This window comes from Mesoplodon mirus (genome assembly GCF_964341445.2).
Source record: "Mesoplodon mirus genome assembly, chromosome: 18".
NCBI classification, from domain to species: Eukaryota; Metazoa; Chordata; class Mammalia; order Artiodactyla; family Ziphiidae; genus Mesoplodon; species Mesoplodon mirus.
Window position 1 is genome coordinate 13713333 of NC_138994.1, and position 465259 is coordinate 14178591.

The 465259-nt window shown below is 49.1% G+C and overlaps 3 protein-coding genes across 10 annotated transcripts; all 3 read right to left on the reverse strand.

Moving 5' to 3' along the window:
- Positions 1-703: 703 nt before the first annotated feature.
- On the reverse strand, positions 704-71727 carry BAIAP2 (BAR/IMD domain containing adaptor protein 2; the record flags this gene model as incomplete). 7 transcript variants are annotated; one of them, XM_082605236.1, is made up of 15 exons in its annotated part: positions 71583-71727; positions 56045-56120; positions 54441-54527; positions 30102-30163; positions 29344-29415; positions 28607-28744; positions 17517-17669; positions 14640-14864; positions 14258-14459; positions 13413-13614; positions 12420-12488; positions 11826-11988; positions 9924-9958; positions 7178-7221; positions 704-1510 (listed from the first exon to the last, which is right to left on the reverse strand). In XM_082605236.1, the coding sequence occupies exons 1-14, from the start codon at positions 71634-71636 to the stop codon at positions 7194-7196; spliced, it is 1566 nt and encodes a 521-aa protein (XP_082461362.1). In that variant the 5' UTR covers positions 71637-71727. The 7 variants fall into 7 exon arrangements, with proteins under 7 accessions (XP_082461362.1, XP_082461361.1, XP_082461363.1 ...); XM_082605235.1 differs by having other exon boundaries at positions 7174-7221; XM_082605237.1 differs by lacking the exon at positions 7178-7221 and having other exon boundaries at positions 14258-14339.
- Positions 71728-99725: 27998 nt separating this feature from the next.
- On the reverse strand, positions 99726-105606 carry CHMP6 (charged multivesicular body protein 6). Its single transcript, XM_082603746.1, has 8 exons — positions 105476-105606; positions 103899-104008; positions 103660-103747; positions 102994-103080; positions 102100-102165; positions 101782-101862; positions 100689-100743; positions 99726-100002 (listed from the first exon to the last, which is right to left on the reverse strand). The coding sequence occupies exons 1-8, from the start codon at positions 105539-105541 to the stop codon at positions 99947-99949; spliced, it is 609 nt and encodes a 202-aa protein (XP_082459872.1). The 5' UTR covers positions 105542-105606; the 3' UTR covers positions 99726-99946.
- Positions 105607-117755: 12149 nt separating this feature from the next.
- RPTOR (regulatory associated protein of MTOR complex 1) lies at positions 117756-457541 on the reverse strand. Of its 2 annotated transcripts, XM_082603638.1 has the most exons (35): positions 456562-457541; positions 376121-376223; positions 358065-358147; positions 299652-299810; positions 283422-283568; positions 267965-268140; positions 238970-239029; positions 208805-208905; positions 208119-208263; positions 200212-200287; positions 194107-194208; positions 186829-186912; positions 185294-185404; positions 172304-172378; positions 169256-169321; positions 168556-168747; positions 168078-168218; positions 162788-162905; positions 161766-161906; positions 161325-161483; positions 154006-154124; positions 148507-148610; positions 147711-147894; positions 146054-146164; positions 140328-140433; positions 137012-137126; positions 135619-135743; positions 134446-134550; positions 130772-130819; positions 124523-124629; positions 123321-123448; positions 121524-121610; positions 120545-120661; positions 120146-120275; positions 117756-119466 (listed from the first exon to the last, which is right to left on the reverse strand). In XM_082603638.1, the coding sequence occupies exons 1-35, from the start codon at positions 456721-456723 to the stop codon at positions 119398-119400; spliced, it is 4056 nt and encodes a 1351-aa protein (XP_082459764.1). In that variant the 5' UTR covers positions 456724-457541; the 3' UTR covers positions 117756-119397. The 2 variants fall into 2 exon arrangements, with proteins under 2 accessions (XP_082459764.1, XP_082459765.1); XM_082603639.1 differs by lacking the exon at positions 130772-130819.
- Positions 457542-465259: the final 7718 nt, after the last annotated feature.

The window sequence follows — 465259 nt, forward strand, 5'->3', positions numbered from 1 at the left end:
TTGTCTGTTTTTTAAGAGAAATCAAAGCTAAGGAAAAAAGCCTTCATGCTAAGTGTGTTTTCTTTCTTTTGGAGTCTGCAGATAAAGCCTTGGGCAGGAGGGGGCATGGGCCGTGCTGGGGTGGGGTCCCTACAGTCCCTTCTGACCACTGGGGGATGCAGGAGGGAGACCACCCCTTCCTCTAGCTGTCCTTGGCACACCTTGGTGGAGGGAGACAGTGACCTTGGGCCCCTAGGGTGCCCAGGTTGGGGTGTCTTCCCAGAACAGGGCCAGCGGACTGATGCCTGCAGCCCTCATTTCCTGCCTGGAAGCTGGCCCTGCCTAGGTAAGGGTGAGCGGGGACCTCTCCGGGAAGCTCTTCCTCCTGCCTCTCCAGGGGTCGCCCCTGTCCCTCAGCACGGGGAGGCCGGGGGAGGGGGCGGTGAGCTGGGAGCAAGGTGGGCTTCTGCGCCTCCACCGCAAACATCTGCCCTGGGACCCTGCCTCGCCCCACCCGGCCTGCCTCCAGCTCCTGCCAGGTGAGAGCCTCTGGAGTCCCGCCCCCTGTGCTTCGTGTTCCGGGCTGTGTGCAGAGCCCCTCCCGGGAGGGTGTGGGAGGAGCAAGCGAACGCTGCCCAGAGCGTCTCCCGAGCTAAGGACCGCTGTCACCAACGGGGCTGCACGGCTGTATTTCAACCTCAAATGTCAGACAGCACGGATCCGATAAAGTGTCTACAATCTTGTATTTCAGCTGAAATATGCAAACAGCCAGAGCATTGAGGGGGCCCACCCAGGAATCCTGGGACAGGACCCCCTCAATGGCACACAGCTTGGGGAGCCAGGCCACAGCCCCGACCACCCTGGGGACAGGGAGGAGAGCCGGGGGCCCTGCAGCCAGTTCTGGATGGGAGTTAGGGTGTGGGCAGGGAGAAACTGGGACAGAGAGGCCCACAAAACTGCCAGTGGGAGGGGGGAGAATCAGCAAATTCCCAGTAAAGGGTCTGCCAGGAAGTTGTGCTCATAATAAATCCAAGGAAGGGGGGCAGGCCCTCGCCCTCCCCTTGCCCCTGCATCCTGCTGCAGGCACGTACAGGTGGGCAGCCTCGTTACTGACCAGACAGGGGCTCCCCTTTACAAGCTGATGCGATGGCCCTCCCTGCACCCTGGGGGCTCCCTGGCCCACACAACAGATGGGCCTGATCCAAAAGGTTGGCCGCACAGCCCAGGCAGCAGGTCCCCGCTCCAGGGGCCAGCCCCCCTCATTCTCCTTGGCCACGGCCACGCCACCTCCTGACCCTATAGGAACAGCCGGGGTCCAGCCCAGGCCAGACTGAGGTGGGGGCAGAAGGGCTTAGAAGGAGAGAATTCTCTAAATGGGGAGCAAGCAGATTGTAACAAAACAGGTTACAGGTCAGGGTGGGGGAGGAGGGGCCCCACGGGCAGTGGGTGCAGACGTGGCCGTCAGCTGAGGAGCGGGGCAGACCTGTCATTGGTCACCGTCGGCTTCAGCTGGACGCTGGCGAAGGGATTCCTGAGAAGAGGAGAGAAGAGTGGTTTTAGTGGTTTTCGGGAGGGGTGCTGAGTGCCGTCCTGCGGCCACAGACAGCACCCACCTGGACCCCGACGGCCCAGCCTCTGAGCTCAGGGCCCGGGGGTGGCAGAGGCCGCGGGGGAGAGCCAGAAACGGGTGCTGTCCGCAAGGCCAGCTGAGCCCCGGCACGCCATCCTCTGCTCACCGCCCCCAGGTGCCCCACCTCGAACCGTCAACCCTCCCAAAGGCAGGGTGGGTGGGCATGGGGGGGGGTGCCCTCCACATCAGCCGCGGTCCTTTCTCTGCAACCTGAGGCAGCCCCACATAAGCCGCACCCGAGCTCGGTGCGCCGCCCCCCAAGGCCAAGCACCTCCCCGCCACCTGCCCGAGAGTAGCGGCTGAGCCCGTCTGCAAGGACACAGCTGTTGACACATAGAGCCACAGCTCAGCAGAGCACACAAGCCCAGCCCATGCATCCTGGGGACCCAGAGAGTGGCCCGCCCCATGCCGACACGACAGACACGAGGCGCAGGCACCCCAGCGGCAAGGAGGCTGGCAGGAGTGGACGCCCGCAGCCCCTGCGGAGGGGCTGACCGCCTCCTCAGAGAGGAGCCCTGCCCGTCCCTGAGTGCCGAGGCCGCGGCTGACGGACACAGACGGATGCACCAGACAAGGGGCTGAGATGGAACGAGATGAGTGCAGGGTGGGGCCGGCACCTGGCCTCGTGCTCACGGAGGCCTCTCCTCCTTGGGTTCGGTGGGCTCCGAGGACCTGCCCAGGCGGGGACGGCACAGGAGAGCAGCCCAGGGGACGTCAGTCCCAAAGGTGACAGCACGATGGCACGTGGGACACAGAGGGCTCGGCCTGAACGGGAGCCGTTACCTGGGGCAGGAGTGGCCTCTGACGTGGCTGGGCGTCCACAGGAGCTGGGTGGGCGCTCTGTCCAGGTGCCCAGGAAGATAGAACGTGGGGTAGGCAACTCTGTGTTTGCCTGAGGACCTGGCATTTTCTAAGACACTGAGGCACTTTGGACTCAGTTGTTCAAAGGATGAACTAGTGAGAGGAGACTGATGGAGCACCGTGTGGCTTCTGTGTCTCCAAGGTGCTGCCTGACAGTTGGCAGCACCTGCAGCCGTTCCGCCCCTGCCTCGGAACATCTGCACCTGATGAAAGGCCCTTCCAGCTGGTGGGGCCTCAGTCTCCCTCATTCAGGTCCTCTCTGGCCTCCCAGGCTTGGGTCTGAGCAGATGTGCTTCGGCCCCACTGGCCCCAGGTAGAGGTGGCCTAGAGGTTCTGCTGTGACCAGCATCCCCTGCCCCGGGACGGAGGATGCAGGGCAGCCATGGTGGCGGCCACCTTGACTGGACTCTGGTCCTAGAGGAGGGCTCCATGCCCTTGGCGGTCTGCAGCCAGGGTCATGGTGGGGGGTCTTGTGGGGCTAGAAACGGGGCAGGTTTGTCCATCCAGAGTCAGGGACCCAGCAGGGGAAGGGACCCAGAGAAGGGAGGATGGCACCTGTGCTGACCAGAGCCAGGGGCTAAAGGGAGTTCCAGCCAGGTGTGTCCTGACGCACCTACATTCTCATCAGAAAGGGTCAGTGACCAGCCACGTGTAAATCAACGAAGTTACAACACACCCTCAAACCATATACAAAAATAAACTCAAAATGGCTTATAGACTTCAATGTAAGACATGACACCATAAAACTCCTAGAAGAAAACATAGGCAAAACATTCTCGGACATAAATCGTACCAATATTTTCTTAGGTCAGTCTCCTAAGGCAATAAAAACAGAAGCAAAAATAAACCAATGGGACCTAATCAAACTTACAAGCTTTTGCACAGCAAAGGAAACCGTAAACAAACAAAACGACGACCTACAGATTGGGAGAAGATATTTGCAAATGACGCGACTGACAAGGGCTTAATTTCCAAAATATACAAACAGCTCATACCTCTCAACAACAAAAAACCAAAGAAGCCAATCAAAAAATGGGCAGAAGAGCTATCTAGACATTTGTCCAAAGAAGACATACAGATGGCCAACAGGCACATGAAAAGATGTTCAACATTTCTAATTATTAGAGAAATGCAAATCAAAACTACAATGAGGTACCACCTCACGCTGGTCAGAATGGCCATCATTAAGAAGTCTACAAAAGGGAACTTCCCTACACTGTTGGTGGGAGATTGGTGCAGGCACTATGGAAAACAGTATGGAGGTTCCCCCCAAAACTAGAGTTGCCATGTGATCCAGATGAAACTATAATTCAAAAAGATACATGCACCCCTATGTTCACAGCAGCACTATTCACACTAGCCAAGACATGGAAACAACCTAAATGTCCACTGACAGATAAATGAATAAAGAAGACGTGGTATATACACAATGGAATATTACTAAGCCATAAAAAAGAATGAAATAATGCCATTTGCAGCAACATGAATAGACCTAGAGATTCTCATACGAAGTGAAGAACGACAAATAGCATATGATATCACTTATATGTAAAATCTAAAAAAAAATTATATAAATGAACTTAATCTACAAAACAGACTCACAGACATACAGAACAGACTTGCGGTTGCCAAGGAGGAAGAGGGGTGGGTTGGCAGTTTGGGATTAGCAAATGAAAACTATTATATATAGAATGGATAGACAACAAGGTCCTACCGTATATCACAGGGAATTCTATTCAGTGTATCCTGTGATAAACCGTAATGGAAAAGAATATAAAAAAGAATGTATATATGGGTATAACTGAATCACTTTGCTATATGACAGAAATTAACACAACACTGTAAATCAACTATACTTCAATTTAAAAAAAGGGGGTCAGGGCTTCCCCGGTTGCGCAGTGGTTGAGAGTCCGCCTGCCGATGCAGGGGACGCGGGTTCATGCCCCGGTCTGGGAAGATCCCACGTGCCGCAGAGCGGCTGGGCCCGTGAGCCATGGCCGCTGAGCCTGCGCGTCCGGAGCCTGTGCTCCGCAACGGGAGAGGCCACAACAGTGAGAGGCCTGCTTACCGCACAAAAAAAAAAAAAAAAAAGGGGGTCAGTGGCAAACCCACACTGCCACCTGAACCAGGAAGACCTCCCTGAAGAGGGTGTCTGGCCTCTGACCCACACCGTCCTCTTCTCCCCGCAAAACAGCGTGACCATGGAAGAAGCATGTGCTGTCCACACTGCAGGTTCTGAGGAAGCAGGTGGCAGCCGTAATCACTCCAGACCTCTGGAGCGACTCCCTCCTGCAGCCCCAACCAGAGACCCCTGGGTGGGACACTCCCACCCTTCAGCATCAGAGGAAGTGTGAGGCCCCCTTGGGTGCTCACCACCTTCTGGGATGTTCTGTGAAAGAACAGGCTTAAGAGCTACCCGCCGGGGAGGGCACCTGAGTCACCCCAGGTGAGGGACTTGGGTCAACACTGGGATGACAAAACATGACAAGATTTGGACCTGAGGCACTGCTGATCCTGCTGTCCTGCAGACGTCCGTCACTGCCCAGGGGTGGACGCCGGGGCCAATCAACAGCGGACCACGCAGACACAGAACAAGCTCTTCTTGACCCAAATGGGAGACGCTGGAGTATGCGAGGGTCAGTGCTGTCAGGATGCCAGGGCCCCTCCCCAGGCAGGGCCACCAGGCACTCAGGTGGAGGACTGGGGGCTGGGCGCTGTCCCCCTCCTGAGCAGGGACACAGGGACAACCGGTAGCTTTTATACAGCATGGATTTGCACCCTCCGGGGGGCAGGCCTGAAGTCCCGGGCATGGTGAAGACAGGCACGAGCCAGGCTCCCCGCCAGGAATGGCTGTCCCCACCACCCAGTCCTCTGCAGACCCTCACAGCCTGACGAGGTGGGACTCCTGCAGCCAAGCAGCATTCGGGTCCAGGCTCACGAAACATTCGTCACTGCGGATTTGGTGGAATCACCTTCAGTTATCTTCTGGATCCACTTCTTGAATAAGAAAGGGGGTGATTCTGAGAACAGCCCGGTCAGCACGAAGCGTGGCTTGTGTCCTGTGGTGACTCCGGAGCAGAGAAGGAGCGAAGAGCAGTCACAGCATAGATTTCAACTCTCTCCACCTTTTCCTCTTAAAACGTGGCACAACTTCAGAACATCGGCCCTTCTGGACTTGAGTCGTTCTCCTCCCCGGCCCTCCTCCCAGGGCTGTGAGCTCTGGCAAAGCTGAGCAACGTCCCTCAACCAACCAGAGGTGGCTTGTGACACCTCCGCCCCTGGTAGAATCATCAGGACGGGCAGACCCTGCGGCCACCGTGCTGCGTGCTCCCAGGGATGAGTGCACCCCCGCCCGCCGTGCCCCTGGGGTTCTGCCCTGGGGGTTCTAGGCAGAGGCCATATGAGCCTCCCTGAGCCTTCACCCCCTTCCAGCACCTCCAGTGGGTGAGATCAGCTGGGCTCCACCAGCTCAGACGGACCACGAGGGCAGCAGAGGTGGGGGTGGGAGATGCAGGTGTCTCAGAGCATCTCGGAAGAAGAGGGACAGATGCAGGGGAGGAGAGTGGCCCAGGGCACCCGCTGCTGAGCCAGGGTCAAAGTCATTTCTCCCATCCCCAATTTCAGGAGCACTTGTCTCTAGAGTTTTCCAGAACTCATACTGCAGCTCATCAAGAGAAAGGCAGGAAAAAAACCCCAAACTTATATATAGATAAAAAACCCTGGCAGTCCAGTGGTTAGGGCTCTTTGCTTCCACTGCTGGGGGCCCGGATTTGATCCCTGGTCAGGGAACTAAGATCCCACAAGTGGCGCAGTGCGGCCTAAACAAACAAACACACACACACACACACAAAAAAAACAAGAAAGGCAGCGAAGGAGGGAGAGGGAGAGTCCAGGACTTGCTGGAGTGGTCTGGCTGCCCACAGGGAGGATGGCATCGCTGTGACACCCACAGAGGTGAAGGGATGACCATCTATGTACAGGGTCCATGTGCCAGCTTCACGCAGCAGACTTCTCAGTGGCAGGGCTGGGGTGAGGCAGAGGGGCAGCAGTGCTGCCCAGACCCAGGCCCAGGAGCAGTGGGCTCCCCCTGCATCCCCCCCACCCCAGCCGTTGGCGCTTGCTTTCCAAGGGCACAGGGGAAGGGATCATCACCAGTTGGGAGTTGGAGGAGGCCACCAGGGCCTGCTCTGGAAAGCCTGGAGTAGCCCCTTGGAGCCATGTCAGGGCAGACAGCAGGTGAGCCTGGGCAGAACGGAGCCACTGCATCTGCTCATCCCCTGCGGGGCAGATGCATGCGGCCGCTCTCGTGTGCCTGTGACTCTCACCTGGGCACAGGCCATGGTGCTATCCCCAGACCCATCCTGGTCTCCCCAGCCCTCGAGGGACTGTGATACTCACCAACCCAGGAGCCAGCCAGGCCGGGCTCAGACCCACGCCCAGGGACCGGTCTGAGGGGCACTCAGGCAAAGAAGCCCAAAGCCAGCCTCGCAGCTGATCACCAGGCTTCACCCCGGTTATGGCCAAAGCACCCAGCAGAAGCAACAGGGAACCCAGACAGAGGGCCAGGCCAGACCCGCAAGCTTCCAGAGGGAGGAAATCCGAGAGCCCAAGGAGAGTCCAGGGAAGCAAAGACCCGGAGCCGAGAGCAGACGCAGGCTCAGCAGACCCTCGGACCCCAGCATAAGAAAACCAGGGCAACTTACTAACTCTAGTCAGGGGCCGCTCAAAATCTGGCCACTTCCACATCGGCACTGCAAAGAAACACAGGGCTCAGTTGGTGCATGTGGAGCGGGTGGGAGTGAGGTCTGAGGACTCCGAGGGGACATAAGCCAGATGGAGGATGGGGGGACGGACGCCTGGCAGCTAGCGTATGCTGCCAGGAGCATGTGCCACCAGCCACAGGGCAGAGCTGGCTCTCCAGCCCCCAGGGAGGGGTCTGCAGGGAGGAAGCTCCAAGGAGCACATCAGCTCAAGCAGGGCGCCCCTGGATCAGGCCCACATGGCTCTCACCCAGGGTGCGGGCCTCCCCAGGTGCCCCCAGGGAGAGCAGTGTGGCCTGGCACTCTCTGCACCTTGGTTATTCTGTCGGCGAGGAGGCCAGGCTTTGCACGTGGCCCGGACACACGCAGAGGGGCTGGAAGGAGGCGCCACACCCAACTCGATGCAATAAATAAAACTTTTATTCAAACAACTGCAGTACAGGGCACAATTCAGATTAAAAAAAAAAAAAGACGAAAGGAAACAGGAAAAATATTTTCAGCACTTTACATCTTCATACAAGTTTTGCGGATTTGTGTCTACATTCATCCATTGAGCATGGAATCCCCTGGATTTGAGATCTTTTAGCAAAATTAGAACACCAACATAGAAGGCTCTTTTTACAAAGGTCCATGTTCTGGCTTTGTTTTTTCCTTAATTATAAAACAGGGTCTGTCTGCGTCTTGAGCTGCTTCTCTCACAAATGCTACCAGCCATGTCCTAGTCCACGGGAGGGGGCGGGAGGGTTTTGCTAAATCACATCAGAAAAAGGAGCGTCCACAGCTTCACGGGGGCTCCCGTGGCGGGAAGGGCGGAGCGGCTGTGCCCTCGCTCACTTCCCAGATTCAAGGCGTGAAGAGGCAATACCAGTAGCCACTCAGTCCAGCATGTCTGTTTCTGAAGTCACCAAGACACACAGAGAGACGAGAGCATTTAGGACTGGGCAGGGACTGCCTGCTCCCCGACGGCAGGTGCGGGGGTGTAGCGCCCAGAGCCGCCCTCACTCCTTCACAGGCTGGTTAAAGAAATGATTTCCAGAACACGTGGGGTTGGGGGTGGTCTCTGGAGGTCTTTGGAATGTCCGAGTGCGGCCGGTCCCCCTCCCCGCCAGTGCACTGTGCAGTCACGGTCACGGCGCCCCGAGGCTGGCGCCGCGCTCTGGTCTGTACATCGTCCAACGGCGTCCGGGACAAGGAAGCGGTCAGGAGCCCGGCCTGGCGGGCAGGCAGGGCTGGGGGCTGCGGCCTCCCTCACAGGAGCGGCCAGCTTCCTCAGGAGGCCCCCCGGCTCGGCCCGAGCCCTTCTCTGGGTGCGGCCTGCAAGGATGCCCCAGGGGCCACAAGCCTCGTGGAGCCCCCAGCACCCTCCCTCTCCTGACACAGGTGCCAGCGTGTGCTGGGGGGTCAGATGCAGAGATAACAGTACGTACACCGGAGTCCATGCATATCTGTTTTTGTTTTTCAGGAAAAAAAAGTCCTTTTCCTGTTTTTCATCTTTTTGTTTTTTTGTTTTTTTTGTTTTTTTTAAGATTTTTCTTTTTCTTCAAACTTTTTAGACCTGGCTCACGGTGAGCCTTCAAAGAGGGACAGCGTGTCATGAATACGGCGAATGGGGAGCAGCGGCGAGGACACCCCGCCCGCACCGCCCGGCGGCAGGTCCCAACACACGGGTGGGGGCATGTAAACATAGGGAGCGGAGATGGGGCAGCACCATGGACCCTGGGGGATCACAGAGTCTGGGGTCACCAACCAAAAGGCGGGGGTGAAGGGGCAAGTGGCAAAGAGAAACAACCCAGGAAGAAACCAACGAGAGCCGAGGAGGAAACCGATGGCGACCAGACAGATGGGGCGGGGGGCAGGGGACGGCGGGAGCTCTTCTGAGCAGCAGCTGCCCGGGGGTCAGCGTCCTCACACTGTGGACACCAGCGTGCCACTGCCGCTGTGAAACAAAGCACAGGACAGCTGCCGGGCCGCACACCTCCCCCGCAGCTGCCCTCCCAGCCGTGTGGCTGGCCACCCGGCCCTGGGGGAGTGGTGACAGGAGACCCCCAGAGACTGGACAAGGGCTGAGCCCGGGTCAGGGGTTCAGGAGGCTGCAGCCCTGAGCCATCTGCACCAGCCTGGGCTGGTTCTGGGGAGACGAGCCCAGGGGCGGGCCCCGCTCCTGGCCGAGGTCTGGACAAGCAGGTCTGGACGCCAGGAAAGAGCAGGGCCACAAAACCACCAGGTGAGGAGGTCATGCTGCAGCTGTGGGCAGCCCGAGGGCCCCACCAGGAAAGAATGGGAGCCCCAGTAGTGGCTGCAGTGGGTCCCTGACTCCGGCCTGGGCACAGGGCCAGGCCCGACTTGCTCCCACCCACCCACCCGCCCGCAAGGGGAGCACGAAGGCAGCTCCAGGAGGGGCTGCTTCTCCCACTCGGCGTTATCTGGGGACCCTGGGCTGCTGCCGGGGGACAGGGCATCCTGCACTGAGGGCCCTGCCCTACAGAGCGCACTGGGGGAAGGCACAGCGTGGTGAAGAACAGAGAACAGGCACCCTGGGCCCTGCTCACTGACTCAGAGTTGAGACACCATGGTCTCCAGCCAGGCCCCAACAGAGCAGGCAGGCCTGGGAGGGAAGCCACCCAACTCCAGCCTCCGGTGGGACAGCTCCCCAAAACCCACAGCTCCCCAAGACGAGTCTCAAAATCCCTTACCTGCTCACAGCCCGCGCCCCGTAATCATCCAAACCCTGGGGAGGAAAGGAAGAAACAGGTCGGGCTGGGGTTCAGGGGGTGAGGCCAGATCTGCAGGGGAGGGTCCCCTCCTAACCCCAGAGTGTATGGTGCTGCCTGCAGCTGAGGACATGAAGGGCCCCTCCCCCCCTCAGCAGTGACCTCCCCAATTCACAGGGATACCGGATGCCTCCTTATCTGGCCAGCGGCCGACGGTGAGCTCACGCTCCCGGGCGCACACAAGACAGATCACCTGATGACGCCCTTCCACCCATGTTCCCTATGGCTCTTAGGCCCTGCAGGTCATATGGTAGGAACACCTGGCAGGTGAGGGCTTCCTGGGGAACCCAGAGGCTGAAACCACTGACGGTGGGGCGTTGGGGAGCCGGGTCGGGGAAGCCAGGCTGGCGGAGGCTGGCGTGGGGAGGGCGGCTGCACCAAAGGTCACCCGCACGCCTGCCTCATGCACGCCTGTGCCGGCCCCTGAGCGCCCCACACCCAGCTGCAGCTTCCTGGCCCTGAAGCAGCTGCCGCCCCAAAGCCATTGAGGGGTACTGGGGACACCCTCCTCAGCTCTCTAAGCATCAAAACCAAAACCAGGAACCAGGAACCAAGAGCAACAAGCAGTGGTCAGACCTCTCCAGGCCAGGCCAGCTGAGGCCTGGGTAAGGCTGCAGAGGGACTGAAGTGTCTCACTGATCAACAGCCTGGCCCTGTGACCCCCAGAGGTGCCACACCTCTCCCAAGGCGGGATCAGCCTCTCCCTCCCTGCTGCTTGCCCTGGCCATTGGTCCCAACCTCACCTTATCCGAAAGGTTCCATCCAAGGGTCCGGCCACACCACCTCGGCCTTGCCCCTCTCACCACTTAAACTGTCTCAAATCACGTGTTCACTCTGCCTAAACCGTCAATTCCCTGAAGACAGCTCCCTCCACCCTCGACACCTCATACAGTATGTGCCAGCTGAGTCCTCCTCACAGGAAGGAGAGGTGGGTGAGGACAGGACAGCTGCCGGACAGGGACAGCTGGACAGGGAGAGTCGGCCACCACGTACCCAGAGCCCTTCCCTGCCTCACCCACTTCTGACATCACACTGTCAACATGGGAGCCCCAGCTGTTGGGTCAACTCTCTGGCTGCTCAAACCCTAGAGAAACCTGAGTTCTCTTCTCTTCCTCTCTGCTCTGCCTGGGCTCCCCAACCCCCAAACCGAGGGAGGCCCTGCCCTAGAGAGCGGCACCGGAACAGAGCTGCTGGCCCCTGCCTACCACGCAGCCACAGCAGATGAATGTCCTGGAAGCCTGGGCCGCCTCCACCCCACGAGCTTCCCCAGCAGAGCTGTGCAGCACCGTCCACACTCACACCCCAGCCGCGCCTTGACCTCAAGACCACCAGGCACACTGGGGGATCCATCACGGGATCCACCGGGGACAGAAGCCTCAGTCTTCTCCCTCTGGTCGCCTGGTACCAGGTGGCCTGACCACGCGTGCCCGGCCCTGCCTCCTAAGGGCCCCAGAAACACACTAACTAGAAGGTTCCGGCCACGTCTCAGGCCCTAAGTGGCAGGCACTCGTCTGCACTCGGACCCATGACTGCAGGAGCCCCACGGCTCTCAGGGAAGGGGATCCTCCCGAGAGGCAGCGTCCAGAGCAGTCTCAAGGCCGGCAGCACCCCAGCCCGAGGGAAGGGCAGGCAGAGGGGCCGCCGTGCCTTCCCTAGAGCCCTGAGACGACAGAGGATGTCGGGCTGTGTCCCCTGAGGTGGCCACAGCAGGGGTGCAGATGCCAGGCCCAAACCCCCGAGCCCACGGCCTTCCGGTGGAGGTGCCAACACAGGGCTGCGGCCGAGCCCACCCATCAACGGCCCCTGCCAAGGCCCCCAACTCACCTGGGAGAAGGCAGGCACGGCCACGCTGTAGGGCCTCTGCTTGAAAGTGCCAGCCGTCTGGGTGGGGAAGGCCCGGGAGGATGTGCCATAGTCCGGGGGCGGGAGGGCCAGGTCTTCCTTGTCCAGGAGGTTGCCCGTGCTGCTGCTCTTGCCCTGCTGCAGGCTGTGGGGATGGGGCACAGGGCCGTCAGCTCGGGCCCAGCCTGGCCCCCACGGGCCCCCCACCTCACCGGGCCCCGCAAAGAAGGCGGAACGAGAGGCTGCTCTCCATGGCCTGGGGTGCAGCCACGCTGCCCCGGTGGGCCAGCCCCCTCCTAGGAGCAGGGTGTAAAGCGTGCAGGCGGGAGGGGAGCCGAGCCCTACGGCAGCTGCTCAGCCCCTTGCTGGCTCCGGCAGCGAGTCTCCTGCTCTCCCGAGGGCCAGAGGGACCTGGGGGGCTCACGGGGCCCCCACCCAGCCCCCCACAGCTGCCAGCGACCCCCGGGACTCTCAGACGCCGTCCTCAGAACACCTCCGCACCCCTGCACCCTAGGGCCTCAAACGCGCAGCCCCTCCCCAGAGCTACGGGCCACCTGCCCCCGTCGGCATGCTCACCTCATGTGCAATCTGTCACCGCCGTCGCCGTCCAGGACCCGGGTATAGGAGAAGGGAAACCAGCCCCGCCTGGAAGAGCAGACCCTGTCAGAGTGTGCCGGGGCCTCTGCGTTCCGGCGCCAAGTCCCACCCATTCCCCGGCCTGGCTGCACCTGTGTGCACGCTCCAGGGAGACCAGGAGACCCCAGTACCCATGCGGGGTGTGCATCCAGCTCGGAACTGCCCTGCTCCGGACAGGAGCAAGGCTGGGGGTGAGCGAAGGTGCCAGGACCCAGGCAGGGCTCTTACTTCTTCAACAAACAGGGCTGGTTTCCTGCCACGTGGCCCAGCTGGGCAGGGCCTCAGCCCCAAGTGGCCACACAGAACCACGGCACCAACATGAGAGGCTGCCTGGGGGAGGCAGGCGTGGTGCTGGGGATGCGGGTGCCCTGGAGGCGCCCCTGCTCCTCAGAGCTGCCTCTCAAGGGTGGCGGCTGCCAGTGGGCCAGAGCCAAGCTCAGCGCAGCCTCTCCCTCCCGGCTAAGGCAGGCTGCTTCTGCCCTGGGGCAGGGGTCTCTCACCCCGCGGACAGACGCATGCAGACAACGGTGGTGGCGGTGGCAGTGGGAGGGGACAGCCCCTGACCTGGGCGGCCCCTGGCTGAGCAAGAGCCAGGCGTTAGCACAGCCTCTTGGCAACAGGCGTGCAATTAAGCCGTGAAGGCGCGGTCCATCCGGCTCAAGGCCACTTCTAGAACCCCAGCACGAGGGCTGCTCACATGCACGGAAAGGCTCTGGGGTGGGAGGCTGGCCTCTGCTGACGGGGAGGGCACACGTGGGGTGATAGGCCAAGTCAGGGGATGTGGAAGTGAGGGACGGTGGGGGGCCCTCGGCTACATCTGTCCCTCCCAACAGAAGCGTGGGACCTGGATCGTCGGTTCAAAGGAGGACCCAGAGCCCAGAGTCAGGACGTCTGCGGACCAGGTCGTGAGGCCGCCGCCCCCGCCGGACTCACATCTTGGTCTTCTCGCTCTCGCCGTAGTGCCAGCCGTCACGGGCCTCGGGCACCAGCAGGGTGATGAAGTCGCCCTCCTTGAAGCTCAGTAGGGTGCTGTTGTCCCCAGCCGCGTGGGAGAAAATGGCCTTCACCCGCATGCGGCCATTGCGCTCCAGACCAGCTGCCATGGAGCTCGAGCGGGGCAGGGTCTTGTTCTCGGCTGCCGGGACGACAGGGCAGGTGTGAGGGGGATCTCTGCCCCGAGCGGGTAAGGGCACGGTCACCCCCCCGTCAGCTCAGCTGCCCGATGGTGAGATGCTAGGAGGCCCCAGGTGGGCCTGGAGGTGGACTGTCCATCCTGACGGACGACTACCAGGCCTCCAGGGCTGTTTGGCTCAGACTCTGGAAGGACCTGGGAGCTGGGGTGCGTGTGGATTCGGCCTCTGACCTGCCACTCATCAGCAGGGGCAATTCTCTGGGCCTGAGCCTCAGCTTTGCCATGTGCTAATCAGGAGACCCTCACGGGCCGAGGCCACCGGTGGGGCTGCAGGAGGGAGAGTGCCGACCACAGCAGACACGACAGGGCGGGAACCTGTGCCACGGCCAGCAAAGCCCTCCCCAGCGTCATCCACCCGCTCCTGTCACTAGCTGAGCTGCCGGCGTTCCCACACTGCCCCGCCCTATCATGTCCACTTAGTGGGGGAGCCTGGCCAAGACCAAGGGTGCAGGAAGGCAGTCTCGAAGGGGTCCCCGGGGCGCTGCACACAGGCGCGCGCTTGCGAGCCTCCGGACTCCGCAGCCTCCCCGCAGGTGCGGTGCTGCTACTGCTGGCGGGGCAGGGCCGGGCCCCGCGGAGCTCTTACTGGTGGCGTAGCTGTTCTTGGGGGCCACGCTCTTGCGCACAGGAAGCGTGTTGGAGTAGGAGTCGCTCAGCTTGCTCTGAGACTGCGGAGGAGACGTGGACTTGGGCTGGGCGGCCTTGCGGTCAGCCCAGGGGTTGTAGTCCTCGTTGTCTGGGCCCGAGACGCCATTCATGACAGGCGTGTTCTCCTGGGCAGACAGCCGCTGTCGGGAAGAGGCGGCATGGGGGCGGTGTGGCAGGAGGGCCCGGCCCGGGTAAGGCCAGCGTGGAGAACCCCTTGCTCCCAGCAGGGGTGCGCCCCAGCTGCCATGGGATGCCAACCGTTGGTGCCAAGGGGGCCATCCCCCCACGCCCCCATAAAGCTTTCCAGAGCAAGGACTTACCCCCACAAACGGGGCCAGCTCAGGGGGCACCGGCAGGGGCTTGGCCCCCGGAATGGGGTCTGAGATGACCAGGTTGGACTTGGAGGCCGACAGGCCGCTGGGGAGTATAGACCCGTTGCTGCTGGCCATCTGCTGCATCAGCTGCACGGCGCGGTCTGGGATCTTGTTGGGGTCGGCACAGGCCTGCTGCCATAGCGGCAGCTTCTGCGCCAGCAGCTCCTTGCCCTGAAGCGGAGAAAGCCAAACAGGGTGGCAATGAGGGCCGGCTGCAGGCTCCTGTAGCCTGCCCGCGGGGCTGGGGGAGGCCAGGGCCTGCTGCCGACCTCACTGATGCAGCCCCTGGCTCCCGCCTGGCACTGGGAGACTTCTAAAGAGACACACCCACCCCGGGAGGGGCACACCTGGCTAGGGCTGCTCTTCGCCAGGTGGGGTGCCTTACAGCCAGATGAGCCACCTGTAAGTCCCTGACCCCCGACCTGGGAAAGGGACTGATATGATGCACTGAGCTGTGCAGTCGAGGGACCCCCAGGAATGAGATCAAACCAAGACCTGATCAGGGCGGGGCCTCCCCAGGGGCCCGAGGGAGCTGAAATGGACAGGTGCTCAAGTGGTCAGCCACGGAACAGAAAGGCCCTTTGTGGGCAAACCATGAGATACTAGGAAGGGCGCCACTCGGGCAGACTTGAGGGCCAGGAGACCTCACAGGGACAGAGGGGACCGTGGGGAAGGGACAGAGCTGCCCAAAGCCCAGCTACGATCAGGGCGCCACCCAGGGGCCCGCAAGCCCAGCTGTCCCTCCAGCGTGCACCACGGCCTGCCCAGGACACAGCTAGCCAGAAGAGCACAGGGCCTGACAAAGGATGCGGAAGCCACAGGCCTGACCAGGGCCCCAGGATGGGGGTACAGCCAGAAGTGAGATCCAGCCTGAGGTTCCCTGCAGCCCGTTCAGGGGCCCTGTGTCCACGACGTGGACACACTCAGGGCCTGGGGTACAGCTGTGCCCTCCCCCTCTCCTGGCCCTCTGACCAAAGTGGGCTACCCTACCTGCAACAGGTGACATAACCCATGTTCCACTGCAGACCCCAGAACCCCCCTGGGTGGAGCTGCGCCCCAGCTTGGGGCAGCCATGGTCTCCAGGACCTTGGAAGGGTCTGTCCAGCCCTCACTGTCTCTCCTCACTTATCTTCCCACTTTTTTTTCCCCCCTATTTTTTGGCAGTGCTGTGCGGCATGCGGGATCTTAGTTCCCTGACTGGGGATCGAACCTGCGCCCCCTGCAATGGAAGCGCCGTGTCTTAACCACTGGACTGCCAGGGAAGTCTCTCTTCCCACTTCTCTTGAGCTGTGTCTGGGGCAGGGAGGTGGCGCCCACATGGGGAAACTGGAGGCTGCTGGACAAACAGCCCTTTGGAGCAGGCCGTGGCCCCCTCTACCACCTGCTGGTTTAAACCAGGGGCCAACAAACAACCGCCCGAGGGCTGGCTGCTCGTCTGTGAACAAGGTTTGACTGGAACACAGCCACGTCCGTTGGTTTACCCATCTGTGGCCACTTCTCTGTGCAACAGCCAAAACGAGATATTTACTAACTGGCTCCTGGTTGAGAGAAACAGTTGATGGGTCTGGGCTGGTGGTGAGAAAGCGGGTCAGCAGAGACCCTGTACTAACAGGGACAACCCAGGATCAGGGTGCCGCAGCCCAGGGCTCCCACCCTGATGACGGCCCTGTTGCTGTTGGGCACAGGGAAATGCCGGGCGCCTGCTGCTGGGAATAGGCTGGGGTGGTCCTGTCTTCGTGCCCCGGTGCCCCAGCCCGGGGGGCTTGTGCCTCTTTTAAACCTACCAGGGGGCTGGCGTCCAGCTCCCTGGCAAGTTAGCTGTCGTGTCTCGCATACACACGATCAGGCCCCCCAGGAGACGGAGATGGTGGCGCTTTCCTGCCCTTCCAGCACGGATGGGCCTGCGCTCTCCCTGACCAGTCACAGGGCCCAGCCGCCAGAGGGCGCATACGCCTGCCACAGTGCTGCCTGGGGCCGCGTGGGCGCTGCGGCGGCCCTGCTGGAGAACTGCGGCTGCAGCAAGCACCGCCCTGCTGCCAGTGAGCCCTCGGGGTACAGGACCTGACGGAAAAGCCCCATTCAGCGGGGTGGCCCGACCCCCGACCCTACAAAGGACAAAAGTCCTGTCACCGTCCTTGCTTTGCACCTGTGGTGGCAGCAGGCCCTTGGGCGGGCCCAGGCAAGCAGGAGCCTCTCCACAAAGGGAGGGCATCTGTCTCCTTGGCAGCTCCAGCCTGGGGACCAGAAGCTGAGTCAGAGCAAGCATGTGTATGAGGTGCTGACCCGCAGAAGCCTTTTATGGAAAAAGGACACAAACGAGGGCCTCCCTGGTTGGCTGAGCTGCCTAACCACACCTAACTCGCAGAACGTTCTGGATTGTTCCTGCAGACAGCTGGCCCCACCCCAGCTCCTACCTGTGGACTACAGGAACAGAAGCCCCGGTGAAGCCACCTGTCCCTGCAGGGGAGGTGTGCCCCCTGGGTCTCGCTGGCCCGGGGGCCTAAGCTGGCCTCTGTGGGGTTCCCTGGCATTGCAGCCCCTCCCAAGGAGCTTGATCCTGGAGGAGACCCTCTTAGTGGGCTGCTGGTGTGAGTGCTCTCAAAAACACAGGCGGCAACTTCTAACAGGAGCCTTAAAGCATCTGCAGTTTTAACCTGGCAACTCTCCTTCCAGAACTCTCACCCTCGGGAAATCCGAAACACACGGGACGTTCCGCACACTGTTGCTTCAGGACAACTCCGGGCTGGACGCGTCCCGGTGCTCCCGGGGGAAGCAGTCGTTTCTGCCAACAAGGGTTCGGCCCCACGCAGAGTGAGCACCCACCTTGGAGTGGTAGGCGGCAGAGTTCTTGGCCACGGCACACTGCTTCTCCACCAGGAAGCAGAACCTCCTCCTCTCCTCGGTGAGGGCAGTCTTGTAGCCATCGGACACGTAGCTCTCCAGCTCCCCCTGCTTGTTGCCGATGGCGTCGATGTACTGGGGGTGGGAGAGGGGGTAGAAGAGGCAGATGAGCCAGTGACGGGACAGCACGCGCTCACCTCCAGTTCTGGGCGGCCCCACGGAGGGGGAGCACACCTCCCGGCCGGAGCACTGGTGCGGGGCTTGGCCGTGTGACTCACTCTGGCCATGGGGCTGCCCTGCTGTGCCACTGCCCCCTGGTGCCCCGGCAGCCGGACATGTGGGGACCATGCTGGCAGGTTGCTTGGTGAGGCTGGTGGCAGTGGTCACCTCCCTCGGACCTGGACTCCAAACCTAATAAAAGCCACCCTAATGCTCGGTAGAACAGGAAAACTCAGCTGGCACTGTGTTGGAGAATGACTAACTCACACCCAGATCCCATGGGGGTGGGCAGAGAACGCAGACACAGGAGACCCCACTTGATACTGGGGCACACCAGAACGTTCTCTGCAGGTTGGAAAGTTTCAGTAACAAAGTACCAGCAAGACTGGGGGCAGCTGTCCCAGGGAGGCCTGCAGGCCCCCCACGTCTGGGTGTGGGTCTGCAGGGCCTGGCTTCCCGGGCGTGGGAGCCCTGCCAGCCCCCTTCCTGTCTCCCCTCTCTCCCCTCCACGCTCCACACGGGGCACAGACTCCCCGCCCCAAGCTGGTATCGTTCTCCTTTGGCCGGCCAGGGAGCAGCCTTTGCCGAATCAAGCCCCATCCTCCGGCGGCACGGGCAGGTCCAGGCCACAAGAGGGCGGCCTCCCCCGCCTGACTCGCCTGCCTCCTCCACCAGCTCTGACTCAGCGTGGGTGGGTGGTGCAGGCTGTTCCTGCCACCTCCCCTCCCCTCTCCTCCCCTCCAGCAGCACTCAGCTGGAGGGCGTGGGCCGTCCCCAGCGCTCTCACCAGCGCACAGCTCAGTCAGCGTGAGTGAGCACACTACCCCAGGCAGGGCCTGCCCAGCGCCCACCAGGACTGGGACCCTGCTCCCCCCTCTAACGCCTGCAGATGACCCCGCCTTCAACACTGAACCCCCTCTCCTCGCCCTGGGAGGGCAGCCAAAATGGGCCAGTCCACTACCCCACCCCTAAAGGAGCCGGCCCTGGTCCTCCTGAGCAGCCACAGGGCCGGCCACCCTTCGGGGTGGGTGTGCCTGAGAAAGTCTGTGCAGGAGGAGAGAGGCCTCCAGGGCAGCCCTGCCTCCGCTGCCGCGGGCCCCCGCCCAGCAGCCCAGCAGCTCCGAGCGCTCTTCTCCAGGTTCTGAGACACGTGCGCATCAGAGCCTGCAGCCCCTGCTCCTGCAGACCCCCCCTTGCACCATGGCTCCTCCAGGAAGTGGGGGAGCAAGTCTGCAGATCTGGGGTGCTACTGGGGGCCATGGTGGAGGCCACCATGGGCAAGGCTGTGCTCACACGTGAAGCCCCTATGCGGACAGGAAGCCTGGGGGCGGGAACACCCTCTGGACAGAAGGGCCTGGAAGGGGCAGGGCTCCCTCACAGACAGGGGGACCCTGATGCATACCCGTGCCGCCCCTGCCCCATCACCTAAACAACACCCAATGCTAGACTGAAATCCCCCGGAGGGTCCCATGCCCGCTCTGCTCCGTGGCTGTCCTACCCCGTCCAGGGGATAGTGGGACATCGGCGTGGCCTTGCAGGCTTCAACCAGCCCCGAACAAAGACGCCTCCCTCGGCCTGTCCTGCCCATCCCTGCACACAGGGGCACACACAGGGGCTCGGCTGGGGTCCTGGGAGCCCCTTAAGGGGCGGCCTCAGGAAAAGTCGCTGCGAGGCTCCGGAAGGAGTTTGGGTTTTAACCCCAGGGTAAGCCCCAGCCGGCCAGCCCTTCCCCGGGGTCACCACCTCCTACCCTCCCTGGGGGCTGCTGCAGTGCTGGCCAGGGGTGGGCGCAGGGTGAGGCAGGCATGTGGAGACCCCACGCCCAGGCAAGAGAGGCTGAGGCGCTGAGAGGTCAGCGTGGAGCCTCATGCAGTAAGGCCCAAGGGAGACCGTCCACTGTCCCCTAACTGGGGACTTTGGGGAGAGCAAGACACCTCTTCCAGCGGTTGCCCCAGGACAGCAGCGTAAACTGGGACATGGGCCCCCAGGGTCCGCCCGCCCTGAGCCCGCTGCTGAGAACGGCTCCCCCTCGTGCCGGCCCGGCGTCCCCGTCCATCCTGCCGACGGTTTCTGGGTTTTCAGGCTGCGGTAACATCTTTCACCTCAACGCTCCCACTCCCTGGAGGGGAGAGAAACCAGCTCTGGATGAGATGGCGCGGGGCACTGGCCTCATTAGCTGCCTGGCAGCCTCCCGTGCCTGGGGAGGGAGTGGTGGTTTATTTTTAAGATTTCCATTTATTCAAACGAGCCCCAAGTATGGCCAGGAGCAGCTCAGGTCTCAGGCAGGGAACCTGGGGCTACGAGAGCCACCCCGTGTCTTCCCAGGGACCACAGGTGCCTGGGATAGGGCAGGAGAGACGTCGAGCTACACCGGCCAGGATGGCCAGCCCAGACGGGGGCCACGAGGACCTGGAGAGCCGACCCTTCCTCCACGGTCCCCACACCAAGCATCTGGCTTGGGCAGAGCGCTAGCCGGCCAGGACACCGGCTGCCACTTCTGTCAAGGAACGGCGGCAGGCCTTCCTGACCTCCTTTCCCAGGACGCTGCCTCCTTGTGGAGAGAGGCCACCACTTCACGGGCAGATCCTAGAAATCCAGGCCAAGTGAGGAGCTTCACCCTCGATGGGGCGGAGGAGGAGGACACACACCCCCGCCCCGCCCCCCGCTGCAGCCTCCAGGCCACGCTGGCCGCTGGCCGCTGTTGGCAGGGACATCCCCCAAATGTGCAGGAGTGTCTGCGCTCTCTGGGACGTGCAGAGGACAGAACGTGCCTGACCCTCCTACAGCTCTGATGATTTAGCAACAGGCCCCAGAAAACGCCCCAAGCCGGTCCCTGCCACGGGCAGGCACCTTGGCCAGGCTCCTGACGTCCTGCATCCTCCCTGCCCCCACCTTCCCCTGCTCCTTGCTTAGCGGGTGCTATGGAGACCACACTATAGAAACACCCAGCTGAAAGCATTTAAGACCCACAGAACGCTCCCACTTAGTCACCCTGGGCTGAACAGCCCTGTAATCCGAGAAGACAAAAGTGATCAGAACACATGTCTCCTCTCCTCTGTGGAGCAAGCCGGTGACTCAGAGCGGGGGAGGGGCGTTCTAGAAAACACCCGAGGCTTTGGTTTCCCTCACTGGATAGGCCATCGTGGCTTTCCCACGTTTCTCAAAACATCAACGCTGCCCCTAACCACTGCAGCTGGTGAATGACAGTGGAATCCTTGGGCCTCAGCTGTCACCACTGGTAACCATTACTCCAAGGAGACAAGGAGGGAACCCGATTAGCTGTGATGTACAGGAAGGTACAGCCAGAATCTGACGCCCCCAAGCTGCATTCATTCAGTCACTGGGCACCTTCTGGGGGCAGCCAGTGGCTTCCCTGGAGCCTGCTGACTGGGCCTGTACACACTCCCTGGTCTGATGCACCCGGCACCCAGGCCAAGAATAGGGAGGCCAGCCTGGGTCAGTGGGTGAAGCTTGGTGAGGGCTGTGGCAGCGGTTCAGTGGATTGTTGGAGGACCCTTAAAAGTCTCATTTAAGCACAAGCTCAGAGCAAGGTTCGGGGCCGGGGCTGAGCAAGAGGGCAACTGTGCCCTCCTGCCCACGGTCCAGCAGACACAACAGCTAGCAAGCAGCTCTGCGGGGAATGTGCTGTGGGCACATCCTTAGGCAGAAAGTGCAGTGCCTCTTGCAGGCATCAGGGAGCCATGGGCCCCGGGCTTCCCAATTTCCTGAGAAAGGGCCCACAGCCATCACTAGATTGGCGGGGGGGGGGGTGGCGGGGGCGGGGTGGTGGTGGTCCGTGACCAAACAGATCCCACTGCCCACGCCCTGCCCGGTACACTCACACGCTGGCGTGTCCAGAAAGGATGTGCTGGGAGGGGTGCGCCCATGGGCATCCCCATGCCCAGACCCCAGGAGAGAACGTGGGGCCACTACTGTCCACACCAGTGGGCTGGACATGCTGACAAAGGCTGGAGGTCCAAGGGGACGGGTCTCAGCACTCCGTGAGCATGCTGAGCCGAGGCCTTGGGCGGCCACCAGGGAGTGCATCCAACTTCCAGGATCCGCACCATCCAGGTCTGGGGTTTGCTCTGCTGCCCTGGGACCTGCAGGAGGATGGAGCCCGGGCTCCTGTGCCCACCTTGCTGGGTGGTCCCTGCCAAGTCTCTGGACCCTTTGGGTCTCAGTTTCCTCAGGGGCTGAGCCAGATCGTCACCACCCGACATGGCAGCCCCTGCCTCACGTGATCTTGGAGGTTCTGCAAGTACAAAATTCACATCCAACTTCAAAGACTCAGCAGAAAAACAGGAACGCAAAACACCTCACTAGTATTTGTTATAATGATTGCGTGTCTAAATAACACTCTAGACATGTGCCGCTAAATAAAACACTTCACCTGTTTCTTCTTACTTTTTTACATGCCCACCTCTCAGTGCGAAAAGACAGGTACCGTGTGCCCGGTGCTGCCCCCCGAAAGCCCTCTCAGCTCTGACAGCATAAGATGCTCCAGATTTCCCACGGTGCTATCCAAGTAGGCAGCCCAGTCTGCAGGGGGATTTGTGTGGCTTGATCTGGGGAATTGGGGGTAGGTCTGTGGGGGAGCAGGGGAAGGGAAAGAGCCCCCCAGAGGACTGAGAATCCTGATACCATCTGTGGACGCAGACGCCTTAAGAGGGTGCAGTGGCTTCTGGCTTCTCAGTTGTTTTTTTCCAGGAGGACCCCTAAATGCTTATACTCCAAGGAAAGAAGATGTCCCGCTGCTGGGATGCGGTGCCTTGTCCACAGACCGCCTTTCACACTGAAGAGCTTTTTAAAATGAGAACAGCAGACGCATAAGGGGCTTAAACCACTGCCGTCAAACTCCACATGTTAACAGGAGCAGCCTCTGCCATTATCTTTTTTGAAGATCTAAATTATGGTTATTTTGTTTTTGCTTTGTTAATTACACATCCCTTGAAATAGAACAAATCTCTCCCCTTTCTCAGAGGGCAATCTGGAGGCGCCTCCCCGAACAAGGGGGCCCAGTGAGGGGGAGCAAACTGCAGGAACCGCCTGCTTCAGTCAGCACAGGCCCCGGCAACAGCCACACCCCACACCCAGAACACTTGAGGCCCCACTCTCTGCGCCTCAGAGAGGGAACGGGGAAGATGGATCAGGGCAGAGGAGGGGGCCCCTGGCAACCTAAACCCCAGCTGGATGGGTGGGCCCTCTGCCCTCCCAACGCCCCACACCCACGCCCATCCATCTGCCTCCAGCCTTCTCTTCCTGGGCTCTCCCCTCTGCTGCGGTCTTGGCGGCCCCTCCCTCAGAGCTCAGAGCCTACACAAGGGGTGGGAAGGGCACACTGCCTCCCTGTGGCCCCCACCGGCCGGCCACACACCAACGCGAATCCCAAAGGCACGGACGACTGCTGGGTTTTCTAACAGTCATGGTGTCCCTTGGAGGATGAGGACTCCTGCCTAACCAGAGCTGGGCTGGGGCCAAAGGAAACAGAAACGGGAGAAATCCTTGGCCAAGTCCCTCCGGATCTATAAGGGGATCGTGCACCCAGAGCCTGACCAACTCCACCCAGCACTGCTTCCCAAAGTGCTTCATCTGGGATGGCTCTCGGCACCAGTCCCACCCCAGCCCGGACCCTTCCGCCAGAAGCCCTGGAGACCGCCAACCAGCCAGGGGCCGGCTGTCCGTCAGAATCACCCCGAAGCTTTGAGAACCTGACATTCAGGCTAAAGTACAACCATGCACCCTCATGCCTGGGGAGGGGGACCCTGGCCCAGAGACAGGGCGCCAGACGAGGCCTGTGACCACGCTCTGTCAGACACACGGTACGTCCTCCACTGACTGTCCCCTGTAGCCGCCTCCACAGAGATGGGCGCTTCTGTCAGCTCCTGGTCCGGCGGGCATGGCAATGACCAGAGGTGCAGGGAGTGACCTCAGCCGTGTGGGCAGTACTTGGTGTGCTCCCTACTTCTAGAAAAAACCCTCTGTCCTAGTTTGTGCCCCAAATGCCTCTAAGTGCCTGTTCCCTGACCTATAATTAAAATCAATTCTCTCGCTGGAAATCCCAAAACACAGTCTCAATTAACAGCAGTTCACGAAACTGGCCCAGTCCCACTCACGGGGAGCCCATCACAGATGGACTGACAGAGAGACAGACACGCTCACAGCGGACAAGCCTCCGCCCCGCTCAGGAGCTGAGGTGCCTCGGGGGAGGTGTGTAGGTGCTCCAAGGGTCAACCCCTGCCTGGCCAGTGCTCGGGGGCCTCTCTACCCTCCCTGGCGAGCATCCTGCCCACACTGAGCTCCAGTCGGGGAGGGAAAATACATGGACCAGGGGCTCCAGAAGGCTCACAGATGACCCCAGGGATTGACCCAAGGAAGTCCACCCATCTCAGGACCACTGAGTCAGCCCCCACCTGCATCCACCCGTGCGAGCCCTGGGCAGCGTATCCATACCTAGAAAACAGAGGTGCATGGGCTCCATCGGTCTGGGGGTCCCACCTCCTCTGCCAAGAGGTGCTGCAGCTCACGTCAGCCCAGGGGCTTCTGTGGCTCAGGGACGCCCAGGTGTGGCCCCTGTGCCAGCTGTGGGGCCCAGGCCCACGCCCACCTACACATACTGCCCACTGGGCTAAATGTGACCCAGGCCCCAGTCAAGGTCCCTGGAGTGGAGACGCTGGGGATACAGAAGGGGGCTTCAAGAGAGCGGGGGGGGGGCACAGGTGCCTGGGGTCCTTCCCCACCTCCCCAGGGGCCCAAACAGTCTGGACTCCTGCCCTCACTTGGTTACAGTGTGCAAACACATCTGCTTGGAGTAAGCAGGTCTAGTGGCCAGGATGTCCTGCGGGTCCAGGCGAGGCCAAGCTCTCCAGGGCAGGGCCGTGAACTACAGTCTGGACCGACAGAGCTGCCCCCATGGCAGTGGACTGCATGAGAGCTGGGGTGTCGGCCGTTCTAAGAAATGGAGACAAGGAGAACAGAGTCCTGCTCTTCCTCAGGAAAAGAGTGCCTTGGGCTTCCCTGGTGGCGCAGTGGTTAAGAACCCGCCTGCCAAAGCAGGGAACTTGGGTTTGATCCCTGGCCCGGGAAGATCCCACATGCCGCGGAGCAACTAAGCCCGTGCGCCACAACTACTGAGCCTGAGCTCTAGAGCCTGCAAGCCACAACTACTGAGCCCACGTGCCACAACTACTGAAGCCCGCGCGCCTAGAGCCCATGCTCCGCAACAAGAGAAGCCACCGCAGTGAGAAGCCCACGCACCACGACAAAGAGTAGCCTCCGCTCGCCGCAACTAGAGAAAGCCTGGGCGCAGCAACGAAGACCCAACACAGCCAAAAAAAAAAAAAAAAAAAAGTGTGTCTTAAAAAGACCATTTCCTGTAACTAGCAGGACCTCAGCCAAGGCGAGGGGCAGGGCTGGCTCAGCACACCTGCCCTGCCCAGGCATTTCCTCCAAGGGAAACAGTGGGGAGGGGAGGGGCTGTCACACCAAAAGGTGCCTAAGGCCCTCCCAGCCCCCATCAGCCACACCTCAAAGCAGACATCAGGCCCTGGCTCCTGGCCAGGTCTGCAAAGGTTCCAAGAACCAGAAGGAACAGACCCAGGTGCCAAAGGACCCTCACATGCCCAGGTGGGCTGAGCACCTCCACAAGGCCACCAGGTAGGCCAGAACCATCCATGGGACAGGCGGCCAGCGTGCCTTCCACCGTCTCAGAGCACACTGAGCACCCACCCCCTCCAGCACAGACGCGGGACGAGGGACTCTGAGGGTGCCCCAGCCTGGCCTCTCAGGTTCAGCGCCACCAGGGGAAAAAAATACACTGGTTGGACTGTCGCTGTGCTTCCCACCCTTGGAAAGACAACCACAACCGGAATGACATCACATGCCACCTGTCACCGCATCAGCAGCCTGGGCTGGACGGCGAGAGGGTCAGCATGGAACACAGCCCCCAGCCCTCCCTGGGAGGAACTCAATTACTGGAGGAGAATCACTGCAATAACACCCTCAGGAGGCTAAGGGACAGGTAGAGAAGGGGGGTGGGGTGGGACAGAGGAGGGAAACCGAGGAAGTGCACAGAACGGGGAGGGGTGACCTCGCTTTGTTCAGGCCCCAGGGCCCTTCCTGCTCTGAGATGGAAGGCCGAGGTCCACCCCTCACAAGCGGGGAAACCGAGAGAGGACATGGAGCTCGCCGTGACCACACGGCCAGGCCAGTGCACACGGGGCACAGCTGGGATCCAAACCCAAACCCAACGGCCAGGGCCTCATGGCTGCGCCCAGGCGGGGACAGGCCACAGGGGTGTGAAGAGGAGGCCCCTGAGCGAGAGCCTCGGGGCAGATATCGGGAGGGGACTGGGCCTCACTGGGGGCAGCAGGGCTGTGCTGAGGAGACAGGGCAGAGGGGAGCCTCACTTGTGGGGTGACCCTAGGACACGGGAAGAAAGGTCAGCACTGGCTGTCTCCCAGGTCCCAGGAGGCCAGGGTGGACATGGCCGGCCTCATCAAGCTGGGGAACTGCTGGGAGGCCCCCCGCAAGGAGAGAACCACCACCCAACTGCCCGTACGGAAAGACTAAGGTTTGCAGAGCCCGTGCTGTGTCCCCCTGGCCCTGTGTGGCTGGGGGAGCAGATCCCACCCTCTCGGCCCTGCAGGCCCAGACTCCAGAGTGGAGCCGTCAGGGCTCTCCCGAAGAGAGAGGTCTTGCAGTGGGTGGCGGGGGCTCTGGGGCAAGGGGAGTGGGCCACTGGGAACCAGAGGCAGCAGAGTCACGATGACCCAGGCCCATGTGGCTCCGAGTCATGTAGGAGTGAACACCATGGATGACGCCAGCCCACACGCACTGACCTCGGCCCGGCCTGTCCTCTCCCAGCCACAGGATGCACCAGCCGGGACACAGTCCCTTCTGACGGCTCTCAAGAAGCTGGTCATAGCAGCACCAGCTCCTCCAGGGAGAGGGCCTCAGCACAGGACGGAGCCTCCGAGTCCATGGCCGTAAAGGGGAATGAAGCACGGGTACGTGATGATAAAAAGGAATGAAGCACCGACACACACGTGGACGAACCTCAAAAACATCACGCTGAGGGCAAGAAGCCAGACGCAAAAGGTCACATGTTGTATGATCCCGGTCATGCCGCTGGGGGGCGGAGAGGGACTAGTGAAGACGGGCTTTCTTTTTGGGGCCGTGAAAACATTCTAAAATGGACTGTGGTGACAGTTACACAATGCTATGAATGTACTCAAAATCAAACAGGTGAGTTATATGGTATGTGAATTACCTCTCAATAAAGCTGTCACCAAAAAAAAAAACACCTTAAGGAGCAGGGGGTGTACAGGTTGAACCCCTGGAAAGCCAGCCTCCTGTCCCTGTCACCAGGCCTCCAAGCCAGTCTCCAGGGTTCCCTCAGATAGGGTGCTGAGGAGGCCACTGCCCTCCCAGGCAGCGAGTCAAGGTTTTCAGGAAACAAAATGGCAAAACACGTCAAGGATGGGACAGAACAGAAAAACGGACGCACACCAGTGCAGGTGTCTTTGCAGCCCCGACCTCATGACCCGCTCCCAGGAGCACATCCCGGGCGGGGGTGACTCGGGAGGGTTCCCTGCAGCAGCGCTCTCGCGCGGGGAGGCCTCGAGGTGGTGACGGGTTACAGACGGTCTTTGAGACGATGGTCCCGAGACTGTAGACATGGGGAAACGCGTCTGACTTGGGGAAGGGATGCTACAGAGAGGCGGGAGTTGAGTTACTGCGACCACATGAGGAACACACCTGAGTAAGGAGCTGCAGGAGACTGGCGGCTGCTTCCCACACAGCGGGTTGCGGTTCTCAGCTGCCGCTGCGCCACCCAATCTCTCCACTGGGTGCCCCAGGCCCAGAGGGGCGCAGAGGCCGGGCCGCCCCGGGGGAGCAGGGGGCCTGCTCGTCTATGCCGCACTCAAGTGGGCAGGACCAGCCTCTGGGCCCTGGCGTGCTCCAGAGGTGCTTGCGGGCAGCGGTGTGGGCACCATGGGGCAAGCGCGTGCACCATGCACAGAGGGCCCCAGGCAGTGCCCCCAGGCTCACTGCCCTGATCGCTGGCAGGAAGGGTGGGGCTTCAGCAGGTGAGGGGTTCATCCCAGGGGTCACCCCCATGCCTGTGCCCAGGGGAAGCTTCCACTGCCGACCCCTGGGGGCTATCCTGTTCCTCCTCCTCATCTGAGACGTGAGCCCTTGGAGAGCAGCGTCTGGGCCTGATCTGTGTCCACTGGCTGCAGGGTTCTGGTGAAGCAGGTGTATCAGGGCCATGCCCGTCACAGGCCACGCTGTCCTAAATCCTTGCCCCTCACCCCAGCACGTAACGCCTACAACCAGGGCTGCCCCTCCCGTGCCCTGCAGTGCCACCTGCCTCACACTGCAGGGTCGCTGAGATGCTGGACCAGCCAGCTTCTGCCTGCCCCGGGGTCTCTGGGTCTGTGCTGGGAGCAGGCATTCACAAGTCAATCAGAGTAACAGTCTGGGATCTCTCACCAAGGTAGGAATCCAGAGCCACAGGCAGGAAGATTCCCTCTGGGTTCTGCTCCTTTGGTGGAGAGCCCTCCGGCACCCACCGAGGCTACAGGATGGGACTGCTGTCCTGCTGGCTCCGGGACGCCGGGCACCCACCACCCAAAACCCCCAGGAGAGCGGAGCCTGGCTCTGCCCCGTTTCTTCAGGAGGGATCAGCCTGCCCCCCGAGACCGAGAAGGGGGAGTGCTGGGGACAGACAAGAGCGTCTGCCCTTCACCGCTCACTAAAAGGCCCGAGAAGTCCCCAAACCATAACTGGGGCCCCAATGCTCCTGTGTCCCCAGGCAGAGCCCCCAGCACACGGCGGCCGAGTCCCACCTGCAGCTCCTTGTCCGAGTACTTCTGGGGGTTTTTGCTCCCTTGGCTCTTCTTGCGGAGCTTCTTCAGCTCGCCCTGGCACTTGTCCAGCGCATCACCTTTGCTCCTTTGTTCCGTCTGGTATTTCTTCAGCGCAGCCTGAGATTCAAACAACAAAACCACGGGCAATGAGCTGGTGCGCCCCTCCCGCTCTCAACTGGGCCACAGCGGCCCTGACCCCAGGACAGCAGGAATTGCGCAGCTGCAAACCTGAGGCCTCAGCTCTGCCCACCCTGGAGGCAAAGATCAGGGCTGGGAAAACCAGCCGAGCCTCCCTCTCTCCAACCCCAGGGCCGGAAGCGCCTCAGGTCAAATTATGTGACAGAGCTCAGCCCCTCGCCCTCTTGTCAACCTGGGAGAGGCGACAGGGCAGGGTCAGGCCATGAAGAACTCGAGGAAAAGACAGCGGGTCAGAGTTCACACAGGTTCCACGGGGCAGCTGACCCACATCGTTTTTACAAAAAGCGGCCGAGAGGCGGGGGTAGTGGAACCTGGCACGTGGGGCATCAGACGCGAGAGTCCACTCACGGGGTCACATTTAGTCTCAAATGGGCATGAATGTCAGAGAAGCTGCAGGAAACCCACAGGATGGAGAGCTCACAGGAAGATGAAACCGTTCAGACTGAGGGAACGATTCACACACAGCAGAGCCCAAGCAGCTCAGGGTGACCAGCAGGTACAGGGTGCGGGCTACTTACGCTCAGGTACCTGGAGTCCAGCTCCACCTTCTGCTCCAGCTGCGTTAGCAGCTCGTTGTGAAAAGACTTCAGCTGGACATGGAGAGAAAACAGCCGTCAGCTCCGACGTGTGGCCGCCCCGGGAGAGAGGGGGCGGTCACCATGACCATGGCACCTGGGACGCTGGGCACCCCAATGGGAGAGAGGAGCTTATCTGATCCATGAGCTGATGACCCCGCAGGGGCAGGTGGGCCCCGCGGAGCCAGGCGGCCCCGGGAGCGAGTGCTGAACTGAAGCCCGGCCTTCGACAGGCATGGAGGCTCTGCTTCCCTCGGGGAGACAGAGACCGCCTCCCCACTGCCCCTGCTCTCCCGCGCTGGCGGGTAATATAGGCATAAGCTGACACGAGCCGTGGACCTGCTGGGTCCTGGCAGGACCTATAGTCTCGGTGCACCTGTGCTTCCCCAGGCCACCACTTGATGTGTCGTGGCCCTGCGGCCAGCTGAGCATAACACCCCATCTTGCCCGTGTCCTTTTCTTCCAGGTCTGTCTGTATATCCTCAGCCCCCATGGTGGTCACATCCCTGGTGTGTGACTTCTCTCTCAGACCCTGGGGACGCCCCCACCTCTCTGGGTATGACCACAGGAAGGCACATACTTCCCTAGTGGATGCACAGCCAGAGCACATGCCCGGCTCTTCCCCTCGCCTGGGATAAGCACCTGCTCAACTGCATCTGACCCTCCCTCCCCGGGGGTCGCACTGGGAGGCTGGGACTCACCATTTCTTCCAATTGATTTTGAATCTGCCTGTGGACTTCAGCCATCTGGAAGAGAACGTCCCCTGGGAGGCAGATGGCAGGAGAGAAAAGCAGGAGGAAAGTGAGCTACTCAGAATCACTGTCTTGTCACTCCCTCCACGGCTGGGGAGCGGGAACCAGCGGGCCAGGCACTGGGGTTGCTGTTGTCTGGGGACCGGCGGGCAGGGGTGTGCTGGGGGCAGGAGGAGGGGTGCCTCTCCAGGTGATGCCACCAAGAGGAGAGGGGAAATTCTAGAATGACAAGGATACACAGTCGCTTGGTGTCTCTGGGGGTCTGGGGGCCTCAGGCATCTGCACTGGATCTGAGATTCATGGCAGAGGTAAGAAGACCGGAGACCCTACGTTTGCAGGTTTCAACCCTGCGTGCGACCCTGTGAGCACATGCATCTCCTCTCACAGGTGCCAACCACCAGCGGCCCACCTACCTCGGGCCCAGGCAGAGGTAGCTGCAGCATGCAGCCCCTGTGCGTCCCAGCACATGGTGTGGAAGGAGGGTGGCCGTGGAAGGAGGGACCCCATGGCCCAAGACACGTCATGGTCAGCAGAGTCCCGACACCCACCCCAAATCAACGTTGTGGAACAGAAGCTCCGAGCTGGGGCACGCATGGCACCTGCCTCCAAAGAGCCTCAGGGCCACTGCCCACAACCACAGGGTCAGCGTGAATGACCTCCTTGCACAAATGGCTCATTTCCTCCTCTGCAGAGGGTGGGTCTGGAATGGGCAGTGCGAGCTCCATTCATTTCACTGGCAAATATTTGCTAAGCAGCCATTTCTGGCGGCAGGCACTAACCATGCGCTGTGGGCACATGGAGGAGGGCCTGTCCCTGCCCTCGGGGGCAGTCACTTGCTGACTAACCCTGTCCCGAGGTGCTGCCTACACCAGGACGTCCCTCCCCTGCACATTCAGGCCACTCCGGGGTCACGTGACCCAGAGGATCCTTTTGGGGGCAGCCACAATGAGCACCTCTGGTCCCCATGAGGCCAGCCAGAAAGCAGAACAGTTCCTGTGGCCCCTGCCCTAATGGGATGACGCTGCCCACCCTCCAAGATCACAATGACAGCACGTAGATGATCCCCTGGGGTCGCTTTCCCTCCCAGAAGCACAGCTGGGTTCTGGAGACGGCCAGCTCCTCCTGGTCATCTGGCCGTTCGATCAGCTGCTGGTGCTCTTGTGGCCCCGATGACCACAGAGCACGGTGATCGCCACAGGCAGGACCCTTAGGGACAGATCTCCAGTCCTGGGGACAGGCTGCCGATGGTCAGTGGGCTGTTAAATGGCCATAGTGCTGGCCTCCACTGGCAGGCCCCGGGCCCTGCCTCCCAGGGTCACTCTCTGTTGTTGGAGCGCATGCGAGGGCGGCCTCTCCAGCCAGAGGGTGCCCCGCCCCCGTCTGAGTTCTGAGTTCTCACTCTCAGCGCGCTGCTGGGCTGAGTGCCCAAAGGCCTGGCTTTGCCTCAGATGCACAGCTTTCTGTCAAGGGAGGAGGAGGGGACAAGAGTGCTTCTGAAGGGCTGCCCCAAGGGTCACCTGGCAGCTGGGAGGAGCCACGGCGTGCCAGGGGGTAGGCCCTGCAAAGCCAACCGCATGTCCCTGTCTGGAGACAAGGTGGGGGGAGTTGCCTGGTGGCCCAATGGTTAGGACTCCGTGCTTTCACTGCTGAGGGTGCAGGTTCGATCCCTGATTGAAGAACTAAGATCCTGCAAGCTATGGGGTGTGGCCAAAAAAAAAAAAGAAAAAGAGACACAGGCACGCTGGCGGATCCCCTCAGGATGGGGTCAGACCACACCAAGCTGTGGTGCGCTGGGCCCTGGGCTGAGTGTCCAGCAGGCCGCCTGTGCCAACAGTGCGAAGACCCCTTCCCAGGCACCACATGAGGAAGCACAGACCCCTGGGGGGCCCAGGCTGGCACCTAAGGCACCAAGCTGCTTACAGCTACTGCAGAGAGAGGAAGACGTCCAGGCCCAGCCTGAGGCTTCGAAGGATGCTCGCGGTCAGGGCCAGTGCCACGCCGCGTGAGCGTGAGTGAGTGGGTGGTGTCTGTGTGGGTGTGAGTGGGGGAGGGCATGTGTGTGCCAGAGTGTACACGTGTGTGCATGTGGGTGCACAGGGTGTGCATGGGGGTGAGTGCGTGCATGGACGCAGGGGGTGTGGGTGTGAGTGTGTGTGGCTGTGTTGTGCGTGGGTGTTGAGTGGGTACACGTGTGGCTGGATGTGTGAGCCTCAGTCTCCATTCTCTCTCCCCACAGCCTTGGGGTGCTGCTATGGCCCCGTGGACACGCGGCTCCAGGAAGCTAAGTGACCGGGCTGTGACCGGGTGGGCCACAGGGATCAGGGCCTGTCCACACAGGTCTGCCCCCAGGACCATGCTTGTCCACGAGCCGGGAGGGAGAGGACGGAGCGGGGAGATGCACGAGCAGGGGCAGACACCAGAGCTCCTGACGCACAAATCCCCTAATCCAAAGCGATAAACATTTACTGAGCACCACGCATGCCGGCAGGGCCACGGACACCGGCACCTGGGCACAGGCGGAGGCCTGTCGGGGGCCCAGAGTCCTTGGAAGTTACTTTCCACTCAGGCTCCAAATGGCAGCCTGACCTCAGGCCTGACAGTGCTGTTGGGTATGGCGGGGCAGGGAGGGGCGGCACCTGGGGACAAGAAGGCCCCTCCCCCACCATGGCTGCCTGGGGGCAGCGTGGTCGATGGTCAACCAACCACAGCCGAGGGCTGAGCTAAGGCTAAGCAGCCCCAGCAGGACAGGATGTGAGTCTCACTCATCCTCTCCTGGCCCTGACCCCATTTCTACCCCATCCCGACCCCAGGGGGTGGTCTATGAGTCAGGGAACTGGCCGAGGACAACAGGGGACAGAAGGCGCCTGGTCCCTGTCCTTGGCTGAAAAGGAACCACCAGGACAAATACAAGCAGGCAGCCCAGGGGACAAGGCCAGGCTGCCACCACCCTGACCTGACCTGCTCAGACCTGCAGCTCCCGAGTGGGATGAGGCTCCCGGCACCGCCATGGCCTTTCAGCACCCCCAGATCTGATATGCATGGTGGGGATGCCGTCCTGTGTGTCAAGGGTGGCACGCACAGGAAATCCACACCCAGAGGTCACCCTCTGGCCCTATGCACTTTCTCAAGGGACATGAAGTCCATAAATAAGACACAGAGCAAGTGGCACTGTTGGCCATGCTTGAGGCCCCAGAATCATAAATTAGTGTCCAGATCAAACTGAAAACACGTATTTCCTTGAAAGGCCACACAAAACGAGTTCAAGGAAAACATTTGAAAAATAACAACAACAAACACCAAATCCTTTAGATAAGGAATTCCTGTTGCCAAGAAGAGTACTGTGAAGCTTCCTGAGGATTCTGGACACTGCAGCCCAGGCTCTGTCGATGCACTGGGACGCACCCCATCGCCTCCGCCCACTGGAGCCCCGCCTGTGTCCCTGGGCATGCATGCAGGCAGTGGGCACATGCTCTGAGCTGCAAGCCAGTGGCTGCCACAAGCCGGTCCACGCGGTGAATTTTTAAGGTGCATTGTACAAGCAGCTGCAGGAAGCCACGTGTACATGATGTCTGCAAGGTGGTGTGAGCATGTACCAGCCACCAGGCAGTGGACCCTGGAGCACTGTGGGGGCAGTGGGCCAGCTGCAGGGGGCGGTCACCCCTGCCCGGGGATGAGGCTGTGCCCGGAACTAGGCTTCCCAGGAATGCGGGGGGCCTCAGGCATTGGCACGGACACACTCTCTCGTCCTCTCACCCAGGTCCCTTCCGGGTCCTGGGAGGCGGGCGAGTGAAGGTCCTTGGAGCCACGGGGCCGGCCAGGGCCTCCCCCCTTCTCTGGGCTCAAAGGCCAGCACGAGGTGGGGACACCTTCCCAGGCCCACCCCATACGTGGAGGAGAAGGCCACCGGGCTTTCTACCAGTCCTCATCTGGGAACCCAGGTCTCGGTCCACAGCACAGGTGGGCCCTAAACTCGAAAAACCAGGTTTAAAATAGAGCCCAGACCCAGCCTTGCCAGAGCAAAGAGTGGGGGAGCAAGGTAATCAGTTGTCACCACCGATGGGACCGCCAGGGTCTCGAGGAGTGTGAACAGAGGGGGAGGCAGACAGGTGGCCAGGCCCCAGGGTGCCACAGGAGGGGAGCAGGCAGGCCACCCTGGCACTGAGGAGGGTTTGGGAGCGGGCCATCGGGAGCAGGGACAGGAGAGGGCACACCTGGGTGCCATGAGGCTTCATCCAGGACAAAACCACCGAAAGAAACACAGGCATCTGAGAACAAGGTGAGGCCCTCCCACCCAGTGTTTACCCTGTGAGGAGGCAGCCAGGTCAGCAGTGAGTCACCTCCGGCTGCACACCCTTCAGCTCTTAGAGTTTAAAAATTCCTGGTACTCTTAGTAACCTTAAACACCAGCCTTGTATCTTTGGGTTAAGAGTGGAACTCAGTACACATGGCAACTCCCCTCCCCCAGGGGAAGGCAGGGGCTGGGGCAGCACACGTACACGCGCACACACACATATGCACACGTCGGCACACGCTGCTGCTGCGCTTCCTCACCGACACAGGCGATGTGCTGTTCACCTCCCTCCCCTCCAGCACAGTCTGGCTGGACACAGACTGGTTCTGTCTGGTGTGGCTAAGACAGCACAATGTCGGGACAGTCGCCACCACCTTTGTTCTGCACGATTGCGGCCTGAGAATCCTGCAGACAGTGCGTGTGCCCCTGAAAAGAGGCTGTGCGGCCTCAGAAGCCAGGCTGTGCCCTTGTCCCGCAGGGTGGTGGCCTTGCCCTTGGTGACAGGGGCAGAAAGAACTGGTCCAGCCTTCCAGCAGGGACAGGGCCCCCAACAAGGACACAACACTTGAGCTGGGATGGCTGGACAGGGAGGGCTGAGGCCCAGGCCTGTGTAGCCCCTCACAGGTCACTCTGTCCTCAAGGAGCATCCGCCACTCCTAATTCCAGAACGTTATCGTGGCTCCAGAAACCTGTCCCCATCAGCAGTCACTCCCCTTTCCCTCCAGCCTTGGGCAACCACTAATCTACTGTCTGTACAGATCTCCCTGTTCTGAGCGTTTAGTATCAGTGGGACCCCGTGACACAGGCCCTCTGTGTCTGGCTTCCTCACCGAGCATGTTTTTGGGTTTTGAGGCTCACCACGTGGCAGTGTGGCAGTGCTTCATTCCTTTCCCGGCTGGATGACATTCCAGGGACTGAGCCGCATTTTGTTTATCCAGTCGCCCATGATGTCCATCGGTGGACATTTGGGCGTTTCCACTTTTCAGGCCGTTACAAACAGTGCTCGCTGTTGTGATAATCAGCTCTCCTTAGGAAGCAGTTTTATTTTATAATAACTCTGAATTCTTTTTGTACACAATCTTCGCAATATGATTTTTGAGGTTTTTTTCCCATCGGCTTAGAGCAAGAGTCCACTAGCCAGCAGACCCTGGGCGGAGGAGAGTAAAAGGGGAGCCTCCAGCCAGTACTGTGACCACGTGGGGGGCTGGAGCCTCAGAGCTGCCAAGCCCTCCCAGGTTCCTCCAGAGCCAGACCGAGCCCTCCACTGCCAGGAGGGAGCCAGGGTCAGCGCCCCTCCAGGCGCCCACTGCCATCTCTGAGGGGACCGCTCCCTGCTCCAGGCTAGTCCAAAGCCCCCTGGGAAGATGAGGCTGCAGATAGGAATAGGAATTGATTCCATGACGAGGAGCCCGCCTCTCTAGCAAGTCTGGGTGACTCAGCAACCCTCCCGCTTCCCAGCTGAGTGGGGAGGTTGGGGGCTGTCCGCAGGGGACCTGCTGCCCCCGCTGGCCACCCCCAGCAGGAGCTGGCTTCTGCCAAACCTTGGGATCGTGAGCCAGAGGGAGCACCACGGCTCAGTCGCTCTGCTTCTTTTCCTTAAGTGTTTTATTTCACCACCGACACGAAAAAATTCCCAACAGACTCTCAAAAACGTTCACAGCCCCTGGCAAGAACCTCAGTACAAGGACAAGGTGGAGGGGCCTGGCACTGGCCAGTGTGAGTGCTGGCCAGCACCTGGGGACTGAAGGCACCCACTGAGAGGAGAAAAAGGCAGAAACTAGAGACCCCGTCAGCACAGAGGGACCAGGGCGATAAGCTGGAAGGTGCAGGGCACAGCTGAGGGGGGGGCACAGCTGAGGAGGGGGAGGCCCAGGTGCAGGAAGGCCCCACACCCGGGAGGATGGCAGTGGGGCAGACTCTCAACAGAGCAGCGTCGGCAGGACCACAGCTCACAGGAGGGGAAGGGGCGGAGCTGCTCTCTCCTGGAGCTCCAGGCAAGGTCAGGACTCAAGCAGGGCAGCACCCTGCTGTGATACGGCCCCCGTCCTATTAGCAGACAACAGAGAAGGATCAGCCACCCACCCCGGGTGCTCTCAGAACTTGTAGACAGTTTGGAGGAGCAGTCGATTTACACGTGTTCGGGGACGTAGGACCCACCACTGACATCTCAGATCTCAGAAACATTCAAGTGTTTCCCCAAACTGGGCTCTTTGGAAAAAGATAAAAGATTCCAGAAGACTAGAGAAAATTACAGGTACCAGAATTTTTAAAAGGGACCGACTCTAGAAACTGCAGGTTGGTGTCTTCATGTGAGAGTTGTTACTAGATAAAGGTGACCCGCTCGCAGCCTGGGGCACTCGTTCACCTTCATCGTCACCGCACTGACGAGGGCCTCTGTGGTGCCTGCAGTCTTTCCTGGGAGAGGCAGACAGAACGTGGGCCAGTGAGGAACAAGGAAGAGTGAGCGGCAAGGGGGCCAGGCAGGTGGGGAAGGAGGGCCTCCTGAAGGCCGGGAGGACGAAGGATGCCTGTGGCTGCAGATGGCACAGAGACGGCGGGGGGGTCTGGCAGGGAGCCTCGTCTCACTGATTCTCGAGCCCCAGACCAGCACAGGTGTAGCCCCACCTCCTACCTGAGCTCCACAAGGCACCAGGCAGTCCCCCAGGGCACTGAATACTGACACAGGGGACCTGAGTGTGGCTGGAAGCCGGGTCTACAGCCACACCCAGAGGGTTCCATCCACAGCCCAGAGATCAAAGGGGCCGTGAATCTGTTCTTATCAGCCCGGAGATCAAAGGGGCCTGTGAATCTGTTCTTATCAGCGCTTAGAAGACAGACACTCTCCTCCCAGCCCAACCTCCAAACCTCCCGAAAGTGGCCAAAATAACAGAGCGGGTGCCCACTCACCCCTCACCGGGTTCCACGGCTCTCTTTCCCACACGTGCACCCAGGTCCCCGTGCCACACTTTTTGGCTGAACCACCTGAGACAGTAGTGGACATCACAGCGTGGCCAGCATGTCAGCTTCTGCACCTGGAGAGCACGGACTGAAGTGCACAGGCCCACGGCCATCCCGACCCAAGGACGGCGGCCACCGACACAGACCCTCTTCCTTCAGCACTCGCACCTCCGGGCCTGGGTGCCCCAACTCACCGCGGCCTGTGAGCTGCTCCCCAACCCTGGACCTCACGCGCGGCTCTTCAGGTCTGTCTGTCTGTCTGTCTGTCTGCCTCTCTCTCTCTCTCTCTCTCTCTCTCTCAATAAGTCAGCGTACTGTTTATCTAAATGCTGCTCTGTGAGCATCTGGAACAAGTAAGTCATAAACAGGCTTAGTCGTGGGTTATGAGGACTTAACCTTCAGCGGCACCAGAATTCTTATCTTTCCTCTGTGGAGTCGGGAGTCTTCAGCCTCTTTAATCCAGAAGAGTCCTCTCGAGTTGCATCTCTCACAATGCTGACATTTTTAAAGACTCAGGCTGCCTTTCTGGTTTTTTCTTTCTTTTTGCAGAAAAAAACACATGTTCTTATAATCTGCAAATGACAAGAAGCTGAGAGGGAGCGTGGATCTTGGAGACTGGGAACAAGCCGGGGTGGGAGGGGGGCTCAGGCCCCGGAGTCTGGCCGCTCACAGGCTGGCGCCCGGCAGATCTGTGCAGCTCCCCACTTTGTTCTATGAGCCGAGGGTGGACCAGACTCCACCTGAGGGCCCCTCCTGGGCCATATGCTAGACTCCTAATCCCAAAGGAGCGAGGACAGGATTTCAGGAGGAGATGAGTTATCACCCATTTAGGCTTAAAAAAGAACATATTTTTGCCAAAGCAACACAGACCCGAGAAAGCCTGCTTTGAAATGGTTCCCATGAAGACAGCCAGCGGCCTGAGCTGACCCCCAGCAAGAGTGAACAACAGCACGGGATGAAGAGGGTAAGGACCCGGCTGCCGGACCCCAGGGTTGGGCACAGCTGCCATGGAGGGCCAGGTCCCCCAGAACACTGTGACCCCCACAGCGAAGCATCACCCCCAAGATCAGTGTCCAGAGGGCAAACCAGTGAAACTTCTAACACCTGATTAACCCAAGAAGCGGGAGGAAGCTGGGGACCTGAGGTGGGGGAGGTCACAGAAGGCAGTTTCAATCTCTGGAAGGCACAGGCGGCTGAGCCCTGGCTGGGGGAGGGGTGGGAAGTGTGGAGGTGGGGAGGGGAGTCCAACAATACCTACAGAGGGGCCTCCTCCAAAACCCACTGCCACAAAGCAGGACCAACCCCCAGGGCAGAGACCAGCCTCCGTCCTGGTGCCTGTCCACCAGCCAGGGGATGTCCGTCAGGGGGACCACCTGGGGGTGACAAGTCCTGATAGTCCAGGCATCTGTGGGGAAAGGGCTCCAGGCCTGGGCTGACCTCACTGTCTCATGGGTTACACATACATGTTTGTACCTCATCCCAGGATTAAATCAGTAAGACCACGTGTCTCTTGATTAGGGGGTTGGGCTGACAAGGCACACGGCACAGCCCCTGCCCCAGAGAAAGAGCTGGGCAAGTGTTTGCCCCTGCCAGTAACAGTGACAATGACATCCAGGAACCTGGGTGCAGCTCCACCTTGACACCAGCGGTCCGGCCACACACACCCTCTTTCTTTAAGCAGGAGGATGGTGGGTGAAGAGGTTCAGGAACTGGGCAATAAGACAGGGAAAGCCCCCGGCCCACATGCATGTTCCGTCCTTCTGAGGAGCTGGGCCCCGGCCGGCAGGAGGGCACCACCCACGTGTGTTCAAGGGCACCACTGGTGCCCTTTCTGCCCCTGCCTATGCCTTTCGTCCCTGATGCCAAAGTCAGGCCTGGGCAGGGGTCCCGAGGGCTTGGTCTCTTGCTCACCACTCCCATCCTCACACCTGTGTCCTTCCCACTGTGAGAGGGCCGTGTCTGTCTCTGACCCTGGCCGTGAAGACGGGACGCTGCACAGGGCTCTGTGGACAAGAGCCCAGGGGGCTCCCATGAAGGCACAGTGTCAGGGTGCAGGGGGAGCTGATGCTACGAGAAAGTGGGTGTCTTCAGCAGCATTACAAATGCCTCTTCATCCCGTGCTGTTGTTCACTCTTGCTGGGGGTCAGCTCAGGTGGACACTGATGAGAGCCCGGCTCCCCAGCTGCCTGGACCTGGACCTCTCAGACCATGCTGGCCACTCCCAGAGCATAAGCCTTCCAGGACAGTATCTGAGAACATGTGGGAAGAATGGGAACATCCAGTGCTAAGTCCCTGCCCATGTGGCTCATCCTTAAGGGCTCCCTGGGCTGCCACAGCCCTGAAGGCCAGTCCTGTAACCTGCTGGCCCCCCGCCTAGTAGACGTCAAGCCAGATCACCCCAGGACATGAGCACCCCGGCCAGATTCCCAGCCAGATGGGTCCACAGGAGCAGCCTTATCGTGCGTTGGGGAGGGTCCTACCATCCCTCCACTGACAGGAGCCACCTCCCGAGGCCCCCGCCCCAACTCCAAAGTGGCTGATGTTGCTCCCTCCTGGGGATAAAATTGGGTGACCGGTCAGGGGGCAGCCAAGCCCTGATGCAGCTAGAAATGAAGCCGTCTGAAAAGGCAGGGTGGACCAGGGCTGTCAGCTGCACCACAAAGGTCAAAGTCCTCCCGGACCTGGGGTTACAGTGCCAGGTCTCTCCAAGGGAGACTGGCCCTTCTCTGCCGGCACCGCCACGTCAGGCAGGGGCTGGAGTTCACTGAAACACCAGGCTGGGGTGGCCGGGAGGCTGTGGAATTGAGAGCAGAACGTCCGCACGGTTACTGACCAGTAATGAGTGGACTGACCAGTGCAGGCGTCACATGAAGGATGATCTGGGGGGATCACGAGGCATGACTGCTGGGGTGCCAGGATGGCCCCTCTGCTCCCTGATCAAGTCCAGCCAGGGCCACCTTAGCAATCCTCCCCCCCACTAGAGGAGCCCAACAGAGTGTGAGGGGTGAAGCCTGGGGGACCATGGTGAGGACCATAGCAGCCACAGGCCTGCCGGGAGCCCTCACCCCACCTGGGCACTGACACCAGACCCCTGACTACCTCTCCAGGAGAAGCAGAGGTGAGACCAGCACAGCCGTGACTCTGCGACCACAAGACTGACGTGTGCGGGCGTGTGCTGCGGTGGGGTGGGCAGGAGTTCTCCGCCTCCTCCCAGGTAGAGCCACGTGCTGGAACAGTCCTCAGCAGTCCCAGATGGTGCTGGGGGCACAGAGAAGGTGTCTGACCTTCCTTTGGAGACTAAACCTCCAGCCCTGTCTTCGCAGAGCTGGACTTGGACCTGGCGAGCAGGAGGCACTATTACTGCCAAGTGGTCATGGCGTTCCTTTTGGTCACTGGCAGCCACCAAGGGCGCCAAAATACTCGTTTCTTGAGGATCTGTCATTTCAGGAGGAGCCAGAGCTCCCATTCCCTGCTGGTGGCCAAGGGGCTCTTGAGCCAAGGGGTCAGCTGCTCAAACTTGGCTGGGAGCGCCCGTTGCCTCCTGAAGCCTTCTGAAGCAAATATCCATAATGCTCAATTATTCTGGTGGCTTCCAGAGCGGAAAGGCGCCTCTGAGAGCTCATTAGCATACGCCTGAACAAGGCACGAATATAGAGCTCTTGTTCCGGGAAGACAGACAGCCGAGGGCTGCGGGGGTGTCGCGTCGGCCGTGAGAGCCACCGGTATGGGATGCGGAGCTCAGACAGCACTGAGGGACCCCTCTGGGATCAGCCACCAACACCCCCATCCTCCCTGCTGGCCTCAAAGTCACCAGTTCCTCCCTGGTAGAAGCAGGGTTCTTCTCCTGCCTACAAAATGGCAAAAAATGGCAGGTAGCCAAAAGGATAACCAGGACAAAAATCGATGGCTGTTGCCATGGTGATGATAGCAGACAGTGACCCTCCCTGACTGCTGCTCTGAAGCAGAGCAAGACCAAACGGCCCCTTGGTGTTGGTATCAGTGTTGTGTCCAAAGTGGACGCCCAGGCACCGGAGTGTCGTGGAACGAGGTGGAGGAGGCACCGACCACACGTGGCCCAACCGTCTGGGCTGGCCTCCTTCCTGTCCTGAGCCTCTGCCCTAACTGTTCTGGGTCAGGTCCTGGACCGGCATCGGCCACACCGGGAGTCCGATCAGATCTCAAAAGCTCAGGCCTGCCCCGGGCCTCCTGAAGCAAAATACGCATTTGGACGTGTCCTCGGCCAATCCACACGCTCTCAGGCATCCACAGTTACACTCGGGGCTTCGGGGTTCCCAGGCTGGCCGCCCAGGCCGACTGGAGGGCTGCTTCAAGGAACTGGCCGACAGGAGGCCGTGGAGCGTGTGGGCTGAGCCTGGGCGACAGGGAGGTGGGGACTCAGGGTCAACCTGGCGTCCTCTGCCCATGGGCCGGGCAGGCGCTGGCTGAGCCGGGTCCCCGCAGCAGCAGCAGGAAAGGGCACACTGCAAGACACTGGCTGTGCTGCCGGGAGACAGCGGGGCAGGAACTCACATCGACAGACCGTCCAACCCGCCAGCATCACCGTGCTTCAAAACGCCTTCTTTTTTTTTTTTTTTTTTTTTGCGGTATGCGGGCCTCTCACTGTTGTGGCCTCTCCCGTTGCGGAGCACAGGCTCCGGATGCGCAGGCCCAGCGGCCATGGCTCACGGGCCCAGCCGCTCCGCGGCATATGGGATCCTCCCAGACCGGGGCACGAACCCGTATCCCCTGCATCGGCAGGCGGACTCTCAACCACTGCGCCACCAGGGAGGCCCAAAACGCCTTCTTTTCTCCTGCCTGACGCGACTCACAAGGGGACAGGGAAACGTGGGTGTGGACAGAGGGCGGGGTTTTCCTCCCACATTTCCACCCAGAGCAGCGACATGAGTGGCCAAGGCCACAACCTCCGACCACAGGAGGTCACCTGGACCTCGGCAGGACGGGCAGGCCAGGCCCAGAGCTGGAAGGTGCATGGATGACCCTCCTCCAGGGCGGCCACCCTCCAGGGGTCACAGAGCCCCGTGAGGCTGTGCCCCAGGCCGGGCAGGCACCGCTGCTCCGATCCTCACCAAGTGCCATGAAGACCCCCCAGAAGTGGTGGTGGCTCCCCATCTACCTGCCCACTCATGCCCCCGATTAACTGTCCAAGTGTACATCAGCTCTCCTGGGGACGGTTTCTCAGGCATCAACTTGCTCTAAATCATGCGAGACACAAACGGGAACAGGCCCAGTTGAGGACTGCTCATCAGGTAACCAGGCCTCTGCGGTCAGAGCGTCCACAGTGCCTCTGACACACCTGCCCTCCTGCCAACGCCGGGGACCCAGGGGCCAGCCAGCAACCCTCGGAACAGGTGGAGACCTGCCACAGAGGCTCCCAGGCCAGGCCCCCCCGCCATGTGTGGGATGCTCCAGGGCCACTGGCCCTCTGCTTTGTGAGGATAAACAAAGGACCGCTTCCTCCTCCCTCTCACTTGGGGGCAGGGAGCTGCAGACACACTGAGAACAGAGCACACGCTGCCGGCGGGACCTCAATTCAGGGGGGACACGGTGGGGTCACAGGACTGGGGGCCCCCAGGGCCCTCCAGCCACCCAGGCACTCAAGTCAGACTGGCCGTGGTGGGAGAGCCCTCACAGGCGTGCTGCTGCAGGATGGGCTTTAAAAGACCTCGGCGAGCCTCCTGCTACGGACCCCGGTCAGGTCACATGCTCCCCGCTCCCCCTCAGTGGGAACAAGCCCCAGGCCTGATCCTCACAGACCCTGCCAGCCCCACCTCACCACCAGAACCAGGCTCAGAATGAACCACAGCTGGGGGCCCCCTTCCCCTCCTCCCAAGTAGGACCCCCAGGAACCAGGCCAGAGGGTGTGGGGTCACCACAGCCACACACCGCTGTTCCCTATGGATGTTCCCACCCTGGAGTGGGCCCTTGGACACCGAGGAAGCATGAAAACACCCTGAGCCGTCTCTCCTGCTATGGCCAAAGGCGTTGAGAACAGGCAGATCCAATTAAGACGTTTATTAATCCCTCCCGACAAAGGCTCGAGCCTGCCCCATAAAGCTCTCATCAGGGCAGGCGAAGTGGACACGCTGGAGCCCCTGGCCCTTCACACCAGTCATGTGAGTCCAGGGGGCCCTGAGAGGGGACCCTCAGATTGCCCTCTTACCCTGTGCTCAGCCCCAGGCTTTGACCTGTCTAGCATCCACACAAAGCCGGACACGAGGACAGAGACTCTGCAAAAAACCTGCCTGGTGTCAAGATCTGCTCGAGGCCTAAGGGAGGCCAGGAGAGCGTGGACCCTATTCCTGGGGTTCTGGTGACAGCCCGTGTGCCGGCCACTTCTCCCAGGGGCTAAGGGACACCCCCTCCATGTGCTATGGCGGGGGTTGCTGGCGTTATCGGGAAGAGGAGGTGAAGGCAGGATGCAGGCAAGGAGTCCACTCCAGGCCAGCCTGGGGACGCCAGGCCATCATGGGACCACAATGTAGGGTGATGTGGGTCCTCTGAGTCAGGACCCTCAGGGATGTGAAATCGCCCTGGCTCCCACTGTGCGGCTGTAATTAAGTCCTCCAAGTGGCGTCTGTCAGGTTTAGCAGTCAAAGGTGGGTCCTGCTGTTAGGGTCTGACAGCACGTGGACGTGAGACAGACTGTCACCCACCTGCAGGGAAGGCAGGGACACACTCGGGCTCCCCAGCCAGGTGTTGACAGCTCTGCATGACATGGAAGGGGCCGTGATGCAGCCCGACAACCTCCCGGCCTCACAGGGAGCACAGGAGCCAACCTGGTGGGCAGCCCCCCAACCTGGTGGATGGCCTGTGGCACCATCTCAGAACTACCTCTGCCAAGGAAACTATCCGGCAACAGTCTCAAAGTCCCCTGGGGTCACATGGCCCCTGCATTTCAGCGACCCACTCGCAGGAAAGGGCCACCCCGTGCCTCTAAGCATGAGGCAGTCGTGGGAAAGTCAGCCGGCACCTGCAGGAACCAGAAGAGGTAGCCAAGTCCCACGGAGCGAGTCTCCAAAGGTGGCATGGGACTGCCTGCCTCGGTTCTTCACTCGGGTAGCTGGGCGTGGACAGCAGCCAAATGCCAGGGGAGTGTTCAGGCCACACCTTAATCCAGTGACTCAGTGGCCAAACCTGGCCCAGTTTCAGGTGCAGGGAGCCGCCTCCTGCCCCAGGCCCCGCCCAGCACGGAGCTCCTGCTCTCTCATGGGTGCGGGTGCAGATACCAGTATGGGTGCAGGCAGGTGGCGGCCAAGCACAGGCCCAGGGCACCTGCAAGCACACACATGCCCGGGATCACAAACAAGCGGGCTCTTCAAAGGCAGAGAACACAACAGAGACCTCAGGAGATGGTGAGGGCCAAACAAAACAGCCGCTCAGCCGCTGGCCCTCGGCTGCACAGATGGACGAAATGTCCAGGTGAGGCTCTGGCAGAGGCCCTGGACACAGGCTCAGGAGGGACGGGCCCAGCGTGAAGGTCGGCCACACACGGAGGAAACAGAGGGCTCAGGGCAGGCTGGGGCCTTCGCTGCAGTGATGGCCTCATGTTAGTGCTGCTGGCCAGGAAAGCCTAGAATGCTCCACAGGATATGTCACCTTAACCTCCTGCACAGACACTGGGCAGCTGACTGACCCTCTTCTTGCATGAATGATTCTGGCACAGAGCCCTGAGTCACCTGCCCACCTGAGCACTGTGCCCAGAGCCCAGGTGCATTGGACTCTGGCCTCCACCTCCTACTCCTGCCTGTGCTGGGCTCAGCCCTGCTCTTTGCACAGTGGCTCTGGGGAGTAGAGCTGGGGGCCTGGCTGCAGGGGGCCACCCGGCGGGCAGGATGTGCTCAGGAGTGCCAGCTCCCTGGGGGCTCCTGCAGATGGTGGCACGGCTATCGGTGAGGGGGACAGGACAGTGGGCTCCCCTGCACAAAGGATGAGGTCAAGGTCCATGGTGGCGCCCCTAGGAGCAGGCTCCCCAGGAGCCAACACTGGGGAAGAAACCAGCAAGCAGGACAACACAGAGACTGATGCTGCACCAGGCCCATTCTGGAGTGGCTGTGACGGCGGAACAGAGGGCCCAGAAGCCATCCTGTCCACTGCCTGGACTGGGGGACATGTGTGCTTTCAGCCCCATGGCCAAGGCCGGGCTTGCCAACAGTGCACACGGAGGCTGGATGGAGAAGCAAGGAGGTGCCATTGGGATCACCCCAGGGGAACAGTGACAGGGTGCAGATGAGATGCTGCCGTACTTGGTCTGTGCCAGCAGGGGACAGGCACGGGGCGGGGGGGTCTCCACCTGCTCTCTCTGCTTTGATGTGACCTTAAGTGTCCTGTGACTTAAAGCTTAAGGCAATGGGAGAGCCCAGAGGAGACATGGCACCGCTGACAGTGCCCAGGACAAGAGGACAGCATCTGTACTGTTCCCTCCTTTGGGGCAAAAGGAGCCTGCCTGACGGGAGATCCGACCTCCTCCCCGACCAGCCCCAGAGCCCACGCCAGAGCAGTCTGGAAATACCCACTCTGCGCCATGCTCCCCACCATGTTGGCATCTCAGGCTGCCTGTGTCAGGGGGACGGGCAGAGGCTGGGTGCACCCTGCTGTGGCCAGCAGCAAAGGAGCCACCTGCCCCCTCTGCCCTGTGGCCTCCAGGCTCAAGGTAGAGAAAGAAGAAGGAGAAACAAACATGAAAACATGCTCACTCCCAGATCTTAGCAAACCCCCAAGTTTGTGGTCTATGAGCTTGGAGAGCGAGCCCCCTCAGGGTGCTGTGATCGGGGTCACCCCCTCTTGGGCCACCATCCTGGCTCCTTGGCCTGGGGAAGGCCTGGGTCTGCACACACCAGGGACTGGCCTGGAGCCTCGGACCCAGATGGGACACCCCCGCTGCACTGAGCTGCCGGTCAGCCCCATGAGCACAGAAATCCGTGAGGAAAGCAAGCAGACAGGGCCTCAGAAAAGCTACCCCAAGTACACAGATCAAAGAGATGGCGATGGCCTCTGTAATCACGTGCCTGGGGGCGGCACCAGGTGTGCCTCAACGGAGCTGTGGGGGGGTGGTCAGGGAAACAAGTCCACGGCAAGTGTGGGTGGCTGCTGGCGGGGGATGAGAGGGCGGCAAGGCGATGGGGAAGGCGGGCATCCCTGCACCCCGACTAAGCAGCCTGCCTATCAAAGCAAACCCAGAGCCGAGTGGAGTGAAGATGAGAGGCCGGCTCCTCTGTGAGGTCTGGAGCTGCAGCCCCAAGCCGACTCCTGGCCACGGGACCAAAGGCAGAGCGGCCACTCACTCTCCACAGGGACGGGGAACAAAGGGGCCGCAGCACAGCGACTGGGCTGTGACTTCTGACCTCCACGGGCCTCAGCCTCGCTCACGGCAGGAGACCTCACGTCAGAGGCCTCTGCTCTGGTGATAAGGGGTCCAGCTCTGGGCAGTACGTGGTTGGCTGGCGTGGCGGGGGGGTGATGTGCTGCTCAAGACCCTCACTCTATGCAGGAAGGACGCAGCGCAGGGCTCGTAGGGAGACGGGGAGGGACGCAGCGCAGGGCTCGTAGGGAGACGGGGAGGGGGTGCAGTACCCCCTGAAGCATTAGACGAGGGTCTGCATGGCTGAATCCCACACCTTCCTAGTGGTCTGTTGGCCCAGGGAGCAGAGCAGGAGCCATACAGCTCCTGCCCTTCGTGGGAAAGAAAAGGCAGGAACTGGAAGAACGGGGCAGGGATCAGCAGAGGAAGGAGGGTGAGCGGGGAGTGGCCAGGGTGCCTGCCACTGCTTGCCTGGCAATCCCTGACCCCAAAGCCACCAGGGGCCACACCCAGAGGGACCCCAGCAGGAAGTGGGCAGCAAGAGGGCCGATGAAGCCCCACTTTGCAGGGCCTCGAGATTAAGTCTCTGGTCAGAAGCCCGGCGCCTGGCTCAGGATGTCGTCAGTGTGAGCAGAGCTCCCTGCAGGCTGCTGCAACACCTCGGCTGGGGCACCACCTCCCCAGAGGCACTCACCCCTTGAGGGCTCTGGTTGATCCCCAGGACAGCAGAGACCTCGCATCTCTTGGTCAGAAACCAAGTGGTCAGAAACGAGTAATTCCCCAAGGCTGCTGCAGACAGGAAGGGTGGAGGAAAACAAATTCAGCATGAAACGAAACAGACTGAAAACAGGGTTACTGCGAACAGAGGAGTTCCCCTCATAAAGTTCAGCTTGTCAGGAAAACAGTACTGCACGAAACTTGTAGTTTACACACTCAATAACTCAGCTGGAAAACACATAAAGCAAAAGCCTCATGGAGAAACTGATGAGCCCACCTTCCTGGGGAGTAAGAAAAACGCCTCTTCCACTTACTAATAAGGAGGTGGAATTACTGAAGATTTGAACACAGTTGGGAACCCTGCACCCAGAATCGGAATAAACAGGGAACATATGTTCCCTTCAAACATAACAGACACCTATAAACATGGGCCACACGCCAGACCAAACAGCCTGTCAATGAATGTCCAAGATTCAGATAATTCGGGAATCAGCAGAGGCCCCCCTACCTGGGGTCCCAACCAGCTTTTGGGGAGGGGGAGCTCATACAGATGCCCAGGGCCACAGGCAGAGCTAATGAGACCGAGGAACTGAGAAGAAAACATTTCCTAGGCAAGTGACCCAGTGACATTGTTCCATGAGGACAGTGGCCAAAGTGCACCACCAAACCCCAATCCCCACCACACTCCAGCCAAGAGCAAAGGGTCCCAAATCTGAAATTTCTGCCACTTCTACCAGGGCCTCAAAGCTCAAAAGGACCTGGAAGCCCTCAGCTTTCTCAGCAGGTCACTGCAGGGCAGCCCCAGGACGGGCATCCCCCTTGGGCTGGGTCATCGGCCCCTGGTACACGGGCACCCAGCACGCCCCTAGTTACAACAAAGCAGAAGCAATTGTCCTGCTGGTATACGAGATGCTGGTCCTGGTTTGATTTTTCCCTCCCCTCCAGCACCAGGTGGACCAGAGCTGCTGCCTTGGCGCCTGGGGTTTGGGTGGCCTGCCGGGTGGGACTCGCCCACACAGAGGCGGGCATGAGGGCATGGGAGTAGAAGGCAGCGGTGCCCAGCCTCACTCAGACAGGAGCACTGCGAACCCTCACACGCAGGTCACGTGGGAGGACAGCAGGGCCTGAAGGGAGAGCCCCGTGGCGTCACACTGGTGAGCACCGGGGCAGCGGCTGCTGTGGAACCACGTGGAGATCACCCCACGGTGGGCTTGGCATCATGGTCCTGAGGACTAGCTCGTTCAGAGCAGCAAACCCACCCCCCCTGGGAGTAACCCAAGCGCTGATCGAGAAGACAGAGAAATACACTGTGTTCATCACGTGTTCACGGAATATTCTACAGCAGTGAAAACGCAGCACCCGCTACTGCAGGCAACAGGCGGATCGTAATGCGGGTACAACAAGCAGGCTGCACAAACCCGGCTTCCCACGGCCAGAAGCCCCAGCTCCTGCCAGGCCCTGCCCCCTTCCCCCAGCCTCGCCCCCCTCCTCCTCTCCAGACTTTCCCATTTCTGCCAGAGTGCCTCGTTTTTGTCCACCTTGCACTTGTGGACATACCCTTGCTCTTGTCCTCCGCCCCTCCTGGTGCCCTTGCTGTCCTCACCCAAGGTCGGAGTTGCAGCTTAACCCCTGCCCTGGGTTACTCCTCCCGTGGCCTGGGAGGCCACACACCACACCCACCCTTGGGATGCTTTGTTCTCCAGGCCCCCTTGGGCCCTCCCCCAACATACACACTGGAGCTACATCTGGAAATTTCACAACACCCAACCAAGGACAAAGATCTCAAAAGTTTCCAGGAGGGGAAAAAAAAAAAACACCTCACGTTATTAAAAAAAAAAAAAATCAGCCAAAACGACACCAGAAGTCAGAGGACAGGGGGGTGAGGACTCTGAGGGAAGGCGGTCTCCCACCTGGAATTCTAAGCCATCAGTGCGAGGTAGAGAAACATCTGCAGACAGACATGGGCTCAGAAACGTTATTTCCCTTTTTCCTGCTAAGGAACCATTAAAAGGAAGGATGATCTCCCTAATTGAGGGAGTAAAACAGGACCTACGACCCAGAAAACATGGCCCCAGAGTGGAGAAGGGGTGTCCCATGCATGGGTCAGCCACCGGCCCGGGGTATCAGAGCAGGTCGGGGCTCTGGGAGGCAAGTTCCAAGAGTGGGAGAAGCAGCCAGGTTAACGGGACTGCGGCCAGCAGGGAGGAGTCCCAGAGCGCGGTGTTGGGTTTGGGAGCGAGTTAATGACCACAAACTGATGACTATGCAAACGAAGGGAAGCAGTTATTAACTCCAGCAAAAACAAAGTTGTCAAAACAGTAACAAAAACCTATGGACCACAGTTCAAGAAAAAGTGTCACTCAACTGGACTTCATTAAAATTAAATACTTCTGTTCCAAAGCCACTGTGACAGGGGTTTCCCTGGCAGTCCAGTGCTTAAGACTCCACGCTTCCACTGCAGGGGGTACGATCCCTGGTTGGGGAACTAAGATCCCACATGGCATGTGGTATGGCCAAATAAATAAATAAAACTACTGTGACAAGAATGAAAGGCCAGTCTGGGAAAAAATATCTGCAAAGTATATATCTGAGAGAGCACTTCAACCTAGAATACACAGAGAACTTTTACAACTCAATTATAAGACAAAAACCCAACTGAAAAAAGGGGGACAAAGATCTGAAGAGACATTTCACCAAAGAAGATAAACAAACGGCAAACACTATGTGAAAAGATGCTCGACGTCGTTAGTTCGTTAGAGAAATGCAGACGTGGAAATGCCCCAAACTGGAAACAACCCAAATGTCCATCAACGGAAGAATGTATAAACAACGGGTCACTTCCACACAGCGGAAACTACTTGCCACGAAGGCAGGATGGTCTGGAGGTACGTGGAACATCGGGATGACTTTCAAAACAATCATGAGATAAAAGAGGCCAGACCAAGAGAGAGCACGGCACACACTACTCGAGTCCATTTACACAAAACTTGAGCAAATGCACATCGAGTCTCAGGGCAGAATACACAGCAGTGGCTGCCTGGCAAGGGGTGGGGGGCACGGAGGGAGAGAGGCAGGAGGTTTTCTGGGGGGCCCCAGGAAATGCTGGGGGTGACAGGGCCGTTTGCTACCTGGGCAGGTGTGTACTACCTAGGCAGGTGTGCACTCATGTCCATCTCATCATGCTTCCACTTCAGACGTGCAGTCCGCTGCACTGCAGTCAGACTGCTCTGTCTGAGCATTCCTGCCAGCACCGCACAAAGTCTATACTGGACACCGATTTAAGCAAAAGTTGTCATCGTTCTATTGGGGGGGGGCGAGAAGTGGTATAAAAATGCTAAATCCAAATCTCCTAGGAAAACATTAATTAAATAAGGTCCAAAATTAAAAAGAACAGCACAGGGACTTCCCTGGCGGTCCAGTGGTTAAGACTCCGTGCTTCCACCGCAGGGGGTGCGGGTTTGCTTCCTGGTCGGGGAACTAAGATCCCGCGTGCCGCACGGCATGGCCGAAAGATTAAAAAACAAAACAAAACATGAAAAACAGCAGCACAAACCTGCCTGTTTACATGTATGAAAGCAAATACAGGCAGACAACATGCAGGGTTGAGAAGTGGGCCTCGGGCACGTGGGGGGCAGGGAGACTTATTTTTAAACCAGGGTGTGTGCTGCTTTAATAAAAATTCAACTCCGACTGTGCGACTCAGTAGTTCCCCTCCCAGGCATACAGGAAGGGTCCACACAGACACTTGTGCCGCCTGCTGACACCAGTGCTATGGAAACTGGTCAAAACATGGAAACAGCCCAGATGTTCATCAACTGGGGAATGGAATCCACACAATGGAATATTATTCAGCTATAAAAAGAATGGAGCCGACATGCTACAACATGGATGCACCTCGAAGACACGATGTTAACTGAAAGAAGCTGGACACAAATGGTCACGATGGGTTAGTGCACGCTTCCATCCATATGAAACGTCCGGAGCAGGTAAAGCCACAGACACAGAGGCAGATCAGTGGCTTCCAGGGGCTGGGGGAGGGGGCGTGACTGCTAATGGGGACGGCTTACATTTTGGGGGTGAGGAAAAGTTTGGGAACTAGATATGGTGATGGTTGCACAACTCTGTGAATACATTAGAAACCAGTGAATTGTACACTTTCAGTGGTGAGTTGTATGCCATGTGAATTACATCTCAGTAAAGCTGTTGCCAAAAGAAAAAATTCAGTTCCCAGAGCAGGGCTGACAGTGACCTGAAAAGAAAGGCACACTGGTCTCTGCCCCCGTTCCTGGTACAGAGCTCCTAATCCCTTGTTATCTCCTGGTGATAGCAGCATCCTTTGTTCTAATGAGGCAACTCTGAGTGGGCTCCTGGATGGGGGCTGGTCACCAGAAAGACCGAGCCAGGGTTAGAAGTGGCACTTTGGGCCCCACCCCCATCCTCTGGGAGAGGGGCTGGAGACTGAGCCAACAACTGTTCATGCCTGGAAACCCTTAAACCATGGCGTTCAGAGAGCTTCCAGGGTGGTGGACACATCCATGTACTGGGAGGGTGGGGCACCCCGACTCCATGCGGACAGAAGCTCCTGCGCTCGGCACCCTCCCAGACCTTGCCCTGTGCATCCCTTCCTCTGGCCGTTCACCTGGGTCCTTCATTATACCCTTTACAACAAACTGGGACTCTGAAGTAAGCCTCCGCCTGAGTCCTGGGTCCTTCATTATACCCTTTACAACAAACTGGGACTCTGAAGTAAGCCTCTGCCTGAGTCCTGTGAGCCGTTCCAGCAAACTACCAGATCTGAGGAGGGAGTGGTGGGAATCTGATTTGTAGCCAAATTGGACAGAGTTGTGGTGAACTGGGGACCCATGACTTGTGCCAGCCTCTGGGGTGGGGGGCACTCTTTCGGGATGGGGCCCTCACCCTGTGGGTCTGCACTGACCCCGGGGAGATCGTGTCAGAAGTGAGCTGAACTATGGGATGCCCAGCTGGGGTCCTCAGAAACTGGAGGGCTGGCTGGTGCAAGAAAACCCACATCTGGTGTCAGAACCGCTGGGAGTAGAGGAAACAGAGTCCTCACCAGCCACCTCCGCAGACGCACAAAGCCCCAAAAGCCCCTGGAGAGATTTCAAAAACCCACAAGTAAACCAGAAGCTCCCTGATTCAGGTCAGAGCCCAGACAGCTCCTAGAGTGGTGGGTGGAGGGATGTTCCAGCCCCCCGCCCGCCCCTTCCATGTGCGGACTCCACAGCAGGAGGCTGCTGTCCTGCTCACGGGGCCTGCTGTAGCAACAACTCCCAAGGACTCTGCCCACGGGAAGTTCTGGAATCTCACTGCGGTTTCGCACACGCCCACCCTCACTATGGGGCCACGTGGGACCCGATCTCCCCGTGGACAGACCCTCCCCTTCCACACGTGTGTGTGACTGCGGGGAGAAGGCCACCATGATTAACCACGATAAGAAAGTGCCCCTTTCACAGACAGGAGCCGTGTATAAACACACAGGATCACACACAACACCCGACTTTCTTCCAAGGGGCCCAGACGGTGGCTGCAGGAGCCGCAGCCGGGATGCCCAAGAGCACTGGGCGGAGCCCACGTGTGGCCACTGAGCTCAGAGTCAGTTGGTTCACGGCCATCGCTGATCACAAAGGGGTCCAGGTCTCCATCCGCCCAAACATCCAACAAGTCACCAGCCAGGCCGAGCCTGCAGGCCTGACCACCACAGCACCCCGGCCTCCATGTCCTCACGGGGCTGCCCAGGGCAGGTCAGCTGAGCGTCCCCAAGAGGCCAGCAGGTTTCCCTCTAGAGCCACAGAGCCGGAGACCAGCCAGCTCTGTAGACACTGAAGGAAGGCCCACATCCAGGTGAGCAGAGCCCAGCCCACATGAGGAGTCCGGCCCTGGTCACTCATTCCGCCCAGCCTCGCCTGCACATGGTCGCCTGCCCCTGCTCCCAGCCCCAGCCCAGGAAGGTCCCATAGTTGTGTCTGGCTTTTACACTGTTCTCTGTTCTCAGGAAAACCCGGATGCCACTGTTGCTCTGCCAGGGTGGCAGTCATGACACACAGCGCACACACCTGGCAGGCCTGCTGGGGATGGTGTGGACCCAGGGCCAGCTGGGCCACCGTGTCCTCAAACAAGGGAGCAGCAGAAGGCACCACAAAGCCCGGCAGTGGGCAGGCCTGACTTCCGGGGCAGGATGGTGTGAAAAGTTTGAAGGGCGGTGCTGCGAGCGCGAGTGGGCAGCCTCTGCTAAAGGCCGCACCGTAGATAAGACAGAGGCACCTCTGGGAGCTGGAATTAATGGACACACAGAGAAAACAAACGCCCTCAAACCTGCCAACAACCGAGAGCCTCTCCGAGGGAGCCCACAGCTCTCCCCATTTCACACTGTGTGCCTCGACTATAAAAGTAACGTGAGCTCATGTCGGAAATGTGCAAAACACAGTAAAAGCATAGAGAAAATAATTCATCCCAGAAATTCTACCTGTTAAACTTCTGGGGTCTCTTCCTGTATTATGAGATAAACGTGCCCCCAATGTATTTTTACAAAATCTGGTCACACCATGCTATGGGTGTGCATGCTTTTTCGCTCATATTTTTTTTTTTCCTTTTTCCCTCATTTTTATACCAGGAACCTTTCCCCACACTATTAAAGACCATCATCTGAGTCCAACTTTTCACATGGCTCCCCTATGCCGGCCATTCAAGTTTTGCCACAAACACCTGTAAACGTGGATCTGCCTGTCTCCTCATCCCCACACCGTGCTTCTCAGGGGACCTGGAGCCACCCGGTGCACCCCATTCTCAGCAGGGTGTGTGCCCCACAGCCCTTGCCAGCTCCGAGGGCAACTGCCATTTTAGGAAGTCTTCCCTTGTTGGACAGGGAAAACTTGATCCCAAATCAAAGGACCAGACGCAAGACAGGGCGGGGTCCCAGATCGGCATGGGGACATCCAACGACTTCAGGGACTTCCGGGGTCTCTGCCACATTTAGGGGTCTTACCGAGTTCTTTGGAGCCCTGGCTCTCGCTAGCCAGCTCGCCCATCTTCACCAGGGCGTCGAAATAACCTTTGGCAGCATACGTCACGCCTGAGAGAAGAGGAAGGGGCAGTTACTTCCCTCGCTAGGAAGTAGCAACATCTGCAGCACCTACTCGGCCATCCTGCCTGCCTGCCAGTCAGCGGCCTCCCCTGTGCCCAGCAGGCTCCAGCCTGGGCAGGACCTAAGCCCGTTTCTTGCTGATGTTCTCTGTTCCAATCCTGAGAGCTCCTTCCCTGGGTAAGAGCACAGTGTACCGCTTGGGTCCAGAGCTATTCAAGTCAAATCGCAGGGTGCCACCCCGACCACGAGGCCTGGTGTCTTGACGAGAGAAACACCAACCCCAGGCAGGAGACTTGCAAAGTGGGTCGGCAGGAAGACACCCCCCCCCCGCAGCCAACCTGGGTTGAGGACTCTGTCCCTGTCTGCGGTCTCAGAGAGAGCCTTGTAAGTGGGAGTGAGTCACACGCTCAAAGTGGGCTAAAGGCAGCACCACGGGGACGGAGTGGAGGGACTCACACCACTTCCCAGGGCAACTTCTGCTCTAACCTGACTTCGCAAGGGACTGGCATGGAAAGCGCCGGGCCTGCTGACTTCCTGGGACCACACCTGGTGCCCGCTGCCTGGGATGGAGCTTCCTCCAGGAACTCGGAGACCCTTCAAGACCCCGGGTGTGCCCACAAACTCCTTCATCAGAAGAGCCCCCCCGCAGCTGCCCTTCACGCTGGAAGGAGGACGAGGGCGCCTCTGGAGCAGGGCCGTGGGGAGCACCCGCCAGCAGCACAATTACTATTTCTAGTCCATTTTCTCCAGAACCCAGTTAGGGACTTATTACTGGACACTTGATCACATTTTATTTAGGTAGTTTTCAATTAAGCGCACGCAATTTGCTCTGCAGTCTGGGAGTGTGTGCGGGCTCCGCACCCCAGCAGCTGGAGTGCATCCGCTGCCGGGCAGGGTGGGCTCCTTGAAAGAGATGAAAGGAAAGCCTAGCGGGCCCAGGCCTGGCCTTGGGGAGGCCGAGGGCAGCTGAGGGGCTCCGTCCTATGGGGCAGTCCAGGAAAATGGGGAAAGGGAGGACACCTCCAGGCTCCCCCACACACAGAACTTTGTTGGGGGCCCAGGTGGGGGTGGAGGAGCCTGGAAGAAGGCCTGTGCCTCGTGTCCAAGGGCTGGGGCATGCGAGCGGGAGACCCCAGGCTGGGCCTTGATGGATTCACCCTAGGCCATCGATGCTGTGCAACTGAGAATGAAGTTACGTCACTCTGAGAAAAAGCCCCCGGGGGTAAGATATCCTTGGATGATGCTTTCAGGAAAGGAACCACCATAGGCCTGAAATGTGCAGGCCGACCCCCCCAGCTCCAGGGTTGGAACCATCCTGCCACTTTTGGCCCCATGTCCACAGCGTGCGCTAAACATCATGGCCCTCCGTGGTGCAGCACTACACCTTCACTCTACCACGGTGTGCTTCTGGAAACACCACTGTCCCTCCCTAATCAGGCCCCAGGAGCTGTCCACCTGCTGAGATGTCCTCACTCGCACCCGCGGGCCAGGGACGTCAGTCTCACCTGCCAGCGCCTTCTCGTAGTTCTTGCCCATGGCGATGAAGTTCCGCAGGCTGGGGTTGAACTGCTCCATGATGGTCTGGAAGAGAGCAGGGAACAGCATCAGGGGCAAGGCACCCGGCGGCTTGGGGGCCTGAACGGCGAGGGCAAAGTCCCACAAGCATCACATGCGGGATCGAGACCACGAAGCCATGGCCGGACCCCGGGTCCAAATCCCAGCTCTGCCTCTGTTGAATGTCCTTGGGCAAATGCCCTTCCCAAGCCTCAGTCCTGACACCTGTACAATGGGGAAAAGAACAGAACCTGCTCCATAGGGGCCTTGCAGATTAAACAAGTGAGCACGCGTACGACACATGGGGCAGCACCCAACATACATCCGGCGCTCAGATATGCTGCGTTGAGGTGCCATTACCCCATCTGGCAGGGCTGTGTCAGCGAGGAAGGTCCCTCCGCAGGCCACACACAAAAGGTTCATCGCTGCCTGGAGCCCCCTCCCACCACGATCTTCACACAACACATCAATTACCAAACGTCAGCTCTGATTAGAGCAACACACAGCCTGACTGCAAACACCACACGATGAATAATCCAGCAGGCTCTGGATCCACTCGCCTGATGGACTCAAGTCTTGGTGCCAATACCACTAGTCCTTAGACTGAACAAATTAGATTTTCACTGCGAAGGCCAAATAAATGTTTTAATTACAAGGCATAAAAACAGGCACACACAAACAACAGCCAAATTTGAGCTCTACTGGGTAATGTACCCTGATGGTTGGGTGCCAACCCCAGCCAGCGAGAACACTGCAAGGAACTTCTAAGGAAAACCCCATCTCGGCCACATCCTACATCTTCAGGTCAATTATCGTGATACGTGTCTGATCTTTCCGCAGGGTAAGAGAGAAACGTCGCCAGGGAGGGGAAGTCGCCTGGCCCTGTGGGCAGACTGCAGAACCCCAGGTGCTTCTGCATGAACAGAGGCAGTGCCCGTCCCATCCCGGCCAACAGGCCAAAGGCAGCCCCGGCCCCACGTAACACCCTTCCATCCCTGCTCCCGGCCCTCAGCCAGCAGGACCGACATGGATTCCGAGAAGGGCTGTGGGATCTGGGCTCCAGAAAAACCCACTACTTCTGTCGCCCACCCTGAGGAGCGGCCTGCAGTGCCAGCACAAAGAGGAACAGAGACCCGCGCCCAAGGGCGATGAGACCCCGAGCCTGAGCCACCACCTCCTGCCATCCGGGGCTGGGCGCCCACCTGCTCTACGCCATGCAGGGCACCTGGGAAGGAGATACACCTGACACATGCCTGAGTCCAGAGGGCAGGTGCACCTTCTTTTCTAGACACAAAGTGGAGGGCACCTGCCAGGTGCTGCACCGGGGCTGAGGCACACGGGGGGATGCAGCAGTGACCCCATGGGACAAAGTCCCGAGAGGGAAGGCAGGCCCACGTCACACACCGGGCAGGACCCCGTACCTGGAGAACGAGACAGCAGGACACGGCTCAGGGGACAGCAGGGGAGAGAAGCATGTCGTAGAGAGAGGAGGGCTGCAGGCAGGAGCATGCAAAGGCCCCGAGGCCAGGGCCTGCTGGTGTCAGGCACAGGATGCCCAGAGCAGGGTAAAGGGTGGCGGGAGGTAAGAAGAGGCAGGAAGTGTGCAGTTAATGGCCCAAACCTACTGCCTCGCAGCCCGTGGCAGGGACACCTGCTTTCCCGGAGTAGGATGGGAAGCCGAGGGTTGATCCAACTACATTTCAAAAGGAAACGTACCCCTGACGGCTCCAGGGAGCCCAGGTTGTAGCTGAGACCGCACAGACGTGGGAGACCCCTCAGAGCTGCTCAGAAACCTAAGATGTGAAGGTGGATCAGAGGGCTGGCTCCACTGAAATGTGGGATGGGGTCAGGGGGCAGTACGAAGCTCAGTGGTCTGGGGACGACTCTGCAGTAGGGAAACCAAGTCTGGATGCATCCAGTCCGAGGAGTGCCCGGCAGTCAGGGCAGGGATGTCACTAACAGGCAGCAGACGAGGGACTGGCGTCCGGGCATGGCGCGGAGGGGAATTCAGTGCAGGGCTGTCTGCCAAGGGTGTATGCACAGGCTGGCTGAGCCCTCAGCCTCGCTGCTCAACGCCACCCAGACCTGCGTCAGGGCAGAAAAACACTGGAGGGCGCGTGTGTCTGCTCAAAGGAAACGGACCAAAAGCAGGGTAGAGACCCAGTAAGGGTGGCTTCTGTCCCCGATTCTGGTGTTCCAGACATGCACACGCACGTATGTGTGTGTGCTCGCGCGTGTGTACAGCGTTTCAGTGTAAGATGTATTTTTCGCTGCAGCGATGGGCACAGGGCTGAAAAGGGCCCTGTGGTGGGTGTATGTGAAGGCACACCTGGGCTGCAGAGCTCTAGGACTGCAGCCCCCGCCCACCCCGGGGGCAGGAGAGGAAGCTCCCCAGCTCCCTCCCTAGAGACCCAAACATCCTCAACGACAGCAGGAAATAAGGCAGCAGCCGCCCAGGACAACAAAGGGGGTCACCTCGGCAGCCCACCCACGCCCGCCCAGTGACACACGGGGACAGCCGCCAGGTTTCGCTTCCTTAGCACAGCTGCTGAGCTCATGCACGAGGAATGTGGGAGCGAGGGGCAGGGCAGGAGGGGTGCTGGGGTGTCGGCCAGGACACCTGGCCAGGGCACCGCCGAGTCACACAGGTGCCGCTGGCTCGCCTGCCTGGAGGCAGTGGCAGAGGCATAAATGCTGTGGGGCTGGTGTCCCAGGGAGGCCCTCCTTCCCTGGCCAAAAGCCATTCTTCCTCCCGGCCCCTCCCAGATGCTGACCTGGCCGGAGAGCGGGCTCCCACCCACCTCCAGGTCACTGAGCTCCTAGAACCGCGACCACCAGAGACCGGCCAGGTCCAAGACGACCTTGTCAGAGGGACCCTGGTGGCCCAAAAAGGGCCTAGCTCCTCTGGTGAGGGATCCTCTCTGTAGGGGACTTCTCTGTGGGAGGGGGCCCCCGACACCGGGGGCCTCTCAGAGCCTGAGTCCATCGCCATCCTAGGGCTCAGGCAGAGGCATTTGGACCCAGGGGGCTGTGCTAGGCCCATGATGGGCCCAAACCCACCATCAGAGGCCCGGAGTGGGGCCCTGCCACGCCCACTGCAAGTGAGTGTTCCCCTAACCAGGGGCCTGCGCAGCCCCTCCATGCACCGGGGGGCCCTGGGAGGGGAAGCCGGAAGCCAACAGAGGCACTGTTGCCATGGCGAGAAGGCCATGGGGCTCTGCTACACATTACCCGCCCCACGATACTTTTTCAGAAGTGATTGAACGACGGTGTCTTTCCATGGGACTTGTTACTGGAGGGATGGAGGGAGCGGAGATGCAAACCCCAAGACGTCCTCCCACGGCACGTGCCAGGGCGGGAAGGGGGAGACCTGCTTACTTCCCAAAGGGAAGGGAATGCGTTGCCTTATCGACGCCAATGGGGGCGTGTGCAAACGAAGGCCAGGCCAGGAGGGTGGCCTCCCTGCACACACCTCTCTGTGCCGCGAGGCCATCCTCACGCCTGTCGTGCAACTCAAGGGCCTGGGAGAGGCTCTGCATCCTGAGACCACTTTCCCGCAGCCGGGACAGAGATCCGACAACGTGGGCAGCAGCCAGTGCCTTCTCCAAGCTTGACACCTGTGCTACGCAGATGAAACCAAATCCCTTAAAACGCCATGCCGTGGCACGTGGCGACTGTGTGTGTGACCCCCTTGCAGGGGGCATGGGCCAAGCACTGCACTCAGCATCTTCTATCACTCCTTGGTTGGCTCAGTATCTACGAGGTTCCCTCAGTAAGCTGGGCTGCCGCAAGGGCTCCCTGCCACCCCACCACACAAGCGCCCCAGAAAGGTCAGGGAGAGGAGGGATCTCTGCCGGAGACCCTGGCAAGCTCAGGCACGGTTCATGGTGGCCCTCTTGCCGAGATGTCCCCAAACTGGATGTCCCTGCCACCTCTGCAGTCCCAGGAATCCGGGACTTAAACCAAATCTCCAAGGTAGGGCTGGCCTGCCCACCCCCACCCCGGGCCCCCAGTCCTGCATGTCCACAGGAGCCGATGGGAGGGGCCAGGCCTGGCTGCAGGGGCGGTGGCGTCAGCACCCCAGCAGCCGTGAGCCCAGAGGCCTTCCTGCCTGGCCGGCTCCTGGGCATCCCAGCGTCCGCACAGTGACGCCCATTTTGACTGACCTGGATCACGGGTCTGCCTGGCCCGTGAGGACAAGGGGCAGCGGGACGCCCCTAGCCCCAATTTGGGGTCACAAGGAGAGAGGGGCCTCCGTCCAGGGACTGTGCTCTAGCTGCTCCCACGCCCGAGCCAAGGGTCTGCCACTCGCCAGCACGGGAATTCTATTTATCCCTCACAGCTCTGGTTCCTGGCGACAGCTCCCCTCCAGCACTTTCCTGGCAGGGCTGCCACAAACAAAGGGCAAAGTTTCTCTGCTGACACAGGGAAGTGACGTGCCTCCTGCTTCCCCTCCTGCCCTCCTGCGGTCAAGGAAGGCAGGGTGGGGTATCTGCCTGCGTCCAGTGCACACGTGCGTGTGTGGGTGTGCACGCGTGTCGTGGTCAAGCCAGGCTGTATCCTCCCTACACAGTCGACGCCTGTTATAACAAACTCAGGGGATGAGACCTCGCTGGACTCCATCTGCCACCTGGGGAGGGGCGGCCTTACACCCCATCACCCTGAATCCTCACTGGACTGGTGGTGGGTGCCGCTGTCCATTTTACAGATGGATGGAGAGAGGCTCGGGGAGGCTAAGAGCCAGCCTTCTGGGTCCTGGTGGAGCCAGTCCCGGCTTCGACTGCAGGCTGGCCGCACCACCCAGCTTGTCCCTTTCTCCACACGGGCCTCAGTGCTCTCTGGACGGGTCGCCGAGGCAGGCAGGACAGGACCAGGTGCCACATAGCAACTCCGCCTGCCCTGAGCTCCCTCACGAGCCACGTTCCAGCAACGTCAGAACAAGGGCAAGGGCTGATGCCAGGATACCTGGTCATCTGAGGGGGGGGCCTGGTGCCTGCCTCATCCACTCTCCCTTGACACACGGCCTCCAGCCTCCCAGGGGCCTGGTGCCTGGCTACCCCTGACCACCTGTCCTCTCATCCCACCTCTGTGGCAGGAAGAGCAGGTGCCAGCTTTGCAGCCAATAACCCACATCCAACGCAGGGCCACTGTCCAGGCACTGCCAGGGGAAGGTGGCAGCCGGCCTCCAAGGGAGGCTGTCTTTGCCTGCTGTAACTGCCCTCCACAGGAGCACCAACTACCTGAGGCTCTGGACAGAGGGCCCAGCTCACACTGCAGCTCTGTATGACTCCCGCCTCTGCTCCCCTATAATAACTGGGACATCTGTCCTGGGGACCATTCTTAAGGGAAGAAAACCAACTGGAGCAGTTCAGTGAGTGCTGGGAGGGCTTCCTGGAGGAGACAGAACTTGCGCTGGATCTCTCTTGGTTACAGCCAGAGAGAAGATAACAATGGGTCTGCACTTGACAAAGTGAGTGGACACAGCAGCTTCCAGGATGAAATGGCCTGTGAGGTGAGGATAGGATGGTCAAAGCTGGTGGTGGCTGCAGAAAAGTCCCCCGAACGAACAAGAACAAACCAAGCAGGGATCAACTCCGGCTGATTTCACTTTAACAGCACTAGGCCCCCCTCCCCATGTCCTCCACGAGACGGCCCCCATGGGCCATAAGCCCCCCACAGACCACAAGAGCACCCCTCCCCCACCCCCAGGCATGTATGTTCTCAGCCCAACCACCTCCAGCGGGGACAAGGGCCAGGGCCCCACCAGCGCACAGAGAGACCAAGCTCACCACAGCCTCTCAAGAAGGGTGCACAAAAGAGCATTTGCAGCAGGACCCAGCATCAGGAACCAAGGCACCCATGCTGCCCAGGACAGTCCCCTGCCGCCGAGCGAGGGGTAGGCGGTGGGAGCACAGGGGGCACTCCAGCTGGCCTGGCAGCCCGGCCAAAGGGTCGCCCCGGGGCGTGAGAAGCTGACAAGCGGCCCTGCAGCGAAACGGCGGTTCTCAGCCTCCGCCAGCTTCTGGGGAAGCTGCCAACATTTGAATAAAGTGACAACTTATGTCTTTGGCACGGAGCCCAGAGTGACACCAGGGAGCATGGCGGCCTCCCATGAGGAGGGACCAAGGGGCGGGTGCCCCCTCCCGTCACCCCTACGGCAGGGGGCCCAGGAGGCCCTGAGCCATGGGCTGGGCGACACCAGGAAAAAAACAAAATTCTGGTCAACTCTCCCGGTCCTGATCTGAGGGCGGGACCTTTCTGGGCCCCTGCAGGGAACGGGCATAGGCCATGCAAGGTGAGGAAGGAGCAGCCAAGCTCCCACAGCCCCTGAGGCCCATCTTCAGGGACGGAGCACCACCACCGATTCCTGGGGCTGTGGACACCCGCCTCCCACCCCAGCTCTCCCTCAGGACCTGGATCCTCAGGTGCCCCCAACCCGACTGACCCCTCCTGGAATAGGTCTTGGGGGCAGGAAGCCACAAGTGGGTTCAGGTTGGGGAGGGGGGCCAGTGAGCGCCAGGTGGGGTCTGTCCCACTGGGAGAGCCTCCCCCTCAGACCAGGAGCCGCGCAGCAGGGTCCAAATGCGGGCCCCACCAGCCCAGCCACTTCCTTCCTATCCAGAGGCACATCCGGCCAGTCCTGACTTCAGAGGGGCAGGACGCTGCAAGGCCCCAGACGCCTTCCAGCATCCAGGCCCTGCCACACCTGCCTGACTTCTCAGCCCTGCCCCAGGGCATGTGGCTCCCCACTGCTTTCTGTCTGGGAGTCAGCGCTGAGCTGGAGCCCACGCTGCCCCAGTCGCTTTCACGGTGAAACCAGTGTGCTCCTGGGGAAGTCCTCACAGCATCATGAACTGAGGGCTGCCATCTGACTGAGGAACAGGGAAAACCTTCATGGGCCCGGAAACACACACGTCCCTGTGATTCACACAGCAGCACCCAGGACGACCCCCCACATACCAGCCCACTGCACCTTGAGGTGGGGGCCTCATGGCTGCTGGGTGTCAGGAACTGAATTCGTCCCCTAAGAATTCATGTGTTAGGCCTAACCCTAGCACGTCATTGGTGACTGTTTTTGCAGGGAGTCTTTACAGAGACAATCAAGGTAAAACGAGGTCATCTGGGTGGGCCCCACTCCCACAGGACTGGTGTCCTTCTAAGAAAAGATCAGGACACAACACTTAGAGGGAAGAGCATGTGAGGACACAGGCAGAAGGTGGCCTGCACACGCCCAGGAGAGAGACCGCAGGAGGAACCACCCTGCCCACACCTGGATCCTGGCCTCCAGGCCTCAGATGAGACACACCTCTCTGTTGTTCAAGCACCCGTGGCGCTTTGTTTGGCTGTCCGAGCAGACCCAGTCGCTGGGCCAATCCCCACTTGCCCTATGAAGGCCCAACCATCAGTTCTCTTATCATCTGGTTACGGCTCAACTGGTTAGAACATTCTAGGGCCACTGACCTGTCCTTGTCCCCGACAAGGCTCTGACCCAAGTTTCACAGGGCTGGGCTCCCCGCTGGATGAGGAACCTCGATGAGCAAGCAGGGACACAGCCCCGGAACACTCTGGAGCTGCTTATCCTCCTGCCACCCTCCACCGGGTGGGATGAGCCAGCTGGGGAGGCTGTCATGCCGGTGGGTACGCAGGCCACTCAGCACCCGGGAAATCAGACAGCAGCAACAGAGGCCTTGGCTGGGCCTCCCTGCCCTCTCCACGGACTTCCAGCTCCTCCAAGAACTTTCCATCCTGAAAGCTACAACCATAGCCAGCCACTTACCTGGCTCCCTGTGGCCAGGAAGGGTTCTCTGGTTCCAGCTAATCACAAATGAGAAAGCGGTGGCACAGAAAACCCTCGCCCGAAGCCCGCAGGGCTCCCAAATGTTAAAACAGAGAAGCAGGATTGAAGCCACAGGGCCCAGCTCAGGCAGGCCTGGCTCCAGGCCTGGCTCCAACCCCGGCTCAACCGGGCACCCGGGATGGGCTGCGATGTGCTGCTTCACGGCTCTGAGCCTCCCCCACCCGCTGGGACACCCAGGGCCCCTCGTGAAGCAGGTTTAGAGATAATGAGGTCATACACACCACTCCCAGCATGGTGCCCGGACCGAGCAACCCACTGAAGGTTCTTCACGATGATTCAGGATTACCAGCCAACTGCAAAGCCCAGGCGGCCACGGCACCTCCCACAGCGCAGAGCCAGAATGAGAGCGTGAGACGGTCCAGCCCCTTCACCCAACTTCATGGTCCCCTGCCCAGTGGTGCCTGTACAAGAAGCCTGAAATCAGGCCTCCTGCTGGGGCTTGACTGTAACCCCTGGTTGCCTCCCTGCCTGTGGCCAGCAAGGCCCTGGATCCCCAAGGGCAGGACTGGCCACAGCCTGAGAACCATCAGTCCCTGGACTGCAAAGGATGCGCCTTCTGTGGGAGGGGCAGGGGGGAATAAACAGAGGTGTGGACAACAACTACTTCTGCCAAGGTGTTGGCTAGGGCAGAGGGGCTTGACTTGCCCCACAGTGGGCTCAGAGGGGCAGTGGGTGTGGAGGGGCCCCCGGTCCCCTCCATCTGGGGCACATCAGCACCAATGCAGGCTCTACCACACCCCCTTCTTTTAATAGCCCCGCTGGAAGCAGCAAGGCCACTCTGGATCAGCAGGTCAGCTCTGCCCATGCTTAGCTCCCAGAGATGCAAATGCCCTGCTGGATGGAATTCTAGCTCCCAGAGGTGGGGGGCACAGCCTCTCTTCCACAAAGCTCCCACTCCCATTCCAATGTCTAGATGTCGATTTCTTTCACAGCACAGACACCTGTGAAATCCCAGCACGTTTCACAACCTGTTACATGTGTGTCGTCACCCGGCACAGGGCTGCTTGGTGACTGTTCCTGGCACCGCTGGGCAGGGGCAAGCAGGGACATTACATCTACAGACCACTTAGCGAGTAAGAAGGAACAGAGATCCTGGCTGTTGTGGGGAAACCTTCTTTGGTCAAGAAACAAAATGCCAGCAAACAAAAGTGGCAGAACAAGGGTTTGAGGGCTTGGAAGAAAATCCCACAGCCATGCTCAGGAAACCCATTTCACTAACATCTGGACAGCCAGAGGTGAGGCCCAGGTGACACCCTGACCCTGATGACTGTGAGCTGAAACAAAGCTCCAAAGAATCAGACTCTGAATCCAAAGAGGTTTTAGGAAAACCCTACCAAATTAATTTCATGTCTTTATTATTATTTATTAATTTATTTTATTTATTTTATTTTTGGCTGCATTGGGTCTTAGTTGCTGGGCGCAGGCTTTCTCTTTTTCTTTTTCTCTTCATTGCAGTGCCTTCTCTTGTGGAGCATGGGCTCTAGGTGTGCGGGCTTCAGCAGTTGTGGCTCACGGGCTCTAGAGTGCGGGCTCAGTAGTTGTGGCTCGTGGGCTCTAGAGCGCAGGCTCAGTAGTTGTGGCTCACGGGCTTAGTTGCTCCGCAGCATGTGGGATCTTCCCGGACCAGGGCTTGAACCCGTGTCCCCTGCATTGGCAGGCGGATTCTTAACCACTGCGCCACAAGGGAAGCCCTATGTCATGTGCCTTTGACATACGACTTTTAAAAAACCTGTCCAAGTAATCCTAAAAGAACTGTTTTCATAACTAGAAGATAAATATCCCAAGCAAGAAAAAAAGCACTCTGTTCCCATTGTCGGCCCCGATTCCTCCTTGTGGTTACAACCTTTCCCAGCCCCTTACGGCACAGGGTACTTGTGACCCAAGGGCGCAGGTCCCTCTCTCACACACATGCCCCGAGGGTCTGCAGGAGGCCCTCGGGATGCTCAACTCACAGCCCAGGGCGTCAGGACTGGCTCCACCAGGCCCCAGACAGGCACTGGAGCTGCAAGGGGAGCCTGCAGGGGCCTGGGACCATCCTGGTCATTGTGCTCGCTGCAGGAGCAGAGCCAGAGGGAGAAAAGGCAGAACGGCCCTGAACTTCCCACAGGAGTGGAGGACCAGACAAGACCTCCAAGGAAGAGGATGGCTTCTGCGGTGAGAGTTGGGAGGAGGGGCCAGAGGCAGCTGGAGGGGCCAACCTGCCACCCCACTGCCCCTTGACAGACAGAAAGGGGTCCTGCTGACACCCACTGGATGCTCACTCGCAGGTGCAGACCCCCTGCCTGCCCCTGAGGTTTCCAAGGTCACCTCTTAGAAACAGGACTCCCATCAGGCCCTGCCTTCACACCACCAACTGACCCCTTGGGCCCCCAGGACATGGCAGGACCAGATGCTTCTGGCTAACACCCTAGTCTGTCTTCAGGCCCTGAGAAAAAGGAACTCTGCATGGGGGACAGGAGCCTGCCACCGCCTTCAGAACTTGCGGGGGTCCTGGGCCACTGCTTGTGGAGCAAACAGCTAAGAGAGCAGACCCACGACAGAGACGGTCACAGCGAGCAAAGCGAGAGCCCCAGAACCAGAAACGAGGTCCATCCATTCCCAAGCATTAACACACATGTGCTGGCCACCCTTCCAGGCCGGGGTCCCCATAGTCAGGGGCCATGTGGGTCCTGAGTCACCACACCTTGCTGCTCGGGAGCACGTCAGGTAGGGACAAAAGGATCTTCTCCGATAAGAGAAGCCTGGGTGCCAACCTCCTCCCAGGCCCGCTGGCTGCAGCCCTTGGGAACCCACCTGGTGGGGGAAACAGGTGCACATCCTCGTGCGCCCCGCACCCTCGGGATGGGGCCCCTTGAGTCATGTCACAGCTGTGCAGCTCAATCAGGGCGCAAATGAATCAGAGCTGCGGGGTGGGGGAAGTACAGGGCAGGCACAGTCCACGGCCGCAGGCAGCAGACAGTAGCAGAGTGCTGACAGCCCCACCGGGCACGCCGGTGCAGTGTGCTCAGCGGGCACAGGCCTGCACCGTAATGAGGACAGCCTCCCCACTCTGAGGCCTCATGGGAAACTGCCCGAGCACAGTGGCCAGGAAGGCCACATGGGGTGGGCCCTGGCCCGGTGCACTTGGGGGCCGAGGAAAGAGGACGGGAGCCAGCCAGCGGCCCAGGGCGCCCCCCACCAGATCACTGCTCAGGTGTGCCTGCCCTTGGAGGGCAACCCAGGCAGCGCCCGTCCCGGGGGCCATGCAAGGCTGAGTGGGGACCGCCAAGTGACAAGGCCAGCCCTGCCCGCCCATTCAGTCCTGTGCGGGGCTCCCCTGAGCAGCACCCAGACCTGCAAACTGGGGGGAGTGCCAGGAGGGCCTCGGGCTCCCTGCCAGCCTGCCTTCCTGCCCGGAAGGGACGGGGCCCTCTGTTCAATGGCCTGTCCTCTCCTGAAAGGCCCCAAAGCCTGGGCGGCCCAGCCAGCACCACCTGTGCCAGAGAGGGAGGGAGAGAGGGAGGTGGACGGACCTGCTGGCTCTCAAGGAGCTCTGGCCTAAAACAAGGTGGCAACAAGCACGCAGCTTCCGCAGCGCCTCCCATGGCCCTCCCCACTGACGCCCCGAGAGCCCTGGACCAGTGCCCGGAGCCTCAAGTGCACATGGTCTGTCCCATGAACCGACCAGCCCCCCCAACAAAAGACACGTTCTCCAGGACAGACCAATAGGGATGGCAGCACAGGCAAAACACTCCTGGCCCAGTGAGGAACTCTGCAGAGCCACCACGCCCCAGGCACCAAGCCACCTTATGACCATCAGCAAACTTCGGCAAGGTCCAGCAGCAACCTCAAGGATGTGACCTGGGCACAAGCAGCTGCTGAAGCCAGTTGCCCAGAGATCAGTGCAACAAAGAAACTGCCCTGGCTACTCCAGAAGGGATGGAAGGCGCGGTACTGCTGCTGCGCTGGTGGTGGACAGAGTGGGTACCACACGGTGCGCTCCATGGAAGGGCAGCTCTGGGTCTGCGCAGGGACATCAGGCCCCTCTTTTTATGGGAAGCTTCTACCCCCATGCGGCACCCCTGAGGCACCTCTGAAGCAAAACAAAGCACCACATGCACGCACATGCGTGCACCCATGCACACATGTGCTCACTTGGACACAGACTTGTGAATATACCACCAGGCACTTGCATGCATGTGCTCGAGCTCACACACGTCTGCACACACACATGTGCACACACGTTCCTGGTCACACAAGCTCACACTCACATGCACACACACAGCCCTCAGGAAGCGCCTGTCAGAGCATCCACTTCACCATCCCCAACGGGGGGCCGGCGGAGCTCTGTCCACTCTGGGCGCCAGGCTTCTGATGGCGGCCAACAGTTTGGTGTGACTGCTGAGCAGTGGAAGGGGGTCTAGGGTCAGCGGTAGAGGACCTGGGCCCTCGTACTTCCCTCTGCTCCCACCTGGAGGAGGGTGGCGGGCAAGGCCTGGCCAGCAGTGGGCTCTCACCTACCAGGTGGGGTCCCTCCTGCCAGCGCTGACGCCCACCACCTTGCACCAGTGGTGGCAAACCTGACCGACTCCAGCTGCAGGAACCTGCTGGCCACAGCAGCCTTCGCAGGGTGGGTACGCAAGGCCAGGCCAGCTTCCCCACACAGCTGCAGAGTGAGGACCACTGGACGGCCTCTGGTGGCCAAGGCCCAAGGCCCACGACACCCTGAAGAGCCATGCCTGAAGCTTTCCCAGAGACTTCCTTCTCCTCAGGCTGTCCCCCACCATCCCACATCCTCAGGACAGGATGGAGACCCGTGGTGCTGTTCCTACAGAAGGTGCCAGAGCCACCCCCCTCCAAGGTCATCGGGGTGCCTGGAGCCAGGGCTTCTCTTGAGATACAGGACCGAGAGAAAAACACGAACCTGACAGTCACTCTCCTGAAGCCTGGGTCTAGGGTCAGCTGTTAAAGAAGGCCCTCTCTCTCCAGCATGAGGGGATGCTCGGCGGCCTCTCCCAAGAGAGCTGCAATTTGGGCTTAATCCTGAGCAGCAGACTCCCCACCCCCACCTGCAACTCTGTCCCTCACCCCAGGCAATTACCCAGGGCTGCCTAAGAGCCAAGTCCTGGGCTCCAGGCTCTGCTGCCTGCACCCCCATCCCCTGAGGGGCCCAGCCCAGGGCCTACCCCAGGAAGCCCCCAGAGGGCTTCAGTCCCTGTCCCTGCACCCTCGGTCTGAGCTCTCAGCAGATGTCTGGAAACCATTCCTTTTTTTGCCCCTTCATCTTCCATGAAATTCCCCGAGGACAAAGCTCCCACGGGAACCGGGCCACAGGGAGAGAGATTAAATCCGGCGCTAGGGCTTCTTCCAGGGAAGAGAATCAAAACTGTACATTTTAGTCTCGCATTTTTAATCAGCAAGGCCAAGGACAAGCGTCCCCATCGTTCCCTTCTCTGACAAGACAAACACCACTCCGAACTGCAGTTGATAAGACACAGAGGCCAAAACAAACAGCTGAGCTGCAGCTTGGGGTGACACCAAGCAGGGCCACATCTCAGCCACTCTCCCACAAGTTGCCAACCCAGGCACAAAGGCAGCAGCATCCCTGGACAGAGCAGAGGACCAGCCGGACCAGGCTGGGTGCACACACGCTGGCTTTGGCTGTATACTGACTGTGCCTCAGGTGGCCTGGTCTCTGCCCAGCCAGTGTGCTGAAGCTGCCCAACCTGTCCTGGCTCTGCTGCAGAACCAGAGCTCCCAGTGACAAACCACAAACAGTAAGAGCGCCGCACCAAAAACCCACCCGTCAGGTCGCAGAGTGGCAGGGGAGCACCACCCACAAACCTACCTGCCCACGGGCTCTGCAGCCGTCACCGGCCAGGAGTGTGTGAGGTGCCCAGCCCTGTGGACACCCACTTTCCGATGTGTCCAACGTGAAAGTCCTTGGTCTCAGCCACACCTTCCCATGGGAGTTCTGTCATCAGCTGACCCACCGAGCACAGACCGCAGACTAGCCTGTTGAACGTGTGCCCCAACCCCCAAAAGCTCGGATCCTAACCGTTTTCTGCCACCATCCTGACGACAGATTTCACTTCAGACCTACAGACAAATCACAGCTCCATCCTGAAGCTGCTCAGCTGGAACAACACGCCTGACTGCTCGGTTATAAGTGGTTTATTAAGGCTGATCATGGGATTCCCCAGAGCAAAGCCACGCCACACACTCCCTCCTAATTTTCGCAATTAAAGTTCCTGTTTAGTGGTTTCAGTGCAGAAGCAGGGAAAACAGAGAAAAAAACACCAAGCCAGGCATTTCTCTTCTACCCCCTGCAATAATGAGCAAGTCGAAATAGAACTAATGACTAATAATTTAATAAACCTCCCTCCCCTGAGAGCATTTACAGAGCAACACGACCAAAAACCTATACCACCGACTCTACGTGAGACAAATATAAAACCCCCAAGAGCTGTTCCTTTTACGTGCTGCTTCTTCGTCAGTCTCCTGTTTACCAGCACCTCTAACATGGCTTCAGAACTGACTTAGTCTACCCTGACCCAGCTTCAGGATTCTTCCAGATGACCTAGCTACAACTTTAAAAACCTTTATTAGCAGCCATGATTGACTCCAGCCGCGCCGGACTCCAGCTGAAAGCTAACGGCCCCCCAGAGGCCTCCCCCCGCCCTCCCCCGCCGCGCGCAAAGAGGGCTTGGCAGGCCGCTGGCTAAAGAGGCACAGCGTAGTTGTTTAACACAATTAGAAACTGTTGCTCTGCCAGCGCGCTGCAAACCCACTCCGCCGCCATGAACCAGCCGCCGCCGCGTAAATACCAACTCCGAACCCCCCACCCCGCCCCGCCCCGCCCCCGACCACCGCTTAACCCCGAGGCACAGTTTTGAAACAGAGCACGGTTTTGTAAGAGGACTCCGTGGACCGCCCAAGGAACGAATCTCCCGTGAGGAAATGCTGCCGGGAACAGCCCTGAGCCGCCGGAGCCTGGGTCTGTGCTGGTGGGGGCGGGGGTCCAAACCGAAAAAATGGATGCTAAGAAACTGAAACTCGGGTGTCTGCCCACGTGCACACAGGCGCAAAACCTGCCGGGGCGGGGGCGACGAGGGTCCGGCGGGCACACCCGCGTTCCGCACCGGGGGCTGCGAGCCGACTCCTCACACATCAGAAGCCAAGGCGGGCGCGCCAGCCTCCTACACAATTAGTCTTCTCCCTCCGCGGTTACATAAGATGACGGATTATCTGTCCACCCATCGAAGCTGCCCGCGCGCGACCTCCCAACCGGCCACGTCCACAGACGCCCGGGAAGGAGTTGTGGAAAGGAAAAGCCTGTTGAGAAAAAAGTGCCCGAGGCTTGCGTAACCGCGCCCGGCGCGACCACCACGAAGCGCAGAGCGACGAGCAGCCACGGCCCCGGACCCCGGCAGACCCCGGACACCGCAGCCCGCGCCCGTGCCCCCACCTCACTCGGGTCCGAGGGCTCCGGCCCCCGGGAGCGCGGGGGCAGCAGGGGGCTGTCTGGACGAGGGCGCTCGCGCCAACTTATGCCGGGCCGGTGCTGGGTCCCCGCGGCCGCGCCGGGAAGACCCCCGAGAGCCCAGGGACCTCCCGAGCGGGCGCGAGCGCGCGGGTGGCGCAGAACTCACCTTGTAGACATTTTCCGTGAGCCGATGCATCTCCTCCGACCGAGAGAGCGACATGGTGCTGGTCCGGCTGCACCACTGACCGGAGCGGGGGCGCAAGCAGCTGTGACTGCGGACGCGACGACGACCGCGAAGGCGAAACGCGCAGAGCCGAACCAAAAGCGCGGCGCCCAGCCGGCGTCCGCCTTTATAGCCGATCAGGCCCCGCCCCCTGAGGCCACGCCCACCGCGCGCCCGCCCCCGCCGCACCCGGATCTCCGCCCCCGGCCTGGCGCCCCCGCCCAGTCGCTGCTGCTAGGCAACCGACAGGCCCCGCCCCCGCGCCGCCTTTCCCATTGGCGGGGTCCGGAGCCCGGGGAAGGGGGCGGGGAACGGGCGTGGCTTGTGGACCGGCGTCTGGCAGCGATTGGCCCTTGGCGCCGTCCATCGCGGGGGAGGAGGCGGAGGCGCGGCGCAAGCTGGGGCCCTGGGAACAGCCTTGGGGGCCCGGGCGACAGCCGGGCTGGGGGCGGGGAGGCGGGGGCGGGGTGGAGCAGGAAGAAGGGAGCAGAAGGGGGGGCACGCCGGCCGCGAACGCGCGTGGGGGAGGCACTCAGCAAAGTGGCGAGTCGGGGTGGTCGGGTCCTGGGCGCCGCTCCCCCGAATGCGGTCGGGGTCGGGCGCCCTCGCTGGGTAGGGTAGGGTCCCTGGGCGCTCGGACGCCTGCCGCACGGGCTTGGTGAAGGATGGTGAGAGGCCGTCGCTGTGCCCCGGGGGTCCGGCCGCGACCCGGCATTTTAGGAGGTGAGTTCACTGGGTGGCTGCGATCCCCGGGCCAGCCCTTCTGGGGAGGGAGGACCCAGAGGGAAGTCTCGGAGGAGGGAGGACCCTGGGGAGAACGCTGGAGAAGGGTAGACCCTGTGAGGGGTGCATCTTGAGAGGGGCTTGAGGCTGGGATTCTGGAGAGGGGAGGGCCCTAGGTTGCAGAAGAGGACTCTGGGGAGGGGGGATTTGGGGGGCGGATTCTGGAGGGGGTGTGGGGAGAGGATCCCGTGGGAAGGATTGAGGGCGAACGCTTAGGGAAACAGAGGACCCTCGTAGTGGCAGAAGGTCCTCTTTGGGGGGGGTTTCCTTGGGGAGGGAGGACTCTGGGGGGTGGGAAAACCTGGGGGAGGGGGAACCTTCCTAGGTGGATCAAGGGGTCAGAGATGCCTGGTTTTTGAAGGCGATTCCTGGGAGGTTCTGCTGAAGAAGCTGACCAAGTTGGCACAGAGGGTCCCGTACAATTCCCTTGGAGAAATATTTACGTAAATTAGACTAATGTAGAGGAATTAATTGCTTTATATCGTAAAACACCAGATCTAAGTGTTTCCCTTTAATTAAACCTGACACTCTCTGCCAGCATCCCATCCCATCCCTGGACAGTCATCCCTTCAAGTGCAGGTGCCCCAGGAGACAGACTCCCCCCTCCCCGCACCCCACCCCAGACAGGTGGGGGAGTCCAGAAGACAGCAGGGACATAAGACAGGTTTCTTCCACAGGGTCATTGACTTGAATGGACTACACTCTACTTCACATGGATTCGAAGAAAATGGAAGGGATATTCAGGAAGCATTTGCCTTCTGTCCTAACCTCCAGCCTTCGTTCACAGAGATTCTTCTTGGTTTAATTTCCTTTCTGCTACCAGCCCCCGTTTCCTCCTTTTTATTGCTTGCAGTGTTTTAAGGTAGATTCCGGTGTAAGTAATTTCTGGGATTCTTTTGGTTGCAAGTAACAGAAACCCAGCTCAAACTGGCTCTAACAATGAGGGCGTTGTTGGCTCAGGTGACAGAAGTCAGGCCCGTCTTCCTCCCCCAGCTAGCTTTCCTCCAGGCCAGCGAGATGCAGCGCACGCTTACATCCTTCCAGCCCTAGGACTGACATCCATTGACCTGCATGGAGTCACGGGCCAACATGGAGCTGGGTGGGTGCAGGGCAAGAGCTGTTGCTCGTCGGAAGGGAGTGGAGTGACCAGGACCAGGGGAATGGTGGGTGGAGGCTGGCCGGAGAAAACAGGGTCTCATCACTCTGGGAGGGGAATTAGCCTGGGGAGAATTCTCCTGGGCTGTCTGCTCCCATCAGCCACAAGACAGTAGAGAAAGGAGAGGGGCCTCACCAGAAAATCTTCCATGGCCCTGAGCCCCGCCCCACCCTCTAGAAGGTCCTGCTCCTGACTGCCCTCCTCCTTCCCAACGGGACGCACACATTTGGTAGCAGCTGAGGCAGGAGACCCACTCAGAGCCTGGCCTGCCTGATTTGAGCTAATTGCTTTGCAGCCTCACCTCTGGCCTGCACCCTCCAGCTGACAGCTGGGCAGGAGGTGAACAGCCGGGAGGGAAGCCATCAGTCACAGAGCACCTGGGGCGAGTGAAGATAAGCGCATCGAGCCCAATAGCACGGGGCTGATGGCAAGTGCAGAGCAGGACTGGTGAGGGGGTCGCACCTGGGCCTGGAGAACCGCAGCGAGAAAGTCCGCCCCCTACCGGGCGGCTTCCCCCAGCCACCAGCCTGCCGAGGTGCCCAGCACTGGGTGCTCACCCCTTCAGCTGCAAGGAGGAGGTCAGAGCCTCGGGCCAGGAGTCCACCAGTGTCCTCTCAGGCCTTTCTTAGGTGGTAGGCCTTTCAGATGGCAGCAGTGTCTGGGCAGGGCTAAGTACCACAAGTGAGGACCTAGAGCCTGAGCAGTGCCCAGGGCCGGGGGGTGGGCTGGGTGCCAAGGCAGCCCCAGTGCCACTCCTGGGAGTCAGGAGGGCCTGCTTGTCTCGGTACCTTTACCAACCCCACCTCCTTTCCTTCCCCTGGACTCTGAGAGTTCGTCGGGGGGCTGTGGGATCTAGTGACTTGCCTGGAGGTTGGTGGTCAGTGCCGCGGGGGTTGCTTAGACTTGGGGTCAGGCCCATCCCTCTCCAAGACCAGTAAGAAGCCATTGTCATGATGGAGAGGCTTTGCTTTTCCCGCCTGCTCTGCAGGGACTAGCAAGAGGGCCAGGACCAGCCAGAACACTCAGCCCCCAGCCAGCACCCCAAGCCCACTGCCCTCACCCGGACCAGGGTGTTGTTCCTCCTGCACTACTTGGGGTCGGGGAGCGGCTTTCTATAAATGAGCAGCTCATCAGGAATCACTGAGAAAGCAGATGGGCTGGAATCTGCCCGCTGCCGGTTTCCCGTCACTTCTTACTGCCAGTCCTCACCTCCACGGGCCGCGCGACGAGGGAGGTGTGTAGCCATGGCGACCCACAGCACCCCACTTCTGAACCCGAGGTCCCCCTGCCCTGTGCACCGGTGATGGGGCCTCGCGCACACAGGGTGCCGAAGAGGGGTCGGAGGCAAGAATCTGACCACGTGGTGCTGCGGACACTGACCCCGGGTCAGCTGACCCCAGCATGGGTGGCCCCGGAGAAAAAGGCTGGAAGCAGGGAGAATCAAAGTGCATCTCTTCATCAACTTATTTTTAGTTGCGTTATGTAAGTGGTTTCATTTCAACGTCACGTAGGGAGGGGGGGTCTCAGATTTAATTACAGGATGACAGCCTCTGCTTTTCAAGCAAGCTGTTCTCCTGGCAAGGCAGGCACAAGGATTTGTGAATTTTTGCTAAACAGAAGGAGCCCTTTCTGAGGTGACCGCAAAACTTTGAAGGGTTTTCACCACCATCTCTCTCTCTGACCAGCCCAACCCGGTTTCTGCTGAGCTTGGCCTAAGGGGGTGGCGATGTGTCTCAGATCACAGGGAAATTTCGTGCTTGTCAAGGGAGCTGTTTCTCCACCGCCCCCCTCCTCCTGGCAGCCTCCCCGTCTCTCTAAGAGAAGAATCCACCCAATCAGAACTCCTCTTCCTTTTCTCCTTCCTGGATTAGAGAACTTGTAATCAGTAACCAGAAAGTTCCAGAGCAGGAGAAAGCGGAGGCATGGACACTGTCTCATCTTCCCCATCCTCTCTGGCCATCGCTGCCTCTTCCTTCCACGCCAGGTGCTCTGGGCGACCGGCCCGGGCAGGGTCACTGGGCAGAACTGTCCAACTTGTGTCCAGAGTACTGTCTTTTTGGCCCTCGGCCCACATTCTTCACACTGTCGGCGTTGTCAGCAAGAAGGCATGGGGGTGCCTGGAGCCAGAAGCTCCGGGGTAGGGGGAGGCCTGTGTCCTGCTGTCAGGAAGGTAACCTCAGCGGCTTCTAGCACACTGTGGCTTTGTCCAGCATGAGGCAGGGCCGTGTTGCCTGCCACAGGGCGAAGCCTGGCATCTACCCGGGGCTGCTGCTGATGGCATGACCACCGACTCGGGGAGCCAGTACCCGGGGCCAGTTGCTGGGACAGCAGCAGTGTGACGGCCATGGGGGCCTGGGTAGATTCCAGGCGGGCAAGTTACCTGAGCAGGTTGTTGGGAGAGCCGAGGTGTAGGTGGCAGAAAAAGCACCGAGAACTGTGCCCAGCACGTGGCGAGCCCTCGGTGTGTCTTAGAGATTGTCATCGTCAGTGGTTAGACAGGACCTTCCAGAGAGCACCCGAGTGCCCGTGAGAAAGCACGTGAGAAGCTGCCCTTTACAGTGGCTGCTCCAGGAGACCCCCAGCTTTGGTGTGGGATGCGCGGCGACTTTCAGAGAGCACAGGTGCCAGGAAGACGTTGACAAGCACACCTCAGCCAGGCCAGCCAGGCCACGTCTGCAGGGTGAGCCACGGGGACCGTACGTGGCCTTGGCGTGCTGAGAAAGGCACTTCGCCGTACTCTTCCTCCCAAAACCTATCACACCAGGCTTATCCTGAGAGGAACATCACCAATCCCAGCAGAGGGACAGTCTGCAGATCCCTGCCCAGCACGTCATCTGAACCAGGGAAGCCTGAGACCGTCCTGGCCAAGAGGAGCCCGAGAAGGCATGATGACTAAATGCCACCTGGGGTCCGGGACGGGTCCTGAAGCAGTAGAAAGACACGAGGTAAAAGCTAAGAAAACCTGAATAAAGTCCAGACTCTAGTTAAAAATGCTGATTCCATGTTGGTCCTTTAATTGTAGCAGACACATCACAGCGATGTGAGATGTTGACAACAGGGGAGACTGTTGGCTGTGGGCTATCTTTGCAGTAACTTTGTAAATGTAAACAGTCCTAAAGTGTAAAGTTTACTAAAGGGGGGGCACCCATGACCTTGGCACAAGCCTCTATTTGGCCTGGGGGTCTGAAGGAGGGCACCCGCACCTCACCCCAGAGTCTGGTGTCTGTAGGTTCAGTAGGCAGAGCAGTGGCCCTGTCCCCACAGGGTGCCCCGGGCCCGCTCTGCCACGTGGCTTGCGTGCAGGAGGCTGGCATGGGGGGCATGGGCCCAGCTGATGGCCGATCTCCTGCCACCCAGATGCGGCTCTTAGCTCCCTCCTCCCCAGACTTTTACTTAGATTTACTCTTCCCTCAAAACCTGCTCCCCCTTGAGCTGAACGTGGTTCAGAGGCTTTCATCTCTCTGACCAAAATATGGGCTGCAGACAGCACGGGCTTCACCCTGTGCCTCCAGGGATCAGTGACATTGCCCTCTTTGCCCTCGCAGGGACCTCTGAGCCGGGCCCCACCTGAGAGGAGGGGATGCCTATCTGCCCGGCCATGGGTGCCACCTGGACCAGCAGGGCCCTCTGCCCTCTCCGAGATGAAGGAGTGTGCCTCCCATGCCCATCCTGGTTTAGCTTCAACCCTCTTAGCAAGGCAGCTTAGAAAGTTCCCAGAGCTTCCCTACTGGCTAGGCCCAGGAGGGGCCAGCAGGGGCTTCCACTGAGGGTGGAGGGGCCAGAGGAGGTGCCACCCTGTCACCGGGCTGGGGGGGGAGAGGTTCGTTAGCAGCGGGCCCTCTTACATAATCCGGCGCATCGGCGTGACTCCAGGTGCCTGTGGGAGGCAGCGTGGGGGTGAGCGCAGGGGCGAGGACGAGTCTCAGCTTCACTTGGTGTTTCTCCCCCTCTTATTACATTTCAGCGTCATCCTGCGTCTGCCAGCTCGGTCACCCACTCGCTTGTTCGAATATATTAACTGACAATGCAGATTTAGATAACTTGGGCAGGTGATGAGGCCTTGGGCAGAGCCCCCTGTACCTGGGCCTCCTGTACTGGCCCAGGTGAGGCAGGAGGGCTGGGTCAGAGGAAGGACGCCAAGGCAAGCTGCCTGCTTGGGCCTCGTGTCCAGAGCTGGACGGGGTGGGCTGGGAAAGGCAGCCCAAGCTCAGGGGCCAGGTCTGGGTTGGGTTGGGTGGGGAGGGGGGAGCCGAAGGCAGGCAGCCTAGGAGCCCACCCAAACATCCCCCCACCCCCATCTCGGGCACACTCACCACCTTATGTGCAAACCCAGCTTGCGACAGGGTTCTGTGAGCGGGCAGACTGCAAGCGAAGGAAGCAAGCGTCGGCCCTCGTGCAAGCCCCTGGGTCAAAAGAACACGGCATTTTGGGTCAGGAAGCCAGAGGTGAGCGACTCGAAGGGCCCAGGGGCCGAGTGCTGTGTGCCCAGGCCGGCCACCGCAGGCACACCGGCTCAGTGGTCACTCGGCTTCAGGGGAAAGATGAGGAAAGACGCCGGCTTCACCCTCAATGTAATTACTTCCTTTACCCCTGAAATGCCATTTTTTCTTACCACTCTGCCTCTTAAATGACTTAAATTGCCTTGAAAGTGATCTCAAAGGTATGTTTGGAGTGGAGAGGAGGAAATCTGTTCTTTGGAACGTGAACTTAGAGGACACTCCAGGAAACAAGCCTGGATGTCCCGGCAGAGAGGGCAGACCTGTACCTGCAGCGCCGGCTCCTGGTGCTGCTAGCGAGGCCCAGGCTCTGCCTCGCGTGCGCAGATGGCTTCCCTGCCCAGGCTGCTGCTTCTAATTTCAGCTGCTGGGGGCTCCGCACTCTCTCTCTCTCTCTTTTTAAATTCCATGTTTATTTAAAGCCAGACTAGAAAATGTCTTCAGCCCTGAAATCTGACTTTCTCCTCTTGCTGCAGATCCTAAAACCCCAACTAGGGTCCCACAGCTCCCGAATGGGGAGCTTTGAGGCCGACTCGTGTGGGTCTGTGGGTCAACTTGACGGTGGGACAGACGCTCCCCACCCCCACCCCCGGTTGTCCAGCACTGTAGCATTTGGACAACTAGCGGATGTTTTCCTATCAGGGCAGTCTCGTGTGGTGTCGACACAGCCAGAACATGGAGAGCTCCGCCCCCGCCCCCCTGGCGTCCTCGGTTCCCAAATGCACGAGACGTGGTGTACGGGTCTCGGGAGAGGCGAGCACATCCGCCTTGGTGCCAGGTGTTCCCAGGAGATGGGGGTCTGGAGCCACCCGCCTGTCATCTCCCTGTCTAAGCCCTAAGGCAGCTGGGCCTGCCTGGTCTAGGTGTGTTCCCTGGAGGTGGGAAGGGACCAGATGGGCAGTTCCTGCGCACTGGGCGGCAGCTGCCGGCCTGCAGTGTGTGGCCTTCTCTCCCACCTCTGTTCTTTCTGGCACTCAGGTCCTTCCGTTTCTCTTGTATTTGGGAACCAAGGATATTGAGGGGGCTCTCCGTGTTCTGACTATGTGGACACCAAACGAGACTGCTCTCATAGGAAGACATCGGCCCACTGTCCACCTGTGGGTTTGCACAGTGTGGGACAGCCGATGTTGGATGGCCACTGTGGCCATCAGACGCCGATGCTGGACAGCCGGGGGCTCTGTCCCACAGGCGAGGTGACCCATGGACCCAGCCCAAGTGGTGGTGGGCACTCAGGAAACGTGAGGTCCCGTGCCTTTGAGTAGCACGTAACCACCCTCACCTGCTTCTGTGGCTCACCCCAGAACATGCTAGAAGGACTGTGATGAAACTGGACAGTGAGAAGGCAAAACTGGCTGAGGGGCCAGGCTGGGCTCCACGGGCCTGGGGGCTGCTGGCTGGACCCCTGTGCGGGACCGAGTTTATTTGTCTGACCACGAGCTCCTGCAGCAAGTGGCAGGAAGCCTGAGAGCAGAGGGGCTGGGGTCTTTGGAGAATCTGCGATGCCCCGAGTCCAGTCCGTAGTGAAAGCAAACCCCAAGCCCCAGAACCGCCCAGATACCTGGACAGGTCCCCCCAGGAGGCCCCACGGTGGTCCAGCGAAGACTGGGCTGAATTGATGCCGGCTGCAGGGACACGGTGGGGCACCCCTTTCTGTCCAGAACCAGGCAGCAGTCTGAACAGTACTCAAAACTGCTGCCCGAGCTGTCAAAGCCTCAGGAAGCATGGAGTGGTTTGGAATTTCTTCACTGACAGGTCCGGTCAGAAAGTAGTAGGATTTTGAGAAAAATTATTTTAGTGTCAAGCTTGAGAATATCATTTGCCCCGTTAGGCTCTTTTTTTTTTCCCTCAAAAATTGGAAGAGACAGACATCTTTGTAGAGGTTCATGGAAAACCTTAGCTGTTGACTAGCTGTCCGAACAAAAAGAAGATTCCATCCATGGGGGAAAAACAATTTAAACAGATCCAGGTGACCTTTAACCCCCAGTCCAACCAGACACCGGCTCCACGTGACCTTTGCAGTGTTGCTCTGTTGCTGGCAGAAACGAGGCCCCTGTGGAGATCTGGCAGCTCAGCCCCTGGAATCTGCTGTTAATTCTCACCCAGATTTTGAGATTTTCTCTGCGGCCGCAGGAGCCAATAGAGTCCTTTGTGCAGCCTCAGGTCTTGGTTTTCAGAACCCCTGGGGCTGGTGGTGTTGGATTCAGTTGTAATTTTCCTTCATTCCTTGGCTCATAGATTTCCCACCAGGAAAACCCCAGAGACCTTGATTCCACCTCAGGAAAAATCAAAGCCAAGGCTCCCCAGCAGGCACAGGCTCCCTGCTGGAAAGTGGTGGGCTTGCCGGCAGCCCTCCCGGAAAGCTGAGGTGGTGGCTTGCAAGTGGTTCCGGGCAGGTGGGGTCTCATGGGGTGTCAGCTGCAGGAGCACGGCCCTGTGGTGTTTTGCAGGACAGACTCCAGCCTTCAGGCTCCCAGTCCAGCGTCTGGAGCTCGGCCTCCCGAGTTGGGCAGAGAGGACTGAGGTTGCGGCCGTGCTCGTGCTGATGACGAGCTCTGCCCTGAGGGAGACGTGACCCCGGCATCTCAGCTCCTGGTCTTCAGAGGACGTGGGGCGCTGGTGCTGCTGGTGGGCAGGGACTCCACATGGGGAGCCTCCGCTGCCACCTGGTGGACAGCATGGAAAGGTGATGGGACACGTGGCAGGCGCAGAGTGGTGGCCCCAGGCCGGAGGAGGACACCCAGGTGGACGGTCTGCAGGGAGCGGAGCGGTGGTGACAGGGAAGGGGCCACCTGGCCTAGGGTGGCGGTGTCCATGCTTGCCCCTGAAACTGGGCAGTCAGCAGGTGGCTGTCAGGGCACTGGCTCTGTGGGACCAGAACTCTCCTAAGACGCATCTTCAGGAGGGGAGGAGTACCACCCCGCCAGGACCCAGCAGGGATGAAAAGATAGTGCGTGGGAGAGGCCGCCTGGGACCTCCAGAGGGAACGTGGGGATTGTGCGGACCCGCTGGCCACTTATGCTCTATGAGAAAATTGCTCCCTGTGATGTGTATTTTCAAAGGGTCCTATGACATCTTTTTTTTCAAAATTGAGATAAAATTTACATAAGAGAAAATTAACCATTTTAAAGTATACAATTCTGTCCACTTTAGTGGCATTTTGTGCATTCACAATGTTGTGCAACCACTAACTCTATTTAGTCCTGAAACACTTTCATCACCCGCAGGGAAACCCCGTGCCGTGCCCATTAACAGTCAGGTCTCGTTGCTCCCTCCCCCAGCCCCTGGCCTGTCTCTGTGGTCACTTCACATCAGTGGAATCATACGAGGTGTGATCTTTCGTGCCTGGCATTTTTCACTCAGCGTCTGAGGAGCATCCGTGCTGTCTCATGTGCCAATGCTTCATGCCTCCTCATGGCTGGGTAAACATTCCAGGGTGGGGAGGACCACATTTTGTTCATCCATTCATTGGTGGTGGATATTTGGTTGTTACCAACTCTAGGTGACTGTGAATAGTGCTGCTGTGAACAGTCAAGTACAGTTTTGGTTTGAACACCTGTTCTCAGTTTACTGTAGGAGTGAACTGCTGGGTCACATGGTAGTTTTATGTTTAGTTTTTGAGGAGCCACCAAGCTGTCTTCCTAGTGGCTGCACCCTCGTGCACTCCCATCAGCACAAGGGTTCCACTCCCCCCCTATCCTCACCAACACTTGTTATTTTCTGTCTTTTTGTTCTGTTTTAATTCTAGCCATCTTAGTTGGGTGCAATGTGGTATCTTATTGTGGTTTTGACTTCCCCAATGCCTAATTGAATGTCTTTTCATGTATACGGCATCCTTTTTATTTAATTTAATTAATTTATTTATTATTTATTTTTGGCTGCGTTGGGTCTTCGTTACCATGCTTGGGCTTTCTCTGGTTGTGGCGAGTGGGGGCTACTCTTCGCTGTGGTGTGCAGGCTTCTCATTGCGGTGGCTTCTCTTGTCGCGGAGCACGGGCTCTATGCACGCGGGCTTCAGTAGCTGTGGTTCGTGGGCTCTAGAGCGCAGGCTCAGTAGTTGTGGAGCACGGGCTTAGTTGCTCCGCAGCATGTGGGATCTTCCTGGACGAGGGATCAAACCCGTGTCTCCTGCATTGGCAGGCGGATTCCTAACCACCGCACCACCAGTGAAGTCCGGCACCCTTTTTAAAAGGAACCAGAATTCTGTAGAATTTCAGTACCTTTCCTTGAGAACTCCATCAGGGGAGTGAGCCTGGGATACTCCATGGAGGCCAACCAGCCTGCACCTGGGCCTCCTCTCACAGGCTGCTGACCAAAACTCGGCTTCCCCAGCTGAACGAGGGGCTCCCTGGACCCAGTTCAGCTGCATCTTCCAGCCTAGCAGAGTTCCAGAAGCAGCAAGGACCACCAAAACTACTTCTATGAGTTGAGCAATTCCTGTGTGCCTTTAAGTTGAAGCCCGTGGTCTGATGAGAGTGGCATGTGGACTGGGGGTTCCCGAGCAGACCGGGCATCTGAGATGTCTGTTAAGAAGGCCCTACGGCCCCCACCCTTGGCCATGTGGAGTGAGTGGAAGTCCTGACCTGCTGCCTTGGGTGGGAGCCCAGACTGTCTGAGATCCTGGCAGGATTGTGCTGCCAGGTGGTGGCCTGGAGCCAGGGAGCCGGGCTCAGCAACCCCCAAGGCCTCTGACCATCAGCCCACAGGACAGGCGGGGCGGGATGGGCATCCATTAGCCTCATCACGCTGAGGCACCGGCTGGGAGGGGCTTTCCCAAGGCCACGCGGCTGGCCACGGGGAGTCAGAGCCACCCCACCTAGGGCATGGGCAGCTGCATCTGCTGGCCCTGGTGGGCGAGAGCCTCAGAGACTTCAGCAGAAATGGGCTTTGTTGAAAGATCAGGTGGATTACTGGGTTTCCAGGAAATCTGGAGAGCCACCTGAGCCAGGTCCATCAAACAGGCCCAGCTGGCCCTGCGAACCTGACCCGGGGGCTGCTGCTGTCGCCACCACCTCTGCCCACTGCACTCCCACAGCTGGCACCATGGCTCCCCCTGCCTCCCAGCCCCCTCCCATCCTCTGGCAGCCGTCTCCCCAAACTCCCCACACTAAGGGGTCCCTGACCTGAGAGGGGGAATCTGACACCCGCTGTGCCAACTACTGAATCATGGCGCCCTCACTCAGCTGCCCTCTGACCCTGCACCATTCACAGCTCCCAAGATCACACCTGGGGACACACACATCGTATTCACGCAGATGGTTTTAACTCTGGAAACCCCCAGAGGCCCTGTCTTCCCTCAGTAAGCCCCAGTCTTCCTCAGGGTGCTAATCAAAGGGAGCCCGAGCCTGAAGGTTTCCTGTGAAGGGCTGCCAGTATCCACAGGCCTAAGAATCAAGTTAATTTCTCAAAACAAGCACAAGAAACAGTTGCAGACTGAGGCACCCGAGGGCCCCAGAGCAGCAGGAACTGACCGTGACTGCTTCCTCCACGGGCCGCACCAGGTGCCTCTCCACAGCTCACAATGTCGATTCGACTGAGGCCCTCATTTGCTGATGAGGAAACTGGCCCCAGGAAGGAATTGCCCTGGGGAGTGGGGCTGACCAAGACCCCAGGCAGGGAGTCAAGAGGCTGCCTCACCTGCTCCCCTGGGACCACAGAGCGAGTCTGGTGCAGGGCCCCTGCCTGCAGGCCCGCCCCTCGCTCACCCCGGCTCCCAGTGGAGCTCAGTTGCCCCCTTTAAACTCAGATGGCTCCACAGTATGTATTTCCTGCCCAGACCTCTTCCCTGGGCTCCAGCTCTGACCACCAACCCAGAATCCCCTCTGTCAGTCCCCCTTTGGGGACCAAGTCCAGGTCCCGTCCCACCACGGCTTCTCCACCTTGGGTGAGTTTCTCTTGTTTTACCTGCCCCCTGCCCCGCCCCCAAGCCCCTCAGCTTTGTGCTCCGAATTCTCCAATCCGCCCCTCCACCCTAGACCCAGGCACTGGTCCCTCCCCTGATCCCCGCATTCTTCTGCTCCTTACAAACCAGTCCCTACACTGCAGCCCCGCGAGGCTCTCAGATGTAGCCCTGACCCCGTCCCCTGTGGTGCTGCAGTGCCATCCCACAGCACCACAGGGATGAGGATGAGATCCTCGAGCAGCCCCTGCACTCCCACCTCACCGCCTCCTCCCCCCAGGGCCGTGAGAGTGACCTTGGACGCCTGTGTGGTCCTCTGTCCTTGGCCTCCTCACACCAGGCTGCTTCACAAGCTCCCCCAGAAAGCAGGCACACAGGAGAGGGGGCAGGGAAGGGGGCCTGTGACCTACGTAGGACAGGCTCAGCCCCAGTGGGGACCCTCACCCCCACCCCTGGCAGGCAGTTAATGTCCTCTGGTCACTTATGGTCATAAGAGCAGCTTCGTTTATTAGGTGAAATATCGAGACGCAGACTAACTTGCCCAGGATGAAGTGACTTGTGCTCAGACCTGCTTGGACAGGGAAGCTTGGGGTTTGCAGACTCTTAAACGTTTGTTTATATAGATTCCGATTCTCCATCTTTTAATCTACTTTCTCCACTGTTTCCTCTATTTAGAAAAACGTTCTGGTTCCAGATCTTTCAGAGTTCTCACCTGCTACACCACTGCCCAGAGAACCTGTGGACCTGCTGCCACTGACGGGTTTTTCCTCTTGGTTTTCAGTCATCTGGCCCTCTGAATGAATGCTGGTGTCAAGTATTAAAGATGGTGGAAGCAACAGATCAGGGGTCAGCTAACTACAGCCCAAGGGTCAGACACCTGTTTTTGTAAATAAAGTTTTACTGTAACACAGCCATGCCCATTTGTTTACACAGCATCTCCATGGAGACAGTAGAGTTCAGTAGTCAGAGACCATACCTCCTGAGACATTTACTATCTGGCTCTTTAAGGAAAAGTTTGGCAACTCCTCCTCTAGATGACGATGTGTTCCAGCAGGTAAGAACCAACCTTTTCCTCCATAAGAAGGCTGACCACCTTAATCCAACCAGGACGGAGCTGAACTTGGGGTGGTTTATGGTTTTGGTAAGTCCATCTGCTTCTGCTTCCAGGGATTGGTCCTCCGGGACATTAACCAGAAAGCCCGGGGTGAACACCAGCGCCTCCCTTGGTGGGTCTTTGTGTCCTCAGCACTGAAGGACGGTAGACAACTTTCCAGAGGTTCCCACATTAGCTCTTTAACTAGCATCCTCATATGTTCCTAAATTTGTCAAAGTTTTGAAGGAAAGATCAGCCCCCAAGTCTCCATTCTTCTCATGATTAGATGCCCCTCAAATCTCCAGTTCTGTCACTAAACCGAGCATAAACCAATGCTTGGCAAGCACTGCCTACAGATGGTCAGCTCATCTTTTCGTTGTTCTGCCCCCTGTTCATTTCCATTGCTTCTGCAGTTCTCTGATACATTTAAAGAGATGATTTATATATTTTGTCTAGCTTCTCTAGTTCTTAGTGGGAGCACTGATCTGTCACACACTGTCCCATCCTGCTTGGGAAGTCTGTTTCCTGTGTTTAAATTTTTAATTTCAGTTTCCAGTTGTTCACTGCTAGGAAACAGAAATACGTATTGAATTTTGCATATTTGCATTCTATCATCTTGCTAAATGTACTGATTAGTTCTAGTAGATTTCTTATAGATTCCTTTGGGATTTTGTACATATGTAGTCTTGTCATCCACAAATAGAAAGTTTTGTTTCTTCCTTCCCAACATGTGTGCGTTTTATTTCTTTTTCTTGCTTATTATGCTGACTAGGACTTCCAATGTGATGTTGAATGGAAGTGGTAAGAGTAGTCATCTTTGCCTTGTTCCCAATCTTATGGGGGAAGCATGCAGCCTTTCACCACGAAGTGTGGTGTTAGCTATAGGGTTTTCGTAAATGACTTTAAAAAAATATTTATTTTATTTATTTATTTGGCTGTGCCGGGTCTTAGTTGCGGCATGCGGGATCTTTAGCTGCAGCATGCGGGATCTTTAATTTGCAGCATGTGGGATCTAGTTCCCTGACCAGGGATTGAACCTGGGCCCCCTGCACTGGGAGCGTGGAGTCTTAGCCACTGGACCACCAGGGAAGTCCCTGTAAATGACTTTTATAAAGTTAAAGAAATTCTCTTTTATTCCTAGTTTGCTAAGAGTTTTTAAAATGCTTTTCTGGTATCTGTTGAGATATCATAAGGTTTTTCTTCTTTAGTCTGTTGATATGGTGAAATATATTCATATTTGAAGGTTGAGCCTACCTTGCATTTCCAGGATAAACCCCATGTGATTTATTCTGTAAAAAACAGGTTATTCCAGGACAAAGACCCCTGTTTATATATTGCTGGATTCAATCTGCTAATATTTTGTTGAGGATTTTGCATCTATGTTCATGAGGGATAGTAGTCTTCAGGTTCCTTGTGATGACCTCATGTGATTTTGGTATCAGGGTAATGCTCAGGTTGACCATATCCTTAATGACTTGCTGCTGTCTCTCACTTACTGAAGGAGGGGTGTCTAATTTCTAAGAGACTATTTGTCCTTTAGTTGTCAGTTTTTGCTTTCTGTATGTTGAAGTTCTACTGTTAGGCAAATACACATTTAGGATTATTATGCCTTCTTTTATTATTATGTAATTATCTCTGTATGATATTAATATACCACTCCAGATTTCCTTTGATTAGTGTTTCCATGGTATATTTTCCCCATTTCTCTACATTTAACCTATCTCTGTCTTCCTATTTAAAGTGGGTTTCTTGGGGCTTCCCCGGGGGCGCAGTGGTTAAGAATCCGCCTGCCACTGCAGGGGACACAGGTTCGAGCCCTGGTCTGGGAAGATGCCACATGCTGTGGAGCAACTAAGCCCGTGCACCACAGCTACTGAGCCTGTATGCCTAGAGCCTGTGCTCCACAACAAGACAAGCCACCAAAATGAGAAGCCCACGCACTGCAATGAGGAGTAGCCCTCACTCGCCACAACTAGAGAAAGCCCACACACAGCAACAAGGACCCAACGCAGCCAAATAAATAAATAAATAAATAAAATAAATAATTTAAAAAAATAAAGTGGGTTTCTTGTAGACAGCATATAGTGTTTTTTTTTTTAATTCCAATTTGACTGTCTCTGCCTTCAGTTGGTGTGTTTAGACCACTTACATTTAATGTAATTATTAAAGTAGTTGAATTTCGGTCTCCCATTTTATTGTTTTCTATTTGTCTCCTCTGGTCCCCTTTTCTGCCACCTTCTGGATTATTTGAGAATCTTTTGAGTATTCCACTTTAACTTACCTACTGACTTTAAGGCTGTATCTCTATTCTTTTAATGGTCACACTAGGGATTTTGATATATACATTCCTATCCTTTCACAGTTTATTTAGTTAGTGTTATACCATTTCAACTAAAATGAGGAGGCCTTACCCCCATGTAAGTTCCTCTACCTTCCCCATTTGTGTTATAGTTGCCACACCTATTACATTTACATATGTTGAAAATCCCACCAGGCAATATTATAATTTTTGCTTTCAACAGTCATACGTACTTTTTATCTTTTTTTTTTTTTTTTTTTTTTTTGCGGTATGCGGGCCTCTCACTGTTGTGGCCTCTCCCGTTGCGGAGCACAGGCTCCGGATGCGCAGGCCCAGCGGCCACGGCCCACGGGCCCAGCCGCTCCGCGGCATATGGGATCCCCCCAGACCGGGGCACGAACCCGTATCCCCTGCATCGGCAGGCGGACTCTCAACGACTGCGCCACCAGGGAGGCCCCATACGTACTTTTTAAACCTTAAAAGGAAAATTTATCTTTTTTATTTACCCATATATTTACCATTTCTGTTGTTCTTCCTTCATTTTCCATCTGGTGTCATTTCCCTGCAGCCTGAATAATTTCTTTCAGTAGTTCTTTTAGAGCAGGACTACACAGTGAATTCTCTTAGTTTTCCTTCATCTAAGAATGTCTTCAATTTCCCTTCATTCCTGAAGCATAGTTTTGCCAGATATTGACTCTGGGTTGACAGTTCTATTCTCTGGTACTTTAACTTTATTTATTTATTTTAGGCTGCATTGGGTCTTTGTTGCTGTGTGTGGGCTTTTCTCTAGTTGCGTCGAGTGGGGGCTACTCTTTGTTGTGGTGCGCGGGCTTCTCATTGCGGTGGCTTCTCTTGTTGCGGAGCACAGGCTCTAGGCATGTGGGCTTCAGTAGTTGTGGCTTGCAGGCTCTAGAGCACAGGCTCAGTAGTTGTGGCGCATGGGCTTAGTTGCTCTGCGGCATGTGGAATCTTCCCAGACCAGGGCCTGAGCCCATGTCCCCTGCATTGGTAGGCAGATTCTTAACCACTGCGCCACAGGGAAGTCCTTCAGTACTTTAAAGACACTGTTTCACTATCTTCTAGTCTCTGTGGTTTCTGATTAGAAATCTGTAGTCATTCACATTGTTGTTCCTCTGTATGTAATGCTTCATTTTTATCTATCAGCTTTCAAGATTTTTTCTTTGCCTTTGACTTGTAGCAGTTTAATTATGATATGTCTAGGCATGTTTTTCTTTGAATTTATCCTGTTTGGGGACCCAAGCTTTTTGAATCTCTAAATTGATATCCTTCACCAATGCGGGAAATTTTCATCCATTATTTCTTCAAATGTTTTTTTCTGCTGCAATCTCTTTCTCTTCTCCTGGGATTTTAAAAACACATGTTAGTCCTTTTGATATTGTCCCACAAGTTCCTGAGGCTCAGGCTCCCCCCACCCCAATCTTTTCTGTTTCTCGGTTCTCCAAACTGAGTAAGTTCTGTTGCTCTATCTTCAAGTTCACTGAGTCTTTCCTCGGTCATCTCCTTTCTGCTGTTGAGCATGTTCAGTACTTTTTAAGATTTCTGGCCCTTTATTTTTCAGTTCTAAAGTTTCCATTTTGTTCATTGACACAGTTTCTGCTTTTCAGCTGAGAACGTCTATCTTTGCATCAGTTACAGGTATGTTTGACCTTACCTTATATGATGCAGTCACAATAACCACTTCAAGGTTTCTGTCTGATGATTTTACCACCTGGATCATCTCAGAGCTGGCATCTGTCGATCGTCTCTCTCCTTGCATAATTTGGGGTTGTAAATTGGACATTTTGACTGTTGTGTAGACTCTGGGTCTGGAGAATGTTCTGTCTCAGCAGCCCATCAACCTGGTTAGCTCAGACCACAAGCCCCACTTGCCTTCAGTGGCCAGTGGTTCCAGTCTAAGTTCAGTTATCAAAAGCTTTTTGTGCTGCTTTGGGTCTGTCCTGCGCATGTGTAACTTGGAGGTGAGCCCAAGACTTCTGCCGGTTTATCTAGAGCACAGGTCCCTTTCTCCAACTCTCTCCTCTCCAGGACCCTTGCACTTTCCAGAACTCAGCTCCTCTGGTAGAGTTCCTCTTGCCAGAAAGACAGAGTTCTATCAGAATTTTTGTTTGGTGTTGCTGTGTGGTCCTGCAACTGAGGCCACCCAAGGCAAAAAGAAAAGAGAAAATAAAATGGGAACTCCTCCCCACACGGGTCACAGCAGCAAGTCTAAACTTGCCTCCACAATCCACCTGCTTTGGTTCACTTTGCAGAGTCCTTAGGGAGCTCCCTTTTTTTTTTTTTTTCTTTGAGTTTTCAGTTGTAACAGTGACAGCGATGGGCTGAAGTGGGCTTATGCTACCATAACAGAGCCAGACACTCCATATATTACTTTAAAATGGAAGAAAAATAATCTGGAGATGATGCAGTTAATCTAAAACAATTGATTTGTAGAATTTTTACTTTGTTTGAGGTTTCAGCTTTACCTATTATTCAGAACTTCACTACGTCCAAGTTCCCTTGCTGGCTGTGTGCCACATAAGTCAGAATTAAAGTGTGTTTTGGGGCATAGAGGGAACATACCTCAACATAATAAAGGCCATGTATAACAAACCCACAGCTAACATCACATCAGTAGTGAAAAGATGAAAGCATTTCCTCTAAGATCAGAAACAAGACAAAGACACCCACTCTTGCTACTTTTATTCAACATAGTATTGGAAGTCCTAGTCACAACAATCAGAGAAGAAAAAGAAATAAAAGGAATCCAAATTGGAAGGAAGAAGTAAAACTGTCACTGTTTACAGATGACATGATACTATACACAGAAAATTCTAAAGATGCCACCAGAAAACTACTAGAGCTCTTCAATGAATTTGGTAGTTGCAGGATACAAAATTAATATACAGCAATCTTTCGCATTTCTATACACTACCAACAAAATATCAGAAAGAGAAATTAAGGAAATAATCCCATTTACCATCACATCAAAAAGAATAAAATACCTAGGAATAAACCTACCTAAGGAGGAAAGAGACCTGTACTGTGAAAACTATAAGACACTGATGAAAGAAATTGAAGACAACACCAACAGATGGAAAGATATACCACGTTCTTGGATTGGAAGAATCAATATTGTTAAAATGACCATACTACCCAAGGCAAACTATAGATTCAATGCAAAACCTATCAAATTACCAATGGCATTTTTCACAGAACTAGAACAAATAATTTTAAAATTTGTATGGAAACACAAAAGACCCCAAATAGCCAAAACAATCTGGAGAAAGAAGAACAGAGCTGGAGGAATCACACTCCCTGACTTCAGACTATAAAAGCTACAGTAATCAAAACAGTGTGGTACTGGCACAAAAACAGACATATAGATCAATGGAACAGGATAGAAAGTCCAGGAATAAACCCACACACCTACGGTCAATTAATCTATGACAAAGGAGGCAAAAATATACAATGGAGAAAAAACAGTCTCTTCAATAAGTTGTGCTGGGAAAACTGGAAAGCTACTTATAAAATAATGAAATTAGGACATTCTCTAACACCATATACAAAAATAAACTCAAAATGGATTAAAGACCTAAATATAAGACTGAATACTATAAAACTAGAGGAAAACAAAGGCAGGACACTCTTTGACATAAATCAAAGCAATATTTTTTTGGAACCATCTCCTAGAGTAATGGAAATAAAAGCAAAAATAAACAAATGGGACCTAATTAAACTTAAAAGCTTTTGCACAGCAAAGGAAACCATAAGCAAAATGAAAAGACAACCTGTGGAATGGGAGAAAATATTTGCAAATGATGTGACTGATAAGGGATTAATTTCTAAAATAAACAAACAGCTCATACAGCTCAATATCAAGAAAACTAATACCCCAATCAAAAAATGGGCAGAAGACTTAAATAGACATTTCTCAAAAGAAGACATACAGATGGCCAACAGGCACATGAAAAGATGCTCAACATCGCTAATTATTAGAGAAATGCAAATCAAAACTACAATGAGGTTTCACCACACACCAGAATGGCCATCATCAAAAAGTCTACAAATAAATGCTGGAGAAGGGTGGAAAAAAGGAAACCCTCCTACACTGTTGGTGGGAATGTAACTTGGTGCAGCCACTATGAAGAACTTTATGGAGGTTCCTTAAGAAATTGAAAATAGAGTTACCATATGGTCCAGCAATCCCACTCCTGGGCATATATCCGGAAAAGACAAAAACTCTAATTCAAAAAGATACATGCACTTTAATGTACACAGCAGCACTATTTACAAAAGCCAAGATATGGAAGCAACCTAAGTGTCCATTGACAGATAAATGGATAAAGAAGATGTGGTGTCTATACATACACACACACACACACACACACACACACACACACACACAGAGGAATATTACTCAGCCATAAAAAAATAATGAAATACTGCCATTTGCAGCAACATGGATGGACCTAGGGATTATCATATTAAGTAAGTAAGTCAAAGACAAATATCATATGATATCACTTATATGTGGAATCTAAAAAATAATACAAATGAACTTATTTACCAAAGAGAAACAGATTCACAGACATAGAAAACAAACGTATGGTTACCAAAGAGGAAAGTGGTGGTCGTGGGGAAAAAATTAGGAGCTTGGGATTAACATATACACACTACTATATATAAAATAGATAAACACAAGGTCCTACTGTATAGCACGGGGAACTATACTCAATATTTTGTAATAACCTATAATGGAAAAGACTCTGAAAAAGAATATCTATATCTATCTATATTTCTATATATATCTATATCTCTATCTATATATATCTGAATCACTTTGCTGGACACCTGAAATGAACACAACATTATAAATCAACTATACATCAATTAAAAAAAAAGTGTGTTTGCTTCCCCTCACTTCCCTTCATGCCAGTACACTGAGGATAGGCAAAGCAACAGATGTACAGAATAAGCCACAGGTCACCTCCTCCACATGAGGCTGTTCAGTCGGTAGTACAGGCACGAGAGATGTGCCTCAGTGGGTCAGACGAACGGTCCATGGGAGAACAGGGGTTTCCTCTGGGATATCACCCTTGAAATAAGGAAGTGCCCACTTCCCCTTGTATAGACGAATGTGTTCTTATGGCTTCTTTAAATCTACAGCTAAACTTAGGTTAAATGCTACTGACTTGGAACTAATGTAGAGAAACTGACACGGGTATATTTTTATATTATTTATTAAAAAAATATTTCCTAAGAAATAAGTGGAGTAAGCAAGACTACAAGGGGGAAGCTACAGTACTAAGGCAATACTGTACTTAAGAACGTACTGTTTTTTAAACACATGAGGAGAACAATATATAAAGACACACAGAGACTCTCTCTCGCTCTGCAGACGTCACCGGGGAATGACACGTTCTGCCTGAGGAATCAGACGGCTGCAATCTGCCTGTTTAGCCAGTGAGCACTTTGGAAATGTCAAGCATCGTGACTCGAACACAGCTGTGGGGATACCTATTATATGAGCACACCAGCACTCAGGAGGCTGGGACAGCACAGCAAACACGTCAGACCCGTCTCTGCCCTTCTCCGTGGCACTTTCTGTTTGCTGAAGCAGAACATTCAGAACCTAGCCTTTTATTGCTGACGCAGGGGCAGCACTGTAAATGTAAGCTGGTGAGGGGACTGCAGCATCCCACTAAGAGGATATTCTATTGGTGAAGCCTAAGGTTCCATCGAGGATTTAGCAGCTGCACCCACAGTTCACCTGCAGAGTTTGCAGGCAAAATTCCTAGACCTTCTTCAAATACATCACTACCAAACAAGGCTTTAACCTATAAACCCATACCTGGCGGCCTTTATGGGACTTAACACGTCCTTTGTTAACACATTGTCTGGGGGCTTTGGTTACCACTGGGGCCGTCATCTTGAGTGTTACTCACTCTCTTGCTGCCCCTCTCAGCTTGGAATCACAGCATGGGAGAGCTTCTCCCTCTGCTGCTGCGGAGCCACTGGCCAGTTCCTGCCTGGCAGCAAACCCACCCACAATGATGCCATTATCAAGCTCACATTTCACGACGGAATCCACGGGAACATCTCGAAGACTGACAAGTGCAGCCTGAAGACCGGGTGAGCCAGGGGTGACCTGGCCTGTCAGCCCCACCGCCCCACCCCACCCTGCTCAAAAAGAAAAGTAGAAGAAAGGAGAAAGGTAGGAAGGGATGAATGGGAAAGGAAAAAGAAATGAGCTGGATTTTGTTCAAAAACTTGTAAGGACTTGTTCTTCCTGTTTTTAGTATTTTAGGGGTGGGAGTGGAATAGAAACATATAAAATGAAGATATCCATTTCTATTCAACCCTGCCCTGGAGGTCTCAGCCAGGGAAATTAGACAAGGAAATGAACTAAAAGACATCCAGTTTGGGAAGAAGTAAAACTATCTCTATTTGCACGTGATATGATCTTGCATATAGAAAATTCTAAGGGTTGCACTAAAAACCTACTAGAACTAATACACAAGTTCAGCATGGTTGCAGGATACAAGATCAACATACAAAAATCAATTTTATTTTTATACACTTGCAGTGAATAATCTGAAATTGAAATTAAGAAAAAAACCTCCATTTACAATAGCATCAAAAAGAAGAAAATACTTAACAATAAAGTTAACAAAAGAAGTATAAAACTTACATTCTGAAAACTATAAAACATTGCTGAAAGGAATTAATGAATAAATGAAAAGACACTTGTGTTCATGGATCATAAGACTTAATATTGCTATGATGGCAGCACTCCCCAAACTGATCTATGGATCCAACAAAATCCCCACCAAAATCTCACCTGGCTTCTTTCCAGAAATTAACAAGCTGATCCTAAAATTCATATGGAAATTCAAGGGACCCAGAATAGCAAACACAACCTTGAAAAAGAACCAAGTTAGAGGATTCACACTTCCTGATTTCAAAACTTACTACAAAGCTACAATAAGGATATAAGGATAGACATACAGATAAATGGGATAAGATTGAGAATCTGCAAATAAACTCTCACATTTGGTCAACTGATATTTGACAAAGGTGCCAAGGATTCAATGGGGGAAATACCCGTCTTTTCAAATGGTACTAGAATGGAAAAGAATTAATCAGTAAGCTTCCACATTAATGAAAGTTGACCACAGTTATTCCCAAATAAAAAGAAACCAACTCTAGCCGCGGAGCAACTAAGCCCATGTGCCACAACTACTGAGCCTGAGCTCTAGAGCCTGTGAGCCACCACTACCGAGCCTGCGTGCCACAACTACTGAAGCCTGTGCACCTAGAGCCCGTGCTCCGCAACGAGAGAAGCCACCATGATGAGAAGCACAGGTGCTGCAATGAAGACTAGCCCCCGCTCGCAGCAACTAGAGAAAGCCCGCATACAGCAAGGAAGGCTCAACGCAGCCAAAAATAAATAAATGCAATATAAATTTATTTAAAAAAAAAGAAACCAACTCTAAAAAAAAAAAAACCAACTCTTAAAAAAAAAATCCACGTGCAAAACAATGAAGTTGGAGCACCAACCTAACATCATATAGAAAAATTAACTCAAAATGCATGAAAGACCTAAATGTAAGCGCTAAACCATTAAACTCTTAAAAAAACCCCATAGAAATAAATCTTCATGACCTTGAATTAGGTAATGGTATCTTAGATATGATACCAAAAGCACAAGCAACAAAAGAAAAAATAAACTGGACTTCATCAAAATTAAAGAACACTTGTGTTTCACAGGAAACTATTAAAAATGTGAAAGGATCAACCCACAGAATGGGAGAAAATTTTTGCAAATCTTCTATCTGATCAGAGTCTAATATCAAGAATATATAAAGAAGTCTTGCAACTCAATAATAAAAAGACAACACGGGGCTTCCCTGGTGGCGCAGTGGTTGAGAGTCCACCTGCTGATGCAGGGGACATAGGTTCGTGCCCCGGTCTGGGAAGATCCCACGTGCCGCGGAGCGGTTGGGCCCGTGAGCCATGGCCACTGGGCCTGCGCATCCGGAGCCTGTGCTCCGCAGCGGGAGAGGCCACAACAGTGAGAGGCCCGCATAGAGCAAAAAAAAAAAAAAAAAAAAAAAAAAGACAACCCAATTAAAATATGAGTAAAAGATCTAAACAGACATTTCTCCCAAGAAGATGTACAAATGTCCACTAAGCATAAGAAAAGATGCTCAACATCATTAGTCATTAGGAAAATGCAAATCAAAACCACAATGAGATAACACTTAACTCCTACTAGGATGGCTATAATGAAAAAGATATGAATAGCTAGTGCTGGGTAGGCTGTGGACAAAGTGGAGCCCTCACACCTGCTTTTGGGGATGTAAGATGGTGCAGCCATTGAGGAAAACATGCAGCACTTCCTCCAATGGCCAAACGTAAGAGTCACTGCATGACCCAGAGTGGAATTCACTCTGGGTTTATACCCAAGAGAAATGAAAACTTGTCTACACAAAAACGTGTACAGAAAGGAGCATTATTCATAAAAGTGAATAAGTGGAAAAAACGCAAATGTCCATCAGGTGATGAACAGATAAAATGTTGTCCATCTATACAATGGAACATTATTCAACCATAAAAAGGAATGAAGTACTGATACACACTCCAACATGGGTAAACCTCAAAAACATCACACTAAGTAAAAGAGGCCAGACACTAAAGGTCATTCATTGTGTGACTCCATGTGTATGAATGTCCAGAATGGGCAAATCCATAGAGACAGAAAGCAGACTAGTGGCTGCCAGGGGCTCTGGGGAGGGGAGATGAGGGCACTAGTGAGAGGGTACAGGGTTTCCTTAGGGATGATGGGACCGTTCTAAAATTGATTGTGGTGATGGTTGCACAACTCTGAGAACATAATAAAAATGACTGAACTGCACAATCAATGAAGCTTTTACCCAAAAAACCACAAAAACGAAGTGAAGATCACTCTTCGGGTGTCACAGCGCCAAGCACCTTGCATCTGCAGTTCAGTTTCCACGGTCCTCATTCCCTGTGCTCTTACTCTTTTGAGTTTGTTTCAGAACTTCTGCTTCTTAAGGAAGGTTTACTTACTCCATAAGCCAGATGAAAGGACAGTGTCGCTCATGACCCTTAAATGCCTTCCCTACACTAGCCTGTGCCTGCCTCAGGAAAGAACACACCTTCCTTCCTTCCAAGACCAGTCCTCAGACTCCTCAGGAACAAGATCACAAGTAGTGAGAGCAGCCCTGGAGGACACCGCAGCCCCCAGCCTGGGACCTGGCCCTTGGTGAGGGCTGGGCACCAGGGACGAGATGGGGCTGTGTGCAGGGTCACTGAGGAAAGCTGGGCGGAGAGGGGGCAGATGACTAAGGAAGAAAGATCTGGAGTGTCCCCATTTTCTCAGAGATCCCCAGACACGGGGCCACAAGGAGGCTAGGGATTGTGGAAAGGGTGAAGCACATGCCAAGGTGGCAGCTGTCCGGGCCAAGGGGTGCAGGTGTCCACTGGGGAGGCCCCAGGCTGGGTGTCTTGGCTCATGCAGTCAAGGCTCTGCCTGGGGCCATGAGGCCAGCTCCCCCCGGGCCCAGCTCCACCTGCTGACCTGCTGCCCCCACCCCAGTGGCCGAGCACCAGCAGGGATGGAAGGGGTGGTGGGGTCTCCTGCTGAGTTTGGGGCTGTGGCCAGTGACCTGGCTCTGGGCCTCTCCTGGGAAGGCAAAGCTCCCGTGTTGTCATGACAACACCCCACCTGACATCACCAAGTTCTCCCCATGGGCAGGTGGGGGTCACCGGGAGACCCCATGGGGCAGCAGTGGGTAGGGGGGAGGGCAAACACCTCCCCAGGGCAGGGCACACAGTGCAACCAGGACACGGCCCCCACCCTGTCCGGGCACCTCCCATTCTGTCTCCCCTATCCTGTCCCGGGAGTACCCCCACCCAATCCTGGGTGCCCCCTTCCCCCAACTCCCCATCCCCTGCTTTTCTACTTTCCATGCTGCTTGTACCACAAATGTGCCTCCAGCCAAACGGTCCTGGTCCCTGGGTCCTTTTCTCTACTGCCCTGGTCTATCCCTTCTGGATGCCAGGCTTGCCAGCTTCCCAGAAAGTCCTCTCTGTGGTCAGATGGCCCCCATGGCTCCCCCTTATGCCCCTCCCACCCACCAGGCACGGCTGCTACCAGGCCCTCTGCAGGCGGCCCACTGCGGCCTCTCCTCTTCCTCCAAGCCCCCCACCAGGCCCCCACTGATCTTGGGCAGGATGCCAGCTCTGCTCCCAGATTTTGTACTTAACTGGTTTGTGATCGTCATGAGTTCTATGCCCCCCAGATTAGGAGGCCAGGTCAGGCTCACACAGCTGGTATTTTAAGACCGGGGCTCAGCGCTGGGCAGGAAGATGTGAGTCTCATCCTGGCTGGATGGGCTCCCTCTGCCCCAACACACACACACGGGGCCTATGAGCCAGGTGACCTCCAAGGCCGGAGCCCAGGAGTCAGCTCTAGGTCAGCTGGGTTTCAAAGCACGGCCTCCCTAGGTCCAGGGATGAACTTTTACAACGAAAAAGGCATGTTGGTTGGTACGTGAAATCTCACTCGTTGACAGCGAGAGGATGAGGCTCTCCTCCCCAACTCTTGGGTTGTTCCACACGAGGGTACCCCTTGCCCAGGGCAGGAGGAGGGTGGTCATGACCTTCCCATCCTGGGAACGGGTGTATCCCAGGAAGCTGGGCCGCACACACCCGTGGGCAGGTTCTCCAAGCGCTCACCAGGGGCGGTTGACGCCCCACGGCCCACCACACAGCGCCCAGTGGTGAAACCGTTAAAGAGACGAGGCAGGGCACTGCCATGGGCAGCTTCCCAGGCCGCCCCAAGCTCTGGGCCCTGGGAGGCAGAGGGAAAGGGGAGGTGTCCACCCTGCTGGTGGGGTCTGGAGAGGCTGCCCCTCCACACCCTCCCCCGGCCTGGGACCCACTGCTGCAGAGGGACGGGTCACTCACAGGCAGGAGAGGCCGGACCTCCTTCCCCTCCTCAATCAGAACTGCCCCTAGGACCGGGGTGGGGCCCAGCAGCCAGAGTGGCGCTGGAAAGGTCGGCTTCTGGCAAAATCCCCCAAATCAGCTGGCACAGAGCCCCCTCCTGGCTGAGGCGTGCATGCACCTGGCAAGCAAGACTGTCCACTGAAAGCCTGCGTTTCTAGCTCCTCTTGAAGAACTCCAGACCTGGCAACTTGGCCACATCCCACCATACCCTCTGGGTGGAGGGTGTGGAGGCCCCCCTTAGGTGGGACACCCACTTGTCTGTCCTTGCTGTTGCCTGCTCGCTCCCTGGGGCATCTGGCTTCCTACCTAGACATCAGGACTCCAAACCAGACCCCCACACCCCAGAGGCACCAAGCTGCACACCCTTCCAGCCACCAGCCGCGGGAGCCACACAAAACCCCTTGAAAAATGAGAAACCACCAGCACCCCTTCTAAGGGAGGTGGGGCCAGAGTACCGCCCTGCACCTTGCTGCGTGCAGTTGCCCACAGGTGACTGACTGCCTTCTACCCACAGCCGGGCAGGGCTAGAACCTCACTGGCTCCTGAGGCCCCAGCCCCTGTGTGGCACTGACCAGCCAGGTGCCAAGTGCCCCGGGAGAGTCAAGGTACTGTGTTCCAGGGACCTGAGGGAGAAGCCACACCAACCCGCCCTTCCACGGACCCCAGTCCACAAGGCAGCAGGCTGTGTGGGTGTCAACTTTAATATGGGGCTGGCCTGTCTGGGGGCTAAGAGGGTCCCCTTTGTCTTCTTGTTGGGAGTGAAATCTCAGGGAGATTGTCTAATTCCAAAACGAACCGTGAACTAGGGAAGTCACTTCCATCCTTCCCAGTCTCCAACTGGCTGCTAACAGCTCGAAGCTGGCAGCTCGGGGACCCGCAGCCACACCGGCCGGCTATCCTTGAATGTCTGTCAGCAGGACTGGGCCTCTGTACGGCCCCAGGAGTGATGGGGTGGGCAGACCTCCTAGAGTCATCAAAATCCAGCAGGGATGCACCCCTCCTGGTCCACCACCCACAAACGCCGACATGGAAGCAGAGAGGTTACCGCCCCCAAGTCTACATGGAAACTGGGCAGGTCGGGGAGCCAGGCCAAGGGAGGGCCCCCTTAGCCAAAGCCCTGCCAGCTAATGGGAGCAGCAGGAAGAAGGGAAAGGGAAGGGTGGGGAGGCCAGGTCTGAGGTGCCTTCCACAGAAGACAGGGTGGCGGAGACACTGGCCCATGGAGCCGCGCGACCCGGGATGGGAGGTGTGACCAGCACCAGGAGCGTTGGACCTGGCCGTGGCCCGTGGGAACCACAGCTGCAGAAGCTGCGTTTGGCTGGAGAGTTTGAATGTTGCCATTTAATCCAGAAACGAGAGCAAGACAGCAGCGCCAGGGAAACGCCCCGTAGTCATCCTGATCAGGAGCCCTGTGTGTGCTGTGCTGCTCCGTCAGCTCCCGGCCCACCTGGCCCGGCGCCAGCCTCCTGGGAGCCCGGCCAGGGCCGGACACGCACCCAAACTCTGTGGGCCCCAGTCCTCTGGAATCCCCGTGAGTCCCACACAAGTTACGAGGCTGCCACCACTTCCGCCTGTCGGGGCCTGGCCTTGACGGGGACTTTCTCTGTGGAGGAAACATAGAGATGTCTGTCGCGTACAGAAGACCCCAGAGGCGGGAACTTCCCGAAAAGGACAAGAGGCAGCAAGGAGCCAGGTCAGGGCTTCGCACTCTGGGAAGAAAGGGCACAGCTCTGAGAAAGGCGAGTTACACACAGAAGCCGGGAGGGATGACAAACAGCAGGCACTGGGCACAAGCACTCAGGACAGCACGGCAGGCGGGCGTGCACCCCTACCCACGGACCCTGGAAAGGAGGTCAAGAAGCAGCAAGGGAGCAGGAAGAACTGAGGAGGAATCACAAAAGACGAGTCCAGGCGGATAGAGAATTTCTGAAGGCGTGTTAAGCGATGCCGCGGGGAAGGTCGTCCCAGTGATGTTTAGAGGACGGCTGGTCCTGGGTTGGACCCAGAAGAGCCTGCACAGCTAAACTGGCCCTTTCCCAACTCTAACTTTGGGATTCGCCTCTCTGAACGGGGTTTGGCTCTTACAAGATTACCGAAACTGCTCAGAAGCCTGGGCTCAACCCCAGGGCGAGGCCCGCACTCTGCCTGAGCTGGTGCCAGCAAGCACGCCCACCAAGCAGGGGGTTGGGGCCCGACTCTCACCAAGCAGGAAGGGCAGGGCCCAGGGGCCAGGATATTTGCTTTGCTCTAGAACGCACGGTTCCCCAGAGGACATAACGAGGAGGGTACCTGGGATCTTTTCAGGAAGGGGCTCTGAAGGAACCTCTGGCAACTCTATCTGTTCCTGCAAGAAACAGAGGATAAAGGCTGTGAGATACAATCACCTTGTCCTTCTCTTGGAGAGAACAGCATCCCGTTCACTTAGCCGCTCTCAGCGGGATTTAAATAGGACACAAATCCTCCAGCACACAAGCCCAGGGTGCAACCTCCCTGGCTTCTGGCATCTCTGCAACTCATATCACCGGGGGAACAGTGACCACAAAAGGTGGCTGCTCTCAACGACCCAGAGCCTGATGGGCTCCCAACCCAAAGTACCATTCCGAGTCTGAGACAAGGGCTTTGAAACAGGCACCCATGCAGGTCAGGGGCCCCAGTGGCGCCTCTGCCTCAGGTGGTGGTACCGGGGGCCACCTGTTGTTCCAGCGACTGCTGGTCTACCTCTCAGGCCTTGGGAGGAAGTAAATCAGCAGGCAGGTGCACATAGGGCCCCCAGGCAGCGAGCAGCAGTGTTAAGGACCTGCTTGCCTGACCTGGCCTATGGCTGGGGGGTGGCAGGCTGGTGGGCACAGTGTGAATTCGGCTTGCTTAGGCAGGGGCCCACAGAGATGGAGACGCCCTCCATCAGGGAACAAACACAGACTCAGGGCCTGAAGTGATGGTTGGCTGGTTAGAGGCCTCTGGGCCAACACATGGAGGCCCCGTGTGTGACAGCGAGTGACCGGCCACAAGAGGGAAAAAGCCCCCATTTGATCTAAAACCCACACACTGCCCACTGGGGAGGAAAGGGCTGAGGGAGCTAGGAGGGTTGGCATTCCGCTCTGTCCTGGCACCTGGTTTGCTCTGAGGCCTGCAACACCTGGGTGGACAACCTGCAAAATGTTCTTTCCAGGCCAGTCCTGCCCTGCAGTCAGCCAGGTGGATGGGGAGAAGGGACCTCAGTTTAGCACAAATGCCAGTTGTTTTAGGGAAGAAAACCAGCTGCAGAACCAGGGCTGTGTACTCAAGTGAAACCTGACACAGCTGCTCACCGAGGCCAGTGAGCAGAGTGCCCCTGGGGGGGTCCCTACACCTGGGCCTGTGTCAGTGCCGGGGGTCCTGTTACCTGAGTTATTGCGTCCAGCTCCTCCAGGATGGCGTCTTCGTCCTCCTGAGTAAAGCTTCCTGCCAACAGCTCATCTATTTGCTGCAAAAGGAGGAGCAGAGGTGAGGAGCATGGCTGGGCTGGGCTGGGGGAAAGGTGGGCCCTTGTGGAGGAAGGAGACAGCCCCAGCTCAAGGCTCCTCTCACTCGAAAGAAGGAAGGCAGCCCCCACGTGGTGCAGGAAGGCCTGGCCCTTGAAGGCGGCGCAGGACGTTCAGCGAGTTGGCCACTGTCCTCGCTGGCTGCCAGATGGCGGGCCCCGTGGTGCGGCAACACCTACCCGCTGGTACTCCACAGCCTCCTGCGTCTCGTCCAGTATCCGCTCCACCTCTTCTATGGACATCACCTGATCGGTTACAAGTTTTTAAGTCTTGTCAGTGAAGCACGTAACAGAACCCCCTACACGAAGGCCACCTGCATTGGCAGGGCACACGGCCTAGCCCCACTGTTCCTGTTTAAATGAAGCCACGCCAAGCGGGATATAACACATCTTTGGTTATTTCTGTGCCAGGCAGGGCCCATCCACAGAGGCATGGAGCTGTCAGACAGTCTTTTCAGAAACCTCAACTGACCTCCTTGGACTCCTCCTGGCCCTTCTGGCACCCAAATCAACCCTAGTGGTAGTCAAAAGTATAAAAATTTTTCTCTGGCCAGGTGACTTGATTTCTTTGGGGTTCAAAGCAGCACCTTTGCTTGACTGGTCACCACCACACTGGACAGTCAGAAAGGCAGTGTAACCTCAGCTCTCTGCCCAGCCCCACTGCCATCCACTCATCAGGAATGAGACGGGGTGGGCACTGGGGCACACCATCTCTGCGCCTCACCTCGCCTTTCGCCATCCACCTCTGTGCTGTTTCTTGAAATGAAGCTGTGTTCACCTCCTCCGGGAAGTCCTCCAGATTAGTTCACCACACCCCTCCCCCACTAAAACCAGACTGTCCCTCTAGTCACTTTAGCATCTCTGGACACAACGTATAGTTTGGGTCCCTATTCTCAGGTCAATATCCCTGAGTTTGTACCACTAGACTGTCACCCTCTCCTGTCACCCTCTCCTGGTAGTGACTGGCTTTCCCTCATGCCCGAAGGCCTGCGTTCAGGTGTGGCCTCAGGGACTACCCCTCTCCTTGTTCCACTGGCTGCCCCTCCTCTCTGTCCCCAGTCCTGCAAGACTTACCTGGTGCATCTTATTCAGACATTCATTTCCAAACTGCAGCCCCTCGATCACCTTCATTTCAATCTGGGTGAACTCAATACTCTGGACCTGAGAAAGAAACCCGTGTGGTCAGGGGCCCACCTTCTCTGCCGCCTCATGCAGACCATGGAAGGGAGTTAGGATCACACTATCACTGACAAAGACTGCTGGGCCTCAGAGCAAACTGTCTCTGCCTTCCTCCTCCTTCTATCCTTTCCCGCTGCCCTGACCAATACTTGGGCGGGACTGAGAGGGCCTGGGAGGAATCGCAAAGTAGACTGCTTATAACCAGCAGCTCTGTTAGCAAAAGAGCAGAACTAGAGCTCTGGGTCCTGAAACTGGATCACTTCGGGAGCCTCCTGCAGATCCCAACACCTCTTCAGTCACTGGGGCAGACTCCCCGCCCACCCCACCACCCAGAAGTGGCCTAGCCCCCCAGCCACGATCCTGCAAGAGCCAACCTGCCCCAGCCGCTTAGGACCGTCAGGCTCCCATCAAAGATTCTCCTCCACCTCCAGGCCTGACCCATTCCATAGCCTCGGGCTGAGAGGTCCAGGAGAGGAAAATGATAGGTTTCAGTCATCTGAGGGGACTCTGGTGCCTACACGGTCCATGCCCACCCCCCCCCCCGACCCCTACTAGGCCTACCATGGTCTCCAGGCTGGTGATCTGGTTTTCTGTCTTGTCCAGGAGCTGCTCCCGGTATCGCTTCTTCTTGAGCAGCAGCTTGGCCCGTCTGCAGAGGGAACCCGAGCACTGACCCAGCAGCCATGGCCATCAGCTGCCCTGGCCTGGCACTGACCAGCCTCCTGGCCTAGCCCACCTCTGCTCCAGGCCGATGGGGGACAGAACCCCTCTCCCAAAGACTGGCCCCCAGCCCCACTCACTCCTTCCTGCCGTCACGCAGGAGCTGCCGGGCGATCTCCCGCTCCCGCTCCAGCTGCTGGGTGATCCTCTTCTGGTACTGCTTCAGCTTATCCCGCTGCTGCTTCAGTTGCTGCCGGGAAAGCAGGCCTTGTGTCAACACCAAGCCGCCGCAGGGGGCGCTGGACACTCACCGGGCTACCCAGTGTCCAGGAGAGCCAGCACAGAGGCTGCTGGGGTCACTGAAGGGCCCCCCACAGGCCAGGCTGCCCCAACTGCCACCAATGGAAGCACATCCTCTGAAACTGAGTTCTCCATGGGGACAAGTTTGCCCCCCAGGGCACGAGGGGCACTATCTGGAGACATCCCTGGCTGTCACACTGGGGATGCCACCGGCATCTAGGAGGTGGAGGCCAGGGATACAGCTCAATATCCTACAAAACCCCAAGATCTCCCCCACCCCAGACAGAGAGCCAGTCCTAATGTCCTCAGCACCGGTGTGGAGGGCATGCTCTCACCGCCGTCATGGCACGGCATCACCGTCATGGCAGGGCATCGCCATCAGTGAGGAGTGTGAGCGCTGGTCAGGGAGTGTGGCCAGCACCTCCAAGGTGAAGAGACGACACAGAAGTCGCTGGTGACAGTCACCCGAGTGCCACCATCCCAGCCCAGCCATGGCTGGAGACTGGGGCCTTCCCTCCCAGCTTCACTCCTCTGTGGACTTCAGCCATTTGCCATCAGCTCCCCTGCTCTTGTCACTTATCACCATATATGAGTGGACAACAGATGGTGCACTGAGGTGAGGTTCACGTGACCGTGCCAATCACCTAGGACCCCAGTGTCCCAAAAAGGATGCAAGCCCATTTACACGCCTTAGTCTCTCCTTCCCTATTTTAAGCCATTTACATTTCTTCCAAATTTCATCATTTCAGGTAACGCTATGGTGAGCATCTGCAAGCACAAGGCACTTCTCAGATAGAAGATTATGTCTTCAGGGTCGGTTATGGGTAGTGGGTTAACTGGGTCAAAGGTGTGCACATCTTTAAAACTCAACATGGTGAGAAATTAGCCCCCAGTGTAGACGTGGTCAGTCTGTCTCAAGTGGCCGCTCCCCAGTTCCCTCCACAACTCCATTCTCTTCAGAGGCCGTCTGCCCCAGCGCACCCCATGGCCGGTGGGCCAGGCTCGGCGACAGCCGCACGTCCTGTCCCTGCTGCCGTGAGAGGCGCCCGCCATCCCACCCCGTGGCCAGCCTACCCGCTGACAAGGTACGACCAGGAAACAGTGAGACGCGGGCACCGCCTCCCGGGACCCGAGGCACAGCTCAATTGCCGCACCGGGACCGCCTACACCCGCAGCGACCGGATTCTCTCAGACTCGCTGGGAACCGGACCTGGACACGCTCCCCACCGGGAGCCCACCACTCACCGCCCCAGACGGGCTCCGAGGCTGCGGCCCCGGCGTGGGGCTGGGCGGCCGGAGGGGCCGAAGCCCGGGGCGAGAGCGGAAACGGAGCCGGTAGCCGCCGTGCCTCGGTTTCCCCGCCCGGCCCAAGTGTCCCCGGCCCGCGTCCACCCGCCTGCGGGGCCCGGCGTCTAACCAGGATGGCCTTGTCCTGCTCCGTCACCCGGCTCTGCTGCTTCTTACGGCCGAACAGGTTGCCCATGGCGGCCGGCGCGGCCCGGCCCGCCGCCCAGCCCGGTCGGCTCCGCACGTCGCGGCCACCGTAGTTCGGACCCAACCCACCCCGCTACGGCGGCCGCGCGGGGCCAAGCGCCGCAGAACGCGGAACGCGGCTGTCCGCAGACGGAGGCCCCTCCCCGAGAAGCTGCCGGGGTTCTGGGGCCCTGGATCGCGTGGTTCACGTGCATTTCCAGAACTCCTCACCTGCGCGGACTTCAAGACTAAAAGTTCCATCTCCCACTGCGGTGGGACCCTCGCAGGGTGACAGCGTATACCGTTTCCCGGGCGGTCAGAAATCTTGTTCACAAGTCACTGCCCCGCCGGCTCGGACCACAAAATGCTGCGTTTAGTGATGTTACAACCCTGGGCGTCAGAGTGTCCGCTGAATCGCGCCTTGGGCAGCATGCTCCACACGCTCTGTCGTCCGGGCCAGTGACTAGTCCCCGGAGGAGCCCACCTCTGGTTCCGTGGGTCCGGGCAGAAGCCCCCACGGGGCATCGGGGATATAGGGCGGGGCGCCACGTACACCTGCAGCCTTGGCTCCCACCCGTGTGTCCTGGCTGGGGTGGGGGTCATAGGATGGCACCCAGCCTTGTTTGGTCTCCCCAACTGATCCCGCAGCCCAGTCTGCATGGGCCCCGCCACCTTTCTAGCAGCCCAGCAGCTCCTGGGCGGTGGGGTCATGATAAGATGGGGCGTCCCATGGCATGAGTCCAGCGCTCACCCCTTTCTGTGAAATGAACTCCTTGATCAGAAGCAGTGCTGCGAGGCCACCACGATGGGCCTCTCAGTCCACAACAGTGTCGCTGGCAGAAGCCCCCTGGGCGAGGGGGGAGGCAAATCTGTATCCAGAGTGTCTATTCCCGTGAGGACATGTCACTGCCCCCCGAGGGAAGAGTCCTGATTAGCTAATCTGCTGTTGGGCAGCTGGCTGGTCCCACAGGTAATAGTGCCATCTGGGGGGCTCAGTGCTCTTGACCCACTGGGCCCTCAGCAGCGGTGGCCAGGTGAGCCTCAGTGAGGGGAAGTCCATGTAACTGAGTCCCGTAGAGCCTCCATCCCTGCCCACATGGTCACTTTGTCCATAGGCCCACTGACCGAGCGCTGGGGGCCTGGGAAAAGCTGTTGGCTCATGTCCAGAGAGTGTGCACGGCATCCACCTGGCCATGGAGAGCCCCCTGGGCAGAGGGTGCTCTTTCGTGAGCCTTCCCTGGGACACAAATGTCTTGTGTCCACTCTGAGAAGTCCATCCACATCTCTCCCCCAGATTTCCTGTGACCAATCTTCCAATCCTGTTTCTTCCAAGTCCCTGCCCGTTCAGCCAAACCTTAGCAGCTGCCTGTGGTTCGATACAGACGTAACTTCTTGCCATCCCTCACTGCACACGTACAGGCACGACTCCGAGATACTGAGGGTTCTGATCCAGACCACTGCAATAAAGCAAATATTGCAATATTTCACAGGAATTTCTTGCTCTCCCAGTGTATACAAAAGTTATGTTTTCTGCTATACTGTAGTCTATTAAATGTGCAATAGCATTATGTCTGAAAAAAAGATGTACATACCTTAATGTACATGTTAATTTTTTTATACCTTAATTTAAAATGCTTTATTACCCTCAGTCCATCAAGAGAGACATTGGAAGAGAGAAATTGAGTTCTATGGCAGGATCTCAAGGGGCACCTGTCTTGAAATACTCAGAGGTCTTTTTGTATAACTGAATCGCTGAGTTGTCCACCTGAAACTAACACGATATTATAAATCAACTATACTCTTTATTCCATTTTTTAAATTACATTTGGACCTTTAAGAAACATATACCATCAGTCATACCACTATTCAGTAAAAATCTATTTTAGTTTTTAGAATTAGAAAATAAGACTCAAAAGTATGAAAACCACATGGGCATATATAGTAAGTGCTCAACAAATGTTGGCTTTTATTATTATTAGGTGATCATGGGATTGACTTTCACTAATTTGCTCTTGAGCTATAAGCTGCTGTTGACCCAGGGCTAGTTTCTAAGAAGACCAAGTTCCTGACACTCCAGGGAATATAAGGGAAATACAACTTCCCTTTAGTGCAGTCTACCCCAAAGATGGACTGGATAAAGCCCCAAAGAGCTTTATCCAGACTACCATGTGGGATACTTCAGGTGATTTTAGATGGTGTGCAGACCTTTTAAATAGTGTTCTTTAAAATACTATGTATTTAAGAATAAACATAACTGGTAAAATATCTATGTTTAAATATATTTTTATGACAAAAGACAACAATTTTGCATTTATGCTGATATCAAGTTTCCTTTTAAAATAAATTATTAAAGTGTAATAAGTAAGTTGATTCAAAGAAAGCTGTTAAGTAATCATAGTACAGGTGGTACCCAGAAATGGTAAAAATTGAGGAGGTGGTATGCAAATGATTGCACCTTGAGAAGTGCTGTGTGATGAACCGAATCTGCCTGCTCCCCATTTTGCTACATATGAAAATATTAACACTCATTTTATGGAGTTTACATATATCACACAGTTATAAAATTTTCATACTGGCAAGACCATGAGATCATCACAGAACAACCCTCCTTGTTTTAGTTAGATGGATTCTGAGGTCTAGAGATGCTGTGCCTTGATTAAGTGCAGTACGTTCTGGAGGAACTGGGATTTCACCCTGTTAGAGAAAACATTCATATTTTCTGGTGGTCTAGACCTTGAGTAGAAAAGGGATTTAAATTAAGGTATAAAAAATGCTTTATTGCTGGGACTTCCCTGGCAGTCCAGTGGGTAGGACTTTACCTTCCAATGCAGGGGGTGTAGGTTCGATTCCTGGTTGGGGAGCTGGGATCCCTCATGCCTTGTGGCCAAAAAACCAAAACATAAAACAGAAGCAATATTGTAACAAATTCAATAAAGACTTTAAAAATGGTTCACATCAAAAAAATCTTTAAAAAAATGCTTTCCTGCTTAAAAAAATGCCAAAACAGGGAATTCCCTGGTGGTTCAGTGGTTAGGACTCCATGCTTTCACTGCTGAGGACCCGGGTTCAATCCCTGGTTGGGGAACTAAGATCCCATAAGCTGCGCGGTGCAGCGAAAAAAAAAAAAAGGGCCCAAACAATTACAATACAGGTGTACCTCATTTTATTTCACTTCACAGATATTGCATTTTTTAACAATTGAAGGTTCATGACAACCTTCTATTGAGCAAGTCTATTGGCACCATTTTTCCAACAGCATCTGCTCATCTCCTGTCTGTGTCATGTTTTGCTAATTCTCACAATATTTCAAACTTCTTCATTATTAGATTTGTTATGGTGATCAGTGGTCTTTGATGTTACTACTATGACTCGCTGAAGGCTCAGACGATGGTTAACATTTTTCATTTTATTTTTTTTTGAAATTTTTTGCCAATTGGGTCTTTAAAAAATATTTATTTATTTATTTATTTAGGCTGCACCGGGTCTTAGTTGTGGCATGCAGGATCTATTTCCCCCTCCAGGGATCGAACTTGGGCCCCCTGCACTGGGAGCACGGAGTCCTAACCACTGGACCACCAGGGAAGTTCCTTGGGTTTGCTGCTTTTTCAGTGACCTGCCCACCTTAGCTCTGGGCCTTGCCCCACTGGGTTCACAGGAGAAATCAGGGACCCCGTTTTGATGGCAGCACCTCTAACGTCATTCCTGGCCTGCAGACTTTGGAGGGCTGCAGACTTTTCAAGAACCCGAGGTCCTCACCAAGGGCTTTCTTGGGGCCTCTGTCCAGTGTGTGTGCTTTGGGGCCACGAGGGGCTCAATGAGCGGGTTGCACCTGATAAATTCATGTCAAGTCCTTGTCTGCCCCAGCCCTTGTAGTCTTTCCTCTATATTATACCAAGAAATTCCTGGCACCTTAGCTGGGCCGTGTTAAGTCCAAGTTTCCAGCAACAAAGGAGCTTCTCACAGATGAAAGCAAACAGTGGGGCCCCAAGTCTCAGGTGCCCATACCCTGTCCAGCTCCCTGGGGGTCAGCTGCCACGGGCACCTGTGAGGGACGCCCCCGCAAGACTCTCCAGTATGAGTCAGCAATATCCTGGTATTCTTGGGGCGTGAAGCAGGTAGCTGCTTCGGTGGGGTCTTCACGAGTGGGGGCGGGAGGGCTGCCTCAGACAGGGAGCAGGGTTGCTTCTGCTGGGAGGCAAGGCTCAACGGGATTATGGGGGGTCAAGATCAGTCCACTCAGCTCTCTCCATCTGACTCTTTCACACTTACAGCTCTGACCTGGTGAGGCTGAGAATTCAATTTACATTGTAATCCTACAACCCACAGGATAAAACTTGGGGAATGATTTCCAGACACAATAGTCTTGTTACAAGAAACAAGATTTTCTTTTATAGTAGTCCTACACATTTTCTGCTTTTCTGACTCTACTTTGAACAGAGAATTTAAAGCCCCTTGCTTGTCATTTTAAAAAATGAAATCTTCCCAGTGTGGTCAGAAATCACCAGCCTACCCCACAGTCCTGATTTCCCCCAGGATGTTGCTTTGCAGCTGCTTGGGCTCCCAGAACCTGGCTTTCAGGAAACACTTCCTTCCAGGTCATCACAGAAAAGTGTGTGGCTGCAGCATGTCTCCACCACCTGTGTCCAATTTGCCACAGACTGTATTAGTCTCCCTGGCTGCCATGACAAATTACCACAGGCTGGGCCACTTAGACAACAGAAACTTATTGTCTCACAGTCTGCAGGTTGGAAGTCTGAGATCAAGGTGTCGGCAGGGCCGGCTCCCTCTGAGGCTGTGAGGGGGACTCTGTCCCAGCTTCCCTCCCAGCTTCTGGTGGTTTTCCAGGAAGGCCTGGCATGTGGAAGCATCACCTGGCCTCTGCCTCCATCTTCACGTAGCCTCCTATCTGTGTCCAGATTTCCCCTTTTCATAAGGACTCCAGTCATGTTGGATCAGGGCCGACCTGAATGACTTCATTTTAACTTGATCACCTCTGTAGAGACCGTCTCCCTAAATAAGGGCATATTCTGAGCTATTGAGAGTTAGGACTTCAACATCTGAATTTTGGGGGGACACAGTTCAGTCCATAACACAATAATGAGATCGCTGTGTACAACCAGTTCTGGGTTTCTGTCTTCGAAGGTCTCTCTCCTGGACTGACTTCTGGCACTAACTATGCATCATGGAATCCTCTGTAAACAGGCATCTCTCTGGGAATTTCAAGCAGGAAGATGTTTATTACAGAGATTCAGCCCTTCAAAACCAGGGTTTCAGGAATGAAGGTCAGGGGTCCCATCACTGGATCTTGGGGGCGTGGGAGCTTTCGTAGACTCGAAAGGAAAGGCTCAGCACAGTGACCCCCTGCCTCACAACCACACCTGCCAAGGCCCCAGTTGGCCTCCCCTACACCCCTTCCACCATCCACAGCTCGGTAATTTCCTTACTACCGGAGGAAATTAACCTGGAATCCTGACGGGAGGCCTTCCAGGGAAGGTACAACGGGGTGGCCCTTACCTGACTCGCAGACTGGGGCAAGCAGGCGGAGTGCAAGTGCGGCCGCGCGGGCCGGTTTGCGCACAGGTTAGCTGACAGGGCCTTGCGGGCCGGGGTGGCGGGCCAAGGAACACATGGCAGGACTTGAACCTCCACCAACTGAGGCCGCCTTGGATGACCAGCGGGGGAGGCCATCCGGGACCTCCTGCCCCTCATCGCTCCTCGGCCCTCATCCTCAGTCCACCTTCTCTGACCACCTCTCAGTCTCCGCTGGGTGCCCACCTTCCCAGGCCTCCAGGTTTCACTCCCAGACAAGGGCTCTGATTGGTTCTCTCCAGGCCAATCAGCTGTGGCCTTGTGGGCGTCATGCCCTCGCCTGAGCCAATCCGCAGAGGGGTGGGCGAGTGCTCGCGGGCAGAGAGGAGGGAATTTCCTCCAAAATAGGCGCTCTTCGAGGCCACGAAACACCAGCGATTCTGGGACAAGCCCATCATGAGAATGTGGGTCATGCCGATGCCTGGTCGGACCAGGACACCCCAGGGAGGACGAGCTGCGGGGCTGGCCGGGGGTGCACGTGCAGCATGTTAAAAACTGTCAGGGTCCTGGTCAGGGGTCCCCAGGGTCAGGGGTCCTGGGGGGGTCAGACTAAGGAGGCAGTGGGTGACAGCAGCAGAGAACGCGGGGTGAGCCAAGGAATCTTTTGGAAGAAGTCGGAAGAATCTAGGCCAAGTCCCAGACATTGGATATGAGCCCAGGAAATAGTGCTGAAGACACAGATGAGGTGTTGGCGGGACCAGCTGCATGGATGCTACGTGGGCACAGAGGATGGGGCAGCCCCGGGTGCGGGCCGGTGGGAGCTCCCAGGCGGGCGTCCTGGGAGGGGGGACGTCCTGGGGAAGGGCGGAGCTCAGAGAGGCCGCGGGGAGAGGGGCTGCAGAGGAAGGCCCTGCCTGCTGGTGACCCTCGAGGGACCCATGAGTGGGGACGCTGGGCCGCAGCGGGTCAAGGGTTGAGACACATCGTTTGGGGGCTTGAGAGCAGAAGAAACGCGGGGCCTCGGGGAGGGGTGCAGGGCCGCAGGGGCGTCCACCTTCCTGGAAGTGTAGCGCTGGACGCTCAGCCGGGCTGCGGGCGGGCAAAGGCTAGCCCCGCAGCGGCCACGCGGTGGCGCTGCAGGACAGCCGGGCGGCCGCGGGACAACACCAGGGCCTGGGATGTGGGCCGGCTCCCCGCAAGGCGGTACGGATACCCGTCCCCCAGCACTCCGCATCCCAGCACTGGGCACCTCAGCACTCCCACACCTAGAACCCCGCACCTCGCACCCCACACCGGGCACCCACCCCCGGACACAGGCCATCTGGCACCCCAGCACCTGGCACCCCTCACCTCAGCATCTCGGACACTGCACCCCGTGGGGGCAGCACCCCACATCCCAGCACCCTGCACCGGTCCCAACACACCAGCCACCTGGCACCCAGCATCTGGCATCCCACACCCAGCATCGTAGCGCCCTGGCATCCCTGCACTCCAGCAACCAGCACCAACAGGCAGCGACCCCTGCGGGGCTTTCAGGAAGGTGGGTCCAAGAAGAACGTATGGGGTGGGGGGAGGATCTGCCATGGGTTTGCCCTAGCTGGGAGAAGCTGGGAGAAGCCACGTCCTTTGAGCTGTTCTGCAGATACTGAAACCCCCACCAGGTGGAAGAAGTTAACTGTATGCTGCCCGTAAGCATGGAGACCCCAGAACGAACGATTAGAACCAGAAGGTTGATGATGTTTGCTCCCAATTACCTCACCTCCAACCAATCAGAAAGAAGAATGTTCACATGCTGATCACCCCACCCCTGCCCCCCGCCCCCACCCCGTCTTTAAAAACTTTTCCCTGAAAGCCTGCAGGGAGTTTGGGCCTTTTAAGCACTAGCTGCCTGGACTCTTTGCTTAGTGCCTACAATCTGTGCTGCACTTTCCTTCACCACAATCTGGTGTCAATAGATGGGCTTTACTGTGTGTGGGCAACAGAACCAAGTTTAGTTCCATAACACATCTTCTTTGGAGAAATGTCTGTTCAAGTCCTTTGCCCAGTTTTGAATTGAGTTGTTTTTCAGTTGGTGAGTTGTGAGAGCTCTTTATGCGTTCTGGATAATAAACCCTTATCAGATATATGATTTGCAAATATTTTATCTGTAGGTTATTTTTTTCACATTCTTGATGCATGAAATTGTTTCACTTATATGAAGTCCAGTTTATCTAGTTTTTGTGTTGTGCTTCTGGTGTCAAATCTAAGAATCCATTGCCAAACTCAAGGTCATGAAAATTTACCCCTATGTTTTTTTCTTAGGAGTTTTATAGTTTTAGCTACTATATTTACGTCATTGATCCATTATGAGTTAGTTTTCAAATATGGCGTGAGGTAAGGGCCCACCTTTTGTGTGTGAATATTCAGTTGTCCCAGCACCATTTGTTAAAAGACTATTCTTTCCCCAATGAATGGTTTTGTCACCCTTTTTGAGAATCAGTTGCCCACAGGGCTTGCATTGAATCTGTAGATTGCTTTGAGGAGTACTGCCACTTAACAATATTGTCTTTCAATCCATGAACACAGAATGTCTTTCTAGGTATTCAGGTCTTCTGTAATTACTTTCAGCAGTGTTTTGTTGTTTTTGGTGTGCAAATCTTTCATCTCCTTTTTTGCATTTCTGCCTAGGTATTTTATTCTTTTTGATGCTGTTGTAAATGGAATTGGCCTGTTCATTTGCCTTTTCTGATTGTTCATTGCTGGTGTGTCAGTTGTTTCTTTCCCTGGTCCAAAATGTTCTGGTAAATAGCAAAAAAGAAAGGAAACTCCATGTGGTTCTGCCTGGGCTTTGGTGGTGCTTGCTGCTGGCGGCTGCCACCTTCCCTGTGGAACTAGGGCTGGTGTCCAGCATGGCTGGGCTCTCTCACAGCACAGCCCCCAGGCCACTCCTCCTGCAGGGCAGGGCACAGTGGGTGCTGGTGACAAGCTCTGGACCAGGCCCCTCCCTCCTCACCCCAGTCCCTCCCCCGCAGTTGGGGGGCCTCTCTGGGAGCTCCCCTGTCTTGTCTCCTGCGTGGAGAGGCACCGGGCAGGCTCTGCTGGGCCAGAACCTGTGCCCCTCAGGTGTCTGCCCCACACTCAGGCAGTGGCTTGTCCCCTCAGCTCCTCTTTCACGGCCTCTCCTCCTTCACACAGCAGCAACGTCTGGGTCGGTGAATCGGAAGCCTCACCCAGATTTCTGATCCTCAGCCACTTGTCCCAGCTGCACACTTTCAGGCCGTGTGGACCTGGGGCTGCGGCTTCCTGTGCTGGCCTCTGGCTCCCTCCCTGCACATCAGCCCTGGGGACCTGGGGGGCTGGCAGGTGGATGGGTGTCTCAGGATGTGCCTGCTGGCCAGGGAGAGGGGTGGGGACATGAAGCCACCTCCCACCATCGGAAAAAGTCCCGGCCCCACCAGGTGGAGGCAAAGGAGACCTTTGCTCCAAGACGCAGATCCAGGGGCTGCCATCAACCTGCCAGGGTGACTCTTCCAGCTGCTGCTGCTGCTGAGGAGAAATTGGTGGAAACCAACTAGCTCAGGGGCTGACAACAGCCCAATTCGATCTCTCCCCGAAGCCCCATCCTGACCCTCGAGGCCGGGCCACCTGCCGGGACCACAGGGCTCAGGAGGGGCCTCTGCCCTTCCCACCCAGCCTGGGTCTCCCACATCCTCCCCCACTTGCTTCTGGTCCTATGAGACTCAGGGGCTCAGAGCCACCTTGTCCATGCCCGCACCCCATGCTTTCGCCAGAGTCCCTGTCCCCACCCACCAATCGCCACTGTCCCCCCTGTCCAGCACATGGCAGGGGCTGTGCCAAATTGGTCCCTCCAGACGGGGCGCTGGGGCAGGGCTGCAGGGAGTTAGGGGGGTTCAGACTTCAGCCTGAGTTTAGAGGACACAACTAGGCACATCCCAGCTGCCATCCTCCCTCTGGTCCCTCTCTTCCTTCACCTGTTCTGGTCGTACCCCATCTTCACCTGCCCCAGGCTGTGAGGCACCGGCCACTTTTTGGGGCACATGGGCCTCCAACGAGCTTGTGCAGCTGAACCTGAGAAACAGAACAAACTTGAGAGGTCAACCCCTCTGACCCCTTCCCAGAGGACCACCTGCAGAAATACCAGGAACGAGACAGTGGCCGGCCAGCCTCATGGCACCCCCAGCCCTTGTCTGTAATCACCTTCTCCCAAACTCCCTCTGCCGGCCCCACGTCCTGAGACTGGAATCACCACCGCCCGCCCGCCCGCCCGCGCACGTGTGTCTGCGTGTCAGCCGCGGGGAACACGTCTTTGCTGGGAATTCTTGGCCCCTCCTGTGTGTGGAAGCACAGCGTCAGCACTGGCAGGAGGACAAGCCTATGGCCGCGTCTCAGGTGGTCCTGTGCCGAAAGCTGCTGAGCCAGGAGGGACCTTCCTGGTTCCAAGTGACCCACAGAGCAGAGCCTGGCCGAGCTGGATGACATCATGAGACGCCACTTCCCTGCCCACTCTCTCCTCGGCTGGATGGCTGTCTCTGCATGGCTGCCCCGTACAGTCGTCCCTGGCACCTGGCCTGCAGGCCGACACTGGTTACTTGGTGCAGCTGGGCTCTCTTTTCCGGCCCCTTCACCGTGGCCGTGTGGGGCCAAGTGTAGGGTGTGGGCCGGGGCCTGGCCTGGCGCCCTCCTGTGGTAGCTCCTTCCACGTGCCCATCTTTCATTTTTATGAGCACTTGATTTGTACTCAAGTGCTGGTGACAGAATAACTGATGCTAATGGGAAAAATATTACTCTCTCCACTGAAGCGTGCCGGGTGCAGCTGAGTAAATGCTGGGTATCCTTCTTGTTTAAAACAAACCATAATTTAATTCAGGAGTTACAGCTGCTCAGACTCCGGGTTTCCATGGCAACAGCTCCCCTCTCCACCTTGGAGCAGGCGCTGTGCTGGGGAATCCACCCACTTCCTGGCAGCCTCCCTCATGCGCCAGGCCTGGGGGCCTCCCCAGGGACGTAGGGGCAGCTGGCCCTGCACGGATGGCTCTGGAGAGCAGGGGCCATGGCCTGATGCCCTTCCCCAGTCCTCTCCTGGCACTGAGGACAGGGATGGACGTCTTCCTTCCCATCTCAGCATCCACCCACCTCCTCTTGGCCAGCCCCCGCCCCTCGGCCTTTGGGGGCTCTGCTTGGTGGGGGAGTTGTAGACAGTGAGAGTGGTCAGCAGAATAAAATCTCCCAAAGGGGCCCACATCCTAATCCTGGGAGCTGGGACCTTGCTAGGTTACATGGCAAAGGGGATTAAGGTTGCCAATCGGTGACTCGTGTGGGGAGATTGTCCTGGATTATCCTGCGGGGTCATGTCATCACAGGGTCCTTGAAAGAGGGAGGGGGGCAGAGTCTGAGTCAGAGTGATGCCCTATGAGAAAGACTTCACCAGCACTGCCGGCTCTGAAGGAGGAGGAAGGGGCCACAAGCCAAGGGATGAGGGCGGATTCTAGAAGCTGGAAAAGGGGGATGAGGGATTCTCCCCTGGAAGCTCCGGGAGGAACCTTGCTGACTCCTGGTTTTAGGTCCGGCATGGGGCTCTCCAGGATCGGGAGGGTAAGTCTGTCCTGGCTAACATGTTTGGAGTGATTTGCTACAGCAGTCATGGGGGCTGACATGGGGCTTCATTGGTCTGGGACCAGGGGCCGGGTGGCCCGCCTCCTTCCCAAGTCCTGGCCCCTTTCTTCCCCCTGTGCCCCCGGCAACTGAGTCCCTTGTCACAGCCTGCCTGGTCTCCCCTGGGGCCCACCCCTTGTCCTTGGTCAGGTCGGCCCCGTCTAGCCCGGTGAACCCTGTTCACTTCGGTCGCCCCTTCAGCGCTACTGTACATGGCTGGTACCTGGTGCCACCTGCCTCCCCGCCCACCACAACCCCTCTGCGGAGCGAAGGTCTTTCTCCGGGCCTTGAGGTCAGGATGCCTGGCTGGGACGCCGGTTCCTGCCACCACCAAATGGGTGTGGCTTTGGGTGAGTTACTTAATGCCTGGGTCCCATTTCCTGTCACGGGGGCAGCAAGAGCCGGTGCCCAAGCCGCCTCCAGTGGGACCCACATCTCAGTGGGACCCCTGAGATGTGAGGTGAGCTTGAGGGGCCGGGACCACACGGGCCTGTTGACCGCATCTGTGGGAACATCCCCACCTAACCTCAGGAAGTGTCCAGGGATGGCAGGGCCCGCAGAGCCACAGGGTCCTATCTAGAATCAGGAGCCATTTGGAGCAGGGGGGCCCTGCAGGAGATGAGGTTCCAACCCCCAAAGGGGAGACGACCCTGGACCACCAGGTGGGCCTGAGGAGTCATGCGCTGACAGCGGAGGACCTTTTAGGCTGGGGTCAGAGGGGATGCTGGCTGAGGGTGGAGTTGCGGTCCCCGAGCCATGGGATGGGCGTGGGAAGGCAGATGCCCAGAATAGAGCGGACGCAGCCTCCTGGCCTCTAACTGCAGGTGGTAAATAAAAGAGACACAAAAGTGGCAGCAGGAATCCCTCTGGGAGCCTGGGCTTGCAGGTAGAGTGGGGTGACCCCACATTTAGTGCCTTTTCTTGGACCAACTGTCTAAGCCACAGGGCTGGGGCTGTGCCTAAGGGGAACGAGGGCCGAGAACCACCTGCTTGGTGCCTGGAGTCCCCGAGGGCACAGAGGACTTGCCTTAAAAGACAGAGCCTCCAGCCAACCCTCTGCGTATTTATCTTTTATTAACAGTTTATCGCTCTTACTCTTGTATTGCAATTCCATGTTTCATCAAAGTCTTTCAATTCTCATTTTGGTAAAATAAATAGAGATAAATGAACCCTTAGGTCACGCTCTCTTGAGACTCTGTAACTTCATGATTGAATTTTCGCATCAGACCTGTGAAGACAGCCCCTCTGCGGGGCCTCTGCGCTTGGCCAGGGGATGGTTTCGTCTCAAAACAAACAGAACCGCATATGAGCTCAAAATCTGGAGTGGAACCGCTCCGTGAATTGGCTGTGCGTAGTCAACTCTGCATCTGTGGGTGGAGCTCAGCTTCTGGAAGGTTCCCAAGTCGCCGTCTGGAGCGCTGGGTGGAGGTGACCGGCTGTGTGCGGGGGAGCTGAGCTTTCTGCGGTCTCCCCGACCCCACGTTGCTCGCTTGCCCAGAACATGGTGGACGCCGTTCTGGAACTTTCTCGGGGGAGCAGGCATGGCCTATGGGCCGCAGAAGGGCTGTTCCCCTTGCCCAGCCCTGCGCCCCGCCAAGCCTACCCACGTCCACAGCACGGCTCTTCCTCACATTCTCACTATTATTGGCCTCTTATTGGCAGAAGTAGCTAAGCCAGCTCATCCCTCTATTTCTGAATAATCCTGATTCCCAAGGAAAATGGAAAAAATGCTTTTCAAAATATCATTGTGGTTGTGTCTTGTGTTCCAGGTGTGGCTGCTCAGCGCCCCGTCACAGACGCGTGTGCATGGACACATGTGAAGCTGCTGCCCTCCTGAGAGCTCTCCCGTGTCCCTTGCAAGCGTGAGCTGCACCCCCTTGTGTGGGGACAGAGGGCTGGGGTGGCACCATTCACCCCGATACTCTTGGAGCTTGGTGGCCCCTCCATGTGTGCTCGTGTGATGCGTGTGGGGTGCAGGTGGGGAGGCCACGGTTCCCACACCTGCTGGGGAAGAGCAGCACTTGAGAGAAACAAGCTCTGTGGCCCAAGGGACCTGTCTCTCCTTCCAAACCAGGGCCCCTCCTGCTGACAGACCTGCAGCAAGAACGGCTGACACTCAGACGGAAGTCCTGCCTGAGGGGAGGGCGGCCGTGTGGGGAGGGCACGCTCGGCCTCCGCCGTTTGGCCGGACAGGCCCGGGGTGAGGACCCAGTGGGTGGCAGGCCGCCTCCATCTGTCCTTCACTCCATCTCAAGCCTGCGCCTCATCCAGTGCGCTCAGACCATCCCCAGGAGGACACCTGGGGCGGGGGTGGGGGGGGCGGCGCACAGTGCACAGCCCCGGGAGGCTGGCTTCCGTCTGGAGCCTTTGTGGACTAATGCTTGCATCACTTGGAAAACAAAACAAGTGTTTCCCCCTTAAAAACCTCAGAAGAAAACAGGACGGGAAGGGGACTGGGATGTACAGCTACTGTGTCCTCAGGCCAGGAGCTGTGTTTCATCAGAGCAGCAACCATCACACCGAGGACTCCAGCAGAGCCCCCTTCTCTGGGCTCCTGGGCGTGACAGCGAAGACAGACAGACAGACAGTGCGGGCCCTCTCGAGCCCTCAGCAGCCAGGTCAGGCAGGTGCTCAGGGCAGTGCGGTGGGTCCACTATGTACATGGCGGCCTGTGGGGAGGGGCCGCTATCTGACGCGCTTCTCCACCGAGTACACGGAGATGTAGTAGTCATTGCTGCCCACGGCCAGGTGAGGCTGCAGGGGGTAGCAGAGAGCAGGCAGTGAGTGTCCAGGGGGGTGCAGGCCGGTACTCCTCACCCCAACTCCGCCCACGAGGCAGGCGCGGGAACGAGGGCCCATCGGCTGCGGCTTCTGCAGAGATGCATCATCTCCTCCCTGTCACAGGAAATCCGCACACTCCCCATGCCTCCCACATTTTTTTCAGGATGGCCTCCCAGGGGCAGCTCTGGGAACCTGATGTCGTGCGTTTAGGCAGAGAGCCACACGCCAGGCTCCCGGGGAGCCTCACGCTGCACGAAGGCAGGCTGGCAGAATCCTGATTTAAAACACAGCAGCCCCCGACCACACGGCCGACTGTAACAAAGGACGGCGCTGCCAGCCAGGTCACAGGGGTCTGGGCTGCTCCTACCCCAGTGGGCTTTACACGGGGAGGTTTCTCAAGGACTGGGGTCTGTGTAGGGGCCGAAGGGATCGGAAAGGGCGGGGCTACTTCACATCTGCCTTGATTGACAGGGAATTTGGTGCTGCTTCTACAGTGAGTGCAGTCTGGGGGCTACGGCCCCTGGAGACCCGGGGCCACACTGTGGTGTGGGGACGGGCCTGGCTGCAGCACCCCTCCTGCTGCTGCTGCTAGCCTCCCGCCCGCCTCCCTCGCCTCCCGCCCGCCCCCCTCGCCTCCCGCAGGGACACAGACCCAGTGTGGGTGGAAAGCCAGGCAGCTGATGGCGCCGACCCGCTGGCCCATGAAGCCGTCGTAGTACTTGATGTGGTTGATCAGCTCTCCGCTGCCATTGTAGATGGCGGTGAACTGGTTCATGGAGCCACTGCACACGAGAAGGCCTGGCAGTCAGCGTGGGGAGGCAGGCGTGTCCACAAGGATATGGGGCTCCTCTCTGGTCACCCCCATGAGAGGACTTGGGCCGCAAGGGCCGGGAGGCCAGGCAGGTGAGGAGCAGCAAAGGGGCCGCACACTCAGTCCCTCCACCCAGCTCTCCTCCATAGGTGTGGGGGCGGGCAGTAGTGCCTGCTGTTTACACAGGGCCCTGGGAGTCGGTCAGGCAGGGTTGGGAGAGAGAAGAGGGCCGGCACCTACCACGCGATCAGGTTTGCCTGGGGGTGGATGTCAAGGGCCGTCAGCCCCTTAATGATCTGCAGGACGTTCACGGACTCCGGCATCCGAGGGTCGAAGAAGCGCACGTCCCCGTTGACGCTGCCGAGAGGGTGTTGTGGTGACGCTGGGCCCCAGGACGGGCCATGTGCAGTCAGGGGCCGTCCACACGTGCAGCTCAAGGCCATGGCCCCCTGGACCCTCAGAGTGTCCAGGGAGGCCCCTGGATGGCACATGGGCCCACCCCACCGACCCTGACAGCCAGGCCTGCCGCCGAGCCCCTTGGACCCCTCCCCAGAGCCAGAAAGGGCCCAGCCACCAAGGCACGAAGCAGCGGTGAGCAAAGACACGGGGGAGGCTGTGAGTTATTTGTTCATTTCCGGCCAGAGATTAGATTTTGTGCAGCTGGGGATGCGGCGACGGGCGGGAGGTGAGGACAGTAGGCCACATCTTCCCTGCCCTGGGCCTGGTGGACATCGTTTTGAGAGCTATGTTCTGTTTTCATGTTACAAACAAGGGAAGAGCATCTCTTTGAAGAAATGGTGGCTTTGTGACAGTAAATTACGTTTGCTCTCCCTTTAATGGGCAAATAAATATCCGCTGCTCTCAGCACAGGATTTACCGGGCAGCAGGAATGGATTTATGGGCAGACAACGGATCCGCACAGTGATACTGGCACACGCCAGGCAGATGCCGCTGTTGCGGGGAGGCTTTGCCCAGCCGCCTTGCCACCCCGTCCCCTGCCGCCGCAAGTCACCCACAGGCAAAGCTCTCCAGTGGGAGGACCTGCTGTCCCTGCCCTTGTGCCGTTTCTGACCTTTCTGGCCAGTCCCAGAGCAGAAGTTAATTACTACCCTGAAATGCCATCATTTCCCAGCTGTTTAAATACCAAGGACATATTTTAGATGGGGGGAAAATAATGTTTTTATAGCAAAATGTCTCATGAATATTCCATGCTCATTACCTTACGCTCATGATATGGCCCTCAGGGTGCTTCTGGAGGTAGGCCTTCACCACCCAGGCCGTGTGCTCCCGGTATGTCATGACGCGGCTGGAGGGGAGGAAGGTGGGGTCAGGGCCTGGTGACAACTGTGGGTGTCCCTGATGCTCCAAGGCATCAGGATGGGAGGCAGGGTGGACTTCGTTTTGAGCAGAGGGAACAGAGCATTTATTTAAAGCGTCCGGGGTCCGCCGGTGCTGTGAGGTCTGCCCTCACCCTCTTGTGTTCACTGTGAGTGACTGAACCCCCCAGGCACGCCCCTCCCTGGGGGCCTCCCAAACACCTTGGGCCACGCTGGGACCTCCGGAGGCAGGGCACCTCCTGGGCACCGCCAGCCCCCCTACCAGGACTTCACACTGGCATCTCCCTGTGGGGTTGAGGGTCAAGACCGAGAACCCCAGACTCTAAGGCTGTCGAAATGGAGGGACACAGGGGCTTTCCTGGAGGCCTGGTGAGGGTCCTTGACAGGGAGTATGGGACTGGGGATGCACATGCTGGGGAGGTGGGGGCAGAGTGTGACATCTGGGAAGGCATCCAGGACACAGGTCACACCCAGCACACATAAGTCTCGGTCCCTGGGGATGCACAGGAGACCCCACGTCTCTGTCCCCAGGCCTTGGGTCAAAGAGGGGGCTCTGGAGACCCCAGCCCCTCCCTCACGGCCGTTCTGTGACCCTCAGGTCTTCTTGGGTCGGTTTGCCAGTTAACTGCCTGCCTAGAGAGGCTTCTTGAAATAACAGTTTGACTGAGATTTGATTCACATACCGTAAGACTCTCCCTTTAAAAGCACATATTCAGTGACTTTCGCACATTCTTACAGCTATGCGACCATCACACATCTAATTTTAGAACATTTTCATCACCCCAAAAAGAAACCCTGCTCCCCCACCTCCACGATGGCTGCTTTTGGTGGGTAGTGTGGGTTTTCAGTGGGCACCCTCCCATAGAGACCCACAGGGAACATGCAAGCCAGGGGCTGCCTGGGCCCACTCGCCATCCAAGCCTCAGGCCCAAATTCCTGCCACAGTCTGGCTGACGCCTCTGCTGCCTGCCTGGTCCTGCACTGACTCCCCCGACTGCTCCCGGCCCTGCACCCTCACAGCTGCACTCTCTTCTGGCTGGTGTCACTGATGGTGCTCGCCTGCTCTCAGGCCCAGCTCAGTCCTGTCCCCTCATCCCCTCCCAAGAGGGCTCCTTTAGCTTCTGTGGCTGCACATGGGCCCACCTGCTGCTTCCCAAAGGCCAGGGCTGTTTTCAGGGACAAGGTGGGTGTTCAGTAAACATCACCCAGGAGCCCGCGACGGCTGGGCCTGGGTTCCAGCGTTGCTCTGCCATTTACCATCCGTGTGTGACTGGCATCTGGACCTCCATGCTCACCGGCCCACACAGGGCACGGTGCTGGGCCCCACCTGGGCCGCAGCCCAGGGCTGAGGGGCAGTGCCCAGAAAAGCCATGACAATGCATGTGGCCCAGCGCTGCACAGCACCCACGCGTGTCCCTGACGCCATCTTCTTGGCTATTCTTGAGTTCAACCCGGGAGGCGGTAGCCTTCTCTATGTTCAGGTGGGAATGGAGCCCAGGAGGGCAGCGCCTCGCTGGGACCCCCCGACCCCCAAACCTCCGTTCCAAACAGCCCATCCACGGCTGGTGGGAAGCCGTGCTCCTCCACACGCTGGGGGATGTGGCTCTGGGGGGAGTGCCCAGCTGGCTCTGGGGGCTGGCTCTGTCTGGCAGAGGGAGGGGAAGGCATGGCCCAATTACCATTCGCTGAGCGCCATCCTCCTGTCGTAGACGCGGATGGAGCCGTCGCCGAGCCCGGCCACGATGAGGGAGCGGTGAGAGTCGCAGGACAGGCTCGTCACGCAGCTGTCGGCACCTGTGGGGATGTCCTAGGGCCGACACAGACCCCGTGAGGCACCCTGGCATCAGGCCCCCCCCCGCCCCCACTAGCTGCTGGATTCCTTTTACAGACACCGTGGGTGCGTTCGTCACCCTGGAGTGGAGCTGCTGCCTTTCTCTCCACCGGGGAAGCTGTCAAGCCCTGAGGAGCTGGACCCCAGAGGGAGTCAGGCTCCATCTGCTTGAGTGACAGCCCGGGCACCCGAGGCCCGCAGCCAGGAGGGCAGGGCTGCAAACACCTCTGCGCCCATTAAACTTTCCAAAGTCTCCCTCTCTCCTAAGAAGGAAGACGAAGCATATATCGGCAGGAGGAATCCTCGTCGGCTCCCTCTTAAAACTCCTAATTAGTTCAGGGAAGGGTCTAGGAGGAGTCCTGCCACCCATAAACCATCTCCTCGCCTTTCCTCCTGGCAGCTGTAAACGCTGGAGAAGGGAAGGAGGCGTGAGGAATGCGCAGCAGGAAAGAGCAGGAGACAGGAAGTGGGCCCCCAGATGGGGAAAAGTGCTTTTCCAATCAGAAGAGGTTTTGCTGCTCTCAGGCACACACAAGGAAGAAATCCAACACGGATGGAAACCGAATCATCGTATCCCTTTAAAAGGTAGGAGGCACTAGGCTTCCCTGGTGGCGCAGTGGTTGAGAGTCCGCCTGTCGATGCAGGCGACACGGGTTCGTGTCCCGGTCCGGGAAGATCCCACATGCTGTGGAGCGGCTGGGCCTGTGAGCCATGACCGCTGACCCTGTGTGTCCGGAGCCTGTGCTCCGCAACGGGAGAGGCCACAACAGTGAGAGGCCTGCGTACCGCAAAAAAAACCCAAACAAACAAAAGGTGGGAGGTAGCCTGACTTGGCCCCGCTTCCCCTGCCCCCACCCCCCCACCCCCCGCAGACACCGCCTGCTCAGAGTACTTGCGGCGGCTGGGTGGGGGTGGGGGGCTCGAGGACCCTCATTCTCAGCCCTCGACCTTGAGGGCAATCGGAGTCGGGGAGGACGGCAGGACGGCAGGGTCTGCGCCCACTGGCCCGCCTCGCCCCCAGGGAGGCCCCATGAGGGACAGTGTACTTACCTGCACCTTCATCTCACGATCCGTGTCCCAGATCCGGACGATACGCACATCTCCCGAGCTCATGAGGAGGCCGGTCTCCTGTTCCCAGTCCACCACCATCCCAGCTCCTGGAGAGACATGGATGGGCACCGGTGTCACCAAGGGAGCCTGTTCTGGACAATAGCTCAAGCAGTCGGTGCCAACCCATAGGGTGGGTCCCCAACCCCACGCAAGCTTGAGGTCGGGGTGACAATTCAGAGCCTTCTCTGTATCTCTGCTGTACCCAGGCATCTGCCAGAGAGACAGCAGGATCTTAGGACCGTTTGTCCAAGATGCCCACCTTCCAGGACACCTGGGCATGATCGGCAGGTCTGGAGACTTTAGAATGGTTGTCAGAGGCACAGAGATGTGAGTCTCCTGGGTCCCACAGTCCCCTGGGGGTGAACAGCTTTGCAGCTGCCCCTCACGGAGGCAGGGGGCTGACCACAGACGGTCAGTGGTGAATGAATCAAGGACTGCCCTTCCCCACACTGGACTGGGCGGGGGGCGGATGCCTTCAGCATCCCTAAGGGCAGCACTGACCTCACAGGAGGGACTATAAAATAAGATTTAAGATGTTTAATTATAATATTTAAAACATACAGAAAAAACACAATAGAAACCCCTGTACCCACCACCCAGATCTAAGAGCTGCTAATATCTTATCACTTTTGCTCTTTTTTTGTTCTTGAAGTGAAATTTAAGACAGTGAAAGCCTCACTTGCCTGTCCTGTCCCCAGACAAATCACCCACAGGCCTTGGGCGCCCTCCCAGGCTGGCCTCCATGCACTCCCCTGCAGGGGCACGTGTCCAAAACCATGAACCACATCAACCACATTTCAAAAACATCGCCAATTTCAGACGGGAGTATATTTTCCAGCAATTTGCATCTTTCCAGTAACGTTACGTTTTGAGGGTTTATCCAACCCAACGGATGCAGATCTGGTTAATTCGTACTGAACTTCTGGGTAACACGCCTTTGGAGAACGAGCCCATCACTTCCACGATTCCCTGCCTGTAAACCACACCACACTGACGTTTCCACATGCCCTTGCACAAGGAAGTGGTAGCACCAGGAAGGGGACATATCCCTGTCCCACCTCCCCAGGCGAGGCCGTTTCACTCCCAGAGTGGATGCGGGTCTGCAGTCTCAGCAGAAATGGACACAAGGTGTGATTTCCCCAAATTCTGGTCGATGTTGGTGTGTGCAGCCTGTATGTTTTAATATACATTCTGACACTGATGGTTTAACTCATATATTGCAAATATCCTCTCCTATTCTGTCACTGACATTATAACTTTGTTTATGTCTTCTTTTGGTCATACTGAAATCTGAAGTGAAGTCACCATGCTTTTCTATACATCTGTCTCTGCTTTTTGCGGCAGCAGCTCCTGTGTTTACCTCTGTGGTTTCCTCTTCTCTCTGTGGGTGCCCACTTTTCTCCTGACTTCCTGAGTTGGACAATGTGACCTTCACTTGTTCTTTTCTGATATGCCCCTTTCAGGCTATGGAGTTCCCTCCAAGTGCCCGATCTCTCTCCCGAACTCCAGACTCTCATCTGTATGTGTCACTTCAGGTTCCTGCTTGTATCTGAGCCCCTCAACCCTCACTCCAGAGACCCCCAATGGCCTCCCATTCTGCCCTAGTCCCTGCAAGGTTCGAGCTCCAAAAGTGACCAGGCTGGTCCTCTTAACTGACAGTGGGCCCTGTGCCTGGAACGCCCCTTTCCTGACGTCCACGCAGCCCCTCCAAATCATGCTCAGTCACCTTCTCGACCATGTGAGGCTATGACTCACCCTGTTCCGTCTTCTACCTGTTCCAGATGTGTCACCTGGCACACCCCCTCCCATCCTCCCTGTTTTGCTGGCGGCTGCCGTGTTTACCCTGCAGAATGTCAGCTCCACACAACAAATGGACAAGCCTTTGTTTCACCTTTTAGAATGCAGTCTCCCCACTGCAACGCCCCTGACCCCAGGCAGGAGAAAACACCCTAATGTCTCAGAAAGGCATCTACTGGTGACAAGGCTGCAGGTGAGGCCCCTCACCCATCACCACAATCAGGACTGGCAGGGCATGTGGCCCCCACTTCTGTCCGGGACAGCCCTGTCACACTGTGACCAGTCAGCCCACAAGCAGAGCCTGCAACCACGCCACCTGCTTCCCCTCACCATGTGCCCGGTGTGCATGATGTGAACGAATCACAGAGGACGCGCCCACCCACGACCTGACTTGGGGCGCCAGGTCACTGCAGAGGCTCACAGACTCCTGTGTCCATGGACCACTGATGGGGTGGCCTGTGTTCTCAGGCGTCCTTCTTAACAGTGCACTTGGGGCTCTGTGTCAGCCCCGTAGGGCTTTCAGGAGCCGTGTAATTAAGGAGTGGTCCTCCGATGAGAGCATGTGGCCAGGTGACATCTGGGGTGCTCTGGGGTCACGGGAACAAGCTGGGGAGGGTCTGGGGGGACCACAGAAGGACTGGGGGGGTCTCAGCCCCACACCCATGCAGGAAGCAGAGAGGAGGCCACGGCCGCTCCCAATGGGGTAAGAAGCCTGACCTGGCCTCCAAATGAAGTGGTGGTGGCTTCCTTCTCACTGAGTCTCCTTCATGGTGGATTCAGAGCCAGTGGGGGCCCGCCCTGCATTAGTGCCCACCCCAGTGACCTCATTTCAACTGAATCCTTCTCTCAAATACAGTCGCCCTCTGAGTGCTGGGGCCGAGGACTCCACCACGTGAATTTGGGGAGACACAGCTCCCACACAGGGTCCCAGTGTCTCCATCTGCACTGGAGGCACTGGAAGGTGTGCCCATGTGGCCGTCAGAGGATCTGGGGACGTGGATCACGTGAGCTCTGAGTCCTGTTTTAAATCTAGATTCTCTGATGTGGACCAAATTCTGGTTTAAACCAGTTGTAAAGCATGGTGAAGCCAGCAGAGACAAGAAACGTGTTTCCTAAGGCCTTCCCAAGTCCTGTACACGTCGGGGAGGCAGGCGCCCTGTGTGTACAGACAAATCTGGGCGAGGCTGCTTCCTTAGCTCTACCAGACTGTTTGCGGAAGCTGTGTCACCTAAGACAGTGAGCTCCTATCCGTGGAAGAGTCTCAGATCAACGTGAAAACTGCTAGGATAAAAACAACAGTCTGCTTGCACCCTGACCCACCTCCTGCGCCTGCCGACCCCCACCTCATTCTCCTATAGATCTGGGGTCCTGGCCTGTCCTCATGCCCAGAACGGAAGGCAACCACTGGCCTTCTCCCTCGAGACCTTTCCCAACCAAGCCTGTGTCTCGACCTCCAGACACAGTGGAGGAGAGATGATCTGATTCATCACAAGTTGGTAAAAGATGATAAAAAGGGTGACACTCTTCCTTGACGTGTTGAGCACAAGGAACAAAATTGATGGCTATGATTTAAGTAAAACTCATAAGACAGGAACATTGTGACTTTGAACCAGAGTGAAGATTCCAATCACTTCGTTCCTGGGGTTCCTGGGGAGCACGGCCTCAGCAGTGTCTCCTCCTTCCCCATCCCCAGAAAAGTGACAGCTGTGGGCAGAGCCTGTGCCCCTCCTCCCTCCCCGGGGCCTCCTCCCTCCCCGGGGCCTCCTTGGCCTTTTTGTTCTTCGGGAGCAGGCAGGCTGCTCTGGGCTCCCCCCCAGGAGGGCCCCTCCTCCCTGTCGACGCTGCCGCCTCGACGCGGAGAGTGCTCGACCGATGGAGGCTCCGAGCGCGCTGCAGCCTCTCCCCCACTGGGCGAACTCCAGCACCCTGTGTGCCTGAGATCATGGTCCATCTAGTGTGACATCCATCTCACTGCCTGGGGCCAGGGGTGGTGGGCGGCCCCCACCAGGATGCAGAGATTCCTGTCTGACTTTATCCTGGATATGAGCCCTGCTCACATGTTCCCATCCAAAAGCTGGCCAAAGAGGGAATTTCTTCATTAAAATATAGACGTATGGCACAGGGATGGCTGTAGACTAGGAAGCTGGAACATGTAAGTCAGGGACCAGACAGAACCCTAGGCCCAGCAGACAGTGAAAAGAAGAAGCACGTTGTTTCAGAGGCTTAGAGGCTTGGGTCCCTGTGATGTCCATGATCAGCCCTCCAGGTTCAGAGGCCAGTCCAGACCGACCTCTAAGGACCCTGTCGTCTGGAACGGACTTCTGAGAACCCAACATGGGGATCTGACCTCTGAGGACATGTCATGAGGACCTGATCCCTAAGGACCCATCAGCCCCAACCTGAAACGCCCTTAGGAGCTATGGTTCTGGAACTCCGAGGAGGAGGGGCCAGCCCCTGCCCAACCAGGCACATGTGAGAACCTCAGACCTGTGGGATGGTGACCTCCATTCCCTCCCCAGGGATGCAGACGCAGTGACTCCCCATGGGATCAGGCCTCCCTCAGGGCCCATGAACACCTCCTGGACAGCCGGCAGGTTTAGAGACACAGGACAGGGCTGGCAACAGAAAACTGGGCTCCTCAGGAGCAAATGATTTCACCTAAACTTCCATTTCTCACCTGGGAGATGGACCAGAACATGTGGCAGCTGCTTAGGGTCAGAGGAGACAGGGTGGGGTACACGCCTCCTGGGAGAGGAGGGAGCCGTCGTTCCCTGCGGCCAGTGCCCCGTCCTGCGTGGGTCCACGGGCGCTGCGACCCGGCCCCACGTCCTGCCTCCTGCACTGAGAGGGCTTCCTGCTCACCAGGTCCTGCTAATTTTAGACTCTGGATGTGCCTGTGACCCCGGAGGAGGAGTGAGGCTGGAAGGGGAGGGCAGCCGTGACTCCCCACACCAGCCACCACTGTGCTCTGCGGTCGGCGCCCTGCTTGCTGCCCAGCTGCTAGGCAACGAATACTAACAGCTGACCCAAGGCCCAAGGTTTACATCCAGTTCACACACACACCGGTGCTGGACGATCTGTTCCCTGCCCTCCGGGGTGGCTGCTGCCCCCTGTGCAGCTGACAACCAGGGAACAGGGCTGCCCTCCTCCGGCCACCCCAGGTCCTGACCGTGAAAGGTGTCCCCTGGCTCCTCTTCAGGATTTCAGGGCAAGTGACCCTGTCATTCCTCTGAGAACCCAAGGAGGCTCTTTCTGAGAGAAATCCTTCCCTTTACAACCACCACCATCCCTGCTGGCGGGAAGCAAAGGAGTGAAGATTGAGTCAGTCTCGGGTTTTCTCTTTTCTCTTTTTCCTTCCTTTTAAACTTTTTACTAAAAGAGTCCTTTGTAAAATACGAAACTGTGAGTTTGTACATCTGTAAGAATATCTTGTTCTCAGCCTCCCGGGACCTGCTTCTCTACCCCCTCCAGTTCTGATGGCACGAGGGACCCCATCAGACCCATAGCCACATATGCCTTCCTGCAGGGAACCCTTGTTTAGGGAGTGACTAAAGACAGACCAGGACAGAAAGTTCACCAGAAGGCTGGTCATACTCTAAACTCAGATGCTGCAAATTAAAGGTCAAGAATTCTATCTGCTGCCTGGATTCATAAGGCTCCATCTCTTTACAATTTACCTGACTAGTGAGCTTAGGAGAGAAAAGGACTCGTTTTGAGCAGGCATATGGGTTTGCTAACCCAGTGTTACCATGTGTATCCACAGTCAGTTGCATATAGGTGTTTTAGTAACTATCAAACTTATATATGGATTTTCAGATGGAAACAGATGCTTTAAGAGACTCTGCATTAAATTCTGAAAAAGATTCTTTTTTGAAAAATTTGGTGGGAACACAAATCTCAATCTGGAACGACTTTTCTGTCCTAATGGAATCATGAGATATCCTTCCTCCCTGTGAGCCTGCAGAGCTGTGCCATCCTCACTCCAGCAGGCTTGGATCTGGATTGTTTTCCATTCCCAGGCTGTTGTGAAGGTGGCCTGGAGCAGAGAACTGAATTATCCTTGAGCCAGCCCAAGAGTGAGTGAGGCCACCAAGGAGGCCGGGAGGTGCGACTATGAGGCCTCAGCTCCCAGGGAGAGTCCTGTCTACGGCTTTCGTTAAGATTTCTTCCCAGAGCCTCACACAGCCAACCTCATTCATCCCATGAGATCTGAGTGCTCAGCTGGTGATGATTTTTTGTATTGGAGGAGACTGCGGATGGAACGAATAAGAAAAACCACAGCCCCGATCCTCTGCTGCCTGAAGAGCACAGCGGGCTAGCGAGCATCCTCAGGCAAAGCAGAGGAGCCGGCTCCCACCCCTGGCACTCACAGAGAAGGGAGAAGGCACTCACCTCCCTGCTTACTGCGGTCAAGAAAGATTGAGACCTTTCGGGCCAGACCTGCGAGGAAACAGGGATTATGGGCTTGATGCAAGGGAAAGCAGGCCAGCCAGAGCCAAGTCAGCCAAAATCAAACAAACCACAGACAGTCAGGGGAGCACCCAAGAGGGAAACAGGAGGGAGGGACAGACGGTGGCCTAGGCCACAGCTGCAGTGGAAAAAAAGGGCCAAACGTACCTATGAACGTGAAAACCCAATTATCAGGGTTTTTGGCTAAAAAGACTCTCTTTCTAGACAGGAAATTGGAAGCGCTATGACTTGGGGGAAACATGACCCGACATGGCGTGGGCACTTCCAGTGAGTGGAGGTTAGTGGCCAGACACGCACACAGTTAGTGCAGCCCAACCAGCAGGAGCTGACCCACTGGCCACACCCAGAGGAGGGCAGACACTTCCGTTTAGGTCCTTAGAGTGAGGACAGCTCTTCATTCATGGGGCCCAGCGGTCAGTGAGGAGGCCTCTAGGGGGTGGGAAGTGTGCTTCCATCCGGGTGTCTGTGGGCGCCGTGGCTCAAGGACGGGCGGTCCCACCACCGGTTCTATTTCAGAACACGGCTCGCTCAGTTCCGGGGGTGGCCGTGAACCCAGACTGACTTCAGTTCTCCTGACCGCGGGGTACCCCATGAGGGGAGTGTCCCCAGGCTAACTGCACATGCATGCACAGGAGCGTGTTCATGTGTGCACATGCATGCATGCATGCCCATGCCTGTGTGCACATGTACACACGGGAGCCAGGGGCATGCTAAGATGATGTGGAGACCCTGCACATTTCACATGACTTCCGAAAAGCATGGGTAGGGCTCCTGCAAGAAACAGTCTCTTTAGTCACAAACCACGGAATCAAATCTTTGCTAACAAGCTGCGCCGACAACGACTTGGCGAGCAGATTCTGAGCTGGAGAGCGCACAGGAGAACCTCACAGGCAGACTTTTCTAACTGTTCATGGAGGGCCAAGTCCTCCCTCCTACATGCCCTACACAGCAGCATTCACAAATGAGACCCCCTATGCCCTCTGTAGCTGAAGGACACGGTGGGCCAGGCCTCATGGGGTGCACAGCTGTGCAGGATCCCCCATCACAGGCGCATGGAGGAGCTGATGACCGCAGCCACCCCAAGGGTGCCTCTTCCCCCCACCACAGCTCGTGGCTGCCTGGGACCCGAGACCAGGCGGAGGACCTCACTGCGGAGCACAGGGAGCTTCACGTGCCTGGGGGGGCGGTATTCTGGAGCAGGGAGCGGGGGCTGCTGCTTCTGCCCGACAAGGTCCCGGGGGAACACAGCCAGAACTGTGAAGCTGTGGGGGTCCCCCCAGACGCTGACAAGCAACTGCTGTGGAAGCTGCTAGCTCTCCCCACAGGGTCCCAGCTCACAGCTCTGTAATTGTCAAGTCAGAGGCCAAGGCGGGTGAAGAAAAAGAAACAAGGTGCTGATGGACAGAAGGCAACGAGAAGTTGGCGCAGGGGCCAGAATTCCACCAGACCTGCCCCTCGGTTACTGAGCTTGAGCTCCTGAAACAGAAATTACAATCGGGGGTCTCTCCAGCCCTGTTGGGGCTGCGATCCCCGTGCTGCAGAGGGAAGCTGCGGAGACTGAAGGATGTGGGGCCCGGAGAGGCCCCCCCGGTTCTCAGTGTGCCCCTTCTGGGCCCTGCAGCGCACAAGCCCTTCCTGTCTTGATCCTTTAGAGCAGTCAGCCTCCCAGGCACATCACCCCTTCCACCTTCCATCCCCCTGAAAGAACAAGGAAATAATGTCTTCCTTTTTGCTAAGCCTACTGCTGCCTGGTCAAAAGGCAGGGGACAGACCAAACGAACTCTGGCTTAGCAGTCGAGGAGTGCTGCCTGCCTGCCCAAAGCCCCCCTCACCCCACCTGCTGATAAAGACCTGGAGGTAAGACCCCCACCAGCTTCCTGACCCCTCAGCAACAATGCCTCTCCTGGGGGGATTTCTGAAACCCAGGAAAGGGAGAGGGTCCAGCAGGAAGGAGTCTGTAGGAAACATGTCTACAGCAGTGGAACCACTCTCAAGTTAGGGCTGCAGTACACACCTGGGCCAGGAGCAGCTCTCCACACACAGGTGACGTCTGGGGGAGACAAGTGCAGGGGAGCCCTGAGACTGTACTACTTCACCTCAGCCTCCTTTCCTCCCAGCTAGACTCTCGCCCCGCCACAAACTGCATGCTGTCCACCCTTGCTCTGACCTTCACTAGAGCCAAGGCAAGTGGCATTGCGGGTAAAAAACCACAGACACATCATTTGGGGGTGGCAGGTGTTTGGGGGCGGCAGGTAGGTAGGCCACTGCAAGAGGAATAAACTAGACAACAGTGTATCCACTGGGCTGCCAGTGGGCTCCCCACTTTCCTATCCTCTGGCCCTGCCGGGAGGCTGACCCTGCTCTTGACCAGCCCCTGCCTTCCCTGCACAGGAGTCTGCGGAACGGCTGGAGCCTGGGGCGTGTCCCGTCCTGCTGGGACGGCAGCAGGAAGCTAAGGACTGAAAACCACGATTCAACTAGTCCAGCGTGTCCCGCAGCGAAACAAACCTGTGAGCATGAGCACCTAAGAGCCACGGGGAGGCCGTCAGCCACCTGCTCTGCCGCAGCCAGCAGCACTGAGGCGGGCCTGAGGCGGGGCTGGGGGCTGAGCGGGTGGGAGGTGGGGGCGCTGCAGGGCAGGGATCAGGCTTTTGCTCCGATGTTGGAAAAAGCAAGAGAGAGACAGAGGGACCTGTGACGGCAGCTGTCATCCATGTTAGCCCAGGACCGGGCCCAGAGGGGCCTGGGCAACAAGAAAACGGCTGTGTTGGGTCCTGTGGAGGTGGGTATGCATGACCATTTTGTTCCTGAAGAAAATGTAAAAACATGGCTATTTAAAAAATTAACACATAAGGAAGTGTCTGCCGTGGGGCCAGCTGTGCCCCCAAGGGTCGGCGTCTCCCTAGGACAAGTGCTCTGATGGAGGGGAGAGAAGCAGCCATGTAGGCACCTGATCAGCCACGCGAGGACACGCAGAGACCCCAGGCCAGCAGAGGGGCCGACAGCAAGCCGCTCTGGCCTCCATCTGGCAGCGGCTTTGCGACCACATTGGAGGGTGGCTACGGCTGAGGGTGTCTCTGGAAATCCGGACCCACGGCTGCATTAATGCTGTGTACACAGCGAGTGCGGGGTTGAGAGGTGCAGACCTCCCGACAATGGGCCTGGACCCAGAGGCCAGCAGGTGGCGCTGGTGTCTCTCACCCTGGGCGTGGGGCAGCCATGCACACCGACAGGCAGCACGCACAGCGGTGGCCGGTGCGTGCTGCAGCCGTGCCTCCGTCAGCCCAGGGCAGGCAGGCAGCGCACTGCCCCCCGCTCCCCGTAGGACCAGACACAACTGGGGCGCCTGCTGTGTGCTCATCACTGAGAGGGGATTAACTCGGGCACGAGGGGCACAGAATGCAGCCCCAGGCCCTGCCGCGGCCACGCTCTCACAAGCAACACGAGCTTCCAGCCAAGGACGGGGGCTGTGGGCTGGTCAGAGCTCGGCAGGACTTCCACCCGCGAGCAGAGTCTCCCAAGGAGGGGGCTGGCTGGGTCGTCACTTGGGGAGTCTGAGTGGACTGAGCGCCTGCAGGACCCCGGGGAGCACCCACCTCGGGTGGTGGGCAGCATGTCGGAGAGCCCCTGCCAGGCCGTCACCATTTCTGGATTCTTTTCCAAATCAGCAAAGTTCTTCCAGACTCTGATGGCACCGTCATCTTGGGGAGACAAGAGAGGATATTCAAGTGCAGGCCTGGCTGCTCTGGGAAGGGGAGGAGGGCCCTCCCCCAGAGGCACAGGAAGACAAAGGCTGCCCAGCCCGAGGGACAGATGGGTCTCTCGTCTGGTGAGGAGCCGATCAGAGGCAGAGTGAGGCCTGTTCTGGCCTGACCTTGGGCTTCAGGGCTGTGCCTCCGCCTCAGCATTCCCGATCCCCCCCGCAGGGGATCACCTGCCAAGAAGAGGCAGTCTCAAGGGGACGGTGCTCAGGGCCTCTCTCTCCCCACCTCCCCTCACATGACTCAGGAAATGGGCGGGTTGTTCCTCCTGCCTCTCCAGGCTCAGAACGGGGCAGGGGCCCCAGTGTTCTCCGGCAGATGGGCAGCCAGGTGGGCCTGAGTGTGTGGGTCCACCACCTGGCTGGCTGTCCGTCTGTCCTTCCTTCCTTCCTTCCTCCTGGTGTTGCTTGCCCCCAGGACCCAGCTCTCTGGCCTCACTAGCCCTTCACACGAGGCCCTCAAGGATAACCTTGCCTCAAGCTGCAGAGGGAGGATGAGGTCATCTGGGGACACACTGGGAAACACTTGCCTGATCTCTGCTGAGAAGTGAAGCCTCCCTACTGGAGAACTCAAGTCTCGTGCTGCATCTCCACTGGGACCCGACTCCTGAAGGGCCCTGGGTTCCTCTGCTGTGTCTCTGCGCCCGGGGAAATCACCCTCTCTGCCTCCTCTTTGGCGCTCAGAGAGGCTCAGTGTGATCTGCCCTCAAACCCCCAACTGACCCTACTGGCTGCCCGCACCACCCCCTCCCTGCCTGATGTCTGCCAGGGGGCTGGCTTTGGGCCGGGGCTGGACTTTATTTTCCTGGGGAGGGCTGCCAGCAGGACCTCTCCCCATGGGTGTGCCTTTAATGACGGAGGCCTCCACGTGGGAGCGGTTAGTCCCCTTTGCCAGAAGAAACAATTGAGGTCACAGGAAGCTTTGTGCCAATTTGTGCTGGGGTCTTGCATCTGTCCCCCACCACCTCTGCATTGGGGTTTAGGTCCCCACCATGCAAACCCCACTCACCTGTGGCTGTGAGCAGGAGTGAGCAGTCCTGGCCATTCAGATACTCCATGGCCGTGACCCTCGTGTACCGAGGGTTTCCGTTGTGGAAATAATCCAGCTTCTCCCCTTTCTCCCAGTCCCAAAAACTTCAGGGAATAAGAGAGGAATAAGGCTAGTGATCAGGGAAATACAAACAAAAGCCACAAGGAAATACCACCTTGCACCCACCAGGTCAGCCACCAGCAAAAACACAGAAAGGGACAAATGTTGTCAGGGGTGTGGAGAAATTGGAACCCTGTGCCCTGATGGTGGGAAAGTAAAATGGTGTAGCTGCCATGCGAAACAAGAGTGGTTCTTCAAGATAACTAAACACAGAACTACCGTTTGGCCAGGATTCCACCTCTGGGTATACACTATGCACCCAGGTTATATTAGTGTCACTCACAACAGCCAAAGGGTGAAAGCAATCCAAGTGCTCATCAATGGATGAAGGACGTAACAAAATGTGGTCCATACACATGGACTATTATTCTGTCTTCAAAGGGAAGTTCTGACACCTGCTTTGTTAAGTGAAATAATCCAGTCAAAAAAGGACAAATACTAGATGATTCCACTTATATGAGGTTCCTGGAATAGACAAATTCATAGAGACAGGAAGTAGAGTGTGGGGTGCTGGGCCTGGGAAGTGGGGAGGGGGAGTCAGTGTTTCATGGGGACAGAGTTTCAGTTTAGGGTGATGAAAAAGTCCTGGAGATGGACAGTGGTGATGGCTGCACAACAAGGTGAATGTGCTTAATGTCACTGGACTGCACACTTAAAAATGGAGAAGACAGTAAATTTTATGTTATGTATAAAAAGGAGAGGAATAAGAAACAGGTAAGAATTCTATCCATTTTATCAGCTATAAAAAGAATCGTGTCCATGGTTCTCTCCCATCAAGTGGGCACTTTCTCAGTGACATTAAGGGCAATGGTCACTATGAATTAACATGGTGTCTTGTTACTGACACTTTCCCTTCACACACTTGCTGCCCTTGCACACGAGCGGGTTCCTCACATGTCCTGTCACTGTGGGATCCTGATGAGCCCCTGTGCACTGGTCTCTGTTCACTGCACAGGAATGGCCCCATCTTCGTACCAGAATCTCCCGTCCCGGCCCACACATAACTGTGCTCAGGCCTCTGGAACACCCGTGGTAACGTGGCCAAGCGCAACCCTGGGAGGGCGCGGGCCAACACCAGGAGGAGGGACGTCTCTCGGCAAGTTTTCCAGCCCCCACCTCCACTCCCGAAACAGCCCAAAGGCCCGGGCTGAGGAGCTTCCACACCAGGAGGGTGCAGGGGCATCCTGCCCACACCCCCCAGGGGCTACCTGTTCTCCAGCTGAAAGGCCAGCCCTGCAAGTGCCCCACATACCAGATGCTGTCTTTGTCAGCAACAGCCACACATGGCGTAAAGGGGTGAAACTTGACCACGGAGGGGACACCAGGGTTCCTGTTCAGAAATATCTGGTCGTCTAGCCTTGTGATACCTGCCGAGGGAAACACACGACTATGGGTCTCAATTTGCAGCAAATGTCAATGATGTATTTTACCAAGGCCAACACCAGTCCCTAACGTTTGGGGACCTGGAGGGGCCCAGAGGAAAGCAGGGGTTACAGCGCAGGGGTGGGCTCCTGACAGCAGGGCCCTGCCTCTGCTTGGACATGGCTAGCATTCAATAGATAATTGCGACAACCGTCAGCAATAGTCAGATCGGTGCACACTGGTTAAGGTTTTAGGAAAAGAGCACCAAAGGTTTTGGAATAAAGCTTAGTAAGGCTGAGATTCGTAACTGAGACCCAAGGCTGAAGCCTCGGTGTGGCCATCGCTGTCTGCAATCCAGCCAAGGATGTGAACGGGGATTTGTTCACCAGGCTCCAATACAGCCACTCGGGAAAAAACCTTTGTGGCCCTGAGGGAGCTTTAGAAGAACAACGAAAAGAGGATAAAAATGCTAATAGCATCCGACAGGTTCACACATATTTCTGGAGAATGACACAGGCTCACGCAGAGGAGCCAGGCGTGGTGGCCCCTCTCCCCTGCACGTCGTAGAGGGTGAGCAGCCCTCATGACACTCAGGCCCTGGAGTCACCCCCTCCTCGGTGGCTGGATGCAAGACTTGGGTGACACAGAGGAGCTGCTCAGGCTCCGTGAACCTGGCGCCGGCCGGGCGAGCTGCTGTCACCCACGACTTCAGGCCTTTTCCGCCTCCCTTTGCGAAAACAACTAACACAGAAAACCACTCAACAATCAAGACGGAGTTAAACTAACAGGCAAACAGGTCCCGGAGGGTTTAACTGTTGCCCAGAGGTGCCTTCCCCCACGGCCATGGGTTCCCCAGGACAGGGGAGTGATTTTTTTTTTTTTTTTTTTTTTTTTTTTTTGTGGTACGCGGGCCTCTCACTGCTGTGGCCTCTCCCGTTGCGGAGCACAGGCTCCGGACGTGCAGGCCCAGCAGCCATGGCTCACAGGCCCAGCTGCTCCGCGGCATGTGGGATCCTCCCGGACCGGGGCATGAACCCTTGTCCCCTGCATCGGCAGGCGGACTCTCAACCACCAGGGAAGGCCCAGGGGTGTGATTTGACCCAGGAAAGATGAGGGGACACCCAGGTCCTGAGTCACTGCAGGTGTTCTGCAGACATGCAGAGATCCATGTATGATAGCAAAGTCATGGTGTCACGGGGGGTGGCCGGAGGGGTCATGGATAGAAAAGGCAGCATTAACTTTCCCAGCTCGTCTCCTGGGGCCTCGCTGACTTGTCCGGTGACTTTGCTCGGCCCGCAGGTGTGATTCCCATCCTTCTACCGTTCACAGCCTTCCCAGCAGACCACTGGCCTCAGATAAAACCACAACTTCATGAGGAGTTCCAGGCTCTGAGCGCTGCAGGTAGTGGAGGAGGTTGTGGCCTCACTAGCAGCCCTGTCCTCCCTGCCCACGTCCACCGGCAGTGATGCTCCCGTTGGCAAGCTCACTTGTTAATGTTTTCAGCGGCTCAGCAGTTCCTCTCGGTGTGTGCCTGACAAGCAGACCTCTTTTTTCCCACAAAGACTGGAAAAGAGAACCCCTGACCCTAATTTACAGAGATACTGTTTTTCTTTTTTGTCTGGAAAACCTGGTTGTTTCTCGAGTGGCTGGCTCTAATTTCACTCCCTGCTCAATGCTGACCAGCAATACCAGCCCAGAGTGTGGCCTTCACCACCTTCAGATGTCCGACTGCGCACAGCAGACTGGCTCCCAGTTTGTGCCCGTGGGTACAGGGAAACCAATTTGTTCTGCTGTCCCCGTCCATAGGCCTGGGGTTCTAAAGAACCACCAACTTCCAAGAAAATAGGCCCTTGACCCCATAATTCAAAGAGCTTCTATCAAGCTGGGCGGCTCGCTCTCTCCTGGAGAAAGCTGCAGACTCTGAATTCCACATCCCCAGAGGCTTTACATCCAGCTGCGACAGTGCTTTCATAGAGGCGAGTTACAAACAACCAAGATTGGTTTTAGCAGAAGTGACCGCACATTAATGAAACGTGACCCGAGCATCTCACAGAGAGCACTGTGAACACACGCAGAAGTGCTTCCGAAACAGCACTGCTTCTGGAAGTGCTCAATGGGCCAAGGAGTGCGCCAGGCCTGGGTAGGCGGGCCAGGGACGAGACCCCGACTCCAGGCTGCCTGCAGGCAGGGACGGTCTCATGGGTTCTCACCCTCAACTTTAAAAAGTAACCCGTAATAAATCAAGAGAATTTGACAGGACAGGGAGGCAAGTTCACAACAATAATTCAACAGAAGCGTTAAGAGCCTGCTTATCCACTCTGTGCGGTACCCGGGCAGCATCAGTCCACCGCCCAAAGCTGGCCCAGCAATGAGGGCTCAGGCAGAGCCAAAAGACCAGCCCACGCCCTGTGCACTCACAGCTGTGGGACTGGGTCGGTTCCCAGGCCAGCGGGGGCTGTACTGCTGGGAGAGGGAGAGGAGAGAGGCTCGTCCCTAGGCGGGGGTGAGGGACCCAGTACTCTGTCCCTGTCCTGATCACAGGGTGGAGGCCCTCAGCTGCCCCCTCCCACCCTGCTTCAGTGCCTGGGGGGCTGCTGCAGCCAGGATGAGGAGGACCCGCGGCCCAGCAGCCCTCCCTGTGGCAGCCCGTGTGTCCGTGCTGCTCACTGCCACTTCACCGGGGGTGGGGGTGGGGTGGGGCTGGGGGGCATGCAAAGTGGGCGGCTTGGGCATCTGTTGGCAAATTTAGTAAAAGGTTTGGTCGAAATGTGACTGATACACAGCTTTGGGTGATAGAGAGCAATTATTTGGGGGCCTGGTGGGGTCCAGGTAAACACAGCCAGGGCCTGGTGTTTGTCTTCTGTCCCCCCGGGGAGGACACAGGCCCACTCCGCCGTGGACCCCAGGGCCTGCGGAGGGCTTGCTCCTTCCTCTCTGGAAACGACAAAAGGCAGAAGACACAATTGTCCAGAAGCTGCCAGTCAAGACAGGAGCTTCCCTGGACGATGATCCCAGAGAGCTTCCAAGTCTCCCTGAGGGCAAAGGCACAGTCTCCCGGGACCAGGCCTTGTCAGGCAGGCGGGTGGTGCCCCCACCTTGGCACTCCTCCCTCCCTCAAGCATCTCCGCCAGCCTCACTCCTCCCCTGCACAAGGGCGGGTGGGCACCTGCTCAACGACTGCGGTGGCCCCTGGGGACACTGCTTACCCTTCTGGATGAGCTGCTGCGCCTGCTTCCTGACGCGGGTGTTTCGCAGAAACCGCCACTCTCGCTCCTTGCGGATCTGACTCTCCAGGTCATGCTCTTCCGGGATCTTCAACAATAAAAAAACAATTATTTCCAGATAAGAGCATTCCTCCTCCACAGGTGCTAAAGAATCTGGGTTCTCTGGTCAGCCCAGTGTCCAGTGCCCTACCGCAGTCCAGAGCAGAGCATTACAGTCAGAGGTTGGTCACTGAATCCCCGAAGCAGCTTCCCTCTCTATGCTGGGAGTGCCGCTCACTGCTGGCCACTGGGCTTAGAGGCTCTGAGACCTGGGACCGGGTCGGGGGAGGGCTGGCCGGCGCTGGGATGCGGAGTGGAGACTTAGGAAACCCCTGCCCCCACGACGGCCCAACTGTGGAAGCCAGAAGCCCTTGCACTCTGACAGGGCAGCAGGGGGGCTGCTTTCAAAGCAGACAGATTTTGAGGGGAGGTCCAGGGATAAGGGCTGGGTGTTTTCTGCAGGAGGGGACACAAAGGGCCCTGCTGTGCCAGACACTAAATTTGCACCTTCTTACCCTTAAATGCAAAATCAGAAAAAGATGGGCTGTGCTCAGAGACTTTTGCTTTTATTCTTTGATGCCAAAGGGAACTGAGGCATCTGGTTAGAAGATGAACGAGCTCATGAGAAGTGACAGAGGAGAGCAGCCAGGGCCTGGCTATCCCATGACAGCTGCGAGAGGCAGGCTGGGCCTGAGGGTGGGATCTTCTCTGGGAGTTGCTGCCCGCCCCACTCCACCTAATGCAGCAGAGGGTGAAGCTGGCATCGGATTCCGCATAGGTGGAGATTGAGGAAGGAGCTTCGACCCTATGCCAGAGAACTTCTGCCCTCCCTAATCAGCTTTCAAGAGACGGAGTTTATCTGCACGTGAAGTATATGGATGCTGGAACAGTCCCCTTTCCTGGATAAGGGCTCTTCTTGCTTCATGGCTGGCGTGTGTACATGGTGTGGGTGCATGTGGGCTACGGATGGGTGTGCCTAGGAGAGGGCCACACTTAGCAAATAATAAGTTAGGATTTAAGTCTACTTTATTCATAACAATCACTTGTCATGTAAAAAAGATGTATCTCCTAAATCACACAGTCAGTCTGGCTAACTCTGGTTCCCTGCTTGAAAACTCAGAGTTGTAAAATCCCAAAATACAAAAGGAATCAAATAAACTAGGAAAAACCCTACTTCCTCTTGGCTGAGTTAACCAGCCTTGTACTCAGCCAGGTAACACCACACAGGCAGAAGGAGCCCATATTCATCCTGGAGAAAGCATCAGGATGAAGGACGGTGAACGTGGTCACGTGCACGTGCCTGTGTGTAAGTGTGGCTGAGAAATGAGGTAACGTCTACACGGAGAGGAGTTCAGCTCACGTTTTAGGCAGTTATTACATGAAATGGTCATGGAGCACTTTCGTGTCTTCTCCTAGAATGCTCTGTGTTATCTCTGATCACAAATGAACAACCCCAAACCTCACCTCGTCCCTGTGCACAGGTGCCGAGGCCTCTGTGTTCCAGCATTTCACTGCTACACTCCTGTCTTTTTTTCTCTTAAAAATCACAAAACTACACCCAGCAAAACAGCAAAGATATCCTGACACAGAGACGACCGAAGGAAAGTCACCCAGAGCCTCCAGAGTACAGTTAGTGCTGTAGACATAACCCCACGAAGGTACTCGGGGTAGACGGTGGGTTTTTACCAGCTGGTTTTGTTTCATGACAATCCAGAGATTATTTGAAAACAAATAACAACTAACAACTAACCAATAACGTAGAACAATAATAAGAAAACCCCACATGAAAAGACTGAGACTGCACCTGAATGAATCTCTCGTTTCTGCAGGAATAAATCAGAGAAAGGGTCTAGACAAGCAGGAAGGGAGTGGGACAGGCAGGCATGAAGTTCTGGACTGCACTCCCCATGGCAGGGGCAGGCGGGAGGAAGGAAGGGAGATGGGAGGCAGCTGCACATGGGAGTGCGGCCACACGTGCCTTGGGGCCACAGACAGGCTGACCTCCACGGCACAGCCGGGCATCACTGCCCTGGGCTGAGTCCTAAGCAGCAGAGCGTGGCGCTCCCGGGAGCGGTCCCACGGGCATACAGGCTCTGCTGAGCTCAGAGAAGGACCTGCAGAACTGAACTGAACTAAACCGCAGCCCAGGAACCAGTGCATGCATCGTCTTGGGGATAATCGCCATGAAGCACTAGGACAAGCAGGGGCGGAGAGCAGTGGGACAGTGTGGAAGGCGAGGGTGGAGACGAGGAGAGGACAAGAGAGCAGAAGAGGCCATGAGAAGCAGCCGGCGTTGGCCGGCCGGGATGGACAAGGATGGACGGAGGGACCAGACAGACGATTTCCCACTCAGCCTTTCTTAATCATCCGCTCATGTGCTCCTCCCCTCCCCCCATGGCTCTGCAGGCTGAACAAAAGCTTCTGACTAAACAAAAGCCCAGACCCACACTGTGCTGCGCTTTCCCCTAAGCAGAGCTGGAGGGACGTGGGCGTGGGAAATAGTGTTACATGATTAGGATCACGACACTCCTCGGATTCCTAACACCTCCTGGCTTCTCCTCAAACAGAAACCAATTATGGTGCTGAAGCCTCCTGAAGCCTCCCGAGGAGCTGGCTGCTGACGGCTGGTGAGGGTGTCCTCCTCGCTCCTCGTCTGTCACTGGGGCAGGCTGGGCTTGGGAACAAAGGAAGACCAGAGGGTCTGCAGAAGCCTGAGGGCGGGCTTTTCCACGTGGAGCAGGTTCTCATATGATGAATTTGTGAATCACAGGGCTGGGTCTTACCCTTAATGCCTTTGAATTTAAAGAGGTTCAAGTGCACGGGATAAAATTCATGACAGGCACGTTGACTATCAGGATTGCAGCATGACCCCTGGGGAAGGCTCATGATGTCAACGCTAAATTCTCAGACACCGAGCTCCCTGGGTTCCCACCAGAAACAAAGCGAGTTCTGTGGCAGGACAGAGTACCTCTGCGCTTGCCTCTCACCTCGTTTAATAACAAACACCCTCCCCAAATAATGACAGGGGGTCAGCAGTGCCGGGAGGGTGTGCACTGGCTGCGGGCTGACCCGGTTCAACCCGCCACCTCTGGGCACGACATCTAAGGGGTGAAGACCACTGACTGCCAAGGAAAAAGCTCTGAAGTGCAGATCACAGTTCACTGCAGGTACTGATACCCAAATATGGGCGTTTTCATCATCAGGCCACACTTCTCGTAAAGCATCAGGGTGACCGAGATACAGTTCACATGCATTAAACTTCACCCTTTTGGGCACAGTATGTAACCACCACCACACTGAGCATGTTGAACAGTCCCCCACACCTCAAACTGTCACGTGCCCTCTGTAGTCAAGCCCTTCCCCCAGCCCCAGCCCAACACCCTGCCCTCTGTTCTCTGTCCCTGCAGCTTTGTTTCGCCTTTTCCAGTGGTGGCTGTGGGTCTGCATCTGAGTGAAACACGTAAACACGTAAGTAGAGGTTCCCACAAACCGCGGCCCTCGCCTGCAGAGCCTCCCCCCGCGGTCAGCTGACGTGCGCTCCTGGAGGGCACCTGCACTCTGAGTCTGAGTACTCGGTGCTGAGGAAAGGTAAGCAAATCCTTAGGGAAAAGTCAAGTTCATTTCTAAGTTTAAGAGAAACGTGTTTTGGATTACCTATGCCAATTCTCCCCACAGGTAGGTGACTGAGAACAGGCACCCCCGGAGACTTCAAGGACAGCCGCTCAGCACCCCACCAAGTAGCTTCCGAGACTTTACAGTTGCTGCCGTTTCAGTGAGACGGCAGACCAACCACCTAGAGTCCAAGTCACTTGACCGCACTTGCCTTAAGCAGGAGACTGTATCAACGAAACCGAACTTCCATTACTATTAGACTAAACCCCCTTAACTTTCAAGCAGATGGTATGTACCACAGATCTAAAGGACAACTCGCTACCTACAGCACCAGTGATGAACTGTCTCCTGGGACAAATTCCGGTGTTTGCCTACTCCCTCCTTCCTTAGCCAGAGGAGCCCGAGATGTCCTGTCTGCGGGCTGACAGGTCAGCAGGAGCAGGCCGACCCTGGCATGGACAACACACTTGGTTGACTGTAACAGGCCCCAGTGATCTCTTGGGGTCATTTCTTTATTATTTTAAAAATTTATTTATTTATTTTTGGCTGTGTTGGGTCTTCGTTTCTGCACGCGGGCTTTCTCTAGTTGAAGCAAGTGGGGGCTACTCTTTGTTGCGGTGCGTGGGCTTCTCATGGCGGTGGCTTCTCTTGTCGAGGAGCACGGACTCTAGGTGTGCGGGCTTCAGTAGTTGTGGCACGCAGGCTCAGCAGTTGTGGCGCACGGGCTTAGTTGCTCTGCGGCATGTGGGATCTTCCCGGACCAGGGCTCGAACCCTTGTCCTCTGCACTGGCAGGCAGATTCTTAACCACTGCACCACCAGGAAAGTCCCGGGGTCATTTTTTTAATATATTTTTTTCCTGATTATAAAGGTACTTCGTGCTAAGTGTGGCCATCCTGTGGCCAGTTTACGTCCTGTTTTTTTTCCCTTTTAAAGAAATTTCATCATGAGCATTTTCTTATGTTACTAATTTCAAAGCTTTATTTTTTAATAGTTCCAATAATATCGTATCAAATACTTCATCCTTTTTTAACCATTCTTCTCCTGTTGGACATTTACGTGGATCCTAGTTTTCGCTACTGAGAGAGTGCTTCTCCTTTTCAGCAACGGGGCTTGATAAATTAGAACTCTGTCACCTGCCTCAGGCACTGACAGCCGTTATTCTGTGTTGTAACTGACAAAAATCAGTATCACTACAGGGAAACAGGAAGGCCGGAGAAAAGTTGTAATAGAGTCCAAATACTCTTCCTGGAAATTACTTGGATATGTAGCTTGACATACAAGTAAAAATAGACTGCAGTTTTCGATTTTCCATTATCTATGAGGGAAGAGGAAGGTGGTTTTGTAAGAACGTGCTTTAGACCAGCAAAGTCTAAAATGAACCCCTGCAGAAAGATGGGCACGAAGATTCAGCTCTGACAGCACTGCCCTGTCTCACCCTGGCACCCTGAACGTGTGGCCTGAGTCTGTAGCAAGAGGACACACGTCACGTCATCAAACCTGGAAGGCAGTGTCCTGGAATAAGCCAGATTACCCCAGTCAGCTAGCTTAGTCCAACAGTCCCCAAAGCCAAAAGCGGCCCAAGTGAGGCCTGGGGACCACCTGGATGACCTTGCTAATCAAGACAAAATGGCACATTTTATACTGGCAAGCTCGGAAAAGGCAGGTAAGTGAGGTCTGTTTCTTGTACCCTTTTTTACCTGTTAATACGAGCTACCATGACAGCAATCTGGCGTCCCCTCAACAGCCACCCTCGGTGGGACAGGAGGCCAGTGGGCACAGCAGGGCCCTGTGCAGCCGGCACCTGCCCCGGGCCACGGCTCAGGGCAGGGCCTGTGCGACTGCACCTGGGCTGATAGGAGTCACAGCATGTGGCCCCCGAGGGTCACAGCGAGCAAACCAGTGGGGATCAGACCTTGAGCTCAGAGTAGAGGGGTTCAGACACCCAGGCCTGAGGCCGGGGCTCTGGAGTCCTGTGTGCGTTTGCTGAGGAGATGGGGGCAGTGCATGCCAGGGGATTCTGGCTTTAAACCCTGAGAGCTGCCGACACACTACTACCTTCATGACAGGCTGGGCGAAGTACCGCGCGCTCCAGTCGCAGAAGCCTGTCTGCATTGTGGCTGAGATGAAACTTTTGTGCCCGGCAGCATCATCCGGGTCGTCAGTGGTCTTCGGGGCATTTGGAAAGGAGGAGGGGAGGAGAAGACAGAAACAGAGTTAGTCACGTCATCCCCGAACTTCTCTGTGAGCTCGAGACACTCCATCCCCGGAGACCAAGGCACAGGGGTCAGGCTTCTGAGGGCAATATCTCCATGGTCCCCTCACTTCTGCGTCCTGGTGCCCAAGGAACCCCGACTGTCAGGACAGGGCTCCGAGTCTGCGCTCAGAGGCCGAGCATCCCCCAGGGCCGGCTGAGGTGGCCTGGGCTGCAAAGTCCCTGACACTTGTCATCTGAGTCAGCAGCCCCACAAGGTCTTTGCGGCCTGGTCCCAGGGCCGCCGCTCCCACCAGGCCAGTCATACACATAGGACCTTGGCCTACCCTCTGGCTCCTGGATAAGAGCACAGTAGAGCTTGGGCCAACTGGGACTTCTAAGCATTAAAACTTAAAACATGTGGCTCTGCTCACTGGGACACTGGTTCAGTTTGTTCCCTGCTGCAGAACCAATGGGGGCCAGGATGGCAGAGCAGGGGTTTGCCTCACTGCACGTGGCTGGGCATGAGAAGTGCCTCACAGAGGAGCCCCCGCTACCCAGGGAGATGCGCTGGGTGGAAAATCCCACAGATGGGGTCAGCGATAAGGTCTTACCTCCCGCCTGACAGGGGAACCGCAGACGCCTGCCGCCACCTCGCGGCTCTGCTGGGCCAGGACCCACGGATCATGGTCCAGCCGCTCCTGCCTGGCTGCCCCATGTAGGGTCCAGCCGGGAGGCTAAACCTGGCACCTGGCGTTGTGGCCGTTTTTGTTCCTCAGCCATCGAGGCAAGGGGAGCAGGCAGCTCCAAAGCCAGGTGGGTGGGGCCAGTGGCAGGTGTGGACACCTGCCCATCCCCAACACCCACATCTAGCTCCAAAGTCAGGGTGCAGGCTGCTGTGACTTTCCTGTTAAAATTGCCGGTCACTGGTGAGCTGAGACGTGTCCTTGGCACATCCAGAACACCCTCGCTATGCCGTTTGTGCTTGGCCAGGACAGCGGCAAGCAGTCTGGACAAGACACGAGGCCCCAGCTTTTGTGTCCACCCTGTTATGTGTTCTCACAACCCTGACAAACAAGGACGCCAATTCCTCCCTCTCCTGAACGGCCTCGTTTAACTTAGCGGCTGAGACCACACCCACCTACAGGGCATAATTGACTGTTGGTGGAAAAAGCAAACAACCTGTCAGAACAAGCGCTTCTGTGGAGCAGCTGCCACGTTTAGTGGAGACAAATGCTATTGATTGAGAAGGGAAAAAGCCAATCAGCCCATGTGCTGCTTGTTACATGGAAGCTGCCAAGAGTGAACCCAGAACAAGGGGCTGCAGGAGGAAGAGGGACACCCTGCGATGTCTGCCCAGACATGGGGGCGAGGAGCCCAGAGCCATTGGTGGTATCCTGCATTCTGCACCCGGGCCGAGGCCACGTGCACCCTGTCGCCCGAGGTGGTGCCTCTCCTCTCGGGAGCGAACGTCCCAGCACCCAAGCCCATTAGAGTTAGTGTTTAAAACCACATCTGTACCTGGTCTGGGCCCTTGTCGAACATCTTCCGTGTCCGGGGGAACTGGTGGGAGTGGGGTGTGTACTGCACTGCCACGGGGCCTGTGGTGCCCGGCCGGCCCGCAGGCAGGTCTCGGCTGACCGGCTGCTTGGCCACGTCATTGGTCAGGCTGGAGCTGCTTGCACTGGATGTTGGTGGGGAGCCTCTGCCGTCGGGAAAAAAGAAACACCGTGTTTTACCCGGAGCCCACTCCTTTGAAACCAAACCCTAAGCAACTTCCCCTGGTACTGCCCACTCCCAGATCCTGCGAATAGGCCCAGGGTCACCAGCTCGGACCATCCTCAATCGCATGGCTTGTCAACGTGACTTCCAAACCTGAGCTGCTGATGCTGAATTCATGACCCCTTCTAGCTTCTGCCTGCAGGTTCTAAGAACCATCTTCCCCTGAAAACCAATGCAGCCGGAGGCAAGCTCGGTCAGGACTTTGAGTAGGCTCCAGGAGGGTGCAGGGCACGTCTACTCCCCTGAGATCCAGTGCACAGCTCTGTGAACACTGATTAAGTGGAAGGTCCCACCCTGCTGGTCACTCATTGGAAGACACGGACCCTCTCTGATAAAATTCTGAATGGAGTCAGGTTCAGGTCAACTTTTGTTGTCACAGTTGTGCAGATAAAGGTAGGAAAGGATTCTAGGAGGGGCTCAGATGAGAAGATGTCGGGGTGAGAGAGAGCCTGCAGGCTGGAGAGGGAGGGGGAGGCGGGGGGAGGCCGTGCTGGGAACCTCCCCAGACCCCGGAGGGCAGCTGCCCACCACTCACCCCGCCTGGTGGATGTGGATGCCCTTGTTGGTGGGGCTGGCGGGTGCCGACTGAGTGAGGGAAGAGGTGGTGAGGATGCGCTGAGGCCGGGCGTTCACTGTGGCCTGAAGGAACAAAGGGACAAGTGAGGTGGGTGGTCACTGTGACAACCTGAGGCTACAAGACAAGCACAGGCTGGTGGCTGCTTTTGAGTGGATTCAAAATCACAGAAAAGGGCTTTTGGCTGAGGAAATCACATATGAATGGAAGGTCCCAGTTAAAATTTTCCCCGCAAATGTCACCCTCTAGATAAAATGATATTCTGTTGCTTTTCTGGAAGGTATTCACCTGGTCCCGTGAGGCTCCAAGGACGCCCCCCGCCCCAAAACACTGTCACAAAACTGCACCGGGACTAATGAGGAGTGGGGTGGTCTGGAAGTTGGGGAGAAGGCTCTCCAGGCTCCCTCTCATGGCAGGAACTCCACTGGAGGGAGCAGCTTCCTGGGTGGAGCTGGCACTTGGGAAGGAGCCTGCCTAGCCTCAGCCTCGGTTGTTCGTTGTCATATTTTGGCACAGGCTCAAAACAGCACCTTGGGTGCAGCATTTTGTGAATGGAGACAAGACCCAGGTCTGTGCACTTCTTCCCATGATTACGTGCAGGTTTGACATTTTACCCGGCAGAGGGTCTGTGCCAGCCTGGGCTGGCAGTCAGGAGGGAAGCAGCTTTGTTGTGATTTTTTAAAATGGTGGAGGAGACAATAAGCAAACAGGGGTGTCACTGCTTAGCTGCTGGTGGACCCACTGATGCCAAGTTCTTTCCTGGACTTCTGTTCTGAGTGCTGGACAGCTGGATGGGCCTGCTAGATCTGGACATCCAGGGTGAAAGGACCAGAAAGGGGCTGATGCTGTGGAGGGGGCACCACTCTGGCAGGAAGAGAACAGGAATGGCGGCTGTTGGCCACCCCTTGCCCCAGTGTGGCTGGTGCCAGGCTCAGTTCTCGAAGATTGGGTGTCACCCAGTGAGATGGGCGGAGCCTCGACCTTCATGGGGTGATGCTCCAGGGCAACCCTGGACTGGCTACTTACAGAAGACCCTCAAATTCTGGCTTATTCTCTCAGCAGTTAGGAAGGCCATACCTATATTCAGCTGACAGGTAGAAAATTACAGAATACAAAACCACCAACATAATACCAATGTTTCCCAGATAATCCTTCACTTTGAAATGCAAACAGCAAGAACTGAATCATAACCAGCCTATAAAAACTGTTTTTTATTTTTTGAATTATAAAAGTTGTATTGTTTGTGTTTGTTTTGCTTTGGTATTTAAATTATTTGGCCTCCACACACACACAACCTCAACAAAGCCTGAGAGCCAAATGATCCCTTCAGAGGTCTAAAAGGAGAAAAGAAATTTAAGTCAAGAAACTATAAACTGAGTATGTGTCTCCTCAAAATTTCTAGAAAATCAGTGGGAGGTGATGAGGAGAGACAGAAAACTTTGGGGTTGAAATGCAGACTTCGGCTGAATCCATGACCTTTCAAAGTTTCCCTGAGCACAGAGGCTCTGCCGCTGCCTGAGCTGGAGCCCACGGTGCTGATCTCCCCCGAGACCCCCACCCCGACTGCTCCCCTCCAAGGAGGCTCCAAAAGGGAAGAAGCGCGGGGGCCTGCGGTGACTAACTCTGCTTCCCTGCTCTTCCCGGGGGGTGGAGGTGGCACAGCCCTGGCTTGTTCTGTCTCAGCCTCGAGGGCAAAGAAGACAGCCATGATTTTTTAATGCAGTTCACACTGACGGCTGCTGCACACAGCTGTAGTTTTGCATCTGTTCTGGAAATCCTGAGGGGTGGGCATGTCACTGGTTGGGGAGGCCCCATGACTGGTGATCGATCCTAGGGTTTCAGGCTTAGATGAAGCTTCTTTGCTTGACGTTTCCTATTTGTGCAACAAACATTCACTGCAGCGGTGCTGCGGTGGTGAGCATGAGTCGGGGGTGGCCATGCAGACCCGCCTGTCCGTTGGATTGGTGTGGATGGAGGCTGCTCTGGGAGCAGGTGGCGAGCAGGTTGTGGGAGATGCCCTCCAGGAAGGCCCCTTTCTGTGCTGGTTCCAGTCGCCGTTTCACACAGAGAGCACACCGCCAGGAAAGGGTAACAGAGAAACACCAGTGTGCTTGCTGGCTGTCAGGTTTGGGCTGTATATGGAGGAGGATGGAGCGTGGGTCCGAGAGACCCCAGGACCCCACCGTGAGCCCCATCCACTGCGAGCACACTTGCCCATTGTTCTCACGGCGTCAACACCCTGTCATTCTTCCTCCATGATGCTGCACTGGAGTCACTGGACCAGCAGACGCGCTTTGATGAAGGCCCGAGGTAAGTTCCCTTCCCAACAAGTGTTGAGTCCAGAAGAGGAGGGGCAGCAGTGGGAGGTCATGATTAGGGCTACAAGCCAACTTTTTAGAGAGTGGCAAACACCTTGTTAGTCGGATTCTAGGTCAGATGTACCCTCTTAGCCCAGTGCAAACACAGAAACGATTTGCAGGGACACACACACAGCCCCACCTGTGCTCCCCGCCCCCGTGCAGTTAATGGGGGTGGTCGCTGTAACGGGAGCCTGGGGCCGCAATAAGACGCCCCCTCTGTCTCCCGCTCCCAGCGCTTTCTTACTCTGCAGATCTTCCACTAGAACACGTCGCCTCACAGGGATGCGGGAAAGTCTGATCCAGTGCAGAGAAAACACCCTACAGAGGTGATGAGGACAGCAAGTTTCCCAACTGGATCTCGACACAGTCAGGGTTTAGGACACCAACGGAGGCTTTTGGCTGCTCTCTCTTGGGGGATGGAGTATTTCAGAAAAGTCCCTGTTAACTGCATACCAAAGATCTGGATTCATGTGGGAGGAGGTGATTCCCCAAAGGATCGTCTACAGTTAATTCGGGGCTAAGCATGAGGCAGAGGCCCTGGTTGCTGGAGCACTGAGAATGGACACCTATGAAAGCACGTGACTCTATCTAAAAAGTGATTTTTCTGTAAACCACATTTCCTAGATAAATAATATAAACTTTCTTTTGGACTCTAAGTCCCAGGTAGAATTCACTTAAAGCAATGGTGGTGACTGTGATGAATTAGCTGGCACTTGGGAGAGCCGCACTCCTGGGGGCCTGGGGGCCCTCAATCCTCGGCCTCGCAGGAGGGGAACTCGCATCAGTGAGGCCAGGACCGGGCACAGCAGGGAGGCTCCATTTTCACAGACGAGGAGGATGACACTCACTCGAGTCCGCTGTGCCTTTCTCCAGGACCTCCTTCCTTTTCCTCTGTTTCTTTCCCCAAGACTGTACTTCCTCCCTCCCTTGGTCACAGGCCCTAATATGTTGTAACAAACATATATTTTAGAAAAGTTTAATTTTTGAATCAATCCTATTCTTAGTTGAAAAAGCAGATGATTAGACTATTTCTTAGTTTTGTATTACAGAATGAAAACATTAACTTAATTCACTGGCCTCTTTTCTATAGACACTGAGAAGACTCCACACTCCCTGAGGATGGAACAGCATTCAGGTGCCTTTGTGGCGAGTCACGCAGTAGGATGATGAAGAAAGTGGGCGAGGGGCTCACTGGGCGCAAGGGGAGGTCAGAGTGGAATAAACTACCTGATAGTCCCGAGTCGGCCAACAGTAATGCCCAACACTTTAGCCATGAGGCCGGCAGTGCTCACAGGCAGGAAGTGCAGCGAACACTGTGTACCTAGGAGTCTCTGCTTTCAGAGAGAGTCACATGTGTGACCACAGGCTGGGGTTAAACCCAGAGTGTGTTCCTGAATTATCCTCATTGCTTCTTTAAGGAGGAAGAGGAAGTTGACTGCTACAGCACTTTAAGACTGGGTACACGATGAGGCTGTGATGCTACCAGGAGCTGAAGTAGCAGCCACAGACAAGGAGATGATTCAATCAGCCAGGAGAAGACAGAACTTCACCAGTGAAGAATAATGTCGGTGAGGGAATCGAACACCACACACATATGGTGCCAACAGGAGGCCAGGTGCTGCAGGAGGTTGGGCTACGTGCGAGGCCAACCCCAGTGAGGCAGAAGCAAATAGGAGGGCTTGATAACCAGTTTGGAAAAAGTAACAGACCAGGAGTGAAGCTATGATTAGGCCACGTGCCTTCAGGCAAGTGGCAGCCTGAGGACGACCCCTTGTTAGTGATTAGGGTCAGATGAGCATAGAGACACGCCAGGTAAACTGTGACACGCGACAATATTTCCCTGTACTTTTCCTGTAACTTGTCTGCAAGCCTAAAATTTAATCAAAAAGTTACGAAAATCTTTAAAAATGCTATAACAAATGACTTCTTTGTGGCATTCATTATTGTTCCATTCATGAAAGATTAACTGCATGTAAACTGTCCAACTTCCATAAACAGCTGGAAAACAGAAAAAAAAAAAAAAAGAAACAGCTGTTTTCGGACACTGGGCACCGGATACTGTTGAGAGAAGGGAAATCATCGCGCAGCTCCTGGCCTGCAGTCGGTTTCCTGCAGACCCGGCTGTGGTGGGGGAAGGGTATCCAGACAGAGTGCAGCAGTGCAGCTAGCAGAGGAGACCAATCGGAGTGACATGGAAGCCTAGGTGGCTGGAATCTGCAGGGCAGAGAGGAGAGGGCTTCTAGGGTCTGTAGGGGGGGCCCCTCAAATCTGTGAGTACTTTCTGCTTGGGGGTGGCGTGAAAACCCATGAGGGAGGGGCAAGAACCACTGAAAGGCCAAATAATTCCCAGAGCTCACAAAAAGAACTGGGAGAGTTTATAGTCCCTAAAGAAAAAAGGACTAAAATCAATGACCTAAGCTTCCATCTTAAGAAACTAGAATCAGAAGAGCAAATTAAACTGAGAGTAAGCAGAAGAAATGAAGCAATACATATAAAAGCAGGTATCAATAAAACACAGAATGAAAAACAACAGAGAAACACAGCTGACTCTTAGACAACGTGGGTTTGAACCACACGGGTCCACTTATACACGTTTCTCAATAAACACACACTGAAGTACTACAGAATTCAGGGATGTGGAGACATGAATGGGAAAGGCTGATTTTTGACTGCGGGGGGTCAGGGTTGGTGTCCCTAACCCCTGTGTCGTTCAGAAGTCAGTTGTACTAATGAAACCAAAAGCTGGTTCTTTGAAGAGGTACCTTTAGCCAGAAATAGTCATGAATAAGAGAAGTTGTACATTACTGGTGCCAGGAATGAAAAAGAGGACATCACTACACTACAGGTCACACAGATGTCCTCACCTAATTTCCTGCTGCCCTGATGTGGGTGTACAGAAGCAGTGACACATGCCCCCACTGAAGCTACATGCGCATGGAATTTAGCCTATATTGTGAATCTCTGGATTCAAAACGCTCGTTCAAAGTTTCTAAACCTAAACCATGCGTAGACCTGAACATGCCTGGAGTTCTCTGCTTCAATATTCGTAACTGAAAACCAGGGTCCTGAGAGCTTCACAGAGAACGCCCTTCGCACGTACCTTGTAGGCGATGCTGTTGAGCACTTTCATAGCCAAATCGGAAACATCTGGATAGGGATCCGCAGCCAGATGTAGCAAGACTCTCCAAATTTGAGTGTAAACACTATTGAATGAAACTCCTAGGAAAGAGAAATGGGAGCTGTTTTAGCAACAAGGAGCTGCCACTGCACACTGGGGCAGCTTCTGGGGTAGCTCCCTCTTCTGAAGACCTAACCATGCATCAGGGGTGGACACTTAGAAGAGCTGGGGTTACAGGAAGTTCTGGTTTTGTTATCTGATAAGGGGCCCAGAGATTCAGAAATCCCAGGTGGTGAACAGGCTTGATCACACAATTTCACCTCCTGCGGCTGGATCTTTCTAGAAGGAAAAGTTAGAAAAGGGCAGGACTTCCTTTCAGGCCTTGGCTGACTGGAGAGTACTATCCAGCACTGGATTTAACGCCTAGATTTATAGGAGCTGTCATGGCCCACGCGAGTGGAGAATGTTGGCTGAGTCCCCGTCCACACCTCCCTCTGCATTCATGGGCTGCTCTGGTCTCGGTGACTCACTGAGTCTTCTGCCCACACTCCCCGGGACCTCCCCAGGCATCCAGCACCTCCCGAGTGTGCTCTCCACACTAGGGCGTGCCGAGTGCCTGGGTGCCAAGGCAGATGAGATGGGACATAAACACAGATGGGGTAAATCGTGCATCCGAAGGGAAGGAACATTTATGAGGGATGGGAGGCCACCCCCAGGGAAGGCGGCTCAGTCCTATTTAACCTCACTGTCCTGGTTGCAGGCATCACCCCAGGCTTTACAGAGGACAGCAAGGCCCAGCAACCAAAGGATGAAGAGTTTGAATGCACGTGGCCGAATGAGGAGGCCGCCGTATACCACTGCATCCTTTTTATTTGGGGGAAGCTGGACGATTGGTTTGTTGAAAAGCAAGTGCTTGTTCAACGACAGACAGGGAGTAAAAGAGGATTTCAAACAAGCTGTGATCGCATGCCATCTGACCAGCCAGCCCCTAGTTAACGAAGTCCCTCTAGTTACGAAGAATTTAAACACAAAAAGGGCCACTGGAGGACAGTGTTTCCTGATGGACACCATTGTTCAAAGGGTTTTATACAACATTCAAATCACAGAAGAGGGACTGGATGAAGGTTTAGAGTAAAGGTCAGCTTCTCGGGTGTGTCCTACATCGATGCTTACGGACAAGTCCTAGCTCACCGCACCCGACACCCTCTCATTCGTAACGGGAGGCGACAGGGTCCCAGTCCCCTTTCCACAGGGACTGTGGTGTCTACGTTTGCAGGGCCTGCCCGCCGCACACCCACCTGTTCACAGGGTGATGGAGCTGGAGGAGGCCAACCCCTCACTCGCATGTGGCGTGGCTGCACTCCCCAGGGGACCACCACACACAAAATACCTCCCAGTGAGAGTTCACAAAACTCCCGTCGCCTTATCCTTCCACCCTGGTTCTGGGAAGAGGTGCTGACAGCTGCCGCAGCCTCTAAATAATTCTGCAGGAGCACAGCTGCCTGCGCAGGCCAACCTCCAAGAGGCGGGGCCTGGAAAGCATCTCCCGCCACCAAGGGCGAAGAGTGTTCTATGGTCAGAGCAACGCCCCATCGGGTACTCACTTGGCATGCGTGCATCAGCACGTTTGAGCACCTACTGTGTGTGAGGAAAGTCACTCTCGAAAGCTCGTGGCCCACAGGAATCAGGAGGGCACATCCAGGGACTTGGGTTTAGTATAAATTTGGACCTTCGTTTGGTGAATAACGTCAGGCAGACGCACTCTCGCTCAGAGGGGACCATGAGCTGGGGAACAGTCCACATGGAAACACACACCTGTCCTCCTTGCTGTCCTCTGCCCTACTTAGTGTCGAAATACAACAAAAACCTCTTGACTCTCAAATGCCACGGCTCATGACAGCTGCCCAGATTTACAAATTCTCAGGGCTGTTCGTCAAGGTAGTCGGAATCTCTTTGGGGAAATTTCCTAGAAGCTGCTTTCCTGCCCTAGCAGATCGGCTGCCATAGGAACCTGCTTCGGTGAAGGGCCACCAGGCCACTGCTATTTCTTGTCTCCCTAGAGGAGGAGGTGGGAGAAGCCGCTCCACACTCACTCTGCAGACGGTCCCGATTCACGACGCACGGGGGAACGAGGCGAAGCACGTTCATGGACGTGGCTCACTCAGACAGGAGAACTGGCCCCACGGATGGGACGTTCCTACAAAGACCCCACACACTCACCACAGCCACTGGGCAAAATTCTCTCCCCTCCGTTGTTTCTGAGCTCAGAGTGATCAGGGCAGCAGTCGACCCGTGACAGAGGGCTGTGAAGGGCACAGTAAATCTGCTTGACTACAGATGACGGACCCGTGGTAAGACGGGGAGTGGGGAAGTGGGGGGGAACAGTGGGGGCCAAGGGGCCTCCTTACTAGGGTGATGGTCCAGAGCAGACACTTGAGCCCATAAGAGCCTTAATCAAGGCGCCTTTGGTATAAACGTGAGGAAGGGGTGCAGCGTGGCACTGTGCAATGAGGAAGGGGTACTGTCCGCTTTACAAAATCTCAGTTTTTATTACTATTGTTGACTCTCTTGCAGAAGATTTCGACTTTGATATCACTCTGCTTGTGATTCAATAGGGAATTTTAAAAAATCTAATTTTTGTAGTGTCCTTGACCACAGTGAATGGTATACGATTTACTTGTGAAAACACAGAACAGGGACCTGGAATTGCTGTCTCCACGTCACTGCTCTCCTGGGGCTGGCCACCCCCCCCCCCCAGCCTCTCTGTTCTGTGAACTGTCCTGGTTTTACATCTGCCGTCTCCAAATTGGAACGTTCTGAATCTGTGCAGCACAGAGCTCAGGCCTCTGGAACGACGAGAACGCGGGTGTAGCTCCTGTGGGGATGCGGGTTACCACTGGGTTGAGCCAGCTCAGACAGGGCGCTGTGTCTGGCACTTGCCAAACTCCCCATAAGCGCTGAGAGCATATTTTCATGTCTAGGCTAAATGTAATAAAAGATCATAACTAATGGTTTTAGGATTTATTTTTCAGAACAACAGCCACAACTTTCTAAATAGCATTGGACTCAGGAAAATTTGCTCAGAGCTTTGTGGCCAACTCTGGGCCCCTGAGTCCCTGGGGGCTGCCAAGGCAGCTTGGAGAAGGAAGGTGGAGCCCTCTGGAGGCAGGAGCTGTCACTTGTGACCTGTTGCCTGGGTCTCAGGGGTCACCAAACCTGATGCTCTATCGCATGATGCGGGCCCGGGTGCCTCCCTGGGAATCAGCTCCCAGGGCCTGGGGCTTCTGCATTTCCCCTCTTGGTGACCCTGACTCTGAGCCCCTCTGGGAGGGTCCTGCTCACCTCCTCCCTCGCCTACTGGACAGAGCCCTGGCTGGACTGGGCGGTGTGTCGGCACAACCCTTTCAAGGGGCTCCCATGTGTCTCACCTGGGGGACAAGGTAAGACAAAAGCACCAGGGCCCCCCCTTCCCCACTCTTTGCACTCCCACTTCTGGACACCAGGAATGGGGTGAGTCTCAGAGAGGGAGGGAGGGAGGGAGGGAGGGAATGAGGGGCAGGATGGTGACGGGTGGACAGGTGAGGGACAGAAGGGCAGGTGATGGAGGGAGGAGAGGCTGCCTGCCACACACAAGAGCAAGAAATAGCAGCTTTACCAAACCTGTCGATCAAGATGGCAACTTCACGGCCCGATGTGATGCCGCAGGTTTAGTGTGCAACACGAAGGCGTCTGATGGGTCAGGGAGGGCCTCCTGAGACGCCGCAGAATGCCAGCGTGGAGAGGGATGAGCGAGCACTGCTGTGTGGAGAGGCGGGTGCGGGAATGTGGGATAAGGGCAGAGGTGTCCAGGCCTCATTCGGGGGCCAGTGGCCAGCCTGGGGTGGTGGGCACAGTGGGCGGAGCTATGGTGAAGGCCAGGCTGCTCTCAGAAGGAAGGTCTTGAGTGTCGGCCACAGCTTGGACTTTAAAGGAAACGAGTTTCTGCGAAGGCGTCAGCCAGACAGTGGTCCATGCAGAGCTGATGTTGGGGGGATCTGCTCTGGACGGGTGGTGGAGTGTGAGAGCCGAGGCTGAGTCCTGGGGTGGGGGGCCCGGAAATGGAAAGGACTGACTGGGGACACACATGGAGGTCAGGCCAAATGGCTGAGTGGGTGAGAAACATGCGGAAGGAGATATCAAAGAAGATTCCAGAAGGTGGTGACAGAGCTGGGTACCAGTGCAGATTCACAGACATTGGGCAGATATGCTTAGGCACGTGGAGAAACGCGTGATCAGGCTTTGCTCCCGTGGGGGGACATCACCTCGCTCAGTAGGTGAGACCTCGAGTGCTTTGGAGACAGTGGGGACGGAGGGGGAGCCTGGGAGGGGCTAGTTTTCTGGGAGAAGATGGGAATGAATGGATGTCCTAGGTTGCCATGGTTTTGAAAACCTCTTTTGCAATATTCAGTCAAAGAGGCTAGAGATTGCTGTTCTTTCGTTGAAGTGAAAGAAAAAATTGACTTTAAACAGGCGAATGCTACAAGTAATGGGATTCGGTGTAGGTTATGAATTTTAAACACTTATGTAAGCACCGCGGTTTCCAGGTGGATGCACAGCTACTTTGTCTCCTTAACGCTCCTTCCAGCTCCGGCTCATTGTGAAACTTTCCCACTGAAGTTTTCAAAGATATGAACCATATACAGATAAAATTCAGTTTTCTCCAGTAAAAAAATGTTCAGGAGTCAGGTTTTGTGTGAAGGAAGGAATCAGTGACGTGGCTCTCAAGTCCCTGGAGGACATGGAAGGCGGCAGGGGTGGTAGGCGCGGGCTGCACCCTCCAATCTCATGTGGCGTCAAAAAAAACCCCACCGATTCTTCACCCCTTACATCCTCAACCCAGGGCCAAGGACAAAAAGATCCCCCTTTCTGGGTCGTACTGCTGGGGGTGGGGCATGGCGACCAGCTCTGGACCCTACAGTCCATTCAGACCTTTATGGGCCCCAGACAGACTCGTCTTGTGGAATGAGAGTCCTGAGTCCTTTCTAGGGCCAGCAGAGGACCAGTCTTGAGGCTCATGGGTACCGCTGGCAAGAACGTTTGGACTGCCCTCCCCCTTCAGATCACAACAACGGCAAGTCAGAAATATCTAACACTGTCACGTGATGCCAAGAGAGTGTGAGCTCTAAGGTAGAGGGATTATCATGGAAACAAGCAAACAACCAAGAACTGAATGTTAATGAAAAATAGTACCAACGAAATAGGAGGGTAACTAATACTGCAAGTGATTGCAGAAGTGGGAACACAGGAGTCCAATGAACACGTGAGCTCAACCTCATCATAATCAAGGGACATACAAATTAAGACCACGAGGAGTCAGTTCGCTCACATCAGACGGGGTAGCCTGACCAGAATAGGAGTGAGCAGGGCCACGGGAGCTTGTCTCCTCAGAACAGAGCCCTTTGTGGTCAATCTCCCTCCATGTGGAGCTGTCAGACCCCACGTGTGTCAGGCTGCAGGGTGTCTGCTGCGGCCCACGCCGGTGCACATTATGGGGGTGCCTGCTGTGTACCAGGCATGGGGTGTGGGGGTCTGTGGCAGGAGATAGGAGAAAGTTCCTGCACTCGTGGCTCTAACCCCCTGAGCAGAGATAGAACCGAGCTGAATAACTGAGATCCTACATCATAAGTCTGCTGGGGAAAAGTTCTCAGAACGAAAGCAAACAGAGAGGGAGAGACTCAGAGTGACTGCAGAAGGCTATTCTGGATTGGAGTGGGAGGAGCCTGGAAGACTTCCTTTAAGGTGACTCTGGAGCAGGACTGTGATTGGACTGAGAAGCAGCCTGTGAGGTGTCTGGAGGCGGAGCCCTGAAGCCAAGGGGAGGAGCCAAGGAACCCAGGAGCCCAGCACCGCCAGGTACAAAGCAGAGGGCAGGAGGTGGAGCTGGGGCCAAATCCTGAATTTGCTTTTTAAAAAATGAGAAAAGGGCTTCCCTGGTGGCGCAGTGGTTGAGAGTCCACCTGCCAATGCAGGGGATGCGGGTTTGTGCCCCGGTTCAAGAAGATCCCACATGCCGCGGACCGGCTGGGCCCGTGAGCCATGGCCGCTGAGCCTGCGTGTCCGGAGCCTGTGCTCCACAACGGGAGAGGCCACAACAGTGAGAGGCCCACGTACCGCAAAAAAAAAAAAAAAAAGAAAAAAAGAAAATGAGAAAAGAAGGAAAAATCAGAGCAAGGCTACTGTCCATTAACAGGAGAATGGACAAGTGAATTGCAGCAGGTCATGAAAGGGTGTGAACAAGACTCAGGTGACCAGTGTGGACACACAGCCCTCAGGGCAGAGTGAGGACACAGGATGTGTGACGCCATTTACATGACATTTAAACCCTGGGAAAGGGTGCAAGTCCATGGGGATCCATAGCCAGAGAGTAAGTGTGCGGGGATCCTGAGCAGGGAACCAGGAGGGGCTCTGGGCGCTTTAACTCTATCTGTAATTCCTTAAGTTGGGAACAAAACACACAAGTGGAGGTGTGTCACATTAGTCTAAGTTTTTATGTGTCTACAGCGTTTCCTAGTATTAAGTAAAGCTTCAGATGAGGCCTGGTAAAGCACCGGGGTGCCGAGAACAAGCACAGAGGGGCTGTCTGGTTGAGTCCTATGTGTGTTACCGGTGACACAAGGGTAGATATGGTTGGTCATGCAGCGAGGACATGCGATGAAGTCCCACCGCTCAGCGAGCCCAGCAGCAGAACCAGGGGCTCACCACTCAAGGCAGAACACGAGATGACGCTGACCCTTCACTCAAATTTCAATTTCCAGGCAGCCAAGTGTGAAACTGCTGGACTGGATGAAGGTGAAAGCACAGAGGGGGCCCTGGATGGGGGTGAGGGGGGCTTCCGGCCAGGGAACTTGAGAAGGGAAGGGCCGTCTGCACCCCTGGAGCAGGGCTCTGACCTTGGACCTCGCACACGCATTCTCTGGGGGACCCTGGGCACCACTGGAGGCCACTCTGCCTACTGGATGCTGGGAGCCCCCCTGTGCCCTGGCCGTGACACCCCAAATGTCTCATGGGGGCAGAAACGCCCCTGCTCTGCAGCACTGGGAGTTCTGCCGCCTTTCCAAGTGACAAGGCCGGCTCGCCCAGATGGCCTGGATCAGCCCAGCAACCAAGGGTGGGGGGTTCCTGCTGCCACAGCAAGACGCTCCTCACCTCCTCCTACCCCGTTCACTTTACTCTCCCACTGAGCGTGTCCCAGCACCGTCCACTTGGGTGGGAACCCATGGGTGCCGAGGGGACAGGTGGAGAAGTGGAGGGGTGGGACTCACCGATGAGGGAGTTGAGGGAGGAGTAGGAGCTGACTCGGCGCATCTTGTCGATGGTCTCGAAGGACAGGATGTACTCCTCGTTCTCGGGGCTGCCCAGGGTGCTGCTGGCGCTGCTGCTGGTGCTCAGGTTCCCAGGGGAGAAGGCCACCGAGCCGCCGGCTGGTGGGGCACCGCCACGGGCAGAGCGTCAGTTAGCACACCCACCCCCGTCTCCCCTGGGGCTGGGCTGCTGGGCACGGGGCGGGGGGGGCTGCGGGGCTCAGGAGCGGCTGTGCCCAGCGGTGCTGCAGGATCATCACTGGCCACCCCAGGGGTTGACCCATGACTTCTGCTCACGCCCAGGTTAGCAGATGGCAGGAGGGGGCAGGGGCGTGTCTAATAAAAGGTCCCAGAAGATGACCCCAAACCACCCACTTGAGCACCCAGCCTCTAGGGTCTTACATTCTTCTGTCAGACTCAGGTTTTGCAAAGATTTGTTCAAGCTTCTAGCCGTGGTGACGGCGCGGATGTTTCCGTAGGAGCTCACGGAGCGCAGTCTGGGGGTGCAGGGGCTGTCCCGCACGGGGGTCAGACTCCCACCCTCTGGTAGGAGAGAAGGAGAGAGAAGAGTTAATGGTGGGCTCAGGTGGGAGGCGGCCAGATAGCAGGTGACAGTGGCTTTTACCTGGATGATGTGATGCTACAACAGGGCCCTTCTGCTCAGCAGGGTCTCTGACACATGTATGTTGGGGTACAAAGCTGGACAAGGTCCTGACTGGGGTGAGGGGAGCATGGGAGCAGATGACCAAGACCCACGCTTGGCGTTTTGTGAGAGTTCAACTACAGAGGCCCACGTGGTTCTCCAAGAACCATACCAGGTGCTCTGGGACCTGCCTGCGGCCGCTGCCCAGGGTAGCACCAGGATGTCCACCTGCTGGCTCAGCCCCCCGCCTTCCCACTCCCCACTCCCACCCTGCCCAAGCCCGCCAGCCGTTTCCCTTCCCCGATGTACTAAACGCAGCAATGGTCTCATGGCTGATCACAAGCCCTCTTTCCTGAAGACACAGCTGTCTGGGGGAGGGGGCAGCTCAAGATGATGAAATATAAATTCGGTAAAAAGGACAAATGTGAGACGAGCAGCTGCCTGACATGACACCGATGTGAGGACTCATCAGGGGAAGAGAGAGAATGTGCCTTCCTGTAGCCTCTATGGCAGCACTTTCTACCCTCCAAGATTTCCATGACTTTGATTTCCAAAAAGGGTAAAAAGGAAAGAAAACAGTCAGAGGGTCAGTGTGGCCCCCTTTCCTGCCCTTTCTATTCTTCTGGGAAGATGGGAATTGCAGATATCTGAGTGGCCCCGACTTGACACATGGGCTCAGGACCTAGCAGAATGAGGGGCCTGCTGACAGTCCTGACCAGGGTCCCCTGGGCCAGCGAGCCGCATGGGCTCCACCTCAGTGCCGTACCCCTGGTGGCTGTACCTGTGGTGGCTGGAGAGGGCAGTGGGTAGTTCTTCTCCTCTTCCATGAATTGCAGGGCCACAGTGCAGAAATTGCTTTCGTACTGAACGACAAGGTGACTCAGAGCCACCACCAGTTCCTGCCGGGAGGAGAAAGGACAGCGACACTGACTTGGGGCTGGGAGATAACTCAGAGTAGCAGTGAGATGCACATGCTGGCGCTGAGTGCTTGAGCCACTATGGGGGGTGGTGGGACAGACAGCACTCGGCGCCAAGACAGGGGCTGCCCCCTCAACGCAGCACTCTTGAGCCCCCGGTGTGAGCAGAAACCTCTGAACAAGCCATGTGGTCAAGATCAGGGCCTCCGAGGGATGCCCCGGACACCCGGCAGAGAGACTGCTGACCACTAGGTGTGAGAGGCAGGGCTTGGGGCCTTGTAGGGATGCAGGCTGAGGACACCCCAGAGCGGGATGGGGAAGAGCCCTCACGGCTTCCCACGGTCAACACCGTGGAGAGCTACCTGAACCCTGGGCATTAAGGCAGGATACCCCGGACAGTGTAGCACGCTCTTCTACTAAATGTGAAATTTTCAAAGATAAATTACTTTCCAGCTCCCAAAAGGGTAACGGGAAAGTTCTACATGACTTCAGGCCAGTTGCCTCAGTCCAAGGAGAAGAATACAATTTACCTCTCCTGGGGCAGTTGGTGCTATGACCTGAGTACCTGGAGATCCTAAAAGTCACGGGAAATAAAACTGGCTGTGGGTTTGCACTACTTTTCCCATCACTATTCAAGTGGTTTCCACAACTTTATTTTACTTTTTAGAAAATTACTTAGCAGAAGACCAAGGTCTGAGAGCCCCTTCTCGTTCTGTGAATCCCCCAGACCCCCAGGGCCAGGAGAGCTGTGCTGAGGTGCTGATAAGCTGGGCTCGGATGGGGCCCCCGGGTCCTCTCTTCGGTGGCCCCTTCTCTCCTGAGAGGGTCTCTCCCACCTCAGCCTTACGCACTCCTTGGCCTCCCCGGCACATGTGTGGGTTTTACTCCCAAACCTACCTTTTCAGGTCCCATCTCTGAGTTCCAGGCTGGCCCTTCCAACCACTGACCATGTGTGTCCACCAAGTGCTCTCCAAAGCCCAACTCGACCTGCCCAGGACCTGCTGCCCACCCCTTTCTGTTCAGCCCTTGCTGGGGACCCTCGGCTTGTGCCAGGAGCAGAAATCTCTGGTGGCTTCAGTTAGACCCTTGAATCATCCTGACCCATCTCTCTCTCTGGCGATCTGGATGCCCACCCAGCGGGTCCCCTAGTCTAACAGGCGCTGAGTAACAGGCTGTTGAGGGACTGCCTGCCGGCTCCTCCCAGCGAAGATGAAGCCTGAGCCGTCTTCAAAAAGCACAGGTTTTCCCTTCACTCTGAACCGGTGAAAGGGCTCAGCTGGACCTGAAGCAGATTCCCAGGTCTCAGACCGTTTGATCCAGGCAAAGCTGCGAGGACAGGAGGCTGAGTGCAAGGCCCATGTCAAGCAGCCGTGGGTCAAGCCCCTCCTGCTGGGTGGCAGCCGTGGGCTCCAGCCCTCGGAGGTCCGCAGGCATGTCTGGCTGGGGCGCAGGCCGGGCGCAAGGCTCGAGTTATTCTCAGACCTTGGAAGCAGACCAGTACGGCGACTCGAGCCCCTCCAGCCAGCAGCCTCACTCCCTTTCCCAGCAGAGTGGTCCCGCCACCTCCACACTCCAGCCGCCTGCTCACACTCGGACCAAGCAGGCCTCCCGCTCCGGGCTTTGGCACGTGCTGCCCGCCTCGGTCTGGAAAGGCCGATGCCTCGCCCAGGGCTTCCGACTCTCTACCTTCACTCCCGACCTTCCTTCGGAGCAGGTCACCACCTGCCACATCACCCCCTGGTCTGTCCCATCTCCAGCCCGCCCCATCTCCAAGTACAAGTTCTGGAGGCCTGGTGACCTAGGGCCTGGCACACTGGCAGCGCTTAATAAGTATCTGCTGAATGAATGAAGCCTCTTCCCTTCAGATACACTATAATCTTTAACAAACGGTTTGATTTTTTTAGGTGAGTTGCCGTCAGGATTCAGGGACATCACGCCTGGGCACACACATGGCCTGAGGCGAGTCGGCTAATGCTCCTCTGTGGTCGCCTGGAAGGCTGGACCACACGCATTCCCAGGTCTTTCCCCAAGGCCATCCCCACTCCACGTTTCCAATGATGAATTACTGGCTAACATTTGTTTTTGGCCCATGGCCATGGAGCATCAAACTCAGCTCCCAGGATGACAGAGCAGCGTTCCGGGGAAGGGAGCACATCTGCTCCGCCTGGACGCCCTCTGGGCTCGCCTGCGGGAGAAGGCGCTCCAGACCTGGCGGCTCATCCTGCCCCGTTGTCTCCACCTGAGACGTCCTGGGCATCAATGGGGAAACAGCCTCTGACACCGCTCATCAGTTTTGGCTGGAGTCAGATGTGTGTTAAGGGAGGAGGGTGCGGGTACTGCTCCTCTGTGTCTGTGGTTACTAAATAAATAAATGTAAGCTAGAGATAAAGGATTCAAATGTGTCCCGCTTTCCTTGCTAAGGTGGACGGTACCAAGTAAGCTGCAGACAAGGGTCGCGGGGCTGAACTGGTCAGCCCTTGCGAACGGTGGGGTGACAACAGGGCGGGGGGGGGTCACAAACCTGCTCCCCTGGCCTGGCCCTTCTTGATGAGGTGAGGGCAGCTTGCTGACTGGATGGACAGTCTGGATCGTGTACTTCCTGGACAAGCTCAAGTTCAAAATAATTTGGGAGGTTGACATGAATTTACTGACTCTCAAGTAAACTCATTAAACAGGTCAGCAAGCAAAAACCTTCCGTCTCTGTCATTATCGCCTCCCCCAGGAAAGGATGCTTTCATCGCTCAGGAGTCAACAGAGGCAATCTTTTTTATATTGAAGACACGTGACTTTACGAAACCACACCACAATACCCTGACTCTTCTCGTTCTGCCATGAGCTGGAGACACCAGCAGTTGGTTACAGCTGGGACTTCTCAAGCCTTAGCTAAGGTCAGCTCGTGGAGTGCAGTGCCCAGGGCCGAGTCCTGTTTCATACCCTCAGGTGCCCTAACGCTGGGTCTCCTGGGCCAGCAGGCTGGGCCTGTGTTCCTCAGAGCACCAGGTGCCACAACTGTCACCACGTGCTCTGGACAAAGACAGGAAAAGCAAGCTGCCAACAGCATTAGGGTTCCGTGAAGAGAAGGAAGGCTCAGCCTCTGAGCTGGTGTCACTCACCCTATTAAAGCCTGGATCCTCTCTCCAACCCAGGGGCCCCAGTCTCCTTGAACCTCCGTGTTGCCCATGTTTCCATGGCAAACATAGCCCCCTTGACTTATTTAATAGACCTGCATTGCTGTCCGTCTCCCCATTAGAGAGTAAAAGCCCTGGAGGCAGTGATGGTCCCAAGGCCTGACACAGGACCTGGGACGTGGCAGACGCTCAGATGTGTTGAGAGAAGAACACGGTTACAGACGGTGCACTCCTGCGCGCTCCCAGCCTCTCCCCCACTGCCCTCCTGCCAGCTCCACGCTCCAGCGCACACAGGATGGGCAGCCCCGGGCGCACCACGGTCTTTCGTGCTCCTGGACCTTTGCACATGCTCCTGCCTCACTTGCTCTCCCCGTCCCTTACGTATCCCTCACAACCCAGGCACGAGCTCCCCTCCTCCCCCTATGGGGCCAGAGCCCCTGACCTGGGCTGGCCTTTGGGGTGCTGCTCATTTACAAGGGCTTCAGCACAATTCCTGGTTCTGTGCCTGCCTCTCCACCTGGACCCTGTACCCCTCAAAGGCAGAATGCCTGCTGCTCCAGGGGCCGTGCCTGGTGTGCAGAGGCAGCTGTGAGCTGAGCCCGAGTGCTGGGCGAGCGAAGGCAGGCCCCCTCTCAGCACCCCGTCTGTGGACGTGCTGACCCCAGGCAAGGGCAACATCAAGTGCCCACAGGAATGACGTGGCTACACCCGAGCATCCCAGTGTCTGGGGAAGGGACAGCCAGTGGACTGGGGCTGGGAACGTCAGGGCACCTGGGACATGCTCGAGAGGGCGGTGGTCCCTGTGTTCCTGATGACCTAGCGACCATTCTCCTGATACTGGAGATTCAGATGGACATTCTTTCTATTTTTATTAACATTCGTTTTAAGTTTTTTGGGGAAAGAATTGAAAAACAGCTTTCCTTTCTTTAAAAGGAATCTTAACAGACAATTAAGGATACTGCTGATGTGCTGCTTTGATCACTGACGTCCACATACAGGCAATTTGACTCGGGAAAAAGAAAACTGACTCAAGGAAGCCAGATTCAGACAGATGCTAATGATGAGAACCCAAAATAAAAAAGTAAGGGCTGTGAAAAGGCACCTCCAGGATCATTCCACATGGTTAACGTTTCTCTAGATAACCTGGAATGTTAGCAACTGGGTTCACGGCTCTCTGAGGGAACTCAAGATGGAATGAGTCCTTCCTGGCTGATGTGAACTTGCTCTGACAACGTCCCTGCCACCAAGTCAGTGGGGTCTGCTCTCCAAACAAATACCCTTCGCAACCACACCCACCTCTGACAAACCCAACCTCCCTTCCCTGGCACAGGGATGTCAGACATGCCGAAAAGCAGCCCGGAACCTCTAGGTGATGAGAGGTGACTCAAGGTCACACACAGAATGACTCTGCCTTCCTGGTCCTAGAACAGTCTCTGCTCCCAGGGCAGGGCTCCAAGGCCACCCCAAAATGCGGCCAGCAGACATTGGGGTTCCCCCCCACAGCCCTTTTTGGCTGGGTGAGGGGGAAGGTTGACCGTTCTGGGCCAACTTTTGACAGGGGTGTGAGATCTTGGACGGAAATTGTGGTACTTCTACATCCAAACAGACAAGTAAAAGTTTCAACTGCAAAGAACTGCTCCGTTCATTCGCTGACAAACATGGGGGCAGGGAGGGGAATACACTACACAAACCTTTCCGTCTGTCTGTGGGTGGCTACTGCTCTTTTGAATCTCCTGATGTGTGTATGTGTTGCTCCCAGGCAGGAAGGAGCCTATTATACAAGCTGCCAGGAGACGCAGCCTGTTAAATGCCTTTAAATGAAGCAAACACACAAGTATCTGGTGAAGAAACGTATTTTGGAGAGAATTAAACAAACATTTAAAGCCTGCTCTCAGCAGGATGCACACTGTGTGGGGGGGACTGAGTGCTTGCTGCTGTGGTCGGGTCAGGGTCATGGCTCAACCTGGGCGCCGGGGGAGCCTGGCCTGGAGGCACTTGGCGCTGCCTGGGGGTGGGGGTCACGCACCTTCCGGACCACGGGGCTGCCGTCGTTGATGAGCTGGGCCAGCATCATGGCCACATTGTGGTCGATGGTGGTGGAGTGGTCCGTCCTCTCTGCAGAGTTGCCCACAAATGTGCCGAGGGCAAAGACTGCTGCGCAGCGCACCTGCAGGTGGGACAGGGGGCAGTCACCCCACGGCCAGCTGTTTGGCTCTAGCCGGGGCCCCTGGAGTCGACCTGACGCAGCCCGGTCTCGTCCACGGTCCTCTCGGCCCAGCTCCACTCGTGTAGATGAGCAGGAGCAGGGAAATAAGAGGTAAGTGGTGGCCCCGCCTGGGGGCCAGGTGACAGGCTGTGCAGGCATCAGAGACCAAACCAGGCACCGAGGAACCCACAGAAGGGGACGCAGGGGTCTGGGGCCGGGGCTGGACCTCTCTGGCTGTGCGGTCTCCAGGCATACCTTGACCTCAGTTAGCCTGAAGTGGCTGTGGGTGTGGACTAACCTCAGGGATGGGGTCGGAGAGAAGGCTGCAGAGCTTCTCGTGAGCGCTGTCCCTCACCCCGCACCACCGGGCCGAGTCAAAGTTCTGCCAGATCCGGCCCAGGCAGATGGCCACCCACTGGCGCAGCAGGGGGTGGGGATCGTTGAGCTGCTCCAGGCAGATGGCGATCAGGTTTCCCTGGAGGCAGGCTTCCTGCGAGAGGGCAGGCAACACATGGCATCACCCTGACCACTGAGGGGGAGGGGTGCCGGGCTGGACCCCAGCTCCCAGCGTTTCTCAGGGAAACGTTGCTTAATCACATTACAAGATGTCCTCAATTTTCCTCATTTTTTTTTTTTTTTTTTCTGGCTGTGCTGCACGGCATGTGGGATCTTAGTTCCCGGACCAGGGATCGAACCCGTGCTCCCTGCAGTGGAAGCACAGATTTTTAACCACTGGACCGCTGGGGAAGTCCCTCAATTTTCCTCATTTTAAATCCCACCAATATCAATTCACCCTGGCTAAACAAAGGGTCCGGACCCCACTCCTCCCATGGAGCCCCTTGGGTTGGTGTGATCCTGCAACGCCCCCTCTTCTGAGGTCACTGTTTCATCAGACATTCAGAACAGTTCCGCTGGCCCCCAAATACTGGAGCTTGGGGCTGCGCCTCTGCAACCCACAGGGAGGCCCTGCAGGGGTGGGGACGCGACGTGACACTCACCTGCCCTGTGTTATAGCTGTTAACGATCACAGCCAGAATGAAGGCTGTCATGGTCCTGTGCTCAGCCTGGAAAACAGAAGTCACCTGCTAGTTTGCACTTTTTTCATGGTGGAAACTCATCACTCCCAAGCACTAGAGTTATCCTTCCAGAATCTTTATGATTATGCTTGGTGTGTAATTAATGAGAGCCAGCTTTATTGTCTTTTGAGTCCACAAAAAGGAAGAGCACTTTTAAGAGGGTCTGACAGTTTTGGGTTGGCCTCTCAGAGGACAGATGGGTCCCTGACGTCTGATGCTGCAGGAGGGGCATGGGCCTCTCTGATTCTGCTCCATCAGAGGCCACCCTGTCCCGCCCAAGCCTATGGAAGCAAATAACCCTGTTCGTAAAACGACCGACCACAGTCCCTAACTTGGCTTCATTATCCCTTCCTCGTGGTCTTCTAGTGGATGGATCGATTCTCATTTTCTCCTCTCCTCTGTGCCTCTACTGACTCAGAGATCAGTGTTATGTTAACTATTAGTGGTACCTAGTCATTCTTTAGAGAATGAATAAAGTTAGTCATTTCCTGTGTCTCCCTTGGATTCCCGATACTCCTCCTCACGTGTCAGCCGCTCATGTGAGTGACTGGTTTTACTTATTCTTACAACCGATGCTGATTTAGATACGTGACAAGTTTGCAGATGTCTGCTTTCCGATGCTTCCTGCATCCTACTGTCCCCTGGGCTCCATCTCCTCCTGAAGTGCAGTCCTCCTGGCTGCCTGGGTGGGGTCAGCGCATGGGAAGCCGTCGGTCCTGAGATGTGCTGGCTTCGCCCTCTCCCTGACTTACACCGGGGCAGGCACAGGGTCCCGGGGTGACGGTTCCCCCTGTGCTGTGAGGGCCTCTCCTCAGTCTTCCACCCGTTACTCTGGTGACTGCTGTCCACATCTTTGCAACAATCTTCCTTTTTGTCCTGGTTACTTTCAAGATTTTTCCTCTTGCCTTTGACATTCTCTACTTTCATTATGATAAGTCTTTGTGTGGATTTGTTTTTATTTAACCTTCTCAAGACTAATTGTGCTTTATAAACCTGAAAACTCATTTCTTCTTCAAATCTGGAAAATTCTCCGCTAGACCAGTTGGATTGTGCGTCCCCCCCGCCCCCTCACCTGCCCCCACCATCTCCCTCTGGCCTGTGTTGGATGCAGCGAGCCCTCTCAGCCCCTCCGTCACATCTCCACTTTGCTTCATCTCACGTGATTTCTCCACGGATTCCTTTACCCGTTGTGTCGATTCTGCTGTTTAATTAGTCTACGGAGCTTTTAATGACAGTGACTATCTTTCATTACAGGTTCTTTTTTCCCCCCCAAATCTGCCTATTTATTAAAAGACTCTAGTTGGTCATTTTTTGAGGAGCAGTAAAAAGGACAGAATACATTGTTCTTTTATAATAGTCACAAAAGTACTTATGAGGAAACAACATAAGAGTTTATTTTTGGATATAATTAAAACAAATTGTTTATTCAGTAATTTTAAACATACTTATTTGTATTGATTGTCAGTCTTTTTCAGAGAATCCTATTAGTTTCAATTCTTGGGGAGTCAACCCTCTTACGTGCCAGCTCTGCTTATGTCCCTTGAACGTGGGTTAGGAGCAGGCCAGCGCTCCTGGCACGAGTCTCAGTACCCTGGCTTCGCAGATGTCCCTGCAGAAAGGTTCAGCCTTTGCCGCTTCCAGGCAGGCCCTGGAGATTTCATGTTCCTCTCTTAGCTGGCGGCTGCCCCCGCAACGGGGGGTTTCTGTTTCTCACGGAGGTCTTTCCTGACTTTCCACCCAGACGTGGACAGACAGGACCAGCTCTTCTCATCCTTGTCTGGTGAGTGGGCGGCTCGCCCCACAGGCCTGTGTCCTCCATGCAGACTTGGGGCTGCACGTGCGTGGAGCGCCAGGGTCACTGTGAGGTCTGCCGGTGAGTCCCACCGTGCCCCTCCTCTGACATCAGTTTTTGGCATTTGGGGATTTCCTTTCCTTTCTTTCACATCTATGTCCTCAAATCTTCAATGTGTTTGTAGTTGAAGTGGGGCCCACTTGTGCTGGCTTGGCTCACCATTTTACTGCATTTTATCAGCTTAGATGTCTTATTTGTTTGATTTGTATCTTACCCCGAAGAACAGGGAAGTGATTATTTCCAACATTTGTATAAAGTCTAAACTTTAACTGCCTATGATAATGTTTAAAAACCACACTTCAGTTAAAACACACAAGTTCCACTTACCTTTCATAACAATCCTGTTTTTGACGTTTTCTGTATTTTGAAAAATGTGTTTTTATTATTGTCATTTAGTTCAGAAAACCAACTAGAGGGTGAATTTACACACAAAAGTTCCTTTACACAACCAAAGCCACCTAAGACTGTGTGAACAAGCTGTTAGACTTAATTAAACATTCTGATAAAAATAAGTTATATTAAGTAATTATTTACGGTGTCTATTTTGTTCTTTTTACTATGCTAGGAGCTAGAGGTAGGGAACATAGAAATTAATTTAAAAAACACTTATAGGAAGTTATTCTATATGCTATTTATGGATTACTAATTTTTAAACAACTTAATACAATAAAATATATTTAAAATTTAAACTTTCAATCTCTTCTTTCCACCCTCCCGCTCCCCTCCCCGGCTTTCCTTCCTGATTGAAGGTGCAACAGCCTCCTGTCATGTCCAGGACCTGCACTGGGCAAAGGAACTGCCATATTATGGATGTACAAATACTCATAGATCTAACTTGGCTGACAGGGTGTGAGGCAGAGTGGATTCTACTTCACTGCAAAGACGTGCTCGGAAAATGGACTCACAAAAACAAAAAAACAGCCTGTGTGTCAAGTTTCACTGTAACTCTTTACTCAGGGAAGCAGCTACTGAAATAACGACGGGAAGCAAAGGGTACCGTCTGAGTGAGGCAGAGCCGGGGTGAAAGCGGACCCCCTCCCGCCACCCTGCGGGCCCCTCTGCATGGAGCAACCTTCCCCAGAGTCCCCGGGAGACATGTCACCAGAGCTGGTCCTTACTGGCATGTACGGATCTGCCAAGACCGAGAGGAAGTACTTGTGGCCGTTGTCCTTCACCAGGTCAGCTTGGCACGACTGGGGAGACAGACACAGGAGAAACAGTGAGTGCAATTCCGGGAAGGGGCTTCTTTTTCTTCTTGGGATGTGTGAACAAACGAATGTGCAATGAATATTTTATGCCTTAATCATTTTCTCAAGTCCAATTTTCATCTGAAAAAATAATTCCAACGGCTGTGTGGAGACACATTTTTCCTTGGCTGTGGGAAAAGGGCTGGCTGGCATCTCACACACTCTCAGAAGTGCAGCAGCTCCAAGGCGTTCTCGAAAGCACCTTCTGGGTACCTGCCGAATGGGGGCGCCCTGGCTGCTGGATGGCTCCTTTGGAGACCGTCTGCGTCCTGCAGCCTCCGCACACGTCCTCCCTCCCGCGTCAGCCCGGGGCCCACGCGCCTCTCCTTGTGCCTTTCAAGCTGGGACGTGCCCTGGATCAACACCCAGAAAAACTGCTTTGTGATTTAGGGTAACGTGTCCACAGGGAGACACTGAATTCCATCAACTCCCAGCATGCTCCACTCTAGGGGAAAAAGGCCATTCAAGAAGAGAGAACCGGAATTTTAAGATCTGAGTTTCTGAGAATAAAAGGAGAAAGATATGCACTGCAATACATCTCTACCTCTGCAGGGCACCACTGGCTCAGGGGCACGCCCTGTGTGAAGCCCTCTCAGGGGCAGGGCGGTTTTGCAGACAGAACCTGCTGTTTACTGCAGCCCGGAGCCCTGACCCCCTCTCTCCCACGCTGGCCCACTTCTCAGGGTGCTCTGATAATGAGGTGTTTCTTCCTCACATCAATAAACTAATAAGGTGGCGACTGGACTCAGCTGTTTAAGTGGTAATTGAGCGAGATGGAGCGGGTGGTCAGGAAGCAGGGGCACCAGGGGCTCAGGTTAGCAGGATAATAATCCCCAAGAGCCCGGGAAGCCGATAAAGCATGTGGCTTTCAAGTCGCTCCCAGAAGGGATGCCTCACTTTGAATGAAGGTTTTGACAAATGGACTAAAAGGCATCAGCCTGATGCCCTCTGCAGAGACTCGTCCAGAAGGGGCTGGGAGGGGGCACTCAGCTGGTGCCTGTAGTGCAGTGCCCGCGTCCAGGGACAAGGCTTAGGCGCCTGCATCTGAGAATGAAGCCAATGTCCTTTGATTTGAAACCAGAGATTCCACAAGTCAAACCCAGGCCCACACATTTACAGCTAAGCTCATAGCACATGTCTCATCATAGAGTAATGAAGTGTCACTAAGTCATATCCTGCTAATTCGGAAGCTGAAGCACCTGTGGGAGTATGTGAAGCTATAACTTTAATACGTCTTCAGTATCGGAAACAGCAATTATCTTGTCCATGTTGAAAGACCTCTGTCTGGACGAGGCTGCCATGCAGGTGGGAACCACAGTAATGCTTTCTGGTCCTGTCCATCCTCACTCTCAGGTCTCAGCAGATGTCCTTTATGAACTGGTGTAGAAGAATCACCCCATCAGCCATCCCAGCCCTGTCTGAGGCCGGGGAGTCAGGGATCTGCAGGGCTCTGACTTCTGAGGATGCTGGGACACAGGCCACCAGCCACCTGCTTGCCCTCTTGACTTGGCCAAGTGCCTCCTTATAAGGAAGAGAAAACAGTCCTTGAAACTACAAAGGCCCAGAAATGCAGGCCACAGATGCGGTGCACGCACAGGCCAGTGGAAAGCTCCCAGAGAGATGCAGGGCTCTGGCAGCCTAGACTCCTCCACTCAGCCGCTTTCCAAGGGTCCCCTCTTGTGTCTGCTTTCCCCCAGATCAAGCTACAGATATGACATATTAAGGCCAGGGTAGAAAGAGGGTGGAGGCGAGGAAGAGCACGACTATGAAATGGTTTTTCCTAAGCAAGCCCCTCCCCCACTGCACACCCAACTGCTCTGATGCTTCTGTCTCAGGGATTTCATGGAATTATATTTTTAACATGGGGAAAAGGGAGGGAGGCAAGGAAGAGAAGAAAAGCAGAAGGGGAAGCAAGCACATAGTTCCTTGTGGCAGCAGCCGAAGATGCAGTTTGCAAGCAGATCCCTCTCAGGAGGGAGCAGAGACCAGGACAAGCCCGACCAGAGACCCTGGCTTCTGCAAGGGTAAGTTCACCGGGGGAGGGCAGGTGCTCCCCCTCGGAATATTCTGGCAAAGGATGCTGTGGGGGAGATCCCACCTTCATTCTCCTTAATGCAGACTATAAAGTCTGTTTGCTGGGGAGCAGGAAGACACAAACTGAGCACAGACCAACAGACCACCAGGCATGACGCATCAAATGAGGCGCAATCAGCAGGACAGTCCTGAGCAGCGTCACCAGTGGACGCAGCCACTCATGTTCTGATGTGAATATGGAGAAAAATCACACAGAGGGAGGGTCCTGTTTCCTGTCCTCGGGTCGCAGAGTTCACTCCTCGGGATGAGGAAAGGATGCCGGAGAGGTAAGCCGGGTTCACACAAGAGACAGCGACATCGGAGTGCACCTTGACCCACTGCTACCAGAACATTAGAATCGTCTGGAGACAGATATAGGACTACGTTGGACTGTTTATACATCCAGAGTTTTAACAACGGCACGTGGCCATAAAACTAGTAGTGCCTGAGAAAATAATCCCAGAGCAGGGATTCTGCTCACTGCTCACAAGAGCTCACTGTCCTTCACAAACCCAAAAGCACAGTTAAAGGCAGTTAAAGACGCACGTCCCTCTGCACGCTTCAAAGCCTCGGCACAACGGCCTTCCCACTTGCCAAGTGTAGCAAGATAGTTAAATACATAAAGGTTTTCATTTTCCAACAACTGGTTTACTACTTTAAATATTCTCGTCAGATGCTCTTGTGTTGAAGGTAAACTTCAGAATGAAGAGACACCGTGAATGCTGAAATAACTGATACCAGTGGGAAAATCACTGGTATACATGAATGCTTTTATGCCTTCCGTCTACTTTTCTGTATGGGTTCTAAAGTTTGTAAATGCAGGGACTTACTTCCCTGGTGACCCAGAGATTAGGACTTGGCGCTTTCACTGCCGTGGGCCCGGGTTCAATCTCTGGTTGGGGAACTAAGATACCACAAGCTGCTCGGTGCAGCCAAAACAGAACAAAATTTGTAAATGTATTTAAAGGCTCAAAAATCAAAATGCTACAGAAACGTATAGATTGAGAAGCTTTTGTCCATCTCCTGCCCCTGTAAGGGGTGGTAGAGTCAGTATGATCATATCTGAATGTAGAAAATGTGACATCTGGGTACAAAATGAAAATAAATATTAAATTAGATGGAGGTTTAAAAAAAAATCTCCTCCACCGCTATATGTAATCTCTTTACTAGTTTCTTATTTATTCTCCACACATCCAAACTGTGGTTGCCCTTCTATGAAACTTCCGAGACCTGGTCGTGTGGGCTATGGTCTCTGGCTGAGTAGCCCCTGCCCACCTCTCCCAACCCCAACTGGAATCAGCACTGCAGAGCTAGTGAGTCAGCACAGCCTGACAATTAATCACGCGGCCCTTCAGCCTCTGGATTGCCCTCGGTGACGGACTGATGCACCGGGAAGTCCCCTGCAGCCTGAGTCACTGCACCCATTCATCCTGCGAAAGGGTGATCTGTCACCTCCCTGGCAGCACCCAGTCCAATCTGCCTGTGTGGGGCCGAGTGGCCTGCGTGGGGAGGGCAGGTGAAAGCCTCCTGCATCCTCCTTCAGCTTTTCACTTAACTCTTGGCAACTACAGGCATTTGAACAACTGCCTCCCTCCCTCCCGCCTGCCTGCCAGACAGACAGACACATATATACCCAGCCTCAACCTGGCCTGTCATCATCATCAATGTGCACGTCTAGCAGGGCCTGGCCTCCTCCCAGGTGGGTGGTCCTGGAGGTTAAACCAGTGTTGGGACAGGCAGACCTGTCTGGACATGGCAGGGGTGGGGTCTCTGCTTTGCTGGCCCACAGTTCTCCAGGGACCCCAGGAGGGTGGATCTGAACCTCTCCCCAGAGTAAAACCCACTCCCAGCGCTTCTGAAAAGCAGCCACCTCATTTAACCAGAATGACGGCTAAGAAGAGGCCATTCTGCACAACAGTTCTATTTTACCAAAAAATAAAAACAACACCCGGAATCACTCACACAGCACAGCCTTGCTGACTACAGCTTCTGGGTAAACATGGGTCTTTGCAAACTGTGTTCTCCAACGCTGTGATTTTGTTTTGTGTTCTATAACCTATAGTTTAGAAATTAAATGGACCATCAATGCAATTAAATTATTTACATTAAAATGAGGAGGTGGGAAGTGCCCACAGCAAGCCAGACTTTGGCTGGGAGTTTCACAGGAAGCCAGGCCTGGCTGCCACTCAACACCATGTGACTGACAAGACAGTTCATGGTGACAGCGAATCAGTCCCTTTGTCCATTTGTAGGTAGTTGCAAGATGGGACAGCAGGACAGTTCACTCAATAGGGGGCAAACTGAAAGAAGGAATGTTAGAAAGTCCCAGAAATGCAAAACAAAACAATTCCAATACTAAGCCTTATAAAATCAGACTCAATCAATAATAAAAAAAAAGAAATTAAAAGAATGAGCTTCACGGGACTTCTCTGGTGGTGCAGTGGTTAAGAATCTGCCTGCCAATGCTGGGGATGTGGGTTCCAGCCCTGGTCCGGGAAGATCCCACATGCCGTGGAGCAGCTAAACCCGTGCACCACAACTATTGAGCCTGCGCCCTAAAGCCCGCGAGCCACACTACTGAGCCCACGTGCCACAACTACTGAAGCCCGCGCGCCTAGAGCCCGTGCTCCACAACGAGAGAAGTCACCGCGCCTGCGCACCACAACGAAGAGTAGCCCCCGCTCGCCGCAACTAGAGAAAGCCAGCGTGCAGCAACAAAGACCCAACACAGCCCAAAATAAATAAATAAACCAATTAATAAAAAAAAAAAAAGAAAGCAGGTTCTGGATGGCAGATCCTGTGGCCCACCTGATCACACTCCAATGTGGGTGATGTGAATCATATTTGGATGGGAGAGGAAGTTAACCCTGCTCACTTTTTCAACTGTGAGCTGGGAGCGGGGGGTGGGGTGGGAAAAAGGGGGGATACAGGTGCAGGAAGAGAGGCTGTGAACGTCAGAGTCAGTGAGCTGGGATAAAATCACTATGCAGAGAAAACAGCAGAAGTTTTGAGACTGAGAAGGAGAACTAGCACAGATGTGGGGAGGAGCGGGGGAGCTACAGAAATAAAACTCCACTAATCTCTGATCTGCTTTTCACTCACACAACGTGTTCCTTCTTGGGACTGGGATAGCTGGCACACACAGTGAAGCTCTTTGTGTCCCCAAATCTGGATGTACTTCCTCTATACCGACACACAATGTTTTTCCAAATTCAGTGACACTGTGCCCTTGGAATCCCCTGGTGGCACTATAAATAAAACTTTATTAGCTGTAACTAGGGAAGGTCTGCCTGAATTACATATTAGCTGTGTCTATGAAAAAACCTCTATTAACTGGAACCTAGCTTATAGAAATCTTTAACTGTCTCCCCTCTCTTTTTTTTATAAATGTATTTATTTATTTTATTTTTGTCTGCGTTGGGTCTTCGTTGCTGCTCGCGGGCTTTCTCTGGTTGCGGTGAGTGGGGGCTACTCTTCATTGCGGTGCGTGGTCTTCTCACTGTGGTGGCTTCTCTCGTTGTGGAGCACGGGCTCTAGGGCGTAGGCTTCAGCAGTTGCGGCACGCAGGCTCAGTAGTGGCTCGTGGGCTCTAGAGCGCAGGCTCAGTAGTTGTGGCGCAAGGGCTTAGTTGCTCCGCGGCACGTGGGATCTTCCTGGACCAGGGCTCGAACCCGTGTCCCCTGCATTGGCAGGCGGATTCTTAACGACTGAGCCACCAGGGAAGTCCCTCCGCTCTCTTAATCTTGTTAATTAGCAGAGAAACAAATGATAACAAACAACTTAAGGAATTTATTAAAAGACAACCACCGCCATCCTCCCACAGTAGGGTAGATTTTGCCACATTCTCTGGACTCTCTCATCTACGTGTAATGTTGCTTTTGATAGCTGATTCCATCACACGACCTGAATGACAGTTAATAAACAATATTCTGCTACATTGCTTCTACCTTTCCTTTCCCCTGTATTTTTCTGCACTTTTTGAAAGTTGCAGATAGCATGACATTTTGCCTGGAAATTTTCTTAAGAAAAAGGACATTATCTTACATAACCGCAAAACCATGATCACACTGAAGAAATTTAACATTGATACAATATTATTATCTGATATTCAGTCCTTATTCAAATTTCTCCCAATTGTTCAAATAATGTCCTTTATAGCCTTTGGTTTTTGATCCAGGATCCAGTCAGAACCTGCCCTTAGTTGTCATGCAACATTAGTCTTAATCTGGAACAATTTCCCCCACATTTTTGGTCTTTCTTGAATTGAAAATCTAGATAGGACAATTACAGTTTTTTTGTGGACTATTCTACAATTTGAATTTTTTAACAGCTCTATTCAGGTATAAGTGATATACAAAAACATGCACATATTTAAACTATATAATTTGACAATATTGGATGTATGTTTACACCTGTGAAGCCATGCCCACAATCAAGGTAATTAAGCTATCTCCTGAAAAGTTTCCTTATGCCCTTTGGAATCCTTCCTCCCTTTCCACTAATCTGCTTTCTGTGGCTATAGTTTGCATTTCCTAGAATTTTGTTTAAATGGAATAATACAACATGTATCCTTTTTTTACACAGCATAATTATTTGGGGATTAGTTTACCCTTTTTTATTGCTGAGTAGTATTCCATTGGTGATGGTAAATCACCATTTGCTTATTCATCCACCTGTTGATGGACATTCAGGCTATGTCCAGTTTTTGGCTGTTACAGATAAAGCTGCTATAAACATTCATGTAGAAGTTTCTGGCTGTTCATATGCTTTCATTTCTCTTGGGTGACTATCTATGAGTAAGATGACTGGATTCGATGGTTGAGTATGTATGTTAATCTTTATAAAAAACTGTGAAGAAACCTCCCAGGGTGGTTGTGCCATTTGCATTCCGAACACAATTTATGAGAGTTTCAGTTCCTCCAAATCCCAGCCCACACTTGATACTATCAGTCTTTTTCATTTCAGACATTCTGATAGGTATATGGTGTTATCTGACTGCTGTTTTAACTTTGCATTTCTCTGGTGATGAATGATGTTCAGCACCTTTTCATGTGTTTATCTGCCATCATACTTCTTTAATGAAGTGTATGTTCAAAGCTTTTGCCCATTTTTTTGGTTTGTGTGTTTCTTTTCATATAGAATTTTGAGAGTGCTTTACATATTCTCACTTCAAGTTTTTAATCAAATTAATGATTCACAAATACTTTCCCATTTTGAGTTAATTTTTGTCATGGTACGTGGTGTAGATTACAGTTCACTTTTTGCAGATGGATGTCCAATGGCCCCAGCACCACATGTTGAAAAGATTATCTCTACCTCCACTGAGTTGAACTGTCTTTGTAACTTCAAAAATTAGTCATCTGTATACGTGTGAGTCTATTTCTTGACTTTCTATTCTGTTCCATTGATATTTTGCCCATTTTGATGCCACTTCTACAGTCTTAATTGCTGTAGATTTATGATAAGTCTTGAAATCAGGTAGTAGTTGTCCTTTAAAATATTTTTTTAAGTTGTTTTGGCTATTCTAGGTCCTTTGCTTTTCCATATGGATTTTAAGATCAGGACCCATGATAATGGAATATCTCTCCATTTATTAGATTTTCTCTAATTTCTCTTACCAATAGTTTGTAGTTTTCAGCATATGTCCTGCATATCTTTGCCAGAATTTATCCCTAAGTATTTCATATTTTTGATACCATTGTAAATATTCTTAACAGTTTGTATAAATTGGTTAATAGTGTATATAAATAAGACTCATTTTTGGGTACTGATCTTATAATTTGCAATGTTACTAAGGTCACCTATTAGTTCTAGTATTTGTTTGTTTGTAGATTCAGTCAGATTTTCTACACAGAGAATTGTGCTGTTTGAAAATAAAGACAGTTATACATCTTTCTATCCAAACTGGATGTTTTTTTTCTTGCCTCACTGAACTACCTAGGACTTCCAGCAAAACTCTGAAGAGAAGTGATGAGGGCAGATGCCTTGGTTTTGTTCCTGATCTTAGTGTTCCGACTTTCACCACTAAGTGTGATGTTGGCTGTAGCATTTTTTGTAGATGCTATTCTTCATGCTGATGAAGTTCCCTTATTGGTTTTCTGAGAAGTGTTTTTTTAAAATCAGGAATAGATTTTAGTTTTTGTCAAATGCTTCCTTTCTGTCTACTGAGATAATAATATGGGTTTTCTTCTGCTAATATGATAAATTAGATTGGTTTTTCAATCTTTGAAAACTTTACATTCCTGAAATAAGCCCTTCAAGGTCATGATGTACTATCCTTTTTACATATTGTTTAATTTGATTTGCTAAATTTTGGTTTACAAATTTTGTATCTATCTTCACCAAGGACACTGGTCTGTAGTTTTCTTGTCTGGTTTTTGGTATCAGGGCAAAGCAAGTATCATAGGATGATATGGGAAGATGCTTGTTTGCCATCCGTATATTTCTTCATTAACATTTGGGCAGAATTCACCAAGTGAAGCCATCTGGACCTGGAGCTTTCTTTGCAGGAAAGTTTTTAACCACAAATACAATTTTTAAAATAGATACGGTGCTATTCAGATTATCTATCTTCTTAAGTGAGCAGCTTGTGTCATTCAAAGAATTAATTTCATCAAAGTTATCAAAAGCTTGGGCATCAAGTTGTCTATAAATTCCCTCACTATCCCTTCAGTGTCTCCAGAACCTTCAGTGATGCCACTTCTCTCATTCCTGATTTGGGGTTTGTGTCTTCTGTTTCCTTATCAGTCTGAGCAGTTATTGATCTGCTCAAAGAACCAGCCTTCGGTTGAGTGGATTTTCTCTACTGCTTTTCTGTTCTCTTTTGCATTGATCTCCACTGTGATCTTTATTATTTCCTTTCTCCTACCTACTTTGGGTTTAATCTGCTTTTCTTTTACTAACATCTTCAGGTTGAAGCTGAGGTCAGTGATTTGAAACATTTCTTCTTCTTCTTCTTCTTTTTTAATAAGGGGAATTAACATTTATTTATTTGGTTGCACCGGGTCTTAGTTGTGGCAGGCAGGCTCCTTAGTTGTGGCACATGGGCTCCTTAGTTGCAGCATGCTTGTGGGAACTAGTTCCCTGAGCAGGGATCGAACCCAGGCCCCCTGCATTGGGAGTGTGGAGTCTTAACCACTATGCCACCAGGGAAGTCCCTGAAACCTTTCTTTATTACCTTTATAGGACTATAAATAATTATAATCTTCCATATTTATCATTTTAAAAAATTAAGCTCACGAGAAGTTTTTCCCTTGAAAGATTCTGGAATAATTTTTATGACACAGAATTGTGTATTATTCCCTGTGTCTGCCTAAAAGAGTATGTGAAAAATATCAGAAGAAAGATTAGATCTGTCTAAAATCATATCTGCACAGGACCAAGAAAGGTAGATATTTGATCTTTATGTAATTAATATGATTACTGAAGATAACCCATATTTTTCCTGGCTATGTATCACTTTGTTCCTTGTGTTTTTGCCTAAATGTTGTCTTTCTTCTTTTCTATTGTATGCATTTAGTTCTAGAAGTTTCCCTCTCAGCACTGCTCAGCTGTGTCCCACAGGTTTTGATACATTGTATATTCATTTTTATTCAGTCTAAGGTACTTTTTACTTCCCTTGAGACCTCCTTTCTGAAGAAAATTATTTTAAAAAGTTTTATTTCATTATTTTACATATTAATATAAATGTTTATATGATTATAAATATTTATAATTATATACAAATTATACTAAAGTATATAAATATCAACTACATTATAAAATATACATAAATATTCTCCCAGATTTACTGAGGTATACTTAACAAAAATGTATATATTTGAGGTGTAAAATGTCATGGTTAAAGTATGTATTGTGAAATGATTATCCCAATCAAGTTAATACATCCATCACCTCACACAGTTACCTTTTTTTTTCTTGGAGTGAGAAGAGCACTTAAAATCTACTCTCTTATCAACTTTCAAGTATACAATACAGTACTGTTAACTAGTCACCATGCTGTACATTAGATCCCCAGAACTTATTTATCTTATAGCTGGAAGTCTGTCCTCTTTGACCAATATCTTCTCATTTCTCCAACTCCCCAGCCCCTGACAAACACCATTCTACTCTCTGTTTCTACGAGATGACTTTTTTTTTTTTTTTTTCTGTATGCGGGCCTCTCACTGTTGTGGCCTCTCCCATTGTGGAGCACAGGCTCCGGACGCGCAGGCTCAGCGGCCATGGTTCACGGGCCCAGCCGCTCCGCAGCATGTGGGATCCTCCCGGACCGGGGCATGAATCCGTGTCCCCTGCATCGGCAGGTGGACTATGAGATGACTTTTTAAAGATTCCACAAATGAATGAGATCATACAACATTTGTCTTTCTCTTGTCTGGCTTATTTCACTTAGCACAATGTCCCCACCTCTCAGAACCAGGAGACCAACAAGGCTGCTCCACAAGATGACTCCAGACACCAACCCCAACCCAACCCAACATAATGAAAGACAGCCTTCTCCCTAGAGGCACACAGGCTATGACACCTTCTTTGGGGATGCCCCCGTTTTTAGCCCCCTCACAGCAAAGCTCCAGCCACCATGGCGTGGGGAAGTGGTCTCAGCAGCTGCGCAGAGCCCAGATAAGAGAGGAGGACCCGGATCCGTGGGGAGCCAGGTCAGAGACTCACTGAGTGGGTGGGCATGGCTCTTAGGGGCCTGGAGCAAAGAGGGTCACGTGAGTGGTTTTGGGCAGCAGCGTGCAGGACTGATGCACGAAGGCGGTAGGGACAGGACCAGGTGGCCGGATCTGCCTGACGCATTTGTCACCTCCAGGCCCACCGGTGCTAGGGAGTGGAAGCCCTGTGGGTGTGTGAGCTGAAAAGAGCCCCAGGTAGCGGGCGGCCTGCAGGGCTATCTCAATGGCGCAGGGGTCCTGGACAGGAAGGAGGGGCTGACACTCTGAGCTGAGGTCCCCCACTCTCTCCTTTTACCCCTTGCAGAGCAGAGAATGGTCTTCCCCTTTGCATGGTGATGCCCTTGCTTCCTGCCCTCCTTCTCTGTGGCTCTGCTGATCCCCCTTTCCTGTGGGTGGAAAGGGCTCCACTCAGCTCACAGCAAATTGTTACAGGTTTGCTATGGGCTCCTGGGCAGCTCCTTAAATGAGCATTTTCTTATCTGCAAATAATCTACAAAACCACACTTATAGCATGGAGTTATGCAAGAACTAAGAGAATCTTCACACGAGAGCCCCTGCCACGGGGCATCACCCCGATACACACACGTGTGCACACGCACATGTACACAGCGAGCGGGTCAAAGTCCAATTAGATGTATGGTTGTTTCTCTGCTGATTCTTTTCTCCCAACTAGAGATCATTTAAGTCACCATTCCTTCAAAACAAGCAAGCAAACCCAACCACTGATGCCAGCTCGTCTCCCCACTTACAAACCCCTCAAGCAAGCTGAGGGACGCACCCCGTCCTTCCTCCCCAGAGCCCCCATTTCTGCCTCCCTCCCCACGCACTTCTGAAGCCTGACTGCCAAGTGCGGCAGCCTCTTTGAGGTTTTCTGTCCCACTCCCAGCGCTCTCCCTTGTTCCGGAGCCTCCTTCTTCATGTTCTGTTATCAGATTCCCAGCCCTCCCCTCTCTGACAACCTCCTTCCACCCTCCCTTCTCTGTCCCCCGAAGAGCAGACCCCGAAGCTCAGCCCTCAGCCCGCTGGGCCTTCATGTCACATTTCCCCTCGAGGACTTGCCTGCCATCGTCATCGGGTAGACGAGGGCCCTAGTCTCCATCTCCCAGGCCATGAGGCCCCATCACCAGTGGTCCCCTGAGCGCTCCCCTCACCACGCCTCCCCGCTCAGCGCCCTTCTGTCACTGACACAGCCGGCCCACGCCCCACACAGGTTCAAACTCGAGAACCATTTGTTCTCCACACCTGCCTGGCCCTCCTGTTACCTGTGCGCCCCCTCCCCTGGCCCTTCCTGTCCAGCAGCCCCCACCTTCCGGCCACCCTCACCCCTCCCTCTGGGTGTAAATTCCTGCAGCAGTGGCCTCAGTGGCCCCCTGCCACCTGGGTTAACATTATAATCTCCTTTACACTGAGGCACACAAATGCAGCCCCGCCCACAAGATTTCTCCACTTTTTGAAGAGTCACCCTCGTGCCAGGCACGTGTGAGGATTTGGCCTCATAGCAGAGGGTTTTGTCCCCAATGGACAGTGTCGAGGGCAGGGACGGGTGAGCTCTGCGACACCTATGGCCTTCAGCACAGTTCTGAGTACAGGGCCTTGCCTAGGACTTCGAGCAGTGGCCATGTGACTGCAGACCCACAGGCACGAGGACAGGGGTGGGGAGGTGCCTACTGGGAGCACAGCTGGAGATGTGGGCTGGGCCGTCATGGCTGAGAAGTGACCACTAGTGCCGTGGCCTGAGCCTTACAGGTGACAGCCTGGGCCTCCACGGGACTGTTCCCAGGGTCAGGGTTGGGGAGGGAAAGCACTGGTTGGAGACAGGAGACTGATGGGGCAAGGCAGGGCCCGAGCGTCAAGAAGGAAGCGGGCAGGGTCATTCGTTGGCTGGAGGGGTGGTTGTGGGTGAGGAGGGGGCAGCGCACAAGAGACAACAGGTGAGCCGAGGGCCAGCGTGACAGACCAGGACTGGGCCCAGGGGAAGCACAGCCTTTCCTGGGAGGGAGGGAGGCCATGGAAGGCGTGAGGCCAGGAGGAGGGAGAATGGACAGTGGGGCCGGGCCCTCCGCCCTACTCTCAGCAGCTCTCCTGTGGGGGGGGGGGGACAGACATTACTCACACTGTCCACGGCGAGGATCTTGGCCCAGATGAAGACAAGGAGAGGCCGCAGCTCCCTGGCTGAGCTCTGGAGCAGCTTCAGCACGTAGGGGAAAATACCCACAGACAAGGCCTGCGAGAGAGAGCATGTCAGCCCCGCGCTGGAGGGAGCAGGGCGCATGGTGTCCTCAGCACTAACAGAGCTGCATGGGGAAGGGTCATGCCTCCCTCACCTCCACTCCTTCTCCTGGAAGCGACCCAGGCCAGCCTGCTTGGGCTGCACGAGCTCACGCAGCTCACAAGGTAAGAGACACGCCAGGCCTCCACCTGAGTCTACCTGTGGTGAGCTACATATGGCCTCCCTGCTGGCACCTGGGAGTGTAAGAGGGCTAGCAAGGACTGCTCGTGCATTCTTCCTAATTTTTAGGTTTTCCGTCTTCTCCTTCATGTTGAACTATCAACTATGACTCTTGGTTGACAATATACAATGAAAAAACTTAAATATACATCAATGGAGATAAAATAATATGCTGAACTCCCATGTGCCCATCACTTGGCTTCAACGCCATCAACCGAAAGGGCGTGGCGTCCTGGCTGGCCCTACCCACCGTCCTTTCCTGAATGTTCTGAAGCACGTCTTAGGTATCACATTGTGTCATTTGTAAACACTTAAGTGTTTATCTCTAAAAAATAAGGTCTCTTTTATGAAAACATGACCACATACCACTACCACACCTAAAAAAATGAACAATTACAATTATTGTTCTTTTTTTTGGCTGTGTTGCACTGCATGTGGGATCTCAGTCCCCTAACCAGGGATCGAACCTGCACCCCCTGCATCGGAAGCAAGGAGTCTTAACCACTGGACTGCCAGGGAAGTCTCAACAATTATTCTTTAATAATATAAAATATTCAGTTCATGTAAAATTTCTAATTGTTTCATGAATATTAATTTTTCAAATTTTAACTTTCAAACTTTCATTTGCCAATAGAGCCCTATGAGGTCCAGACCCTGCACCTGGTGGTGGGTCTCCTGAATCCCCTTTTATCTCTAGGTCCCTCGTGATCTCTTTCCCTGGTGATTTATGTGTTGGAAAAATGGATCACTTTTGACTGTATTTTTGTCAGTGTTTTGCACGGCCATTTCTACTCTCCTGTGAATAGAATGATAGAAAAGTGTTTCAGAGTTGTGCCTAAAACCACAGTGAAAGGACGGCGAGTGAGGCTTCACAGGCTTCTCCCAGGAGAACACATGCCGCGTGTGGCTGGGGACTCAGCCCAGAGGCTGCCAGCTTCCTGGCCTGGCAGGGGTGAGCGCCTCCCTAGAGTGTCCCTAAAGGACACTTTCTGTCCTGCAAAGGTGAAGCCTAACAGCGGATGGGAAAGGGCCCCCCAACAATGTGACAATGAAGGTGCAAAGAGTGAGGTCCACAGGGGCCTTGCGGGCTTAACGGCCACCCCCATAGTCATCCTCGGCCGCATGGCCAAGGTCCCTTGATTCATCAGACGGTGACGTGGAGTCTCGTGCCCCCAACTGTGGACACAGGAAGCACGCACCAGGCTCACCGCCCAGGGACCCAGGTCCAGAAATCTTCCCAGCAGGTCCAGGGCTCTCAGCCGGTGTACTTGGCTCAGCAGCACCTGGAAGGGAGAAGAGGCGGTGTCACCGCAACACCCCTTGCCCCGCAACACGGAGCCAGGATGAGCATCCCCGGGGGCTGTTCTCCCAGGTCAGCAGGTGCCCCTTTCTCTACGGCTCATGCTTTACACAGGCTGGGAATGCTCCATTTCTTCATGAACAGGTAAACCATGTGCACGCTGTAGGAGCTACTAGAACAGATACTTTATAACCTCATTTAAGAAAATATCCACTGATGACACTGGTCTATCCACTTCCAGACACTGTTCTCTATGTACAACGTCCCCTGTTTGTTCTAAATTCGATAAGATACTATTGTGTTTCTCATCTCCTTTCTGACTAAATGATACACCCTCACTCACTCCACATAGCTAGATATGTCTGATCATTATGGCTGCCAAGGGCAGCGCTGAACTTCTTTTCTGTAAATTGTGCATAATTCATTTAAACAATCTCCCCATTGCTAGATACTTAAATTATTATCAAATTTTTGCTATTGTAAACAATGCTGTGATAAAAATCCTACCAGGTAGATCTCTGCACATTTACGTTTTTTTCCCCTTCCCCTAGGATAAACTTGAGAAGTAAAATTACAGGGTCAGAGCATACACACTTATATCACCAGATTGCCCTCCAGCTGAACCAACTTGCCTACCAAGCCTTGGCTGAATACTGGGCACCAGGACACGTTTGCTCCGGTGCTCACGGGCTACTTGGCCTTGGGAAAATAACTTCTTTGAACCTTAATTTCCTAATTCATAACACAAGACCCACCCACAAGAGTTCTATTAAATATCAAATTAAAAGCTACCAGCAAAATATTAGCCCACGTTACACTATTATTTGCCAACATGATAGGTAATAATAAAATGCTCTTTTAATCTGAATTTCTTTGATTACAAGTGAGGTTGAATATTTTTTCATAGGTTAATAGGCTATTTCTCTAGTAAACTGGCCATGCATGTCCTTATTTTCCTACTTAAATGTTTGGCTTTTTCTTTTTGATAGGAAAGGATTCTTTGTAAATTAAAAACAGCGACCTCTGCCATGTATTTTTCTCTTTTTTCCTGTGTTATGTCAAAGCTTTAAACTTTAATGGAGTCATTTATATTGAGTTTTCCCTCATGATGTTTACCCAGAGGTCACATGAACAGAGGACTTACTGTGTGCGGGCGCGGTGCTGGGCGCAACTGGGAACAGCAGGGCCCCTCCCATCACCACCTGGCTTAGACACAGACATTCCGCAGCCACACTGCAATAACCATCGAACAGACAACTGGGGGCCACTCCCTACTCTGGGGGTCTGAAAGCTCTCCCTCCCACTGGGTGACGTGTGGGGTTCCTAGGTTCCAGACAAAGGGGCTGGGAAAGTGTGGGCCTTCCCCAAGGAAGGGCAGGTGGCCAGTCTGACGGGGGAGGCTCCAGAACCAGCCGGACCTGCAGACCAAGCTAAGGGCTTCAGCTTTTCCTAAGAAGAGCAGCAGAGGGACCCGTCCAATGTGCTTGCTGTGGGCAATAGGCTGGCAGGAAGATGGATGGAGGGGTGGGATGGCTGGACTTGACCGTGGCCATGACCGATGGGGAGAAACAGACTCCAAGACAGCTGGCGGGCGTGACCGACAAAGCCTGCTGGAGGAGGGGGAATAGGGGTCAGGGAAAGGAGCCGCTGGAAGAGAAGATTTGGAATGAGGCAAGAGGAAAGAACAGACGGACAGGCCAGCCAGCCCGGGGTGGTCTGCAAGGGGGAAGCTGGGTAGAGAGACCGGCGAGGGAGGTGGGAGAGAAGGCGGGGGGTTTTTAACTATGTACCTGCTCCTGGGAGGTGAGGATCAGTAGTGGGACTCGTGAAGAGGACCCTCTGGCTGCAGGGATGTGGACCGTGGTGTAGGGACTGAACGGGGGTGAGGAAATGGTGCAGCCAGAGCAGCCAGAGCACTCAAGGGGCTACCCTCTGAGGGGTGAATACGGGTTGGCAGGAGGAGGGTGGGGAGCAGGGAGGGTCACCAGGTGGGGGACAGAGGAGGTGGCAGGAGATGCTGGAGGGAGTGGAAAGAGGGGAGGGGGTCCTGGCAGCATGAGCCTCCTGAGGAGGGGCTCCCGGGTGGAGGGGGGAGGCTGGGGAGCTTCCCCAGGTGGACGCGCGGCCCGTGGCTGTAGAGGAGGCGAGAGTGGGTGCTCCCAGCCCGCAGGTAGCCCAGGGGTCAGGGAAGCGGAGGTGGCTGGGTTCGGCTGTTGGAATGTCATTTCCCACTGGTTCGGAGCCTGTTTCCACATCGCTATTTCGAGACGGATGATCGAGTGGTTCATTTTATGTTTGGAGAAGTTGAGGTTCTCTAATCAAGAAGCTAGGAGAGGTTATGTGGGGCTGCTCACAGGGGCCTATCTGAACGGGGCCTGATCCCTTTCCCATGTTTAACTCATGGGTTATCTTGTGCCACTGCAGCGGAAAGACAGATCTGGAGGGCAAGGTTAGACGGCTGAAAGGCATGGGCTTTGGAGTCAAGCTGACCTGACTATCTCACTTCCTCACAGTGTGGCTTAAATCACAACCTCTGGACACTTCAGTTTCCTCATCAAGAAGAGTAGAGATAACATGTGACTTGGGCTTATTTTCAGAATCAAATGAGACGCAGCCTGTCTGGTACAACGCGGTCTGCTATGAGGGGTGTGATGAATGTTAGTCTCGGTGTCAGCATCCAGCTACAGGATGTCTCCATCTCTCAGAAGCGATTTGATTGACTATTTATTTATTTATTGCCGTGCTGTGCGGCTTGTGAGATCTTAGTTCTACCACCAGGGATTGAACCTGGGCCCTGGCAGTGAAAGCGCCAAGTCCTAACCACTGGACCACCAAGGAATTCCTTATTTGTTTTTTTTAACTTTTTATTTAACATCTTTATTGGAGTATAATAAATACTCCAATGTACAATCGTGTGTTAGTTTCTGCTTTATAACAAAGTGAATCAGTTATACATATACATATGTCCCCCTATCTCTTCCCTCTTGCGTCTCCCTCCCTCCTACCCTCCCTATCCCACCCCTCTAGGTGGTCACAAGCCACCGAGCTGATCTCCCTGTGCTATGCGGCTGCTTCCCACTAACTACCTATTTTACGTTTGGTAGTGTATATAATATGTCCATGCCACTCTCTCACTTTGTCACAGCTTCCCCTTCCCCATATCCTCAAGTCCATTCTCTAGTAGGTCTGTGTCTTTATTCCCGTCTTACCCCTAGGTTCTTCATGACCTTTTTTTTTTTTCTCTTAGATTCCATATATACGTGTTAGCATACGGTATTTGTTTTTCCCTATTTGTTTTTAAAGAAAACGGAACTGCCGGAGGTTCAAGTCTCTAGAGATCCAGGGCGGGCAGAACCTTCCATTTACTAGGTTTGTGAAAGCAGGTGTAATTCCTCAAAAATCAAAGACATCAAACACATTTAACACTTGTAAAGATTCTATTTACTGATTCCCTTTGTTATTTAAAAGACTGTCAACGTGAATAAATTTCTGTGTTTTCAAGTAAATAGCAGAGCACTTTGCAGTGGAAGAAATGGCAACTTGGGCCAAGAAACCTAACCACGCGAAGTTCGCATTGTTTGTATCTCATGTGCACTGACCAGCAGTAAGAGGTCTCCATTACAAGGTCTTATTTACAGATGGCAAAAGTAAAAGGGAAACCATCACCATCACTACTGCAATGCGATCTTTCCTGACTCTTGTTGTCTGTGTTGACGAAACACCCATTAAAGCATCAAGAGACAGCCCACTTGTCTCAGAGACTCAAGACCCTCAGCAGTGCTGTGGGTATTGATGTTTCATTGGAAAATAAACAGCATCAATATCAAGTCCTAGGGAAAATGTCAAGTATTGGTTTTTCTAAACGTTGCTGCTTCCTGCGATTCCTTCTGTTGATTTACATTTAAAAAAAATTGAGGCCCAACATAAATTAAAATTACTTTTTAAAAAAAGGACTGGCTTTTGTTTGTACTTAAAAAAAAAAAAAAATTCCTGTTTCAGTGTGCCTCAGGCCCCGGGGAAATTACAGAGATAAATGTTGGTGAACTAAATGAGTTACTGGGATTTCTTTCTGTCTGTGGTAACCCAAATTGAAGATTAATCATGGAGATACGAATACCCAAACTAAAACAGAGCTGCTAGGGCAACAACCTTTCATTTGCCTTGTGCACAAAAAACTCACTCAGGCTTCTGCGCTGAGACTGCTGGACAGAGCTGCTTCTTAAAAACCAGATTCACAAGCTCCAGTCCTGGCCTGGTGGACCCAGGAATCTGATGATCAGAGATTCTGGAGCCACCGATGAATATAATATGTGTAATAATAACATCCCAGTTATTATCCTGACGCCACCTAATAATAATCCTGTACTTTCAGACCAAAAATTCTATTTGTAAATAAAATGATGCCATGAAAGCAAACAGGGTTTCCTAATGAAATGCCCACACTGACTTGTAGTATCTGTATAAAGGTACTAACACGGAATCCTGTAAAATTTCTCTCTTCCCTCTCTTTTCCACAACATTGATTCCTCCTTCTCTGTCTGGGGCTTCTTTGCACATGGGCCACTGAGGGAGTGCAGACAGTAATGCTGAGTCCAGGCAGGGCCACCAGACCAGGAGACCATAGGGCCAGGGCTTGCAGTGTGGCAGGGCTCAAGAATCTTCCTTCCCATCCTTTCTGTTGATTTGTATTTTTAAAAGGTGAAAAAGGACATCAGGACTGGTCAGGAAAAGCGTACGTTCATGCTTACATCTACACGAGAGGCTGCAAATCAGCCCGAGGAGACAGTTCATTTTACCCCGATGGTCCTCAGTTAATGCCTCTGAGTTTTTGGAGGGAGAAAACGGTCTCTGGCAGTGGAAAAAGTAGCAGGCAGTGGAAAAACTAGCAGGCAGTGGAAAAACTAGCAGGGATTGGAAAAGCTGTGACGTCTCTGTATTAAAATTCTCTTTCCCTTCAGCAACACTTCCTGACTCGACAAGGCACTGGGGATAATTTATGGATAATGGGGCCCAGGTTCTGGCAAAATAACTGAATTAATGAGAAAGAAGCCAACACTGCGGGCTACCCCAAATGAAGCAAGCTCTCCTTTGCATTGTGTTGCGTTTTCTTGTTAAGTACAGGTTCCTGCACTGATCCAGGTGGGACACAGCCCAGACAGACCCCCCCATCAGAAGGATGAGGAACCTATGGTTTATATTCGTCTGAAAGATCGCACAGAAGATGCCCCTTTCTTTTCTTTCAGAGTCATTCCCTCATTTTGGCATCAGGAAGTTGGGTCTTCTCTTTCCCTGAGGGCGTGTGGGTTGTAAATGGGACATTAAAGAAAAAGTCAATAGGAGGCCATTTACAACAGGATTGTTTGCCAGGCAGGATTCAGTGCTGGGCATTGTGCCCCTACTTGGGAAGGACCGATTTTATCTATCACATTATTGAAATAATAGGAAGGTCAGTGGAGGCTGGCCACAGTCTCCTCTCATGAAAATTCGGATGACCCTAGGGGCTGGGGAGCACAGCAACCAACCGGCCACTGCTGTCCCATAGCCCTGCCTGTCAGCCTTCCACTCGCTGCATGAGAACTCGTGGGCTTCTGCCAAATGGCGGGTTTTCTTTGTTGTGTTGTTATCGTTGCTTTTCGTTTTGTTTTGAAAATTTGTTTATTGCTCACCTTGCAAACTCAAGATAGTCAAACTAATCTAGAAACACACACGAGGAATACTAATAATTTCTGCATTCTTTTCACAATGTCAGAAAGTAAGCAGTCATAAGACAGAAAAAGCACCAAAATATCTCCAGGGAAGGATCCTGGCCAACACCCTGTGCCCACGTAATTATCAAGCCACGAGGACAAGGCTGTGTGGTGGCATTTCCACAACTGCATAAACTGCTCTCACTGCTCTGCTGCCTGGGTCCCGGCACAGTCCTGAGCCAGATGAGACCTCAGTTCTGTCGTAGGCACCTTCCCAGCCCACCATGCGGTCAGCACAGAGCGGGAGAGCAGACCATGCAGGGAGGGGGCCCACCACGCTCCAGGTGGGACAGGGATCAGCCGTTCACCTATTTTTCAAACTGTCCTCAGCGGCGAGAGCCGCTCAGAGAGCGCATCTGGCCCAGTGAAGATGAATGGTACTTCTGCGAGACGTGGTCAGCAGCCTGGTGAGAAAGTGGGGCCCTCCTGGGGGGAGGCAAGGCCTCGTCCTTGGGCAGGTGAGGCAAAGCAACCTAATCAGCTTTCTGGGGGGAAGGTGATGGTCTTCCCAGCCAGCTCTCAGAATTTAAGACCCCACTTCCTAACTGGACACGGATGTAAATGCCCACCCCCTCCTGCTGTGGGCACGGCCCCTCCCACAACCGTCCACAGTTCTCACCCAAGTTCAACCGCCTCATCCCCACTGCACACAATCTCTTCCAGGGCCTAAAGTGAATTATTAGGCCTTGGTGTCTACACTGACACCAGTGGTTTTAAATCTCATTTGACACTGTCTCAGAGCAAAACAGCTTTGCTTATGTCATGACCTGGTCCCTGCACCTGTCCCATAAATATACATTAACTGAAACAAAAGTTCTGTGAAAACTTCCTAAACTTCCTGCCTGTGACTTATTTTGGTATTTTGCCATCTCATTACCCAAAACTTAGCTGGGTGAGACCCACAGAATTGATCTCCCAAACCACTCGTGGGGCACCAGGTGCCGCGTGAACACTGACACAGGCCATACGGGTGACTGCGCTTGACGGCACAGCCAGAGTGCAACAGCCCACAGCTACTGCTGGGCACAGCCCCCTGGAAGTGAGCAACCCACAGGTGCCGGGAGCGGTGCCCACGACCTGCGTGTGTAATTTGCTCAGGCTCTCCCATTTTCTCCGCAGTTGATTTGCATCTCATATCCTTCCAAAGAGAAGGGGCACTGACGCCAGAGCCGTGCTGGAACGGAGCTCGCTGGCAGCAGCACTGGGGGGAGAGGGGAGGGCAGCTGACGACAGCCCAGATCAGTGTTTAATTGGCGGGGAGAGGCTTCAGTGACTTCGCCAGGCGAGCCCGGGAGACAAGGAGGTATTAGCTCCAAAGCAGGAGGGCTGTCACACACCAGCACACTCGGTCCCAATAAACTAGTCCCCTCCCGGGCGGCTGCGGGGTTTTCTAGCTCCCTCACCAATCTGGCTCACCTGGAGACACTCACCTGTAAGACAATGGGAAGCTGCTCAGGTGGGTTCCTGTTCTCCACGCCCATCGTGAGCCACACCTGGAAGGCGGTCAGCTGCTCAGCAAAGAAGGGGCTGTGCTGTGGGACAAGCAGAGGGTTAGTCAGGGGCTCTCCTTCTTCACCTGGCTCTGCCTTTACACACCGCCCCCACCATCGATTCAGCCGTGTGTCTTTGTGAGGCCCCGACTACACTCGGCCTCTACCATCCAGGCGAGGGGACACAGGGCCGGGCCATAGCAGAGGAGGTGGTGAGACATGGTCAGACCAGGATGTTTCATATGGCAGAGCCAGAGGCTGCATGGACAGACTGGGTGTGGGTAAGAGAGGGTTGCAGTAAGGTTAATGCCGGGGCTTGGGCCTAAACACCCGGAAGCGGGGTCCCAAGACCTGAGGCAGGAAGACTGAAAGAGGAGCACGTTTGGGAGGAGCACGTGGGGAACTCAGCTTGGACACTCTGAGCTTGAGGTGCCTACTGGACACCCGACAGAGACATCAGGGGGACGATGGCCTACATGAGCCCGCAGTCCAGGAGACGGGTCTGGGCTGGAGAGACAGATCTAGTTTAAAGTTAAGTGAGAAACAGAGGGGACCCCGAGCTGAGCCCTGGAGCCCCCCAAGAGTGAGAGGCCAAGGAGATGGAGACACAAGGGCAAGGCCAGCAGAGGGGGATCAGGAGTGGGTGGTGGCCAGGATGCCAGGGAGGAGTGTTTTAGGGGGAGGACATGGTCGGCACCTTCCATGACTGTAGAAGGTCAGGCAGGACCAGGGTCCAGAGCTGATGGCGACAAGGAGGGCCCTGGAGACCATTAAGGATGTAATAGGAGAGCCCTGGTAGTGGGCAGAAGCACAACCGGACTGGGTTCAAACAGAAGAAAAGATGATTCAGAGACTCAAGAATAGACAGTTCTTTGCAGGAATCTCGCTGCAAAGGGGAAGGAGAGACATGGTGGGGCGGGGGGTGGGAAAAATCGGATGGGATCATGTGACTAGGAATTTCTTTTTAAAGGTGGGAGAGTAAGGGCATATTTGTAAGAGGGGGAAACTGCTGATGAAGGAGGGAGGTGCTGGGCGAGGGCCTTGGCGAGTGGACGTCTGGCGCACAGGTTGGGGGCAGCACTGCTGGGAGCGGGAGATGCAACACAGACGGGCCGGGATGCAGGACAAGGGCCAACGTGGCAGGACTTACAGAGGATCCCTCTATTGCTCCTGTCTCTCAGCGAGGTGGGAAAAGGAGGTGCTGTGGATGGAAGGCAGAGCGAGCGGAGAGGGGACGGGAAGGAAGGAGATGTGTCCGGGTAGCCCGCCGGGCGGCGTTTAAGGCCCCTGGAGGGTAGTGACCGCAGCAGGTCACAGTGGGCTTCCCCAGCCTGGCAGTGGGGGTGCGGAGGCTGGCTTGTCCTCGCGCAGGCACTGCGGAGGGGATGCCTTTAGTGGAGATGACGAGGACGAGGGAAACTGAAGAAGTAGCGGCGCAGGTAGGAGGGGGCCCAGGCTGTCAGAAGGAGGTCTGGGAACTGAGAGACCGAGCAGTAGGACTGCTGGGTTTTCTGTCTTACATAGGCATTTCCACTTAATACGCAGCTCTGCTGTCCCTGAGCTCCAGAAAGAAAGAATTCCAAATCTCTGCCTCCGGCCCACTCCTCTCTGTCCCACCCACTCTGTCTCCCCACGGGGAAAACGGGTATCTGTGTAAGGAAGGGTGGGTGGGAAGGCAGGGATGCGGGCTGTGACCCCAGGTTCCTGCACGTGTGGAAGTGTGCACATAGAGGACTCCAAGCCGTGGGCAGGGCTCCAGCAGAGCTGCAAGCCAGACCAGGCGTGTTCCCACGGCACCCTCCACAGAGGGGCCTGGTGGTCAGAGCCATGGTGCCCCTTGTAAAGAAGTCAGTGTTGTGTGAGAATTTGGCAGAGGACTTTCACACTTAGGAATGCGTGTTCTTGCAAAGTCAGTGTACGTGAAGTTAATCAAATTTGGAGGGCAACTTGGGGATTGGGATGGAGCCCCCAAAGCGATTTTCCTGTTTTTAAGTGTGAGTTATTCACAAATTGGTTTAAAAACAATAATCTTGTTAAATGCTCCCTCCCCAGCTGTACTGAGTGAGGGGGACCTTCAGTCTGGGAGGGGAAGTCGGGAAACTCAGATAATTCCACCTCCCCCCATTTCCTTCACTTCGTTTTGCCTTATGGATGCAAACACGCTGCTCATTGCTGAAGAAGCCACTCCGTCCTGAATGACAAACATTCCTGATCTTTGCACCTAAAGCTGACAAAGAGGGAAAAGCCTTTGCCATTGAAGTATGCTATGAGGTTTGTCATGCTTCTTAAAGCCACGGGGAAGATGACAGATCAGATCAACCCCCCACCATAAGTGTGGTTCAGCATTTTAAGTAACACTTCACAGAACAGCTCAAGAGTTGCCCCGTGAGTGCCTGAGATTATTCACAGAGTTGATGTTTTGGGCCAAATCTTCATGATTACCTCCCGGAAATACTGTGTAGATTCTTGGGGGGAAGAAGCAGAACCCAGGATGAGTGTTCTGGAGGAGAGCTCACAGGTTGTGGGCAGAGGCTCTGAGTCATGTGGCCATGTGGCCTGGGCCTCCTGGGACGATTCTGATGCCAGGTGGTCGACCCTGTGGTTAGCCCACGTGTCAGACGGGCTGGGGGGTCTGAAAACAGGCGCCAAGAGTGAAGGACTAAGAGCAGAAAGGCCAGCTCTGGGCACAAAGAGCCAGGCCTGACCCTGGGGGCCAATCCACCTCGACTTGTGAGGTCACCGTGGGGAGGGAGGAGAGCTAGTTCACCTCAACACACTCCTGCTCTTCTCACCTGCCATCCCCAGTCCAAACACACTTATGTCGGCTGTTTCACAGTAAGTGAAGATCTCTTAAACAGATACCAAAAGCCCTAACCATAAAAGAAAAAACATTGGTAAACTGGATATGGTAAAACAAGAAACTTTTGTTCATCAAGTAAAAACATTAAAAAAGTAAAAATGAAGTCTGCAGGATGAAGAAAGATATTCACAATGTGTGACAAAGGACTTGTATTCAGAATATAAATAGAACCACTACAAATTGATAAGAAACAGATAACGCAAAAGAAAAATGATCACATGACTTGAGCAGGCAATTTATAAAAGAGGATATTCAAAAAGCCAATAAAAACATGAAACAGGGCTCCACTCTATTAACCATCAGGGAAATACAAGATAAAATCTCAATGAAATACCCTTACATAATGAACCAGAAGAGCCAAAAGGAAAAAAAAAAGGTGGAAAACATCAAGTATTGATGAGGACATGGGACAACTAAAACTCTCATACATCGTGGGAAGGACTGAAAATTGACTCACAGACACTTTGGAAAACTGTCCGGCAGTTTGTACTGAAACTGAAAATATGCACACCTGGCGACCAGAAATCCCACTCCTCATGTGCACACCTGACACTAACGCACCAAAGCATGAGGAATTAGCACTACCTGGCCACACCCACCCACTCGCCTCAAGCACAAAATTTAAGGGGGCACCAAAAACCACAGTAATTGAGATAAAAAAAATACCTTAATGCAATATTTAAGAAAATAAAAACTAATGTAAAAATCTATAATGAACAAAATATCAAAATTTCATAGAAAGACAGGCCCAGCATGACTGATTTCTCCTTCTGTCTCAGGCTCCAGCGTCTCGGCTGGGCAGTGGCCAGCACAGTTCGTGAGGTCCATGGGATGGAACCTTTGGGGTTTCCGCACTGTGATAGGAGTGAGCTGCAAGTGAATGGAGCAAACTTGGCATTGAGTGGAGGCAGCCAGACATAAGGATTCTATTTACCCAAGTACCAACCCCTCAGGGCAGCACACACCCTGGTGGAGGTGGGGGCCAGAGCGGGAGGGGCCTCGGGGGACCGCTGATGTTCTGAGTGGGTGCTGGTTACGCAAGCGCGCTCAACTTGTAAATTCACCAAGCTGCACGTTACGATGCCTGCAGTCTTCTATGTGTATGTTATGCTTCCAAAAGAATGAAAACTAAATAAAACAGCTAGCGTGAGGCCTCCACCAGGTACCCCTCCCAGTGACAATTTGGTGAGATTATTTCCAGAGGCAGAATCCTGAATCTAGTAGATGAGAAATGAAGCTGAAGACGCTTGAAAGGAGGCCTGGCACTGGAGGGAGGGGTGAGGACACAGAACCGTGGGGCTTTATCTGAGAGGTATGCAGCTCCGACCCCTTGACGGTACAGAGGAAAACCAGGCACAGAGCACAAAATAGCATGAGTTGAGCGAGGTTCCCGAACACATGTTTGTGGCAACAGGCCCTGTCCCTGTGGAGGCGGGGCGTGTGAGGAGCTGGAGGCCAGGACTGTTCCCCACGGAGACTTGTCCCTGCCTCAGGGTTTAGGGTCTCCCAGGCAATGCCAAACACATAGGCGAGAGCCAAGTGAATGCCCTGCCGGCGCCCACTTCAGGGTTCAAGATGCAAGGCCGGCTTCGACTCCCTTGTAAGTGCGTTAAAGGGAGGGCGGTGGAGAGCGGCGGGCTGCTGGAGCAGGCACCGCAAGTGCTGGTGGAGAACCCGGCAGCGGGCACGTGCGGGCTTGATGCAGAGTTCTTCCAACTTTGCTGTAGGTTTGAAAATGTTCATAATAAAATGGGAAGAAAATTCAAGCAATGAAGTTGGAAAGATAAGATAAAATAGGGAGGGAGGGCCTCATAGCCCAGTTACCCCAGTCTCGGGGTAGGGGGAATCGAAATCACCTGAGTTAACACACATGCATACAACCCTCCCCCCCACACAGACATGCATGCACGTACACACATGTACACGGACACCCCCCCCACAGAGAACACACACACTCATACCCCATAGATATACGCAGGCACACAAATATACATGCACGTACACCCCCCACAGAAATACATATGTACACACACACACACACACACACACACGCACCCAGGCCCCTGACTCAGTAAGGTTGAAAGCTTCCCTGATGGTCGTGATGTGCACTGAAAGTTAAAAACCTCTGCAGTAAGACGTGGGTGCCTCTGGCCGCAGTCAGGGCTTTGTGAATACACCAAGGGCCAGGAACCCTTGCGTCCAGCATGTACCACGTGCCAGGCTCTGTCCTCTAGTCCTCACGTGCTCCTTGAATTGGATACAACTATAGTTCCCGTTTTAAAACAAGGAAACTGGGGCACCGGGGGGCTAAGCTGCCCACTGTGGTCTCTCCAATGGGGCCCGGAGCCGATGGTGTGGGGAAAAGAGGCCAGTGACTCCCATCTCCAAGCCCCACCCTCCAACCCGTCCCCTCAGTGGACAGCTTGGAGCCACCTGCTTCCTCCCGGCTCCCCCCACCACTCCCCCAGTCCCGAACACCTGCCCGGTCCCTTGGAGGGTCAGATGGGGGATCTAATTGTGCTCTAACTTGACGGGTGGCTTTTCTCTTTTCTCAATGGTTACTTGAGGGAAGGGACCGGGTCTCACCCACGTGCACCCAGACGTGGTGTCTGACGCACAGCAAACGCTCATCAAATGAACACATCTTGAATGAAAACAGGAGGGGCTGTATGTGCGGGGGACGCAACAGGGGGTTCTTGGTGAGCTGCTGTAACGACCCCTGGGGGGGTGGGGGGACAGTCGATTTGCCTGCCTCAGGAGCCACAAGTGAAACAACATTAACTCGAGGATGACCAGACCACCACCTAGCAAAGTACATGGGGACCAGACATCCCCTTGGGGCCAAGCCTCAGCCTTAGAGGCTTCACCTGGCCACTGGGCAGCAGGGCCGCAAGTTGAGAGCGTCTGTTCATGGTAAAAAGGCTGAGAACCTGGGATCAGGGAGTGCGCATCAAGAAAAGCAGACCTATGACAGCAACACTGTAGAGAAGATGTTTTTAAGAGCTGACCATTTCATAATCTAACTTTAACCCCTGGTTGGTGCAATCTTTTAAGCTTCTAGATAATGCATCTTCTCCCAGGTGGGTGAGGGCTGTCTCTGACACCCAACCAGGGGCTCTGCAGACCAGGTGGTCAGAGAAGCAGCTGCTGCAGTGGACCACGTAGGATGCCCTGGGAGGACTCACCCGAAATGCCGTGCCTTCTTCGATGATGGTCGGCAGCTGGGAGAGACAAATGTCGACAGCCAGGTCCCAGGCCTGCCTGGGGAGAGAGCAGAGAGGAACCCACAAAGCATTACTGACGGGCTCACCCAGGGGACCCGACAGCAGAGCAGCCCGTGGGTGGCTGAGTCGGGGCAGAGCCGCTGGTGAAGGGCACAGGAGGTGAGGAACTCTCAGCTAGCTAAAGCCATTTTGTTTATGACAGCTTTTCTCTTCAAATTGAAAGGAGAAAAAGCTCAGGAAAAATAAAGAGACTTGTCCACTTCCTAATGCAGTTTCTTCCCCCAACTTGAGCCCACCTAGCGCGGCAGCCTGCCCACGCTGATGGCAGCTGGGGCACTGGGTGCCCGGACCATGGCAGCATCACACACAAACCTGCCATGAAAGGCCGTGGTCAGGCCAAGACACTTCACCATAGACGGGCCAGGTGGGGCTGGGAGAAAGGGTCCGCCTCGGCCCACCCACTGCCAGGCCCCTGCACCCCTCTGTGGGTGGTCGGCACCTGTGCCCAACACAAACCACTTGGGACAAGACAGGTGGTGCTCTGTATGCTGGGGATGCAGCAGCCTCTTTGATGAGTAGTCCCGGCTACCTTCTCCAACTTCTTGTGGCGCCGGACCCAGCTCCACACGCTTACAAGATGTGCAAGACAAGGTGGTACCGACTGGGTCATGGTGTCACCTCCCCAGGGTCAGTTTCACCACGTGTGAGGCAGGCTAAAGATCATGTCTTCCACACAGGGTCCCGTGAAGGCCTCGGAGGGTGGCTGACACGGAGGGACACACACAGAGGCCTGTTATTTCCTGGCAACGTTTAACACCGATTCTAAACTGGACACAAACGATCCTCTTACTTTCTCTGTGGTCCCAGATCCAAGTGCGGCTTCCCAAGGATATAACCATTTTCTCACTCTGACCCCCCCTTTCTTTTAGAAACGTGCTCCTCGTGGAAAGAAAGTGATGGTCAGAACAAGAGGTTTAGTTTCCGGTATTGCAATCTCTTCCCAGCACAATTTCCTGACACACTCAAGGATTCCATGTTAGGTTTATTTAGACTAATAACTGCCTGTTTGTGTGCAAGAGGCACCTATTCATGGGTCTTCATAAAGGATCAAAACAAGAATGAAAAATGAAAACATGCAGAAAAACAGTAAAAATGTAAGATGAACAAAAGACTAGAGAACTCTTTTTCATTTTTCAAATATGTGGAATATATTTCTTTTTTCCCAGACTGGCCCCTTCTGCACAAGCACGCCCTTCCCCCACCAATCTAATTAAGAGGCAATCAGGAGATAATCAAAAGTTCCTCAAGGTGAGGGCAATAAGTAGCTCCCATATGCTCAGTAAGTGCCCAGACTGCAGGCGAAATGGTTATTCTGCAGCATTGAGGGAGACACTTACTCTCTGTTAAGACAGAAGTCAAGTCAGTTATTGCAATTAAGCTCTATAAAGATTCCTTGAATGTAATCAAATAAAAAGTTTTAACTTCAAGAGTTAGAAGAAAGTGTGCACCAGTTGGGGGGAGGTGACATGGGCAGAGGGGGTCCAGGGCAGCTGGTGGTCTTGCTACAGCTGCCACACAGTGGGCACCCCAAAACTGCACCTTCTGTAAAGCTAGCTTCTGTGCCCTCTTTCAGAACCATCTCCTCAAAGTCACGAGGCAGGAAGAATTATAACCCATTAAAGACGTCCCTGCTGGGCGTCCTAGACAGAGTATCAGAGGGACTAGGCCGCCCTAGCTAGACCTACTACTGCCGCCTCAGTCCTTCCCAAGGAGCGAAACAAAACCCGACGCAGCTGCAGTGGGGCCTGGGCGCAAATCTTCTGAGGAGTGTGGCCCGTTGGGCCTGCCGGCTCCCCGGGGCTGGCCCCCACCTGGGTCCAATCACTCAGTGGGGTTGAGTCCCCACCAGCCGCACTCTTCTGTGCCAGAAAAGCAGCTCAGAGGAGACTGCTGGCTTGAAAGGAAGCCCCGGAGGAGGGATTCGCCTGTTGTCACTGGGAGCAAGGCAGGGCCATGACTGGAGGGGCAAAGCTGTCTAAGTGAGAGGGGACAAGGGACTCCGTTCAAGGCACCGAGGAGGACAGGAGGAAAGGAGAGGACGTGGGAGAACACCTAAGATCTACTGGACACCGAGTGGCCCAACAGACTGCCAGCCAGCAGTGCGGCTGCAGCAAGCCCCAGGCCGAGGCCGGGAGAGAGCAGCGGGCTGGCGCTGGGCTAGCCGGCCTCCCTCTGGGCCTGCGGTCGTTGATTCTCTACAAAAGGAAAGGGTCAGGTTGGGGACCTCAGAGCTCCCATCAAGCCCTAGATCACATGGCAGCCTTTTCAGCAGCACGACGGTACCCTCTGCTGAGCATTTACTTAAGTTGGTTAAAAGTGGCTACATTTTCTAGGGTAAAATCAAAACGAACTTGGAGTCTTAATTTGGGATTCTCACTAAGGGAAAGTGGGAAAGCAAGTCCTGTAAAACCTTGAGCCATGGCACCCAGGCGAGCATGGAACTTGGGAGGTGTCCGCGTTCGCACTTCCCACAGCCCCTGTGACCAGCCGCACAGGCTGCACCCCCAGGGAGGGAGGATCCCGGGCCTCCCCACCCCGAGGCGCAGACCAGCCGGGCTCTGAGCCGTGGGCTGCCGATGAATCACGGCCTGGAGAACGTGCCATCCAGGCAAGAGCTCGAGTTTTCAGGAAACGGGCCTAAGATGGCAGGCACCCAAGGAGTGGGCTGGGAGGACAGCCTTCCAAGAGCGCCCGGCTCCATCTGCACCGATCAGTCAGCCAGCCAGGCTCGCTTGATGGGAAGGAACGCACAGGTTATTACCACGGAGAAATGCAAGGTTTCAGGACCTGCTGAAATTGAAAGTGAAGGCAAACGGCTCCCTGATGACTTTGCATCAAAAATTAAACAGAAGCCGGGTGCTGAGCATTTCATCATTGGCACCCCTGCCTGAAGCAAAGTGTGAATGTGTATGACTTTGTGTTTTAACCTCAATTTTTGTTAGGCTTTGTTCCCTTCCTCCCCCTGCTGAAAGTTCAACCTCTCCATCACCACCCAAGGAATATAGTAACTAGATGGTAAATTATTTATTCCAAATGCTCTTTCCGACTACCTTGGCTGTGCACTCCCTGGGGACGTACAAACTTTCGTCTATTTACGAGGCGGGAGAAAGAGCTATGGGCATTGTTGTTGAGTGTTTCATCACCCGAATGAGCTCTGCTGAAAGCCCACGGCAACGCTTCACTGGCAAGGAGCCCATGCGGCGCCTCGGACCTCAGGGGCAGCTGGCAAACCTCAGTGCAGGCGAGCATGACCTTCCAGGTTTCTGGGCCTCACATTCTCCTGCCTTTGCATCTGAGCCCACTGCCTGTTCCCTCTGCTCTCCCACCTCCCCTAAGGCCAGGACCTTGAGCTGGACACCTGCCACCCAGGACAGAGACCACATCCCCAGCCTCCCTAGACCAGGCACCACACATGGCCGCGGGGAAGAGCAGAGATCCGTGTCCCTCCTGTGAGCCACTCAGCTACACAGGAAAGAGGAACAAATCCCCATTTGTAAAGCCGCTGGATCTGGTGTTACCAACCGATATTCCAACCACTACCTCTAACTACCCCCAGGGGAGGAGGGAAAACATGTGGCAGTCTTCCCGTCTTAACCAAGTCAGTGGCCCTCAACGTGGCTGCATGCCCTATACAGCTGCCTGACCCAGTGTTTATACCAAGTATTTCTGGTCTCTGACTTGGCATGAGACAATTCTGCATGATGTCATAAAGAAATAAAGGTTATCACTCACCCTGAGTGGTTTTCTCCTCCCTAGATCTACAACACGGTAGCACGGTCCAATCAGAGGGCCGTGTTAAATGTGGCAGCTGGACACAATACCAGGACCCCACATAGTCCGACCCGAGTCTGTGTCCGCAGTGACACGAGGGCCACGTGCAAGGGCGTGACGCCCACCTGGAAACGCACAATGTGTCCAGGCTGGGTCGCCAGTGCTTGATACTCAATAAATATGCAGGCATGATTTCATACCTTTTTAGAATGGCTTTTTATGTTCTTTACAAGGCCTCCCAGTGTCCTGTGCATAGTGAGTATGAAACTACTTGTTAAATTAAATTATCCCTGCAACTGTTGTTTCAGTAACAATCCCGTTTGGTTTGCTGTACGTTTGCTGTACAGTAACAAATATGGGATGAGCCTAATGCATGTGAATGATTTCCAACTCAGGATTTTAATGAGCTCTTTCTACAACATTTAAAAAATACCAAATGAGATCAAGTGCAGGTACTAAACCTCAGGGAATTCTACTAGTTACATTTTTTTTCATGCAAAGCACACAATGATTCTTCTGTGTCCAGTTTTGCATTTTTGACAAGGGAGACTTCAACCTTAATAACTTAATTAAAAAAAATAGCTTTTAGCGTTTCAAAGGCTTAAAACATCTACATGTAGATTTTTAATTACAAAAGTAATATCTACCAACTTTTAAAAGGGAGCATTCTCATTCCAATCCTCCTGTCCTGGTATTAGCACCAGTGGCATCTTGCTATAATTCTATCCAGCCCTTTTCCCATGCATAACATAGAGGTAATTATACTGCTGATACAGTCTGGTGTTCTGTTTCTGTCATTTAACATATATTTTGTATAATAATAAATAATCTTCACAAACAAAGTTTTAAGATGGCTTACATTTTTTCAAATATATGTATCTCAATTACATCCCCATTCTGTTAGGTACTGGGATTCTCCCTGGTTTCCCACTTTATAGCTAATATTCTGACAAAGGGCATTCTTTTTCAAAGCCTCTCTGTCTCACCAGTCCCGTTCCTTGGTTCTTCCTCAGCAACCTGCTTAGTCCCTCTCCTGAGCTGGAATGGGTGGATGCAAAGTGGACAGGGCAGCAGGGGCTGGAGTGAAGCGGGAGATGTCAGGGTCCAACGATGCCGGCTGGGAATGTGCTGGTCCAGGCTGGGTCAGGGGTCAGGCCGCCTCCCTGTCCAGGGCTGTGATCCCCAGAGCCCTCCCTCACAGCATCCTAATGCTGACCCCCACCTCTGAGTCCGCTTCCCACAGAACCCAACGTGCAACGACCAGGATTCGCCTAAAAGGGAGTGGGGAGGGTATCAGGCCACAGACAGTGCGCTTTGCAGGATGGAGGACCATGCAGGCTGAGGGACTACATTGTACTCAAGTCTTCAGGGTGCATATCAGCTGCAGAGGGGCCCTGGAATGCGCAGGGAGGTTGGAACCAGGGAAGTAGAAAGACCCCAAGGGTGCATGTATGACTGCTAGCAATTCCATGTGCCCCGGGATACCTGGGAGGCTTTCCACATTTTTTATCTGGGCCTCTGTGGGTTGCTGTGTTAGCTCACGTGTCTCTGTACCACAAATGAGGATTTGTTTTATGAGATTCACGGAGAGCTAAACTCGCAGGCAAGAGGGCCATATTCCTAGTTTTAGAGGAGGGCATGGAAAGGTATCAGTAACAGAGATGGGAGGGATTCTGAGATGCTGCTGTTAGACTTTGGACCTTATATTAAACAGCACTTATACAAATCCCAGAATTCAGAAATGTTCTAACAGGCCAATACTAGAGAAAGATCTGTGGGATGATGAAGAGAGACAGGTGTGACTGTTCCGCACCGGCCATCTCTGTGTGCTTCCTCCCTGGGTCCCCTTCTCCTGCTGTCATCTTCCCTGTCTGTTCTGTCTGCTCTCTGCTCAGGCTGTGCTCCTTACTCTCTTCTCCGGGACAACACGTTGTTTTTTACTCTTTGCAGCTGAGCACATCTTAGAGGAGGCAGTTTTATATCCAGAGAAATATGTACAAGAAGGAAGACTGTCCCATGGACTTGTTGGTGGGGTTGGCAGATGGAGGGAAGGACATAGGCCGCTTCTCGCTAAAAGCTGGCGCCTCGCGTCCACCCTGTATTTCTTCCTCCTGGGGGGACCTGCTTGGCCAGTGGTCCCAGTCATCCAAGAGGTCATTCACACTGGGCAGCTGGTGTGATGCCCATTTCCTGTGGCTTAACTAGTTTTCCATCCATGACTAGTCGCAGCACTGACCCTGTTCAGCTCTTTTTTCTTTTTCTTTCCTTTTTTATAATAAATGTTTTATAAAAACCTGGTTCAGAAAAAAATAGAATTTAAGGCATCACTTTACTTAAAGGATAAGGCTGTTTTGAGGATCTCCTTCTTCAGAAATGTGGGTTTTCTTTCTATTTATCCTAAGCATTAGAGAGGCTTTTCAACCCCACCTCCCCAGTTCTAATCTTCATGGAGTGAAGGAAACTGCGTCTGCTGTCCTGCCAGTCTGTTCACACAGGATCTAAACTGCTGCACAGAGACTCTTCGTGCGGTCTACTCCTATTTCTCTGTTTCTCCAGTTTATTCTATAAGCTATTCCAAAGGATATGGATGAGGCATGTTTTAACTTGATTTCTGTTTATAGTCTGGTGCTTGGCCAGCATAGTGCATCTTGATTCATTTCACAGATAAGAATGTTAATTCCCGATTTCCCTTGAGTGGATAAGAGGAGGTGAGTCTACCACCTCCTTCTTAGTTCTCTGGGTTTACAGAGTCGGGGGAAAGTGGTCATGCACATATTAAAAAAAAAAAATCACTACCCAAAATAAACCTGACCATTGAAATACACCATAGAGTGGTTTTCAGGGCTAAACCTAAGTGAATTACTCTTTTTAAATGTTTTGTATTAGGATTTCTCTCTGGATATAACTAAGACACATTTTCCTTTGTTACTGCCCCATTTTAGTGCTTCCTCAAATTCTGCTTGTGTCACAAAAGCAAGGAAGCAGGCAGAAACCAAACGCCTTCAGATATAATGTCTAGATTCCAAACAATTTCCACTATTACTGTTGTTATTTACTAGTAGCAGTAGTGTAAGGAGCAGTAATCCAGTTTTTTTTTTTTTTTTAAATATTTAGTTATCTATTTGGCTGTGCCGGGTCTTAGTTTGGTACGCGGGATCTTCGTTGCAGCACGTAGGACCTTTAGTTACGGCATGTGGGCCCTTAGTTGCAGCATGTGGGCTCTTAGTTGCAGCATGCGGGATCTAGTTCCCTGACCAGGGATTGAACCCAGGCCCTCTGCATTGGAAGCACAGAGTCTTAACCACTGGAAGTCCCAGTAATCCAGTTTTTTTTTTTTTGCTGTACGCGGGCCTCTCACTGCCGTGGCCTCTCCCGTTGCGGAGCACAGGCTCCGGACGCACAGGCTCAGCGGCCATGGCTCACGGGCCCAGCCGCTCCGCGGCATATGGGATCCTCCCAGACCGGGGCACGAACCCGTATCCCCTGCATCGGCAGGCGGACTCCCAACCACTGCGCCACCAGGGAGGCCCAGTAATCCAGTTTTGAAGGAAATTTATAATCAACATACAAGTGTCATAAAGATCACACTTGTGCATGTGTGTGTGTGACAGCATGTGTATATGTGTGAAATAAGCATGCAAATTAACTGGTCATGAACCCAACAGTTTTAATTCTCTGGAGCAATCTTGGATACACTTCATGAATTCAGCTGGCAGTTTCTTTCCTCAGTACAAATCCCTACAGAGTCAGGAACTCACCTGCAGGCCCTCTCCGCCCGAGCTATGAACTGCAGGGCCTCTGTAGGCACTGGTCCCGCTCAGCCCTGGATGACCCTTAGAGGCACCTGCACTTCTGCAGGGGACTTAGGCAGAGCTGAGGGTCGACCTTATTAACTTGTGTACACCACTCAGGCCTCCACGTTTGGAGCCACATCTTCCTATTTTGTTCAAATAATTCCCTTATACTTGGATTATCGCAGAAACGGGAAAACCATACTCCTTAGAGGACCTGATGCTGGTCTGGGGAGAGACACTTACCACATGGCGTGCATGTATGTGGGGGGCAGGCGTGGGCTGCTGACGGGGGTGCAGTTATACGACCTCATGATCCTTTCCGCCAATAAAAAATTTCGAAACAGACTAGCCACCAACAGGTCCTGTCTGAAGAGCTTTTGGAAGAGATCTGAGGGCAGAGAAAAGAGAAAAAGGTGACTTCAGTGACTCATGTCCAGCATTTAAAGCCAAATATACAAATTTACTGTCCTTCTACCAGAAGTTGCAACAAGCAGGTTGGAACTGACACGCACATTCTGCACTGGCAGCACCGACATGACACACGTAATGTGAACCAACATCAGAACCCAACCGACCGGTCACAGAAAAACATAAACGTGTCTTATACTATAGCAGTAATTTGGGTTTTAAGAAATGTGGATGGTGTGTGACTATGAAGGCAGATGAGCCCTGAGTCTGCCCCGAAAACACTAAGGACCTGAGCAGACACCTCTCTGAACTCGCCCTGCATCACTGCTCTCGACCCGATGCGCGATTCACTTCATCCTCTCAGAACCTTCGGGGTCCCTGCCTTCTCCCGCCCACATCCTCAGGTTTCTTCACTGAGGGGAACTCAGTCCTCCCATTTGACTTCTCTCACACCCCGGCGCCAGAGTCTCCTGACTCTGGGGCAGCAGCCTTCCCGCCAGTCCACGGCTGGGCAGCCTCACCCCGAGGAAGCACGTTCCACGCAATGGTGTCCGTGATGGCCGTGAAGATCCAGTTCAGCTCGCCCAGGGGGGTCCTCCTGTCGTTCAGCCGCCCGGGAATCCTAGGAAACACGAAACAGTCACAGAGATGGAAACAGGCGACAGAGGCAGGAGGAGGTGGGAAGAGAAGGGGTGAGGGGACGACGACGTGTCAGACGGGGGTTGGGGGGAGACTCGGCCATGCCAGGAGGACCTCCTTGCCTCACCGTGATCTTTGAGACTCCTGTACGTCTAACCTCACATCTTAAAACTCAGCCTCCACTTCACTTTCTTCCCTTCCCCACCTGCAGAGGAGCAGCGGGTGGGCCCCTCCGGCACCCCCGTGTGACAGCAGGCACAGAGCTCTGCCGATCAGGCAGGTCCCCGGGGCCCTAGAGCCCCCCACAGCCTTGCTCTCAGCCTCCAAGTGGACGGCCCCCACACCCTAATCAAGACACTCCTGTCGGACAGGACACCGGTCACCTCCCAGAAGCTGAGGGCAATGGGAAGACCTCTGTGGGCCCAGCTCTTCACCACACAATCATTCACCTGTTCAACATCAAAACAGACCTAGTCAGGCCTAGATTCCACCTCTTAAATTCACACGTAGTCCTGGCGCAGCATCGCTGGACTGAAAATGCCAGCAGTGAGGATGTGAGAGGTGGGCCAGCAGCATCACAGGCCTCCCAGCGGGGCGTGTGAGGGGAGCTGGGCTTGCTTCCCCACCCGCTGTGGGGAAATTCGAGCACAGGAAGAAAAAACACAACACACAACTGGGTGACACTCTTTTGGGTGGTGCTCCATTTGCGGCCACTCACATACGACACCTTTGGGTGTATGAGCTGGCACAATCCTTCTGGAAAGGACAGACACATGAAGGACAGAAAACATCTGTATCCTTTCCTCAGTTAAGTCTGCTCCCAAGAATCAATCTTGAACCAGAAACGAAGAATGTGGAAACAAGGTATGTTTTTCAGTGTTTTATTTATAACAGTGAAAAGTCAGAAACTACCTATGTGACCAATAATAGAGAAATGATTAATTATGGAACAACCACAATGAAATAACTACAAGCTATTAAACTGTTGTTTATGAATATTTTAATGATATGGGGAAAAGACTGCTTTGTAACATTAAGTAAAGAAGTGGGGCAAATATCGTGCTGTCATAATTACACAGAACACGTACAAGGAGAGCCGATCAGGAGGAAAGCCCTGCAGTGAGGCAGTGGCGACACTCTCCTTGTCTTCACATCTGCACGCAGTCAGCATTGGCTGCCACTCCTCTGCCCACTCACCTGCCTCTCGCCCTGGCAACTGGTGGTGACAGGATGGCGTTCTTGGAAGAAGGAGGGTCTGCTGAGGTCTATTTCCAAACCTGGACCAAGCGCATCATGGGTGTGTGCAGTGCCCCTTGAGTCAGGTGAAGCAACACAGCCCCAGCTAGCTCCTTGGGGTTTGACCCTTGGGAAAGGCCGCTGCGTCCCCAGCAGTGAGGAGTTGCCCTGCTGCCGGCACTGTGGCCAAGCCATCAGAGGGAACAGAGGTCACTCCTTGTCAGGTGGAGGTCAGTGTGCATTTAGGTGTGTTTTAAAAATCCTCATCTTGTGACAATCGCTGGCAGATAAATGCAAAACTAAGACTCCCACTATGATCTCCTGAAAATTCTATTGACGTCTTTCACTAAAGCTCATCATGAAACCACAGACCAAGCCATCTGCCCGACTGATTTCAGACAGACCTGGGAACCATTCAAAGCGATCAAATCAACCAATCATTGCAAGACCCATCTGCATTCGGCAGCCTGGGATGACAAAGGTGGAAGTGAGTCCCACTTCCCTCCCTTTTCACGTCATTTAGAATTAAGTCACTTCAAAAAAAAAAAAAAAAAAAAGAATTAAGTCACTTCAGAAACTTCTTGTTTCCGTTTTCCTTTCTGTAGTTGATCTTAAGGCCGTCAAAACCCAACCCGCTCTGGAAGCTGTCTGGGCCAGTGATGCAGGGCCACAAAGAAAGGCACAGCACAGAGTGTCAAGCCCAGGACACATTTCATTACACAAGTTTCTTTCACCTACCCCCCCCCATTTCATTAATAATCAAGGTGGTTCTTTTAAAATTTAAACCCACAGTGTTAATCAAGGACTAACTTTTATGTGAAAAGCACAAAAAGCTATAGTTTAGGAACAGATCATGGAACTGGGAGATGAGAAAAACGAACTCTAGTCCCAGCTGTGCATGTCTGGGTAGCTTCTGGCGTCTTGTTTCTCTGCTCTGAGTCACCCAGGTTAACCTCATATGCAAAATGGGGACCAAAATAAAGTGGATAGCACTTCCAAAGGAGATGCAGCAGAGAGCCAGCAGACACTTCCTTGGAAAATGCATGCCACCTCCTCAAACTCCTCATCACCGCTGTCTGCAGTTGGATTTATTCTCACCTCCCCCGACATCTGGGTTCACCTACAGCTTCCAGCACTGCCCACTGTGTGGAGCCTGACTCCAGCAATGGCGACTCTGCTTCTGGATCTTACAAGATGACCCAACCTGAGGTGTCTGCCTTCACCCCTTGCTTGGTGTCCTCACAGCTCAAGTTTAACATGTCTAAAATCAAGTTCATCCTCATTACTGCCATCTTCTTCTCCCCTGTAGCATGTGTCCTCGCTCCAAGAGTCCCCGTGGATTCTCTTCCATCAGAGCTCGAACCCTCAGAGACAAGGCCCACTCATCTCTTCCCCAAGTGTAGCTCGTGTTTCCTGCTTCTTGCAAGGCACCTCTTCCACTGCCTTTTGGTAACCACTCCCACTGCAAAGGTATCCTCAATGGCCTTCTTGATCCAATTCATACTAGGCAGGGTGACGGCCCCCGGTATACCTTTGTTCAAAAATCTACAGGGTTCTCTGCTTACTGCTGCAGTGGTTTCAAATAGTTCCCTCTATTTCAACAAAATCTCACTTGGAATAAAGGAAAGCAGAGTTCCTATGGCTGGAGGGGTGAGGGCTGGGAGCCACCAGCTTCCCAGTGGCCCACACCTCCCCAGATGGGCCACTGCGAGGCCTCCAAGGAGCAAGGGTGAAAACTCTGCCAATGGAGTTAGGTAGAAAGTTTCCACTTGGCTTCAAAGCCATCACCTTGACACAATAAACTTTGAAACTAGCTCCCTCTGGTTGGGTCCATTACCTCGCAGTTGGACAAAAATATCAAACTCAGTCTCCTCTCATTTGCCCACTTGGAACAGCCTCCCACGTGCCTTGGGCTGGTTCTGGCTCAGTCTTCACAAGCGAAGCCCAACTTTCCTGTCCATGAAGATGTCTTGACCACAACAGCCTTTGCTCAGGTCCTTTTCAACTGCATCTCACTCGGGATTTCTTTGGCAGCCCACCAATTGCTTACTTTTCTTCTTACTTATTCAGTGTTGCTCCATGCATGTTAGTTATCTGTGTAACTAGGTAATAAATTCCTTGTAGGCAATGACTTACTTTCCTCGATGTAAATCAGTCTCTTCACAGATTCTGGTGGAGTGCTGAGCACACGCACGAGCTCACAGCCCACACATCTGACTCACGTTACTTCCCTACTTAAGAACATTTGCTCCCACTTGGCCGGCAGCTCCCTGAACCCCGTGTGGTGGAGCGACTGACATGGAGGGGCACCGCCCAGACCCCCCAAGAGGGGCTGGCTGCTTAGCGGGAGGATTATGTTCGGGTACACCATCCAGCCGGGAGACGAGCCCGTCTCAGCTGTCAGGTTGGCCCCAGCTAATGATGCCCAGGGCAGAGGTGTGGGGCCTCCACAGGCGGCCTGTGCTCTGCAGCTCAGCATCATGGCCGCTGCTTCTTCGCCTCCCTCCCGTGCTTCTCCCCAATAAGCTTGTGTCCCTTGTCTCTGTGTCTGCCCTCATCAACCAGCCAGCACCATGGTCTGGGGTAGGTGTCTCACCCTGCCTGTCCTCACCTCCATTCGTTACTTTCTGTGTCTCCCCAGCTTCCTCTCTCGCCAACACGCCGATGTCTAGCTACACGGAACTTGTCCTCCTCATACAGCTCACGTGTCTCCAGACCTGCGCAGATGCCCTCCTGCCTCCCTGGCCCAGGGGTCCCCCCAGGCTTTAAGGTTCTACTCTGAGGCCCCCACAGAATTCCGTAGATGACAGCTGGTGCCCAGGCTACGTCTCCCACTAGGCTTGGGGCTCTTGGATGGCAGGCCCACGTGCTTCCTCATGCTAACCCAGTGTTCACACATAGCATCTAATGCATAACAGATACATATTTGATGAGTGAGTGGATGGATTCTTGCTGCATGATCACAGCTCTGTGTAAATAAAATGCTAAATGAAAAACTATGGTTTCCAAGAAAATGACACAAACTCACTAAAAATACTCAAGTGATAAGAAGATAACACAAATCATCCCAAATTTCACCATCTAAGAACCAGCAGAAACATTTTGGTGACCATTCCTCCAGATATCTCTTTATGCACAAAATCAAATAATTTTAAATGCACTGAAATAACAATATGAAAAGACATGCTACATTTTTGTTAAAAACATCCACCAATAATACACTTAGGAAAAAAGTCTGGGAGGGTCTGCACCAAAGTAGTAACAACGATTATATTGGCATAGTGGAGATTATGGATGATTTTAATTCTTTTTGCTTATCTGTATTTAATAATATATATGCTGAAAACACACCACTTGCATAATAAAGAAAAATGAAACTTTTTTTTAAATAAGAGGGAAGCCAAGCAAGTTTACCCGAAAAGGGAAAACATTTGAAAACTTCATGTTTTATGAATTTACATCATCTCATATTCAGTTCAAATAAAGGAGGATGCACTTTTACTTTGTCTGCTCTAAATGGCTTTATGAAAATGATGGTGCAGAGAACTTTGGGCTAATTCATTTACTTAATGCAAATAATTCATTACTTAGAAATGCTCTGTGACTAAGAAAATGGGGAGGTGAACCCAGCAATTAAAAACAAATTCATTCATTCATTCATTCATTTATATTTTAGCTGTGCCAGGTCTTAGTTGTAGCACGCGGGATCTTTGTTGTGGCATGTGGGATCTTTTTTTTAGTTGCTGCATGCGGACTCTTAGTTGCGGCATGCAAACTCTTAGTTGCGGCATGCCATGTGGGATCTAGTTCCCCAAACAGGGATCGAACCCCAGGCCCCCTGCATTCTTACCCACTGGACCACCAGGGAAATCCCCAGCAATTTAAAAAAAAATAATTCTTTTGAATATCCAGGTCCGTATATACTGGTTAGATATTTGGTTAGACAAAGACAGATAAACGAGACCAGGGTTCTCAACCTGTGGGGTAAGGGACAGTGCTCATGATGTCACCAAAAGGAGTCCCTGAATATGTGTGCAGGTACATTTTCTCAATCAGTTAATGCTATACTGAAATCAGATGTGTGTGCACGCAGACACACACAATCTTAATCATTCTAAAAATTCAGCTGAGTGGGAAAAGAAAACTACTTGACATAAATGAAGGTTGGGAACTTCTGCCCTAGATAGTACATTTTGGGACATATTTCTTCATATGCTGACATTCTGCTGAACCAGACCAAGCCACATCTCTATAAGACTTCTTTCTAATGTCTCTTTATTTAAAATTGTGTACAATTCAACATTAATATTATCTGTATTTCCTATTACACAATGGCTTTTTTCTAGCCAGTCACAGATTTCAAGTGATGATCATCCAAGTCCGTTTCAGTGTGTATGGAACCTGCAGTTTATAAAGTGTGATATGGTTTGTTTGTAGCCTGAATGGTTTGCAATTTTACAGAGAAGTCCCCCTTTAACTGGACTGCAGGACCAAGTCTGAGTAGTCAGGAGGAAGGAAATGAGAAACACGCAGTAAGAAAGCCTGGTTTGAAATGTAGCCACACTTGTTTAAATGCAGAAAGCCTGTGGACGATGCACTCAGCTCTCAACACTCACCCAGAGACATTCAACTGTGCAGCCACTGGGACGCTATTTTAGTGCTGAGTCAGCCGGGCCCTAAATTACATCTGCAAAGCCTGGGGCGCACGGTTCAATTACTCTCAGGGTTTAGAAGACCTCCTGGCAATGGCAGGTGAGGTGACTCAGACCATTCTCCCACTGCGAACAACCAGAAAGGCTGTGTGTGTGTGTGTGTGTGTGTGTGTGTGTGTGTGTGTGTGTGTGTGTGTGTGTGTGTGTGTGTGTGTGTGTGTGTGTGTGTGTGTGTGTGTGTGTGTGTGTGTGTGTGTGTGTGTGTGTGTGTGAATCTTTTTGAAGGCATTGGAAGGCTGGCAAGGATGTGGGGAATCGTGGGGCCAAAACCTGAGAGAGAAAAGCCCCAGGCTTGAGCCGGCACCTGGGGCTCCATTTGTCCCAGAGGTACCTGGCAACTCTGAGAAGCAGAGAGCCTAAGCTGAGCTTGGCGGACTCACAGGCTGGAGAACAAAAACTGAGGGCCCACCAAGGAGATGGAGCTCAGGTAAAACCCCCAGTCTTGGAGCTGGGTGCAAAGGATGAACTAGAAATAACACAAACCACACAGCCTCAAATCATCCCAGATTTCTGTACAATTTCCATTTTCAATTTGCAACATTCAGTAAAAAATAACCAAGCATTTATAATAAATATAAATGGAATATAATAATTTTGAATCACTACATTGTACACCTGAAAATAATATAATATTGTAAATCAACTATACCTCAAAAAAACTCCAAACAAAAAAACAAACAAAACACCCCCAGGCATTTCTAGGTTTAAAACCAAGAAAAACAACTGACAAGAGAAAGAGATGGACAGAGGATTCAGATAATGGCAATATCAGACACCAACTTCAAAATAATTTTACTTAATATGTTCATGGAATTAATGCACAGGATGGAAAACTCTGGCAGAGAACTGGAAACTATAAAATAAACTCTGGAAATCTGGGAACCTCAAGAACTTAACAATACAGTATATTAAATTTAAAAACTCAACAGATGGGCTGAACAGCAGATCAGACAACACTGAAGAGAGAAATGGAAGACAGGTCAGAAAAAAAATACTCAAAATTAAGCAAAAGAGACAAGAGATTGGGACATAAGAAAAAAATACATAAGAAACAGTGGATATTGTGAAAAGACCTAAGATGTACATACTGGCGTCCCCAAAAGAGAAAATGGAATAGAAGCAATATTCAAAAACAGAATGGCTCAGGGACTTCCCTGGTGGTCCAGTGGGTGGGCTCCACACTCCCAACGCAGGGGGCCCGGGTTCGATCCCTGGTTGGGGAACAAGATCCTGCATGCATGCCGCAACTAAGAGTCCCCATGCCGCAACTAGGAGTCCACATGCCGCAACTAAAGATCCTGCATGCCGCAACGAAGATCCTGCATGCCTCAACTAAGCCCTGGCACAGCCTAAGTAAATAAATAAATAAAAATTTAAATAAATTTAAAAAGCATTTAAATAATGCAAAAAAAGAGCCACTCTTTAAAAAAAAATACGATGGCTCAGAATTTCCTACAACTGATGAAAGACATCAAGGCACAGTGTCTTAGTGAGCTCAGGCTGTCATAACAAAATACCATAGACTGAGTGGCTTAACCAACTGAAATTTATTTCCTCACAGTTCTGGAGACTACAAGTCCAAGATCAGGGTGCCAGCATGGTCAGGTTCTGGTGAGGATGCTCTTCCTGGGGGCCATAATTCAGTCGATAGCATTCAGGTTGAAGAAATGCTATAGTCACAAAGCAGGACAAATACAAATAATGCCCACATAGGCACATCAAAATAAAACCACCAAAATCCAAGACAAAGAGAACTTCCTAAAAATAGTCAGAGGAAAAAATGCATATAACTTTCAAGGGAACATGTATTAGTAAGGGTTTCATCAGGAGACAAAAACCATGCCAGTAAATTAAGCAGAGATATTAAGCAGTATATTAAGCATTTAATATTAACTGCTTTAGCTAAAATATGGAGATTAACTAACTACTAAGAAGGATAAAAAGAACTCTAAAAAAGACAGGATTGGTATCTGTAGGGAGCAGCTACTACCTCTTCAGCTCAGGGAGTACACCCAAAGAAGGAGCAAATTTGGAAGAGGCCCCACCCAAGGCTAAGACTTAGATCTTGCTGGAGAGGGTGTGGCTGCACCCCACTGGATTATAGAGAAAATCATTACCCCTCAGAATACAGGTGCATAAATCTTTAATAAAACATTAGTAAGTCAAATCCAGCAGTATATCAAAGGGCAATACACCATGATCAAATGGGGTTTATTACAGGAATGCAAGGTTTGTTTAAATTAACATTTGAACATCAATAACGTAATGAAACTATTAACAGAACAAAGGAGAATAAATTATTATCTTAATAGATATAGAAAAAGCATTTGATAAATTTCAACACCTGTTCATGATAAAAACTCTCAGGAAACTACTATATACAAAAGACAACTTCCTCAACCTGATAAAGGGTATCTATGAAAAATTCACAGCTCACATTACCCTTAGTGATATAAGATAAAATGTTTTCCCCTAACTGATCCTTAATTAGGATCACAGCTTGGAGGCTCAGTTTCATCACTTCTATTTAACTTTGTAGTGGAGGCATTAGCCAGTGCAACAAAGTAAGAAAAAGGAATTAAAGACATAAAGATATGAAAGGAAGAAGTAAAATTGTATTTATTTGCAGATGACACAATTATATACATAGAAGATCTTAAGGAATCTATAAAACAGGTATCAGAACTAATTAGTGAGTTTAGCATAGTTAGAAAAATGAGGCTATTATACAAAAATCAAATGCATTTCTACATGCTATCATTGAACAATTTAAAAACTGAAATTAATTTAACAAACTATTTGCAAAATATATACAGTTCAAACTACAAAGCATCAAGACAACTAAGTCAGTATGTGATAATGATCATGGTAGATGAACCCACTTAGTGCTACAGAAACACCATGAATAAATATCTAAATTAGACTGAGGACTCCAAGAACTAGAAAAGGGTAGAAGGGAATATACCACAGTTAAAAACACAAGTTCGGAGCTATAAAGTTTGGGTTTGGTTCTTGAACTTTTACTTACTGTTGTATGACTCTACTTCTTTTATGCTCCATCCCTTGAAAATGCCAATAAGGACCCACTTCTTTGGATTAAGTTAAATGAGATGATGTATGTGAAGCACAATGGCTGATATATAGTAGGTACTCAGGTAGATGCACATACAGCTCTAATAATAAACTGACTCTCAAGGAAGGTCCCTTGTCAGGGAACTAAGATCCCACAAGCTGTGCAGTGAGGCCAAAGAAAAAAGAAAAGAAAGAACTATTGGGAGGATACCCAGTGAACTACAATATGAGTGTTCAGTAATGATGGTGATACAGGTGAAATGCCTCAATGTCCAGCAGATGCCTGCAGCCTCCATCACTTCTCTGCAGTACTTAAAATTCCAGAAACTAAATACAACAGTCAGCAACAAAAGAGGAAGATCTAGTCCAGCATCACTACATGATGGGGGTTAATGTCCTCCTGGGCATGTGACATGCACTGTTGACTGAAAGCTTCTCTCTGGACACCCAATCCTGATCTCACTGACCAGACCTCTGACCAGAACTAGGCAGAGTCCTGAGGATCTCCCCTGCTCTCACACAGTGACCTCGAAGCATCTGTCTCTGACTTCCTTGTTGTAAGATGTATCCCCTCAGAATCCCGTTGGACAGCTCTGACCACTCCCCTCAACAGAGAACTTCACTTTATACTGCATTTGTCACAGTCAGAGATGTTTGATGCCATTTGCTGAATTCATGGGATTAAAATTAAAAGTAAACAATAACAACAAACTACAAAGTATTGCTGTGGTAAGTTTTTAAAAGACTTAACTGGGGAGACACACCACGCTAATGGATCAGAAGACTCAGTATTGTTAAGACGAGAATTCTCCTCAAATTGGTCTACACATGCAACGCAATCACAGTACAAATCCCAGCAGGCTTGTTAGAAACTGATGAGCTGAGTCTAAAATTGACATGGAAATGCAAGGAGCTAGAATAGCCAAAACCATTTTGAAAGGGAACAGATTTCCAGTAAAGCTACAATGATCAAGATAGTGTGGTTCTGGCATAAGGACAGACATAGAGATCTATGTCATAGGACAAAGCAAAAGGACTACACAATTATATTCAAATGATTTTTGTCAAAGGTACCAAAGTAATTTAATGGGAAAAAGACTTTATTTCCATGATGGTGTGGGAACAAATGTACATCCATACAGAAAAAACTGACCCTTGACTCACTGCACATCATGTATAAAAGTTAACTTGAAGTGGATCATAAACTTAAACATAAAAGTTAAAACCATAACAGTTTTAGGAGAAAATCTTCACTACCCTGGGGTACACAAAGATTTCTTAGGTGGGACACAAAAGTATAAATCATAAAAGAAAAACCTATGAGGTCAGATTTTATCCAAATGAAAAACTCCTGGTCTTTAGGAGATTGTTGTGAAAATGAAAACAAAAGTCAGACTGACCAAAAATATTCACAAGATGTAGATCTGACAATGACTTATATCCAAAATATGTAAAGGACTCTTGAAGGCAAACAACACAATTAAAAAGTTGGCAAGAGACATGAATATACATTTTATTAAAGAATGTAAATTAACGGCCAATAGCACACAAAGAGCCACTTAGCACCATTAGTCACTAGGCAAATGCAAGTTAAAGCCACAGGACACAGCATCACACACCCATTAGACAGCTAAGATTAAAGAGACTAAGAATACCAAGTATCAACGTGGATGCAGAACCTCTGGCCACTCACACATGACTGGGGCGAATGCTGAGCTGGGAAGTTTCTGATAAAGTTAAACACACACCTGCCACACCGCCCAGCCATTCCATTCTTCAGACACAAAAAAATACAGTATCATCTTCTATTTATCTGAAGCTCTAGAAAAGATAAATCTAATGTATGAGAAAAAGCAGATCAATGGTTGTTTGGGCCTGGGGGCTAGGGCGGGGGATTAACTGGGATGAGGTACAAGGGAATTTTTAGGACATATTTTGAGTGTGATGGTGGTCCCATGTGTGTATAAAGCTGCCAAGACTCATCAAACTATATACTTAAAGTGCGGTCATTTTATTGAATGTAAGCTATATTTCAACAATGTCAATTTAAAAATGTAAAAACAGGGGCTTCCCTGGTGGCGCAGTGTTAAGAATCTGCCTGCCAATGCTGGGGACATGGGTTTGAGCCCTGGTCTGGGAAGATCCCACATGCCGTGGAGCAACTAAGCCCGTGAGCCACAACTACTGAGCCTGTGCTCTAGAGCCCGTGTGGCACAACTACTGAGCCCAAATGCCACAACTACTGAAGCCTGCGCGCATAGAGCCCATGCTCTGCAACAAGAGAAGCCACCGCAATGAGAAGCCTGCGCACCACAACGAAGAGTAGCCCCCACTAGCTGCAACTAGAGGAAGCCTGCATGCATCAACAAAGACCCAACACAGCCAAAAATAAGTAAATAAATAAATACATTTATTAAAAATAAAATCAAAAAATTTTAGTCTGGATTTAAAAACAGAACAAAAGTCAACTATATCCTGCTAAAAACAGATACACCTTAAATATATAAAGCTATAGAAATATATATATAAAGATACCTGCTTAAATATATATAAAATTATTTATATATCATACATAAAATTATGTACACACACATTATGTATACACATATGAAAAGACACACTCTACAAACACTAACCAAATGATAGCTGTATGGGTACGCTACTATCCTACAAAGTGGACTCTATGGCAAAGGCATTACCAGAGATGAAGAGTGACATTTCTTGGTGACAAAAGGTTCAATTCATTCTACCAGGAAGGGGAAATCAGTCAGGGCTAATGTGTCCTTTTGCAGTTCTGAAGGACAAAGCATGTGGTCAAAATGGGAATGGGCTTTTAATTTAAAGTAAAATGACAAATTGTCAAAATTACTTCTTGAACAAGAAGAGAAGAGGAAGTTGAGGTATATGTATCAGCAATCATTTAATTTAAAATGTGGCAGGTTATAGGAAACCATAACATGGCATTAGGCTGAGGGCACAACAAGCATTCAGGATGATGGAAGAAATTTTCACATACTGAGGTATGGGTAAGTCATTCTGGCTTATACATGATTTGGCCTGAAGTTTATGTTAACTAGAACAGCCTGTCTTATGGCCTGTTTCTCATACATTGTACAACTGCTTTAACCACTAAAGAAAAGAATGCAATATCCAGGGAATTCCCTAGGGGTCCAGTGGTTAGGACTCAGCACTTTCATTGCTGGGGCCCCGGGTTCAAGCCCTGCTCGGGGAACTAAGATTCTGTAAGCTATGTGGCACAACCAAAAAAAAAAAAAATGCAGAGTATCCAGAAGAATGTCCACTTGAAAACAGGGATAAATGCCTCCCTTCCTATGACACCCATGCTAGTTCTCCTTCAAAGGTAAGTTCCCTTCTCAGATGCCAAGGTCATGCTAACTTGCAGTGTAGCTGCTAATCTGTCTCTTTTGAAACCTTGAAGGGATGTACCTCTGTCATGTTTGGTGTATATTCTTTGTTCTGACAGGATATAAAACTGAGCTGAAAACCATGCTTCTCCAGAGCAGCTCCTCAGAGCTACTGAGAGGCTGTCCTGGACTACAGCCCTCAGTTTGGCTCAAATAAAACTCTCTTCTATCCCTTATTATAGATTGTTTATTGATTATTTGCGTCAACAGGGACTACCAATAGGAAACGACGAGCTACATATTAAGAGCACTGACAACTCGAGGTTGGACCATTAGGGAGCCAGTATGTCCAGGTCCTCAGGGAACATAAGAGGCTTTCAGACTTTTTTGATCACAACTCCTAGTAAGAGATGCATTTTGCATGGTGACCTGATATACACATATACACAATCATACGTAAATATACACATTCAAACAATAGGGCCAGAGAGCATTCATGTTGCTAGAAAAACCAGGATATTTTCTAACCTTTTCTCTTTTTTTTTAATGCAAGGCTGTGACCCACCAAACTGATTTTACAGTTACTAATAAACTATGACCTGCAGTTTAAAAAAATGTTGACTTAAATGAAGCTCTTGTTAATTTCTCCTGGAAGATATAGGCTATCAAAATGGTTTGATGGTGAACAAAGCACCTGAGAGATGTGAGAGATTAAAACATTACATAATTCTACCTCTGAATAAGCTGACTGATATTTTTCAAAAGCCACACAGGCAGCTTGTTTCCTAATGATTTTTTTTTTTTTTTTTTTTTTTGCTGTACGCGGGCCTCTCACTGTTGTGGCCTCTCCCGTTGCGGAGCCTCACGGGCCCAGCCGCTCCGCGGCATATGGGATCCTCCCAGACCGGGGCACGAACCCGTATCCCCTGCATCGGCAGGCGGACTCTCAACCACTGCGCCACCAGGGAGGCCCCCTAATGATTTTTTAAAAGTCTGTACTGAGCCTTTAAATCGAATAGTTTATGTGTGCAGCACTGCTGTTCTTCACATCCCTTTCCTTCTGCCTTTAACAGCTCCCACAGAACAGAAGCCTGCCAATCTTTACTTGTGAAGCAAATGTAAAAAAATGTATCTTAAAATCCTGGGGGAAAGGAATGATGATTTCCGAGGCTCAGTAGTGAGCAGGAGTTCAGACAACACTGGAGATAATCTCCCTTTCACCGAGTTTATCACAGAATGGTTAACTACTGCCCATTCCCGGAGCCAGCCAACAACAGCACCGGCACTGGCACGAGCCCCTCTGGAGACTGAGAGCAAAAACCAGAGAGACACAGGGTCAGGAGAGGGAAGGAGCAGTTTCCCATGTGCTTATTCAACATGTTTACGACACAGCGAAAACAGGGTCTTTTCTATTAAATAGTACAGAAATAAATCTGAACCTAAGATTAGTTTTTAAGCATTCCCTGAAAAAACCTGATTTTCTTTGGCCTTCTTGGTGTCAAGGCTGATCTTCAGACAGACCCTTTACTGAGAGCTACAGGCCCAGGAGCCAAGCAGAAGTCTCCTCCAAGCAGAGTTCTCTGAAAAGCTGCTAAAAAGCCTGTAACATTCGGAAAAGGCAGTTTCTAAAATGAGGGGAAGAGGTGAAATCCAGACAAGCTCCAGGGAGCACCTGTCTTGGTCCAGACGGGCAAGGAGCACTTCCCTCCTGAGATGCTCCCCTACCTTCAGGCTGTGCTCTCCAGGCATCCCCCCTTGAATGTACCCTCACAGGGAGCTTCTCTGTAAAGAAGGTGGGAGGAGGGGAGGGTGAGGGTGGGGCTGGTGGAGGGTGGAGCTCGCCTGCTCAGCAGCAGACTTGGATGTAATGCCTCCAAGTGTTTCATAGAGATTGATCCTAACCTTTCTAGTCCATGGAATGCCAGGGTTACTCCACACCTCGTGCTGAGTAGGACTGCCGGCAGCCTTGCTGGAAATTCTGTCTCTTCCTGTCAATTTGTTAAAACACCACAGAAACAACAGTTTCCAAATACAATCAGGTTGTGTTTGCTGTTCTTGATCTTCCAGGATAATTTTCCTCTGAGGTTTTCCTGGCAGGGCTGCACTAAACAGACATGAGCGCTCCTCTTCCTCCCAGGTACCTGGTGCCCCGGAGATCAGACACCTAGACTCATGAAACTCATGCCACCTCCCTTGTAAGACCTTTCCTGATATGTCCCCAACCAAAATGAACCCTTCCTCCCTCTCAACATCCACACACGAACTTGCAGGATGTTAAGGGATCCTTCAGTTTACACGCAGCACGGAGATAAGGGGGTGGAATCAGAGAGGCCTGCGTGTGAACCCTCCAGGCTCTGCCACTTCTCACTGTGTGACTCTGGGCACGTTACCTAACCTCTCTGTGACTCAGTCACATCATCTGTACCACCCAGCCCTACAGGAACTAGAAAAGTGGAATAAGTTAACAGCTAACAAGTTCGCACAAAACATGGTACATCGTAAGGGCTCAGGAGTTATAGCTGCTTCTATTTATTTGCTACAAACCCCCCACAAGTTCTAAAACAAATTAAATCAGAAATTTTGGAAGTGCCCAAATAAACTCAACCCCTAAGTTTAATATAACAAACATGATAATTTTATGAGCAACCTAAGTTACATGTAGCACATTTTCACTTTTGTAAAGTAGCCTTTGGGAAAATAATCCCAAATTATATATCTGAGAAGAACTCATATCCAAAATATATAAAGACCTCTTACAATTCAATAATCAGAAGACAACCCAGAGAAAGTGTGGGTAAAGATGTTAACGGGCACTTTGCCATAGAAGATAGATAGACGGCAAATGAGCACAGGAAAGGTGCTCCACATGGCGCGCCTTAGTGCGTTCAAATTAAAACCCCACACTCACAAGAATGGCTATAAGCAAAGGAGCAGGCGATGACAAACGTGGAGAGGATGTGGAAAAACCCACCTCTCAGGCACTGCTGATGGGAATGTGAAATGCTACAGCCACTTCGGAAAATAATTTGGCAATTTCTTAGAAGTTAAACATAAATTTGACCATATGACCCAGCAATTCCACTCCTAGGAATCCACCCAGGAGAAATGAAAATAAATGTCCACCTAAAGGCTTGTACATGAGTATTCATAGCAACATTCCTCCTAAGACTGATGATCAATGATATGGATAAAGAAATGGAATACCATTCAACAATAAAAAGGAATAAAATACTGGTACATGCTATAATATCAATAAACCCTGAAAACATTATGCTAAGTAAAAAAAAAAAAAAAAAGCCAGACAAAAAAGACCCCATTGTTTGATTCCACTTATATGAAATGTCCAGAAAAGACAAATATTCAGAAAAGAAAGTAGATTAGTGGTTGTCTGGAGCTGGGGTAGCAATGGGATTAACTATAAATGGGCAAAAGGGATCTTATTAGAGTGATGGGAATGTATTAAAACTGGATTATGGTGATAGTTGCATAAATCGGGATTTACTAAAAACCATTGAGTTGTACACTTAAAGTGGTGTGTAAATTACACCCCAATAAAGCTGTTGGATAAAATATAACAGGGCTTCCCTGGTGGCACAGTGGTTGAGAGTCCGCCTGCCGATGCAGGGGACACAGGTTCGTGCCCCGGTCCGGGAGGATCCCACATGCCGTGGAGCGGCTGGGCCTGTGAGCCATGGCCGCTGAGCCTGCGTGTCCGGAGCCTGTGCTCCGCAACGGGAGAGGCCACAACAGTGAGAGGCCTGCGTACCGCAAAAAAAAAAAAAAAAAAAAGACAACCCCCTCAAATGTCCTAATTGGATATATAAGTGATACTACAAAACCCACTTTATTTTCAAAATGTCATGTTTTCTGCATTGACCCAACAATGAGCCAGGCGGGAGAGAATCGTATGTTGTTGAGCTACTTAATTTTGCCACACTAAAATTCTACTTTTTTTTTTTTCTTTTTTCTGGCTGTGCCGTACAGCTTGCGGGATATTAGTTCCTGGACCAGGGATTGAACCTGGGCCCTCAGCAGTAAAAGCACAGAGTCCTAACCACTGGACCGCCAGGGAATTCCCCAAATTCTACTTTTTAGTAGATGTAAAATTTTCTCTCTTCCCATTTTTCCTTTCTTTCCCTTAATAAACCAGTAGTTTTTTTCCACTTGGAAGTCATCTGTTTCTTGCTTTTCCTGGCATCCCCAAAACTCATGCTGCCTGGGTCGGAAGGGCCTTACACATCATCTCCAGTGCAACCACCCTCCTGGTTCACCTCGCCCCTCACAGCCCTCACTCTGCCTGGTGTGCGCTCCCTGCTACCCAGCTCGTCTCGGGGGTTCTGACCACCGGGCGGTTCTTCGGGATACCAAGCCCGCTTTCGCTGAAGCTCCCGCCCAGCAGCTCTGACGCTAGCACTTCTTGGTACCAGACAGATACATGTAATTCACCTGAATCTCATGAGTTTTCCATTATCTAAAACAGTTACCTGTCATTCCAGAGTCTTCTCTGCTCCAGGCTAAACATCCCAGTTCCTTAAAGTGCTTCTCACATGTCCACCCACTCCATGTCCCACCCCATCCCCTCAGGGTCTATCACCTCCCTTCTCTAGATTTTTCTATTTTTGGAGCAGTCATTTCGAAGAGTTGACCTAAATTAAGTTCAGTTTACTAAAATACTGACTTTTTCCACAGGGGCTAGTGTTCCATCAAATTTTCCAAATCCCATACTTATACATGTGATTTCTGGGGACCACTGTGAGATCTATATACATAATTCTGATCATCTGCATTTAGCTGCTCAGCCTGTCAAGACCTTTTTATATTCTATTATTGGGTTCACCTCAAAGTTTTCTTAATATGAGCAAATTCTTAGTTTAGCCCTCATTACTTCTGATAACAGCATCGTTACTGTTGATCTGAATTTCTGAAAACTTTTGCACCGTTTTGCTCTACTTTCTGTGGTTAATTATTAAACGCATCCTTGTTGTGGCAGAAGAATGGTGCCATCGTGAAGATCGTGCGATGGTGAGGCGAGCTGTTGGTGCTGTCACATCTAAACTGACTCCTGCTATACCTGGAATACAAGGGGGAGCGTTCTGGCTGCGATCCCAGTGGTAAAAAGCAAAGCTTCACGGCTCTAAGACATGATACATGGCACATCAAATTGACCTGGGCCATCATTCATGGAAGTAATCTTACAGATCTCGCAAAAGGACCAGCTGACCCCCTTCTTCAGGCAAGATGAGGGACAACCCTTCCTGTAGCTTTCCAGTTGTACCCATTCTCTATCTTGCAAACAGAGCGCATCAGTAGGCTTTGTACTACCACTCCCTTTGGTGGAAAGCTGCAGCTAACAGACTTACAGAGCAAAGCATGGCCGGTGTTCCTTGCCACTGATCCAAATACTGCCTCCTCTGTGAAGCCCAGCCCGTGGGTCCTCCTCCATGGAGTTGGCCCCAGAATCTCCAGCTTGCCGAGGGCTCTCTCCTCTCTGGACCACTATCTACTCACAGGCATTCATTGACTGCCCACTACACGCTGTCCACACAGGAGAGGAGGCCAACCTCTTACTGAGCGTCCAGTCCAATCTCAGCTCCAAGAGGCTTGCAGCCTAGTGAGCTCAGGCCTTCCTTGTTAATGGTTCTACAGATATGAACCTGAGCCCCCTGATCAGTTTTTAAGCTCTTGAGGACACACCATCTCGTACACTGTTAGTCTTCTCCCATCATCACCCCCTAGCAACTGGTGTGGTACACACCACCAGTACTCCAACACTTGCCGGTGGCTGGCATGGAAGCGTAAACGTCACTGCATACCCATACAGCAACCCAGAAACTATAGTTGGAAACAATTTGGCTCCATCCCCTATTTAGGTGTTAACCAAGCTACTAAGTGCTCAGCTTCCCTGTGTGATGTAGTGATTTGAGTCAGACTTGAGGCCACTGTGAACCCTCTAAGTGCATTAATTCTAAATACCGGACCTCGAATGCCCTTCCGGGGTAGCACTTGGAGCACACCAAACTTGTGCCCAACTCAGACTGCGAGGCTCCCGGTTGGGATGCTGTCCCCCACCTCGCGTGGCTGGCTCCTTCTGGCCAGGTGGATCGCCCTCCAGGAGACAGGCCTTCCTGGCTGCTCAATCAGAGAAGCACCAGTAACTATGTTATGGCTCCATCTAGCACACTTTGTAATTTCATATTTTTTAATTTATGTTTTCATGTTTCCTTCTCCTGATAAGAATCCAAGGGCACACACCAACTCTTTGCTGAATGAATGATGAACAGTCCAAGAAAGAGATGCCTGGTTCCTAGGCGCATCTAAGCTTAGAATCTCAGATGCCCCTCTCAAAAGTAGGCAACTCACGTGTGGCTCATTGGCTTCTAGTTCAGAAGACGTGCTCAGATCAGCGTGGGCGAGTGTTCTCTGGAAAGAAAACCCGGCACAATGACCAGGTGGTTTGGCGGATGGAGCAGGCAGGAGCTGGCTTTGCCACTTACAAGTGACTGAGCAAGACACTCAACCTCTTCTCATCTTGGTTTCCAGGGTCTGAGATGGAGATGGTACCAATAGTCACTCCCTGGACTGGTGTGTGGACCAAGAAGCCAATGCACCTCCGACAGCTCGAGCGCACCAAGGCCTGTGCCAACACGGGTGACAGTGGGGCTCTGAGTCCTGTACTGAAGGACAGGTCTAGGGACCACAGCTTAGTGTAACTGCCCCCAACCCCAACCTAATGAAGCAGCGCCCACTGCTGGGCTGTAAGGGAGAGGATCGTGTTGCAGAGCTGGACTTGAACAAGCTCTCAGAGACAGGTTAACAAGTAGACTAAGAAAGGAGAGAAGCAGTGCCAGCTTCAATAGGGACAGAAATGGGATGAGGCACTGACTCAGCCTTATCTTCTCCGTCACGGGCCTGCTGCAATAAGCGTCCCCGGAGGCACCAGCAAGACTCAGGAGATAATGTCACCACAAGGAAGGCCAATCTGAGAGTGACTGTTAGGCACGCACTGAGCCCCCAGTGGTCTTCCGCTCTCACCACCTGACGCCTGCCTTCGATTAAGAAAAGCCGCCTAGGGCTTCCCTGGTGGCGCAGTGGCTGAGAATCCACCTGCCAATGCAGGGGACACGGGTTCGAGCCCTGGTCTGGGAAGATCCCACATGCCGCGGAGCAACTAGGCCTGTGAGCCACAACTACTGAGCCTGCACATCTGGAGCTTGTGCTCCACAACAAGAGAGGCCGCAACAGTGAGAGGACAGTGAGAGGCCCGCGCACCGCGATGAAGAGTGGCCCCCGCTCGCCACAACTAGAGAAAGCCCACGCACAGAAATGAAGACCTAACACAGCCAAAAATAAATAAATAAATAAAATTAAAAAAAGAAAAAGAAAAAAAGAAAAGCCGCCTGCACTGCCATCTGCAGCCCCAGATCTCACGGATTCAGCATCCATTAGAGACCCACAGACACATTTTCTTCAGGACACCAGGAGGGCGCCAAGGGCACCAGGCGCCAGGAGATGAAATGAGTGCCGTAGATGTTTAAACGCCCTGAGTGGCCCTGTGCAGCCTTTGCTTGGATGACAAAAGGCCAGGATCTGGTCCCACTGAGAAGAAAATGGGACTCTCTCTGCACTGTGAGCAGGTGCCCCACGGAGGCCTCGGGAACCTCTCATGCTCCCCGGGCAGCTCATCCATGGCTTCCTCCCAGACAAGCCTCCTTCACGCTGGCTGATCAGCACAGGCCAGAGACCGTAAGGGGTGTGGGGACCCGCCTTCCTTCCCCTTCCAATCAGAGCACAGAAAAGCCCGGTCCCGCCCAGCCACTCTCCCTGGTGGTGGCGCTCCAAGACCAGGCTGATTGATGCCTGCTTGTGGGGCTGGGGAGGATCTGTGACTCTGTTCCACCTGTGTTCCCACATTTCCGCCAATTACTCACATTCTCTCCACTGCACCATCTCTTGGGGTTTTGTTTTCCCCACTTCATTTCCAAATTAGCTTCCAGTGAATCATTACTCATCTTCTCAGCGACTGGCAGGCGTTAATGAATTACTGATTTTCACCTTCAACCAGCCAATACAATATATTTATGTTGGAAAGAAAGGTACTTTTTGAATCAAGACTGGTATCTTTTGACAGTTTTCTTTTGAAACATAATACATGTGTACAATTACAGCTTGACAGCAGAGTAAGTTCTAATCACAGCTACTGAGCAGCAGGCACGGGCTGCCACCAGCCCTGGACCTCTCTGCCCACACCGGCCCCATGGGATGCCGTTTCCCTTCCTGCCAAGATGCTGGGACAGGCCACTAGGTAAGGCCTGGGCAGTCAGACACTGGGCTGGCTACTTGCCTGCCGGTGCCTCGGTTTCCCCATCTTTGGAATGTGGACAATAATAGCACCTCCCTTCGAAAGGCTCTAGAGAGGACTAGAGAGTTAATATATGTAATGCACTTAACACAGTACCTGGCACATAGCAGGTGCCCAATAAACGTCACCTATTATTCTTCCTAATTCTCAACTAAAGAATCATGGGTTACCCTGTATTCTCAAGCCACAATTCATGTATGTTTTTACCTTTTCCTCACTGTATCCACAGGACTCAGATGAGACCAGGATTCTTTTTTTTAAAATTAATTTACTTTATTTATTTTTATTTTTGGCTGTGTTGGGTCTTTGTTGCTGCACATAGGCTTTCTCTAGTTGCGGCGAGTGGGGGCTACTCTTCGTTGTGGTGTGCGGGCTTCTCATTGCGGTGGCTTCTCTTGTTGTGGAGCATGGGCTCTAGGCGCACAGGCTTCAGTAGTTATGGCACGTGGGCTCAGTAGTTGTGGCTCGCGGGCCCTAGAGTGCAGGCTCAGTAGCTGTGGCGCACGGGCTTAGTTGCTCCATGGCACGTGGGATCTTCCCGGACCAGGGCTTGAACCTGTGTCCCCTGCATTGGCAGGCGGATTCTTTTTTTTTTTTTGTGGTACGAGGGCCTCTCACTGTTGTGGCCTCTCCTGTTGTGGAGCACAGGCTCCAGACGCGCAGGCTTAGCGGCCATAGCTCACGGGCCCAGCTGCTCCGCAGCATGTGTGATCTTCCCGGACCGGGGCACGAACCTGTGTCCCCTGCATTGGCAGGCGGACTCTCAACCACTGCGCCACCAGGGAAGCCCGGCAGGTGGATTCTTAACCACTGTGCCACCAGGGAAGCCTGAGACCAGGATTCTTAAGATGGAGACTGCAGCTAAGTTAAAACGTTCAAGGTTTCAACCGAAAATCAAGCTCCAAATCCAGGCTCAGCTTTAGCCACTGCTCCTGGACTAAACAGGGGCTAAACTGCTATTCAAGGTTCTGAGGAAGCAGGACACAGCAACTCATTTTATTCAAGACAGTGGATTGTTAGCTATTTAAAATATGCTGTTTACACAATAGATGTTAATTATGAATAATTTTTTGGTGCGCTCTGCCCCTCCAGTGATCAGAATACTAACTAACAGCCTCATGGAATAGCTTCCACGTCTTTCTGATTCCCGGGAGCTTTCTGAGTACCCTAATATTTCTAGCACGGTTTAAGTGTTTCATTACTTTGTTTCAGGGCTGAAAAATGTCCCTTAATTTCCAAGCATGGATCTTATTGCCAGTCTCTCAAAGGATTCTGAATATTGTCAGAATATAAATATGTACTGCAGTGGCAACATGCCTATTTATCAGGCTGCTGGGTTCGCTTAGATAATTAGAAATCGGGAGATTTCTCAGAGAAGGTTCACTATAATTTACTTCTAGACACAGCAGCTTAATTAGAAAACAAATTCCTTGCCTAGCTTTAAAGATTGCTAAATAATTACAACACACACACTGCCCATGTATTCTCTTTGGTCTTGTGCTGAGACTCTAAACAACACATCTTGCACATCTGACAAGGTGGCCGAGACTGGGAAGGGGTTAATCCTTGATATCCTGGGGAACCTTATGCTGAGCTGCTGCACAGAGGCAGCTGTTTGAAACAAACCACATTTATCAAAGAATTACCATGCAGGATTCTGAAGTGTGAAACTTTTCAACCAATTTCTCCAGTGATGGCAAAGAGGAGGGCGACAACAGGATCGGGCTGCATTTCTGACTGTCTACTGGCAGTAAGGGAAGGTGCTAGAAGATGGCTGGAAATGCAGGTCACGCAGGTGAAGCCTGGCGCCACCCTCAAGTCCCCATTCCTGACGCTCCCGACCCCGAGGCTCTCGGGGGCTCCTTGGATGGGGTCGTCTGCCATGCAGCGTGCAGGGCAGGATTCCCTCACCAGCTCACGCTGACATTAAGAGCCGGCGCCGGTCCTAACAAACTGTGGCCCTGGAAACCTGGGCACACACAGAGCCATACGCAGGGGAAGGAGTGGCAGCTCGGGCCATGTGCCTGCCATCCCGGTCCACACACGCCAGGCCTTGGCATGGCCACTAGCCAGGCTGTGCCAGGACCATCCTTCACACACGCAGAGCAGGCGCCCGGGAAGGGAAGGGGTGGGCAGAGGACTGGATGGACATTATTCTTATTTTCTGCAGGTCATTAAACTTGAAGGAAACAAAACCCAACACAGGCCAGTGCCCTTCCTGTTTTGTTTCATATCTGTATTGTGACTTGTCACTCCAGTCAGGTGGTATGGTGACCAGGGACACCTTCACACTTAGGGGTGATGGAGAGGTTCTCAAGTTTAAGATTTTCCGTGTGGTGAGCTGAAACCAGAGTCATACTGGATGCAAAATGCCTTAAAACGCTCGTGAAACCAGCAACATGTCAGTGGAAGCCCTATCATCGCTCTGTTGATATGTCTCCAGGAGCTCCCTGACATGGGTTTATCCACACCATTCACACAGCCCACGCCATCCACACACGGATACTTTCCATGCAGGAATACTTTCTTAGGTGCTTCCTTGCTGATAGGATTTCTTCCTCTCCCCCATCAATCGACAGTACTTAGGATTTTGTTAGGAATAAAGAACTGCTAAAGAATAAACGAAACGGGACCAAGGGATTGAGCAAAAAACCCAATTTCTGTTTGGTCCTATAATTGTAACTAAGCACAAGTTATCCTGCCAATTAACCTGGACCCACAAACGAGCTGCACTGGAAGCCCACGTGAGGTTCTCACTTTGCCCCCTAAAGGCTCAGCTTGCTCAGTCATGCCGCCAAGAGGGTGGGGTGAACCTCCCTGGGAGAAGCATCCACGACACTCCGCTAGACACTCCCTGCACCTCTTCTGGTGAGTCACAGCCACGTCCCAAAGGCGGGCGGGCTTGTGCAGAGGAGGGGCATCCAGTGGACAAAGAGCACTTGATATGGTGAGAATGGCCATCCAAGGAGAGCACTGCCGACAAGACGGAGGAAAAGGGTAAATCAGCCTGGACAGCCTGGCCCAGAGCAACAGTTCAGGCACTCAGCATGGCAAGGATTCACAAGTAAGGAATCACCTCACACAACAGCTCCCAAGTGGACCTGCTTCATCAAGGTGCAGGTAAACATCACGATGAGTTATGACCCTGACGGAACCCCAAGCAGCCCCAGCGCAGCGAGTGGAGACCAAACACAGCCCCAGAGAGGCGGATGCCAAGAGCTTGCTGCATCCAAGAGCTGCATAGGTTGACCAGAAATCTCCAGAAAATGATGATAAAATAGGTGAAAAATAATGAGACATTGTCCTCAGGAATGTTCTCTGAATACAGAAACCTCAGCAGCCTGGAAGACTCTACTGAACACAGATGTGCTACATTTCTCTCTAGCCTTGTAACTGCAAAATCACATCTGCTTCTTGAATTTTTTTCTTCTTACAGACTGTAAGCACAGTTGGGGAAAAAAATCTAAAAATTAAAAGAACAGAATAGCATTTTAAATGGAAAAATCTCTCAAGTAAGCTACAGAAATTAAGAACTTGTATCTACTCAGAAATAGATCTCACGGTTCTAGTGGCTGGGTATCTTAAGGAGCTGCACATCTGGACTTCTACTAGCGCCATATAACTAAAGCTTGGAGTTGGTTCTGGCATAAAAAATAAACATAATTCAACCCCACACATTCACTCTAACCTTGGCCAGGCTACGAGGGGAGCAAGCCACGTGGCACCTCCAACTGAAAACGATGATGTGTGTGCATCTCAACTGAACTATACTTTTGCTAAGTTGTATTCAGAGAACGATGACTCAGACCCAAATCAATGTACCTTGAAAAGTTATTACAATAAAAACTCGAGGTTTCTAAAATGTCTTCTTCTTACTCTCTTTTTGTCACCACTATCACAAACCCACCCAAATGAAGCTCCATCTGGGGGGAAAAGTGTGGTTCATTCTGGATACTTGTAGCTTGTCCCAATTAATCTGGACAACACGCTTTTCTAAAATGCAAACCCCTCTGGAATGGGAATGATCTCTTTTTAAATTGCACAGCTAGGTGGACTTTGGGTACACAATTTTCCAAAAGTTGTGTGGCAGCATTCACCCGATGGTGGACAGGGCCGGTGTATGAAAGACACTTTCCCCCTTCAGTCTTTATCAGAAATCCAAATGGCTTCAGAAATGCAAAGTAGTATTAACCATTATCCCCACTGCAGCTCGGCGGAAAGTGGTAAAAGAACAGAAGTATTTGTGGGTTGACACCCACAGAGCCGACAGTATGACAGGGACAGATGTGGGGGTGACAGGGGTGTGCCCAGCGAGTGTGACTCCTGAGGGTGAGGCCAGGACTCCAGCCACATCTGTCCATCTGCAGTCTTTCCACCACATCCCCTTCCTTGCCTCCATCCCCATTCAGGATGCTATTAACGATGTTTTTCCTTTTAAGTTAAAACACACAGACTCCCAGTCTTTTAGCATTTCACCAACGGTGTAGTATCACCTGGCACAGGAGATGGGGAGACGGAGAAAAGAGGACCCTGTGAACCAATCTTCACAGGCCAAAGTGTAGACTCACCAGCTGAGAAAGCCACTTAGCCCTGGGGAAGGGGAGGGGTCAACACTGGGTGTTTCCAGGAACACTGGTGGCTGCAAACTCTGAAGTCCTGATTTAGGAAAATTGTGCTTGATGAAAAATACTAAAATCTTATTATATAAGGGTGTTTGCTTCTATATTTCAATCCTCATTAGCCAGTTTAAGTAGTAAGAGTAAAGGTTTCTCCCCAAGAAACAATGGAGCACATTTCATGGTAGAAAGACCACGCCCCTCTCAAATTCTGTTCTCCATTTCCTCTGGACCCTGCTTCCCTGGTTCAGGTGTTTCTGCTATGACTTCCTTTAGTCATTCTGACCTGTATCTCTTACAGGGTGTCTTATTTCCCCCACATTCTATATTAATCCTATTTTTGAAGTTGTCGTATAGTACATTGGTTTGGGGTATGCGGCGCTATGATTTTAGCATGTGTAGGTTTGTGGAACCAGCACCACACTCAGGATAGTGAACATTCCATCACCTTCACAGCCTCTCTCTATAGTCCTGTTCTCTGACCCTGCAGTTCTGTCTCTTCCCGAATGCCACATGAGTAGAACCAGATCTGTGTCACCTTTCACTCCATGAAGGACCTCTGGGACCCCTCGTGGCTGTGGACCCAAGGGCCTCCCTTCCTCCTGGAGGTGGTGCTCCTCTGTACGGACACACCACAGTCTGTTTATCCATTCACCCCCAGGACATTCTGGTTGTTTCTAGGTTTGGATGGTGATGAACAAAGCTACTATAAACATGCTTGTACAGGACTTTGTATGAACCTAAGTCTTCATTCCTCTAGGGTAAACCCCCGGGACTGGGACTGCGGGGACATATGGTAAGGTATGTTTGTTTTTTGTTTTTTTTTTGCGGTACGCGGGCCTCTCACTGTTGTGGCCTCTCCCGTTGCGGAGCACAGGCTCCGGACGCGCAGGCTCAGTGGCCATGGCTCACGGGCCCAGCCGCTCCGCGGCACGTGGGATCTTACAGGACCGGGGCACAAACCCGTGTCCCCTGGATCGGCAGGCGGACTCTCAACCACTGCGCCACCAGGGAAGCCCAGTAAGGTATGTTTCAAGTGACAAGAAGCTACGCACTTCTCCAGAGTGGCTGCACCGCTCTGTCTTTGCACAGCAACGTGTGGGAGTCCTGTCATCCCAGTTCTCACCGCACTCGGTACCGCCAGCCTTTTTTTGTTTCAGTCATTCTAATAGGTGTGCAGTGGTGTCTTGCTGTGGTTTTAATTTACATTTCCCTAACAGTTAATGATTTTGAACATCTTCTCATGTGCTTATTGGCCAACCTTAAATCCTCTTTGGTAAAGTGTCTCTTGTCCATTTTAAAATTTTGTTTTTTTTTGTTTTTTCCTTATTTTTGAGTTTTGAGATATCTTCATATATTCTGGATACAAGTCCTTTGTCAGCTATGTGATTTGCAAATATTTTCCCCAAGTGTGTAGCTTATCTTTTCTCTCTCTTAGCAGTGTCTTACAGAGTAAACAGTTTAAATTTTGATGAAGTCCAATTTGCCAATTATTTTCTTTTGTGGATCAGCTTAGGGTGTCAAGTCGCTGTGCACACTGTAAGTCTGAGAAAGTGACAGGACAGGAGCTGGCTGTCTAGACACCAAAGTCTGGAAAAGGGAGGGTCTGTGTATGGGAAAGACCACAGAGAGATGTCCAGAGACGTGGCCGCCAGGCGGGCCTAACACCGCCAGGTGGGAAATGTCACTGAGGAAGCTGAACCAAACCAAAGCCAGGTTCCTCTTCAGTAATATCAGGGGGTTTAACTAAATAACCTAAAAAAATATATCTTTAAGTTATGTGATTTTTAATAGCTCTTTTTAGTCTGGAGAACTCGGAACATGTGACACTGTTTGTCTGGGCCCACCTGCACCATACGAGCACAGCACAGTCAGGGACGGTCACAACCATGCTGAGTGACCAGGAGGGGACACCACCCAGTATGTGAGACAGGGTCTGGGTTGGGTTCATGCTTCAAGCTGCCCCACCCAGTGGGAGAAGGAGACAACCCAGCCCTGCTCACAAAATATTTACACAGAGCAAGAACCGTCTGAACTGGTCACCAGAAGTCACCTCGCTAGGAAAGAATGTAACTTTATCGAAGTTTTAATGGATATGGTTTATCTGAGAATTACATGTCTACGGAGATCTGTGGTACAGGTAACAGAGGCTCTGTCACTCAGAAATGGAGGGAAGTAAAGACCCACAGACACAGCACCGCAGTGCTGGTGAACGAACTCTGACGGGATGGCTTCCAAACTATGAAATCTCATCAGGGAATCGAACCAAACAGGCCGGATAACCAGGCAGATCTAGCATTTTCTTATTTTCTAACTTCTCTCCGTGTGATGTCTCTCGATGGTTGCCTTGTTTGTCCAGCACTTGTAAATGGTTTTCTTGGTTTCAGCCCATCTTGGAGATGAAGCTGGCCTAGAACAGGGAGGAGCAGCTCCCCTGAGTGGCAGGGCGCTGAGCCTTCTGTCTCTAGAAGAGAGCTGTGCGAGCGTGACCAGGACAAGGCAATCGTGGAGCCCAGTTAAAAAAGCACTCATCGCCTGGTCACCTGGCCCTCTGCTTCCCGACTGCAGTGACCCCTGGTGCACCGGGCTGCCCAGCACAGACAGGATTGGGGACACGAGGCCAGCAACACGTTCTCCCCACCACCTGACACCAGATTGCACCAGCACTCCGATTTGGAGAAAATCAGCAGCTGCACATGCCCAGAGCAGCACAGTTTCGAAAAGGAGCAAGTGTCACCGGTGTGCCTTACACTACATACAGGGGTTGGGTTGGGGCACACGGAGAGCCAGACCTGCGCCCTCCCTGACCCTTGCGAATGTGACACACTGAAGTCTACGGTCCCTGCTCTGACCGAGCTAGCACAGCCAGCTCCCCGAACACAGCTCCGCTGCTGGTTCCAATCCCGACCTCAAGTTCCTGCTGCTTCCCACCCAGCCTGCAGTGCCAATCTATCAGCGCATCCTCCGGCCCTGCCTCAGCCAGCACTGCCTTTCCAGCAATGGCTTCGAAGTCTCCTCAACTGTGGGTCAGTGGTAACCAAGACCCAGATGTGGGCTGGTCAATGGTAACCAAGAATCAGCTGTGGGCCAGGCAGTGGTTTAAATCAAGAATCAGCTGTGGGCCAGGCAGTGGTTTAAACCAAGAATCAGCTGTGGGCTGGGTAGTAGAAACCAAGACCCACTCTGAGCAGAGGGGACCACCAGGTCTTCCCATTTGTCCTGCTGGCACTGATCAATGTTACACTAATTCTTTCTTGTCACAATATCCCATTTTGCTTGTGGACAAAAGCATTTTGAAGCAAACAGATGCAGTGACCAGTCACATGATTTCCTTAAACATTTATCCAAAATTTAATGGAAGAAATTATACTCGACGAACCGTTTGCAGGTATCCTAATTATATTTCGTTGATTCTTTCTTTTAAATTTATTTGTACCTATGTTTTACATGTCTATATTCTTATAAAAAAAATTAAACAAGATGGAAAAAAATCAGTCCCTAACACTGCTCCTCCCTGCTTCTTGCTCCAAATTCCACTTTCCTACCCAGAGTGAAGTGTAACTATTTCATTTCATGCCTTGTTGATATGTACACACACACACACACACACACACAGTTATGCACGGTTTCAAACATGTGCTCAGCAGCCCACCATGGGTGTCGGTCTTTAACAACATGTCCGACAGGCCACTCCCCGGTGGTGCACAGGCCATTCCCTATCAGTTCAAGGGTAGCCACCACATTTTCTGTATTTGCCTGTGAGAATGCACATGATTGAGTCCACTGTGCCCTTACAGTGGGTGTTCAGGCATAATATTTTTGTGTATTTCCCCTGACACACAGGCAAGTTGTTTTCCAGGAGAGAAAGCTAGAAGATTTGCTTTTCCTACCTAATGTAATTAAAATCAGGCTTTAACTGTTTTAGCACAAGATTTTGTATATCAAGACTTTGGAAACAATTTGCATGTTAATTCTAGAAGAAATGGGGTTCGGAGCAGAAGCGTTAGGAACTACCTAGGTGAATCAGGATGAATGAAATGAACACGCAAACAAATAAACAAAAAATGCAGGTCAAGTTTAGAGCTGTGAAATGGTGTACTGACCCGAAGAGGCTCACGACAAGAGCAGACAAGCCAGCCCTGTGACCTGGGAGGACAAGGAGAGGCCGAGCAACCGCAGCACATCCTGAAGGACCCCTCCTGCAGGGACCACTGCATCTGCCCTGAGATCGAATGTAAAATTGGGGGTGGGGGGATGGAAGGTTGCAGAACGTGAAAGGGAACATTGAAGAACATCGGGAAGATGCTAAGCTGTGATCTGACGTTTGCAGCTGGGGAGCAGAGTGATGATCTCTATGTGCAGAGTGATGGATCTGTATGGCAGTGACCTGTATGTGAAGTGATTGGTCTGCATGTGTAACGATATGTTTTTACTTTGGCTCAGTGTTGGAAGTATTTTTAAATGTTCAAAAGGATTCAGCTTTTATTCTTTTCATTTTAATATGGCCCCAAATTTAGCTGTGTTCTATGTGACAATCACAAACATGGCCTTAATCAGAGAACAAAAGAACACACCCACATGAAAGGGAAACAACCTGTGCCGACAGGAAGTACTTCTGAGAACCAAGAGTGAAAAAAGGAGACTCCCCTCACACCAGAAGCCACAATAGTTTAAAAATCTGACTTACTTTTCTATCAAATCCAGTGTGACTCCAGGCACCAGACTAACGCATTTCTGCATGCAAAACCTGCAGAGAAAGAAAAGAAAGTGAATCACAGCAAAGGGATATTTAACAAGAGAGTGCAACAGTCCCACAGAAAAAGCAAAGAGAGGAAGGTGAGGGTGGGGATTGCCATGGTGAAAAAGTAAACCCTGTTTTTCTTAATTCTGTCAGCTTTTAGGTTTATGAAGAAAATCTCCCTGCAGCCTCTCAAAGGGGCAGGAACACTGAGCTGCAACCGTAGGTCTTCAGTGGAAGAAGAGAAACAAGTCTGTGGGATGGCAGGGCAGAGCCCCCACTGTGGCAGGGGCTGGGGGCACGTGTGCACAAGATTCCACAGGACAGGAAGGTTCCACCCAGATGATGAACAGGCTCCACTTTTCTATTTTTCCTTCTTAAGCAAGTAAGCTGGGGAGAGTGATGAAAGAATCAGCGAACCACCCCCAGGCTCACAAAAGAAATTCGTGAGAAAAGACAAAGAAAAGTGAATTCAATTATATCATTTTAATTATCATAAAATCATAGGAGTCAGAGCTGCGAGACTTAACCTTCACTGCAGAGCCATCCTGGAGGGCTAGGGTGGGACTGTCCAGGCTTCACCTAATTTGTGTGCACCAACAGGAGGTCTCAGACCATCTCTTTCTTGCTGTCAGGGCTATCGCCATGCAGCAGGACAGAATCAATGGTCGCATGGAGTGAAGAGGCAACTTAGTATCAGTCGCAGGAGAAATGTAAAACATTTAATTCATCGGCTTTAAAAATTAAGAACAAATAATGCCCTCCATAAAAACAGCATCAGGCACACAGCAAATACACCCACAAAATGTATTTTAGTATCAATAGTGGATGTGAGAAGTGGAGGAAGGTCGGAGAAGACCAGTAGGCTCAAAGGAGGGGATGAGTACAAGGAATAGGCCACATTCAGGACACGTGGAGTGAGACGTGTACGGTGGGTGGGTGGAGGTGGGGGAGAAGGACAAGGAGACAGACAGAGACCCAGAGGCTGGAAGATGACAGACAAGGCCGTGAAGACGGCGTCTGGTGGGCCACTGGCTCCCAACACGCAGCCCTCCAGCGGGGGGGAGGGTGGGGGGAGGGGAAGAGGGGACTCTGTGCACCCAGCCCCGCCAGGCTCAAGGCCTCGGGGAGCAACGCCTCGCTCAGCCAGCAGAGGAAGTTATCTTCCTGGCTGTGGCTGCGCCGGCTGGTGCTCTCTATTCACGGAGCAGAAGAAACATAAATGAGGGCTGTGTTTGCCCAACACAGACAGAGCCCCTCTCCCACCAGCACAAACGGCTGGGCTGACCAGCTGCTCCGCCGGGCCAATCAGTCCCTCCAGACAAATCCTCTGTTTACTCCGCTGGCGGAGAACTCAGCCCGTCCGCTCCCGCGCATCACCGCAACCGCCGAACCAGCCCACATGCAGCTCTGACAGCGGCTCCATGTGAATCAGGATCTCTCCGGGGATAGAAATGGTCTACAGGAAACGCATTTTCCAGTCCAATTCTGAGGCCTATGTAAACAGGGCTGCTCTGTCATCTTTCTCTCTGTAAGGCACTTACTGATTGGACCTCTGCCTTCCCATAATGACAGTCTGTGCCAGACTAATCCTTTTGTCAATAACAACAATAAGCTCTGGACAAAATATAAACAACCACCACTTGAAAGCACCAAAGAGCAAACAAATACAGGCAGAAAGGGAAGCCATGACCCTTAAAAGAAGAATAACAAGGTCTGCCTTAACCAGCTTTTCCCAGGCGTGCTCCCCAATTCACACAGAGCCGGGGACACTGCTCAACGGAAAGGAGATCAGAACCCCAGGCTGCCAGGAGCTTCAGGGGAAGTCGTAGGAAGGAGGAGTCAAACTCTGCGAGCAAGCTCTCCTAGGATCCTGGGCTGAGCCCGGCACTACACAGGCGTGGGCCCAGACCCCGAGGAGCCCCGGGGACACCAGAGCTGAAGTGCTGAACACACTGGGCAGAGGTTTCCACACTTGCTCACTAGCAGATATGCATGCAGATGGGGACAGCCAGTGCCACGTTAGGGGGCTATCAACACCTGGGGCTTTCCACTGACACCCTATGGGGTGGTGCCTCAGTTACAACCACGGTCCAGGATTCAGAGCCTCACCCCAGAACTATGAGCAAAATCAAAGGAGACCAGTCCTACAGCTAAGAGACCTCAATCAATTAAACCATCTACAAGAACAGAGCTAAAAACTCCTCAGAGGAAGACAACAGAATCAGTGTCTCATCCACAATGGAGAGTATTCTACCTAAAATCAAGAGAAAAATTGTTAATAAAACCAGATTCATTGCTGACCACATTCTGGAATCAGACTTTAAAATTATAAAAATAATTATTAACTGGGAAATAAGTATTATGATAAATCTGCTGAAAATATAAAGTTCCATTAAGTAGGAAATTAAAGATAGGGCCACGATGCAACTTTAAAATATTTATGATATGGTTATATGCATTAAGAGCATCATGGATAAACCAGTGACTGACAATCCACAAATTGTACATCAGCCAATATTTATTCTTTCTCACCAGGCAAAATCAGAGGCAATAAAAATGGCTTGACAATTCCACAAAATTGGATATTAGTAATTATGACAATAAACACAAGAGCTGGCAGTCGGTTAGTGCTTACTCTTGGCGCTAAAGCGCTCATCAACAGGCTCTGGCCACTTCTGAATCCTCTTTGTCTGACTTGCCCTTTCCGAACTTCGAGTGAACAGTTACACAGCACCTGACCACTGCTTACTGCCTGCCTGCTGACCCTCCAGGCCAGGGTTTCTCAGCTGTGCACTAAGGACTCTTAGGGCCAGATCATTCTTTGCTGTAAGGGCAGCATCCTAGCCTCGACCCACAGGATGCCAGCAGCACTACATCCCAGTTGTGACAACCAAACATGTCTCCTGACACTGCCTAATGTCCCTGGGGGGCAGAGTCACCCCCTTGAGGCCACAGCCCCAGGCCAGGCCCCAGTCTCTCTCACATTTTCCAGAACAGTCTCTGCTTCCACTCTTGCCTGTGCTCCTTATTCCTCTCCCAGGAATTCTCTACCCAGCAGGCAAAGCAAGCCTTTTAAGAGGAAATGCTGTGATAAGTCATTTCATCTTGATCCTCCAGAGGCTTCCTGCCATGAAGGATAAAAGGCAGGGTGCTTGCCTAGCCTCCCAAGGCTCTGCCCTGGGCTTCCAGTCACTGCTCTGACTTCACTTCCTCACTCTCACTCTGCTTACCCAGCTCCATTCACCCTGACACACTTCCTGCTCCTTCAACATGCCAGGTACAGCCCCACCGCAGGGCCTTTGCACTTGCTGTGCCCTCAGCCTGCAACACTCTTGCCCCAGATAACTGGAAGGTTTACTCCTTTGGTTTATTTGGGCTTCTTCTACCTTCCCTGACCAGCCTAAGGAAAATAGCACCTTCATTCTCTACCTGCATACCTGCTTTTTAAAAATAGCATTTCTTGCTACCTTATTATATATTTGTTATTGCTTGTCTTTATCATAGAAGATAAGCTCAATGAGTACAAGGACTTCTCTTATTTTCTTCATCAGTGTGCCCCCAGTACTTAGAAGGGTGCCTTAATATATAGTTTTGATAATCCATAAATGTGTCAACAAGTGAATATGGTATAAGATTAATTTCTAATATTTCACATATATCTTTTTTTCCTGTTGCTCTTGAAAGTGAGTGGCTTCAAGATTTTTATGCAGAAAAAATTAATTAATGTAAAAAAACCTCAATTGTGTAACCTTGTACACTATCATATAACTGTTGGATGCTATTGCTTCTGAGAATTCTAAAAAATATTAATTTTTTTCTAATTGAAAACCCCCCACATATTTACCATAAAAAATTAAAAGTACAGAAAATTACAAGTAAAAATTACCCCCAAACCTAAGATAACCATTAACATTTTCACATTTACCTCTTAGAGAAAATTGAATCATGCTGATTTATTTTGTTCTAGGAGAAAAGGAAATCACAGTCACTGGAACATCCCAAACGATACAGATGTGTGTAATGGAAAAGTAGAGTCTGTCCTGCCGCCCCATTCCACTGCTGACTGCTCCTCTGCATCCAGACTGTGCCCAGCACACGTGCACAACCAATATCTACCCTTGGGTTTTGTTCATTTTTTTTCTTACCATAAGAGAATTTGCCATACACACCACATCTGTGTTGTTGTTTTTTTTTAAACATTTGTTTTCCAGCATTTTCCAACATTCAACAAAGTTGAAAGAATTTTAGAGTACGTTCCTGCATCCCATCACCTAGGTTCCACCATCAGCATTTGATTGCATTTGCTTTATCACATCTCTGCCTCTCCATTAATCCATCTCATTTTTGGTGTGACAGAGGATATGGTACACTTGCCTGTAAATTCTTCAGCACACATACTGAGATCTCAGTATCTGTTTACTGTTTTTGTCTTTTGATGTAAGATTACATACAATGAAGTACACACATCTTAATTGTTCGTTCACCAGGTTCTGACAAATGCACATGCCCGTGTACCCAAGCTCCTACAGGGACCACTACCAACATCCCAGGGAGTTTTCTCTCGCCCTTTCTCAGCCAATTCCTACTTCCTCCCATTGCCCGCAGAGGCAAACACTGCTCTGATTTTTCTACTGATTTTTATTCCTCTGTTCTAGAGTTTCACATACATGGACTCATCAAGTATGTACTTTTGTATAAGGCCTCTTCCAGTCAGCATAATGTTTTGGATGTTTATCCATGTTTTTGTTTGTATCATGAATTTATTGTTTTGTTGCTGACTGGTATTCCATTATATGAAAAGACTGTAGTTTATACATGCTGTTCTGTAACTTGCCCTTGTGTATCATGGACAATATAAACGCTGATGCATAGAACATTACCTTTCTCATGAACATAAGTGCTGTCCTCGGGATGCATTCGTAGCAATGGAACTGCCTGACAAATGGGTACACATATTGAATGACCAGTCATCTGATGGCTCTCCAGAGGGAAGTGCCATTTACTGTCTCATCAAGGCTGAATATACCCACTTTTTAACTTCTGGAAAATACTGGGTTTATCAACATAAAAGAAAAACAAACCCTCTGTTCTACTGATAGGTGAGAAATGACACATCATTGGAATTTCTTTGATTATTATTGAGGTTAAATGTCAGCTAATAATTTTTCCAGTTCTTTATATTTTTCTTTTGCTTGTTTCCTGTTTATGCCCTTCTTGTCTTATTGAGTTTAAAAGTGCTTTATACATTAATGGAACCAACGGTGGCTTTGTTATATATTACACAATTTTTCTCAATTTACAATTTTAAGTTTTGTTTTCTTTGCCATATAAAACTTAAAATTGGTGTTTAATAAAATCTATCACTTCCTTTATAGCTCTTTAATTCTCCTGACAATTTTTCCAGTACTTTTGTGAGTTTTCTTTTTTACATTTAAATCCTCGGTATATTTGGAGTTTATTTTTTCAGGTAAGAGGTAAGGATTAAAAAAAATTCAAATGGTTAGCCATGTGCCTCATATAGTATTGATTAATTCATTCTTTTTCCAAATGATAAATTCTTATACAGTAGATTCTGTTTCTGGAACGCTCTACTCTGTTCCATGGCCTCAAATGTCTGCTCTTACTCCACCTGAACCTTCAAAATGCATTTTAATAACAAGTAGGACAAATTTCCTTTCACACATTTTTTCAAAAAATTCTCATGGGTCTTCTCAAACATTTATCCTTCTACTTGACCTTTAAAATTACTTTATCAGGGCTTCCCTGGTGGTGCAGTGGTTCAGAGTCCGCCTGCCGATGCAGGGGACGCGGGTTCATGCCCCGGTCCGGGAGGATCCCATGTGCTGCGGAGTGGCTGGGCCCGTGAGCTGTGGCCGCTGAGCCTGCGTGTCCGGAGCCTGTGCTCCACAGCGGGAGAGGCCACAACAGTGAGAGGCCCGCATACCGCAAGGAAAAAGGAAAAAAAAAATTACTTTATCAATATGTGTCAAATTTATGGTTTAAGGAGAATTTATATCCTTAATCTTCTGGCTCTCACCATGTAATAATAATGTGGTCAATCCCTCCATTTATTCAAATATCCTTTCGTATCAATCAGTAAAGTTTTATGGAATTTTCTATACATACGTCCAATACACTCTTAGCTTGTTTATGTTTGTTTGTTTTTTTTTTTGGCTGTGTTGGGTCTTTGTTGCTGCACGCGGGCTTTTTTCTGGTTGCGGCGAATGGGGGCTACTCTTCGTTGTGGTGCTTGGGCTTCTCATTGTGGTGGCTTTTCTCGTTGTGGAGCACGGGCTCTAGGTGCGCGGGCTTCCACAGTTGTGGCACACGGGCTCAGCAGTTGTGGCTCGCGGGCTCTAGAGCGCAGGCTCAGTAGTTGTGGCGCATGGGCTTCGTTGCTCTGCGGCATGTGGGATCTTCCCAGATTAGGGCTCGAACCCATGTCTCCTACATTGGCAGGCAGATTCTTAACCACTGTGCCACCAGGGAAGCCCCTTGTTTGTGTTTTGTCATTGTTACTGCTGCTACTGTGAATCAGATTTACTCTCCTTCCCAACATTTCCTTACTGGCTATTTTTAATATATAAAAAGGGTAACAATTTAAAGGAAATTATTGTGAAGTATACCATATATGAAGAGTATATAAGATACAGATGTGAGTTTAAGGAACAATAAAGTAAATATAAGCACCACACAGATTAAGAAATAGCACATCACAAAATCTAAAAGGCCCCATGTGTCCCCGCCATGGTGTCTGCTCCCGCCCCCTCCCCAGAGGTAGCCTGTACTTTTATGGTATTGATTTGTAGTCACTTAGCATTAGTGCATGACGATAGCTGCTAGTTTAGGTTTCTCTTATGTAAAGGAAGTATTCTTCTATTTTTATTATAAGTTTTTATTAAAATTCATTTAAAATTTTATCAAATAACTATTCTTCTCTCACTTATTAAGATGATGCCTTATATTGATAGGCAGCCTAACAGAAAGTCATCAAAACAGTCCTGGAATGAATCTCACTTGGCCAAAGTTTATTCTTCTCTTACTATATGGCAGGATTCTAAGTGCTAATATTTCATTTTGAACTCATCTGCAGTGTGTGTCTGTGTATGCATGTGTGTGCCTCTGTGTGTTTGTGTGTGTCTGTGTGTATACACACTGCATTTGTCAGACTTGGTACCTCAATCATGGTAACTTTATGAAGAGAATGAGAAAGCTTATATCAATACTTGTTGAAATATGGCCTATGCTTACATACTATTTTATTACCATTTGTTTTATTCCATATTTCAAGGATAATAATCTATATGTTGAATCTTCATTGTTTTATTTTTCTTGTTTCTCATTAGTTTTTACTGCTGTTTCCTGTACTCCTGACCAATTTTAAGGTCACAAACTTCAGAATTAAATTTGATTTCTTAAACTTTCTCTTTGCTAGTTCTCTTTTCATCTTGATATACTGTTTTGTCAATCTCAGTATTTATTCATTTTTTTTCAGAGACCATTTTTCTGTAATTTCATTGAGGATACAAAGCATATGCTGCCTCCTTTCTGGAGCCCCTTGTAACCACACCTGAGTTTATGCTGATGAGGTGACTCAGGGTGGGGGCTGGTCACCAGAAAGACCGACACTGGCTAACAGCAGGGAACTTTCAGCCCCATGCTGACCTCCAGCCTCTGACCTCAGGAGGGAAGGAGGCTGGAGACTGAGCTCTAAAAAGAATCTTGAACAAAGAGATTCGGAGAGTTCCCGAATTGAGCTCCAGGTTGGTACTTTGTGGAGGGGTTGTGCCCTCCACTCTCTCCCACATGCAGGTGACCCTCCCCTCCAGTGAGAAAGAGGGGCTTCCCCAGCAGTCTTGCTCTCAGCACTCCCTGTGCAGGTCTAGCCTGCACCTGGGTCAGAGCTGAGAGACACAGGGCAGGAAAAGACACGCAGAACTGATCCCCATTATGAGTGTTATTCACGGTCTGATTTCAGTCCCCAAGGTGCCGCTCACTTTCTGGAGTCCTCGGGTAGCTGCGTTCTGAGCAGAGGCTGTACTGAGTGTGGCCAAGTCCTTCTTATGGGCCGACACTGAGGTCTCCATGGATGGAGATGCCGCGGAAGCTTCACAGATCAGACTATTTTAACCAAGTCCTTCTGAACATGAAGCACATTGCCAGAGATGTCAGGCTTTTAAAGGAATTTTGGGAAACAGCTCAAAGTGGCAATACACTATTAAAATAAGACAAGCAAATTCCGTGACATTTCATTTAATGTAGCAGGTTAAAAACAAACAAAAGAGGGGTTTCCCTGGTGGCGCAGTGGTTGAGAGTCCGCCTGCCGATGCGGGGGACACGGGTTCGTGCCCCGGTCCGGGAAGATCCCACATGCTGCTGAGCGGCTAGGCCCGTGAGCCATGGCCGCTGAGCCTGCGTGTCTGGAGCCTGTGCTCCGCAACGGGAGAGGCCACAGCAGGGAGAGGCCCGCGTACCTCAAAAAACAAAAAAAAAACCAAAGAAACAAACAAAAAACCCCACATGAAACAGTGTGCCAATCATCTGGTATTTGTAACTAAATTAAGAAGTATGCCATGTATATTATTAGGGGAAAAAAAAGTAGAAAAAGAGACTTTTGTAATTTACAATCTTTAAATAGCTACCACTTTCAAACGTACAGAATGGCTCACTCTCCTCAGGAGCTTCTAGACCAGTAACCAGGACAAGACACAAATGAGGTTCAGGGGCCAGCTGTCTCAGCTGACCTCGTTCCTTCAGAGGCAAGCAGCTGAATGATGGTCGGAATGAGTCTGTCTTGTTCCCAGGGCCAGAGCCTGGAAGACATCCCAGGGGTCCCTTAAGTACCTGCCCAGTGAAAGCAGAAAGAACTTTCAAGGGAACCGTGCTAACTCTGCAAGGGTGCTGTCATTTTGGTTCAGAAGAGGTTAAAAGGTCAAAACAATTGTCATAAGGAAAATGTCTTTTAGAAAATGCATATTTAAGTATTGGAGGGTAAATATCATAATTTCTGTAATTTACTAAAAATAGCCATAAGAAGAAAATGATAGAGCAAGTAACAAATGTAAGATTTGGGTTATGAGTACAAGGGGGTTTGTTTTATTATTCTCTTGACTGTTTTGTTAGAATGGCTGAAAACTGTCCTGCAATGAAAAGTAAACAGAGAGAAAGAGAAAGAGAGGTCAAAGCAGATGTTCCTACGTTGATGAGTCAACGTCAGGAAAACACTCCAGGAAAAGATCTAATTTCTCAAAACTTGAGCAGTTTGTTTCTGTTTTTGAAGAATGTCAAGATGTAAAGAGGGGCTTCCCAGCCCCTCCCAGCCCAGCTCATCTCCGTGGTCATTAAGAGTCGGTCCTGACAGCAAAGCCCCTGCACTTATCTGCAAAAGCAGAAAACCAACACTCTCTCCTAAAAGTGCAGCTCTCTTCCACAGAAGTGACACTCACGACCCCCAACCACAGGAGAGACGCAGAACACACAACAAGCTTCCATGGAGTTCTTCCAAACTTTCTGGACCCTGTTTCCATGGAATTCACCTGATAAAGAAGTTAGAATCCAGCTTGTCCAGGACAGCCTCACATGCTCCAGCCTCCTCAGTCTGATTCAAATCTTAAGGTGTAATTTTACCTGATAAACTGAAAACAAGGACTGTGTTTACGCTGCCTACTGACAAAGCTGAGGAGTGAACACATACAAACCGCCTGGAGAGAGCCGGCAGTCAGGAAGGGGCGGCCACAGAAAACAAGAATTTCACACGGGACACACAGAACCCCAATCCTCTCACCCAAGGAACCCCCCTGTGAGCCCTGCTGCACAGTTCTGATTCAGTAGGCGTCTTCATGTGCTGGCAGTGCTGAGGAATGGTTGAGAGGTGGTGGCGGAGGCTGCTGTCCCCTGGGAACCGAGGTTTTCTAGTATAACGGGAAAACAGGGCCAAATGGCTGAAGGGAGTGTTTCCCAGTAAACACACCTGTTTACTCTCACACACAGCAGCTGGGCCCTCATCTGTCCTTGTCTAGGATATAGGATGGCCTCGTGGCAGACCCAGAAAGTTAAATTTATGTAAAAATTAAGTGATTCTGGGCTTCCCTGGTGGCGCAGTGGTTGAGAGTCTGCCTGCCGATGCAGGGGACATGGGTTCGTGCCCCGGTCCAGGAAGATCCCACATGCCGCAGAGTGGCTGGGCCCGTGAGCCATGGCCGCTGAGCCTGTGCGTCCGGAGCCTGTGCTCCGCAATGGGAGAGGCCACAACAGTGAGAGGCCCGCGTACCACAAAAAAAAAAAAAAAAAAAAAAAAAATTAAGTGATTCTTTTAAACTAAAGAGCCAAACACCACTTAAATTACAATCTTCCACCGTATTTATTCTTATTATATTTTTCTTGCTGCCTGATGTGCCCTTTCTGTATTAAGAAGCTATGTCCTTGACCCCCAATCTTTCCTCTACATCCAAAAGTTCGCTCTGGGGGTCAATTCATGCCTGTGTGCACAAGGATGGAGGAAATACAGGCGAACCGAGGCCACCCCTGCCCCAGTGAATGAGGAGGGCAGGCGCTGCAGCACCAAATTCCATACCACTTAACCATTCAAGTGACAACTTCAAAAGAGCTGACCCTATTTAAAAACATAAGCCCATGATACGCTGAGAGCAGCAGTGCTCGTGAGCTACACAGTGACCTGCGTGGATCATTTTAGAATCAGTCAGTCCCTATTACAGGGGACTGAAGCTGATGTCACTGCAGAACTCTGAAGTCCCGGCACGTCTGGTGGCCCCAAGCCAAGCCCTGATTCTTCTCCAGATACAAGTGAGAGAAGACAATCAGCTGGAAGGAATTTGAAGCAGGATGGGAGACCAAGATGAGCTGTGCAGTGTCACGCTCCTTCCGTGATCAAAAGATACAAACAAACCCCTCCAGCGAGTTACAGACACTTTACTGGAATAACGCAGACGTTCATTTCTCTTCTTTCCTATGTATCCAGTAGACTTCTCCCTGCAAGGAGACTCCTGAGAGCCGGAGGCTGGCTTAGAAATTCAGTCAGCAGTGAATTCAGTGTTGTGCATGCCTGGTCAGTTCAGATTCTGTCACCAGGCTCCCATCGCGCGTGAGGCCGCACTCCAACCCCGGAGAGAACAGGCGCTTCTCAGCTGCAGCTCACCTCCCGCCTGACAATAGCACGGCAAAACCCATGCTTAAAAACAGCCACAAGGGGTTTCCCTGGTGGCACAGTGGTTGAGAGTCTGCCTGCCGATGCAGGGGACACGGGTTCGTGCCCCGGTCCGGGAAGATCCCACGTGCCACAGAGCGGCTAGGCCTGTGAGCCATGGCCGCTGAGCCTGCTCGTCCGGAGCCTGTGCTCTGCGACGGGAGGGGCCACAACAGTGAGAGGCCCGTGCACAGCAAAACAAACAAACAAACAAACAAAACAGCCACAAGGAGTCTCTGTAATAAGCCCCAGGTGTTTTAAACGTGGGAAGTTCTTCCTGTTAAAAAAATTCGCATTCTCTGACTCAGTTTCCAGGTTGAACTCCTAAATGACTCCTGGGAAGAACACGACATGGAAAAGAGGCAACAGGTTTGGTGTTTTAGGGCAGAAGCCGTGAGCCGAACCATGACTCCTCCACCTGCTGGTCCACCCAGCAGCATCTCCAGGGATTCCAGGAAGATTAAGATAGGGACAATGTCATTTATGAAGTACCTCTGTGTCCAGACAGTTTCTTCATTTGCTAATATTATTCCTACTTCAGGGGAGAGAGCTGAGGTTCAGAAGGTTCTGAAACTACCCAGCCAGTTACGTGGCCAAGTGTGAGAGCGCACCTCTGCAGCCATGTGCCACAACATTCCCACGGGGGCTAAGGCCATCGGACCCAAACTCAAAAATGATGTACCACTGTGCTCCTCTAGACAATTCAATGCATCGTCTCAAACGCAAGCAGTGAAAGCAGGAAGAAAAGAGGGAACAAGTAGTAAGATGAAAGCCTATAAAGAGAGACTCCCCCAGCTGTGCGGGGGAGGCCACAGGTGGAGTGGGAGCCAGCAGGTAGGGTGAGTGGTCCAGCCATTGGCTCAGGAGAGAACTGACGGAAGTGCCTGCACATCCCTGTCTAACAGGTAAAATAGAGGCAACAGAGAAGTAGCTTAAACATCAAACAAATGAGAAGTGTGCACATCTCAGGTCCAGTTTTGGTCCAACCTGTGCTCATTAACAAAGGCCAACAGCCTTGCAGGAATACTATAGCCAAGTCTCTCCTTCCTGCCTGGACCATGGCTGGCATGCCAGCCGCCCAAGTCTAGTCTCGGGCTTCAGTCTATGCAGTTGTCTTCCTCAGAATTTAAATCTCCCTGCTTTTTAGGTCTCATATTTGAGGTTGGACTGACTTTGTACCCCCCATCCCCATCCTCTCCTGTCCCTTCTAACACCTAAGCTCTCCCTACATGCTTTTCTGCACTCATGTCTCCACTTATACTCAAGGAAAAGAAAACACCCAAATACGTTTCTGAACATTAATAGCACCGACATGATTTTAATTCTTGTAAGACATTTGTCAATTAAGTACCCCGATAAGTACCAGATATTCCAGCTGCTTTATGAACCATGAGTCTGTGCCCATTAACTTAGAGGCAGGTGGACATGATGATAACATTGCTGGTCTGAGGACTGTGCGGGGAACAAGCAGAGGCACCAGGCCAAAGCAAGTTTCCTCTGCAGACCAGAGCCTGGCAACACCAGGTCAGGTGCAGGGAAGGAAGCCCAGACATTCTATTGGCTTCTCCATACTCTCACGGTATTGAATCCACCAGAAAAACAGTTCCCAGGGGGCGGGGGTGAGGAGGAGCTCTGCTGAGAAACCGAGCCAATTCCTGGTATTCTGGCAGCAAATGAGTGAATTCAGGTTGATCTTCCAATTATCTTTTAAATGTAAATTGTGTTCTCCTTACAATGTCTGATACACAATCTGTCCTTGGACTCCCAAGCCAGGCAGGAAGCTTGGAAATCACACCACGAGGGTGTTCACTGAGTCGTGCTCGCTGACTTTACCTACTTGTACTCCTGGGCTCTGGTTTAGGTGTCACGTCAGTGACCCTGGGACTGTACCCTCCATTGAGATTCTTCCAAACCTGCCCTCATGGCTTCAAGAAGCAGATGAACCCCTCTGCTAGGAAGGGGGCAGCCTCAGCCCGACTCAATTGCTTCCTCTCTAAAAGATACCTACCTTCCAGTCTACAAATGTTTGCCTATTAAAAACAAGAACACTAAAAAAAGCAACTAACTTAAAGCCAACAACCTCTTTCCTTAAGTCTTCCATTTTCCCCTCAAAAGAGCAACTGGTCCTCTGCCCCTTTACCACTCACTTCCTTAATATAGTTTATGCCTGTGTTGCCTCCCCTTTCTCAGGGTAGCCCCGTGCCTTCTGGCTGCCACTTCAGTGGCTCTAGAACTGCCCGAGGTGACTGAGGACTTCCTAACTGTCAACTTCAAGGCCTCTCCCAATCCTCAACCCTGAAGGGTCCTCAGAGGGATGTGGGGGTCTGGCTGCCCTCTCCGCTCTGCCCCTCCGATAACTCCCTCTGGCCAACTTCCTTCCTACATTAGGACTCGCAGAACCTGGTGCTGTGTTCTTGGCCCTCCTTTCGGCTTACATTCTCTATGAGTAACCTCAACTGCATCCAAACCATGGTGATGGACCCCAGTGAAACAACTCCCCTGGGATGAGCTTTCCTCTCATCTCATGCACCTGTTCAAGCCTCACGTGCCGTGCTCAAAACAAAGTGACAACAACCACAGACCCTCCACCAGACAGCAAAGAACCCGCCTGCCCCACCCAACAGAGTCCAGCTCCCGCCTCTTCCTTCCCTCCAGGCCCTCAGATCTCCTCCACCTGGAAAGCCACCTCTCCATTCCAGTCCCATTTGTTTACCTCGGTCTTCCTTTTTGTTTTTGTTTTTGTTTTTTTTTTTAGTAGGAGGGGGTTATCAGAAGGCCCTGAAACGCCTTTATGAGTCACATCCACAAATCCTGCTGCCCTCCACTGAGGCGGTGGGTGGGGCTGGGGAGAGGCCAGCTGGGAGCACCCAGGTGTCCTGAGCTCACCCAAGCCCACCAGAGGGCCACTGCTATGGCCGCCTCCAGGTCTCGCCCACCCGGGGAAGCTGCCCTGTCGGGTGTGGGTCTACGTCTCCGTGTGCCCATTTCGAGCAGCACCCGAGTCACTCTATTACTAATCCACGTACACGTCTCCTGAATCAGCCGTCACACTCCTGGAGGGGAGAGATCAACCCATCTCACTGGCTCTGGAGACGGGACCCCAGACCCAGCACCATACCCCTGGAACAAGGTCCTACGGAACAGCCCACCTTCAAGCTGCACATCCACGGCTCCACCCTCTTCCCACTTCATGGTCACCTGCCTCCCCTCTGTCCTCAGGGCCCCTGCCACACCGGACGCTCTGCCATCACCCAGACATGGCCCGGCGGTGACTGCTCAGGTGCCTCTTCCTCCTCTCTTGAGCCAGACTTTACTTGTCACAGGAGGTCAGGACCAATGACCCCCCCAGCAAGATGCTGGCTGCCTCCACGGCGAGCAGAGGAATCTCCTCATCCTCTTCTCCATCCCCAAGAGCAGCATTGATAAAAAAGTGTCTCTTTAGCAGACTCTGTCTCACAGATCTTTATAATTTTAGTACTTATAATAAGGCTGACTGAACAGAACAGAACACATATTCAAAAGAAGTTATTTCACAAGTCCATTCCATCTCAGGATAAGCAAACAAGCTGTTCTGATGACCATGGTGACAACAGTTAACACTAGAACAAGGTTTAACGCCCAGTCTCAGTGCCTTAACATGGCCTCTGCATCCAGTTTAAACGCTCAGAATAAAGTGTGTAAAATAAACAAGTAAAAAAAAACAAAGAAGGGCTTTCCTGGTGGCGCAGTGGTTGAGAGTCCGCCTGCCGATGCAGGGGACACGGGTTCGTGCCCCGGTCCAGGAAGATCCCACATGCCGCGGAGCGGCTGGGCCCGTGAGCCATGGCTGCTGAGCCTGTGCGTCCGGAGCCTGTGCTCCGCAATGGGAGAGGCCACAACAGTGAGAGGCCCACGTACCAAAAACAAAAACAAACAAACAAACAAAAACAAAGAAGAGGCTGACATCTCGTGGCTTAATTTACACTATTTTAGATGCTGATGGGGTCACTATTCTACCATCTGCATGGGTTTTACCTGGTCACACTCTTCTAGTATTCAAAACGTGATGTTATTTAAGAGGAACCATCAATTCCATCTCAGCAAAAGTAAAAAGAGAATGAAATTGGTTCATGCAATACGCCGCCTAGTTCAGCACCAATCAAAGGATTGCTTTTTTATGTCCATAAGGGTCATGAAAGTGTGCTGTCAAGTATGCAGCTGTATACATTAACAGTCTCTGAAGGCACACAAATCAGATAAGAAGTCAAAGTACCGTTAAAATGCCCAGAAGTTTAAGGAGAAGATACAAATAAGCAAATAAATAGTTAACAGGTAATTGTTTTATAAAAAGTGATATAATCAGTTGCTCTGCACTTATGATTTCAAACAGGGATTAAAACTAATTTGGAACATAGTGATGATGGTATCAAAACAGCAGAGGACAAACGACTTTGCTTCCATTGGCCGACGATCATGAGGCGGACCGGGAGGGAGGGAGGCTGGCCGGCGGGGGCAGAACACAATTTTATAAGCATCATTTCACCCGAAGTTGACTTCCTGTAACTATATTAATAACTCGGTGGCTGTAAGAGTCCCACTGTGAGCTGAACTGCATATAATCTTTTTTCTCTTCTGAACACTCCTGTTATGTTAAAAGAATATTCTGTTCACGCTTGCTCCCCTAGAGTCTTCCACACACATTACATACTGATTCGTTCAAACTCTCACCAAAGACTCTTGGACTCACTGAACTGCCTAGTGAGATCCGTTTGAGATAATACATTCCACGTACTCTTGTTAGGTAAACACTGGAGGAGAAGGGAGAATATGAGCCAACAGCAAATTACTAGAAGATAAATAAACCCAAACGTGAACAATAATAAAAAGGTAACCTGCCCTTTAAAAAAAATTCACTTAATACTTTTTCTCAGGGAAATAAGATGGTTTTCAAAAGGCCCTATGTGCCTAAAATTTGGTCAAATTGGTCAATATTTAGACAGTAACTCTGTAAACATTATATTTCTTAGCTTTTTACCATTATTGATTACATTGAGCCTTGGGACAATACTGACACCTGATATTTAAAAGAAATAAAAGGAGACATGATTTTAAAATCCTGGTATCTTGCAAAGGGTGGTCTGTCTAGTCCGTTTCATATATGTGACTTTCTAAGATGTTAGGTGTCCAGAAGGCTGTTCACAGTCCCGAGTTAGTGGAACACATCATCATCGTGGGTGAGCCTTCTCTTTTGTTTTGCCGTTTTCTTTCCTACATCCCCAGCCTGTCTCAATACCCCATAGGCACTCACATCTATTTAATGTATGCCCTTCCGTATTTCAAGTATATGTGCAAACTTGTTTATACTATATTTTTTGCGTTTAGTTTACAAAAAAGGATTATTTTTTCACCCAATATTATGCATTTTAAAACATTTAAATCAACTTTAATGAGGTACAATTTGCATACAATAAAATGCACCCATTTCAGATTATAATTTGAAGTATTTGACAAATGTGTTATGTCTGTGCAACCAACCACCACAGTTCCCACACAGGACATTTCCACCCCCCAGAAGCGCTGTCCATCTCATCCCTGTATCTGGCTCCAGCAAGCCCAGATCTGCTTTCTCTTGCTGTAGTTCACTCTAAGAACTTCACAAAATGATAAACTATGTACTGTTTTGTGTTTATCTTCTTTCAAGCAGTGACTCATTCATGTTATATCGATAGCTTGTTCATTTTTATTGGTAAGCAGTAACAGACTAAGTGTATGTCCCCAAATTTGGTCCATTCACCCATGGATGAACATCTCTCTGGATTGTTTCCAGGTTTTGGACACCATGAACACAGCTATGACCATTCATTGCACATTTTAGTGTGGACACATGTTTTCATTCCTCCTGGGTAAATACATAGGAGAATAAGTGAGTTGTATGCTATGTGTATATTTAAAGTTATTAAAAATGGCTAAACTATTTTCTAAAGTGGCTGTACTATTTTCATCCCCATAGCAATGTATGAGCGTTCCAGTTACTCCACATTCTGGCCAACACACGAGCACCTTTCGTGGGTCTGTCGGTTCTTCCTCTCTTTTTGTCAAGCGTCTATTCCAATCATTTGGCCATTTATTTAAAGTTTGGGTTGTCTTCTTATGATTGAGTTTTTACAGTTCTTTATATATTCTAGATACAGTTCTTTATATATTCTCAGATACATGTATTGTAAATCTTTTCAACTAGTTTGTGGCTTGTCTTTTTATTTTCTTAACAGTACCTATCAAAGAACAAATGTTTTTATTTTGATGAACCTCAATATATCAATTTTTAATGATTTGTGCTATTTATGTTACATGTAAGAAATCATGAACATTTTCTCCTATGTTTTCATCTATAAGTTTTATAGTTTTGTCTTTTATATATAGAAGATCAGAAATTAATTTTTCTGCTTAGTGTAAAATAAGGGCTGGGGTGTTGATTTTATTTTTTTCCCAAATGGATAGCCAGTTGTTCCAGCACCATTTGTTGAAAAGACAGTCCCTTCTCCACTGAATTATCTGGTACCTCTGTCCAAAATCAATTGATCATATATGTGGGGGTCTAATTCTGCTCCATACTCCATACTCTGTTCCATTAATCTACATGGCTATCCTTATACCAATACCACAGTCTTGATTACTGTAGCTTTACATTAAATCTTTTTTTTTCCCCAAAATTTTAATAGCCACTTCAAGTTCCCGTTTCATGAATTGTTTGTTCACACACATTTCTTTCTTTCTTTTTTTTTAACATCTTTATTGGAGTATAATTGCTTTACATTGTTGTGTTAGTTGCTGCTGTATAACAAAGTGAATCAGCTATATGTATACATTAAATCTTGAAATGAACCACATGCCTGTTTTTCAAAATTGTTTTGGCTAGACTCTTTGCATTTCTATATAAACTGTAAAATCAACATCAATTTCCAAAAAAAAAAAAAGGTGTCATTTTGACTGGGATATTGCACTGCATCTATAGATCAACCTGGGTAGATTAAAAGTTTTAAAATATTGAGTATTCTACTCCATAAGCACAGTATAATTCTCCACTTATTTAGGTCTTTCTCTCTGCAATGTTTCATAGTTTTTGTGCACAGATCTTGCATATATTTTGTTACATTCACTCCCAAGTATTCCAGAATTTTGATGCCATAGCTAATAGTATATATTTTTTAAAATTTTCAATTTCCAACTATTAGTTTTTACTTTATAGAAATGTAGCTGATTTGGGGGTATTGATCTTATATCTTGGAACCTTGCTAAAATGCATTAGTTCCAGTGACTTTTTCGTAGACTTCTCATGATTTTCTATGTCGATAATCATGTTGTCTGTGAAGAGATTTTTACTTCTTTGCCAGTCTGCATGTCATTTTATTCTTTTCTAGCTTATTGCACTGACTATGACTTCCAGTACAATGTTGAAAGGAATGGTGAGAATGAACATCTTTGCCTCGTTTCCAGTCTTCTGGGGAAAGTGTCTTTCACCATTTCAACTATAATGTTAGCTGTAAGTTTTTCTTAGATGCCTTTTATGAGCTTGAGAATGTTCTCTTCTATTTACAGTTTGCTGAATCAGTTTGTCAAAAAACCGTGCTGCATTTTGTCATATTCTTTTTATGCATCTATTAAAATAATCATATAAGTTTTCCCCTTTATTCTGCTAATGCAATGAATTACACTGATTGATTTTCACATTAAGCCTTGCATTCCTAAGATAAGCCTTACTTGATCATAATACTTTATCGTCTCTCTATATGGTTGGGCTTCATTTGCTAACATTTTGTTAAGAATTTTTATACCTGTTGGAACTTCCCTGGTGGTCCAGTGGTTAAGACTCTGTGCTTCCACTGCAGGCGGAGCAGGTTTGACCCCTGGTCGGGGAGCTAACATCCTGCATATTGTGCGGCACAGCCCAAATTTTTTTTTTAATTGTTTTAAACAAATAAAATAAAGAAAAACAAATAATTTTTATACTGGTGTTCATGAGAGATCTTGACCTGTAGCTTCCCCCACCCCCTTGCAGAGTCTTTGTCTGACTTTGATTTTTAAGATAAAGTTAGCCTATTAGAATGGGATGGGAAATGTTCCCCCTTCCTCTATTTTCTGAAAGAGTTTGTGTAAGTGTTGGTATTATTTCTTTCTTAAATGTTTGCTAGAATTCATTAGCAAAGATATCTGGGCTTGGAGTTTTCTTTGTGAGGCTTTTAACTAGGGAATTCAGCTTCTTTATGAAATATAAACTATCCATATTTTCTTTTTCTTTTTGTGTCAGGTTTAGTATTCTGTCTTTCACGAAATTCATCCAGTTCACCTAAGACATAGAATTTATTGGCACCAAGTCCTTCATACTTAAAAGGATTCCCTTACTATCCTTTTAATGTCTGTTGGATCTGTGGTGATGCTCCCTCATTTCTGAAATAGTCGATTTATATCTTCTTTCTGTTTTTCTTGACCATTCTAGCTAGAGTTTAAAAATTTTATTGAACTTTTCAAAAACTATCATCTATTTTCATGGGTTTTGTATATTTCTCTGGTGCATTTTCTATTTCATTTATTTTTGCTGTTTTCTTATTCCTCTCTTCTACATACTTAGGGTTTGATGTGCTTCTCTTTTTCTGGTCTTACAGAGAAAGCTTAGACCATAAATTTTAGACTTTCCTAATTAAAATCTATAAACACCATTACAATTTTGAGATTATTTTTGGTACGTGTAACCGAGTTCAGTAACTTTACCTCTTGCAAACATGATATTTTACCCATGATCCCTAGTGATAAACCCTGAGTCAGTTATTTCACAAACAGTGCCATGAGAAAGGTTATAGCACACACCTTGACGTGGGCTTTTCTAAGCATTCCTATGTACACTAAGAAAGAAAAAGTGCTGCCAACTAAACAGGCACATTATTTATCAAAAGATGGTACTGGATCTCAGATATGTTCAGATGTGAAAATGTACATCCTAGAATCAATGAAATATGAAAGATGATCCATAATGCACAGAGATAATTACAAATACTGTATCTTGTCTTACTGATGACCAGGACTTCTAATACTGAAGTAGCGCCAGAGAGAACCCTTGCTTTATTCCCAATGTCAAAGGGAGGACATCTCAAGTTTCTCCACTAAGCATATTGCTGAAAAGCCCTGTACAGCCTTTACCAAGTTAAGTAAATGCCCGTGACTCCACTTAAATATGCTGGATTAAACATGCACATGGATCTCAACTCCCTCCAAAGAGGAAGAAAAAGAGTAAGACACGGACAAAGAGTACCAGGGAGAAAATACAGCAAATGGGAGAAGCCAATCATCACACAGACAGTCTCAAGTGTCAGCGCTGGGGTCAGGACAGGGTTTGAATCCTGGCTCTACCAGTCACGACCATGCAGCCTCAATCCCCTCCTCCTGAAAGCAGGGCTGAAGGCAGGCCATGCTACACAGGCTTCCTGCAGGGGCTGAATGGGTTAATTCATGTAATGGCACAGCATAATGCTCAACAAGATTGAGCTACTTTTATTACCATAATTTAAAATTTCAACCAGTTAAGAGTTGGGCAAGTTGTGGTGACTAAGCAGAGAGAGAATGGAAGCCTTAAACCTCAAAGGGAAAAAGCCAAAAAGAAGTAAGCACCCTCATAATGCAGAATCTCAGAAAGAATGAAAACTGAGGTACCGGACTCACTTGAAGGAGGAGCTGAGGATGAGAGTGCTGGTCCAGAATTTATATAAAGAGTGGTAGAGCCCTAGGGCTGCTCCTCCTTGCTGGGAGAATTCTGGAGAAACTACCCAGAGGTGCTCTGGATGTGGAGACACTATGAACAGCTCAGGGCTGCCTTCATCTTCAGGACTGCCTTTCTTCATATTCCTTTTTGCTTACTGCATTTTCCCCCAGGCTCCTTAAGGTGAACATTTGATTTTTCTTTTATTTTTTAATCTTTGTTTTCTGCTTTAGCTACATCCCACAGACATGAAAAGCTGTGCTCTCACTGTTACTCAGCTTTGAGTATTTCATAATTTTTTAAAAGTATTTCCTCTTTAAGGACTTCATTTTTTAAGAGTAAGATTTTTAGTTTTCAGACATTTTAAAAGCTACCCTTTCGTTACTGAGCTCCAGCTCTATTGTATGGTGGTCTGAGAATAGAGTTTATATGGTATCAATTCTTTGGGATTATTAATGCTTCCTTTGGAACCTGGTTCACAGTTTTTTCTGTTTGTTTGCTGTGAATGGTCCACCTATGCTCAAAAGTAATGTGTATTCTGTGCTTGTTTGGTACATGGTCCTATATGCCTACATTAGACCTAGCTAATTAGTCCTGCTATTAAAATCTAAACTATTTTTCTTACTTTTTATGTAAAAGTTTTTTGGTCTCAGTACCTATGTTCCTGGTGTATCCGTTTCTACCCACAGTCCTTTTGGTTCCCATCTTACATATTTCAAGGCCATATTGTTTGATGCATAGAGAGCCATGATCAGTGTATCTTCTTGATCGTTTGCTCTTCTTACCACAATAAAAGTTTTCTTTATCCTTTCAATATTTTTTAATCTCAGATTTTTCTTTGATGCATATTAAAATTGTCACTCCAGCCTTCTTTTGGTTTCCATATTTCTCCTCTTTCATCCTTTGATTTTCAACCTTTCAAATATTTTGTTTTAAACATGTATCCTGTGATACATGCTATATCATGATGATTTTTATCCAACATGAGAATCACTGTCCTTTGAGAGGTGAATTCAACTCACTAACAATTAGATAATCACTTACATTTCAAAACTTATTTCAGCCATCTTATTTCACATTTTCTATTTACCATGCTTTTCTTGTTTCTTTTTCTACCTTCTTTTGGAGAGAAGAAATCCTCTCTCCTCCTGTGAACATAATATATTCTATTTTCATTCTTTTGGTGGGTACCTCTAACATAGTGAGGCCTAAACCTAGACTTATTTTTCATGATCAATATCTCAGATATTCAAACTTTAATTCTATCTTTCTGGTCTCTCATTCTTTCCATCTCTACCTCTTTGGTGGGAATTAATCAACCCAGCCTTCCAGCTCTCTAATTTGCCCTTTGGTTATACCCATAATGCTGCCTTTCAATCCACCTCGTAAATTCTTTACTTCGTCAATTGGACTTTTTTTTTTGCAGTACGTAGGCCTCTCACTGCTGTGGCCTCTCCCGTTGCGGAGCACAGGCTCCGGACGCGCAGGCTCAGTGGCCATGGCTCACGGGCCCAGCTGCTCCACGGCATGTGGGATCTTCCCGGACTGGGGCACGAACCCGTGTCCCCTGCATCGGCAGGCGGACTCTCAACCACTGAGCCACCAGGGAAGCCCCGTCAATTGTATTTTTCATGATTCATACCTCCAACTAATCTTTCTTATTTCTTCTTCCTATTTCCAATATTCTCTCTTATCACTTTGGGTATGTTTATCCTCACTCAATTATTTTTCTGTGGTATAGTGCTTCTGATTTTTACAGGTGTAGCTTTTTCTACAAAGGAGAGGTGGTACACCTTCTTTCTTTCCTACTTGCCCTCCTTCTTTCCCTCCTCCCTCCCTCCCTCCCTCCCTCCCTCCCTTCCTTCCTTCCTTCCTTCCAAGCTCCAGATACAGCAAGGCAAGCTGCACTGTCCAGGGCAATGATGGAAAGAGTAATGTGCACACCAGAGGGTCCACCCTTGGCCTTCCCTCAGCTGCACCTTCTGGTCCTCACCTGTTCCACTCCCCACCCCAACAGTCTCAACCATCCCCAAGGGCTCCACACCATTTCTGACTCGCTGAGTGGACTCACTGTAGGACCCATCAATCTTACTCCCCTATGGCAGCCCAAGGACTGGGCTCAGGGGAGGGAGTCAGCAGCCTGTGCCATTCTGTCTGGTTCAGTTCATTTCTTAGCAGCATAAATCAGGTTTCCGCATGTCAACTTTTTTTTAAAGGAGCTCTATTACAATACATTATGATATTCATCTCAATTGCGTGTATGTCAGAGACAGGAACACTGAGAGTACATCGTCTAGTTTGGGGAGAAAAAATAGTTTCCTCAGAGTGAGCACATGACAAATTACATAACCTGAAAGACTGGAAATTACCTGAAACTGTCCTGGGGTTTACGGAGCAGGACCAGATAACAGTTATGGCCACATTGTGAGGGCCTCCAGATAAGAAAACCGTTTAAATAAATCCCAAATTAAGTTTACTACCACCAAGGTTTATGACGCAAAGTGTGACATTACTACAAAGTAAACTGGTAAGACAATTTCATTCACTAATGTGTCTAGATCGCCTGCCTTCAAACATAAGATACTTCATTTTAATTCAGTTTTTACAAGAAACTGAAAAAGATCACAAAACAGAAAGCACTGATTAAATGCGTAGGCAGAAAGTTTGCTCTCTAGCAGAGAAGTTGTATTTTAGAAAACTGTACAGAGAATAAATGGTTAACCCTAGTATCAAACACCAGCAAGAATTTATGTTTCCAAAAGTAATTCTGACTGATTCTTGGTTGAGTCTTCAAGACAAAACACAAAGCAAATGCCAGAAGGGTCACAAAATGCAAAGCAAGCGTCTGCAGTGAGACAAGCAGGACACAGCGCGGGGCCCAGCCGGATGGACAATGCAGGGTCTCACAGTGCAGCTGCAGGGCGGGGTGTCTGTGCAGCTGCCTCTCTCTCTGGGAAAAGATGAAGACAAGGCTTCCTGTGCTGGCAAATTTTCGGTAATACTATGCCATTAACATTTAAACTCCTTGAAATTACTCAATTTAATTGAAAGGAAGGAAACATGTTTCTTGACCTCTATTCAATCCAAAATGATGCCTGCCATTTTCATTAACAGACAATACAACTGCATGACACACAATGCAATGGGCATCAATCTATTTTATAGCAAGTCCCACAGCAAATTAAGTACCACTGAGTTATAATTTCAGTAGCACACAAATATATCCATAATAAATTTAAGATGGTATTCTGCCACTCAATCTACTAAGTAGAAAACAGCCTAAGGAAAAAAACATATTTTGGATTCTTATCCTATATTGATGTATATGGTGAGTAAGGAAATCACTTACAGGAAGAGTAATGTAATTGCTCACTTCAGAATTACTAAAATTATCAGTTTCTCAAAATAAGATTGAGGCAAAAATGAAACAAAAATCAGAGAATTATGTCTTCCAACAACTACTTCATCATCAAATAAGATTTATAAGCATACTTGCCAGCAAATATATGTACACATATTTTGTACATATAACGTAAGGCTGTATTCTGTTTACAAGGTATATAACTTTCTTTAGCAACTGTGCCTTACATGACTGCAGTTTTGTTAAAACCATCCTCTTAGTTATACAGGAACCTTCCCGAGCAAAGGTTTTTCCTAGGTTATTTATTGTTCGGGTTCACTGACCAACAGGTAAGTGCAGCAGTCATTTGAAGGTAAAAGCCTGGCTCCATTCTCGAAAGCAGGGGATGGCAAACTATGGTTCCCAGGCCAAATGTAGCCCATTGCCTGCTTTTGTAAATAAAGTTTTATTGGAATACAGTCATGCTCATTTGTTTACATACTTTCTATGGCTCTTTCATGCTATGACAACAAAGCTGGGATCCTCGGGCTCACAAAGCCTAAACTATTTACTATCTGACCCTTCACAGAAAAAGCCCATGGACCCCTATTCTAGAGCTACTCTGAGCTTACCTGAATAATAAAACCTAAAGCCCTATACTTGGTTGAATAACACAGAACATCAGTACAGTGAAATATTATGCAATCACTACAAATAACATTTACTAAGAGTTTCTAATAGTCAAGGATAAATAAGTTTGTTATGCTAAGGTTTAAGTATATGAAATTGTAAATTTAGTCTAATTACATCAATGCAAACATGTACATACACAGAAAAAAAGACTGACTTTTTAACCAAAAAGTTAACACTAACTGTGGTAATGATGGTAAAATCTTGGGACAATTTTTTCCTCCTTTTTACTTTTTAGTAAATTTTCTACAAAGAATGTATATCCCATTTTTCACTGGAAAATATTAAACTGACTTTTAAATTAAAAAAAAAACTTGGGGCCTCCCTGGTGGCGCAGTGGTTGAGAGTCCGCCTGCCGATGCAGGGGATGCGGGTTCGTGCCCCGGTCTGGGAGGATCCCATGTGCCGCGGAGCGGCTGGGCCCGTGAGCCATGGCCGCTGGGCCTGCGCGTCCGGAGCCTGTGCTCCGCAGCGGGAGAGGCCACAGCAGTGAGAGGCCCGCATACCGAAAAAAAAAAAAAAAAAAAAAAAAAAAAAAAACTTAACCCTAAAAATATAAGTATTAATACTATCTGGCAAACTGTCTCCTTTCTTCATGTATAAAAAGGCTGGTGTCTTTTTTTTTTTAACTCAGCTGTTACAAAGAAGTACAGAATTCCCTTGACAATTCTTTCCATGAATATGGTCTACTGCCATTCACAGGCTAAGGACACTCAGTGAAATGTTATGTTCGATCTAATTTCGATCCCTCAGTATGCAGAAAGTGGTTAATTGTAAAAGATCCACCCACCTGGGACTCTGCTTAATCATTCCAGGCAGTGCTTATCTGACGACCATCATCCACAATCGTGATGTACTGACCTCAAAGTCCATTCTCTGGTAACTGCATTAGTTTGATTTTTCACTGTGCTTCCTACTAAATGCTTATTTTTTAAAAATTTAATTATATATTAACTCCAAAAAGGATTTCAGGTAGGTACCAAGACAATGCATCGCATCATGGTGGAGTGAAAGCCTACTGCCTGACCCCTGACCTGAGGGCAGGGACCCACAGCTGCCAGTGAAGGGACGCCACGTCCTTCTGACCCCTGGTGGAGGACGACAGGGCCGGAGACATGGGGGAGAAACAGATAAACTCGCTGCGCTGGCAGCAGAGTGTGGAGTGGCATGGGCAGGAGGCCCCGTCTGTGCTCTTCCTGCTTCTTCCCTCGCCAGTCCACCCCTCCACTCACAGCCCCCTCAGATGCAGCACCGAGCCCAGGGTCCCAGAGCACAGCTGGTGTGCACCGTCAGTTCCGGAGTCTGGGTGCACAGGTGCAGTAAGGGCAGGAAATCCACAGGGAGGGGCAGGAAAATGAGTGGGAATGAGGCCTGTTGCACCGCAGATTCTGGGGTGTGTCTGTGGGCCCTCCTGCCGAGGGTCTACGGCCATTTCCACCTTCCTGCTTTAGTTTGGATCCTGATCTCACTGCTGTGATAAAGGCCTCATTTGACCAAGGTCTCCCCATCCTTACATGGATTATCTTCTTTAAACACTATTCTTAAGTCATTTCTCCATATAAACACCTTCCCCCACCAGTCCTAGGAGGAGCCAAGGTCCTTGGCCCAACATCAAGGCGGCCCACCCTTTGATGCCGGCCCACACTCCGACCTCACCTCACCCCTCTGGACAATGTCCTCTCTCTACTGACCCACTCTCGCTCCTCAGGGATGGTTTCTTGCGCTGGGGGCCACCTGCCTGTGGTGCTCTCTGCTCCCCTTCAAATCCCACTGTCTGCCCAGACCCCGACTCAACTTTCCTCTCCTCCGAGAAGCCCTCCCTGATCCCCTTGGCCCTTAGGGATGTCTCTGTTCTCTGGAAACACAAATAGCCCTTGGTGCCACAGATCTATTTAGTCCTTGCTCATGCATTGCCCAAAATGTTCAGATTTCTTTGCCTGGCATGAAGTACCCATTTAGATAATGAATTTTCAGGTCACATCTTGTCTCCTCAACGAGACCGTAAAATTTTCAGGACAATATGCTTCTTTGTATCGCCTATAGTGCTTACCCATGGGCTTTAAGTACACAGTTGGTATTTAGTAAATTATTTCTTGGATGATGAATAAAATGAACGACTTCCTGAGTCATCTGAATCAGAGATCTTCCTGAGGTCACATTAAATGGCACCATAAACCTTTTCTAACAGCAATCACAGAGTACAGAGAGTTAAACAGAAAAACTCACTTATAAATGAAAGAACGAAAAGACCTACAGTCAAGGGCAGCGCAGCCACGAAGAAAGGAGTGATGCTCAGAGGCAGTGTGGGTGTGGCTGCTGTGCAGCCTCAGCCTCACCCCGAGGTTGGGTCCCCACTCTCCTCCCTTCCCATCAGCCTTAGCCTCTCAGATCCTTCGAGATTTCTCCAGTTCTGAAGAATGTGTCCGCATCACCTTCAGGTATTTCCAGCTCTGCCACGTTCCCCTTCTCTCTCCACGGGGGAGCTTCCATCTCCCCCGTGTCTCCTGCTTTTCTTCTGTTTTCTGTCTCTCTCCTCCTGCTACCTTCCCCAGCGCCTAGCCCCTCGCTGTAATCTCCCAACATGTTAAGTCAGACTGCAGCCACCCCTCCCGCTAGGAATCCTGTCCACTGTGTCCTTCGTTTCAAACACCATAGTCCTCTCACCTGTATCTCTATGTGGTTCTTTTCAACATCCCCAGGTCGTAGTCTCACTCTGTTACCAGCCAGCATCTTCCTCCCTTCACCTCCCGTCACGTGCACTGTGCTTGATGACAACAGTCCTGCCTCGCACGATGACTAGCTCAGCTCTCTCCCTTGGAGTCTGCTTTTGCCACGTGTGCTCTGCTTTGTGGGGTGCAGTGGGGAATGGCCCCGGTCAGGCCCTGTATGAGTTGGCTGAGTCGGGGGGTGAGCTCGGCAGCTGGGGGACACCTCCTCCACTAGCTCCTTAGGGATCAGGCATGTTAGAAGAGGCCTCTCCCTGGGGGGGATCCACATCTGGGATTTGGGAGGGCTGGGGTGGGAGGTGGATGCCCTCACCCAGGTGCCGTGGGTCAACCTGATGCTGCTACAGAGGTGAAGCTGCAAGTTCAAGTTCTCATCCAACCAGCAGCTCAAGGCAACCACAGGACCCCCCGCCCAGGCTGTAGTCACCCGAGGGGCCTCCCGAGGGATTGAGCACTGTGTCGTTGCCCCCAGAGTCCTTGCTTGTCTCCCCACTTTCTCCAGGGCTGTGGGGAAGGAAGCAGGACCCTGTGCCTCTGCACTGTTAGGACACCCCGGCAGGAAACGGAGGAAGGCGCCTCCACAGCGTCCAGTGAACCCACGCGGCTGCACCGTCCCGCCTGTGCCTCACCAAGAGCTACTTACCTTCCTGTATATGGGTTCCAGCAAAATATAAAAGGGAAAAGTAGATATTAAAAGAGAGCAAGACGGTCTAGGGGAGAAAAGTGGATTTGGAGACAAGAAGCACACACATTCCACTGTGAGTCCTGCCAGTGATGGAGGGTCTTAAATGCAGGTCCTACTGTCTTGGAATATTCCACACATTTCCTCAGTCATATTCGCAAGAGCTCTCAACTTCTCAAAAGAGTGGCGGTAGGAAAAAAAATCATTATTATTATTATTTTTTACTGCTGAGAATAAACTGAAAGATTCTACTTCAACTCAAGCAAAGAATTCTATAACTAATGAAGGCTTTTCTTTTTTCAAAAGAAAGTCCACTTTCCAGCATGACCCACCTTGGTACTATCTGAGGGCACAGCCACAGTCAGCCACGAAATGGAGAGGGTGCTCCTGGAAACCACGCACGCACCTGACCCAGGGGACAGCGCATCCTGAACCCCAAGAGGAAAACCCCAGCATCCACCTGGGGTCCTGAGCTCACGCCTGTAACTTAGTCCAAAAGACCCAGGTAGATGCCTTGGGTCCCTGCAGCAAACTCCAGGGGGGTCGCTGGGAGTCGAGGTGGGCGCCACTTACCAGCGCAGGGCGATTTTGATGGGGGTGGTGAGGCATGATGTGAATAGGTCGGCCGGAAGGTCGGGGATCATGGGCAGCAGCTCGTTGGCCTCACAGGCTGCCAGCTGAATGCAGTTCTTCATGGACGGGGGCAAAGGCATCTGGGCCAGTGGGTGGTTTGGGTTAATAGCAGCGACCTGCAGGGGGACAGGATGGAAGAGAGCAGCTTAACTGTCATGTACAACTGGAGACTGAGCCGGAAGTGTGACATGAAGGAAAGGACCCATCAACCGAGGCTTAAAACTTGGGGGTTCCTGGCCAAGTCCTCCAGAGAGAGGCCCAGCTGCCAGATCCTCTCCTGGAGACGACCACAAGCTCCAGCCTCAAATCACTTGTTACTTAAGGACTCCTGGGTTATAAACGCCAGGGGGCAGGGCTCCATGAAGACCAGGTGCTGGGGTTTCAGGTGATGATGGCATTGAGGAGGGCAGATGGGGCAGGAAGGGATAATTTTAATCACTGATGGCTGCTCGTTTGTTTCCCAACTTGAAAAGAATGTTTATGTGTCTCGGGTTTTGCTTCTTACTAATAATCCCCTATGTCTGCATGATTGTGCCTCTTTCACACTGGCTATTTCATTTGCTTTTTACAACATCCCCATGAGGTAAGCTTTCTTTCCAATTTTAAAAATCTTCTACAATGAGGAAACAGAGACTGCAAGAAATGACGTGAACTGCCGGTCACCAGGCGAGTCCTAGTCATGAGTACGGGAAGCTGGTCCTGACCTGAGGGCCGTTTTCCACTCCCTCATCCCATCCGGACCCTCCTGAATCTATACCACACACCTGTGACACTAACATGGGTGCTCTGCAGGGTCTTTTCCAAACAGCAGCCTCGGGTGAACTTTGTAAGTTAAATACACACAAAGCTGTGTTCACTCATATATACCTAACATTGATTACGACATGTAAAGTGTTGTTATTATTAATGCTGATAAAACCTTCTCAAATGGAAGGCAGTAAAAGCTGTACTTCTATTAATAACCTCTTCAGATTATTAATAGAAGGAATAGAAAATCCAGAATACAAATCAAATTCTAGTTTACTTAATACTAAATAAAAATAAAAACTGCTATTTCTAGAGGAAGGGGTTTTTTTATTGTGGCAAAATATACATAATATAAAAGTTACCATCTTACCCATTTTATTTGTATGGTCAGTGGCGATAGGTACACTCACATTGTACAACCATCAGCAGAGTGGGTTTTTTAAAGCACAGAGAAAAGGGAAGGCAGAATCACTTTTAATCCTTTCCTTGGCTCCAGCTCTACAATCTAAAATAGCACCAGCGAAGCAACCTGCTCCACACAGGAAATTAGTTTCCAGGTCTGCTGTGACAACACGCTAGGAAAGATGTCGGGTCTGGGTGCCGTGTGGGTCTGCGGCTTATCAGACCTGAGTCATGCGGAAAGACGCAGAGGCTGCAGATGTGTCAGAGCCAGGGGAGGCTGCCGGAAGTGGTCTCGACTCGCGTGCTCTGTGGAAGTGCGTCCTCCCCAGCCCAGGAGGGAGGATGACATCGGCAATGGGTCAGGCTCCGGGAGGGGAACAGAGTGCAGTCTTCAACGCTGAAAGGGGCATTGGAGAGGTGGCCTGGGACTGAAGCCAATGCACATGCTTCTTGCAAGCCTTACCACAACTGCGCACAGACGTGATGATTACAGGAAACAATTTAGGAAGAAACAGTCATTTATGTGAAACCAAGATTCAATATTCTTAAATGTTGGTGTGGGTTACTAGTTTTAACTTCTCTGTCTATAATCTGCTTCCATAGTAAATTTACTTTCGGAGAAGCGAAGAGCAGGTCCTCTGGCTACAGCCCCCAAATGCTGCAGCCCTTCCATCTTTGCTGTTGCCTGTCACTGAGCTTCTACAGCCTCAGGCTCTCAGAAGTGAAGCAGTGTGTCACACCAAGGCCACCTTTCTCCCAAGTCGGCCTTAGACACAGTCCCCCAGGGGGAGGCGGGGGTGGGGCGGGTTCCCATGCCCTGGCAGCCACGTGGGGTGCTCAGTGGGTTAAGGGCACTTCTGCTGATGTCAGGACGTCTGTGCCCTGTCCTCTGCGGAGGCAGCGCTCCCGTAGCCCCGACACAGCCAGGCGGGGCTGTCAGGTAGTGATCTGCTCAGTGACTCTGTGTTAGGTCTGCCTCGGGCTGAACCTCATGGTCCACGAGCATTTGGCCCAGAGCCTTGCAAAGTACCCGAGGCAGAGGAGGCACAAGGAGACAGGGAGGCGATGCAGGAACATCTTCATTCCAAGTAAGTCCACTAGAAACTAAATTTCCTAATTCACAGTCATCATTGATAGAAACCTCTATTTCTTAAACAAGCCCCTTGCTGTATGCTGATGTATAAACTGGCAGAAAGCATTAAATGTGGCTGCAGATAATCTAAAGTGTGGTAACACACAATAATAGTCCCCTCAGACTCATATGGGACCTGTTGTCACCACTGGGCACATGACAGCTCTGCACTGGGGTTAATTAGAATCAGTAACATTAAAAAAAAATGACATTCAAGACAAACAATTCCACCAACGATTCATTTTTCAAGCTGCTAACCCAGGAATACAAACAAAACAAAAACAAAACAAAACCCAACAGATGAGCTATTTCCAATATACTGTTTTGGTTTTGTATTTATCTAAGATATTGACCTTTTAATTGAAATTAGTCTTTGGAAACAGCTTGCATGTAATAAACCTAACTACTAGTGATTCAGAGGACTTTTCAAAGGCACCCAGGCTGAGAAGAGAACAGGTCCAGCTGGGAGCCACCACTCACCCTGAAGGGCACACCCCAGATGCACTATTACCCAAAGGGGCTTCTCCTGGAGAACCTAGAGGCTCAAACACCAGGAAAACTTTAATCATTAAAAGCTCACTAGAGCATTCTGGAGGATTTGGGAAGGATCCAGAAAAATCTTCAGATGCGATACACAGCAACCAGATCCAAGAAAGACATCTGCTACCTCTTCCACACGTGTGGATAATGTGGCACTCATGCACTCAGAGCTCATGGGAAGGCTGGCCAAGCAGCTCACACAGGCCCAGAACCACTCGCTCCAGAAGCACGGCTGGAGGTGAGTGGGGGTTGTAGGGGGAGCACCTACACCTCTCATTTTCTAAATGAAACTCTGCCATTGTGCTGCTTCTGTTCTTCATATACATATACAAGACATCTTGATAAAGAGATGAAGGCACTGATAATTTCAGAGGAGTCTTTACCAAGCGACTTTCTGAAAATAACATCTACTTGGTAATAATTCCAGTTCTAGCTTAAAGCAATTTTTATTCTCAATTCAATAACACCTACTTACAGTGGACATTTTTGCAAAGTTCAGAGAGAGACTGAGATCTGTAAAGGGATCAGGTATTGCTTACCCAGCTCATTTCAAAGTTGTTAATGGAGCATCTATCATGTGACAGATACTGTACTAAAAATAGCAGATACAAAGTGGCAGTAGTAATTTTTTAATATCTAATTCTATATATATCAGATATTAAATAGTAATTTAAAAAGAAGTGGTACCTATTGCTGGGAACTATGAAATCTAGGCCAAGAGAGCAGGAGTCGTCTTTGTTGGAGGAAGACTTGTAATCATACCGAGAACCTCCCCCCAGTATTTCCCCTAGAGGGCAGCTAAAGAGCATGATTATCCTGAGAGTTTGCCTAAATGGACCATCCACTATTTTAAAGCCATTTAGTTGTTAGCAATCATTTTCTAAAATGCTCTAGAATCATTCTATAACTCACTAAAGATGCTTAATTAGAAATTATAACCAAATTTCTCCACCATTACTCTTAGATAACTAAAAAAAAGGAGATACTAAAAAATTCTGCAATCCTTTACATCAAGAAGAGAATTTCCATTGGGGGCTACTGTGAATAATGCTGCTGTGAACATCTGTGTACAGCTTTTGTGTGGACACATGTTTTCAAGTCTCCTGGGTATAAACATAGGAGTGGAACTGCTGGGTCATCTGCAGCTCCAAGTTTAACATTTGAGGAACTGCCAGACTGTTTTCCAAGGTGGCTGCGCCATTTTACCTTCCCACTAGCACTGTGTGAGGGTTCAAATTCCTCTACATCCTGGCCAGGACGTGTAATTATCTATCTTTTTTATTCTACCCATCCTAGTGGATGTGAGGTGCACCTCAGTGTAGTTTTGATTTGTTTCCCTAGTGACTGATGATGTCCTTTTCTTACCTTATTTTGCTGGCTAGAACTTCCGGTACTATGTTGAGTAAGAATGGTGAGAATGGACAGCCTTGCCTTGTTCCCGACCTTAGGGGGAAAACGTGGTCTCTTACCATTAAGGATGATGACAGCTGTAGGTTTACAGATGTTCTTTATCAAGCTGAAGAAGCTCCCCTCTAGCCCTCATTTGCTAAGAGTTGGTTTGTTAGGGTTTTTTTAATCATGAAAGGGTGTTGGATTTTGTCAAAGCTTTGTGTCAACTGATATGATCATATGATTGTTCTTCTTTAGTCTGTTGGTATGATGGATTACATTAATTGATTTTTTTTAATATTAAGCCAGACTTGCATACCTGGAATAAATCTCACTCAGTGGTAGAACATAATTCTTTTTATGGATTGCTAGAACTGATTTGCTATTATTGTGTTGAGGACTTTTGCATCTAAGTTTGTGAGAGATAGAGGTCTGCAGCTTTTTTTCTTTTCTTTTGTAATGTGTATCCATTTTGGCATCAGGGTAATAATGACCTCATAAAATGAATTGGGAAGTGTTTCCTCCCTGTTCTATTTTCTGGAAGAGACTGTAAAACTGGTGTTAATTCTTTAAATATTTGGTAGAATTCTCTAGTGAAACTAGCTGAGTCTGGAGATTTCCTTTCAGGAACTTTTAAATTACAAATTTAATTTCTTGACTACTCACATTACCTATTTCATCTTGGGTGGATTTGGTAGTTTGTGGTTTTAGAGGAATTGGTCCATTTCTTTGAAGTTGTCAAATTTATGAATGTAAAGTTGTTCATGTTATTCCCTTATTATTCTTTCAATGGCTGTAAGATCCTCAATCTTCTCCTTTTATATTTGTTAGTCTTGCTAGAGATTTATCCATTTTAGTGATTATTCCTGAGAATCAGCTTTTTGTTTCATGGATTTTTCTCTTTTTCTGTTTTACATTTCAATGATTTCTGTTCTTATCATCATTTTCTTTCTTCTGATTGCTTTGGGGTTATTTTGCTCTCCTTTTCTAGTTTCTTGAGGTAGTGCTATGGTCTGAATGTTTGTGTTCCCCCAAAATTCACATGTTGAAATCCTAACCCTCAAAGGTGATAGTACTAGAAGGTGGGGCCTTTGGGTGGTGATTAATGCATGAGGGTGAAGCCCTCCTGAATGGGATCAGTGTCCTTACAAAAGCAGCCTGAGAGCTCTCTGACCCCTTCTACCATGTGAGGACACAGCGAGAAGGCCTGGCCATGAACTAGGAAAAGGGCCCTCACCTGATCAAGCTGCACTGTGATCTTGGACTGTCCAGTCTCCAGAACTGAGAGAAATAACTTTCTGTTGTTTAGAAGCTACCCAGTCTGTAGTATTTTGTTACAGTAGCCTAAATTGATTAATATAGGGAGGAACTTATAATTTGATACTTTTCCTATTTTCTAGCATAAGGACCTAGTGCTATAAATTTCCCTTTCAATTGCTTTAGCTGCATCTTTTAAAAAAATTTTTGGCTGTGTTGGGTCTTTGTTAGTGCTCGCGGGCTTTCTCTAGTTGCAGTGAGCAGGGGCTACTCTTTGTTGCGGTGCACGGGCTTCTCACTGCGGTGGCTTCTCTTGTTGCAGAGCATGGGCTCTAGAGCACAGGCTCAGTAGTTGTGGCACATGGGCTTAGTTGCTCCACGGCATGTGGGATCTTCCTGGACCAGGGATCGAACCCATGTCCCCTACATGGCAAGCGAATTCTTAACCACTGCACCACCAGGGAAGTCCTAGCTGCATCTTATCAGTACTGACATGTCGTACATTCATTTTCCTTTTTTTTTCTATTTAATTGAAGCATAGTTGATATACAATGTTGTATTCATTTCTGCTATACAGCAAAGTGATTCAGTTATACATATATATATTTTTTTCTTATATTCTTTTTGACTATGGTTTATCATAGGATATTGAATATAGTTCCCTGTGCTATACAGTAGGACCTTGTTGTTTATCCATTCTATATATAATAGCTTACATCTGCTAACCCCAACCTCCTACTCCATCCCTCCCCCTCCCCCTCCTCCTTAGCAGCCACAAGTCTGTTCTGTATGTCTATGAGTCTGTTTCTGTTTCGTAGATAGGTTCATTTGTGTCATATTTTAGATTCCACATATAAGTGACATCATACGGTATTTATCTTTCTCTTTCTGACTTACTTCACTTAGTATGGTAATCTCTAGTTGCATCTATGTTGCTGCAAATGGCATTATTTCCTTCGTTTTTATGGCTAAGTAGTATTCCATTGTATGTATATACCACATCTTCTTTATCCATTCATCTGTCGATGGACATTTAGGTTGCTTCCATGTCTTGGCTATTGTGAATAGTGCTGCTATGAACATAGGGGTACATGTATCTTTTTGAATTATTGTTTTTCTGGATATATTCCCAGGAGTGGAACTGCTGGATCATATGGTAATTCTATTTTTAGTTTTCTGATGTACATTCATTTTCATTCAGTTAATGTATTTTCTTTAATTTCCCTTGAGACTTCTAACCCATCAATTATGTGTTCTTTTTTTTTTCTGAGATTTTTCTGTTGTCTTGTTATCGCTGACTTCTAGTTGATTCTACCATGGTCAAAGAGCACACTTGTGTGGTTTCAATTATTTAAAATATGTTGAGGTTTGCTTTATGACCCAGGATATGATATATCTTGATGGATGCTCTATGGATACTTGTGTATTTTGCTGCTGCTGTTGGTTGGAGTGTTCAGTTACTGTCAATTAGATCTTTATGACTGACATTCAACAGATATAACTGTTTCATCTTCAAAAAAAGATAGCTTAATTTCCTTTTTCCCAGTCTGTATACCTTCTGTTTTTTCCCTTGCCATACTGCAAAAGTTTTACTGTATAATGTTGACGAGGACTAGTGAGAACTAATATCATTTCCTTGCCTCTGACCCCAGTGTTAAGAAAAACCACTTACCTTCTTGTCCCTCCCCTCAAGTGGGCTGGTAACTTCCCACCTGCCCTTCTCCCCGTGCATGGCTCTGTGATCACCCAGTTTAGTGCTGCCATTTTTCTGGTTGCCACCAGAAACACCATGGTCTGTGCTACCACAGATCCTTTGCGAGAGAACATCGGGCCATTACCTCCATAGCCTCTAGCTGATGGAGGAGAGGTCCTCCTGTGATAGCAAGCAGGACCATGCAGATGGGTCCTGCTGGGAACCACAGTACCCTCACGATATCCCATGGTGTTGGTCATGATCTGTGGTCCAGAACATTAAGCAATTTCTGGCATATTTTAAAACAGACGAAATTAGAAAAAAAAATTAAATTCTAAGACTTAACTTGAAGAAGCTCCCAGTTTTATGATGGCTGCAAATAGTATACTATATTCATGGATTTGGGTGAATAATTTTTACTTTGTTTCTTTTTACATTTCATACAAATCAACCAAAGATTAAACATATTCAGTGAATCATAGACACATCTAAGGAAGACAACTAAAGGTAGTTTATTCAAATATACAGTTATTTATGAGACCAAATCCATAAATAATTACTAAGCAACTACTTCATATGAAGCATCCTTGATAGGTTTACATAATAGACTTAAATACAGCTGACAATGCCAATAGAAGAGATACTGCAAGACAATACATAATTAATTGTCAAATTAATTGCATAAAAATTTGCTATATGAGGTCAGCTGAGAAAGATTTCAGGCTCAGGGAAGTAGAATTTTAGTTATACCCTGAAAGTTGACTGTCTTAATAATACAATTTGCTTGTCTGTGTATTTCATTTAATCTACAGACAAGAGGTAAGAGTTCCTGAATTTTTTATGCAGTGAAATCACTTTTCTTTCACCCAAAGCTTTCAAATTCCGGGACTAGGAATAGTAAAAGGTGCCAAGAGAAAAAAACTGGATCTCCCGGTACAAACCGCAGAAGGAATTGTTCACAGGTGCATAGCAGCAAAGAGTTTGGAGACTGCTTATGTACCATCCTCTGTTGCACAGGCTGATGACTGGACTAAATGTAAAAAGTGCTCTGCAAACCAGAAAGCGTCGCACAAATAAAAGGCGGTAGTAGGTAGTGTCCACCAGCTAAGGCCGGCAGGTGCTCTGGCCTCCCCTGACGCTGCCTCTCTACCTTGCATGGCTCCCTCCTCTCTCACCAGCTTTCAGTGGCGGTAAGGGTCCTGATCTTCTAGAGGCTGCTTTTCTCATCAGTGTGTTTCTGTGACCCTTTCCACTTTCTGGTTAGCACGTCAGCTCCCAGAGCACTCGGAGGACCAGCCTCCCATTCCACTCTTCATTTCCATCATGGCTTTATTTTCCCCAGCCGGGTGCTCTGGGTGGCTGTGTGCAGCCCAATGAAAGGGATTTCTGCTGTATTTGTTTACAGGTTAACCCCCACTTACTCTCCTATAAACAGTGGAAATGGTAGCATTTCTCCTTAAATTACACGTGTGTGTATGCTGCGGGGGGAGTGTTTCGACTACATAATAGGTTTCTTATCGATATTTGTTTTGAAAATATTCACTCTTATGAATTCTTACAGCTTGCTATACAGCTTGATATACATAGAGTATAAGGTACAGAGGGGTGAACTTGGCCCGCCTTTATTAAAGAAAAGGGCATGGACCTGCGCAGAGTGTGTGCAGAGAAGCAAGCGGGGAAGGTGGTTCACCGCTGAAGCCGGGGGTGGCGCAGCGGGAAGGCAGGGCTCCCCTGAAGACCCGCCATCAGGACAGCCCCCTGTTCGCCCATGTGCCCGAAGCCAGGCGTCCTGCAACCACCACAGCCACCCCTCCCCAGGAAGCACGTGGAGGTATTCTTCTTTAAAGAGAGTTACTGATGTGTCTGGGGAAAACTAGGGTGGCTAGTGTAGTCACCGGCTCCCAGAGGTAGAATGCTCTCTGCACTGTGAGCAAGGGTGCCCCGGGAAGCCACCTGCCTTCCCCGCCATGGGCACACAGCAACAATGGGTAGCTTCCCTTCAAATTAATATCATTTAAAAAGTAAAGAGAAAATAAATAAGGTTATCACATAACAGACTTCCTGTTTCCCTACTACCTACAAATGGTAACTATGAAGCTATAGAAGAGAAAGAATGGAGACATGAAAAAAATTATAACGTGAAAGCTAGAGACGGACAAGCCTGAGCTCTGTGTAGAGTCAGCACCGTGGACTCCTGTTTTGTAGCGTGAACATCCCAACAGCAAGTCCACGGAGAATGTTCACAAATTCACACACACAAACTCCATTTAGTAAGCAGTCATCCAAGACACAGACCTTTCTAAAGATAACCTTAGAATTAACTTGTGATATTCAAAAATCACAGACAGACACTGTAACACTACAAATATCAACCTTAACACAGAGCGTCGACTTCTGTTGGGTTGGCCAAAAGCTTCATTTGGGTTTTTCCATAAGATGTTATGGAAAAACCCAAACGAACTTTTGGGTCAGCCCAATATTTCGAATTCCACGGACATCCACATAACGTGCTATCTACAACAGTAGCAAAGGAACCACAGGTTTCAAAATATGAATTCTCTAGTTCTATGGGATGCACATTTGACATTTTTTGAAGAAACCTGAAGATTTTGATGTTAGTCATCTTTGTTACAATTAGTTTAAACACTTGCCATAAAATTTAGCCACAGTGATGAATACATGAGAATAATGTGTCATAAATATCAAGTCGAATACAAGATTTCAAACGGAAAATAGGGTGGTTAAGTCACTGCGAATTCAGTGATGCTGCAGGACCAAGCCTGTTTCTGTGAAAATGAGTATCTGCTGGACAAGGTCCTGAGCTGCTGGATGCTACTGCTGGAGCCAGCAGGAGTGGGTCACACAAGGAAGTTTACAGAATGTCAGATCAAATCATGATTCGCGGGCTTCCCTGGTGGCGCAGTGGTTGAGAATCTGCCTGCTAATGCAGGGGACACGGGTTCGAGCCCTGGTCTGGGAGGATCCCACATGCCGCGGAGCAACTAGGCCCGTGAGCCACGACTACTGAGCCTGCGCGTCTGGAGCCTGTGCTCCGCAACAAGAGGCCGCGATAGTGAGAGGCCCGCGCACCACGATGAAGAGTGGCCCCCGCCTGCCACAACTAGAGAAAGCCCTCGCACAGAAATGAAGACGCAACACAGCAAAAATAAACAAATTAATTAATAAAAACTCCTACCCCCAACATCTTAAAAAAAAAAAAACAACCATGATTCGCGGAACTGCCCTGGCAGTCCAGTGGTTAAGACTCCGTGCTTCCACTGCAGGGGGCATGGGTTCAATCCCTGGTCAGGGGACTAAGAACCTGCACGCCACGCGGTGCAGCCAAAAAAAAACCAAAACCAAAAAACAAAACAAAACATGATTCACTTGGAGGCATCATGAGAAAAGCCTTGCCAAGTGCAAACAGGCAGTAAGAGGAGAGAATGGTGCCACCAGAGTGATGGCCTGAACCTCAATAACAGACTCCCCCAAAGCATGCTGACCATCCTTGGGGGAAGACATCGTCCCACCACCACTGTGGCTGCCACTGAGACTATCTGGGCTCCCATCCCACACCAACGAGGATGATCATGCTGAGGATCAAGTCTTACTGGGATACAGCTTAGCCCCATCAGTCTCTGTAAAAGAAAGGCAATCCTGTTCCCACCACCAGACACCAACTCACCTCCCTGCCTCCACAGAAAGAGAGGAAAAGGCCGAGATTTGACCCCTGCTTCATTGCTGTCTTCAGTGAAGAGAAGACTCATAACTGCCCGTGGGAAATATCCAATAGAAGTAGAACTAATGGATAAAACTTAATAAAGAGTATTTCAAAGAGAATCCACTGAAGATTTAGTCTCCTCTTCTAGTTACAAAGATTTTATGTCCAAGATAAAAGTTGTTGCAAAAAAAAAAAAGAAATCTGAATTCTCTTTTTCTCTTTCTCTCTCAACATACATACTGTGTACTGTGGATATAAATACTCCTTCTCTGGCTTTTATCATGAATTCTTGGTTATGGCTACAACAAGGCCACCTTCTCATCTATCGCAAGGAGTAACGGTAATATAGTTTAGTGAAAACAGCCTAAAATTCCATACCCAAACTGTCCATAATGCATGTGGACAAAATGAAGACAATAACACATGCAATACAGCTGACACTCACTGTCAGACAGTCCAATACTCATCCCAACTCCACTCCCTTTTGCCACCCCCCCAACTGTGAGGGGCGGAGCACATCACATATGACCCAGCTTTAGCTAATGAGATATAAGGGGAAGTCTGCACTTGCTTTCCTAACAAGAGAGACAAATGTGATAGCTCTGCCCTGTCCCCACCTCATCCAGGCTCAACATGGAAGAATGTACTGTAACCATCAAGATAAAACATCAGAGCATAAAGATTAAAAACAGCCTGGGTCCCTAATGGTACTGCTGAATAATTAAATCATTTGCCTCAGAGACCTTAGCGAAAATGACAAACTATTACTTGTTTAGAAAGCAATAGTGAGATTTTTCATTACTTTCAGCTAAAAGCAGTCCAAATGCAAACACTTAAAGCCTGAGAAAAATTACTCCCATACATCAGTTCTTAGGTTGTTATTTGAGGATTTGCCCTAGCAGAACAAAGGAGAAAACTGAGAAAGAGACAGAGGTGGGATCTAGAAAACAGTGGATGCTTCCAGGAGACTGATAAGGAGAAATCCCAGGATGACAGCTTTGGAGCAGGCCTGTTTAGAACAGCCGACTGAAGCAGGCAGTGGAGAGCTGGGAAAGAAGAAACTTTGGGAAGAGGCATATTCTGAGATTCAATACTACCCTTGCAAATTTAGGAACTGAGGAAATGTTAAAGATCTAATTCAATAAGACAAGAGAAAATCTTCAGGAAAATCAAAGAAACAAAAACTGTTATAAAAATGGAAAGCATAGCACCCTATTTAGTCATTCAATGAACAATATTTACATGGTCATAATCAGGGAGTTGAAGTTTAATACTTGTCATATTTTAGAATCAACTCATACACAAAGCTTGGGGACTTAATTATGGTCAGAGACTAGAGAATAATCATAAAAGTGCAGATGACAGAAGTTGGAAAGGTCCAGAGGTAAAAGAAAATCCAAGGAAGCTAAGAACCTAAAGCCAGAGGATAGTACTGATTACTGACGAAACTAGAAATAAAAACGTCAGGGTATTATTTCAAATTGCAAAGGTTACAAAGTATAGGGAATCCAAATGTAGTGACACAGCTAAATTGCAGTGGGGAAACAGGAGGGGGCAGTTAGTGACTCACCCTCTTCAATTTCTCTTTAGAATTCGCAATTTAATACAAACAACAAATATGACTTAAAACTATGTAACATGTCTCTTTACTTTCAAAGTTCTATATAATTTCTCCAATTCTTTAAATAGAATTTACTAATGGCAACTCTGTTTTTGGTTTATTCAGTAGCAGAAAGCCTGATAACCTAAAATTTATTAATCAAGCAGTAGTAGTATAAGCATATTATTTACATTTATAGAGATACTCATAAAGGAACTAGAAATATAAACAGTTAAAATAGGTTCCCTATAGTAGCAGAGTTTTGGCCAAGGAGGTGTGGGCCAGGGCATATTTCATTCATTATAAACCCTTGGTACTATTTAATTTTTAAAATAATGGCATATACTAATTTAGTAAAAATAAAAATACTTATCTTAAAAAAAAACATGGAAAGCAGAGAGAACTGAAGGCTTTCCTTAGTTTTCAAATCACAAAGCAATATGACACAAGGAAAAATGTAGAGACCATTACTGAGGGACAGATATGCATTTTTCCTGGCTATGATGAAGTTTCAATTGTGTGCAGTAATTTATGCCATGCTTTCACGGAGGCATCTTCTACTTCACCTGCAGTATTCCTTTGAGAATGGAAGTCCAAGAATATGAAAGTTGATAATCCTCTCTTAAAATTTATGTCACTCATATTTGTGTTAATGTTTATTACTTGTAGGCTTTCTAGTCCAGGTAACTATTTTCTTGCATTATATTTAATCATTTTTACCCTCTTTATTTTTTAAACTCTGGCACAAACCATTTTACCCGACAGTTTCTTTCAGTTTCATGTTATCATCTACCCAATAAAAGTGTTAAAATGTATCATAAATTTACAAAGAATCTGGCCAACTGTAGACAGGGAAAGAATTTTTTAAAAGAATAAACCTAAGAGGCCACACAGGATTGCTGCTTCTACAGCAGATAAAAAAATGACTAACATGAACATTAAGATATTAGCTGGGAGCCAATTTTATCATTCTAATTTCCGCTGTTGATGCAAGAGACCAGATGAACAACAGCCAATAATAGTAAGTGTAATGGAAAACCGTAAGACTTATCTGCACTGTAATTAAGAAAAGAATGAAGATAAAAGTCAGAGCTAATTATAAAACATATGGTATAACTTTGCATTGCCATCTATTTACCACTTCAGATAACATATTTTTCATTTATTCTCCTCCATGAGGAATTAGTCAATTAAACATTTCCCTCCTCACCCCAAAAAGATGCAAGGAAAACTTTTTTGTCGCATTCAATGAAATGAACAGTTTCTTAGGCTGATTAATCCTTGGCAACATACAGAGAACATTTACAGAACCGACAGAGCAGATACTCCAAGTGCTAGAGCGTAAGAGGGAAATGCTTGTCTTCTGCTGAGAAGGGTGGGAGAGGGACTATATTTAACGTTTTTTTTTTTTTTTTTTTGCAGTACGTGGGCCTCTCACTATTGTGGCCTCTCTCGTTGCGGCGCACAGGCTCCGGACGTGCAGGCTCAGCGGCCATGGCTCACAGGCCCAGCCGCTCTGCGGCATGTGGGATCTTCCCGCACCAGGGCACTAACCAGTGTCCCCTGCATTGGCAGGCAGACTCTCAACCACTGCGCCACCAGGGAAGCCCTATTTAACATGTTTTAATTAACAAAGGCTGATGTATTGGTCTTTCCTTAACCACTCTGAAGCTCATAAGTTGGGGATAAATATCAGGCCAGATTCTTTGGCATTTTTATTTACACATTTTAAATGGAAAACAAAAAAAAATGTTTTTTCAATATTTATTACTTGATGCGAGGAAAAGCAATTACCTCTTGGTACTTTGAGTTTTTAGCACCCATAAGATAACCTATCCCTTGGATAAACTTAGATGAAATGCCTAAAAGCAAGGTAAACATTTAATGATATAAAACTTGACCTTTCCCTTCTCTTATTCTACAATGCAAATAATAATAATAATAATAATAATAACAATAACAACTTGTGGCACTGGGATAAAGGGTAATTTATCAGTCACTCTGGTGCAAAGTTCTGCATAAGGGCTTAATTTATAAATATTTTAATTTATAAAATATTTATAAATTAACTGTATGACATGTTAAGTTCTCCCAAGTAGAATTTCAAATTTTATTGCTGATTATTTCAGCAATATCCTCTGATGAAATGTGAAAAACATAACAATACATTAAAATTGGATAGACCCAAAAAGGCTTGAGGAAACATGTACTCAGTGCCATTTCTGTTCCTGAATTGAGAATTTTCTGCACTGCAACCAGTTGGAATTCATGACCCCCTGGAGGTTGCAGAATATTTTATTCTCACTCTTGTGCAGGCCACAGGATGAGGCCTCTTAACTGAAAGTGCCTCTTCAATTTCTCTTTAGAAATCACTGTTTAATTCAAACATCAAATATTAATTAAAACAACCAAGTAAAACGTTTCTTCACGATCAGAGCACTACACAGGCTCTCCAGTTCTTTAAATGGAAGGCACCAAGGGCAGCTGTAGCTGTTTTGTTTTCTGTATTTAGCGTAGTAGGGGTTTTTTCCAACACAAAAGACAAAAAAATGAGGGCAATAACTAAGATGCGGGTGGAACTGAAGACTGTGCCCAGACACGGGTCCAGTTCTCCGAAAATAAATGTGTCTGCTTTATTTTCACATTTATCTCGAAGGCAGAGCCCACTGAAGCACAATTCAACTCTATTAATTTTATCACTTAATTAAAATTCGGATTAAAAATGACGCTGGGTAAGACGAGGTGTAAAAATAAGCCTAAGAGCTTGTCCTGAGTCCTTTCCAAGTTCTTTGTCGTGGACCCCACCACCTTGCACTGAGCACTCTGAGCCTGCCCCACCCAAAGAAACAAAACCACAGCTCCAGGCCAATAGTCCCCCACGGCCACCCCCAGCGCCCAGTGTGTTTAGGGCCTCACCTCCAGCTCCTGCTCCCTCTGCAGGGCGAACTGCTTGAAGGACTTGACAATGAGACCAGCGTTGGAGCAGTCGTAGACGAATATGGAGGGGCTGCCCATCCATGTCTGCAGGTCGTATATAGACAGTGGGATGTACTGAGTGTAGTTCTGGAAAAGAAAACAGTGCATGTTTGTGACTCACACCTGGCAAACTCTGCCTGCTCACCAGCACCTGCACCTCCAAGAGGGTCCCATGCACGGGGCCCGCTGCACAGAGCATTCCTGAGCTGCCGTCTCTACCCACTGTGAACAGCAGCAAGCTAACCTCCCCACGATCTGCCCACATGCTGTTTCATCAGGTAGAACCGGGCGGTGGCACAGTTCAATCCCGAGCTCCTCTCCTCCCCTGTTCAGCTCTCGCTGCCCCCTGGGAGCGCACTCACTCCACTGAGGGATTTCCCTCCACGTGTCCCACCACGAGGCCTTCACACCCACCCTTCATCTCCCACCCGCTTGCAGCCCAACCACAGCTTGTTCTTATAAATCCCAAGGCTACACATGCTACTTCACACCATTCCTGCTCACCATTTACTCCGTAACTTCTCTGGGCTTATACAGCAGTACACGCTCCTCGATTATAAAGAAGATGAGCTCAGAAAAGTTGATCGGGTCCTCAAATGTGCATGTTTTCCCTGTTGCCCCTTTAATTTCAGAGCTACCCATAAGCACTTTATCCTCTAGATGATTTAGATCACATTGAAGGAGTACAAATAGATTTGGCTCTGTAATTCTTTTTCCAAATCACAGAACAATAACATATTAGCATGAATCTGCTAAGTGAAATATTTTTCTGGACACACTGTACTCTTCAGTACTTGAAAACACTCCAGCTATTACTGGTAAACATAGAGAGGAATGGTCCTCATCTCACCAGAGAAATGACTAAAATCCTCACTCAAAGGTAACATTTTAAAGCAGTTCTTCTGCATAGAACGCCATCACTTATTTATCCTTCCTCAGGCACCAATAGTTTAAGTAGTGACACTCCAGCAGAAATCAATTCTGTGCACTGACAGTAAAGGTGACTGTGTTTCCTCAAAGCTAAGCCACAAACACTGCCTCTGGTATTGCCAAGAGGATTGTTTCTAATGCAAAGGGGAAAAGGAACAGAAGACAGAAGGACCAAACCAGGCCTGGAGAAGACTGTCATCAAGGTGGTGGCGGCAGAGGCCTTCTTGATATGCACACACGTCACCAGATGCAAGTCCCATCCCAGACGGGGGAGGATGTGCCGACAGCACAGGTGTGGTGGGGCTGCAGACATGTCTATCACGAGGGGACCACCCTCTGCTTACGCTGTGCCATTTCACCTTGCTAAACTGCCATCACCTGGTGTCCTGTTCTTCGTCACTGCACGAGTAAGAGAACACTTGGATATGCTCTCTCTAAGTAAACTCTCACAGAAGGATTCTAAAGACGGCAGTTCTTCCCTAATGAATCTATAAAGGCAGTGCCCAATCAAAATACCATCAGGGGTTTCCTTAATGGAACCTGACAAGCTGATTCTGAAGTTAATGCTGAAGAGAAAGGTATAAGAATAGCACAACACAAAAAAAAGTGTAAAGAAGGAATAATGAGTGGGGACTCACGCTAGCAGATATTAAATACACTATAAATCTATGGTAATTACAGGATGGTACTGGGGAAGGCGAGACAAACAAATCAACAGGAGGGAAAGCCCAGAAACAGAGCCACATATATAACTGTAATGAAGGTGGCATTTTAACTCAGTGAAGAAAGAATGAACAATTCAACAAGTGATACTTGTAAAATCCAACTAACCATTCAATATTGCCATCTGAGATTCCACACACAATCGGGACAGATTTTAAAAATAAATACAAAAGCAGAATAAAAGATTTTAAAATTTATTTTGATGTAAGAAAGACCTTCTTAAACATATAGAACCTAGAAACGTTAAAGAAAAATAGAGCAACGTAAAAATTATATAATTCTGAAAAAAACATATACCCGTGACAAGCAATTTAAGAATAAAGTAGGTACAACATATGTGACATAGGCTTTATATTTAGAATGTGTGTGTGTATATAAGCTTCTGCTGCAGATCAACAAAGACAAAACAACAAAAACAATATACAATAGGCAAAAGCTTCACACAGGCAATTCACAGAAGAAACATGAATGATCAACAACTATGAAAGTTTCATGCTCTCGATTAATCATGGAAATGCAAATTACAATGAGAATCATCCACCTACCTATCTTCATCCAGCAAACTGGAAACAAGTTTTAAATACGAATAATACCCCATGCTGACGACAATGTTCAACAGGGTGCTGGCTTATCGTTGGTGTGAGTATAAATTGAGGAAGCTATTTTTGGAAGGCAATTTGTGTGGTTCTTAAAATTTTTACTGTACATACCTTTGACTTCTAGGTGTCCATCCTATAGAAATACTTGCATTTGTATACAGAAATGTACATAAAAGAATGTATAATACTTTCACTGGTAAAAACCTGTAAGCTGTCTACATGCTACTGTGGAAAAGACTGCCAGTCTAACACCTATTTTTCCCATCTTCATCCTCAATGCAAGTTTAGCTGAGCACAGTTCCCAGTTTCCTTTGCAGCTAAGTCTGATCTTGCAGCCCAATTCTGGCCAATGGGACATGATCAGAAATGTGTCTAAATTATACATGCCACCCTCTTTCCCTTCCCGGGAGGAAATGTGAACATGGCAGAAGACATAAGCAGGGGGACAACAGAGCTGTGTGATGGAAGGGGCCTGGGCCCCATGTCATGACGATGCCACAGCAGTCCCAGACGGCCCACAGGGACTATCACAACCAATCTTGGATCCTAATATATCCAATATGAAGGGATCATTAAGCAAAGGGGGCCCCCATACACCCACGTTATGGAACACCATGCAAGGTTATTTATATGCACTGACATGGAGAGATGTCAGAGGCTTGTCATGATTTAAAAAATGCAAGTCTTAGAATCTCACATATAATATCCTGTTTTGTGTGTAAAGCACCACATGCCCAGCACTTAAGCTGAATGAAATGAGAACTCAGCAGAAACGTGCTGAGTGAAAGGTCCTATAAATGGTGCTGAAAGAAGAACACAGGACTGCTAAGGGCTGCTTTCTCTGACTGGGGAGGTGACAGGGGTGTGGGGTGGTAAGAAAGTGTCATATCTATTTCTTTTAAAACTTCTGTTCTCTTGGAACCTTTTAGAATAGAAATTACTTGTATTTTTTTAAAACACAAAGTGCACACAACTATTAAAAGGAGGGAGGAAAAGGGTAAGCTCCAGGGTTCACTATAACATACTTTACGTTTGGTCAGTGTTTCATAATGAGCAGGTATTACATGTTATCTGCACGAGTAAAAAGGCTTCAGCACATGCTACATTGGACAGAGCAGGACACAAGCCAGCGCCTCCCCGGGCCCAGCAGGGAAGAGCGCTCCTCTCCGGCCCTCTGCCCAGCAGCCTCCCTCCCCTTGTTCACCTGCAGCCCCCACTGCTACGGGGGAGAAAAGGGCCAAAAGGAACCCTTTAATTGGGCAGGGACACCCTTACACTGAGAGGAGAAAGGATTTTAGCACCAGCCTGGGAAATCATCACATTTTTATATGCCAGCCACACTCTGCTGTTTATCTGCTTCCCACAAGGTTCTAGCTCAGTGAGGAGGGGCCAAATATGGCTGGGGCAGTTCTGACCCCATTCCTGCCACCACGTCATCCAAGTGACTGCTGGGAAAGGGCGATGCTGTCATCTTTGCTGCCTTCTAGGTACAGCCCCAGAAGGCCCCAAAGGCAGCAAAGCAGCACGCAATAAAATATATTTTAACTGTGTTTTGAGGTCTGGCCTTTTGAACTGAAATGTAATTTTTATATTTCCCCCAAATCAAAAGTTACTTTCTAAATTTCTGAGATACAAAGGTAATTAATGGTGACTCATTAAAATAATAAAGCACTAATCCACCAGGAAACTCGTTAAGGGTTTTCCCTTTCATTCCCTGTGCCACTGGCTGCCACGGAAATGGTTCAAGTGGAGTTGTCAGCCGCCCAGTCCCACTGGAGGGCAGAAGCACCTCCATTTTCTAATGCTTGTCCAAGGGGCAGCATGCAAGGAGCTTTCGGAATTGGTCTTTAGCCTCATGATTTTTAGTTGTGAGAGGGTCTGGCACCTTATACCGTCCACAGGGATGCTCAGCCACAGAAAATGGCTTGGACCCACACCTCCACACCTCCACACCTCCACACAGATGGGCTGCATGGTGGGTGGCAACCTCTGAGCAGCAAGGGCCTCTGTGGCTGAAGTGGAGACACCCCAGCACTGTGGACGTTTGAGGCTGGTCAGTCAGTGTGGGGCTCATCCCGGGCACTGCATCAGGCTTGGCAGCAGCCCTGCCAACAGCACTTCCCCCTCTCTGCCCAGTTGTGACAACCAAAAAGGTCTCTGGACACTGCCAAATGCACCCTGAGGGGGAACCTCCCCTGGTGAGAACCAATGCCTTTGAGGAGAGATGATTTCATTTAAAGCAGTAGCTGTATATCTGTAGTTTAGTAAGCCTGTAAAACTTGGAAGTCTGTTTTCCTTAGGGATACAAAATCAACTCTATTAAACCATATTGCGGAAAATGGCCTTTGAGAACGAATCCTTATTGGAACATGAGCAGGTGGATCTCATTTCCCATCTCAGAAGGATCCTGGGGAGTTTGTCAAGCTTCGGGCCAGAATCACGGTCCTGCAAACCTGCAAAGGGAGGCCTGCAGGATGACAGCCCTGGTGCTGCAGCGAGTGAACAGAACAGAAACAACACCTGAAGTGCAACTGTTTCCACCCCGTGCAATTATCCCCGTGTCTTCTAGGCTGAACCAACCTACACAAGCTGGAGAAGTCGAAGTCCCCCACGCACTGAAGGCTGCCAGAAACACCACAGCCTTTCAGGCAATGGTTTGGTTTCTCCCCCCACCAAAAACTACGAACACAGAGAATTCCTAATCAAAGTGTCTCTCCTTTCTCTTGAAAAAACATATTCAAGGCCATGTTTTCATTTCAAACAAAGAAATAGAAATAGGTTTTAAATAATTTATTCATTACACTCCACTAAACATCAAAAAAAAAGCCACATGCTTCATCAGACTGTCATCACAGCTGAGTCAACCACAGAGGCAGCCAAGCACTGAGCCCTGGGACAGGAGCTCGGAGGAAGGGCACTTTGTTCTCCAGGTAAAGCCAGCCAGGTCCTAAGAAGCAACTCTCCATCTCCGAGCAGATTCTAAGTTCAGACGGTCCCTGACTCCCGATGTTTCAACTTACGAGTTTTTGACTTTACATGGTGCAAAGCGACACGCATTCAGTAGAAACCATACTTTGAACGTTGTTCTTTCCCAGGCTAGCGATATGCGGTCTGATCCTCTCCCATGATGCTGGGCAGTGGCAGCGAGCACAGCCCCCAGTCAGCCCGAAATCATGAGGGTGAACAACTGATACACTTACAACCATCCTGGACCCAGACAACTGTTCTGTTTCTCACTGTCAGTACAGTATTCAATAAAAATTACATGAGACAGTCAACACTTTATTATAAAATAGTCTCTGTGTTAGATGATTCCACCCAACTGCAGGCTAATGTAAGTGTTTGGGGCATGTTTGAGGTAGGCGAGGCTCAGCTATGATGTTTGGTGGGTTAGGTGTAGCACAGGTGTTTTCAGCTTTTGGCATTTCCAACTATGATGGGTTTATGGGGCATAACCCCACTGTAAGTTGAGGAAGGTCTGTACATCTTCTCCCAAAGAGCTCAGAATGTGAGTCAGAAGTCTTAGCCATAGTAAAATGGCATCCTCCTAAGGGCTTTCCGGTAAAGCCCCCAAGGATGCATGCTTCCTCTGACCTCATAGACAGGAACCACAGGCATATCTGGATGTGTCATCCTGGCTTCCCCTGGACAGTAAGGGCGTCTGCATACAGCTGTCCTCCAAGGAGAGCAGAGGGGCATGGGTAAGCAGAAGATTCATCTTCCTTCTGAAGGAACCGGTATTGGGAGGTGATGGCCCAGAGATGTTAGGTATGGGGCAATGGTACTTGTGAACCAAACACTGCAGGGTTTAAGTCACAAGCAAACTCCTAGTCTCTTAAAATCCTTAAGGCTGAAGGTTTATTGGCTTTGTTGATACTTTCTCTGCCTTTCCTTTACTACAGTTCAATAATTGTTTACCTTATGAGTAATGCTAAATAAATGTTATTTAAATAATAGAATTTATTGGTTTGGAAAAACTGCATATCACTATCAAATAGATGCCTCTTATGCTGATTTAGTATATAGTTCGTTACTGAGTCTGTTGAAAGATGGATCATAAAGGTTTTTAAATGTGCTATTATCAAAAAGATGTATTTGTGGGCTTCCCTGGTGGTGCAGTGCTTGAGAGTCTGCCTGCCGATGCAGGGGACGCGGGTTCGTGACCCGGTCCGAGAAGATCCCACATGCCACGGAGCGGCTGGGCCCGTGAGCCATGGCTGCTCAGCCTGCGCGTCCAGAGCCTGTGCTCCGAGACGGAAGAGGCCACAACAGTGAGAGGCCCGCGTACTGCAAAAAAAACAAACAAACAAACAAAAAAAAAGATTTGTGATTTTTTAAAAGCAATATTTGTGCCAGACCACATTTAACATTTGTTGTAATTGTTACTTTATCCATATTGAGAATACAGCAGTTGTCCCCCTCTCCAAAAGAAGCTGTTAATTTTATTGTAAACTTGACCTTTCTAGCATTTTTGTGTTTGCTTGCAATAGCTGAAGACCATCAGTAAAAATTCTCTTTCTTCAGGAGAAGTGATAGAAAACTTTGGGCTATCTCTTTATAAGAGCTTTAAAGTTTTTAAAAAATATTGTTTTCTTGATGCTGAGACATAAAACCTTAGACCATATCTTAACTGACTTCTCAGATGTCCTACATTTGAAAACCAGACTTATGGAGGAAGAATTCTCAAATGAGAGTGCATCAGAATGGCCTAGAGGGCTCGTTAAAACGCAGAAATCTGGGCCCCTCCCCAGAATAGGCTTCCATAAGTCTTGGATGGGGTCTGATAATCTGCATGTGTTATAAATTCCAAGAATACTGCTGCTACTGGTCTGGGACCTGTACTTTGAGAACCCCTGGTGCAGACAGTGCAAATGTTGATGGAAACAGAGAACATTCACTTTCCAGTTTTGGTGTAAACTGTACTTCCTATGCATCATGAAGAACACTTCCCTTTTTCCATCTATGATTTAACACTTTACATATAGTGATCAGGAAACACTGTGATGATAAGATGATACTTAAATAAAAATATCCATTCACCCATGAGTCAACATGTAAGAAGGTTTTTAACTGTGAATTCAATTTCTTTCATTGATCTAGGGCTATTCAGATTTTCTATTTCATTTTGGGTCGCTTTCAGCTGTATTTTAAAAGGTATTTTCCATCTAATTTAAGTTATTAAATGTATTGGTATAACATTATTAACATTCCCTATCTTTTCAATGTCTATAGGATATGTGGCGATATCCCCTCTTTCATTCCTAAATGTTGATTGTATCTTCTTTTTTCTTGCTACCTAGCCAAAGACTTGTTAATTTTACAGATGTTTTCCAAAAATCAAATTTTAGCTTTGTTAACTTTCTCTACCACCTGTTCTCTATTTTACTGATTTGTGCTCTTTATTACTTCTTCCTTCTACTTCCTTTGAGTTTAAGTTGCTCAACATTTCCTAGTTTCTTAAGGTAGATATTTAGATTTTTATTTTAAGCTTTTCTTCCCTTCTGTATAAGGATTTAATAAAACTATACATTTTTATACAAGCACTGCTTTAGCTGTATCCTACAAATTTTAACAAGTCGTCTTTTCATTATTGTTTATAAGTTTGAATTATTTTTATTACCCCTTGTGATACCTTTTTTCATACATGTGTCATTTAATTTCCAAATATTTGAGGATTTTCCAGCTAGCCTACAATTTCAGATTCTGTGGCTGGAGAATAGACTCTGAATGATTTCAATCCTTCAAACTTTATTATGACATTTCTGTGACCAGCACAGGCCTTTCTTAGTGAGCGGTCCACCTGCCCGGGACAATGTGTGTTCTGTGGGCGTTGGGTGCAGGGTTCTGTTAACTGAGTCAGAGTGATTGACAGTCCTTTTTTTTTTTTTTTTGCGGTACACGGGCCTCTCACTGCTGTGGCCTCTCCCGCTGCGGAGCACAGGCTCCGGACACGCAGGCTCAGCGGCCATGGCCCATGGGCCCAGCCGCTCCGTGGCATGTGGGATCTTCCCGGACCGGGGCACGAACCCGTGTCCCCTGCATTGGCAGGCGGACTCTCAACCACTGCGCCACCAGGGAAGCCCTGATAGTCTTTTATAATAGTAACTGATTTTTTTTTTTTTTAGAAAAATATAATATACCATGACTGGAGTTTTCCTTGTGAGAAAGTTTTTAATTATCAATGTTATCTTCAATTTTAACACCAGTTTTAACCTATCAATAACTGCCAGATGATTACTCAAATATCCAACTAGGATTATGGATGTGTTTCTTTCTCTCATTGGCCCTCGTAATCTTGCTTTATGTATCTTTAACTCTCCTATTAGCCGTCTACACATTATGTCTCTCTTCATCTGTGACAAAACTCCTTGTCTTGAAGTCTATTTTCTAATTAGTAATATGTCCACTCCAGCTCTCTTTCAACTAGTATTTCATGATACACCTTTTTACATTCAACTTTTATGTGTCTTTGTATTTAAAGTGCATCTCTTGCTGATAGCACAAAGTTTGATTTTGCTTTTTATCCAGTCTGATATAAACTCATGAAAAAAACAAAGAATGGGGGGCATTTTAGAGGATAACTGGTCTGGACTCTCCAAAAAGTCAGTGCCCACTCTTCAGAGAATGGAAACACAAATAACAGAATGGGAGGAAATATTTTAAAAACGAATTTCTGATAAAGGACTTGTACCCAAATATTAAAAGAACTCTTAAAACTGAGTAAGAAAACAAATAACCCTATTTAAAAGGGGGCAAAAGATATGGAAACCCCACCAAAGAAAATATATAGATGGCAAATAAGCATATGAAAAGATGCTCAACATCGTATGTCATTAAGGAATTGCAAATTAAAATGCGATACCACTGTGCACCTAATTAGAATGGCTAAAATCCAAAACACGAGCAACAACAAATGCTGAGGACGATGTGGAGCAACAGGAGCTCCCATTCGTTGCTGGTGGGAATGCAACCTACAGAGCCACTTTGGAACAGAGTTTGGCAATTTCTTAGAAAGCTAAACATACCAGCTGGTCTAGTAATGGCTCTCTTAGGTATTTACCCAAATGAGAAGAAATCATGTCTATACAAAAATCTACACAAAAGTTTAGAACAGCATTATTCACAATTGCCAAAAACTGGAAGCAACCAAGATGTCCTTCACTAGTGGAATGTTTTTCAGCGGTAAAAAGAAAATGAGCTATCTAGACATGAAGAAACCTTGAATGCATAAGCCTAATTGAAAAAAAACCAGTTTTAAAGCACTATATACTATATGATTCTAACTATATGACACTCTGGAAAAGGTAAAATTATAGAGACAGTGAAAATATCAGTGGTTGCCAAGGGTTGGGGAGGACAGGCAGAAAGGGAGATATAGGTGGAGCACAGGATTTTAGGGCAGTGAAACTATCCAATATACTATAATGGTGGATACATGATATTATGTATTTGGCAAAACCGACAGAACTGTACAAAACGAAGAATAAACACTAGTATAAACTATGGACTCTAGTTAGTGATAATGTATCAATACTGGATCATCAATTGTAACAAATATACCACACCGAGGCAAGGTGTAGGCCAGGTAGGGAGTGAGAATACAACTGACCCTTGAACAACATGCGTTTGAACTACGCAGCTCTACTTATAAGCAGATTTTTTTCCACTAAATACATACAGGACTACATGATCCTCAGTGGGTTTGATCTGGGGATCTGGAACTGTGAATATGATGGGCCAACTAAGTGACTTGAGCATCCACAGATTTTGGTATCTGCAGTGGGTCCCGGAACCATTCCCTTGTGAAGACCAAGGGACGACTGTATGTGGAAATTCTGTACTTTTTAATTTTTCTAAAAACTAAAACTGCTGTAAAAAAAAATAATGCCTATTTTTTTTAAAAAAAGACTGACATGTAAAGATGATAACTTACTACAAGAAGACAATAAAATAACCTCACTAAAAAAATATCAATGTCAATAAAGAAAAAAGGCAAACAGCAATTTCTTTTTCTATATATTCGAGGAGACTGAGAAAGATGACTAACAGTTCAATGCAATGCACGAACCTGGGCTGGATCCTGAATGCAAAACCAAATCAACAAACATAAAATGCTTACTATCACACATTTTTGAGGCAGTGGGAAATTTTGATTATGGGCTTCCTATTAAATGATATTATAGAGTTGATGTTAAATTTCTTGAGCAATTTAAGGGTATTATAGTTATGTACTAAAATGTCCTTGTTTTTAGTGTCATGATATCTGTAACTTTCAAATGGCTAAGGTAAAAAATATTTAGCTATACAGAGATCTAAAGCAAATGTGGCAAAGTGTTAACTGATGAATATAGGTGAAAAGTATAAAAGTATTCATTCTATTGTTCTTTCAATCCTTCTGGAGGAGGGAAAGTTAAATGTTGATTCTTTGAAAAGACTAATGAAATATACAGAAACCTCTGGTAAGAGTGATCAACAAGAAAAGAGAAAGAAGGTATCCAGTATCAATATCAAAAATGAATGAAGAAACATCACTAACCCAGACTCTGAAAAATTAATAAGGAAATATGAGTCACATTTGGTCAACAAATCTGAAAATTTAGCTGAAATGGACAAATTCCTACAAAAGTAAGTTAGCAAAGCTCACTCAAGAAGAAACAGAACATATGGATAGCCCTTTAGCAATGAAGGAAACTAAATAGGTAGTCAAAGATCTCTCCACATACAAAATACCAGCCCGACAGCTTGATTTGTAAGCTTCACCCAATATTCAGACAACATGTACTTCAAATCTCACAAAAACAATCCCTGTGTATCTAAGTGGAGCACTCCCTCAACTTATTTTCTGAGGCCACAGTTACACTGATTATCCAAAGACAACAAGAGAAAGAAAAATTCCAAGCCAATCTCACTCGTGAACACAGATGTAAAAATACGAAACACAATACCAACAACAGAATTAACCCCTGTATGAAACACATAATTGATAAAGGCACACTAGGTTATCCCACAAAGGAGAGGTATATTTAATATTAGAAAATCATATACCTTTCAACGCATTTCCAGTTTAAAGGAGAAAAATCATACCGTCATCTAACACACACACACACATAATGGCTTGGGGAAAAGCAACATCTATTCATGAGTTGAAAAAATAAACTAGGAATAGAAGGGCACTTTTTTCATCTGATAAGGGGTTTTCTTATTTTTTATTCTTTTTACAAATATCTATAGCAAACATCATACACTGACGCACAGGAGGCACTCCCTTAGAAATGAGGGGTGAGATAAGGACATGCAGTCACCACTCCACGCTCTGGGAGGCGTTGGAGGCACAGTAAGATATGAACAGCAAACACAACAAGACGGGAAGGAAAGAAATAAAACTGCCATGATTTCCACACCATGTGGTGGTCTGCTAAGAAAGTTTTAAAATATGTACAAATCATTAGAATCAATGAGAGAATAGCAAAATTAGTAGACATAAAATAAATGTACAAAAATCAACTGCCTTGCCATATACCCTGATAAAAACTCGCAAAATATATTTTTTATAGCAAACATTTTTAACAACATCAAAAAATATAAAGTAGCGGGCTTCCCTGTTGGTGCAGTGGTTAAGAATCCGCCTGCCAATGCAGGGGACACGGGTTCGAGCCCTGGTCTGGGAAGATCCCACATGCCGCGGAGCAACTAAGCCCGTGGGCCACAACTACTGAGCCTGCGCTCTAGAGCCCACGTGCCACAACTACTGAAGCCCGCAAGCCTAGAGCCTGTGCTCCGCAACAAGAGAAGCCACCGCAGTGAGAAGCCTGCGCACTGCAACGAAGAGTAGCCCCCGCTCGCCGCAACTAGAGAAAGCCTGTGCACGGCAACAAAGACCCAACGCAGCACCCCACAAAAAATATATATATATAAACCTTTATGAAATTATAAAATATTATTGATAAACGCTTAAAAAGAGCTTGGAAACTCAACAATATAAAGATGTTGAGTCTCCGCCCATTAATCCACTGATTGGCAAGTTGCTTTAATATTTTCATGGAAGATCAAAGGACCAAAAAGAACAAAGGAGGGAAACTTGCCTTCCCAAATGTCAAGAATCATTGAAAACCTATACTCATTAAAATAGTTTACAGGGGCTTCCCTGGTAGTGCAGTGATTAAGAATCCACCTGCCAATGCAGGGGACACGGGTTTGAGCCCTGGTCTACTACTGAGACGGCTGGTGGTTCATGACATCATATTTTTTTTTTTAAGAAGATGTTGGGGGTAGGAGTTTATTAATTAATTGATTAATTTTTGCTGTGTTGGGTCTTCGTTTCTGTGCGAGGGCTTTCTCTAGTTGTGGCAAGCGGGGGCCACTCTTCATCGCGGTGCACGGGCCTCTCACTATTGTGGCCTCTCTTGTTGTGGAGCACAGGCTCCAGACGCGCAGGCTCAGTAGTTGTGGCTCACGGGCCTAGTTGCTCCGCGGCATCCTCCCAGACCAGGGCTCGAACCCGTGTCCCCTGCATTAGCAGGCAGATTCTCAACCACTGTGCCACCAGGGAAGCCCAACATCATATTTCTTTTAATTCTACTTCTTTTATAACTACAGTTTTGAATCTATATAATAATAAAAATGATTAAAATCAAGTTGGTATCTAGGTACATACAACTACTGAGCCTGTGTGTCTGGAGCCTGTGCTCCGCAACAGAGAAGCCACTGCTCGCTGCAACTAGAGAAAGCCCTCATGCAGCAACGAAGACACAACACAGCCAAAAATTAAAAAAAAAAAAAAAAAAATTTTATTAAGAAAAAAAAAAAGTTTACGGGCACAGAGGGAAACCCATGGAACAGAACAGAGAGCTCAGAAACATACACACTCACTAAGGAAACTTGACGAGTCCAAAGCTGGCATTAAATGGTAATGGTATCCGGGCCTCCCTGGTGGCGCAGTGGTTGAGAGTCCGCCTGCCGATGCAGGGGATGCGGGTTCGTGCCCCGGTCTGGGAGGATCCCATATGCCGCAGAGCGGCTGGGCCCGTGGGCCATGGCCGCTGGGCCTGCGCGTCCGGAGCCTGTGCTCCGCAACGGGAGAGGCCACAACAGTGAGAGGCCCGCATACCGCAAAAAGAAAAAAAAAAAAAAAAATAATAATAATAATAATAATAAATGGTAATGGTATCCGTTTGAAAAAAAAAAAAAAGAATTTGAACCCCTACCTAACAGTATGTGCAAAAATCAGTTCCAGGTAGATTAAAGACCCAAATTAATAGACAAAAATACACTTTTGAAAGAACACATAGTGGAATACTTCTGTAACCTTGGCATAAGGAAAGTCTTCTTAAAGAAGATACAAAATGCCCACATCCTAAGGGAAGACTGAACAGTGACCACTTCAAAATAAAGAACTCCTGTCTACTAAGGGACAACACAAGAGAACGGAAGCAAACAGACAAACCAAAAAACCAAGCCATAAACTCAGGGACATTTGCAATTAACAAAAATGGTAAAATGTTACTGTCCAGAATATAAAGAATTCCTTCAATAAGAAATAAGAAAAAGACACAACCCAAGTGAAAAACAGGAAACAGCACTGCAAGAGGGGGAGCCTATGTGGCAGACCCAGAAACCAGAGGGCACCGGCCTCACAGTTATTGGGGTGACTGGACTGCACCACCACGCAGTGCTCCACCTCCCTCCTACCCCCGCAGTGTTGGGAGGACATGGGTAATGCAAACACGCAGGCAGTTTAGAACTGGACAAAGACGGGACAGACCCAATGTCTGTGTACACAGGAGGCACTGGGAGGGCCACCAGCGGGGCTGAGGGAGGAAGCACAGCCACAGCAGTTGGGGGATGACCCTCAGCACATAACTGAGCAGGAATGACCCCAATCCCGTCAACCAGAAAACACCCAACCCCCGTGTGTCTGGAGAGCCCCCAAAGATGGGGAAGCTATAAAAAGCATGGTACCGATCAACTCAGCATTCAGGGGCCAGTCACCTGGGAGGGTGGGGTAGGGGTGAAAGTGAGGAGGGCATGCAGGGACCCTGTAGGCTCATTTTCTGAACCGGCTGGTGGATGGTTGGTGGTTCATGACATCATATTTCTTTTAATTCTACTTCTTTTATAACTACAATTTTGAATCTATATAATAATAAAAATTATTAAAATCAAGTTGGTATCTAGGTACATACAAGGCAGAGAGGGCACTATCCTGAGGGAGGAGCTGGGTCCAGGCCTCTTCTCCACTCAGTCTCCTCCAGGTCCCCAACTGTCCCGTCTGCCTACCTGTTGGCCACCTGTGGAAGAGTGGACGTCCCCTGAGAATTCACTATGTGAATGGTGTGTTGGGTACTTTAATCCTTCACTTTGAAGCAGCTTCCACAATAAGGAACAGAGGTCTAGGAAGTCTTCTCATTTGTCCATGTCCTGGGGCTAACAAGTGGTGAGGCTGAAGTCAGAACTCAGGTGTGGTGAGCTCCTGTCCTGGTTCATGTGCTCCAGCGTGTAAGGAGCTGCCAGGTGGGCTGAATGCTCACACCTACAGGCACCACCTCTCGGAGGATGTGATAAGAGCCTGCAGCATAGGACCCAGGATGGTGGGAAGGGGTGTCGTTTACCCCTCACTTTCATCTACAGTCTTAAAAATATATATATATATATATATTTGTTTGTTTATTTATTTATTTATTTATTTATTTATTTGGCTGAGCAGGGTCTTAGTTGTGGCATGTGGGATCTTCGTTGCTACGTGTGGGATCTTTCAGTTGTGGCATGCGGGCTCTTAGTCGCGGCATGTGGGATCTAGTTCCGTGACCAGGGATTGAACCTGGGCCCCCTGCACTGGGAGCATGGAGTCCCAACCACTGGACCACCAGAGAAGTCCCTTTTAAAAAAAAAAAAATTGGGGGCTTCCCTGGTGGCGCAGTGGTTGGGAATCCGCCTGCCGATGCAGGGGACACGGGTTCGTGCCCCGGTCCGGGAAGATCCCACATGCCGCGGAGCGGCTGGGCCCGTGAGCCATGGCCGCTGAGCCTGTGCGTCTGGAGCCTGTGCTCCACAACAGGAGAGGCCACAGCAGTGAGAGGCCCGCGTACCGCAAAAAAAAAATAATAATTAAAAAAAAAAATTTTTTTTTAAATTTATTTATTTGGCTGTGCCAGGTCTTAGCTGCAGCACAAGGGATCTTCATTGCTGCATGCGGGATCTTTAGTTGAGGCATGCAAACTCTTAGTTGCGGTACGTGGGATAGTTCCCTGACCAGGGATTGAACCCGGGCCCCCTGCATTGGGAGCATGGAGTCTTAGCCACTGGACCACCAGGGAAGTCCCTCATCTACAGTCTTTTGATTAAGGGACTGCAGGAGGCCGGCTACACTGACCTTGGAGAGAGCAGAGCTGAAGGCCTGTCTGCAGACTTGCTTCGTATTAGCTCTTTGGAATACTTATACCATTTTACCTTCTAGGAACATGACTGATTCTCAAAAGAAGACCCCCAGACCTCATGACTTCCCTAGATAGCCATTTCATTAACATGTTTCGCAAAAGAAACAACTCCCTGTGCCTGATTATTTTTCAACTTTTATCACTGAAATACAAATGATCCCCAGGACTTCCCTGGCAGTCCAGTGGTTAAGACTCCGCGCTTCTACTGCAGGGGGCACGGGTTCGATCCCTGGTCAGGGAACTAAGATCCCACATGCATGGCCAAATACATAAAGAAAGAAAGGATCCCCAAACTTCCACCAGGTAACTGGCCCAAGCCCCTATTCAATCTTCTTGCATTTGGGTTTGTGGAAACGGATTATCTATCAATGGTTCCATAGAAGCTACAAGGGAACAGGACCTGTGGGCAACCACCAAAACTTACAGATTTTCTTGTAAAAAGAGAAATGAATTCAGTTCACAGGAACCTTTTATGGCACGCCCACCTTGTTGAAGACCCAAATCTCGCCGTTCACAGTGGGCCTGGGCACCCCATGCCCATTGTAGTGGAAGAGGACCCGCTCCTCCTTGGCATTTCGACGTAAAGACGTGCAAAGCTTCTTCACTTCATCCACAGTTGGATCGAGGCTCTGCTTGTATCGCGCCTGTTGCAGGAGAAAAAAGTAAGAAACTTATCATGGATTCATGGGAATACCTAGAATTAAAATTCCATCCTGGGGCTTCCCTGGTGGCACAGTGGTTAGGAATCCACCTGCCAATGCAGGGGACACAGGTTTGAGCCCTGGTCCGGGAAGATCCCACATGCTGCGGAGCAACTAAGCAACTAGAGAAAGCCTGCGCACAGCAACGAAGACCCAACGCAGCCAAAAATAAATAAATAAATAAATAAAAAACAAACAAAACTCTATCCTTTACTCCAAGTCTGCATTTAATGGACCCTGCACAAGTGACCTCAAATTTCTCCATCTATAAACTGGGATGATGACTACTTCACAGGGTGGTTGTAAACATTCATTTACTCAAATATTTATTGAGAACTACTGTGAAGATCCCATGAGATTAATAAGTAATGCCTGCCACATGGTAACACAAGTAAAAGGTAGCATCCCTGTGATATCAAAAGTATTTCTTACAAGCATTGAATCTGTTTGGAAAAACTGTCTGGAACATGGAAGAGAATTTGCTTAAACACAGGAAGCTATAATATATGTGGTAGCAAGGGAGAATAGTTTCAAAAAGACAACAAAGTAAGGAAGCAAACTGCCCCTCTCTTGCTTAGTCATATTTGCCCTGCTTACCCCCTCCCACTACTCCTGCCTGGACCCTTGCTGATGAACATAAAGGATTCAATTAATTAGCAGGACCTAAAGTAAACACACAGAAATCAACAGCCTTTATATATATATATATATATATATATATATACACACACAAACCATAGATAGTTAAAATTGTAAGGAACCCCCACTTCTAAAGCAACAAGAAGATTGAACTTAACAAGAAATATACAAAACCCTGACAAGGAAATTTTGTAAAACTCTCCTGGAAAACAGAAGGAGGCTTGAACAAATGGGAGATGCTCCCTGCCTGGGTAGGATGTACCCACATTCTTAAGACATCAGTTCTCCCCACGTTAAGAGTCCACACGTTCCCAATAAATACAACAAGCACCTATTTTGCGGAGCTTGACAAGCTGCTACTGAAGTTCGCTTGGAAACTAAATATGCCAGAACAGCCAGGAAAACACTGAAAGGAGAGCTATGAGGGGTCCTGCCCCCCGACACTCCAACCTCCTCTGGGCCTCTCTAAGTAAAAGGTGAGGGTCGGGGCCCAGAGAGACCAGCAGACCAGGGAGCTACTACACAGTCCAGAATTAGGTCCAAACACGTTTCCTGGCTTTTTGGAGAACAGTGTTCACACAGTCATAATGTTATGAACACTGATTTTATTTCATTAGAAACTGTGCAAACTTCAAGATAACCTGAGTGTGGTGAGGACGCTGAGGCTGGGTGAGGGGTACACGTGGTCATCAGAAGAGTCTCTCCACTTTATATTCATTTCCTTTTGTTTGGTTTCAAAGAACTTTCAATGGTAAATTCCCAATAAAAAAGAACTGAAAGTGTAAATCTATAACCATACTAGATGGTCGCATGGAAGTGATGTGTATAAAAGCACTAAAGCCACACCAGGAAGTCAATAAAAACACCTCAAGTTGATAAATCAATAAAAAGCAGCATACACATATTGTTCTAAAATATGGGCATATCTATCCAAAAAACACAGCTAAAAGGGTTTACCTCTAGGTAGGGATTATGTTCTGACTTTCAAAAAATAATGTGTATGTTTGTTACTTTGATAAAGTTCTCAAACTTTATTTAAAATGTTAAATTTAAAACAAAAAACAAACAAAAAACCAACCCAGTGCCATGATATCACTTGAAGAAAACAGTGGTGAGAACAAGGACCATGAACGGCGAGGAAACTGTGTTTGAAGCATCATGGCTCCCGCTGTGGCCCTGCCACCTGGTGCAGGGCTCAGCACACAGTGACAGGTGCTGCTCAGGAAGCATCCGCTGACATTGTTTCAAAAGAAGAGCAGGGAGGTCGAGGGAGCAGAGATGGAAAGCAGACACAGAGGCCTGAGGATGACCTGCAGCCTACGTTTAAGAGAGGCGTCCTGGGGCTTCCCTGGTGGCGCAGTGGTTGAGAGTCCGCCTGCCGATGCAGGGGACACGGGTTCGTGCCCCGGTCCTGGAAGATCCCACGTGCCGTGGAGCGGCTGGGCCCATGAGCCATGGCCGCTGAGCCTGCACTTCCAGAGCCTATGCTCCACAACAGGAGAGGCCTCTCAACAGTGAGAGGCCCGTGTAAAAAAAGAGAGGCGTCTTGACCTTTCAGAGGAAAATGAAGAGCTACACGGGAGGAAACTACAGGAAAATGTGGCTCACCTCGCAGAGCATTAGTTCCTCCATGTTTGAGATGACATTTGGTTTCACCTAATTAAATACGTGCTAATAATGCAATTTCTGACAGTAGAAAATCCTGGTGAAATACTGCATCGTGTGTTCTGAGAGCGTTGGGGGCACAAACACAGAAGCTTCAGGATGATGAAACTCAGAAGAAGGTTCTTCCAGATTCCCCCAATTTTTTCCAACTGTAAGCAAACTAATAAAAGGATAGAAACCCTATTCCACTGCAGGACAATTTTAGGACCCTGCCCTGAGGTGGCAGGTTAGCGTCCAGCAAAGTGGTCTCTCCCTGTGTTTCTTCCATAAGGTCCAGAATGCTATTTGTAAAATAAAACTGTGTCACAAAGGAGACTAGAGAAAGCCAACACATAATGCAATGTTTTCAAATTCATTCTCATCGAGGCAATGTGCATTAATCTGACACTGACAGAGGGGCTGCGCATTACCCACGCTACCAGAGCAAGGCTGGCCCCAGGAGAGATGGGGTCTGTGTGGAAGTGGGGGCTGAGGACACGGGGCACTCAGGGGCATGCAGCCTGTGCCCGGCCTGGGGATGCAGCCGTGTCACCTGCTCCCTCCAGCCAGGTGGGCATCTCAGCCTGTGTTGGCTCACCTAAACCACATGTTCTGGGAGCACCAGTTCAACATCTAGCTCTTGTGCAGAATTCCTTCTTGGTCCCCTTTGGCAGGAATAATCTTTTCTGTCACTAAACTAACTTATACTCTTTGTCATATGTTCCTGTGAAGCTGTCTGAGCTCCATGGACACTGTAAACCCCACGAGGGCAGACACGGATTATAGTTTCATGTGTGCCTTTCAGTACCCAGCTCTGTTTTTATATTCTCACAACATGCTCAGTTATTAGCAAACAGTTGCTGAGTGACTATCAAACTTTTACTGACATTGATTACAATAATCTGTAATGAAACAAACCAAAATGATGAATCCTATCTGACACTGAAGTGACACAAGCGAATTTCAGCACAAAATTAGAAAGTGTATATGTAAAAACTGTTGTGTCTAGGAGGTGGGTACTTAGATGTTCAATAATTCTTCTACTTTGCTATATGGAATTCTGCATATTAAGCAGTTAAGAAAAGGATAGAGGAGGGAATTTCCTGGCAGTCCAGTGGTTAGGACTCCAAGCTTCCACTGCCAGGGGCCAGGTTTGATCCCTGGTCGGGGAATTAAGATCCCGTGACCCCCCACCAAAAAAAAAAAAGGATGCAGGAAAACATTCCTGACTCATCACCAATAAACTACTTATTTGTGCTCTGGGTGAGACAGAAACAGGGCACTGAGTCTTCAGGCTCTACACAACTAAATTTTGGCTAATCCCATAAAACTAGATGAGAGTAGTTGATAAATGAAAATCGAGTGCTGGGGGCAAAAAAGGAAACCTTTTACTAAGATGTCATGACTTTGGACACATGTTCCAGAACCACATCCACATCAGCACAATGAGAAAAGTCACAGACTCCCCAGCCCCAAAACATCTGCCTGAGCATAGGACCCAGGCAAACTACTGTTACAGCCCAAACCCCTCAGCCACTGTGACATGACCTGCATAAATCTAGAATTCAGATTTTTCTGTGAATCAGAGCTGCTGGAATGGCCAAACTAGGCAGCAAATCACATCCCACCTTGGTAGACACGTTGACCTGGGCCTTTATGTAAATTAAAATAAATACCTATGCTTTTTTGATACAGGTGTTTTTTAAAAGACATCCTGGCTGGGTAGGTAGAAATAACTAGAAGAATTCAGAAGACCATTTTATCACCAGGAGCTTCAATGACAAGGCCCAAGGGCTGATGGGAAGTGTGAGTGTGAGCATTACTAAGTCTCACTGGGCTGTGCTGGAGTGGAGGGAGATGCTAGGAAATATCGGACCTGTATTTTCCCTACTCCCAGGAAGGCTTCCAGGTGGCTCATAGAGGGAGCAGCAAAAAAACAAAGAGGGAAAGGCTGAATTGCAAAATAATTTTAATGCGTGCCAAGAGGAGTTCTGAATTTGTTACTTATTTTCCCTGTGAGCACAAAAGAAATGAAAGCATTTTTTTTTTTTTTTTTTTCTTTTTGCGGTATGCGGGCCTCTCACTGTTGTGGCCTCTCCCGTTGCGGAGCACAGGCTCCGGATGCGCAGGCCCAGCGGCCATGGCTCACGGGCCCAGCCGCTCCGCGGCATATGGGATCCTCCCAGACCGGGGCACGAACCCGTATCCCCTGCATCGGCAGGCGGACTCTCAACCACTGCGCCACCAGGGAGGCCCTGAAAGCATTTTTATTTACTACCAAGAGCAGTAACAGGGAATCATACTGGAAAGGAACTCAGTTCAAATGAGGTTAATGGCTTTCGAGCTGTCTCCCCTCCGAGGGGGCTCTCGGGGGGCCAGCTCTGAGCATGTGGGGCTGGCTCAAGGGTTAGGACAACAGTACGTGAGACAGAAACTGCTCCCCTCCCAAACCAAAGCATTTCCACAAAGGTGTGAGAAAACCAACTTAAATCAAACCGTTCCATTAGAAGAAATGAGGGAAGGGGCCTCCTTCCCACGCATTCAGAGGGCACCCCGGGAGAGCCGTGCAGGGATGTGCCCTTTCTTCCCCACCACAGTGATGACCAGGAGCAGTAGGGTGGTGGGGAACTTCTAGAGAGTGCAGGGTCTGTGCCTGGTGAGGTAAGGGCAAGAGGCAATGGTGAGGCGAACCACTCCACTTCCACCCACCTCTCCTGCCATGCGGTTACGACAGCACTGACTGATCGTCAATACTTTCAAATCACGGCCGGTTTTATCAGACAACGTGAAGAAAACAGCAAATAAATCTTCAGTGCATATGTGTTTATTCCCCTGCCCATACTTACTTCCGGAAATTTCCCACCAGCAGTAAGTGTAACAGTGATCACTGTTGGTAAGCAGCACAGCCCGCTTTGCATGCCCCCTTCGTCACCACTCACAACAACTTTACTGGATAAGAGTGGCCGCGGTGTGGGAGCCCGATGCCCCTGCAGCTGCCTTCACGAGCTGGTCCCGCAGGAGCCTCCTGCAGCCTCCCGTGCAGGGTGGAGAGTGGACTGCCTCGGGTCCACGGCCCGGCTCGGCCGAGGCCAAGGGGCACCAGAGTCACACACAGGCACCCTCCCACCCCTCCTCTGGGAGGCCTGTGCTCACCATGCCGCCTGGAGCTGGCGGAGGCCCCCTCCTTTCACACGAAAGCCACGTCACCCAAAGGACCCATTTTCAGAGTCAGAGGATCTCTCAAGTCAGAAGTTGCAGGGACACAGGAGAAAAGACCATGCAGAACTGCCAGAGAGCAGGGTGGCGAGGAGGGAGATGACCAAAGGCCACAAGCTGAACCCTAGGGATTGAGGAGCCCCTCATTTCGTGCCCTGCCCCATGGAGTGGAGTTCTTGCTCCTGGGGCTAAGGAAACCTGGCATACAGTTGTGAAGAAGTCACTCAAAGACAAAGCACCCCAAAATATGAACAAGCCGCATCGCACAGCATCTCCCAGGCCGGCAGGGCTCACTGGGTGCCCATGCGCTGCGAGGCGCTTATCTGGCGAGGCAACGGTACTTCCTGCTCTGTCTGGGCCCCACGTTTCACTGCTGCCGCCCAGCTTCTCTCAGGCCTGCCCCTCTGCACTGCTATCCAGCTAGGATTTGTGAAATCTAGGCTCCGCTGAAAGACCATTCACTGTCCCCCGAGGTTAGTCCTAAACAGGAGTGCTGTTCTTCCAAACCACACACAAGGTCAAGGGGCTGACATTACTCGGAGATGTCAATAAAGTTAGGGATTCGTTATTTCTGACCTTGGCTCCATCAAGGTCTTCTCCTGTGGGGTGCAAAAAATGATTTAGCCTCATTTTCTTACCTATCACACAGAAAGGACACATTAATGGACCAGCATGAAAGGCACTACAGATATTAATAATAAGCCTCCTGGGGTTTTATGGGAATTAATTAATATTTTTAAGGGCTTTGAAATAAGAAGCACTAAATTAAATGTCACCACACCATGTTAAGGTTTTGTTTCAAAACTAGAATGCCCGGGATAATGGCTCTGTGGCTGGAGGGACTGCCATGGCACAGGAAGCATCTCACCATTTGGGAGACCTGTGACAAGTGTAGCTGGGTGTATTGAATGACAACGCAAGTCTCTAAAGTACTGCCTCTTGTGCTGGGCATTGCTACTATAAGTCCAAATCTCAAGATGTAATAAAAAAACAAGCATGGAAGTTTCGGGGGATGCGAGAGAGGAAGAAAACAGAAGAATGAACAACGGGACAAAGGGGCAAAGGAAGACTGGCCCTGGGCTTAATGAAAGGGAATGGGGCTCCAGGTTTCATTTCCTTCCAGGATGGTCTCCTGCTGACTCTATATGCTAATAAGGCCTAAGCAGTGCTGTTGCAGACTCTGCCTTCCCTGTGGATGTGGCCCCTCCTCGTGCACATTCCAGAGGGGCTCTGCTCCTTGTGGCCCAGTTGGCAGCGGTGGCCCTTCTCGGTCTGGTGAAGCCACAGAGAACGCTGCTGTTGCGCTGCAGGAGAGTAATGGCAGCGCCTGGGGGAGGAGCTGGGGTCTCTGCTTGGTGGGTCTTCTCACGACAGAATCCCGTAACGAGGAAACCTGTGCTGCAGCAGCGGTACTGCCTGTGCTTCTTTGGGGTTTCTAGTAAAGATTACTGCACATTACTCGACTGGGAATGTGAGTATGAATAATGCTATTTCCATCCTTCTACGGCAATGAGCAACACCTCAAGTTCAGATCCAAGAAACAGAAATGCCTGAGAGATTTTCTCAGAACTCCCCAGGAGGAATAAACGTAATGTTAGACTTTGGGCCAATTCTGCCTTTGGTCTGGGGTCTCACAAACATTTCACTCCACCCTTCTCCTTCCCAAGTAGGAAGCAAGGGCTTCCAGGGAACTGCTGGGTAGGAAGAGGAAGGTCAGGTCTGCTCAAAGGACACCTGTCTTAGGTGGTGGTCCCATGTAAGAAAGCTCCAGGCCCCTGGCAGTTCAGGAGCTTTATGCCACCATCCCTCACAAAACACTTATTGTTGCTATAGCCCTTCGCATCCCCACTATCACTACCTAGGCCAAGCTGCTGCCATCACCACCGCCAACACCATCATTGTCATCATCACCATCACCACTACCGTCATCATTTTCATCACCACCAAGACCGATACCATCACTACCACCACCATCGTCACCTCGCCCCCTCCCTTCCTCTCATCTTCCCTCTGTCCTCTCCTCTCCCCCTCTTTCTCCTTCTCCTTCTCCACCCCTCTCTCCTCCTCTCCCCTCCCCTTTGTCCGCCCCCCTCCTCCTTCCTCAGACTGCTCTGACTGCTGTCTCTCACCTCTTCCCTGGTCCATCCTCCTCCATCAATCCTCAGATGTGGCCATGACTCAGCTTCCCTTCTTTTCTCACACTACATGTGCCTCCTGGATGGCACCTCTGAACAAATCCATGGCCGAATTCCTCGTCATGCTCCACACATGCCCACCCTCTGGGCTCCCTACCATAATCACTGGCATCAGCCTATACTGAGTCACCCAGACCACACTCCCCAGGTCTGTCCTTTGTGCTGCTCTCCTTCTCACCTCCCCTTCATCGAGAACTTGTTCAGTGGACCTAACATGTGGCTGTACCACCTCTGCCTTCATCAGGGGTCAAACACGCCCCAACTATCCCCAGGCCTCCAGACCATCATCTCCAAGTCTCTCCATTCGGTCACAGACTTCCCTCTCAAACACACAGCAATAAGGCCACCTGCCCTCTAAAAATGAGTCCTCAATGGGGGTGTCTGCTGCTCCCAAGACAGCATCACCATGCCTGAGCACAGCACGGCCACCTCGGCTGCACCACCCTCACAGCCCTCCGCTCAGCCACCGTGTCATTTCCAGGGGTCCTGAGCAAGCTGTGCCCTTTCACACAGACCTCAGAGCTACTCTGTTGTTAGGAAGGACACAGGGCGAAGTGTTGTGTAGCACAAACACGCTGTCCAGTCCATTTGCAAGTTCTATTTTCTGTTTAAATGTTTTCACTAGGGACTTCCCTGGTGGCACAGTGCTTAAGAATCCGCCTGCCAATGCAGGGGACACCAGTTCGAGCCCTGGGCTAGGAAGATCCCACATGCCGCCGAGCAACTAAGCCCATGCACCACAACTACTGAGCCCGCCTGCCACAACTACTGAAGCTTGCATGCCTACAGCCTGTGCTCCGCAACAAGAGAAGCCACCACAATGAGAAGCCCGTGCACCGCAACGAAGAGTAGCCCCCACTCGCCACTAGAGAAAGCCCGCGCGCAGCAATGAAGACCCAACGCAGCCAACAAATAAATTAATTTAAAAAAAATGTTTTCACTATTTCATAGTAAGATGCTATCTTGTATAATTTTTTCCCAGTGTTATCATTATAAGACTCTTCCCCTTCCCCAAATCTCTTAATTAAAGAACAAACAAAAAACAACTACTGCTTATCTTATAAGTTGAAATGGAACACTTGAGTCCTTGAAGTATAAACAGGAGGCAGGAGCCTCCTGTAAACAGGTGTCCAGTCTATAAACCTGCCCAAGAATCTACTCGGCCCCAAAGGAACTCACAGACACTGTGCTGGCTCTCAGCGTCACACCTATAGAAATAGTTGCAGTTTTCATCTAAAATATAACCAGATCCTTCCCAAACTCATCACCAAAATTTGGATCTTGAACAAATTAAAACCATCTCACCAAAAAAGAAGGGAGCCCAGAGCCCTTCTGCAGAGCGGAAATAGGGCCCACACCCCACCCCGGCTGCCCGGCCTGCAGGCCTCGCCTTGGCTTTCATGCTCTGCATTTGCACCTGTGCAGCCTGAGTCTGGTCACTCAGCACAGGTAGAACCGAGTTTACTTGTTTTTCAGAAATAAAGGGGGTGACCCTTAGAAGAAGTCTAGAAACACAGAATTCTCTGATCACTTTCCAATTGGTTCCAACCTTTTCATATTATTCTGGAATTTTAGGGCACATACAGAGATAGAATGCATAAGCCATAATACTGACCTCTTAGGAGGACCTTGGCTCTGAGAGTGGCCGACAGATAAGGGCCATTCCACCTGCCTGGGTCATCACTACAGTAAGAGGCTCACAACATGCGGTCTGCAGAGAGATCTGATCTGACTTAGATTCATGTTTGCTTCAACAATCCAGGGCCCCCCTTTGACCATTAAGTAGTAATTTATTTTCTGTCTTCTAAGAATCCCTCCTGTTGACCCACAGTCTTCAAGGCTCCAGCACAGACTGTTCTAGCGATCTGCTCCACCCACTTCACAGTGCTAGCTGAGCAGCAGACACAAACATTTTCAGGGATCCCACCGCCCACGCCCACGCCAAGATGTGCCAAGGGCAGTGGTGTCTCAAAGGAGGCTTTGACTGGGTTAAGAAGTGACTGAACCGCCTCACTGCAGCCCACCCTAAAAGCAAGTTCCTGTCCATTTCTGGGGCTGACAGTAATGCCACTGGCCGTCAACGCTGTATCACACCTCCAGGGAGAGACAGGCTGCAAGCAAACCAAGTTTCAGTAAAGCCCCCCCAGGAAGTTCAGGAGTCCTCCTGGCCACCTCCCCTCTACTCCCTCCGTATCCATGACAGCTCTGTGGTGGCTTCATTCCCCTTGGGTGCAGTCTCCGTTGTGCCTCTGTCCCTCCCCCCTCGACGCTGGAGGTGAGCCACACAGGAGTCAGATGTGCCCACTGGTGAGTCCCTCCCCTCTACAAGAACTGGGGTCCCCAAGATGGAGGGCTTGGGTTCAGCCCCAGAACAATGATTTACCAGCCATTCAACCTGGGAAAGCTCACAAACCAAACCCAACCTCCATTTCCTCCTTGGTAAAACAACTAAAATACTACTGCCCCTGACTACTCCGCAGGCTGTGGGGACCATGTGAGAAAGTACGTGTCATTAAACTGAAGGGAGGACGAGGATGGAGATTGGCGCCCACACTGCACTTCTGATGTGCCAGCCACCTGACCTTCACAACCACCATGCAAAGTAGGCGTTGTCATTGTCCCTGTCTTTCAGATAGGGAGTGGAGGCACAGAAAGGTGCAGTAACTACCACAAGGTCACACAGCTGGTGTGTGGCAGGGCCCATTTCGAAGCCAGGCAGCCTGAGGACATCCATGGAGACCCGGAGACTAATGGTGAGCTTTCTTGTGTTGTTGCAAACTGGGGACAAGCAGGGAGTAGAAAGACAGAAGGACCATCTCTGACCATCCTCACGTGCTGGCATCCCTTCTTGCTTCAATATGACCTCTGGGCTCTGACACCACACTAACAGAAAGCCCTTCCTCTCAAGAGGGTCTGATATCCTGAGCACCTGCCTTGACTGAGCAGCAAAGCTGAGAACTGCTTAGGAGGCTTAGAATAGCCTAAGTCACTCACTGCTACTGATTTTTCCAAACAATTCCACATCAACGCTGAAAAAACCCACTCCCTCCTGACATTAATGTTGGACTACCTCCAAGCAAGATCAATAACTGCTAGTGACCTGGAACACTCAATATTTATTAACCTGCCTGGTGAGCAGAGAAGGAGAACATTCAAAATGTAATAAGCTGTATGCAGGAGACAGAGGGAGTGGGAGAGGGGAGACTGGACCTCAGTCACTAGGACCAGAGCATTCAGTGGACACAGGAATATGGGCATTCCAGACCTGCAATCGTGCTCTGAGCCACTGCCACAGTTGCAGAGAACTTCTGGAAACAGCTCATATATGTTATCTTCAACAGTAACAAAATGAACAAGGGAATAAATAAATACCTGGCAGTGTGAGGAGGAAATAGGTTTTGTTAAATGGTCGCCAAACCAGGCAAGCACAAGCAGTCTGCTGGGGTGTGCCCACCACCGCAAATCAAGCTGGAATTCATTCAAAGAAACAGCCACCAAATTGACTCATGGGAAGATGTCCCTGCCTTATACCTCCTACCACCAGAGTTCACTCTGAGTCAAGCCCCGAATAGGGCTGTGCCAGGGCCCAGGAGCCAATGGGAGGGTCGACCTGTCAGAGTCTATCTCCAACTGGTCTATGGCTACAAACTCAAATCTTCAATTGCCATAGAGGCATTCTTGCTAATCCAATGTACTTACTTTTCAAAGAAATTTCTTCTTATTAGATTTCTTTTAATGTTCAAGACGATCCTCTCTGTTGGGGTTAGTCTGCTTTCGGCATGGAGCCTCAGAAATCTGGGGGTGAGAGGACGGGATGTGCTGCTGGCTCCGAGGCAGCTCCGGAGGACGCTGGTGACCTCTGAGCAGGGCCCCAGCCTCCACACTCAACGTTGAAGGAGTCCACCTTCCAGGTTCGGGCTCATCTGCTCCACGGGCTGTTTTCTAGACTACTAGTTTGGATAATTTCATTGCCCCGCGGCAAAATGCCCTGGCTTCTTTCCGCTTACCCAACAGTACAAGCTGACTTCCACCCTGTGTGGAAAGAGAGCGGCTGTGCCTGTAGTGCCCAGGTCACGGCACAACAGGAGCTCTCAGGGCCAGCAAAGCGTGTAAGAAATGGTGAACGCTGGCATTTAAGGGCTACCATACAAGGTCAAAGTAACTCCTGGTGTTTTCAACACATATCTTCCCAATAAGAACAGTTTTACATGAAATTTGTAACATCACTGCCTCTCTTTCCTTTATGTATTATTCAATAACAATTCTTTCCTTCCTCCCTTAATTTGCAAAAGAGGCAGGAGAGAACTAGAAGAGCTGGTTTAGTATTCAAAGTCCAAAAATAGAAGCTATAGCTTCTAGATGGGGTCTGAATCCACTTCTGAAATAAAGGGTTCATATGGTCTCTGCAGACATGCTAAGAATCTCCCCTCAGTGGACGTGAGAAATGCTGTTCTCATCAGGGAGCAATTCTGTCCCCCAGGGCACACTTGGTCTAGAGATAGGCTTGGTTGGCACAATGGGGGGTGGGAGGGGTAGTTCTACTGGCATCTGATAGGTAAATGCCAGGGAAGCTGCTAAACATCCTACAACTATCCTCACAGCATGTGGGGACATTATCGCCACAAAGGTGAATTATCTGGCTCAAAATGTCAATAGTGCTGGGTTTAAGAAAGCCTGCTTTGCAGGAAAATAATGAAGCTTTGATTCTAATGAAGACACATTGATTCTAATCTAATAAAGTGAAAAAAAGCAAGGTGGAAAAAAATGTGTATAATATACTACCATTTATCCAAGAAAGAGGGCAACAAATGTGTGTATGTGTGTATATATATACATATATTTATATATGCATATACTGTTCAAATGTTTAAATGGTTACCTTCTACTGGAAGAAGCCCACTCATTATTTTGCAATCAGGTAAATAAAAGAAAAGTATTCATATTGGCTTTCCTATATGAACTATATCTCAAGATACCCAAATAACAGATGAGAGGAAGTTTCTCTTTATAGAGATATACCAGTTAACAGACAAAGAGGAATAATAGAGTTATAGCACAACCTTTTTACAACCTCTAATGGATGGATCCAGGTACTGATCATCAATGGCTGCTAACTTCACAGAGAGAAGACAACCAATCATTATACACATCCTAAAGGAAGTACACATTACCACCTATGGAATGTTGTACCCCCAAACACCCCCTCCAATTGGAGGAATCTGGTCAAGCCTGGGGGGTTAGGGAAGGATCGGCAAAATCCAGACCTCAATGAATTCTATAAGGCACATGACCTGGTTTCTCCAACCAAAAAATTGCAGTAAGAAACAAGAAACAGAGAGATGGATGACTGGAACAGGATGGGGGTGGGGACTGACTTTTAGATTAATTCTATGGATTAGTAGGGTAGATCAATCAATCACAATGTATTCACCTTATTTATGTCCTGATTCAAATAAACAAACTGTGTGTGTGTAGTTTTTTAAAGTCATAATTACCTTTGAGATACACTGAAATATTTACAGATGAAATTATATGATGTCTGGGATTTGCTTCAAAATAAGCCAAGGGAGTGGGTGGGAGAGGGGAGTGGGTGGTGGCATAGATCAAAGAGGACTGGGAAAAAGTTGATAACTACTGAAGACAGATGATTGGGAGATGTGGAAATTTCCCACAACAAAAAGTTTTAAAATTAACAAATGAATAAGCCACAGAAACAGAGACAAACAGCATTTTAAAATGTTTCCATGATTAAAATGGAACTCCCCTAGAATTGTTTCGACACATAACTTAATGTCAGAATTGGCTATTTTTGATTAAAATTTGCTTACATGAAGCATTTTGGCCAGACATTTAAAGAAGGTATTCAGATAGGTGAAAAACTTAAATGTGTTTTTAGCGCAGGTAAGATATACATACCAATAATCTGAAAGATTAACACATCTGGGGAAAAAAAAGTTTCATAAACGTAACACAGATATTGGTATGTCTCAGAAACTCCTCTCGTTTTCTACATAATAAGAAAGTATAATAATGGTGTAAGATATAGTCAGCTTACTCTGAACTAGGAAATCCATCTCCGATTAAGTGTTGATTTTTTCACTGAGGGTCACATTCCCCAGCTGACCCATGAATGCAGTTTTGTGCAGCCAATGCCTCTAACGGGGTTGACAAAGCACTCCAGACACATCAGCTCCTCTGCCTGCATTAGAAAAGCACTCAGAGTCCTGCACTGGAGGTTAGACTCAGGGAGGAGGCCTGTGCCCCATCCTGCTCATTAGAGGCCGGCACGGCCTGGGGAACACAGGACAATGGGGGCACAGGGACCGCTGCCCCGGCCAGGCAGTCTGTGGTTTCTGTGAGTAAATAAGTGAGTGACCATCGTGCAAGCTGAGGCCTGCTGTGGTGTCTCCAGGAGCAGCACTGCCGTGGGGTTCATCTGCTCGCTGGCCTCTGCTGTTTGGGAGTGAGAGGAGTATTGACTGGCCTGGGAAGGTAATCCTACTCACTTTAAAGGGTGAAATAAAGACCACAAAACGTGATAATCAGATAAATGTTTATAAAGACTCTAAGTAACATTTTTAGGCAAAGTCTTGTCCAGAATCAGAAATGCCACTTGCTAGTACTTCTCTTGCAATCCCTCAGAACTGCAGTGGCTAGCTGCTGTTTTGCTTAACAGGCCACGACGGGGGCAGCTCCACGCCAAGAGGGGGCTCTGTATGCATCAGGCAGCCAACTCACCCGCCAGGGCTCAGGGCTGGGGAGCAGAGACTGGGCTTCAGCATCACTTTCCCAGTCAGGCTACAGCCCTGAGCTGGCAAAAGACCACATTCTTGCCACTGCCCTAGAGATACATCTAGTCTCAGGAACAGGAACAAAGAAACTAATAAAAAACTAATAAAAAAGGATGGGCAGGGAGTCACCCCTTACTCTCTCCAGCAGAGCACACCGTGTACCACCAGAGAGGCTGCTGGGGAGGAAGAAATATTTCTCTACCCTTCTAGGCCCTTCTGGCTGGTCTCAGAATTAAACTGACATGAGACATTAACAGGAGAAGCTCAAACAAAAGTTTAATAGCACATATACATAGGAGAGACCCAGGAAAACTGGGTAACTCACCAAAACAGCTGAAGCTCTCAGCTTAAAGCCCTCACCTCACTTTACCATCTTCAGCTAAAGATAAGAGAGGATGTTGGTGTAGTGGTCAGAACTTAGAAGGGGAGGAAGGCAATTCACATGGAGATGGAAAAGTAAATGTTCGGTAAACAAATGTTTGCTGGGCCCTTCAGAGACAATGGACACAGAGAGGAATTTTAGCAGTCAGACTTTGATGGGTTCCTGGTTCACACTATAGCCATCTATGGGGGTGGCTCCCTTCCTCTAACAGGTCCTCTTATCTTCATTCTTTAAGTTCAGGGGAAGGTCTAAGTTTCTTCCTGAGTCTTTTGGGCATCGATTGTTTTCAGTTTAAAATAATCCACCTGCCAAAGAGACATTTGGGGGTGGCAAATTTTGTTCCCACACAAGGCTGAATGTTTCCGGACATCAAGCCCGACCAGGGAGACCTGAGGGCAAGTCAGCTGGAAGGCATCTGGAACAGTGTTCTCACAGACAAAGAGAATGGTTGTTCCTCCTTCTTTCTCCCTTTGAACACAATTACATGGATGTGATGTTTGGAGCTGCAACAGCCATCTTGTGATCATGAGAGCAAAGTCAAGAAAACAGAGAATCCTCCAGAATCCTGACGATACTAAACCATATACATAACCAGTCCTGGAACCATTTACCTCCAGACTTCACAATAAACTTTTATTTGTTGAACCAGAGAAAAAGTATATATAAAGGCTGAGAGGATGAACTCTGGGGACAGAGAGAAGCCCAGCTCATACTAGCTTTGTGATCTTGGCAGATTATTTAACGTCTCCATGCCTCCACTTCTTCATCTGTAAAATGGAAGGGTGGGGGGTGGGGGGAAAAGGGAGCTCACAGTTTTTGTGAAGATTAAATGAGTTAATACATAAAAGTTCTTAGAATAGTGCCTGGCACACACCACCTACTATGTGAATGGTTACTAATATTACTTGTAAACAGGAGCATCCGAACTAATCAATTTCCTCCTCCCAGTCCGACACAGGGTCCTCACCCCTGAGTCCTCCTTTTATGCTCTGCCCCCTAAACCCCCCATTCCTAAAGTATTCTGACTACTTTTCTGCAGATGTCTCTGAAACACAGGCAACCAGTCCTGACTCCCTTCCTGTCATTCCCAGCACCCCCATCCCTGCCTGGTCCGGCACACTCCACGTGAGCTGTCTCCTCCAAATTGGTGCCTCCTCCTGACTCCCTATTCTTCTGCATTTCTCCCAACACTGAACACACTGACTCACACATACTGCACAGCCACTTAATATGAAACATACGTAAGTGAACGAATATATGTCAGTAAAATCCTACAATTTTCCATAAAATTAAAACTTTCAAATATGTAATGGTTACAACCAATAGACTAATGAAGAATGAAAACATAGTAAATCTGACTTAGACTCCCTGTCTGTTCAATTTAACCAGTGTTTACTGAGCCCGAAGCTTGAAGCTCTGGGCACTGGGCTGCAGGGTAGTGAAACAAACGCCATAGAATGGGAAGCCTCAGGAAGTGATGTGAAGTCAGCCACAGCCTGTGAGGTGGAGGCCACCAGGCACTCACAGGGCAATAGCTGCAACGGATGCTGGGGGCACCGAAGACGGTGCAAACACACCATTTCTGAGGTTCAGAATTTACTGCTAACCTCACTTCATTTCACATTTTTAAACTTAAACGTTACACTGGGAAGCTATCACTTCATTCCAGTGAAGGAATACTCCAGAACAGGAAGCAGTCAGAAATAATCAACATAAACCATGCAGACTCTTTTCACTTCCCTTTTTCTAAACCAATGACAATTCTGTGGCTTGCTGTGGCACTTGTTTTACACAATTCTTCACAGGTGCAAAAAAGAACAACATCCAATTTGAGACACACAGATGAGCATCCATCAAGTGGAGTAAGTGCTGGCACAGGGGGCCGGGGCCGGGGGTGTCTGGCCTGTGGTTGCCCCTTGCCTGTGGTGGCCCCCCTCACCTGCGGAAACAGAGCTGCCCCCATGGAAACACGCCACGAGCTGCCCACGGGGATGCATTTTAGTTATGGAAGACCTGGATAAACAGGCTGCACTCCTTGTTACTGACTTGAAAAAACAAGAGCTGGCCTTCAGCTCTAACTAGAACTGATAGATTCAATAAGCTACATGATTTTCACCCTCACAGCCTCCACTTTAAAGGCTCCCATTAAAATAAATCACATGCAAGATTTAAAATAAGTTACATTTAAGGGTCCAAAGCAGCATGGCTCAGAATCCCCTGGCTAGGCTGGGGAGCTCACCACCTATCCTCGTATACATCTAATTCCTTCTATTCAGCCAAAGTGCCTGAGACATGTGGCCTCATTAACAGAGAATCATTCTTTCCAACCTTCCAAGGAGGAAGACTTTCCAGGAGACTGACTCACTGCAGAGAAATCTGAATTATGCAAATGGTTCAGGAAGGAAGACCTAGGAGTAGAGTCCCTTTTCTCTTCATTTTGTGAAGCATAAACATGGCCACAATTACAAGAGGGGAGAACCACATGGGATGAGGAGGAATGAGTCTGTTACCGAAACTGCAAACTGGGAACTGCTCCCAGACAACTCTGTCTGCTCCCAGGGCTGCTGTGGAGAGGATGTGAGTTTGTGCTGTGACAGCTGCACCTGGGGTCGGGACAAAAGCTCTCAGTGACACTACTAAGCCATGGACCCCCGTCCCCCGCCCACCCACACACCCAGTTCTTCATCTCAGAGACACAGAATCTCAGAAATAAGCAGCGCTGGATGGCTCAGGGGGCTGGACAGAGCTGGGAGGTTTGACTTCTTCTATGAAAGTGTCCTGCTGACATCCACCCTCTCTGGGCACAGGACGACCCCGCCCTCATCAAAGGCCACCATCACACTGCCAACTGGAACATCCTTCCACATGAGGACAATGTGCTCCTCATGGGGGATCTCTGCTCTGCTCTCCAGGATGACTCTGATTTATCTTATCCTCACTGCTAGAAGGGATTCAGCAGTCACAGGCAGCTGGGAATTTATGGGGTGTAGCGGCTATCACTGATCAAGTTAAAAATTATGGAAATAAAAAATATTCTATGAGAAAAATGGACAAAAGATTTGAACAGACAATTCACAGCTAAAGACAAGGAAATGGCCCATAAATATTCAAAAATGTTCAACTTCACTTATAATAAAAATGAGAGAACATTGCTCACCTAGCAGACTGCAAACATTGGCATACATTAAAAAGCACCACAGAGTACTCTGCAGATCAGGTGCTTTTACATATTGCTGGTGGGAATGTAAAATGGTACATGATCCTTAGGCAGAGGGATCTGACAATAACCCCAAAAACCTTATATATGGATTATTTTTGACCCAGTGATACTATTACTACGAATTTACCTTAAAGATACACCCTTAACTATACAAAACACATCTGAACGAGGTTATTCAATGCAGTATTGTTTGTAATTGCAAAATATTACAATCATAATGGCATCTGCAGGAGACTGAAAAAAACAATGGTACATTCACATAGTAGAGTGCAACAGAGTTCTAAAACACAATGAGAAAGCTTCCTAGAAACTGATATGGGGTGATTTCCAGGATACACTGGGAAGTAGAAAAAAGCCAGGAAAGGAGTATATGTAGTATAACACCTTTTGTATAAAAAAGAACATGAAAGAAGAAGATAAACATGTATCTCCTTATTTTAAAAAAGAAACCTAAGAAATATAAACCTGAAACTAATGAAATTCATCACCTACAGCAGGGAGATGGGAATGGCTGTAGGGAGATGGGAATGGCTGTGGGGAGATGACGCTACTCTGAGTATATAACTTCTTATATCGTTTTGACTTGTGGGATTATGTTAATATTTCTTGAGTGTGTTGTAGGACTAACCCACTGAGTAAATACATGGAGAATAATGGGAGCCAAGAACAGTGAGCACACCAGAGCCTGCATTCTGGTTTCCAAACACCACTCTCCAGTAAAAAGAACCGGGCTCCTTGGAGACATGGCTAACTCCATGGCTCAAGAGGGGAGGGACAATATGAGCCTGGCACATACATCCTGTTGTGTCAGAAAGCAAGTAAGTGGCCAACACCATCTTAATCAATGATCAAACTTAGCATCACCAATAATGGGACAAAAGTACAGCAAGTGCCCCTGTCGAGCCTGAGACGGTGACAGCATCATGTCTGCTGTACTCCTGTCACAAATGCTCACCCTGACTCTAATCATAAGAAAATGAGAGGAAAATGCAAATCGAGGATTAGAGGAGCACTGGCCTGCACTTGTCAAGAACACCCCGGAGGTTGGGGGGGGGGCGGAGTGAGGCAAGGAAGGGTGAGCGTGAGGCGGGGACGGAGCTCAGATGGGGGTGGGGATTTAGGACATTCCTGGAACAATTGGCAAAATTTGATTATGAAACAAATTAGATCATAGTATTGAATCAATGTTGCATTTCCTAATTTTGATAAATGTACTGTGGTTACGAAGGAGAAAGTCCTTGTTGCTAGAAACTGCACACTAACGTATTTATGGGTAAGGGGATATGATGCTTGCAAATGACTCTCGAATGGTTCAGGAAATATATATATATATTTTTTTTTAATAGATTTGGGGCATGAATGATAAAGAAGACAGATCAATGTGATAATTCAAAGTGCTGTTTATTTCTTAACAGTGCTCCAAAAGAGGGGCACTCCATGGGGACACGACTATTTTGCCAGTGCCCTATCCCAGCCCCTAGAAGTTCCAGGGACACAGCAGGTGTGCAATAAATTTTTGTTTTATACATGAGTAATGAATATATATGAAAAATAAATGAACAAACAAAGCGAATACCCATTTCCTTCCAGAGAAAACATGTTTCCTACCAGGGTGTCCAGGCCCCTGCCGCAGCAGGTGAGGGTGGGAGCTGCATGTGCCCTGGGGCTGGGATGTGCACAGACTGACTGAGGGGAGAAGAGCTCTCCATCAGCACCCTGGACAAAAAGTGATGACGGCCTAAAGGCAGTGAGAGGCTGTGGGGACTAAACGGAGAGGAGAGAGATTTAGGAGATGGAATCCACAGGACTTGATAATGGACTAAATGTGGACTAAATGACAGAAGCCAAGCGTGACCCCAAGTTTCCAGGCCTGGGCAGCTGAGAGGACAGCAACTGTGCAGAGAGGAAATATAAGAGGAGGGGCAGATGCAGATTAAACAAGGACATTTACCAACATCTCACATGAGGCCTAATTCAGAAGCATATGTTAAAGTCACAGCCCTCTAGATCACTGCTCCTTGCCTGTGCTAACGACACGTGTGGCAAAGTCCACTGGCCTGCCAGAGGTTTACTTGTCCAGAAGGACCCTCCGTGGCGTTACCGTCCTCCATAATTACAGGCAGGAAGGTGACACACCCAGGGGACCAGCTGACAATGCTGAACGAGAGGCATTCTAGTCCACACTAAGAACACAGAGGTATCCAATTTTGTTTTCTTCCGTAAGTCACAAAGTGGTAATAAAACCGAGCTTTCATCAACTGTAGTCATATTAATTGTGTCTGTACATGAAAAACAAGATTTCTTCATATTCCACTTGTGTCAGTGTCCTGTGGCTGCTCTAACAAATCACCACAAAGTTGGTGGCTTAAAACAACAGAAATTTATTCTCTCACAGCTGTGGAGCCCAGAAACCCCAAATCATCATGTTGACAGAATCGTGCTCCCTCAAAGGCTCTGGGGACGAGTCCTCCCCTTGCCTCTTTCAGTTCCCGGTGGTGGCTGACACGCCCAGGCATCCTGAACGTGTGGCCAGATCACACCCATCTCTGCCTCCATCTTCACATGACCACATCCTCTGTGTCTGCCTCAAAGCTCCCCAGCCCGTCTCTTATCAGGATACATATGACTGCATTTAGGGACCCCCAGTGATCCAGGATAAGCTCTTCCTCTCAAGATCCTTGACTTAATCACATCTTTAGTCACATAAAGTAATATTGACTATTTTGCCGTATAAGGTAATATTCACAGGTTCTGAGGATTAGGATGTGGTATAAGTCTTTTGGGGGACCACAATTCAGCCTACCACATATTTTAAACGAGTAATGGGATTATGTCACATTTAATACAGGAAGATCCCATATCACTGACGAATATTTTAATAAACTGACATGGTAACAGACAAATTCATTCTTCTTCATTGTTCATAAAACAGGAAAGAAGATCATAACTACAATAAAATTTTTCTTTATTATCTAACTACTCAACCAAATATTTCATGAAAATGAGTAAAATAAAATTTAACCTCATAAAGGTATAACAAACTTCCATGGTACTGGTATTTATAACTAAAAATGTTAATACATACACATAAAATTGGTTTTCAACACTGGATATTATCAGCCTTCCCTTCTATATGTGCCAGCCACACTCTGACAGCCTGTTTTTAATTGGATGTTGTTGAAATAGACTTAACTATGGTGTTGGATTAACTGTCACCTGTCTGGGGATCACACTGCAGTGTAAAACAACCACATAAAACACATATACTCCAGCCAGCAGCATGAAAAACTGAGCAAAATCTGCACTGAGCAACTTGAAACCTTCAGGCCTAGATAAAAACACTGACACTGGGACTCCCCTGGTGGCACAGTGGTTAAGAATTTGTCTGCCAATGCAGGAGACACGGGTTTGATCCCTGGGCCGGTAAGATCCCACGTGCCGCAGAGCAACTAAGCCTGTGCGCCAGAACTACTGAGCCTGCGCTCTAGAGTCCGCAAGCCACAACTACTGAAGCCCGTGCGCCTAGAGCCCCTGTTCCACAACAAAAACAAGCCACCACGATGAGAAGCACGCACACCACAATGAAGAGTAGCCCCCACTCGCCACAACTAGAGAAAGCCTGCATGCAGCAACGAAGACCCAACACAGCCATAAGTAAATAAATAAATAAATTTATTTAAAAACAAAAAACAAAAAAACGGACATTTCCGTAAGCACAGTTATTCTGCTTTTTATTTAGTTTGAGGCAACTCTTAAAGGTGTTCTTTTCCTAAGAAGATATCGATCTGAATCAAAAAATAAAAGGAGTTACTCCACTGCTAGCGTTTAGAGACCATGTTTTACTGACACTTAACTGACCTTCCACAGAGCTCGTGACACCGCTATAAAGACCCTGCTCTCTGAGAGCCGCAATCAGTGGACCAGGCCACCTACCCCAACACGCCCACACTCGCATCAACGCATGGCTATTGGCATTGGAAACAAGCTGTTCTCTCCGTTACCTCGTCCTGTTTTTCAATATCTGAGCGGGAAATTATGGCAAAAAACAAATGCCAGCTAGACACGAGAAACACATAACTTCTAACCCCATTTGTTGAGTTTAGAGGGGTTCTATCTCACTATACATAGTAATAGTTGTGCTGGGCAAGGCAGAGGATTCACCCATCAAATACTTAGGAGGCCACAACCTTAGGATCTGCACAGAAGCCAACTCGGGAGGACGGATAGTGGGGGTACTGTTAGGATACCGACCTACAGGAGAGGGGGTGTCACATGAACCCCGCTGGGTCACAGTACTGCCATGCTTGGTCTTCCCTATCATTCACCAAAGGGAGCTCCACCTGGAATGACCGTGGGATTTCATGGGAATCAAACTTGTTTCTCACTGAGAAAAGGGGACCCCGACTGCCATGGGGGGCAGGAAATCATGACTGAGCCTTGGGAAAGAATGGGCGTTTAGAGGAGAGAAAGGAAGAAGACTGAGAAACAGAGGCTGAAAGACAAAGCCAGGAACTCAACACAGAAGCTCCTACCCCAGAGAACATCTTGATTTCTCCAGTACGAGAGCTCCAGGGAAGAAAGAAGGCCTAGTTTTGAGACAAGCACTGGAGCAGAAACATTTCATGGAAAGTCTGAAACACGGAGTTGATGTTTGGGCAAAGACTCGCCTGGAAGTGGAGAGCAGGGCACGCACATCTCTAAGTCCTTCAGTGGATGAAGCCGCACTACAAGGTGAAGAACAGGAGACACAAAATGACCACTACGCTCCCAGGGTCCTAAGTCTAACCGAGAACACTTAGAGGTGTTTAACTCTATGACAGGGACCATCTTACCTCCTTCCCTCTCTCCGGAGCTCTGGGAAGACAATGTAGACAGACTGGCACCAGCTTTCTTCCTTACCAACTGTTAACCCCTCAATATGCTGGAAAAGGGGGTTAGTAAAGAACGGAGAAAAAGTAAGGTCAGGTAACTGATGAGATCTGGGTAAACTTGATGCAGAACTGAGTGATTCCAAACGTGATGAGCTTCAAAATAGAAATACTAATTCTGAAGACACTTCAACTCTTCATAAACCGTTTATGATTCCCTTTTTCAAACTCTGCCTTTTTCAAAACAGGACTTAAGTAAGATATTTTCGCCATAGCAAAATTTAATCATTTGCAGCTCAAAATTTAGGCTAAGAGACACAAATGAAAGAAATCCTTAAGTTTAAATGCATTCAAGTAGGTCTATAAAGGTATTCTACTATTCCTGAGCCATAATCTGAGGAAAAAGTAAACAAAAACTTATAGCAACATCATTAATTACCACGCCCCAGAAATCTTAACTCAGGTAAGAGTAAAGAAAAGAAAGTCATATGTTGAGTGGGCCTTTCCTACTGACGTGTGACTCGTGGTGGTGGACCTCAGGGTCAGCTGTGACTCTTCACATGGGAAATATGTCCTACAGTTTCTTTCCCATCATTAATTCTCAAGATATCAAACTTTCATCCAGAGGAAAGAAAGGAGAAGAGGAATAATCACTGGGGTACGCTATGAATAATCAGGAAAAGAAGAGGCCATTTCTCCTGAAGTGAGAGAGAAAAATGCGTGGGAGATGACAGTTACTGCTGGAAAAGCAATAAAAAGAAATTGCCCCACCAGATGGAGCAGTAAAAACCACTGCCTGGGAAGCAAGGAAGCAGAGGGCTGCAGTGACACAGGCAAGTAGAAAATATCTGCGGAAGGCTCCAGTCCATACGGATGAGGAGTCACTGAACAGATGACACACTCGATCCACGGTGACTCAATCCACAGTTCTGGAACCCCAGCCCATGGTTCACTCCACCCTCTTTGTGCATTTTTTTTTTATGTGTACGTATTTTGAGTTAGAAAACATGAATGAGTGACTGTCTACTACGTGTCAGGCATTGTACAAAGCACAACTATAAGCAGACATAATTCCTGCTCTCTCGTTTTTTCTTTTCTTTTGAAATAAGTTTAGACACTCAGAAACACTGAAAAGCTAGCACAGAATTCCCATCTAGCCTTCTCCCAGCATCCCCTAAGGCTAGCATCTTACATAGCGACAGTGCAATTACTGAAAGCAGAAAATTTGCCCTGGCACAATACTATAAGCATATCTACAGACCTTACTTGAACTTCACCAGCCGGTGAAGGGTGAAGTTCCCGTGGTTGCTTCCTGTTTGGGAGTCAACACAGGACCCACATAACACACGGCCCTCAGATCTCCTTTGTCTCCTCAAATCTGTGACAGGTCCCCAGTCTCTGGCCATCATGAACTTCACAGATTTGAAAAACACCAGGCAGTTATTTTGTAGCCTCTTCCTCAGTTTGGGGTTCTCTGATGTGTGTCCCCTTGGTGCATAATCAGGTGGGCCAAAATGCCTTGTTATCAGTGATGAGAACTCTGAACATTTGATTAAGTAAAGCCAAATTTCTATACTGAAAAGTTGCTGTTTTCCCCTTTGTAATTAATAAGTATCTTCTGGGGAGAGACTTCAAGACCTTTCAACTATATCTCAACATTCCTTCCAAGACTAATTCTGGCATCTGTCAGTGATTCCTGCCTGTAACAAACAAGGCTGCCCTGAATGACCTTGTGCACACGTGTTTTTCTATTTTGGAGGCGCATCTTCAGGGTCAATCCCTAGAAGTGGAATCTAGGCCACAAGGTGAATACATGTGTAATTGTATTCAGAGTTGCCAAACTCCCCTCCAGAGTGAGATGCCAGTTTGCACTCCCACCAGCAATGAGGAGGGGTACTGTCTCCCCACTGCCTTGCCAACAGAATGTGTTGTCATCCTTTTTAATTTTCACCAGTTTGATAAGTGAAGAATGACATCTCAGTGTAATTTCACTTTGCATTTCTCCAAGTATGAGCTTCAGTGCTTTTTCGTATTTTAAGGCCAATTTTCATCTTTTACATGTGTGTGGATTATCTGTTTATCTCTTCTTCCTGCTCTCTATCACATTTTGATTCCTTGATATTTAGCAGTTGCTTGTACATTATGGACACTAGCCCTGTGCCTGTGGTTTATGTGCTATTTCCCCCCAGTTTGTAATTAGAAAGCCTTTCGCTACACTGAGATAAGAGGAACTCACCCAGGTTTCCTTCCAGTGTTTGCACCGCTTCACTTTTTACATTTACATCCCTGGCCCATTTGTAGCTTATTCTTCTATATGGTGTGAGGTATGGATCTAGTTTTATCTTTTTCCAAACAGGTATCCAGTTGCCCCAGCACCATTTATTTTTACTTTTCAGTGTTTTCCTGGCTATTCTTCATGATTGTATTCCCATATAAACTTTAATATCAACTTGTATAACTTCATTTTTTTAAGTGTTTGTATCTTTACTGGGATTTCATGAAATTCATCAATGAACTAGGGAGAATGGAAACCTTTATAAATCCAAGTCATGCCCATCCAGAAGCCTCCCAGTGCGCTCAAGTCATGTTCTGTGGTTTTCAAGGGAGTGTTAAGTTTACCTCAGAGAGTTTCATACATATCTTCTTTATTTCTACAACTCTGCTGTGGCCCCAAAGCAGCCACAGACAATATACAAACAAATGGGTACGGCTAAATTCCAATAAAACTTTATTTGCAAGAAAGGCAATAGGCCTGGGGGCCTTAGTTTGGTGACCCCTGCTTTCGTGAATGTTTTGTTGGTGAGAGGAAAAGTTATGTGAGCGCCAATTTTTTGGTTCTCTTTTATTTACAGGGCCCTAAGTTTTCCCCTTTTGCTTCTCCCTCCCTTTTGGCCTTCTCCTGCAGACTCTTACCCATCCTTTTAAGCCCACAACCTATAATCCATGCTCTCCTTTACCTGACCACTTGTTACAGTGCTCTCAGACTCAGAGGGTTCTTGGCCTTCTGGGTAGTGGTTTCCAATCACCCTCAGGCCCTGCTCTGAGCTCCCTTCTTCTCATTTTCCAGCAGGTGTTCCTGGCCTGCCTTTGCAGAGCCTGTCGGGGGGCAGGAGTGGGGAGGGGATACTAGAGATTATACGTTGAGGTTTGAGTTTCTCTTTATTTTCAAGTTTGGGCATATCATGTCTTTATGCTGAGGGCACAGTTTTTATATAGTTTAATTTCCCCCTTCTTATTTTGCTACATTGTTTTGGAGGAAATATTTGGAGGCAGGGACGTAAGACACAACCACTGTCATCAGCTATGGGAAGTCTCCATTCCTTGTTTTCTTGAAGCCTAGAGACCAGTGAGCAATCCTGATATCAATACTAAAATTAAGATGATGATGATAACAACAACGGATAATAATAACGGATATCTTACAGTATAGACATCTTATGGAGGAACATAACATCCCTTGGGAGAACAAAGGAGCGGGCATCTTTCCTAGGGTTTGTTTTGTTATTATTTTTTAAGATGCTAACGATTAAGGATTCAGGGAAGGCTCCTGAACAAAGTGACATCAAAGATGAGACCTGAAGCATGAATAGAGTTCAGTGGGCACAGGAACAGAAAACTTGGCAGCACAAGGCAGGGGGAAGGTCAAGCGCACTAGATGCTGAAAGTTGGCTGGAGTCAGTGTGGGACGCAAGGGCTGCAGCTGCAGTGAGAGCAGGTACCAGATCAAAGTGACTTTTTAGCCCAGTTGAAGAGTTTTAGACTTCGTACTGGAGTCAATGAAAAGCCATTAAAATGTTTTAAGCAGGCCAAGATCCCTCTGAACTGAAACCCATAATGTTCCCAGAGAGGAGAATAAATGCCAAGTTCAGGAATTACTGCACAGTTTTAGGGTTACACTTTCTTTATTGCATTTCAAAAACACAAAGAAAAGTTATGATAGTTTGAAAAGCACAGAATTACTAAGTATCTCTAAGAGCACGGTGTTAAAGGCAAGTATTAAGATGACAGCTAAGAGGGCTTCCCTGGTGGTGCAGTGGTTAAGAATCTGCCTGCCATGGGCCTCCCTGGTGGCGCAGTGGTTGAGAGTCCGCCTGCCGATGCAGGGGATACGGGTTCGTGCCCCAGTCTGGGAGGATCCCATATGCCGCGGAGCGGCTGGGCCCGTGAGCCATGGCCGCTGGGCCTGCGCGTCCGGAGCCTGTGCTCCGCAACGGGGGAGGCCACAACAGTGAGAGGCCCGCATACCGCAAAAAAAAAAAAAAAAAAAAAAAAAAAAGAATCTGCCTGCCAATGCAGAGGACACGGGTTCGAGCCCTAGTCTGGAAAGATCCCACATGCCATGGAGCAGCTAAGCCCACGTGCCACTACTGAAGCCCACGCGTCTAGAGACCATGCTCCACAACAAGAAAAGCCACCACAATGAGAAGCCCGCGCACTGCAACAAAGAGTAGCCCCCACTCACCACAACTAGAGAAAGCCCTTGCACAGCAACGAAGACCCAATGCAGCCGAAAATAAGTAAATAAATAAATAAAAAGATGACAGCTAAGAGAGAAAGAGGTATATTTATTGCTAACGCTAAGAAAATGCTTATTTTCTTATCACAATTAGAGCTTCTCACAACGAACTCCCGTCACAATAAACAAGCAAAGGAAGAACACATATGAAACAACATCTTCTTCCCTGACACCCAGGGGCAGCCTCTGACCACGCCAGGCCCGCAGACATCAGACCCCAGCTCTGGTTGTTGGAACCTAAACCTGTTGTCTTTTTATTGCTTTTGGGTTTCAAGGTCTACCTTAATCTGATTATTAAAATAAAAATCTTCCTACAGTGTTGGCTGTAATTAAGTAACATGAGGTGGTGTTATGTAGAGACCACCAGCCTGTAAACCCAGACATCCGGTCCTGGTTCTGTGCCTCCCAAGGTGAGCCCCCCACCTTCCCGGGCCTCCAATCTTCATAGGACACACGAGGAGACTAAGCCAGAGGCCCTCCGAGGCCCTGGTTCCAGCAGTCACGCAGGTGCCCAAGGACTGACAACGGCCCCCTGCACATGCTACCCTGCATTTAGTTGCACTTACCTAGCTACTCTCTGCCCCCAAATTCTACTTTACTCAAACTTCCCACTGCTACCTGCCAAGCCCCCACATACTCACTGGCACAGGGTCAGTGAATGGACATCCCAGCAGGCAGCACCTAACACGGTCATGGCATGGGGACAACCTTTGCTATTCCAACTGCCCCCTTCAGGCTTCAAGTCAAAGATGACTAGGGGCATTGGTCTCCGGGGATCCTAGGGCGCCCTGATGTCTGGTGCTTGTCCTCACGTAACAAGAAGAGATGTGGGGTTTTTGACATGCTGGCCATTTTCTCTTTCTCTTGATACTGTTTCCCATGGTTTAAATCAAAGCTGGAGGTGATTCCATCTCCGCAGTGACTCACTTCCCTCAGAAATGTCTGAGTTTAATCATATTGCATTCACCACTCATCTGTGCTTAACCACTTCTTATCTACTGGAACTTTCTATGCCAACAAAGTAGAAGCAGGCCATTATGCATTCACATAGACCCTACTTCTTTCCCTCTCTTAACACAAAGCTTGCTAACCTATAAATTTCCAGAATTACCTTCAATTCTTAGGTGAACTTAATCCTATCCACCTATTGTGTATAATGATTTATCACTGAAAATGGCTATCCTTGATATCAGATGCTCAGTTACCTTTTCTATTTCTTTCAGGACTGTTAGGTTGTGCCATTCAGACTCGTGATTTACTGCAATTCACGTTCTCGAAAACATTTTATCATATGGCTCAATGTTAAGGTTAGGACCTGGAACTGTTATGTCCCTGGAAGAAACAAGCAAGGAAATGACATCTGCAACAACACAAAGACCCCAGATGAGAAAATGTCCAGCAATGTGGTGGACCTGGGTTCCTAAGCTCCTCTCTCGCCACAAACGATGGGAAAGGCTTGGAGTGGGGAAGCAGATGGGCAGGTGGGGGGACACCTTCTTAAAAACAGGGATGAGCTGGTATGAAAGTGAAGAATACTCTGAACATACACTGAAGTTGGGAACCCAGCTATGTGAACAGAGGAAGAAGCAGGATCTCACCTCAATGGCAACTGCCAAACCTGGCGCTGGAGTGTGGGTGTTTGCAGCCACAAGTGGCCTGAGGACAGGAGACAATGTCCAAGGCCCAGGCCAGCTGGGGAGTCCAAGAGATGTCCCTCCAGAAAGGTTTGCCTGCAGAGGACTACAGACTCGGAGTAAAGTTTACCCAAAGTAAAACCACCCCACGAAGCAGCTGCACAGAAAATGATCTGTCTCTAACCCTGGGAACAAGTAGAGAAGGAGAAAAAGCACATTTTCAACGCAGCTCAACTTCCTAATGTTCTTGTTCCCCAAATGTAATCTGAATCTAATCCTGGGAGAGTTATGAGACAGATCAGATTGACAGGCAGTCCATAGAACAGCCAGCCTGAACTTTTCGAAGTTGTCAACATCTGCCATATGATCTAGCAACCCCATTCCTGGGCATATATTTGGAGAAAACTCTAATTCAAAAAGATACATGCACCCCTATGTTCATAGCAGCACTATGTACAATAGCCAAGACATGGAAGCAACCTAAATGTCCATCGACAGATGAATGGATAAAGAAGATGTGGCACATATACACAATGGAATACTACTCAGCCATAAGAAACAATGAAATAATGCCATTTGCAGCAACATGGATGCAACTAGAGATTATCATACTAAGTGAACTAAATCAGATAAACACAAATATCATATGCTATCGCTTATATGTATAATCTAAAATACTTCACAAATGAACTTATTCACAAAACAGAAACAGACTCACAGACATAGAAGACAAACTTATGGTTACCACAGGGGAAAGGGGGTGAGGGAGGGATAAATTCGGAGTTTAGGATTAGCAGATACAAACCACTATATATAAAATAGATAAATAGAATCTAAAAAAGAGTGGCTATATGTATATAAATAACAGATTCACTTTGCTATACACCTGAAACTAATACAACATTGTAAATCAACTATACCCCAATACAAATTTTTTAAAAATTCAACATTCTAAACAAACAAACAAACAAAAAGATAAATAACAAGGTCTTACTGTTAGGACACGGAACTACATTCAATATCCTGTAATAACCCATAAAGGAAAAGAATACGAAAAAGAACATGTATATATATATGTATAACTGAATCACTTTGCCATACACTTGAAACTAACACAACAGTATAAATCAACTATACTTCAATAAAAGTTTTTTTAAAAAGGGGGAAACCCCATCCACACACACACACACACAAAAAAAACATAGGAAAAGTCTGTAGAACAGAGTGAGAAGGTCCAACACAGTTTTAATAAGATTCATATAGAAGAGGGAATAGGACACAAGCAATGAAATTATCAGAAAGTATGAAAGATGTCAATACCTAAATTTTAGATGCCCACTGAATCTCAAGTAGAATGACTAGAAAGAAATTTACACTAAACATGTAATAAAGAATCTGCAGAGCCCTAAGCAAAGAGAAGCTCTCAAAGCAGACAGGGAGAGGAGACAGACCACCCTACAGGAGAAGCAGTTAGACTGACTTCCCAAAAACAATACTAGAAAACAAAAAATGCGGAATCACAGCTTCAATGTACTGAGAGGAAATAAGTGTCAGACAACTCTATTCCCAGTACTTTCTAGAACAAGAGTACATAAAAATACATTAGGATGACAGAAACTAAGAAAGTTCATCCCAAAAGAGATAATATAGACAAGGAAATTCTAAAGGATGAGCTTCAGACAAGAGAAAAATGATGATCATGGGAAGTCTGAGATGCAAAGGAATTGCCAATATCTGGAATATAAATATAAATAAACACTAAATGTATATAAAAATAATAATACAATTCAGGCTGTATCCTCTGAAAAGGCCTAGAAAAAATGGCCAATGCAGTATCAGTGAATATCTCCAGCTCTGAGATTATGGTATTGGAATACAGATTTCTAACCTAAGGAAACCAAAATTTATTGGAAAAATGGGACAGGAAATGTACAAGATGAACATACCATCTTGTCACACCTAAGAGCAAGGAAGCTCTACAGGAGCATGACAGACAAGGACATGTCAAAATGACCTGGCAGCCAAGCCAACTAGAAGAGGCCCCTACTAGATAAGGATGGGACAACTTGAGCTTCAATAAAAATCAAAATTGCAATGAATTAAAAAGCATCAAATATGTTTAAACCCGTACATTTATAATGACACTAAAAAAAATATCGGTGGCTCCTAATAAACCATGCCTTCCTGTATTCATGTCCTCTGAGCTCCCCTCACACACTATCCCTCAGCTGTGTGACTTCCTTAACCAATGGGGCATTAGCAAGTGTGATGTAAACAGAGGCACAGCCAGCAGAGGGGAACTTGTCCTTTAGAATGCTCCCTCCTCAATGCCCGAGTTGTCAACAGACTCCGGCTCGGGTTGTTGCATACAAATAAAAAGGTTAGCTACCACTGGAAGGAACACTGGGGTGGGCTGAGGGGAGAGATGAACCGCCAGCCCATGCCGTTCTACCACCTCAGCTGATGCACCAGACGTGTATAAGTGATGTCCTCTTGGACTTCCAGCCCCAGTCAAGCCTCCAGATGGTGACAGGAACATGAATGACCTCTGGAGAAACCAGCAGAAGAACTGCCAGTGGCCCAGCCCAAACTGCACAACTGTGAGCAAATAAACGCTTGTTGTTTTAAGCCACTAGGTTCTAGGGCTCTTGGTCGCAGCAGCCACGGAAAACAGAAACAAACACCTTTGTAATTCACTATCCAGAGAAAAAAGATGGGTTGTTCTTAGCATTTATGTTGAGCCAAGTAGCAGAATTAACAAATTAACAGAAAACTCTAAAGCACAACATTCTACTCCTGACTACACTGGCAGTCTCCTAGCTCTTGAAAAAAAGGCTAGGACTGTCCTATATTTATTGTTTATTATTTGGAACTGATTGCCCATAGGTGGTAGTCTTCTATGTAGTGGTAGTCTTACCTATGTCTCACTTTTAGCAACGATGACATAGGCTGGCAACCCCAGTATTAGGCCAGTTCAGCAGTAAATCATATAAATTACAAACCACATGTATTTTAAGAGGAAATGGAAAAATAAATAGTAATTCTAAATTCGCTCCCTTGGTAAATTATGTCATTTTCAAGTTTCAAATAACAAAATGAGTCCCAGAACCATGAGTACATAGACAGCAACCCAGCAGCCAGGAAAGGAACAAAGCCAAAAGCCAACAAGCAGACCCAGAGATAAACCTTTGAAAATTAAAGAAAAAAGACTAACAGGGTAAAAGCAACAATCTACCCTCCTTCCCCCAAATGGAGAAAGACAAGCTAGTATAAGATATGTTCCTAATTGCCAGGCGGCTTCTCTTCCTGCACCTCCTCCTCCTCGAGTTGCTGGCTTGTCCCTGAAGCCCCAGCCTACAGGACGCAGGGACGAGCGGGGCTCTCTCAAGAGAGGGCCAGAGGGCCCACAGGGTCACGGCCCCTAACCTACAAACTACATGTTGTCTAGATGTGGTCTAGAACTCAGAATTGTTGCATTTTAGAAAGATAATAATGCTGAATAAACAAACAGAAATATTTCTGTGGACAAACCTACAAACAGTCATATTAATTGGCTTTTTTTCCCTTTAATTCTGTAAATAGCCTCATGTCATTCAGGTCTGATTTTGGCACCAAATATGTAAAAACTTCAGCACCAAATATGGAAAAAGTTTCAGAACTTCTGAATTTCTGAAGTTACTTTTTGACAGCTCCTTCTTAAATCTCTGGGAAAACCAAACAAAATATTAATGAGAAAGATTAATACCTTTTACACATAAAAGGTATGAATAAAAATACTAATAGCTAATGCTTAGTGAGTGCATTTTATATACATTATGTCATTCAGTGTTTGCAGCAGCCCTGAGGTGAACACTGTCTTCATTTTACAGATGTGCAAAATGAGGTAGAAGGAGGAAAAGCACTTGCACAGGGCCTGGCTGCTGGTGAGAGGCAGAGTTGGCCCTGAGCTGTCACCCCACCCACCCTACTGACTCCCAGGAAACCCTAATATTTCAGGGGGCTGCTCCAAGCACCGCTCCTGACCATTCATCTAAGAAAGTCTAGTATTTATTCATCTCATCTAGGAATATTCTATTAGCCCCTTAGCAATCTCTTTCCGTAAGAATTTTTCTCAGAAATGCTAATAAAGAAATGAAGCCAAAACTCAAGGCAATTTTCCCAAATTTGCAATATATAAAAAATGACTACAGGCAATAAATAATCTTGATCAGCCTAAATCAGAGAAATGTAAAAAGAAAAGGTCCCCTCAGCAGCAAAGACAGTTTTCTCAAATGTGGCACCAGTTTCCACGTTGTGCCAGAGACTGCTGTGAATCGTCCCAAATCTCCCCCACTTCTCATAGCTTGGCGCTTCCCCTTCTACAGCCTTGGGGCTCGGGTCCTAGTTCGAAGCACAACTGGTCACCTAGGTATTCGACCTCCAGGCTCTCGGGGCAGCATTACCAGGACAAGTCATCCTCATATTCTCAATGCACCTTTGATCACAACCTGAGATACGTCAGACTTAGAACCAATTCAGAACGATTAACAAACAATCCAATGCAAAACCATCCTCTTCTTGGCATGGGGGCAAGACTTTAGCTAATAAGCATCAGCCAGGATGGTGCTTATGCCAGATGCTGCAGGTTTTCTCCAATATCTGCTCCACACTTTTCCTGAATAACACCCATTTTTTTTTATGTGGGCACAGGGCTACCCAGACAGTTTTCCCAGTCTCCCAGTGAGAGTGGTAAGTGTAACTTTTAAGAAACATCCGAAAGGTAAAGAGAGGGGGCCTTCTTCCCTACATATTCCTTCCTGTATGGTGAAATGCGTATGTAATGACTGGAACTCCAGCAGTTATCTTGGACAATGAGGTGACAGAAAGGGTAGAGTCCTCGTTAGGTGCCAAGGGTCCTGATATTGTAGAGCCCCTAAGAGCCCTGAATGGCTACTTCTGGATAATCTTCATGTGAGGGAACTTCAATTTTATTTACACTACTGTTATTTCCTCCCCCCCTGTAATTCTTAACCAAATTGAATCCTAATACAGAGAGCTGTTAAGGTGACAATCATGAAGGGAGTACACAGGTCACAACTCCTTCCCTTCAGTCTCTGAGTCTGAGCAGATTTCTTAGTCAAGTAAGTATCTGCTTAAAAACCTATTTTGTGACGTCAGTCCTTTTTTTTTTTCTCAAAGATAAGTCCATCTATTAAACATCACATTTTTCAAAAGGAGCAATGGGGCTTCCCTGGTGGCGCAGTGGTTGAGAGTACTCCTGCCGATGCAGGGGACACAGGTTCGTGCCCCGGTCCGGTAGGATCCCACATGCCACGGAGCGGCTGGGCCCGTGAGCCATGGCCGCTGAGCCTGCGCGTCCGGAGCCTGTGCTCCGCAACGGGAGAGGCCACAACAGTGAGAGGTCCGTGTATCGCAAAAAAAATAAATAAAATAAAATAAAAAATAAATAAAAAGGAGCAATGGATTCAATGTACGATGGAAGTAATTACTGGAACGTAGCCAGGGGGATGTAAGGCTACGTACGGCAACTACTGTGAAATTGAGCCTACAGTTAAGTGTTAGTGACAACAACTGCCTCCTTCACAAGCTCCATGCTCACTTCGTGCACAAAGTACGGCATGCACATTACAATTCTTCCCCATACTGTTTACAGGGTACCGCCCACTACCTCGCACAAAGCTGCTTCTCTTCCCACCCTTTTAAGGACTTTTGAAAATATCCCTTTATAATTTCATCAAGCCCCCTCTCCACCTGATTCTTAAGCATCTTTTCTTTTTTTTTTTTTTTTTCTTTTTGCGGTATGCGGGCCTCTCACTGTTGTGGCCTCTCCCGTTGCGGAGCACAGGCTCCGGATGCGCAGGCCCAGCGGCCATGGCTCACGGGCCCAGCCGCTCCGCGGCATATGGGATCCTCCCAGACCGGGGCACGAACCCGTATCCCCTGCATCGGCAGGCGGACTCTCAACCACTGCGCCACCAGGGAGGCCCTTAAGCATCTTTTCTAAAGGAATCCTAACCTATTGGAAATCACTACAAACATCAGCTGGTCACTGCAGTATTTCACTCAGCACTGTTGACACAGGCCAAGTAGATACATCGTCAGGAGAATAGAAACAAAACCAATAATTAGTGAGCGCTCTGATTTACCCAGGAAGCCTCAGCAGGAACACACATACACTCACCCCGTAAGTGTGCTTATCAGGAACCAGGCACAGGGACAAAGGCCCTTGCCACATCCTGGGGCTCCGGTGGAGAGTTGGAGTGACACCAGGCAGACGGGAGGATGCAGGTCACAGCAGCGCTAAAAGGAAGGAATCGAACTGGCAGAGGGTGAGACTAGAGAAAGGACCGTGTACTTTGGACTCTGAAAAATGAAGAAAGAATAGGGGAAAGAAACTCAGGAGATGGCCGGGCAGAGTGAAATCCAGGGCCCCACTCCAGGGCCAGGCGGCAGGAGCACAAGGCCTGCCGGGGTGGCAGGGTCTCTGGTCTGCACAGGAGCACGAGCTCGGGCTCCTCGGGGCCGGGCAGGATCTGTGCCTATGATGGAGAAGACCCTCGTGGCTACACAGAAGGGTTATGCCTTAAGAGTGACCAGAAACATGTAAGGAAAAGGGGGAGGGGGGGAAAGCCAGCTAATCCAGGTTAAAGGTCAAGATGAGGATTAAGCACATTCAGCAACGATTAATGAACACTTCCTATGTGCTGGGCCCTGTGCCAGGAGCTGGGACACGTCTGTTATCAAAGCAGAATGTTCTTGCCCTCCTGGAGCTCACAGTCTGATGCGGAGAACCAGACACCAAACATAATAAATACCAAAACTGTAGAGTGAGTCAAAACCACAGAGACAGACAGTAGAACAGTGGCTGTCAGGGGCTGGGGAGTTAGTGTTTAATGGGCAGAGTTTTACAAGACGAAAAGAGTTCTGGAGATGGATGGCAGTGATGGTGGCACCACAATAAGATGCACTTAATATCAATGAACTGTACACTTAAAAATGGTTAAGATGATAAAGTTTATGTTATATATATATTTTACCATAATAAAAAATACAGGGTGGAAAATTGCCCAGCATGTTAGAGGTGACAGGTGCTACAGAGAAAAAGAGGGAACAAGCAGAACAGGACAGAGAACCAGTCACTGTTAGGCGTTCTTCCAGTGGGACCCTGAAATCCAGTGCTGGCAGCAAAGTTCTGGACGGACTGAAGGTGTCAGAGGTTGGAAACAGGAAAATCTAATGGGCAAAGTTGGCAAGAAACTGAGTCCTACATTAAAGACCTAGAGCTACACTAGGAGGTCAGGTGGGAATGGAGAGGAAGGGGCAGATTCCAGAGACACTGGAAAGGAACTGCAGGACCTGGTGGCTAAGTGGACATTGGTCAAAAGAACAGCGATGCTTTAAGGGAGACGTTCCATGTTTTCTAGGCTGAAAGATAACAAGAATGATCCTTGCTCACAATGAGCAATGAATCAAGAAATCTGGGTTCCAGTCCTGAGCTGACTCAACTGGCAGGCACTTGTCCATCCAGGCTGCATGCCCTCACTATCAGGTGAGGGTGACGGCTTTAAAGGGTTATGAGAGCCCTTCTGGATCTAACGCACCCAATTCTAGGATGAATTCCAATCAGACACGATGAATCTGGAGACAGTGAAGTGAAGTGATGTTATAGACTGTCACAAACAACCTGGGAGAGACAAGAGGTCAGGCCTGAAGAGGGGCCCAGAAACCACAGCTGTGGTGACTAGTGAGAAAAAAGGATCAATTCTCTAAATTAGTGTCAGATCAATGAGGGGAGGGGGAGGGGGAGGGAGGGGAGGAGAGGGGAGGGAGGGGAGGGGGAGGGGAGGGGAGGGGGGAGAGGAGCGATGGGTCCCAGAGGAGGGAGGCGCCAGTGCAAGGCCAGAGGCAGAGCACTCAGTTGCCCAGTTGCCATCAAGCAGTTTGGGCCGACCTGGGCTTAGGGAGGAAAAACATCACAGGGGCACTTTAAGAATGAAAGACTAGGGACCAGGGATGGTGTTCATTGGTGGGGTGGGGGTGGGCGGGCGGTCCAGCAGAAACCACTCAAGCAAGCACTCACACAGCAGGGCTGCATTACCAGGGGGCCCGTGGCCTGCAGAACCCTTGGAAGGACAGAGGACAGAATGTCACACTGAGCTTCCAGGGACCCGGAGTTGGGCACAGATCCTGCCCGTGTGAGCGTGGCTGATGGGCAGGCCCAGCTGGCAGGGAGTGTACAGCAGCTCTGGCCTGGAGGGCACGGGGCAGAGTGAGCGGCCCTCAGCACCCTCAGAACTACTAAGCCTCTTCCCTCAGTGATGTTCAACTTGTCCTTACAGAACACCGGCAGCAAACGAAATCTCACATTTAAAATGGTTGTTTTGAACAAATTCAACATGTTCAACACTCCGGCCAGCAGGTAGCAGAGCGGCTGTCCTCACACGGCTCCACAACAGGACCTCCTCTGCTCACAACCCCCAGGTGGCCGCTCTGCTGCACAGAACACTGAAACAGAAGGTTCTGGGAAATAAACAGTGAGACGTAAAGGTTGCCAGGAAACCAGACAGAAAAGAAATATAAAACATGAGAGGGAGCACCATATTCTTCATTGTCTCTCTTTCAAAATTAATGAGGGGAAGGACTATGAAATTTATCACAAACCTTTAAAACACAAACAGGGCATCATTACTATGCAAACAGCAGGCACAGCACTGTTCATTTGTAATGGTGGGGCACGTGGCAGAGGCCCGCTGAGGCAGGCGAACTCAGGGAGGGTCACTCTTTTGCCACTGTGTCACTGGGGCTCTGTGCTGCCCGCTCGAGCCAGCCCTCCCCATGGCAGCCTGGAAGGACACTCCCTGCAGACTCCATCTGGAAGGAGCGCCGCCACGGTGAGGGGGAGAACAGCACACGCCCACATGATCAGCGTCAGGGCACTGAGTCCACTGAGCGCTGCCACCTCTTCTCAGAGATCCTCCTCCTAGAACACGGGGAGACTTAGAGACCGGTCCTCACAGGTCCTAAGGATGATGAGACGTAACTCTGTACTTTACAAAGGCTAGTCATTGGTAGAAACAGATGGAGTTGGGAAGAACCTTGGAAATTATCAGTGCAACCTTAGCCTGCTGGACAAGGTGAATTATGAACTGCCCCCCCCCCAAGGTCCCTACCCGGAGACAAGATAAACTGCCCTTTCACCACAACATTTGCAGTCTTCTAGACCAACAGCCCCAGGCTAAATGCCCCACTTAAAAACCGGATGTTTCTGCTGTGCTGTTTCCATGTCACTTGTTGGCATGGAATCTCCCTTGATTCTCAGATTCCAACAACTGAAGGTCATTCTTCCCATCTGAAGGTTTTCAGCAAAATGGGAGATCTTTGAGGATTTTCCCATTAAAATGATCTCACAAAAAGGTTAACTTGTGTCAGAATATTGGGCCTGTGATGGGAATCAAATGAATAAAAAGCTACAATGAACTGGTTTAACATGCCTTATCATAGTCACAACTATACTACTCATTTCACTAAAATCTTTCAAATCAGCTCTACGATCTCGTGGCCTAACTCCAATTATTGGAAAGCAAATCGAGGAGCCCCGTATTTGCCCCATGAAAACTGAAAGAATATTAACGTTTTCTCTAATTTGCCATCAACTGGTTATGCTGGCCCCCAGAGATGCAGCTAAACAAAGGTGAGGGTGAGTGGGAAGGACATGACTACAGGGAAGACAGGCTCACCATTAGGGCCAACGAGTCAGACACAGAACTCCATGGAACATCTCTAAAATGGGAAAAAAAATTACCATTCAATTTCAGCTATTAACTCTGTACACACTGGTGAAATAGCTAAGAGAAATAAACTTTGAAAATGGCATGAGTAGAAAAAATGACATGGCAGAGGGTTTTCAGTGGGAAAGATGACCTGGTCCTTACTGGATGGATACCTCTGCAAGCATCGAAGCTTCTTCAAGCATGTAACTGAGCCGCAGCCTGGGAGGCCCTCCTCCCGTGGGTGGCCCTGCCCTCACCTCAACCACCTGGCCAGGTCAGGTCCCCTTTTCTCCTGGCTCAGACGTTGCCAATTCTGTGGAGTTTCCCTGAGCTACTTCTCTTCCTGCCTCTCAAAGACTAACAACTCTTCTAACTCGGAGCGGCCTCGCCCCCTGCACATACAGGGGAGGCAACAAGATGTAATGGAAAGATGACAGATGCCTGGGGAGGAGATGAGCAGAATCTCCTCTTGGGGCTGGTATCCTGGGAAAGGTAAGTGGAGATGATGCTTCTTACCTTCCCAGGTTACTGTGAAAATCCATGCCCTATAAATTATGCCCTAACAGAAGGCACCACAAAGGACATCTTCACACTCTCCTGAGCATACAAAGAAGGGGAGTTGCTGGCAGGCTCTCAAGCCTTCTTTGGGGTATGGGGGGAGCACTCTGGCCTGTCAAGCATTCGATCAGGAACAAAAGATGAATCACACATGACCTCTGGTCAGGATCGCCATTATCCATGTTCAGGGAACATATTCCTTGCTTCCAGGCACTTCTCCTGGTTTGCTATGAACCATCCTTAGTATATTCCGTGACTGTCATCTGTCTCACCCACTAGACTCCGTGTTCTACAATGGCAGGGACCATATTTGGTTTTGCTCAGACTCTGAGCTTAGTATAATCTTGATAAACATTGTTGTTGAATGCATGAACCAATCAATGAATCAATGTCTACTCTCCCTATAAGACTTGGAGTTATCACCAGTAGGAAGCATCTTTTTTTCATATCCACAGCAACCAGCAACATGCCTTGCATATGGCACACACTCAGTGATATTTTGTTGTGTTAAACCAAGTAGGAATGGTTTTCATGCTTCTGCTTTCCCAGTACTCTGACCAGCATGGTGACTGGATTTGGGGTGGCCTCACTCAAACTCACAACAATGATCCTAATGCTTCTAACTTCTCCTGAAGACCCCAGCACTTTGTCCTGGGACCTCTTCCAATCTCCATGTCATCTCTGATGTCTCCACCAGGCTAGACAGAGAGGGAAAAAGAATCTTCTTGAATTCATACCAGGGAGAAGGAAAGAATAATAAAAATGGTCTATTTTCACAGGCCAAATTTGGAGAAAGGTAATAGGTAATAAAGAATTCCTAGTATTCCATACTGAAGGAGATATTAATTCCTAGTATTCCATACCAAAGGAGATAGAAAATGCAGTTCTTCTCTGGAGAGAATCACTACAAATAACCAGCATGCCCTCCTCGCTCCACACACCCCAGGTCCCATGAATGGGATGGTGACAACATTACAACACATGCAGAATTCATAGAAACAAACAGACGGGAAAGAAAGATACTGAATAGTTTTGAGGGTAAATAGACAAGCAAGACTTCTTCCATGCTTCCTATGGAGATTTTCCTGGAGTTTTTAATAGTTTATATCACTTTTAAAGGAAAATTTTCTCAAGAAGAAATAAGGGTGGGAATGTAAATTGATACAGCCACTATGGAAAACAGTATGGAGGTTCCTTAAAAAATTAAAAATAGAACTACCATATGACCCAGCAATCCCACTACTGGGCATATACCCTGAGAAAACCATAATTCAAAAAGAGTCATGTACCACAATGTTCATTGCAGTTCTCTATTTACAACAGCCAGGACATGGAAGCAACCTAAGTGTTCATTGACAGATGAATGGATAAAGAAGATGTGGCACATATATACAATGGAATATTACTCAGCCATAAACAGAAATGAAATTTAGTTATTTGTAGTGAGGTGGATGGACCTAGAGTCTGTCATACAGAGTGAAGTAAGTCAGAAAGAGAAAAACAAATACCATATGCTAACACATATATATTGAATCTAAAAAACAAAAAAAAAGTTCTGAAAAACCTAGGGGGCGGACAGGAATAAAGATGCAGACGTAGAGAATGGACCTGAGGACGTGGGGAGGGGGAAGGGTAAGCTGGGACGAAGTGAGAGAGTGACATGGACATATATACACTACCAAATGTAAAACAGATAGCTAGTGGGAAGCAGCCACATAGCACAGGGAGATCAGCTCGGTGCTTTGTGACCTCCTAGAAGGGTGGGATAGGGAGGGTGGGAGGGAGAAACAAGAGGGAGGAGATAGGGGATATATGTATATGTATGGCTGATTCACTTTGTTATAAAGCAGAAACTAACACGCCATTATAAAGCAATTATACTCCAGTAAAGATGTTAAAAAAAAAAAAAGAAGAAATAAGAACAGTAGTTAGGAGGCACCCCAATAATTAGACAGTGTCTTCAATTAGCTTCCCTGCCTTACTTGGTTCTCCCAGGGAAACCTGCAAGCCTTTGATGTGGAACAGCCAGCAAACCACTAATTAGTATGGCAGGTTGGAATCCCAGGCCCACGGTCAAACAACAGCAGAAGTGTTTCAGAGATTTCCTTTCAAATATCTTAATTGACAGAGAAAAAAGAGGGAAGAAAAAAGGGAGAAATGTGGGAAAATACTGGATAGAAGGAAGTCTCCATAGTGCAGAAAAACAAAACTTTTTTTGTTCCTTGTGAGGAGTAATGCAGATTAAAGCTCTATCAATATTCTGGACATAAAATTTATGAAAACATATTTCTCCTTGTGAGAAAAAGTCCAGGTCCTTCTGAAGGAAATGAACACTATAAATTTATCTCAGGCACTTTACAGTTAACAACCCACATTATTATAAATGTTCCATCTCCTAATCAAGCCAGCTTTGAGCAGCCTGATTCCTTTAGAGACCTGGGCTCTTTTCTCTTCCTCATCTCTTCAATAACCAACACTTCCCAAAACCTGCCAAGGTCAAGGATTCCGAATACTGCTAAGTGCTTCTTAGGAGACCAGCTGGGAGGAAGAAGGGGGAGATGGGCAGGGAGGGGAGGAGGAAGAGAGAAAGGTAAGGAGGGGAGAAGGAGGGGAGAGGAGGAGGGCAGGGAAAGATGGAAGTGGGGAGGCGGGGCTAGGGAAGAAGAGGAGGGGGGAGGGAAGGAGCAGCAGCTTTGGTGGCGGGGGTGGAGCCCTACCCCCAGCACCTGAAGCAGAAGACCAATACTGGGCATAAAAATGATTTTCTCGGGTTTTGCTTCTATTCCTTAAAAAGGGAACAAAAATGAATACCGCTAAATGTATTTGTTCTCAGAATTAAAATGGATTGGTATTTCTTGCTGTTTATCATTAAGAAAGCAGGATGAGACGCCTCCAACGCCCCTTTCAGGAAGCTGGGAAGCCTAGACCATTCAGATTGAGCGAGCCAGCAGCTGTCCTGCAGGAGGACTGCAGAGAAGAGCGGCCTTCCAACAGGGGCCCTGACCCAGCAGCAGAGCCACGAGGACCAGGTCAGCAGCTGGCCCTCACCTGCAAAGGTGAAGATGCACAGACACAACAAGCAAGGCCTCTCCCAGGTAGAGCCTAGAAGCAGTCCTGCATTTGGCACCAAAAGATGCATAGTCCTTCTCAACAGATGTCTGTGACAGCAAAAAACTGTAAAGAGCCAAACTTTCATTCTATCGCTCTTAGGGAATATACAGAGCAGGGGGAACCTATGAACCCAAACCAGCCAAATGAGCCTCAAAAACAGTGCTGAGCGAAGGAGACACGAGTGCCACAAACAGGACAAGCTGACCATGATCCAGTTAGGGTCTTGTTCACACCCACACACACACCACTCTTAAAAAAAACAAGTGAAGGCACAGGACAGGGCTGCCTCTGAAAGATGAGGGGGCTGTCATCAGGGAGGGACTCAAAGGGGCTTTAAAGCCACAAGTCACTTTCTCTTTCCTAAGCCCAACAATGGGTAAAAACAATTTATTTGATTAATTTCTAAACTGTGCATGTATTTACGTGCATGATTCCATAATAAGCATAAATGGCCTAATTCACTCCCCACAGCAAAGGAAAGTATATTATTTGAGAGGAAAATAATGCCCAATATCTAACCTAAGAATTCATTCAAAGACAACCAAATGTCTCCAAGCTCATTTATGTTCATGTTTTCATGTCTTCTGAGTATGTGGAGAAAACTGTAAATAATATTTCTCTGCAGATCGCCTGGCAAAGAAAAACAGATGATTTTTGTCCTTGTGTCAATTTAGAGCTGCTTACAAAATATAATGGAAAACATGAAACTATCCCACGACCTGCAATCCCATTCCTAGGTATTTACTCAAGAGAAATGAAAACATATGCCCACACAAAGGCTTTTACATGAACACTCACAGCAGCTTTGTTCATCACAGCCAAAAACTGGAAATAATCCGCAGGTGCATCAGCAGGAGGATGGAGAGAAAGGTTGTGGGATGCTACTCAGTAATAAAGGGGGAACGGATCACCGGTAAGTGCAACAATGTGGGTGAACTTCAAAATCATTATGTTGAGTAAAACAAGGCACACACCAAAGAATACCCAGTGTGTGATCATTTGTACAAAGGTCAAGGAGATACCTTTGGTGACAGATGGTGATAGATGGCTTCTAGAAAGTGGATTCCCCTGGCCAGGAGAAACTGGCTGGGAAGGGGCACCAGGGAACTTTCCGGGTGATCAAATGTTCTTCATCTTGTTTTGAGTGGTGATTAAAGGGGACTGTACAATTGTCAAAATTCATCAAACTAAATACTTAAGTGCTGTACATGTTATTGTACGTAAATGACATCTAAAACTAGGTTGTAAAAAAGTTCGAATGGCTTATAAAAAAGGGATGTTCTAAATTTTTAGAGATTAAAGAGACATGAAATATATAAAACTGAAAACAGGACAGACTTTCTGGTGCACCTCCAAGTCTGGTGTTTTGACTATGAATTACTGAGCCCCGATGTGCAGGGCTGTGAGTCCCTAACACTGCAGAACACCGTCCTGATGCCAGGAGACTCTGGACAACACTCTTTGTCACAGCTGGAGCCCCTGAATGACACAACAGGAAACCTGTACCAGGAGAAACCTAAAAATCAGCGACAATGTAACAACCAACATGGAATAACAAACAGCATTCTCATACTGCATTCTAGAAACCCATTAGAAAAGGGAAGGGAAAAAAGATCCCTTTAGCAGGAGCAACAGAAACTCTGAGAAGAATCTTTGTGGAGAAATCCTCAGACTCCGTGGAAAGACATAAAAACAAGCGCAGAATAAATGGAAAAGTACACCCTAGTTATGGTTGTAAAATCGCCCAGTTCTTCTCAAGCTGATCTATAAATTCAGTACCATCCCAATCAAAATCTCAACATAACAGTGGTGAAAGACGGGCATTAGGGGCTTTGCCAAGAGTAAGGAGAGTTCTGGGGTCCCCATTCAGCTCTCCCTGAGGAGAGCTCCCACCTCCCCTGAGACACACCTGGAGTCTCTTGCCGGCCCCCTCGTGCCATGACTTGGAACCACTCTGCCCTCCCGATCCGTCTAGCTGAAGACTCCAGGAGCAACCCTGACTCAGCACAAGTCCCTTCCAATCTCCCCCAGATCTCCAAGTCGGCCACCCCCGATCCCTAACTCAGGCTCAAGCCTGACCATCACCATCTCCATTCCTGCTCTGGAGCTCCAGAGCCCAAGGCTGACACAGAAGACGCATGAAGAAGAAAGGCTTGAGCCAGGTGGGTAAGCAGCTGCCTTAGAACCGTGCAAAACATGAGCAGGTAGCAGAGGAACTGGGGAGAGGCAGACGGGGGTGAGAGGGACGAACACCCTCCCGCAGGTGGCGGGCTGGCAGGGAGGAACGCCAGCCCAGAGGGTGGCTGGGGTGGGGGCAGAACGTGATCCTGTTTTGACTTGTTTGTTGTAAGCAGGAGGCGAGTAAGTGGCACCGGAACAAGACTGATCTTGAGGTACCTGGGGGAGGGGGGGCAGGAGAAGATGGGGGCGCTGGTGTCACGGCAGTGAGAAGGCTGGGCTGAGGTGGTCTGGGAAGCGAGAGCAAGGGACTCCAGAGCGACAGGACGCTCGAGTGCATCTCCCTCATTGACTGCGAGTGTGGCAGAGATGGAGGCATTCGCACCTCAGGAAGGGACCGACGGACTGGCACCCGTGTATGCACAAGGGGAAGCCACTGGTGGCCATGGTGGAGAGGGGCTCCCCGCATCATTAAACTTCACGGAGCCCCTCTCCCAGCTCGGCTCCTCAAGGGGTGTGGTTGTAATTTATATCAAATAGATGCTCTTTCTTCATAGAATCTAAGAAGCTACAGACTGAAAGACGTGCCACTGCCTCATGTATCACGAAGGGAAGATGCTGCCAACTCAACGTGGCACGACACTTCCTCATCGCCTGGAACTTACACCTGATACTTCGTGAAAGAGCTACTGTAAACTGAATTGGACAGGTTTATCATTTATCGCCCTTGTACGGATATGTAAAGAAAAAATAAGCCACAGTCACTGACTCGGGTCTTCCCACACTTTCCTTCACGGTCAGAAGCCCACTCTCTGCACCAACTTGCCCCTCAGAGCCATCGACACACACAATTTCACTCAGTGTCACCCCGTAGACCATGGGCAGGGGGGTGTGACATCTCCATGGCGGTCTCTGGGGGTCTTCGAGGTCACAGACCCCCATTCAGGGGATCTGATTCTGTCCTTTGCGTTCGTCATCCGGGACTCCTGTTCTCTGCACAAGTGGGCCTTACAGCTAGTTGACCGACTGACCCCTGTCCAGTCACACCCCGGAGTCCACACCGTGTCAGCATTGATTATGACACACATCCCGATTCCAGAGATGTTAATGTGAAGAGAATGGGCACCTTAGAATTGACAGCTGATATCTTCATGAAAATAGGTTACAAGGTGGAAGGATATTTTCACCAGAGACCAGGAATCATCAAAGAATCAAATGGAAATTATGGAATAAAAAAACATAATCAAGAATTTGGTAGGTTTGCTAAATAGCAGATTAGACACCATAAAAAAGAGGATTTGAGAGCTATAAAATAGGTCAGCAGGCAATATCCAGAACTGAACAGAATGTAAGAAACATATGGGACACAGCGAAAAGGCCTAACATACTCTTATTCAAGTTCCAAGAGAGAAGGGACAGAAGTGGCATTTGAAGTGATATTAACGAAAAACATTAAGCCACAGGGTCAAGAAGCACCAAACAGGATAAAGACGCAGTAAACCACCCCAAGAACACTACAGCGAAATGATGAAAACTAAGAAAGAAGCTTTTAAGTCGGGGCGGGGGGGTGGGGGTTTACCTTCAAAGGACAAACATTAAGACTCACAGCCAACTTTTTAACAGAAAGGACAGAAGCCTGAAGATGAGGGAGAAACACTTTTAAACTTGTTTAAACTGAAAACAAAAACTAAAAACCAAAACAAACAAACAAACACCCCTTTATACCAAAAAAAAGAAATTGCTATAGAATTCTGTGCCCAGCAAAGATATCCTTCAAAAATCAAACACAGGGCCTCCCTGGTGGCGCAGTGGTTGAGAGTCCGCCTGCCGATGCAGGGGATACGGGTTCGTGCCCCGGTCTGGGGGGATCCCATATGCCGCGGAGCGGCTGGGCCCGTGAGCCGTGGCCGCTGGGCCTGCGCATCCGGAGCCTGTGCTCCGCAACGGGAGAGGCCACAACAGTGAGAGGCCCGCAACAGTGAGAGGCCCGCATACCGCAAAAAGAAGAAAAAAAAAAAAAAAAAAAAAAAAATCAAACACAGCTAAAAGTAAAACATTTCCAGACAAAGAGAAACTAAATAAATTTGTTTCTAGCAGACTCATACTAAAAGAAATATTAAAGAAAGTTTTTCAGGTTGAAGGAAAATGATCCCTGGCAGAAGGAGAGAAATGCAGGAAGGAATAAAGAGTGTTGGAAAGGGTAAATAAATAGATATATCTAAATAAATATCAAGTGTATAAAACAACACTACTGTCTTGTAGGGTTAAAATAAACATAGAACTAGAACACATGACACTGACATCACAGTCAGGGGGAAAGTGAGTAAAGGCAGGAGGTGAGATGTTTTGAGGTTCCTGCACTGTATGAAAAATGGTAGAAGCACTAATTTAAAATACTCGTGTGCAGAGACCTCTAGAGCTACACTAGACCAACACATAGCTGATATATCAATACATAGCTCATACAGTCTTCAGTGTGTCACTAACAGAAGGGGAAGATGGGATGATATTATAAAACCTGATTGCTACAAAAGAAGTCAAAAAAGGAGAAAAAAGCAATAAAACCAGGTGAGACAAAAATAAAATAAACAATGAAATGGTAGACTTAAACCTAGATGTGTTGCTAATTACATTAAATGAAAACGGACTAAACATTCCCACTAAAAGACAAGAAAGCCCTGTAACCCAGTAGGTGAATGCAGCCTCCAGAAAGCCTGTGCGCTCAGGGCCTCCTAGGGCAGCTACTCTCCTGGCTGCACCTCAGACGGGCCAGGTGGAGGAGAGGGCAGTGTGACAGAACCAGCCTCAGGTCACCCTAGTAAACTAAGACTAGCTTATCCTTTACACATTCATTTGAACCCCTACTGAGTGCTTTGGGGATATGAGGGCAAGTCAGCTGCTTCCTCTGGCTTCAAAACAAAAGTCCTGACAGACCAAGACAACAGCCAAAGGAATAAAAGATCAGGTCCCAAGATATTAAAAACCTGGATTCCTTCTTCCCTCAGAGGCAGACATCCCTGCTGTGGTCCTAGGCGCACTCTCAAATGTTCCTTCTCCCTCAGTTTAAAAGGTGAAAATTTCGTATCGGCTGAGTAGAAACATACTCAAATTAAAACAAGGAACAGTAGAGTTTTAAAAATAAAGGAGCTTCTAATTTTCAAGACGACTAAAGCACTGAGAGGAACTGTATAATCCCCATCTCCTACTCCTGTGTGTCCTGCAGAAATCAGACCCAATGCTGTCCAAAACGCTTGCCTCTAAAAAGATCATCTGACTTTAATCGTTAATACAGACTATTCTGTCTCATTAAATAGATAAGAATAAACTCTTGTTAGAGCAAGAGCATTTTAAAGCTGAAATGAATTTTAGAGATTTATCCAAGGTCGCAAGTATTCAGCGCAATTAAAACGGGTCTCCTGACTCCCAGGCAAATGCCTGTGTTAATTGTTAGGGAGTTATCGCTAAGTACATTAATTAAAGAGCAGCTTTGTAAAACAAGAAATTTCTTTAGGGCAATGAAGGCAGGAATACGTTTTCCCCACACTAAGCTACCCCAGATCACTCTCCCTCTGAGTTCCACAACTGCAACTCTAGGATGAGTATGCAAAAGTATAGACACCACTAGTTAGATGGTCATCTTCCTGAAAAGAGGACAGTAAACTAACGGTCACTTCCATTACCTGCAACTCTCTTCGTCAATGAATTGGGTGTTCACTTACCTACTTTTTTTGTATTAAAAACAGTGACTTTTAACAATGATGAAAATACTAAAATTATAAGTAAAACCACTATTTCCTCTCATTTGAGGCTATACCAAGAACCTATAATTATTAAAGAAGTGTGGCCCTCACACTTGCATTCAGCCCCAAAGTGGCCCCTCACACACCTGTGACCCACAGCCAGCTGGAGTCTACACTGCATGTACACACCCCCAAAGCACCGGGACCACTTGGACAGGTACAAGTATCAATTTTAAGATGATTAGCCATCTCTATTCTTTGGGTTGTAAACCCCTTTAAGACAGGCTGTTATCTTCTGACTATAGGATCCCTCACATTAACATTTAAGGTGCTATACATAACCGATGTTTATTTTTTTCAAGATGTTTATCTTTTTTTTTCCTTAGAGTATTCAATATAACACTTTTCCTTCCAATAAGACAAACTAATTTCTCACCATTTGTGGTTTTTTCTTGGGTTAAATGCCCCTAATGAGCTTAGCTACTTTAATGCATGGAGCTGGTAAACAAAGTCAAAGGGAACAGGTTTGCTGAGCAGAGACCCTTCCACCTGCCCCCCACTGCCTCAGGGTGGTGACTGCAAAGATTGCACTGCCCTCAGGATGCTGCCCTCTGGGCAGTGCTCCCCACTAAACAGCTCTCACTGCAGTTGGTCCTACAGACAAAGGGACCAGCCATCTCTGACAGACTCAAGTCAACCTCTGTGGAAGGGAGAGTAACAAAAGCTGCCCCCAAGGCATAAATGGCTGAAGGAAGGCCCCGGGCAATAGCTTCTCTAGCTGCTTACATCACACACACACAGTGCATGGAAACAAGAGAGGACGAAGTGGCAGAACGTACTGTATGTGGATTTCACAACCCAGGCCGGTAACGTGTGGGTCCTTCTGCCTCACAGTCTCATTCCTACACGAAGTGATACTTGGAGAACAGGTACTTTAAATCAGGGGTCTATTATTAAAGTCATACATAGTCATGATTTTTAAATGCAAGGTGTACGGGATTTAGGGTAAAAGTCTTCTTCTGCATCTACCCCAAACTCACCATGACAAATGTTTTGTGCATCATTTCAGGGATTATCTGTGTAACTACATGTTGGTGGGACTAGAATTAAGCAACACAGCAAGATGTCACAAGGCAAGTGGAAACAGTGAACAACTAAGGGAGCCACAGGCTCATCTCCCATTATGTTCACTCCAGGGCACTTGAACGAGTGGAAAGATGGGCAGATCAAGCGACGGACCAACCTACCTACTCATACATATACACGAACACATCCATGTACACAGATGTCACACACACCTACACTATTAATTTGACAAGAAGAAACAGCTGAATTTCTATGTTACATATGCATATTCTAAGACTGCTGAATACATTTTCTTTTGTGCTTTGCTTTTTAAACTTACCATATTTCAGTATCTTCTCAAAGTAGAAGTCAAATAGCCTTAGAATTCTGTGTTCCTCCAAAGTTTGAAATCTTTTGGAGGCAGGAGTGGGAGAAGACCCCTGTGACAACATTCTCAATTTCTTCTAAATTTATTGATTCATTTTGAGTTTCTATCTTTTCTGAGGTCAATTATGGCCATTTGATTTACCTAGAAAATTATGCCTTTCATAGAGGTTTTCCAATTTTTTTGCAACGTTTTGCAAAGCACTCCTTGATGATGCTTTAAATTTCCTCAAATCTTGAGCTATTTCTCCTCAATCATTTATGATCTCTCCTTGAATTTTATTGAAATTTGGCTTTTTAGCCAAATTTTAATCAAAACAAAGCTTATAACTAAAAATCTATCAAGGAACCTGCCCTACATGCAGCCCTTTAAAACAGAAACTTCCTTGATGACACTGACACAAGTCCTATATAACCCTCCTGGTTGGGCCATGTGCTTTACATCCTGTTCACAGCAGCATTATTCATAATAGCCAGAAGGCAGATACAACCCAAATGTCCATCAACAGATGGATAAACAAAGTGTGGTCTATTCAGCCAATGGAATGTAATTCACCTATAAAAATGACTGAATTACTGATACATACAACAACATGAAGCACGTGGACGAATCTTGAAAACATCATGCTAAGTGGAAGTCAGACACATAAGGCCACATAGTGTATGACCCCATTTATAATTTTATGCTATGCGAACTTTATCTTAATTTTTTAAAAATCTCCATTATATATCACACCAACAAGTAACTCCTTGACATTTAAGAGGGGGTGTCCAGAAACCTTTGTGAAGCCCCAACTCACGAATATCACTGAGACATACAGTTTCCCCTGTAAAATGAAATCAAGTATAAGAGAAGTGGCCATTCCCCTCCAATCCATTCTCATTTCCCCCTTGATCAGCACTCTCTCATTTGGCTGGAATATAATTTGACAACTCTTCACAGTTACACATGGTGAGCACACGGTGGGCTCCTTGCCATCTCCAAATTTCACATTCCATTCTTTAAACCACCACATCTTCTACTTTCTGATAGAACCAGCACTTCCTCAGACATCTTTATTTCCATCCTCACACGTCCTCCAGAGCTGTTTACACAGAGCCCTGCATCTTGGGCCTCCAGGTTAACTCAGGAAACCAGCCCTGCACATGAAATCTGTGAATGCCAGACATCTGAGCTGCAGTCTTAGTTTCAAACTGACAGCATTTGGTTCTCATTTGCAATTTGTCACACACACAGAGATAACTGTCTTGTTAAAAGGAACATGAAGATGAGAGACAACGTCCTGGAGAGGCTCGTTAAGGACAGAGTTAAGCCTGTATTTGTCTCTAAAAATACGACCCTTCAAGTAGGTCAGTTCATAGAGGAGAGCAGGGAACAGGTGGTTAGGCAGGAGCGGGGAGCTGGAGAGAGGGTGCGCCCCTGGGGGATGCACTTAACAGAGAGGGCCTCCAACTCTCATGGAAAGTAGGGATCTGCCCATAGCGCTGTGGCCCCTCCTGGTGCAGATACTTTCCCCATTAACCATCCGTTCACACTTACAAATCTTTTTTTTATTATTATTATTTTCTATTTATTTATTTTTGGCTGTGTTGGGTCTTCGTTGCTACACGCGGGCTTTCTCTAGTCGTGGCGAGCGGGGGCTCCTCTTCATTGTGGTGCGCAGGCTTCTCATTGCGGTGGCTTCTCTTCTTGCAGAGCACGGGCTCTAAGCACGTGGGCTTCAGTAGTTGTGTCTCGCGGGCTCTAGAGTGCAGGCTCAGTAGTTGTGGCTCACGGGCTTAGTTGCTCCGCGGCATGTGGGATCTTCCCGGACCAGGGCTCGAACCCGTGTCCCCTGCGTTGGCAGGAGGATTCTTAACCACTACGCCACCGGGGAAGCCCACACTTAACAAATCCTAAAAGTTAAGTAGCAACTTCTCAAAGTTACATTTCTAGGAAGTAGCAAAGCCAAAATCCAACAAGCCCAGGTTCTCTGCCTGGTTACCAGGCTGTGAACTCACCCCTCCCCAGAAAGAGCCAGAGTTCTTCTAGTCCCAATAGGCTATTCATCCTCCAGATGGGCTGCAAAATGATTTCCTTCTTCTATTTTAATGTGTTTATTGTGTTTTTAAAAGAATGCCCAGGTCAGACCTCTGAGCTACTCTGAGGGTTGGCGGAGGGATGGCCAGGTCTTTATGCTCTCTTAGGAAAAGCAGTAAGAGATGGATTTAGTAGGGGAGTTTGGCTAAGATGCTTCGGAATCTAAACTCCACATCCAGAGGCTGTTGCCAATACCTTGGCCTCTGGGGACAGGGCAAGACGGGAGGTGTGTAGGCAGGGCTAAAGAGGAGACTTTCAGCTGATGAGCATAAATCAGAATTCTCACTGAACCCGGTACATGGAAAAGCTGTCAGGTGAGCAGTGATTGAAAAGAGGGGTAAAGATGAAGTCTGGGAACACTGTCAAGGCCAGAGCAAAATATAAATAAAATGTTTGTCACAGGTACAAGTCTTAACATTCCGGGCAGAAAGCAATTAAGTGAAACTGTGAAAACCTAACAGTTAACCCCAAGAAGACCAGAAGACTCTGTCTACAATGTCATGCAAATTTAATGAGTACAAGATGCAAAGTGCTTCACAGCAGGTACTGAATTATGTAAACTGTGAGCCATCCATCCACAATTCTGCCTTCGGCTATGAGTCCTTATTTGCAGTTTGTCACAAAAACACAAACAAGCTCAACCTTAGGACCCAAGGAAAGGAAAGGGCTGGTGAAGGTAAGAAGAGGGAGAGTTGGCTGGCCTAGGGGACAGCAGAATGCGAATGACAGTGTGACAATGGCATTAGGAGGGCTCTCGATCTCCCTTACAGGGCCATTTTCACTGGCTGAACTGCAATGTCAGTTTGGGACTTGGGTCGTAACGTGACTGCCCCAAGCAGAGTCACTACAAGAAACAATCCACCTTGGTCTATTCTACAGATCTCTTTGGAGCACCTCCCAGGTGGGAAACACAGTCCTAGGGCAAACTTGGTTTCTTCCTCGAGTTTCTACATTTGACTCTGAAAATCCCAAGAAAAGGGAGAACCTACTTGCGTAAGGTTCTTTGCTGCATCCCTGTAGAGAACACATTCCAAAGCACTGAAGGGGGTGGGTAAGGAGAGTTGTCTGTATTAACAATACCTGTTGCTCTGTCCCTACTCTCACCCCCAAAGGGGCAGGCGCCACAGCCTGTGGGTCACAAGCACCGTGACCACCCCAGGAAGGAGGCCAGCGGTGGCAAGTCACCCAGCAGTGCAGTGCGCTCCAAAGCCCGACCAAGCAAACTGGACTGAGAGCCCGTTCCCTAACACCCACCAGTTCTATGGTCAATCCCAAATGCCTGGCAGCTTGTCTAGCGGCCACAGGGTTCCTTCTCCTTGGGGTGGGCAGGTTGAGCTGTCAGGCACATTTTGGGGAGGAGGCAAGGAGCCTGACTCCAGCCTCCTAACCACAAGCCCACCAGGAGACACTGCTGCACAGAAGTGTTAGGGTCTGCAAACAGCAGCTGTGCCTAAACCCAAAGGACGAGCTGGCAAATGCCCAAAACATGAACAAAGCTGTCCACTGGCCCTGGCAACCGGCTTCCTCCTCAAACTCTCTCCTCCCACCACGAGGTAGAATCGTCACTGCAGTTCATTCGTGCATGATCTGAGAGGATGCAGACGACTCTGTGATCAATATGAAGGAAAGGGTGATTGTCACTTAAATTAAAACGCAACAATTATTTCTGCTCTGATGATGGACCGGGTGGTGAAGGCTTGCTTTTTTCAGGAAGACACCTGTCCCTACACATATTCCACCTGGCAGGAAACTCTGTGAAAACGCATCCCTCTAACGGTAAAACCAACTTTCATCCCTTGACCGCTTGACAGAGACTTGAGAGGCATGATGAACTGAAGGGAAGGCTGAAATTGAGAAGCTGCTATGTGCAATGCATCAAATGTCCTGCATGTGGTAACTAAGATTGGTCCCGTGAGGATTAACTGAGGCTGTCCAGCACCTCGGCTTCCCCCACAGCCACTGCATGGGCCGCCCGAGGCCTGGCTGGAGGAGGGCGCATCACAGCAAGGTGCCAAAGGGCACTTTCCGTCCCTTTCCGTGGACAGGCACACCGGACAAAACGGACTCAGTCAGGGTCACTTCAGACACCTGCCAGCAGTGGAAGTCTTGCCAAATGTCTTCACCTACCTTAGGAAGTTATCGATATTCCCATTACATTTGTTTTCAAGCCACCCAGGAGAACCGCATTTCAGCCCAAGGAAAGGTGCTGTGGCTTCGCTGGTGGCTTGGAAACTCTTTGGGGAAACAACAATTGAGAGACAAGACCCTTTGTTTGCCATCTTCCACCAGCCCCAGCCCCTAAATCACACCTTGTACTAAACTGCCAGAACCCCCAATTTGTTAGTAAGTCTTAAAAAGATAAATTCTTCACTGTAGACGCTCAGCTTTATAATCTCCTGCTCCCATTTCCCAATAAAACTTTCAGTTGAGACTTATGTTGAACTGAGTGAGGTTTATTTAACTGCAGGATTTTCAGCTGAAACAACAGTTGGCATTTTTCCTTCAGTCTCCCGCAGAGACACAAATTTATGTACCTACAAGGTAATAAGGCAAAGTCTTAAATTTAATCAGAAGAAATATTTCACCCGTGGCAAACTGATAAATTATTTAGAAAAGGGCTCAATCGGCCTGTCAAGGAAACCTGGGCCAGATAGTCTGGCAGCTTCAGAAAAAAACATCATCGTCGTGGTTTCTCTAAACTCCTTCTTGACCCCAAATCACTTTTATCAAAATGTTTAATCTCGAATAGTTAAAGCTAGAAAAGTAAAGAGGAAAAAACAGAAGGATTTTAACACCAGGAAGGATATTAGCTCATCAAGGTATCACTCTTATGATGCTGACAGGTTTTCAGTGGTTGATTTTCTGCACTCCCTGGACGAGATGGAAGTCACAGGATTCCCCAGCCTGCTCTCATCCATGGAAACATGGAGGCATGCAAAGATTTCTGCAAACTCTAATGAAAATGACCTTATTTCCAGTGGCCCAACCTTTGTGAGTCTTGCAGTACAGGACACAGAGAGAGAAAACCAGATCTATGGGTATCTACATCAAAGGTCTAGAAATTTAATAACGTTCCCATTGTTTTATTGCAGATGCAACCAACCTCTCTTTATTACTGCAGAAAACTCGAGAGCCCTGTAGAGTGCAATAAAGTGGTGTGTGTTTTGCTCTGCAATGTTTCAAAGGACCCTGATTTATAGTTAGGAACCAGGCGCCCACGCACAAACATCTGAGCTTGGTGACTGCCTCACGTTTTGTGCAAACTCTATGAGGAAGCATGAGGCTGCCACACTCTGAAAACCACACCATCGGATGCCAGGCCTCCCTCCCTCTCCCGTAACCCACGTGAAGGTGTGCAGAACAGAGAAGTGTGCACTTGCAGGATACGTGCCATTATTGCCCAGTGAATACTGCACAGCCCCACAACTGATACCAGCGAGCCAGTCAGGTATCCCACTGCACTGTTACCTTAGGCTTGCCTCTGAAATACACAAGTCCCACTAAGAGTCTGTAGCAGCAACATTTTAAACATTTTTATAGTACTTAAAAATGAATGTAATGGTCTTGGCATTCAAAGAAGAAAATATTAAGTATTCATTGTTGTGTCTGCTTCCTGAATGCAGGCAAAAGATCTCACCCTGTCTGCAGAAACTGCTTCTTTCTAGGCTATAGCTGATACTTTATTCCAATTCTACTTTATAAACCAACCCAGATGGAATCCCACCCCACACTGGTACGCTGGCACCTTTTCCTAGGCATCCAATAATCTGTAAATATTCTCCCTCATCAGCCCTTTGAACTATCTCTCCTTCAAAAAATTACATTACAGATCTGTTCTTGAAATCCCACTAACTTTAACAAATTTTCTCAGACTAACAACCGTCTACCCAGAGGACTATACCCCTTTATACTGCTACTGGTCACCCAAGGTTAGCCCTCCCACTATCCTGGGAAGGTAATTTCTCTGTCCTATATGTGATTCTACACTGTCATTTTTGGATCTGCAATCATTTCTCTCTATATAATGTTACCTGCCTTACATGCTAATGCCTCTTCCTGATAGCATGGAAGAGATCTGCTCATAGACAGAAATTTAGATTAAAAATAATAATAATCCTACTGTAGAAGATTCCATTTATTGTCAGCTAGCATGAACTTACTGATACCTACCAAGCTAAACTAATAATAAAGCTAGCAGTAAGTCAACTCTTAGTGCACACACACGCGCGCGCAAAAATTACACATCACACCAAATGGAATAAACATATAATGTCTTGATATACTAAACATGCATTCTAAATGACTATATCTTCTATATAATAATTATTTAAAAGGAAGAAAGTAATTAAAACAGCAGAGACCCTTCCTATGAAGAATACAATCACTAGATCTGGTCATGTTCTTTTTTAAACAAATGTGTCTAGCAAAGAGCAAAAGCATGAAGTCAAACACAGAGAATGGTCAGAAGTAGCTAAGTCAGAAAGGCATTCTTTTAAATTTTAGTAGTGCTGGTTCTCAACCTTCCATCTGCCAGTGACATCATATCTTCCGATATTACCTGTGCACGTTGTCCCACGTGGACTATAAGGTCTGTCTACGCCTCTCACTCACCCCTAAGTGCCTGTCTAGCCTGGTGTACCTTCAAAGTCCTCAAGGAAACTATTTTCTACTGATAACACGGGGCATCTCAACTATTTTTAAAGGAACACACCATCTAAATATCTTTCTGGTCCTCATCCAAGCCCCAAACACACTGTACTCTCAAGAAAAATGCTACTGAATTTTTATATAAACCACCAAGAGGTAACAAATTCGAGGGAGGAAAAAGCAAAGCCTTTAGACATAGATGAACATCTCCACTAAGAAACTGCCTTCTAAAGAACAAGAGTCCAAGGACTTCCCTGGCGGTCCAGTGGTTAAGATTCCACGCTTCCACTGTAGGGGGCTCAGGTTCAACCCCCAGTCAGAGAACTAAGATCCCACATGCCACGCAGAAGGAAGGAAGGGAGGGAGGGAGGGAGGGAGGGAGGAAGGTAGGAAGGAAGGAGGGAAGGAAGGAAGGAAGGAAAGAGGGGAGGAGAGGGGAAGGGAGGGGAGGGGAGGGAGGAAGGAAGGACAAGAGTCCATTACTGACTTGAAAAGTTAGAAATGCAAAGCACAAGGACACACCAGCGGCACAGAGATGTTTTGTGACATTAGTCACCTGGCACCATAAGCAACAGTAAAAATTACCAAGGGCACCATCACGGGCAGGAACAAATTTATTCCTGGCCATTCTCTTCTCTTGGAATGTAAATAATCCATGAAGAATTCCTAAATCCAGATCATGTGGATAAATAATCCACGAACGAAAATCCCAGGCAGGCAAGTGCTCGTTCTCCAAGACATTCCCATTAGGCTTACGCCCGAAAAGGAGAAGCAAAGACCCATGGGAGGCACGCCGGCAAGGCCACCTGCTCACCACCCCCTCCTTGTCACATCCTGTAGATAATTCCAGAACCAGCATCACACAAAGCTGTATGGAAAGGCACCTCCATAAACACCCCAGATTTCTAATTTTCTATTAGAATTATTAAATCCTCAAACTAGTTAATGAGAAAGACTAAATAAAATCGGTCTTTGGGCAGTTTACAAATAACTTGAGATCTAAAGGCAATCTGACAGAGTTGTTATATTCTATACCACTTTTCTTTTTTAAAAACGGTAAGATATAGGCAACAAAAGACACAGTAACTGGTAACTGACTCCCTAAAAAGAACCTTACCTTTTGAATCAAAGGCAAAGCATATAACAGGTGTCACCTTTTGAATGTTGACTGCTTTTTTCCTCAACTATTTGAAAATTGAAGATGGGAGAAACAGCTCTAACTAGTTGAGGTTGCAGAAAATGACTGAAAATACATTTCCTGTGTAAAATAAAAACCGTGATTTAAGAGTAACATGAAAAAGACTTTTTCTTTTCTAAATATTTCAGGGGGAAGCGTAGGCAAAATAAATAACAGACCATCCAATTAATGGCTCACACTAGGGCATGTGCTTCATTATCCATGGAGCACATCAACAGACAGAAAGGGGTTGCAAGCCTGCCACGGGGAGTGTCCAATCACTGGATTATGTGAGGTGAGGATCTGGATTCAAAGATTGTTTAAAACCAAGAAACTAAATTTCCCTGTAAGAAAGAAAAAGGAAAGCAAATAAAGAGCTTACCCTTGGCTGCCAGTTCTCGTACTGCTTCTGTAAATTCGCACCAATGGTTTCCAGGGCTTTCTGAGGACCCATTGACAGAGGATCTGGGAAAGCAATGAGAAGGAGAAAGTTCTTTATTTGTGTATTTCCTTCTTGCTAAACCTCTCTTTCAGAGTTTCCTCTCACACAAGTCACTTCAAAGTCACCTCTGACTAAAGACAACACAACAGGGCTTGAGGTTTACCTGTGTTTAGCTAGACTTATGCAACCGCTAAGGCACCCGAATAGACTGAAAAGCCACAACTCTTCACCTTTCTAGAGAAAATTGTTTTTACTAACATCACTGGCCCCGTGATTGTTTCCTTTCATCCACCTTTGTTATTTCAGCACCTATGGTTCTCTTGCCCTCTTACTGCTTTATCTTATGCTCCTATTCAGGCCCAGGCTGTGATTCTGTGGAAACAGAGACCCTGTGGACAAGGGGTCCTGTACACCTATTCATTCCAGGTTTACCTATTCACTTCAGGAGGAGCTTCTAGAGCAAATAACTCTAGACCAGCAAGTCCTGAAATTTATTTGGTCTTGAGTCCTTTTCACACTCTAAAATCGTGGAGTATCCCAAAGAACCTTTGTTTATGTGGTTGTACCTATCGGCATTTACTATATTCAAAATTTAGATGAGAAATTTTAAAATATATCTTTATTCATTGAAAAGTAATAACACTCTGTATGAGTCTCTAGATCCATCCACGTCTCTACAAATGACCCAATTTCATTCCTTTTTATGGCTGAGTAATATTCCACTGTACATAGGTACCACATCTTTATCCATTCATCTGTCGATGGGCATTTAGGTTGCTTCCATGACCTGGCTGTTGTAAACAGTGCTGCAATGAACATTGGGATGCATGTGTCTTTTTGAATGATGGTTTTCTCGGGGTATATGCCCAGTAGTGGGATTGCTGGGTTATATGGTAATTCTATTTTTAGTTTTTTAAGGAACATCCATACTGTTCTCCATAGTGGCTATATCAATTTACATTCCCACCAACAGTGCAAGAGGGTTCCCTTTTCTCCACACCCTCTCCAGCATTTGTTGTTTGTAGATTTTCTGATGATGCCCATTCTAACCGGTGTGAGGTGATACCTCATTGTAGTTTTGATTTGCATTTCGCTAATAATTAGTGATGTTGAGCAGCTTTTCATGTGCTTCTTGGCCATTGTATGTCTTCTTTGGAGAAATGTCTATTTAGGTCTTATGCCCATTTTTTGATTGGGTTGTTTGCTTTTTTAATATTGAGCTGCATGAACTGTTTATATATCTTGGAGATTAATCCTTTGTCCGTTGATTCATTTGTAAATATTTTCTCCCATTCTGAGGGTTGATTTTTGTCTTGCTTATAGTTTCCTTTGCTTTGCAAAAGCTTTTAAGTTTCATTAGGTCCCATTTGTTTATTTTTGTTTTTATTTCCATTACTCTAGGAAGTGGATCAAAAAAGATCTTGCTGTGATTTATGTCAAAGAGTATTCTTCCTATGTTTTCCTCTAAGAGTTTTATAGTGTCTGGTCTTACATTTAGGTCTTTAATCCATTTTGAGTTTATTTTTGTGTATGGTGTTAGGGAGTATTCTAATTTCATTCTTTTACATGTAGCTGTCCAGTGTTCCCAGCACCACTTACTGAAGAGACTGTCTTTTCTCCATTGTATATCCTTGCCTCCTTTGTCATAGATTAGTTGACCACAGGTGCATGGGTTTATCTCTGGGCTTTCTATCCTGTTCCATTGATCTTATATTTCTGTTTTTGTGCCAGTACCATACTGTCTTGATTACTGTAGCTTTGTAGTATAGTCTGAACTCAGGAGTCTGATTCCTCCAGCTCCACATTTTTCCCTCAAGACTGCTTTGGCTATTCAGGGTCCTTTGTGTCTCCATATAAATTTTAAGATCTTTTGCTCTAGTTCTGTAAAAAATGCCACAGGTAATTTGACAGGGATTGATTGCATTGAATCTGTAGATTGTTTTGGGTAGTGTAGTCATTTTCACAATACTGATTCTTCCAATCCAAGAACATCGTATATCCATCTGTGTCATCTTTGATTTCTTTCATCAGTGTCTTATAGTCTTCAGAGTACAGGTCTTTTACCTCCTTAGGTTTATTCCTAGGTATTTTATTCTTTTTGTTGCAGTGGTGAATGGGATTGTTTCCTTAATTTCTCTTTCAGATTTTTCATCATTAGTGTACAGGAATGCAAGAGATTTCTGTGCATTAATTTTGTATCCTGCAACTTTACCAAATTCATTGATTATCTCTAGTAGTTTTCTGGTGGCATCTTTAGGATTCTCTATGTATAGTATCATGTCATCTGCAAACAGTGACAGTTTTACTTCTTCTTTTTCAATTTGTATTCCTTTTATTTCTTTTTCTTCTCTGATTGCCGTGGCTAGGACTTACAAAACTATGTTGAATAATAGTGGTGAGAGTGGACATCCTTGTCTCGTTCCTGATCTTAGAGGAAATGCTTTCAGTTTTTCACCATTGAGAATGATGTTTGCTGTGGGTTTGTCGCATATGGCCTTTATGATGTTGAGGTAGGTTCCCTCTATGCCCACTATCTGGAGAGTTTTTATCATAAATCGGTGTTGAATTCTGTCAAAAGCTTTTTCTGCATCTATTGAGATGATCATATGGTTTTTCATCTTCAATTTGTTAATATGGTATCATGTTATCATGTATCATGTTGATTGATTTGCATATATTGAAGAATCCTGCATCCCTGGAATAAATCCCACTTGATCATGGTGAATGATCCTTTTAACGTGTTGTTGGATTCTGTTTCCCAGTATTTTGCTGAGGATTTTTGCATCTATATTCATCAGTGATATTGGTCTGTAACTTTCTTTCTTTGTAGTATCTTTGTCTGGTTTTGGTATCAGGGTGATGGTGGCCTTGTAGAATGAGTTTGGGAGTGTTCTTTCCTCTGCAATTTTTTGGAAGAGTTTGAGAAGGATGGGTGTTAGCTCTTCTCTAAACGTTTGATAGAATTCATCTGTGAAGCCACCTGGTCCTGGACTTTTGTTTGTTGTAAGGTTTTTTTAATCACAGTTTCAATTTCATTACTTGTGATGGGTCTGTTTATATTTTCTATTTCTTCCTGGTTCAGTCTTGGAAGGTTATACCTTTCCAAGAATTTGTCCATTTCTTCCAGGTTGTCCATTTTATTGGTGTAGAGTTGCTTGTAGTAGTCTCTTATGATGCCTTGTATTTCTGTGGTGTCCACTGTAACTTCTCCTTTTTCATTTCTAATTTTATTGATTTGAGTCCTCTCCCTCTTTTCCTTGATGAGTCTGGCTAAAGGTTTATCTATTTTGTTTATCTTCTCAAAGAACCAGCTTTTAGTTTTATTGATCTTTGCTATTGTTTTCTTTGTTTCTATTTCATTTATTTCTGCTCTGATCTTTATGATTTCTTTCCTTCTGCTAACTTTGGGTTTTGCTTGTTCTTCTTTCTCTAGTGCCTTTAGGTGTAAGGTTACATTGTTTATTTGAGATTTTTCTTGTTTCTTGAGGTAGGGTCGTATTGCTATAAACTTCTCTCTTAGAAGTGCTTTTGCTGCATCCCATGGGTTTTGGATCGTTGTGTTTTCGTTGTAATTTGTCTCTAGGCACTTTTTTGATTTCCTCTTTGATTTCTTCAGTGATCTCTTGGTTACTTAGTAACATATTGTTTAGCTTCCATGTGTTTGTGTTTTTTAATGTTTTTTTCCCTGTAATTGCTTTCTAATCTCATAGCACTGTGGTCAGAGAAGATGCTTGATATGATTTCAATTTTCTTAAATTTACTGAGGATTGATTTGTGACCTAAGATGTGATCTATCCTGGAGAATGTTCCGTGCGCACTTGAGAAGAAAGTGTAATATAGGACATTATAGGATGGAATGTCCTATAAATATCAATTAAATCTATCTGGTCTATTGTGTCATTTAAAGCTTGTGTTTCCTTATTAATTTTCTGTCTGGATGATCTGTCCATTGGTGTAAGTGAGGTGTTAAAGTCGCCCACTCTTATTGTGTTACTGTTGATTTCCACTTTTATAGCTGTTAGCAGTTGCCTTATGTATTGAGGTGCTCCTACGTTGCGTGCATATATATTTATAATTGTTATATCTTCTTCTTGGATTGATCCCTTAATCATTATGTAGTGTCCTTCCTTGTCTCTTGGAACATTGTTTATTTTAAATTCTATTTTTCCTGATATGAGTATTGCTACTCCAGCTTTCTTCTGATTTCCATTTGCATGGAATATCTTTTTCCATCCCCTCACTTTCAGTCTGTATGTGTCCCTAGGTCTGAAGTGGGTCTCTTGTAGACAGTATATATATGGGTCTTGTTTTGGTGTCCATTCAGCGAGCCTGTGTCTTTTGGTTGAAGCATTTAATCCATTCACGTTTAAGGTAATTACCGATATGTATGTTCCTATTACCATTTTCTTAATTGTTACTGGTTTGTTTTTGTAGGTCCTTTTCTTCTCTTGTGTTTCCCACTTAGAGAAGTTCCTTTAGCATTTGTTGTAGAGCTGGTTTGGTGGTGCTGAATTCTCTTAGCTTTTGCTTGTGTGTAAAACTTTTGATTTCTCTGTCAAATCTGAATAAGATCCTTGCTGGGTAGAGTAATCTTGGTTGTAGGTTCTTCCCTTTCATCACTTTAAATATATCGTGCCACTCCCTTCTGGCTTGTAGAGTTTCTGCTGAGAAACCAGCTGTTAACCTTATGGGAGTGCCCTTGTTATGTTGTCGTTTCTCCCTTGTTGCTTTCAATAATTTTTCTTTGTCTTTAATTTTTGTCAGTTTGATTACTATGTGTCTCGGTGTGTTTCTCCTTGGGTTTATCCTGCCTGGGACTCTCTGCGCTTCCTGGACTTGGGTGGCTATTTCATTTCCCATGTTAGGGAACTTTTCGACTATAATCTCTTCAAATATTTTCTTGGGTCCTTTCTCTCTCTCTTCTCCTTCTGGGACCCCTGTAATGTGAATGTTGGTGCATTTAATGTTGTCCCAGAGGTCTCTTAGGTCTTCATTTCTTTGCATTCTTCTTTCTTTATCCTGTTCCACGGCAATGAATTCCACCATTCTGTCTTCCAGGTCACTTATCCATTCTTCTGCTTCAGTTATTCTGCTACTGATTCCTTCTAGTATATTTTTCATTTCAGCTACTGTATTGTTCATCTCTGTTTGTTTGTTCTTTAATTCTTCTAGGTGTTTGTTCTTTAATTCTTCTAGGTCTCTGTTAAACATTTCTTGCATCTTCTCCATCTTTGCCTCCATTCTTTTTCCGAGGTCCTGGATCATCTTCACTATCATTATTATGAATTCTTTTTCTGGAAGGTTGCCTATCTCCACTTCATTTAGTTGTTTTTTCTGGGGTTTTATCTTGTTCCTTCATCTGGTACAAAGTCCTCTGCCTTTTCATTTTGTCTATCTTTCTGTGAATGTGGTTTTCCTTCCACAGGTTGCAGAATTGTAGCTCTTCTTGCTCCTGCTCTCTGCCCTCTGGTGGATGAGGCTATCTAAGAGGGCTGTGCAAGCTTCCTGATGGTGGGTAGAGCTGGGTGTTGCTCTGTTGGGCAGAGCTCAGTAAAACTTTAATCCACTTGTCTGCTGATGGGTGGGGCTGAGTTCCCTTCCTGTTGGTTGTTTGGCCTGAGGCAACCCAGCAGGTCGCCTACCAGGCTCTTTGGTGGGGCTAATGGCGGACTCTGGGAGGGCTCATGCAAAGGAGTACTTCCCAGAACTTCTGCTGCCAGTGTCCCACGGTGAGCCACAGCCACCCCCTGCCTCTGCAGGAGACCCTCCAACACTAGCAGGTAGGTCTGGTTCAGTCTCCTATGGGGTCACTGCTCCTTCCCCTGGGTCCCGATGCACACACTACTTTGTGTGTGCCCTCCAAGAGTGGAGTCTCTGTTTCCCCCAGTCCTGTCAAAGTCCTGCAATCAAATCCTGCTAGCCTTCAAAGTCTGATTCTCTAGGAATTTCTCCTCCCGTTGCCGGACCCCCAGGTTGGGAAGCCTGACGCAGGGCTCAGAACCTTCACTCCAGTGGGTGGGTTTCTGTGGTATAAGTGTTCTCCAGTTTGTGAGTCAACCACCCAGCAGTTATGGGATTTGATTTTATTGTGATTGCACCCCTCCTACCGTCTCATTGTGGCTTCCCCTTTGTCTTTGGATGTCTTTGGATATATTTTTTGGTGAGTTCCAGTGTCTTCCTGTCGATGACTGTTCAGCAGTTAGTTGTGATTCCGGTGCTCTCGCAAGAGGGAGTGAGAGGCCAATAACATCTTAACATTATTACAAAATAGTCCCAACCCCGTGGATCCTTGAAGGGGTCTCAGGAACCCCCAGTGGTCCACAGACCACACTTTAACAGCTGTAAGAAACTGTTTTCAACAGTCTCTAATTTCAATCAGAAAGCATTTTTTTCAAAGGAAGAGGTTAGACTACTGGATAGGTAGAATACTTAAGTCTTTTATCTAATTCTCCTCCAAACTGTGACTAATTCTTCCACTCTATGTTCTGGATTCCAGATCGTTCCACTTTTTCAGACACTAAACTCCATGCTCTAGGATATCCAGCCTCTCTCTTTTAACCAGAGCATTCCCATGGGCTTCTTTGAACTCAAAGTTATACATATATATTTAACTTAAGGCAGATAGCATCACAAGGCTTTCAAAAAAACAGCAGCAGTCCTGCCCCTCCATCCACATCCCAAGCCTCACTTCTGAGAGGACAGAACTGTCCTCTCTTCGGCCACCATCCCACTCCCCCATTCCCTACTCTCCCAACATAACCACATCACATTTTTATTAAATTAATATTCAGTGTTTTACATTAGTAATGCCTGTGGAAATATTATTCAATGCTGAGCCAAGTAGTGTATGAAAATGACATCTTTCTTGAATTGTTTTTCAGTCTCCTTGTTTTCCATGTATTAATACTAACTCTGCCCCAACTCTCCCTCTCAAATACTATCTTCCACAAAGTATATCAGCTAATCTCTCCTCTCCTCCTGGCCACTGCTGAACAATCCCGCCCTGGTAGAGAATTCGAGATTCCTCTTTGTAGAAATGGAATGACTCCCAAGAAAAGAGCCTAAAGGGACTGGGGGGACAATAACAAAAGGTCTAATGTTAGTGTCATCAGAGTCTCAGAAAGAGAAACGTAAGTGCAGAGCTCAAAAAGTAGTTGAAGATATAATTCCTGTTAACTTCCCCAATTTGGTAAGAGATGTAAACTAATAGATTCCAGAAGCTCAGTGAACCACAAACAGGATTAACCCAAGGAAACCACATCCTGACACATCATAATCCAATTGTTAAAAAACAAAAGACAGGAAATTCCCTGGCAGTCCAGTAGTTAGGACTCTCACTGCCGGGGTCTGGGTTCAATCCCTGGTCAGGGAACTAAGATCCCACAAGCCACATGGCACCACCAAAAAAAAAAAAAAAAAAGAAAGACAAAGAAAAATCAGATCATAAACACAGAATCAGGAATGGGAAAAGCTCTGGATTTCCCAACAGCATTATAAGCAATGCCTTCAAATCCTCTGTGAAAATAATTTCAACCTGATATTCAAGTCTGAGGGTAAAATACAGGTCTTTTCAGACATGTAAACACAAAACCTGTATCTCATGTTCCTCTTCTTGGGAAACAGGCCACAAAAAAAGGCAACAAAGGATCCAGGAAATGAGACAGAGAGACAGTGAGAAACAGACAGAGAGAAACAGAAAAAGAAAAACCACAAGACACCCATGTACCAGATCCAGAGACCAAGGAGACCAACGGGAGCTAGAGGAGTGTTTTTTTAAAAAGTAACAGATTATCTGAGCACTGGAAAAAATATTGATAGCATTTGACAGATGTACTGGAATATATGTAAAAAATAAAATAAACTCATAAGTTCACAGAAAATTTAGCAAATTTGTAACTACAGGGGAAAAGGTTATATATACATGTATAGACAAGAAAGGACTCAATCAGAGTAGCCCCTCTGGGAAGGGTGGGAGCAGGACAGAGCTCTTTCTTAATCTACCTTTTAGTACTATTCGATTTTTAAGATATGCATATGTTACCTTGATAAAAATAACACAAAATGAATTATAAAATTAAGTAACAGGACTTTAGAGTTGGAAGAGGCCTTTACCATGGACATGTCAAAGTCATCAAGGACTCTTCATAGAGACGCCAGGCCCCACCCTGGAAAGTCTAATTCAATAGCTTCAGAAGAGGCCAGTGACCTGATGAGCAGCTCTGGCTGAGGGAAACCTGGTGAAAATTGGGTTGTAACTAACTTATCTGGAAGAATTATGGTAAACTTGTTTTAACCCATAACTAAAGAAATTAGATGTTAATCTTTGTCTCTCTCTGATATGGCAGGAACAGAGTGTTAAGGTCTCAAAAGAATTATAATGACAGCAATCAACGCTGCTGTAATCTGAATCACAAGACTGGCAAGAGACAGGAATGAATTGAGATCTGAAAAGTTAAATTTAAGGGCCACCTAAGTGCACAGGGAAGGGAAACAGAGCAAAGGGAACCAAAGCAAAGGGAAGCAGAAAACAACTTCAACAAATTGAAGCCATCAAATAGCTGGTCATGTCCTGTGCATGATGACCAACAGAGTAAATGTCAGAGCTGGTTTGAACGCGTCTAATTCATGCATCCACACTTCCATGCAGTGCCCTTGTGGTCAGCGCTCTGGCCACAGGCAACCTATGGCTAAGAGAACAGAAGTGGTTTCCTCTGTAAAAAGATAAAGGCCTGCCCAGGAATCACATTGATCAGTGGCAGCTCTTAGGCACATCCTCTAAAGAACCACGACAAAGGCAAAGGGAGGGAGGGAGTTCCAAAGGCCCAGAGTGCTGGGAGGACGAAAACTACACCTCCTCCTCGGACTTCACCCTCTGGAAAGCCCAGGCCCCCACCTGCCCCTTCCTCCCCCCACTGTTCCCAGCGAGGGCGTGTGGAAAGCATGTGGGAGCTGGAGAGAGCCACGCCACACTTCTCTGTGCACCTCACCGATGGCCCAGCAGACACTGGAGCCTCATCAGTAGTGGCGGCTGACAGCAGCACCCACTCTTCTTCCCCTGGTCTCAGATCAAAATACCACCACCCAAGGGAGGAGCAGGGGCAGCTACCGGCCATCCATCAGGCTGTGATCAACTAAGTGAGGCTGTCACATCCGACCCACTGGGAATCCCTGCAGTCAATTAGTTTTATGGTTTCCTCCCAAGAATATGACAGCGAGTGGGAGAGGGGGAGGTGAAGAGAGAGAAAGAATGAGGACAACTAGAATGGTGCATTTAATACCACATTTACTAAAATAAACAACTAAATAACTTAAGTAAACTAAAATTAAATTCCTGGGTGGATACTGCTGACAATGTTATCAATCTGATGTAGGGTGAAGTAGACAGAACATGAATTTAAAATTGTAGTTCTGTCTTAATAAAACACTTCTCTTCTAATACCTTCACGGGTTTCTACTTAATGAACGAAGTGAATTAGTGAGTGAGTGGGTGGGTGGGTGGATAGATGGATGGAAAGAAAAGTAGATGGTAATTGGCATTTGTATAAAATTTTAGCTCTTGATAAATATCCCTGCCTGCAAGCTTTTCAGCATAACCCTCTGTATTTCATAACGCTTAGAACTTCACAATGACATGGACTTAGTCCAACCCACCTCATAACAAAGAAGAGAAAGCTGAAGCTTAAAGCAGTCAAATGACTTAGTCCAAGGTCACAAAGGTTCCTGGTGGTGCTGGCATTCAGCCAGCCCAAAAAGTGGAGCCTTTTTTACCTCCCCATCTTCTTCACATTTACACAACCCAACTACCATGTCCTCTCCAATTTTCCTTCAAAAGAACCTGCGCCCCATCACTGCAACTACGTTGGTCACTACGTGATGGTCACTACAACCATCAGCTACAACTGTATTGGTCCAACCAGCAGCACCTCGTGTTGACACTACTGAGACTCCCTGCTCCCAGCCAGCTCCTGAAGACGCTGCAGGGAGCAGAGGGCAGAGGCCAGGGAGCGCAGTAGGGCTCACTGACCTGTCTCCTCTCAACCCACTGACCTGTCTCCTCTCAACAGACCAGCACAGTGAGTCCTTCTAAAATAATACTTCTATGATGTCACTCCCCCAAAAGGCCTATGGTGCCTCCTGAATGCTCCCACTTAGATAACATGCAAAATCAGCAGAGATAACAGGCTCTGTCAATACAGTGGAGCCCAGGGCCTGGGTGACTAGAAGGTGACAAGAGACAAGATGGGCTTCCAGGCCACTGATAATATTGTTTCTTGATCTGGGTCTGATCAGTTTGGGAAAAGTTATCAACTACATACTTGAATCAGTGCACCTTCCTGAACATATGCTATCCTTCAGTACAAATTGAAAGTTTAGAAACATGTAGAGCTCACTGCTCAAGGAACGTTTGCACTTCTTTGTAGCTTGTATTTAGTGGACATTTCCTAAGTATTTGTTCATCGACTTATTAACTGAGAACTGCCTCCCAGATCAAGTGCAAATTTCTTTATATGTCTTTCAAGGACTCTGCCACTAATCAGTTGTGTAACTAATTTTTGCTTGAGAAAGTACTTAATGGCAAAAAGGCCACTGAAATCAGAAATGGTTTTTAATGGCTCTGTATTCTATTAGCCATAATATCATCTACATACATTTTATAAGTAGTAGCGCACAGAGTGAGAGGTATTTCATCTCATGGAGCTCAAGGATAGAGTTGGGAGCCCCTTAGCTGTACGGCCTGTGGCAGTAACTCTCTGGCTAATGGCCCAACCCCGATCCTCCCAGTACCTGAGGGTCCTAGGAAGGGAGCCAGAATCCTGCAGGAGCCTTCTCTACAATTAAGCCCCATCTTAACCACTCAACCTCCCTCCCGACATATCCACAAGTAGACCAGGTCCCTATTATCTTTTGCTGTGTTGTATACAAACACCAAGAGCTGGATGTGTTCTCAAAAGAGCTGAGGGGGTGGTTGGGACGCCTTGTTTTAAGTATGGGCCTCGCTGTTTAACAACAAGTCACTTTGCACAGTAGAGAGGAAGGGAGGATCCGAGCAGTTACACAGTCCTCCTTCGGGGGAAACCCAGACACTACTACAAGAGGCTGGCGTCACCGGACAGAGAAAACAGGGTTTAAACCAGGAGCCCCTTAGAGCAAGGGTCCCAGGTGCAGGCATGGGGCGTGCCCCAGCATCCAGCAGCAGGGCCCGGGCAAGCCCAGCAAGCGCTCCCAGGGCTCGGTCCCCACCACCAGGCTCCTTCTCTTCCTGGGGTCCTTCACCTCCTGTGCAGCACCCCCCACCCGTGTGGCCCATTCCGACTCCCCCACATCTGCTGAGTTCGAGGGGCCTGTCTCCCTTGCTCTGGTCTTGTCTCCAGCGAAATCCCAAGGATCACGACCTACATTTCTTCTGTGTATACCTCTACACTTAACACGTAGATCTCTACTTAACAAACATCTGTTGACCAACTCGACTATCTCTCAAGCCCAAGTCTGATGTAAGAATCAGACGACACTCTGTGAAAGTGTCTGTAAAACCAAGAGCGACACGCAAAGGCCTTCCACCACTATTTTTAGCTCATCAACACAGGTCTCTTAATGCCCACTTGTGTGGAGGGAAGAAGAAAATGCTTTTCTCTAAGGAATAAGGGAAACAAAGCAGAGTGCCTCCCAAATATTTCCTTAGGATAACCAAATTCCCAAGCATCCGACAAACCCATAGCCTTCTTACCTGTGACACACGGTTACCATTAGCTAGACATAAAAGACATCAAGGCTAAATTATACTCCTTCCTGTTCAGCACTCAGCTCATCTACACTCTGTTTTAAAACACAGATTCCTCCAGCAGGTATGGGAGCACCGTTCTTTAGCGGGATTGTTTTTACTTTAATGTGGGGCCATAAAACAAAACAGCTTCCCCCCTGCTTCCCTGAGTGTCGGCCTCCATGAAATAAAACAGCATCTTATTATCTACAGGAACGAGGGGTGGGGCGGGGAGAGGCGTTTAGCTCCCGGACCACGCCTACAGCCTCATGTCTGCGCACACACCCCTGCCGGGCTACTCAGGGCCTGTGCGCCTTTCCTCCTCTCTCAGTCGGAGCTCGGAAGCCGGGCCTTGGCTGTGCAACAGCCCAGCAGGGAGGGCAGGCCATCACTGCAGAGTACTGTGGTTGCAACCTCTACTCACTTGTTCTGGCACCACAGGAAAACCTAAAGGGCCGCTTCAGGGACTCTTATATCCTCTGAGCCTCTGGAAGTAGGATTCTCCCCAACGTGTATGGAGACTGTGCACACACAGGTACACAAAAAGGGACTGGAAAGTAAGAATCTATTTCTCAAGCTCCCAGACCCCTTGTCCCTGAGATCAGGGCAGTTTCAACCAGCACAGTCTCACCAGTTTCATGTGTGTCTGCAGCCATAAAGCAATCAACTCGTAATCCCTACCCAGCCCTGTGCACAGAAGCACAGGGCTCTTTCCCCTCTCCTTTGGGGCGAGCACACAGAACGGAGCAGAGGTAGCACAGACGCAGGAAGAGCTCAAGCTCCCACCCACACCTTGGCCTGCTGGGTGGGGTGGGGAGGCGGGTGCAGGCCTGTGGGGGCTGCTCCTGGCTGAGGGCAGTCCCCATGCTAAGCCCAGTTCACGCTCCAGTTAATCTCCCTCCAGCCAAAAGGTGGGTGCCATCATCAGCTCCATTTTGCAGATGAGGAAACTAAGGCCCCAAATGGTTAAGGGACTCACTGAGTGAAACAGCTGGAATGAATAAGCTGGGGTCTTGACGAGTGCAAAGCCTTTTGAATTCTGGTGACAGAGCACAAAATGCTAAGACCACATATAAAACATCGATTGGTTGCCTTCTAAACGGAAACATCTTTTTAGGTTATGTGAAGGCACCAACCCCTGCAGGGGGTCTTCCTTGGGACTCCTTCCCCACCCATGACATACTCCAGGTATTCCCATCCTGAAAAAGGCAGAACCAACCCGTCATCGAGCCTGGGTCTCCTTGCCTCGCCAGCCAAGCCTTCACTGTCCCTCTCTCCTTCGCTCTCCAGGCTCCCAGCATCTCTCATTCAACTGCAGCCACAGCTTGTGACAATGCCAACCTGAAACTCTCATCCAGTGGCAGCCGGCCCTCCTCCTACCTCTGCCCACCCAGAGGGGTCCCCGTCCCAGGCGGTGCCCCTCCCCACTCACTCACGGCCTGGCTCTGCTCCTCTCCCTCTGGTCACTGCACATTCTCAGCAGGTGACGTCCCCCAAATCCCTTTCTCCAACCAGAGAGGTCTTTCCTGCTGTCTGCTGGAAGGTGGCTCTACTCTGAGCATTCCAGAAGCACCTTACCTTACACAAAATGTAATCCCATTATCTCCCCAGCCCAGCTGGCCCCCAACTCTCCATCTTGGTTACTGATATATATATCATCATCCCTTGAGCTAGCCAAGAATGAAACCTAAAGCACTTGTTGAAAATGCTGAAATCCCTTCTTGAACAATCCTAAAGCCACTGGGGGGAGGGGCAGGTCTGGGCAAGGTTGGCACCTGCTCTAGGATGAGGGTAACTGCGGCAGCCCAGAATGAGCTGTCAAGTCCAGTCAGGGGCTCAGAGCCTGTACGGGGGAAGGAAAGAAGGTATGTCTGTGGAGCGGTGACCCATATGGGGTATCGGAGCCCAGGCAATGAGGAGGCTGGACACCTGTGGGGGAAGCAGCTGGGTATAAAATAAAGGAGTGTGATGACAGACAGGGATAAGAAGTTGGTTCACACAGGAGGATTCATCAAATTAGTAAATATATTAAGGATGAAGGATACCAAGGTTCTCACTGTCAGAGGAAGAGTTATAAATATGGAAAATTCCTTTTGGTTTGGAATGGGAGGCACTAATGTAATGCATGTTTTTTATTTGTATAGATAATACTGAAATATAGATATGAATGTGTGTCCACACGGAAACACATACACATATTATGCACATGTGTGCATTCCCTTGCTCCGTCCAATGAGAGAGGCAATGGGAGAAACAACACAGTACACAGCTCCAATAAGAACACCTAGAACCCAGATCTCAGTTTTCAAATTCTATTTGCCACTAAAAGGAACTGGGCTCCTTGGAGAGATGGCTGATCCCAGGAATGGAGCAGGGAAAGACAAGATGAGATAGAAAGTACAGATGTAACTCTAAGGACGATGGAAGCAAGACAAAAGGCCGTATAAGCCAGTGGGAATGGGTTCCCACTAGCTAAATGGGAAATAAGTGGAGTATCAAGATAAATGATGGTAATATTGGACTATAATCCACTGATTATAATATAAAATAGGAATAAAAATATATAAAATATAAAAAAGGAAACCATGAGTTCAAATTGAATAAACTGAAAGTCTGATGAAGAAAGAAATATTAACGCAGCCAAAGCACCTCTTCCCCCAAAATACTTATTAACTACAAAAGGGAAGGGGGCGGATTTCACAGCTGAAGTTCAGGTACCACACCAACTTAATCAAGTGATAAAAGAGTTACATAACCAGCAATGGGATAAATCAAAGTCACATGCCACCTGACAGGACACCATGGAGGAAGGCGGATCTCTTCCATGACACTCTTGCCAAAGAGGCATAAACAAAATTTAATCCCGAGGAAACATCAGGGTTGTTCTGCTAAACAGAGCACCGGTGATCTTCTGAATGTCAAGGTCATGAAGGTTAAGGAAAGACTGAGGCCTGCTGCAGCCTGAATGAGACTAAATTAAGGGCAATGGGTGATACAGCGAAGGGTCCTTGTGCCATAAAGGACCTTATGGGGACACCTGGCAAACTTGAATGCAGCCTGAGGCTTACCCAGTAGCAGGGCATCCATGTTAATCCCCTGTCTGTGAAGACGGAGTTGTCATTATGAAAGAGAAACTCTTGTTTGTAGGAATCACACACTAAAGGATTCCAAGGTGATGGAGCATCATTTCAGCAGCTTACTTTCAAATAATCAGGAAAGACACTGCTTAGTGCTCTACTTGCAACTTTTGAAAATGTTTTTTCAAAATAAAAATTAAAATATAGGCTGCTAGACACCATTAAAAATTTGCTGAATCAAATCTCTAAGAGTTTTTTTTTCTTATCCCATATTGTTAAAATCACCAACATAAGGACCCACTTTTTAATAAAAGCCAAGCGAAATTTTTTCAACTTAAAAAAGGCAATGTGGGGACTTCCCTGGTGGCGCAGTGGATAAGAATCCGCCTGCCAACACAGGGGACACGGGTTTGATCCCTGGTCCGGGAAGATCCCACATGCTGCGGAGCAACTAAGCCTGTATGCCACAACCACTGAGCCCACGGGCCACAACTACTGAAGCCTGTGCACCTGGAGCCCACGCTCCGCAACAAGAGAAGCCACTGCAAGGAGAAGCCCGCGCACTGCAACGAAGAGTGGCCCCCACTCACCACAGCTAGAGAAAGCCCACACAGCGACAAAGACCCAATGCAGCCATAAACAAACAAACAAATAAATAAATAAAATTAAATTTAAAAAAAGGCAATGTGCCCTTTTGAATTAAAAATCCATCGAAATTATTACAAAGTAGATTGCATACCTGAATTGCAAAATTTTTTTAAGAACACAATATTAAAAAATCTATTCATTTGCTGGATTTCACACCAAGAAGGAAGTAAGGAATTCTTTGCGTTTTCATTACCATTGTCCCATAAATACTGATCAAAGAGACTGGGTGAGTGAGATGTGAGGGAGGATTCTTTGATTTCTATTTGGGGACAGGAGGGTAGGAGGCAAAGGATCCCTAGAGAATCTAATAAAAACCAAGGGCCCTCAGCCCGGAAGGTGCAATGCTGTACTCAGACACCACCAACCAACCACACAATCCCAGCGGGCTCACGCATCCCTAGGAGTACACACTAGGATCCAGGTTGAGAAGCCCTGTGTTAAAAAACCTAACAGAAGAGTAGTTAAAGAGGGAGGAAATAGAAAACAATTGATTAAATTCAGCTTTGACAAGGGATAAATGAAGTGGAAACAGTCAGTGGTGGCTAATAAGAAGTCAATTTCAATCGGCACAGTCACCAGGGGATGGCAGAGAGCCAAGAAAGCATCTAAGGAAACTGGCCACAGAAAACAGCTACTGACACCGGGCTTGGGGAACAAGGGGCCTATGCTTCAGGCAGGAGGCTGTGAAACAAAGGCTGTCATCCTAAGACACCCCCAAAGAGTGGCGAGACAGGTAAGTGGGAAAAATAACTTTTTTTCCAATTCAGATTATAATAAATTTGTAATTTTTACTATTTAAAGTAGATAAAGGGAATTTCTGCTTTTGCTTAGAATAGAAAAAGCTGGGGCGGGGGGGGGGGGTTGCCCTGATCCTACCAACAAGAGAAAGCTGAATAATCAGTGACGGAAACAAAGGAAAATTCATACTATGATGGCTTCATTGGTAAATCACACTAAAATTTAGAGAAGAAATAATACCCAAATCAATACAAACTCTTCCATAAAAAAGAAAAGATGGGAATATTTCTCAACTCATTTAATGAGACCAAGCATTATTTTGGTACCAAAACCAAACAAATATGTTTTTTTTTTTTGGTTTGGTTTATATGAGAAAACTATAGACCAATATCCTTCATAAACAGAGATGCAAAATTCCTTAACAGAATATTAGCAGTCAAATCCAGGAACATATGAAAAAGATAATACAAGTGAGGTTTATGCCAGAAATTCAAGGTTGGCTCAACAACCAAAAAATCAATCCATATAATTCACCACATCAACAGACTAAAAGAGAAAAGCCAGGTGATTATCTCAACATGTTGAGAAAGCATTTTATAAGATGCAACATTGATTCTTTTTTTTTTTTTTTTGCGGTACGCGGGCCTCTCACTGTTGTGGCCTCTCTCGTTGCAGAGCACAGGCTCCGGACGCACAGGCTCAGTGGCCATGGCTCACGGGCCCAGCCGCTCCGCGGCATGTGGGATCTTCCCGGACCGGGACACGAACCCGTGTCCCTGCATCGGCAGGTGGACTCTCAACCACTGCGCCACCAGGGAAGCCCCAACATTGATTCTTGACAGAAACTCTCAGCAAACTAAAAATAGAAGTGAACTTCTTACCTTAGAAAAGGCATCAGAAAAAAACTTTGGCTAATGTCCTATTTAGTGGTGGGAGCCTAATGCATTCTCCCTAAGACCAGAAACAAGTGAAGGTTGTGCACACTCACCATTTCCAGTCAGCACTGTGCTAAGATGCTCCGAGGAGGATGACGACAAAGAACAGCCTCGCCTCCTCCTGGAAAGAGCTAGGTGGGACTCCTCACTGTGCAACTGAGGCACCTGCATGCAGGCATCAGTCATTCAGGTTTAAGTGTATATAACTTGTATTGGGCTTCCCTGGTGGCGCAGTGGTTGAGAATCTGCCTGCCAATGCAGGGGACACGGGTTCGAGCCCTGGTCTGGGAAGATCCCACATGCCGCGGAGCAACTAGGCCCATGAGCCACAACTACTGAGCCTGTGTGTCTGGAGCTTGTGCTCTGCAAAAAGAGAGGCCGCGACAGTGAGAGACCTATGCACTGCGATGAAGAGTGGCCCCCGCTTGCCGCAACCAGAGAAAGCCCACGCACAAAAACGAAGACCCAACACAGCCATAAATAAATAAATAGATAGATAGATAAATAGATAGATAAATGAATGAATGAATAAATAAATAAATAAATAAAACTTGTACTACATGCCAGACGCAGGACAAATTTAAAGGAGAAAATTATATAATCCAATAGTCATTATCTTATCAATTTTTCTTGAGACACTTTCTCCATTGCAAGTCATAAGTGAATGTATCTAAAATAGCCTAAAGGTTATATAACTGCAAAATGAAATAAAATCTTCAGATTTACCCAAACCAATCACAGGCCTGCACTGGAACAGGACAGTGGAGGCAAGCCCTGCCAAGCCCAGAACCCCACGCAGTGATCCCTGCAACAGGCTGTAAGAGAGGGACCCATGCTTACCAATCCAGCATTCCAAACGTGCACAAGGAGTAGTCTTCACCACATCTGGAGGGTCCACACCAACATTCAGGCACAAAACTAAGGCAACGCTGACGGTCTTCATCTAGAAACACAACAGAAAAAACAAATAATTCAATATGAAGCTCACTGATGAGTCTTCCAGTTGTTAAAATGTTCCCAGACACACGGAGCCCTCTGCTTCTGCAGCCAGTCTTCAGTCGCCTGTTACCTGTGCCACCCCAGGGGTATTTCACAAGTAACACAGGGTTTCAGAGTCAAGTAAGCAGATGGGGAAGAGTACATGGCAGGATAGGCTTTTCTCAGGCTTCCTTATGATATACTTCCAGAAACAGAATTATTTGATCAAAAGATATAAACATTTTAAGACACTTGATACATTCTGCCAAATTACTTCGCAAAAACTCTGCACAAATTTACATTCTGACCAGTTCATCATTATTCTCATTATTTAAAATTGGTAATCATTTGATGAGAGAGAAATTGTCATACTGATTTAGTTTGCATTCTTTAGTATTAATAAAGCTGAATATTTTTTCAAATATTTGTATCCTTTATCTTTTGTGGATTTTCTACTCATGTTTATACTACCATTTATTTACTAACATTAGTGATCTTTTCTAATTGGTTTTCATGTACTCTTTACAAATTAAAGATGGCATCCACATAATTTATTGTAAATATTTCCCTAGTCTAGTGTTTGCCATTGGATTCCTTCCTGTTTCTTGACATACCGAAGCCCTGGACCCATCAGCTGATACATCTTCCTCCACACCTGCTCCTGCTCCAACTCCGATGTCCCAGTGTTAGAAAACGTCAGCCCTGCCTATCCAGCTGCTCAAACCAGAAATCTGGAACTCATCCTTCATTAGTTCACTTGTTCAACAGATATTTACTAAGCACCTACCAGGTGCCAACTGCTATTTTTACAAAATGAAGATACATTAGTAAATCAAAGAAATAAAATTCCTGGGACTTCCCTCGTGGTCCAGGGGTTAAGACTCCGCGTTCCCAATGCAGGGGGCACGAGTTCGACCCCTAGTCAGGGAAATAAGATCTCGTATGCTGCACAGCACAGCCAAATAAATAAATAAATAAAAGAAAAATCCCTGCAAGGAGGGGCAGGTATCATTTCAAATAGGGTGGCCGCTAGGAAGACCACCTGAGCCTCTGCTCCCTCCACCAGGCTCCTGAGCGCCAGCGCCCACTGTGACTCCCCGTCCACCTCTTTTGTCCTGCTCCTGAATGTCTCTGAGTCTGTCCACTTCACTATCCGCCAGCTCTAAGCCACCACCACGTCCAACCTGTGCTCCACCATTTTCCCAGGACCCCTTCCCCTGCCTCCCCCAGTCCAGGCTTCCAAACACATTGGCACACTGCCCTGTTTTCAATCAGTTCCCAAAACCTTCAAGATCCACTGTGAACTGCTCCACATGCTATTCAAGCCTCATAAGCTCCAGATCCTGCCAAGCTCTTCACTCACATTAAGTCTCACCCTTGGTCTGCCGGCATGACCTCTGGGTCTTCAAACACAGCCCCTCAGGGCTCCTTGCACGGCCTCACCAGCTCGGGGTCTCTCGGGTTCACACCTCCACTCCTCGGGGAGGCCTTCCCAGACCCTGTCAGGGCAGAGCCACCTGCTCAACGCCACCCCAGCATCCATGTCCTCCTCTTGGTGGAGCCAGGCCCATCCATGCTCCTCTGTGCACCTGCAGCTCCTCCAAGGTCAGAGTTGACATGCAGGAGCAGACACCTGGCCCAGGCCCAGCTCAGTGACCATCTGCTGAGTGGGTGAATACAGGGATTTTCCTCTAACGTTTTCACTTGTTTCACACTTCACCCTTTTAATCCAGCTGGATATTATTTTGGTATATGGTACCAGGTGAGGATTAATTTTTTCTCAGAAAACTACCCAATGGTGCCAATTCCCCCTGTTAAATAATCTCCCCAAACTCACAGGTTTGTAGTGTCTCCTCTAGCATATATTCCCACATAGACAAATTCTATTTCTGGGTCACATACTTCACTGATTTAACTAATTTATCTTCACAACATTTCACAATGCTTGGGAGAGCCTGGTTTTCTTCACAATTTTTTAAAAACTTTTACTTGGCTACATTTATATTCACCTATTTTTTCCAAATTAATCGTTATTCAATTTCTTAATCACATGGAGATTTTGATTAAAATTGTTTAATCAAACTGCGGGCCTCTCACTGTTGTGGCCTCTCCCGTTGCGGAGCGCAGGCTCAGCGGCCATGGCTCACGGGCCCAGCCGCTCCGCAGCATGTGGGATCTTCCCAGACCGGGGCACGAACCCGTGTCCCCTGCCTCGGCAGGCGGACTCTCAACCACTGTGCCACCAGGGAAGCCCTTCTTCACAGCATTTCTTATCATGAAAAATAAGTGGGAGCAACCTAAATTTTAAGCAAATAAGGGAATGTTTAAGCACACCATTATATACTCTTAACAGAATGACACTTAGATTAAATTCTTAAAATGTTAAATGAATAGAAATGGATTCAAAATACAAAAAAAATTACATTAAACATATACACTAAACTTGGCAAGACATGACATCCTTATGATATTCTATTTTTCCATACAGGAACACAGTGTGTTTCTCTGTTTATTCAAATTTTCTTTTTTCTTTAATATTTATTTGGCTGCGCTGGGTTGGATCTTTAGTTGCGGCATGCAGGATCTTTAGTTGTGGCACATGGGATTTTCAGTTGCAGCAGGTGGGCTCTTAGCTGCAGCATGCGGGATCTAGTTGCCTGACAAGGGATCGAACCCAGGCCCCCTGCGTTGGGAGTGCGGAGTCTTAACCACTGGACCACCAGGGAAGTCCCTCAAATTTTCTTTTAATTTTTCTCAGTAATGTTTAGTTAAACATTACTCCTTAGTTTACTTCTTTATGTTTAGTTAAACATTACTTCTTAGATGTTTAGTTAAACATCTTCGCCAAGTCCTGGTCATTTTTTTAAAGATTATTCCTGGATTGTTCATGACTATTTGGGGACAATATGCTACTATACATGTATTTTGCCCATAGTAGTTTCTTACTGATAATTGCTGATATACCAGAATAATGTTTTGTGTTTTTTTTTTTTTCATCCTCACCTTCCCAGGCTTTATCCACCAGAGAATGCCCTTTTCTTTAATCCAGAAACAGGAGATAAAACCTGCGGCAGAATCTACACTCATTAGCTCTTCTGCAAGAATATAATTTGGGTAACAGTGACTTTTCTTTATAGAGATTCACCGATGGAATTGGAATTGTTTATTTTGCTTTGGAAACTTGTTTCCCCAGCCAAACCGAGGTCCCTTTGAGGATTTTCTGACTCCCTAATCAGTTAACAATTTTGAATATCATATTCTCTTACCAGTGGAGATCTTTGAAAACTAAAAGACAGAGAGCAGAAGGGACGGGAGAACTCCCACGTGGACCTTGGGAAGTGACCTTTATTCTTCCCCCCCAAACCCCCCACCCAGGCATCCTATTTATTTTTTTTTTCATATTTTATTTTATTTTTTTTGAATTTTGTTTTTTTTTACACAGCAGGCTCTTATTAGTTATCTATTTTATACATATTAGTGTATATATGTCAATCCCAATCTCCCATTTCATCCCACCACCACCAACCCCCCATCAGAATAATGTTTAAGTCACTTTACTAAATTCTTAATTAAACGTAACTGCTTTTAGGCGACTCTCTCCAGGTCTTGTTAGTATACAAACATACTGTCTGTGACTAATGATGAGTCTCTCTCATTCTTTCCAATAGATCGTTCCTCTTTTTCTTTTTTAGGTCTTATGGCATTATACAGATCTTCCAAAATCATATTACTAATAATTACAAAATGATGATAGTGGTGATCTTTGCACTTGGTTTTAATAAAATTGTCATAAATGTTTCATCATTGAGAATGATGATGGTTACTGATTTGATATAATCTTTATTACGGCAAGAAAATATTCCTCTGTTCAAACAGAATTTAAAGTTATGGGGCTTCCCTGGTGGCGCAGTGGTTGAGAGTCCGCCTGCCAATGCAGGGGACACTGGTTCGTGCCCCGGTCCGGGAAGATCCCACATGCCGCGGAGCGGCTGGGCCCGTGAGCCATGGCCGCTGAGCCTGCGCGTCCGGAGCCTATGCTCCGCAATGGGAGAGGCCACAACAGTGGGAGGCCCACGTACCACAAAAAAAATAAAAATAAAAATAAAATAATAAAGTTATATGGGGAAAAAAGGAAGTATTTTTGTCTCTTCTCTCCCAACACTTAAAAAAAGGATTTACTGAGACTTCCCTGTTGGTCCAGTGGTAAAGAATCCACCTTCCAATGCAGGGATGTGGGTTCGATCCCTGGTTGGGGAACTAAGATCCCACGTGCCGCGGGGCAAGTAAACCCGCCTGCCACAACTACTGAGCTCATGCACCTCAACTAGAGAGCCCGCATGCCGCAAACTGCAGAGCCCACGCGCCCTGGACTCCGCGCGCCACAACTCCAGAGCCCACATGCCCTGGAGCCCGTGCACCACAACTAGAGAGAAGCCCACGCGGTGCAACGAAGAGCCCACGTACCGCAACTAAGACCCGACAGCCAAAAAAAAATAAATACTCTTAAAAAAAAAGAAACAAAAAGCATTTATTAATAATAATTTCACTCTTTAAAGGAACTGCAACCCTGCCTCCAAAGACATACTGAAGAGAGGAACAGTATCTTCCCAGAGACATGCCAGAATCTTCTCATTATGAACCATAAGAAACAAATGGTCCCTTGACCTAATGTCAGGAGAAAGGGCTGAAAAGTAATCAGAGAATAACAAAAGTTTTATTTATTAGTCATTTTCCAATATTTAACTGATCAGTATCAATAATCCCATACAGATGATTGATTATTTTACAGCAAACTCACTCTGAGTATAAGCTGCTTAAAAGTAGAAGTTTCTGGGAAACATTTCTGTCGTCTTCCAATGGCCATGGTGAATAATTACTAATACCTGCCCTTTACCATTTTTAAATCAAGGGCATTTCTTCTGTGCTCTATAACGTGGAACTTTGAGGTTTCCATGAGGTGTGGATTAAACCCGGGAGCAAGTTCCAAGTTGCTTCCTAAGGAAAATGTTGCTTTTCTTACAGTCATCCGAGGACCCCTCTGGGTGCGAGGGAAGCCTCCTGTGGAGAAAACATTCCATATGGATCAGGGTCTCTGCTTAGACTGTCTGTGCCACTACAGTTTTGTGTTTTGTCCTCAATCTGCAAAGACAGCCTACTCTCAGACAGTATGTTCCTCTCACAAAGCCCCGGTGAAGGACACTATACTCAGGGGTCTGCTCTAAGGCTCAGCCCACCCACTGCTCCTCAGCCAAGCCCCTGCCTGCTGTGGACCCAGGAGAAAGAGGGTGAGCCGGCCTTCCAGGCTGATGAGAGCTCAGGAACACCCCACATCACCCCTTCTTCTTACCTCCAGGCATCTACGGCTAGGTCTCAAGCCCAGTTGTTTCTGATCATTTCTGAGCAAGAATGGCCTCCACACGCCAGTGCTTCCTCCTTAACTGGCACTGTGCTACGCAGTCACCAAAAGGCCATGAACTAGGAAAGGTGGTTGTGTGCCGCCCTTAGGGAGGCATGGAGAGAGTAAAGAGTTTGGGCGGAGGCGCCAGGATTATACCCTGGTCGCTGGGATTTCAAAGCTCCATTGCTGGAGCATCTGCTGCTTCTTCTTCTTAATCTCTCTGTTGTCAGGCAGGTGGTACAGGATGAGATAGGGCATTTATGCAGCATTCCTATGCTCTCTGATCATAATCCTATTTCTTCTACCTCGGCTGACACTCTAGACAAATTGCATTCCCTCCACCTCTACAACTGCAGTTAATGAACTTAAAATAACGATTCTCAGTAAAATAAATAATTTCTAATTTCATTATAAAAAGTATGATCTCTGAGGCTCTCCAAGTCCTTAGACAGAAATACTAATGGAAGCACTATCATCGATCGCTCTTTAGTCCTGCAAGGCAGCTAATGGGCCTCACCTCACCAGGCCTCCACCAAGTGTAGTGCTCATTACTAATCAAACATTACTGACAGCAACAGTTTCTCCGTTATTGCTTTGAAGGTGAGCAATAGGAAAGCACGGCCCTCAGAGAGAAAGTGTAAAATTAGCTACACTCCATAAATTAAGATATTAAAGGAATTAATTTGATTCATCCTGGCATATATAATACACACCTAACCCTACATCCTGCCTTTTTATACCTTTTAAGAAAACAAGGGAAAACGTCTCAAGAATATATTGACCCATGAACTAGAAACATGTATTTGACCTAACACCTAGCTACCAATCTAATTCCACAATTGGGCAAAAGACAATACCAGTAAATATCCTTAAGCCAATCAAATATGTCTTTGCTCCCCTGCAAATTGTCATGGCATTGGCTTGATTTCAAATGTGGTGGATTTTAAATTCTTAGCTATACCCTAAAGTGTCTTTTTGGTATTTTATTTTCATTTCTATGGCAACCTCATTCCAAAAATTCTAGATTCATGTTTTTAATAATACAGTTATAGCATTAAGAAAATATAAGGGCTATCAAATTTACTGTGCCAAAAATTGCATAATAGTACATAAAATAACCATTTTGAATTTTAAAACATTTCTTCTCCAATGTCATACAATTGAAGATGACAGAGTTATATCCCTAGAGGTTAATTTCGAATTTGAAAAGAGTATCATTTTGAGAAGCTCTAAAACATTAAGTGATCACTGAAAACGTATGACCTTGGACATGTCGGTTAATTCCAATCTCTCCTGAACAACTCTCTCACCCTAAAATGATGCAGATGATCTCTCAGGCCCCAAGATTTCTCTGATCCTAAAGTTTTGACTCCAGGACTGGTCTCTTCAGCCATACCGGAAGTATCCCTAAAGACATGGAGCACCCTGCCTTACGATTCTGAACCCAACCTAGAGGGCTCAACATCACCTTGGCTACAAGGTGGGAGAGGCTGGGGACAGTCGGGCAGTGGGGGCCTGACGCTGTTGTAACAGCCTGGGCAGTTTCCCATACAATCCTCTGGTGCCAGATGTGTTTTGAAATTCATGATTTTTCCAATTTACAAAAAAATAATATGGTATATATCCCATATCGCATGTAAAATACCAAGAAGGGTCTGGAGTAACATCCTATTCAAAACCATTAAAATTTCCACTGAAATGCACAAATATCAACTATCCATGGAATAAAGACTATCAATAACCTCATACCAGCTCACAACCCAGTTGTGCCCCCAAATGAGTTGCAAAAACATTTCCAGTATTCAGAGCTTTTGGATTTCAGAATTGCAGATAAGGGCCTGTGGACCCTGATCACTGCCTCTGCTTGAAAGCCTCTGTATACTGCTTGTCACCTTGCTGATTAAAAATACATTAATTCCTGTCACCGAAGAATTCAAAACAAGATCACAAGGAATTCCTTTATTGGTTTCTTCCTACTTAATTATTTGATAACTATATATTTTTTAAAAGATACAGTGGATCAAACCTGAGTACAAATTCACAGGCTGGCGTGCAATGACACCCAAGCTGTTATACAGAATGAAGAAATTATATAGGTTAAACTGGCCAATCACTGCTTTCTGCTCCCCAGACCGAGAGTCTGACTCACTCCTATTCCTTCCAACATAAACAACTGAGCGTAATGGAAAATACACAGAAAGCAAGACTAGGATTTGCCATATATGCCACAACATTCACTGTTCCCCTGTTTGTCTGAGGGCAAAGCCATCCAATTCCCAGCAGTGCTCATTAAGATTCAGAGCATCAAGCAAAAACTTTGAGCAGAGCAGAAGCTATACAAATGCAAAATTTATAAAGAAAGTCAGAAACTAGAACATATAGCAAACAGAGTAGTACACCACAGGAGGGGTGGGGGGAATCGAGTTGTTGAAGAAAAGGAAAAACCAGTTTGCCTCCTAACTCCCATCCCAAAGACTGCTAGAAAGAAGTGAATAATAAACCTAACAAGAAGCACATCAAATGGAATTTTTGCAACCAAGACCAATAATACAAAACAAGATCCTCATCAGCAGCAGCAACTGTGTGAACCTGGGCAACCCCGGTTGTCTATTCCTTTGCTCATTTCAATGGGAATTGGCAATGAGGGAGTGGTTCTTGAATGTCTGAGTTCAGTTTGTTACCTTGAGCCACAGGCCTAATTTGGGTTTAAACACTCCTTTTTGAGGCCAAATTCTGTCTATATTCCCGTTTTTAAATCTACGTTCACTCCTATAAAATAGCCTAATAAAAAGTGAAGACACAAGAGGTAACTTTTCAACATCGAAAATTAAAAAGTCTCATCCAGAGCTCCTGTCTTAGATGTGTGCAGAGCCCTCCCTCCCTCACCCTTCCCACCCCATCCAAACGCTCAGGACATGTGGAGCACGTGTACCTCCAACATTAGGACCCTTAGGAAATTTATGTTTCTAAAAGCCAAATTAAAGAACTGAATACAAAATAGGTTGATTATAGGGACTTCCCGGTGGTCCAGTAGTTAAGACTCCATGCTCCCAATGCAGGGGACCTGGGTTCAATCCCTAGTCAGGGACCTAGATCCCACATGCCGCAACTAAAGATCCCTCATGCCGCAATGAAGATCCAGCATGCCGCAACTAAAGATCTCACATGCCGTAACAATGATCCCATGGGGGAACAAAATAGGTTGACTATAGAGATCATAACTGCTTTAAACAAACTAAAGAAATCCCTTCTCAAAGGAATCCTATACTAAATCTTTTTGTGATTCCTTCATGAAACAGATGGTCTTCCCTTGGTGCCACCTTTGCAAACCTGGGCGTCTGTGATATGGGGTTCTACACGCCCCGCCTGGTCTGAGGAGCCAGTCTACTTGCACTAATGAGCTGAGTGAGGGACCAAAAATGACTTCCTTGCCATTTCCTGTAACACCTTTTGAAATGAAATTTAAGTGCGTATACACACAGAGATAAAATTAACTATTCAGTCTCCTTACTTAAAAAGTGAAAATAAAAATACTTAATTGTCACAGAGGGATAATATGAAGATGTGCATACTGACAAATTAACTCTAAATAATTCGACTATATAAGGTCTAAATATGGTAAACCATTCCATTGAAGCCAAAGGGTCTGACTTGAGGGCACAGGTTAAAGAACGCTCTGTGTCATGTGCTGGAACATTACAGCACCTTTAAAGCACATTTGCAGGTTGCACAACTCTGTTGGTAGAGGGTGAACTTTGTAGCACGTGCACTATATCTCAATAAAGCTGTTAGAAAAGACATCTTTTCAAAGAATGTTAAACGGCATGGGACATACCTAAACATAACCTGAGTGAAGAGAGGAGGTACACAACCAGATCCATAATTATTATCCCAAATATGCAAGTATACATACGCAGAGGACACAGAGTTAAAAAACAAGATGTCACAAGTAGTTTTGACCTCTGGGGAGTAGAAAATGTGGATGATTCCTTTTTTCCTCTTTCTACCTGGCCCTTCTGTGTGTGTATTTTCAAATTTTCTACCGTGAACATAAGTTATTTCTATAAGTGGAGGGAAAGGTTATAAAAATTATTTTATCACAATAGTCAAGGATTCTTTACATGTGTACATGTATGTATATATAAATTTAATTGTATCCTAAAAATAAAGAGAGTAGCTTGTTCGGTTAGCTGAAGTTTAGACACTAGTCTAACTTCCAAGGCAACGAGTGGGCCGGGACTGTGTGAGGAAATGCAATGTGGGTGATTCCCAGCGTGCCTGCGGAGACAGAACTCTGCTAACCAAACTGAATGTGGCCTCATAATCAACAATATACCTGGTCTTGGCAAAGCAAGTAAGTCAAAGGGCTCTAGTCTATTTCTTCTCCACTCCTTCCCAGGCCAGGACACAAGATAAGGCCCACTGCTAAAATTGCTTTCAACAAGATTCTCCAATTCAATAAATGGATTGATTTCAAGGCTGTTTAGAGATTTCTGTTATCCGATAAAACACTGAACAGCTGCTTTACCACTCCTAATGTAAATTAAAATTAGCAGCAGCAGCTTGGGAGTGAGTCATTCATTCAGGACTAATTTTTCTTCCACTCTTCATTATCCAGCATATGTTACCCATGGTACAGACTTCATAAAAACAATCTCAAGGCAAACCAAAGTACACAGAGCTCCCAGGCTGGCTGAAAAAATACACCCGAGGTGGTTGGAACGCCTTGATAACAGGCATTTCACCATTAAGTCTGAGGATGCTACGTGTGGCTGTTATCTTCTGCTACCATCCACCTTCTTGGTTGGGACAACATATGTTATGAAGCTGTTCTCAAAGGTCTCACAGCTCCAAGTGGAGGGTAGTGTGGATTCTGCTAACAGAGGCCTTGAAGAGCATCACAGCCAGGAGCTGGAGTGTGGGCCCCACTAAGTTGTCCAGGCAGAAGCGTGGCTAAACAGATGTTTTTCAGGAAGACTAACTCATGACAACAGCTAACATTTACTTGGGAAGGAAGAGGCTGGAGGAAGGGAAATTAGCCCGGAAGCTGTTATAGTGAAACAAGAAGACCTGCACTGGGTGCGGGGAGAGTGGGAAAGAAAGAAAACTCTATTTCAAAGAGAACAGGGGATAGCATGTGCTGCTAAGTGGGTGTCGGAGATGAAAAGCATGAGGAAATCAAAGGTCCTGCATGGCTGAAACTCGGTAATAAGCCATCCATTAAAAGCCCCCACGGGGAACTGTGGTAGACATCTGCCATCTGACTCCCCATAACCTTTTTTACGCCTTCCATCACCTTGATAACTTCCTATGCTGTGGGTCCCACCTTCCCAAAGTAGAAAATAAGAACAATTGTGTCTTAGACTCTCTTGCAGCTAAGGGGCCATCATGTGGCCTGGGCTCCTCCAGTCAGATACACCTGCCCGAGAATCAGGATCCGAATCCAGCAATGCCAGGCCCCTGCTCCACAGGGAGCTGTGTGGCTGAGGCACCTGACTCTGGAGGGTGGCAGCCGCATAGCTGCTAAGCTCATCCCAATGTCCCAGTGGTTCAGCAGCTACCGAGGCCCCCTTGGGATCTTCATAACCTCAGGGTCTGGCCCTGGGTCCTCCCAGAGATCTTCAACACATTCCTTTGCTGCTTAACCTCCCAGCGTGGATTCCAACGCCTATAACTAAGAATCCTTAAGGCTCTTTAGGGGAGAAAACATTCAGAGGCCAAATCACTGGATTTAACTACGTGGGCATCTTGTACTAATTGCCAACTCAACCGTCGTCAAACCAGGGAACTGAAGACTCACAAAGATTTTGCCAAGATGCTGTTATCCCAACAAGCGGCACTTTTGCCTCCAGTCTCACACAGACTAGCTGACCATATCTAAAGGAGGGACGAGGAAAACAAAAGGTCATAGCTGAATCATCACTGAACCATCACCATCAAGAATCTTCCTGAGCCCTGAACATACTCAGTCTGAAGGCAGGAAAAGTAGCATCTTGACCTCACAGTGATTTAGATCTAAAACTGGTTCTGGCAACTCCTTTTCCTTTGATTATAAAAATGTAGCCCACTAAGTTCTCGGCACAGCACTCCCTTGCCTGCCCCCTTGTATCTCTCACAAGCATCCTATACTAATAAACTCTTCCCTTACCTGTCACCCTGCCTCTCGCTGAATTCTTTCTGTACCAAGACAGAAGAACCTATGCTCTACTGAGCCCACAAACATGTTCTATGGTTTCAGGACCACGGCCGGGGGAGTGCGCAGCAAAGGCTGCATACCTGCCAGGAGGTGAGCTTCATCTACAGGAATGGGGCCCACAGAGGGTCCCTGGCTCTGGAGAACTATGGTGATGTTTATGTACTGTGAAATTTGAATTGCTTTTTGGTCTTTTTATAAATACATGCACATACTACTATATACTGGAAACAACGATTGGCTGTAAGTGGAGAACACAGAGGTTTTTGCTGTACCCTTCTTTCAACTCTTCTACTTGTATGAAAGTTTTTCAGAATAAAGGCTTGGAGGCAACCTACATTGAAAAAACTAAAACTGATCACAACAAGAATCCAAGCAAAAATATACTCTATTGCTTGAAACTAGTTTCCAGGTAATAGAAAGCATTTTTGTTTCCATGAAAGGACAGTTCTGGAAACCATTCTCCTCAGCAGACTGCACACAGAGCTGTCCCACTCTAAAACTCAACAGAAAAGGCAGGGGTGCCACAACATCCAAACATCAGACACACTTTCTGCCATTCAGCTTAAATGATGGGTTGCATGACGGTACCCAGAGTACACACGCCAAGCCTGGAAGTCAGAGAACTCTCTGGGTTTTCATTCATTCATTCATTCAGGCCGCGCCAGGTCTTTGTTGCAGCACGCAGGATCTTTGTTGTGGCACGCGGGATCTTTGTTGCGGCATGCGGACTTCTTAGTTGCAGCATGTGGACTCTCAGCTGCAGCATGCGGGATCTAGTTCCCCGACAAGGGATCAAACTCGGGCCCCCTGCATTGGGAGCTCGGAGTCTTACCCACTGGACCACCTGGGAAGTCCCCAGGAGTGAATTCTAACACATCAGGGATGGCAGCACTTCCTGTGGCCTTCTCTTCATCAGTACGTGCGGCAGAAGCTTTATCAGTAACACTGGACGCTCCCTCAGCTTCTGTCACGTGGGTCAAAGGACCACTCAGGAAGCTCTACCTCACATCCCTGCCCTCCCAGAGACAGAGCTGCACAAGAACCACAAAGGGGCACAGCATGAGACCACCACCTCCTGCCCTTCCCCAGGCAAAGGTCCCACATGTGGCACCTCCACACCAAACCAGCTCCCTCCCTGCACCATCGCCACCAGCAGGACACCTCATCATTCTGTAACTACTGTGAAGTAAATTAAGTCCACTGACTAACAACAACAACCAAACACTTGCTCACTTTAATAAGCTAAGGTAACTGACAACAATGGGAACATTCCACGTTACATGAACAAAATTCAGAAATGCTTTCCATCTACATCATCATCGTGTTGTACAATCGAGCTTCTGCTGCACGTACCAGGACTAGGAAATGTTTCACATTTTGCTTAGCTGACTGTATAATGAAAGTAGTAAAACTGAACAAACACATGGAAGAGGAGGGCGGGGGAGGAGGACGAGGCGGGAGGCTAATTCCTCCTCAAAAGCCTCTCCTCCTGTGGCTTAGTGCCCTCCCATCCGCTGACCTCTCCTTGTCATCATCCCCTGCTTCCCGCCACCCCAAACCTTCTCCACCCATGTCGCCTCCTATGTGAGTGAAAGGCACGGACAATTACCCAGCTCTAAATCTGGACACTTCACCCCAATCTAATGTTCCCAAATTGATGTCCACGCTGCCCGTCTCCATACCCTGACTTCAAGCCTCAACCTGTCTCTCCTCCATGACTCCAACTGCTCCCCTCCAATCCAACCTCCTTTAATACATCTCCATTTTAACACCATGGGTGCCTTCTACACTGACAGCCTAACCGTGCCATCCCATCAGCCGGAGAGCACAGCAGTGCAAGGCCCCACAGGATCGCTCCTTTACATTCATACACATGGCCAACAACTCCCCAAACGTGCAACATTCTCTCATTCTTTGCCTTTTTTCTGGTCACCCTGTGCTTCACTGCGCACACACATGCACATGCACACGTGCGCGCGCACACACACACACACACATGCTGCATGCGGATTTAGGGGAAATGTCCACCTCTACACCTAACTACACTTAACATCTATTAAAAAAAAAAAAAGAAAGAAAAGAAAAACTGAGAAAAAGGACAAATATCAAAAACTAGGAAAAAGAACAAAAAATACAAACAAGCACTTTCCAAAAGAAAAAACTCAAAAGGCCAACACACATACCAAAAACTGCAAGCTCACTATTTCTCAGAGAAATAGAGACGAGATGCCATTTCACATCATAGTATTGGAAAAAACTTTCAAGTCTGACAGTACCTATACTAGCAAGGTTGTGGGTGAACAGGAGCTCCGGACACTCCTGGACACGGGAGCTTGAACACACTATTCCCTGGAGAGGATTCTGGCAACACGATGGAGTGGAAGAGTGTGCGTGTCCTACAGCTCTGTTCCATTCTAGGTAAATACCCTAGAGAAACGCTCACACGTGCAAATGTAGGCACGATAAAGACATTCACTGGGTGCTGTCTTGAGAAGTGAGAAAATTAGAAACAACCTAAATGTCCAACAATGGGGACTGGATGCATTACATGTATGTTCGTTTATAGAGCTCTTCTCCACAGGGGATGAATGAAAGTCTTCTACTGAGATATCAATGAGGCCATAAATATTTCTCTGATTTTTCAAATGAATGCAAAGATTGGAGAAGAGTTTATAAAAGCTATGAAAGTGAAGGGCAGCACAAAGACTCCTCTGACTCTTGGAGACCGAGTATCCCGCCCAAGAAATCACCATGGCAATATGGCCATCAGGGACAGACGGCACATGGGAAAATCTGCATCAAGCACATTAGGAAAGCTTTCTACTTTTCCGGGAAGAACCCCATTCACCGTTGCTGAGATGACAGTAACTAGAAACAGAAACTGTAGTGCATGCAATTAACCTCTACGACCATAGCAGCAAATTCCAGCAATTACAGGCACTTGACCATGATTACAAGTCATGCGCCAAGTGTAGTGGTCCCATCAAAACCGCACGAAGCAGCACCTGTAAAACGAGGGCACTCAATACACACTGACTCAGAAAAGAAATGTTGTCAGCGGTTGTGGCTGGACCCTGGCACTTCACCAAAGGGGAGGAGCACCTCCAGACCATGTTGCACTCAAAGTGGTCACGGTGGCTGTGAGCCTGGCCCACCTATGTTAGGTAGATTAGGTGTAGCAAATGCATTTTGTTTTTTGTTTTTTTTTGCGGTACGTGGGCCTCTCACTGTTGTGGCCTCTCCCGTTGAGGAGCACAGGCTCCGGACGTGCAGGCCCAGCAGCCATGGCTCACGGGCCCAGCCGCTCCGCGGCATGTGGGATCCTCCCGGACCGGGGCACGAACCCATGTCCCCCGCATCGGCAGGCGGAGTCCCAACCACTGCGCCACCAGGGAAGCCCGCAAATGCGTTTTGACTTACAATATTTTCAACTTATGATGGGTTTATGGGACTTAGCTCCACTGTAAGTCAAGGAAGATCTGTAATGGGTCATTTTCCTTGTTAGAAAATGAATCTTTAAACTGAGCAGCTCCCTCTAGAAATCTAGAGTTGCGTTTCAATCAGAGAATGGCCCTACTGTTTGCTAAGAGATATTATTCAGAGGTAGATCTGCAATTTGACCCTCCTCCCACCACAAAAGACCTTTAGACCTTGAAAATGAATGGGTGGGTAGATATGTAGGTAGATAAATAGGTAGGTAAACAAATAGATAATAAATGAATAAATGGGTGGGTAGGTAGGATGGATGGATGGATGGATGGATGGATGGATGGATGGATGGATGGATGGATACACAGATCAAAACAGAAGCCTGAAACCTGCCTTAGGCATATAATTTCCCACAGTGTCATCACTAAAACAAAATCATGCAAATATAAGCAGAACAGGACTAGTCCCAAAATCCAAAATTAATCAACTACTTCGACTAAATAAAGATAGGGGGAGGGCTTCCCTGGTGGCGCAGTGGTCGAGAGTCCGCCTGCTGATGCGGGGGACACGGGTTTGTGCCCCGGTCCGGGAAGATCCCGCATGCCACGGAGCGGCTGGGCCCGTGAGCCATGGCTGCTGAGCCTGCGCGTCCGGAGCCTGTGCTCCGCAACGGGAGAGGCCACAACAGTGAGAGGCCCGCGTGCCGCAAAAAAAAAAAAAAAAAAAAAAAAAGATAGGGGGAGAAAACCATCACTCACTATGAAACTTGTTACATAATTGCATGTATTTTTAAAAATCATGTGAACATTTTTTAGTGGCTAAGGAAACCACCTCCTTAAAAACTCTGCTGGTAAGAGACACCATAGAAAATAATGGCACCATGCCTGACATACCTTGAGCTTCACACAACTACTGGCATTTCACAAACTTAGATAGTAGAGGACAGTCAGATCCAGAGTTATACCAGTTCCCAAAGAGCAAATCCACTTTTTTTCTGATTTAGCCACAGCTTGTTCTGGAGCTAGTTCACCCCATGGACCCAGGGCCTGAGACAGACCCTGATCATGAACAACTGAACAGATGGGTTTGTGCGGGCCTACTGTGTGACAACTGCTCTGCTGGATACTTTATGTACATAACTTCATTTTCAAACATAAGTAAATATTATCACTTCTGTTTTACACTACAGAACCCATAGTTCGGGAAGAGAAATGCCCGTGTGACCCCAACTGGATTCAAATCTCCTTCTATCTATCTACTTATCTATCTACTTTGCATCCAGCATTTCCCTGCCCATGTTCTCCAGCCCCAAGCAATATATTTTCACTGACTCCTAAAGCTTGGAAAGGGTTTACATATCATCTGCTCTGCCATCATAACATTTTTTTAAACTCCAAAAAAATGAAACCTGAGAGATTACATAACTTTCATCTCAAAACAATTACTTAGTAGTAAGAGTGAGACAAAATCCCAAGCTGTCAGTGACTTCACTCCAAAATACAGAGTTAAAAGTATTCAGTCTCAGGGCTTCCCTGGTGGCACAGTGGTTGAGAGTCCGCCTGCCGATGCAGGGGACGCGGGTTCGTGCCCCGGTCCGGGAGGATCCCACATGCCACGGAGCAGCTGGGCCCGTGAGCCATGGCCACTGAGCCTGCGCGTGCAGAGCCTGTGCTCCGCAACGGGAGAGGCCACAGCAGTGAGAGGCCCGCGTACAGGAAAAAAAAAAAAAAAAAAAAAGGATTCAGTCTCAGGCTTCCCTGGTGGCGCAGTGGTTGAGAGTCTGCCTGCCAATGCAGGGGACAAGGGGTTCGTGCCCCGGTCCGGGAAGATCCCACATGCCGCAGAGCGGCTGGGCCCGTGAGCCATGGCTGCTGAGCCTGCACGTCCAGAGCCTGTGCTCCGCAACGGGAGAGGTCACAACAGTGAGAGGCCCGCGTACCACAAAAAAAAAAGTATTCAGTCTCTCTTTCCTCTTTGCCTGGCTGAAAACTTCACCTTGAGATTTACCAAAACTTGCCCTTAAACCCCCAGCCCCAGGGTCAACTGAGAGTGATGGTGAACTGAGGACTGCACCTCAAGACCTGGATTGTATTAACCCTTCTTTCGCCATATTTTACTCAAATCCACAAGAAAAAAGCCATGTTTCTCTTAGACCCCCAAGCAAGAGTGGACCTCCACTCCAGGAAGAGACTGTGAAGGGCAGCTGGAGAGGGACAGAGGAGGCTGTGGGAACTCTCCATGGCTGCATGCAGGTGTGTCCTGTGCACAGAGTACACAGCCAGTGTGCAGATTTCACCTCTGGGCCAAGAGGGCCAGTACCATCAGCAGCCCCGCTCTTGCAGTGACTCTGCTTCCCTTCCCTCAAAAGACTAGCTCATTCCTTCGTTCAATGATATTCTCTAAATTTGCAAAGATGGAGGAATTTATTTTACACACTTTTGTAATGCAAATATACTGTATAGGTACTCAATATTTAGTTACAATTCAACACTTCTCACAAAAGCGACTCTGCCTGTAGAGAATGGACTTGAGGACACGGGGAGGGGGAAGGCTAAGCTGAGAAGAAGTGAGAGAGTGGCACTGACATATATACACTACCAAATGAAAAATAGATAGCTAGTGGGAAGCAGCTGCATAGCAGAGGGAGATCAGCTCAGAGCTTTGTGACTACCTAGAGGGGTGGGATAAGGAGGGTGGGGGGGAGATGCAAGAAGGAGGGGATATGGGGATATATGAATGCATATAGCTGATTCATTTTGTTATACAGCAGAAACCAACACACCATTGTAAAGCAATTATACAATAAAGATGTTAAAAAAAAAAAAGTAAAAGTGAAACAAACAAAAAGGGACTGTCATCATTTAGTACCTGCATAGAACAGAAGCTCAGGAAAGTTCAGTTTCTATCCAATACTTAACACGAAATTCTAAAAAACTAAGTCTTTTCTTCTTCCAACATTATCTATCTATCTTCCAACACTCCCCTTTTGTGACTACAACTATATCATATTTCAGTATTTGGCTGAAACTGGCTTCCCGCCGAATACCTGTTTTCCTTATGGGAGTCTGGAATTTCAGTACCTGCCACTCAGAGGCTGCCTACATGACCAGCCCCAGATAGGAACCTTCAGTGCTGAGTCTTTACCGAATTTCCCTGGCCATCAACATTCCACATGTCTTGTCCTAACTCATTCCTGGGGGAGTGAGGCATGTTCTGTGTGACACCTCTGGGAGAGGGCCCTTGGAAGCTTCTGCCTGGTTTTCCCCAGACTTCGCCCCATGCACCTTTTCCCTTTACTGGCTTTGCTCTGTCTCCTGCCAGTGTAATGGTCGTAGCCATGACTACTACATGCTGAGTCTTGGGAGTCCTAGTGAATCATTGGGGGCGGGGGGGGGCGCGGTGGAGCAAGGGGGTGTCTTGGGGACCTTTAATGCAGACCATATGTGTACAATCAAACAATTATCAACTTTTCTCTCCATCCTTCCCTCAACCCTTCAAAGGATATGCCAACTCCTACAAATAGCACTGAATGGGTCAGGAATGTATCTTCCTCACTAGGCTCCCAGATTTAATGCTCATCAGTACCTGATTACAAATTAGACCTTTAACCAACCAGTCTTAAGCTCTCAGAAAAGTAACCATTTATGCCAAGTTCTCCTCATCCTGACATTTCATTGCTTTAACAGCTTCTTGATAGGTTTCTCTTGGCATGAAACAGAATAAATTAGACTTAAATCATTTTCAATTTGCTTAACAAAGTCCACAGGATAAATTGCCTGGATAAAAGTGAAATTATTCCAGTTGACTGAGATATTTTTCACAACAAAAATAAATGGCATAGTGAGTTAGGCAGATTGCAAATCCAACCACCATAACAGTTCCTACTTCTCACCGTGCATCAAGAAAAATACTCCAAAACATGGGCCTCCCTGGTGGCGCAGTGGTTGAGAGTCCGCCTGCCGATGCAGGGGATACGGGTTCGTGCCCCGGTCTGGGAGGATCCCATATGCCGCGGAGCGGCTGGGCCCGTGAGCCATGGCCGCTGGGCCTGCGCGTCCGGAGCCTGTGCTCCGCAGCGGGGGAGGCCACAACAGTGAGAGGCCCGCATACCGCAAAAAAAAAAAAAAAAGAAAAAAAAGAAAAATACTCCAAAACATATAAACATGGAAAAGTACAAGGCACAAAGCATCCCATCTGTGATGACCATCAAATGGAAGGACCTAAGAAAACTCAGTGTTCTTTGGCAGCAAAACTATGGAATCATATGCCATAGAAAGTTTGAAGAAAACTGGAATGTGTGAGATTAAAACTTCGTGAATCTCTGCGGGGCCTCACACCACCTCTAATACATGAGTGCTTGCTGCAACGCGGAGAGAGTAGGTTCCACGTCCTGTGGGTGCACAACAAACTACCCACTTAGTGGCGCTTCTACAGGTCAGAGATTCACAAAGGGACGAAGGGGACAGCTCATCTCTGCTCCTCAATGTATGGGGCCTCGGCTGGCAAGACACAAAGGCTGGTGATGATTCACACTGGAACCACCTGGAAGCTTCTCTCACACATCTGGCAGTTGATGGTGGTGTGGGCTGGGATGACAGGAATACCAGTGAGTAGCTTCCCAATGTGGTCTCCCAAGTGGGGCTGGTCTGGGCTTCCATGGTGGCTGGGTTCCAAGCATGGGCATCCCCACGAGAACCAGGCAGAAGCTGTGTTGTCTTTAGCCCCCAAGGCACAGAGCATCATTTATATCATGATCACAGATGGCCCAGGCCCCAGAGGAAGGAAAAAGGATGTGGCCTCTCAGTGAAAGGAGTGTCACCACCACACTGCAGTGGCACCATGTGGGATGGGAGATGCTGTGTGGTCCTCTTTGGAAAATACAATCCACCAGCCCAGTCTACCCTCTGGCCACAGTTCACATCCATCCACATGCAAAATGCACTTGGCACCTCCCCAAGGCTCCAAGGTCCACGAGGTTACCACCTCAGCTTGAAGACCAGGATCTCATCATCTAAACCACGTCAGGGGAGCATGAGGCTCGTCACGTGTTCCCTCGGATCTAAAGGCCTATGAACTAGAGACATACACATGGCCCGCACACATGGAGGGGCCGGCACAGGACAGCAGGGGCACACACACCCAGCGCCATGATTAGGGCTCTGGTCTGCTGCCTGGTGCTTGTGCTCTGGGGCTCGTGGTTCCAGCCTCTCAGATGTACTTCATTTCCCATAAAAAGTAGCCCATGTTTGCAGCTGGGAAGTTTTCTCAGCCTGCTTCCTGCCAGTACAAGTTTGGAGGTCCAAAGGCCTTTTTTCATTTTGTTCTGTTTCAGTTCAAGCAGATACATTATCTCTTACAATCTTTGTGGGCTTTTTGTGTAACAATTTATAATCCACTTTATCAGACAAAGCCACACCCATGAAGAGAGAAGCCCTTTGTCCCCGCCTCCCTTTCCAGGCTGAGGGTCAGCATCCTTCTAATTCTCAGAGGCCAGCCGCTGAGGGAAGGACCACAGCCCAGATCCAAGGCCTCAGCAAAGGCTCCCACAGACCAGCCTAGATCTGCGAACTGCCTGAAGCCATTCCTTCATTTGAGGACCCTCTGCCTGGAGGAGAGGCTGGAAATGAGAAAGTTTTATTTTTGAACCCAGCAAGTCCTGTCTCTTTATACTGAAACACTGTTCTTTAGCTCACCTGCCTCCTCTCCAGTTCTATCACAGGCACCAAGTGGAAGCCAGGTGGCTCTTTGAATATTCTGCCTGGAAATCTCCTGAACTAAATTACTGAGTTCATTAAATACATTTTGTGTGTTCTGCTCTGTATCACAGCAACAGCAACCCCAAATGTGCCACCACCACGTAACGAGGAGCTCCTTTCCTCCAGTTCACAATAAAACGTCCCTCCTTTCCTTTCAGGGATGTGGCCCAAATCCAGCCAGGCCCACAGGCTTACTTACTGTCCATCCAGGCAGAGGAGGGGGACAGACACCACATGCCCACCCCATCCCCAGCCCTAAAGCTTCTGCGAGGCCCTTAGACTTTTGCCCGCCACCTGGACCCTAAGCCAATGCCAAAGGCTTTAGGATTTTATCATGGCAACACCTGTTTCCAGCTTCCAAAATGTGCTCACATCATCTACTGCTGTTTAACAAACCTCCTTACTCCGAGTGTAAAACCACCACTGTGCTCACAGCCTCCACAGGTCGAGAGCTGGGAAGAGCCCTGCAGGGGGTGAGTGACAGCTGGGGAGGAGCGGGCCTCTGCACGCCTCTCACGTGGCCACAGGTGTCCTCACAGCAAGGGGGCGGCTCCAGAAACAAGGACCCCAGCAGATCAGAGGAAAGCCTCGCATGACCCAGCCTCTAGGTCACAGGGCCCATGGTCACAAGTGGCCCCGATTCAAGGGGAGGGAACAGAGAAGCCTCCTCCATGGAAGAAACAGCAAAGTCACAGTGACTGTATGGGGAAAAATACAATCTGCCTTCATTTTCTGTTGTCTCTTTGTTCACCTCCAAGTCCTACACTGTAGTAAGAAATCTCATTACAAGCACACCTGTGTACACAGGATTCCATTTTTCATTAATTCCTCAGTGAAGACAGCTTCTAAACAGAGTTTAAGGTTGGTTCGTGACAAAAGCCTTGGCCTCTGCCCCTGTTGCTGGGCGCCTCAGCTTCAATGCCTCCGCTCAACCACAAACTGCCTCACAAGTTTCTGCTTCGCTGTTGTGGGTGCCTTAGTCCCACACTTGGATCCAACAGTATAAGCTACATCTTCACCTTCTGGCAAACTCCCTCCAGTGTCAAACCAAACACCATGCCAAACAGAAGTGTGCATGGGATAGATACCCACTGGACAAACCGACCGTTACACACCGCAGACATCTGAACTGTTATCACGCTACCTGAGTGCCTCTCAAGCGCAGCCAGGCGCACGGAAATCCCCAGGCCAAAAACAAGAATCTTCATCCTCTTGTAAGAGCAAATTATGCTGCATTTTGAGAACATGTGATAAACCTGTGACATGACAACCAGGTCCCTTGCTGAACTCTACCTCTCCCAATTCTACCTCAGCAAGAGTCCATTTAAACAAGAGGAAAACATCATCAAAATTAAAATGCATGGGGCTTTTCTCCAAAATGCTTTCTACACTGGAGTTCTTGAATACCAGCACCATCATCCATGATGAAAGAATAAAATTTAAAAGGTACACAATCTAAGAAATAAGTCAAATAAAATACAAACCTGGGTATCCTTCTCCTCATCACAGAGAAGCACCACAAATGGTCCCATAACTAGCTGTAAACCCGAGGTATCACATGCCCTCTGGAAGACCACAAATGTACTAGCCCATAAGAGGACCCATAGCTGTTAAGGCAAACATTTAAAAGTTGGAGCCTATCAGTGCCTGCCAACCCTTGAAGAGAGGAAAAAGGGAAATTCAAGAAAAAAATTTTATAGTAGATGTAGCCAAAAAGATAAACATACTTCTTTCTGACATTTTTTTACCATATGCAAAGTAATGATAGGTCAATCCTCTATTATTAATTCCAATATTCCAATCCCAACTTGAAAGATGTGAGAATGAGGACATGGCAGGGATAAGCAGATTTCCTTAAAATAAAATGTAAACATGAATGATACGGATGTAAACAAAACTACTGCCCCACAAAAATTGCTTCTGGAGGACCCTGGCTTCGAATGTGCGTTTAATCACAACCCGAGTCCACATTAATAAACCCTTCCAACCTAAGACAGCATGAACTAACATTGAAACTAATCTGCCTTAGTTTTAAATGGCAATACAATGAAAATGATAACAACCATAAATGTTATCAAGACAAACTTATATCAGTCCAAAAAATAAGTAAGTATTATATTTTAGTAAACTTCCTGGAAACTCCCCAAAACACTGCAACCCAAAACAGCACGGCAGCTGGTTGATGGCCAGAAACCTTACAAGAAAAATCCAAATAGCTTGGCAATATTACTGAAAAGATCAAAACCAAAACCACATCCCACATACCTTATAAACAGAGGGGATGCACAGACTCATAAAAATGTTTCTAGGACCTCCCTGGTGGCACAGTGGTTAAGAATCCGCCTGCCAATGCAGGGGACATGGGTTCGAGCCCTGGTCAAGAAAAATCCCACGTGCCACGGAGCAACTAAGCCCATGTGCCACAACTGCTGAGCCTGCTCTCTAGAGCCCAAGAGCCATAACTACTGAGCCCATGTGCCACAACTACTGAAGCCCGTGCATCTAGAGCCTGTGCTCCATAACAAGAGAAGCCACCTCAATGAGAAGCCTACACACCGCAACGAAGAGTAGCCCCTGCTTGCCGCAACTAGAGAAAGCCTGCGCGCAGCAACAAAGACCCAACACAGGCAGAAATAAATACATTAATTAATTAATTAACAAACAAACAAACAAAAAAACCCGCTTCTGCCAAGACGGTGCTGCCTACCTCAGCCGGTAACCAAATACCCTGCGCATGATCACGACCATCTAACACACTGCAAGTCCTCTCCATGGAGAATCACAGGTTTTACTGCAAGTTTCCAGGCTTCCATTTGTTGTGCTTTTGCTTTTGTTCTATCTAATAAAACTAGATGTTTAAGAAGTAAGTTGGGGGCTGGTATAAGGCTTGATTTCTTTTTATACAATCAGAAAATCCATCTGAATCTTGCTGTTACGCTGCAGTAGAAACCCCAAAACAACCCACTTAATAAGTCTTAAAAAGTTTTAAAATTCTATCATCCTTCCCCTAATCTGAGCAACTTTTAGGCACAACAACTTCAAAGGCAGAAAAGCCAAGCCCAAATTCTACCATATCTTATTAAAATATATATATAAACAGGAGAATGAAGAATCATGATATTGACCCTTTTGCCAATTCCAATCAAATAATTTTGAAAAAAAAAAGTCGATGTGCTCTCAAAGGTAGAAGATTTAGGGACTTCCCTGGTGGTCCAGCAGTTAAGACTCTGCGCTCCCAACACAGGGGGCCCGGGTTCAATCCCTGGTGAGGGAACTAGATCCTGCATGCCGCAACTAAAGATCCCACATGCTGCAACTAAAGATCCCACATGCTGCAACTAGAGATTCCACATGCTGCAACTAAAGATACTGCACACCACAACGAAGATCCTGTGTGCCACAACTAAGACCTGGCGCAGCCAAATAAATAAATAAATGTATTTTAAAAAGTAGAAGATTTAGGTAGTGTTGACTGCCTCTCTATAACACCTGGGTGCCTCTCACACACAAATAACTAGTCAATCCATCAATTAATCCAAGTGAAAAACAAAGTGAACAGAAAGGATTACCACTGAATTCATGTGTTAGTCATGTATTTTCTCTTTCTTTGACCCTCAGGTGCACACAACAGAGCAGGCATTTACTGAGCTCCTGATGAAGGTCTCATAACCCCCCAGCTCTAATTTCTGAAATATACATAAACTAAAACAAAAAAGGGATAGTTGTCACCAGAACAGATGTTGCAGGGTTTTATCTCTAAGCACTTCATGGGAAGAAATCCCACTCACCAAATGGCAGTTACCACGAACCAAGTACAGCCACTGTTGATTAACGTCCACCACACTTGAGAAATAAAGGAAGAGAAGAGCCACACTGTGATGGATATTTTTAATTAAAATGTTCAGTTTTCAGTAATGCCTAGTTCTCTCTGCTATTTTTTTTTTCGTGGCTGCGTTGGGTCTTCGTTGCTGCACACGGGCTTTCTCTAGCTGCGGCGAGTGGGGGCTACTTTTCATTGCGGTGCACGGGCTTCTCATTGCGGTGGCTTCTCCTGTTGGGGAGCACGGGCTCTAGGCGCACGGGCTTCAGTAGTTGTGGCACGAAGGCTCAGCAGCTGTGGCTCGCGGGCTCTAGAGCACTGGCTCAGCAGTTGTGGCACAGGGGCTTAGTTGCTCCACAGCATGTGGGGATCTTCCCGGACCAGGGATTGAACCCGTGTCCCCTGCATTGGCAAGTGGATTCTTAACCACTGCGCCACCAGGGAAGTCCTCTCTGCTGATTTTTAATGGCTTTATTCTTGAGCTGTGCTCGAGCCTTCAGACAAGCTCTTCCACACACAGGCAGGGCACACAGCTCCTGATTTAGGTGGCAGAAAGGAAATACTGCAAGTGTTCTTCCCATGCTGGCGTCACATGCTGAAGGGCATGGTTTTGCCCAAATGCAAGCACTTCACGTAAAGCATTATATGGCAAGAACAGCAGCACAGAAAGGAGTCTGCCTTTGAAGGTCGGAAATGTTGGTGTCAGATTGAGAAGCCCAGGTTTACCTCCTACATTGAAAGAACTGAAAGATCATTACCATTTCTGTTTCTATAAACCAGCAGCACTCAACCTTTTTGGTCTCAGGACCCCTTTATACTCTTAAAAATTATGGCAGGTACCAAAGTCCTTTTTTGCCAATTGTAACTACCAATATTTATCATGTGATAAGTTAAAACTGAGGGGGTTTTCATTTTTATTAATTCATTTAAAATTAATTACAAGCCTATTATGTATTAATATAAATGACATATTTTATTAAAATACAAAACAAAACAAAAACAAAAAACCTCTATCTTCCCAAACAAAAAAACTTTAGTGAGAAGTGTGGCAACGTTTTTATTTTTGCAAATCACTTTGATGTCTGACTTAATAGATGGCAGCAGGATTCTCTATCTCCTTTTGTATTCAGTCAGTTGCAATATGTTCTTTTGAAGTATCAATATATAAAGAAAATCTAGCCTCACCCGGTAGGAAGCTGCATATCTATATGTAGTCTTTTCAAATAATTGTCAATATTTTTTGATACTACACCAAAACTCAACAAGTGGTAGTTTCTCAAAAGGTTATTTGCCACGTAGCCCCTGAAGCCACTTCAAGACCCTTTTCCAACTCTGTTACATTAAATTCCAGCATTCCATCTTGTGCTTTAAGTGGCTCTTTGACCCATACGTGATTTTGTGACACCATGCACTGGTCATCTAGAAAGACTGGGTCACCAAGGGATGTGGACCTTCCAAACGTTGACGCATTTCGTTCTCCAACATCAAACCACCACACTGAGTACCGTCACAATTGGTCTCATCAGAAAAGGCTTTAGGCATTGGGAAACCATCAAATTCACAGTGGCAGATACAAGTTTTCCAACTTTAATTTTCAATCAGAAGTTCAAATTTTATCATTGCCAATGCAACAGATACCATCAGTTGTTTCCCTTGAAGTGACAGCTCACTTTTCATCTTTGAGAAAATTCTTACAATTGTTCTTTCAAGGAAAAACAGTGTTGTATGGGAAAAAAAAAAAACAGTTCAGCTCATAACTCGACTGTATAAGTGCTCTTCCTTGAGACAACCATCAGATCTCAATATGCAGAAGTGCTTTAGGCATATTATAAATAAGTGGCCTAAAGGGTCAAGATTTAACAGTCTCTTCCTGCTTCATCTTAACTGAAAGTGGCTTTATTTTTTACTGCAAGTGTGAGACTCGGAAGAACACAATGTCCAGCCCAGGGTCGGGTGGCTCCCTGAGCCACACTCAGACAGCAGCTTCACCGGCCACTCCTGCATCATCAGGGCACATGTCAAGAGGGGGGAAAGCCAACAAAATCTCAGTAACTGACTTCACGGAACCCTGGAAGGGTCCCCCATGAGTCTGCAAACACAGACTCCCCCAGGAGTCTGCAAATACACTGTGAGAATTGTACTACTGAGTATGTAGGAATGTGAAAACATACTGCACTGAATTTTCTTTATTTATCACAAGAATTGCAGGAATACTTAAAGTAAATGTTCCTAGAGAGCTGTTAGCCCCAATAAATCTCCTGTTCTGTTAAGACACTAAATAATCATGGAGGAAAATGAAAAGTTACAAAGCTACAGCTTACTAAGAGCTACTGGGTCAGAGAGGACAATTAATGATCTGTCCAATAAAGGTTATTTTTATAAACAACTTGCTCAACTGTATGATACTGTCCTGTCACCTCTCCCACAATGCACATCCCAAACCTGCCCTCCTCTTGCCATCTTGCCACCTCCACCCCAGGGCGAGCCAGCAGCACCTCCTACCTGTAGACCAGAGCAGCCTGAGTCTCTCCTACCATCCCTGCCCCTACAATCCATTCTCCAGTCTCTTAAGTAGAAGTCAAATGACACCACTCCCCTGATAAAACCCAGCAATGGATCCCTAACACACGTAAAATAAAGTCAAACTCCTAACCAGGGTCCACACGCCCCAGCATGACAGTTCAGGCCAATCACTCCTTCTCCTCAGCAGCTACAGTGAATCCAGCCTTCTTTCTATTCTGAATCCAGCCTTCTTTCTATTCTGAATCCAGCCTTCTTTCTATTCTGAATCCAGCCTTCTTTCTATTCCTCGCCTGGGCCATACTCGCTCCAGCCTCAGGGCCTTTGAATGGGAAGTAGATGGACAGATCACAGCTTGGGGGGAGGGGTGGGACAGAGTAAAGCCACACTGGTGAGGGGAAGGCATAGCCATGAACACAAATAGAAGAAAAGAAGAAAAGCTGAGAATAAATGAATAAGCACTGATCACAAGAAGTTAGGGGGAAAGTAGATAAACCCAAAGATACTAAAAGGAAGGAAATAAAGATCAGAAATTGATAAAATAGAAAAATATACAGAAGAGAAGACTGATAAAGACACAAATTGGCTTTCTATAAAAGACTAACCTCCAGTGAGGTGTTTCCCAACCTTCTTTTCACCACTGCCCCGACATGGAGCCTTTTTAAACTTTTTTTTTCCTGATGGCCCTCCCTATGAAATTCTAATACTGAAGAAATGCTGCATATCTGTGTACTGGATGAACGTCTGTGCTTCATGCATGAAGAATAAGAATTTTTCTGTTGGGACTTCCCTAGTGGCACAGTGGTTAAGAATCCGCCCGCCAATGCAGGTGACACGGGTTCAATCCCTGGTCCAGGAAGATCCCACGTGCCGCAGAGCAACTAAGCCCGTGAGCCACAACTACTGAGCCTGCGCTCTAGAGCCCGCAAGCCACAACTACTGGAGCCCGCGCACCTAGAGCCCATGCTCTGCAACAAGAGAAGCCACTGAAATGAGAAGCCTGCACACCGCAGTGAAGAGTAGCCCCCGCTCACCGCAACTAGAGAAAGCCCGCGCAGCAACGAAGACCCAACACAGCCAAAAATAAATAAATAAATAAACAAATTTTTTAAACAGAATCTTTAAAAAAAAAAAAAAGAATGTTTCTGTCCCCTCCACCAAGAACCAACTTTCCCCCTTGGGCCAGTCCTGCCCCTGTGGAGAATGGATGCTCCTGTGAGACTAATCAAGAAAAAAGAGAAATGGCACAAATAACCACTATGAAGAATAAAAGAGTAAGCTCTACAAACATTGAAAAGATAAGGAGAGGACACTTTGAACAATGTTATACCACTAAATTTTTTAACTTTATTAGATAAAAAGTCAAATTCCTAGAAAAATACAGCTCTACAAAACTGACTCATGAAGGCATAGAAAATGTGAAAATTCCTATAACCATTTAAAAAACAAATCATAATAAAAAACGTTCCACAGAGATAACACTAGACCTGGATGGGTAACTGCAAAGTTCTACATATCTTACTGGAAGCCAGAGAATAAACAAATAGAAGACATTTCCAAAACTCGCATTTTTACGTTAGCATTACCTTGGTATTAAAACCCAACAGACAAAAAGTACAAGGGGAAAGAAAGGTCCCTCTTATTAAGAACACAGGTAAAAAAAATCTTAAGCAAACCAAACAGAGCAATGCATAAAAAGCATGAGACATGATGCCCAAGTAGGGTTATATCTGAAATGTGAGACAAGTTTCACTATTAAAAACACTGTGTGTGTGTGTGCACACACACTTGTGTGTATATGCAACTTCAATTTCACCACATTGACAAAAAGAGAAAAAGTATATGATCATCTCAATAGATGCAGAACAAGTATTTATATAAAATTTAATAGCCACTCAATATAAAAACAACTTGTGTAACAAGAAAAGGAAAATTCCTTAATCTGATCAAGACAGTCTACAAAAAATTGTAGCAAAAATCATCTTTAATAGTGAAAGATTGAAAGTTTCCCCTTTGAGATAAGGAGCAAGCTAAGGATACCCCCACTGCTATTCAACACCAGTCCTAGTCAGTGTAGCACAGTTAAAAACAGAAAAAGAAATGTACATATAAAGATTGGAACAGAAAAAACACATCTGTCATTAGTTGCAGAAGACTATGATTATGTTTACAGAAATCCAAAAGAATATGTGGATAAATACTCAAATTAATAAGCGTTCGGCAAGGCTGCTGGATACTAAATCAGTATATAAAATCAACTGCAGGGCTTCCCTGGTGGCGCAGTGGTTAGGTATCCGCCTGCCAATGCACGGAATACAGGTTTGAGCCCTGGTGCGGGAAGATCCCACATGCCATGGAGCAACTAAGTCCACATGCCGCACAACTGAAGCCTGCGCACCTAGAGCCCGTGCTCCGCAACAAGAGAAGCCACCACAATGAGAAGCCCACGCATCGCATCGAAGAGAGGCCCCCGCTTGCGGCAACCAGAGAAAAGCCTGCGTGCAACAACAAAGACCCAACGTAGCCAAAAATAAATAAATACATAAAAGTTATTTTAAAAAATAAAATAAAATAAAATAAAATAAAATGCATTCCCATGCGCCAGAACAAACATTATAATGTTTCTAAGACACCATCAAAATAGCATGTAAAAATTCAAGTATCTGGGAATAAATTCAATGAAAGACATGAAAGACTCCAACATGGAAAATTAGAAAACTTAATATTGAAAGATGTCAATTCTCTGCCCAAATGATGTACGGACCTACAGATTAGATTAAATCACAACCAAAATCTCAACATCTTTTGCCCTCTCTGTGGAATTTGACCCACTGAACCAAAAATGTATAAAGAAATGGAAAGGGACAAGAAGAGCTAAGATACGCTTGAGGAGGATCAAGATGGGACCATTTGCATTTCCAGATTACACGAAGCCATATAGATAAGGAGAGAGTGACACTGGCAAAGAGACAAACAGGTCCCCAGAACAGCACCGAAAGACCAGAAACAGACCCAAGCATATTCAGCACTTGATTTATAACAAAGACAGCATCACAGGGGAGTAATGGTGGTCGTTGGAAATAAAAAGTGCTGGGGCATTTTCACATATTCATATGGAACAAAACAAAACCGGACCCCTACCTCACACCATATGCAAAAAAGCAATGCTGGGTAGGCAATAGATAGTTTGATTATATAATTTACCCTCAAGCTGGACACTTTATAGAGTGAAAAAGGATGCTATGAATAATTATGCCAGGACAGCAGGTATAAACTAGGACTGCCCTCAGCATGCTGGGACTTATGGTCATCCTAGTTATAGACCTAAATATAAACAGCAAAACTATAAAGCTTTTAGGATACTTTATAGGACAAAGTCTTGACCTTAGTGTAGGAAAAGACTTTAACATAAGCACGAACTATACAGAAAATATCTATATGATTTTCCAGTCTTTTATGGACTCCTTTGATAAACAGAAATACTTAATTATACTATGGTATAAATTCAACTATAGTATAAGTACTTCTGTTTATCAAAGGAGTCCATAAAAAGACTGAAAAATCATATTACAGAATAGGAAAAGAAATGTACCACACATCAAACCCATTTAAAAAGGACTTAATCTAGAACATGCAAAGAACTTCCACAAATCAATACAAAACAACCAACAGAAAAATGGGCAAAACCCTGAACAGGAACTTCACAGAGAGGCTAGCCCAATGACCTGTGAGTAGATGAAAAGTCAATTTCATTAGTTACAAAAGAAATGAAAATTATCTTTATTTTTTAATTTTATTGAATATAGTTGATTTACAATGTTGTGTTTAATTTCCACTGTACAGCAAAGTGACTCAGTTATACATATATATATTCTTCTTCATATTATTTTCCATTATGGCTTATCACAGGTTACTGAATATAGTTCCCTGTGGTATACAGTAGGACCTTGTTGTTCATCCATCCTATATATAATTGTTTGCATCTGCTGATCCCAAACTCCCAATCCTTCCTTCTACCACCACCCCCTCTCCCTTGGCAGCCACAAGTCTGTTCTCTATATTTATGAGTCTGCTTCTGTTTCGTAGATATGTGTTGTATTTTAGATTCCACAGCTAAGTGATATCACATGGTATTTGTCTTTCTCTTTCTGACTTATTTCGCTTAGTATGATAATCTCTAGGTCCATCCACATTGCTGCAAATCACATTATTTCATTCTTTTTAATGGCTGAGTAATATTCCATTGTATATAAACCACATTTTCTTTATCCATTCATCTGTCGATGCATATTTAGGTTGTTTCCATGTCTTGGCTATTGTATATAGTGTTGCTATGAACATAGGGGTGCATGTATCTTTTCAAATTAGAGTTTTGTCTGGATATATGCCCAGGAGTGGGATTGCTGGATCATATGGCAACTCTAGTTTTTTGAGGAAGTGCCAAACTGTTTTTCATAGTGGCTACACCAACTTACATTCCCACCAACAGGGTAGGAGGGGGCTTCCCTGGTGGCGCGGTGGTTGAGAATCTGCCTGCCAATGCAGGGGATACGGGTTCGAGCCCTGGTCTGGGAAGATCCTACATGCCGCGGAGCAACTAAGCCTGTGCGCCATAACTACTGAGCCTGAGCTCTAGAGCCCGCAAGCCACAACTACTGAGCCCACGTGCCACAACTACTGAAGCCCGTGCACCTAGAGCCTGTGCTCCGCAACAAAAGAAGCCACCGCAATGAGAAGCCTACACACCACAATGAAGAATAGCCCCAGCTCGCCGCAGCTAGAGAAAGCCCGCGCGCAGCAACAAAGACCCAATGCAGCAAAAAAAAAAAACAAAAGAAAAAAACAGTGTAGGAGGGTTCTCTTTCCTCCACACCCTCTCCAGCATTTGTCGTTTGCAGACTTTTTAATGATGGCCATTCTGACTGGTATGAGGTGGCACCTCATTGCTGTTTTGATTCAGATTTCTCTAATAATTAGCGACGATGAGCATCTTTTCATGTGCCTATCGGCCATCTGTATGTCTTCTTTGGAGAAATGTCTACTTAGGTCTTCTGCCCATTTTTTGAGTAGGTTGTTTGTTTTTTGTTGTTGAATTATAGGGGCTGTTTGTATAATATATTTTGGAAATTAAGCCCTTGTCGGTCACATCATTAGCGAATATTTTCTCCCAGTCCATAGGTTGCCTTTTCATTTCGTTTAAGGTTTCCTTCACTGTGCAAAAGCTTATAAGCTTGATTAGGTCTCATCTGTTTATTTTTGCTTTTATTTCTATTGCCTTGGGAGGCTGAGCTAAGAAAACACTGGTACGATTTATGTCAGAGAATATTTTGCCTATGTTCTTTTCTAGGAGTTTTATGGTGTCTTGTCTTATATTTAAGTCTTTAAGCCACTTTGAGTTTATGTGTGTGTATGGTGTGAGGGTGTGTTCTATCTTCATTGATTTATATGCAGCTGTCCAACTTTACCAACACCACTTGCTGAAGAGACTGTTTTTTCCCCATTGTATGTTCCTGCCTCCTTTGTCAAAGATTAATTGTCCACAGGTGTGTGCATTTATTTCTGAGCTCTCTATTCTGTTCCCCATTGATCCATATGTTTGTTTTTGTGCCAATACCATGCTGTTTTGATTTCTGTAGCTTTGTAGTATTGTCTGAAGTCTGGGAGTGTTATGCCTCCTGCTTTGTTCTTTTTCCTCATGATTGCTTTGGCAATTCTGGGTCTTGTATGGTTCTGTATAAATTTTAGGACTATTTGTTCTAGTTCTGTGGAAAATGTCATAGGTATTGATAGGTATTGCATTAAATCTGTAGATTGCTTTGGGTAGTACAGCCATTGTAACAATATTAATTCTTCCAATCCAAGAGCGTGGGATATCTTTCTAAGAAATGAAAACTAAAACCACAATACAATCACACCTACAAGAATGACTACAATGAAAATAAGAGCACTGGTCAGAATGCAGAGCAACCAGAACTCACACACAGTTGGTATAAGAGTAACAACCCTTCTGAAAAGCCATTTGGCAGTACCTTCAAAACTGAATTTCTGTATACCCTATTAGCCTGAAATTATACTCTTAGGCATCTACCCTCCCCCCAAAAAATCTGTATATGTGCTAACCAAAAGACATATATAAAAATGTTTATAACATCACTGTTCATAATATTAAAAAACTGGAACACTCCCAATATTCCACACCTGTGGAATGAATGACTAAATCGTGATCTATCTGTTGAACGGTACCTGTACTACAGCAATGAGTAACTACTGCTATGGGACAACAGGGATTCATCTCAGGTACCCTATGTGCAAGGGGCTCCTGACAGGAGGGCTGACAGGGTGTCTTTCTGGATGTGATAGTAATTACCTCAAGTGTTGCTTTCTGGGTATCCATTTCACTATGTATTTGTTTTATGTCTCTTTTCTGTATATATAGCACATTTCTAAAACAGATAAAGGTTAAGAAAACATAGATGAAGTAGTACATGACTGGTTCATGTTTTTACTCAACAGACATTTCTGAAGACCAGTTAGAAAACCGTCTGTTCACTAATGGGGGAGGGAGGACTTTCTCACCATCAAGAATGCTAAAAGCCAGTCTAACTATAATACAAACTATAATGCATAGCAAAAAAGTGATAAAGACCATGGGAAACAAAAAAAAATTTAGCAGAGGAAACATTAGGCATTTGAGCTAAACCTTAAAGAGCTGGAAGCAACTGCACACTCAGCCTTGGGAGCGACTTTCAGCTGTTCCTGAGCGTGGCTTATGTGAAAGAGGACAGAAGTCACTTGGGGCTGCTCTCTGTGTCCACCTGGGAGCTTGAACCTAGGCCCTTGGAGGCCAGAGGTGAGGAGAGATCTGGCAAAGCACAGACACAGCAGGTGATCAGAGGAACTCTTCAGGGCTATAAAAGAGGACCTCATGGCACTTTGCATGCCCAAACCATTCGACCATGTTCTCTCTTTAATTCCTTAATTCTTACTTTCTCAAAAAGGGAATGTCACTGTATGGTTTACAGTGTTCAATGTGCAGTTGGACCATACAGAAAGTGGAATGAAAACAGACATCCCCATCTCGGCAGGTAACTCTCCCCAAGATGTCATCTGGGGTCGTGGCACGCCAGCTTACACAAGAGAGTGTGGCCCAGGTGGTCAGAGGGCATCCAACCAGTTCCACAAGTCTCAATCCAGCAACATCTATGACAACTCGAGCACGAATTTTTCTCTCTCAGGCTCAATTTCAGAGAAAAATAGGCCTGTATAAAACTAGCATCTGTAGGAGAGCTCAGGATGGGTTGAAGTAGAAGTTAATGTATGGCTTCCCACTTGAACCAAACAATTAAATCTGTGCCAGAAACAGAGGATTGATGCCCTCACAGATCTTCGGCATCCTGCCTCTCGGCCCCTTCATCTGCCCGGCTGCCCAGAACCTTGTGACAAACTGCAAAGAGCATTATGATGTGTGCTGGAAATGTTACTTCACAGTCACGACTGAGAACACAGGACTCAGAAGACTTCAAAGCAATATTTACTGCACTACGTTGAAGGACTCTGAGCAGACTGCGTATATGACTAGATTGTAAAAGGAAGCAGATTTAGAATGACTATTTTTCATAAATATCACAATTTTTGAACCTCTAGTTACTAGAGAATTTATTTAGCAGGCTTTCAAATATTTTAAAACCCAAGCCCAAAATAACATAATTTCTAGATGAAGTAAATCTCCAGGTTACTCCTCACAATTACACATTATAAAATGCCTTATTTCTAAACTATATGCAAAAAGCCCTAAGTAGAATTCACGTTGAGAACACCATTGTCCTTCAACTATATAGTTCCTTAAGGCACATAAACTTGGGTTTTGACAGCACTATGCACAGTGATGTGAATGGCACTCCCTGGAGCTGTGTGGCAGAGCTCGCCCTATGGACGCAGCAGCCCTAGGTGCTTCATAAGGCTAAGGAAAAATGGCAAACTAAAGCACTGGAACAATAACAGGATATTATAATACCAAGAACGTTCCTACACAATTTGGTTTTAATCCAATTTCCAGTTGACCCCCTTCCCCAGCTTTCTATAACTATTCACATAGAAGCAAATTCTCACTTTCTTTTAGAAAAGCATAAAGAACTTGGGGGAAAAGGATAAAAAATCGAGATAGCCAGCTCATGCTCCTTTATATTTTATGAATTGATATAAATAATATGTGGCTCCTTTTAAATGTTTGAACTCTGGTAGCATCTTGTCAGTTAGTATCCCACACATCTGAGATCATTTATTTTAATAAAGTTTCATGACTCACCAGCTACCAAAGATTTGATTTAATTTAAAGTCCAAAACATAATTCCCATTTTCTCATGATAAAAAAACTTTCTAAATAAATAACAGATCAAAGTAGCATCACAATGATGGCATCCACATTCCATAAGGTAGAAAAGTGAGGCGATGGATCCTGCAGTCAGGCAGTCCTTGGAAAAGGGGAAATTACAAGGAAATGGAGGGGGAAACACTAAGAAAAAATGAAACTGTGGAAAAGGACATTCTCTGTCACCTCACTGGGACGTGATAAAGACAGTAACACACAGAAAAAGAACCACACTCTTACTAGACTCTCCACTCCATGCAGAGGTATATTATATGGGGTCTTGTAGTGCTCTATGTGGGTAAGAAAACTCCACTGTTCTTTTTCCCATAAGAATTCCACTCATCCTGAAAGGCAGTTATTTATGAGTCACCCTATAAAGTTTAAATGCTTATATTTTTACATATTCTTAAGTTCCCAAGAGTTCCGACCTTAAAAGCTCAAAGAAAAATCCAGCGCTCCCCAGGCCTCCTCTGAACCCCCACATGAGTAGTTTTTCTGTAGCGCTCAGTAAAATCCTAACTAACAAAAACTAAAGTTCAGTAAAGTGTAATTCAGGATGCTAATTTATTCCCCTTTACAACTTAGAAAGAACACTGCATTCAGAATGAAAAAAGTTGGAGATATAAAAATGCAGGTGTGGGGCTTCCCTGGTGGCACAGTGGTTGAGAGTCCGCCTGCCGATGCAGGGGACGCGGGTTCGTGCCCCGGTCCGGGAAGATCCCACATGCCGCGGAGCGGCTAGGCCCGTGAGCCATGGCCTATGAGCCTGCGCGTCCGGAGCCTGTTCTCCGCAACGGGAGAGGCCACAACAGTGAGAGGCCTGTGTACCGCAAAAAAAAAAAATGCAGGTGTGCCTGGCTCCATCTCACCTGGCACAACCCACACAGCCTCCAGGCAGCCTGTTCACCAGGTCCAACGGCTACAAAAACCCAACTCTCTGTAGAACAACCCTGTGATGGTTAATTTTATGTGTCTACTTGGCTGTGCCACAGTGCCCAGATACATGGGCAACCATTATTCTGTGAAGGTGCTTCTGGATAAGACTAACGTTTAAGTCAGTAGACTCTGAGCAAAGCAGATTTCTCTCCATAATGTGGTGGGCCTCATCCAATCAGTTGAAGGCCTGAATAGAACCAAAGCCTGTTCTCCCCCAGTGAATTCTGCAACAGCCTCCAAGCCTGAAGTGCAACTTCATCTCATCCCTGGGTCCCCAGCATGCTGGCCCATCCTGCAGATTCTGGAGTTATCAGCCTCCACAGTCACATGCGAGACTATGCACACGTAGCCTGTTGGTTCTATTTCTCTGGAGACCCTGCCTTACCTACCCCCAAGCAAGTCAGGGCCACGTCCTGGTGGTGTTACACGTAAACAAGAATAGCCCTTTCCACTCTTCTCAGAGTCAGGGCCACTGTGCCCAGCCATAAGGGTCCTAGAGGTACAGGGAGACAGGCGGTAGTGAACAACGTCCTTGCAACTGAGAACACATCTTCTCTGGCCTCTCCCTTCAGTAAAATGGAAACTAGGCAAAGGTATAATTCTCTACATGACACGGTCCAGAAAAGAAAAATTAAATGTCCTTGTCTCACCCATGACCATAACCAGCTGAAAAACATGGGCTCATGAATATCATCACAATTATCACCATTATTACGGTGGTTGATATCTCGGTTTTTATTATGCAGTATCTACCTCTCCTCTGAGGAACTCAAGCACTTTCCAGACAGGACCTAATTATTCCTCCCTTCCCTTCCAGAATTAGGAGGGCAATATTATTATTATGGTTTTATAGACAAAGATTCTGAAGAAAAGAGAAGCTCAGAGGTTCCTGTAAGCACAGCAACAGGCCCTGAAGAAGCACAGGCCCCACCACTTGGCCCTAAAGACCCCTCACTAGGTCCCAAGTGTTGACAGGCCTCAGAAAGAAGCAGTGGACAAGGAAAACCCAAGAGCATGTTTTTATTGATAGATGCTCTTACGGGCAATGGAAGTACTGATATAAGTGAAACTAAAAATTCTGATATATGTTCTAATAAGAAGGCCACAGGAACTTCCCTGGTGGTCCAGTGGTTAAGACTCTGTGCTTCCACTGTGCGGGGTGTGGGTTCGATCCCTGGCCAGGGAATCCCTGGTAAGATCCCACATGCCGCACAGTGCGGCCAAAAATTTAAAAAAAAAAAAGGTCACAGATTTAAAACAACCCGTCTGCCCTGCTGTCATCTTCATAATAAGCATGTGTGCCGGATAGTCATACTATGTGTGCATTAAGAGAACCCCAGGGCCGTGCAGTATAGAGCAATGGGGATCTTGGATCCACACCATGTAACTTTTCAAGAAAGGAGACAGAAACTGCACTAGTGGGACATACCAGCATTGCCTCTTTAGATACTCACATCAGTCACAGCAAACAGGTATCAATACCCCATTTTACGGGAAAACCATGTTCAGAGTGACTAAAGAATCAATCATCCTAAGGCCACAAAGCCAGGAATCTGTGAGCTGCTCTCTGAATTCAGGTCCACCTGGTATCCCTCTTCCATTACATGAAGCATCCTCCTAGCAACACAGAAATGCTAATATCCTGGGAGATGGCCATCCAATTACTCCTGAGTATTTTCAGTAGGAATGAGATGACACGGCTGATTGTCCCAGTGAGGGACAAACCTGCTGCACTGGGCCACTGGGGTCTGTTCCCAGTCAGCCCTCAGGAGCCACAGGCTGCTCTACTCCCTCTCAAATGCCCAGTGGCAGCCCTTCTGGGGTTGGAAAGGAGACAGCCAGGCCCTCTCTCACTCTGCACCCCCACTCTTTACAAATCACCCTAAGGGGCCTCTGCTTCCAAGCCTCTCTGGGATCTTAGTCACTGTCCTTGGCCATCCTCTGTCTGGTCTGTTCTGTGACTGCCTCTCAAAAAAGAACATCCAGCATTAAATAAGATACTCCACATGTGGTCTCAAAGAGGCCCACGAATGGAAATCAGTAAGGCAAAGACTTAGCTTTTCAGCATCCCTAGGTCTTTGCACATGAATTGCTGAACATTTATCTGTATTTATGCAATTAGCGGGAAAACAGGAATTGAAAAAAGTTGAGGTGGGGGTGGGGAGGAAGGGCAGGAGGGAGGAAAGAAGGAAGGTAGGAAGGATACAGACTCAGGCCTTGCTTGCAGTGCATCCTTGTTCTGTTTTACCACATTCCACCAGCATTTCGCCCTTTCAAGATCATGTTCAATCCTCATTCTGTCATCTACATTATTACCTGTCCTTCCCAATTCTGAATCATCAGCAAACATGGTAAACACACCTTCCAATTCTTTATCCAAGGTACTGACAAGACTGTTGAACAGGACAGGGTCAATACGTGAGCATGGAGCCACGCTCCTAAGGGGCCCTCGCTCTAGGCTGTCAGAGAGTTACAGGACAATTCTCAGAGTACGGGGCGTGCAGAGAACCCAGGGCTGATGCCCTGCAGCTCACCTCATTCACTGTCTTACTCATAAATGGGCAAAGAGCACAAACAATTAGTAAAAGAAGTAATACAACTGACCCATAACATGTGTAAAAACGTTCAGCTGTACAAGCACTTGAAAAGTATAATTAAAACAATGAGAAATGATCAGGTATCTAATTCAGTGCAAATATCTTTTAATGGTAATGCTGAAGGTTGGAAAGAAGCACTCTCAGACCCTGCTAGCAGGAATGTAAAATAGTAAAACCTGTTTTAACCAAGTCCTTTGTTTCCTGTACTTCATTCAGATGCTTTGATGCTTTGACTTGCTGACCCTGGAGTGACTGCCCTCCCAGGGTTAGCCAATTCCTGGAGACAGTAAACAACTCAGCTCTCAAACGCAAACCAACCACCGCATCCCCAGAGCCCACACCCCCACTACCTCCAACAGGCGCTCTCACAGTCCAGCCACTGTCCACCTGCCCTAACCACTGCAGGGCCAGGTACCTGACAACTCAGGACAGCCCCTATACCCCAGAGCCTGCTGAAATTACTCAAAATAGCCCATCCCAAGCCTGCTTGCTCTGCCTTGCCCCTTCCTTCCAGCAGAAACCCCAGTAAAGGTGCTTGCCCACAGGCCACCCCCACATCCTGACACCCCCCAGTGCTCCCTAACGTGGCATGGCAAGCCCTTTCTCTTGGGAACTGTGAGTAATAAACTGTCTTTTCAATGGCAATTGTCTCCTGATCTGCTGGCCTTAGTATGAACAGCAATTCTGCAAAATATGTCAATACCCCTTAACATGTTCATATCCAGATATTTATGACATCTAGAAACTTACACTAAGAAAACAGCCAGCAATCTGAACAAAGATTTAGATAAAGATTCTCATCATAACATTATAATATTGAAAAATCAGAAGTAGCTTAAATGTCTAATAGAAAAGTGGTTTTAAAATTATAGGTAGGGCTTCCCTGGTGCCACAGTGGTTGAGAGTCCGCCTGCCGATGCAGGGGACACAGGTTGTGTCCCGGTCCGGGAGGATCCCACATGCCGCGGAGCGGCTAGGCCCGTGAGCCATGGCCGCTGAGCCTGCGCGTCTGGAGCCTGTGCTTCGCAACAGGAGAGGCCACAACAGTGAGAGGTCCGCGTATCGCAAAAAAAAATAAAGTAATAAAAATAAAATAAAATAAAATAAAATTATAGGTACAGGGCTTCCCTTGTGGCACAGTGGTTAAGAATCTGCCTGCCAATGCAGGGAACATGGGTTCGAGCCCTGGTCCGGGAAGATCCCACATGCCGCGGAGCAACTAAGCCCGTGCGCCACAACTACTGAGCCTGAGCTCTAGAGCCCACGAGCCACAACTACTGAGCCCATGCACCACAACTACTGAGCCTGCGCTCTAGACCCTGTGCTCCACAACAAGAGAAGCCACCGCGGTGGGAAGCCCGCACACTGCAACGAAGAGTAGCCCCCGCTCACTGCAACTAGAGGAAGCCCACATGCAGCAACGAAGACTCCCACCGCTTTGGGAGAGAGGAAGGGTTTGATCTCCCCCATCCTCTTCCATACACAGTGACCATTAGCATCCCAGACTTCAAAGGCTCTGGTGGGATGGGTGACGTGTTGGGGTGGCAACTTAAGGGGTCCACAAGGTTTCTGAAGCCCCTCACTTGGGTGAGGCTATTAAGCGCCTATGATTAAGCAAGATTCTGCATATGACTAAGAATCAACCGCAGAATGACTGTGGATGAAGAACAGTTGCGCATCTACAGAGCAAACCCTAAGGTACCGTCAGTGTGCATGTGTAGAGGCCTGAACATCCCAGGAGTGGCCTTCACTGGGGTCCAAGCAGCTGGCCTCTGTCATGGGATGCGGGTACCAGGGTTGCCGGCCCCAGTTCTCCTGTCCCAGGGAGGTTTCTTGGGGTTGTGCCACTAGGGACACTAGAGGGAGATGACAGGTGACAGGAGGAAGACCGTCCTCTCTTTCCGCCCGCACTCCCAGGACCCGCCTCACCACGTACCAGCAGAGGCGCCAGCACCCTGCATCCCTACCTCAGTGGCCTTGTTCCCCAGACCTGGGGGTATTGGCTGCCTCTTGCAGTGACCACCTGGCCGTAATGCCTCGAGGTTCCCTGTTTGCCCTTTCAGCTCCTCTGAATCAAATTCCCCACCTAAATGTTCTCTGTTGAAACACCCAGGATGTATTCTGTTTTCTTTACTGGATCCTGACTGATAGGCCTTCACCTCAAAGAGAAAAGAAGCACATAATCATGTTAAAACAGAAACCATGTAAAGTACTGAGGTGCGTCCCACTGCCTGGCCACACACTGAGAAGCTGGTCAGTTTGTGGGTCAGAAACCGTGACTTTCCCCAGCCCATCTGCCACCTGGAAGGCAGTCAGGCCTGAGTTCAGGGGACACCATGCAAATCACTTCACCTCTCACACCTTCAACTCCCTCCTTTGTAAACTCGGATAGAAGCAGCACCTACATCACACAGGACCGCTGACATCCAGGAGGCATCTCCCCTCCCCACTCTCCCACAAAGGAACACTGCTCCAGGCAACACTCCCCAGTTCCTTGACTGAACCTCCTCAGCTGACACGGGTTTGAATCCCTCCACAATCTCAATGACACACCTTGCATATCTCCTGCTTAAGGTTGGATTTTTTTTTTTAAGAAATTTTATTTTATTTATTTATTTTTTTGGCCACGCCAGGCAACATGTGGGATCTTAGTTCCCCGACCAGGGATCAAACCCAGGCCCCCTGCAGTGGAAGTACGGAGTCTAAACCACTGGACCGCCAGGAAAGTCCCAAGGTAGGTTCTTTTTAAACAGAGTGCTTAGGAAAAAGCAGTTCATAAACATGAAAATCCTCCTGCTCGTTCTGGACACTGCATTCTATCCATACAGCAAAAGATGACACCCATGGTTTGATTCACTTGTTTCCAGCAGCACATCACAGTTAAGTCATATTGTGCCTTCAATCAACTAAGACACCTAAATATGTTTTCAAAGGCATGAAAGGTGCTCAAACTGACCATCGTTTCATTTAGTACATGATTTCCAGAATAGGAATGAAAACCATTCTGCATTTTAGCCATTTACTTCTCCCTCCCAGGAGGGCTCTGCTTTCAAGGTTCTTCTGAGGATGGCATAGAGACAGACTGAACTACAGCGCAGTACCAAAGCACAGCCCCCACAGATGCATGGCCAGGTCTGAACACTGGCTCTCCCCCTTACCAGCTGTGTGATCCAGGACTAGTCACCTAGCTGCTCCAGGCCTCATTTCCTCATCTGTAACATGGGTATATCCACCTCACTGGGTTACTGTGAGGATTAAATGAGTTAATATCTGTAAAGCGCTTAAACCGTGCCTGGCATATAGTAAGTTTACAGAAATATTGGTTCTTCTTAACCAGAAAGCGAGCTACCAATAATAATGCCGTTTACATCAACATTTGGACAAGTTTTCTCAAACTAACCTTATGGACCAAATTTAAAAATTGAGACTGGGAGCTGCTGCAATTATATGGGAACCCAGCAGGCGGAGACGTAGAAGGGAGTTTCCAGACAGCATGATACCTTGGCCACACCTGAGGCTGCATTTTTATCTATTACTTGATAAGAGGTTTAGAATGTACCCTTACCCATTCTTTTTTTTTTTAGAAATTTCATGTAATGTCTGAAACATTTATATTAACATATTTCCATATAAATAAACCAAAGGAAGTTTAGTATTAGTTGTTTGTTTGTTTGTTTGTTTGTACTGCAGGCTCTTGTCAGTCATCAATTTTATACACATCAGTGTATATATGTCAATCCCAATCACCCAATTCAGCACACCACCATCCCCACCCCACCACGGTTTTCCCCCCTTGGTGTCCATACGTTTGTTCTCTACATCTGTGTCTCAACTTCTGTCCTGCAAACCGGTTCATCTGTACCATTTTTCTAGGTTCCACATACATGCGTTAATATACGATATTTGTTTTTCTCTTTCCGACTTACTTCACTCTGTATGACAGTCTCTAGATCCATCCACGTCTCAACAAATGACTCAATTTCGTTCCTTTTTATCGATGAGTAATATTCCATTGTATATATGTACCACATCTTCTTTATCCATTTGTCTGTCAATGGGCATTTAGGTTGCTTCCATGATCTAGCTATTGTAAATACTGCTGCAATGAACATTGGGGTGCATGTGTCTTTTTGAATGATGGTTTCCTCTGGGTATATGCCCAGTAGTGGGATTGTTGGATCATATGGTAATTCTATTTTTAGAATATATAGAATTCTATTTTTAAGGAACGTCCATACTGTTCTCCATAGTGGCTATATCAAATTACATTCCCACCAACAGTGCAAGAGGGTTCCCTTTTCTCCACACCCTCTCCAGCATTTGTTGTTTGTAGATTTTCTGATGATGCCCATTCTAACCGGTGTGAGGTGATACCTCATTGTAGTTTTGATTTGCATTTCTCTAATAATTAGTGATGTTGAGCAGCTTTTCATGTGCTTCTTGGCCATCTGCATGTCTTCTTTGGAGATATGTCTATTTAGGTCTTCTGCCCATTTTTGGATTGGGTTGTTTGTTTCTTTAATATTGAGCTGCATGAGCTGTTTATATATTTTGAAGATTAATCCTTTGTCCATTGATTCGTTTGCAAATATTTTCTCCCATTCTGAGGGTTGTCTTTTCGTCTTGTTTATAGTTTCCTTTGCTGTGCAAAAGCTTTGAAGTTTCATTAGATCCCATTTGTTTATTTTGTTTTTATTTCCATTACTCTAGGAGGTGGATCCAAAAAGATCTTGCTGTGATTTATGTCAAAGAGTGTTCTTCCTATGTTTTCCTCTAAGAATTTTATAGTGTCCAGTCTTACATTTAGGTCTTGAATCCATTTGGAGTTTATTTTTGTGTATGGTGTTAGGGAGTGTTCTAATTTCACTCTTACATGTAGCTGTCCAGTTTTCTCAGCACCACTCATTGAAGAGACTGTCTTTTCTCCATTGTGTATCTTTGCCTCCTTTGTCATAGATTAGTTGACCATAGGTGCGTGGGTTTATCTCTGGGCTTTCTATCTTGTTCCATTGATCTATGTTTCTGTTTTTGTGCCAGTACCATATTGTCTTGATTACTGTAGCTTTGTAGTATGGTCTGAAGTCAAGGAGTCTGATTCCTCCATCTCCGTTTTTTTCCCTCAAGACTGCTTTGGCTATTCGGGGTCTTTTGTGTCTCCATACAAATTCTAAGATGATTTGTTCTAGTTCCGTAAAAAATGCCATTGGTAATTTGATAGGGATTGCACTGAATCTGTAGATTGCTTTGGGTAGTATAGTCATTTTCACAATATTGATTCTTCCAATCCAAGAACATGGTATATCTCTCCATCTGTTGGTATCATCTTTCATTTCTTTCATCAGTGTCTTATAGTTTTCTGCATACAGGTCTTTTGTCTCCCTAGGTCGGTTTATTCCTAGGTATTTTATTCTTTTTGTTGCAATGGTAAATGGGAGTGTTTCCTTAATTTCTCTTTCAGATTTTTCATCATGTATAGGAATGCAAGAGATTTCTGTGCATTAATTTTGTATCCTGCAACTTTACCAAATTCATTGATTAGCTCTAGTAGTTTTCTGGTGGCATTTTTAGGATTCTCTACATATAGTATCATGTCATCTGCAAAGAGTGACAGTCTTACTTCTTGTTTTCCAATCTGTATTCCTTTTATTTCTTTTTCTTCTCTGATTGCCGTGGCTAGGACTTACAAAACTATGTTGAATAATAGTGGCGAGAGTGGACATCCTTGTCTCGTTCCTGATCTTAGAGGAAATGCTTTCAGTTTTTCACCATTGAGAATGATGTTTGCTGTGGGTTTGTGGTATATGGCCTTTATTATGTTGAGGTAGGTTCCCTCTACGCCCACTTCCTGGAGAGTTTTTATCATAAATGGGTGTTGAATTTTGTCAAAAGCTTTTTCTGCATCTATTGAGATGATCATAAGGCTGCATTTTTATCTGTTATTTGATAAGAGGTTTAGAATGTACCCTTATCCATTTAAAAAAAATTTATTTACTTATTTATTTTTTTTGGCTGAGTCAGGTCTTAGTTGTGGCACACAGGATCTTCCTTTGTGGCTCACGGGCTCTTCGCTGCAGCATGCAGGCTTCTCTCTAGCTGTGGCATGTGGGTTCCAGAGTGCGCCGGCTCAGTAGTTGTGGCGCGCAGGCTCCAGAGCGCGTGGGCTCTCTAGTTGTGGCGTGCGGACTCAGTAGTTGTGGCACATGGGCTTAGCTGTCCCGCGGCATGTGGGATATTAGTTCCCTGACCAGGGACTGAATCTGCATCCCTTGCACTGGAAGGCAGATTCTTAACCACTGGACCACCAGGGAAGTCTCCCCTTATCCATTCTTGAATGGTATAGCTGGAGAGGATTTTAAGTAAGCTGGATAAAAGAATCAAAATCCACAAAAGATCTGGCCAAGCAACCAACTCTAATGAGATAGTACTTAACTTTAAATCCTAGGTTCTGCACCCAGAAGAAACCAAGTGTATGGGTAGGGGCGGGACAGGTGTGAAATGATGCCTAAGGAACGTTTTGATAGAAAGTACACCATGGGTCAACAGCAGGATGAGACCTCCGAGGCAGGCAGTGGACAGCAAATGTCAACTCCCCAGATGAAGGTGAGGATGGCCACCTCCCTCCCCTCTCACCCATCAGCCAACACCATGAGTGTGGCAACCAGTTCTGGATCACTGTACTTACTACTTTACAATCATTTTATAATAATTCTGATTACCGGGCTTCCCTGGTGGCGCAGTGGTTGAGGGTCCGCCTGGCGATGCAGGGGACGCGGGTTCAAGTCGCGGTCTGGGAGGATCCCGCGTGCTGCGGAGTGGCTGGGCCCGTGGGCCGTGGGCCGTGGCCGCTGAGCCTGCGCGTCCGGGGCCTGTGCTCCGCGACGGGAGAGGCCAGGGCAGTGAGAGGCCCGCGTACCACAAAAAAATAATAAGAATAATAATAATAATTCTGATTACCACAGAAACCCCAGAAATAACCACCATTCATACAGTTGTGTTTTACTCTTTTTCCCTCTGTACCACACAACACAGGCAGTGTTAGATCCAATGTTTTTCTCACTTTGTCATGTTGTGAACATTTTCCTATGTCATTAAAGGTAGATCAAAATCTTTTTTTTTCCAACTAGGAAAAGTTATTTTCACCTTTCAACTCATCTTTCCAAGCACTGGTTACAGTAAAATCAACAGTGTAAATATACTGCATATTACAGAAAAATACATTTCATTTAGTGATCAACTGAAGAGCTTTTGGTGCAGATTATATTGACATAAAATGTGCTTCAATTGGAAAAAAGTATCTCAAATCTCATCAGTAATAAACTGAAATGGTACAGAGATGCGCAGAAGGGAAGGCAAGGCCGAAGAAGCCCCCTCCTCCTCCTCCGAGAGCCTCGGGTGTGCTTCCAGGCTCCCACTGCCATGCACACACTCACACACAGACACGCATGCATGCAGCTGAAGCACAACTTACACGACACTGTACACATTTTACTAGTTTGCTTTCTTCACTTTACAACATGCCCATCTGCTTACGTGCCCTATTCCTCATTCTAAAATAAACGAACTTCGCAGCAATCTTACAAGGCTGACATTATGCCCATTTCATAGACAAAAAACTGAGGCTCAGGCCAGGCAGCTAGTTATGTAGTAAATGCAAGATGTGAAGCTGGCCCTCACCCCGGAACCACCATGACTTCATACCATGCCAACTCCCTTACTTAGGGACAGAGCAAGGAGTAGGAAGAAAGGGCACAAAAATACCCACACTTCAGAATATTTGGCAAATATTCCCACTAAGAGCTGGCAAGAATTCCTATGGTAAAATCCATGTAAAAGAATACACAGTAACAAGGCCAAAAACTTCCGGGCCAACAACAACCTCACTTTTTATTTCATTCCGCCCACAGGCCAAGCATTAAAGACCGTTCATCCACACTCCTAGCTGCACACTGCAAGGTGACTATTTTAACAAGTGGTATTGCATAGCAGCATGGGTTCGCTATTATTCCATGAATAAAACATTTTTTTCATCCAAAAATGTAAGTATGAATACTTTTTCACTGCAAACTCTGACAGGGGCACCTTGTCATGAATCTAGGGGTTCTAGCTAAATAAGGTGTCCCCACCTCTGGAAAAAAAAAGTGAAAGAAAAATGTATTAATGAGAACATTCTGGAACAGAGAGATGACATTTCAGGTAGAAGGGGTAAGGACAGCAGAACCTCTAAGCAAAGGGAGCAGCACATGAAGGTGGAGGCATGAATTCAGGGGCTGCGGTCTCTTTCACATCCTCCCTCCAAGTGTCCTTTCCCAGCTCTCTGACTTCCAGAATCCACACTAATGAAATAATTCTTAACATGGGGGAAGGGAACCGTACAAGATGAAACCTGAATAGCCAACAACAGGAGACTAAAGTGTGGACTAACAAGGAGCCATCAAAAATTAGTGAAAAGAACATTTAGCAATCTGGGAAAACTGCATATGATGAGATAAGTACAAAAAATAAAACATAAAACTGTATCATGATGACATCAATGTGATCACATAGGCATCTGAAAAATGACAGGAAAGGAAACCAATATTCAAGTAGCTCTTAGTATTATTTCATTATTATTACTACTTTCTTCGACTTTTCAAATCTTCTATCACATTGCTTTCTTCTACAAATTTTATTAAAAGGTAAGAAGAATAAAACAGTAAACTATAAAATGAAAGTAATTTATGTTCTAAGGCACAAAAATGTACAAAATGCTATGGGATTTTAAAGGGAAGAGGTGGGGACTTCCCTGGTGGCGCAGTGGTTAAGAATCCGCCTGTCAATGCAGGGGACACGGGTTCAAGCCCTGGTCCGGAAAGATCCCACATGCCGCAGAGCAACCAAGTCTGTGCGTCACAACTACTGGGCCTGTGCTCTAGAGCCCATGATCCACAACTACTGAGCCCGTGTGCCACAACTACTGAAGCCTGCACACCTAGAGCCCGTGCTCTGCCACAAGAGAAGCCACAGCAATGAGAAGCGTGCACACCGCATGAAGAGTAGCCCCCACTCGTTACAACAAGAGAAAGCCCACATGCAGCAATGAAGACCCAACACAGCCAAAAATAAATAAATAAATCAATAAAAATAAAAGCAAAAAGAATCTGCCTGCCAATGCAGGGGACATGGGTTCAAGCCCTGGTGTGGAAAGATCCCACATGCCATGGAGCAACTAAGCCCATGCACCACAACTACTGAGCCTGCACTCTAGAGCCTGCGCACCACAACTACTGAAGTCCGCGCCTAGAGCCCGTGCTCCACAGCAAGAGAAGCCACCGCAATGAGAAGTCTGTGCACCATAACGAAGAGTAGCCCCCGCCCCGGCACAGACAGAGAAAGCCCGCATACAACAACGCAGCCAAAATAAATAAACAGGTGGAGACAAGGATTCAGGAAGACATTAGCATTTGAAATAGACTTGAAAGATGCTACAGGTCTACCAGGATTGGGAAGCAGGCACACTATCTTGTGTGATCAAAATTTTATATGCTTTGCAGTTTTAAAGGGTGTGTATGTGTGTGTGTATATCAACAGCCAGATAACTCTGAACCCCACGTCCCTTTGTCACACAGGGATATAAATTTGTGGGAATAAGTAGAAAGCCTTGAATAAAAAAAGACTGCAACACAAAAAAGGAATACCATTTTTAAAATTATGATTATTTACATGCAAGTTAACAAACTGTAAATTTTGAACTCAAGCATTTTATTAACCTCATTTTAATTCACTCTAACTCTGTAAATACAGCCTTTTGTGTTTTTAATTTAACGGAAGTACTATTTGATATGTTTTATTGTCAGTGCCTCTGCAGAGCTCTCTCCCTCTCGCTCTTCATACATCTGGTGTCTTTGCTCAGCTATATCAATTATTTTCCTGTCCTTACCAAGAACGGTGAAAAGCTATGGGCAATTCACAAAAACCAAACCTTAACACATCTAAACAAAAACTCTAAGAAACAAAAAGAATGGGAATTATGTAATCCATAATAATAATTACAAGTTATTTTCCTTATTAAAAAATTCTAGCATACCAATGTGATCACTTTATTTCAAACCCTCCCCCACTCCATCCCACTCCCAATCAACTCAATTCTTTGAATTATTCTGGTAAAAATAAAATGCAGATGTTTAGAATTAGACAGATTACCTCTGAACCCCAGTGCCAGCCATCACTATCAAAACCCACTGAAATCGAGGAACTATTTTATGAGATTGAAGAGCTATTTTATAACACTTGTTTGATTAATAAATGGTAGAAAAGGGGCCCAAAAGCACGGGAAATGTTTAATAGGAATGTGGGAAACAAGTGAACAGGGGAGGACTTCCACATCCAGTGACAAGGGCAAGGTCTTCCAGCCCTGCAAGGTGAGAGGCAGGGGCAGTACAGGCAAGGAGGGGGCAACCTGGGCCAGATGTTTTGCTTTCTTTTGATTTGCAACCTCCTTAAAAGCACTGAGGAGCTGCCAAGCTAGCAAGAAACTACAAGGTGAAAATCTGAGGGAGAGCAGGGACCCGGAGGCAGCAGCAGATCAGAAGGGATTTGCAGGTGAGCAGGGGAAGTCACGGCGCCCAGGCAGCCCAGAGCAGGAACCGAAGAGGCGAGGCCCCCACGTAAGCAGGGACCCCAGTGGGCTGTGCCAACGGGGCACCACCTCGCCTCTGCCCACAACCACCACCCTGGGGAGCATGGCAGTGACAAGAGCAGAAGAGGAGAAAGAGGAACAAAACATGGCCCTGAGGACTTAACAGCCACATGGGACCTTCATGCATTTTCAAAACAGCTTTATGAGTAATATGTTATATATCATAGAATTCGCCTGTTTTTGGTACAAATGAGGGGTTTAGAATATTTAGAGTTCTGCCACCATCACCACCATCTCATTTTAGAACATTTCCATCACTCCAGAAAGAAACTGTCGCGCCCATCTGAAGTCATTCTTCACCCCCCACCCCTGACCCCAGCCTAGTCTGGACATTTTTCATTGAATCATACAACATGTGGTCTTCTGTGTCCTTCATGCACTTTGCAAGCTGGGTTCTCAGCTCTAGATGGCCCAGGGAACCTCAGGCCAAGACCACAAAAAGCAGTCCCAGACTAGGACCAACTGCCTGGCAAAAGAAACAACCCACCCTGGAGGAAACTGCCTTCACCCTGGGCCTGCCCAATGCCCACAGATAACTTCCCGAAGCAAAGCAGTACAGAACAAAAAATAACAAAGCACACAAATAAACACAGTACCAGGGCAATGATCAACGTAAGCAGCAAACAGAAGACCCAAAGATCTTCAAACTGGAATACTAGACAGTGACAAAATGCTATGCTTAGAGTCAAATGAACTAAAAGGCAAATTGAAAATAGTTGCAGGGAATGGGAAAAATTTTTAAGCGACCTGTTAATAAACCAAATAAAGTTCTAAAAAATTAAAAACACAAAAAATATTAAAAACTCAGTGGAGGGGCTTCCCTGGTGGCGCAGTGGTTGAGAGTCCGCCTGCCGATGCAGGGGACACGGGTTCGTGCCCAGGTCTGGGAAGATCCCACGTGCCACGGAGCGGCTGGGCCTGTGAGCCATGGCCGCTGAGCCTGCGCGTCCGGAGCCTGTGCTCCGCAACGGGACAGACCACAACAGTGAGAGGCCCACGTACCACAAAAAAAAAAAACCTTAGTGGATTGAAAGAATTAAGCAGAATGCAGAATGTGAAAAATTCAGCGAATGACAAATGGCAGCTTAGACATAGCTAAAGAGAGACTGCGTGAACATGATAAAAAAGAAGAAACTTTCCACAGTGCAGCTCAAAAGGACAAAAAGGAAGAAGATATGGAAGAGAAATATGGAAAAGAGAGTGAACATAAATCTAATTAGAGTTTCACAAATAGTGTGTGGGAAGAACTCCAGCAACTGCCTGGCAGCTTCTAAGCCACAATAGAAGCAGGAGGTGGTGGAATGACTTCTTCAGGTACTGAGAGAAAGTGCCAATCCAGGATTCCACACCTGGTAAAAGTGTCCTTTAAGAATCAGGACTTAATAAAGACATTTTCAGATTAACAAAGAGAATGTGACATCAGCAGACTCTCATGAGGGGAAATTCTAAAATATTTCAGTCAAAATAAAAGTGATTCCATGGGACTTCCCTGGTGGCGCAGTGGCTAAGACTCCGCATTTCCAATGCAGGGGGCCCGAGTTCAATCCCTGGTCAGGGAACTAGATCCCACATGCGTGCCGCAACTAAGAGTTCGCATGCCACAACTAAGGAACCGGCGAGCCTCAACTAAGGAGCCCGCCTGCCGCAATGAAGACCTGGCACAACCAAATAAATAAAGCGATCCCATATGGAAGGTCTGAGATCCAAAAGGAATGAGAGCAAAAAGTCATAAATGTGCATTAATCTAAAAGAATGTTGGCAGTATAAAGCAAGAATAATTACTTGTGCTAAAAAAGAAAAGAAACAGAAATAACATACACAATACTAACATATAAGAAATAAAAGGTTAGGTGGATTTTTTCAGTCTTATGTTGTCCAGGAAAAAAAATAAAGGTCCTGATTAACTTTATGCTTTTTTTGAGTATTCCTACTGTCATTGCTAGGGAACTATTACAACAAGAGAAAAATAGTATGTTACTTCAAAAACAGCAAAGGGGAAGAAATTAAATAATAAATATTTTCAATCTGTAAAAAGGCATGGGGAAAAAAAAAGAAGAATACAGGCAGGACAAATAGAAAACACAAAATAAGATGGCAGATTTAAGCCCAAATAAATGTAAATAGACTAAATGCTCCAATTAAAAGACAAAAATCATCAGACTAGACTTTTTTTTTAACTCTAACTACAAGCTGTTTACAAGAGACATATGAAAAACATATGGTTGGGGCTTCCCTGGTGGCGCAGTGGTTGAGAGTCCGCCTGCCGATGCAGGGGATATGGGTTCGTGCCCCAGTCCGGGAGGATCCCACATGCTGCGGAGCGGCTGGGCCCGTGGGCCGTGGCCGCTGGGCCTGCACGTCCGGAGCCTGTGCTCCTCAACGGGAGAGGCCACAGCAGTGAGAGGCCCGCGTACCACAAAAAAAAAAAAAAGAAAAAAGAAAAACATAAGGTTGAAAAGAAAGGTTGACGTATATAAAAGGATAGAAAAATAAACAGTGCAAATACTAAGCAAGAAAAAAACTGGTGTAACTATATTAAGGAAACATACTTTAAAGCAAAAAAGCATTACTAGGGATAAAGAGAATGACTTCATAGCAATTCAGACTCCCATTCACCAGGAAGATACACAGTTTTAAATTTGTATGACATAATAATATAGCCTCAGAATATAAACAAAGCACAAACAGAACTATAAGGAGGATTTGACATATTTACAATCATGGTGAGAGGTTTTAATATACTTCTCTCGGTTATTGATAGAAATCAAAAAAATCAGTAAAGACATAAATCATCTGTACATGACAAATAAAATATCTGATTTAATGCTCACATATGGCACCCAGCTATTACAGATACACATTGTGGTCAAGCACACGGGGAACATTTACCAAAATTGACCCTATACAGGTCCAAAAGGCAAAGCTCAACAGATTTCAAAAGACTGAAATTTGGAGTGTATGCAGGCGCACGCGCACACACACGTATGCGCAGAGTTGTGCAAGTCACATGATCCACAACACTAGGGGGTGCCACTCACATAAGACAATCATGTAAATGGCTCCCCTAAGGATGCCCAGTGCATCTGTTACTACTTGCTGAAATCACATACATGTTCTCTGATCAAACTGTAATTAAGCAAGAAATCAAAAAACAATCCTAGGAAAATTCCTCTATTTTTTTAAATTACAAAACACACTTTTTTTTTTTTTTTTTTTGCGGTACATGGGCCTCTCACTGTTGTGGCCTCTCCCGTTGCGGAGCACAGGCTCTGGATGCGCAGGCTCAGCGGCCATGGCTCACAGGCCCAGCCACTCCGCGGCATGTGGGATCTTCCCGGACCGGGGCACGAACCCGCGTCCCCTGCATCGGCAGGCGGACTCTCAACCACTGCACCACCAGGGAAGCCCCAAAGCACACTTTTAAATAACTCATAATGAAGTCAAAATGAAATTTAGAAACTTTGAACTGAATAACAAAAATACTACACATCAAAACTTGTTGAATGCAGCCAAGTATTTAATTTACATATTATAGTTTATAATTTAAATATTTCTAAAATGCCTATATTAGAAAAGACAAATGACTGGAAATTAGTAAGCTAAGTACCCATCTCAGGAATTTCCCCCTCAAGAATAGGGGAAAAGGCAATAAAATGAATCCAAGGAAAGTAGAAAAAGGAAATAAGATTTTTAAATAAATTAATAAAATATTAATGGTATAGAGTATCAACAAAGCCAAGAGCTGGTTATTTGAAAAACTAAAAAATAGACAATCCTCTGGCCAGAACTGAGAAAAAAGAGTGGACACACAAATACTCATCAGGAATAGAAAGGGAACATTACTATAGTTCTATAGACTTTAAAAAGATCACAGGAGGGGCTTCCCTGGTGGCGCAGTGGTTGAGAGTCCGCCTGCCGATGCAGGGGACGCAGGTTCATGCCCCGGTCCAGGAAGATCCCACATGCCACAGAGTGGCTAGGCCCGTGAGCCCTGGCCTATGGGCCTGTGCGTCCGGAGCCTTGCTCCGCAACGGAAGAGGCCACAACAGTGAGAGGCCCGCGTACCACAAAATAATAATAATAATAATAATAATACTGAAAGGTACAAACTTCCAGTTATAAGATAAGTAAGTACTAGGGATGTAATGTACAACATGATGAATATAATTAACACAGCTGTATGTTATACAGGAAAGTTGTTAAGAGAGCAAACCTTAAGAGTTCTCATCACAAGGAAAAAATTCTTTTCTATTTCTTTAATTTTTCTTTCTATATGAGATGATGGATGTTTACTAAACTTACTGTGATAATCATTTCATGATACATGTAAGTCAAATCATCCTGCTGTACAACTTAAACTTATACAATGCTGTATGCCAGTTATATACCAATAAAACTGGAAGGGAAATAAATAAATAAAATTTGGGGGAAAAATACCATTTCAAAAGCCTAAATCATATTTTAAAAACTCTTTTTACAAAGGAACGTTTAGGATTGCACAGCTTCACTGGCAGGTCCTAGCAAGCATTCATGGAACAGATCATTCAAGTGTTGAGGGATCACTCTCCTTGGCTCGAGTCACCACGAAGCCTGAACCTGTCCCCAGAGCCATGCAGGAAGGTGCCTGAGTGGGGCTGACATCTCACAGCACCAACTCCCTGGAGATGCACCAGGTAAGGAAAATGGGGAAGGCTGGTGCCCAGAGCCGCTATCTGATCTGTGGGATGACAGCACCTGAAACAAAAGCTGTCAAGCGGCCCTGTGATTAGAACAATATTAAACCAGTAAGAAGCCAAGGCACGGCTTCTCTGTGTCCACACCCCACACACACACCCATCTCATCCCCAGCAGCTTTACACACGCAGCGCAGGGGCGGAGGCAGGAAGCTGTGCACATGGGCTGCCAGGGCTCCTGATGAAATCGAAGATGCTCTGAGCGCTACATATAAAAGTAAATTACTTTCTAGTACACGAGCAAAAAAAAAAATTAGATTTTTAAAAGATGCTATTTAGGAAAGCATCAAGATAATATCAAGTACCTAAAAGAAACTGAATAAAAGACAGGCAACAGGGTATTCCCCGGCGGTCCTGTGGTTAAGACTCTGCGCTTTAATTGCTGAGGGCACAGGTTTGATCCCTGATTCGGGAACTAAGATCCCACAGGCCATAAGGTGAGGCCAAAAAAAGAAAGAGAAAAAAAAAAAAAAAAAAAAAAAGAATGGCAACACCTCTACAGGGGAAGTATATAGCTTTATTTAGGGACATTCTCAGACCTACCTAAATAAATGAAGACATGCTGTGTTTACAGAGTGGAACACTCAATTTTGTAAAGATGTTAAATCTCCCCAAATTGAAGTACAGGCTCAACGCAATCCCAATCACACACCCAACAGACTTTCTTTCTTTGAACTTGCAAGCTAATTCTTAAACTCACATGAAGAGCAGAACAAGAAGAGCCAGATGTTTCTCAAAGAAAACAACTGTGAGGACTCCTCTCAGTCGATTTCCATAAAGCTCGTAATTAAGACAGAGGAGTGGTGCAACGGTGACCATGTGGAAAGAGCAGGAAGCCCCCAACAGACCCATACTGACATGGCCTCTGGACAAAAGACAGAGCCCTGCAGCTGAGGGAAGGATGAGCTTTCCAGCAAAATTGACTAAGACAACTAGATATCTACATGAGGAGAAGAAAAAAAGAAAATTGGACCCTTTCCATAGACCACACACACAAAGTGCATAAAAGACCCAAACTGGGAGGGAGCTTTTCAGATAGGACTGGGGATCACCTTCATGCTACCAGGGAAAAGAGTAGGGAAGAAGTTCTTAACCAAGATGGAAAAGAGCACGAAGATGAAAGAGAAACAATAACAAATCTGATGACATTAAAACTGAGATGTCAAAAGACCCCTCACAAAGAAAGCAGAAGGACAAGCAAGCTTCAAAGTGGAAAGACACTTACAGTAAATATCCAAACTATATAAAAGCTCCTAAAATCAGTAAAAGACAACTCAACTAAAACATGGGCAAAAGACCAGAACAGGCTTTAAAAAAAAAAAAAAAGAATATATAATTATCCTGTACCTGTGCCCTATGCCTGCTATGTGTACCAGAATACATAAGAATGCTCATTTCAACATCATTCAGGAGTAGGATGGATAAGTAAATTGTGACATATACCTGTAATGAGATACTATACAGAAGTAAAAATGAATTAATTACAGACATATTCAACAACCTGGGTGAATCTTACAAATGTAATACTGAGAAAAGAAGCAATGCAAAGAAACATACATGCAGTATATCAATCATATAATCTTCAAAGTGGCAAAATAAGCACAGTTTTTTAGATATGCATGCATAGGTAGGAAAACCACTAAAAGAAAGTGAAGAAATAAGTATCACCCAAAAAAGTAAGAAAAATATTTGCCTCTTGGAGGGAGGAAGTCATTGTGATGAGGGTAGGACATCAAGGGTGCTTCCAGGGTGCTGAAAGGGTCTATTTCCTGACCTGGGTAGGGGGTACATAGGTGTTCTTTTTATAAATATGAGTTAAACTGTAAATAGATGTTTTATGCATTTTTTTACCTCATAATTTTTTTAAAAAGAAAGTAAATCAAATCAAATAAGACTAGACCCACTTAACCCCACAGTTAAATGAAAAGAGCAATTTGACAATTCCTTGTAGGGCTCTAATGATTATTAACACCAAAGAGGATTTCTGTACAATTAACTAAACCCTTAAGGTAGTAGGTCAAATCCAGTACTCTAAGACTGCATGACAAAGCGCCCAATTTAGATCTGTAACACCAAAACAGGAAAGGATTTTATCCTTAAATCCTCTTACATGTTTAACAGTTACTTCAGTTTCAAACTCTGACCCACCTGGCTTTATAAAGCCCAAATGAAATGCAAAGGATGTTTTCAGAGAAAGGAGGACTCTAAATCCAGACTTGTAAATTACCTGTCTAGGGATCACTGCAAGTGCAACTCTTCCCAACCGTTAATTTGTACTATCAACATGATACAATGTAATCTTAAATTCTAATGCCACGTTGAAGTTGGAAAATAAAATTCCACTGGCAAAAAATAAGGTTCAGTAAAAGAACGACTACAACACATAACTATTAATTGTAAAGGATCAGCTATCAACTAACTCTACTGAATAAAAGGTGATCTAGTCATGCATCGTTAATCTCTCCAAAACCTCCTGTCCTCCCCGGCTCTTCCAAATCCTACTTAGGGAGACCTCCCCTTCCAGGAAAGATGGAGTAACCAGTATCAGACTAGTCCTCTCACCGTGCACAACTAGAAAGCTAAACAAAACATATAAAACACTTTTTCAGACATTAAACTACATTCAGTATTGGAACATGATTGCTGAAAGAAAGCAAGCAAATGAAGTGAGCCCCACGATTACTGAGCTTTCTGCACGGAGAGACAGGGCCCTGAGCAGAGAAAGCTAGGATCACTGAGCTGAGAAAACAGAGATCAGAGTTCACGGAGGCTACAGCAGCTGGAATTGGTGGGCCCAAGGACCAAAGAAGAAAGCACTATACAGAAAGGGTGTGCCAGAAATCTACATGGGGTCCCTCGTGTCCCTGGCTGAGCATGTAGTTGGCGAGACGCCAGGAGGCCAAGCAAAGAACTACTGAGCAAGGGTGGGAACCATCCAAGTTCCAACAAGTCAGAATGAAGAGACCCCACTGCCCACTCAGAATATTCACCCAGAAAGGTGGCCCCACCTTAGGCATAGGGCTAGACTAGACTCAGAGCAAAGGCTTCTCTAGAAGGGGTCATCCACTTTTTTCCATGAAGAGCCAGATGGTAAATATCTGGGTTATACAGTCTCTGTCGAACTACTCACCTTTGCCAGTGTAGCACAAAAGCAACACCGACAATACATAAAAGACATTGCTGTGTTCCAAAAAACTTTACTTACAAAAACAAGCAGTGGGTCATAGTTTGCCAACCCCTGATCTAGGCCTGCTTTAACAAAGCTAGAAAACAACCCTTGAAAGAATGAAGCTGATATGAGTACACTAAATTCCTTCCAGAACAAAACTCAACACTGTTTAAATGAAGACAATAACACCCAGATTCTCAACAACATAACACTCGGTGTGTCTGGCATCCAATCAAAAATTACTAGATATAAGTAAAAGCAGGAAAATGTGATCCATAAGCAAAAGAAAATCAATCCAGAGAAACAGACCCAGAAATGACAGTGATGATGGAAATAACAGACAAGAGCTTTAAAATGGCATTACAAATTTGTTCCAGGATTTAAAGGAAAACATGAACACAAAGAAGAGAGAAAAATAAACTATAAAAAAGACCCAAGGGCTTCCCTGGTGGCGCAGTGGTTGAGAGTCCGCCTGCCGATGCGGGGGACACGGGTTCGTGCCCCGATCCCGGAAGATCCCACATGCCGCGGAGCGGCTGGGCCCGCGAGCCATGGCCGCGGAGCCTGTGTGTCCGGAGCCTGTGCTCCGCAACGGGAGAGGCCACAGCAGTGAGAGGCCCGCGTACAGCAAAAAAAAAAAAAAAAAAAAAAAAAAGACCCAAGTAGAATTTCTAGAAAATAAAAACATAATATCAAAATGAAAACTACATTGGGTGGTGGGAATTCTCTGGTGGTCCAGTAGTTAGGACTCCATGCTTCCAATGCAAGTTCGATCCCTGGTCAGGGAACTAAGATCCCACAGGCCGTGCGGTGTGGCCAAAAAAAAAAAAGAAAAGAAAAGAAAAAAAAAAACTACACTGGGTGGGCCTAACAACATATTTGACACTGCAAAAGAATAGACTGAGAGAACTTGAAGACACTGCAATAGAAATGAGAGAACTTGAAGATACTGCAATAGAAATGATCCAAATTAAAACACAGAGGGGGTAAAATGGTAGGAGTGGGGAGAGAGCCTCATGGAGCAATATGAAACATCTAAGATTAATGTAATTGGAGCTCTGGAAGATTGAAAGGGAGCAGAGTGAGAAAAATAGAAAAATTGAAAATATATGGCAGTACATTTTCCAAAAATTTGCTGAAAACCATAATCCTACAGATCCAAGAATCTTAGTAGACCACAAGCAGGCTACTCACAAAGAAAAGACACCAATGCACATCATAATCAAACTGCTAAATTCCAATGATAAAGAGAAAAGTCTTAAACGTAGCAGGAGGAAAAAAAAGACACATTACATCCTGGGGAACAAAAACAAGACTAGAGCACACTTCTCAGCAGGAGCAATGCAGGCCTGACCACAACAGGGCGTCTTCAAAGTGCTGAAGAAGAAAAGTCAACCTAGAACTCTACATCCAGTGAAAACATCCTTCAAAAAAGATGATGAGGGCTTCCTTCGTGGCACAGTGGTTAAGAATCTTCCTGCCAATGCAGAGGACACGGGTTCGAGCCCTGGTCTGGGAAGATCCCACATGCCATGGAGCAACTAAGCCCGTGAGCCACAACTACTGAGCCTGCACTCTAGAGCCTGTTAGCCACAACTACTAAAGCCCACGCACCTAGAGCCCATTCTCTGCAACGACAGAAGCCACCACAATGAGAAGCCTGCACACTGCAACGAAGAGTAGCCCCCGCTCGCCGCAACTAGAGAAAGCCCGCGTGCAGCAACAAAGACCCAACACAGCAAAAAATAAAATATATAAAATTTTGGAAAAAAAAGTGATGATGAAATAAAGACACTCCCACACAAACGAAAGTTGAGAAAATGTATCACCAGGGGACCCAAGTAATAACGCTCTCCAGACAGGAGAAAAATGATTCCAGGTTCAAACTCAGAGCAACACAGAGCAATGAAGGCTGGGAACTGAATTATGTGGTAAATATAAAGAATTACTTCTGTGTTTAGTAGCTGCATGGAAGTCTAGTATATGATGCACCAAAAGTTAATTAATCAGTTCTCTATTGATGGATATTAGGTTATTTGCAGGCACTCAATAAATACAGACTAAATGAATGAATGAATGAATTCTGTAATGAATATTCTTGTAGGAAACTGCGATAATCTTAAAATGCCAGTTTTCTACATTTGCTTGGATTCATTATTCCTAAATTTAAAACAGGCTCACAATTCTATAAAGACAATTCCATAAAGTTATGCCATTTAAAATGAAGAAAAAAATAATCTATAGAATCAACCATAATCTACTTAGCATGAAGTTCTTCTCAGAGAAAAGAATACTGTCAGGGACAATCTGGCAACTATTTCTCAAATATATGCATTTAAGTGAAAATATATTTATTTAAGTGAAAACTAACATTAATTTTAATAAGGCAACAAAACAGATCATAAATTAGGATCTCCACTGTCTCAAAGTTAAACATAGTAACATAAGACATTGATATGGCACTAGTAAATGATCCATAAACAAGCATGTCCTGGTACAGCTTGCAATAATAAGCAAGTGCAGAGCGAAGGGCTCGTGGTCAACACCCACCCCCTCAGTAGGATCAGGTGAATGTTAGGGATGGGGGCAGGGTGGTAGCCAAGGGAATGAGTCAATCTCCAAGCCCACTTCAGGCATACTTCTGGCACCTGGGGTCCTGGAGGGCATCTGAGGGAGACACAGCACGTGGAGCCCAACACAGTTCAGGGGCACCACTCCATATACTGGGTTGCAGGACCCAGGCAAATCCAGGAAGGGAGAGCCCATCAGGTGCCCAAAACCAAAACTCAGAAGAATATGAAGCAAACCAGAACCCATATAGGGAACTCAAGCTCTGGAACTTAGTAACAAGCTCTGAGGCTATGTGAGAGCAGGGAGTCACTGAACTTAGGAGTGAATCAGCATCTGTAGACAAAGAACCAAATGTAGGTTACAGGAAATGCGGCCCAGGCACAGTTCCAAAGCCCAGCGGTCAGAGCCAGGCCCCCAACTTCTGGGTCAGCCCCCACACCGCTACTCCCAGAGAGGCCCCGGGAGAGCTGAAGTACCTCCTACTTGGCTCATTTCTCCTGGAACCCAGGAGAGCGCTAGGCCAGTGAGCCCACCCACGGGAAGGCAACAGAGTAGGAGTCAGGGACAGTACCAGCAACAAAGAAGGGCTTTGCAAAAAGCACCTGTTCAGAGAATTTCCCACAGTAGTGCCTGTTAAACCCAGCAGTTTGCCTCACAGACCACATAATATGGAAATAAAGCATTTCATCTTCAGAGCACTTTTACTAGAAAGAAGGGAACAGTAATGACCACACCTTCCCAGTCTGATTTGGTAGACTCAGAACTGTTTTTACGAGAATACTCATTCTGAATGAAATGAATTTGATGTCAGGAAAAAATGTGTGAGCTATTATTGAAGCCCTAATACTTGCCATGATGGCCTGCAAGAATCAATTCATTTTCTGTAGTGTTCACAAACACTGATTTATGGGAAGTGTGCCATAAAGTCTAGTTTTTGATAAACTATAACATTTACCAGAACCTCACATAAACACACTCAGGTAGAGCATGGATCTTAGGAGAGCTCCCATCTTACTCCGGAGAGGGGCCAGGGTCGGTGCAAAGGGTTTTTAAAAAAGAAAGCTAAGCCTGCCCAGTTTGGAGCTCCTCTTAGGATGGTGGTCACCTGAACAACTTGTGCCCCTTATCAACTGATGAAAACTGCAGGCACAGCTCGCTGTCTCGACAGGGGCAAATCTGTTCTTTTTCTTCCAAATAGTCAATCACGTGCAACATCTGCACCAACACACAGGAAGGGACGGAGCTCCTTAGCAGCTGTGCAGTAAGGAGCACATGGGCAGAAACACACAGCCACACAGGCTGCCCCTCGAAACACTGGGCTCAGCTATGCATCACACAGTCCTCCTGCTTCATAAATATGATCACATTTAATCTTTGCAACACACCACCACGAGGTAGTAGCCTTAGACTCACTTTACAAAGCAAAACACGAAGATCTAGATCAAGAACAGACAGCTAGAAAAGAAACCAGCTTGGACCAAGGTCATTCTGACACCAAAGTCCATTCCTTAGAAAAAACCTCAGCTGCCTGTTCAATTTTTAGAAAAAGTCCATCAAGAGTTTCTGAGTCTTGGGACTTCCCTGGTGGTACAGTGGTTAAGAATCCGACTGCCAACACAGGGGACATGGGTTCAAGCCCTGGTCCGGGAAGATCCCACATGCCGCAGAGCAACTAAGCCCGGGTGCCACAACTACTGAGCTTGTGCTCTAGAGCCCGCGAGCCACAACTACTGAGCCCATGTGCCACAACTACTGAAGTCTGCGCACCGCAACGAAGAGTAGCCCCCACTCGCTGCAACTAGAGAAAGCCCAGGCACAGCAACGAAGACCCAACGTAGCCAATAAATAAACAAATAAATGAATAAAAATTTTAAAAAAAAGAAGATTTTCTGAGTCTCCATAAGGAGGGACTTTAAGCCAATGAGAAATCTCGCCCAAAGCTGCTCTGCAAATGGGATGAGAAATAAGGTGGTAGCCCGGCTCCTCAGTCGTCAGACTGAGGCCTGGACTCCTGGCTCGGCTCCTCAGCAGCCCATGAATTCCATGGGGTTGGATGCCCCCTCTAAGTGGCCTCAGTTCACTCAGGTAACAACAGGTGCCTGCTAGGGGTGTTGTCAGGATTAAGTAGATTAAATCCATGTGAAAAAATGTTCAAAAACTGTAAAGCAATAAAGTAGGAACATTATAGCTTCTGCCCACACTGCCTCCCCTCCCTGGGCCTCTTTCCACCACATTCCATCTCTCCCTCTGATGGCTCCTCTGCCTTGCAAACATTTGTTTGCTATTGCCCCCAGTGCCAGCCACTTCTCTCCTCCCGAACCCCTGCTCTGTGACCACTGCCTCACTCTCTCCTCAACCCCTTGATGAAATTTCTGTTCCCAGAAATTCAGCTTCCACAAAATTTTCTATTCAACCAAGACATCACTCACAAAAGTCACCAAGGGCCCTGGCTCCGTCATGCAACAAATATTTACAAAGTCTGTGCTACGTCACAGACACTCCCTGGTACACACATACTCATTAGCTTTCCTCCAGAAGCACACCTATCTCTGACTTCACCTTATGTTACTAACCTCTTGGTTCCAGATTTACAACAACAACAAAAGACAGAAAAAACAAAACAGATTAGACCTGAAGACATCACTACAAATGCATGTTTTGCTTAATACAGATAGAGATGGTTACCTATAGAAATGTTTACAGATGTGTATATATACACAGGGGTCAGTATATGCACATATATCTCCTTGCTCTGTCACCTGAGAGGACCTGAAAGTAGTGACACCCCAGTAGCAATGAGTGCACCCAGCACCCAGATCTTGGCCTCTAACACCATTCTCTAATAACAGCAACCAGAGGTCCTTGGAGAAACACCTGATTTTAGAACTGAGGCAGGAAATGTACAAGATGATCCCAGAGCATCCTGTGCTCCAGAAAGTAAACAGCCAGAAAGTAAATAGCTGCTTTAAAAAAAAAGTCCACAATAGTGGGGCTTTGTCAAAGTAGCACAGGAGCCAACTGAAAGAGCTCCCACTGGCCAAAGATGGAGCAACAAAATAAAGTAGTAGTGGATTATAACCCAAAGGACAAAATAAATATCCATGAGTCCATAGTGATATAAGTAAATGATTGAACAGATAATAAATGCGGAAGAATAGATAAATCTCCCATACAGAAAAATTCCAATTAATATATGCAGATACTCTGACCTTAGGGACATGGAGCACAACCCTCTTCCCCTTAAGTGTGGGCTGGGCACAGTAAATTCCTTCCAAAGAGAACAAGATGGGGTGAGGGGATATCAAGTGGAGACATCTGACAAACAGGACTTCAGCCAGGTAATCAAAGTCACATCAACAGTGATAAGTTGTGTTGAGAGCATGGACCTTTGATGTGATGTGATATGAAGGGCACTTTCCCTCTGTGATATTCCTCCCCAAAACCTATAATCCCAGTTTTATCATAAGAAAAACATTAAACAAATTTCAACAGAGGGACAGTCTATAAAATCCCTGACCAGTACTGCTCAAAATTATCAAGGTCATCCAAAACTAAGAAAGTCTGAGAGACTGCCACAAGCCAAGAGGAGCCTGAGGATACGTGACAACTAAATGTAATGTGGCATCCTGGATGGGATCCTAGAGCAGGAAAAAGATAATCGGTAAAAACTTAGGAAATCCAAATAAAGTATGGATAGACTTTGGTTGATAATAATGTATCAACATCGATTCATTAGTTATGACAAGTGTACAATCCTAATGCAAGATGTTAACAACAGGGGAAACTGGGTACAAAGTATACAGGAACTCTATCTTCTCAATTTTAATAAAGTTCTAAAACTATGGACACAAAAAGAGAGAGAGTCCATTCCCCTTCTGCCACAAAAAACCACCACACAGTTTTTCTTTCTCCCAATTATTCACCAAATCCCACGATTCTCTCCTCATGTCTCTCAGAATGTTACTACTCCACTTTACACCCCCACCCCTACTCAAAAACCTTCAAAGATGTTGTTGCTTCCCAAATAAATGTCATTTCCTCACGCTACCATTCAGGCCTTTAAAGATGTGGAGCAGACCACCTCCTGCCTCTGGAACCTGAGGCTTCCTCTCACTCTGGGCAAACCCTTCCCTCCCAGCTCCATGCTATTCTCTCAACTGCACTTGCCAAAATCCTACTCTGTCCTTCAAATGCTTTCTTGCTTCCAGAGCTTCCCTGACACCCACCTACCTTTAACACCAGGTATGTGAGCCCCCCCCGAGGCCCACACTTCTGCAGTATCTCACCTGAGCACTAGTCCTCACCACCAAACCTCCCGGGGATCCGTGCCCTCAGAGCAGAAGCTGGTCCTAACTGGACCAACTCTTGCTCACTGAAAAGCTTCAGACGCTTAGGTGTTCTGCCCACCTGTGTCCACCTAGAGAACGCCCAGTTAACCTTGGTAGGATGCTGCCATCATCATCTCCCCGCACATCCATAACTGAAGGAGAAGGGCCAAGCCTTTCTACTGGGCACCCAAAGGGTCACACTGTAGTTCCACTCCCCGCCCACCAGCACTGTGTCCCACTGTGTCCTCTCACCTAAACTGGAGGCCATGTATACCCCACCCTAGAAGGTCTTTTCCTCTCCATTCCAGCCAGTGCAATCCTTCCTGTCTCTGTGCCCAGCTCAGGTCCTCCCTCCCTCCTCCAGAAGCCTTCCTCAGCCAGACCCCTCTCCTGGAATCCCTCACCAGCCACTGGCCACACCACTACTTCTCACTGGTGTTAACACAGCCTTGAACCACTAGTTAGGTGTTTCAAGACGCTATCTGATCCACTAAGCTGGTCTGCAGGTGTACTGATTTCACAGTGCTCCCCAGGGTTCTGGACCAGGTCCACTCCTTCCTTATTCCCACAGAGGAGCTGGTATAGCAGAGGCTCTGGCTCAGGGGTCAGTAAACAGCCAGTGAGCAGGTGCTCCTGAGAAGCCAGCAGATCATGGTCTCCCAGGTTCGACCATTAACGCTCACGCTCTCAGAGAGGTGGATAACTCGGCACAATGAGGGCACAGATGCCAGGGCCAGATGGCCAGGGTCCAAGTCCAGGCTCTGTGGCTCCCTAGCCACGTGACCTCTGAAAAATCATCTAACCTCTCTTGCCTCAGTTTCCTCAATCACAAAGTGGGTGTAACAGTACCTGTTCCCAGGGCTGTTTGGAAATTAAAGGGATTGTCAACGTGGGCAGCCTCGACAAGCCAGACACACGGTAAGTACGACTTAAAACTAAGCTAGTACTGCTACTATTTTCCCAGAGGCATAAAGATGTTAAGAGCTAGTGCCTGTGACAGTCTTGATGATGATCTAGTTCCTGAGTGTGGTGGGTGTTTTCTGAGTGCTTATTTTATTGTTATGCTTCAGATCTTACAAGGGTAAGGATGTCAAAAATAGATCATTCAAAATAATCCTTTAACGACACATACAGTATACTCCTGGTTGTGGGGAAGGGGGAAAGGGAAGACAGAGAAGTGGAAAATACACCAAAATATTAACAGGGGCATATAGGATTTTATATAATTTTTATTTTCACTGTTGTGTTTTTCCATAGTTTCTAAATATTCTAAAATGACGTGTTATTTTTATAATCTGAAGGAAAATAGCAAGTTTTCAAGGAACTCAGTTACTCCAGTAAAAAAATGTTAAAATATTTTTCAAGTACTAAGACCATTTTCAGCATAAAGTTTTATTTAAAGAACAAAAACTGGGACTTCCTTGGTGGTCCAGTGGTTAAGATTCCACACTCCTAATGCAGGGGCCCCAGGTTCGATCCCTGGTCAGGGAACTAGATCCTGCATGCATGCCACAACTAAGAGCCTGCATTCCGCAACTAAGAGGCCACATGCCGCAAGGAAGATCCCACGTGCCGCAGCTAAGACCTGGTGCAGCCAAATAAATAAATAAGTAAGTATTTAAAAAAAAAAAAAACTCTTCAGGGAAAATATTCATGCCTGCTGGTCAAGTAAAAACTCACTTTCAGGAGAAGAGCTGTATGTATAAAGGAAAAGACTGAGAAGCAATTCTCTGGAGCCAGGCCCTGAAGCCAGACCAGGGGTCTGATCTGGGCTCTGCCATCTACCAGGCCAGGCTGGCAACAGATGGGAAGAAACACAGTCTGCCCTTGAGGTCCTGTGGCCAGAGACTCAGGGAGACGACAGTGCTGAGCCAGCACACTCAGGACGTCCACTACAGCAGACAGGAGGCACCTTGTGTCCCTGCGGTGGTTTCACCTCTGTAGAAACTAGTCCGGACCTAGGTCAGGGCTTAGAGGGAACGCAGAAAGAGGAAAAGCTTGATTTAACATTTTGACCGTGGTTTTATTTTGATACACCTTTAAACTGCTTGTCAGGTCAACCTTTAAGGGTAAAAGAAGTCACGCAAGAAAACACCAAACTGAACGGTATTCATTGTGCACAGCTTATCACCAATACCCTCAGGCATGGGGACAAGGGGTGCGATGGGGAGGGATGAAGACCAGATGTCAAGGGGACAGGAGGCTGGGAACCACTGAAGCAACACTTTCAGCATTTCCCACCGAAACATTCTTTAAGGAAAACTTTCTCCCATTTCCACAGCCAGCTACATGCTCTTTCCCTCCCAAATGCTGGTAGTGGCTCATTCCTCTCCCTTCTACATCCAGCCGGAACCAGCAAGACATTCTGTCGCCTCCTGCAGCCAATCAATGGCCAAGTGCAATCAATCCTTGTTCCAGGGAGCGCTTGGGGCCACCCACGTCTCACTGGCACCTCCCTAGCTGGGGCTATGGCCAGCTCTTCCTCGCTCCCACCTCCCCCTCCTCAGGACACTCCCGCCCCACTCACCCTCCCTAACACACATTCACACACACACACACACACACACACACACACACAAACATATACATACGCACTCACACACCTATGCAACACATACACATAAACACACACACACAAACTAACCCGCCCTCCCCGCCTGACTCTATAGCCCAAAGAATCTTACTAAAATGCAATCCTGATCACTTCACTACCCTGTTTTAAAACCTTCCTTAATTGTCCTTAAGACAAAACCCAAATTCCTAGGGCCTTACAAAGCTTGTCAGGACCTGCCCTGCTTGCCTCTCCACCATCATGGGTCTCCCGGCACTTCTCTCCGAACAGTCTCTGCTCCATTTATTTGCTCAACAAATATTCACTGAGCACCTACCACCAGCCAGTCATTATGTGAGAAGCTGGGGATGTGGCACGAACAAGACAAAGTCCCTGTCCTAGTCGGGGAGACAGAACAAATGCATAACCCGGTGTCACGGGGTGGACGTGCCAGCAGAAGATAAAGCAGGTGGGGCTGGAGCATGGCCCTGGGGAGGAAAGAGGGAAGCACTGTTCAAAGACAGGCTCTCTCCCCTCCCCACATCTGCACACCTTGCTCCTCTGCCCTCCCTCCCACCCTCTTCCTTCCTTGCCCAGATCATTTCTAGTCTCTTTCAGGTACTGGCTCAGTGTGCCTGCCTTCCAGGAGGCCTTCTCACCACTCTGCACGCAGCCACCACCCCCCCAACCCATCTCCCCCAGAAAACTGGTAAACTCCTTAAAAGCAGGAGTTACGCACCAATGAATCGCCAACACATAGCATGGTGCCTGGCACATAGAGGCCCTCAATAAATATTAGCTGAACTACTGAATTCTTTAAATCAGTTTTTGTGACTTCACCACTCTTTCCCCTCGCTACACCCCCACCTTTGACCTGCACACATTTTCATCTCCCCCGTTAGGGACCCCCTACTGCACACAGCTTAGGCAAACAGACGCCACCGAAATGTCCAGAAAGCAGAATTCCTTAAATCACTACCTTATTACGCAAGTGCAGATACATAATTACTGTGTTGGGCTTTTACTTAACTTTGTATAAGGATGCCATTTTCTCTAATAAGATAAAATTCCTCAAGGGCCACGCCCACATCCTATACCTCCTGAGATCCCACACAATCCCAGGCTCAGTGCCATGTAGGTAAATGGTACAAAGTGCTCATAAGAACAATTATTTCCCCACAAAACACTGAGAAGCCCTGCAACTTGCTTTTAGATAGCATACACTAATAGTTAGGATCTGTGCATTTCACTGTATGTAAAGTTTGCCTCAAACAATAATGTAAGTGAATATTAACCTCTTAGTTAATAAGTGTGCTTCCTCAAGCACTATGGGTTAGCAGTTCAGAAACTCCCTTCTGTGTATTCCAGCCAGCAAATGAATCAGTGAGGACAAAAGAGCCAGGTTCTCACTGCTGGGAAGTAAGTGACAAACCTGAAAAGGGGAACCGAGGAGACGGGCCTTGTGGTAATCACCTCTGTGCATCACAATACAATGCACAGCAGTAAGTAAGCAAGAAATACAAACACAGATGTCTCCACCCCACCTCTCTGCCGAGGGGGCCGCAAACAGTGGCACACCAGCAGCAATGGGCACGCCTAGTGCCAGGTCTGGCTCTAAATTCCGTTCTCCACCAAAAGGAACTGGGGATCATTGGAGAAAAGGCTGATTCCAGGGCTGAGGCAGGGAGAATACAAGATAAGCCTGGAACATCTTACAGTGCTAAAAAGCTAAGAAATGTTCAAAGCCTGGTATGTCAAAGGGCACTGACAACAACGTGATGAGGCCTTGCTAAGCTAGAAAATAAATAATGACAGGGACGGGCCAAATGAACAACGGCAACAAAGCTGGGACCAAGCAACATGATGCGATGCTCTGGAAAAAGTAAGTGACTTCAGTAGCATCCTCACCCAAAATGCATAACCTGCACCTGAGTACAAGGAAACATCAGGCAAACCCAACTTGAGGACATTCCAGGAAATAACTGCCTGTATTCTTTTAAAATGTCAAGGTCAACGAATTCAGAGACAGAAAGTAGGATGGTGGTTACCAGGGCTTGGGAGAGGGGGAGGGAGAGTTAGTGCTTACTGAGGACAGAGTTTCAGTTTGGGCAGACAAAAAAGTCCTGGAGATGGACGGTGGTGATGGCTGCACAACACTATGAATGTACTTAATAACTATAGCCTTAAAAATGGTTTAAATGATAAACTTCGTATTATGTATATTTTACACAATAAAAAAATTGTCAAGGTCAAGAAATTCTAAGAAAGCCTGAGAAACTCCTTTAGATTAAAGGAGGCTACAAAGACAAGACTTCTAAGGCAGTAAGTGAACCTGGATGGGGGGAGGGGCAAAAATGGCTCATAAAGGAGCAAACCACAACATTTTAATATGAACTGTGGATTAATAATAGTATTATATCAGGAGTTCCCTGGCGGTCCAGTGATTAGGACTTGGCACTTTCACTGCTGTAGCCTCAGGTTCAATCCCTGGTAGGGAAACTAAGATCCCGCAAGCTGTGTGGCAAAAAAAAAAAAAAAAAATAGTATTATATCAATGGCAAATGTCCTGACTTTTACAACTGTCCTGTGTTTATGTAAGAGGATGTCCTTGTTCTTAGGAGAGATACACACAGTAAGGCATAAAGGAGCACAGTCTCCAACTTACTCTTCAATAGTTCAGAGGAAAGAATTACATATTCACATTTATAAATAGAGAAGGCAAGATGTAAAAATGGGTGAATCTGGGTAAGGGTATATGGGAATTCATTACACTATTCTTGCAATTTTTCTGTAAGTCTGATGAAATTACATCAAAACTAAAAAATACAAAATAGTAGTAGTCAAGAACAGAAGACCCACCTGGAAAGCACACCGACGGTGGGTAAAATTAACACATGTCACTGGCTGTCTCTCCTCAGCTGTCTCCCCTTCCGCTGTAAAGGCACAACCCTCTCTGCAGAGTTGGACGTACAGGGCAAGTTTAAGGTTCAAGAACATGATTAAAGCATTAACATATCATGCCATATATTTACTGGAATGGCCTTTTCTATGTATTTAACTAGACTTACAAAAAGGGAACAGGGGCTTCCCTGGTGGCGCAGTGGTTGAGAGTCCGCTTGCCGATGCAGGGGACACGGGTTCGTGCCCCGGGTCCGGGAAGATCCCACATGCCGCGGAGCAGCTATGCCCCTGAGCCATGGCCGCTGAGCCTGTGCGTTGGGAGCCTGTGCTCCGCAACGGGAGAGGCCACAACAGTGAGAGGCCCACGTACCGCAAAAAAAAAAAAAAAAAAAAAGGAAACAGTAAGTATCCACCTTGAGCTCCACGGAGACAAGCATGGTGGATGCCCCAAGCACTTTAATGGCTTCTGAACAAAAAGAGGACAGGAGACAAGCATGGTGGATGCTGCAAGCACTTTAATGGCTTCTTAACAAAAAGAGGACAGAGTAAGAAACCTAGAGGACACCCTTTATATGTAAGCCACATGGATCTTGTTAGAGCTCTGGCTTTAGAATTCTACAAGGTAATAATGAGGTAGAAATGTTCTCATCCATTTCAGGACTCTTCCACAGCAGGTTGTTCAAAATGGAACACGGCACATTTTTTAAAGCAGGTTTAAAAAAATCTATGTAGATGTCCCTTTGTGGCTCCTGAGCCTCACATGACAAATGCCAAAGGAAAGTTCATATACTTCAAATGCAAAGTGAGAGAGTGTTATAAACCCCACCCCCTTTTACCCCCACATCCAAACCAGACTCCCTTGATTCTACCTTCTCGATTCTACCTTCTGGACATCAGCAGAGGCCCTGCCCTGTCCTCCACCCCTCCCACCACTGTCTCCTCCAGCCCTGGTGGTTCTCACCTGGATTATCACACTCCCCTCCCCAGCTGGTGATACCACCTCCAGTGTCACCCCTCTTCAAACCCTCCACTCCACCCACAGTCAAAAAGGCCTTTCAAAACACAAATCTAGGGGGCTTCCCTGGTGGCGCAGTGGTTGGGAATCCGCCTGCCAATGCAGGGGACACGGGTTCGAGCCCTGGTCTGGGAGGATCCCACATGCCACGGAGCAACTGGGCCCGTGAGCCACAACTACTGAGTCTGCGCGTCTGGAGCCTGTGCTCCACAACGGGAGAGGCCGCGACAGTGAGAGGCCCGCGCACCGCGATGAAGAGTGGCCCCTGCTCGCCGCAACTAGAGAAAGCCCACGCACAGAAACAAAGACCTGACACAGCCAAAAATAAATATAAATAAATAAATTAAAAAAAAAAAAAAAAAACACAAATCTATGTCTGACATTCCCCTGCTTAAATCCTGAAGAAGCTCACCAACTACATCAACAGTCATTAGTTGCTGTGAGTTTAAAGCTGGGTCTACCTGACTGATTTATGTTTCATAAATGTTGTTCAATGCAAATGATTCACTTATTTACTATAAACTAAAGGTTTTCGCTGATAACCATGGTCTCCTCCCCTATAAACACACAGTGTACTATAATTTGATGACACGGCACACTGTCAATAAGCAATAAACCTCCACTGAGCTGAAGTGAAGACATCTGGCTACCTCCCCTTGCCCCACTGGATCCATTCTCCTCCCCTCACAGAACAAGGCCGTCCTGGGTGAGTGGCAGTGTGTCTTCCTACAGGACACGCAACAGGGGCAACAGGAGGCCCTAACGGTGCCTAAAGGGCTACATATAAGGCAAATGCCTTCACAATCACAAAGGCTCTCCACGAGCACAAGCTCAGAGGATGGAAAGAGTGTAACAGATCCCTTTTAGGTCTGTCACTTGATTTCTGGTCAAGCTTGGTATTTTTTTTTATTATTTTTTTTTTATTTCTTTATAACTATGCTTCTGTTCTATAGTTATTCTTTTTTTTTATTTTTTTTATTTTTTGCTTTATAACAAATTTAATCAGTTATACATATACATATGTTCCCATATCCCCTCCCTTTTGCGTCTCCCTCCCACCCTCCCTATCCCACCCCTCCAGGCGGTCACAAAGCACCGAGCTGATCTCCCTGTGCTATGCGGCTGCTTCCCACTAGCTATCTACCTTACGTTTGGTAGTGTATATATGTCCATGCCACTCTTTCACTTTGTCACAGCTTACCCTTCCCCCTCCCCATATCCTCAAGTCCATTCTCTAGTAGGTCTGTGTCTTTATTCCTGTCTTACCCCTATGTTCTTCATGACATTTTTTTTTCTTAAATTCCATATATATGTGTCAGCATACAGTATTTGTCTTTCTCTTTCTGACTTACTTCACTCTGTATGACAGACTCTAGGTCCATCCACCTCATTACAAATAGCTCAATTTCATTTCTTTTTATGGCTGAGTAATATTCCATTGTATATATGTGCCACATCTTCTTTACCCATTCATCTGATGATGGACACTTAGGTTGTTTCCATCTCCGGGCTATTGTAAATAGGGCTGCTATGAACATTTTGGTACATGTCTCTTTTTGAATTATGGTTTTCTCAGGGTATATGCCCAGTAGTGGGATTGCTGGATCATATGGTAGTTCTATTTTTAGCTTTTTAAGGAAACTCCATACTGTTCTCCATAGAGGTTGTATCAATTTACATTCCCACCAACAGTGCAGGAGGATTCCCTTTTCACCACACCCTTTCCAGCATTTATTGTTTCTAGATTTTTTTGATAATAGCCATTCTGACAGGCGTGAGGTGATACCTCATTGTAGTTTTGATTTGCATTTCTCTAATAATTAGTGATGTTAAGCACCTTTTCATATGCCTCTTGGCCATCCATATGTCTTCCTTGGTGAAATATCTATTTAGGTCGTCCACCCATTTTTTAATTGGATTGTTTGTTTTTTTGATATTGAGCTCCATGAGCTGTTTGTATACTTTGGAGATTAATCCTTTGTTGTTTCATTTGCAAATATTTTCTCCCATTCTGAGGGTTGTCTTTCTGTCTTGTTTATGGTTTCCTTTGCTGTGCAAAAGCTTTTAAGTTTAAGTAAGTCCCATTTGTTTATTTTTGGAGGTGGGTCAAAAAAGATCTTGCTGTGGTTTATATCAAAGAGTGTTTCTCCTATGTTTTCCTCTAAGAGTTTTATAGTGTCTGGTCTTACATTTAGGTCTTTAATCCATTGGGAGTTTATCTTTGTGTATGGTGTTAGGGAGTGTTCTAATTTCATTCTTTTACATGCAGCTGTCCAGTTTTCCCAGCACCACTTATTGAAGAGGCTGTCTTTTCTCCATTGTATGTTCTTGCCTCCTTTGTCGTAGATTAGGTGACCGTATGTGCGTGGGTTTATGTCTGGGCATTCTATCCTGTACCATTGATCTGTATTTCTGTTTTTGTGCCAGTACCATACTGTCTTGATTACTGTACCTTTGTGGTATAGTTTGAAGTCAAGGAGCCTGATTCCTCCAACTCCATTTTTCTTTCTCAAGATTGCTTTGGCTATTCGGGGTCTTTTGTGTTTCCATACGAATTGTAAAATTTTTTGTTCTAATTCTGTGAAGAATGCCATTGGTAGTTTGATAGGGATTGCACTGAATCTGTAGATTGCTTTGGGTAGTATAGTCATTTTCACAATAGTGATTCTTCCAATCCAAGAACATGGTATACTTCTCCATCTGTTTATGTCATCTTTGATTTCTTTCATCAGTGTTTTATAGTTTTCTGAGTACGAGTCTTTCGACTCCTTAGGCAGGTTTATTCCAAGGTATTTTATTCTTTTTGTTACGATGGTAAATGGGATTGTTTCCTTAATTTCTCTTTCTAATTTTTCGTTGTTGGTGTATAGGAATGCCAGAGATTTCTGTGATGTCCACTTTCTTTTAACTACACTAACAAGTCTCAAACATTTGGTAACAGGACACCTAACCACTCTTAAAGATTACTGAAGACTCCCAAAGAGCTTTTTATATGTTACATTTATCAATATTTTCCATATTAGAGGTTAAAACCAAATATATATATATATTTCCTTATTAATTCACTTAAAAATTGTTACATTTTCAATAAAGATTTCTATGAAAAATAACTATATTTTCAAAAAAGTGTTAGACAAGTTTGCAAATCTCCTTAATGTCTGCCTTAATAGAAGATAGCTGAACTCTCACATTCTGCATTCAATCTGTTGTGATATGTTGTTTTGGCTGAAGTATGTGAGAAAAATATGGACTGAAAAAGACACATAGTTTGCAAAGAGCAGGAGTAACAGAATAGCAAAATAATTGGAAATATTCTTCTATGATATTACATCAAAACTCAGTAAGTGGTAGTTTCTTAAAGGTTTGCTGCAATCTATCTGAATAGAATAGAAAATAGAAAATTTAATCTATCCAAAACCAAAGCAATAACTCTTCATACCCTATTATGTTAAAATCCATTGGCCTAACTTTGGATCTTTTACCCATGGATGATTTTATAATATCATGAATTGGTCATTTGGAAATATTGGTTCACTGAATTATGCAGATGTCCCAAATGTGGACACATTTCATTCTACAATATAAAAAAAGATCATATTCATTAATATCACCATCATCTCATCAGAAACATCTTTAAGTACTGGGAAGCTGGGAAGCTCACAGTGGCAGATACAGGTTTTCCAAAACTCTAATTTTTACTTGAAAGTTCAAATTTTATCACTGGCAACAAATACTGTCAGTTGTTTCCCTTGAAGTGAAGCTCACTTGGTTCGTTTTCCAGAAAATGTCCGCCAGAACCCAAGCCTGACCGTGCAGGGCCGGCCTGCTAGCCTCCTCCAGGTGCAGCTTGTGTTTCACGAAGGGTAGCAACTGGCGCAGCCGGCAACCACAGGTGCTCTTCCTCAGACAACCATGCCTCATGCAAAGGATAAAAAAGGCGTGTACCAAAGAGCCAAGATTTAAGAAAACTAACCATTTTAATGCTTTATCAAGGGCATTCTGAAGTGAAACTGGGATTTTTTTTTTTTACTGAGAGCATATGGCAATGAAGAAAACAATAACCACCAGCACAGTCAGACGCCACCATCTTGATTCAAGCTCAGGCACCAGCAGTTTCACCCACCCACAATCAGCGCAACTGTCAACATGGGGAAAAGGCCAATAACTAACATCTTCTATTATTATGAAAACAGTGTCACCTCGGGGACCCAAGCGAGCACCGAACACACGGTGAGAACAGCTAGGCTGCGCCATCAGAATCGTTCTGTTGGTGGTTGACCACCACCCGCCTCATCTTCCCCATACATTTTGTTTCAGCCTCCATGGCCTCTCAGCAGGATTTTTCCAGTGGAGACACTGTGATACAGTTTTGCCTGTTTGTTTTTACCTGGGCTGTGTGTGTTTCTCAGATTCTGCTTCCTCTGTTGGAGCCCTGTAACTATGTCCCTTCACGCAAGCCTTTTAATCAAGCCCCAGTTTCCTCATCAATCACACAGATAACGATCTCTACTACTGAGCCTTAAAAGACATAATCTATGTGGAAGCCCTTGGTGAATGATTCATTTTTTCATCAGTACATTTTTATTGAATCCCTATTGTGTGCCAAGCACTGTCCTCTATGCCAGCAGAAACAAGGTCCTTGTTTTATGATTAAAAGCTCACTTCTGGGGGTCAGGGTATAAAGAAAAATATCAGAGACATAAAGAGTGATCATGAGCGTCTGGGGAGCTGCTTAAGATGGGGTGATCAGGAAAGGAAGTGACCTAGGCGCTGGGTGCAAACTACAAGAAGGAGTCAAGTGTGCATAGGTCAGATGGAAGAGCATTCCAGGCCTTTCCATCCAAGAAGCAGAAAAGGCAGGCGGGGCCAGATCATGAAGCTTTGTGAACCAGGGTGGAGTTTGTGTTCTACTCCAAGCTGCCTGGTAAGTAATGGAATCTGATTTACACTTTAACAAGCTCCCTCTGACCAATACGTGAAGAATCGATTGTAGGACAAGAGCAGACATAGGGAGACCAGTCAGGACACGATTCTAGCTATCCAGATGAAAGATGGCAGTTGCCTGGACTGGGCTCACATCAGTGGAGACAAAATGAGGTGGTCCGATATAAGACACAATTTGGAGGCAAAGTTGACAGGTTCTGCTGATGACACAAACAGTACAATGAGGAGAGGAAGAAGAAATAATTACAGATAAATTCTAGATTTACAATTTGAACAACTGAGTGGGTGGTGATGACAGTGTGTTGTGATGGAGAAAACCAAGGCAAAGCAGGAAGTTAGGTACCTGAGACAAGAATCACAGCACGTAGACGGCACACAAAACCATGAGACTAGATGAGATCAGCTAGCAAGGGGTATACAGAGAAAAGAGAAAGGGCTCCAAGATCAAGTTCTGGAACACTCTATGCTCAGCTGTCAACCAGCAAAGGAGTCTGAGGAGGAGCAGTCAGTGACCTCAGAGGAAGACCTGGAGTTTCAGGAAGACACAGAAGCAAGTGAGGAAAAAGCTGTGTGAATGAGAGAGTGGTCCACCCTGGAATGTTGCTGAGAAGTCGAAAAGATAAGGACAGAGAAGTGACATTTAGATTTAGCAACAAATGATGACCTTGTAGAGGGCACTCTGAGTGGCATGGAAGAGAGCCTAAATGGAGTAGATTGAGAGGATGCAAAGTGAGGAAACAGGAGTAAACAAGGGTTATAAAGTATTACTATTTCCCCTTGCTCCAAAGACAACCTAAACATTTGACTGTCCATATATCAGTTTAATGTATCTACTCCACTTCCTCCATGGTTTACTCAAATATAGCTACATAGCAAGGTGACTAAGTCTAAAGACTGGTTTGGGAAATGGCTTCATCATTTTATAGCTACATCTCCTATAGACATGCAGATATAGCGTCTCTGTCAATGGTTTTCTCTCAGAGCATAGCTCTCAGGCTTCCCTGATTCCATCTCACATATGTAAGGTAAAGATCCATCTGAGATCAATTATCTCCACATGCCCACTTTCCGGAAAATGAACTGTGTGACAACTATAAAGTATCACAGTAAAACATAAATGGCGGAGTTATATACAAATCTGTTTTAGCCATAGGTCTATGAATGATTCATTTTGAACTGTAATTCACATGTCTAGTTATTTGAAAATCACAAGTCAAAAATGCCAGTGAGGCATGTACATATTTACTACACACAGAACTAACCAAAAAACAAACTTGATAATTTGATAATAACAGTATTAAACTTACAGTAACTTAGTAATTAAAACGCAACAATAGTGGCATCTGAAAACCAGGAATGGTTCAATACCAAGACTGTGGGAATCCCAACTGAGAGTGGGTATGTGCTGTAGTTCTGTGAGGATGCCGAATGCCGAGAGGCAGAAAACTTGGAGTCATCACTCAACTTTGGTAAAGTTGTCAATTTTAGGAACCCTTAACAACTCCACTAAATAGGACAAAAGTAAGTAACTACTGATACATATACAATAAAACTGTGTGGACTTGGGACTTCCCTGGTGGCACAGTGGTTAAGAATCTGCCTGCCAATGCAGGGGACACAGGTTCGAGCCCTGGTCAAGGAAGATCCCACATGCCGTGAGCAACTAAGCCCGTGCGCCACAACTACTGAACCTGCGCTCTAGAGCCCGTGAGCCACAACTACTGAGCCCGTGTGCCACAACTACTGAAGCCCACGAGCCTACAGCCCGTGCTCCACAACAAGAGAAGCCACCACAATGAGAAGCCTGCACACCGCAACAAAGAGTAGCCCCCACTCACTGCAACTAGAGAAAGCCACATGCAGCAACAAAGACCCAACACAGCCAAAAATAAATAAAATAAATAAATAAATTTATTTTTAAAAAAAAAGTATGTGGACTTGCATATGGATCATGGAAAAAGCAATGACTGAGTCTGCATTTAGGGCAGTCAATTGCCCACTGGAAGAAGGAGTAGTCTACACAGGTCCTGGTACAGGACAACCGGGTCCACACCTGTTGCCTTACAATGATGCTGCATCATCAGACTGCTGGAGATCACCTCCAGCACAGGGAAACAGTCTGGCATCATGCCCATGTGCTCAAGATTCCTAGAATCTTGAAGTCACATATGGGTAACCCACAGGCCACAGCCAACCCCACAAATGGGCTGCTTCATGTTTTGTAATATCCGAATTAGTTCCAATAGTTTAAAATTGGAAAACTTCACATTTAAAAAAATAAAAAAAGTTTTCTGGCTTCTCAAAGAAAAGAGAGAGAGAGGGAGACCTGGCCAGGACCAGCTGCCCCTTGAGCTGCAACGTGTGCTCTTCAGCGCCTCACTGATCTCAGCCTACAGGAAGTCAGGCACGAGTCAAACCTCAGCTGCCATTTATCTATGAACCTGTGTCATTATTCTCCTTCTATGTGGCCTGTTTCATTCATTTATGCTACCTTCCAACTCTCACATCATTTGGATCTGTACCCTTTATCCTAGCATAGTGTGCTGAAAAGGTCCCCTCAGGGTCTAACCAAGGGAAAGAGACTACAAGGATGTCCAGAGGCCAAGCTCTCACAAACTTAACTAAAAATGTTAGCTGCTGATCTTCTTCTTTAAACAACTTGCGAAGGTCGGACACAGCAAACTTTCTCCCCTGGATCTTTCTAAGTCAAAATCTCAGTAATTACTCAGACTCCCAGAACTTTTCTTCCTCTTAATAACCTATGAAGAGCTTATCAGGGAATGTTAATCATTCACAAATTGTTTTAATTAAAAGGTCAAAAATAAATCCATCGGGCTTCCCTGGTGGCGCAGTGGTTGAGAGTCCGCCTGCCGATGCAGGGGACACGGGTTCGTGCCCCGATCCCGGAAGATCCCACATGCCGCGGAGCGGCTGGGCCCGCGAGCCATGGCCGCGGAGCCTGTGTGTCCGGAGCCTGTGCTCCGCAACGGGAGAGGCCACAGCAGTGAGAGGCCCGTGTACAGCAAAAAAAAAAAAAAAAATAAAAAAAATAAAAAAATAAAAATAAATCCATCAATCAGTTTTGAACAGTTTAAGCATGGGTTTAGAGTAGCAAAGGGAACCACATTTCAAAAGAAAAGAAAAAAAAAAAGCCCTCCAAATAGAATGGAAAAAAAAGAAGATTACAGTTACTTTTAAAATAAGTCTCTTCACATATGCATAGGAACCACAAAAGCTTTAAACCATATAATTAGTACTAAAGATGTCCGTAAGACATACTTTATACAATGTCTTCCAATGACCATCTCTTTTTAGTCCCTAAACTACTTTTGGATGAAACAAATTTTCCTAATAACAACTGAAGCACAAGTTACTAGTGACTGACTAGCTAGAAATACCACAAGGGTAATCCTATATATGTTCAACATCATACACTAAAAACAACAATCTTATATAAACATATCCATAAACCCAGAGCAAGCACACTGCATTACACCACCAACTACCCCTCTTAGGCTAAAATGTTCAAATCAATAAAGACAGTCTTGAAGGAGAAAACAAAGCACAAAAAAAACCCAAAAACAAATTATAAGCGTGTATGGGTGAGACGGTCCCACCCTTTTGCTCTGGAGGCCAGGAAGTAGATGGTGGTTGATTAAGGACAGGTTTAACAAAATTGACTGTTTTCTTTCCTACTAGCTTCTTAAGTCACTATCCACCCTCCAGCGCCACGAGGACCCCCTACCAAACCCAAGTTCCAACCCATCATACTCTACTATTAGAGAAACTGTTTCCACCTAACAGTATCACGACACCACATAAAAGTACGAAAGTCTTGATTCAAGACAAACTGTTTAGAAGTCTATGATGAAGTTCACTGTAACTTTAAAATAACTTTGCATTAATTTGTGACTAGCTGAACATTTGCCAGTAATCTTGTTTCCCAGCATACTATATTAGACTTCTACACTCCACCTAGCTTGGACAAAAAAAGTAAACGAGCCACTAAGTAGACTCACCACGTTGGGACAAATATTATATCCCAAGTCGTCTTTCCTCTAAGTGTTAACAGTACAAAGTTTAACAGTACAAAGTATATCAAAGAGCATGTAAATAGTTGCAATGCTGTATTTTCTAACTTGCTTAACTTCCATTGTCTGAATTAGAACTTACTTTGAATCTAATTAACACTATCCAGTGAATAACTACTAACCAAAACAGCCTTTTCCATTTACAGTAAAAAAAAAATGGAGTCTGAAATGGTTTGTGCTTTTTGGTTGACTTGCAACATGAGGCTGAGAAAAAATATCGCTGCTCTCCCAAGGACATGTTTCTGGCTCTGAACTTTCTTGTAAAAGCTATCAAGGTCTAAGGGACGCAGGCTCAATCTACTTACCCGATCCTTCATCCTCCAGCTCTGAGCTAAAGATTTGGAGCCTTCAATTTTCTCACAGTGCCTCTTTTTCATGAAAGCCAAAGGCAGGTTCCAGTCAGTAAGATCGGCCTCATCTTCCTCCCCGAGTCCCAGGAGAGGCGACTGCAGCATCTCGGATTCCATCAGCGGGGGAGGGGGTGGGGGAGTCCTGGGCAGCAAGCGCTCGAGAACCTCCAGCCTTAAAAACTAGTGTGTACCAGAATTGGTGAAATAAAAAACAGAGAAGGGGGAAGTAGAAAAAGAAATGGATGGAGAGTGTGCGGAGACCCTCGCTGAGGCAAGAAGTCTGAGATCCTTCTCTCTAACTCTGCGCGAGAAGTCAGAAGGGGTGGGAAGAGCGGTGGGAAATGAGGGAACCCAAGGAGCTCCTCACAGACACACACGTCCCCAGATCCCAAGCCTCCGGCTGCTTCTGAGGCTGTCCGTTCCCGGAGGGGCTGCGAGCGGAGCTGTCAAAGGCGTGCGAGATTCCAGGCCTCACGATGACCCTGCTCTCGGCCTCCAACGCCTCAGCCGATCCGAGGACAGGCAGGCCGCCCGCTCTTGGTGCCGGTTTGCCGACTGGGCTGAGGTCTTCGGCCGAGGGGAAGAGGTTCAGAGCGCCTCGGGTCTCCTACAGCCACTTTCAGCCCTGCGGATCTCGCACTCGCCGGAGCTGCTGCAGCCAGAGCCAGGACGGGCCCATCGTGCTTGCCCGCAGCCGGCTCCTCAGCCCCGGGTCCGCGCGGCCGGGCCGGTCCTGGCCTCCGGCCCCGTGGCTCTCTCCTGCCTGAGAACGAGTCCTGGGAAACAGGCGACACGGAGCCGCGGAGAAAACGCGTAATGTGGGCTTATTGGGTTTGGGAAGTTTTGCCCTCTGGTTTGAAGCTACAGTGAAACTCCTCTCATCAGCACATCAAGGAGGACGCCATATTGCCAAGACCCAGCATGCAGCGCGATCTACGGCGTGGCTAACAAGCCAAACTTCTCAGAGCGTTCTGGCCATGCTTCCCAGGAGGCAGCGAGAGGCGTCCCTGCCTCCCCGTTACCATCGTTACCACAATTAAGCTTTCTAGAGTTTATGGCAATTGGTATAATAGATGCATCATATCAAAGTCAGTCCTATAAATGAAACTGTGTTATTTGGAAAAAAGCTTTTTATTATTACAAATGGATCTACATGCTTCTGAAATTAAAGGATTCAACCCCTTGTTGTTTCTTCCAGATTTTGAAAAAGCAGCAAAAGCTTCAGAAAGAACAATTGATAACATTACAAAAGAAGATAGTATTGGGGGGGGGGCGTAGTATCCTCCACAGTATCAATCAGATTTTCTTTTTTATTTTCAAGGAACACTAAATGAAAAAATTAATTTCAACAATTATAATTTTTTGTTTAATCCATCTTATTTTCTGTACGGTTTCTTCTTATTTTGATAGAGCTTCGTGTGCAAACAACTAAACGCTACAGATTTCTATGCGTGGCACGCTTCCTGCGTTACTTTATTGCTGTATTCCATAAACATTGTGTATTTACAGTTTGTGGATAACTGTGTCCCGTGCGGAGGGATTATAAACCCCAAGCAGCATGCGGTGCCTGCCTTCAATAAACATAGTGTCTAGTGAGACACAGATGTAACTGTTAGATAAAGCCGGGCAGAAGGCAAAGAGGCTCATCTCCCCCTCTGCATTTAGGTTTTGAGGTCAGGCCCACCTGTATCTGCATCTCAGCTGTATCACTTTCTATGTCTGTGACCTTGGTCAATCCCTTAACTAGTTCAGCCTCAGTTTCCTCAACTATAAAACTGGGTGAATATAATACCTACCTTGAAGGATAAAATTAACCCATGTAGGTATCTGGTATATAGTGAGTGCCCAATACAATTCCAGCAATGATGCGTCTGTAGCTGGAGTGAGATCTAGCAGCCCTGTGTGCTTTACTAATCTAAAACCTCAGGGTGGGCTCTGGGAGAGACCCTTTTTCTCAGTGTGGTTTCCTAGGGCTTTGACACAATGTGGCAGCCCATATAAAAATCCTGATGGCATTTGTGTTCCTTTCAACAGCCGAGTGAATAGTGCAATCCCAGATCATTCTCACCTAGCACATCACAGGCATTTAATTAAAATTCTTGGATTAAATCTTACCATTATAAACATTTATTCAGTTATTACATCCTGATGAGCCCAATCCTCCCATTAAAACTCAGGGCAAATTCACCAGAACAGAAATAGAGGCTAAAATCTGCCTTTTCCTTGCTCTCTGTGTTGACAAAATATCCCCCCCAGTCACCAGCAGAGGCTTCAGGACTGCAGGGTCCTGAGAAGACCCCACTCTCACCTGAGGGCAGCAGCGTAACTCCGGCTCTGCCCTGTCACCCTGCAGCACACAACAGTGACGGCCAGAGTCCCCAGGCACTCTTGCAGGAAGCAGCAGTTACAGAAAAACAGCAGCATTAAACCCATTCATTCCTAACTAGCTCTGTGACAAGGGAAAACCCACTTAATCTGTGTGAGATTCAGTTTCCACACCTATGAAGTATGTCACCTGGGGAAATCTAGTCACCCTCTCTGACATTCTAAGCGAAGGTAGTAACGAAACCAGTGGAACCCAAAACTGGCAGGTTGTCAGAATCACCTGGGAAACTATTTTAAAATAAATATTCACCCAGACCTACTGAATCACGGCGAGAGGGGGACAGGGATTCAGGATCTCTATTTTTTAATCAGGTAACCCTGATGATAACTTAAAATCAGTCAGATGTGGGGATACTGGACAATATTCTCGTTGAGGATATTAGACAATATTCTCCCCCAATGATTCTGTTCCAGCTCCATGGTGGGCCCTCAACTATTTGTACTGAACAAATGAATACTATGAAGCAACTATCCAATCTTCCATCTAATACGTCAGAACAAGACACCCTCTCCCCCAAACTACATAACAAAACATGCCCTCTACTGTTTTACATATGTGACCCCAGAACCAAGAGGCCTTTGGAGTCCATGTCCCGGACTGAGGGTTGGATGAAAACATTCTGTCCCCAGCCCACCACCAATTCCTGCAGAATTGCCAGAGCCTCCGCCCTCCTCTGTCCTCAGTCTCCACGTCTGAGACAACAGAACCTTAAAGAAGATGAACCTCTAAAGACACTTCAGGGTCAAAATTCTGTGACTCATGTAAAAACCAGAAATGGGCAGATGAAAGCCCAGCTCCCAACCTGAAGTTTCAAGAAGGGGCTTGAATCATTTCACAGCATCACGACTTCTAAAAGAAACCTCTTCCCAGTGTGCCATGAGCGGCTCTATTCAAGTCCCAGATAAGCATTTGGAAGCATGGCTCCAGGTTTCCAGAAGGCAGTGAGCGTCGATGACTAATGACAGGCTGGAAATTCAACGGCTAACTTTTCTCACCTGGGTGATCTCATTACCACGGCGTGTGATCAGCCAGCCACTTGGGCCTGCCGTTCCGATTCCCAATATCTCCAATTCTTCACAAGCAAGGACATCTCCTGCTTGCCACAGAGCCTCTAAATAAGATACTTTAATCATGAAAACAAGCTCTACAAATCTCAAAAAATGCGTAAAACCTGATCTGGTTCAAGCTATGGAAGGGGAGAGAGTGTTAATGAAATCCTGCTGGGGCTAAACATCAGGCTGCCGATGTGAAGCTGGGAGAGAGAAGGGGCTTTTAGGCCCAGCTCTGATGTGAAACAACAGAATAACATTTGATCTTCCTGTACAGAGAGGGGGGACCTTTTCTTACAACATGAGGGTCGAGCAGAAGACCCCTTCCAGCCCAAAATCTCAGGCTATTTGGCAACCAGAAGCCAAAGAAACAGCAAAGTGAGCAGAGAACAATTATAAAAAACCTGAGTGTGTAGGTCAAATACAACAGAAGTCAGGGGTAAATCTAGGGGTAAATTTGGGATAACAACTGGGGCAGGGAAAGGGTCTGAATAGATGCCTTGGGAACATAGCACGTTGCCCAGGAAGAACCAAGGAGGAGGCTGGGTTTTCACAGCCTTCAAGCTCAGCTGTTGGCTAATCTTCTCTCAAAACACAAGACCATCACAGCCGAGGCGTTCCATTTGCAGGCAGGACAGGCTGCGTTCCATCCTCCAATATTGCAGTTTCTCCGCTAAATCAATCAAGGGCCCTGAATGTGTTTTGTCATCAAGAATCAGGAGCAAGCCTGGAGGTCAAGCAACTCAAGAAAACCGGTGCTTCGATGAGCTATTATTTTCCATGCAGGGAGACCAGCCAGTTCCCACCCTTTCCAGAGAAATCGGTGCTTAGCTTAAAAGAAACAAAAATAAAGTACTTTGCCATTGTCTGAGCATCATTACTCTGTTTTTAGCAGAATCCAAGCCACCCCCCCCACCCCTGCAGGTCAGATGTTTTGTTGACAGCGAAGTGAGAAGAGAGAGAGGGAAGTAACAGCACCCGCAGTTGGAGACGCTGACTTTGAGAACCCAAACGAGCCCGTCTCCCTCTCTGCCCATTCCACCGTCTAAAAATATGGCGGTGTTTGTGTATGTGCTTTTCACCTCCTATTGCATATCTTTCTATTTTATGCACAAATTTTTACACTGAGCAACTAAGTTTCTGGGAAGCACAAACAAACAACAATGTTATTCCATTTTAAAAAGGGAGTGACCCCTGAGTAGCATGGGGACTATGGTAAAAGATTCCTCTTATTGAATAAACTTCACCCACTATCCACATTTCTCCTTTCAGAATTGAGAATTTTTGCATAGCCTCAGCCTTAAACAGCCAGACGAGAAGGAAACACACAAGGAAGGGGACAGAAGTGGATCCTTCACCCCCGGCCCTTTCCTTCCCACTCTGGGGGCTGTTTTGCATAGGGTGGTGAAGAGCTGTCTGGGGACCCTAGAATTTGGAGCAAGGTGAGGAGTGATGGAGTTGGAAGGAAATGTGTCTCAGGCCCAGTCACCATTGGGCCCAGCTTGCAGCACAGGAGCCCTGACCCGTCAGTCTGGAGGCCTGGTGCTCCCTGCTCCGGGCTTCACTGAACCAGACACCACTGTCCACAGCCCTTGTAGAGAAGGGACGAAAACTAGTACCTTTCCCAGTCACAAGTTCATTAATGTGAGCCCTGTCTTCCTCCTCTAGAACCTGGAGGTAGAATCACTGGGATGTGGTCTAGGCCCAGGGCAAAAAGAGTGCATAAAAAAAAAAAAAAGAGGAGGGCTTCCCTGGTGGCGAGGTGGTTGGGAGTCCGCCTGCCGATGCGGGGGACGTGGGTTTGTGCCCCCGTCCGGGAGGATCCCACGTGCCGTGGAGCGGCTGGGCTGGTGAGCCATGGCCGCTGAGCCTGCGTGTCCGGAGCCTGTGCTCCGCAACGGGAGAGGCCACGGCAGTGAGAGGCCCGCATACCACAAAAAAAAAAAAAAAAAAAAAAAAGAGGAAAAAAGGAAAGCTTTTATGATAGAGACTATACTGAGAAAATTTGTTATCCAATAAAAAATATGCAAATAGAACTTTATAAGCTTTTATTTTAATAGTATTGCCTACAATAAGATTCTACCTTTATGAAAATACAAATAATATCACCACTGTCTCTTTTTAAGTTCCCCATTTGTTATTTTATGTAATATTCACATCTCATCAATGATTCTCGGGTTCTCAGTGAGCACGAGGTCCTGGGGGAGCCAAGGCTAACCCAACCGTTGCCTCTGCCTTTAACAGGGGGCATTAGAGAATGTGCCAGTAACTAAAATATTGTAATCCTGATAGTGTTTGTGGTGAGCCAAGCCCTTTTCATGAGAATTAACTCCTTTAATCCTCCTAATAACCTCCTTTAAGCCTCCTGTGTTAGATCCACTTTACCAGTAAGGAACTTGAGACAGAGAGCAATTAAATAGCTTTCTCAAGATCCCCCTGCTGGCCAGGGCTGGGCGAAAGTCCAACCGGCATGTCTAAGGCTAGGACCTGGGAGCCATGAGAACCTCCTTGGGCCCTTGGGAGTCATGCCTACCAAATTTCAAATCCCCACTCTGGCGTTTCTGTGTCCTGAGACCCAAGGGAAAGGTGCTGAACACACACCAGCCCCAATTTCATGTGTACAATAGGGAAACTAATAGTTTCTGTTTCATAGAGATGTTATAAGTGTCAAATCAGCTAGTGCCAGGCACACAATAAGCATTCAATAAAGGTTGTTTTTATTAACAAACTGCTATAAGAATAAATTCCATCTAGGAAGATTAAAGAGGCTTCTTGGAAAACACAGCATGCGTGCCTGAGCCTCAAAAGTGGATTTCATTTTTTCAAATAATTTAAATTGTTTTTTTCCAAATGAAAACCTTACACTTGGGGTGGGAGGGAGAGGTCAGAGTGGAATGTCTCATTTTTCACAGGAGATGTCAGTGGATCAGATCGTAAACTGATTTTTAAAAAGTAAAGAAAGAAACACACTATGCAGAAATGCTGAACTTAATGTTAGAAGAAACAGCCCAACGTGTAGACCATTTGCTCCAGGGGTGGGGTGATGTGGGGCAGGGGGCAGGGACCACCACCTTCCCTGCATTATAATCCCAGAAATAATATTTGACACTTTAAACAGTATCACATAGTACTTTGACAATTTTTCTTAAATTTAAAAAATAAAAGTAATAGATATTTGCTGGAGGAAATTGGAAAATGTCAAAGTCAATGTCAAAAAAAAATTACCCATCAGTCCACAGCCCAGAGTAACTACTGTTTCCATTTTATGTATTTCCTTCTTGCCTTTTCTTTCTGGCATGTATATATTTAAAATTATATTTGCTTTTTACATTAAAAAATAACATTATTCTGAAACATTATTTTGAAAATAAAGAAGAAACACTTTTAATTCTATTGCACACACATAACTGCTCTTAATATTTCTTTGTATAGCCTTCCAGTATATGTTATAAATATTTATTATAAATGGACATACTTATTTGTAAGGTTTTGCAAAAGAGAATCATTCAATTTTGTATAAACACTGTTTAACAAAACCTTTCATTTTGTGCCTTTTTCTCATAGCAGAAGCATTTTTCCGAGTCTACACTTCCTAGCATTCTGAAAATCAACATCATTAACCATTGCCATGTATCCCTGGCACAGACAGTAACTGAAAAATGTGGAGGGGTGACCCATAGAGAAGGACTTTAATTTTTATTTTTTATTTTTTATTTTTTATTATTTTTTTTTTTTTGCTGTACGCGGGCCTCTCACTGTTGTGGCCTCTCCCGTTGCGGAGCACAGGCTCCGGACGCACAGGCTCAGCGGCCATGGCTCACGGGCCCAGCCGCTCCGCGGCATATGGGATCCCCCCAGACCGGGGCACAAACCCGTATCCCCTGCATCGGCAGGCGGACTCTCAACCACTGCGCCACCAGGGAGGCCCGGACTTTAATTTTTAAAAAAATTTTCTTTTTTATTGTGGGCTAAACCTTGGGGCTGCTGTCTTAAATCAGGACTTTCACTTGGTTTAATGAAATTCAACAGGCTAGACCTTTGGTTACAAAGACATAAGGCAAACACCCTCCAGTTCATTTCCAAAAATATCCCGAGGGACCTTAAGCCTGCTTGTGGAGCCTTTGGAAGGTTCTTAAGTGTTCGATTAGTACTTATTAAAATAATTAGTGTAATAATGATGGCTAATATAGCTTACTTCCTATGGACCAGACCCTGTTCTAAGCACTTCACATGTATTAACTCAATGCCTACAACACACCTATTGCTCCCATTTTACAGATAAGGAGGCTAAGGCACAGAGAGATTAAGGAACTTGCCAAGCTACACAGCTAATGAGTGGTGGAACCAGGATTCAAACCAGCAGTTTCTCAAATTTTGATACATCAGAATCACCCGTGAGGCTTTAAAGACCTGATGCCCAGGCTGCACCATTAGAATGTCAGGGGTGGTAGCCGGCAGCAGCCTGGAGCCCCCAGGTGCTCCCAGTGCTGGGAAGTGGGGGACCCACGGCCTTGAGGTCTGAGATCTTAACCACTGTGTTAAGCGCACCCAGGGGCTTGTTTCCAGCCTGCCAGTGCCAGCATGGAGGCAGTGACATGGCTTCCTGAAAAGCGTGATTAGGTCCAGTCTTGGGGAAACATGTTGTTGTGGTGACATGTCCAGGCTCTGCCATCTACGCATAGCTGCGGGTGAGGGCTGGTTCAAAGCTGGGAGCAAGCTGGCCAAAGAAGGCTCGTGGTGGGCTGGATTAAGTCTCTCCGGGTAACCGGATGTCCTGGTTTCCTGGGGCAGCCCCAGCTGTACCTTCTGCCTGGACATATTATTAACAGTACCCTCTTACGTTCCCCAAATGTCTTGGTTTGGATGATAAACTACAATCACCCTACCTTTACCCTCTCTCATGGGACCCTATACTTTCTACTCACAGCATACGGAGTAGTTCTAATCAAACCAGTGTTTATTTTTTATTTATTTATTTTTTAATTAATTAATCTATTTATTTATTTATGACTGCATTGGGTCTTCGTTGCTGCGCACGGGCTTCCTCTAGTTGTGACGAGCAAGGGCTACTCTTCATTGTGGTGTGCGGGCTTCTCACTGCGGTGGCTTCTCTTGTTGTGGAGCACAGGCTCTAGGCGCACGGGCTTCAGTAGTTGTGGCACGTGGGCTCAGTAGTTGTGGCTTGCGGGCTCTAGAGCACAGGCTCAGTAGTTGTGGC

Bases quoted from the DNA above. Each gene is read 5' to 3' on its own strand.
- CHMP6 (XM_082603746.1), bottom strand. From the start codon at position 105,541: ATGGGCAACCTGTTCGGCCGTAAGAAGCAGCAGAGCCGGGTGACGGAG. The intron at 104,009-105,475 runs GTTAGACGCCGG...CTTTCCCGGCAG, and splicing joins AGCAGGACAAGGCCATCCTG to CAACTGAAGCAGCAGCGGGA. The intron at 100,003-100,688 runs GTACCCTCCTCG...TTTCCTCCACAG, and splicing joins CCTTCCTGAAAAGATCCCAG to AGAAAGTCCCCGTCAAGGCC.
- RPTOR (XM_082603638.1), bottom strand. From the start codon at position 456,723: ATGGAATCCGAGATGCTGCAGTCGCCTCTCCTGGGACTCGGGGAGGAA. The intron at 185,405-186,828 runs GTGCGTGCTTCC...TCTCTCTCGCAG, and splicing joins GTCCCTGGGCGGTGAGCCTG to GCCTTGTCTGTGGGTATTTT. The intron at 135,744-137,011 runs GTATGTGGGGCA...TATTCCCTGAAG, and splicing joins GCTGACAAAGACAGCATCTG to TTTTTGGGACTGGGAGAAAG.